The sequence below is a fragment of the Harpia harpyja genome, chromosome 10 (assembly GCF_026419915.1).
Source record: "Harpia harpyja isolate bHarHar1 chromosome 10, bHarHar1 primary haplotype, whole genome shotgun sequence".
NCBI lineage: Eukaryota > Metazoa > Chordata > Aves > Accipitriformes > Accipitridae > Harpia > Harpia harpyja.
In genome coordinates this window covers 34002637-34579352 of record NC_068949.1, presented here as the reverse complement: position 1 = coordinate 34579352, position 576716 = coordinate 34002637, and the positions used below count along the sequence as shown (strand labels likewise).

The 576716-nt window shown below is 40.9% G+C and overlaps 1 protein-coding gene across 4 annotated transcripts; it reads left to right on the top strand.

Annotated features, from left to right (window-relative positions):
* The first annotated feature begins 160315 nt into the window (after nucleotides 1–160315).
* On the top strand, nucleotides 160316–474752 carry SORCS1 (sortilin related VPS10 domain containing receptor 1). 4 transcript variants are annotated; one of them, XM_052799495.1, is made up of 28 exons: nucleotides 160317–161194; nucleotides 255674–255741; nucleotides 294991–295090; nucleotides 354729–354887; nucleotides 372607–372680; nucleotides 387549–387613; nucleotides 396978–397096; nucleotides 400006–400095; nucleotides 404873–405052; nucleotides 409512–409658; nucleotides 416374–416476; nucleotides 416950–417026; nucleotides 418254–418345; nucleotides 419363–419470; nucleotides 420493–420610; nucleotides 422397–422527; nucleotides 430730–430843; nucleotides 431862–432033; nucleotides 443403–443589; nucleotides 448696–448829; nucleotides 450786–450909; nucleotides 451895–452007; nucleotides 455124–455255; nucleotides 466289–466388; nucleotides 471147–471252; nucleotides 471427–471587; nucleotides 472933–473051; nucleotides 474364–474752. In XM_052799495.1, the coding sequence occupies exons 1-28, from the start codon at nucleotides 160550–160552 to the stop codon at nucleotides 474418–474420; spliced, it is 3795 nt and encodes a 1264-aa protein (XP_052655455.1). In that variant the 5' UTR covers nucleotides 160317–160549; the 3' UTR covers nucleotides 474421–474752. The 4 variants fall into 4 exon arrangements, with proteins under 4 accessions (XP_052655457.1, XP_052655459.1, XP_052655455.1 ...); XM_052799497.1 differs by lacking the exon at nucleotides 472933–473051 and having other exon boundaries at nucleotides 160316–161194; XM_052799498.1 differs by lacking the exon at nucleotides 471427–471587.
* Nucleotides 474753–576716: the final 101964 nt, after the last annotated feature.

Sequence of the window (576716 nt, the reverse complement as noted above, 5' to 3'; positions counted from 1 at the left end):
CTAATAAATGTGGACTTAGATACAACCAGAGTTGCTGTAAATCCCACCCAATGATGCTTGCTTTCAGGGGTTGCTTTGTTCACCATTTCACTTAATTTGCATAAGCCAGTTTATTTGCTTGCTGTAACATGCCTGAATCTTGGGTGGTGAACTTCTCTGGGATGCCTGCATCATTTGTTTCTGGAGTAAGGTTTTCCAAGAGCCCTGGGAATTTTGCCTTAACACGACTGCCTTTCAAGTTAGTGCTTAAACATTTATCCAGTTGCTGATGTCTTTCTTCATCGATAACAGTGATATATTTAGAAAATCCTGCATATCACAGCCTCTAAACAATATTATATCTAGACTTACTAATATTGAAACCAAAGGGAAGTTTGTGAAAAAAAATCTGGGCTGTGATGACTAATACAATAGACAGTGAGACTCTGTTGAGAGAATCTGAATTGCACACACAAAACAACTAATAATATTGTTAATGAATCCAGTAAAATATAAAGAATCCATTCCTTACAGAAAGCAAGACTATTGGAAATCAACAGTGCTGGTTTTATCTTTTTTTTAATTCTGCATCTGGAATAAAAAAAACCCTGTTAATTTTCACTGTTGAAGAAATATCCTCACTCCTTGTAGTCCCTGACATTTCCTCCTCCTTTTTGTCTTCGTATGTGTGCAAAAGAGTTGTTAATAGCACTTTAATTATGGAGAAAAAGTTGTTTCACACTTTTCATGCAGATGGCCTCCTAATGATCTCCTCCACACTTTTCTCCAAACTCTCTTCCATTGTGAAACTGTGTGAGATCAGCCACAAACAGGGCTGATGGCAGGGAGAACATTTATCCCATTCTACTACATCTTGTGGGGCTGGGCTTAACTATTTGAACAGTAGGCCTTTTCCCAGTGGCACTCAGATGGTATCCAAGGTGGGGTGATTTATACAGCTGGTGAAACTCCTCATGCCTCAGTCAATGTCTTAGAGTGAGAAAATCCATCATTCAGAAGATGCATGAAATATCAAGTCCTGAATTCCTGCAGACATTAAAGACTCCAAAATACCTACATACAAAAGTTAGTGCTGTAGATTAATTCTTGCTCTGACTATGAGCAAGATTCAGAATATGATATGCTGCTTTCTCAGATTCTTCCTCCAGGGCCAATTATGTACAACAACATTCTTCTTCCTGTCCTAAAATCTTACTGCATCTGCTCTGAACAATTAAAACAGCCATTATGTCCCTGCCCCTAGATATAGATGCATTTCATTAGTGGAGGGATAATGCTGCATATGGCCATTGTTTTGTAGGGTTTTTAATAACAAGATTGCTCAGTATTGATTATAAGGGTGGCAACATGAAGATTCATTATGCTGTGAGAGTGTTGGGGGAAAAACCCAAGTCCACTGTTCCTTTAGCTGGTAACCCAGTGAAGTGATGGATACCTCAGTACCACCACTATTGGAGTAAATCATAGTGACAATGTTTCAAAGATGTCAAAAGCAAAACTATCTGTCAGCATGGAACATTCATTTCTAACCTATGTGAAAAGGAAAAAATGGAAGAAATTAGAATCTTAATCTTTATTGAGGCTATGGAAATATATCAGTGAGGAATAAAACTGGCTGATTTCCTTGGAAACCATGAGAACCGAGATACATCTGCAGCCAAAAACAGGTATTGGAGGGTGGGAGAAATCTCCCCAAATTTGCTAAGGGGTAGTATTAGTTAATTACAGTTAGGTAGTGTCAGATTGCTCCAGAGAACTGTGTTATGCTTGCAGAGAACTTTTCTTAAGCAAGGCACCTTTACTTGAGAAAGATTAACTTGCTGGTGTAACACAGTTAAAGAACCTGACTGCACTGCATTATAAAGGCAGTTTTTACCTTACAGCAGGCTGGAGAAGTGAAGAGCAGTCTTGAATGGGCCCAGTTAGTAGAAAACAAGTCAAGTGCAGGGAGGAGATGGTTTTTTTTTTTTCTCTAACCTGTGACATGAGCTTTGTCTTGCAAGGATCTGGAGTGATATTAATAAAAGGTGCTGTTTCTGTGCTAGTTTCTGGCTGAGAAATCCTCCAAGAAAAACAGCTGGGAAAAAATATCTACAAATGAAGGATCCATAAAGTTCCTTCCTGGGACAATTCCGTAGCTGTCAGTGCAATTACACCAGAGGTGAATTTGTTTAGAGGAGTCCAGCAATGCGCTAATCCCAAAGTAAACCACTCCAAGAATTATGGGTTATTACTGCAGCTGGTGAAATTATGGACACAGAACAGCAACTGAGACACCCCTTCCATTATTTTTGATAAAAATGGCACACTAAGCTTCTTCCAGAACCCATATTGCTTTTTCTTTTTCAGAAAATAGGATAATGCCTATTATTCAGATTTCCTGTCTCATTCTGAGTGGTGCTTTGCTATTGAACCCTTTGGAATAATAACAGAAAATGGACAAAAATAGAAAATAGAGAAAGTGGAATCCCATAATAGCACTAACTAGCAATAACCTCTATAACCAGCTACCACAGGCACTCAAACCTTTTTAATTGCTAACAAGAAGAAATAGCTTTGCCCTTGTGAATCAATGAGATACTCATGCAGGGTATCTGCAGTAGGTTACTTCATGTACTCTGGAAGAGAAGGATGAGAGAAGAATGAAAATTGAAAGTAGATGGAAAATCTGTTGACCGGTTTTGAAATATAGCTGCCTGACCAACTTCTTTTATTTAGATGAAACAGCTTGTAAGCGGAATTCCCATCACCGAGACGTTATTGTTGCCAGTTAAAGAACTGCCTGCTGCAAATGCACCTTCTGCGCATTGCATTTCAAACCCTTTCAGTAAAGGCTGAAGCATTTTGCTCTCTCTTTAGAGAGATTTTCTGAAAGATTTCTGCCAAAGAAGCATCCAAGTAACCCACCAAGGAAAAAAAGCCCCAACCCCCAAATACCCCATGCATTCCGCTATTTAACTTTCAGCAGTATAGAAAAATATAGCCTGTCAGAAGACACAAAGGTCTGATGGAGAACAGCAATGGGGAATGCATTTTAAAAGGGTCCATTAAACGCAGCAGGCAACATTAATTTTTTACCTACAGAAGGTGTGAGCTGGAGGTATTTGGGAGTTGAAGAAAAAAAATGTGAATGGTTCAAAAGAAACTGAATTTATTTTAGCGGATATCTATACAATTCTAACTGGATGTCCTTACTGACTGTTGGGTACTTTAAAATCTTAACCTTAGAGTTAATCTTGAAAGAGGTAGACTTGATCAAATTGTGAATGAGTTACAGGCAATTTGATTGTCTAAAAAATGACTGGCATAAGTTTTAGTTGTAAACATATTAATGTATCCATTTAGTTAATTATATGACTTCAAATGATTTCTATATTGTTATATTGTATTATTATACTCACAGTAAATATTTAAATTTTCTGGATATCTTCAATGATGACAGAAGGATAAAGTGTTAATGAAGTTTTCAATGTTGTCAGGCCAAAATACTTTAAAAATGCTGGGTAGAGGAGGAAGTTTGGATCCAAGTCGGTGTCCAGACTGGCCAGGGTCCAGTCTAGGATTCTCCAGTTAATGGCTAGACTAGTGGAAATAGCCAGTGTTCTGTTAAACATTCTCTGCTATTTAATCTTTCCTAATCAACAGCTCCTGCAGATCATTAAGAAACATTTAAAACTGGATTTCCTAGAACAAAGAATCTCAAAGTTTCAAGACTTTTCAATCTACTGTAATTTTCCTATTTAAAAAATAAACTACATTAATTTCTACACACAGATTAGGAAAATAGGAACTTCTGCACCAGATACGACATCTTTACACTTAGGTCAAAAAAGAAAGAAATTTCCAAAACATAGCTTTTCTACATCATCGTACCTCTTTTTCTGAGTCAGCTCCTGAAGTAATATTACAGTAATTCCAGATCTGATGTACAGTCTAAAGAATGAAGATACTTGATGGCAATTACTTAACTTGTCACTGATCAATTAAGGTTCCCCAAAGCAATGGCACTGTGCCCTGATGAATCTAACATTAGGCAAGGACATGGGAGAAATTAGGGTTCTCTTTGTGTCCAAGTGGGTATCCTGCTGTCTATCAATTTCTCTCTCTTGTCTTGTTCATATAAATGCTAGTATTTGCATACAGAAACTTACACACATTTGAGAAAGGAAATACTTCTCCAGATCTGCTTGTATAATGTCTGTTACCCCAAACACTTCACCTTTGTTGGGATCTTCAGGTGATATTATTCCAATTTTAGGACTGTGTCAGAGTTCTGTATTCCTGAAGCTGCTGCTCTTGGAAATAAGGTGAAGATTTCTTTCCTAGCTTAATGGATTGAACTGTCTCTCAACCTTTTATATGATATATCATTGCTAGCACAGTCTCCAAGACACTAATAAAGAGAAGACTCAATAGTATTGGCATGATAAAGTGAAAACTATTAATAAAGAAAAGCAAGTCCATCATACTCATTAGATTTAAGTGTAAGGGAAAGAATATAGTGTGTGTGTGATGCAGCTGGGGAATTATATTACAAGGCCAATCAATTTCCTTGCAGAGTTTTTGTTGTTGCTGTTGTTAGTGAGTAATTAATATAAATAATGCTGACTGTATTTAAATATTGAGGATACTAGGGAAAATAGTGTAGAAGATGGCAAGCAGATGGATCATTTAATTTATTCCCCAATTACAGCTGACATGTTGGGTATAGAAATCTGTGAGTCATCTATTATTTTTTATGGTCCGTTTTACAGCTGTGTTTATTGTTATAATAAATAAATACATTATCTCATTAGGCTGGTATTGTAAAAAGCTTGTAAAATAACAAACATCCTCCTCTTTCAGCACTTCCCCCCATATCAGGGTATTACAGCCAAAGAGGAAGGATGTATTTATACCTATTAAGAACAAGGTAGATCTCACTTAGCTTGTAAAAGTACAGAGATATCCAGTGAAAATGACTCTCTCAAGTCAAGGTAAATAAATCTGATTCTTTTTAGTGGAGATAATGGGGAGAATCCTGCTGTATCTTTCCCCTGTTTGACAGAGGAGAAAACATACCGCTCTCCCTCACTCTCCAGGCAGTAAATATACATTGCAAATAAATGTCAGATTGGCAATAAAGTTCATTGTATTTAAGTTTCAGACTATCCCATAAAATGGCAATTTGATGGGGAAAAACAACTGACTGTTACAGTATTTAAAGTTCAGAAGCTCTCTTTCCGAGACTGGCAATGGGAAGGACTTGTCCCATTCAGTCAGATCCAGCTGGGGGGTGGGCGCGACCCACTGTCTGGGGCAGCTGGCTTTGGGGGTGGCACAACAGCAGGGACCTGCTTTCTCGCTCTTCTCTATGCCAGAGACTCGGAAAATTGTGATTGCTTTGGGGGAAGGGAGGGCAGTGGAAGCACAACAGTTGCGGTCACTATGCCCCAACCTCCCCATAGAAACAGCAAGTCTGACTCTCTAGGTGTCTCCAAGCCAAGTGTCAGGTATCTATCTCAACTCAAACCATTCCCAAATCTGCCATCCTGCGGCAGAAGAAATGGCTGGCTTTAAGCACTTCTTTCTCCAGGGGCCAGAATTCAGTTTTGTGCATCCTGGTGAGAGGCACTGCGCAGATCAGCGTTCGGAGGGGTCTGGGGCTCTCGTGTACCCTCTCCCTGTGTGTGGCATGAATCACAGCCTCCACGTTGGAAAGTCAGCAGTCCAGCTGTCAGAGCTCAAGAAAGCTACTCCTGTTGCTGGGCGGCTATCCGCTCCCACTTTTAAAATCGATGGACAAGCCGCACCCAGGCAGGCTGGCATCTTCTACAGATGAGGTCCCCAATGTTTAGCCAGGGAGGTGGCACAGGGAACCTGCCAGCTGCTGGCCAGAGCCCAGAATCAATAGTTCTCAGAGAGGTGCCAGTTGTCCCCGATCCAATGCAACAACAGATCTTGCTATGGCAACTTTATTAACTATTTCACTGACCTCAAGCTCTGAAAATGAGTAACATGTCAGCCCAAGAAATATTGGCATCTTAACTGGGCTGGGCTTGTTTTCTGGGTGGAGCAAGATTACAAGTAAAAATGATCTACAGACACAATTTCTCACTGTTTATGCCAATTTACTTGACACTTTGTATTCTCTATTGCCTTCCTTGAACAACTGAGAAAAAAATTAAATGCCTAGCTTTCATTATTTTAAAAGAAGATCACTTAGTCTCTGCTCTTTCCTCTAGAAGAAAGCATTCAGATATCCAGGCAATGATTATTTTCATTCTTTTGAGCCAGGTTGGATGTCTCTCTCTTAAGTAATTCAACTCTCCTTCTATTCTAGAACCGTAACTACACCATATGCAGCACATTCGCAAGAGTGGGGATCTTTTCTTCTGCATGAGAAGCAGTTGTTCCAGAACAAGAAGGTTTTGTTTCAGAAGCTCATGAAAGTTCAGTGTTACAAGTTTTGAAAGCAACCGTGCTCACTGGTTACACAGCAGAACAGTTAAGGCTTAGCTCTACCTTTTGTGACTACAGTGAAAATCCAGGCTTCATTTAGACAATTTTATGTGGGTTACCCAATCAACAGCTATATTATGAACTGATATGCTGGGAATGTTTGTCTGAGGACAGCAGTTTAGTCATCTGAAGAAAACCAATAACAGTACTGTTCTCCAAGAGGTTTTGTTTTTTCTTGGTTTGCTTAATGGGACTGGGGTAAGATGGCTCTGAGCAGTCCCAACAGGAACCAGAGCTGAAATGACCTGCCCAAGGCCACCAAAGAAGAAAAGACTTGGTTTTGAGACCCAGATCACTGCTCCTGCTCTGCTCAGACAGGATGCCAGTCTCCAGGAATAACGAAAAACAGTCAAGAAGTCAGAGAAAAGGTTTGTCAGTGGTTGTATTTCAGCCTGGAAACAAGCAGCCCCTTCATCCCTTCTCATTCCCTACAGACATGACTCTTCACGATGAAGCAGGCTGATATATGTGTTATTTGTGTTTTCACATTACATTTAAAGAGTCAGCAAGAGCTTGAACTTTGGCTGAGAGGTCACCAGCCTGGGGAAAAAAGAAGAAGAAGAAAAAAAAAGGTTAAGAAAGGCTGTTTTAAGCAGTATTAGTTCCTGGTTGCATAGCACACTCATCAGCTTAATCCCCTGAAGTGTCACAAGAACAGATATTTTCCAGCAAGTAGAGGAACAGCATGTACAAGCAATTTCACATTATGTTCGTTCCTGATGGATCCATGGTCTCAGCCTCTTAGGTCTGCTGCTGATATACATCAAGCTTCTCATCTGATGTATTATGTCTACCACTGAACTCCTGTCCAAAGGGGATTTCTTGTGGAAGAAGGACTACATCTTTAGGAGATATAAAGGAGCTGGGTTATAATTTAAAAAATACTTTTCTAGAGTTCAGTGAGAAGAATATTGGTGGAGAGAACGCAGGACAAATTTTCAGCCACTGATCTTTGACATCAACATGTTTGTAATGTGTATAAAACTTCATCACTCAAGGTGAGAGCCTTATCTAAAGAAGGGTACGAAGAATGTTGTCTCCACCAAAAATATGTTCTGCTAGTTATATCCACACCGTGCCTATTCAAAGGGAGGATGCAGGTATACTGAGTTATACCCACCTAGTGTTGATCTGGGTAAAGAAAACAGACCTGTGGCTCACAAAGTAAATAAAATCTGAATTTTTGTTACTGTATGAGCAAGTATCTCAATTTAATTATGTTACCCTACAGTCTGCTGGAGGGCTATTACCCTTTCTGTTATCCATGGCTTCCTTCTGCTTGGTCGTATTGCTACTCACATCTTAATATTTCTCCACATAGCTAGTTTCCCTTAGTTGTTTCTAGCTATAATTAGAGCACAGATTTAGAATGCACTTTTCCCTATTTACTTGTAAGATGTGTATAAGGACTTGGTGGTTCTTTTAATCGATATGTCTATCTACTTCTGCTTCCACAAGCTTTTAAAGAATTGCCAGCTCAGGATAATGCTGATGTCTCCAGTGGGCTCAGGACAATGCTGATGTCTCCAGTGATGTGCAAACAGGCGGAGGTGTAAATAGAGAGCTGTTGCAGCTGTGCAGCTGCTTCTCTGCTATGCAGCAAGAACGTGGAGTAAGCAGCCTGGCTTTAAGCAGATGCTAGCACAGTAAGGCAACTCTTAAGCCTATGCTAGAATTTTCAAGGCAGCAGGAACATGAATCCAGGCACCTTATTGTTGTCCATGCTGTACTGGGCATTGGGATGCCTGGACCAAGATGCTACATCTCTAATGAAAGAGGCCAGAAAATATTTGCGTTTGTTTTAAATGGTGTTAAATGCTGTGGTTCAGAGTAGCAAAAGAAAATCTGTCTTCCCTGTGCAGTCAAATGTTTTCAGCAAGTTTTGGAGAGGTATGAATGGAATATGCTTATAGAGATGAAGAGTTGTACTGTGGAATTGTGTATTGTGCATTATTCTATCTTCCTTGTGAGAGCATTTGTCCTTTCTACTTAAATATAATGCTTCATTAAATCAAGCCTCATATTTGTGGGTGGGAAAAATGAGCTTATGGAGCATGGGAAAGTGAAATGTTACCATACTATTAGCAAGGATTCAAGAGGCTGTTCTAATAGAGACTCCTCTAAATTTGATTCTGGTCCTCATTGGGTCTGCTCAGGCCCCAGAAGAAAGCTTGCAAGTAAGAAGGGTTTGAGTTCTTAGGGCTGGAAACCAAACTTTGCTAACAAGCCGTGAATGGTGGACTCTAACGGAGTCCACTATTTCTTGGACCTACTGTTTGCCAAGCATTGGGAAGGGGAAGTTTCCTGGGCACATAGCCCACCAAGGCCTGGAGGTTTTGCTAAGCTTTTGTATGCATGTCTAAGCTACAAGGAGAGAGATGAGGGAGCTGAGCTTGTTGCAGCCAGGCAACTTTATTTTATTATCAATGGCACTTCACTCCCACAACTCCATTTCATTCACGGAATGGCAGGTGGCTGGACCTTGTTTTGTCTCAAAATGCTGGGGAGCTAGCTAAGAACTGGGTTTCCATTCCATCAAGGTGACTGCAACAGAACTACATGGATAAAAAGAAAAAAAATAACGCATCGGTCCTTGCCTTACTCTTCTCTCCCCTGAGATGGATTAGATTCAGAAGGCCAGTCTTTCCAGTGCTGTGCCTTCATTTAGAAAGAGCAGACCTTTGTCCCTTCCATCCTGGGAGCTGCCACTTGGTATTTCATATCTGATACCTATCCTTACACAGGGCATCTCTGTGTTCAGCCAAATTGTTCTCCTGCTCCTCTCCCACAATCCAGAGGCAGAGGCCACATGGGGCAGAGAGGTGCTGAGCTCCGTTACTAGTATAAGCAGGGAGCAGATCTGCTCCGCTCAGCCACATTGTGCAATGTTTTGTTGTCAGGATCAGACCCTGTGAACCTTTCAGGATTAAAATTGAGATTCTCTGCTGCCACCAGGCTCTTCAGAGCATGCAATTTTCCTGAGCTGCAGTCACTCAGAGTGGGAATTGCAGTCAGAAGGTCAGAAAGCTGTTAAGAAAAGAAAGTCTATATTGCTGTTTTCCATTATTTGAAGTCTAAAACTGATACTAAACAGCTATAGGTTTGATGAGGCTTTCCTGTACCCCAGCAGCAATACAGATCATAGAATTAATCCAATGAATTTTTTTTTTTATTGATATATAAGAGAAGAAAGGAATCTTCCAGTGCTTTTTGACATTTTTGTTGTAGGGAACTATATATTTAAGAGGCTTACATTAAGAGTGAGTGTATGATGTTATTCATAGGCTTACGCTGCACCACACTGATCAGTCAAGACAGAAACACAGGATGCAACTCTCTTGTCTCAACAAACTTGTCCAATTAATTTCCCCTGGGGGTATTAATATACCAGCTGCACTATCTCTGTTTGAGATGCATTTACATCACAAAGGAATTATTTTATCTCAGTCTGTATAATTTCAAGTGTTGTTGGTGGCTCACAGAAGCTCACTGTCCAAGTTACTGTCCTGGACTGAAACTTCGCAGAGGAATGAGCTCCCGTCTCAACCATGTCAGTGTTATCTGCCTTAGTATTACTTTGTTTTTTTTCTTTTAGTTCATGCAGTCTTGATCTGTTTCAAACCTATGGTGACTGCTATGCTAATCTTTATCCTGCTGAGTTTACATTCACGAAGAGAAGTGACATCCCCTAATAGACACTATAATTTAGGAAAGGAAGAGGAGATAGGGCTTGCCTGCAAAGCCATCTTAACCCCTGCCCGTCATGAGGTTCTACCTGTTTCCAAAAGAGGTTTAAAAACCCCACCAGGAGGCAATACAGAAATGTGCAGAAAAATCATAAAAACATACAAGTGAATTTATCAGCAATTGTTGCCCTGCACCTGTGTCGTGGTTTAACCCCAGCCAGCAACTAAACACCACGCAGCCGCTCACTCACTCCCCCCCCACCCAGTGGGATGGGGGAGAAAATCGGGAAAAGAAGCAAAACCCGTGGGTTGAGATAAGAACGGTTTAATAGAACAGAAAAGAAGAAACTAATAATGATAATGATAACACTAATAAAATGACAACAGTAATAATGAAAGGATTGGAATGTACAAATGATGCGCAGTGCAATTGCTCACCACCCACCGACCGACACCCAGCCAGTCCCCGGAGCGGCGAATCCCTGCCCCCACTTCCCCGTTCCTATACTAGATGGGACGTCCCATGGTATGGAATACCCCGTTGGCCAGTTTGGGTCAGGTGCCCTGGCTGTGTCCTGTGCCAACTTCTTGTGCCCCTCCAGCTTTCTCACTGGCTGGGCATGAGAAGCTGAAAAATCCTTGACATTAGTCTAAACACTACTGAGCAACAACTGAAAACATCAGTGTTATCAACATTCTTCGCATACTGAACTCAAAACATAGCACTGTACCAGCTACTAGGAAGACAGTTAACTCTATCCCAGCTAAAACCAGGACAACCTGGAAGCCCCAGACATTCAAATCTTCCCTTGTTTTTTGCTATATACATTGTGTATCTCTTGTCTTTTTGAGATCCATGGTCTCAGGGGTATTTTGTGCAAGTGATTTGTGCTTTAAGTGAAGGAAGTGGTGCTTCTCTTCAGGAATTTTGAGCCTGGCTTCCTTTCAGTTTATTGCATCCCCTGTGTGCTGAGACAGGGAGGGAAGTGAGGAAAAAGGCGCTGGAGAGAAGATGCTCAGATATTGACAGATCTAGGGAAAGAGCGAGCAAGCAAGAGAGAGGCAGCTCAGATGGGAAGGAAATTTAGAGTTGAGAAACTGGTGGAGGGAAAAAAAAAGACAGCCTGGTCTGCGTTATCTGAATGAGTGTTCCTCTCTCCTTCTGACTTTTTATATGCTTTAGAAACCGAGTAAATGTGAGCATTTTTCCGATCCGAAATCAGTCTGGTTGCTCTCACTTTGGTGCTTTCAATCTTATTTCTTCCTAGACGTGAGGTTACCCAAAGTGGACTGTGGATTTCCAAAAAGGCATTTTCAACATTGTTTCTCATCATGTGTGAAACATCCATTGCATGTTTGATTTCCACAGAAATAAGAGTCACATGAGCAAGAGCTCACGTAATGCCTGCTCCTAATTAATTTCAGAGAGCCAGATACATCTGCATTCTTTCATGTCATCCTCTTTTCTGGCCTGCAGTCCTACTGAGGCAGCAACTATTTTCTTTGTCAGCACTCACCAGACCCTGACTCCAGGCAATTTTTGTAAATAGTTTTCAAATACTACTGCACTAATTTTATATGCTTCACAGCCTATTTGCAAGTAATTTAATCATGTACGTAATTTTTCTAACCAGGGATTATGATATTCTCTCCCTCTTTAAATGATGCCCAGAACTTGCTGCCATTTTGATATAGTTGAGATATGTTTGTTTCTACTAGTTTGTAATTTCTATGCTTCTGAGAGGAAGTCTTTTGTTTAAGAGCATCAGCAGAGGGAGACAGAATATGCAGGAGAAAATATTTTTCTCATAACATGGGGCAGCAAGCTCTAGGTCTTTGGAAAGTCAGATATTATTCTCTATTCAACAACTACCAATTGTGCTGAGATGCCCAAGTGCCAGCTGAGCTGATGTGGATGAGAACTAACAAACTCATTTCACACAGGCAGAGCATAAAAATAATCATTACACAATAGCCGGGTCAATAGGAACTGTTGACCAAGGTCTTTGGGGAGCGTGTCTTTGGGCAGAGAAACCAGAGCTGTGGTGGAAAGGGGGTTTGTTTGAACTTTGCCACCATAGCAGAAATGCAGTTCCTATTTCTGCTTGCAATTTCTCACCTATCTATCTGCTCTAAATAAACTCTATTGCTTTACATTACTTTTAGTGTTTTGATACAAGTAACACTAAACAGAATTACCATTTGGTTCATTGTTATAAGTGTTTTATGAATGTTACAATGTTATTTCTATTCATTAATGTGGGGTGAAATGTCAGCATTTTCCACCGGTATTCAGTCTTTCATGCTGAAAATAGCATAATATTTATTTGCCCTCCATGTAAAACACAAAACATGCCATTTTTTATTGTCTGCAGGAGAAAACATTGCAGAGGGATGGTGGTGCTTGTGGGTGGTTTTTTTTTCGTTTTGCTTTTTTTTAATGCTAAATAGTTTTCTGTTTGTAGGAGTCCATTTTCTGTGTGTAAACAGAAAGGGTTTTCTTTCTCTGAAACCTAAACATCACATAACTCAGCACTTTAAGATCAGAACTGCACAGCCCTCATTGTCAGAAACGTAATTAAAATGAGAGCTGCAGTACAATGGTCATGAGGACATCAGGGGATAACTGCCTAGCATTACAGCAAGCATTATGATTAACTTCAGACATTTGGCCCAATTTAATACTTACATACTGCAAGCTACTGAGTTTCTGGTGAAATTTTTGAGAGATGTTTTCTTCTCTTCTGCTTTGAAGCCTGTAGTGAGAAGCTGCTTTGTATTATTTGCATTTTCATCTAGACTGGAAGAGTGCCTGTTGGATAGCATAGAAACTGCAGTGATTAAAAAACCCAGTGACTGAACCAAAATCCAAGCTCTGACAGGCATAAGTCTCCCTTCAAAGACTGCCAATGACCCAGAACTAAAGTATTGTCTGAATAACTTGTGCTCAGAGCATTTGAGAACCTAATCTTAGCCTACATTTTGTAGAAAGACACCAAGCACTAAAGAAAGAAAAAGACTTCCGAATTTGAAGCTCACACAAATAAGCAACAAAGGGAGTTTCTACAAGTAAAATTTTCATTGTGAAATCACAGGAATGTCTCACAGTCTAGACAGCCCCTAATAGAAATCCCTCAGGCTTCCCAGCCAGCCTTTGTGGGTGCTCTGAAATACACCTTCACCCTTAGCTCAACCTACCCTAGAAAATAAGCTGATTCCACTTGTCTCTTACTTATAGGCTTTCCGGCTATATTAACTCCCTTCAGCTGGTCCCAGTGAGTAATACATTTCTTCTTCCTGGCTGGCTTCTGTAGTAAGAAAGAGTAGCTGCTTGGTCTCGTGAGCCTGGTAACTCCATTCTTACTAAGCTGCTGCATGCAAAGTATATCAGAAACAGCGTGTATGATTTGGAGCATTTTTTTGTGTGTATATGTTGTAATTGTTATTATTCAGCTTTTGGCACAGAAAGGTCGTGTGTGTTGCTAAAAGAGTTCCTTAACAGGTGTTTCTGCACAAGGAGCTCATTGCAGAATTGGGACTAAGTGATGCTGCTGGGGCTGTGTGAGGAGATGGGGACAGTATCGGGAGGGGACCTCTGGGTCGTGCTTGTAGTTGATTGCTGTGAGGAGAGAAGAGGTTCTGCAGACTTCTTGTATGTGAGTGTGGTAGCAGGAATGTGGATTTAAAGTGGGCTTAATCTAATCTGATGACACTCCTTCGTAGGCAAAGCAGACCTCATCCTGCTGCTGGGGAGAATTACTGGGTTTTTTGGAAATCCCTTGCTCTCACTGGTCTGATTTTCCCTGTGGTGCCCGCCCCAGCAGCCACCTTTGCTATGCTAATAGCAGCAGGGACCCGTGACACACATGATTAGAAGGAGCATTTTGTTGTGTGCAAGTCTGCCAACTGCTTTCTCAGCCTGAGCTCAAAATATTGCACGCCAAGCTGGGGTTGCTGCTAGCTGAATATGTAAAAGTTGAGCTTCAAGCCACTATAAGCTTTATAATTGCTTATTGCATTAACTCAGATGCTACCATGGAGCATGCTGTGTGTTACTCTGATTTTATTAAAATAAAAAGATGAAATGCCAAATTAAAGAAAAATGAAGGGGATTATCATGACTCCAGGTTAAACATAAACAGCAGGATTCAGAGAGCTCCCAGAGAACAGAACTCCTTTTTCAATAAAGTTTCACATTTATAAAACATTTAAAAAGAAAAGGGGAAAATATCTGTATGCCGTATCAGGAAAATTACCTTTAAATGGTATGTTTCTCAGGAGTTTCTGTGAGGCATTAGTAGCTCTCCAAGAAACAGAGGCCTTTTCTTTATGCTAATGGTAACTGCAATAAAGATGGAGGGAGGGAAAATGCAAAATGCTCTGCTGTAGAATCTAGGTTGGTTTGGAATAAGTATCTGTTCTTTATTGAAAGTTTTCTGCTGGCCAGTGGCAACTCTTTAAAGGAAATATTTTTCTTTGTTACTTGATGATAATCATTGCCAACTACAGGAGTGCTGTGAAAGGTGAAAGATTTGTTTTATTTCATTTTCCTCCCTTTTTTATTGCTTCCTTCCCCCTCCAGAAGCATAAATAATGATAATAATAAACACAGAAAAACCCTCAGGTAACTTACAAATGAAATGCAGGAGATGTATTTTTATAAATGAGAGTGCGAATGTCACACTGGTAAAATTAGAAAGAAATGTGTGAGTCCTGAGCTCCCCTGAGCTGGAGGGGAAGGCTTAGGAGATTTGATTTCTGAGCACTACCCAGAGAAAGAACTGCAATGGAAATCTCTGTTTTCATTAAAAACGCAAGCCAAAAAAATCTTTCTCAAAGCCTGATTACAAGGCCCTAACTTTGACCCCTATTTTAGTTTTAATGCTCTTAGAAAAAGAATAAATAAAATATGTTTCAACTTGAAACCTCTGGCATGGCCATGGTAGGGTGCAGTCTGCATGCAAACGTCTGGTGAAATTGTTTGGTGGGAGCCAGCACCACCCTCTGCAGCACCAGAATGAGAGAGCAAGAGAAATGGAGAGGAAAGGAATAAAATGATTCCTAAAGATGCATAGCAACCTGGGGATGTGATCAATGTTTAAGCCTGTGCCCAGTGAAGCTCTTTCACCAAAGACAGCCAAAATAGAAGAAGGCTGTGAACTTCTTCCCTGTTAAACTAATGCCATGCTGCATGCAAGTTCATTTGGCGTCTACAGGGTAGGATGAGATGTTAGCTTTTTGCCTCCTGAGTCTGTACTGACAACGTGTATCACAGGGGTGGCCTTTTTTTAATGTAAAGGAGGTTCACAGTGCTCACTGGGCTGGATTTTGCAGCCTGTTCTAATAACCTGTGTGTTCTCTGTGATGCACCAACTCTAAGCATAGGTAAATAGACAGCTGCCTTGTGTGGCAGACTGCTATGGGTAGCAAAAGAACCAGGCTTGTACACTGGAGAAGAGTATAAGATAACAGAGTATTGGTCATATGTGTTTGTGCTTGAGGGAAAAAATGGTGCATTTTGTTTGGTCCTATGCTCAAAGCCTAGAGGAGCATGATGACGAGTGTCCTTGGAAAAGTGGGATGTTGGGAGACTGAGGTATTCAAGTGAAAACTGTCTTCACTTGTGTTTTTAACCACTCCATTGCCCCAGAATGCACTTCAGTATCTTTGACTATAAGTTAATGAAGCATTTCTATGGGTTCTCCAAGATTTGTCAGAAGTTCATTGCCAGGAGTGGATACAGCTGCAAATTTAATCATCTGCCTCTGTACCCTAATGCAAATGTTGAAAGCCTGTGGAGCAGGTGAGCTCATCATTTTTCTGCAGAAAAGTTCACTTGCAGTCAGTGTGCTTATAAATCTTCACCTCCTGAACAGCTTTACAAGTGTTTCTGAAATATTCAAAACATTTTCTATCCAATATGCTTTTCTGCTGTATTATTTAGATACCAGATTCACTCTAGTGGACCTGTCTCAGGTGACTCTTTGCATTTTGCTTTCTATGCCTGGTGTAAAACATTCAAGGAGTTCATTAGAAGAAAATGCTGGATAATTTTCTTAAGCTAGATATTCCTGGGTCTGGTAATATTTTCTCTGGATATGAACTGAGCATTTGGAATATGGGACTGACTTGGATAGGTAAACAGGATTTTGAACACTTTTCTGAACCATCTGAATTTTTAAGGCTCATCTATTAACTGGAATAAGGTCCTTAAATCCCTTCTGAAAATAGACCAATCACTGGATTTGAGAAACACAGGAGCATACAACGGCATCACGCAGGACTACCACCTAATCCTAGTGAGCAGCTCAGCTCTCTCCTCCCCACTTCTGTAAGAAGAACTGTAAATGAACAATGTTTGTTTGAAAAGGGATGAGAAATGCAGAGAAAGAAAGGCTCTTTTCTGAAGCATGCTGTAAATGGGAAGGACACTTGTGTAAGTCTTTGGAAAGGAATGGGTCATGTTGAATAACCCAGAGTCAACAGCTCTGTTGCTTGCTTTGCAGTTCCCACACCTAGCTCTGAAGATGTAAATTCTTTGTGTCTGTCGTCAGCAGCTTTTGTTTGAACCCAGATGAAATATTGTAAAGTTTTCAAAACAAGTTTTGTATTTTATCTTGATAAAAGACATTCTCCCAGCCTCACAAGTTCAGAAATAGCCTCCCTTTTCCTGCTCAAAGCCATATGCTGCTGACAGCCCTACCTGATTATGTGATTCTCTTTCTAGATCCTCTTCTTTTTTGGAAATAAAAAGCAATTTCCTTGACTGAAGTGAAAAATAGGTTATTTTCCCCATTAACAAAGAGAATACTTTGTCTGTAAAGCTAAAATAAACGGAAACCAATGTCTGATCTACACTCAGCATGCGTTTCTACTCTAGACACAGTTATGATGGCTTTGCATTGAATTCTGACGAAGTTGACAGTGGAATAATTTAAACATTTGTAATTTTTCCACTGCTTTGCAATGTGTTAGCAGTAGTACCTCTTAGACTGAACTTCCTGGTGGTGATGTTTCCCTATAACCAAGCTGACTGCAGTATCTGTCCTGTCAGCAAAGAGAAGAGAAAATCCCAACATCTGGATATGAATCAAAGCCCTTATGTAGACAGTGCTGGCTGCATATACATTTATGGAGATGTTTACTTCCCCTCTGTCTTTCTACTGCCTACAGATGTGAGCTGTGCATGCGTGTTCAGAACGGCAGTAATTCTCTTCTGTCCCTTGTTGTCTCTATTGCCCTGCTCTTCTAGGGACTAGAGAGGAAATAAAACAATGAAAAAGCCTTCTGCCAGTATTTCTGAATTGGATGGAATCAGGAACTATCTGCAGTTCTTGCAGTAAAGCCTGACCCTCTTCATTTTCCAGATCACCAGAACCTTGGCCGTGTCAAATTTCCAGATTGCTATTAGATTTCATCCAAAAAAATCAGGAAAGTCCATCTAGTAGTGCATCCTGAGAGCTAAAGATTTGGTTTCTCTCTGCACTGGAGGAAAGCAGAAACGTTTTGTTTTTGTGAAATGGAAGCATTCCTCCAAGTGTTTTGTTTTGATCTGATGGGAAATGTCATTTGCTTTTATTATATTGCATTTGAAAAGAAGCAATTCATCTCATTGATGCAAAATATTTTGCCTGCCTCAGAATGAAATGCTTCAATAACTTTCTGCTGAAAGTTTCAACAAAAGGAACATGCTCCTGCCAGCCCCTCATGCCCCAATCCATTTTGTCCAGGGAAACTCTTCTGTCAGGACGATTCTGCTCAGCACGAACTTCCAGGTCAGATCTCTTCTTGATTGCTCACACAACTATACCCTCTTCAGGTCGGAGACAGTTTCCTCTTGGTGCTTAAAAAAGCCTCTGGATGCAGTGTAACTGCTGACCTGTAGCTCCAGGGCCGGAGGAAGAAATAACAGTTGAAGAATAAGAAATTATCTTGTCAATACTTCAGTTCATCTGGTATTTTGGACTAGGAGTAGTCTTGCTGGAAAATCAGTGAGCTTTGGATCAGGATCCATGTTTCTGGAGTTGCTCCTGGAGTTGCTCCCACCAGATTATCAGCTACCTTGACTGCAATGCCTTAATCATTGTGAACATATTCCTTTCCTCTAATGTTTTCTGCACATGGTTATAATATATGTTTTTTCGGTTATGTGCTAGAGACATAATGATGCATTCTTCAGATAAATATATTAATATCTGGGGTTTTGCCAGAACAGTTCAAACCAGTTCTATCTTCTCCTTGTACATGTTTTGGAGGTACTCTTAGATTACCATAGCTTGTGTATAGGATTCAAATGATGGCTATTTAAATGAAGAGTAAACATAAACATGCTCCAATCAGTGCTGTGTTCAGTGGGGCAGCATTAATCTCAGGGACTAAGACCTGGAAACTAAAATAATAGAAAGAGAAACTGAAATTGAAAACTATGAAAAATCCATGCAACTCTAAATTTAGGAAGGTCACCAGTAAGTGAAAGATACAATCCTAGTTTTGTAGTCAACAATGAGTGAAGTGAGAAAATATGGCGAACATCATAAATGGGTGATAAATGAGATTTTTTTAAAAAACAAACAAAACCCCAACATTCTCCCCCTGCTCAGTTTCATGTCAGGCAATATCCCAGGTAAAGAAAATTCCCATTCTTTACATCAATAACTTTTTTTCCACCTTGACAAGAACCTTTTAATAATGTTAAATGAGAAAAGTTGTCAACATTCTCCAAAAAAAAAAAAATTATTTCTGCAAAGAGTACGGAAATTGCTCTTGATGTCTTGTTCATTCTGAATTAAGTTCATGAATGAAAAAAAAAGAGAAGGAATTCGCTTAAGCATATCCATTACTGTCTATTTTGTTGAGATGATTTATGTCAGAAGTATGACGCTTTTCCTTCTTTAGGTCCTTCCAGAATATTTGTTTTACAAAACTGCTGCATAAAAGATCTACTTTCTAACCGTTGTGAGTGAGAAATAACTCCATTGTGAAAAGAGAGGGGAAAAGTGTCTAAACCTCTCCAGGTGGAAAATAATTCTAAATTGAATTTTACAAGTCACTGTGGTTTTATTAACACTGATAAAATAAAATAAAGTGAGGGAGAGAAGGAGAGAGAGAAAAGAAATTCAAAATCAATCTTATTTTAGTGGAGACTGCTCAGTGACTTGCATAAAACAAAATTAATCTTGTTTGGGAACAACAGGAAGTACATAATAGAAAATAAGGGTAAGATTGATCCTGAAGTTAGACAGCTTTGTTGCCAAGCTGCTTATACACAAAGGAGGGAAAAAAATATTCAGCTCATCTCCGATAAATTATTAATCTTTTTTTTTTTTTTTTTACAATATTGTTAATGTTTGTGGCATAAAAGAAAAAGATCAAAGCAAGTGTATGCTCAGCAGCGCAGACTTGGTACAAAAATCTTCTACCGTTGGAAGAAATACAATTTTTTTATTAGTATGCTATTTATGTTGCAAAAGTTAGATTTATTCCTGATTTCCAACCCAAGATTTCTGCACAAAATATGTCAAAATATGTCCTTGGCACAATCAAAGATCATCAATTTGTTTTCAGTTGATTGGAAAGAAGCTGGGGTCTAGCTCTTTATAATCAAGAGGAATTACAGCCTGCAACACAAAAATAATTGGCCTGACACCAAGTGAGCATATAACTCTCTGGAGTCAGACATGTACAACCTGTGGATCCCTTGTGCCTCTCAAATGAGGCTGGTGGTGTCAGTGTCTGCTCTGCGTTGTCCCAAGGGCCAGGCAAAGAATTGCTGTGGAAAGCCATAAATTTAATCCTTGCCAATCTCATTGGAGCAATGGTGCCCGTTGGGTATGAAATGGGTTTCTGTGAGCTGCGGTACCCCGTCCCTTTTGGATTTCAGCCACTCAGGTGGGTTCACTTATGCCTTTGGAAGGGACACACTTTTCCCCAGAGGAGGCATTAACCCACATCTCAACTTCTCCTGTGCTACTGGTAGGGATGCAATAACTTGCTGACTTCCTCAGCTTAGTTTGGCTGAGAAAGTCTCCCACATCAATATGCTGTTAGGAAGACAGACAAGCCCGTGCACACAGCACAAGTTGGCATAAGTATATAAAGCTAACCTCAACAGCAAACAGAGGAAAGATGTGATAACTTGCTTCTGCTTGTTTAACAGTGGAAATATAAAATTTAGGCAGTAGATGGACATGTATAACTATTAATGTTTGAAGAGCATGTTTTAGTTTAATTTAGAGATGAATGATCTTAAATACTTTTCACCTATCTGCTGCCTTCCTCTCCCTACCCCCCAAAAAAGCTTCTAGAAAAAGGTGATATTTTCTGATTTCCATCTGCATTCTTATCCTCGTTTCTGTCCTTTGCCCCCTTTTAGACACCTAAGAAAACTTATTCTCTTCTGTAAAAGAAAAGCTATATTATTATCCACTTTAATGCAAGCTCTAATAGTATTTTCCAAGTTTGAGGCAACTGAATCCTGTGTATATTGCAAAACTCAGTTTCTCCTTTGGCGTGGTGAGTTGTTCCATTAAGTTGTTTTGCTGCCTGGGAGCTCTGTTGACAGCTACTCTTCTTCTCAGGCACTGATTCTGATAAAGAGTTAATGTTTCTCCTTCTCTCCTGTTCAATATTTTCCCTGCTTGATGGACAGATTGGCTCTCAAGATTTGTAATGAACAGTGGCACCTTTCAGCTGTAGGTGACTACTATTGAACCTGGCTTGGATTGGGAATAACTCAAGAGAGACTACATGCAGTCTTTACTCTCTGATGGCTCTTGGGTGACATCTGGGATATGACTCCCATTCTTAATAGCCACATCTCAAAACCTGACCTTGCTGCTGATAGTAATCTCTATTGACATGTTCAGCCATGAGGCTGGGAATCAGATGTGGAGACCAAATTACCCTTTGCCTTGGGAGGAGGTGACTCCAAAGCCTGCATGAACTACATTAACACATGGAGTGAAACGGTGGAACTTCACATCCTGCCCTATGCTCCCCTGGTGGACAGTGAGCAGCTGTCACCAGTGTGGTGTGTTCAGCCATTTTCATCAGTATAAACTGCAAGGAGATTTTAAATTTTTCTTCCTTGCAGCTTACGTCATTCAGAAAGTGCAGTTATTCAGTATACTGGTTTTGGCTGAGATGATAGAGTCAATTTTCTTCATAGTAGCTTATATGGTGCTGTGTTTTGGAACTGTGACCAAAACAATATTGATAACATGGGGATGTTTTAACTATTGCAAAATATTTCTTACACAGGCATCAAGGCCTTTTCTGTTTCCCTCGCTTCCCTGCTAGCAAGTAGGCTGGGGGTGCACAAGAAGTTGGGAGGGGACGCAGCCGGGACAGCTGACCCCAACTGACCAAACAGATATGCCATACCATATGATGTCATGTTCAGCAATAAAAGCTGGGGGAAGAAGGAGGAAGGGGGGGACATTCAGAGTGATGGCGTTTGTCTTCCCAAATAGCCATTATGCGTGATGAAGCCCTGCTTTCCTCGAGGTGGCTGAACACCTGCCTGCCCATGGGAACTGGTGAATGAATTCCTTGTTTTGCTTTGCTTGTGTGTGCAGCTTTTGCTTTACCTATTAAGAGTTTGGAAGACAGTTTGTCTTTATCTCAACCCACAAGTTTTCTTACTTTTACCCTTCCAATCCTCCCCCCTATCCCACCAGGGGTTTTGGGGGAGCAAGTGGCCGTGGGGGCCTTAGCTTCCCATCAGGGTTAAACCCCAAGATTCAGGAACTTGCAGAGATGTTAGAGGAAACATTACCTTATACTTGGACTTTTAGGAGGGATACATTTGTGTGTACATGCCTGCTCAGTAATTTCTTAGTGTATGTAACTGTGATGGTGTAGATAGGTATGTTGTATTTGCATGTGTGTGTAGAAATGTGATTGTGCGTGTGTGAAGAGTCAAGAGTGTATCTGCTAAGGTGGGTGGATTTACTGCTGCTGTGGTCTAACCTTTTGGAGGGATGCTAAGTCAAAGGGACAACTTGAGGCAGTTTCTCAGCATACTTACTGGTGCAAAGGGGTGGTGTCCAACCCCATCAACACTTACTCTTGCCCGCCCCTTTTTCACAACCTGGCCTTTTGCATTTTCTCACCTCTGGCTTTGCTCTCCAATTTATAATAGAGTATCTTTCATCACCCAGGATTGGACCATGATGGTAAAGGCACAGCCTTATCCATGCTATATGGCACCCGTGCCTTTCCATATTCAGTGAAGCTGTCTTTGAACAGTGTCTGCTCCTTCTGTTTTTGTGATTCCATTTTCCCAGAAATGCAGAACTGGTGATGGTGTCTTTAACAGTCTGGGTGGATTGCCTTTGAACTATCATATACCTGAAATGACATAGAGACAAACAGGCTTGTAAGGCATGAAGCATAGCAAGTCTGCCTCTTCAGTTTTTTGGAATGCAAGAATGAAGGAAACTTGGATAGTTCCAGCAAAACAATGGGTTGGATTTATAGAAAAAGTCTATTATTATAGACCATCAGAGGTCCTTAGTCTCAGTTATATATATGTGCCATGCGCTTCATCCCTCTTCCAAACTGGAGTATACAATTTTTTGTGCCTTTGGAAGGTCTCAACCAATTCTGGCTCAAGGAGACATTAGTCTTTCAGATGTACGTGAATTCTGAGTGTTCTTTTGTTTAACTGTCATAAAGAAACCATGTAGCTGTTTGAAATGATGTGAGAAATCATTTTGCCTAAGTGACAATGGCATCACATTCTGTCTCTTTTATCTTGCAGTTCTCTGAAAGGTCGCAGTGTAGTGATTTACAAAAATCATCATTTTGTCCTTTTTCTGATTAATTTTTCTACTGTAGATTTTTTTCAGTCTTGAATTATGCAAATTCTATTATATTTTGATTCATTTTCCCCTCTTTTTGCACCAAGTCTGTTGTGGGGATTTAATAACAGCTGACTTGTAATTGCTGGGTTTTTAAACTGAAAGTGTGTAATTGTTGTATCAGCAAGTAATTCAATCATATTGTGTAAAACTCAACATATCAGATGCTGATCTGGCTTTACTCCAGATACCTTTTTCTTGTTCTTTTGAAAGTGGTTACATTATTATTTTTTTTTTACCCTGCTTGAATGATTTCCTTTTTATTCTTTCTTGATACAAGATGTATCTCTTCTGTCTATCTATGTCTTCCTCTAGACTCAGAAGTTATAAGGCTCTTCCTCTTCCCATAACCCAGACTATTTGGAAATCTTCTTTTTGCTTCTCCATTGGTTGTGTCAAACAAAGTTGAGTTCTTATTCTTGCCTACTAGATTGTACTGATATATATCAATAACATTTCAGAAGAAGACACTAAAAATTCTTTGAGGTAAAGCTCTTCACTAAGATTTCCAAGGCAGCGATGGTGGTTTGGTTTCTTTTATTGAAAAATCTGAAAAACCTTATAACAAATATCCTGCGTTTACCTTCTGAAAATCAGTCTCCTCTTACGCACTTTTTCTGGTTCAGTATGTAAAAACCTTGTCCTTACAGTCACCAGCTACTTAAAAATCCTCAGGCATGTTTTCTTAGCTCTCCTGTGATGCTCAAATTCTCCTTCCAGTCTACCAAAAGGTCTGCCATTCTTATTATTGCTACTAAATGCCACAGACTGACCATTAATAGAACTATGGATAATCTCCAGTACAGAATTATATATTTTGTGCAGTCTTTCAGCAACTGCAATGTTGCTTGTACACCCCTGTCATTTAAGAGAAGATACATTGGAGTAGAAGTGATACATGAGCAAAAGTTACTTATAAGACAAAATAGAAGCTTGCTCATTAGCAAAATGCCATGTGGTGAGGTTACGGTTCAATGAAAAAAACCCTTTTAAATCAATCTCTGCTGCTCTTTTGCCAATTCCTAATCTCAACACCGCTGCCGGATTGCAAGTTTATCATGTTGGAAGGACATAACTTCATGCCATAAACTATGTCTAAATATGCATTAAATAGTTACACATTCCCCAGTGCCTGAGCCAAATGAGAGTTATTATTGATTCTAGTTTACATTCTAAATAGATTTCAATCATCATTTGTTTCAAATGTAAGATTGGGGGAAAACCTATCACAATTACTAAGTGAAATGCAGTTGTGAAGCCTTGGTCTTCTGCAAAGATGGACAGAGCTGGCAGAACAGAGGGAGGGGGGTGTGGGAATAGGGGGAGCGTGGGTGAGCCTGGGTAATGACCCCTGTGCAGCTGTTGGGAGGAACCAAACCAGAAAGGAACCAAACTGATGGCGTGAGCCCTCACAGCTCGAGGTGATAAACCAAATGGTGGATGACGCAGGGAAGTAGGTGAGGTGCTGGGAGTGGGCAGAGTCGGATACAGGTGCCTGCTGAGCCTCAGCTCGTCCTCCTTGATGAATTGTTTAATCTCTCTGGGCAGGATTTGTCTCATCTAACTTTACTGATCAAAAGTAACTGCTTAGCTACCCATGGATTTTCTGTTATGCGTGTACTGAAAGGAAATGTATGCCAAAAGAAAGCAAAGGCAGGTAGGAGAAAGTTGTCCTGTCAGGTTACACTGCTGGAGATAAAAACAATAGCTGAGCTGGAGCTCTCTGGCATCAGTGGGGGGCTTTGCATTTATTTTCATAGATTTTGGGGGTAAGACTGCAGGTCTTCAGCTCTGGGTGCTCTGTTGTGCTTAGGAAACAGATATTTATCCACGGGACAAATCTGCCCAGGCAGAGCTTTCTTTAGCCACCTAAAATTAATTAAGGTCTATTTCTGGAATGGCTTTTCTATCCTCTCCATTGCCTTGGTAGCTCAAAGGGCAGAAAGCGGTACCTGGAGGATTCTGTTTCTCAGGAATAAGTGTTTGTGACAGTCAGCAAAGAATTTTCTCAGCCATCCTTTTGGGAAACGAGTCTGCTTTACTTCCTCTCTGGCCTAGCAGGAGAGATTAGATGGACCACTGTCCAAGAGCTTGCTAAATATGTGTCAAGCCAGACCTGAGAACTAGCCTATAGCATTTCTCTGGACAATGAGGTCCCTGGCGTGGCGACTGGTAGGGGAGCGAGCTGCCAAGCTCAAACGTATTTTGAAGTGTCATAATCGATGCTGTGATCTATCTGTTAAATCCTGAGCTATAAAAACCAGTATTGATGTCAAAAATTAATCATACATGAAAGCCAGTGACAAGGTATTCCTCTGTGGTACTGAGCATGTAGGTGTGTGTGCATATACACCTATGTGGATATTTTTATATACTTAATTATATATGTGTATGTGTTTGTGTCTGGAAAGTGACCTTTTACTCATGTAGACCAGATTTTGGCCCTGACCACTAGGAAAAATTTTCCAGGTAAAAGTTTGAATTACTAAGACTTTTTTCTAACAAATAATTTTTTGTATTTCTAAAGGTGGGTGAAACATTGTGCACAAAGTCTCATTTTATGGAAAAACTGTATTTGTCAAGGCTGAAAAATTGCTTGGAAACATTTTATCCGCAAGGGGTCTGCACGTTGTGGAAAGTGTGGGAGCAGTAAGAGAGTGCAACGATAAAACAGATGCAATTGTAATCTGAAGAGAAATGTTTTGACAAAGACCTTTGAAAGATTTTTACCTTCAGTGCAGAACTAGAAAAACTCTTAAACATTTAAAAAAAAAAAAGTTACTTTAAAATAGATTAGTTATCCTTCAAGTATATCAATGCTAAAGGCTTCTGGTGGATTATCAGGTAACGCATTGTATTTCCAAATGATCTGATCATCATGCTTGCTAGTCAGCAGTTCAAGATGGCTGCACGTTAAGTTTACATGACATGAGATGGTGCTAGGAAGAGTTGCAACATTTGCATCAAGTACCAGAAAGATCATTGCCAGGTTCAACAAGACCATATAATGTAGAAGCAGCTTGAGATTAACACAATTAACCTGATCCCAGTATTGGTCCTCACTTTCTCGGCTATCTCAGGTTTCAGTTCACTGAATGGTGTTTTGTGATCCTGACATACCCTGAAACCTGAAGCAAACACATTATGAATTGCTCTGTTGGGTTTTATTGTGAACTAATATAAAGCAGAGAGTATGCAGAGTGCTGCAGTACCCAGGCGGTCCTGTTGTTCTGAATTCATGAGAATCCAAGGAGATTGTCCCAGATTGAGACCTCTGGGGGTTAAGTGCCCATTACTGGTTTGCAGGGTCATTTGGAGTGAATGTGGACTGGATGTGAGGGTGGGACACCTGGGAGAGACCTGTGATAGGGTGGGGATGGACCATTAGAAAAGCAAAGAATACACAAGTGCTAAACTGGCAACCGTGCCTCCCAGAACAGATGTGGCCTTCTGTTTCTGTTGCCTGCAGCATTTCAGCAAAAGCTAAATTGGAAAAATTTACCTCTCGTGTTTATGACTTTCACCAATGTTTCCTAAATTTTAGTGTGGGAGGTAGAAAAACTAATTTTTCACCAACATTTTGTAATGATAGTTATTCCCTCCAGTACTTCTAAGGAAAGAAACAATTTTTCATCTCTGTGCTCTTCTCCACATTATCATACCAGGGATGAGTATTAAAAAAAACCACCTCTCTTATTCAGGAAAAACAAATAAGACCTTTGCTAGTTCAACATTAAAAAAAAAAAAAAAAAAAAAAAAGTGTTGCAGTGTGCTGGAATAACAAATGAGAAATTTATCAGAAGGGGAAGAGAGTTTGGCAAAAAATATTGTATTTATGACCTATGGTGGTGGATTTGTCTTACTAATAATCCAGCTGACATACTGATTAGACCTTTTGGAAAAGGAATAATATTGGTTGCCACTGACAAATGCTTTGAACTTATTTGGAAGAGAAATGGGGAAGGCACTGAGAGGCTTTCTAACTGCACATTAAAAGGATATGATCCCCTTCTATCTTGGCCTGCAATTCCTTCAAAACTCTGAAAAGCAGAGTGAAGCTGGTTCTCCACTCAGCTGGAGATCCTGTCTCACATCAGAGATGCTCACAAACTAATATCATGGAGGGCCCAAACTAGCGAGCTTCTAAATCTGATGCATAAAAAAGTCAACAGGCTGGACACCTTCACAAGATTCTTTGGGATGGCTGTTGGTTTCAAAGGATGCTTGCCATTGAACATGAGTGACTCATGAGCATTTAATAGAGTCAGATTTGATGTACCCCCCAATTAGACTCTTGTCTGGCTTTGGATCTCTTTCCTGATGTGCTTGGGAACAGGTCATTGTCTCTACTACATAATTCTTGGGAAATAGTAGCAAAAAACCAGGGGGAGGACAGGACGTTGATGCCTGCCTAAACTACTAAATGCACCTAAATAGCTTTCATTTTATCTATGTGAAATAGAATTTCTTGTACTTTGAAGGGCAATAGGTGCCTAACTGCCAAAGCCAACATCTCTGCACAGAAATATGCAGCCCTAGGAACTTTCAGGCTGAGTAGGAAGGTCAGCTCTTGGGCACCAAATTTCAGAAAAGTGGTCCAGAAAGCCTAGTCTCCTGATTCAGTGTGTGTGGTATTATGGTTTGGGTTTGCTGGAGGGTTGAAGGGAAATAGCTTTGTCCCTCATCCCCTTTTCTCATCAGCCTTTTCTCATCCCTTCTGAGACATTGCCACAACACAATACAGCCAGACATAGGTGAAGACTGCAAGAGCTGCCTGTGCCACTTCCCCCACCCTCATACGTTGAAAGTAATAATCTTGTCTCTGTTATGCCTCATTGTGGACAAAATATTCCACGATTATGGGCCTAATTCCAACCTGATACCAATCATAAAAGGGCAGCCAAGGTCAGGTCTTCATTTAGGCCAAGACCTGCAGCCTGCTGGGAGAAACAAAATGGCAGTGATCTTGATATTCATCTGCAGAGTGCAGCAAAAGGAAGGCTTACTGCCCCTGAGGGAGAGGCCGACGTGTGGGGTAAGATCTGCTGTTGGGGAGAGGACCATTCCCTGCATATTTTGTGTTCTCTTTTATCTCTATGGTGTCAACAGGTACATGCAAGTCCAACTCTGAGTGTCGTCTTTGCACTCTTCATGGAAGCTCTACTCCGCTCATGGCAGGTACAGCTCATCCATTGCACGGTAAATCGAATTTTCATCTGTTTCTGAGAAGCGTTGAGCCAGCTCTGGGTGGTGCATTAAGAGAGCTGGCCAAAATCCTATTGACATTACTGGGGATGCTTGATAACTTGTGCTGTGGTAAGTGCTTAAACCCTGATGCTCTATAGATCTAGGCTTAAACTGATACCATTGAGAGACATTAATAACATGGTTCTGTCTATTAAATCATTGATCGGTTCTGGGGCTGTCAAAGCCCACAGTATGGGAAAATCACTGCCTGACAAATAGAAAAAGCTAGAGAAAGTAGAAGTTGAGCAACTCAACAGCTTTTGAAATCATCAGATTGATGGCTCAGTAGATACCTGGTGAAGATATGGCTTTTTTTAAGGACAAGAAAAGACTTTGTCAAAAATCCATCGTTTGGGTGGAAATTCATGGAATGGCTGGATGGAAAATAAAACCCTAACACTAATAAAAGAAAGCCCTAGTTGGCAACATGATTATTATCTATACCACTGATTACAAGTGGGACTGTATTGCTTGAAGCCCATACTAACTATCTTTTCAGGTAACTAGATCTTGATCATTTGTCCCGAGTTCTGTCAGTGTGTTTGGGAAATGATTTGTCATGTTTTGCTTGGGTGAGGACACTGCATCTAGAGACAAGGACACAGGCATTGGTAAGAGGGTGCCTGGTTCGTGTGGCTAACAAGATCACTGTTACTCTAACCAGTGTCTTACACAGCTTCCACCAAATGTGACAAGGCAATGCTTCCTTGCAAGCAAATCAGCAGTCCTGCTAGACGGCACCTGTTCTGTCTGCCTTTAAATCTTTGCCTTCACAACTAGCCTGGCTTGTGAAGATACTGGCCTTAAGTTTAACTTCAGAATCAGCAGAAAACAGCCATTTTCCATTTGCAGAGAGGCACAATGAGTGATTGGAATAGGTATAAAAATCACTTTCTGCTTTATGATGTGTGGATTAATGAAAGTATTAAACCATTCTAAATGATAGATAAGGAAATTATTTCCACTGTAGCTTGAAAGAAATAAATGCACTCTGTCTTAAATTTAAGAGGTTTAAAACTTTGCAAGCTCATCAAAAGTGCATGGGCAACAAAGAGGGGCAAGTTTATAACCATTTATGGATCACCCTAATTTTTTAACATTCATCATTTTTCTGCTTCATTACTGTTAGTGTTTCCCATAAGCTTTGAGAAACCAACTAATTTCTCCAGAAAAGAAGAGTAAATACGGGTCAGGCTAATATGCTTTTATGGGTAGTTCTGGGACTTTCCCATTTTATTGCCATTTTGCACTATTAATTTTATATCATTGACATTGTTGTCTTCATTGCTCATGTCTCACAGGCTCAAAAAGGATTATTTACCGTGCTCAGAGGTTCAGGCTGGAACTGAAATGGGATGAAATTCAAATGTGGTTCAGTTGGACAGTACAAGTGCTATGATGTGACTGTTTCTGCCTTCAAACATGGAAGAGAGTGCAGCTGTGATTGTGTTTGACCGTGGCTTGTGTGTGAATGTGTTTGCACCAGAATATGTGCAACCAAGTATGTACCTGTAAATGAGTGTGTGGTCTCTTGTGTAGTTATATATATTGACATATAAATATTTTTGTCTTGTAAATGTATGATCCTGACTGTATCTATATACTTGTACTAGTGTTTGCATGGATGTACGGTATTATGCATTCTGACATAAAGATGTGTGAATTCAAATGAGAGAATGATGCTCTGTATGGAGTGACTGCAGAATTACTCATGCATACTTTGTGCAAAAAAGCTTTGCTTGAGCATGGTAATTGCCAATAGAAGCTCACATAATATTGAGTAGAACCATAAATGGTTTCATTGAGTAGAATCATAAATGATTTCATCTTGAACACCTTGAAAATGGAAGACATGGGTCTGTTTATTGGTACCTGGCGTTTGTCTTGCTGTCTTGAAAATTCAGTCATAAATAGGTAATAGGCTGTTCTTAACCTGATGTGCTGGATAATGACTGGTAGAATGTGCTCATTTATGGCATTTATGTAGAAAATAGCAGCCGGTTTAAAAAGAGGCTGATAGGTCACATGTGGGGGAAGAAATCATGGCCCCAGTGGACAAGCAGAAGAATAGAACTGCAGGGCTAGCGGTGAAGAGCAAGAAGCCAAGGTTTTTTCGGTGAAAGTGATGAATAACTACCTTTGATTTCCCAAGAAACAGTCTGTTCCCTTCCCAGCTCCTTCCTGCCTTGCACAAAACCCTTGTGTAGTCTTCTGATGCTCTAACAAATTAGTCTGTCTATCCTTTTCAGAACCAGAAGCCTCTTGACCTCATATAAATCCAGACTCAGAATTATAACTCTGTATTATTCAAAGTACTAGTTATGTAAAACTGCAGAATCATCTTCTGGACCGTGCATCCTTCTTATATTGTCTGCTCTTGTGAATTTTGATAATGCAAGAAACAAATCAAAGCAGAAAAAATAACTTTAGCTTTCAAGTCCTGTGTTCTTCATAACACAGACCACAGAATTTCACCTAGCAAATCTTGTGTCATGCCTGCATAATTAGCAATGGAATTATGCAGTGGTATCTTTAAGACATCTAGAATGATGGAAGGATTTTAAGTTGTGGCAAACCTGCCATATCTCTGGGTATCCTGGGTACAGAAGATCATCCTTAAAAGAAGAAGAAAGAATAAGGAAATAGACATTTATAAACTGCGATTTAGGAGAAAACTCTGCAGCTCAGTCTTCTCCCTCCTGTAATGTAATGATTTACTGCTGTTACAATGGTAGAAATTCACTACCTGGCAGCAGCATAGCATGACCGGGCTTTGACATTCAGGTCCATCAGAACCACATCAGCCACATGAAAATTAACATGCTTAAATGAGATGATTTTTCTAATCAATAGTTCAGTTATCATCTTAGCAGAATTGGTTAATGTTTCTTATTCTTGTGTTGCTATATCCATTTTACCTCTGCCTAGCACTGGGCAAAACCATTAGAATATTACATAATAGTTATGCCTGAAAAATTCTACAGTAATCATGACAGTAGTGTCGCAAATCATGACACTTATGCTCTCTTGCCCCTCATTAACAGTAACTTACCAGCTGATCTGACTTCTCCATGTGCTGGATCCTGTCCTTTAGCTGCTGCTTCTCATGGTGGAGGCTTCAGTTGATTATTTTAGATTATTTTTATCTAATGCTTTTCAGACTCTTACCAGTAATTAATTAATAGGTGTGCTCTGCTCAGCTTGTCTATCACAGGGTAAGCAGATTCTCAGTCTGGCCCTGCTCACCCAGTTACATCAGCCTTCATTATTTTAGTGATCAGAGAACTCTTGAAGAAACCACATGGAGTTCATTAAGCAGATTATAGCATTCAGTCTGTGGTGCCTATTGAATGTCATGGGGATAACTGAAGGTGGTGTTGACTTGATTAAATAATTACATGAGATACTACTTGAATGTTCTAAAAAAAAAAATATTTATTTTCTTTTTACTGCTTACTACTTCAGATTTTCAAATTAAGTATGGCTCTATCCTTCAAATCTGGTATATTTAGAACCTTTCCCAGGCAGAGTTGGTATTAATTTAGGTGATCCTCTACTTAGAAGAAACATGAACTAGAGTGGCAAATGAGTGTGGTGTGAATTTCTAGAGAGTAATCTGTATAGGTCATGGCATCTCTGAGTGGGGCACAGCAGTGGGAGAGCAGCAAAGCAGAGCTAGAAGCAACAGCTGTCATACTAACCTGTGTGGTACTAGTCATCAAGGAACCATGATGAAGCTGCAATTTCTTTTTGGTTAAGAGGCAATACCTTTGCAAAACCTCCTGCAAGAAAGAAAATGTCAGTGAGTTTATAGTAAAATTCCTGTTATGAAAAGATCTGAATAGAAAACCCTTTCTATTCCATGCCAAATTCAAAATTAGGAAAGGATCACTTTTTTTCAGTTAAAGCAAAATTTCAGTGGGTGTGGTAAAATGTTTAATATAAGTGTCACTTATAACCAAACAAAACAGTTCTAACAGAACTGAAATATTCCAGTTATCTGTTCAGCATTTAGAAATAAAATGAAAGGATATTTAGAAAAATGTCATTCTAAACAAGAGAAAAAAGTGGTGTTTGAAAAACCAAAACACGAAAATGACCGTTCAGAGCAATTCAGCATGTACTTAAGGTATTAACACATCATGCACTTAAAATGTGCTTCAGTTGTGCCAAACCTGACATTTTGACCAAAGATGGTTTCAGTGTGATAACTTCATGTCATCTCCAGGTTTCAGCAGAGCAAATATTTTTAGAAATGTAAGTTCAGTCAGCTTTGAGGCCTTTCACCTCAACTTAATTTGTAAGTAATGCTGTGAGAGCAGCAGCCACTGACATGAGGTACATTCTTTTGCTGTCAAGTTGAGCCCACGTAGGCAGAAGTTTGTTCCCTGCTCACATCACATCAGAGAGCCGTGAGGAACTTTTTAAGTGCTGCAACAGTCCCTAGTGTCTCTACTTATGCAGAAAGCAATTTTATGTCCCCTTATATGACATCACATGCCCAGAATCAGCCCAACCTGGCTCTATTTCATGAAGATGCTCTTTTCTGCACATTGGTCAGTAATTTTTTTCCCCTTGCGTTGCCATTTCTGACTGGTCATTTGTTATGGGTCTTGAGCAAAATTTCTTCTCTGCCCAGCATAGGGTGTGAGGTATATATCAGCAGTCTTGCTGGAGAGTGATGTAGAGTGAAAATGAACCTTTTATATAGGATGCTTTGAGCCCAGGCTAAAATTATTTATGAGGCTATGCTAGTTTCTTCCGAGTCCATTTGTTCTCTGACAGGGATGTTCATACTTTCCCAACTGTGGGTCACACTGACAGTTTTCCAGACACCTTCAGGCTATATGTAATATTAAAAAATGAGATCAGATAACATCCAGCTTGTTTTCTGAACCTGGGAGATGCCCCACAGGCGATGTTAGTTCTTGTTCTGTTTAGGAGCCCAGAGGATGGCATGGGAGGACATATAGGTTGTACAGACTCCACTCAGTACCTCAGTGGGCCTGCTCTTAAAAATCAATGTCTTCAATGGATTTTTGGATCCCGTGCCTTCCCACGGAGATCAAGGGAAACTAGTAGGAAGCTAATAACTTGTATCTTAAGGTTACCGTGTTCCAAGCATCCAAGAGTGGTGTTTTCTAAGAGTACAAGTTCCCCTAAGCCTTGTAGTTTGGATCGGGACTAACCCCTGAATGACACTGGATCAGATGTCTTAGATCAAGCCTCTAATCATTTCTTATGCTTATTATCCTCTACAGTGTGGAGCTGCTGTCTGTTACTCACATTCTTTCTCCTCTGCTGTCCGTTCAGTAGTAGAGCTCAGGTTTGACAAAGGGGAAATTCCCATTTGGGATTCACCAGTGACTGTCACAGATCAGTGGCATTTACCCAGGGAGATGTCAAGTGGTGTCATGGAGGTGGAAGAAGTGATTCTTAATTTATTGAGGTTAACTTGTGAAATTAGCCTAATTCACAGTTTATAGTCCTTGACCATTATGAATTGGCCTGTGCATAAAAATTCTTGCTGCCAGCGTAATTATACCTTTGCGCTAATGTGAAAGGATTTTTCTTTTCACCTTGCTCCAGCATGCCTTCTTCCCATGCCAGGTGAAATTCAGCCCTTTTTGGTGCATTCTTTATTAACCTGGCTTTGCTCAAATCCTCCAAGGACATTTAGCTCAGGTTTAATATAATCATGCTAGGACTTGATCTTACACGCTTAGGATAGACACCTTTGCAACTCTACACCACAGACATTGCTTAACTGCAAGCCTAGACAATTTCTCTGCAGCTAAAATGAAAATAGGAGGTCCAGGTGTTGACATGGGCTGTTGTTATGAGCAAGGAATTTCACTCCCTAACTAGATTCTTTGATGCTTTGACAGGTCACTTAGTCACAGATGGAGATGAATGTAATTACACCCAGGAAGTGATTGCTGAAATTCTCTTATTGATATGCATGCTGGAGTACTGCTAAGATGGGTTCCTTTTTTCTTTTCCTTTGGAAAAATTATTCCCCTGGGGATTTATATGCCTTGAGTCAACTTGTCAACCCTTATAAAAGGGATGCCATGGAATATCTAATGCGGAGGAGGCTTAGTTGAGTGCAGGAAGAAGTGGAGAATTTTTTGCTTTTGAAAATAAACTAGAAAATGTTTCCTCTCTCCTCCATTCATATCTTGAATGTCACCTTGGTGCTGAGTGGAGGCCACCCATGCTGTCCCATAGCTACAAGAAAGAGGCCAAGGTCCTGAGAAGAGATTAGGTGCTGATGGGATCCAGCAGTAAATGTGTGACACAGTTCTTCTTATACGCAGCTCCTCCTACGCTAGACCCACAGGCAGTGTGACTCAGTACAGGCACAGCAAGAGATCTGTGTGTGACTAAGTATAGCAGCTCATCTTTTTTGCTCTGGTGGACCTTGCTTTAGTATTGTGGCCAAAATAACTAAAGGTCATACAAGCCTTACTGGAATAGGGCACTGCTGCTTATTTTGTAAACACCACTGAAAGTGTAGGAAGAAGAATGTGTTAGAAGCATGAGACTGACAACCTATAGGTCCAGAGTGGGCGGGTGGCAGCTCAGAGGAGCCATAAGGAGGCTGGGAAAAGCACAGCTGAAATAGCAGACAGTAAGCTGGGCCTGGGGGAAACATGTAGGTGTGAAAATGAATTACTGCAGCTTTGCTCATTGGTATCTTTCAAGGAGTTGTCCCACAGTTGAATACAGCCTCCCGTCATTAATCCTAAAAGAGGTTCAGTAGAATAGCACCATCTGCCCATTCCCTATCCTCCAAAATCACTGCTGAGCTTAACACACATGATACTAGCAAGGAAGCAAATTCAAATAGTCCAGCTCATTTCTGGATTACTGTAATTGTATTCAGCATTACCAAAGACAATATACTGGAGTAAATGGTCCACCAACCAAGGGCAATGGAGTAAAAATCGTACTGATCCAAACTGGAGTAGCCTTCAACTGGGCTGATATGAAGATGGCTGGTACTTCTGCAGTGCTAAAAGAAATTAATAATATCTATTTTTTTATCAATGGGAAATGAATTCACAGAATTTGGTCTCGAGACTCATAATGATGTGATTGCAAGTAAAAATAGTAATTAAAAAGAAAATATCTTTCCTTGTTCTAACTCGGGGCTCTGTTAAAGTACTGTAAGATCAGATCCTGCAGGATGTTTGGTAGCTCTCATTAATGGTGCTAAGCACTTCTTACTAAATCAGAAGTCCAGTTGGGCTTTTCCAGCAGTTGAGGTTGTTCTGTGCTTCTCTGCTTGTAATTGCTTTTATAAAGAAGAATCAGCATATTGAAATGCACTCAAGCCTGCTTGTCAGCCTCTGAAGCAAAATGAAAAGGCAATAAATCCTGATTGAAAGTCTGACTTGGTGCTCAGACCTGAACTCTTTAAAGTTGATTAAAAGATTGATTGGCATGGCAGGGTGTGATGCTCACTTTGCAAGTGTGAGCACTGCAGGGTGACCTGGTAACACTCAAACCAAGCCCTGCTCTGGGATGCGAGATGGTCTGATGCTCTCAGCTGAGGCTATGTTTAATTCTTGGTGGGTTTAGAATTAAAATGAGGTGGCAGCTGGAGAGCTATTGTGGAGATGGTGACAGACCTGCAGCAAAGGGTAGGCTAGAGAGCACAGAACTCCCTCCCTCCCTCTCTTTCACAAATTATTCTGGTTTAAAAACAAACAAATGGGGGGGGGGGGGAAAGGAAAAAACCCCCCACCCCAAAACCAAAAAACAACCCCCCCCCCTTACGACAATAGCAGGCTATTTCATGGGACCAGTCCTCTGATTTGAATGCTTCTTTTTTGATTGTTTTGTTTCTAGCACCCTTTTTGAGAGATTAAAATTTTAAAGGTTTCCAAAATGTAGGGCTTTTGAAGATGTTGTGAAGTGGACCTCCCAAAATAGAGGTCCTCAGGTTTACCTGTTTGGAGGGAATTTCCTTCACTCTTACAGAAAAGCCTGTGGTTAAGGTTCTGACACATTGGGGGCCGTGTGGAACGGGGGAATTTGGCCTCTTAGATTCCCGTAGAGTTTTTCAGCTCTGAAACTTGTTTTCACAAAATCCAGTTTGACTGGAGTTGCTCTGGAAGCTATTTTGATGTTTATGAAGCAGCTGGGGACTGATACGAGACCTACTGAAGATAAGGGGAAACTTTCCCATCTACTATCCATGGACTTGGGACCAGCCCCTTTGAGAGGGACATATGACAACTTATTGGTGTGTAAATTCAAATTACAGGACTGTCAGGAATATAATTTTTTTAACCTCATGTGAAAGGTCCCAGCTCAACTTCTTGAGCTACGGGGGAGCTATCTTGGTCAACTTAAAGATGTATTGTGGATGCTGTGGTACAGCCTCATTCTCCTTCTGTCAGAGGTACTGGAGAAAATAATTCTTCCCCTCACACCTCTGACAAGTCTTTGGCTGCTTGTCACAGTTCATTTAAAAAAAACCCCACAAATAAAAAAAAAATACTTTGGGTGAGGATGAGACCATGACTAACAGCTCACACAAGCTGCTGTTCTGACAACTGAAGAGGAGCTTGGTCGCACAGTCTGAGAGAAGGGGACATGGAAGCGAAACGTGCAGTTGTTACCAAGAGCTCAGTTTCACAGAAATGGTTGGTTTTGGAGTTTTTCCTCAGCTTCTCTGCACTGAAGGGAGAAGTGACCTTTCCCTGCTCTCTGCTCTTGAAGGACCTCCACTGGCACCTTTGTCCTCATCTCAGTAGCTTCAATTCATTCTGTTTCCATTACCCATCTGGCTCCATCCTTTTCCCTCCTGGAAACCAGGGAGTAAAAGGGTGGCACTCACATGCACCATTTGTCCCAGCACTGAGACAAAGTCCAAGTAAGGAAGATGCCAGAGGTAAATCTGGGGCAAGCCAAGGCCATGCTACAAAATGTGCTGGCCTCTGGCAGTGCTGTCAATTAGTTGGGACTGAAACAACCTGATATAATGTCTCAGGTGAGTTGCACCACTTTTCTGTGCATCTCCACTTTGCGTTTACTGCTTGTGTGCTTGGCCTATACTGATTATGTGCTTTTCAGAGATTTTTATGTAAATATTCAGTGGTGAACACAACAGTTCTGTACGGTCCTCCCCTGACATATGAAGTTATTTGAAATAAGATATAGCAAATTTATTAATAGAAATGAAAGACAATATGTCAAAGACTGTTGTGATTCATAATGAAGGTGTGATTAATAGTAAAAGTGATAGTAATATCAATGACAGTAGTAGTGGAAAAAGATGAAAAAAGAGAAACCTCTCACCAGATTTGAATCCTCTCTGCTGTAACACATAAATGTTAGGAAGAGTCATACTGAGTGAGGCCAGTGACTGCTTAGACCTTTATTCTGCTTTTGGCAGTTGTTACTAACATATATATATACCTCCCAATATATATATAAGGAATGATATATATATTTTATATTTATATATACATATATAAGGAAGAGCTTAAGGGTAGAAAAAGCATGCAGTGCTTTTCTTGTACATGTTCCCAGACACAGTGACTTGTGGTTCAGGGATTTCCTGAGCCAGAGATGGCATCTTTGTGTTTAATAATGCTTTATAGATTTTTCTTCTCTAAATGTGAAGCTGTGTAACATTTTGGCATGTTCAGTAGCCTGTGGAAAGGAGTTCCAAAGTTTAAATCTGAGCTATGTGATGAAGTCCTGGCTGCTCTGAACCCATTGCCTGAAATTTCATGTGATGCCCTCTAATTCTGGCATTAGGAGAGGCAGAAACTAACTATTCCTTATTTTGCTCTGTGTGCTTTTGAAGGAATTTCTTTCACTCTGGCAATCCTAAAGCATCTATTTTTGAGCACTGTTTGAGGCTGACAAGAAATCACTAGGGGAATAATATTTAAAATAATATATATTTGCCATATCAACCAAGTAAGACTCCTTCCTCCAAATTTTCAATCTCAGAATCAGTGAATTATAACTAGATCGTGGTAAAAAAAGTAAAAATAAATAAATAGATAAATAGATCAATAGCAATAAATCCTCCTCCACCACCACCCTCCCCTTCTATGCAGCACATCTAGTTTTCAGCAGCTGTTATTATCTTCTCCTGCTCTCTGAAATGAAAGTGATACATTCTGCTGTAATTTTGTACAGTCACAGCTCTGGGCTTTTTTGTCTATTAGGCTATTGGTGACTTTGCTGAAAAAAAAAAAAGTCCAAGTGAACTAATTTTGTGTTTTTAAAAGACTCACTCTTATTAAACAATGAAGCCATTATGTAAATCAGCGCTGCAGTCTTGTCTTTGTGTTGAATGAGGTACGGGTCATTAGCTTTTGAAAAGGATATGGCTGACTTAAAAGGGATTCAGAAAACGCTGAGCAAAATATCAAGCACTGGAGAAGACTCCTCCGTGAAGAGGCATGAGAAGAATGTGATAGCTTAGAAAAGAGATGAATAAAAGAAGCCAAGATAAAAGATCAAATAATGAATCATTGTGGTGGGTTGACCCTGAATGGATGCCAGGTGCCCACCAAAACTGCTCTATCACTCCCCTTCTCAGCTGGATGCGGAGAGAAAATACAACGGAAGGCTCCTGTGTTGAGATAAGGACAGGGAGATCATTCAGCAATTACCATCACAGGCAAAACAGACTTGACTTGGGGAAATTAGTTTAATTTATTACCAATCAAATCAGAGAAGGGTAATGAGAAAATAAAACCAAATCTTAAAACACTTTTTCCTCACCCCTCCCTTCTTCCCAGCTCAACTTTACTCCCAGGGGAGGACTCCTCACTCTTCCCCTACTCCAGCGTGGGGTCCCTCCCACAGGAGACAGTTCTCCACGAACTCCAGCTGGGTCCTTCCCAACAGACTGCAGTTCTTCACAAACTGCTCCAACGTGGGTCCCCTGCGGGGTCACAAGTCCTGCCAGAAAACCTGCTCCAGCGTGGGCTCCTCTCTCCACGGGGCCACAGGTCCTGCCAGGAGCCTGCTCCAGTGCGGGTTTCCCACGGGGTCACAGCCTCCTTCGGGCATCCATCTGCTCCAGCATGGGGTCCTCCCTGGGCTGCAGGTGGAGATCTGCTCCACCATGGACCTCCCTGTGCTGCAGGGGGTTAGCCTGCCTCACCATGGTCTTCCCCACGGGCTGCAGGGGAATCTCTGCTCTGGCACCTGGAGCACCACCTCCCCTTCCTTCACTGACCTTGGGGTCTGCAGAGTTGGTTCTCTCACTTATTCTCACTCCTTTCTCCAGCTGCAACTGTGGTTGCCCAGGTTTTTCCCCACCTTCTTAAATCTGTTATCCCAGAGGTACTACCACCATCGCTGATGGGCTCAGCCTTGGCCAGTGGTGGGTCCATCTTGGAGCCGGCTGACATTGGCTCTATCAGACACAGGGGAAGCTTCTAGCAGATTCTTACAGAAGCCATCCCTGTAGCCCTCTGCTACCAAAGCTGGCCATGCAAACCCAATACAATCATCTAGAAAAGAAAGATAAGATTCTCTTATGGCATGGCCATTCAATTCAATTAGAAGGTGGGAAATTCAAAACTTATTGAAAGAAATACTTTTTTGCATGGTATGTAATTAGACTTTTGAACTCATTGCCACAGCAAATTGCTGAAGTCTAGGCAATATGAAGCCTCAAGAAATAGATTGGCCACTTAAATGAAAAATACAAATGATGGTGCTGAACGTTAAATAACATTAAGGAAGAGATATTACTCTTGGTGATTCATATCTTAAACCAATCTTTCATGCCATGTTCTTCTGCATGAGGCATTGGGATGAGATCTAGCTTGGATAAAGAGAGGAAATCATCACATATAGATTTGTTGTGGGCTCTTACACCTTCCTCTCTTTGGTTTGTTACTGTGCTCTGTTAGATACTGGACCAGATTGTTGGCTTTGCCTCAGTATGGCAATGTGCCTGCCTTTACTCAGGAAGGGAGAGATAGGAGAAAGAGGACAAGAGGAATCATTTGGCAAGATGGTAATATGACTGACAGCCATCGTGTGTGCTCTTCACCAGAACCTGAACAGGAGGCTGCTGCTGCCTTTTGCATACAGTTAGATGTTGAGGCACTGATCCCCACAGGCAGGGAGTAAAACTGGAAGGCCATCACTAGCCAAGCCTGTATGGCTGAGTCAAAGAGTGGCCAGAGATGCTATTAGAAAAGCTGGAAAGGGCTGGATGTCCTTATATATACTTGAGCATGTTTTTTGTTGTCCATGCCAATAGCTGCATGAGGTAGCTCTTCCTCCCTGTGATGCTACTGAGATTTTAAAGTCTTTCAAGAACAACTCGAGGAGCACTGAGGTACCTGTCCAACTGAAACAGTGGAGCTATACTGATGGTGTGCCACCCAGTTAGGGTCTTCTAGCTCTTTTTTCCTGAAGGAAGCTGAATTCACCCATGTGTGACCAGCAATGCAATGGCCACTTGCTTATCTGGCATGCAAAACCTCCTTCCCTCCTTCTATTCCCAGGAAGCCTTTTGAGCTGCTCCTGACTCCTGAATGCTTACGAATTCATGGCTATCACATGGGAGAGAGACAGAGGAGCTCTGATCTGACCATCCAGTCTACCATTTCAGACACATTTCTATTGTAATAATTTGGTTTCCAGTACACCAAAGCTCCCAAAGATGTTTAATAGTAAGCCTGTGAGAAATCTATGCAAATCAGGAAAATATTAAAGGATCAGCTTCATTTTTAGTGTATCTAAATGTAGTCCACTTCAGCGTTGACAAATTTGTATTAAGCAAGCACTGATACAGGTCTCCAACTTTAAGTACATGTTTATAATCCCCTGAAGTGGATTGAGATCAATAGGTTTGAGGAATGTGCTTAAAATGAAGAGTATACTTGAGTGCTTGTAGAGTCAAGGCCTTAGTAAAGAGCTCATCAAAGGTTTTCCTAGATGCAAAGTTGCACTGATATAAATTTGAAAGTGATTTGGAATTGATTGGATTAAACTCATCTAAAAGTTTGGTAAATGCATTTGATAAAAGGGTAGGTTTGAGGGTTGAGAGACAAGTTTTGCTAAAGCTAGTCAAAGTTAAAGGCACTGCCACTCTCCCAGGTCTCCTTGTCCCTATCCTGAAGATCCCTGCCCCCAGGACAGAGTGGCAAAACATACTTGTCCCCTCCCTCCACTGCTGTGTTTTACAGGCTCCTAGAGTAAACTGTCTAGTAAAGTTATTTTATTCTAAAATCTCAAATTAGGAACAGAAGCAGTTGAGAGATATGTCCAAGTTCCCCTTTGGTCTTCCTGAATTAGTGGCCAGTAACCTCTGGCGATGGGATAGGCAAACAACCAAGGAGTCAGAGCATCTTCATCTGCTCCTGCACTTTGTATCGGTATATGTTTGTGTGTATTACAGATGGTAAATAAATGAAAATGAATGACTCAGTCTGGAGTGTCTTCATGCAGAAGCGTTTAAGAAAGGTTTACATCATTTTAAGAGGATCAGCAGTCTACAATCACCCAAACCTCCCAAACTTCCACCAGCAAGACTGGGCTGGGGATGGGAAGTCACTAGTTTAATATGCCTTATCGAGTGACTGTTTGTTAGCCAAACTGCAAAAATTGTGTGCACGCTCTCAGCTTACAGCAATCACAGTGTAAATTGTGTTAAATTCATGGTTCACAGGAGAGCCATGTAATGGAAGCACACTCCCAAAGTTTAATAAAAAACTCATAAAGCCTTTAACCCCCTGCCTGCCTGTACACCGAGTGTAAGTGCCTTTAACATGCTTCTGAATAGGCACCACACTTACAATACATTGCTGATGTCAAAAGAGACTTCAGAAATTAGGATGTGGTTCTACACATCCACGCCTTGGAGATTTGTGGCTGCAATGGCTTTCTATTTTATGTAAAGTATTAGTATCTATCATTCACTGTATTTCAGTCCTTATTCCTATTCTCATGCTTTTTCTCCACCTTTGAAACTTTTATGTAAATGAAAATACATCCTTAAAAATGTCTCAGTGTTCATTCTCCTCCCCTCCCCTCCATAGCTCCTAGCAACACAGTCTAGTTCAAGTTGAGTTACTTTTATTAAGCCTTTGATTCTGGGGGAAAAGAAGAACTTTTTATTTTCATTATTGCCAGTATGGGATCATCACATGTTTGAGTTCAATCCATTGCCCAGGAAACTCTTACACAGATGGTCAATAGTTCATGCAAGGAGGCAGCAGACCGTGTAAACAAGCTTTTGGATTCAGGCATTATTATTACCAGAGTAGCTTAGTAATAAGGCCAAACCCTTTGAGAAATTGCACATTGCTATTGCTAGCATCCAAGCCTAGTCTAATTTAGGATTTTAAAAAAATCTAGAATAAAATTGATTGCTGGAAATTTTATTTCTGTTTAAGTTTATATATATATGTGTGTTTGTGTTTGCATGTATATACATACAATTGTAAAAGATAAACAGGACTAGTCTGATATGACTATATCTATCTCAGTCATTTTCTAAATCTTTTTTATGTCTCAGCCATTTTCCATAAGTTCTAAAGTATATGGGATTTTATTGGTCCTAAAAAGTATGCATGCTATAAAGTGCAAGCAATAGGAGATCAATATATAGTATGTAGACTCCAGGAGGAAAGACCAGCCACAAGTAATACTCCCTCAGTTAATCAGAAGGAAACTGCCCTCTCAGAAGAGGGATTATTTTGTTTTATTTTTATTTTTAGCTCTGCCCAGTTTTGATCCAGGTTTTGAGCACAGGTTTCACTACTGGATTTTTAATCTCTCTGGATGCTGTGCACTACACTTTAGGCCAGCAGTGACAGCTTCACAGCTCTGCAGTCTCATTTTTCTACAAAAAATTTCCTCTAAAGAGATTCCTTCAAAGTCCTGAAGAACAGCAGCACTGCTCTTACTCATACTGGCATCTGGCAGTCAATCTTACAAGAATTCATCATGATTTAAGTTACTCCCCTAGTTTTTCAGCTACATAGAGAAATGCAGCCACACTTCCTGCATGAGCCATTGCAATTCAGGGAGGGAAAGAGAACATTAAACTTGGTGGAAAGGGAAGCCAGAAAAATGCAATGGTGCTGGATACCAATTTCATTCACTGTAAGTGGATCATTGTAATGGCCTTTGACAAAGTAGGGAGTCAGGTGGGTCCTGGTAGGTGAGTGGAAATCACCTTCATGTACCTGCTCCTGCTCAGGCCTGTAAGAGAAAGTGGAGGGGTGAAGGGCTGCTCCTGCAGGCCAGACCTTGGACCAGACTCACTCTGGAGAGGCAGAAGGTGGGAAGAATAGTGCGACTCCAGTGCACATGCATTTCTGCTCCCCTTTCCGCTCCCCAGCTTGCGTTAACAAGGGAACAAAGTAAGCAATATTAATAGCACACTGCAGAGCAATGGGTTTTGCTGCTCTGCTGTCTCCTTAAAAATAAAATTCTCCACGTCATTGACAAACTTGAGATGCCCTGCTGCTTACCTCTCCCTTTTTTTAGGTTGCGATGTGGAGAAACAGGAAAATGCATGACTGCAAACACTCTTGGGCTCTCTAATGCTTCAGGAACCACATTAGAAACTGCTGAGTTCCCCTAAAATAATGTTTGCACATTGCCTGAGGAAAGACCACCCATGAGACTACACACATACATCTCTTCTTATCAAACCTGCATGTATGCACTGCCCATTGGAAGACCATTGGAGGCAAGCTGTGGGTATGTGAAGTTGCTCGCTGGCATGATCCCAGCAACCCAGAAGTTTTGTATATGCTGTGATATCAAACCTCATTTCAGGAGTTTATGGATATGAAGAACTTCCAAGAGATCCAGAAATTAACTGGATAATTTATAAAGCAAGAATCCACTATGGGAGATAAACCACAAACCCCTCAATTCTTGCTCTGGAAAGCCCTGATCCACAGGTCACTGGATCTGGAGGAGCATTTCTTGGGGAATAAAATTTCTGCTTGCCTTCTCACTTAAGCATCTGCCGTTGGCTGGAGCTGGGCACAGGACACCAAACTAAAAGGTGTTGTGTTTGATCCAGTATGATTTTCTTATGCATAAACTAACACTGAAGAAAACCAGGAGGGCTGGCTCTGTTCCTAGTGAACTGTAGTTAGCATTGAATAAACACTGATCAGCCCCAGCTGAGAGCAAGTGCTGGTATGGATTAAATGTCCTACAGCTATGGAACAAGTTGGCAGGTTTGTATTTCTTGTGCAAGCCACGGTCATCCTGTGTCCTAAAACACAGTTTGTGTCTGCTGTGGCATTTCAGCTATGTGCTACTTGTGCACGTCATGTTTCTGAAAGGTGATGCGCTATAGGGAAACGGGTGGGAAGGGGAGAAGTTGCAGCTTCACTCTTCCAGTGATGATCAAATCAATAGTTATCTCTGTGCATGAAATCACAGTTGTCTCATTGAAAGCTGAGTTACGGCTTGCATGTTCTGCTGCTGCCAGTCCTGCACTGGTTTTGGGGTAATACTCTCAAACTGTGTGCAGTGGGTCAGTCCTTTTGTCCAGGCAACACATAAGACTTCTTTTCCCATTTTCCCCCTGCAATGTTCCCTTCAACACATAAGGATTTGTATCTGAACATGCCAAGGGCACTGTTAAAAATCCATATGTGACAAGAAAAGAGAGAGTACTAACATTTAGAAAAGTGGAAGGATGAATCTTCACTGAAGATACAAAGTCGATAAAGAGACTTGCAGTCACCTAAGCATAGGTCAAGTTGACCTATGTGAGAATAGAGAGAAAAGAATGAAAGGAAAACAAGTTAGAGGAAAAGGCAGCACTAAAAATATGAGCTGCAGCCATTAGTTGCAGTACTATCAGTTCCTAAAGTGCCTGGGCAATACTTTGCTTTTCTTTGTCTCCGGTGCTAGGATATAAAAGAATTAGCCTGTGCACTAGACTTGCAGTAAACAGAATAGGTCTGTTTTCCTGAACAGGGAAACTGAGTCATGGATCAGAAAAATGTGCTATCATGAGACATGTGATAGAGCGTGTCTGGGGAAAGAAGAAACATCTTGTGAGCCTGTGCCTCTCATCGGTTGATTACCATTATAATGCCCTTTTTCTCTCTGACCACACCATTTTTGGGTGGAGATCACGACCCACTGTTTTATGTCATTACAGGAGCGCTGCATACAGACACGTAGGGTAAGAGGCACAGTTAAAAAAGAATCCAACTATTTATGTCCTTCATTACCCAGCAGCCTTTGTAACTCTTGGCTTTATGTATTCCAGGCTGGTGCACTTCTTATTGGGGACCATAAAAGAGAATTTGGATGAACTGCAAAATAGGTGCAAGAATATTATACTTCCTTAATTTTTGCATTTGTCATGTCCAGGATGCTAGTTGCACAAAGCATAGGGTGGGGGAAGGAATTTCTCACCATGTGATTTGGAGATGCTTGTGGGGATTTTTCTTGCTCTGCAGAGAGATGGCCAGGGATCAACAGTTAGGGTACGTAGGAATCTCATACTCAATTAATTTCCTGAAATTACACTCTGAAGTTGTGTTTAGAAAATGAATTAATATTGGTGAAAAGCACTGATATCCTTGGATAAAGGGCAACAGAGAAGAACACATTGTTATTATTAAACTGATGTAGAAATCCTCTCTTTGGCTTTGACTGAATTATTGCAGTGAGTTTCCTTGGTGATGTGACGTAGAATTTACTGGAGTGTTTGTGCTGTATAATTGAAAATGACACTACCTTTATTAAACAATCTATGGGACTCTTAACTCTTTTCTGTGCTGCAAACCAGCATTGCCAGTGATTCTTATCAAGGGTCCTGAGCCAGTAAAGTGGAAGCTGGTCAGACAACCACTACGAGACATCTAAGTTAAGGGAAGGCTGAGGGCAAAGAATACATGCCTTGCTCGAGGTAAGTGCAATAATAGATGGATAATGAATGTGGCTGAAGTCTCAATTAACTGCTCGTTAAATTGTTGCCCGTTGATAACAAAGGAAAGAGTGAAACTGCTTGTCATCTTGTCATTTTCTCCCTCAAACTAAGAACATAAGGTTCAAGATGAAAACACCTCTACATAAGTCATCAGTTTAGAGCCAGCTTTGTTGGCACTACCTGAAAGCTGTCACCGATGGCTGTTCAATTATCTGAGTAAAATGAGTTAATGGTTCTAGTCCAGTTTTTCTTAGACAGGTGTCTGCATCATAATGAATCTCATCTCAATCAACGCTAATTGCTGCTCCTGACAGCAGCCTCCCAAGAGAGTCTTTAGGGAGCAAGCAGGATGTGGAGGTCAGATCTGAAGGGGTCACACACCTAGGGATCAGTAACAGGGCTTGCCTTTCAAAAGCTGCCAGTCTGGCATTAAATACAATGAGTACTGGAGACTAATATTGTGGTTTGAATTTCTCTCATGCCTGAGACGTTAGAGCGCTCAGATTAAAGTTGTCTAGCTTGTTAAGTGTTACTGCAAATTATTAAGCCATCTATTCAACAGTGCTCTGTTCTGGTGCAGCAGGGTGGTAATGTGTTTCACAGCTGAACACCATCCTACGGCAACACTGATTTCATCACCTAGGGTGCAGTAGGACCCTTACATTTGGAGTGACTGCAATGCAGCAGTTTTGCTCTCTGATAGTGGGTTTTACTGGTGTTGCATCTATGGTAACCTGTGGGGTTTGAAGAAGGAGCTACAGGACTGAAATCTTAACTGTGTTCTCCAAGTATACTCTGATCTCAAAAAAGAAATTACATCTTTGTAAGAATATAATCACTCCCTTGTCAAATTAAACTGAGTAAATTTTCTTCTCTTAAATTGAGTTTGATTTTTGTAATGACTGCTTAGTCCTACAAATATTGGTATAACAGGAATATAGATACACTTTGATTGAATGTGGATCCTCTCCTGGATACCTCAACTTGATTACATATCCCAATGGATCCTAACTAGGAAGCACTAATTTCCTTAAATAAAAATGGTTCCTTCTTTGTCACACCATTAAGAAAAAGCCAGGAGCCTGATTAATAGCTGGGCTCCAGGCCTCTTTCACAAAGACAAGAGAAACTCTGGAAAGAAATCAACAGGTATATTAAATAATGATACCTGTGTGGCACTGATGATTTGTAGCTTCTCATTCTGGGATGGGAGAAAATAATATAAAATGGAAGAAAGCAAAATTATTATACAGTATAAATGTATATTTAATGAAGGAAATTTAAATTATTCCCCTATTCAAATAAGGCAATTATTTCATCACCAGTCAGACATTCTCTGATCTTGGGTATTGAAGTTCTTCAGTGTTTGACTAAACAAGAAACAAATTTGTTCTAGATGTTCTGGGACGTCTTAAAATGTAGCAGTTTTTTATTTTATGTTTCTCCTTAAACCTCTCTTTGCCACCCTGAATATTAATGGTTTAATACAATGCTTAACTTCACACTGGTACACACCACGCCAGACATAGCGATTGGTTGAACCCTACATCGGTAAAACCAACAGTATTGATTTGGCTGTCTTTCTGTGATGGGCTAGTCCCTCTCTCTTTGATCTTTGGCTTGTGAAATTACTGAGGTGTCAGATGCAGACTGGCACAATCCATATCAGAACAGATGAGGGCAGAGGGTGAGCCGAAACTTGATATTTTGCTAGTGATTTGCTTATTATATACATCTTCCCAGCCTTTCAGGAAATGCAAGCCTTGGAGGAGGGAAAAAAAAGCAGCTGGATGAGTTGAAGAAGTCAAGGAAAAAACCAAGGCATGTTAGATCAAGTTTGAAACTAGGTCAGAAGAAACAGAAGTTGATTTCTTTTTACTTTTCCTATATGTGTTACCATTACAGATCAGTTATTTCTAACCCACTGATGGTGACTCTGGGAATAAATGCTCAATCTTGGGACTTGCTGAGTACTTTGCCCCTGGTGTGAGATCCCCTGAACCTGGTGCAAAGACCTGCTCTGGATCAGGCTTTGCAGCAGGAGTTGAGGCTGCTTCCAGCCAGAAGTCCAGTTTCTTACTTTCTCCAAGAAAGCTATTTTTCTTTTATTTGCTGCCTTAAGTTCTACAAATCTTTCCTCAACAGAATATGATGCCTCTGCAAAATGAGACCCTTTATTGGTTTGTTACTCAATCCAAGGAAATTTTTTACTCCATATCACTGGAGGAGTCAGAATGGGACAAATCTGAATGAAATAACTCACCAGCTGGCCAGTTCCCTTTGTGTCATCCAACAGAGAGAATTAGTGTGAAAGGGCAGTAGGAAAAGCAACTGAATCAGCTTAAAATAACTGCTGGGTTTTTTCCTATTGAGCTCTCCCCTTGGATTGTTTGGTTTTTTTCCTTGTAATGAGTGCTTGTGAAGATTACAAATGTCAAGAACTGCAACATAACCTGTGCATCTACTCCACCTAATTACAAGCCACATACAGTTAGAGAGTGGAGCTACAGCTGCTAATCCCTTCTGACTTCCAGATGAATTGAAATGCTTGGTTGATACATACAGGGTCACAGGTTCATCTCATTCACAGGGAAAAGCGAGTGCTGTCTGCAAACAAACCACCAGCTGCACAGTTGAGCCAGGCCAGATTTATTATTCCTATTCTTCCAGGTCATCAAGTTATGGTGAATTGCTTCAGAGCCCAGTAGACTCCATCCGAAGCCTGCCTTCAGTTTCAGAGGTCCAGGGTCATCATGGGACTTACCCATGGTTGTACACAGGTGACAGCTAAATGTCTTCTAGGAGCTGGATGAAAAACAGACCAAGATTCACTGCAAATCTTTTGTTTTAATTTGGATTAACCCACAGTATTAATTATGTTAGCTCATGAAATTGGCTTTGTGACACCAATGTTGCATGAGACATTACATCAGTTAAATGTGGCTGGATTGCATTGACTTGCTCTTGCGCATCTACGTACTCTGTGCATAATCCTGAGATGTCTGTTAAAGTTTTCTTTCCTCCTGGAGATGCCTATTTATACATTCTGTCACTTACTACGTATGGATGTGTACAGTCTACTTGCAATTACTTGGAACGGCTGATTTCATATCCAAGCATACAGTGCATTTAAACTGTGGCAATGTTTAGGAAGCTCTATTCCTTTTTGACGCCTTATGCCCAGAGGAAAGAATGAAAAGAAACATATGTGCATTTTTGAGTAGGAAAAAAAAGGATTGCTCTCAGGAGACTTTCTCCTCAGATTCTGTGATGAGTAATGCTCCTGTCAATTATTGGGTTATTCAGAAACCACCTAAAAAAAAATGCTTAATTTTAGCTTCATTCGCCTTTTGGATTGATGTCATTTCTACTCCTGTGAAAATACGTATTCCCTGTGGAAATGAAAAGCTCTCGGCTGGATGACAAATCAATGCCAATTAAGGTCACAGTAATGATTAAGGACTTCCCACCCTGGCTTTTCATTGAGATTTTATTAATACTTTTGGAGAGACATATTCAAGCAGTTGTGAAGTTTCCCCATAATATTAGCTTTGGAACATTTTGTGTAAGTCACAAAGTGCTAAAGTAAGTAATTTTCTTCCTTATATCTATGGTTTCTTAGCATAGCACTAGGGACTATAATGACTTGATGAAGTGATATCTGTGATGTAACACCTGTTCTTGGGGAAGGTAGAGCGTACCATGCTTCTTGAGTAGGTTTTTTTTTAATTTGTGTTAATTATTTGATATTTGTATGACTTTTTCTTCAGTAAAATCCCTCTCCCAGGATGAGAAGTTGGTGTGAGATGTAAAACCTAAATTGATGGCAATGAAGATTTACATCTTGTAATTTAAACAAACAAAAATGTATGTCTCTAAAGCAGGTGAATTAGCTAGGAACCTTCTCTGCCCTATGAAAATCACAGGGCAATTCAATCCACCTGTTTTAGGTACCTTTGGAAGTCATTTGTCTCTCCTTTGTAGAGAGGAAACTTGGATGCCAGGCTAAGAAGTTGGATGCCTAATTTTTATATGGTTTTATACAGCTTAAATTGGTGTGTGACTCCTACCTTTGGTGTGTTTAAGAACCCCACGTGTCTTCTCTAAAGAGCTGTAAGGGCTAGGAGCTGGCTACCCTGGTTTAAAGAATTTTATGTCTTTTTGTCCTGAATTCCACTGCTCTGTCCAATACAGAGTTGGGTGGACTTTCCAGCAATTTACCACAGAAGCAACTGCATTGTAGCTGTTTAGGTCTGAAACTTTTAAATAATTCTAACAGACAGGTAGTCACAGGACAAGGGACTATTCCTTGGAACAGTATGGAGTGCTACGAGTCTGCAAAAATTCATGCGTGGATATTATTTGCTTCTTTATTTAGTTCTAAATTACTTCAACCTGCTTTGCTGAAAGGGCTCTACTCTTGCTGGTGTACCTGGATACAGCATGATGGTTTTCTTTTGGAGCAGGTGAAGCTGTAAAAGTCACAGCAGACAGCTCAGGTCCTAATTTCCTTTCACAGTCGATGAGGTTTATGCCCTTAAATCCCCACTGACTTAAAATGGTTTCTCTTTTGTTGCCAAGAAGCTCTACAGTCAAACACAAACATTGCATAAAAAGTGCTTCCTGTTTGTAGTAGCTGAAAAGCATCGTGTGGGCGGATATTATACGGATACCTCAAAAAAAAATCTGAAAACCAAGAAATGCTTCAGAGAGATACTCAAAGACTTTTTCCAACATCTCTTTACATCTCTGTCTCTCAAGCCCTTGACAAAACTCAGCAACAACACAAATGGAATAATGTTGGCGAGATTTAAAAAAAACAGAAATTGAAAAAATTGTTACCTACTAGAGGGAAGGCTAGAGAAGAGGGAAAATAGGAAAGAAAAAAACCAACAACCAACCAACCCACTAAGCTAATTTTGCCCTCTGATAGAGGGTCTGGTATTCGCATTATTCAGTGCAATCTAGAATGTAGACTAAGGACGTAATTCTATGTTGTAAACTTCTTTCAAATGAATAAGACTGCCAGCTTACATTCCTCTAACAATATTTTACGTGCCTAAGTTTATGGGTTGATCCTGTACATTTATTGGATTTCTTAGTCCAGGTGTCAGTCTGATTTCAAAAGGAGGAAAAGAACCCTAAGTGTCAAGGTTTGTAAAGGTAAGACATGTCAGCTGAACCCCTCTTGCCTGGTGTCCCCTGCACTTTCACATAATTTCCTAAGTCCATGTTTTCTTTCTGCTGATGCAGCTGGGGAATGGCTGGCCAAGAGATGTGAGAGCTGAGACTTGGATCTTCATGTCTAGGCTAAGGATTTCTGTGACCTGAGTGTGGAAAAGGTGTTTCCACAAGTTGAATGTTGAGGTACGTAAAACTGAGCAGGTGGTTTCAGCAATCACCTACGTAGCAGATCTCTGTGTCTGAGAACAGCCACCATTTCTGGCACTTATTGCAGAATACCCCAAGAGAGCTCTGCATTGCCAAAGAGAATAAATTGCTTTCTAGCTTGTAGAAGTGGTCCTTAAAGTTCAGCATAAGGAAGTAAATGGGGAAGCATCATAGGAGAGATTTTGCTGCTCCTGTCTATAATAAGGTTAAAAGGTAACTTGATCACATTCTCTATGTATGTCCAGTGGGGATATCTAGTATATAGTGCACAGGTGGAAGAGGGCTCATTAATTTTAGACAAAGTTGTAGCAAGAAACAGTAGCTGGAAATTGAAAGTAGATGAATTAAAAATAAAAGTAAGATCTTTTTTATTTCCGATTTATTTATTTTCTTAACGGCAGAGATAATTAACAACCTTGGCTGACTGCTCAGAGGAAAAGGAAGGTTTTCCATCACTTTCAATCTTTAAATTGCAATGAGATTTCTTTCTAAGAGGGGAGTTTTAACCACTCCAGAAGTTATTGAGCTGAGTAGAGGGACTCCTAGGTGAAGTGTTGCCATTAATATTATTGAGACTTTGAGGCTGCAGGATCACCACAGGTCTTTTTGGCTTTAAAAAAATCTATAAACAGCTGTGTATAATATAACCTTTCAAAGCCATTTTGTTGAATGGTTGAGCTTTTATGATATTTTACCTGCACATTTCTGCATACATGTACACCTCTTTCAGACTATTTGTGCAGTGCTCTTAAGCTCCGTTTTAACTGTACCATAAACTACATCCTCCTTAACACTGCTGCTGGAAATAAGTAAAATAGAGGGAAAAGCACAGATTGTTGTGGCTCTGGTTGTAATTCATTCTCAGGCCTCTCTCTGAGACTGTTTAAACTCTTTCCTAACAGATAACAATGTGTCTTAAATCCACATCTTTGTAGGAAGAAAGTATTCAAGTGTCTGGGGCTTTTCTTAGCCTGTCCTTATTATCCTTGTAATTCCTAGACTTTCCTTGTATGGTCCTCTCCCTGTAAATCTACAAGCAATTTCAATTACTTTTTCCCTTCTCTGTCAGCTCGTATCTCCAGCCTCCGTCCAGTGCAGATCTAAATGATCTCCTTCCACACTAATCAACTATCCTCACTCAATATCATCTGTAGGTGGAGGTTCTGCCCTGTTGCAGACGATGAGCTGAGCAAGGAGCTTACTAGGGCAGGAAAAAGGAGATGAGAGAAAACAAGGGATCTACTTGGCACCCGTATCAGGTATCAACACTCATTTTCATAATGAATTTGCCTGTGTTCATCATCACTGCAGCCTTTCATTAGGAGGATGACAGTTGAGATTTCCACATCTGCCATTTCCATGGTACCCTTAGCCGTCAGTTGCTCAAGGAAAGATCTCTTATTTTAATCACTGCTGTGAAGTGTTGGGTTGTGGGTGGGACTGGGGCTGTTTCTGGCAAGACAAGGAAGGAGAGAGAAATAAAGGAAAGCTTTCTGTGCCTACAGCTTGTCATCTTAGCATTAATATATATGCTCCTGAACTCTTCTTAACTTACTTCTTTATTGATTTATTTGTATATGTGGTACTTCATGATGAAGAAATACCATCCACCCTTCCACCTGAAATATGGTTGCCTCTGTGGTGGAGTATGACGGGTATTTAGCACCAACCAGACAACATGACATTTCAGGAGCAGAAGAAGGGAAAATCAACAGATTTGGCTGAAGTATAGGGGATACTAAGGAAGTAAACCCATTGCGACACCATTTGTGGAGCACCATCTAAACAGCATATAAACATGGTACCCTCATGTGGCCCAACAGGTTTTATATTTGTCTAGCTTGAGGAAGTACCAATCCAGGCTTTTTACACACTTCAAGATTTTTATATTCTCAATTTACAGGAAAGAATTTTTCTTTCAGAAAGGGTGGTGGGAGAGCTCACTACGCTGTATGGACAACCAGCTTGCCTGCCAGTGCTGTCCCTTGACAGCTGCTGGGGGACTGTGAGTAATCAATGTGAAGGAAGACAGAAGTGCAATTTTTTTCCTGGCTGGATGGGATTTACCTGATGAGTCTTCTATCATCTGTTTTGTAGCATAAAGAGTTAAGAGCTGAAAAAAGTGTTGGTTATGTGTAGATAGAAGCTTTTAGCAGTGACTTACATGCATGTGGCTTGACTCAAGATGAAGAAGCACTGAAGCTCTGCTTTGTACACTTCAATTTTTTCTGCCTTTGCAAGCATAAGTACCAGGGGAGGTCTCATGTAAATTGTACAATGAAACCAACAGAGCTCTCCTTGCTCACCCCCCACTTCCTAGCAAATAAACCTTCTTTTAGAAAAATTAGAATGCATTGTAGATAAAGGAAGGTGACCCTAGGTCTTGGATCTGTTTCCTTCATTAGCAGCAAATCGGCATGTAGTGATTGCTGCTTCTAGTATCAATGCTGGAGCATTTAACTAGTCAGAAGAGTTTACAGATGCCAGAAGAGAAAGCCAGTGATGCATATAATATATTGCTGGAATCATAAATAGCTGAGACAAGGGCTGGTTATTGCTTAGTTCAATATTGTTGTTTAATAGCAAGTCTAAATACACTCTGCTGGGTTAAATATTGTACTATTAACTCCAGAGATAATGATCTTCCTAGATTGAATGAGGGACAATCATATTATGGTGTGATGCATTTCTTTGAGCTCCCCATATGTGAGCAGGGTAATTGAGGGGACTAGCAATTCTGTAAGCCATCCTGAGGGTCAAATTGTCTCATTGTGCAGGCTCACCATTCCTAGAGAGGGCAGAAGGACTTACTCTATGAATACAAAAGCATTAGATAACCGTGCTTTTTGTATATTTGTAAAGCACTCATCAACCCAGTGTCCCAGCCAGTGGATATTATCAATCTCTAACTAATTATAAGATATCCATTCCACAGTATGTAGCAGTTTCAAAGGTAACAATTTATCCAGGCCTTTCCCTCATCCTTTCTTATAGGTAACTGAACGAAGAAATGAGTTGTCTTCATGTTGATCTTTTTCTCTCTCTCCTGTCTGAGCTAGAAGAAAAATGAAAAAGGACTCAGCAGAGAAAGGAGCCCTGTTTCTAAAAGCACAGTAATGTCCCTAGAAAATGTCCTACCCTCAAACCCAGCTGAATAGTTCAATGAGAGCATAGATCACATAGACAGTTGGAGTGGAAGTTTTTATGGTATTTTAGGAATACATTTTTAGCTAGCCAAACAAAAGAGGAATCTGGAGGATGAAAGAAATGCCCACAGTTTACCTTTGCTTGCAACACCCTATTCACTTTACTTACATTGTGCATTTGATACTACAGTGTCCCTCCTTTTCTGTTTCTCATGTTCTCAGTTCCTGTTTTGTTCAGTGCTGTATTTAAATGTTTCATTTAAAGGATTCAACATTACTGAGGAGAGGAACATACATATATTTATGTATGTAAATACATGCAAGTATACACACACCTGTATATATGTATATACACATATGAAGTTCTCAGTAACAAAGCCAAATTTTATATAGACTTTTCTGTTCCCTTCTGAGATTTAACCCTTTACCCTTATTACTCTTTTGCTTTAAATTCAAAACCTTTAGAGAGCAGCCTGGTATTGTCTAAATCCACAAAGGCTACCAAAAGTTGGCATCAGCAGTCAGGAGAGACTTGCGTCTCAGCTGTTATCTCTCCTCCAAATGACCATTTTAATTTGCATGTTGGACACTTAAGATCTGCAGAAACTCCACACAGACATATTGCAAGAGGACTGTGCTAGTAAGTTACGTGAACCATTTTAAAACATTTTATTTTAAACCCCAGAACTTTGTGAATCTCTCCACAACACAATTAAACATAATTTACCTCACCTTACCTTAGTTTGGCACTTTCCTGGATAACAGTGGTAAATCAGGAACTATCCAGCAAGGACTATAAACAGTTGTTTAAAGCTTAATTTATACTAATCTGTCTGCAGAATGACCTCTGCAAGTCTTGTTTATTGGGGGCACTCTGTGCTTGTACTTACTCTCAGGTTTTGTTTCTTTTCTCCCTTTGAAGGTCATCTTCAAGGCAGGTTATCTTTTAGGCCTCCTCCTTCATGGAGATCAGGATTTATTTTTATTGCTTTTAAAAACAGGTTAGATGCTTCTGATTTGCTTGCTAGTATCTTTTTAATTTCATCATGGCAGTCTTGCCACTGGATGCACTGTGATTTTGAGTCCTAATTTTATTGTCTAGGTAAAATGAAGGATAAATTTGAAATGTTTTCCACTTGAAGTGCAAGGATACTTTTGATTCACAAGCCTGTTGCTGCCTGTGAAAGTACCTATAAAGTAATGACTGATAAGCTGTGGTGGATACATCCAGGTGTAACTGTTGTGTATGTAAACCTTCACATGATCATCAGCTATTGAATAATTTATAATGCAATAGCAGAGACATATTAAAAGTATAGGATTGCTGGTATCTGAATGGGAAGATTCAGAGATCCCTGGTCCAAACTAAGTTGCTTCTTTGCTATCTTTGCAATGACTTATGATTTTTTATTGATCTCCCATTGTTCCTATAATATTTTTTCCATTTAGTTTTTAGATTTGTCTTGATTCCCAGATAGAAGAATGTCTATGAATTGGTTTGGGATTTTAGTTTATTCTATTGAAATCCCAATATAGAATAATAGAACATAAAATAATAATAGAAACAAAACACAAACAAAACCTTACACTATTGCCTGATTACAACATTTTTGAGGAAAAAATGAAACTAGTCAGATCATTGGAGATTATATTAACTTGCACTAATTCAAGACCTAGTCATCTTTGTGTCTTCTTTGCTTTTATTTTTTTTTTTCCTTAAACAATCTATCCTTTTCCCCCAAGAGCAGAAAGAGACCGAAATTCCACAAGGCAGTATATTCCATAGCAGAGACCAGGGAGATACACTCTAAACCACTTACATGCCTTATTTTTTGAAAGACTTATTCTTTATTGAATAACTATAATGTAGCATAATATACAAGATCATAACATGAAGAGGCATCAACCATCCTCATAACACATAAAATAGAAATTATGGGAGGTTATTGAAATTGCCATAGAGCAGATATACACCTTTTTATGAATGGCATAGCCATTTACACTGAAAGAAATGTCTACCTACTTGAACTGACATGATAAGGTAACACGCCAGACTCTTTTGTTAAAACTTTTACCAGAAATAAAGCAGCACACTGTTTTTGAAATGTCTTAATTGTGGGATTCATTAATTTTAATGCTCAAAGCAATCTTAGCCTGCCTGTCTCTATCTACAAAGTAAGAATTTATCTCTGTTTTTTGAGGGGGAAGGAGGAAGGAACAGAAAGAGCAGTGTAAGGGCATAAGATAAATGTTCCCAGTAACTGGGTTAAAATAAATGAGTACCAAAAAAGAGAAGGGGACAACTATGTATCAGATGTTCATCTGCCATCAAATGATGCAGTGTCACCGAGAGCAGGGTACCAACAGCAGCACAAATGACAGGTTTACCTTCAGACCAGCTGCAGTAAGTGGCTGCAACATATGATATAGAAAAACAATGAAACATTCTTAAGTCATTTTAATACAAGAATAAAGAAAGAGCAAATGGAGCCAGAGCCGCGTCTCTTTGTTGGTGGAGTAGTCAGTTGTCTAGTAAAGCCAAGACCTCCAGTAAGGGCAATTACAGATGTGTCATTTGATGTGAAGAAGATGTTCTATTGTATTGAAAACTGGGAGGAAAAAAGATATTCCAAGAAACTGTAGTTCCATTGGTCTGATCCCAGCTGTGTATAGAGGTTTAGAACAGGAGGATAGAGGAAAAGAACAAAAAAAGACCTGGATTTAAGAAGAAATCAGGGCAACACACAACCTAGGTTTGCTAAAAGTTGGTCATACTAAGCAAATATAATATTTCTTTTTTTGTAAAACAAACATTCCTCTATACAAGGAAAAATCATATCTTCTAGTTTTCCTTCTTCAGTAAAACATTTGATGACATGAAGATTTCTGAGTTAAAAAGAGGAAGATAGGGTTGAAAAATGAGGGAAGAACTGGATAAAAGAGAATATTAAACGGGGAAGGGTTGGACTAGAAGTAGGCTCCTAGCCAAGTTACCTAAGGTCTGTTCTTAGGCTCAATTTTGTGTAATATTTTCATTAGGGACTTTGGTGCTGCAGGAATTTGCTGATAGTACAAAATTTGGAGATAACAGTACAGTGGAGCATTGGGATATTGTCCAAATGAACTCAATGACCTTCAAGGGAAAGCAATAGAAATGGAATGAAATTCAGGCTAACAAAGGGCAAGTTCATACACTTTGGGACTAATCATAAGATCTTTCTCATTTAGGCTGGGAATTCTGCAGTGGAAAAAACAGAGGAGGAAAAGCAAATGGATTAGTTGAGCATAGGATGACTGTGAGCCCTCATCTTGCAGTACTTCAGAAAAGAAAAACAGGAGCCTTCAGCTTATCAAGATAAATAATATCCAATGGAGACAGAAAAATCTGAATTCTATGGCACAAGGCAGTGATACAAAGCAAATCATTGCAGAGTACAAAGTGATGGTGCGACTTTATCTGGAATACCATGCTGAGCCCTGGTTGCTCCTGGAGGAGAAAGCACAAGGGCTGGAACAGCCGTGGGTAAGGTCTACCAGGAGGATAAGTTAGGGAAAACTGACACAGGCTGGTTTGGCAGCCACAGCGGAGGCTGAGGAAGGCCTGTGTACATGGAAGGAGGTCAGGGAAACTTGTTCAGGTTGGACTTGCCCTGAGTGAAGGGCACATGGACCAGAGTTGTTGAAGTTAACGGCTTTTTCTATCCATCTGAGTGAGTATATGCTGCCTCGCACCTGCATAACAGATCCAATGGACAGCAGTAGTGGAAGACACAGACCCTACTGGGCCCGGTGAGGCTGGGGTGTGTTCTCTGCTTTCCTCTGATCCGAGTTGGGTAATTAATTCTCCCACCTGGACAAGTAGGGTACTGCGAGCACAGTGTGCACCAGGAGACAGTGTCTGTGCCAACTGCGGCACTGAGTGAGTGGTGTTAGGCTTGGATCTACTCCTATAATACGGCTTTCCCACTGCTGGGGTTTTTTTTCCAGTGGTTTATGCTATTAACATTCATTGTTGTGGGCCAATCATGGTTCTGCTCTAAACTTCTCCTGCCTCCAACATGATGAGTCTCAGGGTGCATGCTGGATCCAACATCATATTTCTGGTCAACTGCTAAACTATATCCGGACTCATGCACCATATATGAACTTTTATATACCTGTAGAAAGCATGATTTTGTGTTTAACTACACTTTTGAACATCATGAGTCAGTTCTGTCTTGTGTTATCTGGCACCTCTTAAGGTGTCACGCCACTGTGTCGAAGGTTTCAAACAGGGACAACAGAATTTCAGTCTAAGTCATCTCTACTGCTAAAAATTAATTAAACATTATCAAATTAGTCATAGCTTGATGACTATCAGACTCTTGGTATAATTAAGATATAAGAATTACACAAAAGTTTCCACCTACTGGGTAGGCAAAATCTACTGCCATTTGATCTTTTTCTGGATTAATCTTTTATGTTTAATAATAATAGGATAGAATGCAGTGAAGAGAAGTGTAAAGCATGGCACATACGAGAAGTTCAGTTGCACAAACACAAAACAGGGACTATCTAGCTCACCAACAGGACTTCTAGAAAATATATGATATGGGGTTATATAACAGGGCTCAGCAGTACAAGCTCTGGGAAAAAAAATCGTATTCTCTTCGTGAACAGCAGCTTGATGCAGAATAGGATAACTATGCATTTTCCTCTGGCTCTTTGAAGGCTTCAGATTATAGAAAAAACATTGTAAGACAGTTTAAGTTGAAATAGGCCTCTGGAGGTGATGTCCTGTATTAAGTTTTTGGTACCAGATATTAAGAATCGTGCAACGGGAGCAAGTTCTGGAGGAGAACTGCCCCACAGATGAAGTAAGAAAGAAAGGTTCAAAATTTGGGTTTGTTCTGTCTGGAAAAGAAGAGACTGAAGGGGAGGCATTATTCAAGATTTTGAAAATAAATGGATTGTTATAAAACTGATTTTTGTTATATTGATGTATATCTATTAATTGTTGTCCACAGACTGTTGGACAAGAAGTAGTTGAATGAAATATCAGAAGGGAGATTAGAGATGTATGTTAAGCTATGAATAAAGAATATATTATTAGGCAAACACATTTCCAGTGTAGTCTTGGTAAAACATGTCCTGCCTCAAAGTAAGGAAGAAGGACTTCTACCCAGAGAATTTTAGGATTCAGAGCAATTTACAAAAATGGAGGATATGACCAATAAAGTAGTGAGACTGACATGTCTACTGAAAATGTTATACAGCCCTAGGAAACTGGGATGATTTCACTGCTTTCAAATGCAATGGGATTCACAAAGCCTGGCAGGGACTCCAATCATGAAGGATTTTGTATTTTTTTTTCTCCTGGAAAACTGTGTGTGTCCTTTCTGTTGTTCATTAGGGAGGCAGCTTGGTGGTCTAATGCATGAAACAAACACACACACAGAGATGAAGTGTAAAAATCTATTTCCAAAGCTGAGGAGTATCTCACTGATTATCAAGTACTGTGTGTTAGCTAAATTAGGATGAACTACAGCTGCAAATAGTTCAGGAAGGATAATTGTCTGATGAAATCAACAGAAGTTCCCACCTTAGGCAACCCTGTTTCTAAGAACTTGGTCTTTCAGACTGCTGTAAATCCTTGGTGAAAGTCAAGGAAATGAAAACACCATGCGCAAGCAGTGTATGCCTTACTAGGTCACTGAATCAAGTCTTAGAGCTATTACAAAAGATTCCATAACTTAAAGAAAATGCCACTGTCATGATTGCTTGCTTTATTCTTGGAGGACTTGTCTTCCCTACAAATCTCTTACAAATTCATCACATCTAACTACATAGGGAAAAAGTCATAAACAAAGCATTTTTTCCACCAGAAGAAATTCCTTTTTAACTTGGGAAAGACAAGTTAACAGGTATGACAGCTAACTGGTTGAGGAAACTCTGACTATGGCATCTTCCTTATGGCAGAGGTTTTTTCTAATGGGCCTAGAAGATGCCTTACAATTAACTTGAGACAAATCACTAACTCCCACAGACTGCTTCCCACACATCCATCTGTTTTTCCAGGTGAAGGTGCAAAGGATTTTTTTTTCCTGATGTTTTCTTTTTCTTCTGTGTAGGTCTATATTTGATATCTACAGTGCTTAATTCACTTGGGAAATTTGTACAGTAAGTCAAATCACACCCCAAGCTTACAAATGGCTACTGTTGCTCTGGCAGAGCCAGATACGCAGTGCCTGCTCCTCTATTTATTGTAGCACTCTGTGACACACAAAGCCAGAGCGAGGGGGTTTGACCGCATACAGATTAGGTTTTCTTCCATTTTTCTGGAAATGTCTGAGGGGAAAGTGTGTGTCAGTGTTTGCACAAATGTTTAGAGATGGTTGATTCAGATTCATCCCAGCGCGTCAGGGCATATGGAGCAGGGTGGGAGGGTGACGGCAGTGCCTTGCAGAGTGACTCCCAAACAACACAACTAGCCTTCCAGACCAGCCGGCAAGTGCTGACGAACCCTGAAGGCGACCTAATGATTTTTGTACAGGAAAGGGGCTGGTGAATGATGGATTTGAAACTGGACCTCCCATCTGTTCCCGATTCATCTTCCACTGAAGCTAAAGAATGAGAAAAAGCAACCAGGCAAAAGCTTCCTCCAGCTGTCTGGGGATCATGTCACCAAGTCAGACAGCAGTAATTTAACTTTCCTCTCTCGTAAGACCAGTATATACTGGCAGAAATTTATTGTTTCTTCATTACTAAGGATTTACTGGATGCTTCGTTGTTCTTGGGGGGAAGGCAATATTTCCTGCTTTGTAAATGTGACCTTTCCTTTCTGGGTATTTTTTAGCCAGCTATATTTTGCTTGTATGAGATAAATGTGTGGAGCATTACAGAGAGGACAAAGTCCCAGTGGAGGATTAATAAGGATTGTCCTGCCTGGTTAGGAATACTTAGCTGTGTTATTATCTAAATCTTCATATAGAATACTTTCATAGGGCTGTGATATAGCACCAAATGGCTGTAGAAAATCACCAGATTGAATTGGGGGGAGGGAGAGTGTGGTGGGTTGACCCTGGCTGGATGCCAGGTGCCCACCAAATCTGCTCAATCACTTCCCTCCTCAGCTGGACAGGGGAGAGAAAATATAACAAAAGGCTCCTGGGTTCAGATAAGGACAGGGAGAGATCACTCACCAATTACTGTCACCGGCAAAACAGACTCGACTTGGGGAAGTTAGTTTAATATATTGCCAATCAAATCAGAGTAGGGTAATGAGAGAAAAAAACCCAAACCTTAAAACACCTTCCCCTTCTTCCCGGGCTCAACTCCACTCCTGATTTCTCTGCCTACCCCCCCTCCCCTCCAGCAGTGCAGGGGGATGGGAATGGGGGTTGTGGTCAGTTCATCACACGTTGTCTCTGCTGCTCCTTCCTCCTCAGGGGGAGGACTCCTCACTCATCCCCTGCTCCAGCACGAGGTCTCTCCCACGGGAGACAGTCCTCCATGAACTTCTCCAACGTGAGTCCTTGCCATGGGCTGCAGTTCTTCACGAACTGCTCCGGCATGGGGTCCCTTCCATGGGGTGCAGTCCTTCAGGTACAGACTGCTCCAGCGTGGGTCCCCCGCAGGGTCACAAGTCCTGCCAGGAGCCTGCTCCAGCATGGGCTTCCCACCGGGTCACAGCCTCTTTTGGGCATCCATCTGCTCCAGCATGGGGTCCTCCACTGGCTGCAGGTGGGTATCTGCTCCACTGTGGACCTCCATGGCTGCAGGGGGACAGCCTGCCTCACCATGGTCTTCCTCCCAGGCTGCAGGGGAATCTCTGCTCCAGCGCCTGGAGCACCTCCTCCCCCTCCTTTGCTGACCTTGGGGTCTGCAGAGTTGGTTCTCTTACCTGGTCTCACTCCTCTCTCCCGACTGCAGTTTCTGGTCCACAGCAACTTTTTCCCCTTCTTAAATACATTATTCCAGAGGCACTACCACCATCGTTGATGGGCTTGGTCTTGGCCAGTGGCAGGTCCGTCTTGGAGCTGGCTGGCATTGGCTCTGTCGGACATAAGGGAAGCTTCTATAGCATCTTCTCACAGAAGCCACCCCTGTAGCCTCCCCCCACCCCAAAACCTTGTCATGCAAACCCAATACAGAAGGTTGGAAAGCAATTAATTTTAGGAAAAAAATAGACCAGATCCTTAATGATTAAATTAGTGATGCTCACTTAGAGATAATGACACTTATATCCACAGAAGTTCTGGCCACAGCAACTGCAGCTGGGGACCTGGGGCTGCAGGAACACAGACCCCAGGATGACATGGAGTGTGTACCGAAGACCAGTTTGTTTTCAAGCGATGTGAGCACTTCTTGTTTTGCAAAAGGGCAAATCTGCTGTAGATTAGCTCTAATTAGCCTCCTGTCTCTGTGGTTGCAACTGAATGATGTGGGGGTTTTATGCTGTAAATCTCTTTCTAGTCTGTAAAAAGTCTGTAATTTATTTTCAAAGCAGCTGTGCTTTTCTGATAGAGAGAGAGACATCTGTTCTGGTTATTGTATCAGTCTAACACATTCATGATGGCTTTCCCACCATCTCACTTTGCTATGCTATCACCTCCTTTCCTCATGAGAGGAAGCAGGAGGGAAAGCATCTTTGATCTTTGGAACCCATTAAGGTTAGGGATGTTACATGCATGTTGGCTATCTGAATTAGCTGAAAATACAAACCATCATTTTATGAAACATTTTAGAATAACAGCTCTATTCCCTGGAAACAAACAGACTCCCTATGACATGCAAAGAAGCATACTAGGAAAAAATTTCCAAATGTTACTTACATAAAGTGAACAAGTTACTTATTGGAAAGTTGCTCTCACAGAGTACCTGCTAGTGGTTCCCAATCAATTTGGTTACATTGGGTGCACAGGGAGCTTCCTTAGGACTGGTACTACTCATTATTTTATTAATAATTTATTAATAAATTAAAATTAATAATTATTTTATTAGAATCTTCTGTGATGTAGGCAGTATAGCTTACTGATGGTACGAAACTCAGAGAGTCTGCAGATGCCACAGACACTGAGAAGAATTCAAAATGAACTTCATAAATGAGAGGAACTGTGTGCAAGAAAAAAGTCTGTGATTCAATAAGAGCAAATGCAAAGTATCACATAGAAGTTGAGGATTACCTGGCTCAGCAGGCTTTCTGCAGGAGTGGATCTAAGGCTTCTATGACGTTACAAAGCAGCAAGAACCAGGAATATCACACCGGTGTGGAAACCCCGGAAAGCTTTTACCTAAATGTAAAGGAAGGAGTGTTGTGCATTAAAAAAACCCTCAGCTGCAATGCTTCCTTTGCTTATGGGCTCCACACTTTGAGAAAAATGAGGGAAAACTGAAAACAGTCTTACAAGTGGCCACAGAAGTGATCCCAGCATCTAAAAAGAGCGAGACATATGGATCTTCACTGTAGTTTGTAAAGAATGGGTTAGAAAAAATGTCAGAATAGATGTAAACATGGTAATTTTCCAATACGATCAGGGAATAGACCAACTGATATCTCAAAGAAGTCATGTCCAGCCATACTGCTTCGAGGTCAATGATTTTCTAATTTTTTTTCTATTGTAAGCTGAACTTTCCTCACCTTAGAAAAGAATCAGGATTAATTTTTTGTACCTGACTTTAGAGTAAAAAAATATGTGGCTTTCTGTGAATGAAAATTAGCTAACAAACCTAAAAGCTATTTTATCTGAAAACTGGAAGAAATCCATACAGCATTTTAGAAAGTATCTATCTGTATCATTGATAAAATTACACAGGATGAGAGTGCCTAATACCCAAACTTCAGGAATTAAAATGTCAAACCACATCCAATTTGCATGTTATTTGTAGCACAATATTACCAAGAAAATGAAGAAAAATCATGGCAGTAAAGCACAAGGTACTGTACAAACCAGGTTTGAATGAACCCTGTTGGCCATAGAAAAAGGGAAGTCCAGTGTGATGGAGGATAAATGATGATCCTTAGAGCAGCAAGCTCAGCAGCGCACAAAATGGCGTGGAGTGGGCTGTCCCTCTGCTCTCCTTGCTGGAGGCGTCCATTTAGACTTTGCGTTTAGAGCAACGTCTGCAGGTGAAGCTGCTGTGGTGCAGACTATCAGTCACACCCCAAAGCTGCTTCAAATATTCAGCACAGTCTTAGCTTTTTGGGGCTTTCTAATGTCTTGCTACGCTCTTGGACAAAGATGATAAGAGAAATTAACTCCCAGCCTATTGCTTGAACCTCCATTTTTTATTAAATAACCTTTTTGCTGTCTATAGCTGCTCTTCCTGCCTTTATCTATTGAGGCTTGGTATGGTTGTGATGCTGAGAAAATTTTGTGCCAGCCAACACAGGAATCGCTTCACTCCTTTCATTACCGACACAGCAGCATCTATTTTTCAGACATGACGCCAAAAGAGAAATGTACTCCTCTACTTAGGTATCCTACAGCACCAAGATCAATTATACAAAATCCATGCTCTTGGGCTTTAAAGACTGTAGATAGTGGGGATTTTGGAAATTAGATTGAAGTAGTTAAGTGTTGCAAATTTTCCCTCTTGAGCGGCTGTGGCTTGATACGGCTGCTTAAAGGATTCTTTGGCAAATGGATTGCATTTCCTAGTGGGATTTGTGCTGTGAATAAATAAATTTCTATAATCAACTACTGATACTTCTGCAGTCTTCATAGCCTGCCTTTCAACTAAATGCACATGTGTATAAAAATTTCTGTCCATTTAAAATCAAGTAAGGCATCGAACCGGAATGAAAACCCCACACCTAGCAAAAAAATCCATCAATTTTTTACATTGCTTTGTAAATTTGTGAATTTTGTTAGTGCCTTGGCCTATTTAATGCTAAGTAGGCATCAATCAAATGCAGAGCTTACTTGCCAGTGGGAGTGCTCTGGAAATGAGAGGTAGCATCTTGGAACATCTTGCATTTAAAGAGTGATATCCCCTCAGCCTTCCAAAGATGCCTAATTTCCTCTTAAAGTGATTCTGTCACAAATGCAAACAGCTCTCTTGTTTCAAACAGAAGCAGAATTAGGGAATGCCAGCCTGGAGGAAAGGGAACTTGCGGGAAGAAACTCCCCAGATTAGACAATGAAAGATCTTTAGACATTATATTTACGTTTATGTTGATAGTCAAGCTTCCAGAATACTGATAGATTTGGCTACAGTTCTGGCATGTCTTTCAGGGGGTTTTTTTGGTTTTGTTTTCTCTGACCTTTGGAAGGTCTTGACACTTTATATGCACCCTAATAAAAAGGAACTGAAAATCTGGTGGCTTATTTGGTCCCAAAATGGAAAGAAAACTCTTCTGAAAATATTGTTTTCATAGTAGCAGCTGGTATCAGGCACAGGGCTGGGGAATGTCCATAGTTACAGTTTTGAGTCTTAATAGCTCCTGACATAAATAGGACTAACTGTGAGAAATAATTCCACAGTTTGCATGTTGTACACAGTTGATGATGCACAACATTGTGACTGCACCACTGTTCTTCCTTAAATAACCTCCTTACTGCTCTTTGCGTCTTAGCCTAGTGATGCCAGCACTTCTGTCAACTTGGGGAGTTCAGTGCTTGCCAATGTGAGAATTACCTGTGAGCTCATTAGTGCTAGCTTTTTGAACATCTTGCTCTTGAACTGTCAGCTGTTATAGGATCTGATCTATTTTCTTGACAAATTTGGAGTAAATAAATAAATACCCCACCCCTGGCAAATATGTGCTCATACTTGACATCTACCATTTTCCATAGAAATTTTTGTTCTTTCATTTGTTCACTTTTCTTGTTCTCTATCCTCTTCCCAATCCCTCCAAATATTAACTTAACTTAGAAATGGAGCTTTACAGAAACATTTTAGTAGAGCGTCTCCACTCTGGAGAAGTGAATGTTATTTTCTTCTCCTTTCAGAAAATGAAGTATCCATTTTCAGTTGTACCTCTGTCCTGTGGCCACATGCACCAGGTGGTGCTGAAACTTCCAAGCTTAAAATAAAATAAAATAAAATAAAATAAAATAAAATAAAGTAAGGGACACAGACTGGCCTGCCAGTGCAGAGCCCGAGAACACGGTTGGGATTCAGTCCTAGTCCTGGCAAATAGACTGTTGCCATTTCTGATGGGAACAGGATCAAGATGGAATATAAAGGGTTTTCATTCCATTGGAAAGGAATATAACTGTATGAAGATGGGAACTTAATTCTCCTCTGACTTATCTCCACTGATTTTGGGTTGGTAGGCTAGCTTTGTCTTGGTTTTGCCTCTCTTTTTGCAGCAAAGATCTCATTCTAAGCCCCTCCATGTAACCACAATACTTCTGTTTCCTCAAATGGTCTATTACATTAGTAGAAGATAACTACTCCTTTTTCATTAACTCACTTAATACTGCACTTGATTAAACACGAAGTGCCTGGAGCTTACACACACACACATGTGTATATATAATCAGCCCAAGAAACCTGATCTTCACACATTTTCTATTTGTTTGACTTTCATTGACTGAGGCTGAGGCATTTTAAAAGGCAGGGAATCGTCAGTTGTCACTACTCTGTCACAGTAATTTAGAAGCCAGGTAGCAGAGCTCAGGATCCCAATTGTGGCGATATCAAAACTGTGTTGCCGATTCCTAGGGTAAGCTTTTAATGGAGAAATGGTAGGAGAACAGCCTCCTCTGCACAGAAGTTGCAGATAAGACAGAAGAGTTTGAGCAAGCAAAGGAATATCTCAGTTCACTGTCTGAACCCCCTGACAAGGGGAGTTACTCCCTTCCCTTTGCATCCCTGCTATTAATACAACCCCTTAATATCTCTTCTCTGTCACTTTCCACAGAAAAAGCTCAAAGTTTTTGCGCACTTTTATTCTAGTCCTTGCTTACATCTTCATATGGGTGTCATCTTTAATGGAGCCAGCTCTCATAACACTATCATAAGCCTGTGCAATTTTGAGTTTGTCTTAAATCCTCAGCTGGAGTCTGAGGTTGTGGGACCAATTTTAGTTGTACAAAATGAGAGTTTCTAGCCCTACTCACACTTTAGACTTTGTGCAAAGACCACATCACTTTCCAGAGCTCAAACAACCTGGACATGATTGGGCTTCCCACAATTCCTTTGGAAGATGGCAATAAGGTAGCTTGGCAAAGGCAAATTCAAAAGCAGATGGCTGTTTTCATACAGAAGATGAACTGAGGGGACTAATTCCTATGCATTATGACAGAAGCTTCCTCTGTCCTTTATCTGCTTATGAGGATCTTTCATCAAGTCTGGGAAGCAGGTGAATGGTACTGCCTAATAAGTAGAAATGGTCTAAAAGCAGAGTTTCAAATACCTGAGACAATCTTTGACATGTTGTATAGCCTGATAACTCACCAGCCCACCTTTCCTTTGCATAACAAGAAGATCTGGGGTGGGTGTATCTTTGTCCAGATAATGCTGTCTGCAAATGAATTCCTGAACTACCCGTAGCAAGCAAGGTGTGATTAGGAGGTTGAGTTGTCATTGGCACATCCAGCTGGCATGCCTGTTTAAATCCAGTGTGCTTTGGCAGCAGCACCCCAGCTGCTGGTGCCAAAGAGGTGGTGAAAGAAGCCTTGAGACTCAGGCCAGTGGTGGAGGAGGAGCAGCAGGTGCCAGGAAAAAGAAAAAAAAGAAGAAACATGAGCATCAATGAATTTTTGATGGCAGTACTTTGTGTTCAGCAATAAATTTAGCAAGTACTGCCCAATTGGCATGGACAAGAAGAAAGTCACGAATAACTCCCTTGACAAATTAAACTCAATTTTCCCCAAGTGTCTTCACCCATTTACAGCCCCAGGAATTGCTCCCATGTGCAAGTAGCTTCCTTCTTTTTTTTAACAGGGCAGATTTGATCAGCATGTCTGCACTTGCAGGATAGTTATTAGAGTTGGCTTCCCCATCCCAGCGAACCTGTAATTTCACAAATAACACCCATTGCAGCTTCATCTTAGAAAAAAAGAGAGAAAGAAAAAGGAGCTGGAAGAGGGCAAGGGAGTAATTTCTATCAAACAAAGGTTTTGGGCCAAATTCTTAGCTACTGAAGAATAATGTAGCAGCCAAGGGACGGCACCATTCCCAGCTGTTTCTGTGTCTTTTTCCTTCACTGAAGCAATAGGTGCTATGATTTGTCCAACCTGTAGACAATAACTCCAAAGTGGTGCTCAACTGTCGGTCAGGAGCACTTGAATTTGTCAGAAGAGATGATTCTCCATCCTTGGCTTATTTTGTATTATCTAGCTATTTCTTCAGATGGGAGATTGATCTAGGTTGGATTTACTGAAGCACGTATTAATGCTAAGTTCTGTCTGGATGGTCATGAGGTGGAAAAAATGAATGTCTAGCAAATGAATTTCTCCCAGCTTCACCCAACTGGAAGGGGGAACTGCTCAAACAGACCTCGGAGTGGAAGATTTTTCCTTTCTTTTGTTCTTTTACCGTATCTACTCCCCATCACAACTCTATCAGGAGACCAACAGAATACAGCTGCCACAGACACAGGAGGAGCATCTCTGAACTTGATCTTGTGTGTACAAGCCAAAGTGGGGTATAGTGCTTTGGACACTCTCTGCATTGATAGTTTTGCTCTTCACATCTGTGTTTACAGTAGTTTCTGATGAAATTAACATTATACCCCTCAGGTAGTGACATTATACGCTCAGGTAGGAGGATTAGCTAATGCACAATTTTGGGATTTTTTCTTTCCTTCCCCCACCCCCTTTTTTTTCCTGCACTGCACCCCCAAACCTGCATGGCTTCTATTCTGAAGCTGCCTTGAGCCCAGACAATTCAGCTCATATGTGGAGCTGGCTTGTGGTCATGCAAACCTATCTTTACTTCCCCTGTGATCTTAAATACATTATACACTCCAATTCCTGGTTATAATTTGAGCTTGTGTGTTGTTGTCACACTGCCTAGATGACTAAGGATCATTAAAGTTGTATTATGTGTTTGCAGTCACCTTAACTGGCTAAGAAGGATCTCAAAACACATAGCTAGTTCCCAGCCATAATGTATCCTGGCCTGTTCTTCTGATATCTCTCTGAGCCTGATGGGCGTATCCTGACCTTCAAGGCAAATTCTTCTGAATCTCACTAAGTGTCTGTAAAATAAGGTGTTTCCATAGGAAGGTATAAAACTAGGACCAGAAGAGACTTTTAGGTCACTCAGTGCTGTCCCCTGGAATCACAGGCAGCCATGTCGTTTAATTTCTTTCATAAACTTATCAAGGTTTTTCATCCTGAAAGTAGTTTAACCTTTCCGGGAGACCCAAAAGGGATTTGAAAGGGCAAAGTATATCCAGAGCATTTGATGGTAGTGACCATACAGGCTTTAGAAAGCCACATTCTGTATGCTGTTTGGCTTTGCTCCTGTGTCTTGAATGCAGCTGGAAATCTTGCCATTGGAAACAATAAAATTAGGGCTTTAGGGGGAAAACCCCCAACTTTTAAAAAACTTTGTATCATTCCTCTCTTCTCCCAAACATACAATATCAATAGAGTTTTCTTCCAATGGATGCTTGCATCTTTTGACCTCCATGGAAGGACCTCTCCTCCCTTCTACCCATACTTATACTTGACAAAAAGCAACAATGACTCCCAGAAAAAAAAAGACAGGGGTAAAACAGCCTCTGCAACATGAAGGAGAAACTGAGTTTTTGATTGGAGCAATTTTTTGGGGTTGAGTAATAAACTGGAACATGGAGATGTTGACAAAACAACAAGTTAAATGGTATTTAGCAGTGTTGTCATCACAAATTCTCAGCACGAGCAAGCTGATGTAGTCTGCTATTTACAGGAAGTTCAGTGAACAAAATGCTGAAATTATTCCTGATGTGCATTTTTAGAAACATCACCAGGCTCTTGGTTGGCCTCTAGTCGAAGGCAGTGCCATGACCCACAATCTATTTCTTCATGATGTTTTCTTTTTCTTTTTAAGTTGCTCCATGTTTGTTTCATATCTTAGCATAGATGCTGATTCCTGATTTTATGCTGCTCCACCTTCTGGTCTAGTTTAACTTGAAAGAAGGAGAGTGGAACTTTTTACAAAGTGTAGGTTTGATTTTAAATATCTTGGAAGCTTGTTTTTTGCCTGTGATGCTGGAAGGGATGGGGAAGGGATGGGTATGTGGTATATGAGAGTTAAGGAATACATAGACATCATTTAACCATCAGCATCCATCTTGCAAGCAGTCGGTCTAGCCACAGTTTTGTATGCACATAAAATTTGTGCTGAAGTCAGGCATGAACGTTAAGAGAGATCCCACAGCTTGTTCTGTGAATACGAAAGGTTTAGATGGGTTAAAGGGATGCTTTTAGCTACTCCCTCTCCTCTCCGTGCCTACAGGAAGCAGCATATGGAAGAAGTCTGCTGTGTCAATGTTGAACTGTTAGTGGAGTTATGAATTTTTGGTACCTTTTGCCTTTTTAGTTCACAAGATGACTGTAGTGCCTAATTCTTCAATTTTTGTAGGGAATCAAATCCCAGGAGCCTTAAAGCCTGGGATGACAGGCAAAAGGGACTCTGTCCTTTAATTTGTTGCCCTTCAATTTCCAGAGAGAAGGGAAGATTCAGCTCTGGTTTACCTGAGGGGAGCCCTTGAACTAAACTGCATGAAAATTTCCCGCGTTGCTCAAAAATGCTCAGAAAGAAATATTAGAACAGCCCCAAAATGCAGGTGTTTATACAAATAATTAGTTGCATTCTGGTCACATACACTCCTTTGGAAGACCTCATGAGATACCCTCTAGCTGGGAAGCTTTACTATTCAGATCTCCCTTTGGCAATGTGTGGCCTTATCAGTGAGAAATGTAACTCTGAAGAAGTTGAGGTTATTCAAGACACTACTGTGGTTGAGAATATTTACAAACATGCTTTTGATATGGTTGCTTATAACATGAGGGGTTATAAATATGCCCCTTTCCTCCCTCTGTCCTCTTCTACCCACGCACTGGGGGCTGTTGCCAAGTCTCAGATGGTATAGCCCCATAAATGTATTTAAGGCTTTCTTTTGGGAGGTTTGGAGGGGGGTGGTGTCAGGGTTTTTTGTTGATACTGTTCTTTTTTTTTTTTCCAGGTGGAAAGACAACAAGCACTGGAACGTCTTCTGATAATTAGATCTTGGGAGCCAGTCCGTGTGTTTCTGTTTATATGCTACCCAAAAAACATCTATTTTAGCAACACTAACCACCAGCAAGGTCCAGAAGTCCTTTTCAGTAATTACGTACTTTCAGTCTTTAGAAAACACATTTAGTAGCCAGCTGACCCTAGAGGAATACCATTTTATAGAGGAGATCTTTGCTAGCAGTAATTGGCCAGCTGGAAATTTCCCTTGGGCAAGTTTAAAACACATCTTCTTTATCTACAATGGAAAAGAACTTTGTCCTGTTATCCTCCCAGACATAAAGACATACTTTAGCCTCACAGAGAACTTTGAAAACATTCCCATTAGAGAGAGTTCTGCCTGTGTATGGGAGGGCTCAATATGTTTAGTAATTATTACACAGAGTGCATTTGCAGAAAAATGGGAATTTTGTGGCTTGGCAGTTCATGTATTTCTCAGCCAGATCTGCCATTTGCTGTCACGTCTCTAGACTCTTTGCAGTATTTTAGTAAATAATTAAAATACTGGCTCTGACTCTCTACTCCATTACCAGCTTTTATAGTGGTGGAACTTCATTTAGCATCACAATTATATATATTCATCACCTCCTGAAGGAGGGGGTAAAGCACAGAGAGGTTCTGGCTGGCAAGTCAAACATTGCTAAAGAAAGTTCTGCATGGGAATAATAATTTTTAATTTTTGGACAAAATTATGGTGAAGAAGAAGAAAAAATAATTTCCTCATCAGCTACAAGTCACCTCAAGGATAAATGATAATATCAGAAGTGAAACCAAGTTACTCTAATTTTCAGCATCAGGTTTTAATGAAAAGAGTATTCTTTTCCTCTGGTATTTTCACAATTAGTTTCTAGGGGGATAATTGGAATCAAACATGATTGATTTTAGGTAGGAAAGCAAGCAGCAGGGGCAGATGAACTTCTGAGCCACAAAGCCTTTTTTTTTCTTTCTATTGTCATTAAGAATAATAATTAAAAGGAGGCATAGCTCAGCCTCCTTCAAGATACAGTATTTCAGCAAAAGTGTCCCTAAAATTAATGCTGTACAAGTTTTCCACCAAGTTCCAGTAGCTTAACTTCTGATTTCTCTTTTTTGTGCTGGCAACCAAATGCATGTTTCCTCCATTAAGAGTAAGACCATCCATAAGAAAGACTGTCCGCTGCCTGTGGCAGACAGGCGTCAGAAAACCTACTAGGACAGGGAGCACTCCTGCTGATCTGTTTCCTTCACATCACTCATCTGAATGCAGGTTGGGGTTTGCCCTGATGGAGGGGCAGGATGGAGATACAGGTCTGAATGCTGAGGACCTGCCCCAATTGATTTTCTCACACTGCCTGGCAGATGCAACAAAACCTTTCAATCATGACACCATTGGCCCTTCAAATGCCTGTGGGATGAGGGCTGCTCTAGCACTGCCTCAAGAATGAGTTTTTTGTCAGCCAACATCATGCCAGCATTTTCATCCAGACTAACATCCATAACAAACCTAAACCGTTTTATCTTATGAGTCACTCATGAACTCATCTTTCTGATGGCAAAGGCACACATTTTCCCTAAGCATCTGAGAAAGAAATGACCTGTCTTTGTGATATTTCCCAAAAAGTCCCTGCTGCTATTTTGCAATTGACCCTCTAAGTAACAAACTATTGTTTCTGTTCCTTGGTGGGATGACTGAACACAACACAACGCACTGCTGGTGAGACATTAATTTGAAAATGTAATTTGAAAGATGTCAGACAAACTTTTTGTTTGGGTTTTTTGGGTGACTTGAGGTGGCTGAAATCTTTTCTTGGGGAAATGTAACTGATTTGTTGTGACACAGCATCTTGCTCTGAATTTTTTTTTCTGATGCATTTTGCCTTGCCTCAATCTTGTCCTAACCTGTCATCACCTATGTGTTAATAACACGGTCAAGAAGTTTTTCGTGTGATATTAAATGTTTCAGCTATTTACCTCTTTTTTATTATTGCTTTTGAAATAAAACCTTTTGCTTTTAATTTTGCAGGAGAAAACCTTTATTCTGTTATTTTTCTCCACTTAATGAAAAATGTTGAAATATTTTTATCCTGCTCTGAGTCAGGACTGAACCAATTCAGGAATCTCACACACACATCGACACACACAAACACCCATGACAAGAGGGGAATTCAGTTGTTCTAATAGCACTCTTGCGCTGCTTCTTGCCCAGCGTACACCCTCTTTCAGTGGTATAATTTTCAAGAAAACATGTTGGAGAAGCTGTTCACTAGAAAGCAGTGTGTTGCAAGAAGAGTGGATCTGTAGAGGTAAGTGGTGCTGAAAAGATATGTAGATCTTTCAGGTATTTCAGGGAGTTATTTTGGATCAACTTTAATGGTGTCCCATGAGCTGAAAGCCTAGTAGCAGCTGGACTGGCTTGGTTTCACGCTAATGGAGTCTAATTCACATGCTCCAAGGCTATGTGGTGACGTAAATCAAAATTCTGTAAGTGGGGCTGATCAGGAGATTAACTCTGTTTTAACAAGTTACTGTAGATGCAGTCTTAGATACTGCCTTCTAGCGACAGACCACTGCCGTGGACACTTAGTCTTCTCTTATGTTTTACTGCCTTAAAATATTCTCTGTTGCAAACTGTGACCTTCCAGTTATACAGAGCTTGGCAATAAAGGGTGTCCTATCATGCTTTCATGATGATCTTGCATTTGTCACACAGAAGGAAAAAAAAAATCACTATTTATTGTTATTAATAGCAACTGTTGACTGTGCAATGGTAATTGCAATGTGAATTACAGTGAAAGAAGGGATATCCATTATTGTAATTGTTTAGAAAACTGTAGCGTGATGGAAGCTTTTGTTAAATAAGTCTGAAGGCAAGTTTAGAGAGTTTTATCTTGCTATTTTTAATCTAAATAAGTGTAATTTCAAGATCTGAGAGACCAAAAATCATACCATTAAATTCCAGAAACATAAATTGTTTTGTCAAGTTATTAGTGGAACTGACAATTTGACAGTTTTTTGTAAATGCTGACATGACATGTACATACTTAAGTGGTTTTACTCTGCAGGAAGTAGATTAATTCAGACTCTTTTTAGCCCCACAAACTGTCATCTTAGGGAGATGGTTTATTAAATTTACCTGAAGATGAAATTAAAATGTGATTGATGTCTTCTTATTTGATGTATGTATAATTTTGTAATACTAGTGAGAACTGTGTATTTTGAACATTATGTACAATGAGAATTCAGTTGCAATTAAATTAAATAGAGGATGAGGAAACAGTTGGTATGGTAGGTATTTCATGACTAGTTAGCTCTTGTAGTCTCAGAAATGGTAATTAACTTGGGAGGATCTGAGATATCTCTAGCTATTGAAATTGAACTGTCTTTAGGGAGAGTAAAAGAGAGCTTATCCTTGGAGAGCAGTTTCTGAAGACATTGACTTTCTGCCACTTCTTCAGTGAAGTGTCTTCACATTTACAGTACTGCCTTATGCTTTTATGACCCCAAATGTCTACTAGAAGAAAATTTTGATTGGAGCTTACCAGATCCTTCTAATTTTATGGAGATATTAGCAATAATAGCCTGATAATGTCCAGAAGCAAGGCCAAATATAGGGTAGTAAAGTTCAGCTCTGCTGAACTAAAACTGATTCTGCAGGTTCATCTCGGAATGAATCCTTATTTCAGTGCTTAAACACATGTCCCTTTCATTTCCTTGATGGCTGGGAAGAGATTTTACTCAGTTGTGTTGAAGACATTTACAAATAAAAGTCTTCTAGATAAATCTTGTAGGAAAAGGATTTGAATTTCAATATAAATGACAGAAATGAAGGAATTAATGATTTGCACAACTTCTTAAAATAGTTAATGCAAAAAATTCCTGTAATGAAATGTTCTGGCTGAAAATTAACATGCAGAAATCCAAGACAATTTAAAATGATAGTTCCCATAGCTACTGTAACTCATCTAGCAATCCAGTTAGGCAGTCCTTGATAAAAGTGCATCTGTCTGTGTTTAATTTGGAGTTTTGGAGATGGGTGTGTTAACTCCTCAGTGGGATAAAGGTAGATAGATAACTTGGGATATTAGCTGCCCACACACTCCTTAAATAAGCATGAGAGTGACTCACCTGAATTGTACTATAAAGGTAAAATTCCATCATCACCTGGGCACATTATTGCAGAAAAAAAAGGCTTCTCACTTCAAATGAAGGAATCTCATTGGCTGCAGGGGGGGTGGGGAGGGACCAGAGATGCAGTGGGGATTTGCATGCTGCAAGGGGGCTCATACTGTGAAGATCTTCTAGTCTGTCTTCTGCAAACCACAAACATCCTTTCTCTTGGGCAAGCTGATAACACAAGAATGAATAAACACCAGTTAACATTTCCCTGCCTGAGATAAGTGAAAGCCATCATTCAAAACCTAACTAACTGCAGCAGTACTGGAAAAAAAAAGAATTAACTGTTAGATGTGTGTGTTTTCTGCAAAAGCATCTTCTGAGCCTTTGGAGACAAAATAAATCTTAGTATCCTGATGGTAGTCTCTGAAAGTCTCTGAAATTTGGTGGTCTAGATAGTTCAGGGAAAATGGAATCTTGTATATTTGACAGTATAATTATTATGCTCTGTCAGATTTATACAGCTCTTTCATAAGAAACACTTAATACTTCATACGGATATTACTTTTCCCATCAAATATCACTTTAGAAAAACTTAATAATTTAGGAACTTTTATATTAAAAAATGGCTAATTCAACAGATGCATTTGATACCATCATCAGACATTGCATGAAGGGCACTGAAACTTTCCCCTTTTGCCTTGAAGTAAATCTTGTGTTTATGCCAAACTGTCCTAAGCTTGATGATCCTGGATGTCAAGCAGTAGTTTAAAGCTACCCTACAGAGGATAGATGGTTGCTTCCTTCAGTTTTGTTCTGTTCTGAGATTCAGGGCCAGTTTACTATCTTTACACTTCCTTTCCCCTGCCGTATCTCTGACCTCATTAGAAAAAAAAAATATTCTATTTATCCTTTTCTTCAGGTTTTGATTTTCAGGTTTTGATTTTCAGATTTATCCCAATTTCATTGGCACAAAAAATCACCTGTAGTGTGTGTCACACTGTCAATACATCTGTCGTGGTTTAACCCCAGCCAGCAACTAAGCACCACGCAGCCGCTCACTCACTTCCCCCCCCCACCACCCAGTGGGATGGGGGAGAAAATCGGGAAAAGAAGTAAAACCCATGGGTTGAGATAAGAACGGTTTAATAGAACAGAAAAGAAGAAACTAATAATGATAATGATAACACTAATAAAATGACAACAGTAATAATGAAAGGATTGGAATGTACAAATGATGCGCAGTGCAATTGCTCACCACCCGCCGACCGACACCCAGCCAGTCCCCGAGCGGCGATTCGCCGCCCCCACTCCCCCCAGTTCCTATACTAGATGGGACGTCACATGGTATGGAATACCCCGTTGGCCAGTTTGGGTCAGGTGCCCTGGCTGTGTCCCGTCCCAGCTTCTTGTGCCCCTCCAGCTTTCTCGCTGGCTGGGCAGGAGAAGCTGAAAAATCCTTGACTTTAGTCTAAACACTACTGAGCAACAACTGAAAACATCAGTGTTATCAACATTCTTCTCATACTGAACTCAAAACATAGCACTGTACCAGCTACTAGGAAGACAGTTAACTCTATCCCAGCTGAAACCAGGACAACATCTATTACTTGGAGAAGTAATAAAATCGACCTCTGATATAGTTCTTAAAAACTAGAAAGTGTGGGCTTCACTGTGAACATAACAAAGTTTCTTTAACTAGTTCGAAGAGTGAGTATTTTCCTGATTTAGAAATAATAAATAATTCAGGATACATCATGTAAAATGGAAGACTTGTGGAAAAAAAAGACTTAAAATCCTATAATTAATTAGATTTTTTTTTCATTCATAAACGTATGCTGGGGAGAAACCTGTATGGGACTCCTTCCTTAGAGACAAATATAAATTAAGATGCTTATGTTTTATTATGCATACATACACACACATGTATTTACTTAAGCCAAAATATATGTATGTGTAATATGTATGTTCATGAGCTGCTTTTTGCATAATTTACCAGTCACTCTGAAGAAAACAAAGTGCTGTGAAGCCTTGCTGTTGTGGGACCAAATTTGGAGGGAATAAATATCCAATGAGTAGTGTTTTAGGACATCACTTAGGCTCAGATCTCAGTCTGTGAAGTCAGAAGGAAATCTGGATAAGATTGACTAAATAAAAGATTGTTTCTGAAGTGTCTTCCATGGAAGCTTAAATATTTCATCCTTGACATTGCAAATGTTCTTACTCCATCAGGGACACCATTGCCAAGTTAGCCTTATTGATTCTCAAGGAAAAGAACTGTAACACAACTTCATTTTTCACTAATCTATGGAAGAGTACAACAGACCCACTGCAGCACATTAAGTGGAATTAAGGGATGCATGTAGCATCTTTCTACAGCAGTTCCTGAGACACCCATCAGTCTGTGTCTTCTGCTTTGCACAGGAGATGATAGATTAATGCAATACAGAAGCTGTGCTGTTGTCTAGCTCAAGCTGAAAGCACCAATAGCCAAATGGACAAATTTGATCAGCCTGCATCTGGGGGTTGTTAATTGTTGCTGCTTTTGAAAATCTAAGTGCTTTGTATGACAGGCTCATTTTTCTGCATGTTTGTCTCTTTGAATCTCAGGAGGAGGCAATGTAAATCACACATCACACAAAAGGTAAGTACAGATAGCAGTAGGAAGTAGGATGCTTTGGTAGACAAGACTTCCTTCAGGAGGCATTTGAAAGTGTTTCTCTCTATTTACCAGGTAGGGAACTTAGGCACTTACTTTCAGAGGATTACCTTGCTTGGTACTTGAAATTATGTATTACTTGAATTTTGCTGTGCTTTTTTAGCATTCATCAGGTGATACAATGATGGAGTACAATACCAAAAATTTGTAGGGGTATGAATCACCTCTCTGGACATAGCTTGCTTGATTTGGAAGTAAGGAATAACTTAGAATAAGGATCTTATCTGCCTGTGGAAGTGAGGTGACTTTCCCACTTCTGTCCTGTTCGCTGTTAGCACAGAAACCAGCATGGAAAGCTGAACTTTGGTAGCTGCTGATATGTAAGCACAGTTCTATATTCTTTGGGAAATCTGGTTCCAGATGATGTGAAACTCAAGGAAAGAGGCATGTTGTCAGCTCGTAGAGGCAGTATTTGTTATTACAGCTGTGTGCATACACGCTTGTTCTTACCCATATGAGATGAGTGGCAAGCCTGCCTTCGGACTGCCTCCCATCCACCCCACAGTGGCCACTGCTGGTTTATGCTCTTCCAGCGACATGCTGGATCGTTCTGCGTATTACACTGCATTTCTCATTGCATTGCTTCACTCCAATTAGAAAAAAGACAGCAGCTGTGTACAATCCGAAGCTTCTGGGCTAACACAACATGCAACTCCTTAGAGAAAATTGCTTGCCTGAGTTGAGTTGAGGGAGATGGCACTGACCTTGGTGTGTATCCCTTTAAAGATATGGGGTCATCAAACATATAGGTTTGCTTCAGATACCAGCAGTAAAAAAGAGACATTCTTTCAGAGCTATGAAACGCATTTACCAAGAGACTAAGCAGCATATCAACCCTTGAAATATGTGGTCTAGCGAGTTTCTTAAGGATATTTGGCCTGCACAGAAAACATTCAGTCATCCTAATCTTCAAGGATCGAGGAAAATGACTGTCAACATGTTGAGGAAAACTGCAGAGTGAATTGAGCCCATCCTTTTACCTTCTGCCTTGGTTGGACAGAAAACCGCTATTAAGAAGAGTCAGAGAGGCAAGTGCTGACGCCAATAAAGGGTCTTTGCCACTGAATCCTAACCTGGGATACATCTTTACTAGGTGGTGTTTTGCTTTGCCAGGCTGAGGGTTAAATCCAAATCACTAATAATGAAAATATTTCTATAAATATGCAATCATTATTGCTATGCTGACAACTTTTTTAATATCCTGTTACGATTAATTGAACTGCTTATCTAACACTTGCTACATATCTGGTCTAAACATTTAATTCCTTTACTCTGCATCTGTTTCTTGATCATGTGATGCATAGGTGAGGCAAAGGATTAAGAAAATGCAGTTATTCTGGAAATCAAAAGCTTTCACCTCTTCTTTCCCCCTCTCTAACAAACCACAGGCAGATATATAAAGGTTTTAAATGTGGATGAGGAGGACTGGGCACCTTTACACGTTACTCCATAGGTGCAGTGTCTAATACAGAGAAAGCATATGTTGTGCTAAAAAAAAAGAGATCTTCCCGAGCATAGCTGAATCATCGGTGTGTTTCAGTAAAGGAAAGCCAGTTTCTACAGCCAGTGGTACCCATACATGTCACAGAGACAACACGTCACTGGGGTGTCTCTGTTGTCCATCCTGACTGCCTGGGGTTGCACTTCTGGGGAGGAAGGAAGGATAGAAGAAGTAACAGGCACAGTCCAAGTGGAGACTTAGAATTACAGGATCGGCATTTCTGGAAATGAAGGCTATAATGTATCTTTTTGCAATGAAGAAAGTAACTTTTTGTTGGATGGCAAAGTAAATGCTTAGCTAGCATCCAGCTGCACCAGTTCAAATAGAAAAGAAATATTTACAACATCTAGGAGGGGAGGAATAAGTGATCTTTTGGAATATTGTAGTAAAATCCTTTTTTCCTACATATTCCTTGGTATAACACTTCTAGTTTATACTACAACTTTTTATATTTTCATATTTTTATGATGATTGTCTATATTATAAATCTACAAGGGTACTCATAAGGGTTTGGCTGTATTTGAACTGGACTCATACTAATACAGAAGGTGAGCTAACACTTTTTCTTGTCTGCTTCTGACATCTGAGCATATGAAATACACTGTTGTATTTATTTCAGCACATTGCGGTGTTATCTTGATATAACACAGACTGGTTGCGGTGACCTGCTTACACATTACCTTCAACCAATGGGGCAAACTCAGTGTCATTATAATTTTGTCAGGAAAAAAAATTGTAGTTGCACTTAGACTAATACCACAAAGTTACAGGGAAGTTCTTTTCTGCTGTATATTGGATCTGTAACCAAAAGCTTTCAGTGTTTTCTGAATGCAGAGTACCATGTTGCACAAATACTCTCAACTAAATACATGCGTTGGATAGTTTTCTCCTGAAATATGGTACTGGTTCCTGCCATATGATTCTTTGGTAAGGCTTCTGTGAGACTGTCCATTTAATGGGTTTGTGCACTTAAATATTGTTTCCTTTAGACTAAAGCAAATGTTATAACAAGCAATGCCAGACTGAGAGCGCACTCTGGTCTGGAACTGGTTTTCCCGCGATATTGCAAGTTATCAGTTTGCTGCATCTGTGAACATGAGTTGAGACACTAACAGTCAACATGGATGCTCTCTCAGCACAGTCCAACTGCAAAATGAGACAGTTCGAGTTCAGTTACAGTAAACCTGTTTTGTCTCAAAACTGGGGTGAGCTAGAAGTCAGCATCTCAATTACTATGTACTGGCTGGAGGTGAGAACTTAAGATGCAATAGGTTGGCTTGCAAAATTGTGAGTAGATTCTGTGGCTCCTTAAATACAGCTGACTGAGAGCTGATGCAATAACATAAAGGAAGGCAATGTAAGAAGTCTGATACTGGTCTAACCTATTTCTGGTCGAAGAGCCAGGGGGTGGTGTGAAATCGTCAAGCAAGTAGCTATGGATAGCTATTGATTTTCTCTTTTTGATTTTCCCTTTTCTTTTCCTCCTCTGGTTCAATAGCCTCTTTGAATCTGCTCAGGGACAGTGTGACTTCATGGAGAAAGGGAACATGCCAAACCAAAAGAAAACATGAAGTACCATGGAGATCAGTGCAGAACTCCCCAGGGTTTTATTAAGTAAATGACTTGCATGCCAGCAGCCAAAGGGTAAATTCTCAAGTCAGAGATGATGAAAGAAAAAAAAAAAAAAAAGAGAGAGAAAAAAAGAAAAAAAACCCACATAAGAATGGATAATTGAAATTTTGCAATAAGCATATGAAAAACTGGATTCTAGATTAACTCCAAAAGCTGCAAGTTTGGAAAGCAGCTTAATATAAATAACAGCAGAATAAAAAGATGCAGCAATGTGAAGGAAAAAAAAAGGTATCTTTCAGAAGAGAAGATGTTGAAAGCTGCATACTGAAAAGGGAAGACATGGGAGTTTAACTGAAGGTAAAAAATAAAGTAAAAAAATAAAAAGCCACCCTGTGTTCAGGTGCATTTCAGGATCCCATAAGTATTCTAAGTAGTCTTGTAAGAGAAATGTAGTATAAATCAAAGAAGATAGTGTTATTGCTGGAAGGCTTGGGGAACAAGGACCTTGCTCACAGCAGAGTGTTTGGGTTTGGTGACTAAAATTGAGAAAACATGTAATCGCTGTTGAAGGGAAAGCAGTGCTGAGCAATCACAGATTAGTCCTGATTTCCAAGATCCAACTACACTAAAAAGAGTAAGAAAAGTCAGACTTATTTCTCCCTGCTAAAGATAAGGAAGAGCTTCATGGGGACCTACATATTTCTGATAGAATCACCAAAGCAGCCTGAGAAAATGTGATCCAATTACATTATTTAAATAACCTGCAAGTGGGAACGTTTGGCTGGATGTGTGGAGGAAGGGAACTTCAAGTCAAAGCTTTGGATTTCAGAATTAAATTGGCAAAATCAGAAAATTAGTTTTTTATGGGGAGGGTCAGAGAAAGAGACCCATAGAGCTCAAGAGTAAAAATGAACAAGCCTTTCTCAATCTAATAAACACTTCCTTACTCTTCATAAACCTAAGACAACAGTGAACAGAAGGTAACCCACAGGAAGCACAAGCTGAGGGTACTTCCTTCACCTCTCCATTCACATCTGACCCACACAAATTCTGTTTCCTAAAGCCGAATGGCTGTTTCTCCCTACTGTAGGATTCTGGGAGTTGAGGTCAACTCCACAAGGGACAACGGCTTAGTATTTGTACTGCAATAGTTCATAAATGCTTGAATCCAGTATTGGTCTCCATGATGTCAGGTCATGCACAGAGCAAAAAAGGATTTTCCCCTCTCCTAAAGGTTTTATGAGCCACAAAATCAGCAGTTTATCCTCAAAAGGATTTTGTTCCTATATCCCAAATGATTCTGGTCAAGGACTTAGGCTGAACTTCTCATATGTTCGGAGCATCATCCAGTGTTTCTAAGATACCCTAACAACATAATAGAAATATTGTAAAATGGCTGCTAAATACAAAGACATCATGTCTGTCATGATGATTTAAATCTTTAAAAGCTGGGAACATATAAAACCACAATACTTATATTCTCTTCTTATACTCTGTTACAGAGCCCGGGTTGTCATTGCAAACACAATGCTGTGCAAGATGAACCTTTGCTCCGAACCAGTAAAGATGCTCTTGTGCTATGCATGTCGTATACGAAGAAAGTTCCTGATCATTTTGAACTCTCCACAGTGGTGAGTTCTGAGTTTTTCCACAGTCCTTATTGTGCCCTAAATCACCAGATGGTGCCAAGTATAATGACATTTTTATCATTTTCTGTTTGCATGGATAAAAAAACAGCTATGCTGCAAGAGGTCTTTTTGTATGCTGCTTTAACTTGAAATGTATGAGCTTTGTAAACACTTCAGTGGAAACAAATATGCAAAAGGAAATTTGGTACAGGCTTCTGTGTAGTTCTATGGAAATCTGAGATAATTTATCTCCTTTAAGCTGATGTGGACTGCATTTGTGCTGGTTTTGGTGCAAAGGGAAAAAGTATTCTGATAAGGAAGGACTGGTGAGGTGGATCCGATAATACATAGGAAGAGGCTAAATTTCATTAAGCTAATTTTAACTTAGGAGGCTGGTTAATGGATAAAAGCTCGTCCCTAATGGTATTCTGGTCTGTGATTTGCCCTTTTTCTTTATGAGTGACTGTGGAAGAGTAAGGAGCTATGTTCCTAGCCTACAATTGTCTTACAGCTATTTTCCACCCCCTCACATGACATCTTCTTTGGCATATACCCAATGCCCAGAAAGAGCCTGATATGGGTGGACCTTTCAGGACCATGTCAAATACCTGACCCCTTAAAAGCCAATATCTTTGATAACTTCTCTTGGGGAATGGCTAGGAAAGCATCAGAGAGGGAAATCACCACAAGTCCGCTGTGGGGTCTCATCCAGAACTGAAATCCAGCTAAAAAATTGAAAGGCCAAAGTTGAGATTTGAACTTCTGATCCATATCTACCACTTTTGCTGGTGCCAATCTCCATTTCAGCTCAGGTTTGTTTGAAACCAGTCCTCACACACTTCGAATGTGACCTGAATAGACACACTTATCACTTGATGAATTATGCATTTGGAATGTATTGTCGTGAGTTTTGCACTATTTGTTACTTCATGTGATAAGTTTCCCCTTCAGCAGTCTTTACTAGTAACTTTAAAGCAGTAGGGTCTAGTGAATATTTAATATCTATCTAAAGTGTCAATATCAGCTTTCAGTTAGGAGGGGCATCTGTTCCCAAAATTTTGGTTTGGCCACACAGAGAGCAATCCAAACATGAAACTTCTCAAAGCTTTGCAATGTGTTTCTTGGTGTATCCAAATTCCCCATCTACCTAAATGCTTCCTGAAAATCAGGGCATGCTTTATGGTGAAAACCATAAGAATAAATCAATGTTTTGTTTTGCACATAACTGTTCAGGTCTGTGTGCAAGTAACCTCATTGCTAAGCACTCCTGGTGATCATTTCCCAAGGATACAGCATCTCTTTTTTTCTTTTTTTTTTGTTGTTGTTGGGGTTTTTTGTGTGTGTGTGTGTGCGTGTGTGGACATCTATAGCTTGGTACGAGTGCAGAGGGAGTGGGGGATGGAAATGTAATCTGGAAGAAGCTGTAAGGGCATGAAGGGCCTGGTGAGAAGTGACTGGTATAATCTGTTGTTGTTGTTCCAAGCAGCCATAGCATGTGACTTGTGTTTCTTTTGAAAAAGTTCCTCTTATCCCATCTGTTGGCCATATGGTTGAAAAACATGGTTTTCAGCATGCCCACACCTACGTGCTGGCCAACAATCTGTCCTGGCCTAAACACTGCTGCTTACTGTGCCATAACAAATTGTTCTTCTTAGGAACAACCAAGGGAATCTCTGCCTGCAAGGTGGGCTTTAGGAAAAATCTGAGAAAAATGAACATATGCATCAATCTATTTTGGGCCGATGGGATTCTTTAGCTTGCCTTGCTGCTCTTTCAGGGGATAGAGAGGAATTGTGTTGGATTTTTGGCCAACTGGATCAATTGAGATAGTTTTCTGAAAAGTATCTCTGCAAAGACTTGGTATAAACTAGGCTGGCCACATTCAAGTTAGAAGAAACCAAAAATTGTTCATATCTTAGAATCCATCTCAGATTTTACATTGGATCCATATACATTGATTGAGTGCACTGGAGAGGTTGTTTTTAGGTGGGAATTTGCCTTGTGTTTATCCTTGGAGTCTTTTGATATGCATTTGAGTGCAGTCCTGGTGTCCTCAGAGGGGTTTCGTTCCTGGCTGAGTCAAAGTTGAAGCCCACACTTGAGCACTATCAGAAGCCCCCTGCATGCCAGGTGGATCCATGCTCTCCATCAGTTAGCTCTCTACATATGCACACTGCACACCTGGGAAAAGCAACTGGTAGAAACATCACTGCAATAAGCACAATGCAGATGTATGATACAGAATTGTACTAGATTTCAGCAAATTAAACTCTCGTCCTTCCTTCTTTCCATTTCACCAGGTAGAAGACATACCCACTGAGACCAGGGCTTTCTGGAAGGGGGTGTGGCAATTCACACAGTGCAGAGACAACCACCAAAATCCCTAACTGTGTGGCTAATGAATGAACCTGAAGGCCTGCTCCAAACATTATTGAAAAACTAGGGAGAAAGCATTTTAAAAACTTCTCACTGACTTGGTTGGGTTTTGCTCTTGACGTTTGGACTTTGACCTAATTCAGGTGGCACTTTTCTCCTAAATATCAAATAGTGCTTTTCAAAGCTGATATTCCTTACTTGTTCCTTTCAGTCCAGGGAAAGAGCATATTCCCATTTATAGGGGAAAAGTTTGCGCTCTCCTAGTAGTGACTTTTTATAATTGTCATCTATGAGTGTAATTTTCAGGTAAGTTGTTCTCACAATATGATAATGTCACAGTGGCCTTCAAAAACATTACAATTTTAAGTTTGGGACTCAATAAATCATTCCATTCTTTATATTCTGCAAGTTAGTGGGAAAATTATCTCTAATGTCCTATGCATTCAAAAGCAACAAGGACTGAGAACAGAATCTAAAATCTTAAATTTGATCATGCTTGGAACATGAACAACACAGCTTAAATACAAGGTTTGGGGCCCAGCAAAACCTTGACTGTAACACTGTTACCTTGCTTCAAAAGCTGTGGCAATCAGGAATGACTTCTAGGATGAAAAGTGGTTAATGAGGAAGAAGCTTCTTCAGCTGATGCCCATTTTGAGAGTCTGAGTCTACTAATTCTCTCCGACTTTCTTCAGCTGTTTCTAGCTGTGTTTTGGAGTGTGTTTTCTTGCTATGTCCATCAGGTATGCTGCTGCTTTTTCTAAGAGAAAGAAAAGCAAAGTATCAGTCTTAGACTTTGCAGTATGCTCCTTATGCCATAAAATTACATATGGAGGCAAGATCTGGACGGCCCTGGATAGTAAGTAGTCTGAATCATTTATTATTCTCTTAAGCATAGATGCAAACTGCAGGTGCCTGAATCCAGCAAAAGATGCACTCATGTATACTCTAAATACAACTCTAAGTGGCTATAAAATGTTAATGTTCCATACCAAGGAAGTATGGAATAATATATGAAATGGAATAAGACTTTGGTGACTCTACTTATCTCTGGGCTTCAAGTGAACGTTTTTACAGGGTTACATGAAATTTCTTGTATGGTCAGGAATATATCTATTGCCGTTGGAAGCAATTATTTTGCTGAGCCTATGTACATGAAGTTGTTTTCATCTCCTTTCAGGGAGTGCAAAAGGCTGTTTTACCAAAAGGAATGCTGCTTGTCTGCATTATTTCCAATAAATCCAGAGTCCCTGTTTGCTTCCAGTCATCCTCCAGCACTGTGGAGGTAGGTCGATGCTTTGGAGATGCCTGAACCTTCCTCTTAGACAGCAAGTTATCTTGAAAATCCCAGCTATCAAAGGTGGGTGAAAGAACAATATTCTCAGCTAGCAGAGCAAACTGTTGTAATATTCCTCTGCTAACGACTTTCTGGGAGCTGTAACTTGGGTGTGTTCCCTTGCCCTTTCATTATCTCCCCATAGCAGAGCAAATAGATCGTCCTTAAAGCTCACCTTAGAACCAAGCAAGAAAAGGAGGAAGATGGGCAACACCACACCCTGCCATTGTCTCTTGGTCTGGATTTTCATATCAGACATCACCAGGCTACTTTTTCTAAGAAAAAAGTTATCATTGTCAGAGTCCTAATGACAGTCTGTAGGCTGACACGACTGCATTGAGTGGTCAGAGCAAAATCTGGGTTATGGTTATTGGTTTACAAAAGAGAGGAAACCAAAATCGATTTCAGGAGGCACAGGAGCTCTGGCCAACAGACATTTTTTTTGTGCTCTGGTTACACTGCAGACTGGAGCGCTCTTCACAACAAGGGAAAACATTTTTTCTAGGTTGTTAACTAACATTATGAACATATTTCCTTTTGGTGGAACATGAGTTTTTATTGCTGTTCCTCCCTGATGCACAAACAAGACTGGGAAGGAAAAAAAAATTCCATCATAATAAAACAGATTTATTAAACTGGGGCTATTTGCTTACAGACTGATGCTGAAATTAGAAAAGGTCTTGTTCCCTCAGATAAACTGGTTCTGAGACATATCTTTTATTAAAACTTAACACCCACACAATCCCCTCTTGCAGTGGTGTAAGGAAAAAAGAAAAAAAAAAGAAAAACAAAAAACAAATGAAACTATTTAAAGTGAAAGTAACTGTGGCTTGCATGCTAGCTTATCATACTGAGAGGAGGACTTTTGTGTAGAAGAATCAATTAATTAATGATAGTCTTTGATTACCTGCCCTTAATGTTTCTTTGCAGTCCTGTGCCCTAGGGTGTTTTAATGTGGCTGAGATGTTTTGTGTGGATATACTGTGATACTTCCATTTAGCATATCTAGTCCCCAACTAAGAAAACACTAAAAGTCTGTGAGTGTCCTGCTGAAACACCTGGAAACAGGAGCCTCGGTGTTGTTGCCCACTGCAGGTTATGGCTGTTAAATAATAGGAAGACTATATGGCCTAGTGGTCTCCTAAATACTGGGACATCTCTTCAGTTCTTTTCCTAGTTCTGCCAATTCTGCATGATTCTGAGCAAACCTGCCTGTATTTTTTTTTTTTCCCCTCCCTTGCACCTCTTGTGTGCATGGTCTCTTCTGTCTCCCAAATTCTCTGGAGGTTAGAAATGAAGTTTTTGTAAAGCACTTTTCTTACTTTATTCAGCTCTTAACTTATTTCATGCCATATTTTTCCCTGGTGATTACTTACAAAATTAGGTATTTGTTCTTGATTTAGAATGTCTTTGCAAGATGGAAGCTTTGTCCTTATGTTGTGGCTGCTTCCTGGTGGCAGAGATACCCTATGGGTGTCTTTGGAGAAAGATTTGGGGTTTATGAGTCTGCTTTCATCCTTTGTAACTGAACAAGTGAGCATCTAGAATGGATTGCACAGATGACAGCTGATGTGGCCTTGGTCCAAAGGCGACCTGTGTCTATCTTATGCCTTTCTGCCCCTAAAAGTTCATCAAAGTTGGAGGTAACTTGTATATACTTTAGGGGCTTTCCAAATCTCTACCCAAGCCACCTAATGGAAACTTAACACAGGTTACTACATGCTCTTATCTTCCCCAAATCCGGATGCTTTCTGCTTGGGTTGCATGAGGTTAACTATTGGAGTTATCTCTTTAGTGAATGAGATACTGCAAGGCCCTACAGGATGGCAGATGTGTCACCCAGGGATGTTACAGTGTTAGAGGGGCATCTGCAGAGTGAGATGCTGAGGCTAAAAGCTGTCCTTCTGTTTGGGGAATGCCAGGGACACACTGTGTCTTTGTTTAGGAGATGCCAAAGACCACAGAATTTGCAAAGCTTTGTGGTGCAGGTCAGCAATGAAAGTCAGCTCATATTTGTCCTCTATGTGTTTGAAGAATACCCTGCAACAGTGCCACTGTATTACCATTTCAGAGATGAACAGAAATTCAGCCTGTAGTTTCCCTTTGCCCTCCCTTTCCTCAAGAGCTGCATCCTCATCCTCCAGTCTTAGCTGCATTTCATTTCTCCAGTTAGTTAAGTGCTTTGGGAAATGTAAGTCTGAGTCAATGAAGGTTAACAGGATCAGATCCTCAGATGGTGTCAAGCAGTATTGCTCCATCGTCATTGAAGAAATGGCACCAATTTAGGTATATCCTATTGTATTTCTCCTGAGGACTACCATCAGTAATGGGTTTGTGCTCATTAACTGGTGTCTTCCTGACTCTGCTTTTCTCTGTTCCTGTGGAGATACATCAGTTTAAAAGTTCAATCCTGTAAATTAACATGTGTAAGACAGCATTCACTGAATGGAAAATTATCTGGTTTGTTACAGGGATGAATATGTAAATCACTGTTGGGAAACAGTATGTTAAAACTTATTGTTACCAAATCCTCCACATTCTGAATTGGAAATGTTGTTAACTGAGGAACTATTTTTCCTTGGCATTTTGTAAGAGGATCCTAAAGACGTCAGGAGGAGGGAGGAAGTGGGCGTGATGAATATGATGACAATGGGTTGTTTTAGTTCTGGGACAATTTTGATAAACATGTCCAGTTCTTTGCCATTCCAGGAGGAATTCAGGCTTCATCTGAATAGGTTTTACTAATGGCCAGGACAGACAGTTCCTTGCTTGGATTGCTCAGGCTCTGGGTCATTGTGGTGGGAGGCAATGGTATTCAGTGTGGTACAGACTGAATGTGGGAGATGAAAGCTCAGCAAAGTAAAATGAAAGAAGGGCCAGACCGGTTTGCTGCTGTCACCTCACTCTGAGTAGCCAAGTGGCCTTCTTTTGGCTCCGCTACTATAGAAGCATATGGTTTCTCTTACAGCCTCTTACAAAGAATCCCCCACTGTGCTAAATGGCTGGGTCTCCCCAGGGCATGAGCCACTCTGGAAGAGGTGTCCTCTCTCACATGTCTCCTGTCTAGTCACTTGGTAGATCACATATACTAAACTGTGTTCGTGCTTTTGCTTCCTTCTTGCCATGGGGAAGCATCATTTTCTCTTAAGAGCTCCGTTAAAATTTAAGAGTCCTTGGCTAAGAGAAGTTAGTGGGATAACCACTAGTTCAACCAATGCTGCTATGTGATCAAAGTAGAATTTAAATAGAAGTTTGGGGTGGCAGAGGTAGGCCAAATTCAATGAACTCTGGGTAGAAGTCACATTTGCTTTTTGTGTCCTTATCCCACCTTCTTGCATTTCTGAGCACACCTTTTCTAGACCTGGAAAAAGAAAGAAGTCTGACCAGAAGATGGATGAGAGCTCTCTCTAGGAGTCAGTCTGAATTGTGCTGTGAGTCCTGCAGCCCTCTTGCATTTGTATATCATCTCTGTGTCTCTCTTATGCATAACAGGATAATTCTGGGTTTTGAATTAGGTGAACTATTTTTGTTTTGCCATTTTAAATATTTGATGATATAGTGTTGCTTATTCCATTTGTATCCTTTGCATTGCTGGGTTTCTGTGACATCTAGGTTTGTTTTTTAGTTTTCTGGGTTGATTTTTGGTTTATTTTGTGTTTTTGTAATGTGACTTTCTCTCTCTGCCTGTCATGATGTTTCAATTATTCATAATCACTACTATAACACAACATCTCATCTACCTAGATTCTTTTGACATTTCTCTTGATATGTGTGCCTAAATCTTTCTAGATGTTGACATAGCATAAGATCTGACAGCACCACCGACATTTCAGAGTAACAGAGCCTTCCTTGTTCCCATGATGTTTTCTAAATTCAGACCATTTTAGGAAACTATCTTTCACCTATCTTCATGATCAACTGCTGTGAACACCTAATGGCTATTCTGGCTCACCTTCAGATTAAAAGCTAAACATAATCACGATCATTTAGGTGAAATTGTTTACTTGTCTTGAAGCAAAACCTTGACAAACTTTGTCTGTCTTTTGAGATGGGGACTGAGTGTCTTGTAGTGTTCGTTACAGGTATATGGTTTCAAACTAAGAAAACAGGCAACAGGCTCCTTCATATATTCATCCTTCATAGATTCCCAGCAGAAGTGCCCTGAAGTTGGGGGAATTGTGCTCGGGTAAAAGCTCTGAGTGACAGCACAGGGGTGATGTGGGAATGTAACAGCAGACATGATAGCTGCTAAAGGTCTAACCCCAGCACTGCTCCTTTCACCTGGCTGGCCCTTTTTAAGGTCACTGACTGACTCCTTTTGGTTTATGTGGTAGACAGTACCTATATTACTTAGTTCTTTTCCCCTTACACATTGTGGCACTTTTTAAAAATAACGGAGTGGCTGGGTCAGGTAGAGGCACCTCGGGGGAAGGAAACATTGCTCCATCCCTCAGGAGCAGTAGACAGGGTGGTCGCAGACTTCAGAGCAGGGCGGGAAGAAGAGACACCCTCAAGCAGCTGCAGAGCCAGGAGTGCCACTCAGCAGCTGTGAGAAGTGGACATGGACACAGACCAATATCTGTGGTTCCAGAAGGAGAAACCTCCCAGGGAGCAGACAGGGTTGCTATGAGTTTATTGTGCCCCAGAGAGCCACTGAGCTGACAGCAGCCACACCAGCAATTGGCTTTGACCTGCCCTCCAGTGTGTGAAATTCCCCTGGCTGTAAAGCTTTCTAACAGTTCGTTCTCATCAAGGCACTTTCAGCTGCCTTTTCTTTACAAAATTAATTGTTGTAGTAACACCTGACTCTTTGGTTTAAAAGTGATTAGGGGAATTTGTGACGAAAAGAATGAGGTATGTTGGCTGGTTGATGGGATGCTCTGTGGCTCCACTTGGTACTGAGGGGGTTTTGGGTAGGGGTGGTGAAAGGGAAGGAGAGCTAAACATTTCACTGGAGGGCTGCGGAAGGCATCTGTGAGCTCCAGCTCTGCGTGGACAAACCGCGGGATCCTGCCACAGTCGTGGGGAATCACAGAAGTTATTCAGAAACTTTCTCTCATGGATGACTCCTGGCTGGTTTTCTTAAAAAGTGAATCATAAAGTCCTTCTTGAGATAGGTACCAGCCACCATAAATAATGTCAAGAGAGTGCAGGGAAATATTGAGACCACTAGGCAAAGAAAAAACAAACAGCCTGTCTAAATCATACGCAGTCCCGCCTGTCTTCAGATCCAGGTGATTTTTATTCAGTTAGAGATAGCAGAGGGGAAGTGGGGGGAGAGAGCACTAAGAAGGTTTCGGCATGAATTTGGATCATCTGTCTCTAGTTTCCAGCAGTGTGTTGTCACAGATGTTACTTTATCACTTCTATAAGACAAAACAAGGGCAGGTCTCCTTTCCTCCCCCCCTCCTCTTAATTTTCAGCAACAGTTGCTGTGCTTGAATCCTACTCCCATTTTTATGACAGTGAAACATCCTACCTCCTTCTGGCTAATTGGTGCTCTAGCAGCAGGAGATCATGTGTGGAGGCAGCAGAACTCCCTGCCTGTTCAGCATCTGTAGTCTGCTCACACATGTAATTTCAATATGAACTTTAAATGTTATAAAAGTGAATCTAGATAGTAATTGGTTGGAGTACGCACAGGGATATCAAAGCTTATGTGCTTCCATGGTTTCACTTAAAGTTGCCAGCCTCACAGAAACAATCATGAGGAACATGCTTAAAAGAAAGTCCCTTAAAAACACATGTTAAAATTTCAGGGCTGATAACTGTTGATACATTACTGAGACAAACACAATGTTCTCTGAGACACTGTTTCCCAAATGAAGTGTTGCATATTTCCAACTTAACAAATACATGTACATATTCATACTGTCCAGAAACTTTCTCTTTCAGTGTAGGCTCAAGAATTGCTTTTTATCATATTTCCTGTGTAATGTGCTCTTAGGATCCTGCAGATATTGAGGACCAACCAGGTAGGCCATCATAGCCAAGCAATCTCCCTCCTTTCTTCATGAAACTGCTTCTTCCTGGGCCCCAGGGTGGGTGTTGAATGCAAGCGAAACTGGGGAATCCAGGGTTTCAGTCTGAAATCATATTTCACCTCTGATCTGTTAACCCCCTCAGCTACATCCACAATGCACTGAAATCCCCCAGGAACATCCTCTCAACCCTCTGTCACCTTTTCTCCTGTTAATGGGGAAGTAGCCATGACAGGGGACAAAGTGGATTCGAAAGCTGTGCTTGTGGGAATGGTTTATAGACAAGAAGATGGATGTCATCTAATCACCCCACAATAAATTCCCGCCTGCTTCATGCTGTGTTGTTCTATTGCTGTCCTCTCTTGTTCATTGCCATTATCACCCAGGGCATCCCTTTCCCCTTTTCCTGTTCTCCCTGCTCCTGAAACCCCAATCTGCATTTAGTAAATAAAGGGCGAAATGAGTTCTCATCCACCTGACTGATGCTTCGGTTCTGAAATGAGAGAGCCTCTGTTGACGATGCAGTACCCAATTTAAAGCAATATCACCTGTCAGTTTGATAAAAGGCATGGACAAAATATCCCATCTCGGCCAAGGGGGGGAAAAATTGTCATCCAAAATAAATGCTAGCCTTAGAAAACAAAAGAAAATATATACGCAAACAAATGGCTGGGAATTGTTTTTATGGTTCTATTTGCTGGGGCTAGTCCTCAAAACATAAATTACTGCTTATTTGTGACTCAAACAGAATGGCCAGGAACCAAGCTTGCAGACCGGCAAAGATGCAAACTTGCTTATGGTGCGCTTTTATCATAGCCTTTGAAACGTGCGGTGTGAAAGGTGCATTTGCAGAACCTTGGGCTCAGCTGTCTCAGCCCTCTGATCTTTCTTCCTGCCAGAAAATGAGTCAATGTATTTATCTTTTGTCCTTGCCCTCCTGAGCTTTTGCTCATGTTTCAGCCTATAGAAACGCAAACAGTGTCCTGCTTGTTTGTTTTTTAAATAAGCGTCTTGCTTAATGCTTCTTTGTTTCACTGCATGTTGTGCTGCAGCAGAGCTGCTTTAAGAATCGATGTAGCTACGGAGTTGGTGCTGTTGGTGTATGAACACCCTTTTCACCTTCAGTTGCAGATTATGATACAAAAAGCTTTACTACTTGAAGACAGTTCACTACCCCATTTGAAATGGATCCGGTCTCCGCCATCCATCAATGATTGCTACCCCATACCTACAGTTTGGAGGGTTTTCCATTCAGATGGCCTGCAGCACTTCCCCTGAGCAGCAAAGCTGCAAGAGATGTGTCTGTGGATGGCAGAATGGGGGTAAATGTTGGTGAAGGTGATGTTGCATAGCAGGACACCCATCACAGAGGTGACTCTCCTGGTCTGGGCCCAACTGGCCTGTCCATTTAGCCAGAGTATGCGGCCAGGGCAAAAGAAGCACAAAACCCACAAAAAGGTTCTGGGAGTTGACAGCTACAGCAGGGTTCAGCCAGGTATCTGCTACTTGGCTTGGCCAGGCTGTTGCAACAGAAGACAAACTATCTATGAGATATATGAAGTATGTGGTGTTCTACAGTATATGAAATCATCATCCAGAAGGCTGTCATCTCCCTTGAGCTAGCTAAGATTGCAACAGCTATGCATAAGAAAATGTGTATTAATTGGAAAGCGACACAGTGAATTTCATCCTAACAGAGGACAAATAAATATGTTTCCACCTGAGAATGGTAAAGGATTGAATGGGCAACAGATCCAGCCTATGTGCCCTCTAAAGAGGGGATAATTCAACCCAGAGCAAGCCCAAATTTATTGGCAAGGCTACGTTTTGGACTCAGGTACTGAAATCATTCTTATTACTATTTTGTTAGCTATAAGACTGCAATGAGGGCAATCTAGAAGCTTTTACCAATATGAAATAGATTGGAAACTGGACAGAAAAACCCAGTTATATTTTAATGACAACATCTTTTGGAACATTGTGTAATCTGGAAATAGTCAAGTTCTGTACAAACGTTTAAGTATCGGGAAAATAAAATTACACTTTACTACCAAACCCTGTGGGAATTTTTCAAAGAATAGAAAGAATATGGACATGTACAATTAAGTATATTTGCCCTCAGAGAGCGGAAATAAGCATATATTTCTTCTTCCAGAAGGATGCTGTAAAGAAACAGTTCTCCTATGATTTTGAGGTGGACTTTGGAGCCATCAGTGAAGAATCTTTCCCCAAGGTATCTAGAAGAGGATTTGCATTTGGCCCAGGATATTTTAAGAACAGCAGCAATATTGGGCTTATAAGTTTATGGACACAATCAAAAGCTTATATTTTGCTGTCTTTTGGTAGTCGAAACCTAGTTTTCCATCATCTCTTTGCACCCTCTCAGGAGGGTGTAAAGATCATCGGTTTTATAATGGCAGTTTGATCTCTCAGGTAGCTCAGTGCAGGATTATCTAAAAGTTCAGACATTATGCTAGGTGTAAGACAGCCAAACTCTAGTTTGTGACTTCCAGTAATTCTTCTTAGTCTAGATTTGCCATCAGCTGTGCTGCACTAATTGCTGTTGCAGAACCTGCTCTAGCTTTAACTGAAATCAGCAGGGGTCTTCTGAATTTGAAGAGCTTTGAATTAGATCCCCACCGTAGATACAATTACACAATGTAGAAACGTTACACGAATTACACAAATGTAGAAACATTTTACTTTAGCTTCAGTGCCTAAGCCATTTTCACATTTGCCTCCAAATGGATCATGTGTTTTCTGTTTTAATTCCCCAAAAGTCAGGATTTGGCCAGCAAGCAGGGGCAAATTTTTGCTGTTACAGAAGTGTGGCAGCCTGAGGTTGTGGCAACCTGAGGAGCTAAAAAACTAATGCTGGAGAACACTGTTAAGACATCTGAGATACTGGGCAACATATCAAGGAGCAGTAAAGCCCATATTATAGTCAATAACACCTGTAAAGACAGGCTGAAAGTCATGCTGCTCATGGGAAAGCCTCACAAAGTGAGTTGCCTGGTGGGGGGGGGGGGACATGCAGAACTGTGAATTACAGGGAAGTGTTAAATATATTCATAGCGCTCTCACCCTCAGGGTTTAAGTTTTGCTCCAAAGTCAGTTTGAATCTGATTTCAGATGAAGGCTTTTACTCAATCTGTAATGCATTGTGATATCCAGCAGGTAGAACTCATTGAGGAAAATTGCTTCCCGCGATGATATACGATTCATTCAGTCACATCTCTGAGCTATTTAGGGGAAATTATCCATGGGATTGTATCATTAGTTTAAAAGCTGCCTCAATTGTTTTTCTGTCAGGATAATTTTAAGCCATGCAAGAGTATTAGTTGGAAAAACATATTTGAAAAGGAGTCTAACTCCTTCCATATTGCTCAAATTTGGTTTTCAGGTAATATTTTCCTCTTCATTTGTAACCACTCTATTGAGGGGTGGAAAGCAGAGTTCTGTCTCTGAGTTGGTCAGTGACTTTCTCTCTGAATACAGCTACCCTTTGTTAATCAGGTACTCAACTTCCACAGGCTTATACTTCAGCCACTGGCCTTGTCTGCCCTTGCTACATCAAAAGGAACACAGCTTTGAAAATTTCCAACCACAGTCCTAGCTAATGGCAAAATCCATGAAATAACAAAGTGCTAGCAAAAGAAAGACCCTGCTCACATTAATCAGTAATGTGAGCTGTTTCCAGGGGAGTTTGTTTAATCAGAAGTCTCTAGAGAGGGTCAGACAGGAAATTTAGACTAAATGGTGAAACTACTCAAAACTAGAGATACTGAACAACAGACACTATTGTTGGGGCATTGATGAGTTGAGAGTTGGTGGAAATACCAGGTTAGAAAGCAAATGAAACTTTCTCCTAGGGAAAAGTTCTGTACATCAAAGAGAAAAACTGAATTAATAATAATGGTAAATAGCAATGTGACCTAAAGACTGAAAGAAAGACAAAGCAGGCAGACATGAGGGCATGAGGGGAATTCCCGGGTGACCTTTGGCAAGTCGCTTTAGCTTCTAGCAATAAAACGAGGTAGCATGAATATGTTGCTCAACTGAGGTATGAAGGAAAAGACATAATGAGCTTAAAGGCATGAGTACTCTGACAGTAAGTGCTCTCTGTGTTGCATCTTGGAATGTAGTTTCCGTCTTTAGCTCCAGCCTGTTTACTGAGCCTTTCATGACTGTGGTTTCACCCTTGAAATTTGGATGCATGTTAAGGCAACACAGCCAAGCATTCTGCCCTGGCATGGATGACCTGAACTGGCAGCTGCTGTAAGAGCAGGCAGGCTGGGATGACAGAATTTGCATGCTTGGTTAATCACAGTGATCTTGAGGCACAGGGCGGGACCAGTAGCCTTAGCAATGCAAAAAAGTTTTGTAGTAACTGCTCTAAGGGCAGATATTGAAGAAGGATCCCTCTATTTCATTTATAGCAAAGCAGGATTTCACTTTTCTTGTGATAGGCCAGCTGTACTTGCTTGCTGTTTTATGAGCAACAGTTCTTGACAAGCCTGAGAGTCTTCAGGTAAAGAGAAATAATTCCAACATTTTTAGTCCCAAACCCATTCTTTCAGTTTGAATTGTAAGTTAGATTTTTCCATCTGAATCCATAAGAATGATCCAAAGCAGTGTGATGTGTATTAAGCAGAAAGGTTTAGCTACAGGTATCATAGACAACATTTATCACAAAGCAAGAAACAGAGCTTTTGAAGTTTGCTTGGCCTCACTTGCTTTCCACCAGGGGGAAGATAAGACACTGTCATGCACTACTGGCAATATGAATGCTTCTTGAATGAAGCCTGTGATAGAACAGCAGCACTCATGTATGGAGTTTGAAACACACACTAGGAGCAAGTAACTCTGACGCAAGGGGCATTTTCTTGTGCCCTTTTAATTTTTCAGCTAAACATACTCAGTAGTTAATAGAAATGCATTCTTCTCACCCTGAAAGAATTGTTCTCCATCAGACCACAAAAGACACACTGTATTTTAAAAATTTATGCAGGCAAAAGGGGAAGGGCTTGCACGATGGTGGTATATTTTCTAGGAGGAGTCTGGAAATGAACCATCAGTATCCTCCTTCTTTCTGTCCTCTAATGTGATCCCATTTAGGAGGATCAAAAGCATTGGTCTTATAGGAAATGTCTTTCTGAAATTGGTGCCATCAATCAGAGAAATACCCAATGACAAAACACTTGAAAGCATTAAATTTATATGACCCAGAGGACACATTTATAGAACTATACACAGTCAGATTTTCAGAGCTAACTACAAGGTGTGCCTCAAACCACTGTAAGGTGCTGTATTGGCTTTGTGTGGCAAGGTTTTGGTAGCGGAGGGGGTTACAGGGGTGGCTTCTGTAAGAAGCTGCTGGAAGCTTCCCCTGTGTTCGAGAGAGCCCATACCAGCCGGCTCTAAGACGGACCCGCCGCCAGCCAAGGCTGAGCCAATCAGCGATAGTGGTAACACCTCTGTGATAACATTTTTAAGAAGGGAAAAAAAGTTGGGACAGACAGAAATGGCAGCTGGAGAGAGGAGAACATGTAAGAGAACCAACCCTGCAGACACCAAGGTCAGTGAAGAAGGAGGAGGAGGAGATGCTCCAGGTGCCGGAGCAGAGATTCCCCTGCAGCCTGTGGGGAAGACCATGGTGAGGCAGGCTGTCCCCCTGCAGCCCATGGAGGTCCACAGTGGAGCAAATATCCACCTGCAGCCCGTGGAGGACCCCACGCCAGAGCAGGTGGGTTCTCAAAGGAGGCTGTGACCCCGTGGGAACCCCGCGCTGGAACAGGCTTCTGGCAGGACCTGCGGATCTGTGGAGAGGAGCCCACGGAGCAGGTTTTCTGGCAGGACTTGTGACCCTGTGGGGGACCCACGCTGGAGCAGTGTGCTCCTGAAGGACTGCACGCCGTGGAAAGGACCCATGCTGGAGCAGTTCGTGAAGAACTGCAGCCCGTGGGAAGGACCCACGTTGGAGAAGTTTGTGGAGGACTGTCTCCCATGGGAGGGACCCCACGCTGGAGCAGGGGAAGAGTGTGATGAGTCCTCCCCCTGCAGAGGATGAAGCGGCAGAAAATAACGTGTGATGAACTGACCGTAAACCCCATTCCCCGTCCCCCTGCGCTGCTGGGGGGGGTTGGTAGAGAATCCGGGAGTGAAGTTGTGCCCGGGAAGAAGGGAGGGGTGGAGGGAAGGTGTTCTGAGATTTGGTTTTATTTCTCATTACCCTACTCTGGTTGATTTGTAATAAATTGACTTAATTTTCCCCGAGCTGAGTCTGTTTTGCCTGTGACAGTAATTGGTGAGTGATCTCTCCTGTCCTTATCTCGACCCACAAGCTCTTTGTTATATTTTCTCTCCCCTGTCCAGCTGAGGAGGGGGAGTGATAGAACAGCTTTGGTGGGCACCTGGCGTCCAGCCAGGGTCAACCCACCACAGGTGCCAAACAAATATTTGGATGTAAATAGTACCAAGGAATTGTTGAAGTCTGGAGAGACTCAGACCAGAGACTGTGGAATCTATTTTATTAAAGGACTTCTCCAAACCTCTGGATTTGTTTGGCTTTGAGTTAAACCTGGTTTTTGCAAATTAAGATCTTCTCTGATTAGAAAGGATGGGATGTAAATGCTGCCTGTTCAAAGTTTGGATTTTATGCAGCTGGAAAGGAAGGCTATCCAGTGTATCTCCTTCCCTAGTCTTCCCTCTCTCCTCTTGCCAATTAGCATTACAGTAACCTTAGATGGGACTCAGTTCCCTAAACAAGTACATTGTGTCATTTTAGATGTCCTAGAACATCCTACCCACCTTCCAACTGCCAGAAGAACACATCTAACAGGTGAGAAAATTGTACCTGGTAGCCCTGTGCATGCTTAGCACATCGGCATTTGTACAACTGACACTTAACTTCTGTCTCAGTGCTGTTGGAATTAAATCCTGTCTCCCCCCCCCCCCCAAAAAAAACCCTAGAGATCCCAATAAAAGCACAACTCCCTGTCCCCATAGCTGGTGGTCTTAGTCAGTAAATAGCAAGCTGTTGCAAGGAATGAAGTCCTGTCCATGGACAGAGAGATATTACAAACATTAAATCAGAATGTTCCTTAAAGAGATGCTCTGAGTAAAAAATGTCAACACGTACAGAAATCTGTGTAACCTGGATGCTACCAATCATACCAGAGTTCGGTTCGGCTCATTCAGGCTTTTTGGCAGCCTTGGGAAATTTCAGCATAATAGGAAAGCCTACAGAGAAAGCACCAAAGCATAAAGCATATTTTAGTGGGGCACATTTCAAAAAGAAGAAGATGAAGTTTCTGCATAGCTAAGGGAAAAAAGAAAAGTCTTCACAACAACAAAATGTTGTCAGAGGACAAACAATCATGCATTATATTCCTGTTCTTTGCTGTGTTCCTTGCAAATCATACTTATCTGTCTGTGTATTGTGCTCCATCCTGGTCACTGATGCTGTAAAAAATTTCCGTAGAAAAAATCTATAGGAAGAACTGTCCACAAGAAAGCCATTTTTCAAGCTCCTTGCTGGGAGAGACTTTGGGGAAGGCTGACTATTCTGCATATGCTGCCTGTGAGCTCACTGAAGAATAAATACTGGGAGCCTGATTAATATATATTTTATGCACTCCTAATAACTTTCTGCTGTAGATTTTTACCTCTAAAACCCACAATATGTTATTTCTGTGTTAAACTAAAAAAGCTCTTTTTCTGTCTAAGCACCATTGAGTAGTGATGTGCCTAGTGATCTTGAATACAAGGACATTTGGCATTTAGTATTGATGGAGATCAAACCCCATCATCTGTCCATGGCTTGTAATTATCCCTTTTCAATGATTTTCCTGACTGCATGACTCTGTGAAAAATTATCCACCTGCAGCTCAAAAAGGTAATCTCCATTTCATCCTCCAGAGGTAAAATACTCCACAAGAGATCAGGACTCCACCTCAGTTAGGGTACCTTTGCATTAGCAAGAAGTGTGTGCTTTGCACATCTGCCTACTTTGCTGTATCTCAAAAGGCACAAATGTAAACAGTAATTATAGGTATTCAGAGATAAACAATATCTAGCATGAACGTTACTGTTTATGAGAAAAGATGGATCTCTGATTCAGAATTAAATGTAATGTGAGCCTGACTAATTGAAAGCTATGTGTTTCTAATAGTCATACCTTCCCACTTTGTGAAATCAACATAGGAGTCTTTCATTCTTATCGTAAAGCTAATTGGGTCATTGTAAATAATTACAGAGTTCATGCTATACTTTTTAAGTGACACTTATTCAATGTTCAGTCATGGCGGCAGTTTGGGATGAGAGGATGGCTTCTAAAAAACGGTGTAGTTCACATGAAAGACATTACCATAGGAAAAGTAACTCTGAGAAGTCCTCGACAGAGTGCAGATGACTTATGTATGTGGAAGATGCAAGATGTATAGCAACTGACTTGGCGGGACCCAAGGAAAAACGTGATAAGTGAACACCAAATACCCAGAGATGCTACAAGTGTTGAGTGATAGCAACATTTCAGCATAATCCTTCTCAGGAATGGTGTCATATCCTCTGATATATACTGAGCTGGTGTCTGGCTTTGCTCTATACCACAGAAAATATGCAGACAATAAGAGAAAATATTAGTGTGTGTGCATGCATGTGTGAGACAGAGTGAGCGAGAGAGGGAATACAAACCAGTGACCTTTAATGGATGGAGTCAGAAGCAATCAACTTCACATCATAAGATCAACTGAATGTCAGAAGCTTTTCAGAGTGGCAACACTGTTGGAAATTCCCCTTTAGCTCAAATTTTTGAGCTTCATAAGTAGGATGATTTCAGCATCACACCAATATCTCTTCAATATTGCTCTTCCTGTGAATCATGACATGAAACACAATGCAAAAGTTCCTAGACAATGATGGCTTGGTGGCTTTGTTCCAGGATGTCTGCATCTGGAGAATTTACAAATATCAACCTCATTTTAACAAAATGGAGATAGATTTTTTTTTTTTTCTTGGTATCACTACAATTCAGAGATCTCTCCCTCCCATCTTTGAGGGAACAAGTTGCCTATGGGCCACATTTAGTTTTATAGCTAGTTTTGAGTAAAAGTAAGGCATTTCATGTTTCTTATACGCAATAAAAGTCTGTAAACATACAAATGTTTGTCCAGTCCTTCTTGTTCCATTTCAGTTTCTTCCTCTCCTAGGATCTGATTCTCTTGTATTTCCAATGCTTCCAAGATACTTGTTCCACAATGCAGTTGTTTTTAGACTCTCAGTTATTTTTTCTTTTTAATGTTTTGTTTGGTTGTTTGTTTTTTTTTTTTTTACATAGAAGTTGTTGAGTAAACTGTTTGAAACTCTGGAGTAGGCAATACCAAAGCAGAACAAAATGGTATCACCAGCTCTTCTTGGTCTGGGTTTTGCAGGACTAAATATGCCTCTCTACCCCTTTCTCATCAGAACCACCTTCAATTCTGGAAAAACTGCTGCTGTGTGACCAACTGGGTACCACTGAAGTATTTTGCTAATGGACAAGTTTTCTATGAGGAAATGGGGATCTGACAAAGCTGCGATATTTCACAGACAAGTCTTGATTGCACAGAACTTTTCTGTGCTTCATTTCTGAGAGGCTCGGGAGCAGTGCTTCAGCTTCACAATGTACTAACATGCAATTCAGTTAGCACGGTCTAATCCAATCCATTGCAAGCACTTTTACAAAGGCATTGTGGTATTACCTAGAAGTTTGAAACTTCTGCTTTCTGGAAAACCTCAGAGCTTCAACCTTTTGGTCAACTTTGGGAATAACCCAAATGTTTGAAATTCTGAGCTTTAGTCAGTTGCAACGTGGCTGGATGAATAGTATGCTGAGGTTAAGCGAGATTATGGTGCCTTCTGAGTTTATTTATAATCCGTTGGTTACTAATTCAACACTGAATTTTAGAATCATAGAAATTGCTGCTTGGACTGAAGGGAGCTATGGTTAGGTTTATGACAAAAGTTTAAAAAAAAAGAAAGAAAAGAAAAAAGAATGGTTGAGATACGATGTACCACAGGTCAGACTGACATCTCCTATTGTGGTTGTCAGTTTGTTAGATCTTTGTGTTTGCAGTTGGAGGAACCTGAGAGCCATATCAATGTCTCATGAATATTTAAGGAATCCCAGCAGCACTCTTAGCTCTCTTGCTACTCTCTTGTGTTTTCCTCAATTGCTGCTTACAATTATTGCTAGCGATTGCTTCATGGGGGGAAGAGGAATCAGTGCAAAAAGAGGTCAGGGAGCTGAGAACAGAGCTAATGGGCAAATGATCTTGCTCTGTTGTATGTGATGGTATTGTGATCCTGCACCCCAGTTAGTTAATTCTTGGTTGGATTTTTGGCAGCGCTGCAGTTTCTCTGGGCTGGTTTTGGTGATGCTGGAAAGCTCCTTTCTTCCTTTGTTCAGGATATTTGTCTGCGACTGAAGCTGGATCTCAATGGACAGATTCAGAGAGAAACAAAGGGCTTTTCCCTGTGTTAGTGTGTGTTCAATGAGTATCTTCTGGGGGGGTGTAAAAACCCTAGGTGTGTGGAAGGCTTTTTCTCCTTGCTTGGGCTGGAGATTGAAGACAGTTAAACCTGTATGAGTTAAAGACATTCTATGAGTTTTCCAAGGACAAGGTCCTGAGCTCCCAATATACCTCATTTATCTGTATTTTTAGACCCAAGAATGCTTTTAATTTCAATGACTTCTATCCAAATTGGGGTGTGCCCTGAACATGCATTGTATCTCCATATATGATGTGCTTTACATGCTGGTTTCTGTGGGAAGGAAGTTCACGCATGGGGATCAGAAAGGAGCCAGAATTGTCTTCCATCATCTCCCCTGCCTGGAGCATCAGGGAGCTACAGTCTCAGTGTGTGCTCCAGCTTACTTTTTGACTTAGACATAGCTATGATTTTTCAAAATTAATCCTTGAAATTTTTGTCATAAACCTACTTTTGATAATCCTTCCATTCATTTTAAACTGAATTAAGTTATGATCACATGCACCACAGTTTTATCAAGCAATGGCTGCATCTATAATCTACAAAGACCTCAGTCTTCTTTATATCATATAGACCTCAAAGATTAGCACTATTTACATTATACAACCTGCTCTTCCTCCACATTAAGCTGGACTACTCCCTCCAGAAATTTGCTAAACGCTCTGTGCAATACCAAACAGCTTCTGGCCAGAACATGTTCCTTTTTAACACTCAGGTCATAAAGTGCCTATTAAAAGGACATTAAAGCCAAAGAAAATCTATCCAAAGCCTCAAATGGGCACTGGATAAGGCCCACACTAGAGAATATGCTATATAAGCATGCTCATAAATCATTAAAATTAAGATAGGATCTATCATTAATAAGTAAAGTTCAAGGACAGCCTTTATCTTGTTAAATTATCCAAATTTTGCTGTCTATTAGCATACCATTTAGAATGTAAGAATGGCTGTAGGGGTTTTTTTCACCCTTCTTGGTAATGACATATTATGCAGAATAAAAAGCCTTAGCAACTGTTCTAAGATGCCATAATAATGCTGGAATTATTCTTTGGGGGAGGTTGTTGTATTAAGCAGCAAATAATTAATGGTAAATTGCACTGGAAATTCTTGGAAAAAAGACAAATTACATATGCTCTTGTACTCACACCCAGCAAGTCCCATGTAATTAACAATATTAAGATAAATATGAGAGGAATTATTAATGATGAGATTAACTTCACATCATAGTGCAAACAGATGTATTTCAACTATGCATGTGGTAGGAATTCAGAGTTAGTTGTAATTGCTAAAAATATCTGACGTTATTGCTTCATGGAAATTCACCGCAGAACTATTGATTATTATGCAATCCCTGACATTTGTATTGTGACTTCTGCTCCCACAGATCTTGAGTCACAAGATCAGTTTTGCTGGGTGGATTGAGGGGTATTTTGTTGAAGCTGCCACTGCTTGAGAATATGAAACATTCATTCTAGATAATGTGGGTCAGACTCTCAGTAAGCATCAAGCTGCAGTGACCAGGTAATACATTATAAATTACTAACAGAGAAGGGGGCTGACCCACTAAGCACTACATTCAGCTCAGGTTCGTGAGTTAACTCACCATTAAAAAACAAGAATAAGTAGGGAATTGCCAGAAAAGAAAAGGCAGCACATAACAACAGAAGGCAACTATTTCAAATGGGAAGTGAAGAAGGGTAGTGTACCCAGATGAAATTTCAAAGGCAAGAGATGGAAGCAGCAGAACAATTTCCTCATTTGAGTTTGTCTTCAACAGCAGTAGTATTTGCTCTAGTGCATTTGTTCTGTGCCTCTGGGATCTTTTAGACGTAGGAGGAAATCTGCAGATTATTCTTGAATTCAGAAAACCCGTTTTCAATTTCTAGCTCTAGTTCAGTGTCTTTGTGCCTCAGTTTTCCCACCTATACCAACTAATAGCTTGATATCTATTCTCAGGCACTTCAACATATCTTGACAATATGGACTAAGGTACATGGTTTTATTCTTGTTTCCAGGCAGAATCATGTGTGCTAATATCAGCTGAAGGGCTATTGCCTCGAGGGAAGGTCCATGTCTCTCAAATCACTAAGACCATTTCTTCTGTGACCTTCCTGGCCCCTGATTTTCCTGCCTCCCTAAGGATCTTCTTGAATCCTGTTTAATTCTGGGATCTGACCAGTTATTACAGTAGACTTCACCTGTGTCCAGCTTGGAGCAGGTCCTTCACATAGTGGCTTTCAATTTGAAGATGAACAGGACATCACTTTGGTGCCAACTGAGAGCATTTTGCTTGGTAAAACCACCACCAGGAAGAAAGAATTGTGTCTACTTTAGCACAAAAGTATAGGGGGAGTGCTTAGAAATCCTGCCTCATTTGACCTCACTGGCACGTACAGAGGAGCAATCACCAGAGCTTCTAGGTTACTTAATCGAGGCTCTCAGAAATGCAGATTCATAACGCCTTCAGGTGCCTTTCACCTTTCCCGTAGGTCCTGGTTTGAATCAAGCTCAAATCAGTAGGGACAGAGGGATGCAAGTGACTTCTACCTGCTTTATTCAGCAGTGGCAAGAACTGGTGACCTCAGCTGAGGCTCTATTTCATTAGGCACCTACAGGTTTAATATCAGAGTAGTAATTAGCCATCTTGGTGGGCAGGCTTGGGCTGAATGTGCGTAGACTAGATGGAGTCCCTTCAGGTCATGCTGGAGGGATGCTGGTCCATGACTGACTGGACACTTCAGGTGTCAGAGTGTGCTCTGTACATGCTCTTATTTTCCATTGCTTGCTCTCTTCCATGTTCCCTCTCTGAGGGAAAGGGGAATTAAAGGATTTCATTTTCTCTGTCAATCAAGTAGACTGGTGTCTCTCGTGAGAACCGAACTGCACTCAAAGTCATTCAGTTTATTTTCTAGCCATAAGAATAATAGAAAATTGTTCTACTCTTGATTGTATATCCCTTTGATTTTTATTTTTCTTCTGGTAAATATAAAGACACCTTAGTGCCTCTTTCAGGGTAAAATAATTATCTTCTGAAGGTAGAGGTGCCAGACTGTGTGTTTCTCCAAGGATTTTTAAAGTTTTGCTATGGGGTCTGTATTTTCTGATATATCCGTGCAGTGCCTGGCACTAAAGGATGCTGCTCTTGGTTAGGGTCCACAAATTGGTCCTTGAAGGGAACATGAGGGTACTGTATCATAATTTAATGCAATTTTATATATTTTTCATGTGTGTACACTGAACTTCTGACAAACTACACCCCTTTATTAGGATTCAGAAAGTCTTTATGCAACCTAAGCCAAGGCAGACACAGAGGTAGGGAACTATTGGAGGAAAGAGTAAAGACCATGGGAGATAAGAGGAAGCAAAATTATTAGAGGAGAGAGGACCTTTGGGATACTTTTTCTGTTATTCTTCTCTTACAGTACTGAATTAAGTTGTTTAAACCTATAGCTTGAAGGTTATAGGGAGGAAAGCATGCTCCCTGAGATTGTTTAATGCAGTTTTTCACCTGTTTGATGTGGCAACAAGATGATTTTTCAGCTATCTCTGGTGGTTACCTCTCACATTTCTTTGCTGCTGTCACGACCCGGGCTGGACAGACCAGGGAGTCGCGTTGAGTTCGGAATTCCCTCGGGCTAAATTAAGGTGAAATGACACCAAACGTTCAGTTAAACATTTTACTCATGGCAGAAGCAACCTGAACTTGGGAGGCATAACAGTAGGTGGCATGGTTTCTCACAACAGGAATTGGCATGAAACTACCTCAGTAACCCGTGTAACCTGTGGTAACCATATACATCAATTCAGGGAAGAAGGAGATCCCTCCCGTTGGGTCAGGAGGTTTGGAGCAGACCCCCTTGCTTTCTAGACTCATCCTCAGAGAAGGGCCCAGGGGCAGCTGGATCCGCTCCTAGTCCCAGACTTGATCAAAGCTTTATGTCTTCAAGGGATGAGGTGTAGGCATTATGAAAAAAAGAGAGAGAAAGAGAGAGAAAAAGAAAAGAGAAAGATTTCACCGGTCTTGGGTCCAGCCAGTCTAAAGGTCCAGTTCCAGTAGGCATCCTCATGTGGGGCTTCAGTTTGTGTCCTTTTATCATCTTTGCCCCTGCTTCAGGGGGGCACTTATTAGGCTAATTAGGTGTCACGTGCAGTTTGTGCTTTCAGAACCTTCAGGAAATGGGTCGGTGGGCTTGGGAATCGTTTGGTGAGTAACTTCTCCTTCCCTACAGACATGACCATTTGATCTTTGGCCATGCATGGTGAGCTGCCCTGCTCAGCATATCAGAACAGGGAGCTGTGCACTGACCTCCTTCATTTCACCTGTGGTTCCTTGCTGTGCAGCGTTCCTTGTTATGTAGAGTTCGTTGCTAAGCAGAACTTGCCCCACCACAATGTTTGAGACATTAACTCTTTCAGTGTCTCACAGCTGCCCAAGATGGTGCTTTGTTTTTTGTTAGACTGTGGGATTTCTGTGGACATTTTTAGTTTCTAATGTGCCTGACAACACAAAAATGAAAGAGTTTGGGAACCCACACATAAATAACTGACCCCCAGTGTTCTTCTGAGAACCGAAAAGGTTTAGACTTAAAAGCCCTCAGGAAATGCAGCATTATTCATGTATGACCTCCACAGTATGCTGAACTCTTGAATGCTTACATCCCTCAAGCCTGGCTTGATGTTCTCATCAGTAATAATGACTGAGAAGACACCGAGAATAATGATTTTCTACTGTGTCCACAAAAGTGCTGCTTTAGCAACTGTAACTTCTGCTTTAAAAGAGAATGTCATCAATGCAAAGGGCAGCTCTATATTTTGCTGTGACTACAGCAGTACCATTACTGTCCAGAAAAATGACAGAGGAATGGATTTACTGTTTTAAGGGCTCCTCAATAAGTCATTGGTTTCAGTGGAGAAGCGTTTGCCTAATTTATTGAGGAAGCAATCAGTCACCAGAAAATACATCCCATACATTAAAGTAAGCCTTTGGGTCTCTGCCCAGCTCAACCAACTGACCCGTCAGGTCTCTGTAAGGGTAGCCCAGACTGCTAGTTCCTGACATTAGGTGGGGTGTTTTTGTTTAGTGGCTTCAGAAGCAGCATGGAAATACTAGCGTGGGGAAGACGCAAGGCTTGAGCGACATCTGAGAGCACCTTGCAGAGAGAAAGGGGTTTGATCAGTGTGTCTGCTGTGGACAGGACAAGGAGCTGTGGGCTTACATTGCAGAGAGAGGGAGAGATCCGGGTTAGGCTTTAGAAAAAACTATCTGACAGGAAGGGTCGCTACGGTTTTGAAACACACTAAGTATACCAAGTATAGTTTAGTCAGTCACTTGAAGTTTTAAGACCAGGCAGGATGTGGTATACCTGTAGGTAATTATGGTAGCTTGAGATGGATATCATTATGCCAAGCTTTTTACACACCTTAAAAGAAACATCCAGAGAGAAGGAGGATGTTGAGGTTTAGAAAGATGAAGCTGAAGCCTCATAGTCAGCCCATAGTGGAGCCATCCCAGCCTTTGTGGCCCCAGGCCACTTGCCCAGCTGAGGGGATGGAAGAGAGGGAGGTCCCTAACCACAACCCCATGCCCCTTGACTCTACCAGATGTCATCCTTCACTGTAGTGAATCCACAGTGAAGGCCACACAGGGCATCCTATGATCCCTTGGTAACCCCTTGTTACCAAGGTTTGTCCTAACCGGCTTTCACAACAGCTTTGTAGATCTCTCTCCTTGGTGTCAGCATTTCTTCATCCCTTCATCTGCCATAGGTAGCAGTTCCAGGAATCAGAAACTGTCTGCGTCCTTTCAAATATTTTCTGGAGGGCAGAATTTGGGTGTAGGTACTAGATATTGAATTTAATCACAGGGGATGAAGGAAAGTTAATGCACACTGACCTGATCCTGCTCTGTTGGTCTTGCCCAGCAATATGTCAGACCATCAGAGAAATGTACTCCTTGCCCCTGGTTTGAGGGGAGTAAACACAACAGCTATTAGCAAGTGACTGGTGCAGAGCTCTTGCCACCAATCCTGCAGCATGCTCAAGAACAAACATATTTTACTGCAAAGTGATCAGCTCTACAGTGGTCATTTTTTAGGTGACCTCTGCTGTTATGAGAGCTATTTACTTCTCATTCAAAAAAAGGCTAACTGCAGCAGAATAAATAATAGGTTAAATAGCTTTATAAACTATAGTAACAGCCTAATGAAAACATTTCCAAGGTTGAACACTACTGCTTCATAAGTGCCTTTTTGATTGAATGTCCTGAACTTGTACTCTAATGGACAATAGTAGAAGAGGAAAGAATGGAGTAATAGATATTCAGTATTGCAAACTTAACTTACTTCACTTCACTGATTTTGATATTTTTCTTAACAATAATCTCTGAAATATCATTATGACTAACATCAACTTTCATTAAAAAGAAAAGTTGATTTTGACCCCTCATAGTCGCAATGAAAAGGGAATGTGTGAGCTGTAAGCAAAAAGCTACAAGGCACTTTCTTTAAAAAAAAAACTTAAAAAAAACCAACCCAAAAAACTAAAACACCAAACTGCAAAACATATTTTTCTTTAACTTTCCTCCTTTTAAACTCATGTCATGATTTTGAGACACATGATTCCTTGTTGCTGAAATCATTAGATTAAAAATACCATGTATGTCAGCAGGCAAAAAGGTATCACTTCTAACCGTCAGGTCCGTTCTGCAGGGGTGTTGTCATACTATTGATTTCTTTTGAAGTCTGCATCTTTACTATTGACTTTCCTAGCAGTGGGGATATTTCCTGTATTTTCTGTATCAGTCCTGCTGAGATCTGGAGCTGAAGCACAAGCCCTTGCCCTTTTTATTTGTATTGCAAATGCTGTACAGCAGCTATATAGCTGGTTGAACAATTTCTGTAAAAACTGGAAAAAAAGACATTTTTTAACTAAAAAACTCCATTTCCAATTAAATGCTGCATTCATGTCAGAAAATGTGTCTGCTAAGTTGGGAAAATGTAATCTTTTGGTCAAAACATTTAAAGTTCAAAGTCTTAGTTAAACCAGGAAACTGTGTTGTCCTGAGTGCAGAGCCTCCAACCTGACTTTCTCTTCTCCAGGGTGCATATCCATCACTTGCTACATCTCTGGTAACTTCTCCTACTCTCATGAGCACCTGATAGATCATTTCCTTTCCAGAGTAGCACTAATGGTGCATCATAGAAAATGCATTATCCTCAAGATGCTTAATTTACAAAGGCATTTGAGGCATTTCAGCTACAAGTCCCATGAGTTACCATGAAAGAGCTTGATACCCTTTCCAGTACTTTCTGTAACGGTTCCACTGCATACACTAATCCTTCCAAGTAGGTGTCTTCAGTCCTGGGATTTTCTTTCTCATTCTATTGATCTAACAAAGTTATTTTTTAAGCTTCCTTGACATATTGTAAACCTTATCTACTCATTCAGGCTTTTGCTGGAGGCCAGGAGTTTGAGAAGATTGAATTTCATTTTGCAGGTGTGAGGGAATTTATTTGAGCTGGTTCTTAGTCAATTTTGTGTTTTGTTAATTGATGTTTTATCATTCTTGTACATGCATCCGGAGGGGATCTGCATTGGATCCATTTTTTGTGGTGTGAAAAATAAATAAAATAACATAAAGAGTCCCTGAGGGACCATTCATCCCTTTCACCAGTGGAGTCTTCTGTAAAAAATGGTGTGGATTCTTCAGAGGTCATTAATGGTTCCAGAGGTCTGGTGGAGATCCCAGGAGAGACCTCCGCTTGTCACATACATCAGCTGTTAGTTTGCCCCTGGACACATACCTTTCATATATCGATCTACTTGCAATATTTTACATTTTCTGGTGCCATCTCTGGGTGTGCAGAAGCAGAACTGTGAGGGAGAGTCTAAGAACATTTTTCTTGGAAATGGCAAGATGTCATTTCATGGCTTCTCATGATAGACCCTACTTTGTGGGACTTCTTTAGAGGAACTTGTGGTTGCTTTCTTTAAAAAAAATGAGTGAGTGGCAGGAGAGCACAGAGTTGGTTACAGAGCACATGCTTTGTAGTATTTGAAATTCCTCCTCCATGGTAGCAATAGCTTCACAAAGCTATGGGTTTGCCATAGCCAGACAGTTTAATTAGCAGGACTTTATTTTGATCTGAATCTACTAAACATAAAAGAGTCAGGTCTCTATAAATATGGTTTAAAAAAATTAACCAACTGGTGCTGATAGAAGCAAGTATCTGTTAGACATAGTCTCCAATCTCTGAAATGACATTCAGTTCATATTATGCATGTAACTGTTAAGATACCTCTCGAGTATTTTAAGGCCAAAGAGACCATTACAGTTGATGATTTATGCTGTCAGTAAGCATATGTATTTCCGTAAGCTCACCACATCCCTTTCAGAAACATTTTAGGCAATTGCCGCTTATTATGAGTTGTTTTTACTATTACTAAACCATTTATAATGTGGGGGTGAGTTGGAACCTTTTCCTTGAAAAGATCCTTTCAAGGACCTTTTCCTTGAAAGCTTTTTGTAAGGGATCATTCATAGTGTGTACATACAGTGTCATTTAGTAAAGGTTCAGTTTAAGCCAATATTAAACTCCACACCTCTTTTTAACTAGTCAGATGAGAAAGGAATTTCACACAGATTTTGCAGGTGACTGGGGTTTTTATTTCCACTGCATGTTTTCTCCATTTTCAACTCCTGTTTTTTCTGTTTTATTTGCTGGAACATATTTGTCTATTCAAATCCTAGACCGGCTATGGAAATCTCTTGCTGAATCACCAAAGAGCTGATTGGTGTGAAGATGATTTTGTTTGAATAAGCACCATGTGTAAAATAAAAGCTTTCAGTAGTAATTTCCCTTTTGTGATTCCAGTTCATATGGCCAGCACAGCTTCATATTGTGCACAATGTGAATATTTCTGAGAATTTTTACAAAAATACCCTTCATTTGAATATATCGAAGGCTCATTATTTTTTGATCTATTTCTCATTTTCCTCCAACTTGTTTCTGTCTTCTGATTTCACTCCTTAAGTTCCTTGCTTTCTTTCCCATGTTGATAGAGGCTCTTTATGAATTTCCATTTCTTTCACATTCCTTCCTTCCCCCCTGAGTTTCTTTTTCCTCTTTAGTTCTTTGATTGCTGCTGGGGGGTAAGGTTATAATTTAGTCAGGCTGTTCTGCTCTGCTGCCTAAAAAATCCTCTCTATTCCTGGACAGTAAATAATTCTGGAGCTTGCCTGCCTGTCTTTTAGATTACTCTTTTATAATTGTTATTATTCTAGAGTCTTGTCCTGCTGCTACGGTGTCCTCTCATCATTCAGTGGAAACACCTTCCTTCCTCTGACCTCCCTGCCTTCCCTGCTTCATGCCTTACACTTCTGGGCTGCATGTGACACAAAAGAGTGGGATGTCTATAGTCAGGGATTGCAAAGAGATAATCAACCCCAGGGCCATCTCTTCAACAGCTATATAGACAGGGATACCTTCTCTGCATTTCCTGTGTCGCTAGCTAGAATTTGAAATTCTGAATTCTCATTTAAAACCTCAGGCCCCTGCAGAATGATAGCTGTAGTAAATCAGATGTTGACTTGTTTTAATGAAATGGAAATGAGAGCCAGTAGTGGGCTAAAAACAACACAGGAGATGGAATTAGAATGAACAACAAAGGACTATCTGAGCAGGGGGTCTGGGCCACCTGAAAGATTATTGCAGTTATGGGTTGGTTGAGCATTTGGTCAGGTACCTTAATGGGCATTTTTATGGTGAATCACCACACAGTAAGTTTGTTTCAGGATGGCCATTAGAAAGGCTTTTATAAATGCTTTTGCGACTAAGGGCAACAGGTCAGTGCTCAGTTCCTGAGTCTGATGTAGATACCTCATAGGGTGCTCAGCAACTCATTTAAAACCTTTATGCCTTAATTCTGTAAAATGGTAATGGCAATAACATTTTTGCTGATCTTGTCCATTCAGATTGTGAAGCTTAGGAACTGTCTGTTTGAACAGCACCCCGACAATAGACCTCCTGGTGCAGAAACTGCACAAAACCTTGAATGCAGAATCCGAATGCCTCTTTTGGTTCGTGACTTCATAGTGTGATGAATCAAAACCTCTAGTTCTACACTAGAGGTTTTCATGCCCTCCAGCTTAGCTGGAACTCAGATTGGGATTTTAATCTTACAATTGAGACTCACCTGGAGTCCTCGTGTCACAAGTAACTTCACTGATATACACAAGACAATACGGGGGAGCAAGGACTTGAGAGCAAATGTGAAAAATTTAAGTCCAGGATACAATAACCATCAAGCAATTTTGTACACTTACAATTCAAAGATACATCTTCTATTCCCATTTTTTATAAAGAAACATAATTATCCACATGTACCTCTATACCTCTGCTTACCATCCTAAGGAGAGACACTGCTGATGCATTAATAAAAATTACCCTCAGCTCAGAAGCAATAAGGAAACTAAAACTGAAAGAAGAGATCATTGCACATCACAGAGAACATGTTAAAATTCATCAACCCAGAAGTTATACAACTTGCAGAAGGGACAGATATGAATTAGGAGGAGTCAGCGTCTGTCTCCCTGCTACGAGCAGGTTTGGGAGTCTCAGGAGCATTTCTAATATCAAGAGACTCGTGTTTGCAAAACTGTACATGGCACTAGGTGGCTGTCTGGTTACCACAACTGTAAGAGCTAACTTCAAAAGTGTGAAGCACAAATGCAGGCATAGCCTGGGGAAACTGACTGACTTGGGTAATGTAGGCAGTCTGGTCCTCTTTCACATGTCACTTTATCTGGCCTAGCTGCTTCTCCAGAATTACAGTTGCATTTCATTCAACAAAGTGCAGCAGAAGTATAAAGTGGGGTTTGTTTCAACCAAGCCTTCAGCAAAAAATCTGTATCCTCTCCAGCTTCAGGGAATAAAATACATTTTATAATTCCCAGTTTTTAGTGAGGGTAAGTACTACTTCTTATCTACCCACAGCTCCTCATTCTTTATGCAGCAAAAAAAGGTATCCATTCACTGTAGCTGTCCCAGCCTTATTAGGACATCAGCCTGACTTTGTCTACTGATATTTAGAAAATCAATCTTTTTCTTGCCAATATCTAGGACAGAATTTTAGTATTTCCCAAATAATCACCAAGCCTTTGTATCAGAAAATCTGAACTCATACAGAAATACATTCTCTTTCACACATTTATGTAACCACATTTATGTAACCCACTGACAGTGTGTGTAAGACCTGCTCTCTGGGATTACCAGTTCTTATAATACCGGGTTCAATGTCTGGCTTTTGCTATTGAGTGTTGTACTTCTAGTTCTTGAGTTCAAATTTTTTTTCATGCTATATAAGATGATGCCACCACAGATTTGTGCACACACATTTCTGTTTGCATACATGTAAATAGTTTTTTCTCTAGTATACAGTATACTTAAGAACAAAGAATTTACTATATTAAGGCATATGCCGCCCTTTTACATATGTACATAGACATATACAGCCCCAAACACATATAGTCCCCGATTGTTAATGTGTTTAAGAAAAAAACTTTTTGCCATTCACCACTACTTGATACCTCTTGATATTTTTTAGCGTTTTGAAAAATCCCAGATCCTCAAAGGCAAAAAATCTCAGGTGAAAAAGAGTAGAGATGGAGGTTTTTCTTTTAAGATAAAAAAAAGCAGAAGGGAATGGAACAATGTAGCATGAATATTTCTCATTTCTTTCTCTCTCATTTTCTTTGCAAGACTCATTCAAAACTGAACCATTGATGGGTAAGTTAACATGGCTAGAAATGGATATTTAAATGGATTAAATATCAATTTGAAGTTAACAACCTAAGAATTGGCCAAATCCACAGGGATTACTGAAACAAACACCAAAAGACACATTTCAGGACAGATAGTGCTAGGAATTAAAAAAGGAGTTTGCTACTGATTCAGGGCTGCCTTATGTGGCAGTCCCATTATTGCCTGAGTCTGAGTGGCTTGAGATTTTCCTCACACTGTTTTCCTTGTGTGTTGTATCTTCATGGTCCCCTTATTGCTCCTTTCTACTTTTTTCTCAAAAATGTTGCTGTTTTCCAGTGGGTGGACTAGAGTGGAGAATTGCTGGGAAACCTCCAAAGGCCTGATCAGCCCAACCGGCAAGCTCAATTGTGAAAAAATCTTAATCCAAGTCAATAGTTTTTAGGAATTTATCCTAGATGAGATATGAAAGACTTCCACATGATGGAGTATGAAGTTCCCAGACCTGAGTGAAGCAGAACTGCTTAGGCTTCAAAGTCAATGGACAAGCACTGGGGATTGGCCTTTTGGGGGGTTCATTTGCACAGTACTGTGAGTTTTAGGTGACTCGTAGATCTCACAGTAGTGGCACCAGAGAAGAAAGAATGATAAGTCTTCTTCCTAGGTTTCAAAGGACGGAAAACAGAAGGGAGATTTTGGAAAGAGATTGCTAGCTGGTTAGGAAGTTATGTAAAACTTGCACTGTGCTTTTTTTTGTAGCAGCCATCAATTTTGCAGCAACTCCTTCTATCTCAGTAAATGGGGAAACAATCTTCTGAAGGTCGTCATGCTGGCCGGGCTGATCAGGAACAGACTGAAGAAACAACATAGGAAGGAGGGAAAGGATCAAAGATGCATTGTTTTCGCACAAAATTAAGATATTAAGAAAATAATAAATTAAACACAAAAAGAATTAAAAAGACTACTGTGTAATTATCCATACTCCAGTACTGGGAACTTTGGTAACAAACAAATGTAATTTTTAATTTATGAACCCAAATTTGTTTTGATGGGTATTACTCTAGTCTAGTAAGAATGTTTACATGCTGAAATTATGAAAATCACTATTTATAATCAGTTTAAGAAGGCTCAAATTGGCAAAGTTGACTTTCTCAAGAATATCATCATCTGTGCCATTGACAGCTTTGAGAATGATCTTCTACATTTACAGATCATATTAAATACTCAAAGAATAAGATGGATATTTATTGCTGCTATCAACTACCAATCACCAAAGCACAAGAGAACAACGTAAACACTTCCTTAACGATCCCTCTGTAAGGCATATGGGGTGGAAATTGTTATGGGGAGACCGGCACGTTCAAAGTTTAACAGATAGTACTAAAATATCCTTTGTAGCACACAATAATTATATTGCATTCAACACTGAGGAATTCTGTATTATGCTTTATATTCACAGTCAAAGAGAAACTGATTTGGGAACCGTGAGTGAGGTGTACATGATCATGTCTTCAATGCAAACAGAATAAATTCAAAATCATTTATATTTATACCTTGTGCTTTAAAAAGGTCAGATTCTCGGTGACAGTAACAATTATGAGCTAAATATGCAGGGAGAAAGCATTTAAATGGAAAAATGTAAAAAATAATTGGGACTTGTTTATGAACATTTTACTAAATGCCAAAAAGTCGCAATCACATACTATGAGGAAAACACTACGTCGCCTAAAAAAGCCCCCAACTGCTTAGAATGAAAAGGAAAATAGCCAAATCTGAATGTGTGTGTGCATGTATATATATGTGTATATATTTATATGAGTGACAAATGGAAGCAAAAAGACACATAGAAATTTGTAGTCAACAGATGTAAAGAAAACACCAACATTTTAATATTTTTTAAAGTATGTAAAAAACATGAGAAATGTAACAATAGCATTGTTTCATTACTGGGACTTCTCAATAATACTGGAATAAAGTTTAGTAAGGTTTTCTGTTCCAGGTCTCAGAGTCAATGAATATTAACATCAGATGACGATTACAATGAAGAAATAATTTCAACTTGAACAAAAATCTAGGATAGTGTCAAACAGAACTTTTAACATCAGCAGATACAGATAGCTTGCAGCTAAGAAAAAGAAAAGCAGTGGTTAATGACCATTAATACTGATTGATTCTAGGAAGGCAGAGCATATCCCAGGGAACTTGAACAAAATCACCACAATACCAATATTTGAAAAAAAGAAAAGAGGATGATTTAGGTAATTACAAGTTTGTCAGCCCACCATCAGTTCTGGGCAAAATAAAGGCATGTCTGAGACATGACTCTAGTAATAAAAGAGTTAATGAGGGGAAATAACAAATACCAATCAACATGTTTTTATGAAAAAGGGTCTTGTTTAACTGAATTGATACTATTTTTCAAAATAAAATTTCATGTCTGTTTTATCAATGTAATATTGTTGATATAATAGACTTCTCAGACTTTTGGAATGATACATGATGTACTGATTTGTAAGCTAGAGTGATACAAAATCAATGGGGCACACAGTGAATGCATGAAACCTCGTTAAACAATGGATCTCAAAATCTAATTACAAAAAGAGAATTTTTGTCAAATGTCTGTATTTCCCACAAGAATCTGCTCAGACCTACACTATTCAACAAATATATCAACAACTTGGAGATAAAAATTAGAACGTAATTATGGATTAAGGCTATAAATAACACAGGCTTGGGGGAACATGGAAGGGAACAGATTGCTGAGTGATCTGGCAGTTTGAAGATATCAAGCAAATAGTATGTGTTGCAGCTGAGCCAAATCTAAGTTTATGTGTCTGAAAAATAAAAATATAGGATATGCACATAGCATGGAAGACTTCTGAAGGCAGTGGCAGAAAAGAAGTCGTGGGGGTCCTAGTCTTCATGCTCACTGAACATGGTTCAAAAAGCTAGTGTAATCCTTGAACGTTTAAATGTGAGAGAACTCAGTAGGAGTAGTGAGGTTAAATTAACTCTGCATTTGGCACTGGTGAGATTGCTGCTGGAATACTATTTGGTTCTGGTGTCTACACTTCAGATGGATATTGATGAATTGGAAGGGATTCAGAGAAGAGCCACATGAATGCTTACAGGCTTGGGAAACATGCCTTGTTGTGAAAGACTCAAGCGACTCTATTTAGTTATCAAAGAAGGCTTAGAGGGTGACCTGATTGCAGTCTAAATATATCTGCAGGGGGAAGGGAAAGGGCAGAAGGAATAAATTTGATAAGGCTCTGCAGTGTAGCAAACAAAGGTGAAACAATGACTGGTAGCTCAAACAAGACAAATTCCAACTAAAAATGAAGTGCAAATTTGAATAGTAAGCAAACTAACCACTGGAACAACTTGCTAAGGGCTGCAGTAGATTTCCTGTCATTGGAAGTTTTAAATGCAACATTGGATTTATCTTTCCTAAAAAAAAAAAACAACCACCCCCCCCAACAAAAAAAAAAAAAACAAAACGCAAGAAAAAAGCACTCTGGTTCATGGATTTGGAATCAAAACAAGTTGCATGAAGACTTATGCCTTGTGTTACACATGCCACTATAGGCAATCACTCGGGTCCTTTCTGCCCTTAAAAAAAAAAATCTATAAATCTTTTTCTCCATACTGACTTCAGGGGATGAAATTGAGCCAAGAGAAATAGAGCCAAAATATAAAGTAAAACCCTCTAGCAGTGACTTCCATTAATTTCTGAAATGGTCTCCCAAGAGAAGTGTGTGTGTGGGGGGACTTACTAGCTTATTTAAAAGGAATGTGGTAAATATAAAGGAAGAAATATCTCAACATTGAGACAACAACCAGGGTAATAAGCTCAGGCATCTTTTCTTACCCTGTTTTTCATACTGTTGAGCATTTAACTGAGCTACAGCTGGAAATGAAACATAGTGTCTTCAAAATCTGCTTTATTCCCCAAAGCTGTCAGTCCCAGATGTTTGTCCTGTTAGGAGAAAGGAAGCCCACCTTTCCAGGCTTTAGTGATGACCACTGTTCTCATCACTAATTTATAGCTTAAATTGAGAACTTAAAGATGGAGTTGGCCAAATACCTCCCTAGCAGAAACATGAGCAGCCATGGAAGAGACACGAGGACACTGAGAGTGTTTCTCTGCCGTATGTTGACTGGGGGTTTGTCTGCAACATCTCCCTCACGTTATCCTCCCAGTAATTCTTCACCTCCCACCCTGTCCCAACCTGTTCCTTTTAGCATCTTTTCCCATGTGCTGCCATCTCTTCCTTTCTGAGAACAGCCTATCTTTTAGGGGGATATTAAAGCAAAGTGTCTGGTTTAGCCTGGTAGAAAAATGTCTGAAGTGCATTGCTCTCAGTTTGTATCTCAATAGGTAAAAATTATGAAGAAAGGCTATTTCAGTTAAAAGTAAATATTCCGACAAAAAGAAATGGATATAATTTTTCTACAGCCAACTTTCGGCAGTGGTCTTGCAGAATCTAGAAAAGGAAAAAGCCTAAATAGCTTTAAGAGAGATCCTGATGTTTTTATCAAGCGATTACCTGCAGTATCAAAGAACTGGTGTGGCTGAGATTCTTCCAGGCTGTATGTTTCTGTAAAACATACTTCCATTTCTAACTTTACATTACATATTCCTCTGCTTCGGGAGGTCTCTAGTGGCTGTGTATTTCTTATACAGTATAAATCCATAAGTCTAATGCTGTCTGTTGTATTTAGAAACTCACTGCTTTCATATTCATGACATGCAAGCATCTGTCACTCAAACCCTCTCATAAATCCATATTCACTAATAGGACTCCTGCATGTTCCTATTTCTCAAGGAGCAGAATGGTGACCCTGGACATAGAAGTAAATGGCAGCAATGATGCAGTTGCAGCTTATAAAGTGGTAAAAATTCTGGTATACCAGAAAGCTGAAATTTCAAAATTAATAAAAACTCCCCAAACCCTGCATGTTAAAGCCTGTCTTTTGCAGTGAGAGGAAAACTAATTTCCCTAAAAAAAAGTGAAGAAGAAATAAACATATCTCTTTTTGCAAATCCAGTTTATGACTACGAAGCCTGAAAACATGTTCAGTTTTTATGATGTTCACAATATAAATTGCCAGAACTTTAGGTTTCTCTCTGCTTGTTTTTCTCTTGGAGGAGAAAAAAAAAGAACAAAATTATGTGTTAGACTAAAAGGCCATTTTTCTCCCCCAAAAGAATCAGTGTTGTTATAATCTATGTTCAAGCTGTGACAGTTGTCTGAATTTTAGGGATTCTGAGCATTGGTGGCTCCCTCCAAAAGCAATGGGACACCTGTGAGCAGGGACTTGGGATTTTACCCAGGACTGAGGTTTCCTGAATGAAAGTTATTAAGGAAGTGCTAAGCAATATTTCCTATAAGTCACAGATACTGGTATTCTTTAACCCTGGTCTCTTGAGCTTGCTGAGCTCTGCCGGCTTGTGCTCCAGGGGAAGTTACAGTGGTTTTAGTTCTGCAGCTAATTGACTGAGGCTACAGTATTAACTTGCTGTTGATGAGGTTTAATTGCAAGTGCAGGGCTTGCTGCATTAACACCATGTTCTGAGCATAAGCAGAGCGTTCACCACAGCTGACTGCATCATGGGCTAATGCCAGCTCTCCTTCTATCCCAAGCTAAAAAACCATGGTCTTTATGAACAACAAGAAAACCCAAACAGCACTGAGTAATACCTCAATGGGGAAAAAAAAGGAAAGGCTTTGTAGTCTGTGCGTGTGAATGATTTTTTTTCTCCATTTCCAAGCATATTTAGTCACTTTGGTGTGGCAGGTTGGTAGGTCACCTTGTTCACTAGACCCCGGTATTACGACTGGATTTGGCTCCAGCTGAGAATCAGTGTAACTCAATACCCATTAGACAGTGGTGACACTTAGGTGTGGTCTTGAATTTTTTTCCATCCCCTTTCTGGAGAAAAGTGAGGATATAGATACCAACAAGGCTGCAATAGTCAGCTTAGGAGCATGGCTGGTTTCAGGACCTTTGCCCAGGAGCTCTCTTCTGTGGGGACATACTGGTTTTGCTGCATGGTAACTCAGGAGCTTCTGCCCTGTGCAGTTAAAATGTATGTGATTTACATCACCTCAGTGAGGGTGAAGCTCCTCAGGGAGTAGGATGTTGCAATGTGGAGTGCAGCAATGCTAAAATATTTTAAAAGTCTGAGCTTTAGCCAATTACTTTTCAAGGACAGGGTATTCTCAACTCGCTCCCAGTGTCTCTGCAGCAAGCACATCTCTGACTCATCAAAATCTTCCCAAAGCCAAATTGATTTCTTTTTTCTTGCTTTTTTTCTTTCACTTTGGCCACCAAAATCAAACAAGCAAACACGATTTCTCCTCCCAGCAGGCAGCTTATGATGGCTGTGTGGCAGCACCATGTTTTGGAAGGTGACTTTCCTCTAAGGTGGCTTTTCTCCAAAAAGCCAAGGACCAGCTTTGCAGAGCTTCCCAGGGCACCCAGGACGGTTACAGCAGAGCCAAGAAGGATTCCCTTTGATCACTCACCTCAGGTCTCTTGTTGCTAAGCTTTTTGTGTAATGCATATCCATCCTGAGCCTTGCCCCTCATGTCCTGGCACCTCTGGTGACGTTTTGGGGATAGATCTAAATGTAGCCTTCTCAGCCTTAATCCTCATATTTTCTGGAATGATACAGTGAAAAGCTGACAGCTTCTGGTAAGCCATACTGTATTTTACCAACCTTCTTGACTGCAATGAAAAGGAAATTAAGGTATTGATCATATCAGAGTTCCCCAAAGCTGTGCACCCTTCTCTGTCCTTTTTCACAGGGTATTCCCACCAGTCTCCTCAGAAATAGAGATCCATCTCTGAAGATAAGTGGTGCTCGCAAAAATATAGAAAACTATGTCTTTTTGGTATTAAGTTTGACTCTTGGAAGTTATTCTGTGGTTCTGTCTGGGCCTTGAGCATGCTTAGAGGCAGGTTCCTACCACAAAGCTTAGAAGTAGAGCTGCAGTCTAAAGCTTGTACATCAGAAATATGTCTCTGTATGAGCCCAGTTCCAAGAATGTGAAACACTTTCAAAGCATGCATTACATTTACATTCATATTTAAAATACCCCAAAATGTTAGTTTACTAAATATTTTCCTTTACACTTAGTCTCTATGCACTATATATAGTACAAAAGACTGTCTGCTTAATCATGTACAATTCTAATTTTAGCTCAGGAAACCTTATGTTTCTATTTCCCTGATTATGCCAGCACTGATCACAAATCTGCTTCACGATATGCTTAAAATGGTACTGTGCTCCAGTTTCTGGACAGTAAGAAAATACTCACATTAATGCCTTAGAGACTAAAGCATGGGAAGGATCATGGAGGTAAGGATGAGAAGATAAGGAGACTAATGATGGGAAAAGTCACGGAGATAAAATTATGCTGGTAGTCCTAAAAAGCAGGTCCCTTCCCAACAAGAGTGAAGAGCGCTGGTACTGAGAGAAACCTGCCCTCCCTTCTTCCATCTATTTTCCAGGTGGCAGATTGATAGACATTTTCATCCTCCAGCTGTAAATCTGAAGTCATATACTAGTGCACACTCATACAAAAATCACTTAAAAAGAAAATAATAATCCTATTTGCTGGATAATTAACAGTGAGCAATATCATTCTGTGCTTTATATTTTCATTGAAATTCTTTATCTCATAGTAGTATGGACAGAAAATATATTTCAATTATACAGCTATGCATGTCTTTTATATTAGGTGGAAATGTTTTAATAGATGTTTCAGTTATCCATTTATTGATCTTAATGTATTTTTAATATGCAGGCACCGGTCTCTGCTAACTGAGATATATCTGCTTTTCCATAGTGAGTTCTATGAATTAAAAATAATTCTTTCTCTCTTCCAATAAGTAGTATATGGTGGGCTTCTGTCTTGTGGGCAAATACTGCTGTAGGCTGCCTTTTAGTTTATGAGATTAATCCATGCTCAGAAAGGGAGATCTGAATTTGAGTAGCAGAATTTGGCTATAGACTGCAGGAGAACATTCAGAGAGAAATGTTGACCTAGGATTTTTTGCTCTTTCATGCACTATTTGAGCCCTGGTTTTGGCAGAGAGAAGTCCAAAGCGGAAAACAGTCTTTTTAAATAAAAGGGTTTTTCCCTACTTCTGCCCCCAAAGGAGATTTCCCAGAGATTTTTAAAGATATGAAAAAAAAGAATTAATTAACCTTTGAGAATCTGGGCTGGACCTCCTTTATTGTGGTCTCTATGGGAGGCCACAATCCTCTATAGGATCTCTAAGGATCTATCTGAAGATCCTTACTTGGGAATGGTGACATTCTATGTTTGGGCTACTTTGAATAACACAACGCTTTTCCGTGTTTGTGATTACACTTACTTAATTTAGATAGCTGAATGTGGGAGGATTTGCTTCTCATCCATTCCAACTGTGCTTTCTCCACCTGTGGAGCCTCACTGATTCCTGATTTCAAATGCTTTGTATCCCAGTAATTCCACAGGGATGGCCTCTGGACCAAAATACAACTCCCATGAAGCACTGGACATCTACCTGCTACAAGCATTTCTAGTCACTTGCAAAAGGATTAAAAATCAGTGAGGAATTTTCTTTTAGCCTTCTGATGTAGATGGGGGTGACAAGCACTAAATTCTGCATTATTTTTCAGTATAGATATTCTGGTTGTTTGAGCACTGGGATAACAGGAAACCTTCATCCTGTGATGATCTGGCTTATTGCAGCAGTTACCTTTATATTTTTTGTCTTGTTCTCTTTCTTGGTCAGTGGGAATCATAATTCTTGTTTTGTGAAGTGTCTTCAAGATAACCGGCTCTGTGAGAGGGCTATGGATTGATTGTGGTTTTTTCCTATGCTAGGGTTCTCAAAGGAAAATCCTTTGTCCTGGTGAAACTGGGACCTGACTGTGTTGAAATATCTTTGAAAAGATCATCTTTGATAGTAGGGCTAAGGACATATTTCCAAGAGTCCCAACATGGGACACTAGCAATGAAAACAAAAATGTGATGAGATTTGATGCACAAAGGCAAAACACAATAAGAAAACCATCCAAAGAAGGTATTAATTTATTCGTACAGGAGCCAGGAATCACCAGGAACAGCAACAATAAAGAAAATAGCAAAACAAAGATGGCTGTGTGTCTTCCACTTTCACCTTGGCAGACAGTGAGCAATGAGTGGAGCCAAGGAGGAAATGAAGGAAATTGTAGGTGCAAATGACAAACTCAGTATCAGATAAAATATTGGAGATGTTAGAAGTGCTGAGCATGAAGCTGGAGGGTGGTAAAAGACATGAAAGGTCTTTTGAATGGCACAGCAACCAACACGGTAGTAACTGTGACAGATTTTTGAGTGTAGTGAATTTGCTTAAGTAGACGGAGATACTGTTTCTTGTTATTACTTTTTGCCCCCTTCTCTTCACTTTCCAGAATAATGAGGACAAAAAATTGGAGGGAAAACTTTTTATCATAGAGAAAAGAGATGTCCCTTGTTCAATACCTTTCACCTGCTCAGTTCCAGCCTGGAGGTTTCTGTCAAGTATTTTTGGTCTCTAGTCATGCATCTTTAAACAGGGAGTGATTCGTCAGGGTGCAGGGTGGCTGTGACCATCCTCTGCCCTGTATGAATCCACTGGATAACCACCATGTCACTGGGAACCATGAGTCCATCATTAGGGGGGTAGCATCATCCCCAGAGGGGCTCAAGGGAAATAAGAGTCGTTTTCAACCCAGAGCACTTCCACTCAGGAAGCTGAGAAAAACAGCATATTTTTCACTCCCACCAACTCAGTACTGTTAAGTTCATACACCTGTCATTTACCCTAGCAGTAGTATACTGCAACCAGTTTTCTTTCCTAAGCCTGTCATCTTCTAGTTCGTATCAGTTTCAGTTGTATGCTGATTATTATTATAGGGCAGAGTTTATTCTTCCCCTTGACGGTATTTTATGGAGCATTGACATGCTTTGCCACCTCAGTGCAGGACTGGCTTATGAGGCAGGGAGTTAATATCCTCATTTATACTTACACAAAGCTGAGGATACATATCTCTTCACAGAAATATGCTGGTAGGATGTAAAAAGGATAATTTTCCTACACAATATAAAAATGATCTTTCATTGTTCTATGAACTTGGGGTTCTGGATGCAGAATGTGAGAGCATGTTCTTGTAAATTGAAAAAAAGAAGCTCCAAAGAACTTGCTCTCATCTCGTACTAGGGAGAAATAAGAGCTAGTGCCCCTTATATAATTAGTTGACCCACAAGTGCAAGGCAAAACGTGGGAGCACCAATACATGCATCTATATAATCGGTTGTTTTATTAGTGAACTGTCATAGTTGGGGTCATAAAGATGCTTACCAAGGGGAAACAGCATGTTGCACTTCGTAATACACTAAATTAAGAACTGAGAAACATGCAATCCATTCCTAACTCTTCCAGTTTGTGCGAGTTTGGCAGATTTCTTTCCTTTCTTTTAACCCATGTCCCTCTATCTCAGCAAGTTTCTTTGTAATCTCCAGGTTCACCAAATACAACACAAAAAATATGCAATTCCATTGATGAGCTCTACATTACACTATGAGATATGTAATAATGCAATTGAAAGGATAATCATGCCTTTGTGTTAATCCTCTTGTAAGAAAAACCTGTAATCTCCCAGAACAGAATGTATAGGCTATTAACTTGTTCCTACACCAGTCTTTTGACAGCAGGCCACGGAGCATTAACAAATAGATACATTTCTCATGGTTTTGTGATTAGTTTTCCTAAACTTATTAGAAAAAATGTATCTGCATGAGCAGAGGTGAAAGTTTTAAAACTATAAAACTTTCAGATCTATAAAAATGACATATTTATAATTGAATATTTCTAGGGCACTTGCTCCTTTATTACATAGGTATTATAAAGATGACATGATATAATGTCTGTATATAGTGGTGGAAGCATTTGTGTATGTGTCTGTGTGTATGTTAAGCATACTAGTATGTTTCTAGAGGGTGGCAACACTGCGCCGTTAGCTTTCCAGCAATTAGCTAGAGAGGGGGCCCTTAAAATTGCAGCAGTGATTCACACAGAGAAGACAGCAAGAACAGAAACATTCCAGGATTCAGCTAATCATAAACAAATAAATACAAATTACAGACTGAGGAAAGAGGTGAAACATTCAGAAAGTGCTCAGGAGTACAGAGAGAGACACCAACCAGAGAGACGAGCCTCTTGCTGTATCATGCATTTACAGAGGGAGCTGGTGGATATCTTCTGCTGAAGCTCTGCCCAGATGGAGGGATGGGTGTGAATAAGGGAAACATCCTCACTGTGCCTCTGAGTGCCTTGTGGATTTAGGCATGCTAGCTGATGCTGGAGTGAGCCTCTGAAGGACACTTCGGATACAACAGAAGACTTTCTCTGTGAGGAGGTCTAAAAAAAAGATAGGAACTCACTGACTGTGGAGGAGAGTCTTAAAATAAGAAGCACTGGAGGCTGGGGTGGGAGGCAAGCAATGAGGTACTAGAAGTGTCTTGCGGTGACAGGCACCTTACTGCTTTCAGAAGGATCCCTTCAGGCAGGACTGACAAATCACCTGCTCTGCAGCCTGGGCAGTTTTATCTGGCATCCTGGAGTACTCACTAGGTCATGAAACAAAAGGCAGGAATCATGGTATATATGATTTTGGGAAATAGATGTATACAGACAGACTGAGACTGAAGGTGGCAAGATTTATTAACCAAGTTCTGCATCAGTACAAGTATTGGTTACTGGGAATGAAAGTGGTATTTAGAAATGCATTTATACTTTGGTACCACATATACTTGGCTTTCTTTGGTGGCACAAGTAGCTTCCATCCTCTGTCCCTTGGGGCCACTGCCAATCTGATCGTTTTTCAGTTGAAACAGTTTTCCATTTTGATTCTCCACCTGGCCTCACAAATTCTCATGCTGGCACCATGGATGGTGCACAGCAGGGGTAAGAGCAAGCAGACAGGCATGGAGAAGGAATATCAAAAGCTGCTTAAGCACTACTGACACCAACTTCTACCCACTGCTAGATGAGAGATTGAAATGGCCTCTTTTGGTACAGTCAGAACCTGCCAGATGGGTTCTCTATTTCTGTGCCACTTAAAAAGCTGTCTTTGCCCAGGATAGGAAGACATTTTTTATGAGCTCTTCAGAGTTAAAAGAAATAATTAGAAGTGAGGACGTTTACCTTCTGCAGACTTATGGACTTGCTTTGCATTTTGACAATACTAACAATGTCATCCTCTGTATTTTGAATATCAGATTTTCACTGTCACTTCATCTTAACATCATTGTCACTTCTGCCAGCACCTCCTTCCCTTTGGGAGAGTGCTAGAAACCAAACTGTCTACTGCTAGCACTTATTCCAGAAGACCAGGCTCTTTCTCCTGAATCGGAAATTAGTGTCTGTATTTTCCTTTCCAAGACAAATGTATGTCAAACCGGTGACCTAAGAAAGAAGTCCATCAAATTCTCACTTAAATCCATGCATCTGCAGCTAATGATGTTTGGAAGAATGTCACCTTGCTAGAACTGGTACTGTGTTGACTTTTTCCTTTCTATTGGGAATGGGCTGCATTCTAATTTAAGAACCTCTATAATTTCCTTAGCTGTCATCCCAAATGGTCTCTTTCAAATGCTACGATCAATGTGAACCTCCTATTTCCAATAAAGGAAGTTCTGGACTCAGGAGTGCTGACTAGAATGGATGAGCAAGAAAACACAAAGCACTGAAAAAACCAAAAAACAAAAGCAAAAAGCAAAGGAAAAGCCCGTGTCATTATACAGCTACAGTAATCTCTGGCACGTGTGGTCTCGTCTAATTACTAACTAACACAGAAGCTTGTTTATGGATGGACTGGAGATAGCAATTGCTTACTGTCAATGCCTTAGCAATTGTAAAACTAATTATACCCCTCCCTAAATGCAAATAATTAACAGCAAGAATCTTCTCACCATTTTATTCATCTGTTTATCATTTTGGAAACAACTGGTTTATCTGGGCATGGGCATATCTGAGCAGAAAAAACAGGCAACAATTACAGAAATCACAGATGTTCCAAACAGTCTGCACCAGGGGAATTTCTCCCTGGAAGTCTGCAGAGGTTTTGCCCCTATTTTTTACAACATCTGTTAGAACAGTTGGATTTCCCAGGCATAATGCCCATTGTAAGGTCTCTGAAAGTATTATGCTCCTGGGATAGGGTTCAGTTCCATATTAAGACACATTCATTTAGGAGTCTGGGTATCTAGATGTTCAGTGGGTGCCTCTGCAGTCAGTGGAGATGTAGTCTCCACAGGGAGTGGAGCCAAGAGAGCTGTTCAGTTGACTGAATATAGGTGTAAACTTTGGAGGGAGCTAAGCACCTTTCCATACTCAACAGATGTTATTGACTAGATCCCCCTCAACTCTAATGGAAATACAAGCTCTTGGCTCATGCGTCAACCCTGTTCTGTTGGAAGCAGAGGCATTTGAGATGTTAGGGTATTCAACACATCCACATGCAGCTGGTACAAATCCAGACCTGCACCATCCTGGTGCAGCAGCAGGCATCCAGGAAGGACAGCACAGCGCAGCTGAAATGACTCCACCTGGTGCCAAATTCCACCTCTAATCTGGAACTGCATATCCCATCTCGGATTTTACCATCATGGCCTTTGTGATGGTCCTTGGTTCAAAACACTTGAAATGGTATTCATTTAAATATCTATGCTGTAGATGTCTGCCTCTTAAGCTGGACATACTCTGCTTCCTCTGGAGTCCATGGACAGAAGGGGGACTTTGAGAATATGTTTTATACATCCTACTCTGAAGGAATATTTTAAAATGAAATAAATCATAATCTGGAAGTACCTGTTTCCCTCCAGATTTTATAAACAGAGTCAGTTTGAAACCCAAGATGATTTTCGTCACACCAGCTTAATGAAGCATTTATAACTGCACCCAGTGCCTAGGTTCCCGTTAAATCAGTGTCACTCTTCCAAGTGCAGTCAGTTGGGTGTGATCCATCAATTCATCCACAAATTAAGAGAGGTATCCACTCAGGATACAGCAAATCATTTCCCAAACTCCAGGGGTGATACTGAGCAGGTTTCATTGGTTATAAAGAGAGGAGAAGGTCTCTCACATTGTACAAACTGTGCTGAGTCTTATGGATTTTGTTGCACAACATCTTCTTGAGCAACTAACTTCCACTCATGTCACGGGAAGTTTTAATGCTCTTAAGGAGGTGTTAGGAGCCTAAATACTCTGTACTATGGAGAGCTGAAGGTTGCCTCTCCAGTCTCTGCCATTAATCACCAAATTGCAACGGCTTAGAGAATGAATCTCTTAACTTAAAGAAGACACTGGGGGTTACATCCAGAATGAGGAAAACCTTCAGGTCCTTGCCTATCCAGTAAAATACATATGGTTTTCCTTTCTTTTTGGTTTTGTTTTTTTTTTGTTTGTTTGTTTGTTTTTTTTAGGACCCAAATACTCTCTGGAATCAGAGGCTTCAGACAGGCATCAAATTGAAAAACAACAGTTCTTTAACCTTCTAGTCAAAGCACTTGGATCACAAGAGATTTCTGCTGTACATTGTCTTGTGGAGGAACAAACAAACAAATATTTGTTGAAACATTTGTTGTGGTTCATCAGGGCTGAGCATATTAAATGGTTATGTTTGCATTTCAAAGAGTAAGGCATGTCTGAGCGGGTCATTCCAAGCAACTCATACAGGGGCATAGGTAGGTGTTCTGGTTTCAGCTGGGATAGAGTTAACTGTCTTCCTAGTAGCTGGTACAGTGCTATGTTTTGAGTTGAGTATGAGAAGAATGTTGATAACACTGATGTTTTCAGTTGTTGCTCAGTAGTGTTTAGACTAATGTCAAGGATTTTTCAGCTTCTCATGCCCAGCCAGCGAGAAAGCTGGAGGGGCACAAGAAGTTGGCACAGGACACAGCCAGGGCACCTGACCCAAACTGGCCAACGGGGTATTCCATACCATGTGACGTCCCATCCAGTATAGGAACTGGGAAGTGGGGGCGGGGAATCGCCGCTCGGGGACTGGCTGGGTGTCGGTCGGCGGGTGGTGAGCAATTGCACCGCGCATCATTTGTACATTCCAATCCTTTCATTATTGCTGTTGTCATTTTATTAGTGTTATCATTATCATTATTAGTTTCTTCTTTTCTGTTCTATTAAACCGTTCTTATCTCAACCCACGGGTTTTGCTTCTTTTCCCGATTTTCTCCCCCATCCCACTGGGGGCAGTGAGTGAGCGGCTGCATGGTGCTTAGTTGCTGGCTGGGGTTAAACCACGACAGTAGGATATTGTTGAAGAGGGGGGGCTATCAGTGCCACTCATGAAGAAGGAAAGGGTCAGATGAGAAGGTGCTGCTGGATTTGCCCTGTAGTTTTTGGATTGCATGGAGGGTTTTCCAGCTTCGTCAGGCAGGCAGCCCACACCCGACTGGGTTCACCAAACACATAATGCTGCAGCGAGAAACTGCATAGGATGCCTCCAGGAGCGGCTCTAAGGTGCTTGCACCTGCAGGAGCTCTTGGAGAATCCTTTGAAGTCAGAGAGTTTAGAAAGAAGTGGTCTGTACCACCACTGCTTTTGCCTATGGGAAGCAAATGTCTAAACCAGCCCAGGTGTATGGCCATGGAGGAGCAGGAGATGCCTGATCACTCTCTGCCACGTAGAAGTTCTGGGAAGGGAGCAAGACTGGTTCGGAAAGTTGTCCGACGGGACACTGGGGACAGAGAGAGCACATGAAAATACATTGGGGGTCTTGGAAGGGGAATGGAAAAATACCTGATTTTTTTTAAGAGCTGACTACTTGCCCCATGAAAAGATTTGATGCTTTCAGCTGACATCCTCATCTTCTAAAAACATGTTCTGATTGGTGACATGTACTTGGACAACTTGCTCTAAAAAGCAGGACCTATCATGTGCAATAGTAAACTGTAATCATGATCCCTGCAAATTAACAGTGACTCAGAATTCATCAGGTGGCCTTCAGTGATAGGTACCAATTCCATCCAATCCTGTAGACAGTGTTGTGTCATTTTTTTCCTATGCTGCTAATTTAGATTAATGCTTTTTATTGTTGGTTGTCAGCTTTGACTGATTGAACAGTAAAGTTACATTTCATTTCCCCTCTTTCATTATGGCACTTGGTGAGGAAAAATACAAATGAATTCACATATTTAATGGGAGCATAGAAATATTTTTGGGGGCTCTGGTTTCAAGAACAAGCATAGAGAGCTGTGTAAAAGCACTGATTGGGTTAGTGATTGGGTTAGTGATTGTGTTAGTGTAAATTCTCTAATTGTTTGTTCTTTCTGTCTGTGGTAAGTAGTTCAGACAGAAGTTGTTTTTCATTGCCAGTTTATCACTTTCTAGGATTCTGTAAATATCTGCAGAAAGAATAGTCACATTGCTGCAAACAGATTTTTTCCACTACCTCAACTTCAGTTCTCTCTCTGGATTTCTTTCCCTCGTCTCTATAATCTTAATCTCACTCTCTCTGACCTACCCACAGAGAAGGAAAGAAAGCCTGAGAAAGAGGGCAGGTGTAAGAAGTCAGTGCATGTGCAAATTTAATTGGATACAAGGAAGAATGTCAGTCCTAGAAGCTGATCAATCCATCAGTGCTGGCAAATACCCTCATGGACTTTTATAAAGGATGAAAAATGGACAGCATGGGAATGTCCTCTCTAGGCTTTTTGTAGCTGAGCTGAGCTGAAATAGTTTCACTCTTCTCTCCTGCACCTCAAAATGTCATTTTGGTAGATGTTGTAATGCTGAAGGACACCAGTGGTGTTTGAGCTGGTCAGTCACAGACTCCTGGATGCTATGGGGAGTTGAGTTCAGGGGAAACGCCAGTTAAGCTGCTTGCAGTAATGAAGGAGCTTCAGACCCTGAAACCACCATCCATAGCGTTGGGCTGTAGATAAGTCAGAATAAATTAATTGGAGTGAGGTGTACTTTCTGCAGAAAGAGTGGGAAAGATATTCAGGTCTGCACGCTGTAGGGCTTGGGAAAACAGCAAAGCTAAGAGGAGTAGCAAGGAGATAGTAAGAGGAAATTTGGGGTGATAAAAACCATAAACTGACAGGCTTTCTGATTTCTAGCAGTGATTTTTGACCAAGGACACTACTTTAGTTTATTGCTACACTGCTCAGGAAAAACAGAGCCTGGGTACATGCTTTTTAAAATAGAAGAGTACACACTGAAGAGAGTACCAGTCTCATTTCACTGGTGATTTTATTTTTCTTTCAGTGCAAATGAACCTCCAGCACACCAGATAATGGATCACAGTCCAAGACACAAGGAAAATAGATCTTCTGGGTTAAGCAGATTCATTCATAATAAAGCCATTTTTTCAAGATGCCAAATGCCTTCAAAAGGAGCCCATCCCTTGATCTTCTTGAGGTACATGAGGCCAGGATTAATATCTATGCTGAACTAACCTGAGTGTTCCTAAATCCCATTTTTAAAAGTGTTTTCTAAAGAAAAATGTACTGTAGCTATCTCATATTAAAAAAAAACAAAACACCAAACATTGTGTCGGACGATAGTGCCTGACCAGATTTGGACAGTCCTGCAATGGAGACACTGTTAATCATTGCCTGCTCTGCACTCCTTCAGAGCCCTCATGCTAGCTGCCACTAGACATACCTGAAATGCTAAATTAGCAGATTTCTTCATTTCATGGTAACCTACTTTCTGTTAACTCTTTTCATTTTTTTCCTTTTTCCCTGAAATAAATTTAGTGCTGGTAAACATCGCTGTAACAGACAACATGAAAAAATGCAGATGTCTGTTGTGTCTAAGTACATGAGAGGCTCTGCTAATTATACAGGGCTGTGCAGTAATTGTATAAACAGTTGTAAGGGCAGGCTTAAGGTTATTGGGTGTTAAAGCAAAAAGTGAAGTGATAAGCCTGCGAGTGCTGTCCAATGGGACAGACAACGAGACATGGCATGATGTGGGATATGCTCCTTCCTCTTTTAGGGTCTGAAGAACTAAGTGTGATTTCAGAGAGTTAAAATTTCTTCTTTCCTTGTTCTAGAAGTGCAGAAAAATCTAATGTAGCCCTTAAAGGAAAAGCAGCATATTCCCATCTACTTCAACCAATGGATTAGGAGTCTGCAGGACAGGGAGAGATATGTCCAGGAGGTGTTCAAAGTCCCAACTATTTTCTCCAGTGCATTTTTTAAATCTCCTTAGAAGACAGTTTCTTGGTCGCTTTGGGATTTTTCTCTGTAATCAGGTCATTTTTGTCACTAGTCAATGAGTTTTGTTGTTACTGAAATGCAAGCCATCAAACCTGTCTGGTCTCTTTTCTACATAAAAAGTGAGCCTGTGGTTTTCAAAGTGCAAACCATCAGCCTTAAATCAGTACTTTGCTAAAAGTCCACTGGCAAGAGCATGCTGGAAAGTTTAGAGGTGAAAATGGCAGCTACCTATAAAGTTATTTTGTGAACTCAAGTTGATATAAGGCAAATAATTCAGGAAAGGATTAGGCACTTACATGAATATGAATAACATCAGCAATTGCACTGGCAAAGAGAAAATTTACAGGGGTTATCAATCCTTATGCTTCAGAGCATGGGGTCATTTCTGGGAAGAAATATTTTCCTGCCTATATAGCCCTTAATCCTCAGAGGCCTCAATATACGACACCAGCCTTTAAAGCATCTCTCAGTGACTTGGAACGAGAGGCACAACAAAACACAGGGTGAGGTGGGATGAGTTTCTTTAGGAGGTTAGAAGGGCAGAAGGGCTGGCGATTCCCACTGATCTCCACTAGTGCTGAAGCAGGGACTTAACAGTTCAGCTGTTTTCCTAGGAAACACTGAAATGTGAATTGCTGTTGCCAACTGAAGGGCCGTAACTCTTTTTTAAGTGTGGTGAGGGTCTCTGCCAGGTTTCCCTCAGAGTTAAATACAGGAAACCTTTTCACTTCCCACCTTTGGCCTGGTGAGCATTTTACTGAATCACCACTAAATCATGAAGCATTGGGAGGAAAGTCCTCCCTTGCTCCAGCTGTACACACTGCCACCTGAATTACGAGCTCCACATCCAGATACTGGCTCCTTCTGTCGTCCTCTTCCCCCTGCGAGGTTACACTCCCTGGGGAAACAAAGAGTCACTAACAGTTTGCACAACTGTGGTGTTAAATCAGTACAGCAAAATTTATGGAAAGACTAAGAGAAGCAAGTTTGTACTGTAATGACACTCTAAATAGTCATTTTCTATTGCCTTTCTCAGAGGCAGAGAAGAGGGATTTATCTTGGGTGTAGCTCTGCCAAACTACGTAGAGTTGCGCTGGGAGTTTGTCCCTTGTGATGTTGTCTCTACTTGACTGAGAGGGTCTTATCTTCAAATTGCTTGAAGTACTTGTTCCCCAGCCCAAATGATAAAATAGAGCTTTAGGCTCTGGATGTCCTCCAGGTTTTCCAGTAGGAGTATTTCATTGCCAAAAATACAATATGACCTCATGCTTGCCAACCCTCATTTGCCTTGATGTCTTGAATGCAATATCCTGGATTTCATCAGGAGTTTTCTGTCCGATATGGGAGACAGTGAAGCCAAGGGAATTGTTTTGAATTCAAACCCTCTTAAGCACAGCATCATATCATGGTGAAGCCACCAGCTGAAATGAAGACTGACAGTTTAATTTCTTGAAGTACTGGAAAAGACAAGACATCTGCCGTGATGGCTACTGGCTTCCACAAGCTGATGGTAATAGACTGTGAGGCCCTTTACAGCTAAAGAAATTAATCTTTTTTTTCCCCCCTAATATACCCGTCATTTTCTATATAAGAAAGTATGTTTTTTACAATCTACAGCATGGCTATTTTGCCTCCCTATCCCTTCTCTGTTTGTCTCTAGCCTCTGCTCTCCATGGATTTTACAGATTTGCCAGTCTAGTCTACCTTGTGATGAGGCAGAAGTGTGTTTGGCGAACAACAAAAACAAAGACTTGAAAAGGTTTGCTCAAAACCTTGTTTTGTTTTAAATAATCATGTCTTAGTTGAATATGAACAGGAGACTTCTAAATAATAATAAACCGGTAATAATCCTTCTCTACGCGACATGGCATTTCATAAATGGCTGTTTTCTTCCTTGACTCAGTGAAAACTTCTGGTAACTTGAATGTGTGACAGAAAATGACCTGAAAGGCAAAAAAAAAAAGGGGATGAAATTTGGGATCAGAAAAATTAACTGGGAATTTCATGAGCCGCAGAGCCAGAGCAGTCAGTCCATGTGTGCATTTGCAGTTGTCGCCTCTCCCACCAGAACAGCAGCAGCTCCCTTTACCCGCCCTGGTCCTCTGCGTGCCTGTGGCTTCCTTGGATCCCTGCCCGTGCTGACTTGCCAGCCCTCCTTCCCAGCCATGGTCTGCAGCAGCTGAGGGCTCCCTGCCCTCTTCTAGATGGAGCCAGTCCTTCACGTCTCACTTCCCTACCCAGGTAGTTCAGTGAAACTTGTGAAGTGTCAGTGTTCCTGGGACTTATCTCCCTCTTTCAAATGTGGTTGAAATTGGCAAGTGTGTTCAAAAGTAATTAAGGGAAGAATGACGGACAATTTGACAAGATACCTTATTTCCTTAGGAAATCAGGCTAAAAAAAAAAGGGGGGGATTGTCATGTAAAAATCATAAATTTTTCCAAAACAAAACCTTCCTTTGTTCCCTTGAGCATCAACGATTAGCAAAAGCTGGAGGAATTTTAAACTCCAATTTAAACTTCAGTGCTTGCGCTAGTGGTTTACTATTGAATTGTCAATTATCTTGCTCTTTTTAATTAACTCTGCTTTTGGGTGCTTGTACAATATTTATTTATTCTGTGTTTAAAGAAAAAAATGGAACGTAGAACTTAATGGAAATAAAACTGGCTTTCCATGGAGGGAAAAAACCCATAAACATAATTTCGCCCAATATCTGAGGTTTGTTTTTTTAAGGTTTTCCATTAGTGTGGTCTGGCAAATCATGGGAAAGTGATTGTTTTCTAATATATGCTATAGGCTTGTTCCTTCCTGATCAATGCATTATTTGTAGGTTTTTCTATCAGGCTCATTTGTATAGTGTTTTTACTCTTGTTTGGTGGAGAACTGAAGGTGCAAAAAGCAGTGTCTGAGACAGCCCATGGTGTGTGTGTATAATTCTTCAGATGGATGGAGCATCTGAAAACAAAGTCACAACGGTCCTCAGACAGAGGGGAGAAGAAAAGTCTTTGCTGCTTAAAGGTTTGACCACAGGACAGAAGACCTCAGTATCATAGTATATAAAATGCAACAAACATTGATGAATTCTCACACTCCCTGTCCATGTAAATGCAGAAGTACAGAGGTTGCAGATTGGTCGTGAGGTGCTAGAGAGACAGAATAAAGAAGCTTTCTTCTCCTTTGGCTTCAGCCACAGAGTTTGCAGGATCATCATTACCACAACACTTTCATAACACAGTGTGCATGGGTACTTGACTTACATGCTGGGAATTGGATTGGAGAGCTACAGATCTACAGATTGATCTGGGAAGCAGAGCATCTGTATATTGAGGCTATAACCTTTCATATTCTTTATGGACTGAGAGAAGAGGATTTTCATGTATGCTATTTACAGGGTTACATGCAGAATACTTAAGCAGAGACAGACTGAGACCAATACTGCATGAAATTGTACACAGGTAAAATTAGACTTTATGCTAGAACGTATCTGTCTGAGATTTTCTTCCCCCATCCCAAACCAGTCGAATGTTTGCCTGGACTACCAGAGAAGTGGGATCTCTCTCAGGAATTCCTCATGAGCTTTCTGTCACACTAAGATGAAATCTCCTAAAATCTAGTATTGAGATGAGATTTTGCAGAACCAGAGCCAACAAAACCAACGTTTTTGCTGCAGCACAGGACCTTTGAGATGTTTTATTTAGCAAATCTGTGAAACTAGATGCCCAAGGTTTACTTATTTTTTTCTCTCTCTGTATGAGTTGCAACAGTATTTTAAAATGTTCTGTTGTGAAAAACCAATGTTAGGAAAACATTCTGCTAACACTAAATTTCAAAACTTTTGACCACTTCTTCATTTTAGGACTGGTTTTTGGATATTGGTCTTTTTAAAGTTCCTAGGGATGAAAAAAATAGCAAACAGTATCTTGAACTATTTTAATAATGTATGACTGATGACTAGACACATAGATCTTTTTGTAGCTCTTTAATTGAATTTTTTTTTTTTAATTAGACCATGTCTTCGAACAATATCCCAAATCACAGTTTTAATCTTTACCAAGAGACAATTTCCTCTCCTTACACTGTGTTGGTGTCTTTCTGTCACCAGCAATAAATAAATAAATACCAGTAGCCTAACTTTTTATCATGTTGCAGTGGTACACTGAAATCAGAACATCCTAGAGCCATGAAGCTGAGTTAATCAATGGACATTTGCATAGGGCAGTCAGGTTCCAGCATTTTCTTCTGTGTCTCTTCCCTTCCATATGGAAATTTATGTGTAATCAAGCTGCCTCCAACATAATTTTGTAAGGAAACAGACAAGTCAAACCCATGCCTGTAGGGTTCTTGATAGAAATTATGATGTGCCTGCTGGGACTCCTGTTACAAAGAAGGAGGAAGGAGAAACTCTCTCTTTTTCTTTCATAATGAATCCTTATTGGATCATAAGCAAAATTGAATTCAAGATCTTCAACTACAGAATTAGAGGTATAATTATTAAGGTGCAAACAGCAGTGAATTCACACATATGTCTTATAGAGACTAAAGTTTGTGAAGGTGGAATGTCTTATATTCAAAAATACCCATTTTCACAGCTCCTAACTGCTGTTATCAGAAAAAAGAGTGATAACATTGCAAAATCAGAGAACCAGGGGAGTCATTAACATGCATATACTTTATATATCAACATGCATGGGGTGTGTGTGTATTTACATCTATAGATATCATATATGTGTGGGGTTTATATGTATGCATGTATACATATATGCACATGCAATGCTCAAAAAAGTAATGTAGATGTTCTGCTATGGAAATGTAGGAGTCTGGGTATGATTTCTATCTTCAGATGGACCAAAGAGATTTTCCTGTTCATTTTGATTTCTGTACGTCTATATAACTGGGCTCCTACTGGTTTGCATCAAAATGTGTGTCCTTATGAGCTGGTGAAAAATTGTGACCTCTGTGGAAATGCTGATGGCACACAAGTGATGTAAAGCACTGGAAATAAAATCTGGGCAGAGAGGACCTTCAAAAGGCAGGGTGGAATTGATTGGGGAAGAGGAAACACTTGCTATAGATTTGCATTTTGTTTCAGAGTTGAAACATTTTTGAAGGGTCAAACTGGGAGAAAGGATAAGATCACCAAAGCGAATTGTGAAAATATAATCATGATTGTGCTTTTCATTGCATCCATGGATGGTCCTTCAGCTTATACCTGAAATCTTCACCGACTCTGAACTGAGTGGTAAAACAAACAGTTAATTGCTCAAGTCTCCTTGTAGAGCTGTAAAAAGGGTGGCAGTGTTTCTGTCCTCAGGCAGTAGAATTGAAGAGTAGAAATGTCTTAAAGTAAGAATTGCTTGCAGTCAGTATAGTTCGATGTTGAGCTGCAGTAATTGCAACGGCTTTCTCAGGAACAGACGGGTCTTAAGTACTCATCCGTGCTGCCTTCCCAGGCTCTTTTGACCATTTTTTGGAGCTAAAGGCCTACATGACTGTGCTGGGTTCAAGTTGCTTTGGTAGCAATATGGAATTGGATCCAGCCACCCTGCTTCAAGGTGACCAAACTCATCTTTTAGATAGAAAGAACTTCTATTACAGTGATTTTCAACATTTTCCTTGAGAAAACTATTTCCTTGTCCGCACTTTCACTTAGAATTGCTGAACTTCCAGGTCTCCACATCTGCTTCCCATCAAGCTGGAATCAATATGAGATTGCTTCTGCTGGTTCTGGCCACTGTCAATGAACCAAAGACCTAGCAAACTTCTTTCTTCCTCTCAGTTATTTTTACTGTCTCCTTTTTCAGATAAATAGCAGTGAGGGAAGTGTTTGCGGTGGCAGGAGAAGGTCTGTTTTGAGAAGCAGTTGGCTAAGGGTTTAAATATTTGTCTGCTCCACGTCCCAGGATATTATCTGTGTACTTTCTCCCTGTCCTTACTCAGATTTGCAATGTTCTTGTAGCAGGTGAAGTGCTGCTTTGTGCACTGCAAGTCCCTGAAATGGCTAAATCAAAATGCTCTGGTGCATTGAATTTTGGCATTATTATTCAGTAAATCGTGTATCTTCCCCTCATCTGCTCCCTCTTGATGCGTCTTGTTATTAAACAGCCGTTGCCTCTGACACCAGATGAATGCAGCCCGGATACCCAGGCAGAGCGAAGCACACCCAGGAACAGAGGTTGCTCCTGAGGCAACCCTCATCGAGCACGTATCTCCAGGCACATTAACAACGCTGCATCCAGAGCTGTTTATCAAGTGCCAGAAGTGGCTCCTGAAGTGCTGTTGGATATGCTTCTAACTCCTTTAGACTGTAAAGCAGAGAAAGAGCCAAATCCCGGCAGCTGCAGGAGGTGGGCTGGGAGAGCAAAGGCAGTACAGGTTAGAGATTAAATCCAGTAGTTATATACCAATGCAAAATCCCCTTAGCTTTTCAGTGAATAATCCTCCAGTCTGCAATATTAATTCACCAGTTTGGAGATATTTCTCCAACCAGCAAGGTTCATTCAGTCTACTAATGTATTTCTCTAAAGCTTGAATCTGATTTTGGGCTGCGGCATTGCTAACTTCCTGTAATAAACCCATAGTATTTACAGAACTCATATTTCAGTTGGCTCAACCTGTGCCATGCCCAGAGAGGTCCCCTCACCTGGGCAGAAAAAATACTTCATTCTTTAATATTGTTCAGAAAGGAAGGACCTGCTCTGAACCTAACGGTTGATCAGCCAGTTTGGGCTCTTTTACTCAGTTTCTTTTGATGGTTAACTCAGCTCTGCAATGTCCTTTCACTTTGTAACCTAAAGCATGCTTAGCTTAAGAGCCGTGGCTGTGTTACCCTTTCAGAGCAAGCTATGATGCTTGTGAAAGTTTTTCAATCCTGCTCCAAATTCCTTTGGGACAGGTAACATTGGTTTATTAAGCACTTTTCTGATGACCACTTCGTTTTCACATCTGTGACTAGGAACACACCTTTATGGGCTTCATGTTGGAATTAATGGGGAAAGGCCTATACTCAGTGACTATATTCAGTGATTATATGGCAACACAGCTCTTTGGTATCTATTAACCCTCTGCCCATTTCTTTGACATTACCGCCCTGCTGGCTGCCTTCCCTTTTTGCATGGGCAGTCGTCAGCCACCAAGCTGAGGTTGGCTCACACTTGGAAAACCCTTCCCTCTGACAGAAAAAAATCTGAAAAAGGAGGAGGGGAGAAAGGTACAGACAAAAATGGACAAATACATTATTTGAACTCAAGATTTCAAAATCGTCTCCTTATTTTCCATCTTGGGATGTTGCCTACCTCTTATTGGAACACCTACTGGCATACCCCTGTGGAGGGCTGTGGGTTAAATGTCTATGTGGCCCGTTCCAGAGCTCAGACAAAAGTCTGTGCAGAAACTCCTGCTGAGTTTCTTAAGCTAAGAATCATGTCTCTGCTAAGATAGCTGTGTTACAGCAATTTGCCTGTTGGCACGCGGGGAAGGTGGAGCCCGTACAATTTGGCCTATCTTAAAAATAAAATTGCTGTCCTTCATAAAAAGCCTGTTTGTTGCTTTGCAATTGCTTCTGGCAAGCACTGACAAGTTGGTGGGATTAGTGGGACGGTTTTGGCAATGTAGTTTGCTTCTTCAGGTTCTCCCACCCCTCATCTGTCCATTTCAGCAAGTTTTGCTAAATTGGTGGCATTTAAAAAAATTATTAAAAAATGGGGGAAAATCCAGTATTCAGAGGCAGTGAAGCAGAAAGCTGAAATGCAATGGCTTTTACTTTTTTGTCGAATTTAAGATCTATTATCAAGGGTAAAAACCACAAACAATGTCTGCCCAAAAAAGAGGAAGAAAAAGGAAAAAGCTTTCCTCATCTTAAATGTACCTGTGTCAGTGTCTGACCTGCAAAACAAAAGGTTAAGCTGTGAATTGGGAATAACAGAACAGACCAGCGAAAGAGAAAATCTTTGGCAAAAACTTCACTAAGGTCTACACGTCACTGATTTGGAGACATAGGGGGATATTGGAGACACTGTTTTAAGATATATGGGCAGTTTCCTGGTGAGAGAGTGTCCCCAGGTACTGTAAAACTGAGTGATCTGGCTGTCTACTACCTCTCTTTGCCTCTCCAGTGTCTCCTGGAATAAATGCAGGCGGGTTTTGCTCAAAAGCTTCATGCTGTTGAATTGGTGTACAACCCTAAAAAGGATCGCCATGCCAGAGTCCTTGAGCTTTGTCAGACCTACCGTCCATCCTCACCCGCTGCAGCTGCAGCATGCTGTGTTTGACACAGGTACTGCTCTGGAGGGGTTAGATCTGATGGAGTGGCAGCTGAAGCAAGTGGTGGATCCCAAATCAAGTCCTGTAGCCAAAGCCTTTAGTGCATACTCTGAGTATGACCCCAATCCAAACATGGCTTCAGGTCTATATTCAGAAGAACCAGCTTGCTGATAAAACAGGTGAGGGAGATCATTCAGCCTGATGGCGCAGGTTTCACAGGCAGTACTCAGATGCCACCAGCCTGATTTCACCGCCTCGTTTCTCATTCCATCCTGATAACTGGCATACGTTCTGTTTATCTACAATAATAGACAGTTTCTTCATCCGTTGCCCTTTCAGTGTGTGACGGCTATAAACCACTGGTTACAAAGCCTGAACATTTCAGAAACTAGTGACATTTAAGGAAAAAGATTGCCAAGCCCTTGAAAGAAACACACCACTGAAATACACAAAGAAGCAAGCACAACTTCCTTGCTGTTAAAGCGATAAAGACATTAACGGCACACCATGTTCCAAAATCCCACTGCTGTTTGGAGATATGTCTTTTTTTCTCCTTTTTTTAAACTATTCTCTCCCTCTACAATGTATAAAGGCAGCTGCAGTTAAAGGGGTGGCAAGACAGAAAAGATATTGCTTCCCCTGAGTTTTATGAAGCTGATATCAATCTTTTATTTCATAAACTTCAGGCCTGTTATTACCCTAAAAGCGTGTTCCACGGCATTTAATGTGACACTGATGAGAATACAAATAAGGGGAAGTGAGGAAGATGGAGGACAGGGAGAGAAGAATCAAATGATATTAAATGCGAGGACCTAAACAGCGCTTCCATATCCATTGCCATTGAGGAGAGTTTAAAAGGGCCATGAAACCGCAGAGCATCTGAATTTTGTTTGGGGGCAGTAAATCAATTTAAGCTTCAGCAGTGAGGGAAAAAATACCATCTGAGGAAGGTGAGAAAAGAAATTTGGGTTATGGAGGCTTGAAGGCTTGCATGTGAGCTAATGAGGCATGCTTTAGCTGAGTGTTGTGTGGAAAGTCAGGGTATAAATGCCCTTGAAATTGGGATGATTTGGAGTGAAAAAAAAATGCTTCAGATTTTCTAAACTTTCACCTGGAAGTGTATGAAATGCCAGTTATTTTTATATCATGTTTACCCAGTGCTTGGCTAGATTCTAGTAGTCATGCACAACTTTAAGTAGAGAAATGCTCTTGCTCCTGAGTAGTGAGGAAATTTTGGATCACTTTTTTTGTTTCTTCTCTGACACATGAATAACCAATGATTGGCACATTCAAAAGACACCATAAGAGTAATTCTTCATACAGGGTGTAGCTAAGAAATTCCTTGCTGCAGGACATTGGGGATGTGTAGAGTTTGCACAGATTCAAGCAGAGACTGGACAAGTTCATGAAGGGAAATCCACTGAGAATTACTCCACATATATGAACCATGTTTGGTTTGGGAAGTCCCTGAGCTGCAAACTGCTGGAGATTGGAGAGTATTCTGAAGTATTACTTCATGACTGTCCAAGGCTTTTATTCCTTCCTTGGCATCTGCTTTTTGTTGCTGTCAGGCATGCAATCCCAGGTGATCCTGACTCACTACGTTCATTGTGAAGATTACCTGCTTCAAGACAGGAACCACCACAGTTTTAGGCAAGATTAGAGATTATTCTTTGGAGCATGAGGGATTCCCATCAGTTTACCCTGCCACATGGACACCCCAAGATGATTTTTGCATGTTGCTTGGAAGCAGTCCACCTTCCTCAGCCCACAGGAAACAGCCCCACAGGCAGAAGCCAGGATGGGAGAGCAGGGCTCGCCAGCATCATGGTCTTTCTTGAGACCGTTCTTTCATTGCAGTGGATATTTACAGCAAAGTGTTGTTCAGTGCTAGGCTGAGTCAAGGCCAAGCGTCGTTTTTGCAGTTACAGAGCTAGACTTTTAGATGACATTCATGAGGCCATGTCCCAGGGGAAAATCAGGGTGGCCCCACTGGAGTCAACCTTGACCTATCTCAGCTGAAGATAGACCTAGGCTGCTGTTGACATAGATGGGCTCGCCAGACTGCTGTAGTGATTATGCAGGATACATAGTCCAGCTGCAGTGCCACAGGGTAACAAGCTGAGCATTCAGCTAGCTCATGATGAAGTCAGTCCTTTCCCCAAGCTACATCCTCAAACTTTATTGCTGTGAGGAAGTTTACAGGATAGTAGAGAACAGAAGGAAGTAACAAGTATTGTCTCTGAACTGAACCTGGACGAGAAGTGGTGGAGTGCAAGCTAGACACAGACGTGAATGCAGTCAGAGCAATAATGACTTTCTGTTCATCCCATTTTTCCAGTGTGATGTACCATCAACTCTTGAGAGAGTAGCTGAGGAATCTGGGAACTCAGTTCAACAGTCTTTTGAGAAATCTATGTTAGCACTTTCAAGAAGTGTTGCTGTGAACAGGATGTAGCTGAAATGGTGATAAATTACCTGATACTGCTATAGGAAACAATGCTGCAGGCATCCTCTTGACACCCTTTCCAGAATCCCAAAATGCTCCACAAATGTATTAAATTTTTGAATGAATCGTACCGTATGTGGTCAGTATTATCAGTTCTCAGTTCATAATTTCAGCTCAGGTACCCTGTGCCAAATTTGCATACATGAGCATATGAGGGAAAATTATCTCATTTTCAGATTATTATTCCAAATGAGGATTCAGAATTTGCACATGAAGATTGTATGCAATTTGCCACAGACATGAAACTTTTCATATAACTTAATATACATTTTGATAAGAAAAAAACTATTACAACAACTCAATGTTTGTCAAAACAGCTATAATACCCTTTAGAAATGAGAAAATAGTGATAAAAATTGAAGCAGTAAGGATATCAATGTTTTGAGTTTTGATGAGATGTAAAATTGGCTGAAGTTACTTCAGATTTCTGCAAAAGATGACTGTCTTGAAATGTCAGTATTTCATGAGATTTTTCAATAGCTCTTCAAGTGACACAAAGTACTCTCATGTCAACCTTAGAAACTCCAATCTATGCAGCTGTTCCTGCATCAGGAATTTCCTTTGCAAAGATAATTCATAGCTGAGGACCAAAACAGTTGTTCAGGACTGTTAGAAAGAGAAGACAAGTTTCAGGAGAGATTGCAAGTCTGCAAAGCAATGACTTTCTCAGGTTTTTTTCCTGACTGAATGCTCAAGGGAGGAAGAGAGGATATCTGTTGTCATGTTTTGAAAATAACCAACATTAACAGTGTAATCTGAAGGCTTAATCCTGCAACTTTTGGGGGTGAGGTTTTGCCCCAGCTGTGTAATTTACACTGATTCAATGTTGGACAGCTTTCAACTCCTCTGTGTATAGGCTAACATCTCTTAACACTTGGATAACTTGGACTGTAACTTTTTATGGGAAGGGACTGTGGTCTTTGTTCAGTGCTCAGTTTGGGGCTCCTTAAGGATTTCAAGAAGCACAATAATAAATTGGAAAAAATGGTACTTCATGATGTTCAGGCACACTCTTTGTTCTGTGGGGAGCTATTCTGGAGAAATGAAATAGTCGGTGCACCCAGTGCCAAAGTCCTACATGGGTAGCAAATGAGTTCCTTCCAGATGTGTGATTATTTGTAGCTTTGGTAGATTACATACAGTAGAAAAATATTCCCATGTATCTATGCACCCACATTTAATTCTGTGCTTAGGATGTCAGATTTTTGAACAGCAAAACCCATCAATTCCCAAATAAAAAGAGCCACCCCAACGCTATCAAATCATTCCACAAAAGCCCCAGATGTTTGTTTTTTTCCCTGAAAAGCATTCCAACAGTGGAAAAACCATGAAGAACTCCATACTACTTTTTTTTTTTTTTTTTCCAAATTCAGAAAGAAACCATCCTGAAATCCTCTACAAAAGCATGTTTTCTGGCCATTTCAAATAAAGGCAGGAAGATCACCAGAAGTGTCCTGGTTGTGCAAAGAAAAGCTATAATGATGGTGTCACTAGGTCACTACCTGTCTTTCTATAATGGTCCCGTGGGACCTTTGTGCCATGACAACCCCCAACCTTTCTCATGACGTTTTTTTCCCAGCTGCTTGTGAATATTTTCAGGTATTCTATGAGCAGAGGGAGTTTGCGCTCTGCTTCTCTCTCCTTTAGTGGATGATGCTTGTTTGCTTGATGAACTTCCTTCTTTCCTCAACTAGTTTTCGTTCCCTTGCATAATACAGGGAGCAGACCTGTTTTCCTTAGAGGCAACGATGGCCTGTAAGCTAGTAGCAGGACAGGGAGAGACAGACCAGGTCATGATGTAATTACACTTGCACTCATGAGATCAGGGATTGATTTATGCCTTCAATGCTAATAAACCCCCCCACTTACTTGTGGGACGATTCTGCCAGCACCCAACAGGTGGCAGAGCAATTTTCACCCAACTGAAATTGTATGTTTAAAAAAGGTCCTTCAGGAAATAGAAACAATTTTATTTTATTACTTAAAACTTGATTCTGCTGAATACTAAAAGACCTATCTAATAGCAATACATTTTTAAAGTAATGAAATATTTACAGCTGGAGCCTTCAGCAGAGGAACAGTAGAGTATGTTTATTTTGCAGCTCAGTAAATTATATATATACCAAGAATCAAATGGATGCTTTCAGTTGATCATGCTAATCCAAACAAGCTTTCTTTATGCTTTTTAATCTGGAGAATTTGTTTTCCATTCCCATGCACATAATTATCAAAGCATCTATTAAACAATATAAATAAATCCAGGCCCTAAAATTTGTCTCCAGATTCTAAATACATAGTATGACTGCAGGGTGTATCATTTCTCAGCAAAAGCTGGTGGTTTTGTCACTCTCCCTGGGCCCTTGCTAGACCCTTAAAGGAAAACTGCAGTGATAGCTAAATAAATATTTGCTAAATAAGAACATATATATTGAAATTTATGCAAAACTGTTGAGAAATATCTGGCAAAATTTCCATCTCTGTACAGTAGTAAAGGGTTCTTGTAGCTTTCCTAAGCTTTGCCAAGTCCAGGATGGACAAGAGCAGGATTCAATTTTGACACTTGTTTCCATAACTTGTATACAGGGGAAAGTCCCAATGTGGACTTTCTACAGCCAGGTTCCCCTGAGCATTTGGGAGGAGAGGGACAAATTATATGGAAATACAGTGGATGCTGTTGGCCAGACAAGTGTTGCTGTTGTATGAGCTCAGCAGAGTTAACCCCAGCACAAGTTAATAATTTGAAAAGGGCAATTTGCAAGAGAGAAAAAATAAAAATTCAGAAAGCTTAGAAGACTTGAAAACTCAGATAAAGCCTCAGAAACCTGTTAAAAAAATAAGGATCTCAATTTATGTGAATGTATGTTTACCTGTGTGTGCACATATTTACTCAGAAATGTGGTAATTCCTCCACTTCCCATCAGCTTTCCTGTTATCAGTGTTCATTGCGCTGGGTACGTAATATGAGCTGCAGGATCTAACTCTTGCTGGGTCTCACTGGGGAGCTAGTGGTCAGCCAGCTGACCCCAACTGACCCAAGGGATATTCCAGACCATATGATGTCATGCTCAGCATATAAAGCTGGGGAAAGAAGAAGGAAGTGGGGGACGTTCGGAGTGATGGCGTTTGTCTTCCCAAGTAGCCAGTATGCACGATGGAGCCCTGCTTTCCTGGAGATGGCTGAACACTTGCCTGCCAATGGGAAGTGGTGAATGAATTCCTTGGGTTTTTTTGCTTGTGTGTGTGGCTTTTGCTTTGCCTATTAAACTGTCTTTATCTCAACCCATGAGTTTTCTCACTTTACCCTTCTGATTCTCTCCCCCATCCCACTGAGGGGAGTGAGTGAGCAGCTGTGTGGGGCTTAGTCGCCGGCTGGGGTTAAACCATGAAAGATGGTATCGTTTTCACTCATCATCTGCTATTGAATCTGGTGAACCTCAAGTATGCTAAGCCATAAGAAGGAAGAGGCATGGACTTTATGACAGACAGAATAAAAAAGAGAAGTGGAAAGAAAAGGGTGACACAGCCAGAGTCAGACTACAGATCACCAGTCCCACCAGAATCCCAGACCTGCTCTGGGATTTATAGAGAAGCATCCTTATCACCAATACTGTGTTCAGACGGTTTTCCTCTCACACTTTTCTCCAGCACTGGAGTAGGGGCAGCCTTTATTAGATGAACATGCCTTCTGCTTCAGCATGAACTGTTGGATCCCCACCGTGGTTATTTCATAGTCACCCCAGTGGAGTCCATGTCAAGTTATTCCCCATTAGCCAAATATATGGCCTGAATTGTTACTAGGGTCTTTTTTAAGAAGTTAAATGAGAAAAAATATCACTAGAAAAAGTGCAGAAAGCAAAAAGCTTGGTATTGCTTAGCTGGTTCTTTTCAGCTGGATTGTTCTCTAGTGCTGAATGTTAATTGGAAAATAACAGCATTCCTGCCTGCTTTTAGAAAATCAATACGCGTTTTTCTGTCCCCCTCACCCTATTCAGGTTAACTCATTACTGGGATATTTTTAGACAACTGAATAAATAAAACCAACCTTTTCCAGTCAAAAATTAATAACTATAACCAGCCAGAAAGACCTCCCCAGTGCAGTCCTTTCCCTGCCTTCGGTGTTGCTCACAGTTGTCCGTGTCAATCTGTGTTGGTTTTGTCTGAGACAGAGTTAATTTTCTTCACAGTAGCTACTATGGGGCTATGTTTTGGATTTGTGCTGAGAACGGTGTTGATAACGCTGAGATGTTTTAGTCATTGCGGTGCTTACCCAGAGCCAAGGCCTTTTCTGCTTCTCACCCTACCCCACCAGCAAGTAGGCTGGGGGGGGCACAAGAAGTTGGGAGGGGACACAGCTGGGACAGCTGACCCCAACTGACCAAAGGGATATTCCATACCATATGATGTCATGCTCAGCATATAAAGCTCAGGGAAGACGGAAGGGGGGGATGTTCGGAGTGGTGGTGTTTGTCTTCCCAAGTAACCATTACGCGTGATGGAGCCCTGGAGATGGCTGAACACCCGCCTGCCGATGGGAAGTGGTGAATGAATTCCTTGTTTTGTTTTGCTTGTGCACACGGCTTTTGCTTTACCTATTAAACTGTCTTTACCTCAATCCATGAGTTTTCTTACTTTTACTCTTCTGATTCTCTCCCCCATCCCACTAAGGGGGACTGAGCGAGCAACTGTGTGGGGCTTAGTTACTGGCTGGGTTTAAACTACGACACAATCACCTGCCCCAAATCACTTGTCACCCCTTCCACAAAGCTGGATATACATCCTATGTTCCTTTGAACTGGCACAGGCTGGAGGATCAATGGCTCCGTTTGGCAGGAGCTGAGCTGCTGGACATTTTGCAGCAGCAACATCTTGGCAGAGTTGCCTGAGTACATGGATGTTAATGCCAGTTCACCATTCCCTGTCAACCAAGTGAAAGACCAAGGCAGGAGAAGAGAGCACACAACTGGAAATGCAAAGAGGCGACGTCATATTTCACAGAAGATGCCTCACAACATAAACAAACAATAATTCTAGCAACACTGTTTTGCCTTTTTTTAATACATAGTCCTGCTCAAATCCCCCTGGATCTAATTAAAACTTTTTTGGCCACCCACCAATCAAGATAATTACGTTGTCTGGCAAAAACAACAGCAACAAAGACAAAATAAAATTGTGCAGAGAGATGCACCTATGTGGCAAAACAAAACAGGAAAACAGTCCAGGCCCCATGCATTGTTTATTTATTTTTGCCTCTTTTGGAAACTGCAAAAAGAACCAAACTGTACAAACGATGTTGCGTTTGCACCTCAAAGAGTCCTTCAGCAGATACTGAAGGCAGCAACAGTGTGTGTCAATGAAGATTTGAAATCATGATAAGGGAATCTTGCAGGAGACCAAGGCACCATATTAAATATTAAAATTAGCTGACTGCTGCGAGAGACTGAATCATAAGAGAAGCTCTTACTGCAGTGAAAGGGCAGGCGCTCAAGGTGTGTTATTTAGAGCTGTCACCACTAATAAACCAGGACTTGCTTAAGTTCCTCCCAAGCAAGGTCTCAGATCCTGGATTTATTCCTTGTTCTCTCAAGTTCCCTGGATGTCGCTGCTGTGATAGCTGGCTTATTCCATGACAGCAAGCATATGTAAGTTATGCTGCAAATGAACCTGATCCAAATTCCACTGAAATCAATGAAAAGATTCCCACTGATTGCAATCAGACATAAATGAACTGAAATGTACATGGAGACTTGGCCAGACTGGAAAATTGAAACTATTTTAAAACAGGATATTAAGGAGTCTTGATAAAAATGTTAAAGACTACTTTGGATTGAACGAAGACAAAAGTGAAGCACACTTAATATCTTTTGAACAAACATTGTTTCAAACGGAGGAAAAAAACAGTGATTCAGACTTGGACTAATACATGCGTTTGGAGGGCTCCAAATGTTGGCAAGCACAGTTTTGGCGTAAGAAAAGCACAAACCCTGAATTATTATTAATTGCATGAAAATACATCCAAATGGATTTTTTCCCCTATGCTTCCTTAATATGAGAATAGATATTAAACACACAGACCCATCCACATGCAAACACTGCTGAAAATAAATGGAATCTCAGGGAATGCTTGCAAGGAAATCAGCAGAAGCATCGCTTATGAGTTCATTCCACTGCTTGGGCTATTTATTGATCTTTGTGTGTGTATACATGTATTAAACAGTCAGACTTATTGTTTTTTCATGACCTTTATTTCATAAGTCTGATTCTTCTAGAAAAAAGTCTTTTGACTGAAGTAGCGGGGTTTTCTTTCTTTTCTTTTTTCTTTTTAAGGCATTGATTGAAAACTGACATAATTTCAATTCATTTTGAAATGATTTTATAGAGTCCCTTTATACATAATATCAAATTTAACCCTAAAATAAATTATCATTATCAGGGTCCTGTTTACCAGAAACAAATATCTGTATACAAGCTTTTTATAGCTTAATCTTCCAGGTGCTACACCCACAGATGTCTCAGATAAATTGCTAAGAGTTCTGGGCGAGAAATGAACCCAGTACCAAACTTATAGAAAGAAATTCTTTTATGTTGCAAGGTGTTCTGGCAAAGATCTCAAGTAATTAAAGCCATATGAATAACGGGTTTTTTTAATTCCCTGGCCAAACTGAATTTAAAAAAGAGACAAAAAAGATTCAGAAATTGAAGATTCATTTCAAGCTGAATGCAACAGCTTGTTCAGCTTGCAAAACAGTATTTGGTTTTCCTTTTATGTATATATATGTACATATATATTTTAAATATACATATTTCTAAGATCTTTCAAGTAGGCAAAATTATCTTCAGAACACCATTTTTAAGACAGAAAAAAAAACCCAACAAAAAAAGGAAAACCCTTTATTGTCATAGTGCCCAAATGAAATATTTAAATTTGACTGCTTTGGGTTTGTATTTTGTGCTGAAACACTTCATATTAGATTTTGAGTCAGTGGGAGCCTTGTCTTCATGCTGTTCTCTATAGTTAGGAGACTAGTCTTTTTTTCTTTTTTTTTTTTTTTTTTTTAAGAAAGAAACGAAAACAAAGGAAGAGAGTTGATAATCTCATATAAAGCCATGACACCAGGAGCTCAAAATTCACTACGTGATTCACAATGAAAAGATTGACAACACAGGAATACAGATTTCCTTTGCATTTTCTCCTGATTTTCCATGATCATTCCAAATCCGTCCTTCTGATACTTTGGTCAGGAGACTGGAGTTTCTCACCAAATGTGGGACTGACATTATCTCTCATGCCATACTTCTTCTGCCCCACCAAGCTACAAAATGGTAGATGGATGCCACAGATCTGAGAAGCTGTTGAAGAAGCTACCACGCTGGAGGGAGAAGAGGTCAGAGGAAGTTTTCCTCTCTTCATCTGCCTTCGTTTCTGGCCAGGTAGATCCTATGAAACCATCAACCTTCCAAACAGGTGGCCTAATGGGAAAGGTGTCTCTGACTATGCTTTGTAATGTTCAGATGTGGATGTCTGTTGGAAAGTATCACACTGCTTATCATCTAGCAGAAAAATTCGTGTGAGTATCCTCTAACTTGTTTTAGGCAGAAATGAGCTGGGTTAGTAAAAACCATTTTAACTGATGGCAAGATCTCTCTCCTGATTTTATACCATGGGAGTGTGTGTATGAAAAGCTCTGCTGGTTGATCTGTGAGTGATGCAGCTGTCTCCAGAAAAGGATTTCTGACCATGACTTAAGAAATGATGCATCAGGGAAGCAGGACAGAGTTGCCTCACAGAAATTTTTGCCTGGTCATTTTTTCAGTTCTGAAATAAAATACTGTCAATGAGCAAGCTCACATCTTCAATCAGCCTCAAGGGTTCTTGTTTTTTCATATTTTTTATTTTTCTTGTGGTAAAAAGGTAGGATAGAAGAATAACCTTTTTTCTCCAACTTCTCTTTCTTCTACTAGAAATTTTATCTTTAGCTGTACCTGGAACTTCTACTTTGTCAACACTTCTGGCTAAGAGAAATCAAGCAAGGTGCACAAGCAGGAAAACACCATCTGTAATGATGACAAACTATAAACAGCATTCACAGGCCGTTAAGTTTGTAATCTTTTTCTCTTCATCATTATTCTCTTACCTTCATTAAATTCTTCCACAACCAAGTGAGGAAGCCAAAGGTGACAGCGGTAGAGTGATAGACAAGAATTTTTATTGTCCTGTCGATACAGATAAACCCAGAGCTGATAGAATGTCAGGCGAACTTCCCCAGTGATGACTAAAGTTCAGTAATCTCTGAAAAAGGGAGAAAATACAAATGATTCTTAGGCTTTTAAGAAGATTTATGTTACTGAAGTATCCTGACTCTATGGAAGACGCTTTGAGTGATATTTATTGTTCACAGGAAACTATTATCTGCACATGATCAGTCTGCTTCAAATTGCAGATTTTCAAGGTTGCAAGGCAATCAGAGGCATCACACAGCCACGATTCTCTTGAGGAACTGGAAAGGCCTAGAAGATGAGGGAATGAAAATGACTCAATGGACACAGCTAAGCAACTTGCAACTGATTTTGAATAGCTGCAAAGACCCTCTGTTGGTCACAGAAAGGAAGGTTTTCATCTCCACCCAAGGAAAAGAAGAGAAAGCAACATGCCAAGAGCCAGCTATAGAATAGATACATGCCCAGGGGAAAAACAGAGAAAGTAAAGTAAAGCCCAAGTTTTTTAGTATGGCCAAATATAGGATGTTATAGCACAACTGTCCCTGACTGTTGTTTGCCAATGGATGCCACCACCGGTAGTAGCATTACATTAGACCTAGAACTCCTGTTTACCCCGCTCTCAAATAAATGCTGGGAGTCCTGTAGGACTCTGAAAAGGTTTAGCAATGATACTTGGTATCAACGCTTGAAGTAGGTGGGATGGGACCCAAGAGGATGAAATTGTCTAAGAGTCCCCACTGGTTTGTTAAACTAGTGCTGGAGATACAGGCACCTAATGAAAGGAGAACTGGATTGGTCTTTGGAGGAATCTGATTTCACTGTAGGATGGCATCCAAGCTCAGGCTGAACCTGGGAACCATTTGTCATTTGAACAAGTTACTAGCTTTATCTTGGGGAGAGATGGGATTTATTCCTGCCTTTAGCTGTAGACATATCTTCTTCTTGAGCTTTTTACCTCTCATAGATTCAAATATTCACAGAAATGTTGGTTGTGAGAGACCAATCTCCCACTGGAAGCCAGGCTGCCATCATTACTAGATCAGGTTGGCCATAGCTTTGTCTTCCTGAGGGAGATTCTACAATCTAAAGAACCTGTCCTGGTGTGGCACTATCTTCCTGGGTGAGCTCTTCCTGATTTTCAGCCTGAATGTTTTAAACACCAGTTATCTCTTGTCTTTGTTTTAGCACCTGCCACAACCAAGAAGTGTTTGGCTTCTTCATCTTTGTAACTCCCTCTCAGGTAAGTGTAGGCTGATATTTGATTGCCCCTTCGCCTCCTCTTCTCCAGGCTAAACAAGCCCAGCTCTCAACCGTCTCCTTGTAGGTTGTGTGCTCACCACCTTGGTAGCCCTCCACTTGGTAACCTTCCTCAGTTTTTCCATGTCCCTCTTGAAGTGGGGGCCCACACCAGAAAGAGTACTCCACGTTCAGCCTTCCCAGTGCTAAGAAGGAGATTATAATTTCTTCTGATCTCCTGATGATGCTTTGCCAAAGGCAGACGAATATGCAGTTTGCCTTATTTGCAAAGAGAGACCCCACTGCAATTCCCAGAGCTTTTCCAGTCAGTTGTCAACCTTTGAGACTAGTGGTCCAGCCAACTTTCAAACCTCTGAAAGTTGCTTTGATGTGCCCATACTTCCTCAGTTTACCATGAGACTGCTGTGGGAGCCAGAATTAAAATAGTCAGCTATTTAGTAACAGAAGACAATCAGGTTGGTCAAGCATTATTTGCTTTTGCTAAGCCATTTTCATTTTTCCTGGTTACATTCTTGCCTTTCCTGTGGTTGGAAATGTCCACAGTGTACATTTCAGTTATTGATGGCAAAAACCTTCTGGGTATTATGGGGTTGCTTTAAAACAGTCAGGATGAAATGTGACAATTGCTGGGTCATCCCTGTGGTTATCATTCATATTGGTGGTGGTGAATGACTTGACTATGAGATACACCTCAGGCTTCCTCCTTCCGCCAATGTTTACTACTTTAAAAGTTGTTATAATAAAGCTCATTCTAGCTCTGAGCTCCAGCTCAGTTTTTTCCTTAGCTGCAAGCTCAGAGCACTAGCTGAGTACGTGCAGTCCTGATGCAAGTACAGTCCTTGCAATTCTACTTTACACTCAACTAAACTACGAAACCCAGCAGAATCTAAGACCAGCTTTTCAGGGCAGCTTTCCAGGTTTCTTAGGCTGCAAAAGCTGATCAAGGGAGAATGCCAGCTGGGAATTTCAAGCAGAAGATTTTCTCATCAACTGTCTTCTGTGGCTTGGGGAGGTTTTGGCTCCTAAATCCCATGGTAATCCCTGACAGGGGAGCTGTGCTCCGGAGCGTGGGGTGGGAATCGGTTGATGTCTCCAGATCACAAGGGGAGAAGATCACTGGGCCAGTGAAATACAAAGCCAGCACAGAGGAGCAGATGTCACTGGAGAAGAAATGGCATAGGTAGGATTAAATCCCAGGATCTATAGGCATAGTGGCAAAGAGGGCTGGCTTCAACATCAGTGTGGACATGGTAGTTGTGCAGCCACATGAGTATTGCTTTAGCACGTGACTGGGAGTACAAGCTTATTTGGAGGGGTCACATGCTCCCTTCCTCCCATGGCAAATCCACCCTTGGTTTATCCCTGAAATTGTTGAGCCAAGCTCCCCAGGAAGTCTCTGCAGCCAGAAGAGTAGGAAGGAGGTCTGGACCCGAAGAGTAAAATGCAGAGCCTGTGCCATTGCTATGAGGTTTGCTGTCTGTGGTGGGATGGGGTGAAAACCCTTTGGATCCAGGAGCCTACATGAGAGATTTTCCAGAGGAGAAAGATCGAGACAACTCCTATTGTCCCCAGAGAGAGCTGCTGGCTGATAAGCATCACTAGATATTTCAGTATAAACAGTGTTTTAAGGAAAAACTGGCACCAGGTATGGGTGCTGAGTACCTTCCTGCGCTTAATGGCAATCACACTGATCGAATCTGCTCGCCACCCAGCTCTCCTTGCCAGATAAATTGCTATCTGAAATCTCCATTTGAGGATTTAGCAAAGCAAAATGGCTCTTTAAATTATAAAGTGGCAAAGTCTTGCACTTTTTTGAGATTACTTTAAACCTCAGTCTTTGCAACAGGCTGCAGCAAGAGGGAGTAAAAGAACAAAAAGCCCTTGCTGTTAATATTTATGGCAACTAAAGCAAAATCGTATCACATTTGCAGATGAATAGGACCCCCTGTTAAAAGCTGCAGCAGCTTAATTTGGGATGGCACTGGTTTGGGGCTTGATTGTCTGGAATAACAAAGGAGAGCTTTCATTTTAATTAATTTAGAGGAATTATTAGTGTTAAAAATAAATAGTTCAATCACCTTTCCAAAAATATTCTGAGTGAGCGAAATGAAATTCAGTGGAAAGAAGATACAGATTTTATTTCAGTTCCAGATTTTTTTTGAATAATTTTTGTGTGCCAGATGCATTGCTCCTATGTGAGGTCCTATGATTTACTTCTGGTAATACCTACGTAACGATTATCTAAATATTGCTACAAACCAAGCCACATAGGTAAATAATATCCATTTGTTCAGTGAAATGAGAGGCACTTGGAAATAGTTGTTTTGATGTATATAATTAGTTTCTATTCTCTTTGTGATATTTACAGTTGAGAGCCATCTTTTTTTTTTTTTTCTAAGGGAAACTGCAACAAGCCCTGTTGTATCCTGATTTGTAATTATTTTTTTTTCAAACAGAGATTCCTTTTGGAGGAATTATGTGTAATGTCGAACTACAGTATTCATCACTCACCGTGGCTTGATAGGAATCAATGGAGCAGTGTTCTTCTTGGGCTCCCTTCGTTACACAGTCTTTACAGAAAAAACTGATGACTTAAAATGAGTGTAGATTCACAAAATCCAGATTATACAAATATTTACTAGGGAAGGATTATACTGCTTAACCTAAAAGACATTTGAGTGCAAGGTAGATCAGGCTATGTTATGCCCCTGCTCTATATTACTCAGCTGGTTAAGCCCACCCAGTTCTGCTTCTTTCTCTCCATCCTCTTTCATTCCTCTTTCTCCCTTTCTGCTCCATCAAAGTGCATACAATGTTGGCATAGTCCTGAGGTGCTTCTATCATGCAGGGTACATCCTCTAGCATGTTTCAGAAGACAGGAATCCTGCGGAGCCAGGAATTATCTTGGGACCACATTTTCACAAGTAGTCTCTGATTGCGAGTGTGAAACACTCCGGAGCAAAGGGTTACTGCAGATGGCAGATTATTGCAATCATTGTCGTAAGGATTTATGTCCTTGACCAAGCCCGTATTTCCACCCGCCTCTGAACCTGCCCAGTCCCCAGTGAAGATTTGTGTACTCATGTGCGTTTCACTCTGTTCCTGCTTCTCTTCTCAAGGCTATATAAATCCTTAGGAAGAAGCTTGTGCCACTGCAACAGCTACCCAGGACTGGTATCTGCTCCCTTCACTAGATTCCAGCTTATGCTTCCTGACCCCAAAAAGCGAGAACCTCCTCAAACCCTCTCATGCCTGTGCAGATCTCTGCCTTTGCGGTAGTTCCTCCCTGGCAAAGAGGAACACCCCCTGCCACTGCTTATCCTGGTAAAGGCAGAGGCTGAAGAGGCCGGCTGAGACCTGCATTTTTCATTTGCTCTCACAGCATCATGTTTTATAGTGACAGCTGTCTCCTATGGGCTCCCAGGCTTTGCATCTCTCCCCTCCCTCAAGGTAATACTGGCCATGTGAAACAGAAGAGCAGTGTCCTGATCAGGTAGTGTAGCAGCTCTGATGAAAAATACATTCTCATCAGAGGTTGGAGCTGGACATGTGGTGTAGTCTGTGCTATTGAAACGTCAGATCAGGTGTAACCTCAGGTCAGGATACCCACGAGTGCAGCCTTTCCTTTCTCGTGAGCGATGACCATGGAGTTCAGTCACTACCCACCAGTGCTTCTTTTTGGCTGAGTGTATGAATTCAGCTTCTCTCCAATGACAGCATAGGGGCTTACTGTAGCTCCCAAATCCAAAAGCTATCCCTTACATCAAAAGACAGGGGATTATTCTTTTGTGCCAAAGACTCTGGCTTCTTATCTCTGATGGCTCAATCATCACATCATCTGCAGCAGAAAGATGGCTGGCAACAAGATTAGATTATGGCGATGTAAAATGTCTCTCAGATAAGTGCAGACCATGAGTATTCAAAAGCACACATAATCAGATTGTAAAATTGACTACCACAGCATGCCTCAGACACCAAGACTATAAATAAAAATTAGACAAATTTAGGGAAGACAGGTCCATCCGTAGCTATTAAACATAAGGGATCAGGTGCAGTTTCTGCTGCTGGAATCTCCTAAACTGATGATTCCTGGAAATAGGGATCAGGGAAAGGCTCATACTGTACATCTCTGTCTTATATCCACCCACAACAAGGGTTATGCTGGAAAAAGTGGCTGTCGTCCTCTGGTCAGATCCAGTATTTTCTCTCTGTGACTGACTCTTGTGTTCATTTGCTGACGAGCTCCGCAGGTGTAGTGTACTCACAGCGTATAAGGTGTGCTCTACCAGGCACATCCATATCACTCACTGGTCACTCATCACAATCCAGAGATAATCATCTGCCTAAATGAGACAGCTAGATTGTTTCTCTCATTAGCCTTAGCCACTCATTGGCATGCAAATTTCCGTTACAATCCCAGGAGAAATTTCCTCTGACCTTTTATTAGTTCTGTTCTTCCAAGTTCTTTTTCTGTCTCGCCCACTCATCTCTTTGAATTTCAACCCTTTAGATTAAAGCCTCTTTAAGAGACTTGTCCTAGGAAGGTGTCACTCTTTAGTGCATCCTTTGTGATAGATCAATCTGATCAATCTATTGTATAGAAGACAAATGATTGGGTTGATAATAAGGTAGCTCCATCTCCAATCCTTGCTGCTTTGCTGATCGCACTGTGACTCAGTTTCCCCCGTTTATAGAACAAGAGTAAAATTCAGCGGCCTTTGTGAAGAGCTTTGGGGTTAGTAAAGGAAAGGAGTTGTTTAAGTGCAAATTGTTAATTATTATTACCGACAGGCTGTAACTAATAGTAACCATTTAACTGGGAGATATGGAAACAGGTACGCAGTTAATTGGTTTACAGTAGATTTAGCTGAGGTCTGGTGGTTACATGGCAGACAATCCATCATTGTTGTAAGCAGCATGAAGTTAGGCCCAGCCTCAATTACTGTGAGTCTCCCTTCGCCTGTGGTCTTGTGCTAATAATATCCCAAGATGTGTCACCCGTGAGCATTTGAGTGAAATCTCTAGAAGAATGTGGAACAAATCTGTAAATCTCTTTCTGAAATGCCCTGCCAAAAAATACAATAAAGTCTTCCATGTCAGGAAGGAAACGTTAAAAACATTAATTAAAAAATAAACTCTCCTGGAAATCAAATGGGAAAGAGTGAGAGCAGGCAGATGGGGATGGAATAAAATTCCAGTGGAAGAGCCCTTAATTCCCTCCAGTCTTAAAGCACGTGGGCATTTGGAAGTGCCTGTTAAAGCTCGGGCCCCTGTCCCGCTGCATGGGCAGTCACCAATGGTGCTGCCTGCGGTAAGGGACCAGCGGCTCCCATGGCCAGCAGACACCAGCCTCTGCAGTCAGGGCTTGGTGATCTTCTCTGGCCACCACTAGTGAGTGCTCCCTGCGGAAGAGATCTAGTGAGAGAGGAGCACAGCTCCCAGGGGAGAAATTGCTGGTCCTGAAAACGGGAGAAACAGCTAGAGCAGAAAGGGGTTTTTTTCTGCTGATAAACCAGGGCTGAGGAAATCTCTCTCTCCCTCTCTCCTGCCACCAACTGCTGTCATTTCATTTCCAAAAGCTTGTCCCTGTCTCTATCAGCATTTATGTGAATACATCTCTGCCATGCCCGAGTGATTTATCTAAACATCGGCAGCTACTGTAAATGACGGTACAGTGAAGCAGAGCCAGAGGAGGGAACGGAGGGGTAGAAATGCGACTTTCCCTCTGTGAAAGCAAGCACAGTTGCCTATTCCCAGCAACTCCAGTGCATTTACATCAGTCCCAGGGGGGAAGGAAGGGGCATTTCAGACCCTGCTCAGACATTTAAGGCCACTTAATTAATCGAATTAAAATATTTCCTCTGGGAAGACTATACACACATGTATGTATGCTTATACGTATGTATTGCTCCTTCACTTTACACGGTTGCTTCCAGTCCACATGCGGTGGTTTTAGCATGTTGGGGAACAGGTTTTAGGGGTTTGAGCTGATGGGAAGCGCAGGGGAGGAAGGGATGGGATGATTTGAGTTTCAAAGTTGGGGTAAGTCCTTCCTGGAGTGCGTGTGTGTGTGGGGTGTGTGTGTGGGGGGGGGGGGGGAGTAACCAATCACTCACGAAGCACACGTGGGGCGTCCCGGCGGGGCGGCTGCGGGAGGAGTGTGATGCAGAAGCGGCGAAGTGAGAGCGAGCAGAGAGAGAGCGAGCGGGAGAGGAGCGAGCTGTGACTTCCACAGAGGCAGCCGGGAGAAATCACCAGCCAGGATTTGCTCCTCTCTCTCTCCCTCTCTCTCTGATTTCAATTCAGCTCCTCCCCCGTGTGGTTGTGGCTTTGCCTTCCATCAAAAGCCTGATCAGCAACGCCAGTCTTGGGGGGTGGGGGGGGAAGAAAAAAAGAGGAAAAAAAAGAGAGAAAACAGGAAAAAGTGCAAAAGAAGGAAAAGAAAACAAGGGGGGGAAAAGAGGGGGGAAGAAAGCGATCTCCCCTACCCCCCGGCTGCATCTAATACAACAGAGTCTGAAACTTTATGGAGTTCCCGCTGTGTTTACCCCGCGGTGGGTAAATCGGCAGCACCGTGCTCTCCTCGCTCCTGCTCGCTCTTTCCTGCTCTTTCTCCCTCGCACTCATCAGCAGTCAGCAGCGATGGAAAAAGTTGCTGGCTGGTACCCAGCCTGGCACGTTGCTCTCCTGTACTGGACATGGCTTTTCCTCTTCACTTTTGGCTTTACCGGTGCAGAAATAACTTGCAGATCCTGCCATTCCCAGGTGAAGCCGCAGCAGCAACATCCGCAGCAGGGATTATTAATGCACTGGAGGACCGACAGAGGAGAAAAGGAGCAGAGGAGGTTCCCCGGGGAGAAGGGAGGCGAGAGAGGGCGAGGGGCCGGGAAGGAGGCGGAGGATGCCGGGCTGCAAGCGCCCCTCGCCCCTGCTCCCGCGGGGACGAAATTCAGCGGCTGGGAGAGCCGGCGGCTGACGCGGGAGCCCCAGAAGGCGGCCGGGGAGAGTCGGCCCCCAGCGGCGGCGACGGCTCCAGCCGAGGACCGACCTCTCCGGGGCCACGGGCCCCCGCCGGCGGCCGCCCGGCCGGCCCGGGGCCGGCGGCGGCGGGGCCGCAGCCCGCGGGGCGCCGCGGGGCCGGGCGGCGCCGCGGGGCGGGAGCCGGGGGACGCCGGCGCCGCCCGCTTCGGGCTGGAGGAGCTGCGGCTGGGCAGCACCACCTTCGCCCTCGCCGGCGACTCGGCGCACAACCAAGCCATGGTGCACTGGTCGGGGCACAACAGCAGCGTGAGTACCGCCGCCGCGGGGGGCCGGCGGGGTGCGGGCGGCGGGCTCGCTTTCCTCCTCGTTTTCCTTTTTTTTTTTTTCCTTCTTCTTTTTTCCTTTTCGGGGGGGGGGTGGGGGTGGGGGTGGTGCTGGGTTTTTCTTCTTCCAGGGGGGATTTTGCGCCTCCGGGCGCCGGGGATTGGCTTCGCTTAGCAGTGTGCAGTGGGGCAGAAGTGCTTCAAAAGGGCCATTCTTCTGGAGCAAAAAAACTTTCCGCCGCCCGCCCGCTGAGCACAGCCCCCCTCCAACTCTCTTCTCCCACACCCTGGAGGCAGAGAGGGATAAACCACTGCCACCGCCCGCGGCAGGGAGGGGAAAGGTCGGGCTGCGGGGGATCCGTCCTTGCACCCTGCCTTTCCCCCACGGTAACCCCCGCCGGGAGCCTGGGGGGCTCAGCTGCAAGCAAGGCCTGGGAAAGCCCCTCTGGTGCTGCTCCTCCTCCTCCTCCTCCCAGCCCTGGGAGCCCAGTCAGCCCAAGGGCTCATCCCCAGGCCCTGCTGATGGGGAGATGCTGGAGGGCTTCAGGACTTCATCTCCGCGGTGCCTCTGTGCAGGGGATAAAGCTGCTTTTTGCCTCGTGTCGCCAAGGTGTTAAAATGGACAGTTCTTGTCTCTTCCCTGTAACCTGGACCTTTCTCATGAATAGCAGCAGAACGGCTCTGACATGAGCCAAGCAGAGCAAAACCAGCTGGAGAAGTATGTGACTGGTTTCCAGGCTGGAGCAACAGTCACGGCATTAAAGTTACCAAGTTAACTTGAGCCCTGTATCCCTCCAGCCTCTGCTGTGGAGGTAACCTGGAGCCAGAGGGCTGAGGCCTGGGGAAGGCAGAGTGAGTTGCCTGGCATGCTTTCTGTCTGCCCTTAACTCTGCTTGTGGACTAGCAGAAGTCAGGGGATCTGTCTGTCTGAATGCTCCAACTTCTGCCACTTTGCCTCTTAGAGACAGCAAGCAGAATGCTAATAAGAGAGAAAGGGATGCCGGCTCTTCATGGTCGTTGCCCCTACAACTTCCCAGGAGAAAGGGGGACTTAGGCTCTTCTCCTCTAAGGTGTCTGCAGCTGTAATGCCAGAAGGTTTCTGGCTGCTTGGCAGAAATCCTTGGCCTCCCTTTCAGCTTTTAGTACTAGGAGCCTGATAACATTTTGACATAATGGTCTAATCATTATGAATTCCTTTTGGTATAGATTGTATTGAGGTATATCACAGCCACCCGATTTAGAATTATAGCGGATGTCATAAGCACCTCACTGTGGGGTTCAGCCCTAGTTAATTGGGACATGGTTTTATGGTCTCATCAGGAGCTTTTTAATCAATTAATTGACAGAGGAATACTTGTCATCTCCGTTTTGAAGGACTTTCCCCTTTCTTTACAACTCAGCTAGCCTGTCTCTTACGTAGTTGTGCGAACAGAAGCTGCCTTGTAGGAACTCAGGTCTGTTCATACAAATTGAATTGATGCTGACACTGGTTTAAAGTGACCCATTTGATATAAAAAGTCATCCAGCAGGCATCAGTTTTCCTGCTCTATCACTGCGGTTATGTTTCATATGTACATTTATCAAGGCACATATATAGTTATGTATAATAAAACACATATATGTGTTTAGGTATACATATACATGTATGTATGTTTCTGTCCACTGTGGACAGTTAATGCTAGGGACTGATTTACTTTTTGAGTGTCTTGGTGTACAAATGTTTTCAGGGAGCTGTGGGGGAATATTTTGCTACTGTCCTTCCCAAAGAACTGTGGGTTGCATTGCGTATGGGAAGATTATGCTCCCACCTTGCTGTTGGCGGCTCTGGCAGTGCTGTGCTGTCTTGCGCTGTGATTGCATCTCCCTCGCAACACTAAATGAAGCTGGGCCCCAGCAGGACTTGGGTGCAGGCTTGTCCGGGCTCAGCTGAAGCAATGGCGTGTGTTCAGTAGGTAGCCCAAAGTGGCACTCACCCACCGTCTCTGCATGGAGGTTTTGGGCACTCATCTGTGAAGGAGCTGGGAGGGCGAGGGAGTTGGGGTGAAATGCTTGCTTTAGGGTACAACGTATGTAGTTCTGCCTGCATGGGGGTCACAGAGGATCCCATGGTGCTGCTTGCAAGGGATGCTGTGTAACCCCGGAGCCCTGGCTGCACTCCAGCAGCAGTAGCTGCCAGCTTCCTGCCTGCGTTTCCCTGCTGTGGCGGGGGGATGCAACACACCTCTTCACATTTTTATTCTTATGTGCTCTGTGAGTGCTGCCATCAAACAGCTTTTGCCTTTCACCCAGGCACAGGGGCACTACGAAGATGATCATTGTTTGCAGCATCTGTGTGAGTACAGGAAAAATCCAAAACAAAGCTCCAAATATTTGAGATTCCTTTAGATGGAAAAGCTGGAAAATTAAAGCACCGTCACCACCAAGTTTTTCTATTGCAATGTACCTGATTCTGTCAGCCTCAGTGTGGTTCCCTGTATCTTTATTTTGGTAGCGGTTTGGATATAATTGCAATGCTTCTGATGGAGGAGAAGGGACCCCTGAAAAGACTCCTAATTTCTGTAAGGGATTGTTCTCAGTGTTTGCAGCTTCTTTCAGGCTTGGCTGTGATTTCACGTTGAGTGTGGGCACCACCTAACTGATGGCATTCTGCTCTGAGGATGAACTCGGTGTATGCTCAGCCACAGGTACAATAAGAAGAATAAATAGTAGTCCAGGTCATCCAGGTATAACTCCACCAACATAAATTAGCTTACATCAGGGATTATTTTGACCCACCAATGACTTTAGGAACTCCCTGGGCAGCTTACCCTCCAGCACAATATCCGTATCCAGACATTTGGAGTGTGCCCAGCTCACATCTGTCGGGACGTGCTTCACATGGGCACTAATCACTCCTGTCCACCTTGGCTTTTTAACCGGTGCAGTCAGCAGGAGCTCCCCAGAGGAGAGCATAGGTGTAGGGAGCCTGGATTGTCAGATGACCGATAAGGTTGGAACTGGGAGTGTATCAGGTGTTGTATTAAAACACAGGTGGGCCTCAGTCTTTCTCTGACTCCGGTGAAGGTGAGCGAGGCCACACAAGGCTGTCTGTCATCTCCACAATCCTGAGCTCTTTCAAGTCTGCAAAACAGAGAAGAGCGGCTGCAGCTAAATTGGGTGCTGGAAATGGTCTTTGGCTTGTACTAAGTCCCAGACTGTCTGGGGATGATCCAGGAAGGTGTTAACTGGCCCATGCCAGCACCGTGCCTGGAACCATTTTGACAATATAATAAGAGTATAGACTATTGAGTCTGTGAATGGGTCCTGGTATTGCTTAATTTACCTTCATTGATACACCCTGAGAATCTTTCCACTGGCCTCTGTAGAAACTGGAGTAAATGGTCCTATGAGATAAAATCTTTCTCAAATCTCTGCTACAAGACACACAAGTGAGATGTCCTGCCTTTTTGCACCACTGAAGAGATTTCATCATCGGTGTGGAAGTTGGCAGGTTTCCCAGCTCGCAGAGATATCAGACATACTTCCTGATGTGGTGTATCCAAACACTGTAGATTTGGAGTGCCCATAGCTCTCTTAATGCTATGCTATAGACTAGGAGAAAACTGCTAGCAGAGATTTGTGTGTGGAGCTGCAATAGAGACTTGGTTTTAGTAGGGAGAAGCAAATCTCTAGGAGACGTCCATTATGAGCTTTTGGGATATGGATGGTTCTTGGAGCTTACAAGAAACTAAGACTGCTTCTGTCCTGGACTGGCTTGGAGTGACATTAGTGCCTTACTTGTTCATTTGAAAGTACCCTGGACAAAGAGCAAAAAAATTGGAGGAGGTCAGAAGGTAAGGGAGTCTGAGCAAGAGCCTTGATGCTATAGCTTGTGCTATAATGTGGTGCTGTGAAGGAGGGCAGCATGGGTTTCACATTCACTTAATAAGGCAGTTTACTGTTGCCTTGCACTGGACAGAGTGCTCTTCTGGGCTGGACGTTGGTGTAGATCTCAAAGTGTCAGGCAAAGAATTCGAGCACGTACCTTCCTGTACATCTGGGGATTGGCTTTTACATGGTCACGGTACCTTTAAACAGCTGGTTTAAACTGCTGTGATTTACATGGCTGGAAAGACAAAGCTGAGCTTCTTATAGGTCCTCCACAATAGAAGATCCTCAACAGACTGATGGAGATGGAGTCTGGACCAGATGCAAAACATCTATGGCCAGAAAGGTTTTATATTCCATCCACAGTAGAAAATCGATACAACTGATGGGTCCAGTGCAGGATGAAGCCTGCAAGGTCATCATTGCTGTTGTCAGGTGATTACCCTAGACAACAGGGGAAGAGTTAGGTCTCTTATGGGAGAGCTTTTAGGCAAGATGAAACTCTACATTAGGTATTACTTGCAAGATTTTACTTGATGTTATCGACAGGACAAACTGGGCACAGGTAAGGCAGAATAACAATGCACCTATATATTTCCAATGCATTGTATTTCCTCCTGGACAAAGTAATTGTGAATAACGTGTTGTTGGATTTTCAGTTGAAGCATTCAAACCTACTTTGTAAATTAGGAACCTCAAGAATGGCACAGGGCTGCAGCAGGTACTGCATCCTGCAGCCATAAACTGATCAAACTGCATCTTAAAAACAGTTGGGTTTCTTTTAACCCACCCTCCTATTGCCTTCTTCCTCTCTGGGTAGCTGTTACAAGCCTTATTCTGTTGGAAACAGAATTCTGGCTGTTGGAAACTTCTGTCTGATTTCTGTTCTAACATTGCCATTGGGCAATTTAGATTAATTTTTTTTTTTTTCCATTTGTGCATGTGCCTTTAATTAAAGTTATTTTCCCTCCCTGGCACTTACACCCCCTGGAATTATTTTACAGGCAGTGATCATATTCCTTTTCAGCCTCTGGTTTGCTAAATCAAGCAAGCACTGTTCTTTCTGTATCTGCTTGTAAGACAGGTTGTGGAAAGTGAACTGTGAATTTCTAGGAGTCAGGTTCCCGAGAGCTCAAATTTGAATCAGATTTTTGCTTTTGATGAACACAATTCCATGCAGATGATAACAAATGTATTCCCTTTTACAAGTGAGACAGTAAAGGCATGGCAAAAGTATCTCAAATTGCCAGTGCTCTTCTGTTCAGACCAGAACGGGGGATCATAGTCAAAATGTCACTTTTCACATGTTCTCACTCTGAGACTTCTTTGCTCAGATGCTGTGTTCATGCAACAGGCTGTAGTTGGTACCCTCTGTCCTTCCCTTGCTGGCAGAGCTGTGGCTCCAATGTAAAACTACCAGGGATGGATTAAGAATCTGCCAGCATCATCCCGTGAGTGATCGGCATTATGTTCTATGACACCGCGATAGCCCATTGCTCCCTTCCTCCCATGGCAATTGCATTATTATAGAGGAGAAATTTTAAGGAAATGAATATGGATGTGGAGCCCAGGGCCAGATGCGCAGTGAGACCCACGGTAAGGAATGACCCCACTGTCAGTTGCTTTGCATTTAGATTGGTTCCTAGGGTGCAGGAAACAGGTCCCCAAAAAGATTCATCTGAGAAGGATGCCTGCATTAAAATACTTAAGTGAGACGTAGTATGTATCGCTTACATATTACAACAATATATAATAGTATTAATAGTATAATGCACCAGATGCTGAGGCTGTTTCAGGCTAGTCTCTTGCTAGAGCTAATGAGAATGTATTTAGGAAGGGAATAAAAAGTGAGGAAACAAAAATGGGGATTCAAGCCAGAAAAAAATCAAGTCAAATTAAAGTATTGCTGAAAGTCCCCTGTTTCAAATTTTGGTCTTCTGAACTTGATTTACTACTGTGTAGATCATAAAATACTCCACTTCCATTCTAGATATGAAGCCTCCTTTAAAAACAAGACTTCAGTGAGAGAAAATACTCAAAAAATTCTGTAACTTTGAGTATGACTTTATTTCTTTAACGAGAAGGTTTTGAGGTTTTTTTGTTTTGGGTTTTTTTTGTGTGTGTTTGATTTGGCAAAAATGAATCAACAGCCGTAGTAGTTCTTTCTTCTGTGTTGCAGTCCATCTCTAGATATATTTCTTGACTGGATAAAATGTAGGCTTTTCATATACAGAATATGAAATAGGATACGTGGGAAATTGTTAATAAGAATAGCCATGCACTGAGAGAAAGCAGTGGGTGAAAGAGAATCTATGAGGACTAGAAGAAAGGCTTGTCATGTGAATCTGGTCTCTGTGAAAGGGTTTGGGAGATGATGAGGAGCTTCCACCCAGCCTGACAGGTGGGTATGCAAATCCCATCACGAGGGGAGATTAAGGAGAATAATGGAAGAGCTCAGACAGTTGCAACTGGCATTCATGCAATATCGAGAGGCTATAAACTGTATAAAGCAATAGGGTTATAGTTTTCAATCTTCTTAATACCGTACTTTATAATAGAAAAGGATTTTCTCCCTTTCCTCCTGACTTCAAATAAGACTTTTGTATTTCCCTGACCTGGCAATCATGATGAGGTCTGTCCAGAGGGAGAAGCAAGGAGGTCAGTAGTCCTCAATTCAGTCTGGAGAGGTTAGAGACCATTCTGACCCATTCAGTCATGATACGGTTTTACATGTGAAGGGGTGCAAGGTTAGCATTGGCCTTGGACAATCTTGTGTCCTCTGGGCCTTTCTTACTATGCCAGACTGAATACAATCCTCACGTTGTGCAGAGCTCCAGCAAGGTGAGTGAAACTGCCCCATCAAAGACATTTTCCTCTGGAAAATGCTGTTGTAGCTTGGCCAGAGCATTTCATAGGTTCACACTGATTTCCTTTTGATCCCAAGGCTCCTGAGAAACAGCCCCAAACAAGCCAAAATCGTGAAAGTTTAAAGTAACACTTTTTCATTGTTTTGTTTCAAGGCAGCATTTTTTTAATGGATTTCCAATTAATTTATTCTGTATTTAAAAATGATCCAGTGATCCAGAAACCTTGGTTCAGTGTCCCACACAGAGGCATCTAGTGACATTTGAGATGATATTGCCTCTACCTGCTGCTTCACAGGGCAAGGGCCTCCTGTGGATCCTGCATCCTACCCGATGCCCAGGCCTGGGAATGGTAGAGCATCTCAAACTATATTTGCCTATATCTGGGCAACTGATATTATCAAAAAAGCTGTGTTTACTGGATCCTGTTCATCCAGAACCAAAGCTACATTCAGGTTTTCATTTCATAAGAGGAGAAAAAAAAGTCAGACTGACACAAGGCACTTCTTTTCTCTCTTTTTTTTTTTTTAATATCTGGCCAGCAAACCAAAAAATCAATGACTCCCGCAGCTCTAATTGACATTTCTGTGTTAAATGAAAATGGGTCTTGATTCCAATTCAAATGGCAGCATTGGGTGATAGACTAATTATTTTGGAATTTTAAATGCATATAAAAGTTGATGCAGTAAAATGATTTTTGTGCCACTTGCGATTTTTTTGGCTATTTCTTAAATCAAACAACAGTTAACATGAGAGCCCTTAATCCCTAATTCTCAGTGCTGGTAACACAATAATACTTTTACTTGGTACTGCACTTTCTCTCCTTGGGGAACATAACAGGAAAGTACTTTGAGAACAAACAGGATATTTTAGGATATGTCCTAAAATGTAATTCCTTTCTTTTAGAGGGTCTCCAAGAACTTAATTGAACTTCACATCGTGTTCCTAAAGAGAGGAGTGATGTTCTCCTGTGGTAGCACACCAGGTCTCAAAGCTGCCTCTGAACTTCTCCCCCGTGTGCTGCCATGCCAGGGACATGATCAGGGCAGGCTGTGCTGAGGTGCTCCTGACATGAGGCGTGCGGGGAGGAGAAGGCTGAGGAAAGAGATGGAGATTTAGGCGGTGCGGGTGAAGAAGGTGAGAAGTTGGACCTATTTCTGCTGCTATGGAGGGATGTCAGTGCCAAGTGTCCCCACCGTGAGCAGCCCATGCTGGGGCAGGGCCTCCCGTGCTCTGCCCCTGTGCTGTGGTTAGGAGCAGAACTGCTTCTGCAGGGGCAGGAAGGTGAAGGGAGTCACAGGCCTTGTGATTTCTCTTCTCCTGGAGGGAAAACTCAGAGATAGCCCAGATGTGACAAAGCCCACGTCAAGCGAGTGGCTCAAGCGGGATGAAGGGATTGACCCAGCTGTGCTGTGGGCAGTGCGGCTGAGGAGCCTCAGGGCAGGACGGGGAGACCACCAAGTGTACGTAAGGCAGCAAATTACATGATAACAGCAAACACCACCCACCTTCACTGCCAGAGAGATTGCCCTCATTAAAAAAAAACAAACCCCCAAACTTTTTTTCCCCCCATAATATTACATTCCCTAATGCAGAAGCAGCAAGGTAGGGAAGATATTCTTGGACTGTCTGGGCTGGTAAAAATACTGGAGTGCATCTAGTACATAAAGATATGGCTTTATGGTGTTTAGAGAGGGTATCTGAAATTCATTCAAGACAGTTTTCAGACTGCCACCAGAAATACGTGCCCCATGCCCTGTGTATCGCTTCTTGCTGCCTCCTGGAACCTAAGAGGCCATTTGCAGAGTCTTCCATGCTTTGGACAAATATGTTAAATCAAAAGATGAAGGAGAAGAGATGGAAAGGGATGATTTGCAGTTGGCATTTCGAGGCAAACGTGTTCTGAAGGCATGGAAGGGCTGGGGTTTTTTTGGGTGGAGAGTGTTCAGCCACACATGGGAAGCTCTTGATCCCTTACAACACCGGGTCCCAACTCAGTGTCAGTGCTTGCATCCTATTTGTATTAGGTTTTATATCACCTTTGCTGGTGATTATTTAAGGACAGCAGTGCCATGAGCTCTTGCAGATCATTTTCATGCAGGTCGTCAGAAGGAAGTGAAAGGCTCTTTAGAAAATTTCAGGCTATTTAGATAACCCAACAGAGACATCCCATGTCTTTCCCCAAATGTTTCTCTTCCTCCCTCATTCTCACCTCCCCCACTACATTTAAGGTTGAGAAATAATTCAAGGGAAATATTTTATATAACAAATGTAGGCTTGTTTTTCTCTTCATAAATTGCCTCTGCTCAATATGTTATTTTCTCAGGTGCACACTTTTTTTTTTTTTTGGTGAAGTTCCTGATTCAGAAATCAGTGGGAAATCCCTCAGTAATGTGGGAATGGAACCCATTTAATCATTTGGAATAGACTTTGCATGGAGTATTTTTATTTTAAATCCAAGGTATATTTTCAGTAGATGAAAGAGGTCATATGCTCCCTTTGTGTGTGTGTGACTGGGTCAGTGTAAACCTTTAGAAACAGCTTAATATTCTCTGCCTTGGCCAAGAATGCTGCCAGTACCTTTCACTGAATATTCTTTGAAAACAGACCTAGGAGAAGTGAATTCCACTGAATATTCAAATGAATATTTGAGGACCGTATTTTCTGAAGAATCTACCTATGTGTAATTGTAAATATATATAGTATATAGGTCTGTGGTGAAACGTCACCAGGTAGAGGAGTTTTGAGAATAATTATTCCCTGAGATAGTATTCGCACCACGGGAAGGGACTGCACTACACCTCCTCCACTTCATTTGTATGCATGTTTCCACAGTCCCCTCAATACGTTAAGGGGGACAGAGCCTGGGCTAAAGAGAAGAGGAATATAGATCTGGGCTATATAGATCTGGACTTAGCCTGGATCCAGTGACCTAGCATCTCTGCAGAAGAGCTGCTGAAGTTTAGTAATAACTATTTAGGCTATTGTAACCCAAAGATGCTTTGATGCAGATCTGCATCTGTTTGTTTAAATGACAAACGACTGTTTAATTGTGTATCTTCTGGAAAACAAAATGAAGCAATACAAACCAAAACATTCTCCAGCTCATCTTTTGGATCAAAAGCCCTATGTTCAGTCTTGCCTTCTATTTTATTCTCAAATTTTATAAGTTGACATTTGGTCTTTCTTTTTTCTTCTGAAACTCCTCATGCACTCCCAAACAACTCATTTTAAAGTTGTTAAAGGAAAAAACATGGTTGATTCCAGCTGTCTCTAACTGCAGGCTGTGCCCATGGCTGTGAGCTGGGCAGGATGGCAGGGCTGTGCCATCCCACCTGTAATAGAGGGAGCTGGACTGTGGACATCTATGAGAGCTGGAGCAAGGAACTCAGCTCTGCGTTACTGTGCCATGGTCCAGGGTCCTGCCATCTTTTCTTCCTCCACCAAAACACTGGGTTCTGCAATCACTGAAATCCCTGTTATTTTCATCATGCTGCAGGCTGGGATCCCATCAGATAGACTCAGCAGCTCCCGTGCCTTCCTCTCCTGTGGGAACGTGAGTTGTTCTTCCTCCCTGCAAACCGTGGCGTGCTCCATCCTCCTCGTCCTCCTCCTCCTCACCAGCCACCCACGGCCCTGTCTGTTGATGCTGTTGCCTGGCGACCACCCTGTGATGGACAGCTTGGAGGGAAGCGATGATTAAACAACCTGAACTGGCTTCTGAAAGCAGCGATCGTTATTGTAATGTGACAAGCAGTGACAGCTGAGACAGCAACACATTCGGAGTGTGATTCCTAAAAAAACCAAAAAACAATAAACACACGAGGAAAGTGCTGCACACACCTGTGTGTGTAGGTGTGCGAGTGCTGATGCCTTCCCTTGATGCAGAAGGGCGAGGGAAGGCATGCGTGCGTTTATTAATGAAAGGTGAACATAACCCAAATAATTGTCATGATGAACAGGCCAGCGCATGAGCCAATGCAGCTTGCATTGATGCTGTCAAACATCTCAGCTACTCTGGCAGGCCAAGGCAGCAGTTAAATGGGATGCTGCAGGTGTTAGCAAGGGGTGGCTGCCTGGCCAGCAGCCCCTCGCTGACTGCCAGCAGGAATACCCTCTGCACAGAGAGGAATGAGCTTAAGCTTCGGCATGAATGTGGTGGTCCTGCTGGGTCCCTCCGCCACTTCTCCTTCTGCCTTCCAGATGGACAAGACCAGTATAGGCACAAGGATGCAGGGTGGACTCAGCGCTGATGGGGAATGCATGTGGCTGTACCACCACAGTGCCTAGTTTAGGGGATTGTGCATCACAACTTCCAGCATCAACTGGGAGGCTCCTGCCCCTTTAGCCTTCCTTCCAAAGCCAGGTGACACCAAATGTCCTTGCAGAACCAATTTGAAAACAAGACCAGATGCACATTAAAGACTGGGTAAACCAGAAGAAATGGATCACTACTAGTTGAGAAATCTTAAGAAAGCCCCACTCGTGAACTCAGAGAATGAAAGCTATCTCTTTTTTTTTTTTTTTTTTTTTGAGTGCTTGGAATGGGCCAGTTCTGCAACAACTGGGTTGGGGCTCTGGATTTAGTCATTAAAGTTTCCTTAAGACCCAGGTTCCTAGAGTCTCTTCCCTCTTACACTGTCAAAAACTTCCTGACAAACTTCTGTAGAAAGCATACTGTTTCCCTTTTTCCTCAGCTTCGACTTCCTTCCTTGTAATGCAGCTCAGAATTAGGCGAGGAGCTGGGATTGCAATAGGCTACTTCGATAGTTGAGGAGCTGTTGGACAGGATCACAGCTGAGGTCTGACAAAATTCAGCATCCCCACAGTACAGAGATGTGGGCCGGTTTTGCCACCACTTGTCTGAAGCCCAGAAACAGTAGGTTTACATCCGTTCCAATTTTTGTTCTTAAGTTTAACAGGCTCTAGGGGACTTAAGTGCTGTCACTCTCCAGGAGTCATTTCAATGTTAAAGCTTGTCTTTGTGATTTTCCCATGCACACAAGATATAGATGCACACAAGGTATAGATGCACACAACGTATAGATGCACACAAGGTATAGATTCACACAACGTATAGATACACACAAGATCCAATGGAGCAAAAAACTTCTTCATACTGATGGTTTGTCTGATTTGTGCATGGATTTGGAGGGAGGAAATGCATGTTCCTGGTGCTTCCCACTTGCTTCTCAATCTCCCCTTTTAGTTTTATCCCAAGTTGGAACTGATTTCTGCTGTTCTCTTGTCCTGTCTGGGTGCTGGTCCCTTTCATCCCTCCTCAGGGAAATAGCCCTGTCTTGACAGGTTCACTACGTTTGTATTTTCACCACAAAGAACAGTGGGTGTAAGGTATAGCTTCAATGCAGGTGAACATCACCTTTCTCTTAAAGGAGAGTGAACCAAAGATACTCTGATGTTTCTCTGAACTTTTAAAGTGATGTTAAGTGTAGCAAGTATTTCCAGGAAATGTTTGTTCTCTGGATTATCTACCTATGCTTTGATGGCTGCTCATGTCCTTTTAAAATTCCTGTCAATGTCTGTGCTTAGTACAGCAGCACTGATTTTCTTCAGTGCTGTTCAAGTTCTTAAGGCAGGCTTATCACCAAGGTATCTGAGTGATGGCTTTAAAGGCAAATAAGAAAACAAACCCCAATCTACTTTACAAAGATCCTTCCAAAAAGAGTTAAGAAATCACCGGTGCTCTTGTCAGACTGGAAGAGAAAGAAACGTGCACACACAAAGAAAAGAAAATTTCATTGCCTGCCTTGCTCTATCCTTTCCATCTTTCCATTGCGTCTGGCACCATCTCAGAATGAAATAGTTGAGGAGGAATGTTGAGTCTGTGTCTGCGCTCCTTTTCCACTCATGTAAATCAGGAGTCACTTAGATGAAGCCAAGAACCGCTTTGTGGCAAGCAGAAGGAGAATCCATCACTATTCCTTTCTAACGCTGAGGTATTGCAAGACCGGGCAGAAAGAGTAATTTCTGAGAAATCTTGTGTTTGACAAGGTGGATTTTGGTGAGAAACAAACCTTTATGAGCAAGTAGGGCAAAGAGATACCTTGAGAAATTTTCTGAGGAGCAGAAAATATAGTACAAAGGAATCAGGATCTCATTATGAAACGTTACTCAGGAAACTTGTACTTAATCCTCTATATAGACAGCATTTTGTTTAAATAAGGACATACCGTATTATTAAACAGATGGAGATCTTTGTTGGAGAGAGTTCAGAGAAAAGGAAAGATGTCTGTAATTTGGTGCTCCTGCTTAAATATATGGAATTGTGTGGTTGACGTCTGAATTTGGATGATATGATATGAATTAAACTTCAACCCATTAGTAAATTTGTCCTTCTAACAAGCTACTCAGATGATCCAGAAATATGTTATGCAGAAGCAGCTGATAGAAGATGAAAATACTTCTTCACAGAAATATATGGTATAACGAAGTATGGGAAATGAATGCAGTATTGCAATAAGGACAAAAGAAGATAGATGACACAGAGTTTTAAATATTCACCTTCTGTGTTGAGTTTACAAAGGACAGATGACGTCAGTAAATTGAAAGCGCCACTGAGACATAAATCATTAAACATGAGTATTAGAACCACTTGGGGAAAGAAAGTTGTCAGAAGAATTTTCCATTAGAAAATACAGTTTAGTCAAAACCAGAAAATTTCTTGGGGGTATGTAATTTTCAGTGACATTTGCTACACTAAAGTATCAACCAAAATTGTCTGCGTTCTGATAGTGTCAAAAACTGTAGTGAGAAACATTCCCAGTTGACTTTTGATTTGGCACCACGATTATGACAAGGTATTAAGGCCATATCATGGACGCATCTTTTATACTGACTATATAAGTATATGTGGAGTATATGGGACAGTACGTAATACTTCATCTCATTCCCAGGAGGTGTAAAAGTTCATTGCTCCTCCGTCCTCTTCCACCTTCCCTTCTGGGAATGGGCTCTATGAACAAGCCGTATTCTTTCTCCTTCCTGGAGAGCTTTTGTTTCCAGCTGTCTCCTCTTTGCTATGTCTCCTTAGTCACACAGTGGATGTCATTGAAGGATTTTGCTGAAGGTAACAAATTCTTTGGGCAGTGAGGCCACTGGAGGGAGGCAAGTCTCTCTATATATACCTAAGGGGGTAGTCTCAAAGGCAATACAATGTTTTCCTTTCTGAGCTAGTACTTGTGGGGGTTTTACCACTGACACCCCTGGAGTGGCAGGAACCACATCTCAAATGTCTTAAAATACATGTTTTCATTAATGTTTAATGTTCTGACATTATCCAAAGGAAATGCTTTGGTGCTATTGATTATCAGCTGAAAAATGTTTACTGGTACTCATTTTCATGGGAAATTTCATGGTCTCGCCTTTCCTTCTTGGGACAGAAACCAAACAGCCTGTCTGAATTCCTCACAGAATAGAAATTGTAGCTTCTGACACATTCAGATAGAGAATGTAGCTGGGAAGGTAGTTTTTAAATGAATCTCAGCAATTTTTGCTTTCTATAAAATGATCCTTATTGGCTGCTGTAAAATTAAGGTGAAGGTAACTTGAATATCAAATATTCCTTTTTGTTCCTGAAACAATCTCAGCTTTACTAAGGATGGCTCTGTGGAAAGTCAGAAGCGTGGCAGGTCAGCCGTTTCTTAACTAGGCAGAAACTCAAGGGGAGAATAGATTGCAAGAGGAACATTTGAAAACCCAAATAGCTGTTTTTCACTGCTCTGACCCTTCACTGCTGAGTAGATTGACAGCTGAGATCCTAAGATATGCGATTTCCACCCAGGCAGGAACCTCCTAAAAGTGTTAATCACTGACGTTGTTTTAGCCCAGAACAAAGAGATGTCTTTTCCCTGATAATTGCAAATCCTGTACAATGTTCCATTTACAGCACTGAAATGCTTTAAAGACAAATATTTGACTCCTGGCTCAAAGAACTGACAGTGGCAGTTAGCCATGATCGGGGAGGCAGATACAGCCACTCCACTGCAGAAACAGTTACAAGGAATGCTCTGGATTGCTTTATGCAGGAGTCAGATAACTTGATTGCAATGGTCTTGTCCTTAGGCAGGAGGTAGACTAGATAATTGGTTCTTCCTTAAATGTGTGAACAGGCAACAAGAAGCAGCAGAAACATGAGGTTTACAAATGCATCGACTATGTGATCACTCGATTCAGCCTAGTAAAGTTTTTTTGTGATTTAGATAATTCACTTCTAAAAGGAAAATAATAATAATAATAAAGAAGATACAGACAGGCACAAACACACAAGAGATGAGTATTGATTTTAGGGTGTGGTGAGAGGCAGCAGAAGGCAATTTGAAGGAAGTTGAAAGAATCCCTCAGGGTGTAAATTAGCTCTTGAAGGGCAGGGGACCCAGCTGGCTGTAATTCTCTGTCTTCCCCGGTGGAAGGAATAAGTGATTAAGGAGGAGGAAGAGGTAAGAGGGAGTAAGAGTAGAAAAGCAACAGTCTTTTGTAGGACTGCATGAAGTTGTAAGTAGTCTGTTGAAGAACAGCTTTTCTAGTAGAGAAGCTGACTTGTTGTTGGTAAGCTTTGGAAAAACCTGATGCTGAGTGACCTCAACAACTGAAGAAAAATACTGTGGTCTGAAGTGTTTTCTACTGGTGAAGAGATGCCGAGGAAGAGATGTGTCCTAAGCAGGTAGGAAGTCTCTCTGTTGTGGTGGGGGTGCTAACTGGAGAATAAGAGGAGACTTGGCAAAATAGGGAAGGGTAGGGCTAGAGAAATAGTGTGCTAAGACATTGCCTGGAAAGCCCAGGGAATGGAGCCGCAAACTGAAGTTGCTGATAGAGCAAAATAATGTGATAGTGTTGGAAAACTAGGTTTGTGGGACATGGCCTTGAGAAGTGAAAGAGCAGGCAATGGAAAAAAGAGGAAACAAGGCAGGACTTGTGGACTGGGGTAATGTAATCAAAAGAACTGGTGTTAAGGGTGGTTTTAGTGCCAGAATTGGCTAAAAAGAGACTTTAGAGGGGAAAGAACATTTCACAAGTTGAGATGCAGACAGCTGGATTGATTTCATTCAAAAAGAAGAGCATGAGCTTTTTGAGAAGGAGTGTGGATTTCCTATTGGGGATTTTGGACTTTGGTGATGTAGAAGCACTGGCTGGTAACAAGAGGCAGAAAGAGGATAAGAGCCAGGATAAAAACAATGAAGCCTAGTTATGCACAGGTGAGTCCTGTGTTACTGGTGAAACAGCTTGGAGGAGGACTTGGACTGACTTGGAAGGAGATAAATTGGCAGATATTAGCATTGCTAGCCAAAATTTAATACTCAGCAGGCAGAGACAGTTGCTGGAGGGTGGGACCTAGATGGAGGAATTCACCTAGTTTTCCATGCTGTGACTTTTCATGCATACACTGTGCTATTTGTTCTCAGCATCTCTGAATGAAAGTAATCTCTCTCAGCCACCACCTGTGGTGGTTTGACATGAGCCAGCCAGCAAGTTGTGTCTGATGCATCTGGTTTAATTGTATTTCAATGCTTGGAGTCAGAGCTATAATATGTGAACAAGACCCTCTTAAGGGACATAGGTAATTGCACAAATTGGTGTGAAGACATTTTGCCAGAGAAATATATTTTGTTTACCTTCTTGAATTTGTCAGGGAATGGCCTTGCTATTTGTAGAGGTACAAGTTCTTATAGCTGGAGAGCTGCTGTCTGGGCTCAGAAAGGAGTGAAATAATTGGGGACTACAAAAGCCTGTAGCCTAGCAGCTTATGTTTTTAGGATGATGTAAGCAAAACCAAAGGCCTTGATACCCTCTCGTATCTTTACGACAAAAGCCAATATGGACAATGGATTGCCCTGGTCTCAGTGGGGATTCTGGTGCTCCGTTTTTGCCTTTTGAGCATGCAGCCTTAGAAACAAGCTCTCCTGAGGCTGACGATGCAGTCACAGCAGAAAGTTTGCAGCCTAGCTTGGATTTGAGGCTTAGACCCGAGGTGCAGTAGGCTGTTGAGCTGGGGGGGGCAATGTTGTACATACTCTTGGCTTGTAGCAAGTTACCTGAAGTGCACCTGTATTTACCTTAGCTCATGCTGAGAGGCATTTAAACTGAATTTTCTTTCAAGATGTGGAGCCCCCATGTGGACAGTTATCACAGATTGGCTAATGTGTGGCAACTCCTTAAGTTCTACTAGTGTGAGATAGATACTTCATTTAAATCCTCAGATTTTTCCAGATGAAGCTTTTGTATGGCTGCCCACAGGAGCTTGCACTATGGCATTGCTGCTTTTTTTAAGCTGGTGTTGGCAGCCTGTGGCAAAGGGTTGATCTTAAATGGGCTGGTATGTTATAAAAGGCACAAAGCAGCAGCTTCTAGCACCTTATATCCTGCAGTATATCATGTCAAGGCAGCTGGGAGTCTCTGGTCTGACCAAGAATCATACCCCTCCCTTATCAGCTGCTGACTCCTTCTGGTTTCTTTCAAAGGTGGTTTCTCCCATTCCCACTGATTTCCCCCCCCCCCCCCCCCCTTCATTCCAACTTCTTTAACTTGTGAAAGTGAAGCACAGCTTGGCTTGCTTCTCTTGAAGATCTGCCAACACCCACATTAACCCAGAAGTACCTTCTTCCTAGCCAGTGTTTTGGCAGCAGACCTTCTGTCTTCATACTGCATAGTTCTGTCTGGAGAGTAGAAGGGACGGATCTTGCACTGCTGTTCATAGTTCTGCTTAGAAGATTTTCAAATGTGTGCCTTGAGGTTAAAAAGGGGGTTTGAGTTTTCTGCATGATTTCTGTTATATGAGATGTGAAAACAAATGCGTAGTTAGATGTACCGCTCTCTTTGGTGATCTTTACTAAGAATGTGTTTGGCTCGCTCTGGCTATTAGTGTAGTCTAGTCCCTGGCATGTTTGTGTGCGTTGAAAGGCAGTGGGGATGGCCACTTTAGTTGGTGAATGATAATGGACAAATGATAGCATCCCAACTGCCCCTTCTTCCACCTGTTACACCAGCACCACTCCTGTTGGTGTCACAAGACAAGTGGTATTGCCAACCCATTTGTAAGAAAATGACAAATCATGTCTTCTCAGAAGGTGATGTAGCTGTCAGTCTAGCAAGGTTAAGGCATAGCAGTTGTATGGGCCAAAGCATCATGCAGCAAATGGTGCAACTACTCCAGATACCTTTGTCACAGTAATCATCTGTCTGCTTACTGCTCATCTGCTGGGAGAGCTTATTGTATAGAACTGTGCTCTGCAGATATAATAGGGAGCATTAGCTGCTCTGCTGGCATAAGCTCTTGGACTAACCTGGAAGTAATTTTCAGAAATCAGTTGATTTGGGTCTTGTAATTTCTTTTCTGGGCTTTGAGTTTTTAGGCTTTCCATTACTTTTTGCCATTAGAAAGATGAGAATGAGCAGATGTAATATTTTTTTGTTTGGCTCTGATCATGTTGGAATAAAGGGACCATCTTGATGGAGGTCTGGGATGGTATCTTGTGCTGCATTTCCATTGAGGTGTCAGGCTTTCCTTGTCAGCCTCTTCAGATTAGGAACTGACTTCAAGACAGGACTTGGCACTTGTCCTGCTTTAATCCAATTCAGCATACCCCTAACTTTCTGAATAAATCAGAAGTGTTTGCTTTGGAATAGAAAAACGGTATTTTGAAGGTGTGTGGGAGAAGTGCTTATTCCCAGCTCAGTCCTATTATCAGAAATGAAATGCTCCAGCAATCCCATCTATTGTGGAAAGAGGGGACATCATGAGAACCATGCAGAAATCTTGACAAGACTCTTCCAGTTGATGGTATCCATTGCCACTGAATAGCGTTTCCCTTAATGTGTGCATAAGGAGAATGCAGGTCTGTCCATGTAGCTACAGCTAGCTGCAACCTGCCATTGACACCACTTCTGTTCCCTCACACAGAAGGTAAATTGTAGCCGGGATGAAATATTTTACTAATTAAAAAACATTAAATGATCTCCATCTACGTTCTCCCCAATGAACAATGCAATTAAATTATCATTAGAGCTTGTACAGAACCTTTGATAACAATGGAGCCATTTGTATTAAATTCAGCCTTAGTTTTCTTATTCCACCAAGTCCCATCATTGTGTTCACTGGACTTTGAAGTCATAGCAAGCTTCCCTTTCCTGCTATTCACCCGATTTATTTCAGCCCCAACACACAGCTCCTAAATTCTTGTTAAATTTGTTTCTGAACAAAAGAACTAAAATTGAAGTCTGTCTTAAATGAAAGATGTGAGGCAGTTATAGTTCCATTCATTTGCTTGTATCTATTTGCTGTATCTAGAGAGTATTGTTATGCATGTGGTACTGGAAAATAATAATACTAATAAAAAATAATAATTCTCCCAGGGTTTGCTGTCAATAGCAACAGTCTAAGGAGAACTTAAGCCTAGAGAGTGAGTAATGATATTTCAGTTCTGCTAAACTTTAATGCCTTCTGGATGCAAAAAGGCCAAAGATGACAGACAGGAACTAGAGGGATCTGCTCAGTCTCTGAAGCCAGCTCCTCGTGTGGTGTGAATGGGGTCATTCAGCTCCATCCTGGACCCTTTTGATGGGGATATGCCAGCTGCTCAATGATGTGTGACTTGGAGTGCTGCTGTAAAGGGGTACTTTGCTTCCTCATGGCCCTCCTGTCTGTCTTCTCTTTCCCCAGGAAACCCTCTTCTGACTGGGGGACATGGAACAGCTGAGGTTTTATCTCAAGTCTTGAGCAGGAGTTCAAAAGCTTAGAGAGAAGTTTGAGTGAAGTCAGTGTGCACAAAAGGGTTTATAAAGCTGCTGGAGGGTTGCCTGTGTCTTTGGGGACTGGGTGTGGATGATGCTGAGTGTACGGTAGGATGTTATGGCTGCCTTTACTCATTCCAGATATCACAGATTTGACTGGTTTGTGAGAACTGACCTTCCCCAAAGAAGAAATTAAAAGTCTTGCTGTTGGTACCCAATTTGAGTCAGATCAGAGTCAGCACTGGTGATGAACTTGGCCTTGTAGGAGTTGTGCTTGTCTAGGCTAGGTGGTTGGCCTCACTCTTGGGAAGATTTTTTTCCAACCTAGATGAGTAAAAACCTACTGAGGTAGGTTAAAAACCTAGATGAGAATCCCAGGTTCAGTGAAAAATCTGGGTATTTAAAGCCTACTGCCTCTCTGTTGGTCTCCTCTGAAAAGAGAGAACAGAAGAGCTGGGCAGGTGGGATTAGTTTCCTTTCCCTGATAAAAGCAGATTAATTTTAACACTGGCTAAAATTGCATCCATTTCTTCTTGGTAAATGAACCATAAGACACATTGTCAGAAGTGAGCCTTCCATAATGACTGTGGTTAATATTTTAGAGCCATTTTCTCTGTGGATCAGAGCTTAGACTCAAGCATGTGAGAATCGGCTATATATGCTGTACATTAGCTTGATTTCTATTCATTTGCGGCTGAAGAGTGTTATTCCCTTCCCCCATGCTAATTTCAGAATACCTCTGAGTTCTGTAGAGCAAGGGCTTTGCATCTGATTTCATACCCAGGTATATGTGTATTTACTTTGGGAGAGCTGTCTCATAGGCAGAAGGGAGGTAAGACAGTTCATGTGCTTGTAGGTCTAAGCTGAGGCTTGGGAAATCTCAGTTCAGTTATCTGCTCTGCTGCAGAGTTCCAATGTGTTTTCCAGGAAATCCCTGTGCCTTGTGGTGACTCAGTTTCCTGAGTTATAGCATGCATATTAATCCTCTCCCTGCTTCCCATGTGACCCATTAATCTAAATCTCTTCCAAGGCTGTGGTGCACTAAAACACCCTGTTAATAAGATGCAAAGGTAGAGGGGAAAGATCCTAGTGCTCATTGGCAAAGCACCTATTCTAGTAATATGTAATTCTTTCCAAAGGCTCATGTTGGATGTTGCTTCTACTCCCTTGATTTTTGTCCTCTGAGCATGACAGTCAGCTTGAACAGAGCTCAGCAAGAAGCATTAATTATAATTTATGGAAGTGTCCACCGAATTAGATAAGGACTATTTCTGCAGCAGTTAGTTCCATGAAGCTCATCTAAGCAATTGCTCCTGCTGTCCTGACTTGGTCCTGTCCCTTCCTGGTGCAAGGAAGGGATGAGGATTCTGTTTTGGGAGCAATAGGGAAAGTTGGACCTCAGCAGGGGATGGGGTGGCCAAGGCTGCTGTGGGAACATGCCTGTGGGTTGATGTGGCTAGTTAAGTTTCACAGCCTGAGCATTGCCTGTGGGAGTGGGAAGAGAATAGTGAGAGGAGGTTACTGTGCACAGCACTTCCCAGAATGTCTTTCTCTTCAGACTTGGATTTTGTGGAGCATTTAATGAAGAAGTAGCCTTACTTGCTGAAGGACAGCTGGTTGAGTTGTGCAAATGCAAATTCCTGTGGTATGAGGAATACTGCATGTACCAAGGTGTGTGCCCTGACTGTCTGGGTCTACTCATTGTTTGGTCCCCCCCTGCATTTGTTCCATACTGCACAGTACGGGGAACACTGGGACCAGCTACAAAGTGCTCAACACATTCCTATGGGGTAGGGAAGACCTGCTGTCTCTGTATCTCAAGACAGTACCCCTTCCTGAAGTGCCAGGCAAAGAATGGCTTTTGTCCCATGTTTTGCTCCTGTGCTGACCATTTTCTGCAAAGAGGTCTTTGGGCAAATCCCTCTGGTATTGTCCATGAGTGCCGCTTCATCTGGAGTGAACATGAATGACTGAATGCAGTTTCCATTTGCTATGTGCTCTGCAGGGATATTTTCTGCCTGATTCCTGCTCTCACTTTCCTGGAAGAAAACACTACATTTCAGACCATGGCATCTCTGCTGTTAAAACCCCATCTCTGTCTGACTGCCTGGGCTTCCCATTACTTTCTAGTCCTAATGCATAAACCAGTGCAGCCGAGTAAACTATATAGTGCTTAAAAATTACTTGACCCTGTCATTCGTTCTTAACGTCTGCTTCAGCACTGCTCGGGGTCTGGAACAACTGAATAGCCCTTGTGGCTGACACAGCTGTAGTTGAGAAAATACAGCAGGAATATTAAAGTTTTAAGACGGCCACTTGGGAATGTAAGTTGAGACAAATTATGCTGTGGGTGTAGGATAATGGCCTGAGCCTAGGATGAGAAGTCATAGGACAAATGCAACAGCTCTGGTGAACTAAAAAATATTAAAATAATTGGATACAGCCAAGGTAATAGTTTTCCTAAGAGCTCTTGAAGCCACTGAAATTAACATTGCAATTATTCTCAACAAAGTAGTTTTCCACTTACACATTCTGTTGTCCTGCTTTTTGCCCAAATTAGGGAAGTGAATTTCTTTCTTAATTATCCAGTTCTAAAGCCCTGATACAGATTTCTAACACTTTCAGGTATATTTAACCAGATCCTTGTTTATGAAGCTGGGGGTGGGGCGAAACAGGCAAATTTGGAAAATATTTTTAATTCCAACAGGGTCCTTAGTAAAAGCATACTGTTCTACTTACTGATTGATAACCAGTAATGCTAAGCAACTGTTGTTTCTATGACTTGGGTGTTCCCAGAGGAGTGACAGAAGCTGTTATTCCTGCTGTTTTCCCTTGATAAGCCAGTACATTTTTCCCCAAAAGCCTTTACCAGTTTAACACTTTTCATCCTTACTCACATAAGGAAAAGGGTGCTGCAAAGACTCAGGGAAGGCGTCAGGAACTTAACACTTAATGAAAAGAACTTAGAAAGCACCAGCAACACAGCTGGGGTGAGCCAGAATTCTCTTTTCACATCTTTATTATGGGAATCCCCAGGGCTCCTGCTGGGACTCTGCTCTTTACTTTCTCTGCCCCATTTCACAGCTCTCTCACTGCAGCATTGCCACAAAAGAAACCCACCTTTTTCACTTATGAATATCTGAGAAATTATCAGCACCATCTATTGGGGAAACAGAGGTATTGGTTTCTTCACTGATTTGAGTATGCAAAATCTTGTGGGTTTTCACCTGCTTTTTTGATTTCTAGCTATAGCTTAAAGTGAAAATTTGTCTAGACAACCTGCTTGTTTTTTAACTTATAGTAGCCTGGAGTCTGTGCTTAGGGGGTTGTGCCTCGTTTCAAAAGGTACCTTCAAGAAATGCAGTGAACCGTTTAAAAGGGGGCAAGCAGACAAGGATTCAAATGTCAAAATGGTACCTTGGCCATGGCAGGTTCTGTCACATCAATAGGACAAGGTCAACAGCTGAGAAACAATTTGCAGCCAAGGAGATAGGCATGTCTAGTGCCTTGAGTCAATCTAGACTAGCGTGTCTGAGAAATTTGGGTGAAGAATGGGATATTTGACCTTCTTGGTCTTTTTAGGACAAAGAAAACTCTAGCTTGAAGAAAAAGCAGAGGCGTTGTCATTGTTAGCAGAAGACTGACTTCAAGGCATGTCTCGGGGCTAGAGAGTAGTCATGATCCAAAGTAATTTCAGGGCAAGCATGGTTTGCTCAGTGTGCCTCCTGATCAGATTAGTGGCCTCCCTAGCATGTGTCAGGAAATTTGCACATGTAGAGCCTATTGAGACATCTAGTGTGAAATTATCTCCTAACTCTCGCTTACTCTGCTACATTATGGGCTTCTCCCTGTTTCTCTGGTACTCTCACCCATTGCATTTTTGTGCTGTTTGTGTAGCTGTACATCATGTGTGCTTTTGTCTTCCCTGTTTTCCTCCTTCAATATCAAGTAATTTTGTGCTGGGAGCACCATGCTGGCAGGCCAAGATTCAAATCCCACTATTGATAAGCAATGATACTGCAGGAACACAGCAAGGTCTGATACCTGCTGCTGTGGGAAACACATAGCCCCTGCACTGATGGACCAAGATCTATTTTACTGCTGGTTTTAAATGGCTTGCCCTATGATATTTGTTGGAGAACACTTAAATCTTTCTGATCTGTCCCTTGAAAAATCTTTCCTTAATGCCCAGCATAATTATATTTAGATCTTGTTTACCCATTTGCTGTTCTGCCAATACAATCTTTTAATTTTCAGTCTGTGGTATTTGCACTGCCTTCTTCTATTTAAAAACAAAAGTCCTATCCTTTTGTAGTCTCTATTTTGTTTGGTAAACAAGCAAAGGTCTTTTATGGCATGGCCACATGATTACAGCTGACTGTCTTAGCATTTTAAGAAGCTACGGTCTCACAGGTAACTCAATCAGTAAAAGTTTAGCTTTTTAAACATTGGAAAATTATTATTCCAGACTCTCTGGATGGCCATTGGAGAGACCTAAGTACTTTCTATCATAAATTCCTATTTCAGTAGCTTGCTCTATCAGTGATAGGTGATAAGATAGCTAGATTTCAGATAATTAACACCCTAAAATTCAATGACTGTTAGCTAGATGAATGCCATTCTGAGAGTATGGGAGGATTAAATATGAGAGGAGGGAGAATTGACCTGTATTACATTTGGGAATGTGGACTTGTTATAGGTACGAAAGGGTTATTAAGACCTCTGCGGGTAGTGCAAGCTGGACAGCTTCAGCTTTGATCCCATGGGCTAGAGGGAATTGCAGCGCTCGTGAAATGCAAACTGCAGAATTGCTTATGCAGTGACAACCTCCAGAGCTCCTTCACTCCAGTTTTAAGTGATCCTAGTGACAGGTTTCCCTGCATGCTTCCCTTGAGAGGCGTGTGCTCGGTCTAATTGATTGACCCATTAGCAAAGCAAATTTCTCTTGCTATTCAGCCAAAATTTTCCTTCTGCTTAATTTCAGCCCATCACTCCTAGTTATGCCCCCTGTGAGCCTTCCTGTGCTGCCTCTACCGCACTATAGCTTTATTGATCTTGGCTCTGTACAAGTAATTCTTAACTGGCTGAACTTACTACTGGCAGTACCAGGGCAGTGATGGCACTGAGGAGGGCTTGTTTCTTGGCTCTTTGATCCATGGGGCTGGAAGACAGGAGTGCAGTGAAAGACTTTGGAGTTGCTCAGTAAACTTTCTGAATGGCCATATGGAGTGGTGAAAAGTGATTTCTGAGTTGCCCTAAATCTTCAGATATTTGAGTTTGCACAGCTCTGGGGGGTGTGTGGGATGATGTGTGCAAATATCCAGGCTACTGGATGTCAGAGCAGGTGTTGGGAAATCAGAAGCTACCTCAGAAGCCTTGGCCTCTGGAAGTTTTCTCAAGGGTAATTTTTGGATTCCCATAAGTCAGCATGTGAATGTGTTTTGTGGGGGCAGGGGAAGGATAATGTCTGGCGAAAGTGCCTTTCTGCAAGTGTTTGGGTGAGGAAACCGTGTGGAAGAGAGACATCATGAGAACTGAACTTCATATGCTATGGTCCTTTCGTTTCAATGTCTAGTCTAGGTTACATATTCCAGAAGCACTGAGCATGCTCAAGTCCCCATGAATTGGGGGGGAATAATCGCCTCGGACTTGATCACACCCTGTTTAGATCTCCCTTGTACTGGGTAGCTCTCTATCTCACCATAAGCCTTGTGCTGGTGAGTTTATTCTGCTCCTGGGCATGTTGCTCAGCTGAGTGGCTGAGCAGGAAAAAGATCAATGATGCTGCTGGATTCCCAAGTTTCCATGCACATACCCTTTCTGTGCCTCAGTTTACTCCTGGATGCAACGAGATCTCTTTCCTAGAGGTACTACAGTGGAAAGGGAGAGAATAGTATTTCTTTTGGTGGGATTTAATTTGAAGACTATTTGTAAGACGATTTGGGCAGCCTGCTCATGCTATCGTGGAAGCTGCTTGTACGTAGTTCTCAGCTCATAGAAAAACAGATCAACAGGATAGAGGGGCGCTACTACTAAGAATTTTAAAACCAAAACCACTGATGAAATTGTTTCCCATGTATGTGAAAGTAGGGAAGGATGTGTTGGGGTAGTATATGCTAGGAAATACAGCCATCCTGTGGAAAACCAGCATATACTCGTCTATACTGTTACTTCTATCGAGTTTGTTGAAACACTAGTGCAAAACTGTAGTTATCAAGCCTTAGGCACTACACAGTATTTAAAAGCAGAGGTATGAAACTTCCTGGTTTAGGATACTAAGCCCCTATCAATGCAAGAAGAGCTAAGTGCAGAAAATTGCAGCAGCCTGCTGCCAAAATGCTAGTGGATTCTCTGAGCCACCCACCTACTGCTGTGTGTTCCCAGAGGCTGGCTGTGCAAGTATATTAATAAATGTGAGCTGTGCACCTTTCTGCTGTGACTGCAGAAGCAAAGCCAAGCCAATTATTTGCCCATCAGAGCAAAGTTACGGTGTGCCTCCTCCCCTCTTCTCTATCCATTCTTTTGTTTTTGTATTGTTTTGCTGAGAGTGTAAATGCAGAGATGATTAATTGCCTTGCTGACCTGATTCTGTCTCTACATGGGATCTGCTTATATCAAAATGCTCTGGCCCAAATGACTAAAGTGTGTCAAAGTGTGGTGATTAAAGAATTATAAAATACTTTCCAAACATCCTATTCTCAACTCATTGTGACTTTGGACAGAAGCCCAGACAAAAGGGGGAGAGAGAAGGGTGAAAAATAAAAATAATAAAAAAAATTCAGTGGGAGGGACTTCTGCAATATTTTGCTCCCATTTTATTGAGAAGAGAAGATTGATAACAAACATTAGTGAGACAAAATTACAGTGATTTGTATAGATTCCCAGGTGGACAAGTTTAACATTAATAAAATATTATAGCCGGCTCTGTCACAGAACTATTGTACTGATCATAAAATGAAAGGGCTTTATATATAGGCAGGGGAGTGTGTGTGTGCTTATAATATGGATGGAGACATCTCATTTTCCACTAATAGATTAAAATTCTGTGTTGGGTTGGAGTAGTGAAGTGTTTAACTTTCTGCTAATGCTGTGGATGATTACTCTGGGAGAGGATGCACCTGGCAAACTGTTTTATTTCAGATGCCAAAACAAACCCATTGGGCCTTGCTGAAATGACCCCTAAGCCACCAGTGCCTTAAACCCAGCAGCTCGGGTGCCCTGTTTGTTTCTGCTGAGGATGTCAGCAAGCTGTGCACCCCCATGGCTCTTGTAGGTGTGAGTGTGGCATGGCATGTCAGAGTTGACAGTTTAAGTGCTTTCTCCCTGCTGTTCTAGAGTCTGTGGTGGGAACTGAGCAAAACTGAAAAGCAACTAAATAGAAATAAACACTTCAGGATGAGAATCTTTTATGTGGTGTTTTTAAAATAAGTTTCTTTTGGGTTTCTGTAATGCCTGGTTTTGTTTTATTATAGATGATGCTGAGTGATTGTCTGGCTAGCACTGCCTTGTGCTGGCTGCTTACTAGCAGTCATCTGTCTCTGCTATGGTGGGAGAGGAGCTGATGTTCCCTCCTGATCCTGGGACACTTTTCTGGTGATTGTTCTAGTTTACAGCAAATAGCTACAGGTTTTGTGGCCCTAAAATGGTAGAGGAAAAGCAGAGATGAATTTCACCAAAATGCAACACCATCCCCTGCTGTCCTGATGCGCCTCTGACTTTGGCCAAACTGCCAGTCAGATGAAGCGAATCTACTTCCATGCTTAGCCCTCCTGTGTACTTCAATGCACTCCTTAATCTCCTCAATTTAGTATATTTAACTTGTCACCAAGGTAAAAGGGGAGGCAAATTTGTGGTAATGGTATTTAGCCAATAAATTCCTATTGACTTCATGTTTCATTCTGCAATGTGACAAACTAATGGGGCATACTGGACTTCTGCTTTCCTTTAAACTGATGAATTGCTGTTTTAATTATTTCTAGGGACTTAAAAAATGATGAAATTATTTTTTTTTCCTTCCAATATTAACTATTTCAAATGCTAATACTTTTTGGAACTGAAGATAACATTTACTGCAAAATCATGTTTGTTTTGACAGCATTGTATGTTTTAGTCATGTGAAATGAAGAAAATGGTTAAACACTTTATTTCCTTAATTTTATTTTGGCTAAACCTCCTGTTTCTAGTCTTACTTAAAAAACAGTATCATCCTAACCCTGTTGTTCTTTCTGGATTTTTGCCCCTGCCCTTTGCCAGTTTTTGTACTGTAAATATTTAAGAAACAGAAAATGCAAAGGAGTCCCTATTCCCCTTTGTTCTCTGTTCTCCACCTATACTTCAAATGCTGTTTTGAAATGAAATGTAAAGAAACATTATTTTTTCAAACAAGGTCAAAGGAATACTCAGTCTAGAAATCAAATAAATCAAAATTCAATGAAGAAATTTCAATAAACATTTTCAGAGAAGGATTATTTTTGTGATGTGTTTTTCTGTGAAAGAAAGCCATAGGTTTTCTGACCACCTCTCATTACTAATAACAAAGGGCACTATCAGAAGGAAAAGTGATATTGATGTTTGCTTGATTTCTACTTTTGTGTTTGTCCTTTGAGTCAGATGATTGATGCCTCCCAGGGCTGGAACTCTGGATGCTTTGGTTCAATTTCCTGTCCCATCGTAGTGTTCCTGTTTGGGATCAAACAAATTAATTTCTCAAGCTGGGATATATTTTAACCCAGACTTATCCTACAGCCAGTACACTGGAGTTTCTTACTGTGCTTTAGGTTTTTGAAACCTATGGAGAGCAGTGCAGCATCTGGCTCTGGCAGAATATATTTATCTTTCTCTCATAAACTAGTCTTTACTACTCGCTGGGTGTTCTGTTATGCTTTGAGTTCACTTTAATATATGGGTGTTTCTTGTCATGTGTTGTGGACCAGAGTAAGTCAACTGAGAAAGGACATTGAAGGACTATGTGTACACTTGCAGCTTTTCCTAAGCATGAGCTATGGGTTGCTGTGTTGGGGGCGTGCGGAGGGATGTTGAGTCCTGCCTGTGCCCAGGTTGGACAGAGTCTAAGAAACTATTGAAAAGAACCTCAGTGGCAGGGGAAAATCTACACAAGTGTTCAGATATGAAACAATAGCTTTTATTACATCCTTCAGGTTTTTTCTCTGCCAGATCATTTCTGTTCTAGCAGACGAAGTGATCATGTGTTTCAGATGCCTGTATGCTGAAGGAACTGATCTCTCTTGGATAGAAACCAAGAATCGAATTAAGGCACGTGGTTTCGTTCATACCTTGCTGACCCTGCTAGGCAACCTCTAGCAAGTTGCTCCACTGGTGTTTATTTCTACTGCCAGCTCTTTGAGGCAGCAGCTTTCCATGGGATGGTTATGTTTCTTTTGGAGTCTCTCGGTCAGTGGTCTGCATGCCTTGCTGATCAGTATGTAAAAATACAGAGCATGTAATACTTTGGGCTGGCTAAATCTTTTCCTCCTTCCCAAGAAAGGCATGGCTGCTTCATGTGGTCTCAGTCTGGTATACCAATCTCCAGGAGACAGAAGTTGGGTACCACTGCTTTAGATGCTGCTGCTAGGCATCTGTCATCCCCAATTTTAAGAGTGTTATCCATGTACTTTCCTTTAAAAAGAAGGGGGGCTGTGGTGGGGATGAGCTCTGTAAAGTCATTATTTCCCCCAAGAAGTAAAGATTAATGTTTCTGCATAGTCTCTGTTATTCAGGCAGCTTTAGAACAGCTGTGCTACAAGTAAAACAATGGGTTGTCACTTCTAAAATGCTGGTGCTGTAAAGACAAGGAAGGAAAGGAATGGCAGATGTTTATCTCCATGTTTATACCAAGTTTTAGTGCATCAATCACTCAGTGCTATCAAGACTTGTGGAGGAAAGATAATAAGATCTATTGTTGGTTGTTGGGATAACTCACCCGGTGCATAAATATATTAGTAAAACTCCGGGGAGTCTTGGTCTATCAAAATGAAATAGGCAGAAAGGAGCATGGGCCTCCCAGCTATGGAGCAGCTGAGCTCTTTGTGGGAGGTCAGTTCTCCATGATCAATGTGAATTGCACGAAGCTCCTGGTGGCTTATTCTGCCCCCCCCCCCCCCCGCATTGGGTGAAGGACTGAGAGGCAGAAATTAAGAAAGCAGAGACTTGCAGTGGAGGAGGAGTAAAAGGCAAGGCATAAAATGTGTTTTGCATGTTTTCTGTCCTCTGGTATTAAGTGATCAATGTGAATGTGGCAGTTGGGCTTGCAGCAGGCTGCTTGGGTGATGCTGAAAAGGGGAAGTGGGGTTGTGACAGGGAAAAGACTTAGCTGAAGAACTGAAGTAACCTATGAGGAGTTGAATAATAAGGAAAAAGTTTGACTTGTGATTATTTACTACTCTTTAATTATCAGTAGAAGCAGATGATTCAGAGCATCCTGGGGAAAGAACAGCTGGGTTCACTTCACTCCAGAGAGGAGGAGTGCTGTCTCCAGCTATGTTGGTTTTGTTTCCTTGGCACTGACTGGCCATTTCTGATGCTATTGGTGTCCTTTTGAAATGAAACACAAGCTATGATCATGACGTGTCTGTGTAGATACTAGTATACATGTGTTGATAGTCCAGATGATCAATTCTGCTTCAAAGTTACCTGTCATTTTTGGCTGACGTACTTGGAGTTTTGCATTTTGTATGATTCAGAGCTGAGTGATAAGTGCCCATGTAATCACAAAATTGGTCTGGAACCGAGCCCAGTTATTGCACAATATGCAGCAGTCTGGGATTCATAGAAAAACAAATCCCAAAGAATGACTGGAGCATCTGTGGACCAGGTGGAACAAAGACAAAGCAGGCTAATGCAGGGGCTGGTCCTTGTAACAAGCAGATACAAGTGTGGACTTCAGTGCTGCAGGCTCCCTCCTGCGCTGTAGTAAGCAAAACATGCAATAATGCCAGCTACACTAAAATGGAAAAAAACCCATATGTGAAACAGCTTCCCCTTCTGCCGTGTGGATACAAATGCATGTGTGCATGCCTACCTGTTCAGGCAAATAAAACTCTGGGTCCAAAGAATACCCAGGAGTCCATAAGTTAAGCCACCAGTCTACATATACAACCCAAGAGAGGCCCCTGAGGTTTCAGTTTTATACTTGCACATTTGAACTTGGACTGCCTGCTTTGTAGCAGAGTGCCCCAGAAAAGCCTAATTCTGAGTGGGAGGGACCTTGGGAAATCTCTAGTCTAATCTCCTGCTCAAAGCAGGGACAGTTTGAGGTCCAGCCAGGTGCAAAAGAGCAATTCCCAGCTGGATCTCGAAAACCTCCCCAGATGGAGATTGCGTGACTTCCCTGGTCAACCTGTCCCACTGCCTGACTGTCCTCACAGGGAGAAATGCTTTTTCCTTGTGTCCGGGCTGAACCGCTCATGTTTCGACTTAACGCCTGTTCTCTCATCCTCCCACCATGTCGCACTGCGACAAGCCTGCCTCCTCGCCTGGAGGGCCTAGCTCCCCGTTGGCTCTGGCGGTGACTCTCGAGCCCCCCAAAGCCCTCCGCTCCCCGGGCTGAGCAGGCCCTGCTCCGGCAGCCTTTCTGCAGAGGTGCTCCTGCCCCACCGTCCGGGCAGCTCTGCCCTCAGCTTGCTCTGCTTTTATTCAAGGCTTCCCTGCGCTGAGGGTGCCAAAACCGTACAGGGTGTCTAACAAGTGCCGAGCAGAGGGAATAACGGCTTCCCTCGATTCCTGGCTGGGCTCCTGTTCCTACACCCCGGGAGGCTGCCGGCCACCTTTGCTGCCAGGGTGCAGGGCTGGCTCGTGCTCGGCTCGCTGCCTGCCAGGCCCTGGGGCCTGCTTGGCCGGCTGCTCCCCAGCCAGGCAGACCCCAGCCTCTGCTGAGAATTTGGGCTCTTCTTACAAGAAGCAGATCGTAAAAACACAGCATAGTTCCTGGACTTGCCCATGTTACATGTGTCCAGAAGATGGGGTTGCCTTCAGGCATCCTGATGCAGAAAATTAGTTTCTTTCAGCACTTAGCAACTTGCCATTGTTTGAAGCACAAGCATGGTTTAATAAAATACAAAAGACTCCTCTTAACAGCCTCAGTGGAATGTTCTATGCTCAGAGACAATTTCAGTCCAGGGAGTTTTTTATTCACCCCTTTTCTCCTCTTGAACAGGATGTCTTTAAGAACACATTTGATAATCTGGGAGATGTGTCTGAGTCTTAAACAGCAGCTACTCAGTGTGATTGTGTATTTGCTTCAACATAATGAGAAATTCTCCTTTGCATCTGCTTGTTACTGATGTTGCTTGGAAGCAACACTGCATGTGCTTCCTTCCTTTTCTCAATGCTGTAAAATTCTATCTTTAAGTTAAAAAACAATCTTCCCCTTCTGAGTGACTGAGCTAGGTGAGGATTAGCTGCAGAGAAACCATCATCCCTCGTGCCTAATTGAACCGGTGCATTAGACTGAACAAATTTCACTTCAGTAGTGTTAAAGCTCCATGGGTGTTTTAACTAGGGTTTATCCAACTGGGGTTTTATTACTGTGTAATTAATTTTTATTAAAGCATTAATTAAAAAAATAACCATACAAGGCTAAGAATGGGCTCACTGTGGTTTTTGTTTTGTTTTGATTTTAAACACTGTCATGCAGCAGTTGCCCTGCTACAGGCAGGTTAGCAATGGGCTCTTCCCATCAGAAGAGCCCCACATACTGTCATGGGACCAGACAATGAAGCTGATGTGCTGTGCTTTGCCTTTGGGTGAATGGACACGTCTCTAGCTCCAGATCTGTGTGCAGGGTTGGAACCCAGCAATTAATTTCTCTGGTGGGCTGCAGAAGCTCTATGGCCTCACAGAGCACAAATACTTAAATAGCTCAGCAAGAGCCTGTTCTCTACTGTCAGTCATCCCGTAGTTTGCCTAGTCCAGCTATAGATGACTCTGTTTTTAGTGACAAATTTATGCAGTCTAACAGAATCAAAATGTATTTCTTCACTTATGTTTTCTGACCTGTTTCATCTTTATAATTTGTCACACTCCCATATTTACTCAATACACAGACCCTCTCCTTTGATTTCATCCCTTAGCTATTTGTATACCATGCTGTTTTCTCTGCTAAAACTATTATTTAACCATAATGATGTAACCAGCAGTACTATTTTAATGAACAATAGATTTCATAGCTGGAGGTGTCCTCCTATAATTCCGATTTCTCATGGGGACTGAAATTATTCCATGGAAGACATATCTGATGTCTTGTTTTAGTTAAGCACAATCCAGCTTTCCAGATGCTAAGGGAGGCAGATGGTGACTAACATTTAACATCTTTTATAGCACTGGGAGATGTAAAGTTAGGAATGGGAGGATCTGTTTTATTTTTTCATTCTCTTATATTTTCATTTTTGGTCTCAAAGGTGTTATCCACCTACCTCTAGCCAGCTGGGAAGCAATGCTGTGACTTCAGGTAAATCTAAGCTTTGAGTGCTTTGGAGCTCAAGAAAAATAATGGGGCTGGAAACGGAAAAACACAATTTGGCAATAAATAGACCTGACATGATGGAATTATTTAAAATGAAAATTAAGTCCTAATTATCAGGGACAGCTGATTGAAAGATGGACAAGCTTTTGTTACCACTTCCCTGGACATCTGCAGGAGGACCTCCATCTGCTTTGAGTTTTGGGACTGCATCCAAGGCCAGACTCGCTGCCCATATGCACAGCAAGTCAAAGGCTGGTGCTGGAGGTTGCTTTCCAGAGCCTGTGCACCAGGATGGCTGAAGCTAGGCTGCCAGGCACAGGCTTCACAGAGGTGGGTGAGCTGCTGAGTACCCAATGTTTACAACTGTTCTTGCACCCAAATTATAGCCAACTTCTAGCCTAGCCTAGACATGGCTGTGGTCCTTCGTGCAAAACCAGAGCACAGGTACAGCTGAGCAAACTTGCTGTGAGATGTGATAGTGTTCAGATTGAGCCAAAGTGGGAGGAGGTTCAGGACAAGTCAGGACTTGCCAGGTTCATCACAGTGTGCCAACGGGCCTCCTGTGCAGACTGGGGCTACCTGGGTTTTGTGCTGTGGAACTGCTGTAAAGACCTGCAAATAGGAATCGAATTGAGTGCCTTTATTAGTTAGAGAAAAAGACCAGAGAGGCAGGGCTTGTGGGTTCCCATGCCACTCCTGTGTGGTCACGGGTAGCTCAATTGACTGCTCAGTGCTTCAGTGCAAGCCATCTGTAACATAAGCATCATGATACTTACCTGCCTCTGAGGGCCATTTCCTTAATTGAATTGCTGAGATCTTCAGATAAGAGATACTTTAGACAAGTAGTTCTGTGTGCAATAGAAGTAATGGAGCTTGGTTTCCAATGGCTTTGTCTTGTGGTTCATTGCCAGCTCTGATTGAAACTTTCCCCCGGGCCAGGACTTCATGAGGGTTTTCTTTCTCTTTCTAATTCTCTCTCCAGGGTTCACAGGTGTTCAATAAGAGGTAAGCTTGGCCTTTGCTGTAGAAAGGGCACTCTCAGGGGATGTTTCTTGGATGTCTCTTTTCTGCCCAGCTGCCTGGCCTCTTCAGAGATATTTTTTTTTTTTTTCCCTGTGATACTGCAGCTGTAAAACTTGGTCCAAGTCAGCCAGTAGGTTCAAGTGGTGTAGCAGGAGGGGAGACTTGCAGACACATTCATCTGCAAACTCACAGGGCAGCTTGCAAAAGCCTTGCTTGCTTTGGAAAGTGTGTGGAAACCAGAGCATGATAGTGCAGAGTTACTGCTTAGAAATGATGGAGGAGCTGAGGCAGGCAGTAGGGTTTAAGTGTTGAACCTGGGCACTGTTAGAAAGAGGAGTTGTGATCAAGGCTCCTAAATCACTTGGACACTTGGCTTATCTGCTCCAGTGTGATGCTGTCCTAAGGATGCCTATATCCCTTTCTCCGTTTTAATCATTCCCTTTGCATCTGGACACATTCCTGTAAGGAAAGTGTGGTTTATGGATTTTCCTCAGTGCTTAAGGCCAAGGAGAGCCTGTCAAAACCAATTAGCTGATCCCCGGACTCCTATGTTGATAGTTCTGCTGCAGCTCCCCTTGCTGTAATTCCTTCCTGCTGACAGGCTGCTGGATTGGGAAGAGTTTTGTAGGATTTTTCAGCTGTTCCAGCTTTTGTGTATGCTGCCTTCTGGGACTCCCACAAACAGACTGGAGATAATGCAGATGCACCTTGGCACCCCATTTTAAATTAGGCTGACAAATGCATTGCAAGTCTAGGACAGCAGCTGGGGAATCGAATCGCTCACTGCAAAGAATGTTGTCTGAAGAGAGGGCTTGAGATGGGGATCAGGGAATGAGGACCGCCAACATCTGGTGGCCTCTATTTGAATGTGAATGTATGTGAATACATGTATCGCTACATCTGTACCCTTTAGGCAGTACTCCTGATGTGGATAAGCTTGTTATCAAGTCAGCTCAGGAGTTCACACTTTCTCCCTGTTACAGTCATAGTCTGGATGAAGCGCAGTGAGAAACTCTTCTGAGCTACATTTCTGTTTCCTTGGGTGCTGCTTAGCTGAAGCTGGGAATAAACTGACTGTAGGGTGTAAATGCAGAGTAACATCATTTATGGGTGGAGGAGGAATCCATGGGTGCAGGTATTACACTGCAGATGCAGAGTCTGGCTTTTGGGCTTGCAGCTGCAGAGAGAACGAGCAATGAATAGGCAGTTAATTGAAAGCTGAAGTAGCTATTTACTGACAGTATAGTCTTCCCTTTTCTCCTATGTGCAATCTGTGTGAGATCACTTGAAGTCAGCCTCTTTGACCCAACTTGTTTCCAATATTTGTTTGTTTTCCCTTTTCCAGCTGAATTTATATGCCATGCTTTTTATTCTTTCTTTCTTTTTTTGATGTCAGCTGCTTGTATTGTTGATCCTCGCTGTTAAACTGCTGCTATGCATCAGTGGTGGAAAACCGATTCTTTCACTGAGCCAGTTAAAGCCTGCTAGTCTTTGCTCAACAAGTAATTGCAACTTTAGAGAATACGGATGCAAGAAGGACTACTTGGATAAAGAAGGGTTTACAGGTCTGGGCAAAAGGAGTTTTACAACTCTTTTGGGATACCTAGACTAAAGGTTGAGTCAGGAAAAGAGGTAAGTATTTGTGAGATCTCATTGGTTGAATGGGGCCACTTAAGTCTGCTTAAAAGCTTTGCAGGGCTGAGGGGTTCATTCCTTGAAAGAATAATGTGGTTAATAATAATGCTCCTACTGGCTGAGTTGCTGACTGGTAGTTTGTCCTTGCTCAGCTTTTTCATATTTAAATACACTGTCTTATGAATATGTAGTGTCAATGCTTTCATTTAGAAAATCACATTGGTCAAAAGTGTAGAACAGGAAAGCATTTCACTGAGAAGATGAAGTTTTCTCATGTGGGAGGCTATAGAAAACAGCACAACAACACTTTAGTATTCTGATGATGTAGCTGCTGATGGCCTCTGACTCTAAAAGCTCCCTATAAGCTAAATGCAGAATGTGATTACTGAGCAGAAGCCCTGATAATTGGCTTGTGTGTGGATACAGTATTGACAATATCCTAAACACAGCCAATATAGGAACTGCTTGGGATCAGTTGCCAGTAAATCTGGCTGGCGTTTCTTTCATTAATATTAAAATAATTAGCAGTATGTGAAAAGTTTTTTCCAAAGGGTTAAAAAAAATCTGGGGGAGAACTGAAATGAAATATAGCTCTCTTGCTGCTTACTTAGAAGCTTCATGTCCCATTCCCAGTTTGTCTACAGATAAAAAGTGGGGCCAAGAAGAGCCTTCCAACCAAGTTGCCAGAGGTGGAGGCAGGCAGGGCTGTCCCCACAGAAATCCAGGAGTATACTTAAAAGAAAGGAGGTTGTATAGCTGAGAGGAAGAAATGGGGGCACTCTACTTCCATCAGCCTGCTTGGGTGCCACTTGTCAGCTTCACTAGGCAGGTATTGGTTTGATTTTTATTTTTTATTTCCCTGGTAGAAAATCCCTTTTAGATGCAGAAGGGAGAGAAGGAAGAGGATCTGAAAATGATCTATGGAAAACTCATTTTAAGAGTGTTTCCACCTGCAAATTATTCTGACACAAAATTCCAAACCAGTTAGTAATTTTCTTCAAATATTTGAAGAGCAGTCAATCACAAAAAGTGTCTTAGGAGAGGATTTTGCTTTAATGAGGCTCAAAGTACACAATGAGGAAGTTTAGAACAGCTCTAACTGCTTAATATCTGGACACCATGCTAACGAACGCTTCAGAAATGCCAGAAGCACAGCATAGACTTGCATTGGTATTTACATTGAAGAAGTCTCCAGCACTTAAAACAAGGACCCAATGTGGTACATGCTAGAGAAGGGGTAGTTTATACTTGGAAGGTACTCATGGTTGCAAGTAAAGCCATGAAGGATGTAAAGGGAAGCGAGCTGGGAGCTAATGTGGGCAGGGTGACCAAGGCGTGCTGGGAACATGACCCTGGCTGCTGAGCCTGAGGAATCCTGAGTGATGTTCCACGTAAGGGGAGAGGTGAGACAAAGTGTCAAGATGCTCACAAAAATGCTGGAAACCTGACAGGAAAACAAGACAGAGATGGGCTATTTAGAGTAGTTCTAAAAACGGATCCATGGATGTTTATGGCAGCAATTTCATTGCTTGGAAACACGGACTTTTAATATCTAAGCTTTGTGTAATATATGCAGTTGCGTCTCCAGGGAATTAAAGCAGCAAGAATTATTTGGATTGCCTGCATATATTTGTATTACTGTTCAGAAGCTGAATCTCCTTTTGTTTGTGTTTTGATTAATTTCCTGGATTGAAGCTGCACATGAAAAATGTTTCAAGCCATTTAAGGGGCAGGCTTTTATCTGGTAGAAGCATTTTGCAATTGGTTATTAAATCCCTTTGCTGTCTTACAGCGGAGCCTCCCTTTGGCTCTGGAGGATGGACAGCTGGATTGGAGAGTGCCAGGTTGCCCACCAAGTCTGGAAAGATGAATGGGGAAAAAGTTTTCCTTGTAAATGAACCCAGTAATTTGGCAGAAAAGTTTCCCTTCTGACTTGCTTGCAATGTCTCTGCCTTGGAAGCAGCAGAAACCTCTTTGTATTAATTTGAATTTGGTTATACTCAGAGCAGGAATAGCTGCATTTGGCGGTGTTAGTTACATCATAGAAATAACCAGAAGCCTCAGAACAGGTCTCCCCTAAGCTCAGAGCTGTACACCTACCTGGGAGCTTTTTCTCCAAACTCAGTAGCCTTTACATTGTCTGGTTGTGTTAACATAACTGCTGAACTAGGCTTAATGCAGGAATCCTGGTTCAGAAACGTACATCTGAGCCGGTGGTGCTGCGGAGATGTAGCCCCAGTCTGCACCTTGGGGTAATGCAGGTTATCAGCAGATAATTTGGTCGTTGTGTTTAACCTAATTGCTCTGTGCTGTGAGTGAGATTGCTTTGAGCCTTTGTCTCAGAAGAACTGCGCATTTTTACTTTGCAGGGAAGGAAGTTAGGTGAGGTCAGATCTCTGCTTGTGACAGTGCCTGACTAGGTCTTTCTAGACAAACTAGTAACTGGTAAATTGTCTTATCTTCCAGGTCACCTTAATCAGAGGGTGGTTACCTTACAAAACAGTGGAAAGCAGACATTGACTGGTATGTCTATCCTAAGAAATGCCTTGTGGAGCAGAGATTGTCCAGGCTGGCAATCTCAGTATGGTTCAGTACAGGGTCTGCCTGCAGGGATGAGTCCTGCACTCCATCTTGGAAAGGAATAGAGCATCCAGAGGCTGGTCTAGAGCTGCACTGCGGCTCCAAGGGCACTGCTTCGTACCTGTGTGTGCTGTTGTGCCAGGGGTCAGCAGGGAGAGGGGTGCTTGGACTGCCCTGACTGCCCCATGTTTCTCGGATGCTGCTTGTGAGCTTGGTCTTGTCCATGTTGCTCCTTTCAGCTGTGCCCTGAGTGGGACCCCTTTCAGCAGGTTTAACCATCCTGCAGGGAAGTCTGGGATGGGCTGAATAAATAATTAAAACCTCAGCCAGTTAAATTAGAAAACAAACCATTGATTATTCACCAATATTCTAATAGAGAAATGAAGGTCAGTTGTGAGGGAAGTCAAGACCCCTCGTGGTAAAGCTTCTGCTGCACTCTGGTAGAAGAAATGCCCCATCCCTCAAAAACAGTTGGGTCTTGGTTGTTTGTTTCTCCCCCCGGAGAATATACTTTCTTCTGAATTGTTCCAACTGGATGAAGGTTTATTGTAGTGCTCAGAGCACCTGCGTTCCAGTTCTACATGTCTGATGGCAGAAGACAAGCTGGTTTGTACCTCAATTTTCTGTCTATGGCAAAAGGCCACGACCCAGCCTTGAAGTATGTTGGGACTCCTGGTGAAGAGCCGTGTTTAGGAACAGAACAGGGTGCTTATTTACTGTGTGTGTATCTTCAAATGAACTTAGGATTTGTAAAAGTGCTTAGCTAGGTTAGTCTGGTCCTCTTCAGGGACTGAATTGTACCCTTGGGAGAGGACCACTGCTAAGGTCCTGCAGGGCCAGTATTGGCCCCCACGGCCTCGCACCTCAGGGGACGTCTTCATACAGGTACCAACCCCATGACAATATCAGCGGGGTTTGAGGCTCACTGGGAGCCCATGGAGTTATGTGCCATCCAGAAGCTGGTTTAAGCATTCAGTGGCCCATCAGATCATCACCCATGAAGATGGTCCCTGCAAGGTGGGTGGGAAGGAGAGCAGTTTAAGGAAGCGGTGTATTGCATTGCCAGGGCAGGAGCCAGGTTACTTGGCTTGGGACCTCACACTGCAGAGAGCTCTGCTGTTAGCTGGCCATGGAAGACATCGCCATATGGGTCCGCATAGGCAACACTGCATCATCTGTGCCTCTGCCTGGACAATCGTGCAAGTTTAACATGAGCGCTGACCATCCCTAACCTAGAGCTAGGATTTGGGGTTTGATTTGAAAATCTGCCATGTCCCCTTGAGTTCCAGCACTTCTAAATCAAAACCTTGCTCGTTCAAACTAAACCTTCAAATTGTTGATCCTAAGCTGCTACAAATCCCACCTCTGTTGAGGGGGAGTTGGCTCGTCTCTGGCAGATTTGGCCTTAGTTTTGGATTCCGTTCACGCGTGTGCAGCATTAACAGTTTGAATTAATGGAATAGCTGAGGAGCAGAGGTTACCATTTCAGCTGTCTTGCAAATCCTATATCCAAAGCATGTAATGTGGTGCTACAGCAGCATTTGTGCTTGTTTTTTTTACCTGGAAAGTACAATCTACTTGGCAAAATGTTACCAACAAAACAACTGCTCATAAAATTGGCCTATAAATATCACCTACCGAATGTGACGAGGGATCTGCAGATGCTGTTTCCGATACGTGTGCTTTTCCAGTCTAAGATGGGACTTCAGCTTGCTGCAAGTGAGCTGCTCTAGCCATTTAAAAGGAAGCCATGGTTGGCAATAAAACAGGAGCAGTCTGTGCAATGGGAGCACAATCTCCAGAGACTGGTGGCCTGGTTGTGCCTTGCTGTGGGCCTTTGGGTTGTAAATATCACTACTCCTGCCCACACAGAACCACCAAAATTAAATTTTGGAACTGAAGGGGTGTGCGGCCCAGGTGTGTGCAGGAGATGAAGGAATTGTTAAGGGGACATATGCAGGGGGGCAATCTGCAGAAGGAAGAGGGAAGGGGATGTTTGGACAGAGGGAACAAAAAGGTCTGGGAGAATGAGCAGAGTGGGTGAAATTTCAAAGAAAAAGGAGGGATCCAAACCCTGAGATTTCCATGGATTAATAAAGATTGTTTCCACTGTACCTCAAGGGATGGCTTTAAACTCCTCAGACAACTGGAGCAATTCCTTGAGATGACGAAAATCCACAGCCCAGGCAACCTGTCCCAGAGGACTTGCATTCAGATGAGGTCAAGAAAAGCAGTGCAGTGTGGGGAAAGCAATGTACCCAGGTTACCAGCAGAGTTGTGAGAAGTCCTTTACTCCCTGGCTCTCCCATTCTGCACCCAGTCCACCCTGCTTGCAAGGTGATTGTTTGAATTCACCACTATAGTACTGAATGCTCTTTCTGAACTCTGGGGAAAAAAAAATACTAAAATGTATTTTGCTATTTAAAAAGAAAACAACAATCTTGCTTCTGAGGGTGTTTGAGCATTCATTTTCTGAAGATGCAAGCAGTCTGTCTGTTTAAAATCCGAATGAATCCTCCAATTTCTTCTTTTTTTAAATGGAAACTAAATAGCACTGCAGTACAAATCCAGCAGCACTTCACAGTAAGAAAGGGCAGCTCAGCATGAGGTGCTGAATAATGCTAAAACAGCAAATAAGTGAGCTGACAACAGTAAGCCCAGAGAATGCATCACATGTTGGACTTCTCTTACTGGAGAAGGACTCATAATGTGGGGAAATGTGCAAAAAGGTATTTGTGCATATTTCAGGAGTTCTGCTCAGTAAATGGTTTTGAACCAGGTCTGCCTTCCTATTGGAGCAGTAGGGAACTTGGCACAGTGATGGGACCCTGACTTGATGTTTGACAAAGCCATTTGTAACTGGTTTGTTCTTTCAATGTATGTGAAAAGTGCTCTTTCCAAAGAAAAATGTAGTGCTTAATTAAAAAAAAGAGAGGGAAAACACCCCAAATATAACAAGAAACAAATGCCCTCAAAATTCACATTTTTGGCAAAAATGGTGCAATTTGTAAGAATGCCAAAATACCCCTTGAGTTTTGTAGTTCTTGTGCCTTAAGGTCCCCTTCTCCTGAGATCTGCAGTGCTCACCCCTAGGATGGGCTTGTGAGCTGGACTGAGTCCATGTTGCACTGTATGTGATTTTACCTCCTTCCATCCATTATCACACTTTCCACCATTACATGGCACTAACCTTGCTATGGCACTTAGCCATTATGCTTTATGATGAGACCAGCATTTTCAAAGGCAGTTACTTCTTTTGCCACAATGCTTATGCCAAGTATCACCAGCTGCTGTTTTTCTACAAAGATATCTGAAGTTTGAGTGAGGAACAAGTATGCTTTGAAATCAGTCCTCATTGAAGGGAGTATAAACTTTACTGTTGATGCTGATGGCAACATGGTTTTCCACTTGCTAGTCTGAAAGTATGGCATCAAAAGAAATCACCACTTTCTTGGAGAGCCTGCTACAAAGCTCACAGATTATTGGAATGATTCTTGTCTCGTAATGAGCTTTAGATCAGGCCTTCATTAGGTTAAGAGACTGGATGAAACATTCCTGACTCTGCTTCTCACTTGAAGCTCTTACTTGAAATACAGTAGAAAGTTTTTCACACTTCTATTTGTCAAGAAGATGGACCCAGCCCAGGCTACTTCCTTAAATTTATCATTGGTGGTATGTACTAAGTTCTTGGTGGAAGGTCTCAATTGCCTTTGATTATAGTAAGATGTTTTTCAGCTTTAAATATAGATGGAAGTTCTTCTGTAGTATTTACTCTTTGGGAGAATCATTTTAGATTGGATATATTTCATGAGAAGTGTTTCTAAGGGATTCAGTCTTGGCAGAGACAGGAGTGATGGGAGCAAAGTGTGACAAAATTTTATCACTTGATAATAAACAGGTCTGTCTAATTTTCAGAGTTAAACTTACTGTGTTCTTAGGTGCTGCTGAATTAAGTGTTGCTGAATGAAATATTCACACTAAGCACTTGGGTTTCAAGGACATAAGTCTTGGTGCACAGAAGGCCCCTATTTGGATTTGTTCTTTGTATTGTGGTTGTGGTCCAGGCCTTTTCTGGGCAAGGGCAGCTTTGCTGTCCTGGGCTCTGCAGATACCAGAGGTCTCCTCCTTCTCCCAGGAGTGTGCAGTGTTCAAAAGGAAAAAGTAATGATGCACCTTCACTGTGGAGTTTTATGGCAAGAAAATGAGTTTACGCAGAGTTCTGGGTAGCCATAGCTAGATTGCAACAAGTATCCAAGTTCATGTGAAATCAGGCTGATCATTTTTATCCTCCCCTGTAGTTGGGATAACACAAATGCAGTGCTGTCATTTTTCTGGGAGTGGAAGGTGAAACAGAAGTACAGAGGAAACTAGATGGACTAAACTCTGACAGGAAAGCTTGTAGCTAAACAGAGAACTGAGGCAAGTTCTCCAGAGCATGTAGTCTTTGACTTAATGCATGACTGGCTTCTCTTTCTATTGTTTCTCTGTCTTCCAGTCTCTTTTCTTTCTTCTGCAAATGTTTGTGTGTTGCACCTATTCTAGTAATCCAATGGGAGGTGGTTTTTTGCTGCTTTTTTGTACTCTGATCAGTTACAGCTGTGTTAAATAAGGCTGCTTCTGCTTGTATTCTAACTTTGCATAGAACAGTGTTCATCTTCATGTCGAAGAGCAATTGATGACTCCACACAGCTCCCTAAAAAGCATGAAGTAAATGTAATTATCCTCATTATGTTGATTACAAAGCTAAAGGTGTATCAAAACTTTCTAGTTGAGGTAATGAGGCCTTAATATAACTCTGTGCAGTTAGGTGCTGAAGTAAGAGTTAAACTTGTAAGAGAAGTTTCTTAACGTCAGTGGGAATTGGGAATTCTTCTCAAACTTGGCTTGCGTATGTTGACATTTCATTGATTCTACTCTTGCTTCAATGTTGATATTGCTGAATTGTCCAAGGCTGTGAGAAAAGCAAGTTGAGATCAAATCCAGAAGAGTCTGTTTCCTTGTGCTGTGCTGGGGTCTTGTTCTTTCTTGGCCTCAAAATTTTATTGGTCGTCAAGTACTGTTGTTGCTAGACCAAACTGTATATTTAAGCTGCTGTCTTCTGCTGATGTGCAACTGGTTTGGAGTTTTATATATTGGGGGGATGCTGTCTGAAGTATTAATCCTATAATAGGGAAACCTGTCAAGTGTAACTATCAGGTATAAAAATCCAGTAATGGCTCCCCAATGCAAAAGTGCTAGTGTTTTCTGTTTAGAAGTATTTCATTTAGTATTTAATATCAGTCTGTATTCAACTGGGACATGTAAGACTTAGCTAGCTGCAGGTTGGATGTGGAGTCTGTTGCAGACACTATGCCAATAGACATGCGAGGGAGCCCTTTGGAGCTGCTTGTCTTTCTACATGGAGTGTAATGGGAGTCTGCGCAATGAGTTCAGAGTGGACAACAAGCATTTAGAGAACTAAAATGATCTCTGAGTTCTGTCTTAAGTAACAAGTAGCATCTACTGTGGAAAATGAATAGTGACTTCTTCACTCCAAATGACCTAAGACGTCTTAGAGATTGTATCCACACAGATCTTCCCTGAACTGCTGACACAGTCCTTGGAGACAGACTGTTATCAGTGATTGTTAACCCTGAATTTTTGCACACTCTTTTGTTTGTTCCTGAATTTAAAGGGTAGGGGAGACTTCTTAAAATCTGAAGCTATGATTTCCCTTATGTAGATAGCAGTTTGATCTGGAAACTGAGGGTAATGTTTTCATACTTGCACAAAAAGCTCATGAACACTTAAAGGCCTGTGCAGTCTGCAGACCTATTCTTGCCACATCTGTCTTGACAGGCGAGATGTACTTCCTTTTGGACCAGCTGTTTCAAAGGTTTTTATTCATGTAGTGGATAGCTGGGGAAAATCAACTGCTTGAAAGACAAAGAGTTTGACTTCACTCTTTGATTGAGAAAGGGCCATTCAATCACTGTCATATCTAGATCCTTGGAGATCTTTCTGTAACAGAGTCCAACCTAAATCACCCACTTACATGGGGGGTTGGAAGAGAGAGGTCATCAAAAATCTACCACCTTAATGAGGTTTTCTGTTCCTACTCTCACTATTGAGGCTGACAGCAGTCCAGAAGCAGGCTATACATGTTCAGGCTGGGATGTGTCCTGGTTTTGGCTAGGATAGAGTTAATTTTCTTTCTAGTAGCTGGTATAGTGTTAAGCTTTGGATTTAGTATGAAAAGAATGTTGATAACACACTGATGTTTTCAGTTGTTGCTAAAAAGTGTTTATATGAAGTCAAGGATTTTTCAGCTTCTCATGCCCAGCCAGCAAGAAGGTTGGAGGGGCACAAGAAGTTGGGAGGGGGCACAGCCAGGACAGCTGACCCAGACTGGCCAAAGGGGTATTCCAGACCATGTGACGTCATGCCCAGTATATAAACTGGGGGGAGTTGACCTGGGGGGGATCACTGTTCGGGAACTAACTGGGTGTCAGTTGGTAAGTGGTGAGCAATTGCATTGTACATCACTTGTTTTGTATATTCCAATTCTTTTATTATTGTTATTTTATTATCATTATTATTTTCTTCCTTTCTGTTCTATTAAACTGTTTTTATCCTAACCCATGAGTTTTACTTTTTTTCCCCAATTCTCTCCCCCATTCCAGTGGCTGGGTGGAGAAGTGAGTGAGCAGCTGCATGGTGCTTAGTTGCTGGCTGCGATTAAACCATGACAGGATGGTACTTTTCTAGCATCCCATAACACTGCCATGTAAAGGTAAATATTAAAGATATTTGAAACAGAGTTGGCACTTCTCATGAATAAGCAGTTCTGCTCAGTTTTTAAAAGCAAATCCATGCTTGAGCTGACCTGTGATAGACTTGCTTGATATTGAATCAAAAAATCCTCTCTGCTGAAAAACTGGAGCTGTCATAAACCTTGTCACAAGTGTCAAAGACTTTTTTTTTTTTTTTAAAAGGCACAAACTTGCTGTGCTAACCCTGCTGTTTACTCTGTTAGTACATGTTACTAGTAAAAACGTGGCCCAGGTAAGGTAATCTTTAATGTAGCACTAATCATAGAGTTACAATATTCCATGTATTTAAAAAAAGATTATAATTGGTATCTGAAGCATGCAACTGTATACTTGTAAAAATTAACTCATCAATGCTGACATCTCTCTAAATATTTTTTTTTTAATTTAAAAAAACCCAGCCGTTGCTGCCTGAAATAAAAATACTGTATCTGCTAGTCAGGATTTACATGGTAAATTAAACTTGGCATTGGGCCAAAAAACATCACCCTGCCCTGGTAAATATTTCAAATTACTATCTAGTGATAGTAATCAGAAGGCATCTGTACTAGTGTAGCATAGTTTCATAGATGTATTGGAATGAGATACACAAGTAAAATATACCCTAATGCTGAGTTGTAATGACATCTGCAGGGAGTTTCTTACTTTAGCTATACTGACTTATCTCATCATAATTTTGTTTATATGTGTAGGGGAGACCTTGGAGTTGTGTTTATGTAGCCAAGGGTATGGAGGTATACCACACAACACACCTGTCCAATCAAAAGAACTCAGACTGATTATTTTATATAAATCACATGGTAATGACTGGCAGGTGAAGGAGGCATGGCCACTTGGTGAATGCATTGCAGACTATCTGAAAAAGCTGGTCTGCTCAAATTGTGGAAAAGGTGGATGGAGAACACCTCAGGGAAGGCACATGACAAGTGCTTTGCCTAGAAATACTTGATGTGCTGACCGAGTGCTCCAGTCTCCAGTGTTGCTCTGTCTGCTTAGTTCCAAAGCAGAGAGATAAGTACCATGGAAGAGCTTTCAGCAGTGGCAGGGGAACCATTTTAAGAAAAGCAGTATCTTTTTTTTTCCCTGCCTGTCAACCTCAATTCACTTTGAGTACTTGGAAGAGCAAATTAAATGCACTGTCGCTAAATTCTTTCTGCAGCAAGGGTCAAGAAGGGTTTTGGGACTTTGTATTCATGTTTGTTTTAATTGCCAAAATGTCTTCTGTACAAATCTATTTGTGAGAGGTGAGGAAAAGGTGAATGAGGTGGCGATGTCCATGTGAATAGAGGTTCACAATGTTGTAGCTCTTATTGTCACAACTAAAAGCTTAGTGAAAAACCCATGAGAACCAATGGGCCATTTCAACTCAAAGAATTTTCTGAACCTTCAGATTTTTTTCAGATATACTGGAAGACTAGTACTTTTTCCCTGCTCCTAGTAAAAGATAATTATGGCAAAACCAGACACCTTTACATTATGATCACAAAGGTATGTCTCTTTACCTGAATACTGAAAACTGTCAGTTTTCCATGATCATCTCTGACCAGGAATAGCACTACTAGGCCACCAATACTTAGCTCAGAGTAATTGCTTTTATTAAGAGATTCTCTTGAATGTGCAGAAAATGTCTTGGAAAAGGGGGCATTGTTCTGGGAAATTGTAGCTATCTTCTTTCAAGGTATGGTCATTCCTATTGAAATAACTCACTTAAGTTGCTAATGGGATTTATTTTCAAATATGTTTTAATAGACCTCTCTAAAGCCTCTGCTTCTAACTCAAATACTGCTCCAAAGCCTTATTTGCTGGTGTGACAGTAAGCTCACAGGCCAATAAGAAACAAAGGGTTTATCTGGCATGGATTATGTGAGGGGCATTTCATGGCATACGTTGTTGGGGGTGAGGAGGAAATACATACTGAATATGCTTCATATTTTCTTTGAGTTTTTTGGTCTCAGAGGCAGGTAGCAACATAAAAGAACTGCTGTATATTAAAATGCTTGTAGTGGTATTGCACTTCCTAGCAGTACTGAGGCACAGCTTTTGCTTTGTAGGCTGGATTAGGGTCTCTTTTCAGCAAATTGCATTATGCCAACAAAATGTTTACCAGGTGGAGAAATGCTGGGGGAGAATGTTTTTCCATTCTGGTTTAGAAATTTGTAGCTGCAATTTAATTTTTCAAAAGCAAAGACTGGAAGCACAGAAGGAAATATATTGAAGCTGTGTGACTTTTAGAGGTATGAGCACCTGCCCTATGCAAGCCTAGTCCTTTTCAGGTCTTAATGAAGCGGGTAGCACCGAAGATTTCTGAAGCTTGAGCTGGGTCAATGTGGCTCCTGTGATACTGAAGAGTTCAGGTGACCACTCTAGGGCTTGTTGTCTTGAAGAAAAAAACAAGGGGAAGCCAAAACAAACAGTCCTGCTCGTCTCAAATGAGGCAATAGTGCTAACTACAGTTTGCAAAGGGCTCTCTTGGTATAGAGGGTCTGAATTCATACCGGCTACCAGCAGTATCTTTTTGGTGACACTAATATAAATAAAGCAGTACCACTAGAGCTCTTGAGATTCCAAGGATTTGACCAGCAGAGTTGAGGGGGGAAATGGCTAATGTGTCTGACATACAAGGAATTGAATCAAAGTTCTTTACATTCAGAATTTCCAGCCTGAAACATACATAGGTTTTCATAACAATACACTGGATCTGATATTTTTATCAGAGGCAAGCTACAATGTATCACCCTCTTAGTGAGATCCTGTTAGCCAGATCTCAGTGTGTCTGTGTTTTTCTTTCCAATCATCTTCAACTTTCCCTGTTTTTTTTCCCAACTGACAGTTCTGTCCACCTATTCTGTAATTACTGTCTATCATTTTAAGTGATGGGCTAAGGGCCAATATCTAAGGTCAGGGCTGTGAACATGTGACTTCCCTTGAGAGTAGAACTGGTAGAGTAGGAAGAATATTGATTCACTGAGTAGATCAACCAAAAAGAAGGAAATTTTTCAAATGCTTTTGACCTAATAGGGTTCAACCATCTCTACTTGAGGCAAGTTAATGAAGGGGTAAATCATATCTTGTATGAATCATGCATCAAAATACAAACAGGAGACTTTGAAAAAGCAGCCCAGAGGCTAGCTGCAGACAGAGAGTGTGTCTCAGCCAGGGGTTAGACTAGATACATGGAAAATTTCTAGATTTATAGAAAATGCAGAAATGAGTGAATCTGACTCCTAATTCAGAGTGGAAACTGATTCAACTCTGTGGGTACTTTAGTGGATCTGCATCTTAAATAGGAGCATATAAGCAAAAGCAGAATTCACTGTTTTACCTAAAAATATATGATCCAATTCCCATAAAGCGAGAACTTATTCTTCCCTCAAATGCTGTCTTTTATTTTAGGAAAAAAAGTCATAGTTAATTTCCAGTTATTTCTTCTTCCATTACCCTGTGTGTAACTGTAAGCAACTGATGATATTACCCAATGTTGAAGTATTAAAAACTTCCTAAGCTACCCCAAGAACATTGCAGATGATGAAAAAAGCACCCTGTCCTTCCCCCTAAAAAATGAAACCAAAGATGGTTCAATCATGCCACTCATGAGTGGCCTTTAAGAAGGTCCTAAGCGAGTTCAAGTGCCTGTCTCCCATCTGGTGGAAATCCTAGTCTGGAGTCTGCTGGTGTTTGATTATCTGAAACCCTCAAATTCTGTATTTGTGTCCCTGGTCTGAATGAATGATGTGGAAATATCAAAGCAGCTTTTTGCATGATGAACAGTAATAGGGAGAGATGCAAAATAGTGATCCAAAAAGGCCTTAACTTTCTTGACAAATCTTAGCTACAAATAACAGAAACAGCCTGCTCTGCAGAAGGAGAAAAGTGCCACACAAGAAGTGTCCTAATCTTTTGGGTTATCCACTCTGATACTTTTATCCTTGAACATGAATAATTTATGCTCAGGAAGTTGGTTTCACTGTGACAGACAAGCATTTGTTGAGAAAGCTCAGTATTGGTCCTTTCAGAGCTATCAGAGTGCTTCCTGTTGCCATTTTAGAGAAGAAATAGGTGGAAAATGGAGAAAAGTTCAGGCTTTTTTCGTAACGGAGTCTAACAGAACTGCTTCTACTGTCTTTGATATTTTTTTTTAACTCTGTTAGGAAGCTCATGAAATGCTGCTGACTAGCAGAACACTATTGCTGTCCACACTTAACCATTTCAAGACAGATGAGCAAAAAAATGTTGGTCTGGAAGTGTTAGAAATAAACACTGATCTTGTTCTTTGCATACGCTGAATGGTTTTATAATTTCCAGTTTATCTCTTAGCACCTCTTTATCTCCTGTTGTCTGTCTGTCTCGCATTCGTAGAACACCAACTTTTTAATGAGCTAGTGTGGAGCACACAAAGGGGTCCAAGGCCAAACCTTAGTCTTCAGATTGGGTGGAAAAGGGAATAATTAAATGCTGAAAAGGTGATGTAGTCAGGTGCACTGGAAATGAGGGCAAAAGGATAATGAACAAAGCGAGGGCATTTTTGACAAACCTCTCTAGGAGAAGCTTCTGACAGTTAAAGCCACTTTCCAATGTGGCATGTCATGGCTGTGTTTTTATACACCACTGACTGAGGGGAATGTTCAAAAAATTTTGAGCAAGGCTGCATCCAATTTTCTTTGCTCAGGTTGGATGTTGCATGGAGAGAAAGTGAGTTCTTACCTTAAAAGGCAGTATATAAAATGCTGGTTTTCTACCTCAGACAGATGAGTTAGTGTTTCATGCTTTATTTCACTCATGCTCCTGGAGGTTGAGTGCGCAACATAAGTATTTTAACACTTTGAATGGCTCCTGTTATATGGTCAGGCAGTACAGGAGGAAGCTAAGCCATGATTAGGATGGGATTTTCAGTAGCTGTGTGTGTAAGGGAAAACAGAAGTGGACTGACACAAAAACTGTTGCAAATAACATTTCCCAAATGATATCAGATTTGGGTACCAGTCAATAGCTCAAGGCCAGGGCTGCTGTTCAGAGGGACCTAGGCAGGCTGGAGGAGTGAGCCAACAGCAATCTGATGAAACTGAGTGAGGGCAAATGTGAATTCCTGAGCCTGGGGTGAAATAAACCCCTGCAGCAATATGGTCTGGGAACAGACTGACTGGGGAGCAGGTCTGCAGAGAAGCACCTGGGGGTCTTGGTAGACAGTAAGCTGAATGTAGGCCAGCCGTGTGCTGTGGTAATGAGGATGGCTAACAGCATCCTGGGCTGTATTAACAGGAGCACAGTCAGCAGATCTGGGGAAGTGGGTACCCTCCTCTATTCAGAAATCAGATACTGAGGTCATCTGGTGTTTTCAGAAGGGAAGACCTAGAAGAAGAGCTCATAAGTGATATGTTTTTAAACATTCAGCCTTTACCAGTGTGAAGGACATTCCATTACCTTGAAGTACTTTGGTAGTGGAAATGGAGGTGAAGAATGGGTACAAGACTGGGTCCAGCTGGCAAAGGCCATGCTAGATCCTCAGTATGAAGAATAATCTGCTGGCTGGGCTGTGGAGCCACCAAGGGAAAGAGGAGCTGTTATAAGAGGGATCAGGCACTTGAATTAAGAGAATCAATCACTGGTTGGTAACTGGCCATGGTAGACACCTGGCAGCATGACTGTATACAGCTGTGACCCCCCTGCATCTGGATATGCAGAGTTGGGCCCCTACATTATCCATATTGGAGACAGTTACATGATTTTGTGTCAAAATGAGGAGTTTCAACAGAAATTGAATTCAAGTGCAAAGTCATTCCTAATTGACTGAAGTGTGCATAGGGAGTCAAAGGTGCCCTAGAGCAAAGCTGGCACCTTGCTGTATGTTCTGGCAGTTTTAGGACCACATGTGCTATCTGAGCCAGCTTGAGGATGTGGTGAGGCTGGGGATGTATCTGGCTTGGTGGAGGTGGGTTCAACTTTCACCTGTCCCCACCTCCTTGGTGATAAGCACTGGCCTGTCTGTGAGCATACATGACTGACACAGACAAGGTTTTGCCTGTGGTTCTGGACATCAGGTTTGTGACTGCTGTAATTGAACCTTCCCCTGCCTGCCCTTCGATGAAAATTATGAGGAGATTTTTGTTCTAAAATTAAATAGCTTTGTTTCATCAAGAGCATGTCACAAAGGGAAAAGAAGAGTTCCTTTTTCAGTCTCCCTTAAAGGATGCCAAACATGAGCTGAATTTCTTAGAGAATCTGCAGCATTGCCACTCTGTCGTCTTATCTTCACCACCAACATCTGATGTGCAAATGTGGAAAGCAGGGCTTGGGTTTGTAATGACTATTTACTGGCTGCTTTTTTTTTTTCTCTCCCTTGCTCTGTTGGGAAGGGAAAACATGTTGGGTTTCTTTTATTTGTGGGTTGGGTTTTTTTGGTGTGTTGTTTTTTTTTTTTTTTTCTTTTGCAGAGCTGCCCCACCAAGTAGAGTAGGTCAGATACCTCCTGGTCATACACCTCACAGAGGTGCCTGAGCAAATGTAAAAGGAGCTGTACATACTGAGTACGGGAAAGAAAATCAGCTCAAGCTTCTTCTTGGGACTGTCCATAATGGTTTGAAGGTTATCTGGACTCTCATGCTAACTCCTCACAATGTCTTTAGGCAGCAGGGATGATGCTTGGAAGAGAGGACAGAATCATATACTTACTTGATTAGGCTTTTCTCCATCTCTCTCTCCCTAGGTAAGTGAAGGAGAGAGGTTTAAGGAAGATCCCCAACTGCTGAAAAACTTGAAGAGTTTAGACCATCTGGATTAAGCCATGCTAGTGTTCACAACCAACCAAAGGACCAGTGTAGCTAGCACTTGCTAACTAGTCATTTCTAACTCACTGGCATGAAAAAGATCAGGTTATAGGTAAATCTATAGGGTAGGTTTTGTTATGACTAGAATTGGGTAAAATTAATTTCCTTAGATCCAAAGAAGGATGATGTGACAACCCAATTTGCATCATCATACACTGTCAGCATGAGTGTTAAAAATGAAACTAGCCAAAGCCCTTATGGCATAAGTCTTAAAATATTTAATCTATAACAACAGAGAGCAAATGCAGAAGGACTAGTAATAAGCAAGGAATTAAGTTTCTGAAAAGGATCTAGCAATTTGCTGGCATCAATATGTTACAGACACAGCGCTGGTAAGAACACAGCTGTCCAGCTCTCGAGGTATGCCTACTGCAGTGCCAAGCAGAGGTACCTGGAGGTAATGTGCCCTTTGTAGCATGATACTGAAATTACACTAATTATTCCTGCTTCTTGAAAGAGCTAATTAACTGAAGAGTCATGCAGAAGGGCTACCTACCTTCCAGGGTCTTGGGTACCTTCTTTTCACCTGAGGCCATTTGGACATATTGGCTAATTCAGGTGGAGTGGGTTCAGATACCTCAGTATCATTGTACATTGCCCTTAGCAATTGTCAGCTTTCAGGAAAAGAACAAACAACATGTAATTAGGTACATTTTTCTACAGACTCTGATTTCACTGGCTGTTGTTGTAAGGGCAGTCTCTTGGATCTTGCCTCTTTAAATTCAGGATGGACAGCTAGCTGCATATTTAGTGGGAGATGTTTTGTCTTTGTCAGTTACTTCCCAGCTGGAAAGAGTATCCAGCAAGCAGTTAACTTTGCTCATATTATGTATTATTGGGCATTTATTTTAAATTTATTTTTTGTGGTAATGACCTGTTTCTGCATATAGGTGTATGGTTTCCTGGGAAAAGCAAAAATCATATTGCCCATTTAGGTAGTTTAAATTAGAAACAAGTTTAACAGTATGGCTTAGTAAGCATTAGAACAAGTTATCTAAGGGATACGGTAGATTCGCTATCTCACGAAGCCTTCATCAAGATTGGTACTTCTCTACAAGAGATTTTCCAGCCCAAAGGAGCTGTTAGGTTTAATGTGAGTCTGAAGGATGTTCTTTGATCTGCATTACAGAAAAAGGCAGCTACCACCATTACAATAACATTAAAGGCTGTGGGTCTGATTAAATTGCAGTGGTTCAGTAGACAGTGGAATCTCTGTAGTCTTCTGTGTGTCCAGTGCTGGTACAACTGAGAGGTTGGCTAAGGTACTATGGCAGTTTCTGGAACAATCAGCTCTTATCTAAAAAATGAAATGATGTTAGACGACAGCTAAAAGTTTTACATGTGAGTTTGCAGTTTCTTTTCCTTTTGTGCCTCTCAAATGTAAACTGCTATGCTTTTCCTTCTCCATATTTGCTATGGTGCTCTGTTACTCCTGGGTAACTCTTCCCTGAGTCTACTTGCCTTGCTGTCTACGTCATTACCATGTCATGATGTTGCGTTTTGACTACACATGATTTGTGGAAGCAGAAAGGTGTGACCTTGGGAAGGACACTGATTTGGAAGTATTAACCAGAAGATAACAATATTATGTTGCACAAAATATTAAAAAAAAACCTGAAAAAACCTATTTCTTATGTATAGTTTAAGACAAGTATAGATACTTTCATGAATGGAAACACTGAAGAGCTCAGTGCTTTGGAAAAGATAGGACAATTTAAGACTTCTAAATTTCGCTGCTTAAAAAATACGGAATTGTAGAAAAGTAGAGCTGGAAGAGATCATGAGAGATCATGTAGCTCATCTCTGCCCTGTGGCAAGAACAACTCAACCTGAACTGTTTCTGACAGAAGTGCATCCAGCTGCTTCTTCAGGATGTCCAGGCTACTGAGAATAGATGCTCCACAGAAAGTCTCAATAACCTGTTCTCATGCTTCATTGCTATTGCTGGAAGGATGCTTCTCTTAATATCTAGCTTGCATTTGCTTTGTAGGTATTACAGATTAGGATTCCTGTCGTTCCCGCCACAAACCTGGAGAACAGTTTGTTCCCTCTTTGAAACAGCCCTGCTCAAACCTCTCCTAGACAGGATTAGAATAATGCATTAGGATGGTTTTAAACATTTTAAAAACTTTTAAATTTTTTTTTTGTGAAGTCTTAAATTCACAGCCTTAAAAAATGTAGTATGGGAGAGGAAAAAAAAAAACCCACCAAGAAATGAGCTGGCTCGTGTAGCTCAACAAAGCCAAAAGTAGAGACCAGCCCTCCTGACTCCAGATTTGATTCCTTGCCTGTACACAGGTCTGTCTTCCTTACCCAAAAAGTACTGAGGCACACATGAAGGAAACCTGTCATCTAAAGCAGCCTATTCTAGGGACAGTCTGTTGGTCAGTTTTGAATCCAGGTTCTTTGTGTTCTATGCAAGCCAGATTGCATGAGATTTGAGCAAGTGCTCTTTGCTGCGATAACTCTGATAGATGGGATATGGAAGGAGGCACGTAGCTGGTATCTGGTGAAGTACTGAAAAGAGATGCTGCTAAAAACCTAAAAGCTGTCTCTGAAATCCCATCATTTTTTATTGCATAATTAAGCACTATTGCTGACACATCCTCCCTTATGATTCCCTTTAAGTTGGAGCATCTGGCCGGGTGTTGCACAAGAGCCCAGTTTTCTTCTCCCTATACAATGGATTTTTGATTAATTAATCATTGCTTCTGTTTGAATAATACATTAAAGATGCACTTGAATGTTCTAGGAAAAAAGTAAAATAAAAAAAAATCCACACAAAAGGAAATACGGCTCTGGCTTGTGAAAGGACATGCTCTTCAAATGGCAAGACAGTTGTAAAGGTAAATGCCTTACTGGTCAGCCTGTATTTCTCTTCCTGTTTGTTTATTTTCTGTGCATTTGACTTGGTGACAGTCACTTGCATCAGCAAGCTGTTAAGTCACAAAAAGTAAGAACTTTAATACAATAATATTAAAGAACGGTACAGTTATGATGAATAAACTTTTTGAGTCAGTAATTTGCTCTTTAAAAAAAATAGAAGGGATTATGAAACTTCCATATTGTTGGCTGCTGTCCATGATTATTTGTGGCTTCACAATACCTGCTTCATGCTGATATGACCACAACAAGTTGGGTAGTTGTCCTTCTAAAAATCCTGCTATGGTTTCAAAAGCATGGGGTTTGTATTTGCTCAGCACCGAACCTGCTGCTTCACGGCAGCTGGCCCCGTGTTCATGTAGAGACCTTAATTCTACCCTGTGCATTACCCTGCACAATCTGGAAGCAATGAGACAAAGCTTCTGAAAGCACAGAGCAAAACTGCTTTGTATCCAAAGGCCAGGCTTTCCTGGCGTTGTGCTCTTTTTTCCCAATATCTAACTACCGTCAGGATTTTTGAAGGAGGACATCATCCAGCAGTTGTTGCTATCATACTGCATGCAGTCTTTAATGTTGTGGGTGCTTAGTTCTTAAATCTGGATGTTAACTCTTGGGCTGCAATTTTTTCAGAAATGCTCAAGGTTGGCCTAAGCTTGCCTCTAGATAATTTGAGCTTTCTGGAGTTGCTCAGTGTTTTCTGTAGGAAAGCCAGAGAAGCAGCATGTTGATGTTGGATCTGGCTTGTTCTGTGTATCTGGTAAATATGACTCTCTGTAGTTCCGTTGCACTGATGCTTTTTAAAGAAGTCTTAGCAGTGTTAAGGGCAGAAGAGAGAACATGGTGCTGAGTGCTGAAGTGAGAGCTAGTGCCTGGGTAATTCTGATCGCTGAAGAGTTGGGCTGGGGAAGAGCTCACTTACAAAAGCCTGGCTGTGCAAAGCCGAGGTGGTCTCTGTACCTAACCTTGAGAGACTAAGTGCTCTCTTCTCCCTAAAAGGAGGACTGTGGGGAAATTGGGACCCAATGCAAAACCAATGCCCCCGCTCCTGTGTGCCTCATGAGTGGCGACAGCAGCAAGGTACAGGATATCCCTGCAGGCCTGTTTTGGATCTGGCTTCCTAGGTGACTGAGCAGGAGAGCTTTCCAATCTTTAGCATAGACTGATTTCTGCTGTCAGATATGACACTTGACTAAAAACCCTTACTCTGAAAGCCAATGAAGTTGAGCCCACATGACGGCTGCGGTCTCACTAGCTGGAGAGGAGGCCCTGCTAGATTTTGCGCACAGAGGCTCTTGCAAGAGCTTTCCTCCCCCTGCCCTCTTTAATCCATTTTTAAGCCTAGCAATGCCTCATGTCTACCCAGCAGGCCCATGTGAAAAGGTCAGTTTTATTTCTTTGACCTTTTTCAGCTCAGTAAACATTGGCAGCTGGAGGTCCTTGCTATAGATGTGTCAGCTGCAATGAAATGGTGTTGCAGGTAATGATATGCATACAGAGTGTCTCTGACCTCTGATGTTGTTTGCCCATCAACACAGTATTCATCTCAAAATTTTACCCACTGCAAAAGCATTAAGACTGATTTGCTTTCAAGCATCTTGTGGGTGGGTTTTCTTTCCCTTTCCCCTCAGCATTGATTGGGTTTTTCCCCTTTTTGAGTTAAGATCTCAGATATCATAACCTTAAAATTATAGGTATAATGGTTGCCACCAGTGTGTAGCTCAGGGTTTTATCCCTGATATGTTAGTTCCAGTTTGTTAGGATGTAAGGAAATTTTTTTTCTGAACAATTAATGTTTTCCTTGCTTAATTTCTTTCTTAACTTTTTCTCTGAACTGGTAGACCATGCCTGGGACCTGCATGGACTGATGTTTTGGTGAGAGTGAAGGGGAAAGAGAAGAAGAACAAGGTATTCGCTGAGACTTGGATTGTGACCTTATAACCACCATCAGCCAGAAACAATTATTGAAATTAATGCCACTGCTGTGAAAGTACAGAGGCAGTGTGAGCACCATCAGTAGTGGAGTTTTGTCCTGCTTCAGTTTCAAAAATTAGGCTCTAGCATCTCTGGTCCCTCTTTGGACCTTTCTAAGACAGAAGTTAAAGCAGGACTGATGTGAAGCTTAATCTGTGGCCAGGTATTACCATCAGCTGCTGCTGAAAGTCCTGTAGTCCCATCAGCAGAAATGTGTATGAGAACTGATGAAAAGCAAGTTGTCATGTTCAAATCACAAATGCTTCTAGGTGGAGTGATAGCTACACAATTCCCATTAGACAAGTGATGTTTTTCTACTCATCCTGTGCAAAGCTGAACCTCATTTACTACCTTTGATTTCTGATGAACACGAATATCTTTACTGACTGAATTATATCCAGTGTTCAATCTGTAGAGTGTTTTTCATCTTCTGGAATGTAGTGAAGAATTTGTTTTGATGAATTTTGATAAAATTTTGACAAACTTTATAGCTAGATTAGTACCGTACGAAACATAGGAGGGTGTCTCTGGGTGAAAGCCTCTTCTCTGTATCAAATTAATGATCTGCTACTAAACTTTAAAAAAGCACAATAACCTTAAAAGTAATTTTTGCGTAATGATAGGAACACTCCTGGGTACTCTGTAAGTCCTTTTGTCCCTTGTTAATACCTCATTTTGATTGTTGCATTTTTAATATTTGGATTAAGACAGTGACATGCTCTGATCATTTCTGTTGAATGCGTGAACATCTGTTTTTTATTGTGGTTTAATGTTGTTTGCTGTTGGCTGGGGATGAAAGGAGAGATCAAATGGTTTGAGTTGGCTTTTTTTGTTTTTCAAAGTTGCCTTTGTTCATAATCTACAACCCAGGAACTGAGCAGCAATTCTAATTGTGACTGACAAGCAATGATGGGAAGGAAGAAAATGTGAGTGATGATACATTAGCTGTGCTAGCTCAGCACTGAGAGAAAAAAAATCTTATGATTGCTCCTTAAAATTGTCCATGCTTTACCTAATAGAGAGATGAGGTTGCAAAAAGAAGGTACTTCATTATGCACTGAGCAATCTGAGTATGCTGCATGCAGATTAGAGACCTGCTTCTTGCCCAGCAACTGAAAAGTATTTGGCATCTGCAGCCTGGTGACCTGAGGGTGAGGACATGGGTTCTTTGACCTGTGCCAGCTCGCAGTGGTAAAAAGCGAAACCCCTGTGCCTATGGATTATTGAATCCTGAACAGAAGCCAACATCCTTTTAACATGTCACAGTCTGCAGGCTTCTTCGCTTGCCCCTCCTCTCTTCTTTGAATACTTTGGGATTTCATATAGTAACTTGATGGTTATTACCTTGTGCCATTAAACAATAATGTCAAGGAAAGGCCGTTCCACCCTGGGTATTTAATGATGTATGTTTGAAGATGAATAGCTGGCAAGCATCAGTGTCTAGGGAGAACTTGGAAAGCTCAGGGTACAGAAGTGGGTGATTAAATCATCTGAAAGTATGTACAATTGATTGCTCTGTGAGTGAAGTACTTTTGCAAGCTTGACGAATACCGTTTCTTGCAATGTGCTGTATGCAGCTGGCTAAAGGTTTCTTTAAATACTTCCCACACCTCTCATGCTTGTTGGAGGGACTGTGCTGTCAGCTCTGGAGAATGGAGAGATCAGTCTCTGCTATACTTGCTTTGAACAAATACCCTTTTAAATGAAAACACCTCTTCTGTGTTTAAAGTTAGGCAAGAAAAATCTGCCCTACTGTAAAAGCTAGTGCCTGAGCTCCTGCTGGGCAGAGAGGAGATGATACAACTTCGAAAGGCTGAGCAGAAAATGTCTTAAATATTTTTGTAAGAATGGATGTTTTTTCCCCTCTAGGAGTGCCTCTCTTACCATTGTCCAGAGAAAGTGTGAGGGTGACCAATTTATATTCCTGAAGTTTAACTTAATTTCCAAGAGATTAAGCCTACCCTTAGTGAATAATAACCTTCCTGAACATAGAATAATTTCACTTAAAAACTGGACTGAAGGAGAGGAGATGGTAAGTATACTATCTCCCTAAGTCTTGAAGCTGGGGGTTGGTGCCAGAGTCCTGCACAATGCAGAGTCTGGTGTCTGTACTCTCAATCTGCCAATCTCTCCTCATCAAGGAGGTTGCTTCTGTGGTCTGTTTGCTAAAAGTCTCATTGGTTTCAATTTTTTTTTTTCCTTCTCACGCTTGAGGAGATTCTGACTTAACACTGTATAATGTGTGTCTCAGATTACTTAGGAAATTCTTAGCACTAAGATACTATTCAATCCAGGTGTTCACAAAAACCCCTCTTTCCACTGTGCATGTGTTGTTGCACCATCCACTGCTGAAATGACGTAGCGCAATGCTGCTGGTGCTGAGAGGCACGAGTACGCTATGTCCTGGTACAGCAGGCACGGAACCTGGGGGAAGAATGGGATAAATGTGCTGGTGGTGTTACACAGGGATGAATTTGGTCTGCTTAGGCCCTGTTAAAAACGAAGGGAGGAATCTGCAGAGGCAAGTAGCAATTACCTCAATGGGAATATGGCCAGGGCATTGGGATTAACATTAATGAAAAAATGCTGTGGGATGGATCTTTAATGATTCTTGGGGTTAGGACCTTGGCTTTACATCTGATCTGAAAGGTAACAATTCCTGAAGCACAGTACAAGACGGCTTTGGTTCAGTATTGAATGAAAAAATGCTCCCCTGTTATTTTGTATTCTGCTGGCTATCCATACACTGCAGAGTTGTAGAAGGGTGCACAAAATGAAGTATTGCTCCATCCATGCCTTCTCTGACATATTCTAGTCTCAGCTGGGAGCATGACATACATGGTGTCTTTGCTCTGTCCTGGGCTCACAGTTGCGCTGTGTTCTTAACGGCAATGTTCCCTGTGGGCCTGTTTCTAAATTCTGTAATGTGTCCAAACCTGGTCACACTCATGCTTGCAGATGTGCAATTCATTACCCTTGATCTGTCCATGCTCAGTGGCTGTAGAGACGACTTCTACCACCATAGCATCAGTGTAAAATCTAATTTGTTCCCACTGTCCACAGGTTACAGAGATGCACCAGTTACATTGCACTGTACTGGAATCGTGCTATTGCAAGTTTCCAGCCCTCTGTGGGGAAAAACAAACTTGTGAAGCAGCTTATTTTCACGCAGGGAAGTTCACGTTTAATATCCTTAAGAAGGTAATGTGTAGAAGAGCCTTAGCTGTAAGCATTGGACCACAAAACCTCCTCTATTGAAAGCTTCCTTGCACTTGATCAATTCATTTGTAACCTCTGTAAGCATGAATATAAATGTTGCTCACCTGATTAGCCTGTTTTATAGCATTTCAAAAGCCTTGATAAAACTGGTCAATGCCATAAATACCTAATGAGCACTGAGCCTTCTTCCTTGACAAATAAATAAAGCATAGAACAAACTCTAGGTAACGCTTTCAATCAATCAGCATAAATCCTCCTTTGGCTGCAAAAATGGAGCTGAGATTATAAAATGCAGTGCCTTTGGATGTGCTACACTGATTATATTTCTTTTTCTGCACAGTAATAAGAACAAACACAAGTCGCTTTCTTTCCTCTTCCAGTTTAAATGCAGTCAGCTTCTAGTCTTACATCCTCTTCTAGTTTGTAGTTCTTGCAGCATTGCTATTTTAATATTTTAAAGGAATCTGGCCTGCTGGTACTGAGTTTATTGGACTTTATCACTCTCATGAAGTACAATCAGTGATGGATAGGTTGAGATTCCAAAAAGGAAGTCTTTTATTTGTTTGTGGTCCTGTTGCCATTCTTCAACTCTCACACCCCCACAGCTGCTTACACAAATGATCTTGTTGGTACTAGCAGGTTTATTCTTGAAACACATATTTAGAGGAACAATGTCCTGAAGTATCATGACAGCAGAGGGTGCTGTCTTGATAATTGCTGTAGGAAAATATTTGAGAGAATGCTTGAGCTGGAGAATGAAGAGGATACCTTAATGTTCATCATCCCTCTGATCTCTTCTTAATATGGCTAGGAAAGACCACTACGGTGCAGGTAATCTGGAAGCAATAAAGGGTTCTCAGTATGATTCATGATAGGTGATCACTGTTACCTCCTATTCCTTGTATTGATCTTCCCATGTCATTGCACCATGCATTGATGCATTTTGTTCTTTGATAGCAGCTCTGGCTTATGGATGATTTATTGAAATCCTGTGTGTGTTACAATTAAACTACAATAAAAATGGCTGTGACCATTCCTGCTGGTGGTCTGAAAGATCTGCTGAGTTGATCCAGCTGTTAAGGACTCTGGCAGTGGGAATAAAAGTATTTGGTTTTGAGCAGAGTGATTTATAATCCAAGCTTGATTTGCTTGTGTTTCTTTAAATTCTTATTTTACAGTACCTGCAGCACACTGGCTCAGTCCTTGATATTCCTGTGATAACAGCAAAAATGTGGAAGATTTTAGGCACATCCCTTTCAGGTTAGAGCATAGATAGCCTCAGCCTGTTCCCTGCTGTACCTGTACAGTCATGGTGGCACAAGCAGCAGTAAAAAACTCTGCAGTTCCACGGAATGTGATTGAATGAGACCTTTGTGAAAGCAATTGTCATCTTTTGGATTTTTTGATGCCTAATAATGACTGTGAACCACTTGTTTTTTATAAGCACAGAATTTGGCCCTTCTCTCTCCAGATCCTGCAGAAAATTCACTTCTAACATCTGTCTTCCTTTGCTAAATTTAACTGAAATTAACAAATGTGTTCTCAAATGAATAGGTTCTGTTTCAGGCATAGGATCCTCTTAAAGATCGCAGATGATGTCTTTAGTTTTACTCAGCATTGTAATATATGGACTATGAATGTCAAATTCTTCAAATCTTCTTCGAACCTATGTGTAAAATCAGTAGTAAATTTGCAAGGCTCTTTCTGGCAGCTTTTAGGAGATTCCATGACTAATCCAACCTACTGCAATATGTCTAATTAAAAAAGGAAGTAGCAGACTTCCAGCTAAAGCTGGAAGAAAATACTGATCTTTTCCTGAATTTTTCCAGCAAGAATGATGTTGATCTGGCAACTTCCAAGGTTTCTCAAGTTCATTTAATTTTCACCAGATTGTTATAAATCCCCACACATCAGCAAAACAAAAAGCTCTATCTTTAAAAACAAACAAAAAAATAGTGTTTGAACATGAGGGGAAAAATTTGTTTCAGGTGGGCAAATTACTTTTTTCCACAAAGTTTCTGCCTCAGCAAAATACATGAAAAATTGAGGGGGAATGTCACTGGGTTTTGCATTGATTTAACAAGACTGGTTTTCACACACCCATATAAATTTATATAAATGTTTTTATATACATATATATGTATAACTGTCTAGAAAATCTGGTAATTTTGCAGGTCAAGAGTCAAGCATATCTGTTTATAAGAAAAGGATTAATGTGTAGGCTGGTGTGGGTTTTTGTTTATTCTTCTGATTGCACTGAAATTAGCAGTAGGAAAAATGTATAATTTTTTTTGCATGCTTTGCTCTTTTCCTGAGAAATCATCCTGGTTAATAGCCTGCCATTAGATGGGATGATACATAACTGCAAAAACATTATTTGGCTAACAAAGTAAAATGAAAATAAAACCCTGTCATGTAGGTTGTAGTCTAATCATGAAGTTTATTCTATTTACTGTACAACAGCTTCTCTCTCTTCTGGCAAAAGTGTACCTTTAGGCAACCTTTCCTGTAGCTGGGGCAATCTGCTTGTCTGGGTCTGTAATGCAGACTGTCATTGTTTATCCTGACCATTCTGATGCCACATTAAACAGGGTCTGAAATTCCCATCCCAATCCTTAAGACAGCAGTGCAAATAGAAAACTTAGTTTTTTAAACCATTTATTTTATGCATTGGTGTCTTTTTGCTTAGTTTTGTGCCAGTCTTTGACAGGCACTGGGGATATCTGAGCAACTGTTTCCCTGTTGCCTAACACATCTTTCTTGCTATTAATACTAGGACATCTATTATCTTTGTGATTAAAACCCATGACAAATTGCAAAGCAGTGCATTATATAAAAAGAGTAGCCTTTTTTCCTCCCTAATGGATGTAAAAGTAGTGCCCAAATTAATTATGTGGGTAATGGCTTTTGGGCCCAGTGACTTGGCCAACATCAGAAACATAAATCCTTCCCAACTTGGTTGTCTGTGTCAATGATGCATTTAAAATTTGCAAGAATTAATTTTCTGGATTCACATAAGCCACTTCTGTTGAAGGCCACCATCTGCTAGTGACTGGATGCTCAGGGCAGTTCTTCCTTGATGGGCAGACCTTTTAGTCAGGAAGGCAGTTGTATTCAAGATTTACCAAAGATTTCCTTAAAAGAACATTCTAGCTATTTGGGGAAATTTTGAGGACCCCGTTCCCAAAGCCAGTGTTAGTGTGTCAAGAGTTGAGTTCGGGCTCTAGCTATGATAGACAAAGGAAAATCAACCTAGAGACTTGTGACTGTTGTACCTGTTTGCTGGGGCCTGCCAGCAAATAACTTTGGAGGAATGGGGTTTTTTTTGGCCAGCCCTTGGAAGACATGACAGGGGGAGGAGAACAGGTCTCTGTCTCACTCCTGCATGATTCTGGCAGAGGTGAGCCCTGCAACATGTGCCTTATCCGAACTCTCTGGCATGTGTGTTCAGAGTAAACAGATGTGTACTTCTAGTAAACAAGCAGGTCACCAGAAGATGTTACGGTCAGCCCTCGCAAGCTAATACCCAGCAGCCCAGCATGGGCAACTATCCTGGCAACAACAAAGCAGGGTTCCTCCCACAGTAGAAGGAACTAAAATGTTAGTAAACACATGGGGATAATTTGTATCAAAGGGTTGGAGAATTGAACTTGTTGGGGTGGAATAAGTAGGGAAAAAGCTGTGTTAATGAAAACCTCCCTGATGGTGGTCCACAGACAGTCTGATGTCAGACAGTAGGTAGTAAGGGTACCACCACTATGACACCTACTAAAAGTGTTAATGTACTGTAGGATTTCCTGCTGCAGGATGAGCTGATAATTTAAGGACTTGCATACCCTTGATGTTCGCGCTAATAAATCAGGTTTGAGTCACTGTTCCAGTTTTTGATGCTGTCCTTGGAAAAGCCTGTCATACAGTTGCTTAGGAGGGAGCATAATGGTTTATGACTACAGCTCCTGAAGTCCTCTCATGGAATGAGTTCCCTGGAGATCCTAATCATACAAAGCTAATATTGCTTAGCTAGTGATAATGTCATGCTGCCAAGCTCAGTTACATGGATTGCTGTGGCAAATGCCTGACTGATTAATTCAATGTAAACAGAAATGGTGTCAAGGGTATATTGTAAATAAGAAATGGCTGTATGTGTGAAGGTATTAGTGGGGGACTGATGAGCCAAGATGGCATGACCACCACATTCCTCAGTCACATCTGATAGTATTGCTGAGGTAACAAGTGATCCACAGCTCAGCTATGAAATGGTGCAGTAATCTCTGAGAAGACTGGAACAGAAGGAATTTCTCTCTAGAGGCGTGGGTGTAAAGAAAAAAAAAAGACAAAGAGAAAAAGCAGTGATGCAGGAGTATGAAGTGAGGTTCCTGAGGCTGATGGAAAAACTTGGTGGCAGAGTGAGTGTCAGTACTGCAGGCTCTGCCTTCCCCTAGTGATTTCAGAGAGAGCTTAGGGCAGGTTTTTCCTGATACCACCCAGACCTATAAAAGAAAGTTTAGTGCCTTCTGCTTTAACTGATGAGGGAGCTGAAAGAGGCTGAAGGGAAGCACGGCCCTGAAGGGAGGAGGGGGAGAAGCATCCTCTGATCTGTTCTCCCAAGGCACTCTTGTCTCTGTAATTGGGGTGGTTCATAGTTTATGGAGGCAGAACCCAAAAGTGGCACTCCTCTGCTGGGCGTGCTCTGCTGCAGACCCCTCACTTAGCTTTGTTTATGGGGGTTAATTCTCCTACTGAATTAAGCCATCAGCAAAACTAGTTCCTGTAACCCCAGGGTACAGAGAGGAAGAATTAGATGCAGGTTTATATAGCTGATTTCATCAGCTAACAAACTGCTTCTATTCCTGTAGCAAGGAAGTTAGGCTTGTTTATAATTTACCCCCTCTAAAAAGAAAAAATCCAAATACATATGTAAATGAAGTGAATCACTTAAGCTCCTGTTAAGTTGCCAGTTCAAACCTACTTACGGTGGGCAGATCTCTCTTTATCATCAGAACCTGGTTGCTCACTTTTGGCTTAGTCCACAGACTTTCCTTTTTGCCTTTCAGGCTTATATGTAAGCAGTTAATCACATTACAGCCAATAAATGACTCCAAGTTGCAGTAGGTCATTAGATGATTTTTTTTTTTTTAGTAGGTCATTACTCTTTTTTTCTTTCTCCAGAGCATTCTGAGAAACTCTGATGTGAATATTCATGAGAATACTAAAAGTAGGCAAGTGAGAAGATGGACCCATTATTTATGTTTGAGGAAGAAACTGTAGCCTTGCTTTCATTGTATTGACTTCTAGTAATTTGCATAGTGGACTGAAATAATTACGTGGGTTATATGAAGAAAAGGGTGGTGTTCTGGCTAGAGTGCTGAGTTGGAGTTACGAGCACTCTATTCTGTGCTGTCCACCTTGTTTGACCTGGGCAAATCATTCTCCTTTAGTTTTTCCACTTGTGCTAAATGGGGATAGTAATTACCCACTTCAGAGGAGGGCATGTGGCTGAAATTAATTAATGTTTATAGTGTACTTGGTTTTCCCGATGAGGTTTGTAGCTCTGTTGCAGAGTACAGTTATTTCTGGGTTTTGGCCTGTGCGTGTGCATGTGGCATACAAAGGTTGGCTCCAGCAGAAAGGGTAGTAAGATGCAGTCTTAAGAATAAAATTCCTTGGCACTTACATAAATGCAATTAATTGTTAAAGATTTTAAAGCATTAATACAGCTAGTACTGGCTTTGCTACTGAAATGTAACTGCTCTGTGGAAAGCAATAAGGTAAATAAGGCAGAAGGCTTATGGTGTTTTTTAACGGGAGAGGTAAAAATATTGGCCCTCAAGGATAGCCCTTAGTGAAATGACATCTTTAGAACAATGAACATAGCTCACCTGAAACCTTGTGGATATGAGTGACTGAAAAATCTGGTTACCTGATCGACTTAAGTGCTAACTTGTTGGAAGAAACTGAAATCCTGATTGAACCTCAAATGCTTATTTTACAGTATGATAGCAAGTGGAAGATGTTATAAATCATATCAATAGACATGCTAAAAATCATATAAATAGATGTATAACAAATATTTAATGGATATCTTGGTGCAATTGCCAGAGGATTTTTTTCAGATGAATTTCTGTACCATGTGTAATCTCTGCCAAATTTTTTTCTATCAATTACATAAATCCAGTGAAACCTGATAAAATGCTACAGCCTTCAGAACGTTTTCTGGAAAGCAAATTTATGCAAATCTGCACAAGAGCGAGATCTTGGAGAAAAACATATTGTGGTGAATGATTTGCCTTACAATGTCGAACAAAAATTCATGGTGCGAGGGCCCTACTGACAACAAAACTGCATAGGTAATTGTGCATTGCAACCAGCAATACTCAGTTTTAGCAGCAGGTCAAGTTAAGCAGAGGCTTAAATCTTGTCAGTGCAAGTGAAATTGCCCTTGGAATTAAATGTATTTTTATGCAGTTTGTCAGATTGGGATGATATCAAAGAGATGTTTGATGTAAAGAATGTGTTTAAGTGCTTTGCTGAATCCGGGCCATAATGGCCAAGATCTTCACCTTTCATTGATATGATGGGTAGCATCTATCAGGTGAATTACTACTCTGCTTGAAACACTGAGCTTTTGAGCCAGCCTTAACTGTAACACAGATTTTCAGATGGGTACTCTAGCATTTTCCGTAGAGTCCCTTTGATGCCATCAGTGAATCCTGCTTAATTCATCTACCCAAGGAGGGCTCCAGAGAACTCCTTGTTTTCTTATCCTGGAGTGGGTTTTTATTTTCTAATAACTTCTCCCTGAATTTTGACTCTGATTAGCAATATGCATGCATTTTAATAAATGATCTTAAAGAGCTCCCTTCCGTCTTCCCCCAGCACTTAATTACAATGTGTAAATATGCACACAGCCCTATTACTGATGTTAATCCCAATGCTGATAAAGCTGGATAGGAGAGAATAGAAATGAATTGGAATAAGGATAAGCACAGGTCTTTCATTAGCCCAACTAAAAGTAATCGCAGATCTCTTGCTGGTAATATACATCTTCCAGATAGAGTACTAATTACTTCTGGCAGTGCTGTGCTACATCACAGAGATAACTTTATTGTAATCTTCCAGTGATCTAATGCTTTCACATACCAGTTGCTGCTTTTTCTCCTTTCTTTCCTTGGTAATGTGACCTTACGGATTTCGAACCTTCAAACTACATCTTGTAGTGTCAAGGCTGAGGAAATCCGACAAGCTTTTTTGTGTTCCCCCGCACACCAAGTTTTTTTTCCACTGTTTGCCATAAAGTTGTACAAAATTCAGGGAAATGAACTGGTATGTTACATGTGCCCAGGGTAATGTTTTATGCAGCATCCAGTGTGGTTGCAAATGTGTCACTGATAGATAAATCAACTACTCTTTTCTGCTTGAGGAACCTGAAGTGCTTCTGTGTATGGTTTGTGTTACCTATGTATTATGGCTAGTCTTTTCAAATAGTGGTACCTAAAATGAAGCTCTTAAGCCCAAAGTTAGGGCCAGATTCTCATCCCCTGAGTTCTTTTCAAGGGTTACCAAACTCGATAAATAAAACCTGTTATGTACTTCTCATCAGTAGAATCAAATTCTGCTTGAAATGATTGAGTTACTGGGACATGGCCCATGGGAACCTGTGGAAGCTGTCTGGTTTTTGTGGTGTGTTAGTGGTTTTGTTTTTTTATTTTTAAAGTAGTGAGAGTTCCACCTAGAGGAGCAGCTGCATGGGTAACTGATATTTTTGTTTAGTCATCTTAAAGGCAAACAACAGGCAGAAGGGCATTGTATGCGTTGACTGAGACAGGGACATTAAAAGGCTGCATTGTCCTTCCCTCAAAATACTTGATATCTAGTTAAATTCTTTTGTTTGAGATGGACCATCAGACTCAGCATGAAGTGTTCATCATCGTGTTAATTACCAGAACTGAAGGAGCTTTCAAGCCAAAGAAGTAACTTTTATTACAAAAAACCTACTCAATATATGCCATTTACATGGAATCCCTCCTATATTTTTGGTATTTTTTTGAATACAAAAAGAGCAAACAGTTCAACTGAAAACGGATCAATGAAATAATTTCTTGTCACTGCATGTTTGGTCCAAAAAACATTGTCAATGAAAAATTTGCCAGCTTGTACTTGACAGCCCAGTTCAGAGTCCTTTAGAATACATCTCTCAGGCAGTGCTAGCTTAGAAATACCAGAGGTAACCAGGCGAACAAATGTAGCTGTGTGGTATTGAGCTATAAGCCGTGTGGATGCACTCATCCCAGTACCATGTTGTGTGTTTGTCTCATCCGCCTCACCTCCAGCTGGTCACCTTCATATGACACTAGTTTCTGACTAAAGAGATATTGTGGGCTTTGAGAATCTGAATAGTCCTTTTGGCTTTGGAGGGTATTGTATTGTGTGATGTGCCAAATCCAGCCAGCACAGGGTTTTTCCACTTTCTCCCAGGGGAATACTTGTGATCATGTAATTTTCCTTCTCAAGATGCTGATTCCCACCTCTGTTGCTAAAGCAGTTGTTACGCTGTTACTGAGAAACTGTCATTTTGAGTAACATATTTTTGCCAGCAGATAAAAGCCCTCTCTGTGAGTGTGTGAATGATTTCTGTAAGTACTTGTGTGTGTGCAGATGAAGAAAGTTGCCAGAACAGGAGGCTGAAAAGTATGGACTGAGATGTAGTGTGTGAAAATCTCCCACTGACAAGGTCCAGAGATGAGTGGTCTGTTCTTCTTTACAGCTTAATAAAAGGTTTTGAAGTAAATGCTGGTTGTGATTTGGTGCCCTAGCTTGATGCTGTATTGGGGAAAAAACAGTTCGTTTATAACAGCTTGACCAGATTTTTTTCAATGTCCATGACCTGTTTAGCCTTTCTTCTTGTGTGACGTGGTCTCGTGCTTGCATTAGACTCTCACTATTTTATGGACCTGTCTTCCTTCTCTGACTGCAACAAAATACTTTCTTGTGTTTTCCTGAAAGCATAGCAGGGCTTGGTTTTATACTACTCCTTGGTCATAGCGTCACACTGAGTATTGGCTGCTTGCTTTAAATAAAATGGTGCCTGGTATTTTATTCTTGTTCCAAATCAAAACAAAAAATTTGGAGGAATTTGTGTCTAGTTTGTAAACAATTTACCTCAATTACAGTTTATCACACCATTTACAAAACTTGCACACTGGAATGCAATTCAATGAATTATTAAAGACATCAATCTTATCCTATGATAAACATGAACCCGTAAGTATCAAGAACTGAAAGAAAAATCATAAAAGCTGACTTGTATTTTAACTAATACCAATAATTTAATATCAGATTTTGTCCATGCAGTTAGTTTCTGTATAGTGATTGCAAAGACAGTCCAGAGGAAGTAGTTCTGAAATTGTATGAGATTTTAAACTAACTTATTTACATACCACCATATTAAAATTTCTAGAAATTGTCTGTTTCAATTTTTATGAAAAACTTCAGGACTTTTCATATAAAGCACTCACAAACTGTGGTGCTTCTCTTCTGGCTGGGGGATAATAACATCAGTAGGTAAGGTCTGAGCTTGCAAAGAAACAGATGTGCAGAAAATAAAAAGCTGGTTACTAAGAGACACCTGTTCAACAGAGCTATGTAACAACAGAAATGTAGTTTTCTGGTGTGAGACCTGGGCATGATTTGGCTGTAAGGCAGAGGGTTGGAACATCTGGCCTGAGATTTCCAGTTCACAGTGAAGCTTCTGAGCTGCTTACCATGGGCAAGTCAATTATGCCCAATAACTAAGGGCAGTTAGATAATGTGCTACTTTGCACTGTGGTGTCTAAAAGAAAACTAGGAGCAGGTGTCAGATGCATGTCTGTCTTGTAAGCGGTAGGTTGAGTAGGCAGCAATATGAAGTCCCTTCCTGCGTCTTTTCATGCAGGCAGCACCCCAAACCAGCACTATTTCCATGCACCTTTTACATGAAATAGCGAAAAGTTATAGGAGACTTTCTTTTGCTCAGTGCATGTAAGACTACAGATCATGAAGTAGAGCCCGAGCTAAGCACTACTAATGTGCATGTTAAAATATATTTGTCCATAAAGATGATACGGATGTCTCTTTCTCTGAGACTATGAAGTATAAAGCCCCTTCTGAGAAACATAGGCTTGCATTTTAACCACTACTGTGTTTCAAACTAAGGTTTCAGCAGAATCTCCCACATAAGACTGTTGTGGTTTAACCCCAGCCAGCAACTAAGCACCATGCAGCTGCTCACTCATTTCCCCCCCACACAGCGGAATGAGGGAGAGAATTGCCGGGGGCGGGGGGGGGGAGTAAAACTCATGGGTTGAGATAAGAACAGTTTAATAGGACAGAAAGGAAGAAAAGAATAATTATAATAGCAATAATTGAATGACAATAAAAACAGTAAAAGGATTGGGATATACAAAAGAAGTGATGCACAATGCAGTTGCTCACCACTTGCCAACTGATGCCCAGTTAGTTCCCAAGTGGCGACTCCCCCCAGTTTATATACTAGGCATGACGTCACGTGGTGTGGAATATCCCTTTGGCCACTTTGGGTCAGCTGTCCTGGCTGTGTTCCCTCCCGACTTCTTGTGCCCCTCCAGCCTTCTTGCCGGCTGGGTTGTGAGAAGCTGAAAAATGCTTGATTTAGTCTAAATACTACTTGATAACACACTGATGGTTTTAGTTGTTGCTAACATGATTCTTATAATAAATCCAAACCATAACACTATACCAGCTGCTAGAAAGACAATTAACTCTGCCCCAGCTGAAACCAGGACAGACACTCACAGTGCTTTGCTAGTTAATGAAAATAATTCATCTATCCATCTTAATGTGCAAATGATGAGGCTTAGGTAATGACAGCACCCTGTTTGGAGAGGATGACAAACTGGGGATCTGAAGTGCTAGCTTATGGTGCTGATTGTTGATTTTTGTATGGCTGATTTTTATTTTCATTGCTTAGATTTTAGACTATAAGGTTGCCTAAAAATGAGACAAGAGATGACTAGCATCCTTGTGTGCATTAATCCAATGGCCCTGTGAATGATGCTGCAGGTCTGAAGATAGTTTGCTTCACACAGTTGCTGTCTCAAAACTTGCTTTTGGAAGAAGGTGGGGCTCTGGCACTGCTACACAGATTCTGAGGTGACTTCAGTCTAAACCAGGGAGAAAAATTACTTTTGATATCTGATTTTAGGACTGTGGTAAGTCTTGTGTCTGCTTTATAGGCCAAGAGCTAATAAACGTCAGTGTTATAGCCAGTGAAAATATCATGGAATGAAACACAAAGGAACAGTCCACAAATGCAGTTTAATTTTCTGTATGATGTTGCTGCCCCCTGTTTTCCTTGAACACCAGCAGTTAGAAACTCTTCATCTCACCTTATCTTTTGCATGATGCCTGAAGACTTCAAAGTCACCTAGGAGATGTGATATGCTGAGTTCTTACTCGCTTTATATTTTTACATGGACATCTCTATCCTTTTGTTTCTAGATATCTAAAGCTATATCCCTTCAAAAAAGGGAGAAAGGAAAGACTGTTTGACTAGGTTTGACTTTTTTTTTTTTTAGTATTTTTTTTTCCTTTGGGAAACAAATTTCTGGGACCTCATTCCTTTGTTCCCTTAGAAAGACAACAGCTGCCAATGGCAGGTGACTCATAAGTGCAAATGACAGGCTTGCAGAAGCCAGATTTGGACAGAAAAAAAAATGACACTGTCTTATAGTTGGAATGAAAGGTGAACCTATTTTTTTCATGGAGCTTGCTTTATTTCTTTAGTACCCTGCATAAAATGAGATTACTTGTCCTGTTAGTAGAAAGCAAAGAATAACAACATCGTTTCTGATTTAACATATTAGGATGAGGTAGAAAAACTCAGTTCTCCAGTCACAAATGGTTTTAGTTGTCTAATTCACCTAGACACCAGTGAGAACTAGGAACTGAAATCCTACCAAGGGTCTGGGTCTCTGTTACTGTGGTGGCTGGAATAACTAATGATACCTTGGAATAGACAACTGTTTGAAATGTTAAGAATTAAACAGCTCACAGGAGAACTGATTGTGAACCCCTTGCTGCAGGGGATTTCGCTGTGTATTTTCATGTTTTGATGGTTTGGGGTTTTATCTGGAGGGGGAAGAGGGAAGGATGGAACAGTTCTAAAGAAAATGGATAAGTGGAGAAAACAGGTGTTTGGAGATTTTTAAAGCTGTTGAATAATTCAATTTGATTTTCTTTGGGAATAGTGAATGAGACTGTGCTTTAATGTAAAAATAGACAAGTTCAGCTGAGCTTGAACAGTACACTTGAAGGGAGTTTAGATTGCTTATTTCTATTCTAGCCAAATCATCAGCATTTAAAAGCAATTTAAGAACCTGCAGTCATAATAGTCTATTTACTTAAGAAGAAAAAAAGAAAAAAAGAAATTAAATATGGCATTTTGTTTACTAAGTAGAAAGTGTTTCATTTAATTGCAGAGCAGTTGCCCTCAATCTAGAGACTGCTGATAGGATACTTACATAACTGAGGCTATAAGTCTATGTAAAAAGTCCTTTGCATATATAGATATGTTTATATATTGTGCTGGTAAAGTACTCTCTAAACACATATGGCTGTGGTGACAAGGCAGGGATTTGCACTGCTGTGATGGAAGTAGCGCTGCTGTCCCTTGACCAAGTTTGACCAACACAGTCAATATAGCTGTTAAGTGCTTCCTTGGGGACCTCTGTCCGTGCAGGGTCACATTGCTGGTCAGTGTAGGCAGGTAAGCAGAAAGATAAACATATCTGAGACTCTGGATCAGAGCTCAAGCTAAACTGAGAAAAGTATTTTTCACTGCTATTTTTCCATCAAAATTCAGATTTATTTGTTTTGATTTGCACCTAAAAACCAGAACAAACACTCAGTTCTGAATTGTAACACTTGTTTTGTTTTTTTTTTTTTTTTTGAAAGCTCTTCTCCTGCCTGTTGTATGGGTTTGGGTTTTTTAGTTTTCCTTTGGGCACTGTCCATCCTCTTCCTACTCCATTTTCCTATATTTATCTTCTATTCTTTTCTAGCAAGTAATATAGGGAGGAGTTTTTGAAGGGCAAAGCATAATGAGTAAAACTTTTCTATTTGCTGTGAGTAGTGAGACTGTCACTTGATGAGATACAGATTTTTTTTTTTCATATCATCTTGACTTTCTGCCCTTCCCTTCAAGAAAAAAACAACCCCAAACAACCCCCAGAACTACTGAAATCTTTACTGTGAATTGTTGTACATATGGAAGGAGGAACTGTATTAATCAGCTTTGCTAGTCATCTGTAATTGAAGCAATAGTTTGCTCCTCTACTAATGCAAAGTGCTTGTCACCTTAAGGCTAGGTCCTATTGCTATCCTATACACTGCTTTTTTTTAAAGTACTTGAAGGCAGAACTTTGGTCCTCAGGAAGTGAAAAAGAACAAAGTGAAATTGTTTTCCAGTGAAACAGCAATATCTCTGAAATGAACATGCATCTCCAGAAAAGCCATGCTCTACTGCCCTTTCTGCCTACCAGTCTTTCAATATCAGCCACTAAAAGCTTTAGGGCCAGATTAAAAAAATAATAATAATTGAAAATGCAGATCACTGCATAAACAATGTGCTTGTTCAGTGCTATGTCTAATTTGTGCATGGAATTAGTGTAATTGCCAGTGCAAGCTGGGTAATTGGGTGTGGAAATTATGACCATGATTTCCTCATCTGCGGAAGCTGCAATGAAAATCAGTTGCGCTTTATTTACTTAAAGTGGCCTTTTCCACAATAGGTTATCCTTTGGTGCAGATGAACTCAGTGGGACTGATCACTCTCTGCTGTGGCAGCATGTGGTTTCAGAAGTCCAAGGACAGCAAGCACAGTGGGTCTGGAAAGACAACTGAATACTGGAGAGGCTTTCCCCTGCACAGTCAGTGCTGTTCAACCAGGAGCTGCTTTGTTCCCTCCTGATTTTTTTGCAGAATTCCTCCCAATTGAGAGAGAAGGGTGTTCTCTTGAGTAACTCCAGCTTGTGTAACTTTTCACCTGTGAGTGATGTTGGCATTTTAATGATTCCTATTGAAGAAGAACGAAGATGAACATCAGTGTGTTGCAGCTCTCTTTCCTGGCAGTTCTTACAAGAACGGACCCCGTGTGGAGGAGCGGGGCAGGGGTTTGCGGAGGCACTGGGGGTGATTACCGGGGGTTTCCTGGGTGCAGCAGCATCGGGGTGCTGTTTGTGCCATCCCGTGTTTCCAGTGCTGCTGCGGCCAGCCGGGCTGAGCTGTGCTTTGTGTGGCCGACGGCAAGGGTTGTGTTCAATTTGTGCCTTTCTCTCTGCCAGGCATAGAGTTCCTTGTCACAGTACTACTTTGACATGAGCAATCGCTTTGCTTTCTGCATACAGAGGGAGGAAGGAACAGGGAAAACTAGGAGGAAACAAACAACGAAAACCTCTTTGGCTCTGACTTCAGGGTGTCTGCTTTTTCGTAGTGAGATCGGTATCGGTGAACCAGAGTTATTGCCTCTTCATCTGTTTGTTCTCAAGCAAAATGTTCTGGTTCATTTCGTGCTAGTATTTTCTGCGCCTTTTCAAACTGTGCTAGAAATTTAACATGGAGCTAACACGAAATAACATGTTGTCTCTGTGAAGGAAATTAAAGCCAAAGGACCTGAGTTCTTTCTTTGGGAAGTAATGTGACATTTTCTTTTTCAGCCTGGTTTTGCTTTAATCTTCTTCTAAAATGCTTAACATTCTTTTTTCTATTGAAGAAGAAAATGGTTTAAAAAGAATAAGGATAAGACAGTTTTTATGGAAAGATTTTACTGGTTTAACGACATGTCAGTTAGTTACAGCTGAGTAGTCTTTAATCTTTAGATGCATTTGTGCAGTGATAATCCCTTTTAAAATGATAGGAAGCTCATTACTTCAGAGCTGAATTTTATTTTGGGTTGTCACAAGTAAATCTGTGGAGCTGATATCTTTTCACACTGGCTGTAACTTACCCCAGAAAAAGCAGAGGCCATTGTCTGGTAATGCTGTGTCTTGGTATTACATCTTCACTATTCAAAAAAAATCATAGCAACTCTTTTTAGTACAGCAGATATTGCAAGACCCATGATGATATTGAGGGAGCTTTCTCACAGTGAATGTACATACAGTGTTGCTTCCCCAGTCACCCTCCTCTATCAGTTACACATTTTCTGTGAGCATGGTGCAAATACCATCAGTGTTGTCCTTTGCAAATCAGGGAGTGGCTTTCGTTTAGTTTTTCTGACAAATTTAATTTTACTAGGTTAAGTATTAACAGAGTTTCTTTCTCCCCTTTCTTTCTCCCCTTTCTTTCTCCCCTTTCTTTCTCCCCTTTCTTTCTCCCCTTTCTTTCTCCCCTTTCTTTCTCCCCTTTCTTTCTCCCCTTTCTTTCTCCCCTTTCTTTCTCCCCTTTCTTTCTCCCCTTTCTTTCTCCCCTTTCTTTCTCCCCTTTCTTTCTCCCCTTTCTTTCTCCCCTTTCTTTCTCCCCTTTCTTTCTCCCCTTTCTTTCTCCCCTTTCTTTCTCCCCTTTCTTTCTCCCCTTTCTTTCTCCCCTTTCTTTCTCCCCTTTCTTTCTCCCCTTTCTTTCTCCCCTTTCTTTCTCCCCTTTCTTTCTCCCCTTTCTTTCTCCCCTTTCTTTCTCCCCTTTCTTTCTCCCCTTTCTTTCTCCCCTTTCTTTCTCCCCTTTCTTTCTCCCCTTTCTTTCTCCCCTTTCTTTCTCCCCTTTCTTTCTCCCCTTTCTTTCTCCCCTTTCTTTCTCCCCTTTCTTTCTCCCCTTTCTTTCTCCCCTTTCTTTCTCCCCTTTCTTTCTCCCCTTTCTTTCTCCCCTTTCTTTCTCCCCTTTCTTTCTCCCCTTTCTTTCTCCCCTTTCTTTCTCCCCTTTCTTTCTCCCCTTTCTTTCTCCCCTTTCTTTCTCCCCTTTCTTTCTCCCCTTTCTTTCTCCCCTTTCTTTCTCCCCTTTCTTTCTCCCCTTTCTTTCTCCCCTTTCTTTCTCCCCTTTCTTTCTCCCCTTTCTTTCTCCCCCTTTCTTTCTCCCCTTTCTTTCTCCCCTTTCTTTCTCCCCTTTCTTTCTCCCCTTTCTTTCTCCCCTTTCTTTCTCCCCTTTCTTTCTCCCCTTTCTTTCTCCCCTTTCTTTCTCCCCTTTCTTTCTCCCCTTTCTTTCTCCCCTTTCTTTCTCCCCTTTCTTTCTCCCCTTTCTTTCTTTCTCCCCTTTCTTTCTCCCCTTTCTTTCTCCCCTTTCTTTCTCCCCTTTCTTTCTCCCCTTTCTTTCTCCCCTTTCTTTCTCCCCTTTCTCTCTCCCCTTTCTCTCTCCCCTTTCTCTCTCCCCTTTCTTTCTCCCCTTTCTCTCTCCCCTTTCTTTCTCCCCTTTCTCTCTCCCCTTTCTCTCTCCCCTTTCTCTCTCCCCTTTCTCTCTCCCCTTTCTCTCTCCCCTTTCTCTCTCCCCTTTCTCTCTCCCCTTTCTCTCTCCCCTTTCTCTCTCCCCTTTCTCTCTCCCCTTTCTCTCTCCCCTTTCTCTCTCCCCTTTCTCTCTCCCCTTTCTCTCTCTCTCCCCTTTCTCTCTCTCTCCCCTTTCTCTCTCTCTCCCCTTTCTCTCTCTCTCCCCTTTCTCTCTCTCTCCCCTTTCTCTCTCTCTCCCCTTTCTCTCTCTCTCCCCTTTCTCTCTCTCTCCCCTTTCTCTCTCTCTCCCCTTTCTCTCTCTCTCCCCTTTCTTTCTCCCTCCCCTTTCTTTCTCCCTCCCCTTTCTTTCTCCCTCCCCTTTCTTTCTCCCTCCCCTTTCTTTCTCCCTCCCCTTTCTTTCTCCCTCCCCTTTCTTTCTCCCTCCCCTTTCTTTCTCCCTCCCCTTTCTTTCTCCCTCCCCTTTCTTTCTCCCTCCCCTTTCTTTCTCCCTCCCCTTTCTTTCTCCCTCCCCTTTCTTTCTCCCTCCCCTTTCTTTCTCCCTCCCCTTTCTTTCTCCCTCCCCTTTCTTTCTCCCTCCCCTTTCTTTCTCCCTCCCCTTTCTTTCTCCCTCCCCTTTCTTTCTCCCTCCCCTTTCTTTCTCCCTCCCCTTTCTTTCTCCCTCCCCTTTCTTTCTCCCTCCCCTTTCTTTCTCCCTCCCCTTTCTTTCTCCCTCCCCTTTCTTTCTCCCTCCCCTTTCTTTCTCCCTCCCCTTTCTTTCTCCCTCCCCTTTCTTTCTCCCTCCCCTTTCTTTCTCCCTCCCCTTTCTTTCTCCCTCCCCTTTCTTTCTCCCTCCCCTTTCTTTCTCCCTCCCCTTTCTTTCTCCCTCCCCTTTCTTTCTCCCTCCCCTTTCTTTCTCCCTCCCCTTTCTTTCTCCCTCCCCTTTCTTTCTCCCTCCCCTTTCTTTCTCCCTCCCCTTTCTTTCTCCCTCCCCTTTCTTTCTCCCTCCCCTTTCTTTCTCCCTCCCCTTTCTTTCTCCCTCCCCTTTCTTTCTCCCTCCCCTTTCTTTCTTTCTCCCTCCCCTTTCTTTCTTTCTCCCCTTTCTTTCTTTCTCCCCCTTTCTTTCTTTCTCCCCTTTCTTTCTTTCTCCCCTTTCTTTCTTTCTCTCTCCCCTTTCTTTCTTTCTCCCCTGGGGTAGCCTTCAAATGTATGCATTAAACTTTCTCTGCAGTGGGGAAAAGAAAAAAGGGAAAGCTCTTGGAGAGCTGAGCTTCCTGCAGCTTATAAACTTTTTTTGGGTCTCCTGGGCTTAGAGCAGTTTGTAGGGCAGAAGAGTTGCAGCCCTTGGGCATGTCATCTCTTTCATTTGGGCTTTCCCAGTTGTGTGTGTTTCTTAGTAAGGCAAATCTTTCAATGGAGGAAACTGGAGGCAATAATTCATGATGTTCTGCTTTCCACTGGCTAAAGATCTGGTCCCCAGAGTGCATTACCCTGGTTGTAGGAATTTCTCGGAATATCTTGCCTTCCCTGAATTATATCCCCAACTAGTGGAAATTATCAGTGCTCCACTGGAAACCTATAGAGTGATACCAGTTTGTCTCCTACCTCTTTAATCTCTTTGGGGAATATACACTGCTAGTGGTGCTTATGGTACGACACTGAGCTACTTGATTAACAGCAAGTCAAGGGTAAAGGCTAATAATCTACTTTCCCTACTGAGCTTTATGGAACAGGCAGCTGAGGATAAAGGTGGTAGGTGACATGATGAGAACATTCTTCTTCCATAAAGCCTATTTATTCAGTTGCTTGGGTAGCTCAAAGGCAGAAATACAGAAATACCATTCTCCCTGAGAACAGGTGTTGAGCAAGCAGAAGAGATCGTGGGGAAAAAATTGTATGTGATTCCATGGAGGCACACATATCAAATGTAAAACATAAAGGGAGTGGAATATAAAGCTTCATTCCATACCTGTGTCTTGTTAAATGGCTGATTGTAAGTGTAAGACAAATTAGTTTAGTAGGTGGGTCAATGAACTGCTGATAGGGCTGAAAGTTTCTGTTAGAAATAAAGAAATAATTCAGGAGGAGTCTCTGCTAAAATAAATGAATCCATGATATTTTTCTAGTGGTTTTGGGTGTAATGGCTTGCGGGTGAGAGAGGTATGGAAGCAATGCTCAGCTTTGGGGCAAAATTCAGATCTCTAAACCCCCTTGTTTGTCAAGGTCAAGGGCAGACTGGTTTGCTATAGGATGAAGTCTAAGGTTGAGCAGAAAGATCAGTGGACTAGAATTTGGGAATGTAGTGTAAGTAGGAGAGAGATGCTTCTTTGGCTGTAGGTTTGCATTCAGAAATAAAGTGTTCCTTTTGTAGCAAAGGAGTATCTGAGGGTGGAGAAATAATTTTCAAGCTGTTGAGTGCTCCTGAAATTAAATCTCTAAACCAATGCTCTAGTGCTCCCAGATTATATGTGACTTGCCAGAGCTTCAAGTGTTTGGATCCCTTGTCAGACTTTAAGGGATGAATCTTGCTCATAGAGCTTGGGAATCAATACTTCTGTACTTGTAGGAAGGAACTCATATGGTGTTAACATGCTGTGGAAGAACACCCAGAAATCCTGAAGCCCTGAAGTTTTCAGTCTAAAACACTTATATTACAGAGTCTGAACTTCTCAGAAGAGCTCAAAATATGTTTCCTCCAGCTTTCACTGTTGCATTGATACAGCTGATGAAACAATACACTTCTCTGCAGTGTGTTGAGAGGAACTGGCCATTTTTCTATGCTACACCCTTCAGGCAGGGTAGTCAATTTTGTTGATAAGCACTAATAGTAATTTTTATTACATTATAGGAATTTTGAAATTGACAGTTAATACACTGCTTTCCATTTTTAACAACCTTAATAAGGGATATGGCAAAACCAACAGAGACTGGGATGTGTGGGCTAGTTCCAGGATCAAGAAGATACCTCGTAAGGAAATCCTCTTTGCATCTGTGTGTTGGTCTGCTTTTGTTTAATGTAAGAGCTGGGGGTTTGGCCCAAAGCATAGCTAAAGGAGTTGAAGGAAGTGATGGAGGGACAGACAAAGGAGCTTACGTTTTTTTAGAGACCAAAGATACTCTCACTAGTGGGAATGACCAAACCAGTGTTGTTCATTATCATCATGTCTGTCCAAGAGGTCATCTGCTTCCATGGGATGATTATAATTATCATTGTTCCACCTGGAAGAAAGCGCTGGTCAGATGTCATAAAAAAAATGGTCAGTGATTTGGGTGCTGCAGTTTGGGTAATGGGCTTCCACCCAGTAGCCTTTTGTTCTTGGTTTTGCCCTCTGCTGAGAGAGGAAGTCAGGAACTGACTTGGCTTTTTCACTCCAAAAAGACTGCATGAAAACCCCAAACTTAAATAGTTTATGTATAGTAAAGTGAGACTATCTCCCCCTACATCTCACTTGACAGTGAATGAGGAAGAGAAATGAAGATGAAGGTCACCAGTCACTTGGGACTACTGTGCCTCTCCTATACTTTCTGCCAAAGCCTTCAGGATATAGGCAGAAGGCAGCTTAGGTTTGTTATCCTTCAGATAATAGGATCTTAGTCACACATCTTAGTGGGTTAATACGATTTTTGTGCATTGGTTTCTAATATGCTTTGACTTCCCCCTCATTTTGAGTTAGCTTCCTGATAAAATGTGTGCCAGCAAAGACAGATGTGAGGTGCAAGTTACCATCCTGCCCCTTAACTTTAAGAGATGAACCCTCTGCAGGAGATACATATGTGCCTTTATTTTATAACTAGGAGGCAGCTAAAATCTAGCAAGTTCTCTTCCTGACAGATAGGAAGGATCCTAGGTGAGAATGTCTTGTAATTACAAAGTCTTGATTGTTTTATCCTCCTTTTATCCCCCCTCATCCTTCCTTGTCTTGCTCAGAGTCCTGAAGGGGTGCTGTTCTTATCCCTCACTGCTTGGTGGAAAACCTCCACCTGTTCCACCAGATGTAATCTCTCCCCCTTTTCCTCTCCAGCATGGTTAAAAAAAAATATAGCAAGAGAAGTATGAGACTGGAGTTTGCAGGGGAGGGAAAGGTGTAGAGGGCAATGAGGGCCTTTCTAAAGGGTAAAAACCTTGGGCCTTTTTTTTTTTTTTTTTAAACTTGAGGGGACTATCATTTTGGCCACAGTGCTGCTGAAAGTATCTTAGGCCTAATACCTTCCCTAAAGATATTTAGTGTTAATATGTCCTGACTGATACAGTATTTATAAATAGTATGGCCCATTAAAAGATGGAACCATTCGTTTTTGTTGGACTCCTTCCCAAAGGCATGGGAATGTGAGCTGAATGTGCTTTGAACCCTGTGGAGTTAGTCAGTGGTGAGTCTGCAGCTGGTGCAGGTATCTCATGAGCTAGCTCATGTGCAGCTGACTTGATCTTTTGACTGGAGGCTCACTAGCAGGTTTTCTGTCCTGCATGGTTCTACTTTCCTCCAGTCCTGTTACTCTCTTCAGCTTTTTCTGTGTGTGTGTGTCTGTGCTCTAAACAAGATAAGGAGAATGAGAATAGTCTAACTTTTGTCTGGAGGAAGTTTTCCTAATCAGGTGGATATGTCTCCCCATCACAATACCAATTGCAGGCTTCTCAGATGATGGACTATGAATCTTATCTTGTGACCAGGGACACTTGCATTATTTTGACATAAAAGATGCAATTTTAGTCTTTCTATGGGGATATGTATGACCATGCAGCTCCATTTTAAGGTTTGTGTGATCTGCTGCTTGAGGAAGTTTGCATCAGTGCTGCAGGTCAGCAGATGTTCTCAGTTTCCCAAAGTGTTGTTTTGCCAGCACTAGTTTCATGGGGACCCTAGGTGGGAATGCAGCAAGAGGTCCCACTCAGTGGGTGCAGCTTTCCAGGGTGCAAACTTTATACATTTTTGTCATGTCAGTGCTTGTGCTTGTTACCAGGGTTGCCCTGACTGGCTGTGGGAGTTGATGACACCAGTGGGAGCTGGTTCATCTTTAGCTGGTGGCTGTAAATTGGTTGGGGGGCAGGGGAGAACAGAAAAAGAAACAACCTGTAATTCATGTTTTAATGACAGGTTGTTTTTTGTTTGTCATTTGGGTTTCTTTTCCCCTGAAAGAACTGGGGGAAGGATCTTACTTTTGAATATATCTTGCTTCCTTTAACAAGTTGTTTTTCACGAAGTCCTCCTCTTTGCTAAAATACAACAGTTTTCATTCTGACAGCATCAACCTGTTCTACAGAATATAGAGCCCCAGTGAGAACAGACCTTTAACAGGAATTTATATCCCAAGTCTGAAATGTGCACTTTATATCTGTTATGATCCCTGGGTGCCTGTTAAGGGATTACTTACATCTTACCATCCTAAGTTTCTTTCCATAAACAAATGAAACCTTTGAGTCCGAGGTTCAAGGAATATGTTCAGATAAAATGTGGTTTAACAGCTCTTTGGGGAGAAGGAGATAAGGTGGGAAAGTGAAGAATTGATGACCTATTAACTGTTTCAATTTCCCACCTTGAATTATTGACAACATGTGACATTACAACCTTACAAATTACTGCCTATAAACAGCTCCAAAAATATGACCTTTGCATTACAATTGGTCTCAAGATGCCTTCCAGCTTATTACAAGCAGCTGCTGCTGGCATATTTTGTTGCAGCTGGAGTGGGTGAAAGACTGCAAGGAACTGAAGAACTTTTCTTGTATTATCAGACAGATCTCAGATGACAAAATGTACTGGGTGATGGCTGAAATCTCTCTTTTTGAGACTGGGCTCACTCCTTTGGAGTTTTGAGGCACCTAATTTTCAGTAGTAAAGACATCCAATTAGTTAAGTTTAGTTCTCCTTACATTCTGCCCTGTCTCTTTCCTAGAGCAAGTGATGATTCTGTTCATAGATGCTAGAAAGTCCTACGTTACTCTTAATTCCTCCCATTTCCTTGATTGTGGTGACCAGTGAGCGCAAGCTGAATGGATGGTTTGTCTCATTTGTTCATGGCAAACCAAGTGCACTAAATTATGGCTTTGGCACTAAATTATGGCTTTGTTTTGTTGTTCATGTGATTAACACACAAACTAAAGTAGTGTGCTGAATTTGGCCCTGAGATTTCTGCTGATTTGGGAGAAGCTGAGAACACAAGGACTTGATTTTGCATCCTTTCTTCTTAGCACTATTGATGAGTAACAAGTGACCAAATTAGCATTGGCAGCCAGAGAGCTCATAAGGCACTTTCTGAATCTTAGGCCTGAGACAAATTAATTTCTACTTTAACTCCATCAACAAAGGGTTGCTGTAAGATGAGACTTACCACATTTGTCTACGGAGTGATGCCTTTTATTGTCATTTGTTAGTGTAAGATGTGTAGGGAGTGCTAGAAGAGTGGTTTTGGGGGAACTCATATTTGGAAGAATAGATATCCCCAACACAGTGTAACAAAAGACTGTGCTGAATAAAAATCTTCTTTGCACCAATCTTGTTTGTTTTCTTAGTTTCTGGGAAACATACCTTGTGTCCGTTAGCATAGTGGTGTTCATCATTGACTGAAGATCAGTCAAAAAAGTGTATGTTCCCATCTGTGTTGATGCAAAAAGACAGTAGCAGGATTACAGGAAGAGGAGTAGAAAGCTTGAATTTGACTCATGCCCTGTTAGAGCTAGACAGGGTGGAAGCTGTGATTTAAAGTTAAAGCAGGTCAGGACCTTATGAAGTCCATCTCTCCATGCATTAGAGGACAGGGAAGAATGATTTCAAGAGCGAAGACCCAGGAGTTCATCAGAGTAAGTATTCCCTCCCTGCCTTCTGTAACAAACTCTCTTAAACTCTGCATGCTTGATGTGTGTAATAAAACCAACCTACATCACAGAGCTGTTGTTAGGAGTGATCAATTAATGTTTGCAGGGCACTTTTGGGACCTAAAGATGAAAGGCACTTATGGTCATAAGTTTCACTACCCCTGCTGCCCCAGGTTGAAAGTTTTACTTTAAAGATTCAATTTCTTCTCTGGGGTGAAAGGGAGGCAGTCTATTATTCAAGGACATCATCCTTATCTCTGTTGTAGTTGCCTTGTGGCCATGCAACATCACTCAATAATTCTGTCAAGTAGTATCTTTTGCTTGTGACAGAGTGCTAAACAGTGATTTATTGCTTGAATACACATTGCTTTCATGAAAGTGATTTGTTTAAACAACAGTAAAGTGCTAAATAAATTATTCATTGCATGCTAATTTTTCACTTTTATATTCTCTAGTGAGCTCCAGAATAAGCAATCTGGGTATTGTATATACCACATGAATCCTTTTTTTTTTTTTTTTTTTGGTTGTGTGTATTTGCCTGTCCCTGCCCCCTCACCCCCCTGCCAGTCTTCCCCCAGGACATGGTTCCTGTCCCAAGGAAAGACCTCTACTTTCAGCTTTTTTCAACTTTGTTGTCTTTTGTGATGTTTTTCCTCTTCATTCTTTCTTCAGAGTTGGGTGAATTACATTCAAGTGGAGGTTTAGATTACTGGTTTGGGAAATATTGTGTGTGTTTGGAGTTTATGGGTATTTCTAAATCCTTCAGAAACTTCTGGGTCTTAACCAGAAAGGCATGACCATAAATATAGCTTGCAAAATAGGAGCCTAATGGCCGAGTGGCATGTTTTCACAAAGTCTCTTCTTGCACTCTTCCTCTTTTTCTGAGAGTGTTGTATGCTGCTCTCTTTTAGCTGCCAGTGGCTATGCTGGAGCACTAATTTGCACATAAGATCAGGTGTCTGAGAAACTCCTCAGAAGCAAGTTTTTACTTGTAGATATGCAGGCTTTCCAAATTCGCTTCAGAAATGGCTTGTCAGCACTTAAAATCTTTGTCCCTTGGCAAAGTCCAGAGCCTCCGGAATGTCTCCGAGTGATTCAATAGCAAGCCCAAGAGCAGGCCAGGCACAGAACAGCTTAGTGCTTTTCTCCAGTTGACCCTTTCACCCTTTCTGGGTGTCCACTCTAAATCACTGGCAGTAACTCATGTTTAAGCAAGAGCTGCTGATTGACAGCGAATGTAATAGGGAGTAAGAGAAGAAATTTCCTTCTAAGTAGTTTGGGGCTTTACCCTCCTCTGGTCTTAATTGTAAAATAATCCCCCAAAGGCCTATATGGGTATTCAGTGAAATGAATAAACAGAATACTGCATTTCCCTCTTGAAATATGCACAGAGCTCTCATGCTAATGGCTTTTAAGCATCAAGGCAATTATAGTGTGTAATTGATTTTCTCTATAACAACTTTCGTCTTCTGAAATGAAACCTTGTCTCTTTCTTAACTATTTGCCTTTGTATTAAAACATTTCAAGATGACAGGCGTTTTTTTCCGCTTGTTTTTGTCCACCTTCCTTTCTTTCCTGCCTACTTCTGCTGCTGGAAGAAAATCTATTACATTTACTTCAGAACCTAAATATCTCTTCTTTTTTCCTACAGTAATTTACTCCCTGGAATTTCCTTTTACTCCTTGTAATTTATCGGGTTTAGCTTTTTTTTTTTTTTAGTTCATTAAGCACATGAGCTGCTCAGAAATATATCCATGAAACAGATTCTCACTGAATGAAAGGGGAATTTGTGAAAATGGATTTCAGTGTTGGAAAAGGGGTTCAAAGCAGGGAATTAATTCCCCTTTAAGTTATTCAGCATGTCAGTGGCTAAGGTGTTTTTTCTGGAATGTGGTAGGCCTAGATTTGTGTCCCTTTCGGAGCCAGGAGCAGCAGTAACTCTGTGTCTTGACCTTTGGGCTTTATCTATTGCAGAAACAGAATTTCCTTCTCTCTGCTTTGGTGGTGGTAGTATTTTAAATTCTTTTTAGACCGTAACAAATTTCTGTTTCATGCTGATGACAAGCATGAAGACTGGGGCTATCTTTAAAAGATTTGAGGGAGAGAGATGCCTCATTTTGCCTCTCTTTATCATAATTTGTATTGCTGTCTCCTCTAAAAGTTGTCACCATGCCAGGGACCCCTGTAAGCTGAGTATAATAGAAACTGCCATACATCTTGCTCTACTGATTGAATTATACAAGACTAAGAAAGGAAATACTAGTATCCATGTTTGGCAAACATTGAATTGCTTGCCTACAGGTGGTTTTTACAGATGCCAAAAATATGAATAACTATAAACAGATTTAAACAAATTTATGAAGGATAGAGCTACCTGTGGTAGCTATAAGAACAAAAGAATTGTCATACTTGGCCATATCCCCTCTCCAACAGTGGCTAAGATTGCATGCCTGGGAAAACTTGCACAAATATTGTGCTAGATATATTTTTATTTATTTAATTGACCTCAGTGCACATCTCTTCCCTGAACTTTTCCTGTCTCCCCTTGAACCGATGTTAAGTTTTCAGTACCCACAAAATACCGTGGGAAGGAATTTCCCAGCTCATGTATATGTAGTATTTTGGACCTCCCAGTTTCACTTGCTGTCCTAGGTTTCGTGTACTGAAAAACAGTGAATAATCAATTCAGAACACTTACGACTTCACAGATGTCTTTCATATCTCCTTTTGTGGTCTCTTTCTTGGATTGAGAGTTGGAGTAATTTCTCACTAAAAAGGCCATTCCACATCTTAGATCATACTTGCTTGCTTTCTCTGATCCTTTTATTATTAGGCACAATAGTTGCAATAGTTTTTGAATTAGGAAGAGTGTAATCTGCTGATTGCTGAAAGTAAGGGGAAGAATCACCTTCTACACAGACAATTTTTAAAGCTTTCTCTCTAAACTTCTGCTATTGTCTTCTGTCACAGGTGGGATAGTGGGCAATATCAGACCTTTTTTTCTCTCCATTGAAGGATGCAGAAAAATGAAGGGATTTTTCCTTTATGGATTCATCATAACAAAGACTGTGGTGAAATGGGGAGTTTGTAGTCTAGCTGTGTAACTATGTGGCTGTCCTTCTGTATCATCACACTTTTCCTTTCCTCCTTTGCCTACTGATGTGTTTATATAAGGAAGCCTGTTGATCTGCAGTCCAGGTGGAAAGCAAATTACAAAGTCTTCATGTCTCCATAGTTCTTGGTACTCGCATAGTTGTTAGAGACCCTGATACTTGCTGACTGGTATAAAATTGCTAAATAATAATAATATGAAAAACAAGGTTTGTACAAGTAATTTGCCCCAAATAATGAGTTCTCTTGATTTTGTCTTTTTTATTAATGAGCAGCCTGTAAAATTCTCAGTCATGAATTATTCAGACTTATTTGTGGATTTATTTGAAAACATTTCCTCACATACCTGCCTCACCAAACAGCTCATTGAGAACATTCCTCTGTTCTGGTTGTGTTCCCCCTTTTTTTCCCAGTTCTAAAGTTCTGTGCTGTATTGGGAAAGTAGAGGTGAAGAAAGGAACAGATAGGTGTTGCCCAATTATTTCCAGTCTTTGATTGAATGGTGCATACTCTCAAACACTGCAGTCTAGCCTGAGAAACATGGTTTATTAACACATAATGCATAAGGAAGCTTCAAGTCCTTTAGCTTCCTGCTCAATTATAGCAGACCAACAAGCTTGTGAAAACTTAATTTAGTGCTGCTTTGTTATTGACTTATGTTCCTGCTAAGCAGGCGATGGACAGGATCTCTAGAGTTTAATACGGGATTCATTAAACTGTCTTGATTGTGGCTGGATGTTTGTTTCTCTCTTCCCAATTAAAAGACAGTGTGGCTGTTTCATCAGGAGAGTCTTGTAAAGGATAGTTACACCATTAACATTTTTTTACATAGCTATATGTATTACAGTACCTTATTAACAAAATAGTTACATTGGAGACTGCTTGTGTTCTGTGCCTGTGTGAGACAATCCCTATACCTAAACATTTGCAGCTCATAACAATAGAGTAACCAAATGGCACATGCTGTATTTTGAGTCTCAGAAGCTCTGGAAGTGTCCCATGTTCCTTGCAGCGGTGGAGAGCACCACAGGAGAGGGAAGGCTGTTGAGACTGCTCTTTTCTCAAATTGTGGCACATCCTGAAGATCGGGTTGTAGTGTAGAGTGTGTAGCTGGTAGGTGACTGAAACTAGAAGCTTCCGATCAGGTTATTAGTTCTAATACAGGACTAACGTTGGAGTTCATGAAGACCCGTCTCAGTTATCCTATGCTAGGTATTAATGTGCTCCTAAGGCTGTGGCTTGAGACAGAAAAATCTGTGGTGCTGGACAAGAAGTCAGGACAGAATAGCATCCTGAAGGCTTTCATTGGGTTGCAGGGGGGAAACCTTCCTTTTTTTTCTGGGACTTCAGTGGTCACAAAGAGATGTCTGACTGCGCTAACAGTCTACAGAAGAAACTGATTCTCAAACTGATTCAGAAGGCTGCTGTAAGTGGTTTGCAGTCAGGCATTAGAAATATTTTATCAAATATGCCACTTGCATCACTTTTTCAAATGATTTCAACAAAATGTTGAATAAGGAGCAGTCTGTACACAAGTAATACTGAGAGCTGATGGTGTGCAAGTCAGGAAAGTGGACTATTGACTAAATGTTTTTTTTAGTACTGTGGCTTATCCCAGGACAGCTGCATTCTTGACTGACACAGATGCAAGCATACATACAAAGCATGGAAGTCTGAAAACATTAAAGCAGAGGTGCTGTTTCTGTCTTCATAAGCAAAGGTCTGTTGTGATTTCAAAATCAGCACTTGAATCCTGTAGGGCCAATCTTTCTGGCACACTTTTAGGTCAGTCTAGAGGTAACGCTGTAAAAATCAAAGCCCAAGAAGTTATAGCGAACACCTTTAAAAATTTGATAGTGTTCTGTTTGGAAAACGTCTATCACCATGGAGCTACAAAAGTTGCTTGAATTTAGTACCCTGTTGTGCTGTGTAAAGTGGAAAGCATTTGCAGAGAGGACCTGGGGGTGGTGGTGAGAATACAGCTGATAAAATGTATCCAAGCTGAGAGTACTGTTGGTGTAAATGAGATTGAGTTGGATTATCACAGACCACACTGTGTAGCAGGTCTTTAATAATGGTGATCAAACCTTGAACACCATTGTTCCAGTCCACGTCCTTGTTTAGCTGAGCTTGAATAAGTGTGAACATGTTTTAACATAGTGCTCACGTAGTGTTCCCAGGAGTAAATTTGCAATTGTCAATGAGCAGTGTGGAGTGTTACAGATCCCTGACCTAGTGTGCTATTAGCTGGCTGAGGTACTGGTTTCTGTGTAGCTGTGGCGGAAGACAGCTCAGTGTGGGCTTGCTTGCTTTCTAGACACATCATTAGCAGTAGATGAGTTACACAGCCACAGAGTGTAGCCTGTCGCTTCCTTCCCAATGTGTTACGAACCCTGATCAGCAGCAGTGTGCAGACTTCTGTTTGCTACCTTCCTGGCCAGCTGGTTCAGCACTCTCTGATGAGACTAAATATTTTTTGCTGGGGAGAAAAGTCAGGTTAAAAGTAATCCTTGCATTAAATTTGGAACTAGCGCTGCAGTAAAGGACGAACTTTGGCTGATGCCCTGTTGGGAGCCTTGCTGGATAGATGCATTTGTAGAGCAGCTGAAAACAAGGTCAAGACAAAGATTTAAGCCAGTACTAAACCTGGGTCAGAAGTGCAAAGAAGGGTGCGGCGAGACAGCATAGACCAGTTGAATATGAGCCAAGGTAGGTCTGGCAAAAATTTAGCTGTGTTTACCCTAGAATTTCTCCCAAGATAGCAAAAAGCCTCCTAAGGCCTAAACTGGCAAATTCACAGAGCAGTATCTTCTGTCCAGCCACTGATTTCCATTTTGAAACCTATAGATGGGCCTTCGCATCCCAAGTCTTAAAAAGCAATCACAGGTCAGGAGTGATTAACAAAGTGCGTTTTCCTTGAAAATGCTGTTTTGGTTTGAAGAAAACCATAATGATGTCCAAGATGCGAATATCCTGTCCTTCCTAGAAGAGCCACTGGGAACTGGTTTCCTTTGGGAGATGGGTGAGACAGGTTTAAGTACCTCTTCTGTCAGTCTGTCTTGTCTTAGGTAAGTGTGGTAACCCACCAGGCCTTCTGTCCATTTCTTGCCTGCTGGGGCTTTTCCACTTTGTATAAGTAACTCAAATCATTTTTAGTGCTATACCTCATGGTTAGTGTACTCACTGGGGATGTGGTAAACCCAGGATCAAATACCTTTTGCTCTGAGCTATCAATGCAGAAGTGAAGTTTTGTCTCTCCTCCTCCCTACCTGCTATGGCAGAATAGCCCACTTCAGCTGCTGATCCTAATGAAGAACAGACTTTCTGAAGCCTTGCATTTCTATGCAATAGGAAGGGTTATCTGTATTCACAGGAGAGCTGGCATAAGACTGGATTTTCAGCTCCTTTTCATTGTATCTCTAGTTTGCTTGTTCTTTTCTTCTTGCTCTTGTTAGCTTGCATTGATTGGTAAGTGGTAAAGGGAGAAAAACACACAGTCCCAGAAAACAAAAACAAAGGAAGAAATAAAAAAAAGCGAGACAATATTTTTCATTTCATTACTGTGCTTCTTCACAGCCCTTATTCTGACATTTAGAAGAACATAATATGCATGTCTCTGTTCATTAGGTTCCTCAGTACTACATAGTGACAACCACAGAGAACAAACAAAAAAAAACATGAACTAACCTTTGCAGGCTAAATAACAAAGAAATGAGAACAGCAAAGGAGAAATATGTTTTCTGAAAAAGTAAATATAACTAAAATCATGGCCTTGCATAGGTTATTCAAATATCGTTACTAAAGGGAAAAGAGAATACTGAACTCTAGGGCAGAAATAACTAATTTTCTGCCCAATGACTTGTTTGTTTTGCACACATGTTTGAGCAGATCTATTGCTAGTATTTGAGCCACAGTAAATGGCACAAGGAGATTGCTGAAACTAGGGATAGGCTTAAAGATATTCAGGAGCTGATACAGGTCCACAGAAATGAGAAAGCTTCCTATAGGAAAGCCCTTATGTGTTTTGGAAATACGATATCTACACCAAGTGGAGATATCTAAGCTATTACCCAACAAACTAGTGCATATGTATGCTGTAGTGTGGTGTCAAATACAAAATATTAGCTTGGAAATGTTAAATGCTAAGAATTTATCCTAAATTCCAGCATGAAGCAATATTATTTAGGGTTCTAGATGTAGCTAGTCTGCAACTAACATGCATATTTGGACAGGTCCAGGGATGCCTCTGCAGAAGGACTGTTAGAGCTATATCAAAAAGAAGTATGATGGAATGCAGCTGGGTTCCCCCTGCCTTGCCTCCTCCCCCCACTACCCATCAATTCCAGGAGAACTACAGCAGTCTAAGTGAGATTGTGTGGGCTTTACTGAAATTTCTGGGGGAAGAGGAAAGAACAAGAGAGACATTTCAGCTCTCTGGAAGTGAAATATTTTGGTTTCTTATGTTGGCACTTTTAATTTTTTGTAAGTGCATATTGGTTTGGGATGTCAGTTACAATTTTTTTGCTCTCAAGTGAGGAGGTTAAAATTCTCAATGGAGTTTTCCTTCATGGGAGCTTTGAGATTTGTGATTTTTTTTTTTTTTTTCCCCTCAGCTGGAAAAAAAAAATTACAATCTGAATAACTTGTGAAAAATAAGTCTCTGTCTATGTAGCACTGGTAATTACACACTGCTAATCTTAGTATTCCACAAAATTAGCCTGATTCTAATTCTTGGGTTTTACAGATGGGGAAAGTGTTTCTTGATTCTTGTATGATCTTCCCCAAGATTACATCATCCAGTGGCAAAGAATGGGGGGAAAACCTCACTGTTTTTCCTATTTACTCTTCCCAGTTTCTATGCCTGCTATCTTCAGGTCTGCTTCTAAAACTACCAGATGTCAAAATATTCATTAGGGGAAATATTCATTAGTCATTTACATCTCTGGCTCCTCTGGCAAGCAGAGGAGGACAGGGCCAAGAGAAGACAAGGCTTGGAAAAAGATATAAGCAACTGTCCAGCTGCTTTGCAGATCCAAGGGAAGCTTGAAGCTGAGGGTACGTGCAACTCCCACGCTGTAATGAAGGTCTCCAAGCAGGTCTCCATGCAGGCTGGCGCTGAACCTCATGGAGTTCACTGCTACCTTACATTGGGAGAGTTGTTATTCAGAAAGGCTTTATGCGCACACCCCTTCCTCTTCCTCCCCCCCCCCCCCTTAATTTTTATTTATTTGTTAAGTAAGGGATTTATAGACCCATTCAGAGGGTGCTGTGAGGGATGGCAGTGACATGGTTCTGTATCTGGAGCAGACAGCTGCTCTGCTGTCACTGATAAGCATTCCTGGGAGGGTGGAGATTGAAGTTTAGCACTTACAAAGCCCTAATTGGCACAAGCCTTTGCGAAGCATATGTGCCTTCTGCAGCTCCGCCATCTGATGCCTTGGCAGGCGGCTGGCGCTTCTCACGGTGGCCGCCTCTTCAAAGAGGGACCCTCCAGGCTAGAGGGAAGCACCTCCTGGACAGCAGTGGGGTTGCGTGTGTTGGGGAGCAGAGGGGTCAGGGTGCCCTGGGGAGCAGAGAGGAGGGGTCATGGCGGTTGCGTGAACGTCCCCCATCGTGCCGGGGGATGTGTGTTGTCCTGTGGGCCCTGGGCCAAGGCAGGAGTCGCTGTGGGGCTATTTCAGGGGGGACATGACACTCGGAGGGTTGGGGTCATGGTGAATTGGTCCCCAGCTGCCACAGGGTGGGTGTTGCTGGGGGGGCATGGTGGGGTCTGGGGTTGGTGGTCAGGGCACCTGGAGGGGCCTGGGGGTGGCTTGCCGCTGCAGGGCTGTGGGGCAGGGCTGGCGGGGGAAAACGTGAGGGAGCCACTGAGGAAATCGGGATCCGGGGACGGACCGGGGGGTCGCGCGGGAGTTCGGGGCCGGGCTGGGCCTAGTGCTGAGGGCAGCCTTGGGGCAGGCCCCTGGTCTCTGCCCAGGGAGCCTCTGCCCTGCCCTCTGCCCTGCCCTCTGCCCTGCCCTCTGCCCTGCCCTCTGCCCTGCCCTCTGCCCTGCCCTCTGCCCTGCCCTCTGCCCTGCCCTCTGCCCTGCCCTCTGCCCTGCCCTCACCGGGCCCCGCCTGCGCCTCAGGGCGAGGGGCAGCGCAGGCCGGCGGCTCCCCCGCGGGGCGGCAGGGCAGGGCCTCGCAGCCAGGTCCTGTCCCGCACCCGCGAGCGGGGCGGGCTGGGGGCAGCCCTGGGCATCGGGCACCTCCCTGGGGACGCTCTTCCGCAGTCTTTATTTCTCTGTGGAGTCGTTTGTGCGGTGTTACTGAGATAGAAAGTCGGGGTGTCTTCCCCCCACCTTGTCTTCTGCCTGATGGAGTTTGCATTTTAATAGCCCGAGTTTGCAGCCACTTATGGATAGCAGGATGAGGCTCTCATTTTGGACACAAAGCAGTAAGTAGGCATAGCGGGAAGTGGGAGATTAAAATGGGACCAGATAATAAGGGAGGCTGCTTTTCTTCTGAAGGATGTTTAGCGATGGTCAGCCCTGGTAAACCACCATTTTTTCAGGTGCCTCTCCTGTCTCCCCCACCAGCTGCACATGACTTGTGTTTGTGCAGATAGGAAATGCTTTGGGTAGCCTCTCTCCATGCTGGGAGGGATTTAACAGAGTTGTGCTGTAGAAACAGATGTCTGTCAGATGTGTGTGCTCTGTCCCCTATACCTTTCTCTATTGTAGTAAGTAACTACATGCTCGCTTATGCCCTCAGCTCCCACGTAGCCATGCTTTTTCTGCTGTCTTGCATGCTGAGCATATTGGAAAGAGGTAGTTCCTGGTGTGGCTGGTTCAGTGCCATTGGTGTGTAAGAGGTAGGATGGCTTTTGGCTTTGGAAATGGCGGTGGTGAGGTTTGTTCCTCTCCCCTGGTGCAAGCAGCCATGTGGCTATTCCTCTGCCATGCTGGTGCCAGCTTGCACAGGGCTTACAAGGACTGAATTTCCTCCAGTCCTTTGCTTCTCTGCCAAATTGGTTGAAGTTGGTGATGTTATCAAGGGAGCAGGGGAATGTGTATCTGTGAGCCTCATTTCATAGGAACCCAGGCTGAAAATAGTAAGAGGTATATAGATCAGTGTTTTTGTCAGATAAGAAGTAGTGTGCCTCTTTAATTTACTGCGGTTTTAATGGGATAGAGAGGAGGATAAGATATACAGTGACCTGGCATGGTGAAATGCAAAATAAGTTAGTAGCAATAGTAATGGTCCGGTAGTTTATGTCCTAAATGTCAGTCTTGTTAAAGGAGCCCATCATCTTGAAAGTTAGAAATTATTTTAAGACATTAACAAAAGACCAGGCTGAAATGTTTTGCTGGAAATTCTTTTCGCTAAAATTGCTTTCCTCCCCCCGCTAAGATAATTTTATTCTAGAAGTGTCTGTTTTGGCAGGAGGGAAAAGCTGTTTATCAAAAGAGCTAATAAAACTCCTAAATCTGGAAACACTTCCATTCTGGCTAAATCTAAAACTTTTCACTGAAGTCATAGAAATGTTGGTTGTTAGAGACATTTGGAGGTCTGTAGTTCAATGTCTTACTCAAACCCAGGGTTATCACCAGCTATAGATCAGGTCAGCCATGACTTTGTCTAGCCAGGTCTTTAAAACCTCCAAGGATGGAGGCTTTCCAGAGGTTCTGGGTAGCCTGTCCCAGTGTTGAACTCTTTTCCTCATGGAGATTTTTTTTTTTCCCCGATGTCTAGCCTGAGTCTCCCAGGCCAAAACTGGTGATCATTTGCTTGTGTTATATCATCCTCTACAACCGAAAAGAGTTTGACTGGAGACAGGCTAGTGGGTTATCTGTGTACCACAGCTGTGAAAAAGATCAGCAGTTTCAGTGCTGGTGAAACAGAGCAGAAAGTAATCACTGTTTCTACTGTATACAGCAGATCTCATCTTGTTTCCTGAAACATTGTCTAGCATGTCAGGTCCTTCCCACTGCACTCTGCCTCCTGGGGTTAAGGGAAGAACCTGTTGGTGATATCACGCAGAGGAGCTGAGCAAGAAAAGGTCTGATTGGCTCAACATGCCTCTCTGCAAATACTTCCCATGTCAGTTTAGGCAAATGCTTTTAGCAATGCATTCAATTATGTTAAGCACCCATTAAAGGAATCCTAAGCCCTCCCTGGGGTCATTTCAGTTCTATGAGATTGTAATTGTTCGAGACTAACCATGATTTCTTCTTTTGCCTTCAGGTGATTCTAATTCTGACAAAGCTGTATGACTACAACTTGGGAAGCATCACAGAGAGCTCTCTTTGGAGGTATGGAGATAAATTGAGTTAATAATTACCACCTTACTTAAATAGGAAGAACCTGATATAATTCTTTTATTGAATTTAATTGGATTTTTAGAAATGTGCTGGAAGGTTTGTAGTTACTCCCCCCGCCTCTCTCTATCTCCCTCTCACTGCTTTCATACTCAAGGACAAAGAAACTGAAGTCTGATTGTCTTATTTCAGCTAGATAATGTACTTCATGGATGTGCTATCATTTGATTTCCCCTTTCCCATCTTATTCAGAATCAAATCAACCAATTGGTTTATTTTTAGGAGAACTCAACAGCTTTAAGTCCTTATTTATATGAAGGATCTAATGGCTGTCTGCTGCCCAAATGATGCTTATGAAAAGTCAGTGCTACTAAGACTGGGAGAATACCTGTGAATGAGTATTCAACGCCTGTTTATTCAGAACTGATAGTATTAGTACCAGATAAGTGATTTCTACTTGTGTGATGTTGACTACTGGACTGATTTGTAGGGAATGCCTTGATACTTTCATGATTTGAAAGCACATCATGCACTCTGTGAACCAAAGGAAAGAGCTGGGCCATGGTCTATTTCTTAAGGCTGTTATTTGGATTCAGTGAGAGCAGATGGTGCCTGTTTTTATCTCTATGAAAAATGGATCTAAGGGGTGTTTACTTCACGTGTCCCTAGTGGTACTTTCATGAGCTGTAACAGATGAAAGGGAGGTTTTCTTGTGGTTCCATCTGTGAAACTTTGGTGGGAAATCTAGGGGTTTTGTATGCAGGTTGTTGATGGAGGTGGACAGGCTACTGTCTTGATACAAGAAAACTTTGGGTGTTTGAAACTAAAACTTCTTGTAAGGATGAACTTGTTTTGATAAACTTCTTTAGGAAAGGTTTTTTGTTTCCAAGGAAGATTTTTGGGTCAGAAGTAGAACAAATAACCTTTCTGTTCAAGGAACTGAGCAGGGTTTTAAGAGAATGACAGAGGAGGGATTTGACATGGAGTGTATTCTGAACTCAGCTACCCACTGGCCTGAAGAAATAAAACAAAAAAACCCCTCAGACAAAAAACCCCGAAAACCTAAAGAAATACAAAACTTCTAGGATTTGTTCTGAACAGAAACACTCAAAAGTATTAGTATTTTGTGGGGTTGGATAAATGGTTTCTCATCCTGCTGTGGGAGGATAACCAGATTTGTCCATTTCATATGCATTGCTGCTATGGCTCGAGATCAAAAATGATCCTATTGTCTCTACTAGCTTTGTCTTTACTATGGTGTGCACGCTGTAGTAAAGGGTCTTTCAGGACTGTGGCTTTGGCAATGTTTTTCGGAAGGGAGTTTGGGCTAGATTGTTTAAATTCTCAATGGTTTTGAGAAAGAATATCCATAAATATGAAATATGTTATTTTTATTTCCTCTTACTAACCTCAGTTATTGAGGAAGGTATGGCATTTTCAGTATGTGGAGACGCCTCCTTCCCCATTGCTGACAGTGCTGAAGAACGACTTTACTCATGTGATGCAATGCAGGATTGCGTTGAGATAATGGTTTAGGACTGAAGATAGGACAGCCACATCAGAGTGGAAAACGCTTCCTGTTGAGGTGTATCAATATGGGCACAAAATCATGCTGATGACCTTATGCTATTGTCTGTTTCGGAAATGGTTTCTGTGGAGCATGCCACAATGACATAAAATTTACCCTGGTTAAAGGAGAAAGGACTGTGGGGATGTCACTGGAGGATGTACCAGAAGGTGGGGCCTTGGCAGTGTAGCAGTCCTAGAGCTAGTGAGTGCAGTGCACTTTTCTGGACTTCAGACAGTCCTAATATCAGAACGTGATTAACAACATAGTAATAGCCTGATTGTTTCCTCTAGCCCACTATCCTATTACCAAAAAACAGTCTAAGAAAGAATATATGAACAGGATTATCATATCTGACACTTCCTTCCAGTATTCTCCTAGCATTCATTCTTAGGGTTGAAGTTTAGGGTCCTTCCTCAACCTTCAGTTTAAGGTCTATCAGGTTCTGAATAATTTTTTTGGTTTTAGTATATATCAGGGATTAATATCCCATGAGCTAACTTTCTTAATATCTCTTGGAACGTGTTAAAATTTTTAGTACCTGTGACATCTTAGAGCAAAAAATTCCACAGGTTATTTAAGGAACCACTTGTCTTACTTTGAACCCACCAGCTTCAGGTTCACTTGGCACATGTCACTTGTCAGCACTTGATTACAGTTGCATGGCCAACTATCCAGAATCCCTGGGCAAATGCTTTGGACTGGGAGATGTTGAAGAAGAACCAGGATAGCTAAAATCAACCCACTTGTCTTTGCAGTGCTCCATTATTCTTGATCAGCTTTTCAGTGCTCATGACTGCTCGGAAAGTTGCCAGTGCACTTCATTGTCATTCCTTGATCCTGTTGCCTTACGTAAGCCCCAGGTGGTTACATTATGCTCTGTCCTGAGTCTGGCTCTGCTGTTAGATCCCTGCTCACCATGCAGGCATTCCTTCAGGTCACTAGTAAATATCCCTATGAAGATCCCAGGACAGCTTCTCTGTTCTTAGTGTGATGGAAAGCAATTACAAGATGGGCATATTTTATTATTTAATGCACCTGATAGAGAGCTTATTAGCTGTTGCTCCTCCTGGCTGCTTAAGTGACATGTTAATTTAAATCTCCCTGCTTGTTTGAAAAGGATAGAAAAAAAACAGAATTGAGAGAAGGGGAGAAACATATCTTGCACTTTAATTTATTTCATGCCTCTAGGTTTGATGCTGGGGAATGGAAGAAAGCATGATCTCATGTCAGGTTTGATTTCTGATGTCAAGAGTTCTGTTTCTGAAGGATAGAAGAGAAAGGTAGTTCTGCAGGTACCCACAAGTGAAGAGGAATCTTTGTCTTGAATACATGACAAAGAAATACCACTCTTTCCTCCTGTGCCGAGTGTATTCTCAAAAGGTTGATGAATGATGAGGGCCTGTTTAGAAGCATGTCACAGACACGAGTCATTTATGCTATAGCTGGTTATAAGCACATCTGTCATTTGAAGGTGTACTTGGGTGATTTAAGCAGTCTTGTGACTGATGGGACTGTAACCATCTATAACATAACTATGCCATCGCCTACAAGATATGAATCTGTCTTCTTTATAAACACACTACCACCTGCTAGGATGGCATTTCTTTGTAATTTTTCAGCTAGTTTAGCTACAGCTGGCTGCAGCACTAATGGATGGAGATCGCCCTTCTAAAACTGCTGATGAATTAAGAGACCACTGGCGACAGACATGAAGGGATGAAATACAGTAAGAAAAGAGAGATGGGAAGAATCTATACAATCTTCTAGAGTGCTAAGGCTCTGTACTCACTGAGCTTTGGATGGCAAGTGAGCTGCTGCTTCTGTACACAGTAAATGAGATTTTGCATCAGGCTGGGCCTGACTTTAATTACATTGTTATCCTCTCAGCAGACTTTTTCCACATCTTAGTTGAGGGCTTTTTATTTACTTTTTGGTATTCTTTTTATAGAAGAGGAAGAAAACAGAGGAGAAAAGATTATCTGTCACTGAGCAATTAACTGAGTGTATTGGATTTATTTCTCTTCTTCTCCTAGATATCTCTCAGATCACAAAGAGGATTAAGCTGCGAGAGTTAGGAGAAGATGTTTTTTACCACTGGAGTAAGATAAGCTTATGTTTCCAATAAATAAAAATGTCAGAATAGTGACTATGGTATCCATGAGCTACAGACAGCTGTGCAGGAGGACTAATCTTTTTTCTGTTTGTGTAAATATGATGCTCTGGAAAGATGTGCGTGGCAGGACACTTTCCCTCAGGGCCTTGAGAGGCTGACAAGCAATGAGTGCTGCCATTCACCTCTTTGCCTTCTTATAGCTCTGTAATTGGTCAGGAATAAGTAATTTCATGGAATTTGCTGTAAAAATAGCAGTAATTAAACTTTGCTTTTCAGCCAGAAAGTACGAAAATGTAGAGTTTGCTTGGTTTGAGAGCATTTACGTTCTAAATCATGATCTGTTGCTCTGTTAGTTCTGGAAGTTATTGATGATATTCTGACACTCCAACACTGTGCCTGAACTCTGAGCTCCCCAGTTCAGGAGTGCTTGACACTTCCAGCCTGTTCTTCACTGCACCTGGTTTCTGCACTAAGGAAGCTTTAGTGCATATGCCATAAAGGAATCTCAAGGACTCTGAAAAATACCTATGCCTCATATAGATGTAGCTTTAACTTCCCATATGTAAAGCAAGGAACATTAATAGTTGCTTCCCCCCTGGCCCTTGAGAGCTTAGAATGGATTTAGCTAACTGGCATCTGCAATATTTTGAAGATTGCCTAGTGATAAATATTACAGAAGTCACATCAAGATAAAAATTCTCAGAACTCCAAGGCTCTGTTTCTAGCTTTTTCATGGCATTTTTGTTTAACCTTGAAACAAAGAGTGTTTTAACCCCTTCATCAGTTTACTTATCCCCACCTTCCAACACCACCACTGCACATCATCCTGCAACTCTGTCCTTTCAAGAAGGGAAGTTGGGTATGTAAGCCAGAGAAGAATTGGAATAGTCAGAGCATCTCTGCCTCTCAGTATAGAAATAAGCTTCATTTATTCCATGGGACAACTTGATGAAATAAAGAACTCACTGTCCTTACGGTGTTCTTATCCTCTTCTTCTCTCAACCACTGCTGGAGACAAGATATTGGGCTAACGTAGACCAAGGTACTTGGTACTAAGGTCTGAGTACCATTGTGTTATGTCTATATGTTGGGTAGTCCCATAATCACCATTATGCATGGGAGTGTTTGGTGAAAACACTCATTGTTGGAGATGGGTTTGCATTAGTATGTTAGATAATGAGAAGGAGCAATGGAACAACAGGAATGTGTTCTTTTCTCTTGCAGCTGCTCTAAGGATAGAAGCCTCAGGGAGTGAGGTAGATGTAGACTGAGGGTCATACCTGACTAAAACCTTGTAATATTAGCCAGATGATCTCTGTTAGACATCTTTCTTTCCCTTGAATCCTGTTGTTTGAAAAGTCTTGGCTGTGAGTTGAACCCAGCTATGTGGTTATAAATGCTATAGATTCTTTGAAGCCTCACATATTTATGTTTCTGCATTCAATTTTCTGGTTCCTTGCTATGTAAGAATGCCCTCTCTACAAATCAGAGCTATAGCCACCCATGTCATCTTCAGTATTGTTGATGTCTTTGTGGAGATTTTCTTCTCTAGACTAGAGAGTTCTTGTAACAGGAGACTTGAAAGATTGTCAGTATTTGCTTACTTCCTTTGAGGGCAATTTCCAGGATATGTCTGTTATTGTATTCATCATTCTCCTGCACATTTTATGCTGGTTCCTTCTGTTTTGCAGATGGGCTGTTCTCAACTCGCATTTATTTTCTACCTGCTGAGCCACATTAATAAGGTCATAACTTGTGGCTTAGTGACACAGTGTGCTCTGCAACAGCAGATTAGGGTCTTTTAGCTGAAGTAGGTAGGAGAAGCAAATCCATATGAGAGGAACTGACAAAGTGAGGGGAAGGAAAGTCTCATTAAGCACATTTTAACCAGCAGCTTTGTGGGAAAGGAGAACTTGAAAAGGACTATTTGAAATGCTTTTATCTATAAATATGGTGCTTCAGTTGCTCAGTGTGAGTAAGTCACTTTTCTTAACTGAATATCAGAGCTTGATAAATGCTGCTACTTTATCTCCCATGGGCATTTAGTGAAATCTTAACAATGACATTGCCTTGTGTCTTTTATTTTAATTTCTTTCATTTTTGCTCCTGCAAACATATGAACCACTGGCTGTTTTGTGTGTAGATGCTGGAGGGCATCTGAGGGGGAGGGAAGACTGAGTTTGCACACTCAGCTATTCATGTAGGAAGCAGTATCTCTTTACAGTGTCATCGCAGCGGGAGATCTGCTTGCACTGGAAGCGGGCTTAGAACATGGATTTCATGCACTGAGTGTGGAGCTGAGTGCAGCCTTTTTCCTGTGTGATGGGACACTATTCAGCCATCAAGACCCCTAGGGACCTAGCAGTTTTCTATAGCTATCAATTTTTTATAAGTGCTCATTTTATCTTGGTGACTAACAGTAATAAAAACTTCTAGTACAGTCAACTCTTCTAGTTGGTTGCCAAAGTTTCCTGAGATGTTTTGCCTGCTATCAAAAAGAGCTCTGATAAAGCTGGAGGGGGGGGGGGAAACAGCCAACCAATCAAACTGAAAAACAACCCACCCAAAACCCCAGAAAAGACCTACCTAGGAAACAACCCACAGCAGATGCTTAAATAGATCCTAGTTTAGCAGGAAACTTAAATCTTACTGAAGTTTACCACATTCTTGCCTTCCCTGAAGAGTGAGGGTCAGTACAACCCTTGCGTTTTGTGGCCTAATGTGTGTTTGATTAAACAATCTCAAGTAAGTTCTGCCTTGACATAGCTTGAAGAATCATACCCTGATATTTTGAAGGATCAGATTTGGTTGAGGATTTAGTGACGTGCTCCTCATTGCCTGGTCTGTGTGGATAAAATATTCAACACTAATGACAATGCAAATTTATTAAGTATATTAAAAATGTGTTCTCTGTTGTAGCCAGTCATGAAATGTAGGAGTGTTATCAAGTAAATCAAAAAGAACCCCAATCCATTTTCTGCCTGAAAAAACATGTAAATCAAGATAATTAATATTAATGCTGACATATATTATCAATATACTGTAAATAACAAATGCGCAATGGTCATGCCACTTCATAGTCATACAGTGTTTAAATGCAGTTTGTCATTCTTGTTTTGCAAATTAGAAGATGAACTTGCACATCTGTTTCCTAGACTGTACCTGTTTGTGCAAATGATATTGGTAAAACATAGCAGAACTATCTCTGGTTCCGGTCCACAGGGTTCATCTGTCTGTTGTGGCTGTGTAATAACTGCAGACAAGCTAGACTGGAGCTGATATGTAAGAGGAAGGACAAACAACACAGTAGTTACCAGTTTGTAAACAGAAAGCAAAACACCCTTCATGTTCTGATTTTTCCATCCCTTTTGTATCTATGCAGTCACTCTTCCTTTTGCAAAGCTGGGTAAAATTGTACTTATTTTTTCAGAGGGATATATCCTCTACTAATCACAAAAAAGAAAGAATGTATTTGGGGCTGGGACTGGGTAAACAAAAAACCTACTCCAGCTGAGTGAGTTATACTAGCTTGAGATCTGAACTCTAAGGTTTTCAGATCCAGGTCCCAAATATTTCTGCATCTGCACCTTAGGAATAATCCAGGCAAATATTCAAAGTTTACTGTTTCTACAGAAAGAGCCAGACGTGTCAATAGGTTTCTCTTGTAGGACTTTGTGAAACACCTGGAAACTATGTGCTGTAAAAATACGTATTTAAATATGTATCAGTGGTATGTTTGTTGTGCAACATAAACTGACTACCGTTTACACCAAAACATAGTGGCTTGCTTGGAATTGTCCTTTTTTTTTTTCTGATTTCTCTAACCTACCAAATAATAATTGGACAAAACAGAAAAGGAGAAATAAAGCCCACAATTAATCAACTCGTGTCTTCGATAGTGATAGCAAAGCTAGCTTTTGAGTGTGATCCTGCCAGTGGCTCCTGTGTCTCAGAGCACAATGTAGTTCTCAGCAGCAGCAGCGGGCTTTTCTTTCTTGTGTCAGAAGCTTAGTGGTGATGGTGGGGAAAGTAGGCATCAATGCATGAGCTGTTCATTAGGAAGGCCCAGGGCCACTGGGTGAGGGTCCAGTGTTGTTAGTGAATACTGTGCTTGGCAGGGAGCTGGAGCAATTAGAGCAAGGAAGGTTCATTTTGCCTTTTGTCATTAGGATGTACTGTTGAGGGCCTATGGGTACTGAGCACTGAGGAGGTTTGTGCTTGTATGACAGGAACAACTTCAGGGAGACTTGATCCCTGGTGAGCAAGGAATTAGTTTGCAGCTTGACTTCCCCTTATGAAGGCCTGGAGGAGGCATGTGGGGATTCAGGAACTTTTCTATCCTAGCTGGCAGCCTCCCACTGCTATTGAGCCGAGTCATTTCACTGGCAAGATGTTCATAATTGACAGGACACATTCTTCACCCACCACTTAATACATCAGTTGTAATGTACTCTAAACCAATACAGTGCTTTACCAACTGGAGGTAAAAAGCTTTCCTTTTCTCTTTCACTCATTATTTCCTACTTCCCCTGCAATGAGTTTCTTCTGTAAGGAAGTTGCATGAATTTCCCTAGCATGCATTTTAGTGTGTGCTGTGTGGTTGGGTTTGAAGGTAAAACCTCTTTTCAGTGATCTTGCAATCTAGATAGTGTATCTATAAGAGATGCTGAGTTGAAAAGTAATAGAAATTCAGATATGCTACATGTATTGTGTTTTAAATGACTTCATAAGGAGAGAGAGAGATATCCTGTCTTCTTCCAAGGCAAAATTCATGCAGAAAGTGTCGTTTGTTCTACTAATGTGCTTTTACTGCTGTATTTCAAGACTCTATGTACATATCTGTGTATGTGTTCCCATTCATTTCCTTCTGGTTTTTCTTCAAGCCTGAGCTGCTGGAGTCAGGTGACTGCTCACAATCTTAGCTTTTCTGTGGTGGGAGAAAGCCCCACTTCCTGGTTTTCACATAGTGAAGACAAAGTTGAATGGCCCCAACTGCTGTACAGATGGGAAAGCCCAAATGTAGATTTTTCACACTTGGTTCCTGAGAGCTTTTTTCTTCATTGCTTAAAGTATCTTGGCTGGAAAGACAAATCAGGATGGGATGGAAGGGGAATCAGAATGGAGTGGATTCCTCTGTGAACTGGACCTGTAGATGCTGCTTTGTCATACCGAAGGCTGAGGTTTGGATCACAGCCCTGATGAGGCCAAGCAGAGCCTTGAGTCTGGCTTTCCAGCAAACCAGCTGAATGTTGGTTGTTGGCTTACATGCTTATACTGTCCAGCAATTAAAAAAACCCCCCAAACGAAAAAAACCCCAAAAACAAAACTAAAAAACCCCCAAGCTTCTGTTCTGCTGGTGAACAAAAGCAAATTTTGTTTACTTTTGATAAAACTGGAGGTTTTTGCTCTTTCATGGTGGTAATGGTACAAAGTTGCTCTCTCCCCTAAGGCAGAACAGGAGGAGAGGGGACACCCTCTCAGAGTTAACCTGGAGCCAGGTATTTCCCATATATAAAGGAGAAGCACAGAGGGGTGGAAAGGACACAGACACTGAAAAGCAGTCTGAGGAGATGGCAGGTTCCTTGTCACTGATTAAAAGCTGCCAGTCTTCCTCAGCAGGCTGTGACTGCTGGTCTTGAGTCTCCTAGAGACTTTTGTTAAGCTGCAAGCTTTAAAATCTGCACAGCACTCAGCTGCCAGTCTGATCTCTGGGGAAAAAGGGACTGCAGTCAAAATCGGGCCAGCATTGTCCTTATACATTTGAATACAAACCCTTTTTTAAACAAACTAAAAGAGAAGCAGGACGCTAGAAGAACTGTGTGCTAAATAACCTTTCCGTAAGACAGGAGGATAAAAGGAAGCCTTAGTCAGGTCTAAGCTCCCATTGTGCTTTACCAACAAATCACTGTGTTTTTACTGATAGTTCTGGTGTGTTTACATTGTCTCGGGCTGTCTCAGCCCAGAAGGATCAATCTAGGAGGCTGAAAACCACACCTTTTTGGTCTCCTCTACTTCTGTCCTTGCTTGTAGGAAGGAAATAGGAAACTGTATTGGGTTTGTGTGGCTTGGCTTTGGTAGCGGGGGGGGGGGGGGGGGCAGAGCAGGGCAGTACAGGGGTGGCTTCTGTGAGAAGCTGCTAGAAGCTTCCCCTATGTCTGATGGAGCCAATGCCAGTTGGTTCCAAGACTGACCTACTGTTGGCCAAGACCAAGACCATCAGTGACAGTGGTAGTGCCTTTGGGATAACGTATTTAAGAAGGGGAAAAAGTTGCTGGGCCACAGAAACTGCAGCTGGAGTGAGGAGTGAGAATATGTGAAAGAAACAACCCTGCAGACACAAAGGTCAGTGAAGGAGGAGGTGCTCCAGGTGCCAGAGCAGAGGTTCTCCTGCAGCCTGTGAGGAAGACCATGGTGAGGCAGGCTGTCCTCCTGCAGCCCATGGAGGTCCATGGTGGCGCAGATACCCACCTGCAGCCCGTGGAGTACCCCATGCTGGAGCAGGGGGATACCCAAAGGAGGCTGTGACCCTGTGGGAAGCCTATGCTGGAGCAGGCTCCTGGTGGGACCTGTGGCCCCGTGGAGAGAGGAGCCCACGCTGGAGCAGGTTTGCTGGCAGGACTTGTGACCCCACAGGGGATCCACGCTGGAGCAGTCTGTGCCTGAAGGACTGCACCCGGTGGAAGGGACCCATGCTGGAGCAGTTTGTGAAGAACTGCAGCCCGTGGGAAGGACCCATGTTGGAGTTTGTGGAGAACTGTCTCCCGGGGGGGGACGACCCCACGCTGGAGCCAGGGAACAGTGTGAGGAGTTGTCCCCCTGAGGAGGAAGGAGCGGCAGAGACAACGTGTGATGAACTGACCCCAACCCCCATTCCCCATCCCCCTGTGCCACTGCGGGGGGTAGGTAGGGAACTCGGGAGTGAAGCTGTGCCTGGGAAGAAAGGAGGGGTGGGGGCAAGGTCTTTTAAGATTTGGTTTTATTTCTCATTACTCTACTCTGGTTTGATTGGCAATAAATTTACTTTCCCCAAGTTGAGTCTGTTTTGCCTGTGATGGTGATTGGTTGAGTGATTTCTCCTTGTCCTTATCTTGACCCACAAGTCTTCTGTTATATTTTCTCTCCCCTGTCCAGCTGAGGAGGGGGAGTGGTAGAGCAGCTGCATGGTTCTTAGTTGCTGGCTGGGGTTAAACCATGGTGACAACATATCTTCTGTTTAGAGCTGTGGAATGAGAACCACAGCTGTGAGTCCTAGCCTTCCTACATACAGATTTAGGGAAGCTTCTTCACCATTGTATGTGTGGGTAATGGGGTTATGTTACCTGTCCATCTACAGTAAATGAGCTGAGAGTTTTGGATGAAACTGGTTAATAAAAACCAGTCCTGAAAGAGTTAGAGCAGAAATACAGCTGCATAAGCCTACAGGCTCCATCCATGGCTGAAGCCTAACAGAGATTTGGCCTATGCTTTACCAAGTCAAACTTCTGGTATATTCTCATCCAATACCTAACAGGACCTTGAGAAACTCCTCGCTATCTTTGCAGGCAGGGTGGTTTGTCATCTTCGGGTCAATTTACGACATCTTTAGTTTGGATTTTGCCCAAACAAAGTCTAATTGCAGAAGGGTAAGAAATGAGGTTCAGAACAATTCCTTTTAAATAGTCAGTTCTCTTTTCAAGGAAGGGAAATTGACACAAGATGTTTTATGACCATGGGTGGTGTGGCATTGCTGGCAAGAACGAGTAGATGGGAGAAGCACTAGAGGCAGCAGCAAAATGAAGTCTTTATGAACCTCACTTGTAATAGTTGTTTCTTTATGAAGATATGAAGCAACCTTTTTTCCTAATTTTGTTTGTAACTTCTCAATTCCTCTGTTCCTGTGTTTTCTGGGACGTGAGGGAGGCAGAACTACAGCCTTTTTTCTTCCTTACCCCATGATAGCACTACCTAAATGGAAGCAATACCCTTCCATACTATGGAGTAGGTAAGAACGTGAAGTTTTTGCATAGTTCTTCCTCAAAATGAGTTTTCCTTGCTAGAATCTTCAAGAGGTGGCTGCTTTTTTTCCCTAGCCTGCCTCCAGCAGTGCCCAATAAATGACAGCTATTATCAATGTTAAACTCTCAATAAGAAACCTACTACCTTTGGGATAATTTTTCTTTCTTGCCCCGCTAGAGAAATCAGCTTTTGCCCTGAAACATGAGTTTTGATGACTTGCTATATTAACATTAATACCTAGTTAAAAATGTAAGTTATATATATTATAGGCTATTAAATTATTGGCCCTTTCCAGTAAGCACATCTGTGGCTTGCAAGACTCTGACCTCCTTTTGCTGAGCAGTGTGCCCTGACTACAGGCATTGTGGAAATATAATTTCTCTTCACTTCCCTGCCAATGCTCGAGTGGTGATGTGCTCTCTTGTTATGAGGCAGCAAAAAATTTAGAGGCTAGTCACGATGAAGGTAGTAAGAAAGAAACTTAAAGACCTCAGTAAATTTTCCTTCTAAGTGTTCCCTTTTCAAAGGTAAATGGTCTTATTCTTTGTAATCTCTTTGTATGTTAACAGCTTTCACAATGCTAACTCTTTTGTAAGAAAAGCACATTACAATCCCAGTCTGCTTTATCTCTGGTAAAGGAGCCAAAGGAGGAAGAAGCCAATACATTTTTTTTTTTTTTTTTCTTTAAAGTCCACCAGCTACTCAGCACACATATACTGTAAATTCAAGACGTGGATGTTACTCAAAGAAGCAAGTGTGATGTCACAAGTGTTTTAATAGCCTTTGATTTATTTCCCTAAGTGCTTTATTAAGATGATGCACAACAGCGTTTGGAAGCCAAATGCAGTCTTAGGAGAGACTTGGAGGAGTTATTTTCAATCTCCTGACTTTTCTTCCTCAACACAGTAATTTGTTTGATTGAGACAGAAGGGCCCTGGATTCAGAACAGGGATTCTACTTCTTATTTAGTGTTTCTTTGTGAGTTAATCAGCCCAGTTTGTGATCTGAGTGAGTAGGAGTATGAATGAACTTACTGTGATATGAGAGAGCTGCATGGTTCAGAGAACAGGATACTGGCTGGGGTTGGATTTGTGTTCTGTCGCTCTATGGGTTTGTGGCTATTAGTGAAATATTTGGTTAGGCATAATCAAGAGTCAGCAAATTCATGTGTATCAAAAGTCAGCTGCAAGGAATCCTCTCCTGGCTAGATATTTCTAATGACATTGTGCAAGGTTAGTTCTAGATGCAGTGATATAGGGTATTTTTGCCATTAGTCTGGTAATAAATCTGGTATAATTTCCAAGTTTTAAGACAGGCAGGGTAGTGAATCAAAAAGAGACCTGAGGTAATCATAGTGAGCAAATGGATTACTTCGTAAGCTGAGCTCACTTGAAGAAAAGTATTTTAGTCCAACAAAGTGTAATAGTAGGACAAGGGCTGAAGGTTGTACTTACAGTACTGTATAATAATCTACTTACAGCATGGAGAATAGCTGTGATTGGACAGTTGCTTAAAGACTGGAATAGGCAAAGAACTGGACATCATGTCCCGTTGTGAAGGGGACAAAATAGACTGCTTTAATCAATGGCTATGTAAGCTAGGAGCCAGGAGTTGAATTTATAAAGAAATTAAAACTACAAAATGTTTATTTTAAGATACTGATTGAGCATGAAAAGCTTTTTGTGACAACGTACAATTTTCAACAAAACTCAGCACCCAGGATGGGATATCTGGGCAGAATTAAAAGAGAAATGGAAAGTGCAACAGTGCATCACACTGTTTAGGATGTTTCTATGCTCCAGAAACAATCTAAATATGCCTACAAAGGATGCCATCTGTGGCCCCAGAAAGTCACAGAATCCCAACTGTTGGAGGCTGGGAGAGTATTTAGAGGAAATACAAATTCATGCTTCCCAAGGTCTTACACAGGTATCTGTTGTTAACCATCATCAGTCGGGGTACTGAGCTAAATGAACTTCTGCTCTGAGATGCCCACCCTGATGTTGTGGTAGAACAGAACTCTGTGTAGGTAAATGTACTCACTGGAAGTGTTGCTATTGTGATGTAGTTGCATCTCGTAGCTAATTTTGTTAATTTCCATTTTGTGGAGATAATTATTTTACATTAATTTATTCTAAATTATCCAACTTGAGTACAAGGCTAACTTAGCAAAATGTTGATTTGAATTAAAGAATAGACATAAAATTAAACAGATTTGAAACATCCCCCTAAGGTCATGCATATAGCAAATGCTTAAAATTGCAAGTGAACCAAGTTTGGTGTCTATTATAAGAATAGTGAGTTGGGAGGTAAATTGAAGGATAGAAAATATGAATGGTGGAATAAGGTGGGCAAAAGATTGCTTAGGCCAGGTAAAAGATGACAAGTACTGAAGAGAGGTGGGGGAGGAAATCTAGTTTTTGAAGCAAAGAATAGACATGGTTAAGATTAAAGGGGTTGCATGAGGAGTCGGCTCTTTTGCTTGTAGAAACTGGTATTAATTCACTGACCTGAGTCAAACTGCACCACTTTCCACTAGCTGTTGATTTGGTCTAGAAATGACTTCTGGCCACTGATACAAAAGCAGCATCACCCTTCCTGCTAGGCTTTTCTTCTTACTATTGATATTATTTTGATAGCTGCTATTACTGCTTAGTTTTTTAGCATTATTAAAATGCAAAGTAAACAGAAAAGGTGGTTGAAAACATAGTAAGTGTAGCTATAAAGTCTATTCAATCTATGTCCTATTAGAAAATAATGGTCAGTATTGTAATAAGTATAAATTCATTGTCCACCCCCTCTATTAACATAATTAAAAAGGCATTGGGTTTGGCAGTTGGGTTCTCTTAAATTCAGTTGCTCTTTATTGTTTCAGAAGAAACCTGCTGAGTCAATTGGTTTAGAAAGAAGATGGAATAAACCTCTCAGAGTAAACAAGGCTTGTTAATTTGCAGAATTTCTGTTGAAATTGCTTGGAAAAAAAACTTGTATAGAGATATAATAGCCTATGGTATGAGATAAAATGAAATATCTAGAATTATTCATGAAATGGATTCCAGTGACAGAGGAGCTGCGTGTTGCAACTTTCTTCCAAACCAAACCGAAAATCCAAGTGTGTTTCTTCTAGCTGAGGGAAGGTCTGAGGCTATTTACTCCTGTTATAACAGCTAGCACTCTAGCCTTCTTTATTATAAGTAATCCCATCAAGTCAGTAAGAATTGATCACTGAATAAGGGAGGTCCATTTCAGTTGTACAAATGGCTATTTTGGATCAAACCAAAGATCCGTTTGACCCAGTACCTTGTCTTCAATGTGAACCTGCAGCAGATAAAGAAAAAAGGGTATAAGAACAAGGCCAAGTATGTGTGGTACTTTCTTGATGTAGCCTTCCAGCTAATACTGACTTCTGGCGCCAGGACTTCATAAAACATCAGAAATGTTTAACAGAGGTATTAGCTCTTGGTGGGTGTGTTTATGTGGGAGTTATTTTTCCTTCTGAGAAGGTATCCATCATTTGATCTAATACAAACTTTTTGCATCCAGAATGGTGGACAGCTGAAAGGCACCAGGTTGTTGGCCTGTGTCAACTGCAGTGAGAGCTTGTGGTGGGTTGACCCTGGCTGGATGCCAGGTGCCCACCAAAGCCATTCTATCACTCCCCCTCCTCAGCTGGACAGGGAAGAGAAAATATAACAAAGAGCTTGTGGGTCGAGATAAGGACAGGAGAGATCACTCACCAATTACTGTCACGGGCAAAACAGACTCAGCTCGGGGAAAATTAACTCAATTTATTACAAATCAACCAGAGTAGGGTAATGAGGAATAAAACCAAATCTCAGAACACCTTCCCTCCACCCCTCCCTTCTTCCCAGGCACAACTTCACTCTCGGATTCTCTACCAATCCCCCCAGCGGCACAGGGGGATGGGGAATGGGGTTTACAGTCAGTTCATCAGATGTTATTTTCTGCTGCTTCATCCTCCACGGGGGGAGGACTCATCACACTCTTCCCCTGCTCCAGTGTGGGGTCCATCCCACGGGAGACAGTCCTCCACAAACTTTTCCAATGTGGGTCCTTCCCATGGGCTGCAGTTCTTCACGAAGTGCTCCAGCATGGGTCCTTTCCACAGCGTGCAGTCCTTCAGGAGCACACTGCTCCAGCGTGGGTCCCCCACAGGGTCACAAGTCCTGCCAGAAAACCTGCTCTGTGGGCTCCTCTCTCCACAGATCCACAGGTCCTGCCAGGATCCTGCTCCAGCACGGGGTTCCCACGGGGTCACAGCCTCCTTTGGGAACCCACCTGCTCTGGTGTGGGGTCCTCCACGGGCTGCAGGTGGATATTTGCTCCACTGTGGACCTCCATGGGCTGCAGAGGGACAGCCTGCCTCACCATGGTCTTCCCCATGGGCTGCAGGGGAATCTCTGCTCTGGCACCTGGAGCATCTCCTCCTCCTCCTTCTTCACTGACCTTGGTGTCTGCAGGGTTGGTTCTCTTACATGTTCTCACTCCTCTCTCCAGCTGCCATTTCTGTCTGTCCCAACTTTTTTTCCCTTCTTAAAAATGTTATCACAGAGGCATTACCACTATCGCTGATTGGCTCGGCCTTGCCTGGTGGTGGATCCGTCTTAGAGCCGGCTGGTATGGGCTCTGTCGAAAACAGGGGAAGCTTCCAGCAGCTTCTTACAGAAGCCACCCCTGTAACCTCCCCCCCCCCCCCCCCCCCGTCGCTACCAAAACCTTGCCACACAAAGCCAATACATGCTTGAGAAGTGAGAAGTTTTCTTTTTCCGAGCTGTTAGCCATCCAGTTTCTTTTCCCTATACCACTATGTATATGAAGTCCTGCTGTGAGATGAAAGCAAATTCACCCAGCTGTATTTTATCTTATAAAATGAACTTGCCACTCACTGTGTTGGATGGAGTACCCTATGGAAGTGAAAAAGTAGTAAATGACACAAAACTGCACTTGTGTGTAGCCTTTAGGGCAAGGAGCTCCATATGGCAGGTGGAGAACAGAATGACTTTGAGTTTTACTGATTGCTCTTTAAGCATTGCCTTATCCTTTTAATGAATGGACAAAGTAAAAGGGATAACTTTGGAAAGCTCCATTAACTCATAAGGAAAAATTCTGGTTCTTTGGCAAACTTGTGCTGTATAGATTTGTACCATGCTGCTTACTAGAAAATGGAAGTATGGAAGAATGAAGTAGTGGTGGTCCTGGATAATCTTCAGCTCTGTATTGCTTCCAGGCTGGCCATATTGTTCCTACTGCCTCAGAAATATTTTTTTCTTCTTCAGAGGTGGCAATGACCTTGACTCTGAAGACCCAGCTGCTTGGGACACATGATTCAACACATCAGTGACTCCTATTCAATTAGTGTGCCTGAACTTACAATGGGGACCTTATTGGCTTGTTAATTTAATTTTCTGAATGATCTTCGTGCCCTGCTGCCTTCTGGTTGAATCTGATGTAAAGAATTGAATCTACCTCCTCCTTCCCTGTTTGATACATCTGACTTCCCATGAGAAAGAACCCCTCCAAAAGTACCTGTAGGAATCTTGGTCAGAAAGGAAAAAGCAGAGGGAATTAAAAATTCTAGCAAGCTTGTGTTCTCTCTGTTCTGAGAATGAAAGCTGAAAGGTAGCTCAGCATCTGTAAGGCCTAGAGATGTTCACCATCTGATAGGATGAGTCAGCCTCTACTGGCTGCAAAATATCTTTTTCACTGATGGAGAGGAAAGTTGGGGAAAAGGAGAATCATGTAGTTGTTGCCAGCATTAGTCTCAGTGGCTCCAGGTAAGGTCATGCATGGGATGATACCAACACTCACCGTGTCTACCTGCCCTTATACAGGAACTCCTCCTCTCTCCTTAAAGATTGAGTATTGATGCCTATGTTAGTAACTTTAAGGATCTAATCTCGATGGAGGGCTTTCTGTTACTTTGGAAAACACAAAAAGGCCATAGCTCAGTCTGGGACATAGGGAAAGTGCATGAGAGATGTGGTGCAAATCTGGCTCCGTAATTCCATTCATTTTGGCACCTGTTTTATTTCACATAGGAACTGATGTCTTCCAGCTGCAGTTAATGAGCTCAAATCCAGCCAGGAAGGGGGAGGATGCTGAGTGAATCAGCAACATCTCAGATGCCTTAGAGCCTTAATTTACATGTGTATTTGGCTTACACATGACAGTCATCATGTACATTCCTTGACAATATCCCATTGGGCATTGTCATCCTGTCCTCCCACATAGGTTTGTCCCTTCCTTTCCTTTCTAAAATGCTATTTCCCCGGCCTCCCTGCTTCTGTTACTTCCTTTATTAGTTTCAAGAAATTTTAAGTCTTGCTCTGAAAGCTCCGTAATACATTTATATTTTCTTATGGAGCACCACATAAGAGCCCAGAACTTTTCTGAATGTTGATGTCATAAACATTTGTCTTCTCAATCACTAAATCTCTAACAGGCTTTTATGTAATTATATATGATAATTACACAGACTTTCCTGTAAACTGTCATTAAGTCTGTGGAAAGGCTTGTACAGATTTCAGTAAGCTTTGGATCAGGTTAATTACTAGTTTTTCTTATCCAAAGAGACAGAATGTTGTTTTCTGTTCTGTTTTGTCTTTTCTGCGCCATCCGTAAGTACTCAAAGTTCTTATAAATTCAATTAGTATTTGTAAAATGGTATGCTCCTTTCCATTTTTTTGGGAACCTACCAGTAATGTACCTCCTATGAAAGCAGCCCTTGCACTAGGACTGTTGCAGCTGTGTATCTAGTGAATCAGGTGGATACAGCAGACAGGTGAGCCCAATGCAGTGGGGAAGCAAGTGTTGCTGGCACATCAGGCAATGACTCACAGCTTGCTGCCCTACTTCTAGGAGGAGATCACACCATCTGCTGTTGGCATCTGATTCGTAGGAAAGATTTGAAGTGTGTGAATAGGGGCTAAAGTTAATAACAGAGATTAGTGAACCCAGAGGGCTCTGTGGAGAATCAAATTCAGTTGCCTCAGTAGTATGAATAGACTTATTGTTCAAGGGATTGGAGATGCTAAGGCAGAGGTAAATTCTAAGGAAGAATTTTACTGAGGCTAAAGGACTCTTTTTTTTTTTTTTAAATATCTGATTGGCAGCTGCTGTGCTGTGTCAGATTAAATGGGTGGAAGTGGGTAAAGTTGATCAATGGCCAGCTAAGGCTGTTGTCTTTGCTGATGTGTTATTAGGATCACCTTGCCCTTTCTGGGAGAAAAAAAGGAAAAAAGTTCATCAGGCATCCCACAGTAACTGTTAGATTCTTCTGACTAAGCCTAGCTCCTGCTGCTCTGCAGCAGGGTGCCATGGCCTCTGTCTTGTTCTTTGGTTCTGTGTAGTGGGTGCAGGTGGTTGCCCTGATTTTTAACTCATCAGCTGTGCCTAGTATGTGGCTGTAACATTGCTGCACAGCTGTGGCAGAGATCTGTGGGAGACGAATCTCATCTGCTCAGATCATGAGCTGGTAGTAGTCCTGCTAAAAGGCCTGAGCTTGCTGCTGCTAATTCACTGAGCTCATGAACAGCTTGTTTGGAAACTCAGCTATATCTTAAATATAGCTCTGTAATGTCTTAAAAGCAAAAAAAAAAAAAAGAGGATAAACTGCCAAGAGGCCTAGATTCTTTGTAGGATCAGGGCTGGCAGCATAACTCTTCTACTGACACAGTCCTGCAAAAATGAGGTAGTTACACTCGAGGAGCTGAACTTGCCAGCCTCTGAATCAGACAGGACTTATCAGCACTATTAGCTGAGTTAATGGCCAGTGGTACAGTAAGGAAGATGCACTGTTAGTGTTGCCTTTCTGCCAGAGTCACAGAGTAGACAAGTAATAATGTCTTCGTTCAGCATAAAAAGACTGTTCCATTACTTGAAATAATAGACTAAGAGTGGGTTTGTCTGGAGATAGAGAACAGATATCTAGTCCCAGTCCCCAGGCAGGGTTGTATGTGATTTACTTACTGTTTGTGTTCCAGCACTGTCATTTGCTGCACTCTAGGCTGACTTTCTGGGATTAATAATTTATTATGCTTAGTTAACCAGTGCTTCCCCTAAAATAGACTCTGTACTACTGAGGTGCCCACCAGTGCTGCAGATCAGTTTGTCGATTGCCACAAGAATCACTTCTGCCTGTCTTCATCCTAACTTTCTAAAGCAAACTTTACTCTTAACTGCTGCTTCATTTCCTGCATCTTTTTTGCTCTGTCAGCCAAAGACTTCTATTCCAGCAGGTCCCAAAGGTGTGGTTTCTTAATTCCCTGGTTCATTTTGCAATAATTCCCTAGCTGGTACCAATCACTGGGATGAATGTAGGTATGCTGATTAGCTGCTATGACAACTATGTCTAATTAGTTGAGCTGGTATCTCCCTTCCTGAATACCCAAAGGAGATGTTTTTATTTGAAGGTTTTATTTAGATGAGATAGGAGTTAATCATTATGCACAAGTCCAGGGGTTGAAAAGAGTTCAGCCTCTGATCTAGCACAATAGCTGTAATTCACAGGGGCAAAAGAGGCCTTGTGTTTCAGGGGTGACAATGCAATCACTAGAGTTTTCCATTTGTGTCTCTCTTTTTCCCTACAGAATAAGAATCCTTTTCCTGCTCACCTTGCCACAGCCCTCAGAAGATACATTTGAGCTCCTTCAGACTCAAATGCAGAGATATAACACTAGGCATTTTGCCCTGGCTGTCCATTTCTTTTGGGTAGGTGAGCAACATCACATTTGGGAATGGTGACATAAATTAAACATCTCCTTCCCTGTGAAAAGAAACTCGGTAAAGCCGAACTGGGACCTAATACACAGGAATTTCCCAAAGGACTATAAATACCTGGAATGTAAAAGTGGGAATGTAAGAGTCTCATGGTCCCAAGACTAGCCATATTTCCACTTCCTGGCCAATAAGAGCTCTTAGCGTTGATGGCTACATCTGTCTGGCAGAATTCAGTTATCTGCTTGAGTCTTGGCCTAAATACAGTTTGCACTCTTCTACGCTTATCAACGAGACTGAAGAAATTTGGTAACATATGCTCTTTTCTTTTGGTGTCTGTAAACCACTGGTGAATACAAAGGTAATCTTCCTCAAACTGAAGTTTTTTTGTTTAAACAGTAAGAGGAAATGTTTAGAAAGTGTATTGTATTGTAAGTATCAAAGTGATGAAAGCATGTCTGGCATATGCAATAGTAAAGTAGTTCAGGGCAATTTTTTGTAGCAAGGTTTTTTTGTATCTGGTGTTGCAACAAGAAATTTTTCAATGTGCAGTTTCTCTCACCCTTAGGTTCCCTGTTCTACTGTCCCACATCAGTGACCAAGCCATAAAGCCAGTCTTGGGACACTAGTCCCTTTGGTGGCTGTCATTTACAGGGTTTGGGAATGTTTGTCCCACTTAGATGCCTTCCTGAGGGATTTTCAGGGTGGTTTGAACTAGTTTGGATTGTAACACAGTTCCTCTCCTGCAGGCACAAGTGCTCTTTCACCCTTGGGTCAAAGCCCTTCCTGTACCTGACTCTGTCAATGTCCCTTAAAGATCCTTAAGCGCCATTTAAGAGGTAGCTTTTCCTGAGCCATATTCTCCTTGCTTCTTTCCTCTGTTCTCTTTACCAGCAGCTTCCCTCTTAAATACCACTAGTCTGTTCTTACAGCAAACACCCCACAAACCAAGCCAGAACAAACTATTACAGAACAGCCGCCCATCTATCACATCTCCTATATACCATTTTGAAATGTCCTTTATAAAAATTGTTAGCAGCTCAGGAATCCAGTAAAACCTGTAGTTTTTTAACCATTAATAACTTTAGTATTTTTCCCATTAAATCTTAACATGAAATAAAATTTAAAAAAAAATCACAGGAGTTTTATTTCATTCTCTCCAACAGTTCTGTTCTACTCTCATAAATAAAACATTCCTACAAAAATACACTTATTTTAATATATTCTCACACTGCTACCCAGACTGAGTTTCTTGACTCTCAGCAACCTCACGCAATTTTGATAACTTCATGGGACCACTGCTGCGCTGTGTGTGGATGAGTCAGCTTTCCATTTTCAAGGCAGCTTTGCTTTTTTCTCACAGCCACACTTTTCCCATATAAAACCGAGCTCATTTTCTGAGGTTTGTCATGGCTCTCCCTCAGAGCCACAGTTGGCTCCATTGCTGCAAGAAAACCTGTCATCTTCAACTTCTGTTTCCAATCACCTGACCTAAATGGTGCTATAGGTACAAGGGCTTTCCTTGCAGAACCTCTTCTTTGCAGATTTTGTTTGCTGGTCCTCTGTGGTGAAGCTAGAAGGGCCAGTCCAGTCTTAGCTGCACCCTATACCTGATTTATATTATTTGTATCTTGCTGATAGTTGAGATTATCTAGGCTATTCCCTTTCCTTCCCTTTTATGGACCAGGAAATCCTTTTTGTTACACTGGAAATGTGCAGAGTTTCATTTTTATTTTAATGAACTGCTGCTGGGAGAGTCCTTCCCTTTTTGAACCCAATCACTTTGTCAGCTTGATTAGTCAAATTGTTGGTGAATCTATTACTCTCCTCCATAATCATGTCTGTAGCTGCATTATTAAACATCTTTCTGTCCTACACACAACCAGAGTTCAAAGGGCTGAAGGAGAGCATCACCCCACAATAATTAGTACAGTGGTTCAGAAAGCTCCCTTGAGATGGAGGAGGCTCCTAAATTGAAGTTTTGTATCGTTCAAGAATAACTGTATCTCAGTGTTTGCCTTGCTGTAAAAGAAGATTTGATTCAAACTAATTTCAGTGTATTGGTGGTTGCTGTAATAACCTCCCCAACTGTTGTTTTAAAGCTTAAGCAGCTACAAATGCATCAGTACTTTAGCTGTTTATCTTACTATACGCTGTCCTCTCCTTTCACCAAAGCCTGGACCTTTCACATCTCGGGTGGATATCTTCCCAGAACCAACTAATCTGCTCCTTCTGCTGTTCTGCCAGGAAATTCCATTCAGGAGCTTTTTTGAAAAGTTTTGGCTTTGGCAGGTTGGCATTTTCTGAAGTGAAAACATGTGTCTGAAACATTTCTAACTGACCCTGCAGATGACTGAATTGAGTTTGTTTTATTCCTGAACTTTCAATGTGTGTGGGGGTGTGTGTTTGTGTTTGTTCCTCCCCGCCTGCCCCCGCCCCCCCCCCAACCACCCCTTCTAGGCAGAAGCACAAGCCTGTGAAATAATGAAGATTGTTCAGGCAGTGATAGTACAGATGTCAAATATACTCTGAGGCCTCTCTAGGACTCCTGGAGAGCTTGGGAGTTGACAGGGGAAATTTACACCATGATGAACCCACTTAGCTGGCTGGAAAAATAGAATTTCTGTTTTATGAGGAATTTTACATTTCTGAAACTGTAGTAAAATATGATAGCGAAAAAGTATGATAGCGAAAAAGACGGTGAAACTTGTCACTAAACAGATTATATCATTCAGCCAGCCAGCTGGCTAGGAAGGTTGCATATGTCCCTGGAGGATGTTTTGATTCTATCCAGAAACTGTCACCTCATGTAAAACATCCTTAGGGAAAACTTTATTTTCAATGAAAAAAATCTACTAGGATACATTACATTCTTGTATGGGTGGGACAGTAACAGGAGGTCTTAATCTTGGTGACTGTTAATAGTGAAAGGCTCATCAGCAGTGTGGAGATGGTACAAGATCTCGTGTCACTGTGTTCTCTAGAAGTGCTGGTTCAAAGATTCAAATGCTACAGCTTATTTCTTGCTTTTTATTTGTGATGATGCCAGCTGTCACCAGCTGCAGGGTACAGAGAGTGTATGGTAGAGGGGTTGCTTTTCTCCCCTTTTTGTGTTGAGCTTGCTTTGGGCTCCTGCAGAGTATTTTTCTGTCTCCCAACAGGCTAAGTCTTGATGCCTCCGAGGAAGTGTGAACACAGGGACTTTTAGCACAAGATTCTGCTGAATGCATGGGAGCAGACATCTGAGTCTGCTGAGCAACTTCAAAGCTCAGATGTGTGATTCACATCAGTTAAGTGGCTGTGCACCAATTTTGCATGACAGTAGGTTCATCCTGAAGCCCTTCCAAGTAGTGAAACTCAAGAACAGAGGTCTTGATTCAACAACCATACAATAGTAACAGGAATACTGTTTTGTGTCCAGTTTTGGTCAGTTTTATTTTAAAAAGGGTATGTAGCAGTAGGGAAGGTTCAGAGATGAGCAGTAAGGATGGGGCAAGGTATGGAGTGATTTGTGTGGAAGGAATGATTGAGCTGACCAGGAATCTTTGTTCTGGAAAGTGACAACTAATAGGGACATGTCAGAGACTTGTAAAATCATGACACTCTCAAAGAAGGAAGGTAGGGATTGCTTGTTCCCTCTCTTTTCTGTTACAGGAATTAGACGTCATAAAATAAATATATCGGAAAGCAAATCCAAGGCAGAGGAGGTATCTTAATTGCCTATGCTACTGTCAATTTGGACTCTCAGTGGTAATGTAAGACTGGAACTGGGAAACTTACCTGACTTGATCCTATATTATATGTTGCAGTGGTATAAAGCTGGGAACCTGTGACTTAGAGGACCACCTCAGACAAAGACTATGTCAAACTTGAGACATTGTGCTGTTGAGACCGGCTCCAGCAAGGATAGAAAATTTTCCTGTCTCCACATAGCAGCTTAACCAGAACTCTGGAGAAGTGTCCTGGTGAAAAACAAACAAACAAAAAAAATGGATACTGGTTTTCCATCCCACCCAGAGCAGGGAAGGCAGTACCTGCTACATGTGGTCCACTCAGGACTTGTGGTAATGTTACTATGACGCCTTTTAATAAACAAAATATTTTGTGGAAGAGCTGTCTGGGTGACTGCTGCAGGGCACTTGTCTTCCTAGGCTGGAGGCGGGACCAACTCCAGCTACAGGGGAATTGCACTACTGCTGAGGGTGCCACTGAGACAGTATTATGGATGTCACCTCTCTGCTTACCATGCCACTGTCCTAGGAAGCTGAACTGCCTCTGACAGGCACAGAAGCAATAATAAATCCTCATGGGACACATGCACAATAATCCCTCTCTGTAGCACACAAGGTTGTTCCTACTGCATTCCTATTGCTGCAGCAATTAGAAATGAGAAGTCTGACTTGTCAAGGACTTGCCTAAACTCTCCCAGCTCTGCCATACCTACTTTCTGTGGTGTGGTCTGGCTCCAGTCCAGCCCCAGTCCTTGAACAGTGGGGCAGGAATATTTCAGTTTTGCCCATGTGTCTGAGCAGCCTTTGGGCTGGCTGTGTAGGAGGGAATCAGTGAACCTTCTCCCTTGGGCACCTGACACTTTTTGATTGACTTGCCTCTGTTGAAGCTGGCTTGAAAAGTGTTTGCACTTGTTTCAAGTGGAGCGAATTCTAATTTGTCTGGAATGGGCCCTCCTGTTAAATGTTAAACTGACCTTTTCAAGAGAAATTTACTTGATAGTTCTAAGTGAAGCCCTGCTTCAAGCTAAACCTGTCACTGCAACATGATTAAATTCACTTAAATGTACATCAGTTGCACATATTATTAATGGAAATTGAAATCATCCTAAATGGTAACCATAAATTTTAAAACAGGGGGAAGAGGACGGAGATAGAAAAAACCACACATGATGTGAAGGTTAAGGTGCCTTATTCACCCAAAGATTAGATGGGCTGAACAGAGATCTTTATTCTGAAGCAGTGAAAAATCACTGACTACTTTTTTGTGTATTTACAGTGCTCCAATTCTAATCCACTGAAGAAGGGGGATTCAGTGCATTTTTGGTAGGGGTTTTTATCTGTGGAGACCTGGAAGAATTGGTCACAGTTGTCTGGTCTTATTTTACCTGCTACTGGACCTTTTAAGCAGGAAATTATTAGATTTCTGGCAGCCTGTTTGATATATGGTGGAGGGTTGTATGTGTAGATAGTGCTGAAAGTGGGGTTTTGGGCATACCTGTGATACAGGAATGCCTGCTCTCCAGTTGAACTGCACATTTAAAATCTTGTACCTGTTCTTGCCTCTTCCCCTTCCTCACCATCCAGCATGACAGTTCCAGCGTTGGGCGATTGTGGTGACTGTCACTTAAAGTGTCTATTCTAATTGGGCCCTAACAAATTAAAACTAAATTGAAGACCTTCTACTTAGCGGCATTTATCAGTGGCTTTCCATCAAGCAGAAGGACAGGACTTGGCAAGCATCTCCCAGACAAAAGTCCAGGGACTTACGAAGGTTCTTTCTGGGGGTTTTATCTTTATGTAGCTATGTGACCTTTGTCATTCAAAGTGCAAATTTGAACCTTTTGTGATTAACAACCTTTGTTCTACTAGACTTGGCTTCCGTGCAGGTGAAACTAGCATGGCTTTTTCCAGCTGTTTTGGGATATAGAGTACTTCTATGTGGCACTAAATAATACTCCATAAATACAGCCAGATAAGCCCTTCTTTGGGTTAGGAGCTAAGTAGGCTGCATTGCCCATAGCCTGAAAGTAAACACTAAGATCTTGTCTGCCCAACATATGACAGGTTATTTTCTTTTCCACTCCATATGATAGGAATATGAGTGGGCACATATAATATATACCACTACCTGCCTGCTGTCCAGTAGGGGACACATGTTGCAGCCTAATTGAGTCCATTGCACTAGTAGTTGTATGATTGTGTTAGCATAGAGCAGTAGTATGCCTGAAATGATGGGCTCTGTTGGAGGTAGATTGTGGCATTACACCCAAGTTTGGGGGTTTACATGGCTCTTGTGGTCACATGTGAGATTTGGGGGTCAGCAAAGCTGAAATTTGCCGACTTTCTGAGCATGTTGGAGGACGCACCTTTTTTTGAGGGAATTAGTGGTGGCTGGGGATAACAGGTCTGTTACAAGAAGGTAGAAGGACTTCTCAGGTACTTGGCTGAGTTCCTGTTGGTAGCATTATTTTAATGACTGGATTGTATAATTAATGTCTTTATGCACTTACAGCTTTGGAAAGACCTTTCTTATAATTTTAATTCCAAATAAATTAAAAACAGATGTCTTGGGGGGTGGGAGATCTTCTGGTCAAATTCCTTTTTTTTTTTTTTTTTTTTTTTTAAAGGTACTTGAACATAAGTTGTAAGTAATGGACGAATATGGCCCATCAGTAGGGATTTTAGTATCAACTAATCTTTCAAGATGTTTTAATCTGCAGTCTTTATTTTCTCACAAACAGAAAATATAATTAATACAAGATGTTTTTGCAATGCAGGGCAAAATAGTAACTTGATGCTTGTGCAAGATGTTTCTGATACGGAATTTACAGCCTAGCTTTAACTTTCTTTTATTGTGTACCAGTAACATAAAAGCAAGATCCCATTTTATCTGTAGCTGGCACTGACTTAAAGACGACTTTCAGAATCAAAGAACCAGAAAAGCTGAGCTCATTTCTAGACTATCAGCCTGCAATTCCTCTACGCACAAATGCCAGTGTATCAGTTTGCTAATAGACTATTTGAACACCTCACCTTGACCACATCTTGCTCTATTCTTAATACATAGCACATGCTCCTGACGATTTTTTCTGCAGAGTGATTTGGAACATGCATTCTCCTTGGGCCTAGGAAATGGTATTAATCTTCTGCTGTGTACTTTCATTTCATTTCCTGTAAAAATCCATCTTGTGCTACTGGTGTTACCTAAGGTTAGATGTCAAAAGAACAAATTACTGTCACTTGCTCGATACCCCAAGAGTAGCTATAAATAGCAAGCTTTATAACCCCACTGATCCTTGAGATACATAGTGATAAATACGCTTCTACCAACCAAGAGGAAAAAATAAAGCTGCGTGGCTCTGGGTGATGTATATTATTTGAAACTGACACAAATGGTACAGCTGCATCATTCAAATGGTTTTAAAAAGAAAAAAGTAACACTCATTGTATTTGCTTGCTTTAAAGCATTAATTAGTGATTCTTGGGTACAGTAATCCAAGTGATCTGCTAGCACAGCTTTGAAATCCAGCAACAACAAATTGTTTCTTAGGTGATGTGGTAGAGTAACAGTCTAGTGAACAGCTTAGCCCATTTGCTACTAGGACTCAGAGAACTAATTGAAACCTTTTCAGAGGAAAAAATTTCTGCTGGGAAATGCACCATTAGTCAGATAAATCTTTTGCAATATTTTAAAAATGAAATCTTGAGAGAAAATGTTGGAATGATTCGAAACCAAAAGTGTTTCGTTTTGATTTTCTCCTTGTTTCATTTGAGTTTTTTTCTTGTGGGGTGACAGCCAAACTATTATAAAATATTCAATTGAATGGATAATGATAACGCTGGTATTAGTGGGATGAAACACTCTGAATTTTTTTTTTTTTTTTTTTTTACTTAATCTCTTTTTCCCCTGTATTCTTATTCTATCCAGATTTTGGGAATCATGGTAGCTTAAAACAGGGCAAAAAAAATCTGTTAGTATTGCTTAAGGGATGGGAAGTCTATCTTCCAATTAACTTTAATATAAATTAATGCATGAGGAACATTTTTAGCTGGTTTTAAAATGCTACTGGCCCTTGGGAGTTACTCCATTATAACAACTAAGGGGCTTGGACAACGATTTTGAAAATAACGTCTTTGGCTGTCTGGATCTTTTAAGCTTTCTAGCTGTTGATTTGCACTGGCAGTTTAGAATGAACATTGCATATTGTGTTGCAAATGCTTGGATGGTGTTAGCTAGAAAGCCTGTACTGCAGGGTATGTACTAAAAGCCAGAGAAGACCTGCAACATTTTAATGACGCAATAAAACTCCTTCTTACTCTTAATTGGAGATGGGCTAAAGCAGTTTTCTGGACATATAATGTGACTATGGATGCTAACATAGGTCTGCTGAGCTAGTGTATCAAACCTTGTAACTGAGCTCAGCCTGCTGTGAGGGTTGTTTTTTCTCCTGGCAACACCCACCTTTTCAACAAAGCTGCAATGACCTCAGTGTTATGATGGGGTGGGGGGTGTAGGACAAGTATGGTTGTCTCATCTCACTGATTAATGGAAAAGCTTCCTGTGCTCTGCCCTCAAGCTACAAAATCCATTAACCACCCCTTGGGGTGCCTGAAATTTATTCTGGCCATTACTATCAATTAGAAAGTTAATAGTGTGATGATTACTGGGCTACAGTCCTAGCTATTTGTGTGATTTACACCAGACTGGGGTGGAAATGGGGAGATGCAACACTTAAAGAACTACTTTAGAAGAAAGAATTTGGCATTAAGGGTGCGGTGATGTAGGTATGCCCTGTGTAAACAAACGGCAAGAAGAATCATTAGTCATTCTCAATTCTTACAATTTAAAAGGCATCTTTTAATTTAAATGTATGAAAGAACAACTTTAATATTTATCGCAGCTAAGTGAGATTTTTGTTGATGACCATAAACCTTGAGTCAGGTTGGGCTTATGGGAATGGCTTCATTCTGAGTTGTGGTGTTACCTGGTAGCGAATACTCTTATGAAGGAAGAGTGGAAATTTGCATCCTAGCCTGCTTGCTTGTTTTGACAAACAAGTCAGGTGGACAAGAAGATCTTCCAGACTGGCAGTCCACTGATCCCCAAAAATTTCCTTGAGGAACAAGCCTGATGCTGGTAAACTTTCATTCCTTCCTTCGGGGTCTGCTCCTTCATTGAAAATAATGCTGTGATGGCAAATGGAAAAAATATTGAAAAACAGTACTATGGATTTAGGGAAGGAGAAAATTCTTGGAGCGTATGTAGTCAGATGCACAAGTGTAAATAACGTATCAGCTTTTGGTATATATTAATTAGCTCCCCAAAATTAGTGGTTCTACTGAAGTTACTGATCCTTCCCGCATGCATCCAGGCACCGTGGCACAAAAGGCTCATAAAAAGAACAGGAGAGATTGCCCTAGTGTTTCAGCCAAAGCACCACTAGTGCCATCCTCTTGAGTCTTTCACTGAGAGGGTCATGGGGAGGTCTTGCTTTGATGGCTCTCCCTTTGTTTCTCATTGCAGGCTTTCACCTAGCATTGGATTAGAATAGTTAAAGTGGTTATGATTACTAGCCTCCCTACACTCTTCTTGACTTTTGCTGCTTCTGTCAGTGAGGGACTGGAGATGAGTCTTTCAGGCCACAGGAAGATAAGAAGCTGGAAGGGAGATCTGAGGGGGAGAGCTCTGGAGAGTCATCCTCTCTGCTGCTCAAGCAAGGGAGGTGAAAGACCCAGTTCCTTCTAATGCTACCTTACCTTGCCCTCAGGGCAGTCAGTCTTGCTGGGGGTCTGTTAGTCAGGCAAAATAGGTGGTAAGTCCACAGTTATTTTGCCATGAATGCAGTCCTCTGCCCTAGATATCCTGTCTCCTTTCCTAGAGCTAATCCTGCAAGTGGTCATTTATCACAGCAGTGTTTAAGAGGAGTTCCAGAATGTAGCTTTGGCCCCCAAAATGTGGTTGTCCATGGCAAAACCCCCTGGATTTACAGTCCATTCCTGCAAAACAGTGCCTAGAAAACACTTTCAGGGCAGACTCCCATCAAATCTCAGCACATTATTTTTTGCACAAAAAGCTGGGAATTGTACTCTCGAAAGAAAAATCTTCACGTCTTGCATTCTGACAGCAAAGCTCCTTCTGATTTCCTGGAAGCAGCTGCTTCCAAGCCAGGGCGAGTTGATTGTTGATGCTGTCCCCCATTCTATGTTTATGGTGGTGCATCTACATAGTAAATACTTCTGGATTTACATGACGGTGTGATCAGGATCTGACCTCTGATCAGCAAGCACAGAGCGGGAATCCAAATATGGATTTTATGAGCTGCCAGAATCTTCTGTTCTTAGCCTGCTGGCAGGAGAAACCATTGTACTGTGCAGTAAAAGGGGGATTATTGGTCAAACAAGACAGGACAGATATCTAAAATTAGAGAAGCAGTGAAGGGGAGGGGGGAAGTCCATCACTCCCATCTAATCCAAATTTGATTTTTTTTCTGCTAAAGTATTCAATCTTGCTCTTTTCTTTCGGTATCCAACCTTTATGCAGTAATTTCTCTGAAGCCTGAAGGTAAAAAAGCCCATCTCCACAGTACGGTGGAATGTTACTTCTGCTGTCAAAGGCAGTGGCATCAGAAAGTGGTATAAAAAAAGCCCTTTAATGCCAGCTTGCAAGCAGAAGATGCCTCTGGATAGTTAAACATGAAAGTTTGATCTGAGTTATGCTGTCCCATGGCTAGTTCACTAAGGTGGGAGGATCTGAAGAGATATTATGCAATGGGATACATGTGTTACCAGAGCTGAAGCAGTTAGATATGTCCACATCGGTGTTTTTGCTTTACTTCATTTTACTTTTATTTCTTTGCTTTATTTTCGATGATCTACGCCACAGACTTTCTGTTCCCTAGGTTTTCATTTCCAGTGAATTTACTAGGTGTCTCCAAGAAGAAGCTGGGTGAGCAACATGGACTAGTTTGTTCTAAGGGTTGTTCACTATAGACAATACAGGTGTGACTGATCTCTGCAAAGAATATTACGCTTTAGCAGAATAGATGTGAACTAGTCTTTAGCAGTTCACAGAGGTACAAGGTTTGTATCATAGCAAGGACGGTGTAGATCAATCCAAGTGGATTATTCTGATTTCAGAACAAGAGTGCCTAAGCCCATTCAGCACAATTCTTCCAAGCTTTCAGGTGTTTAAAAAAAAAAGCACTTACAGGACTTACAAGGCCTTGTGCTCTGCTTGGGCAATTGGAGAGACTTCTAAGTTTCTATCAACTTTCAGTCTTGCTAGCCTGGTCAGCATTCATGTGCTACCCAGATTATTAGAAGAATTCTTCTTTTCCTTGTCTTTGCATTCAACAGTCATAAGTCTTGCTGCTGCCTAATGCTATGCATGGTGGTATTAGTAGGTTTGCTCTTCTGTCTTGTTCAACTGGGAACACTTGTGTGTTCATCATAATTGACTGTTTCCCTTCACCTCTCCTAACCTCACCATGATTACATGGCTTCCTCTTATCCTATACAACCTGTCTTCTGTTGGAAGATTCCCACCATCATCATCCCATGACTTCTGAAGCAATTGACCAAATTCTAGTTAACCTTGACAGAGGGATTCAAAGCCTCAGACTTATTAAACTACTACTTGTTTTCCTAAAGCTTTCAAAATTGCAAAGATTTTTCCTTCTCTTTGGTCTTTTGAAAGGTATGGAAGATGCGTTGTATGGTGAAAGGTGTGGCTTGCTGCAGCTGAAATGATTGGGTGGTACTGAAACCCATGTGTGTGCTCAATGCGGCCCCAGGTGATAATAGTGTGGATGGCTATGAAATGGTGACCTATACCTACAGCTTGCATCAGCAGTTGGAGGTTTAGCTATGTGGCTGCAGATTCTGGCAGGCCCTTTACTAAATGTATGCAAAGGGATGGATGGTCCTTACGTTGGATATGATAGAGACAGAGGGACAGGTATTCTCTAGTTAGGTTGCTAACCTGAGTTACTAACTCTCAACTGAAATAGCAGTGAAGGCAATTTAGCCAAATTTATTTTTCTTCAACCATTATTTTAAGGGGAAATAGCTCATCTGGGTTACCTACAGGTAACATTTCCTGGCCCTCCCACCCCGCTATTTTCTTTCTTTCTGGTTTGGGTAAGATTTTGAATAACTATCCAATGCAATATGTAAACTGGATTGGATGATAAAATATGAGCTGCTTCTCCTGCTTGTCACATTTTTAAATTATTTATAGCAATAATCAGCTGAACTAGATTAAGCCAAAAATTGCAAGAAATTTGAGTGTATATATTTCTGCTCATTTAGATAACTCCAAATAAAAGTTGATTAAAAAGGAGAAGAAAATTGAATTAATTTAACTGATTATGCAGAGAAATGTCAATTTCATAGTTTCCTATTGTTTCTTTGTAACTTTTTTACCCCCTCTTGTTCTCCAAGTCTTTTGGATGGCTTCTGTAGGTAGGAAACTTTATTTTGTGATAAGGAAATTCTTTCCATAAGGGAAACAATACACATTTCAGTAAACTCATACAAAAATTCATAACTTCATTTCTAGTAAAATCTACAGTCACAATTCAAGTAGGAAGCAAGACATTTCCAAAATGGAGGCTCAAATTTGTTTTAAAATGCACATTTAAACTATATTTAATTTTGTATTTCTTCCTTTTGACATTGATATTAAGGCTCTTTCCAATCCTTATTTACACACACAAAACCCCAGAAAACTTACACTGTCAGGATGGAGTGGGAAGTTGGTAGAGCCTGAGGGGACTTGCATTTGGCTCTGTCACAGACTTCCTTCAAATGTAGGATTAGTTATCTAGCTTTTCCCTCTGTTTCCCCCACCTATAAAGTGGAAATGGTAATACTTGCCAGCCTGCTGAGGGTCTCATGAGAAAAAAGTAATCAGAAATGTGTTCACTTAGGGAGGTGAGACATGTGGGTCCCTTGAGTTTTGAAATATCTTCTTTTTCTTTACCCTGGGGATGTCTTTAAAAGTTAATTTCAACCTGCCAGGGTAAATTTGAAGTGTTTTAATGCTGTGACATGTGCAGTGCCATTACAGACATTTAAAGAAATGCTAACCAACTTTTTGGCTTGTCACTGCTGTCAGACCACTTAACACTGCCCTCTTGAACCAAACTCTTATGAAGGCAAGAAAAGCCTCCCTGAACTAGCTTCGCTTTAGCTTAATCCCTGCTTAAAGCAAATGAACTATAGCTAAAAATTAGCCAAGATTCATTAATAAAGTGAGGAAAAAGACACCAGGGAAGGTGTAAAGACATAGTATGGCTGGTCCTAAGCTGCAGAAAGGCCTTTAGCAGAGGCAGTGTGTCAGGGACGCAAATCAGTTCAGTGTTGAAAGGCCTGGGCTGCTCAGTGGGCTACAGGAGTTTTAAATAGAAATCCGGTGTCCTGCCTTAAAAAGTCCATGGGAAAAATTCCCCAGATTTTCTAATGTGATAACCTATGTGCTGGGCCGGGGGGGACTGACAGCTGTTCAGAGTGTAACCTCAGGAGAGAAACTTGTACAAACGAGGGCAAGGTCTGCCTCTTTCCTGCATGGAAACTCTGTCCAAGGACACAGGATTCACTGTGTTTACATCTTGCAATTGCTTTTCAATGTGGAGATGTAGAACTCCCCTCAAAATGAGCCAGTGTCTTATGAGCTAGGCAAACAGTTCCCATTAGAAATGGGCAAGGCCTTGGGGAATTATTTATTTGAGTTAGCCTGTGGTGAGAAGCATCCAGGTGAAGCAGGGTAATTTGTAAAGCAAGAGTAACTTTCTATGAAAATAAAGAATACGGTAAAAAACCCAGTTCCTCTGCGAGAGAGCAGCTGAGATCAGACATTATTACTTTCTGGAAAAAATACCAGGGTCACACATGAAGGAATTAAATCAAAACAGGCATCAGACCAAAAGTGACATCTATCAGTGGCTTGTGAAAGGCTTAATAGGAAGAACATATGAACTTAAATGGTTAGTTGTTGAAGAAAATGTTGACATTACTAGCTTTTGTGAAACATGGTGGTATGGCAAAAATCAATGGGAAACTTTAGTACTTGGCTATAAAACCATAAAGGAAAGAGTTTCAATTTAAGTGATGAGGGAATAGCACCTCAGCCTAGAAAGATCCCCAGAAAGAAAGAATGCAAAAGTCAACAAATCTGCAGCAGAGTTTACAAAAAGGCTTAAAACATTGCACACAGGAATACAAATATGCTCCAGAATTACCAGTTCCAGTATTTTTCATATTCAGATGTGAATTATTATTTTTAATGTCTTAATTCTTTTATTCAAAAACTTGTTCAGTGAAAGCCTTTTATAAGTGTGGCCTGTGACTCTACGGTCTGCCTTCTGCAATCTGAAAGCCTTCTATCCAAAAATCTGCTCATATTGAGAATAATATGATAGCAACTGGCAAATTTTGTGCTCAACTGGCCAGTCCCTTTGGAGGCAAACCAGGTGGCAAATGTAGTTATGCAGGAGGTTGGAACAGATGATCTAATAGTGATTGCTGTTTCTTACTTAAAATACCTGACTTCTGCCAGGGGTGAATTCATGTGCAGAACGAGAAACAGGCTAGAGCCCATCTCTTCCCACTGCTCCTGGTCATGACAGGCTGGCCTGCTCCGTAAACCACATTACAGATGCTTCTGGTCCTGCCTCCCAGGGCTGGCTGCCACTCGGACAGCAGTTAGAGTAGCAAATTAAACTGTGGAGGAAGGAGGGTGAGGACATGATACAGACAATCTTCTCATGGTGGAGGTGGGGGAAGCAGTCAAGTTAATATGTGAAAACCAGGCATAACTGGTAGAAAAAGAAAAAAAAAAGTAATGGGGCCAATTAAAGTGACTGCTTCTCAATGATGTGTGTTATAACAAGGAACTTCATCTGTTAACATGTGCCTTTTATGGGAAGAAAGCTGCACTCTAATAGGCAGGAGACTGATGTTACACAGCTTGAAGTCTGCATGTAATGTTTTTCTTTTTTCTTGTCGAGAAAGATCTTACTGCAAAAGAAACCTTCCCAAACAATCAACTGGTTGATTCTTCAAGTCTTCAGCAGCTTATGTAAAATAAGTACAGACAACCTTAAATTTGTAACAAAGGGGAGAGTAAACAGCAACTTGCTAGGGAATTTAATCTATATATTCAAACTGACAGTCCTCTGAATTTCAGTCTGCGCTTCTTGAGAAAGTAGAAAATTTCCATAGGGTTCATGTTACTGGTTGATTCAGAATATCTATTATAATTGTGAAATATTGGTAGGAATGGATTGAGATATATTCATGATAGTAGGTGGGCTAATGGAATTCACTGACTTTATTTAAAATGTGCAGGAGTTTATTATAATACTGTAATAGAAATGTCATTTACCCTGACGTGAGGAGAGGGAAAAGCCCTGTCAATGAATAATGAAGTTATTTAAATGTCAACTTTCCTGTAAATACTTTGCAAAATATAAATTATTCTACATGTTTCTGGTTTTGTTTTAATTTATTACTCGGGGAAATCAGAGCTTCAGTCCCACAGTTCTGGTATTTTTTTATACTGTCAAATGAACTGGTAATAGTTAAAATGTTTATCTTGGGTGTTTGCAGAAATCATTCTGCCTTACTGAAAAAATAGGGAGTCTGATTCTAAACAGATACTGGTAAAATTTGGGATGGATTTAATGGAAGCAATTACAACTAAAATGGTGGGACAGGTGTGAAGTTCAGAACTGAGTCTAAATACTCTGTTTCTGAATAGTATTCTTTTACTAAGTATCATCTGCATTTCAGTAACATCCACAATGTCCTAACACATATCTGGTTTTTTTCTATATTTAGACAGACTTGCACATATATCAAATCTTTCTGCAGACCTTACTATTTCAAACTCATCTGGACTTATTTTGACTTGGCCTGTAACTGTACCAAGCCAAATCAAGCCAAAATGAAACAATTTACACAGAGATTTAAATTAATTTGATGAAATGTGTATAAACACCCCCCCCCCCAACAATTTGAGAAACCATTGCAACATGCATGTCTATACAAGAGCTATTAAAATAGGGCTTACTGTTCACTCATTTACGTATAGTTATTTCAGTAGCTGTGGCTTTTTAGCAGATGGTTCAGAAGGTATAGAAGTTTCATTTTTGTGTTTTCAGCTCTAGAGGTTCTGGGTTTAGTGCTTTCAGGTGATTTATCCAGGCATTTTTTTTCTCTGCTCATGTTACACAGATGCACTGAGTTCTCTCTGCAGAGCTTCAGAGAAGCAGCCTACCACATAAAGCGTGGGAGATGTTTGTTGATAATATCCGTTCCCCTTCAGATAACTGGGATTGAATTTGTTGATCCTACGCTGTTTTTACTGCCTACACCCTGCTGAGGTGCATCTGTCTTTTGCAACACTTCCAGGTTAGGCTGGCTTGCTGGATCACCAAATGGCTGATACGTTTTTCATGGGTTAGGAGTCTCGTGCTGCTTTATACACCCATTTAATAAGACAAACGAAGAGCTCATTATCCAGGCTGCTAATCAATGCCTGCTTGTATACATATATATAAAATAGGAATAAGATAAATGCAGGTTGGTGATACCCCTGGGTTAGGTCCCAACAAAGGCTTCATGTGTACACAGTGTTTCATTCAATACAATTCCCTTGTTCTATTGCTCTGTGTGTGTGTATCTATCACCATTTATTTGTGTTAAAGCACTTCTAGGTACCTATCTGCTGTTGTATATTATTTACCTCGCTGTTAAAATTAAGGGTAATTGTAAAGTGGTGTAAGATAAACTGTAACTGGGCAGGTAGACTGACTAGCTATTGCTAGTTCAGAACATGATAATGAGTAAGATCTAATAGTAGTTCCTTTGATTGCTTGTGTATTTGTTCATCTGCAAAAAATGATGTTTTTCTAAGCTTTCCAGTCTTTCAGTTGCTTTTATAGACGTTGATAGAAGCACACGCTTCTATCTGTATATAACGTTACCTGTAAATAAAGCTATGAATGCAAAATAATTGCCTAGAGATTTGAAGAAAGAAATGGCTGGCAATTCTAAGATTACCATTTGCAATAGGCCTTCAGCACCTGTTTGCCTGTGCTGTGGCAGGGTACTGGCTGCTTTTCTTTCACAATTTCAAAGCAAGTTTTATGTGTCAGATTTTCTTCACTCCTATCCCCTTTTGAAGGGTCGCATTTTGAAATCACTGTCACAGATATAAAGAAGACCTGTGTTACTTCCTTAATACATTTTTTTTTCCTACCTCAGCAGGTCAGATTTAGTCCTTACATTCTTTACATGTCTTTATCAGCCCAAATGTCATGAAGGATAGGTTTTGGTTTTTAGGCAGACTGCAACAGAAATATTAATTCTGGGAAGGCCAGGTGGCGAGCTGAACAAAGTAACCAAAGTGAACCAGCAGTCCCTGGCAGGTCTATGTTCAGCATCCTGCTGTGGCTCCCTTCACCGGAATGCTGGAACATCTTTGAAATATTCAGGAACAGAAATAACCATAACAGTATTATTCTTCTCAGTCTGCTGAGGAAATAGCTCAGTTAGTTTATATGTGCTCCTGAGAGAGATGACCTTTGTAAAGGGAAAGATCAATCAGTAGATGAGAATTTGACGTTAATGTTCTAACCAACAAAGGTCATATATGTGCACAGGGGTGCATATGTTTATTGGGGGGAAAGGAAAGAAAGGAAAAAGCTATGGTCGTAAACCATAGGTCAATTGTTATAGGATCAGGGCAGGTACATGCAAATGCTTTGATGAAGTTCCTGAATAAAAAGACTTAACTTTAATGCAAATCCACATTTTAGTGCAATGTATCTTAATGGGTAAAACCCCAAGCTGCTACCTTCTTGTTTTATTCATGTACTGATTGCAAAATCTGAAATCTCAGAAGCTGTGGTATGAGTGTAGGTGTGGAACCTCATCCAGAAATTGAACACCCTCCACACACTGCGGCAGGTGGGGGGGGAAGAAAAAAAAAAATTGTAGACATTAAGTGTCTTAAATACCTTTGTGAATTTAGCTATTGTTTCCCAGATAGGAGAGAACCTGGAAATAACGGGTGCCTAGGGCTTACTTTAGAATGACTGGTTTTGGAGTGATTAGCAGAAGGGAAAATTCATGTTACTGCTTGCAAGTGAAGTTCTATATGGACCCATTTGTACATTTTAAAGACAAGATGCAGATTTACTATCTGCAAGAATATGTTGTACTTTTAAATGTCTCTGTTACCCAGATACATGTCACTTATGTGTAATTTGTGGATACCAACTATACCGGTTTTGTGTGATTATTTAAATCCCCTGGATATTAGAACGTAATTCAGGCAAGCATGAGCTGCGTAATGGACAAAACCTCTGTTAATAATTGATCTTGGTTCCAGTCACATGTTAAGTGTAGATGTTATAGGAACTCTGCACAGTTCTGTTTGTTCACTTGTTTTGTTCTTCCCCAAGTCAGTGTATCTATGGGCAACCCTCATATCAGAAATATAATATTTTCTCTGCTGAATGGTGGCTCTTAAAGCAAGAATAAAGCATGTGTCCATGCTCTCTGCTAGTACATGTGAAAAAACCCATATAAATTATAGGTGTAATGCTCATGTACTTAGGTTTTCAAAAGGACATCGATGTTTTTTGCAGAAAACTGAACTCCAGTTTCACTGAACAATCAGCTGGAGCAGCTACTTTGGAATATGCTGAGAAAACACTCTTAAAATTAGTCTAAGCTTGGAGTATACAATGAATTGATAACTTTAGTCTCTTGCTGTCTGCTATTTGGCATTTCTGACAATCATCTTCTATACACAAAATTTAGCATTTCTTATTGTACGTGTTTGTTTTAAAATGCTTTGGGAAGATGCTGGTTTAATTTTTCCTAATCTAATTTAAATGCAAATTATAAGTACTCACATGATGCTGTGTGTATATAATTAAGTATCATTATATACTACATGAATCATTCAAAAAGCTCTAGAGAGCCATTCTGCTATGTAAAGCATGACTTCTATTGAAAAGCCGCCAAGTGACTTGTGGTTTTGTGATTAAGTGTTTGTGCTTACGAAATCTCTCTTTGAATTGTAGGTCAACAGATTATGGGACAACATATGAGAAACTGAATGATAAAGTTGGTCTGAAGACTATTTTGAGCTACTTGTATGTTTGTCCAACAAACAAACGTAAGGTAGGTGATAATGTGGTTGGCTCATTTTGACTTTATGATGCAATTTCTGTCCTGGTGATCTCTCCCAGTTTCCTCAGTATCTGTTACTATTTAAATGACCGGAAACTCTCTCTCTCCTTCTGTCTCCCTCCCCTTGAAAAAATATGTAGCTTTACCAAAACATAAGCCAGTTTATACCACCTATACTATCTACCAGTGTACTTTAGGGAATATACTTTAGCAAAAGATGGCCATTAAATGGATAGGCCTAATAGGTATTGTGCCTTTAATCGTTTGCTTACCTTCTGGATAGTGATGATTTTGTTGTCTGAAAGTGAGATAGACTCATTAAAATGGCAGAAATACATCTACAGTGGCCAGATTGTATGTAACATTATTTGTCTTTTAAGCAGTCCCAATAGTGAACTGAACAGGATTTGACAAATTCCTGCAGAGAAAATGCCTTCTGAAGCCCCAAAGGTTTTAATCATGCAAGCACCCTACTGACTAACAATTTATAAGAATTTGTAACACTGACATATTCATAAAAGGAATCTGATGCCTTCTTTGAGGTATGTTTTTGACAGAATTTTTGTAATTTGGAGGTATGCAATAGGAACTGATGAAGCACAGTTCATAATGATGATGAAGACTTGGATTCTCACATATGCTAACATACGGATATGCTAGTAGACAATATTGTGTTTAAACACTTTCCTTCATATGCTGTTTAAAAAAGGGTTTAATTCTCATATTTGGTGATAGGCAATCATTACTACTGGTGTTTTGGTGTGAAAACTAAAAAGTAGTTTAAATCATCCTGAAATTACTAGCAGTTTCATTTCAGATTTCCTCATATGTTGGTCCAGAAAAAAAATGAATTAAAATAAAATCAAAACATGATTAAATAAATGGCAGTGGTGACACCATTGTTCTCTTGACTTATTAGCTGTGAGGTTACAGTGCACATGCAGTGGGTGGAAGGCCCAACTCCAGCTCTTTACCAGAGGGAATATGAACCTGGCCAGAGTAGTTTTCTCTCCTTGCTTTCTGTCCTAGTGGACAGTTCGAGTTATTACAGGCAAAACTGAACTGCATCAGCAGAAAATGCTACTGAAAACTCGCCTCTAAAGGAGGCTGTGTATATTTGGGCAGCTGAGGTCACTATGATGCTGTTTTCATTACACCGAAACGTTTATATATTCTTTAAGACAAACTGTGAAAGGATGAGGGAGCTGTCCTAACTAGAGAGGATAATGTTTAGCTTTGTTCTCTTTTAATTCATGTTTAACTCTTCGTTCAAAAGAAACAGGCACTTCTGGGCACGAGTCATGAATTTAGGTTTTGCTGGAAGACTCTCAGAAAAAAAGAAATTGACTACCACTTACCTTTGTAATGCCACCTGATTGATTCTTCATACCTACCTACATTGCTATGATTATCAAGACTAGAAAAAGGTGTAGGGGTGGAGAGATAAATGATCATGATCAAAACTGCCCTGGTTTCAGCTGGGATAGAGTTAATTGTCTTCCTACTAGCTGGTATAGTGCTATGGTTTTGAGCTAGGTGTGAGAAGAATCTTGATAACACTGATGTTTTCAGTTCAGGCGCCAAAAAGGACTGTAGTGGGTTGCCCACCAAAGCCGCTCTATCACTCCCCCTTCTCAGCTGGACAGGGGGGAGAAAATATAACAAAAGGCTCGTGGGTCAAGGTAAGGACAGTTTAATAAAGTTGAAAGCAAAGGTCGCGTGCGAAAGCAAAGAAAAACAAATGATATTATTCTCTACTTCCCATCAGCAGGCGATGTCTAGCCACTTCCTGGGAAGCAGGGCTTCAGTACGTGTAGTGGTTGCTCCGGAAGATGAAAAAATGCCCCCCCTCTGTCTCCCTTTACTTAGCTTTTATATCTGAGCTGACGTCATATGGTATGGAATATCTGTTTGGTTAGTTTAGGTCAGCTGTCCTGGTTATGTCCCCTCCTGAGATCTTGCCCTGCCCCAGCCTGCCATTGAGGGGGGGGCAAAAATGTTGGAGAGACAGCCTTGATGCTGTGCCAGCACTGCTCAGCAGTAGCCAAAACACTGGTATGTTATCAACACCTTTCTAGCCACTGATGCAGAGCACAGTGCTATGAGGGCTGCTATGGGGAGTATTAACTCCATCTCAGCTAGACCCAATACAGTAATGTTTAGACCAAGTCAAGGATTTTTCAGCTTCTCATGCCCAGCCAGCGAGAAAGCTGGAGGGGCACAAGAAGTTGGGAGGGGACACAGCCAGGGCAGCTGACCCAAACTGGCCAACAGGGTATTCCATACCATGTGATGTCACATCTAGTATAGAAACTGGGGGGAGTGGGGGTGGGGGGATCGCCACTCGGGGACTAACTGGGCATCAATCGGCGGGTGGTGAGCAATTGCACTGTGCATCATTTATATATTCCAATCCTTTTATTATTACTGTTGTTATTTTATTAGTGTTATCATTATCATAATTAGTTTCTTCTTTTCTGTTCTATTAAAACATTCTTCTCGCAGCCCATGAGTTTTACTTCTTTTCCCAATTTTCACTGGGTGGGGGGGAGTGAGTGAGCGGCTGCGTGGTGCTTAGTTGTTGGCTGGGGTTAAACCACAACAAAAACAAATGAGAAAAAATATGGGTTCAAGTCTCCTGATGAAAGTTGGATTAAATGGTCCCAAATTAGCGGAGAGATGTCATCTCATTGCAGCTGACCCCTGATGAAGATATGAAGCTTTTCACTAGAAGCTAAAGAATGAAATTATCAGATCACACTTGAGGTTTGTAAAGATAGATCTACTGGCACAAAGACTGTGTTGTGGAGGGTGTACATATATAATCATACCTGCTGTTTGTTGCAGAGTAATAATACTGTTCTCTAGAACTAAGAAGGGTTTTAGCTGGGCAAAATCCCTTAGCTATTGTGGTGCAGAGAAACCTAAGAAGAAATTAAGGGCTTTGCAAGCATGTTAAGCCAACTTAAGTGCAGGCAGGCTCTGAAAATCCTTCACCACCTCTGGCTGCAGATTCCCACTCCTTTCCTCGCATTGCCACTCTTGATTGTGTAGCCATCTGGTGAGCTGGATCGAGGACTAATCTGCCTGAAAACTAATCCCCTTCCAGCTCAAAAACCAAATCGATGAAAGGAAAAAGCTTTCAGGTGGAAGGGTGGAACCGCCTGTTCTGGCAGTAGAATGTACTGAAGTTGGCCTATAATCAATATGGGACAGTGCCAGAGGAAAGCTGTGACACCTGGGATGAAAGGACCTATGTAAGGGTCTAAGATTGAATTTTCCAAAACTTACTTCAGCAGGAGCAGAATTAGGCTTGCAGGGAGAACTTTTGGAGGCCCTGCTTATGCTGTCTATTTCTGTAGAACATCAGCCCATACCTCCAATAAACATTTAACTTTGGGCATCTAGCTAGTCCTCTGCGATTAAGAGGGCATGGGGGAGAGAGTGTAGAGCTATGTTGTATTTCCACACTAAAAATACTTTCGCAGTGAAAGCAAAAATACTAAAACTCAGGGTCTTTATCATACCTGCTGTGGAGTGAAAAGCAGAAGGAAACATATTTACAAATTTTGCCACCAAGAACATTTTCAGCAAAAACCTATGGAACCTGAGACCTGATCCCCCTGCTCCCCGCAATTCTGATAACACTGTGAGAAACTCTGGTTACTTCGAAAGTTGCATCTTGTTTCGCTAACGTGGGCTGGATGGGTAGCTGCAGACTTTTTTTTTTTTTTTTTTTTTTTTTAAATGGACTCAACTACTCTAATATCCATGAATTTTATAACACTCATACAGTTCATGTGAAGGCTTTATACACTGCTTCAGTTAATACTGGGCAAATGCTAACAGCGTGTTTTCCCTAAATATTTGTTATATGTGGTAAGTGATTTTTCTGACTGCACCTGCAGCCTTCAATGTTCTTTGTTCTGCAAGGCATTCCTTAGCAGAGAGAAAAGGCCTCTTCAGTAGTGGAAAAGAAATGGTCCATTTTTTATCTTGAAGCTACTGGACGAGAGACTTTGCTACAAGAGTGATTCATTAGTGGGGCCAGCATGTAGTTAACTTACTGAAGCTGCCTTCTTTCAAAAAAAAATCCTTTTAGCACATGCTTAACTTTTAGGAATAGTCCTGTTGAAACAGAAGGTAAATGTTGAACTTTGCTGACTCAAGACTGATTGCTTCTAATGAAAAAAACAAGTGCATCCTGTATGTAGTCTTGTCTGTTCCTTGCAAAGCAGAGCAGTTGGAACAATGAAGTGTAGAATGCACGTAACTGGATTTATTCAAATAATTAATAAATTTGTTCATGAATTTCTGATGATTTTCACATTCTGGAAAAGAACAAACAGCAACATGTGTTAAATAAATTGTTTGTTATAACTTATTTGCTCTTCTCCATCTAGAAAAAAAAATATATCTATAAATACATAGGATTTGCAGAGCTTCCCACAGTCTGTGAATGCCAATTTCTTTCTAAAAGCTTCCGACTTCCAATTCTTGTCTTTTTATTGAACAAAATTAAATCCTTTAACCAGACATTTCAGGCAATGTTGTATTACAAAAGGGTGCTTTGAAAATAAAAATGAGAACAAAGTCAACCGTTATTTACAATTTAAACTGATGACCTATTGCAGTTGCTTGGTATTTTTCTGAATTACAGTATTTTCTTAAGGAAATTACAGAAAATGGTGAGTAACATAGCGATGTATAACCGCTGGCAGTAAGAGAGGTGGAAACCCTGTTTTTCAGTATTCTCTCCTTTCACTGAATTACTCTACTACCTGGTGGTATGACTGATGACACAGATCAGGGGAAAAAAAAATTGTAACACATGGATCTTGCCAAAGAGAAAAAGCCTGTTTGACTATTTGTCAACAAGTCTCTGGAAGAGAGAATCCCCAATGTGCAGTAAATCCCTAGGCTTAGGTATGTCAACATTGGTTTATTTGTTAGGTTCATAGAGCCTTTTGTGAGGGGAAATAAAATGATTTAAATGCTTCTACATGAAGAAATAGTGTTTGGGAATAATGCACTGGTGGGTTAAAAATTAAACTAAAATAGAAATCCAAGCTGCTATCTTGAAAATCCATTTTCACAAAAGTTTGTCATTCACTTTCCCAGAAACTCACATGCACTGTTTTATGGTCTTTCTTTATAAAAGCCTTTCAGATAGGTTGTTTTTAAGCATTGCATGGAAAATCGTAGACCCATGCAAATAAAAAGTGAATGAGTGGTGGTGGGGACTCTACAATTGGTTTAACTAGAGGTTTTTCTTTGACTCAAGAAGTGCTGCTGGCTAATTTAGACACTGTATCCTTGTACAAAGCACACTGTGTTCTTTGCAAAGAGCCAGTTTGTGCAGTCCATTCCTTCTTTCTACTTTCAAACCCCTTGTATCTGTGTGTATCCAGTTAATTAGTAAAATGCTGGGTGATAGTATCTGCCAGCAACATTTATGCTATTAATAGGACTAGCGCATCAGATATTTCCTTTGGGTTTGAATTTTTGTGTTAGGTTTTTTTTTGTTTATTTTCTTTCTCCCTTTTTTTCTGCAAGCCTGCCTTGAATTTTCCCTTTATTCCTCCAACTGTTCAGATTTTAATTGCTGTGAGGTACAGTGTCCTCTTTTCTTTCTCTCTAAAGATGAATGGATTACAGATGCCTTCCTCTTCTTTTATATTTAGTGGTCGCGATTAGCACCTTTATCACAGCATGTTAAGCACTGTCCTGGTGTGTGTGTAGCTCCAAGATAGCAGATATTTATTGTAAATATAATTGCATGGATTTCAATGCTGTCTAGATCCTTAACTACTTCAAATTCACTTCTATTAATGAGTTTTAAATGAAAGGAATGGCGGCCCAGCCTTCTGTTCTTTCTGGTATTGGGTAGTGGTGGTGGAAAACATAGTTGGCAAATGTTTCTATCAGTCAAGACAGAAGAAGATTCACCCTTATTAGCTGAAATGGGAACGATTGAGTACTACTTTGTATCCTGTGGTATTAGAGGACTTAATTTGCTTCAGGGAGGTTCTGGTTTTGGAATGTAAACTGCCCAGTTGTATAAAGGGTAAGATCCAGAACTGCGTACTTTACACTGGCCTTTGCACCTGCTCTCCTCAGAGTTGGGGAAAATGTCTGTAGAGATGGACAGTTCCACCTGACATTGCTGTTTCTCTAGAAGCTGCTACCCTCAGCTGCTAAAATCAGACTGGGAACACTTCTAAAAATCTTCTCTCTGACCTGTCTCACCATGGAAGCTTTCAGACGTGTCTGACGTGATGACAGGTCTTGATTTTTTTTAGTCAAGGAAAACTAGTTATTTCCAGTGGTGTCCTCCTTGTAGGCCTCTACAAATCTTAGTGTGAAGACTATCAGTTTATATGGGAGAGGTTAGAGCTCAGCAGAGCTCTAAGCACACCTCACTGTAGACTGAGCCAGATCCTGTGGCTGTCAAGGGATGGCATCCTTAGCAAATTAGGCACAGTGGGAGACCCAGGGTCTACGGTCGATCAGTCATGCCAATAGCCTAAAGTGCTATTGCAGTCCACTCTTGCAGAGATAAAATAAATTATTCTGTTGCTCTCTTCATTTGGAAGGAAAGGTCCTTGCTAGCTGCAGGCTGTGAGTGCAGCCCTCAAAGAGACAGTCATAAGATACCAAAAAGGCATTGTCTCACAGATGCGAATGGTGGTGTGGTGTTGTTTTTTGTTTTGTTTTGGTTTTTAAATGATGTAGCTAGTGCCCAGGAGATTTCAAGGAGATGTCTAATGAAAGCCTTTTCTTACCTTTTGAAAGGCAGGAACCACCTTGTACTGAAGTGTTTTGCAGATTGAAACATGAATTTCATCAAATGAAAATGTCTGTTTGGATTAAACCCCCATATAGCATAGGAAGGTATATGAAGAAGCCCCCAGATTTGTTTTAAATGTCTTCTATGCTATGACCCCAGATAATGATTCTTCATAGCCCTATCTTTTACTTCAGAGAGAATATTTGGGAGGGAGGGAGTCAAGAGAATGTGGGGTGGGATTCACCCACTGGTTTTGCTGATCTGATAGGCAGTTTGGGGTAGATAGCACTACACATGCCTTTTCTCTAATGGTCTTCCAGTGCAAGAACATAGGGGTTCTTTCTCACTTGTATCTTTTCTCTAAATACACTGGTCTAAATTTGCTTCATTCAGCAGTTTTGGCTTAAGATTTCACCTCCTGATCAGAAAAGACTTGAAATCCTGAACCTACAAGGATCAGAATTATTATCTTGGACTGCAGGGTGCTTCAATGGACTTCTGATAACACTATACACGTGTAAACAGTTCACTACCCACAGGAGGAGGGATGTCTCACTGCTCAAATTAAGAAATTTTTCATTTTCTGCAGTTCAGCAATAATGATGTAGTAACTCTACTGCTATTACAAGCCACTATCGGTGGTGACTGGAAAGTCTTTTATCCTTATGATAATACATATATTACAATTTTCACTTCTGCTTGTAATATCTTTATATTCAAGACCCATGCTTCTACCTGTGTACCAGATAATCAAGAATAGACTTGATTTCCATTTCAGAAGAGTCTCTTTTCTGCCCCCCACTCCATATAAAAGCAAGGATAAAACCAAATTTTTTTTTTATTAGTTTAGAAAAATAGATTGTTCCTCATATCTTTTGGATATGATCTAACAGAGCTGTAGTTTGGTAGAGTTTTGCTGGAGTCAATGAAGACCTGTAAAATGTCAGCAACTGAAGAGCTGGCGCTGTATTGTTCATCTGTAATACTGAGTTAATGGGAAACCGATAATTAACAAGCATTTGGTCTGTGTTAACAAAGTGAAGGCAGAGTCTCATCTTTGAAAGTGAGTATTTCGACTTTTGAAGTGTCTGGCAGCATTCACTACCAAACTTCCTGATTCATGGCTATAGTATATGACAGCTCTCACAGTAGCCATTACACACAAAGCCCTTGCCATTTTTCTACATCCATATCTCTTCTTGGATATGAAGTGAAATCAAAGCCCATTTATTCTGCTGCTGCTCTTGTAAGCCTATCAAAAATAGTGGCAGTTTTGACATTTTCCCACTCAAAGTAGTACTACAGTATGCCATTGTATCTCACAGAAGTCTCCAAGGGCACACTGAGTGTTGAAACTAATGATGGGGAAGTGTGAGCCATGGAATTCAGCTTTAGAGCCAAGATTCACCCAGGCTGAGGAGGGTTTCAAAGGTGTTCTTTCTATTCTGACTCTGACCCCTGTTTTCTACAAACTGGACAGTTAAAATTTATGCAAGATAATATCTTGTTAAATATCCTTCAATTCATTTACCGCTTTTTAATTCCTCAGTGATTTACCAAATATTCTGGAAGAGATGATATCCCTTTTGGCAAAGGATGATATATGCTAGCAGCTTAGAGAGCAGAGGAGTGATATGTTGTTAGTTGCAGCCTAAATACAGACGGCTGGGATTGATGGTAGCGCAAGAATGTTTCTAACTACAGAGCAGACCTGTCTTATTGTCAAACTTGTAGCTCCATCCATTTCTGTAAGACAGGCTTTTTAAACCAGGAAAAAAGCCAGTTGCCATAATATTGATTCCCCCCCCCCCCCCCCCCATGAAAAACTAGCCCCAAGCAGTTGAAAATCAGCTTGTTCAGTGTCCCATGAAGTTGGACTAAAAATATGTACAGCAGGGTTGTTTTCATTTACTTTCCGGATTTTGAGCCATTAAAGATACATACCTACATCTCACTTTCATATCATTTCACTGCTCTGTTGTGGTAGGAACATACTTCTTTGGTTATGAAATGTGGAAATTGTTTTGTTACTATATGACTTCAGAAGTTGGCCTTAAAGGGAAAAATAGCACGATACTATGGCATAACCATATGATGGCTGGTTTGTTGGGGCCTGGAACTGATAATGTAAAAAATAACAAATGTATGAATATTGCCTATAGAAGCTCTGAACTCAACCCTCCCTTACCAGGCCTGCAACAAAGTCATACGTAGTATCTCTTAATTAGCAGATAGTGTAATCTGTAGGGCATGTTTTCCAGCAGATTGGAATTGCTTGCTCCTTCTGTAGTCTAGATACGTTATTATGAAGAAATGAATGACTAAATGACAGGATACTTGAATGTTATACCTTCTGTCTAGCTGTACTTGGAGTACAAGGAGAAGAAAGCGAAGAAAATAAATAAGAAGAATATTCTTGATTATGAAACTTCTGACATATAAATGCTGGTAAATGCAAAGAGAGGTGAGTGGTGGCAAAGATTAATGGATGTAATTAGAAAGTTGTCTACTACTAAGAAAATGTTGAATTTGGCTTCTATGCAGATAGCATGAGAATTAGAGACCAAAAAGTGATGACTTGATATATCGAGAGTAACAGGTCATTGTAGAAGCATCCAAACTTCTCAGAGAAAATGGGAATAATTCAGTGTCTGGTATGGAAAAGACATTGCAAAAAACATAAATGAGCTTTTTCCTTTTAGTGCTACTAAGTGAAAGGTTTAGGTTTCTTGTTGCAGGGACAGAGAGAGATTTCCCAGAGCCAGAAGAGGGGAAAAAAAAATCGAGTCAAAGATAAAACAGAATTCAAGGGTCAAAACTTACTGAAAATAAGGTGCTATAATCCATATTTTTGTCTCTTGAGTCTTTTGATTCCCATCTCTCCACCTTTTTCTCATTAGCAGCAAAAAAAGGAATTAAAACATTTCAGAGGGGCATATAGTTTGAAAAGCAAGGAAAATACAATGCCTACTACAACTTGGAGAATAATGGCATAGAGAGGCTGGGGGTAGGAACACACAGAAGTATTCTTCTGTTTGCCATGACTTGGCTTTCACATGGGTACAGGTCTCCCACAAATTTGGACAAACCCAGTTTTCCTGTGGAGGAGTCTCTTTTACCATGTTCAGAAGTACTGATTGTAGTCAATGGTTCTTTAAAGGTAGGATAAAGGTAGGATTTTTTTAGGGATAAGTGACAGCAAAGGAGGAAAGCTGTTGAGGAAGTGTAGCAGTGATAATGGCAATAATTGGAGGCAGTGTAGAGAGATTGACATTAACTGGGTAGACCCAATTATGTTCATAAAGAAGTATCAGAGGAGTTCTTGCTGTGTATTCTGATACAATGGATCAAGCTGTAGACCACTGTTTCCCAAGCATTTTTTCATTGATAGGGGAGGGTAGTCAGACCATGGTGAACGTTCAGGGCACACTCGTACCTTCACAGTGTTTTTGTGTATGTTTGCTAAGAAGGACATCTGAGGATTTGAGAGAAATACTTGGTAGTAAATTTTGAGTATGGCCAACTGTTCCAATAATTTTGGGAATGAATACATTGTTTTGTTGCTTTTTCTTAAGCTGTAAGTGCAGTTAAAAAACTGGAGGTGGTGGAGTAGTTTCAAAAGATAAGAAACATGTAAATTAACACATCACTTGACAAGAAAGAATCAAATTTACAAAATGTTCTTTTGCATGTAGATTATGAATAATAGATTTTGCTATTTAGAGAAAGAAAAATTTTGTTGATTGAAAGCACTTATTCCTATTCAAACTATTTTTTTTTTTTTTCTGCTGAGGTCATCCAAGGCTTTTCTGTCTTGAAGAGATTCATGTTAAATTGACAATATTTTGGGGGTGAAAAGCTAAAATTATTTTGTTTTGAAATATTTCCACTTTTAAATTCTTAAGAGTCTTACCAAGATAAATCCTACTGAAAATAATGGTACTTAATAATGATACTTAAATTACATTCTTAATCACTTTACTGATACTTTTGTTTTTAAAAGTCTGCCCTTAACAGTTTCAATACAGTAAAATGCTGAATTCTCTGTATTTAGGTCTCTGTATGCCTCTGCGTACACAAAAAACCTGTTCGCAGTCTCCAGTCTCATATACCTAATTCCTTCATCAGAGGAAATAAGGAGAATTAGAAGGGAATTCAGTGGGCAACAAATGGCAATTGAAAAAGGAGAGGAGAATGATACTAGAAGTTTAAGTAATTTACAATAGCTGAGCAATTTAGATGGAGCAAGAATTTTCAGACATTAGTCCCTTGGGAGGACAATCTTCAGGAATATGTGCAAAGAAACATGAGAATACACTGTGATCTGGTCCTTGCATCCCAAATTCCCTATGTGCAGGCATTTCTCAGGGTTTTGTCTCTCCTGCTGAATGATGAGATGCTTAAATGCTGGTATCAATGTTTTTTTTCCACACAGACCAAAAATACAGATAGAAATCAATGGGATATATTCTGCATGAAACTGCACAGTTAACAACAGAACCTGTCTCATTTTTTGATAACTAATCTTGCTCCAAAATTAGGATGTGTATCTTCAGCAGACAAGATTAAAAAAAAAATCACCTTTCCCTGTTTTAGTTCCTTCGTACAGGAAATCTCATGAAGATTGAGTGTTATTTTGGTGTGTTGGTTTTTTTCAGCCAGAATATGTTTTAGAGGATTTAGCCTTGAGCACGTGGTGTGGATGTTGGGCTCTCTCTATTTGCTCATAGGTTCAACACTTTGTGAACTCTACTCTCAAGCATGTTGTCTACTCTGGATGTAGCTTTCTCATGAAGACAATCCACTGGAAGGAGTTCCTTAATAATAGGCATGGCAATGCGCTTACAGCTGTTCCTGGATATTATGCAGGACTAAGAACTTAATGCTATATTATTGTGACTCATCCTTCTGCATCAAGCCCAAGTTTCTTCTGTCCTGTTTATAAGTTAAGAACTTTGGAGATAGATTTTTTTTTTTTTCCTCCATGTCTGAACAGCACCTGTTCCTTTGGGTTCTGGTGCACAACTTGTCTCCGATTTATTACTATTACTAATGGTAAATAATGAATGCGATAGTGTAGCAAACCTGAAGGACAGCAGTCTATGCTTAGCTTTTGGCACTTACGGAAGAAATGCAAACACATCCATATGCCCTCTCTATTGTAATGTTGTTCAGCTCCCAGAAAGTAAAGAACAGTTGCAGATGAACCAAAGGCAGCCAGACAGTATCAGCTCGGGAAGAAAGTGTAACAGTTTGTCTACACCTTGAGACCCTCGGTCATTTATGGGTTTTGTGTTAATAAGTACTTGAGAAGAAATATTGTCAGTCCTAGTTCATGAATGAGATCAAATGTATGTTTTACTAAGGTCAGAAAATAATCAGCTGCAAAGACAGGAACTGAACACAGGATTTTGGTTGAAATCCTAGCCACAAAATCATCTTTTCTCCTAATTAATGTAATTCTGGAAGATATGACCTCCTTTTATACCATTCCTTTCTGGCAGGGAATCCCAAACTACATCCGTCCCATCCATGCAAGTTTGTACCCTTCATTTGTATTGCTAGAAAAAAAAAAATCTTTTCAACACAAAAAAACCTGCAGAAAAGAAAGAAGGAAACATTATCCAAAGCCTGTTTGGGAGAAGAGTAGTACTAGGCCGTTGCAGAGGGATAGAGGAAGCTTAAGTCAGTCATCCAATGTAGCACTGGGCGAAGTTCACAAATCGTCTGCTGCCCCAGACCCCTGTGTGTCTAACACCAGTGTGACTGCAATATTCCTTTTTTATCTTGAAAATAAATACATTTCTCCCACACCTTTTGAAACATGTGGCATTTCGAACCTTGGAGCTGAGAGCTATCTTCCAAGTCATGTCCTTTGTTAAAGTGTTTCACCATTCTCTTTTTTGTAATACCTCTACCAGCAAAACTCTTCCATATGTTCCAGGATGCCAAACCTTTCCCTTTGCTACTGTTTCAAGTGCGTTACTGACATTTACAAGCTCTCACAGGACCATTCAGTCAATTACCACCAAAGACTCCCATTGTTCCAAGGAGACTGACCTTTCCCCTTGGGCACCAATTAAAATCTATTACTTTTATTTCCATAGTGCTTGCTGTAATTGGAGCTTCGGCTCTTTGCCAGGTAGAACTTGTTGTATTTTCATCTCCTTTTCTTTATTACTGAAACTTTGCTAAAGATAGCAAAAGTGAAAATTCCCAAACATACGTATATACTTTGGGGAAAACAACATGATTTTAACAAAGCTTTTAAATCAATCTCTCTTTCACTTATCGGGACTATAAGAAAAATCCGAGTGAAAGAATAGGTATGTTTCATGTGATGGCATGGCTTGCTTGCTTCCTCTTTTTGTTTTCTTCCTTCAACTAATGTGCTGCAGTTATTCTACAGCACAGATTTGCCAGCAACTGAAGAACAAACATGCTGTGGGCCTTGCTAGTACTTAACTACTGTGCTCTGAAAGTTGGGGGGAGAAAGGTGGAAAGCTCTGTACCTGTCAAGTGTCTTGAGCCTCAAGGCCTGTCCTTTCTTGTAATACAAACCACTAGAAACTTAAGACTGTAAATACTGTATTACTAGTAGCAAAACTGCATATTGTGGTTAAATTTCTTGCTGTAAAATTACACTTTCATGCTCATTAAGTCTTTTCACCAACTTATGTTTCCTCTTTTAGTTGGAATTTGTAAGGGTAGAAGCAACTGCTGATTGAGTATGGAGGTTTTTTTCCTCTATTGAAGATGTCTGTCTGGAGAGCCAGACATTTGTCAAACTATATTTTTTGTGAAAAATCAGGATTTTGAAATGTTCAGGTGTCTGCTTTTTGTCATCTCTTCTTGTTTGGGATCTTTGAGGTTGTATGAAAACTTTGTATGTTCAACCTATTGCCAAACCCTCAACCCTTCTTAAGGATAAAGTTATATGTTATCTTGATATTTATCACAGAAGGCAATTCAGTTTTAAGACCAGCATAGTATACAGGCTTATGGTATAGATGGTTGGGTATAAAACAGACATCAGTAAGTTGTCCAGAGGCTTCTAAATTGTTATGATGATGAAGAAATCTGAAAAATCTAGTGTCTATCAGTTTGCACAAGTCTAATTACAAGAGAATTTGACTTGCTTAGAAAACGGCCATGTTGTGTATAAGCCAGTATAATACCTGCCAGTATCTCCTTCTCTGATACCTATAGAGCAAATTCTGGTTCCTTTTGCTTCCTGTTTTTGGTATAAGGCAGTCTGTTTTGGTTGCGTAGTCACTTGTTTTGCTCAAGCCTTTTAATATTCTACTAAGTTAGTGGACCATACTTCAACATTTTTGTGCAGAAGGATTTCCATGCCTTCATGTCCAAGTCAAATAATCATCAAGACCTTCATTTACCAGCTGGCACCAAATAAATTTACACTTGGTGACTGTCCTGGTTTCAGCTGGGATAGAGTTAACTGTCTTCCTAGTAGCTGGTACAGTGCTATGTTTTGAGTTCAGTATGCGAAGAATGTTGATAACACTGATGTTTTCAGTTGTTGCTCAGTAGTGTTTAGACTAATGTCAAGGATTTTTCAGCTTCTCATGCCCAGCCAGTGAGAAAGCTGGAGGGGCACAAGAAGTTGGCCCAGGACACAGCCAGGGCACCTGACCCAAACTGGCCAACGGGGTATTCCATACCATGTGACGTCCCATCCAGTATAGGAACGGGGAAGTGGGGGGGCAGGGATTCGCCACTCGGGCACTGGCTGGGTGTGGGTCGGCGGGTGGTGAGCAATTGCACTGCGCATCATTTGTACATTCCAATCCTTTCATTATTGCTGTTGTCATTTTACTAGTGTTATCATTATCATTATTAGTTTCTTCTTTTCTGTTCTATTAAACCGTTCTTATCTCAACCCACGGGTTTTGCTTCTTTTCCCGATTTTCTCCCCCATCCCACTGGGTGGGGGGGAGTGAGTGAGCGGCTGCGTGGTGTTTAGTTGCTGGCTGGGGTTAAACCACGACAGTGACTTAGATAAGTCACAGGTGGTTCTAGGAATGTGTGTGGGTAGGACCAAGAATTAATTTTTACTTCACCTACAAAACTCTGTGTGGTACTGTCATGGTTTAACCCCAGCCAGCAACTAAGCACCACCCAGCCGCTCACTCACTCCCCCCACCCCAGTGGGATGGGGGAGAGAATTGGAAAAAAAAAAAAAGTAAAACTCGTGGGTTGAGATAAGAACAGTTTAATAGAACAGAAAGGAAGAAACTAATAACGACAATGATAAAAATGACATAATAATAAAAGGATTGGAATATACAAGTGATGCACAATGCAATTGCTCACCACCTGCCGGCTGATGCCCAGTTAGTTTCCAGCAGCGATTTCCCCCAGCCCCACTCCCCCCAGTTTATACACTGGGCATGACATCACGTGGTATGGAATATCCCCTTGGCCAGTTTGAGTCAGCTGTCCTGGCTGTGTCCCCTCCCGACTTCTTGTGCCCCTCCAGCCTTCTTGCTGGCTGGGCTTGAGAAGCTGAAAAATGCTTGACTTAGTATAAACACTGCTTAGTAACAACTGACAACATCAGTGTGTTACCAACATTCTTCTCATACTGAACCCAAAACATAACACACTACCAGCTACTAGAAAGACAATTAACTCTATCCCAGCCAAAACCAGGACAGGTACCTTGAATAACTAGAATTATGAACAATGCTTTTCTGGGGCCCATATTCTTCCTTTAGTGGAATTTGATGAAACATTAAATTTCCTTCCTCATGGTGGATTGAAACTGTCCTTTTCTTCCCCCCACTAGATGTGATTTAAATGAACCAAACCTGTGAACAGCCACTAAGTAGCTTCACTCTTAAGAAGAAACAAGAGATAAACCAACCTTCTCTGGTCCAAGGAGGATGCCAGGTGTTAGGAAAGAGTTGCTTGTGCATTTTGGGTTCACATATACCTTTTATCTTAAGGTTTCCATCTCTCTGCAGATTCTGAGAACCACTTTTTCACCATCTTCCCTAGAGCAAGGCTGCCAATAATTGGAAATACTGACAGTCCTTTACAGCATTCTGGACATCTAACGCTCTTTCTATTTGCTTGTTTGTTTTTGCTAGTTCCAGAAGGTTTTTAGATGTGAATCTGACTCAAGATTGATTTTTACATCTAATAAACCTGGAAAAATAAAACTTTCTGAACTGAGGGCTTTTATTAACTGCAGGAACAGATTTGTCAAGCCTTGCTAGATACTATTTCATATATTATGGGGAAATAAAATATACCGAAAAGTAAAAATAAAAAGTATTTTATAGAAGGGTTTGAAATTTCCCTTGGGATAAACTAAAACCCCTGCCTATTTCCTTTTTTTTCTTTCCTGGCCATTGGAAGAGGTACGTAAAAGATTATGACTTGGGAGCCAACCCCCCCAGGGGTGAATGCAAACTTTCTATCATTTGAAGCCAGCAGGAGGCAACTAGGTTTGCCTGATAAAGAGGCAGTTTATCATCTGTGCCATTATGTGCTTTAATGTTACAAATCCAAAGCAACATCAGTTAATTATTAAGTCTTTTTATATGGGGGATAAAACCAACCTTGATTCATTATAGCCAACATAAAAAGAAATTGAAGTATTGAGGCTTTCCTGTATTCAGGCTTTCCTGAGAAGGATAAGAGGTAGAACTCACCTCAGCCTTTTCACTTGCTAGAAGTTTCTTTCATAGCTGAAGAGAACCATTGAAGATGATGGTAGAGTTAAAAAAAAAAAAGGTCCAAGAACCTCTTTTTAATGAACAATAATAGAACAAAATATGTCATAAGCTTTATGGGGTTGAGTAACACCTGAGCTAAGGTTATTGGTGTCTAAAGAATGTTTGAATTTGGACTGAAGCTTGTAATCACATTTTTGTTACCGAAGCAGTGTCTTCACCCTCTGTAAGCCTTTCTAGCTGGGTTAGTCTGAGTTTGGGTTTTTGCTTAACTTCTACATCATTTTCTCTGATACCAAGCTACTGCTCTGACAGCTAGGAAAAGCCAGTGTGTAACAGGAAACAACTGCCTTACTCTGAGAAATCTCCCACCCTGTCTTCACACTGCAAACTGTGACACGTGGTGTCATTGCCTGCGTTAGGAGGGAGGTAGCAGGTACTAGAGGTTTGGACTAGGTACCTGTGTTCATGCTAAACTAAGACATATTTCCATTAAAGCACTTTCAAATGTCTTAGGAGTGTACGTACCGTTTTCCTGATTTTGCAGGCAGCCTGAAAAGTAACTCTGAAACATGTGAATTGCATTATATATCCCAATGAGCTATTAATTCCAGTTCTAGGTAATCAAAAAGTCCCTCTTCAGTTTTAACCTTACTATGAGTGCAAGTATACGCTATTAACTCACTGACATTACATATCTAAGCTGATGGGTAACCCTGATCCTTTTGCTATCTGTTATACAGGTCTTGTATGGCAATAAACATTTTCCCTTCACAACAAAATAAAGTTGGAAGGGTCATCCTTACATGCAGAATTTGGACAGAAAATTAAAATCATCTGACATAAATTTGGCATGCAGGTAAAGCCTGTAGCTATGATCACTAGTTACACTGGATAGGTGTACCTTCCTTCCCACAGTATCTCTGCAGCTCACATCCTCTAAATAAACAGAAAAAGAAGGTTTATAAAAGCATTTCTTTCTCTCCTAGTGGTTGATAATGATCAAGCAGTGTATGTTAACTGGCTAGCAGCGTGTACCATGCTTGTCACAGCAGAGACCCACAAACCCAGAGGCAGCAAAGTAAAAAAAAAGGTGCATGTATTATTTTTTAGCTGTGTCAACCTGCCTGTTTACTTGACCCTGTAATTAGCATCACGCCTTTAGCTGTTCAGATCAAGGCTGTGGTTACAGATGTAATAAGCAAGGGCTATGAATAAAAGAAAAGAAAACGCTGCAAAGCACTAGCAGAGTCATGAGTAAAGAGGTGAGTAAAAAATGTCTAAGGTGGCTAGGTCATTTCTGGGAGCGTTCCAGATTCCAAAACTTGTCCACTGCTCAGTCTGTTTCTGTGATATTAGAGCCCCTAAAATCATGCTACATACACCTGTTCTTATGTAAGTATGGCTGCTGCCTCAGTGTATTTCAAGAATGAGCCTAAGCCTACTCTAAGGGTGAGATTTGCAAACATGCCGAGTGTGTGCTAGAAGGAAACTTAGGGAGAAAACAAACCACTTCTTTGTCTGGGCCTCAGCATTCCCTTGCTTTCAGTGAGGATATTCTAAGCTAATAGCATGTGATTGATCATCACTGAATGGTTGATGTTGATCAGAAAAGTCAACCATGAAGTAGCTCTTTGAGGATGTTGATGGTGTTTGCAACCAGGCAGGATCTGCAGGCAGTATGAGTTTGGCTGTTTTTTCCCCTGTTTGGACAACAGATATAGTGTCACAAGTTTGCATATTCAGCAATGTAGCCTCATGGAGCTAAGTCAGGAGGCCTCAAGGTTTAGATTCTTTCTTTATCTAGCTCCCTGAAGACACTGTAGGTATAGCCAAAGCTATATGTAGTTATAACTTGCTAGGGCATCTCCATCACAAAACCACCCATTGATGATGAGGATCCCAACATGAGCAAACCTTAGGCCTGGAGTATGTCTCTCTTGTAGCTGACTCCTACAAGTGATAGGCTGGCACAGCCTAAGGTAGCTTTCAGCTGATTCAGCTACCACCAAAAGGGGCATAGGCTTCAGTGTAGGTGTCGTGGTTTAACCCCAGCCAGCAACTAAGCACCACGCAGCTGCTCACTCACTCCTCCCTCACCCAGTGGGATGGGGGAGAAAATCAGGAAAAGAAGTAAAACTCATGGGTTGAGATAAGAATGGTTTAATTGAACAGAAAAGAAGAAACTAATAATGATAATAACACTAATAAAATGACAGGAGTAATAATAAAAGGATTGGAATATATAAATGATGCACAGTGCAATTGCTCACCACCCGCCGATTGATGCCCAGTTAGTCCCCGAGTGGCGATCCCCCCACCCCCACTCCCCCCAGTTTCTATACTAGATGTGATGTCACATGGTATGGAATACCCTGTTGGCCAGTTTGGGTCAGCTGCCCTGGCTGTGTCCCGTCCCAACTTCTTGTGCCCCTCCAGCTTTCTCGCTGGCTGGGCATGAGAAGCTGAAAAATCCTTGACTTGGTCTAAACATTACTTAGCAACAACTGAAAACATCAGTGTTATCAAGATTCTTCTCATACCTAGCTGAAAACCATAGCACTATACCAGCTACTAGGAAGACAATTAACTCTATCCTAGCTGAAACCAGGACAACAGGTTACAACAGCCTGTCAGGAACTTGAAGTGCTTTCCTTATGTGGCTAAAACTTGTGTCCCTGCATCTCAACTGATGTCAGTATTCAAGTTAACTGAATTATATTCATATCTGTAGGAGTCTTACCTCCCCAAAGCAGCAGGGAGGTGACTTTAAAAAATATAAGAATGTTTAATAATCTAGAATTTAAGTAATCTGAGTTTATTTCTTTACCTGTTTCCCTACTTGCCACATAACTTTGAAAAAGCTGTATTGATGCTTTGCACTTGGAAGTGCTAGCTCTTGACCTCTGCAAAACAGAAATGTATTTCACTGAGAAATTCCCAGAGTTTCTTTGGGTGAGGTGGTGTGTAAGTGCAAACAATTTTTATTAATAGTCAATTCATGTGCATAATAAAAAAAATAGGTTCCCACTATAAAGAAGGTTATATTATTCAATATATCTAAATTACAGCCACAGTAAAGCTGCATGTATAGGTTCTGTTTGGAATTATATGAATAGGTGCTACATTATACTATATACTCTTGTACATTATTACTTTGTGAGAGATATACAGTCTGTACCACTCGGGATGGGAAAAACATGTCTTTCAGTAAAAGGACATTTCCTAGACTAGATGCACCAATATTTTATGAAAACATGAATAAGTGAAGCAGATTCATCAAAAGGATAATGAGAAAACAACGTTATTTTTGCTGGGGTGGAGGATAGTTTAAAAATAAAAATAAAACCCCTGAACAGCATCTCTCTAGGTTATCTGCTTTCAAATTCTAAGCAGCGGAAGAGCTGTTCTCTCCTTAAAATGCAAAACCTTCAGAAAAAATGTCTCATCCTTTTGAAAAACCCATCCCTAAATGTCATAAAATATTACTTGGTAATCCATCAAATCATTCACACTGAAGGCTGCTGTGATCCAGCTTGAGTTTAATCTAAAGTGAAATTAGCCCACACGTTTCTTCCTTCTGGGTCAGACTTTCATCCCATGCAGGTTCTTTCCCAGAGGTTCTCCAGGGACAGGGTGGTCATGATCAGAGCCAGCATTAATGGTGATGAATATGTAATGGGAGAAGTGATTTTTCAGAGGCACAGAGGGTCAGGCAGGTACCCAGCTCTCAGTGAGTGCCTTCAGTGAATACTCTTTATATGCAAGTCTCCTTTTTAATGTGTTTCAATCCAGATAAAATGTTTTACCTCACTGATTTGTGGAGAGCAGCAAAGACAAGTTTTTCTGCTCTTTGAACACATGGAAGAGCCCCTTTCCCCCTTCAGTCTGTGAATATTTGTAATTATCTTAGTCACTAGCAGGTGGATGTGGTTTTTTGGCTATCTTTGGTGCTTTGGCAACCCAAATGAGCAATGAATCTCTCTGAGCCAGATTGACGGTTTTATGCATGACTGCTCAGGATCATGTCTTGCTTCCTTCTGTGGACTGTACTTCTTGTACATCAGCCTGATCATTGGTAGTGTCTGGGGCCAGGAAAATCTGTGGACCTGATGTTTAAACAGGTCACCACCACACTGCAGGGGAGTGAAAGGGTGAGAAGCTTCCAGTAGTTGTCACCCAGTAAGTGAGAATACAGTGGGTACAGAGGTTGTAGGTTAGGTTCACCCTGGGTGAAGCTGCCTCTGTTTCTCTCAGACTACTGGAGGATCCAACACAGAGAAGGGATATCCAGATGCACTCCTTTCAGTCTCGTAAGGGTGGGCAGGTAGGGAGCCTGCAGGCAGGCAATCCTTGGGGTTTTAACAGTGCAGTGATCACAGAGCAAGCTCAGCCTCCATCTCTTAACTTCTTTTTTCACTTGCTGATAGCCACCTGTGAATAGTTTGTCAGGAAAAGGTGCCACAGTTGGTAAGGAGAGGTTCATTGACTACCAAGCGTAGTCTGTGCTGTGACAGGCACATGCATAGTAGGGATTCAGACCCTTTCCCAAATTATTTCATGTGAAACATTGAACAATGACTGGAGAATGACTATTCTTATCATTCTGGGCCTTGGAGGTGTTCTTAAGTGCTATCCAGTGTTATTAGCTCCAAAGGCCTTTTATTCATGTTCTTCAAAATACTCTTCATCTCTTTTCAGCTGTGCTTCTTGGAAAGTGCCTATCCTACCACCTTGGTCCAAAACCTAATTTTCAGTACCAGAGGTCTATGAAAGCATCACAGATCATAATGAGCCTAGTTTAAATTGACTAGCTGAAGTGTTGAAGATATAGCATTAGCTAGACTAATAACCTCTATAAGATACTCCTTTTCTTCATGATTCTCCCCTTTTCTATAACTCCCTGCATCCGTTTAGCGTAAAAGCAAATAGAGCTTTAAACCTCATATTTTCCAGACACAGATAATCACTGCCCTCCAGATCTCACTTACCCAGTTGTGTGTCTGTTCTGTTGTCCTTCTCAGTGGTCTTGGATATTTTCCTTTGAAAGCAAGGGAGGAATCTTGGCATCATTCAGGGAACAGAGAGAAGAAAAAAAAAAAAGCCCAGGGTTTTTTATGCATCTGACTTTTTTTTGCTTTTAATGGCCAATTGCTCCTCTCGTCAAAGACCTGCCAAGGGAAAAAAAAAAAACCCACATAAGTAAAGAACTGAGCTATAGCTCATCACTGCTACATAGTTTGACTGTCATTTTTGAAAATCCCCCCAAGTAACAAAAGCATTTAAAAGGGTGTTGGTATCAAGCAGCCTGCACTGGTGGCATACAGCAAATTGTGCTGCTGTTTAGACAAGCAAGCTGGGGTGAGAGTGCTCTGTGGGGTTAGAACATGCATTTGTGAGGGTGGATGTGTTTGACGGGCTGTGTTGTGGATTTGTTTCCATATATGTTTACATATGGACCGAGAAGAGTCTAAACCTACTAATAAGGTTTTAGATTAAAAAGAGTCATTCAAAGTATCTGTAGCTTGGATTTTTGTGAAAGACTTTTCACTGTCAATTCTTTTTTGATCAGTGGTGTGTCCCCCAAACAAACACACACAAACACATGCAAGCAGATCTGAAAACACCTGGTATCCAGCCTCAGCTGGTATAAGCTAACAATGCAAAGTGTTTTATGGACTAATTATCTAAATCTGTATGTTCAAGGATTACTTCATCTGCTCCTGAAATTAGATTTGTATAGGTATTTTTAGAGGACTTTTTTTTTTTAGCAGAGAGAAGGCATGGAAGATGAAAAATATTGCTTTTCTGAGAGTGGCACAGTCTTTGGGAAAGACAACTTAAATGCAGAATAGAAATAGTAATTAAAAGTAGAGAAAATGAAGGAATCTGGAGGATCTGGTAGGAAAGATAATCCTAAGGGAAGAGATAATGTCAAATCAAGGTGTCTGAAGGGCATGCATTATGGATTTTATACAGTGTAAATGTGTTCAATGATAACAGACTGGCTTTTCTAAAGCTAGGAAAAAAAGTGAAGGATTTCAGAAATTTCCTTCTGATGAAGATAAGAGTTTTCTTTTTTAATAATGAACATTTCTAAGAAGCAGTGAAATAAAAATAAACAAAAAGGTCTCAATTTCCTTTCTTCATTGTACCTGAAATACATCTTCTAGAGCAGAATGTACTTGGGTCTATTTAACAGCATGTGGTGAAACTACAAAAATGTTTGTGAGGAAAGGAAGAAAGAAATCATCTCTTTCTGAAGCTGCAGGGGAAATTTGGGCAGAGATAATGTAATTAGCCAAGCTAAAAAATGCCTGAGAGAACAGAAATTACCAGCATTGTTCCTGCACAGTGTTTTGACAACTTTAATGAATGCAAGTGGTCAGCACAGTAGTTTTAAGTATAGTCTGGAGGTCTGCAGTAAAAAAAAACAAACCCACCAACCAACTAAACCCAATAACTATAAACAAAATTAGAGGTACTTTTTGGGGAGAGAACTTTGCTTATTTATTTTAATATTTGTTATAAATATGTAATCTACAGCTAGGATATCTGCGGAGGGTAAGCATATCTTCCGGTCATTCTATCCCAGCTGAAACCAGGACAAAAGGGAAATTTGCTTATACTTCGGTGTTCAGTTAGTAAAAGTATTCATTGAGTCTTAAAGGCTACATTTAGAGAGGACTTTGCATATGTGAGAGAAACTACTTTAATATGCCTACCAGTGTTGTTCCAGATTCAGGAACATAAAGAAGGAAAGGGAGGCTTCATCTCTGCTACCCCACCACTTTGAGGTGATCTTGCTTTTTGCAGTATTAAGAATATGCCTGTTTAAAAATTGTTCTATGGCCCTAAAATGTCCCTATGCTATATAATGATGTCATGTAATAGAGTTAAAATAGCTACAATAAAAGGTAGGATAGGAAAGCAGGAAAATCAAAAAGGAATAAGAAAACCAAAAGTCCTTTATGCAATAAGATCTGATTATTAGACTATAGCCTTGTTAAGCTGAGTAATAATCAGAATAATTAACGTGTTTTGCTCTGATATTAACTGTGATTATAGCTGGAGTAATTTGAAAAATATATATTTGATTATCATGTTAAACAAGATCCTTTTACCCTTCTTAAATTACAGTTACTAATTTAGTACAATATTAAGGTCTTTGGTGAAAATAAGAACACGGTCCATTATAAATTAAAAATAAGGATGTACAGAGAAGAGTACTAAGTGAATTGGAATGAAAACTTGGAAAAAAGAATCCAAGCCTGTCCTGGGAATGGTTTACAAGCTTTTAAATGCAAATATATCAAAGCTTTTCATAAGCCATGGATCTCATTTTTAATCGCTATTCCACTGTTTGAAAATCAGCCACATAGGCTCTCACTTGGTTAACATTCATTTTACTAGCCTCAGATCTTGATACAAAATCTACTGAAGTCAATAAAAAGACTCACTTTGAATGCAAAATTAAATTATTCTTATTAGCATGTCAGGAGAGCTTCCTCTTGCAGTATCCTGCCATTGCAGCATGGAAAACGAGAGCACAGCAAAATTTTTGGCAAGAAGGTGAGATTTTCTTTATGAGCCTGCAGATGAGCTGGGCTCACAGGCAATGTACTGGACTTCATCAGATCTGCTAATGTGTCGTTTCAGTAGGTGTTAGAACCTGTAAACCTTTGAGGTGTTTTACTTACCCCAGTAAGTGTAATTTTTTACATTTCATGCCGATTTGTACTCAAGCCCAGTATATATAAGCCCACATATTTAACATGTAGTTAATGTATTAGTTTCATATACTATTCAGATACCATTGTGGTTTCCCTACTAGAGATTGGTGCATGATCTACTGTATTAAAAAGATAAATAAAAAGAAATATATACAAAATCCTCCTGGTAGTTTTCTAGTCAACAATGTACACATATCAGGCAACTAGTACTGCAGTCAACAACAATTAATATCCTTTATATCATTCCTAGGTTGTTCTTGTACACCTGACATCCACCATAAAACTTAGTCAAGGGTAACCGTTTGCAAAAAGGATTTATGATGTCTTGCAGAATAATCTCTATGCTGATGCTCAAAAGAAAACACTGGTAACTCTCATCTGAAAGGAGAGCTTTAAAAATGCTGGCCAGCCAAGCAACTGGACCCAAGTATTCAATATGTTATCCTGTTTACTTGTGTGCCTTTTCACACATTTAGGTACCTTTTTACTGGCTTGTGTGTGTGTATTGAAGTATCTAATTTTTCTATGTGTATTTAGAATTTCTTTTACATCTGAAAGAAATCTGTTGCAATTACTCTGTCTGTATTAAGTTCAAAGTTGCTATTGTCTTCTACATCCAATGTTATGTATGAGATAAGAGAACTGCTGTGGTCTCTTCTGCCCTTAACATCCATGTCTGAATAGTCAAGATCAGACAACTGACAGGAAGACTAAAAAGGTCTAAAAACATTAAATAATTTGTCTGCATCTGTAAGACCACTGGTGAAATGGGAATCTGAATCCTGGTGTAAATCCTAGCCTTTTTCCTTATGAAATTGACAATGCTTTTTTCCTCAGAAGCTTTCCGATTCAGTTAAAATGCTGCTGAGAACACGTACATTTGCCAAATCAATGGAAGGTCAGCAGCATATAGGAGGTTGATGGAGGCCAAGCAAAGGAGAGCATCACACTTGTGATTAGATTGAATCACATGACTGCCATTCCTTGCACTTAATTTTCCTTTAATTAAAAATCATAAATTATATTTTATCAAACTCAGCTGAAGGGGGTATTTGTGGATGACGTATATTAATAGTTAATGGCATGACTTGCAACAATGGTAACATAATTTCTTTACGTAAGTAATTTACCCAGTGCATTCTATAGGGATATGTAAGTAAAGTGTGACACTGATGGGATACACACACACACACACGAATATATCCAATGATAGTGATGGAATACATGCACACATACGTACATGCATGCAATCATACATATACAGATATATATGTACCAAAGGAGAAAGGATACATTAGGCATTTGGCTCCCTAATGACCAGCTATCCCAGCCCTCTGAGCGGTATATCAAATTTTCATCCCACTGACATTACAGAGTAGAGGAGAAGGAAGCTCTGGGATGGTTTTGCAGTTGTGAGTTTGGTAATGGCTCCAAGTCATTGCAAGATGGAGCTAACAGGCTCTACAACAGCATGGATGTGGTTTTAGAAAAGTCTCTTCTTGCTCATTTCCTCCTAGTCAGGGTTTAGACTACCCGCTGGACCGTGAAGCAGTATAACACCATTTCTGACTTCATGCCATTGAATTTATTGCAGTTGAATTGCTTGTCACTGTTTAGGTATCACAGGTCTACTGGGTGATATTCTAACCTGCAGATTAAGAGACCTAAATGTATTATCCTGCTTGCTACTGTTTTATTTTACCTTAGACTTCATTTGTGTCTTTTGTGAAGTCACTGAAGTCAGGATCTATGAAGGTCTATAGATACCTAGCTCCCCTGGCTTTACAAGAGTTAAATAGGAGCTGGATTCCTTCTTTCTGTTACAGTCTGGTCCAAAGTCTGATGCTAGCCTAAATTTCTGACAAGGGGGACACACAGATGGAAAGTGCTCTGAAGGTCTCCTCATTTCTTATCTCTTGTCAATGTTTGGGAACTGTAGCTTTTCTCATCAGAGCTGTGTAGCTAAGTATTAACAGCTATAGTAGTTACTCAGATACTGCTGTAATGAGTAGATATATTCATAGGTGTATATATATAGCTATATTCTTTGCTATTAATTTAGTAGTGGTTTACCTGTATTCACCCACACTTAGGTGTGCACTGAACCCTGCTCCCCTCTGGCTTCCACTTTGTTGCTGTGGAGTAAGCCACATGCCTGATGTTCTGAACCAGCAAAACTCAGTGTCTGCCTTGCTGATTTCCGAGTAAGTCACTGCAAGTGCCAGTGCATGGGGACACTGAGTCCTTTTCTGTGCATAAGGATTTATTTGCTTTTGAAGTGTTAATACTAGAGAGGAGGAGGAGGAGGTCTTCCTCAGCCGCCTTAAGGAAGTTGTTTACTATTTTAATATGTTGCTGTGGATTAAGAGGACTGCTGAAGGGCAGAATGGCAACCTCCTCTTTGATCCGGATGACTGGCTCTGTAGGTGATGATCATTAGAAAGGAGAAACAGCTCCATCCATCCTATGCCTGCAGCTGTAGGGAGCCATAAAGCTGGTTTATATCAGGCCAGGTTTTCTATACAGGTTGTGTTCAAAGCCTGACCAATTCTTTTTGCATTCCTACTGTAACATGCTGCCTTTCCCAGCTGTCTACAGGGCTAATGCTCTTATTCAGGCTTTCAGCATCTCGTATCTCAATTATTACAATGTCCTTTCCCCTGGCCCTGACAAATGTGGCATGGCCATCTCCGATTCATTCAGAATGCAGCTGCAGAAATCAGACACCTAGCTCTCTGCTTCAGCCATATGATGCATCTTTTTGAAACACTCTCCAGCTTATTACACTAAAAATAGGGCTGCCAGCCTTTGTGTTCTAGATCTCACTACCTTTGCCATACCTCACTGCATATTAGGAGTTTAACTGCTGCCTCCGATTAACCTGTGATGCTAGTCTCCACTTCTGCTTGCAGCCTTTTCAAGTGTCTTTACATGGTTTCTCAGTGTGGCCATCATGCACAGGAGGAGATGCTTTCTAGGGAATATCCACTACCCTGTGCCAATACTTTCCTTAAACAAAAGAGGGGTTTTCCTCTTTCTTTTTTTTCCTTTTTCTTCTGTCACTGACACAAAACCTTGATCATAGTTGGGTTTGAGCTCACTTTAGTTTGTACCTTTGCAGGACTGTACTTTGTAGTTCTCTGTGGCAAAGACCACTGTTTTTTTGATATTTGCATGTTAATTAGCGCAACAGACTCCTTGACTATGATTGGGTTGCTGACGTGCTGAATTAACACAAGTAATAATTAATGAAGTAGTTGGAAAGATCTATATGAAGTAATGAACCAGACAGGGAGCAGACAGTCAACTGCCTGCTGGAACAAAAATGAGAGGAAAAAAAAGATGGTAAAAGTGAAGGAACTAGAGGAAGGAAGAAAAAAAAGGATGGAGTCAGGGTGGGGGAGGGATTGAGAGGATTAACAAGAGGGGATTTACAGCATCACAGGTAGGGGGTTCTTGCAAATCAAGTTATTTTTTTTGTCTGATGGGCGCACAATGCATTAAATCATTTGCATAACATTCCCAGGCCCTCCAGCTTAATCCTTACAGTTCTAAAAGATTCTTTGATTGAGGGGGATTAAATTCTCTAAAGAATTTAGGGCCAGGTCTACAAGGAGAGTTAGCACCAACTCTTTTCTTCTTTTGACTGTGGTGGGTGTTACACACCTAATTAGGACTTAAATATTTAGCCTTCTGTGGAGTTAGGACTTTGTTCTTTTTACTGTACTTATGGAAGGTTGATATTTTGTTTGTCTGAAATAAGAGATGGAGGAAACATAATTTAAGGTCCAAAAACTTGTTTGATTTCCTCCTGGCTGTCAGTTCTGGGGAGAAGTAAAGATTTTATGATTAATTTTTATTAATTTGCTGAAATTTGCAAAAGAAAGTAATGTTTTGGGACACATTTTTTAAACATTTCATTTTGAAGGGGTTAAAGTAAAACATTTAGGCTTTCCTGATGTTTTTTCCCCTGAAAATGTTTCAGGTGAACCTAGTTTCTGAGGTTGCTAGGATATGTGACTTTACAGTGGTCCTCCTCAAACTTCAGGTTTTTGAAACACACAAAATATTTGCCACAAAAAAGTCTATTTCTGTGTGTTAGAAACCAGAACCTTGTATCAGCAGAATTATGAGACATAGGCTTTTCCTTGGATGTCTTGAACAAACCGTGAACTGCATGTGGCTTTTTGAGAATCTGTCACTTCACCTGCTTTCTTCACGGTTTTGTCTTAGATATGTGGCATCATCCCTGCTTTGTGAGCAATTTTTACAGAAAGGAAAATAGGGAATTAACTATTCAGGGGACTCAGTGAGTCAGGGGACCGGTCTGAATGCAATCACTCGTCACCATCATATTTGATGATTTTTTTCTTTACCAGCTGCTGGTCTTGTCCTTGCATGTATACCCATGTTTATCTATAGGAGCAGATATGGCTTTGCTCTAAAGAGAGGACCGTATGTGATTTATTGTGTTGTATGACACAGGATTGTTCTTGTCTCAGGAGGATTGTGCACTCTCAGCTTCTAATCTCTCGTATATCCATATTGGTTTCATCTACATCCAACTATTTTTATAAGGAAAAGGCAAGAAAAGCAAACACAAACAAAACTTGCAACTCCCTCAGATGTTCTTAAAAGCAACTCCAATGAAAACTCTATGAAACATTATTTGCTAAGTCAAACCAGCTCTAAATTCTGTCAGACAGCTGATTATTACAGGGTCTTTCAAATCCTGTCTGTGCAATCTTTGCTCTACTCTGGATTCTCTGCTAATCCTACACCTGCTTTTCCTAATTCCACCCTATTTAGGCATATAGGCAATACATTCTGTTGACTGGTTCGTTAATATGTCTGGACGTGGGCTACCAAACCTGTACAGGGTGTTTAGAATTTGAGGATAGAGATGAAATCTGATGAACTTGTAATGGAGGGAAAAAAATTAAAATTGACTTCTAAAATGCAGCTTGGTTCTTTTAAGTTCTGTGTACTGCTGGTCTTGCTCATTTGCAGGTAGTGTTGGAGGAATTTCTCAGAGGAATTAAATTTAATGTCTTGGAATATTGCTTATAACTATTAACTGTTTCTTCAGTAGCTGAATGCTCAGGGGGAATGTCTTAGTGCTGCAAATAGTGCCTGCTTTTGGAGGGGTTCTTTTCATTAACATTGAAAGGTCATGTATTTTTCCTCTTTAAAAAAAGGGAAAAAAGAAAGAAAAAGGAGAAAAATACCCTGAAGCTATTTATACTGACTTGGAAATGTACTTAAGGCCTAGCAAGTTAGAACATCTTACATGTTAAAATGTTGACCAATTTGTAAAACAAACATTTTCTTCTTAAAATGTTGTGTTTGCACACAAATGTTTATGTGTGTATTTGCACACACACGTTCTACTAAATATGGGAATACCTATTATACAAAATACATTAAAATTATTTTAACTTCTTGTTCTATTAGCTTTTTGCTTTTTATGAAACAAGATTATTAAAAAGTGAGATCAGTGTGGCTTCCCTCAATGATGTTTTCAGTAACCAAAACTCATAAAGCATATTCTAGAGACATGGGGGGCCAGATCATCAGCTACATGACTTAGAGTACGTGATCACAGATACTATGAAATTAACTTTCACAATGACTGTAGCCTGAACCTCTCCCTTACATGCTGACTTTAAACTTCTTTACACAGATTTTATACCTGGGTGACAATATGGAATTATAGTCTCAGGCATACAAGTATATAAAAATAATTTAGCAGGTTGATAGGTGAAATGCTAATGAATTGATTGGCATCAGTGTCCATGCATGTCCTCTTAATTTCGCGATGCAAAGTGGCAGAACTTAGTTCATGTCAAAGCAAAAAATGCTTATACTAATTATCCTGCATGTACCAGGGATAAAAGTATGTGCATAGACAGGTAAATGCCTCAGGTAACATGCAGTAAGTTCTTAAGCTGAGATGAATTGACTGCAAGTCTGAAGATTTACTCCTGACTTATCCTAGTCTAACCAAGATCAAAATTGGGTGATGATTCTTTAAAAAACCATGAAAATTGTGACTAGGTTTTATGAAGTATTGATTTTTAGTGTAACTAGTTATCCTTGAGAATGGACCACTAAAATAAGCCTGAGTATAAAATTTTCCCCTTCAGGGTAGCAGAACTTAAGGATCTCATATGACACGATTTGTAGGGGACTGGGTGGGAACTGAAGCTGGACGAGAAATAGCAAGCAAGAGGCCTGAATGTAATATTAAGGGTATCTAGCAGAATATCTAAAAAATTCTCACTTCTGTAATCCTGGCTCTTGCATAGAATCGTTGGTCTCTTTGTTGTCATCTCTCATTGTAGAAATAATTTAAGCTCTCTGGGACAAGGACCTCACATTTTATTTGTAACTATGGTGCCTCTGAGACTGTATAAATACTGCTCGGATTGGAAGGCAGAGAATTCCGTGTTTCCAAAGGTATAAAACTTTTACTTCTAGGCTGGATGCCCTTTGAGGTATCGAATCCTGTATCTGTCACTACCCCTTTGATTAGCTCTGCTTTTTTGTCACTGCTCTAGAGCTTGATGTCTGGGGCCTTCCGATATTGAAGACTCTCATCTTTGGTGTATAGAGTAAGAGTTAGAGCAGAAAGGAAACAAGGTTAGATTGAAAAGCCCCTAATTCTGATCTGAAGAAGAGCTAATTCTTCTGGGTCTGAAAAAGAATTTGGGAAGATTAAGCAGTATTGATGCAACCTGACATGATGATTTGCTTCCACATAAAACCTTATTCTGATACGAATCAAGCTAGCCATTAACCTTTCAAGTAAGGGACAAAACAGTCTTACAAAGCATGTTCAGCTTGCCTTGTATAGGCCCGTTATTAAGGTTGCAAAGCTGTGAGGTTATCTTTTTTGACTCCCTCTTGTAATCAAGACCACAGACTCATCAGGAGAACAGTTCAACAATCAAACGAAAGGTGAAGTTCCACTGCAGCCAAGCCGGTCTGTCAGGGTTACTGCAGGTCCTCTGTGTCCCCCTTCACACCCTACTCAATAGTTGTGTTTCCTATTTGTTCTAGCATTAAGGTTATGTGCCTCTGCAATGGCTGGTTCAAGTTGATAAACCAGCAGGTAGATTGAGTTGAATGAGTGCCAATGATAACACAAGAGGGGGGGGAAGAAAATCTGCAGCTAGAGACAGAGGAGACAGGAGGATCCTAAGACCTGTGACTTGTGTCAGACTCTATTGCTGTGGCATTAGATTTTCTGAGGCAGTATCTAAAAAAACCTGTTTCTCTGCTGGTCCAGAGGGTCCAGAGCTGCTTATATGAGATATCGGATGTGAAGTAATGTGACTACTCTTCTCTCCATCATCTCCCATCAGAGAAACAGGTGAAGAAGCCAAAATAAATTCAGGATTCAAGTTTCTTTATTCTTCTTCCATACCTGTTTTGTCTTGTTAGTTGATGTCACTGCTGTGAGGGGGCTTGAGAAGAAAAATGTCAATATGGACAGGACATATTGAGCTGGAGTCTCCTGAATTAGCCTTCTGCCAACTCCCTGAAAGACTCTGGAGAGAAGAGCATGTCTAGCAACTACATTCCCAGAGGTCAGCGTAGTTTTCCTGTGCCTCTTAGGCAACACACAGCTAAATGTGGAAGCTGGCACTGTTCTCGTGCTTGGATTTTGCTCTGGCTTTTCTCAGAGCCTTAGTATAAGAAGGTTGAAATCACTGAGTTTTCTGGAATTCTGCCATTTTACTATGTAAATTGTCTAGTGACTTTATTATGCAGGAGAACATGGACAAGGCAGATCTGAGTATAATAAAAGGGGGAAAGGTGTGCCAAATCGGCACCCAAATCGAAGAATTCAGTCGTCTGACATCTGTTTTTCTTGTCAGCTAAAAAAATTATGTAATTGTCTCAGATACATGCCTACAAAAAACTACAAATGTGTCAGTAGGCTTACAAAGCTGGAAGGCTATAAGGTTTACATTTTTCTGTGCAAGTGTTCTGGAACTAGGGGGAAAATCTACATGCTCACAACTGCTGACCAAACACTTATAACTTAATTGTTTAAGAGAGTGTATATAGTATATAATCAGATAGCAAACTTCCTAGAGAGTTGGTTAGCACACAGAGTAGACTTTCTTTTTAAAGGTTTTTAAAATTCATTTTAATGGGTGAGAAGAGCTGGCTGACATTTTAGAACTAACCAAGTGCTCTGATAAAAAAGCTATCTCATCCATGGCCCATGCAAATCTTGAACATTCACTGGAGTTTAAATCTCTGGTGAATTTTCTGCTATAGCTATATAGCAGCCTAATATTCCTGTCAGAACAGATTTGCAAATGACCCATAAACCTAAGGGGAACCTAAAGCTGAAAGGATGCTCTGGGCAATATTATTCTCTTTAGTGACTTTTTGTTTGAATCTGAGTCACTGATAAAGTTTTCTGGATGCAACTTCTATTCAAGCTTAATAAAGAAATTAGGGTATGTGAAGGAGTAAACGTTGTCTTATTAAGGAAAGCATTATTTTTTGTTATATAGTAGTGAGACTTTGTTGGCTTCCATGACATTTGGTCTAGGCTGTGGAGAGAGTATTTTTCAGAATCTCTCTGAAGAAGAGGGATGTCTAGAGGACCAAGAATAGGACATACTATCCATTACATCTTGGCTATGCAGAGTAAGCCAGCCAGCTCTAGAGTGACAAATGTCATTATTGATAAAATTTTACATGAGTTGGTCAGTGGTCTTAGAAAATGTAGAATCATAGGATCATTTAGGTTGGAAAAGACCTTTAAGTTCATTGAGTCCAACTGTTAACCTAGCACTGCCAGGTCCACCACTACCATGTCCCTAAGTGCCACATGTACACATCTTTTAAATACCTGCAGGGATGGTAACTCAACCACTTCCCTGGGCAGGCCGTTCTAATCCTTGACAACCCTTTCAGTGAAGAATTTTTCCTGATATCCAATCTAAACCTCCCCTGCTGCAACTTGAGGCCGTTCCCTCTTGTCCTATCACTTGTCACTTGGGAGAAGAGACCGACACCCACCTCACTACAATCTTCTTTCAGGTAGGTCTAGAGAGCGATAAGGTCTCCCCTCAGCCTCCTTTTTTCCAAGCTAAACAACCCCAGTTACCTCAGCTGCTCCTCACAGGACTTGTTCTCTACACCCTTCACCAGCTTTGTTACCCTTCTTTGGACACACTCCAGCACCTCAATGTCTTTGTTGTAGTGAGGGCCCCAAAACTGAACACAATATTCAAGGTACGGCCTCACCAATGCTAAGTACAGGGGGACGATCACTTCCCTAGTCCTGCTGGCTACACTATTTCTGATACAAGCCAGGATGCTACTGGCCTTCTTGGCCATCTGGGCACGCTGCTGGCTTATATTCAGCCGGCTGTCAACCAACACCTCCAGGTCCTTTTCTGCCGAGCAGCTTTCCAGCCACTCTATTCCAAGCCCATAGCGCTGCATGGGGTTGTTGTGACCCAAGTGCAGGACCTGACACTTGGCCTTGTTGAACCTCATACAATTGGCCTTGGCCCATTGATGCAGCCTGTCCAGGTCCCTCTGTGGAGCCTTCCTACCCTCAAGCAGATCAACACTCCCGCCCAACTTGGTGTCACCCGCAAACTTACTGAGGGTGGGCTCGATCCCCTCATCCAGATCATTGATAAAGATATTGAACAGAACTAGCCCCAATACTGAGCCTTGGGGAACACCACTTGTGACCGGCTGCCAACTGGATTTAACTCCATTCACCACAACTTTTTGGGCCTGGCCATCCGGCCAGTTTTTTACCCAGCAAAGCATATGCCCATCCAAGTCATGAGCAGCCAGTTTCTCCAGCAGAATGCTGTGGGAAACGGTGTCAAAGGCTTTACTAAAGTCTAGGTAGACAACATCCACAGCCTTTCCCTCATCCATTAAGCAGGTCACGTTGTTATAGAAGGAGATCAGGTTAGTCAAGCAGGACCTGCCTTTCATAAACCCACGCTGACTGGGCCTGGTCACCTGGTTGTCCTGTATGTGCTGTATGATGGCATTCAAGATGATCTGCTCCATAACCTTCCCCGGCACCAAGGTCAGACTTACAGGCCTGTAGTTTCCCGGATCCTCTATCCGGCCTTTCTTGTAGATGGGTGTCACATTTGCTAACTTCCAGTCAACTGGGACCTCCCTGGTTAGCCAGGACTGCTGATAGATGATTGAAAGTGGTTTAGTGAGCACTTCTGCCAGCTCCCTCAGTACTCTTGGGTGGATCTCATCCTGCCCCATAGACTTGTGATGTAGCAGGTTGCTAACCATTTCCACTTGGATTATGTGGGCTTCATTCTGCTCCCCGTCCCAGTCTTCCAGCTCAGGGGGCTGGGTACTGGGAGAACAACTGGTCTTACTATTAAAGACTGAGGCAAAGGTACCTCAGCCTTTACCTCATCCTTTGTCACTTTGTTTCCCCCCGCATCCAATAAAGGATGGAGATTCTCCTTAGCCCTCCTTCTGTTGCTAATGTATATATAGAAACACTTTTTATTGTCTTTTATGGCAGTCGCCAGATTAATGTCTAGTTGGGCTTTGGCCCTTCTAATTTTCTCCCTGCATAACCTCACACCATCTTTGTAGTCCTCCTGAGTTGCCCACCCCTTCTTCCAAAGGTCATAAACTCTCCTTTTTTTCCTGAGTTCCAGCCAAAGCTCTCTGTTCAGCCAGGCTGGTGGTCTTCCCCACCAGCTCATCTTTTGGCAGATGGGGACAGCCTGCTCCTGTGCCTTTAAGATTTCCTTCTTGAAGAACGTCCAGCCTTTCTGGACTCCTTTGCCCTTCAGGACTGCCTCCCAAGGGACTCTGTCAACCAGTCTCCTAAACAGGCCAAAGTCTGCCCTCTGGAAGTCCAAGCTAACAGTTCTGCTGACCCCCCTCCTTCTCCAAGAATCAAAAACTCTATCATTTTGTGATCACTATGCCCAAGACAGCCTCCAACCACCACATCACCTACAAGTCCTCTGTTCACAACAGGTCCAGCAGGGCCCCTTCCCTAGTTGGCTCACTCACCAGCTGTGTCAGGAAATTTTCTTCCACACACTCCAGGAACGTCCTAGACTGTTTCCTCTCTGCTGTACTGTATTTCCAGCAGACATCTGGTAAGTTGAAGTCCCTCACAAGATCAAGGGCTAGTGATTATGAGACTTCTCCCAACTGCTTATAGAATATTTCATCTGCCTCTTCATCCTGGTTGGGTGGTCTATAACAGACTCCCACCATGATATCTGCCTTGTTGGCCTTCCCCCTGATTCTTACCCATAAACACTCAACCCTATCATCACCATCATTAAGCTCTAGACAATCAAAACACTCCCTAATATGCTGGGCTACCCCACTGCCTCTCCTTCCTTGCTTATCCCTTCTGAAGAATTTATAGCTATCCATTGCAGCACACCAGTTGTGCAAGTCGTCCCACCGTGTTTCTGTGATAACAACTATGTCATAGTTTTCCTGCTGCACGACGGCTTCCAGCCTCTCATGTTTGTTGCCCATGCTGCACGCGTTGGTGTAGATGCACTTCAGTTGGGCTACTGATCCTGCCACCTTTCTGGGAGGAGAAGCCCTAATTCCTACATGACCATTCTCAGGCACGTCCATGGTTTCTAACACATCAATAACCCTTGCATCTTTGTTGCTGCATGGATCTCTATCCCCTACCTCCACTGAGATGGCAGACTGAAGGACCTTGCTAGCACACTGTCCCTCAAACATTAGCGTGCTGCCCTTAGGCTTATTTGTAGCAAGTCTGGTTTTATCCCTTTCCCCCTTCAAATCTGGTTTAAAGCTCTTTCAATGAGCCCTGCTAACTCCTGTGCAAAGATCCTCTTCCCCTTTTGAGACAGGTGTATCCCATCTGTTGCCAGCAGGCCTGGTGTCATACAAACCAACGCATGATCAAAGAACCCAAAATTCTGCTGGTGACACCAGGCTCGGAGCCAGGTATTGATCTGCTGGCTCTTCCTGTTTCTTCCCTCATCATTCCCCACAACTGGAAGGATAGAGTAGAACACTGCTTGTGCTCCTGATCCCTTAACCAGTCCCAAGGCCCTGAAGTGTCTCTTGATTGCCCTTGGGCTTCTTGTTGCAACTTCATCGCTGCCTACCTGAAAAATCAGTAATGGATAATAATCTGAGGGCTGTACCAGGGTAGGAAGTTTTCTCTTCACATCTTTAACCCAGGCCCCAGGGAAGCAGCAGACTTCCCTAAGAAGTGGGTCCGGTCTGCGTGTGGGGCCTTCTGTTGCCTTCAGAAGGGAGTCTCTTATGACAATGACCTGTCTTTTTTTCTTTATGGAAGCAGTTTTGATGAAGGGTGTAGGCCAACTTAACCTTGGCAACACCTCCATGCTAGATGAACCATTGTCCTCATTATCGTTCGGTTCCACTTGCAGAGCCTCATACCTATTACACAAGGGCACCTGGGAAGTTGGGGTAGTCACAGAGGAGATGCGCCTGCTGCCCCGGGCTGGAGCTTGTCACCATTGTCCCCTATCCCTTAAGTCACTGAGTTCAGCCAGGCAGAGAGAGGACAGGGAATCCTCCATATCATGCGTCCTGTCTGCCTGTTGGGCCTGTCTCAGGGAAGGTAGGGTGCGATTCAAGTAGTCTACCTCTCTCTTGGACTCCCTGATACTGCCCAACCTTCTCACCTCCTCCCGGAGCTCTGTCACTGAGCGGAGGAGTTCCGCTACCTGGGCACACCTCCCACAGGTGTGCTCACTGCTGCTGTCCAGTACTGGCATAAGAGTAGGGCACAACCCACAGCCTGACACCTGGGTGGCAGCATGTTCCTGCTGGAGCTCTGCCTGAACAGCTGCATCAGTCATGGTGGGTGCAGAGCTTAGAGAGGCCATGGCTTTCTGCTGGGTGGATACCATTGCTCCCTGGTCAAGCCAGCAGGGCTTCAGCACCCTTCCTGCGCTAACTGCCGTGCCATGCCCTGGTGACTCGTGTTCCCCAAGGGCTTCTTTTATATGTGTGGGGGCTTGGCCGCCCTTGCTCCTGGCCCTGCCTAGGTCCTGTCGGTGCCTGTTGAGCAAGCTGTGGGCTCCTGGTGGCTCTCTCAGCTCTCCCAGAGGCTCCACTGTATGTTCCCCCAGTTCAGGAAACCCCCTGTGCACTGTGCTAGAGCGGTCCGCTGCAGATCGTGCTGGCATCAGAGCTGCTCACCTCAACATCCTCAGGTTACGCTGGCTAAAAACTACATGTGTGATTGAAATTAATAGTCTCTCTGCATTTATACTTAAGGCACTTGAACAGAGGCGAGGGGATACCCATTTTCTGTTTTATGTGTTCTGTGAATTAATAAATAACTTAAGGCCTCCAGGAGCTTGCATCCTCTGGAGAGATTTCTCTTGACTCCGGGGAGCTTTGGATCAAACATCAGAGAAGGTGCAGGATTCTTTGGCAGTTTTTCGTAAAGCTGTTCAGAAAGACTTTGTGCAAGTCAGTTTGAGAGAGCTGTATGACAATGACAGTGTGTGAAAAGAAACAGCAAACATCCCTGTTATTCAGGAACTTTGGAACTTGACAAAAAGTACATCAAACACATTAAATATTGTTTAAAAACATAGCTATGGAGCTGGTGACCTGAAGGAACCATTTCACTTTCAACTTCTAGTAATGTGTAATCTCTGGCTCAGATTTTTTTCTCAGACTGGGACATTCAGCAGATGAATTTTAACTTTCTTTTCAAAAGGAGAGAATCACTGTATTCAAAGTTATTCAGAGATTGGGATTGAAATGTCACAAAGTTCTTGTTTGTCAACAACTCTTTTCTTTGTTGACAACATGTCTATAGGTTGATTGTCCCCCAGAGAAGATACTTGGCCCATAAATATGTGATAGGAAGAAAGATAGTCTTCTATTAAAGATACTGCACTCAAGCATTTGAGGTTTGGCACAGGCTTTCATAAGTGTTTTAATGAATGTGCTGTTTAATTGCTTTGTGCCTTATCTTTCCACAATTAAAAGTGAAGGTGAGAACACTTGCTGTGCTTATGATATTCAAAGGACAGCTGAATGAACGCATGTGAGGTAATCAGATTCTCTGGAGATCATTTGTCCCATAGAAGTCAATGGTAGATAGATGCAATTATCTTTATGAGATTGATGTAAATTTTATGCCAATTATTTCTAAAGTAAAAATAATTTAAACTTTGCAAATTAGTTATAGAAATGTTAATAATTTCTCTGCTTTTGAATGTTAACAATTGGGCACACGATTATCTATTAGAACTTGGGGAAATGGGGAGGGGAATGCCCTGGCAAAGTCTGCTATTTGTCATGTTCCTAGCTCTAATTCAGTGAATTCTGGTTTTTATAGTGACATTTCAACTGATGAGGATGGCAAATACCTTGTTGGAGACTCAAGAAGATTAAGCAATTATGTGAAAAAGAATGTCTTCACCATATTCAATAATTATTACAAAATCACACCACTTGTAATCCTGAGCAGTATTTGATGACCCACTATAGTCAGGAAGAACATCTTTTAGTTTATTGACGTGACAATATAAATCTATCATATCTTTGTTCTCAGGGACCTGGATGTTCAGCGTATGCTAGTGGCTCTTTTAGGCAGTTCTTTTATCGCTTAGAACATAATGTAGCCTCAAGACAAGTTTTCTCCTGCTAGTAGACTAAGGGAAGCAGAAGATTCAGCATGAACTCTGTCTCTCTGTGTGCTTTGGTTTTATTCACAGCCAAAGTATTCCTTTAGCAGGGTTAGTGGATCACCTAGAGAAGGATACTTTTTATTAAATGCTCCATTTATCTGTAACGACTGGGCTTAATAACATATTTATGAGCAGGGGCTGTGGTTAGTGTTGGTTGCCAAGACCGCTAACACTCTTGACTTTTTTGCCTTTGTGTTTTTTTCTGACTGCCAGTCCTCGATTGTTTTCTACTTCTGGTTATGTCTCCATAACAAATTACCGTCAAGCACGTTGGGCTGTCGATTTCTAGCATGTTAACTACTGCATAGTAACTGTCCATATGCTCACTCTTACAGTGTGATAAATTTGATGGTGCTTACTCCTTAGTGAAAGTGAGGAGAAATGTGTACAGAGGGGCAACTAATGTACAATAAATAAAGGACAGTTATCTTGCCTTGTGGGAACTGACTTACATAGCCATAGTTTTTACTTCTTTTCTAGCCTTCTTAGTACATACAATTTTTTCATTCACCCACACGCGTGGAGTGGAATTAAACTGGTGTGTTTCATTGGTGTGATCCCTATGTTTTGAGGACCTTAAAATGTGCAATGCATGAACAAAATATAATTGACACTTTTATGACTCTAGCTGACTATGACAGCAAATGATCCAGCATAGTAGGGACTTCACAATGTTGTTTGGCTTCACCTCTGTTCTCCCTGTTTTTCACACCCACCACATTTGTTGTGAAAAAGGCTTTTCACTGCATGTAATTTTGGTACCTTTGTCTTAACTGAGTCTAAGCCTGTTCTGAAATTTTACTTGAAAATGCAGTTCTCCTTTCTGGCCTCTGACTTACCTAAACCCTTTCTGTAGTAAAGTTATTAGATCCTATTCCCACTTTTTCCCGTGCTTGTGTGATCTCTCTGCGGTGTGTCTGGAACATGTTCTTTCCATCACTGGCTTATCACATCTTGTTTTCTTTATTTATGGAGTGTACTGCCATCTGAAATGGTAAGTTTGGGGCATTTTTTTAACTTAAGTACAAAAGATCTTACAGAGAAATCAGTTGCACTGTATTATGCTATTGCCCCCTATGGCAATGGGGATAGTATTCCCAGTGGCCAGAACGGCCTGTCATTTGTTTTTTGCCTGTGGATTGAACATGACCAGAGAAAGCTTAAGAAAAGGCTACCTTACATGTTGAGTGCAAATGTAGAACTATTGCTAGGAGCATCCAATCAAGTAACCTCATCTGCATCACCGAGCAACTGACAGATCTGGATATTAATACATGTCTGTATGTGGAGGAGATCTTCTAGGAAGTAGTGCAAGAAAATGCTGGTAATGTACAATCCTGTTTGAGGCTGCCTGAGTAGTAAGAAATGATAGCTTTGCTCTCACATAGTGTCTATTAGGCATTATAGAAATAACAAATTATTAGTAGGCAGCTCGAGTTCTACAGCATAGTAGCTGTAAGCATCTAAGCATTGTTATCCTCAGAATCTTTAATGTAGGGGTTGGACAGGGCAGAGACAACTGAAGAAATACATTTTGGATATTAAGCAGCAAGCGGAATAACAAGAAATGGGCAACACGGGAACTTGCCGCGGCTGATGATATAATCATTCCTAACTTATTTTCCCTATCACCAAAAGCAGCCTCATTACAGTCTGAATTGTGTCATTAGAAATACTATTGATCAGGTTCTCATTAGCAGTCATTGGCACTCAACAGCCGTTGTTGCATGAGTTATCTGTGCTGCTGAAACTGATACTGATCGTTGGCCTCTGATAACAAAAATGCATCTCCCTCTTTGAAGCTAGCTAGTTGATTGAGTTAAATTTGTTCTATACTCTCCAAAGTTAGGAGTGAGCTATCACATGGTTTAACATCCCCAGCTGTTTGAAACCATTAAAGCATTACAGGCTAAGTCCAAGTTTCTTTTGTCATCTTATGAGTAATAGCACTGCTTGAAGTCATTAGTACCTCAGCCTTTCAAACATTAATTGGAGTTTGGTGAACAGACACCCAAATACCTGATGGGAAGTATGGTACAGAAGGACAATTCATGCTCTCAGAGAACTTTGCTAAGAGTAGAAACAGAGGGTGATTTTTGAGTTTGATTCCAAAATGACATCAAATCACTAAAGCAAAAATACCATAAATTCTAGTGTCCTCTTCAAACAGTCAATTTTAAAACTGCTGCTAAGTATGATTCCTTTCTTTCTTTGCTATTGCAGAATTACTTCTGTACGGTTTTGGCAATGAGTCTAATAATGAGTAGGATTCTGATTTAGCAAGATCAGCTGCCAGCTAGGAAGGGCACTTTAAAGTACCAACCATCTTTCATTTCTTTTAAAAAAACCTGAAACGAGAGTAGGTTTTTATGCCCCTCCTTGTATGCTGTATTTTAAGTAGAAAGATAAGTTCTGTTATAGCGATATTCATACATAAACCCAGCAATGCTTTGCCCTGGTTTGGTGTTAGTAAGTGTTATAGAAGGGCGATTAAGTATAATGTCTATTGTGCAAGAAAGCCTTCTTGCAAGTTCCACAGCTGTGTGACTGCTAAAAGCTTCAGTCACACTATTAAAAAGCAAAGGAGAAGTATAGCTTGAACTTTCCATCAGGATGTCTCAGGATGTCTCTGGAGATACAGGCAGCTGACATTCAGTCTTAAAGAAGGCTCTATTTGGAGATGACAACATTAAAACATGTAACTTGCTGCAGTACTTCTGCAATATCAGTCCTTTTAAAAAAAAGGAGCCTACTTTTGTTCTCATTGATGAAACTATGCACTGGGTGATGAAGATAGAAAGGTATAGCCTCAGTTGGCTCAACCTCTAATAATGCCATTAACTTCTAATCATGCTCTATTAGCCTCAGTAAGCTTTTGCACCTGCTGAGGTTCTCTTTTAAAAATTGTTTTTCTGTCTGTATTGGACTAAGTGATCATGCATGCCATGATGGTATATGAAGACAAACCAAGAATGCTGATCCTTTGCTTTAGACATTGTAAATGTAGATTAGATTATGAGTTGAAGGTGGAGTAGTAACAAAATCCCAGCAGATTGATGTATCATACTCCTTTTGTCACTTTTATTTAAAAGCTTAGAGGAAATTACTTGTTTTAGAAGAGGGCAAATTGCATGGAAAGAAAAGGGAAAGACAAGAGGGTCAAAGAGGAGAAGCATCAGCAACTCTGGAATGGAGTAGTAGTAGAAGAGCACCTTACTTTCTACACTGTCATCCATCTTGGATGTCATATTGTATGGGCAAGGAGGGAAATGAGGCATGGGGCATCATTTCCTCGTGAATATTTTATCCCTCATGATCTTTCAACATCTCGATATTACCCAGAACAGCTTTCAGGTACATGTGTCTGAATAGGCTCAGGAAGTCATCTCTGTGAAAAACAGCTATACCGCGCCTTTGTCAGCTGAACAACGGTGTCCTTACTTAATGTGAGCTTAATACTCACATTAAAGTTGTTTAGATATCACAGGTGGTCTGTGACACTGTAGTTCCATTTGAGACCCAGCATTATGGTAACCAGAGGGTAACAGCAGAATTGAAAAATTTAACACAGTGGCTACCTAGGTGCATATGTGAAAGACCGTGTAAGAGTGTTACAGAGTGACTCTACATAGTAATTCAACAATTATACCAAAACTGGTAATGAAAAAAAGTGTTTTGTGTTATTGCTTGACAGACTGCACTGAATTCTGTTAACAAAAACCAATACAGAAAGTAAAGAGAATTATTTATTGTTGGAGGTGGAATTCTTTTCAGGCACAATCGGTATGGATAATTTGAGTTCATCAACTGCAGCAACAAAAATAAAAAGCCAAGCTAACAATTTGCAAGCAGATGCTAATTCCCCAATTGTTCATGCAACATGGAACATAATTTGAAGTGATTATGAAATTAATGCTTTAATACAAAAAATGCTTTAGAGAGAAGCAAATCAGATAAATGTGCATAAAAAGAACTAGCTGTAGACATAATTTGTGAAGATGTGCTTTATTCTTAGAGGGAAAAATTAAAACTAAACTAAGGAGAAATTTTAAAGAATTACCATGTAAGAAACCAAAATTAAACAAAGCATGGAGCTTCAGCAAAGCCAACGCATAGAGACTGCTTTGGAATTAAAAGGTACAGAAAGTGTCATGCCATATATTTGGGAAAGGAGCACTTGCTTATGTGAGTAAGGAAGAATTTCTAGCTGCATGAGCACATATCCTGGATAAAGATGACTCAAAACCTGGAAGCAGGTAAATGGTGGAACAGAACTGTGTGCCATGAATCTGAAGACACTTTATACTGAATGGTGAGAATTGGAAAACTAACAGACAAGGTTGGGAGACTCTGTGCTGTCTTTCATGTTTTGTCCTCTAAGTGCTTGCTTGTCTCCTTTACTGTAGTTGGCAGAGAAAGAACCTACCCTCCACTGTCCTCATTCACAGCCCAGAGTCTAAGCTTACCTTTCCCACATTGCACCAACTTTATTTGTAGAATCTTTGATTATTCTGTAACAGTCTTTTGAAATTAACTTCAATGGAGGACGGGCTCAACATGCTGCTTGAAATGTTTGGTCTGGTTTAATGAACCTATTTGTTAAAATTACAGGGGATTTCATTGCTTACTCTCACCACTGCCAGAGAACTCACCAAAAAGTAGTTTCTTCCTGGTTTTCCTCCCCACCTTGTTTTGATGACCATCATAGGGTAGGAAAATTATCCTGATTCACACCCTCAAGCAAGAGACTTCATTCATGCTGAATTCCTGTCCCTGCACTCATTTTTTTCCATCTCCATGCCTGAAAGTCAAGAAGTAGCAGAACCAGATTGTACGATGCCAAAGTTTATATTGATCCAGCAAATGTATGCTCAGCTATTATCATCATCAGTTGCACAGATGTGTGTTGAAAGATAGGTAATTACTTGAAAGCAATTCTATTTAAATCTAGTCAGAAAATATCACTAAGAACAATGAGATTGTATAGCCATCTCCTAGGAGAAAAAAGGTCTAACTCTCAGTGCAGGAATTGTGGCGCCAATTCTCATGATTTTGTCAGGAGTCTTATGATATGTGCCTTTTCTAAAGTTGTCAGCTGGTAGGATCAAGTTTAAATGGGAAAGAATTTAAATTTTATTAAAATAAAGTTTCTACGTATCAGAGTTCCACAGAAAATCTTTAAGAAGTAATGTAAACATTACCTAATGAAACCTCCTTTCCTCACCCCAAGAACAGCCAAAAGGTCAAAAAAAAATCCTAAATTAAATGAGATTTTTATTAATGAATCTTTGGAGCCATGATTCTTGTTTTTCAGGTAGTTAAGTCTGAAAATACCATCTGAGTCTTTATGAAATATATGAGCGAAATGAATGAAAAAAGTTCTTCTACTAGCTGAAAAATAGCATTTATTTTTGCAGACAATTTAGTAAACTTACTGCTTTTTTACCGTATATAAGTTTTCATTTTCTTTCACATAGGTTCCCTATAATTTCAGGGAAAAAGAAGTGTCTGAAATGTGAATTACTTTTTTTCAAACTATTGATAACTATTGTGAAAAACTGTACTTTTACTTTTTGCCCCCCTTTTATCACCCCGAACATATATCTTTGGGAACAACTGAATGCTCCAAGTTCTATCTTGTTATACTTTCTATTAAGGTTATACTTTCTTACTTTCAGAACATGAAAGCAGCAGACACTAAAGGATCTGATACTTGCCTTAGACAGGTATAATGTCACCAGCTGCAATGAAGTCAGTCCCGAGAATTTTGCCAGTTAGGGCAAAACAGATGAAGGAAAAATAGTAGTTTCTTACCAACTCTACCTGGTTAAACCGCTACTATTCAAAGTTATTACTGGGTTCCAGCAGTTCATAAGCACTCTTGTTGCTGGAGGCACCAGCCCCCACCTGAGAACTGATGGACTGGTTTAAGTGCTTTGGATACAATGAGCCATGTTTATTGAACAGTTTCAGCTGGTGGATTTTAGGTGAAATAAGATGAGAGCATTTGTAAGGAGTGGAGGGATAAGAACCTTGTGCAGAGAGACAGAGATGAGCAGGTACGGATAATAATGTCCTTGGGAGCAGCAGGGCACCTCTGCCCACAGTCTGAGGTGCATGTAGCTTTGTGATGTTCCCTCCCCGTTGTTTCTTCATTTTGGGTATGCTATGAAACACAGGCAAGAGTAAGAGCCTCTGAAATATTAAACAGCACGGTGCCACACAGGTGCCAGGGCTGGCCAGAGGCAAGTGGCATGGCTGGAAACAGTTGGCTATGAAACAAAGTGTTTAGTGAATTAACCGTCTGTCCAAGCTTGGCATAACTGATATAGCAGAGACCATCAGCAGACCATCAACATTGCTATTTAAAATTGTTAACTCCGTTAAGATATTTTTAAAATTCATGGCTGCAACTCATCACCGTTCCCATCTCTTCTCTCACTTTTCTGAAATATCCCTGACACAAGGAAGTAGATTCCATACTGTAATGGTTGCATGTGGTAGAGGCAGGGTGAAGGCCAGGGAGAACTGAAACAGATCTTTGAGAAACCTGATCTATTGAAAGATGTCCCTGCCCATGATATGGGGATTGGACTAGATGATCTTTAAAGGTCCCTTCCCAAACCATTCTATGATTCTATGATCTCTAGTTATCATTGCACGCACTGACATAACACTGGGGGTGCAAGAGGTCTTTTTGTGCCAAAAATCTTGAGGTGAGACCATGATCTCGTTGCCTCTTGTGGCAGCATTAGAGTGTAATGTTCCTCCATTCTGCCCCTCCCAATTGTTCTCATTTGCGGCAGGCTAAGAGAGAGCAGGAGATAATTTGTTCTTCTTCTGTTTTAAGGGCTGAAAAACGTACAATTTCCGTACCAGTCAGCCCATTTATCCTCATTCCAGTGGCCAGCGTGGTATTACTCTTCCTCCCATTGCACCTCCTTTTCCACGCATCTTCCTTCCTACCATAATAGTTGTGTGTAGGTAAGTCTGAGTCTTTCTTGTAGTGGCATAATCATCCTTAATACAGCATTCTTTATAGAGCATGTACAGAGCATGCATATATGTCTTGGAATAGAGACTGACTGAAGACAATGAACCACCCCAGAATGTCTCTCTCAAGAAGAAAACCTTACTATACGGGGGTATGAAAGAGGTGTAACTAGGGGAAATGGAAAACTAGGCATCACATGGAAAAAGGGACATAAAAGATGCATATCATGAGAAGCTTCATTTATAATGAGCTTTATTTACTTTGGAGTAGTCTCACTTGTAGGCTTGATAAAAGGTTCATGCAAAGATTTGAGTGTTCGTGAGGCCTAATAAAAAACAGACCAGAAACTCTTGAAATGATAAATCTTTCCGGCCAGGTAAATTCCTGATTCCCTGTAGCCAGGGGTTGAAACCTATTGAGCAGCTGTCTGGCCATCAACTCATCCATCTTCACAATGTACTAGAGATTTTTCCTGCCCCAAGCTATCCCTGTTTATACCCCGATAATGGGGTACACCCCACTGTCTACATGCAGTGAACATGTGTCTATAAACTTTACAACTCAGGGTGTGTCAGTCACTCATGCTGTTAGGCTGTTTTCAATGCCTTTCAGGATTAAGTTCAAAGCACTTGAAGTTCGAGTACATTTTAGGGGGATATCACAAGAAATAGGAAAGAAGACCATGTAGCTTGCAAGTTTATCAGTAACTCACCCTTCAGGGAAAAATTACTCCCTTAGTGTCCCTCTTTTCTCTGTCCCTTTTGTAGCTCTGCTTAAGTTACTATACTTTTAGGCGAAGATTCTCCTCTTGCTTTGATTAGGATTAACGACCATTAGAGCCCAATATCTGGGGCTGGAAGATGCTATTGTTTGTAATATGCTTACAGTGCAAGAGGCTGCTTTCTTTCTGTGCTATTGATTGATTAGTGGAGTTTGTCCAAGTAATTTTCCCTCTTGATATATGCACTTTCCTTCTCTACCACAAAGTTGGTGTGAAGATTAACTAATTAATCTCATGAGATTCCTTAATGAAAGGAATGCCTTACTGAGCAACAGAACAAAGTACAGGCAATATGTATGAACACAACTCATTCCAGATCTCTACAAAGCTGAGGTTTCTTTTCTCCTCTGAGCAAGTAAGACTGTAAGACTCTCTCAGCTTAATTTTTTTTTCCCCTGTTCAGTACAATGCAGAACATCTGTTGCAAAAGAGCAGATGATTAATAATTGAAACTAGATTGCACTGTCCAAAATAAAGTGCCTCTAGTACTGTAGCTTTCCTGAGGTTTTTGTCTGTCTTTATTTCTTCTCAGAATGTTATAATCAAATACAGTCATTGTTATGAGTTAGATTTTATTCCAGAATGGAAGTTTCTACTGTGTTTTACTTAAGTCTTAAGGAATAGATTTTTCAAGCTGTTTTCGGTGATAAAACTTTTTATGTCAAATGTATGTAAAAGAAGATAAAGCAGTGTGTAATAATAATGAAACAGGAATAGGAAAATTTGATTCCATGTCAGGCTACTAAATTTGATCCAAACAGACTGTGAAATGAAGAGATAAGAATCTAGAAGTTGATTTGGGGGAGATCTAAAAAATGGAGAAGCTTAATCTTTTCATGTTACTTCCCCCAGAACTGATTGCTCTAGAGCTAATGTTTATGCATGTGATTAGGAGCTGAGCCTGATGAATTCTATTTTCAGCACTGCTACAGGATCATGACAGGTGAAACTAACCTTGGTACCTTGGGCTCATACAGCACTTCTAGCTTCCAAAGCTCTTGCTAAGTTAAGATGGACCTGTAAGTTAAAAGGAATGTAAAATTGAAGGTGTTCTTGTTTGTTCTAAAATTGACATTATAACCCTAGATATTTAAAATTAAGGTTAACACTGAATGAAAGCTAAACAGTTTCAGATTGGATAGGCCCAAAGAGTTTGTGGAACCTCCATCCTTGAAGGTATTTAAATATTGACAGGACAAGGTCCTGAGAATCTATCTGTACCTTTGAAGCTGGCTCACTATGAAGCAGGAGTCTGGAGTAAAAGACCTCCAGAGGTCTTTACCTACCTAAATTAAATAATTAAAATTATAAATCACTTTATAATTCCAGATAAAGCAAAAGTAGCTCTGAAACATCCTACAGTAATCTATTAAGTTAAATTAATGAAAAGTTTTCTTTATTGTTTTTAGGATTACATTTCTATTTTTGCATAAGGATGACGCAAATAAGAGGTTGTTTCCTTTTTTAGAGTTCTCATTAAGACACTAGGCGTATTAACTCAAGTAAGGACGAAATGTAGAATCTTTATTTTCATTTAATTCTTGAGTAATAGAAATGGAAGCTGCACTTTTAAAAGCTAAGATTTAAAAAGTGATGCTAATCTTCAGGGACTCCTTTTTCCCCCATCTCGTCTTTTTTCCTCCTTTAGTTAAAAGTTATTACCTCAAAGCAAAGGCATGTATCTTAAGAATTCACCCTAGCTGCTGCATACTCTTGGGAAGGTGAAGGTCGATGTTTCTCTCTGTTCACAGTCCAGCCCACAAGCAGTGACTCAGCAGCACACAAAAAACCTGAAGATGTGGCAACTTCTTCACTTTTAATGGAAAAAGAAGTAGTTGAATCTTTTCAGATCTGGTCTCAGGTGAGGCACTTTGAGAATGGTGCTTCTGCCAAAGCTCAGCTACAGAGAGAAAAGGCTGTAGGTAGCAACCTGTCCACTTGATGAATGTCCCCACGCTGATGAGCTGGGAGTAATGAACCAGGCTGTGCGTGGGTGCACTGCCCTCTTTTGGATTTTGATAGAAACAGGATCGGTCCCATCCCACTTGGTGCTTCAGATGTTTTCTGAACTAAAGTTCAGAGTAAGGAGCGGTTGTTATTGTATGCTGTTCTCTCTTAGGAAAAATCTTCTCCCCCACACCTCTGGACTGTTTTTATATCTCCATTCATATCAAGTAAGATTAACGGAGGGAACAACTGAATCACATCTGCACAGATGTCTCAGCCTCATGTTTGCTTTTCATGAGTCTATATCGCATTGACCAAACCCTATACCTAGGACTTTGGTGGTATGAAAATTCAGGTAATGTGGAGAAACGACATTAAACTGGGATTAGTCACAGTAGAGAAAGTTGAGCAACAATAACAGTGATTGTTCGTTAATACAGTTAATACATTAATACTGATTTGGGTTTGCTATGTTCACAATAGAGAAGGTCACTAGTACTTACTGGCATTCAGACAACAGCCACGTATTCATGAAAATCTCTTGTTGTGTGCCGTGCTTGAAAAAGAAGCATTGAAATCCAGCTGACTATTAAGATTATGATTATCACTAAATATCATAAGAGTAGTTGCAATTCTGGAAGTGTTCCTAAACACAAAAAAAGAAGTTTTTGTTTAACTGGAATATTTAAATATTGAGAGAATTAAAGCTTTTTCTTTTTCATTTATTACAAAATATTAATTATTTCAGTCAATATGGGAAGGGGGAACAGTGAGCTGCAATGACCTTTTACTCACCTGGAACAATCAGAAATAATTTTTTTAAAGCTCAGAGTTATTAGTCAAAAACTTTTTACAAATTACTAAACCAAGTCCATTAAAAAACATCTGGATAGGACTCCAAATACTGTGCTCAACCAAAAATGGGCTAGAGACAAAAAGCAGAGGATTAGACAATTTATAATATAAATGTTTAAGGCCATATTTTTCTTAAATCCCATAACAGAAGGAAGACATCATGTTCAGCCAAGGTAGCCAATCAATGGTCTTACTCAGTGCATAGGGTAACAGGACTGCTCTAGTTTCTAGAAATGTAATTTTAAAGCGTGTGTTTGCTAAGACAGCTGGTGGTGTTTTCTATTTGATGCATAGAGGAATATTCTTTAAAAACAGATGAAATGTCTTTTCTTGTTTATTTGTTTATTTTTCTGGTTAGCATATGTGTGTGGTGGGGTTCAGTGGCTTTTCAATGCTCTTTGCTTAGCCACTTATTAACATATGCTGTAAAAATGAGTAAAATCTCTCATACATTTAGTATTCTAAAACCTTTAAACAGGACACTTTGTGCAGAGGAGCTACTGACATCTCATGTATTTTGTGGTAACTTCCGCATGTAGACGCATGCTGTTTTCTGGCTATGTGTAAAACAGAGAGGCAGACGTATTCCTAAGGTAATAATTTCTTCCAAAATTTCTTCTCTTCCTTTTGAGATTGTTTTGGACTTTCACTAAATAATGATATCCTGGATAACTGAAGAGGCAATCAGCAGGTTTTTGGAAGTGGCTGTTTATGTCCCTGTCTGAAGCTTGGATAAGGAGGAGTTATGCAATGTTTCTTTTATTTTTGTAAGTTGTTGTTGATGCATACATTCACTTTTTCCGTATGGTAAAACAACCACATATGATTCCCACAGATAATAAAAAAATAGAACTTTTGTTGGCTGCTTTCTTTTGCGGTCACTTTTGGCCTAAAATGAACTTCTTCACTAATACAGAACAGGTAAATGGATTCTTTTTTCCAGCCGCTAGCCAGCTTTTTATGTCAAACCACATTCATCAAGATGCCAAATGCAATTCTCAACAATTCTTCTATTAGGAACACTGTACAATCCCAGCTTTCAAAAATATTGGCAGGTGATAATTTTTCTCTCTTAAAAGATAGTCCTTTGCCATCCAGTATTCTGCTGACAAGAGATTGTCTTATAACTCAATGAGCTCTAAATCTTTCATGTGTGCAAACAAGATGAATTCACCATCTGAACGTTTCACCACATCATTTCTCTTACCTTTAAACAGCCAAGACTTGAGGAAGATGGTAGTATCCAACCAGTTATGGACCTCCGGTGTGTTCTTGGGGGAAATGATGCTATAGTTTCCACTGTCCAGATCTGGATTGAGTCTGAATCTGAATTACACTGTCTAGTAATCATGAGTATAGTTTTACTTGGGGGAGACTTGGAGAATGTTACCCTCCATATCAGCAAAGTGCAGACTGATTTAATGAGTTTGGGTTATACGTCTTTGTATGAATAAGAACCTTTTTATTCTTAAGTCACTGATTTATAGTTGCAAAATAACTTGTCCACAGACTTTTTCCATGTGTTAAAGCGGTCATTTCCACTTATTTCTGAGACTATTCCAAACCAGGTCATCATTCAAAGGCAATATTTTTTTTTTTTCCTTCAGCGTTGAAAGTGTAATTCTGTCACTGAAGTCTTTTCTTTCCCTACAAAATTACTGCACTTTCTGAGTTAACAAGAACTTCTGGCAATAAAACACTTCACAGTGCCTTGATTGAATTATTGGTGTATTATTTTAATGGTGTCTTAATGAAATTGCTCAGCAACTAACCTTGTCTTTTAGTTGGCGTTAGAGACAGCTTCAAAACTGTCAGCTCTAGCTCATTTTATGTTTTCATTTAGGTGCTAATACTGTTAGCCAATTTATTAAAGCAGAGACTTGGGCCAAATTTTGGTGGCATTACTCATGAGCGCACTTCTACAGCACTTGATGTTAGCCAATGAGTAAAATTTGTTAAATTTCACAAAGGCTTCAGTCTCCTTTTTCTCTGTTAATATCCAAATAAATGCTTGAGTTATTTCTTTTTGGTAATTTTGTCCCTAATTTATTTGCTTTTGCAACCACTTACTGCTTCCAGCACCTCAGTCCTGTAAAAGGAGTTGGTCTAATTTGCTTTACAGTAGTGTTACATTTATTTCAGAATGTCATGGCCAATGCAGTTCCTTTCTTTGTCTTGTTTCATTTTATTTCTTATTCTAGGTCTTGAAAAAGCTTAAGCAATGAGCTAGTTGGATTAGTTAAAAGCAGGTCATGTTGCTTTGAAATGCATGTGTGAATTGCTGAACCTGGAGCATCAGGTTCTCTCTTTACACAATCTTTGTGCCTTGTAAATGGCAATCCAAATTTGGAAGTGATATGTAAAGTGGCAGAAATTACATTTCATTATGCTGAGACTCCATAGCACTGATGCTCTTGCAATCAGTTACCATGTAAAAAAACCAAATCCCACAACCCTCTAAAAATTATGCAACTGGCATGCAGAGAAGCTGGTAAAAAATGCAACTGTTTAGACAATTTAAGTAGGGAATGCCTACTACTTGTTAAGAGTAGGACATTTCTGTTCTTCCTTGTTCATTTCCTCTTTTTCTGTACTTCACTCTTATGTTTTCCAGTGAGAATTGTTACTTGTTCCATGTGGGTCACCAGTGTTGGGTTTGTGCATGAAGTATATAATTGCTGAGGAAGGTGAAGGTTCTTTCAGTAGATTTCACCTGATTTGCATTTCATCCCTATTTCTGGTCAGGTGGTATGACTCAGATCTGTTGATACATCAGAAGTGAATGAAAGAACATGTGAATCTATGAAACATATTTGTATTTTTTTCATACTGTTCTATTTTCACTGATACTATGCTCTTTCCAACAAAATGTTAGAGAAAAGTTGATCCAAGTGGAGATATGAGGGACTAAAATAAAAGATTGAAAGCAGTTCTGGACTTGTTTTGACTAAGCCACTGAATCTAGCATTCAGGGCGGTTGTATAAGGATCACAATTCCATCTATAGAACCAAAATCAGAATCCTTTTGCAAAGTGTTCCTGGGTTTCTTTGTGAGGACAGCAAAAATCCACACAACTGTCAAGGGCAATCTGCCATGAGCAGAGTTAGCACCAAAAAAAGGGTAAAAAAAGTGTGGACTATTTAAGAACTATAAATTATGTTTTGTGTTCATTTGTCACTTCTAGGAAAAGCAAATCAAGTTTCTCCCTTCTCAGGAGGTGGATGATTAATGGATGCCTTGCATTTGGTTGCAAAAACCTGTGTTGACTTTACTGACTTTTTTTACAGAGAAAAAACCCAATCCATCTGAAGCATCAGGAAGTGCAGTGTGTGCTTGCTGTGCCCGGTGTGAGTAAGCAGATTCTGATCATTGCTGAGCCCTGATCTGAACAGAGAGCAATTAGTTTTGCTGGGGAGAAGTCGAGTCTTGGCTTATCCTCACTTTTCATTTTTGTTTAACATAAGACAACAATAAACCAGACCAGAGGCACTCTAAGGTTGGTAGCCCTTTACGAAGGGCTTTTGCCTCTTTTTAGTCCTCTGTTAATAGCTTTATTTTGTAGTAGTGGAATCAGAGGTAGTTTAAAAACTGTCAAGATAAAAATGATGGGCCCAATTCTTCACATAAGAAGTTGCTAGATCAACACGCCTGAGCTCATAATGTTGCTATCGTTTATCATTTTCATTCACTCTCATGATGTGAGAACCACCACGTTAATCAGACTGAATCTTAACCAATCCCACTCTCTGTTGAGAGGAAAGCATCAAATCAGGGCAAGTATGTAATGATATTTTCCTATACATTTTCCCAGAATTCAGCAATCTGTGGTTCAGATACTTGAGCCAACAGTGATATTTTTGAATGATGGATTTTTTTTTTTTCTCCAGGAATGTTATCTGTTAATTTTTCCTATTCATATAAACTTTTTGACATCTACAACAAACTGTAGCAAGGAGTTTCATGGTTTAACCAGGCAAAAAATCATAGAATCATAGAGTGGTTTGGGTTGGAAAGGACCTTTAAAGGTCATCTAGTCCAACCGCCCCTGCAATGAGGAGGGACATCTTCAACTAGATCAGGTTGCTCAGAGCTCCGTCCAACCTGACCTTGAATGTTCCCAGGGATGGGGCATCTACCACCTCTCTGGGCAACCTGTTCTAGTGTTTCACCACCCTCATTGCAAAAAATTTCTTCCTTATGTCTAGTCTAAATCAACCCTCTTTTAGTTTAAAACTCCTTCTCCTATCGCAACAGGCCCTGCTAAACGTTTGTCCCGATCTTTCTTATAAGCCCCCTTTAAGTACTGAAAGGCCACAATAAGGTGTCCCCGGAGCCTTCTCTTCTCCAGGCTGAACAACCCCAACTCTCTCAGCCTGTCTTCATAGGAGAGGTGTTCCATCCCTCTGATTATTTTTGTGGCCCTCCTCTGGACCCACTCCAACAGGTCGATGTCTTTGCTGTGCTGCGGACTCCAGAGCTGGATGCAGTACTGCAGGTGGGGTCTCACCAGAGTGGAGCAGAGGGGCAGAATCACCTCCCTCGACCTGCTGGTCATGCTTCTTTTGATGCAGCCCAAGATACAGTTGGCTTTCTGGGCTGCAAGTGCATATTGCTGGCTCATGTCCAGCTTTTCACCTACCAGTACCCCCAAGTCCTTCTCGGCAGGACTGTTCTCAATCCCTTCATCCCCCAACCTGTACTGATAGCAGGGATTGCCCTGACCCAGGTGCAGGACCTTGGACTTGGCCTTGTTGAACCTCATGAGTTCACATAGGCCCAATTCTCAAGCTTGTTCAGGTCCCTCTGGATGGCATCTCATCCCTCGGGCATGTCAACTGCACGTATCAGCTTGGTGTCATCTGCAAACTTGCTGAGGGTGCACTTGGTTGCACTATGTCATTGATGAAGATATTAAACAGTACTGGTCCCAATACAGAGCCCTGAGGGACACCACTTGTCATCAATCTCCATCTGAACATTGAGCTGTTGACCACTACCCTCTGGATGTGGCCATCCAACCAATTCCTTATCCACCAAACAGTCCACCCAACAAATCTATATCTCTACAATTTAATGAAAAAGATGTTGTGGGGACTGTGTCAGAGGTCTTACAGAAGTCCAGATAGAAAACATCTGTAGCTCTTCCCTTGTTATGGCCTCACCTGTGTTTTGTATCTCACTCTTGATAATTTCATTTGATGCTCATGAGTTTTGTATTATGACAGAGTGAATAATTGTTCTCTAAACATTTCCAGTCCATTCATAGTTTTGTAGACTTTGGTCAAATTGCCTCTCATTTACCTCTTTTGGAAGTTGAATAGTTCTTTTATTTGCTGCTTGTATGAAAAATGTTTCATAGTTTTCTTTGACTACCCTTATAGCTATTCTGTGTTTCCTACTATAGCCTTTTTTTTTTTTTTTTTTTTTAAGGTGGAGGATGAGAATGGCACCCAGTGTTAAAGTTGTGGGACCACTTTACAGTGGCCTAATAGCATTATTTGTTATGCTGTTTAATACTTTCCTAATAATTCCTACTGCTGTAATTGAAGTTTTTTGATAGGATCTGAGAACTGAGCTTCTATTTTCACAGACCTCTTCACAGAAACCCCCAGACTCCTTTCCTGAAAGGAATTGTCTGCTCAGAGCCTATTGTTCTGTCTGTTATGCTCGGATTGCATAACAGGTTGCTATGGGATTGGAACAGGTTGCCCAGAGAAGTTGTGGATGCTCCCTCCCTGAAAGTGTTGGATGGGGCTTTGAGCAACCTGGTCTAGTGGAAGATGTCCCTGCACATGCCAGGGAGTTGGAACTAGATGATCTTTAACGTCCGTTCCAACCCAAACCATTCTGTGATTCTATGATCCTATTGCTTTTCTCCATTTGTATTTTTTTTTCACACATCATCACTGAATTTCACCTGTCATTTTACTGCTCAGGTAAGGTTAGGTACTCAGTATTGCAAAATCCTTTTACAGATCTTCATAGCTGGCTTTTGTTTTCATCATTCTGAATACCTTACTGCCATCAGCAAACTTTGTCATCTGTCTTTCCTTCCTACTTTCCAAATCATTAATGAATAAATCGAACAGCACAAACCAGTAGGGAAATTCCAGATGAAGACTTTTCTCCGTTGTGGAAACTGAAAGATTTTTTCCCTAACGTGTGATGCTGATCTTCTAACCATAAGTTAATCTATGGAAAGGCCTTTTATCCCATGACAATTTCAGATCTTTTGGCAAGGGAACCCCTCAAAAATCCTATTAGACTTCATCAGCTAGGTTGTCTTTCCCTACAGGCTCTAAGAACCTGGACAATTTTAAGGTGTGATTTTCATGTGCAAAAGTCATGTTGAGTCCTCAGTGATGTCCAGAATATACTTGTCCAGAAACCGGTGTTAGCTGGGAAAGCAGTAATATGTTGTATTAGGCACTGTAGAAACAGAGCATGAAGATCGCTCCTTTAAGGAGCTTGCATTTAAGGAAATCCAGAATGCTTTCTACAGTGAAGTTAGAAATTATAAAAATAGTTTCTTTCTAATCTCTTATCTTAGATATTTATAGATATCAAAGTTTATGACTTCTAAACTTAGATTCACTTTGTTATTGTTGCTGGTTTTATTTTCTATGATTTTCCTGATCTACACATCTGTGTCTGCTTTTATTTTCTATATAAGCAACTGCATCAAGTCAATGGGTAACAGAGTACTTCAAAGCAGAAATTGGCTTCATTTATTTCAAAGAAAATTCTAAAATGTATTTACTCTGTATTTCATATGCTGCAACAACAAAAACATTAAAATTAATTGTACTTTCCCTCCTTTCTCATTTATGCTCCAGGCAACTTAGGCAATAAAACTAAGCTCATGTGGCTGCAACTATGTTATCATGTAGTACAGCTCAGTGGAAGTGGGTTTGTAGAATGAAATGGTTGATGTTGAGATGACATCTATCTGCAATATGGGCATTTTGGAGACAGAGGGTCTGACTTTAGAGGAGTGCTAACCTGATACTCTGAGCTAAATATCCAGTTGTGGTTGGAGTACATTAGATGCACTCCTGAAATATATATCTCCTGATTTAGTTTCCTTGAAAGGGAATTAATTTCCTGTGCCCCGAGATTATTGTGGTATGAGCCAGAACATAGTATGTAAGGACTTGCTATAGAGGCTTCCCCCCAGAATTTGGGGGATTCATTTCAGAAGCACACTTCTGATCTGATCTGAAAGGTTTATGTAGATACACACAGCATTTCCCTCTTGTTTTGACAGATTTTTCATACAGGTATCAATTTCTGCTTCTTATCCAATAAATGCTATCTTTTGGGCTTGTTGCTGATTATTTACGTGCAGATATGTTGTAACTAAATATACTTTTCTTATCTTGTAAGAAATGTGGTGCTCTGACTGTAGCGAGAGTAGTGACTGCTTAGTCAACCCTAGCTTGTTTTGTTTTATGGCATCTGAGCAAAGCGATTGGCAATGCAGGGTACAACAGTGGAGCAGACAATGCTGTCCCAGCGCTGAAAGTTGGTCTCATAGTTAACAATCTGACTAGTGGCTAGAGAGTCATCTGTCAACTCCCTCTCTGTATGCCCTTGCGTAAATCAGCAGCAGTTCTGCACAGGTCCACCACATCTAAGACACTATTGCTATTGGCATATGTAGCAAAACTGATGTGTCCTGAAACACTTCATACGTGCAGAATGGCTGGTTATCACAATGCAACAGCTAAGGTTTCTGGAGACCGTAGATACCTGAAAACACAGTAGTAATAGCCCAGGGTGATAGTTAGCAGATTAAGGCCAAAGTCAGCAGTGCTGGCAAGTCTGTTTAGGTACTTAACTTTTATTGATTGAATGAGGAATTAGGTGCTTCAGTGCCTCAACAGTTTGTCCCTCAACTCCCTTTCTAAGACATGGAGATAAGAGCACTTTTACACTTCAGAGGAGTGGCCTGACAGAAAATGTGTTAAGGCAGTGATGTGCTTGGATGTGACAGTGATGAGATCAGATGGGTTCCTTGTGCAGGTAGAAGGAAATATGTGAGACTAGATTGAATCTTGATTAACAACTTGCCTTAGAGGCACAATCCAAAGTCAATGACAAGACTCTTATTAACTTCAGGGAGCTCGGATCAAGCCCATTGATTTGTGCTTATTTCTGCTCTAGTTGCTGTAGTCCAAATTAATGCTGTGCTGTGATATTTTCAAATACCAACATAAACAAAATCCACTCAGGAAGGAAGTCATAAAAATAGGAAAATCATAATGCTTGAATCATCGTACTGAATTGATAAATGTTAACCATAGGAACATTGTCCCAGAAGTTAGTCTGGTAAGAAAAAAGAACCGACTGATAAACATCACAATTAATTTTTGGCATCAGAAGCTGGATAGGCTGCTTAGTGACAGCTCATGGTCTATATATTCATGTTTTGATTATTAATGCTTTCTGTGTAGCTTTTGTCATGCAATCTTCAGTTTAGAAGTCACATCAATGATATGCTCGATGTATTTGAAAATGTTAAATGAAAATGAGAATTTTTAAATCTAATAATGCATGTTTTCATCACAAGATTTCAAAAGTAAATCAGAGATACAAAAGGAGACTGTACTTTACACTACAATGGAAAGATCACCCTATTTTACATTAGAGATACAGTGTGGTAATGTAACTGGTCTACGATCATTCAGGATATTAAAGTTCAGAGATTTTGAAGAACCCCAGACTTCCAAGTCACAGGCCAAATTGTTATGCTACCAAGCGGTTTTCTAGAGAAAGATAAAAACCTCTGGCAGTTACCCAGTAATGAAGGACATTTCCTGTGTAGATTATGTGTGTATTTACACTTTCACGTACAAACAATTCTTTAGCATCTGGTGTCTGTCAAGACTTATGGTGCCCTATAATTCATAGGTAGTGAGTTAAGTTATATCTAACTCTGCCTACCTAAATGAAAGAAAGAGAAGGAAATGGAGTGTGTGATTTCTGCAGTGCCCAAACACACGTAGGAATTTGCTTTGAGAAATGCCAGGTGTGGATCCTTTCATTTCAGGCTTGTCTAAGAACAGATCGGTGTTTGCCATTTGCAAAGCAACAGCAGCACTAGTACATAAAAAAAAAAAAAAATTAAAATGCTAATGATTCAAGGCTTTAATACCTTCCCAGGCAAATATTCTTCAGAACTTTTCATGTTTGTCATTCATGGTGCCTCATTCCTATTCCTTAGGGGTATTTGTTGCTTGCTGAAATACTGGAATGATCCCTTTCTACTGCTCAAACCTATATATTCTCTCATGCAGAGACATGAGAGGAGTATCTCATTATTCTCTCTGATTCACCAGCAATGCAGACTAATTAATACCACAGTTAATGGGGAGAAGTAACTACTACTACTGCAAGCCGTATATCTTCTGTCATTCCTCAACTAACATTCTTGGACAAAGCTAGAAAGCAACGTTACTATGCAGAGATTATTTTTTATATACTACCAAATCTATAATTCACAGCACCATAGAAACTGGAGATGGAAAGAACCCAGCACGTTATCAAATGTGTTCTCCTGCCAAAGCAAGATTGCTTGTTGCAGACAGCCAGGTTATAACATTTCAGGCAATGAAACTGTCATCTTCTCTGAAAATTCTGCCAGAGTCTAACAATCCTCACCATTAGAAATCATTCTGTGTGTGTCTCCTCTCTCTCTGTCTCTGTTTTTTTCTTAACACCTAACTTCTTGTCTGCCACTCCAATAGATCATTCATGAAGACCCTAGCAGCCCACTGTGGCTGTCTGGTAACTTAATAAGTTTGCACTCTGGCGTTACAAATTTCAGGTTTGATTTTTCAGATAACGTAAGCATAGCTTCATTTAGGTCTATTTTAACTACCGGTAAAGTAATTCTTCCTATTTGATCATATGTTATGTGTTTATATACATAGCTGAAATATACTGTTTCCTTACTGAAAGGTTGGCTATGCTTAGTTTTGACATTACATTGAAACCTTTTGAAATAGGCATATTTAATAAGCTTATCTGAAGTTCCTAGCTGCTTACTTATTTTTTCATCTGACTTCTCTTCACCACTGTATTTTCATCTTTCCTTCTGTATAGATAATGCTGCTGACTGATCCGGAAGTTGAAAGCAGCTTATTAATCAGTTCTGATGAAGGGGCCACCTATCAAAAATACCGTCTGAACTTCTACATCCACAGTCTGCTCTTCCACCCCAAGCAGGAAGATTGGATCTTAGCATACAGCCAAGATCAGAAGGTGAGAATCGTTGGCAGCATTTTGCTTTGTTTGCTTAGAAAGAACCTAGGGTTTCTCCATCTCTCTACGTAACTGCTGCAGAGCATTCAGGACAGTCTTTGGGGTGATACCAGGAAAGTCTTTGGAAATACCAAACTGGTATTTCCAAGCAAGAAACATTGAGTAAGTCTCAATGTAAAGGGCAAAATAAAGGACATGGGCACCTACTGTGTTCTTGGGGCCTAGCCCTCTATGACTGACCTGGCAGTCTGCATTTATTCATCAGTCCTTTTGGCAATATCATGTGACAGTTAATGGGCAGAGAAGACAGCTAGGATCCTTCACGATAGGAATAAACCTTTAATGAAGCTTTCTGTCCTCTTATTTAACAATTCTTTTGCTCCAGCCTAGCACCAGCTCCCAGAACAGTATAAGACACTCCTTGTTCCTATCTGGTTGGCATATTTTCAAGTAGCCTTTGATTTTCTAAGAGAAAAGTAGTGGTGAGTCAATTTCCTTTGAAGTCCAGTTCCTTCAGTACAGGTAATCCATCAGTCGAATAAATATGCTGTGAGATTTGCCTTGATTTTTTGCTGGCCTACTTGAGATAGCAGAACGAGACTTGATTGTAAGAGGCCTCATTGTTAGAACTTTTTGAAAATCAGGCACATCAATACTCACAAGTCAGTTGTCTTCCAGTGAAGGACTTCACAGTGCTCAATCTGTTTAGTTTACCAAAAAGCAGATTGAAGGGAAACTATATCGTTGTCCATAAATACCTCCATCGGCGAAGACAAAACATGTGAGTAAGCATTTTGATCTAGCAAAAAAACTTCTAACAAGAATTGATGGCTAGGAGTGAATGGCAGATAAACTCAACTGTGAAGTAACTAGCCATTGGAACAAACTGCTCTGAGAAATAGCGGATTTCACATCCTGACATTTTGATGGTTTTGAATAAAACTTGAAAAATACCAAAACACAATTTGCTGAGCTCCCAACAGAGGTAAAAGGGTGAAATATCTTGGCATCTAGTATATAAGCCTTTATACAAAGTAATTTACTGGTCTCTTTTTGTTTTACGTATGATGAATCTATGAGAATCTGAATCTAATCAATAATCAAAGTATTGGCTGAATTGTTCAGGTTATACATTAATGTAAATATCAACATAAAAGTTTGAATTCTATGATGTTTTCTATTTGTGTACTTGAATTCATTTTACAAACATTAACTGATTTTCCTTTAACCTAAATTAGGCTTGTTGTTACTTTTACTATAAGCCTGAGAAAATAAAGGCATAAGGAAACTAAGTAGGTAAGGTCAAAAAATAATCTTATGGGAATTTTTGGAATAGAAGTTCAGTCCTGTGCTTTAAATTCAAAACCGGTATCCTTCCAGGACTGTAGCTTAATATCCTTTCCAACTATGAGAAATGCATCTTGCCTGCCTAATTCTTCCTGTAGAGTCAATTACATGCAATATTTTTCACTCACCTGTCTGGCAGCATTTTGTAGAGTGTACTGTGGTTATAATCTGTTCAGAGGAAGGTGCAGATTAAATTATTTGTGGGTGTTCAGTATGTAATTAGACAAGGTCAAAATGTTTCCCTTTCCCTTGTGGCTGTTGAATTCTCTGGACTGAGATGAAACTGAACAGAATCTGGTCTCTGCTGTCTTTTAGGACCCATTGGAATGAAAGTTACTGTGTGTTAGTAACAGGAAATTTATTACATGAGGATCAATGAAACTTTCAGTGGTAAATTTGTCAAATGAAAGTAGGAAATAGTAGAAAATGAATTTCAGCTCTTGTGGTATTCAGCCTGCTCAGGAAATAATTCTGAATTAGAGTCTATACAGCTAATGCTCATCTAATTTATGGTAGAACGCTACCAGCAAGTATATTGTCTCTATTCCATAGGAAACTCCCACTCTTATTCTACAGAATCCTAAAAAACAATCCGGATATAAGAACAAAGGGCCCTTTTGTGCCTTAACCTGAATTTATGGGGTTGGTGTCGGAGTTGTGTGTATGGGGTGTTTTGGGTGAGAGGCTGCAGGCTGTACGGTAAAATTTCTTTGTGTTATGACATTGATTAGCAAATTGGATAACTGTTGGTAATTCAATACTGTAGTTGCAAGAGAAAAATCATGTAGCACAAGGTCTGTAGATCTGTACCAATTAACTCTAAAATAGAATTTTGAAGTACTCTGTATGGGTATGAGTTGCAGGCCTGGTTTCTACTTTAAAGTCTAATGGATATATTTTCTGACATCAGCAAGCCTAGGCCAAGAACCGTAGAGGGTAACCAACAGGCAAAGAGTATTAACCAGCTTGGACTAAATTAAACATAACTCTAAGGGTCGAGGTCAGCCTGTGGCTAAGTGTAAATGATTCCCATTGGTTTTGTGCTTGTATATCCAAAGGCAGAATTTTCTCAGAGTAATTAAGAGGCCCTGCAGGTATTTAGATAATTGCAATGGGAACTGTGGGTAGTTTGAAATAAACGACACTGCCGTTTGCTATTTCGCGATCTCGTGCTAAGGCCGTATTTAAGGAAAGAGAACCCATTACTCCTTGGATACCAGGCACTGTGTACACACTAAGAGTCACCTGAGGAAGCAAGGGAAACATATCTGCATGGTAAGAAATTTACATTTTGATATCACTGATGCCACTGACTGAAGAGGCTGTGAAGGTTTTGTTGATTGGGGTTGTAAGGAGTTAGTTGGATTTTGACCAGTTAGGATTGTCACAGTCATTTAATTTTGCTGTTGATGTTCAGGAGGGAGGTGAGAATCAACTAGAAAACACATTTACATCCTTCTAGCAAGCAACATCATTGTTGCCATCCATTTGCATCTTGTCGTTGCAGCAGGTGGGACCAGGAGAATCAGGTGGTAAATAGAGCAAGAACTGGAGAGACAGGAATCACATTGGGTCTGGACTGGTTTGGTTTTCAGAAGTTGTCCATCCAATTCAGGACTGATGAGGGCAAAGCCAATAGTTAGCGCATGCCTCTTGTTGCTCAGCTGTAATGAACAGGAAATGGGTCACACAGCATCATCCCTCAATCTCTTCACAGCCCACTGAGTCTATCACTGTGATAAGTACTACAGATCTTTTTTTGTTTGGTTGAATAGTGATTTACTCAATGGTAGGGAAATCAGTGTTAACTGAAGTCATTTTATGTCCCAGTTTCTTGGGTGTTGTGTGTGGGTGAATGTGGTTAATTACTGGGGTTCAGCTGATGAGCAATAACTCATTAAGCTTCAGTGACTCGGTTGCTTTCGTTCACATATCTCACCCCTGTGTCTCTGCCTTGGGCAGCAGACTTAAATTACCACTGCTGACAGACAAGTCCCTTATTCAGTCATGACTTTTTCCTGCCAGTCTTGAGAAAAAAGGAGCAGCAAACCATCTGCCGCCTGCACTAATTGCTTCATGATTGCATTCATTGTTCTGGCTGAGAGTACAGTTGTTACATGGCTGATTCTTACCATGTAATTGCGGAACCACTGCATGCTTCTCCATTTTCTGTGTAAGAGGAGTTACAATTCAGGAGGAAACTTCAGACACAGTAAAGCACGGCTTATGAGGCAAAAGCTTGTCGGAGGTCTTGTATGTGTGAGCTTTTGTGGGTTTAATCAGCTTGCTTGTAGGATGAGAGGCTGTATTTTATGGCAGTATTGCTTATGTATTACTATGTAATCTTCAAAAGTGGTTTGCTGTGTAATCAGAGGGGGGGATGTAAGAGCCTCTGCTTCATGTAGAGACATCTGCTATTCAGATGGATCAGACACACAGAGGAATGGTTAGTAATCAGCCATGAATAACAGAGATATTTGGAGACATGAAATACAGGTGATATTGGGAAACACAAGTCAGACAGGCGAAATGCAGGGTCGTAATTGCCCAGGTCAGGAATAAATGCGCAAAGGCACTCAAGCACTGGAAGGCAGCAACAGAGACTGAAAAAGCAGGTTTAAAATGGAGTTACTGTTGTTGCTTCTCCTCTTTCATTTTAAATGAACTCTTGAAAAGCAAGGCACCCCAGACTAAAGGAGCTCTGTCAACATAGCACTAGTAAATGAAGAGGTTTACATTTCCTTTTTTTTTCTTACTGTTTTCATTTTGGCCTTTCCCAAATATCTGATTCCATCTGTCTACCTTTATTTACTGTGTGTGTGATGCTGGAGATCAATGAGTTAGGATCATTTACATACTTGGCTGAATAGCTACAGTGCTGAAGTTTAACAAATCAGTATTCTGTTGCTTGTGGGACAACATCTGTCATCAAACCGTGTCATCTTCTTCAGTTTCCTACAGTAAAGGAGGTCCACTCCTCATGCATTCAAGTGGAAGAGAAAACAGAGGAACCACTTAGAACAGAGATAAGGATGCATATGGTCACAGGATGTCTGTGTGAGAGAACAGGCCAACTCTTAAATAGATAGGCAGCCCTATCTATCCATGTGTTTGGTCTAATGCCTGTGTCTGACAGTAGAGTATCTGCCGTAGATGTAGCCAGTATTCGCCCTTGAAGATGCAATGTACTATTTTGGATGCATTTCATAATTCTAAAGCCTTTCATTTCCCTGCATTAGGATCTAACTTTGAGGGTGACCCTGCTTGGAAAAGGGTCAGACCAGGGACCTCCAGAGGTTCCTTTCAACCTAAATTATTCTGTTTTTATTTACAGCCTCTCAATTTCAGTAGTAACAGTCACTGCCTACATAAACCAGATTTATTTTATCAGAAATTGCGTCATAGTTTTTTTATAAAATTGCTATTAACATCAGGCGACATCATTTTGGGGTGTTTTTAATTCCACACTGCTGACAACATTTAGAGGGCTATTCACTTGGACTAGTGTTAGCTGAGGGAGGCTAATCCCATCTAAAATTAATGGAGAGGTAAAAAGCTTCACTAGAGTGGTAAGCATTAGCCACTTTGAATCATCCTCTGGAAGAGCCTATCTCTTTTGACAGACTACAGACACAACCAGGGAGCTAGTTTGCATAAAGCTAACATTAGCCTATGTGAATAACCCACTTTCCCTACAGCATTACTCCTGCAGCAGTCTATGTGTGTTAATATTTGGGGCACCACTAATCAACCAAGCCAGTTTTCCAGCAGACTTGATTCTCTTTGACGCAGATTGTTGAAGATGAAAAGTAATAAGGAATTTGCACATTAAAAGTTGTTTGTCCCAGCCTTTGCAACATTGTGCTTTCTGCACGATCACAGATGTCCTTTCTGGGTTACCAGCACTTGTGCCAGGGATGAAAAGGGCCTTCCACACAAAGGCCTTGTGAATACTAGTCCCTATTTTTAAGACTTTCCATGTGGTTATGTTTCTAAGCAAGTGATCAGTTATGCACAGAAACAGCCACGTTTGTAGCTAGGGCTGTGCATGCCATTTGTGTGAGGAGCTTAAGCACAGACACCTGTCAGGCATGCTGATAACACATCTTGCACACAACTCTTTGCAAATGTGCCTTTTTTTTCTAGGCAAACTGATAAGCATTTGGTGGTAACTAGCATACTGAAAATGAACAAGGAAGGGACATCAAAACTATTAATCTGGCTGTTACTTTATTAGGAGTTTTCCTCCTTTCTTCTCATGCAGTCAGTTCCTCAGCATTGTCTCAGTCAGAAGAATAATGGTGTCAGATTGTATCTTTTTTTTTTAATTGGCTATAAGCCAGTGTACAAACTATGTCGTAAAATATGCTTTCCTAGAGTACGCATCAGTCTTTTACAGACCTCACCTAAGCATAGTGTGCTGTGGTAACAATTTAAAATAAAGAATGGAATTAAAAGTAGGAGGAATCTCTAACATTCTTTCCTCCTCTAATAAATAATAAAAAAGAAAAATAAAAAATCAACTGGCAGAGCCCAGTGGCAGCCTGGCAGTCCAGAGAGGAAGATACATTTCTGGGCCAGGAGTGCGATCAGTGAAACAGAAGGAAAGACTCTTGAGCAGTAATCACTGTGCTCTTTACTACTGACTCACTCATCTTTAGGCAAATCAATATGTCCTTGCTTATCCATCTGTGTAAACATCAGCCCTCTGTACCCCTAGGGAACTTGTGGTTTTGCTGCTTTGGGATCCTTGGATGCATACTTACAGCTATGGGTAGATCTGTTGTTTCTCTGCAAGGTTTTCTGTGCTCTACGTAACTCCAATTTTCCTACTTCCATGAAAAAATTACTTTTTTCCTTTCCATCAGAGTTGGACAGTTCACTGGATTAGGAATAAAGAAATATACTCCATATCACCAGGTCTGCCACTGATCTCTGTAGTGTTGAGCAACTCCCTTCCCTTTTTTGTAGATGACTCACCTCTCCCTTCTCTACCTCTGTCATTTGTTTTGACTGTACTCTCCAATGTGTCTCCCGTTTCTTATTATACAAAGTGCCTGTCAACACTAAATTCACTTGAAGCCATAGGTTTTAATACAATGCAAATGATAAACAATAATTTATTTTTTAATTTAGAGCTAAGCGTGTGTGCATGAAAATTCTGACACTTTGCCCTAAGTTCTGCTGTAATAAGCCTTTTCTGTTCTGTTCTCATTCTAATACAACACACTTTTTAAACAAAAATGCATTTATTTAATGCAGTTATTTAAACAGTTATGAACCTACCTAGTAAATTTACAGCACAACACAAAGCAAGTGCAGGATATCCTGTTACCTGTTTCAGAGACAGTATTTTTTAACAAAGAAGGGAATTAACCTTGAGGACAACATACTAAGTGGAGTGGTAAATTCATCATCCCTTAGACTTGAGATTGGTTGTCTTTCCAAATGATACAATCTAGTTCAGCCATCAGTTGTTGGCCTGAATAATTCTCTCTGCTGCTTGAGATAGTGGTAAAGATTCTGCAGCGTCTGTTAGGAGGATAACAGACTGATGATATTAGTGGTTCCTTCTGGCTTTAAAATATATATGCCAGGCAGATTCCTTTAAATATCTGCTGGTAAAGATGTGTTTCCTGACACTTTTTTAGCATACGAATTGAATGCACTGGAGACATCATGCTAATACAGTTGCTTGCAAACTGCCACAAAATCAGAACAGCAGCTGATGTCGCTCATATCTGAGAATGTGTGAGGAGTTATTGAGGAATAGGTACGAAGCAAGCTGAGGGTCATCTCCAGGATGCTTTGATCTGATGAACACGCACAAAAGACATTGCTTTGTTGTGATCATACTGAACAAGTCTACATGACAGTAGTGTGCGGTTCACCAGCAAAAGCAGCCGCAGAGCTGCAGATCTCACTGGTGTTTGAATGGGCTGTGAAGCAGGTATCTGAAAGCTTTATCACTCTGATGTGTTTCCATCAGAATTCAATAAACACCAATTATTGGGTAACCTTATTGATGGCTTCTGCGTGGCATGATTAATGCATTGCTGCAACTTAAAATGTTCAAAGTCTATGCAATGTCCTATGAACTTCATTGCTTCAAGGATATCCAAGCATCTTAACACCGGAATTTGCAATTAGATCAGAGATCAGGGAAGTAAATGAGTATCAGCCCTGTAGCCCATTTTTGTATCCTGGATCATGAGTCTTATGCTCCACTCTAGGAAGGAAGTACCACGCGCAATTTCAGATTCTTTGTTTATACAAAACATACTGTTCTGTTATATTCAGTGTTGGAAGAGAATAGCCTGGTCCATGGCTCTTCTAAACAAAGAATAGTGTGATTCATGGAATAACAGCATACCTCCCAGCCTTTGACTGCTCTGAAGAAGAAATGCCCTGTGCAGTAATTTATTTAAACTTAATGTACTTTGATACCTAAATAAGCTGCACTGGATGCATCTTGGGAACATGTGTGCATTCAAGTCCCTGCTCATTCTTTTTCACTGTTTGAGATGTCTGTAGCACCACCGTGGAAACTTCTTTCCTACTGTGATAACTTTTCATCCAGGTAGCATCTAGCAGGTAGATCCAAGGGCATAAGGGCCTGAAAGATCATAAAGGACTACTCTGTATACCTATACAAACGTGTTCAATCTTAAGTCCTTACCTGATGCACTAACCCCATCCTTTTCTGCAGACTGCATAGAAAGCAAAAGAAATGCAAGAGAGACTTAAATTGAAGTAGTACATCACTGAATTGAAGCAATCCATGTGATGTCTATCCTATTGCTCTTTGCTTTCCTGAAGGTTTTAGATTAGTTCTAAATATGGTCTTTCACAGTTGAATAACATTTGAATAATGCCCCTATGAACAATGAGAATAATGACTGAAACTTTGTAGAAGACTAGAATTTCTTCAAATACACCTGTGGTGGTAGTAAAGTACAATTTATCAGCAATAAAATTATTCAGTATAAATGAATGAGAATAAGAAGAAGGACTTGCCTGCATTTATTTCAAATTACACTGTTGCATCTTCAGAAAGAGTTGTCTTTATCCAGTTTGACTCTGTTATGTTTGTAGTTGAAGCTAAACTGTGTTTTTGGAATGTTGTATTCTTTGGTGAAATTGAGATAAATTTAAAAAAATGATTCTGAAGATGAGGAAAATGGGATCTCTAAAAATCTTTACATGGTTCATCAGTAGAAAATCTGTGGTTTAGGTGCACTGGTGTTTTTTGGGTTTGTGTGGTGGGGTTTTGATAGCAGGGGAGGGGCTGCAGGGGTGGCTCCTGTGAGAAGCTGCTAGAAGCTTCCCCAGCTCCAAGTCGGACCCACATCTGGCCAAGGCCAAGCTCATCAGCGACGGTGGTAGTGCCTCTGGGATAATGTATTTAAAAAGGGGAACCTGCAGTGGTGGGGGGAGATTGGAGTGTCAGAGAAACCCCTGTGCAGACGCCAAGGTCAGTGAAGAAGGACGGGGAGGAGGGGATGCCCCTGCAGCCTGTGGTGAGGCGTCAGGCTGTCCCCCCCAGCCCATGGAGGGGAGCGGGGGAGCAGATGCCCACCTGCAGCCCAGGGAGGAGCCCATGCTGGAGCAGTGGGATGCCCCCCAAGATGGCCATGACTCTGTAGGAAAGCATGCGCTGGAGCAGTCTGTGATTGAAGATTGGTCCGTGGAAGGGACCTGTGCCGGAGAAGTTTGTGCAGGACTGTCTCCCGTGGGAGGGACCCCACGCTGGAGCAGGGGAAGAGTGAGGAGTCCTTCCCCTGAGGAGGAAGGAGCAGCAGAGACAACGTGTGATGAACTGACCCCAACCCCCATTCCCCATCCCCCTACACTCCTCTTACACCACGACATGGTGTTTTGGGGATTTTTGTGTGTGAATAGATTAAATTTGAAGGGGTGAGGGTGAAACACCACGAACAGGGTTAGTTGTAATCATCTCATAGAAACACCAGGAAGTGTAAGAGGCCAGAAGTCAGCATATGTGAAGAAACTGTCAGGGGGATCGACTCTGGAACCTTCTCAGGGAATTAGTGGTGAATTTGAATCAAACCCAGTGTTTTCAAAGATGATCTGAGCTAGTTTTCCAGTTGTGTATGTTTTTTTAGGTCAGTACTGTAGTGTAGGTTGAATTGCTTTGGTCTGATCTGTGTCCAGGAAGAATGAGTGGAGCTTTCATGGAAAATAGAGGTGAGAGAAAGAGAGCTTTTTCTTTTGTGAATATAAGAATACCAAAGTTGGTAAATCCAATCAACAAATAAACTTAGACTCCATGCTGTATTCCACTATAACTTGTTTAGCGGAAATTTCTTAAGTAAAAGAAAAATAATGGGAACTACTAACTTGCTCAAAGTATTTCCTTCATGTCACTTCCAGCATGCAATTTAAATCACCTTTCCTTTAGCCAGATTCTGAATTTCCATGTGCATAAAGTTTTTTGCATGAGATGAAATCAGTGCATAAAACTGAATATCCTCATCAGCATAGGAAGCACATGGAACTACCACATGATCCAAGATCAGTGTGTGAGGAAGCATCAGAACCAAATATTTAATCAGAATACCCAATTAGTTTAAACACTGAATGATGAAACATCATGGGCACTCTGAGTCAGTCATATCTGCAGCAATTTGTACAGGCATTAAAATGAAACTGAAGCTATGAGGGACTCCATGTGTGACAGAAAGCTTTGGCTGGGAAAATGAAACTCTTGAGAACAGAAGGGGTGATGGTAGGTCTTGAATAGCATAATGACCCTTCAAATGGCATTGTATCAGAATTGGTGGGTCATTCAGATTCTTGGTAGTTCATATGTGTAACTATATTGGGGTTTTGTGGCAAGGTTTTGGTAGCGGGGGAGGTTCAGGGGTGGCTTCTGTGAGAAGCTGCTAGAAGCTTCCCCTGTGTCTGACAGAGCCAACGTCAGCCGGCTCCAAGATGGACCTGCTGCTGGCCAAGGCCGAGCCCATCAGGGATGGTGCTAGCACCTCTGTAATAACATATTTAAGAAGGGGGGGGAAAAACCTGGGCAACTGCAGCTGGAGAGAGGAGTGAGAATATGTGAGAGAAACAGCCCCGCAGACCCCCAGGTCAGTGCAGAAGGAGGGGGAGGAGGTGCTCCAGGCGCTGGAGCAGAGGTTCCCCTGCAGCCTGTGAGAAAGACCATGGTGAGGCAGGCTGTCCCCCTGCAGCCCGGGGAGGACCCCACGCTGGAGCAGGGGGATGCCCGAGGGATGCTGTGACCCTGTGGGAAGCCCGCGCTGGAGCAGGCTCCTGTCAGGACCTGTGGCCTCGTGGAGAGAGGAGCCCACGCTGGAGCAGGTTTGCTGGCAGGACTTGTGACCCTGCAGGGGACCCACGCTGAAGCAGTCTGTGCCTGAAGGGCAGCACTCCATGGAAGGGATGCATGCTGGAGCAGTTTGTGAAGAACTGCAGCCTGTAGAAAGGACTCACGTTGGAGAAGTTCGTGGAGGACTGTCTCCTGTGGGAGGGACCCCACGCTGGAGCAGGGGATGAGTGAGGAGTCGTCCCCCTGAGGAGGAAGGAGCGGCAGAGATGTGTGACGAACTGACCCCAACCCCTATTCCCTGTCCCCCTGTGCCGCTGGGGGGGAAGGAGGTAGAGAAAATCAGGAGTGGAGTTGAGCCCGGGAAGAAGGGAGGGGTGGGGGGAAGGTGTTTTAAGATTTAGTTTTATTTCTCATTTACCCTACTCTAATTTGATTGGTAATAAATTAAATTAATTCCCCCAGTCAAATCTGTTTTGCCTGTGATGGGAATTGCTGAATGATCTCTCTGTCCTTAACTCGACCCACGAGCCTTTCATTGTATTTTCTCTCCCCTGTCCAGCTGAGGAGGGGAGTGATAGAGCAGCTTTGGTGGGCACCTGGTGTCCAGCCAGAGTCAACCCACCACAGTAACTTTGCTTTCAAAGTCAGATGTTAAATGAGGAAATGTTTGTCCGTCTTCTTGGATGATATATAGATTACTGCGAGTGTAAGTTTTTGTTGTGGTGAGTTTGATGAATATGCAGGTAGCACAGTTACCCTCTGGCTCTGGGGAGTACAGAGCTTGTTGGAACTGGGGAGGTATGAGGATTGCTCTCTTTAAGACAAGTTTGTGTTTACTAGCAACATCTGGTTGACGCCATGCTTTCTTACCCATCAGGTTCAACAGCCAAATAAACAATTCAGCTGCCTCATAAGAGCCAGATTTTTGGTTAGGAAAATCTCAGGGAAAATCCAGTGTTTGTAAGGGAAACAAGTGGTGCACAGTACAATTTTATTAAAGTGCGCGTCCAGGTACAATACTTTATGAAACTGTTAACAGCTCTTTTTTTTTGTCCTAAAGATGTGAGTTTATGTCAGAAGATCTCAACTTCATAACTCAGTCAAACCCAAATAGACAAGCAGAGTCCTGTAGGACATAATCTCATACCATGGGTGATTACATCAGAATGAATCAAATTTGTCTGATGTGTAGACAACATTAGGCCCTCAAAGCTCATATCTTAATTACTTGTTTTCGAGTTTTTAAAATGCATATAGACTAATAAAAAAAAAGACAAAGCCAAATAAGACTGCCAGTAAATTAGAGAGAGGTGAATCCTCAGTTACTGTCATTTGGTTTAGCTCCATAAAAGTGAGTGGAGGTCTGAAATTTTATAGCACTTGTGACTCCCACACAATCCCTTTAGGAGAGGTGTTTTAAGGATGGGTCTGTATATTACACATTCAAGTTTCTCTATAGTTTTTTTAGTGGAGATATGCAACCTTTGTCTCTAAAACAGTGAGAAGATTGTGTTCTTTACAGTAAGTATTTGTTTATTAGAGATATTGTTCACTAAGATATGTCCATTGGAAGAACTATTGAAGGACTTGGTTACCTTCTGAATCCCTTTTTGATAGTCCAGTTATATAAGCTATGTATAAGACATGTTTTATATATATAACATACAAGTTAATACCAACTTCATTGATATTAATGCTGGTGTTCAAATGTGATAGTATTTCAGTTCAGAGACTTATAAAACATAAGACATTGATGAACAATGAGAAGAATGGAATCAATGGTATCTAAATATTTTCTGAGTCCTGTGAATTATTGAAAGCTGTTTCTGAAGCCAGTGTAATATGGAAATCTTATGGCAGAACTGTTGTTTTTCTTATCCAACATTTCCAATAGTAGCCACCTTGTTCCAGAGGAAAGTACAGAACTCTTGGATTGCTGTGCTGCTTTGTGGATGAAAACAAAAGTATTAGAAAAAATATGGCATAATCATCTAATTTCCACCATTCTGAATAGTGGAACCTTTTACTGAAATATCTGTTATGGGGAACACTTGGCCTTACACTTATCTACACTTAAAATTTCCTTGTATTTATAAAAGCTACTGAGAGCCCCAGCAATCTTTATGTTGTGTAAACACATGCTGCAACAGGTGATATCTACTCTAAAAAGGTTAGAAATCTGAGTGAAGGGAAGATGTGTAGGAGGTACAATACATGGGCGAACCAGGGAAGAATAAAATAGATGTAGTCAAACGACGGAAGGGGCCAGAGCTCTTTTACAGCTACCTATAGCACATGGGTAGATTATAAAACAATACAAGCGTTCATTCTATGCAAGACAGGGCAGAAGGGCAAAGAAAGATGCGTGGCAGAATGTATCCAGAACCATCCAAAAAATAGAGGGGTTTATGAAGCTAAGCTCTTGAGAGCTTTTTGCTTTGGAGAGATTTTCCAGAGCTGAAGTAGAGAGAAGTGTAGAGTTCTTTTTCCTCTTCGCTAGTGCACACTTTCCCTTCCAGAAGTGATGTTGCAGTCTAGATCAGTTGAGTCAAATAAAAATCCAGTTATTCTTAGTGGAACATTTTAGAAAAATATCATTTTTTCTCCCTACATTTTCTGGAATTTTGGTTTTTTTTATAGTGCAAGCTGTTGAACTAAAGTAAATAGACCAATCAGGTTTGACTAATTTCTGTTAAATATTTGGCATTGGCATCTGAGAGATAAATTGACAGTAGCTTATTGTTATTATGGTTTTGGTTTTGCTGCAATTATAAAAGCAGGTCTAGAAATGGATTTTGAATGTGAAGGGGGAAGAATACCTCCTGTAATGGTAAAGTTCTTTCACTAAGAATTTATACGTACAGCTTCTTCCCCTTCATCAAATGCTTGGTTTTTTAACTACAAACATTTCTAAAATATTTTATTTTTCTTCTGCACTTTCACTGGATTATAGGAAAGTTATCCTTTGTTTACAAACAATATTTTTTGTTTTTAAAAATATCTATATATTAAAGAATGTTTTGAATGTCTTAAATTGGAAATGTTATCAAAGAATATAGCCCAAAATGCAAAAAAATTACACAAGTCTAAAATTAGTGCTGGAAAGATCAGGAAGTTAGAAGGGAAAGAGAAGGTTATGTGGCAACTGTATCCTGCTGTTACCCAGATTTCCCAGAGCATTTTAAGGTGAAGCTTACGCTATTGCTATGAAATACATGGGCAGCTCTTAGGCTTCTCACAGAGGCTGGGAAACAAATAACAGAGTGAGTAGTGTACAGATATTGTTTGGTGTAGATAAGGAAAGAAGTTTAGTTTTCAGATGTCAGCTTTCCCTACTCCAGAAGACAGTAGTGTCATGTTGCAAGAAGGCTGTTTCTATAGCTGGGGGATTGTCTTGCAGTTCAGGGGGTTTATGTGAATCCCTGCTCAGCCTCAGAAGGTATTTGTAACCTTGTAAGCCTTTCCTTTTCTGCTGCATTTCTGTTTTCCCATATAAAAGAGGTAGGTGGTAGGTTTCTACTTCACAGAATGTTAGGATTTAAAAAAGAAAAACAAAGCAAAACCAGACTGTTAATTATTCTTAAGTATTCGGGTATTACACAGAAAAATAAATATACAAGAGAAGTGGAAGCAAGAAGAGAATTATTCCCTGATGAACAAGAGTCAAATCTGAGAGATCAATACAAGGTTTGTACTTCATAACAGTTTCATCTCAGTATAAACAGAAGTGTCAGATCACTACTTGGCCCTCAGATGAAAACAAACATTGAAATTGTAATAGATTCCTTTTCTATTTGTGGTAGAAAAAGAAGTGTAGCAAAGAACATTACCTAATTTCAGTCTAATGATGAAAATTGTCATCAAGACAGCAGTGCTTGCCAAAGAAAATAAAATGTCATCTCTGAAAGAACTGCATGCATCAGTCTATTACAAGACGTCCCAGGAGAGAGAGGGCTTTTATAACAACAACAAAATATGATGCTGAGTTTAAAAAATATCCATACGAGCACTATAATTGCTAAATGGGGAAAAATAATCCCAGTAGTATCACAACTGATATTTGACAAAAAGCCTCCAAATGTTTCTTTTTTTTCTGGTCCAACTAAATAAACTCAGTCTAAAATGAATGATAATTAGAATAAAATACTGAAAAAGTCCTTACTGCAAAGGATTTTTTTTTTTTCTTTTTCTGGGGGCTGACACATAACGTGGGGAATTCCCTCTTTGCTAAAGATATATTAATGCTGCTTGTGCTGCTGTGAGTCAGTAAAGGCTGAGATTGGTGCTGAGATAATGGCAAAGGAGGAAAAACCTTCTAAAGCTTGGTTATTAAAGTGTCTCATCAAAGACAATGAGAGCTTTGGGCATGAGTTCCCAGACAGCTGATATTTCCCTTTGAGAGCTGTTGCCTTTTCTCACGCACTGTCTCCAGGTCACTGGGCACCGGCTTCTAAATTGAAAGGCCAACCCTGACAGTAGAATTGCTATCCCCATTTCCTCCCTTTGAAACAAACTTGTAAAGTCTTGCATTTCTCCACGTATTACCTGAATCACGTCTCACTCAGAGCACACACCTTACAAGAGTAAGCAGGGCTCCCTGGGTGCTGTGCAGCATCACAGCTTCTGTTCTGCTGGGGGAGTTGTCGGATGCACCAGGTGAAGAGCCCCTCTGAAGAGTTGTGGTGAAAGAGCCAGAGCAAAGCTGTGGCACTGGGGCCGTTCAACCACCTGGCACTGCAGTGGGACTGCAGGCATGGCAGGGGGGATGCTACACAAGCACAGAGAAAGCTTTTGCAGGCTGTACTTAATTCATTCTGGATACTGTTACTATCACCGTTAAATTCAGAGAGGGGATAACCTGCTGAAAGCTGTGCTCAGGGAAACCGGAGAGGGATTAGGGTGAGAAATACAAAAGGGGAAAACCAAGATTCACTGCGGTGATTTCCGCCATCTGAACATCAGTGTCCCTGGAAAGGTTACATGTGGTATATCCCTGGTCTGGAAACACAGAGGTGTTTGCAGAGTTGTTTGGATTGCTCCCTGTTCTTAATTAAAGGATGATCTGAACTTTATTAAAACTTCAATTACTGTATGTCAAAGACATATTACTTGGCACAAAAGAAACTACTTTGCCATGAAAGGGAAAACATTGGCATCTGAGAGATAAATTGACAGTAGCTTATTGTTATTATGGTTTTGGTTTTGCTGCAATTACAAAAGCAGGTCTAGAAATGGATTTTGAATGTGAAGGGGGAAAAATACCTCCTGTAATGGTAAAGTTCTTGATCAGGTGACCTCAAAGCACTTTACAAAAGTCATTGTTAAATGTTCCTAAAGATCATCTTTAATTTTCAAAAATGAAAGTTTTCCTTAGTTATAGTTAGGGTCTTCTAAAGTTTCAAATAAAAATGTTACTAGAATCTTCTACTTAAGGAAGAATAACGGACTCACCAATGAAGTTTTAAAAGGGGATGCATTTCTATCCACAAAGCTAAAGTGTTTTTCCTTTTCTTACCCTTGTTATCTTCCATCCCGTCTACCTTCTTCCCTCTCTGTTCTTTGACAGTGTTCAGAGAAAAAGAGGTGAATTTTTAGCTTTCATATTTTAAAGGAGATTTCAACATATGCCAGTCTACTGTTTACTAAAAAGCTGTTGTAATTAATTTCTCCATGTCCTTTGAAGGTTTTACAGTAAGGAAGCTGAGGGATATAGGAGTTTGCATTGGGAATGTAAATAAGAAGTAGATCTCAAGGTTTCTTACATCCCAGTCCCATAATTCTTAAAATACATTCAAACCATCTTTCTGATCAACACAAAGCTTTAAAATCATCTTCTTTCCTTCTCAGTCATTCTCACAGGCATCCATCTTTCTCTTTCCTGCCAATCCACTGCCACTACTCATTCAAAAAAAAATTTGTCAAAGTTTACACATAAAGATTCAGATTGTTTGCATTTTGTGCAAGATCCCTAAAGTGGTGTCGTGAAAAGGCAGCTCACAGTTCAAAAAAGGGGTCCAATATCTTCCTTGCCGGAAAAGGGGACAGACCAAGTCTATCAAGCAAGGGAAAGAGGGGAAATAGGATGAATCTGCAAAAAAAAAAATATAGGGCTGACTGCCTCTTAGTACTTCCATATGAGAAATTTGAAGTTAAATAAAGCATAAGAAAGACAGAACCCAAGTGATCCTTCCCTCTACTATCCTTCCGAGAATTACCTGATGGCAGCATTTACGGAGAACAGCTGTTTGTAAGTGCTTTGTAACAGTAACATTTGTATATCATTCTACAGAAGTGCATCAAAGTATTTATAATACTTGTAATATGCCTTTTTGCTGACCTTTCTTAGTCTGGTTTGGTATTTATCATGGAAAGATTTTCTGAAATGATTGATGTATTTGGATATTGTTTGTGTAACCAGACTAGGAGAAGGTGTCACATCATTTGCAGAAGGACAGGAGCAAAGGGAGAATTGCAAGTTTCCATGGTACAAGTAACTTGTGCTATTTAAACTCATTCAGTCCTGCAAGAGAAGTCTGGACATGTTTGAGCACTTTTTTGGTGCCAGATTGAACAAGCTCTCTAGGGATGGCTGCTGGTAACTGGAAAAAGAATGACCTTCTAACATAGTATCAAGGAAGGCAACTGTGTATATCTGTTGTCAGAGCTAGGCTAGGTTATCAAACTGCTGTGTGATGCTGTACATTTGGTATCCACCACAAGTTCAAAAAAGGAAAAGGCAGCATTCCCACACTGCATGATTTTATTACCTGAGAGTGCCACGAAGAGCTAGATGATGAGTTTGCAGTCATGGCAGGTTGTTGGGTGTACCCATACAGTGATGTCTCAGGTAATACCGCTTGTGTCCCATGTCACACAGCACAGTATTGCCTCTGCCTATAAAAGTCACTGCAGGCACTTTTCAGCTGCCTCAGGTGTGTGCCTTTGAGACTGGAAGAAGTGTAAGTCCAAGCCACTATCTCAGAAGTGATAGAGGCTTCTTCAGATTAATTTCTCTATTATCTTTGTGTTTTACTGTGATTCATGACTGTTTGTTTTTGTCCCCAGTTATTCAGTTCAGTGGAGTTTGGCAGAAGATGGCTGCTTCTTCATGAGGGAGTTGCACCAAACAGGTTCTACTGGTAAGAGCAAAAACCTCTTCCTCATTTCCTAGACACAACTTCCCAATATGTACAGAGATGTTGAAATGGGGGCTTGAAGGCAACATGGCTGAATGCAATCTGCACTGCTCATTTGTTGAAATTAATTTAGAACTGGTATGAAAGGGGCATTATTCCTCCTGTTACTGTGTTTATACAGCACTTGGAAATGGAGTCTTTGATCTAAGGATGATGTACAACTGAAATATACTGAATAATATTCTGAAGAAAGCATTGATTTGGGAGGGGAGAGTTCTGCAATTTCCTGTGAACATTTCGAGTTCGAACACAACTCTGTTCAGCATAAGCTTGTTTGCTTTTGCACCAAATACAAAGAGATCAATCTGGTCCTACTACCAGTGAGGGCCAAAGACTGAAGTCTTGGAGTCTTTGAGGATACTAGCATTTCTGCCACAGGTAACAGTGGACATCCTCCAGTGGCTGGTGTTATGCTTTTAACTGCTGTTAAACTTGCTTTGGTCCTTGAAAGCGAGCAAGTTAATGACCATTCAACTAGGCACACACAGTTCTTCATTATGAGCTTAAATCACTCTGCAATACTGCTTCTAAACAGCAGTGCAAGATTTCCAGTCAGATTTCAGGCTGTATGAATCAGTCACGTGTAAGTTCCTCTTGCTGAATCTTTGAATGTCAGTCAGTTACAGTGTTGGCAAAACGTTTGCGTGTTTGATGCCAAAGTTACCTTAAAGAAGTATCATAGCTCTTTGTCACTGATGCAAGCTTAACTCTTTGCTGCATTAACTTATGCTATACACTTTGTATCTAAATTCACTTAGAGCCATAGCCTACATGGTTATGATTAAATCTGAGCATCTCACAATTTTTAATATATGGTGTGTCTGTAATGGATGATTTGACTTCAGATTCAAACACTTGTAGTAGCCACCACCACTGAAAAATAACCCCGGATGTAGGTCCAAACTTTATTCTGCAGTTCTTCACTACTAGCACATTTCTTTACTTTGAGTCTCATCTCCTTCAGTTTTAGTCATCACAGATTTACCCAGTGATTCTGGTGTACTGATTCTCTTCTCATGTTCTGATTGCAGGCAAATCTCTTTGCATTTGCTTTCCATACCAATGATTTGCGTACGCAGTGTAAAGCTCTGTAACCATGCTTGCAGTAAAATACTTATCTGAAACACCTCCATGCTGTCACGCAATAGCAATTAGTGTAACTTCGACTTATGTGGAAAAGAAAGCTGAGGAACGAAGGAGACGCTGGACTGTTTTCCTGCAAATGTGGTTGTCATAGTCTAAATCAAAGATAAGTTTAATTTTTTTATATTTTGGCTTACTCCTCTTTTTGCTTACACTGGTGTAAATCTGCGAGACTTCTCATCAGCTCTTTATGGAAGCAGTAGTCCACCTGTGAGCAGAAGTTGGCCCATGTCCTGTGAATCTGGCCTTTAAAAGAGAAGCTTTTGATAAAATAGTCATCTTGAAATCAGGATGAGCTGAACCAGGTGATTAAAATGAGACCTCCATGGTAGCTTCTAAACTATAAGTTTGTGCCAAAACCACAGGGTTTGAACATATCAAGATTCAGGAGTGGTTCAGTCAAATATTTTCTTTTAATTTATGGAAGAAGTAAGAGCTCTAGGTCAAATTTACTTCCAAAGTTGAATTTATATTTGGTCTGCAAAGGATATACCAGAGATTTTGTTTGCTGCTCCTGCTTTTTAATCCTTTCTCAGAACCTGTGTTAGCTGAAGCGTTTGCAAACTAAATTCCATTTTTAACTTAAACTTGGTTTTGTGCGAGTGTCTGTATAGATAGGTGCATATATATTTATGTCACTCCTATTTCTTTCCTCCAGGACTCCTAACAGTGTTTCAAAATGTCAGATGCAAACACACAGCCCCACATATCTCTTGTTTTTTTTCTGGGCTAATAAAAGCAGAAAGTCCTAGAAATCTGGGAACCCAGTGTTTGAGACATCCGACAAAATTGTACTCACTGAAGAGGTTAGAAAACTGGAAAGAATGTCCCTGTTCCTGGATCCCTGTGTCCTGTACTGCACTCCAAACCTCTTGAAGTTTCCCATCATTACTTACAGTAGTGGTTTATTGTGAATTGAGTTGATGGATGCCTGCAATTAGAATAATGATGAAAATGTTCATTTTCCCTTTCCATGGAGCTCACACTTTGAAGGCCTCTTAGAACCTAACAAATAAGAGAACTCAGGCATGGAGCTTCAAAGGCAGAGAGAAAGATGAAAAGATGTTCCAACCACCCATCTAATTCCCTACAGCCATAAACAAAACATGAAACTGCAAGCCTGTATTTTCACCTTGAACAAAATGTCCCTTGCATAACACACCTCAGTGTAAGCTAGACTGTACTTCTGCTATCAAAAGTAAAAATAATACAACTTGTGGAGACAGTGTTGCATCTCATTCTGGCTTATTTATTATGATCGTCACCACCTTGGAAAAAAATACTGTTAGCTGCAATTATATGGACACTGTCTGTCCTCAAAACCATCCATAGTAGAAAACAGAGCTGTGCATGTGTAATTGAGAACATGTACACCACAGAGAGCAACACTGGGCTTTTCTATGCATTTCCATTTCTGTGCAGCCAAGTACCTGAGGACAAAATAGGCACTGTAGTGCTGAATCAGGTCGGCCCTTTGCTCTCAGAGTGTGGCCACTGCTGACTCCCCATGCAAGAAAAGCAAAAGAGAACTGGGACATAAGAGGGTGCAGATGTACAGTTGAAATCCAAACTTCTACAGCAACACCTCTATAGCCAGTGCTGATGTGCAAGTTGGGTAGAGCCTTGCTCAGTGCCCTGTGGTTGTTTTTTTTTAATTAATTATTATACATTTTGGCTTAGAAATATGCAGAGTCTAATCAACCTGAAAAGTCAGATGACTGACTTCCAGTTATTCTTAAGAACAGAAAGGAATAGTGAAGGAAAATGTCCTGAAGTCACAACTTTTCAAGGAAAGAAGACTGTTGGGATACTCTCTCCTGTTCCTGGTGCTTTCTCTAAATGAAATGGTTTTGAAGAGATCAACCAGGACACAGCTGTATTGTGCAGAGAATGAGGGCTATATTCCGATATCTAAGGAAAGCTGAGGAGTTGCTTTAATACAGACTGCTTCTAGGACTATCTAAACTGGGACTTTTCAGGAAGATGCTGGGACAGATCAGGAAGACACAGAGCAAAGCTTTTGGCATCAGGCCTTCTTGAGGCTGTGTTTGCTTAACGCTGCTTCTTTTGGCAGGGAAGGAACATCTGGAAGACTTTAAAGACACTTAAACAGATTCAAATGGTTGATGAAAGCAAAGGTGCATTTTCCTGATTGCTCACAGATATTTTAATTGCCATTTTACTCCGTTATGTGGTCTTGTAAATAGTTTGTGGGTCACTCTAAGTCTTATGAATAAACACCACTGAGCTTGCTAGTTTTAGTCTGGAGAAGGCTCTGCCTGTAAATGATGTCAGAGAAACTGTAGTGTCTTTTACAGCTGCATTTCTTATATCTGTTTCCAAGAGAATTTTCTTTTTTATTCACTTATTTTTGGCTGCTCTGTGAAACACCCCCTCCTACTACCATCCCAGAGAAATTTAATCCCCTGAAGAACAACATCAAAGCAATCTACTGATGCCTACTGCATAACTCTGAGAAAACACTGTGTAGAGACAACTCAGCTCCTTGTAGCTCGTATGTATTTTGTGTTCTTGTATCCTCTGTTTCATTAAGAGGAGTCATTAACATGAAAATAGAATCTTTGTTCAGAGCTCCTCTGTTCCCCCTTTTCATTCTTCCACCTACAGCTCTAAGTGATGCCCTGACATCCACACTTGTGATGAAAGAGATTGTTATGTCACTCTGTGGAGGAAGATATCAGATGGGGGATGGCTGGGGTTAAACCACGACAGCAGATAAACTTAATCCTTTAGAAGGAGGGGTGACTGGAATTTTCTTATCTTAAAAAAAAAAAAGCAAGGAGGAAAAAGGGATCTGTAATTCTCTACCTCATTAAAAGGTTGTGAGGACACATTTGTGCTGGGCAGGCTTTAGCGATGGGCTACTGTAAAACTGACACCTCTAATAATTGCTATAATTCAGGTATCTTATCACATATCTGCATAATCTAGGTATGTGAAAGTGGTAAACTGAGGAAAGCATAATCCACTCAGAGAGTCAACTGTATGTTATGTGTCTAACGGAAACATAAAAGAATCCACACTGCATACAACCCCAAGGCACTGCAGTTCTACATTGTATCAACAGTTTTCATGGTTTTTATTATTTCTCTGGCAGGTTCTTGAGATTTTGCTGTTAAATGTACTGTGACAGAAGAATGCATGAAAGTTATCAAGGTGCTTAGCAATTCTGGAACTGTGCTCTATGAAAATACCCTGATTACTAGGAAGGAGTATTCTAAGCAGTATTAGTTCAGCAGGGTAATACAGAAACAGCAAGTTAATATACATGGATTATTGCTGATAGCACAGTGTTTACTGATGTAGTTGGCATTAGGGGAATAGAATGCAGTAGATGTTAGTTAAAAGAGTTGGATAAATGCTTTATTTAAATACTTCTGAGTTTATTTTTCTGATACTTGGTGATTTTCAGCATACATTGCTATGGTGGAATTTTGCTGGCAAAGGCGCTGGTTTATAGCGAATACAAATGTGAACACAATCGGTCAGTCAGTCATATTGGGAATTACTTTACTTTTTTTCTTGCTTTTTTAAAGTGGTCCAGTCATCTAGTCAAAGTTCAACAGTGATACCTTGTGACTTGCAAATCCAAATATTTGTGACCAGTAGTTGCAAAAACAGTAGTCAAAGTGCATATAGTTCAGTATGGCCAAAATACATATGCATAAATTGCTCATTAAAGGCTAGATTTTTATTCTGGTCCTCAGATCAAGTCATGCCTTCAACCAGAAATTATTTTCTAAAAGTCAGTAAGTCAAGGTATCACAATTAGAGCTGGCCATGAAAAAATAGAAATAAGAGGTTAAAAAGCTCATTAAAATGTCTGCAAAATGTAATATTTTTTAATCAAAATGAGACACTTTTTGAAAAGATTCTCAGCTAATTCTAATAATAATGCAACCTTGAAAAACTTAAGTTCGGGGGGGGGGGAGTAATAAAGCCAAATAACAGCAGTGTCTTAAAAACTAGCATAAAATGAACAATAGAAAAGCCCAGCTAGTAAATTATATTATCAAGTTATAATCATTAACTGTATCAGTGCTATTGAATTTTATTTTTTTTTTTTTTTTTTTTTACTTCTTTGGGTATTGCACCCAGGCAAGCAAGTAGGAGAAATACAGAATACATACTTCGAGAAGATCAGAGCGCTTTAATGATGAGAGGGCTGGAACACATCTCCTATGAAGAAAGGCTGGGAGAGCTGGGGTTGTTCAGCCTCAAGAAGAGAAGGCTCCAGGGGGACCATATTCTGGCTGTTCAGTACTTAAAGGGGGCCTACAATAAAAATGGAGAGACTTTACTGGTACAGGGACTGTAGTCATAGCACAAGAGGTAACAGTTTTAAACTTAAAGAGGGTGGATTTGTATTAGATATAAGGAAGAAATTCTGTACTATGAGGGTGGTGAGACATTTGCCCAGATAAGCTGTGAATGCCCCATCCCTGGAAGCGTTCAAGATCAGGATGGATGGGGCTTTGAACAACCAGATGTAGTGAAAGATGTCGCTGCCCATGACAGGGGGTCGGACTAGATTGTCTTTAAAAGTCCATTTCAACCCAAACCATTCTATGATTCTGAGGTAACTGTCTTGATTAGACAAAAAATATAGCTCAGGGCTTTCATGCACTTCATAGGTGTAGCAGGCTGATTGGAAGTAAAAACATATCATAGCATATCTCATTTCCGCTAGGGTCATGTGTCCATGATGTTAATGATTCCCTGAAGAAATTACAGGAGTTATGTCAGTTTGGTAAGAGGTGTTGCTATGTCTCCACTCTGTCTTGTTTTTTCTGAGTACGAGGAGGAGAAGAAAATGGATGCAAACATTGTAAAAAAGCAGCCAACCAACCTTTCCCCTCAAACAATACAAAGATATGCACACACACTGAAAGGGAGAAAAAGATAAATTGGTAAGCAGCTGGGAGGACAGATGAGTAGATAGGGCTATATTTGTGTTTCTTTTATGAGCAATGGCAAAGAAAGTTAATCTTCAGAGTAGAATTATAGAGTATATATCTTTTCTTTTCCAGAGGAGGCTAGAGACTGTATTTTAAAAGCTCTGACTGTGTTCATCAGAGCAGCTGAAAGAGCTGAAAATCAAGGGAAAGAAGTGTCAAAGCCCTCTTAAAAACTTCATTATATTCAAGCAGTTGGAGCAAGCTGGGAGAACTGTCCCAGTGTTCTTGTCAGATCTTGGCTCGGTGAGATTTGCACGCCCACCCAGGTGGGCTGAGGCAATTTAAATGGCATGGTATCTGGGCTGTTTACAAATGATGCTGTGTATTGCTGAACAAGACCTTTTAATCACTGCAGGGCAACTGCTGGAGGCTGACAGGGAAGATGCCAATCAAAGGGCATTGTAACAGCCTGTCCAGAAAATCAACCGCTAGATCTAACACACAAGCCATACCCAATGAGTTGAAGTGTACTAGAAATTTAATTTAAAATATATGTATTTCATAGCTTAAATATGGTGGAGAGGGGCACATTGCAGAGGAACCCATGACAGTTTTCAGGAGGCCTGAATTAAGCAACTGACTGATTGAATCCTTTTTTTTTTTTCAGACTTGAACACCACACGTTTGCTTCCAGTTTGACTTTGGGAGAAAGTCAGACTGAAGGTCTGAGCCTCTATAACACAGGCTGCTATTACCTTGCTAATATTTTTAGGCAGCTTCATGGCTGCCAGCCTAAAGATACAGGTGAGCTACAGGCAAGCAATGCTGCCAGGGACCCGAGTGACAAGCAAGTCTGAAACTGTGCCTTTCCTTGGCCCTTACCATGCTGCTGCTGCTAACTTTACTGATGGCGAGTGACACACATTAGAGCACTTTGTCACCATTCAGTGCCCCTGACATTTACCATTTTCTCACCAGAAAGGTCAGTGTTACATCCTGCCCAGCCAGGGTGCAAGGAAGTATACTCTCAGTTGGCAGTGTTCACTAAAGATCTCACTGGCTTTTCTATGGATTTAGTGAAAACCTCTGCTTACAGTTCTCAGACAGCTGGACCCTGATGTAGCTCTATGTTTTTGGAACAAATGAAGGCTGAAATCTCTCAGGTGTATCTTGGGAATTAGGATTTTATTCCTGTCTGGCTTCCAGAGATACAAACTTGCCAGCCCCATGTGGGTCAACAAGGACAGAAAAAAGACATGCAGCATCGTCTTTCTGTTGCTGTGAAAAGCTCATTTAGACTCTTTGGATTTATAATAAGTTTTAGTTCTTAAGAAACTGATATCCAAAATACATATCTTTCTTCCCTAGATGAGGCTGAGAAAAATGCCCAAAGTCACACAGCAGAGGTTGATAGCCCTCTCTGGTCCTCTGAGTCTATAATAACCAGATCCTCTGGTCCCAGTAGTCTCCTGAGAGAACTTGTTACTCATAAACAAATCAAGATTTGTCAGAGCAAAATCTAACTCCTCAGTCCCAAATCCTTAGTTTGGCAGAGTTCCCCTATGTGAGAGAAAAAGTGTTCTCAACACTGTTTGATTGTCATGGGGACTCTAAAGATGGGAGTTAAATAGTAACTTGAATGTTCTCCTAAAAGTCATAACTGAATAGCATCTTGACCATTTACCTGATTCTGACCTCTTCCTCCCCTTAGAATCTTGTCCTCTAGTTGTGAATAGGGAGAAGAAGTATATTCACCTGAATAAGCCTTTTGGGACTGAGAGGCCCCAGTCTGATTGATGCGTAGGTTGGTGTATTTTGGTTTTCCCAATTCAGCTGATTTATCTTAAAAAATTACCCAGAGATACTTTATAAATGAGTACAGACTCCCACAAGCTTCAGCTTGTCTCCCATTATCCACTTCCCCCCATTAAAGATCTGCAGAAGTAGGCAGGCATCCATATACCAGGTTCAAAATCTTGATTTGGGTGTTATTCAGTAGCAGAAGCCTGCAGTGCTACGCAGGACCCTGGAACATGTCAGTCTTCAACGGGCATTGGACTAAGAAACTGATTTCCCCGTATGCACCTATAAAGGGCAGCCCTTGAGAAGGTGAGGCAGTTGCATAGTAGTTAGCTGTGGATTTGTCTAGATCTATGTCAGGAAGGTTTCACTGCCATTTTCTGTTGTATGTTTAATGAGCAGCATACTGTGTTACCAGAGTTGACTTTTCACTCTTGCTGTAAATTACTTCCTGGCGTCCTCCAGCGCATACTGACTGGGCCACAGCACTATAAGAAGCCAGAAACACGCGTCTTAACACAGTGGGAAACTGTGATCCTATTAGATGGTACCAGCAGAGAAGCAGTAAATCAGGTAGGTTTGGTCCATTATATCAGGGAGCTGAGTTTGGAGGCTATAACTAGAGGGTACCTTCCTCATTTTCTCCCTTCAAGCCAGTACAATGTCTTAAGTTTCCTGCAATATATGAAAAAGAGATGTAGAACAGGAGGACTATCTTAAAATCAGGATCTAGTCCTGGTAATTGAATTTTATCCACTTAGTTTAGATCCTCATTTTAAGACATTCCTCCCGTGCAGCATTACCGGCAATAGATACCTACGTCCCTGAGAATTCACATCCATCTATTTCAGAGTTTTAGCCAAGTTTCCTCTGTGGAGCTTCCCACAGAGCTGTGGTGTTACTGCAGCGGGGGAGAAGGCTTGGTTTGCTACTGTCCTCGAAGCTGTGGGGTATGTGGACATCATGGGGTGGAAGGCTGTGGATAATCCTGCCTAGGGTTGTAAAAAATGGTGGTGAGAGTAGAAGTGACTCCCCATGGCCTGGAAATCACACTACTACCCCCATTTACCTACTCATCTATTTTAGTGTTAGCAGCAACAGCCACCTGTTTTTCTGGGTCAGTGTTGTGAGGTGCTTTACTCACTGCACTGCTATTTTCCATCAGTTCTAGAGAAAAGGTGACAAACCGAGTAAAGCATACCATAGGATGGATTTGGCCCAGTGGCTGCCAGTTGAATTGCACAAAATTATATAATTTCATCTAATTCGACAATGTGGGAAAGAACAATGCAGAGATGTAGCAGGGAAAATCTGATTAGATTATTGTCAGGGGAGATTTATTGGCCAGATACAAAGAAATGAAGTGCTGATTTATGCCTGTATGGAATCTGGCCCTTTGCTTCTAAAACGTGTCAGGAGAATATGGTTAAGAGATGTTAAAGCTAGAAACAATCTTTAAAGTATGTTCCAGGAATAGTAAAATCTGTAAAATTTCACTTAATAGGGACTGAACTAAAGAAACCACGAGAATTTCCTCCCACACTAAGCTCCCTGGGGCAGATTCACTGACCTCTGCAAGCAAAAAAAGGAACAGAGAGTAGCTGCAAAGTCCTCATGGAGTCAGTATAGTAGTAAAAGAAAAAGGAGCCTGGAGGACTCTCAGGCTCTATTTTTGTCTATGCCACATAACAACTATGTGATCTTTGTCAAATCAATGAGGTTCCTGTGCTCTTGACTAATCATTGGAGTTTATCTATAAAGCTGAGAACAAAAATTTTCCTCAACCCCTATTTCTAACTTGGTCTGCTGGTCCTGTACTTTTCCATAGGTCTTGAACAAATCAGTAGCATGCAGGGAAGGTTCTTAAAGGTTGATTGTCAAGTACTTTTGTATCTTGGACAAAAAGCTCCCTGTTCAGTGCTACATGTTACTATTTTTATGAATGGCGATTAGGATTTAGAGTGTTACAGAGGCATCAGTGGAACCAAAAAAATGATGCTACTGAGGACTCCATGAACGTCACCCACTGTTGTTTTCCTTCTGTCCTTTAAAACAAAACCAAAACCCTGCCATTCACTAAGTTGGAATAAGCTGTCAGGTTTTTAACGTGAAGTGGCAGGATGTGTCCCAGAGGCAGTGGGGGAGCTGGTTTTGCATTGGCAAGATTTACGATAAGGGATTTGCATGAGTGCTGAGGCTAAAGGAAGATAAATCCCCAAAGGCAAATTCTACCAATAATTGAATTACAAAGCCATTATCATGTGCTGAACAGAGCAACTTTATAGCTCTATTGTGACAGGATAAAGCTTTTTAGAATATTTATGTTCATAGGACAACTTTGGCATAAGGATCTCTGAGAGTATGTTCTCTCTTCCACCTGTCTGTTGCAGCTAATTAGTCTTTCTATGTAATGCAGTATATGTGGAGATGGAGGTGTGCTCAAATTGGGACTGGGAAGAAGGAATGCTGAAGGTCAGGAGAAATCTCAAAATAAATAGCACATTAAGCACAAAGTCATCTGCAGAATGCAACTAGAGTCTATTGTCCAGAAAGAGAATCAGGACAGGTTGTGGAAAGGGGAAGAGAGGGCATAGAGGCAAATGAGCATTTTTAGTGATGAGGGATCTAACTAGATTTTCCAAGCGATGTGTCACTTTTCTGTTTGGTATTGCATTGCAGCCACTTCTAACCTACTCTGAGTCAGTGTCGATAAGCTCAAAATGGCCAGAACTGTGTGGATTCTCATTCCACCCACCTTAGTAGAGTCATGCTGTTATCTGTCATCTATCTGCCATCCTTCACTGCATGAAGAAATCAGACCTGTTTCCCCCAAAAGAAGGTGAGGGATGGTCGTAGGAGTCCCGATTCTGCACTTGTTAATTTCCTCAGAGATGTGGGAAAGCTGCATAACATCTCTGTCCCCATATAAAGAATGAACAACATTCGCACTAGTTCTGTCTGTGAAAAGGGCATGGTAGCATTCTGTTCTTCCAGCCTTTCATTCTGGGCTATTTGCATTGAAAATTCTGTAACATAATGTTGTCTTTTATTGCTTAGGTTAAAAGACCTTTGATCTTGGCTGCTGTGAGCATGTATGATACAAGGAATACATATGAAAAGTTTGCCATCAAGTTTCTTGTGCATGTAGTCCCAGATATGGTGTGACTGTGTCTGAAGTCAAGCATCCAAACCCAAAGGCACCCAAAGCTACTTTCCAGAATGCATAAACCCTTGAGATGGAGCCCTTATTGTCTGGTTCTTTGTTTATGAAAAATGGTAGTTTTAAATTAAGTATACCAAGTGGAAGCTTTTGCTGTCTTCACAATGATGCCTTTTTGCAGTTCTGAGTGGTCTGACTGCCTTGCAAGCCTCATCAGTTCCCAGCATCCATAAACAATTGCTTTTGTCCCTAGAAGTGAAAAAAGATAGAAGAGGTGGAAACCTCAGGATAACAGGGTCTCTATTGAATTTCCTTGGCTCAGAAGAGCTGACAGGCCAAGGAAGCCAAGGTTTTTGAAATGTTTCAGAGGGAGAGAGATGGCAAGGGGTTGGTCACTACAGAAATATGCCAACTAGCATTTGCTGTGCAATGGGCAGTGCCAGGCTGCTTTTGTTTAGTTCAGCCTAGTTCTAAAACAGAGGATGATTTGGGGTCTTTTCCCTGTGCTGCTTCTCACGGTGGATGTAGAATCTGCATTCAGAGCAATTACTGCGCTGCAGCCAGTGATATCGATTTGTGAAGCTCTCAAGTGCAAATGACTACTTAGCAGGCTTGATGTGATTAAAATTTTAGGAAGCAACTTTGTAATAGGACTGTGGGGGTCCTACATTTTTCATAATGTGAGCATCTTCTACATAAAGGCAGTGGGATCACTGCCTTGCACTCCCCTTGGCTTTTTAAAATCCTTTATTTGTTGCCCTAGTTTATTTTTGGAGAAAATTCTGAGAGAAATCAGTTGTTCCTCCATACCCCGGTTCTTTGCAGGGTGCTTGGTTTATAAGCTATCAAATGCACAGCACTTTTCCTTGATTAGCTTCTGAAGTGTACATTGACCAGGTTGCATTGACCATGTGCATAAAAGATAATGAAGTAGAGCGGGCAGTTGTATCAAGTTAGAAACACTGAGTTTGAGGCTTTGGTGTTATCTATGGCGAATCCAGCATGCGTGTGGCAAATCCTTCTTCCATGTGTGAAGCTTGTATTTATTGAGGGCTCTAGTTTTGGCATAAGAACCTTCAAATCTCCAGTCAGGACTGGAATTTATTTGTAATTAGTTGGGTTTATTCATTTTGTTTCATACAGATGCCATGGGCTTTAAAAATTAAAAAAAATTCTAGTCAGTAAGCTCTCAGCAGAATCCAGATGGGAGTGATATGTTTCTAGATGTCAGCTGTGTACAGCTAATATTGATTTGAGCGGATACATATTTGTATTTTGCCTGTCCTTTGCAACTGATTGTTCATGTTATGATTTAATATTATGGGCCTGACTGTGACCTTGTGCTGTCACAAGTGAATTAAGCCTATTATATATCAAAGTAATGGAATGTGTATTTTCTAAGGTAGGAAGAAAGATCTAGCAGATAGGAAGACCTGGATATGGTTCTTGTCTCTACCTCAGATGTCCTGTTTGACTTTAGGAACTCCCTTAGATTCCCTGCGCCTTAGTTTTTTTCTTCGTTTGTCATCACATTTCTAATTTGCAGGGGTTAGGAGATACCAAAAGAAAGGAAGCCCTTGAGCAGATGAATAATGTTTATCACCAGTCATGTTTCAGCCATCCTTGTTCCGTACATCCTTGGGACAATTGATGGCTTAATTCTACTTTGAGTTGAAGCTTCTGCAGTCCCACTACTGGCTTTTGTAGTGTAAGACTAAGTAATATGCAGGTCACTACAGCTGTAGCCTTCTAACTTTCAGGGCTTGGTGGGTCCAGATATTTATATGCTTCTTGTAAGACATTTAAGAGTTTGAGGTAAATTATGGCTCATACCACAAGTGAAAACAACAGCGACAATCACGTCCCATCCATCAGCGAGATATCTCATTCTGAATTAGCTATCTTTGTCTGAGAAGATGCAATAGAGGTGTTTCTTGGGGTCAGAATAGCCCTGTGAGGAGCAAACTCACAAAGCACCTGGCTGTAGACTCACAGGCTTTAACTAGGGCAACAAGTTCTTTGCTGGATGAATGCCATTGTTGTGTGCCTCTGAAGAGACAAAGTGTTCAAATCCATGGAATATAATCCTTGTTTCTTTGGAGAGTTCACATCCCCATGGGGCTGTGTGAGGTCAGGAGGAGGAATGCATTGACAAAGCTGTACTGTGTCTTCTGCAATTACTCAGTTCCAGGTGTGCTTAAAGCCCGCTTGAATAAACAAGAATAAAAAGGAGATATGCCAAATTACAAGCTTAGTCCTTCTGCAGTTTTTTAGAGCTGTTTGTCACTGGCATCTATCTATCTCAAACTGAATTGTAACTATCAGGCCCAGTATTTTGGCCCTAAATCTGCTGATGATAGCAGGTAAAGGAAAAATGCCCTAGGAAGGTACTCCCTTCCCACCCACTTGGTGTCCGTTATCAGGAAGAAGAGACTTTAAATGGAAGTTGAATGTTTAGGAGAAAAAGACCTTGCCATAAATGTTATTAAAAATTGAGGAGAGGTGAAAGCAATGCTGGCTCAGAGTCTTTTCTGAAACTTCCAGTCCACAGCAAAGGAGAACAAAAAATTCAAACCTTTTCTAGCTAGAGAATTGTTACAGATTTTGTCAAGCAAAGCTAAGGTTTAATCAGAACACAAATAGTCTTGTTATTGTTAACATTTTTATAATGGTTATTAGTTAATGCGCATGATGATTAAAGGCTGGGGCTGCCTCTGATTGCAGTCAGTGGGAACTGAATTAAGGTCTAAATCACTGTTTGAACCTCACTTTTGATTTCCTGAAAAATAATGAGGCTTTGAACAGAACAGCATCTAATTTGTCTATCGCTGGAAATGAATGTTTCTCTTCCCTCATGCATCTATTAACGTGGAGGTCGGGCATCTAACAAGAAACTGGTTGTTTAACCTTTAGCCTTAATCTAGGATTATGAATTGGATGATGGGACCAAGACCAGAAACAAGGTGTTGATTGTCAGAGATGCTGCCGAGGCTGCTGTACAACGGGATTGGCACATACTTGCAGTCAGTACTGCCATAATTCAGACTGTCCATCAAACTACTGTCCGTTTGAACTGTCCAAGGGAGTTGTCGAGGCCAGCAGTGCCAGTCCAGGGGAACCTCAACAATGGAAGCAAAGCTTGAATCCATAAACCCCTGATATGCAGCGCTCAATGTCTTTATGTTCTTGCTTGTTAATTCAGAGTGAACAAACAGTCATTTTCTGAGTCAATCTGATATTTCTTTTATTAATGGAACACTGTTTTTATTAGATTAGAAGTGATAAAATGTCTCAGGATGAAATGGGTTTTTAAAATTTCTTAATTAATGAGGTAATATTGATCATTAAGAGTGTCAATTAAGCAATGTGCATAAAATGTCCAATATAAAGGAACAGCTATAATTAGTATGCTGGCAAACACTATTATCACATCAATTAAAGTCTTCTGTATCCCACCCAGAACTGCAATGCATCCTTCTGACCAAACCAGGAGACACATCAAAATGTCAGGCACCAACGAGAACAGAAACAAGTCTCCAGGTGGGAAGAAGTGAAGGAGTCAGAAATAAAGAATTCATAAGTACAATGGCATCGATTTGATAAAATGGTAGAATTTCTTTCCAAGTTTCTTTTCAAGTTTATTTTAGGGAAAGCTCAAAAATGCTTTCAAAATTACCAGCTCTTGTATGAGTTTAGGTCCAGCTAAACAGGATCTCCTGTGGAATTAAAATCTCAGACATTCATGGTATCTGTTGTTTTTAACGCCTTTGTATCATCTGTCTTTTACAGGTCTATGATGGGATCTGGTAGAGAGCCTGATCTCGTCCACCTGGAGGCAAAGACAGTGGATGGTCGTAAGTACATCAGCTTCCAAATATTGTGGTATTCTGGACTGCCCTCATATTCTTGTAATCACAGAATATCATGATGGAAATCTGACTTCTTTTTGGTATGAGGGGTTTGACTGTTCCAAGGCAGGTCTGTTAGAAGAGAAGTCTTCCCAGCAAGGCAAAAAGTTGGGATTAACAGGCTGTGAAAGGAGCCGAGAACATGGTAAGGAAGAATAGGTGATAAGCAGTAATTGGAGTTAGTATATACAGCATTTTTCTTTCTTCCTATGTGATTTTTGTTCATGGGAACAAGGCGTTGGAGGGAAGTTCCTGGGTCACAGAGCCTAGCTGCTGTTGTTTCATGCAGTACATAATATCACCTTGTTTGTAGCTTTACAGTTTTAACAGACCAGGGATACTCTGCCTTAGGTATTACTTTTGAAAATACCTCATTTCTCTTGTATTAGAAACCTTTTAATGACCAGCCTAAGTGTATACTCCACTGTTATTGCTTGTCCTGTCATTGTCCTTCGCTTTCATCAGCTCGTCTCCCTCCCTGCTTTGCCACTTGAGTTGCTTTTCTCCATTCCAGGAGCCTTCTTTACCTGCAACTCCAAAATATTCTCCTAATTGTCCGTAAATTCTCTCAGGCACCCTAAGCCACCCGCTGGCCTTTTCTCCTCCCACCCATGCTTCCTCAAGGTTTATCTTTGAGCTCCACTACCTTTGCAGATCTTCCTCCATGGATTTCTTTTCCACAACACTGGATTGCCTCAGGCAGGCATCACACCGAACACCTGGTTGCCATAGATCTCGTCATTGTAATTTCATATTTTCTTCTGTAAATAGCAGCTTTGCTGCAACATAACAAGCAGATTTTTACCAATCAATTAATTCCTTTAAAAATGGATAAAATTCTCCCCTGAATTGTACCCCCAAATGCGGTGGTGTTACTTAAAATGTGTATTTTGTCATCAGAAATTTAAAAACTGTCTGAAAAGGTAACTGTAAGGTAATCAGTTTTTTAACTCGCTGAAATTCAGCATGAAAGAGAATTTTTTGGAAGATGAATTTTGAAAAGAAGCAGTTGCGATAGAAACCATAAAGTTTTAAAGGTCTTTCCATTTCAAGATATGCAAGATTAGTAAAAGTGAAAGAATGTATTTCTTATCATTTGTGATCTCTGATTATTATTTTTCCTCTCAATTCCACTTACATGAACATGGCAGCAGGGCTGGGAACATGAGGCATTTTATTTCTTGGGACATGGTAAATGAGAATGAAATATTCTAACAGGACAGTGTCTATTTCAGCACAAAATATTACTGTTATAAGGCATTAAGAATTTGAGGTCGTTGAGATGAAACACTACGATTGATGTTTAAGGAGCTATATTCTGGTGATGCTTTTGAGGGATGTTCAGCTCACAGTGGGCAGAGAAAGTGCCATGCTCCAAATGCCTTGAATGGTCTTGTTTGAGTTCTTAGGCTGTAACAAGAACATTTTGCACAGTTATAGCACATTTCTGCAAAAGACTTCTTGAGTGCTTAACAAATTAGTAAGCTTTATTACAGCTTTTAAGGTGGAAACCAAAAAACAGGTAGATGAAACTGGCCTTACTGAGGAATGAGGCATATTAGTAAAGAATTGTGGAATAACAAATTATTGCTTATCAGCTGAGCTCTAGTAACTGTTTCTGCGCATTTGTATTGGCTTAGTTGTGAGGCAGCACAACTTAAATTTTTCTGTTTAGGTGGTGACAGAACTACTAATGTAAATATAGCAGTGGTGTCAAACCTTCAACCAGTGGTGACCCCTCTTGCAAACTGGTCATTCAGATGGAACTTCTGCTCGTGACTCAGGACATACCCAGCTCAGCTCATTGGCAATATAAGAAAATGTGTTGGATTTTCAGTAAGTGCATGCTCTGTTTTGCCCGTTGTTCCAGGCAGTGTTGGTCTCTGGCAGAGGACTATCGTGGGTAGCTGGAAGCAGAAACCTTGGAACATATCACAGCATTTTTTGCCAGAAGACATTTGGTAGCACTGCAGGTCACAGGATTTTGAGACTGAGACAGGCTAAGAGTGTGCACATGGTCCATTACTATAGTTACCATGACCAACTTGGTATATTCAGGTCTCTTGGCTACTAGAGATGCCTTCTAAGTAGTAAATCAGTCTCCTTTTCCTGGATGAAGTAACCATGACTCTCCAATGGATGAACAAACCTTTCTCCTCTGGAATGAAGCAGGTGTGTCACTGCCAGTGGGGTGATGGGGTGAAGTGTGTTGAAGTGAGAAAGACACCTTTTTTTCAAGCTGAGGGTAATTTGCAAATAATTTTTCTTGGGGTTTTTTTGTGTTTTTTTAAAATGTTCTTGCATTTACTTATTTATACTTTGTTTGGAATATCTCTTTTGAGAGTTAACCAAGTGTAAAAATTCAATAAAGGGATTAAATTTGAGAAAGTATACTTGCCAAAACAATAAAATAAAAGATCCTGAAGTGGAAATACAAGGGGTAAGCAAAAACCTGCTGAACTCAGTACAAATAAGAAAACCCGCTTCACTCTGGTGCTGGTATCTTTTCCAGCAGAAGCTGAGTAGTACATCTGCAGCTTTAGGTGAGAAGAAGTAGAAATGTCAGCAGAGTGTGGTGTTAGCCCATCTCCCTGGCAGGGATGTTTGAGAACATCTATCAGCAACAACCTTAGTACTGGGATTTCCCTGCTAGAACACCAATAATTCTCTATCTCTGCTCCCTGATTATGGTCTGACTGTGCATTTTATTTATTGTGTTTATATACATAATGTAAAAGGTTTACAAGGACCAAAATAGGAGTCTCTTAGCAGGCATAAATCAGTATAACTTCAGTGGCATGGTGATTTACACCTGCTGAGGATCTGGCTAGCAATGCTGTACCTGAGCACACATTCTCCCTACCTTTTTTTTTTCCTTGGGATCCAGAAAAATCTGGACTTTTTCTGAACACGCTGTGTCTCATCAAACTAGAGTGCAGGTAATGATGAACAAAGTGAGTACAGACTGTGCAATGTAGTTGTACTGATGGAGGCAGATTTGCAGGGCTAATCATTGCCATTTATATTTTTAATCCTGTTGTGTAAATTTTGGAGAGTACCAGGCAAATTTTCATCTTGTCAAATGTGATGGTTTTGTTTATTTTTTAAAGCCTTCAGGCCCAATCCAAGTCAAGCTGGGACTGAGAGCACAGTGGTAAAACTGATTTTTCTGGTTGGAAGAAGTTCATATGAACCTTATCTCACATTTCCATTTGTATGCTTGAGTGTCCCTGGTGTTCCACTTTGATTTTGGAAGAGGATCAAAGGCAAGCCGGCAAAGTCAGCAGGAATTGTGAATTTTTTTTGCCTGGTTTCAGGTCAACACCCCAGTAAGACAATTAATCCCCTACAGTTCTTAACCACACGACAAGCTTCTCTTTGTTACATTCACCACCATAGTCAGCAGGCAGAGTGACTAGTGGAGTTAAACCTAGGTTTGCTCAAATGCAGCCTGAAGTGCTTTCAGAAGGTGTATAAACTTAATGACATGTGGGTTTTAGGTTTGTAAAGAATACACAAGGCCTGAAAGTTCCTTAATTAATGGGCTTATCTGATTTGAGCTAGGGAGGGTTATACCAGTAAGGCCTGATCCAAGCTAATTGACATGGGAGGTAATTTTTATTCAGGTGATGCCTAGTGAGGAATCCAAACTGTTGGTGAGAATTAGAAAGATGGATTCCTACAAGGCATTTGGAGACTAACTGGGTACCCACTGGCCCTCCAGAGAATGGCAAAGCTGACTCAGAGAATGTCTAAGTGACAGTTTCTATAGATAGAAGTCAAGAAAACCAACTGTTACATTTATGAGATACGCATTCGCTTATGTACATAGATGCCAATTGATTTTGAGTAGAGTTTTTAATTTATGGGGGTTTTTTTGTGTGTGTGTATGAAAGAAGCTAAGGGGTTTTCTAATGTGCTGGCAAAAATTTAGAGAGCTTCTGATATTTAAAAAGTACTTTTGTTTTTCTTCTGCTGTCCTGATTTACAGAGCAACTTTTCTTATTGAAAGGTAATTTAGGTGCTGCTGTGATTGCAGGTAAGACCAAAGCCTCACCTGGGGTCAGCAGGCATGCTCTGCCTGCTGATCAAGAGGGACTGAGCATCTGGCCAACAGTGTTTGAATCAGAAAGTTGTGCTAGGACTTTGATTTCTGTTTTCACAGACCATTGCTAGGAAGAAAAAAATAATCACTGCTGTTGAAAAAATGAGTAGGCAACCTAGCCTGACAGTCTTTTGCTAACATAGCTAGAGTGGTGAATTAATTCCCATAGTGCTCTAAACCTGTGAAGTGGTTTTTTTCCTGATCGTTTTTAGTATTTTTTCCTGATCATGATTAGTACTTGTCCTGGAGAATGACATCTGTTAATTTCTCTAATTATATCCTTATGCCAGAAATGGCAGAGGATATACTTCCCCATGTAAAGAAAGATTCCTGACTCTGACATGCAATGAAGAAAGATTAGCAGCAGGATAAAAACAGATTTGTGAGTAGTTAGTAAATGGGATGGCTTCATTTCACTGATCTTCATTACTGGTTAATTGCTTTGCAGTTGCTGAGTCCTGGAGAGTTGTGAATATAGTCCTGTATCATAAACATTTCACAAATCAACATTCAGACCAGATGGAAATAGATAAAAAACAGTCATTTTGTGTGTTTCTCAAAAAAAGAGTAGACAGATTAAAGTATGGGAGAACATTTAATTAAATTATGGAACTCATTGCCATGGGAGGTTGTGGATGCTGAAGGTGTACCTGGACTACCAAGATACCGGGACAAATTCTTATAATCTTTCCTAGGCTTCTGTTATTAGTCACTGTTGGAGAGGGGTTACAGGCCTGGGTCTTTCCATGAGATATGTTTCTACCATGTTCTTATGGTTCATTAGTTACAGGATGCCAGTCATCCTTCAAAAGCAGAAGCTATCCCTAATGTCTAAGCTGCTCAGTAATGAGCTGGGATACTTCATAGTAAATCTGGAAGACAAACAACTCATAGATTATGTGGATGCTCTTTGCATAAACTCCTGATTTTTCCTTAGTGGATTTATTTGTAGAAAGAAGGACACATTCCTCAATGAGTTAAAGACAAGAAGAATAAAAATTATACATTTGCAATGAGTACAGTGAATATTTTCTCTGACTCTCCTTCTGATCAAATAAGGTTTTTGAAAGATATACATGCAAACTTAGACTAGAAAGCAGTGGGTATTAGATTTTGATATGTCATCCAAAAAACCACTTGGCAACAAAGTATCCTGAAAAAAGTCCTACTCTGCTTAAGGAAGGGATTTGAAACTGTCCTGTGTACTTTTGCAGAGGCTCGCCAACCTCCAGTAGCCACCAATGACCTTCCATCTCCACCAGCTGAGCCAAGAAATGTCTCTGGGACAGTCTGGATGCATTTCCCTTGAGAACATATTAGCATGGAGCTCAAGCTGAACAGAAGAGACTAAAATATTTCATGGCACAGGGTCCCCCTGGCTCTTAACTTTTGCTGTGTGTTAGCATTTGCAATTCTCTTTTGCCACTGAAAACAGATTTTGTCAGAGGTTTCCCTTACAAGATGTCTCCTCCAGTCTTGTGTTCTGTGACTTTTCTTGCTTCCTCTTCAGAAATAGCTGCCATCCCCCGAGAAGAATCCTACTCTAGGTGTCTAAACCTGTCAAAGTCAAAGTGTCTGGGGGTGTAAGAGCTGCATGTTGCTATGTTCTTCTCTCCAGGCACAGCATGACTTTGTTGTTGTATATTAAAAACAGCAGCTGTTGTTGGAGGTGAGGGTTCTGGAAATGAAAAGCATAATGTCCTAATTACCTATGGCAGGGAAAACATCTGTGCGGGAAAACTAATGAAATTAATTCCAGGGCTTAGCAACTGAATACATTAATTGACATTAATTAATGCTAAATTACAAAGCTCTGCCAATGGAATCACATAAAATGTCCATGAGAATCAAATGCTGAAACAAAATCCTTGACTCAACGTGAGCACAGCAAAACTTCCCTTAGAAAAAACAGGGATCCAGGCACTGCAAGAAGCCTGTTTTTCCTTCTTTCTGTCTCCCATAGCAGAGGGAGCTTTTCTTGGTGTGCACATCTCAGGGTTTGGCTGTTTGGGAGATTAGCTTAAGCAATTTCAGTGCCCTGCCCTTTAGTAGTTATTACTGGCATTTTAGAATTGAAGCCATGGAGAATTGCACTGTAAAAGTTCACAGGAATTGCCTTAGTAAATCTTCATCAATGATACAATCACTGTTGCACAGACTCCTGCGATCACAGCAGAAATAGACGTAGTCCCCATTCCTCCATTAAAACAGGATAGAAAAAACTTCAGTGACCTCTAATGGATGTCAACCTGACCTGCTCTTTAAAATCTCTTGTGGAGGAGATTCCTTAATCTTCTTTTCTGGCTGGCCCCAGCAGCACCCGTCCTGTTACCTCCCGGTGCTCTCAGCATAGGTAACCCATTTGCATGGGCAGTAAGACAGCCCTGCAGTCTCCTCTTAGTGTCTCCCAGACAGCCGGTGTGCCTGTGGAAGTAAAAGGAAACAAGATGGGAAACAGGTCTGATCCTACATAGCTCTATGCTGGGTGATTCGATCCCATGTATGAAGAGCCACCTAGTCTTGCCAACAGCTCAGGGGGCGGTGGGGCCAGCCATTTCAACTGATGCTGCTTTGATTGAGCTTGGGATTGCCAGGCTTTTCACTCAGGAACCTCACTGAGACAGAATGAGACCCCACCTGGAGTAATGTGTCCAGCTCCAGAGCCCTCAGGACATGAAAAACATGGACCTGTTGGAGTGGGTCCAGAGGAGGCCTGCAAAAATGATCAGAGGGATGGAACACCTCTCCTATGAAGACAGGCTGAGAGAGTTGGGGTTGTTCAGCCTGGAGAAGAGAAGGCTCCGGGGACACCTTATTGTGGCCTTTCAGTACTTAAAGGGGGCTTATAAGAAAGATCGGGACAAACGTTTAGCAGGGCCTGTTGCGATAGGAGAAGGGGTAATGGTTTTAAACTAAAAGAGGGTAGATTTAGACTAGACATAAGGAAGAAATTTTTTGCAATGAGGGTGGTGAAACACTAGAACAGGTTGCCCAGAGAGGTGGTAGATGCCCCATCCCTGGGAACATTCAAGGTCAGGTTGGACGGAGCTCTGAGCAACCTGATCTAGTTGAAGATGTCCCTCCTCATTGCAGGGGCGGTTGGACTAGATGACCTTTAAAGGTCCTTTCCAACCCAAACCACTCTATGATTCTATGAATGTGGGGGCTGCCGTTCATGATACAATGGATTGAATTAAACAGGAGTGGGAATTGGTTGTGTTGCAGGTGAAAAGATGCATGCTCATTCTCCATCTTATGAGAAGGAGGGGACATGCTGCACCACACAGTACTATTGGGTGGTGGAAGAGGCTCTGGCCCCCTTGTCCCCCACCTTCCTGGGAGCAGAGGGACAGAGGGCTGAACAGCTCTGAAAGGGAACTTTCCTGAACTCACTGGAATGAGCAGGCTGGGAGTTACGTTGTTCCCTGCCCTCTCGTGGCTAATGTGGAAAAAATCATGTCCCTCTGAAGGGAAATGCATTTCGATCATGCTGTCTGGGCTGTATTAATTAATGTTTTGCAGTGAGCTGTGAAAGCATAAAATGTTATAAACTGCAGTGACTAATAATACTTAGCACTTTATATATTCCAAGAACTCTGCAAATGCCGGGGTAAAATCATCCCTCATCAAACTTTCCTGAAGGTTCGTTACCCTGCATGTCTGTTTCAAGCAGAAGTCAACAGCCCTTAGAAGCAAGGAAAGAAATGTCAAATGATAGATTTTAATTAAAACCAAGATTAAATATGAGATGGTAAAAATCCAGCCATTTCTGTTTCAGTGTAAAATGCTACTTCTCTGATCAGAAGGTGGTAATTATATCAAATAAGGGCCTGCGCTTCTCCAACAAGGAAGAAGATTAGAAGTAGTTCTAACATTAAATGCCATGTAGTGTTTCTGTCATATAAGTGCTAATGCTAAAATGCCAAAATCCTTCTTCCTATAAATCAGCTTCGTCACTAAACAAAGTGCAACTTCTTAATTGATCTGAAAGAGCCCAAATTGAATACTGAGAATCTGGTTGTGTATTGTAGGATAAACTACCACCATGAAGAAATTCAAATTGTTTTTCTTCAGGTGATGGATTATGAGGTAAGCACCCTGCAGTGCTCAGAATAGGAGATGAGGACATCCCATACAGTGACAGTGGATGAGATGGCTTTAGGGCTGCATTTAGGCCACTTACTTTGAACCATATGACTGATTGAAACTGCTAAGGCCTCTAGTTTCAAGAGAGGGTGGAATGATTGCCCAGGTCTGCCAGAGTGCATCTACCCACACTGTCAACAGAGAAGTAGGTAAAACCCCTGAGCAGGAGGTGGTCTGAATTACTTTCCAAGGTGATCTGAATTACTCTGCAGAGTGCAAGGGCTGTCGGAAATACAGAGGTGTGCTGTAGAAGGGCTTCTCAGTGGTGACACTATGGGGCAGACGTCCTCTGGTGTCCTCATACTTGTGTATGCTCTGGACCTTGGCCATGTTCTAAATAAACTCAGCATGTGACCATGGAGAAGCTGTCATGCTCTACAGCAAATCCCACACCGTGGGGGTGACAGGGAAACTGTAGGGGCTCAGCACAGAGAGTATCTGCCCTGCAGCATAGACACAACTCTTCAGACCCATAGTTACTTTGAGAGTCACAGGACTTAGGCTGTTTGTTGCCTCTCTAAAGGGTCCTTCACAGCTCTGTTCCCTCGCTCAGTTCCTTGCTTTAAGCTTAAGCCTGAGTATCATCCGAGTAAACTCAGCAGGACAGGTAACAGTGCTGAATGATATGCCCTTGACTAGGTTTCTGTCAGACCTGAGCCACAAACATTACATTGTGCCACCTTCAAATGTTGCCTCTGGTCTACTTCCAGCATGGAACCACAAGAGTGGCATGCAGTAATCAGATCAGCTATGCTGAGCTCTCTCTTGGTATAAAGGAGCAATGTATAGCTCTGATGTATGATATAGGGTGGAATGAAAGGATTAATGGGAGGCTGAGGCAGGTGAAGAAGGAAGAAACTTAAAGGAAGAAAGTAATCAAGAGTGGATTTATGAGGCGTGTAAAGGAAAGAAGTGTTGTGTTGCGTTGAATGGATGGTGTCGCTTTATGTCACGTGAGGCTGGGAAGCAGAAATGCTGCCTCAGCAGATAGGTTTGTGACAGTAAGAAGAATCTGTGCTCAGGATCTCAAGTGTCTTGGTTTTGTTCTTTTCCTTTCAGATGCCCAATACATCACCTGCAAGATGCAGAATTGCAGTGAAGCTACTCGCAGCAAACCCTTTCCGGGCTATATTGACCATAACTCCCTGATCGTCCAGGATGATTATGTCTTCGTTCAGGTACAGGACACCCTCTTCTCTTATTAATTCTATTATTTTGTATTATATTATTCTGTATTACATTATTTTCTCTTCCGTTCCTTTGCATGTATGTGCATGTGTATTAGCTCCCAACTAATCAGACAATACTGGATCCAAATAATAAAGACACTGAGTGTATTGTTGCAGTTCCTTAAAATGCTAATAGTGTTCCTTTTACCTCTAGTATCTTGTCACTGCAGGGTCATAGAGTTCCTGCCTGGAGCATCCACCATATGTACTGGAGTGCTCTGTGCCACTCCCTGCAATCTCATCAGCACTCTAGGATTACTGCTGTAACCCCCCAGCTTGAAGTGATGTGTCAGTCATCTGCTATTACAAGGGAGTAGACCAAAGTGTTTTTGAGCATGAGAGGGAAATAGAAAAGGAGGGAGGGAGTCAGGGGAAGAACCAAAGAAGGAGTAATCAGGCTTTACTGTTATGCCTCAGTTGTGATTATAGTGAAAAGGCTGAAGATGAGATGTACTCAGCCAAGCTGTGTTCCAGATGAGAGCTGGTGAATAGATCTGAACTACCGTGGGTTTCATTAGGCTGCCACCAGTGTCCATTTAATAACAGCTGAAGAGGACGAAAATAACAACAGAATTGCAGGGAACATGGAGGTGAACTGGAAATCATTAGGACTAAACTGGTCTTCCATTTATGTTCTGCCATGCTTGGGGATGGAGGGAAGAGAGAGGACTGATATTTTAAACTGGGTGAGTTGACTGCTAATTACCTTCAGTTAATGAACTCAGTCATAAACACCAGTCTAAATCACCCACAAATAAATCTGGGATGCACATTCCAGAATGGCTTTTGTGCCTAGTGTGTCTGAGGCATAAATGAAATGTTTATGTGGTAAGGAAAGCAGGGGCATGCATCACTGTTCAGCCATGCTCTCTCTTTCAGAATGACTGTGTGTTTGTCGCTTGAGTGACACAGGAGCTGGGGTATTTCTCTACATACATGAATTGATTTGTTACTTCGTCACTGATGCCGTGGTGTTGTGCTCTTCAAGATTGTTAGTCTTCTCTGTTCTGACCTGATGTTATTACACGCTGGAGAGAAGCCAACCCCTTTGTGTCATCTGAAGTCACTGCTGGGGAGATTGTCTACCTTTCTGAACAGCCCTTGTATTTTGATGCATTTCTCCTTCTGTCTATAAACTGTTGTATAGTGTTCCCAGTGCTGTCAAATTTTGGCTTTGTTCTACCTCCATGCTAGCTGCATGGTGTAAGGAGGAGCATGTGAGGAGAGGCAGCCTCTTACGATGTTCCCCTTAATGCCCAATGGGACTTTGTACAACTTCATATATTCATGTTCGTAGTGCAGTTTGAGAAGGTATCATGTAATATTTGGATTTGGAAAGCTCCCATTTTAATCCTTAAACTTCTTAGGATTCTTAAACAGAAATAAATATAACAGGTCAAAGAGATAGTACTTGCCTATCATTAATAATTAACACTTACAGGTATGAAATAATAATATTGTAATCCCTGGAAACAACCTCTGCTTTGTTCGAAGTAGTCGAATTCACTGTTGGCTGGTAATTTAAAATGAGATTCTTCAAGTGGTTATGTATGTATCTGGATCTATCTGGTTGGCAAGGAAGAGCTAAGTAACACGCTGTGGCTGATGCTGGACCCTGCCTTATCCCAGGCACTGTTCTGCAGACGAAGAATAGCCCTATACCAGACAGTAAAGGCTTGGAAGAATAGATGAACACTGAGCATTCTACCCTAGCCTCCCCTATCTTCCTTGATCTCCGTCTAGCTCTTCTGCAACTAAGGCATTTGGAATGAGAATTAGTAGGCTCAAAAGCAGGAGGATAAGGGAATGTGGGTTTATTTCTCCCACTACATTGTGTTTTATTTACAAGCTCACACTCTCTCATAAACAATGCTTCTGGCCTCTCTTCCCCTAACTTTTGCCCAATTCCCTTAAAAAAAAAATTGTTGAAGAGCTTTAGAATAAGAAATAGTTCTTATTTTACTTAATCTGGTATGAACCTAGCCTCTGTGTATCTTGCATTTTAAACTACTACAGTGCATTTTAAAACACTACTAAAGAAAAGTCTTGATAAGCCCGGATATCAGGCAATGAAAGCAAAGTTCTGCATGGAGAATCCCTTGGAATATGTGTTCTTCAGTATCTTTCATCCAAGGTTTTCAAAGTACTTTACAAACATTGATTATACTTCAGCAGCACTGGAAGCCAGATAACATTGACAGCTTTTTTTCTTTCTGTTTTTCCCCCCTGTTAATAAGTGGTAGGAAATGAAACCTCACATTGCTCTAACGCAGCATTTTCAAGGTCTTGCCATCGGTATTTAGGCACTTAAATAAATGGCCAGATCCACAGAAATACCAAATTGACTAAGCTTCTCCTGCCTTCAGGAGCTGTGAATGCTTAGCTGATCTTGTAACAGATACATATGATGGCTCGTACAGGGCCATGCAGGAACCAAAGGTAGAGGCAGAAATAGAAATCAAGCGTCATGTCTGCCAACCTGCTGATCTAACCAATGGCCTACACAGCAGCTTTGCAGATAGTGAAGAACAGACTGTTTTATGGGAAGGCAGAGGAAAGCTGTGGTATCAGCAGGTGACATAATGGCCCAAGTGAAGCCAGGACTCCGCTTTCCCCAGACTTTCACCTGAAATTCTGGCCTTTATCTCTCTTTGCACAAAATGGGATTCCTCTTGCTTTCTTTTCCAGCTACTTTCAGTTGGATCAATGTTTATTCATCAACTGTAAGAGTGCTGCAGTTTTAAGCCATTGCTGCTAATACTGTGGTATTTCCCTTGACAGTTTTGCTTGATATTTTCGCTGATAATAAAAAAAAAATTTAAAAAATCCTGATGATAACTTTCCTGCTTCTCTCATAGTTGACATCAGGAGGAAGACCACATTATTACGTTTCTTACAGGAGGAATGCATTTGCACAGATGAAGCTGCCAAAGTACTCCTTGCCCAAGGTAGGTTGTTGTTGCTGGAATGCCCGTATGAACCTACAGATATTTTGATTGTACAGAAATTCTTGAATCCAACAAAAGTAACTGCAAGATGACATGCAATGAGTGGAAACGTCATTCTTTAACAGACTATTTGCAAGCAAGAAAGGACTGAAAACAAAGTCAGCACTTTGGCTAGTCAAGGACATCAGCATGAAATGTAGACAAATACCACAGTCCTTGTCAATTACCATTTCTTTATGGTTAGTTAATTAAGTTTTGGAGAGGACTCTATTTTTTTTTTTTCTTTTTTTTGGTCTTAAAATGCCCTTCTCCTGTCCCTATCCTGTGTGGGTTGCTTTTTGTGCTGTGCCTCATTAGCAGATTTTAATGGGAACCAACCAAAGAGATGTCTTTGTGTGTCTGCTCCATATCTTCCCTAATTAAGAACAATGGTGAATTAGCATTGGAGCTTGAAAGGCTACTGCTGCCTTCTGGAGCTGATTTTTTTTTTTAAAAGACCTATATAGAATGTTGGCTCCATTTTGAAGAAATCACCATTTTGCAGCTGGGCTCGTAATAGCTTCTTAACAAAGACAGAGGAATTTTTTTTTTTTCTCTTTTTTGTGGCCTTTTCATTCTTGATATAGTCTGGCTTAAATGAAATTTAAGCTCAAAGGTAGCAAATGATCTTGTGGATTCTGTGTAAGGCCTAACATCTGGAGACAAATGCATTCCCAGAAATTAAGCAAGGATTGTCAAAAGGAAAAAAAGAAAGTGCAAGGTCAACCTGTTCCTAGAAGTTGAAAGTGCACCAGATTTTGTAGGTGGAAATATTAAAAGGGACAATTTGGCTACTATCACAACTGGCTGCTGTGGTCTACCCCAAAATCTTCAGTCATGTTTAAAGATAGGTTGGTTTGAAACTTCCTGTCCAAGCAGGAGGGAATTACTCTGTCAATTCAGATGAATTTAAACGGGCATTATTTAAAGTAGCCCGTAGCAGAGGAGTTGTATTTTATAGCATGGTTATTGTAACACCCAAATCAAAATTGTCATTTACAACTGATTCTGACCATCTGTAGAGAAACTGCTTGCTTTGAACAGGTTGTCTCCTTTAGCCCACGCTTACTTTTCCAGCTGTCCACCTTCTCAAAGAGATCTCTGGAGAGCCAGGGAAAATGCACTACAATTAAATTGCAATGTGTTCTCAGAGAAGAGGAATTGGAGCAATACATTCATGTTATTTGACCTAAAGAAAAAGGCAGATATTTAAGGAGATAAGATGCTTTGTCACAATCTTGGAGTATCTTCAAAGACCGAAGAGCTACATTTGTCTTGGAAGGAGCTACAGTGGAGCTGTGGCTGTCTAGGAGGCTGCTAGCAAAGCAGGATAGCTGTTTTTATTAAAAATGCACAAAGCCTTATACTGTTCAAAGAATTGAAACAAACAAATTCTTTCATGCCTAAATTCTGTTTTATCTCCTTCAGCTAAGAAAGAGGGGCCAAATATGGTAAACAGTACTACACGACTTCTGAAATTGAAGACGGAAATACCGAGCTTTTTGTTGCTGCATATCACTCTTCCTAAACTGGAGGGGTGTGAAGGCAGGCAGCTTTGGCAGGTGATACTGCTGCTCAGGCAGAAATGGCCTGCAGCAAATCAAAACTAAAGTATTATTCTTGTTGGCATTGATAGCCTGGTAGCCAGTTTGATTAAAAGCCTAAATGAACTTGAAACTCTCTCCCATACAAGAAGATGCCTGCATATGTGCATACAGGTTGTGTTAACCCTGTAAATAGTCTTTACTGAGACCTGTTAATTTCTGCAGTGATGTTGACCAGTGGGTTGGTACTGCCTATTCTGTACCACAGCACCACAATGTGGGCTCTGTCACAGACTCCGTAATGTCATTCATGATGATCACCTCAAATGTACACACAGGGTACATTCACTCCATTTTAGACCAATGCACTGGGCAGAAATCTGTGATACTGAAGCAAGCCAAGCAATTTCTCTTTTAAAAAGACCTGTCCTTAACTGGTGCTGGGCTGAATACTGATGGGATGGGTGCATGTGGTACCTCTGTTTTAAATTCATCACCTTCTTTCAACCTCAGGATACACGTCCTGATGGAAGAAGCAATAACCACAAAAAATTCTTAAATACAGACCTTAAAAAGAGCTGACAGTCCCAGTAATTGACAGGATAAAACAGGCATTACACATCCCTGCTATTTATCTTGCCAGGAAGAAAAGTTCCCTGACCAAGTGCAAAAAGGGCAATTGAAGCATGTTTAGTAATTCAGAAAGCCTTGGCCTTTAGTCATTTGAGTAGATGCCTGATCAAACCCATGCACAGCATCATGCTCTTACTTTTGTCTTTGGAAGGGCAAGAGGGACAGATAGTAGAACTGCATATTAATGTACTTCCAGTATGCGCTGGATTAGAGAAAGGAAAGCTCAGGCTCTCAGTAGGCAGATGCATGGGGAGCCACTGAAGATGACGACGACTGTTTGAGAAAGATGCCTGGCTTCACTTTCCTGTCCTCTTCCCTTTCTGTAGGAAGGTGAAACAAACATCTGTTGTGGTAGTGGAAGATGCAGTGAAGCTCTTGCTCCATATCAAGATGAAGGCTGTCTTTTTGTATTATTGCTTCCCCCCAAAAAGCAACCCTGACTCTGAAAAAAATAAAATAGAAGTGAATATGATATGCTGATTAATTTTAATTTTCCCAATGAGGAAACTAAAATTTCCTGATGTTGGTCAAAGACCCGTTTGATACCCATATACTTACTGATCCCTTTCTATCAAGGCTTTGCATTGTTACTGCGTCTATTGGACAAGGCCATATTCAAAGGAAAAGTTAATTGATCCCCAAAGGCAAACAGTTGGAACGCTATCATTTTTTACTTTCTGCAGTATGTATATTATGCCAATTCTGTCTCAATCTCCACTTCTCCAGGCTTAAATTCCTTCAGCCTTACTGGGGTCTTCTTTAGACTTGCATCTAACAGCATGATCTGATCAAAACTCAGGATGCATCTAGTGAATAAATTATTTGCTTCTTAAGCATTCATGAAATTGCCTTTAGTTTTCCCTGGTATAGTCTTACTTATTATAGAGAGGTCTACCCATGTGTATATGCACATATGCAAAAGTTTAAACTTGAGATTCGAGCTGTGCTAGCCAACGTTGCCTGAAGCACATTGGAAACACCTACTCATATAGATCTACCAGCAGATTGACTAGGGTGACAGTCTGAAATAAGGAGCCTCTGACAAACAGCTGCAGCATTAACTTCTACTAGCACAGCTGGAGCTAAGAGAGGATATCTATACACAACCACAATTAGTAGAAGGCAGTGGGACTTATATTGCCTTTCCTGTTGCCTCAGGATTTAAGCCAATGTGTTCCTCCACAAAACCAGCCCATCTTCTGGGATACATTTTTCTCCAGCGCAAAGCAGCAAGTAAATCAAGTGAATATTTATCCACTCCATACTCAGATCTGGATCTGGATGAACAAACAACTGTTCTGAATCTTAACTTCATGATGAATCCACTTTCAAATTTATAGATTGGATTTCTTCATTACATTATTTTTCATCTTTACATTACAAGGCTCCATCTGGAAGTGTTAATTCCCCCTACAAAACCATGAGAAAGTGAATTGTTAAAGGCTATTATTAACAGAAGGAAGAAGTAGCATCAGCTTCCAAAGAGTATATTTTCTGATAAAGTTCCCAGTTTTGCATATAGAAAGCCCTGGCTGAGATTCATGGAAGCAGAATAACTTTGGGATATCTGCCCAAAACAGACAGAACAGCTGAATCTTCTGGGAATCACCTGGTGCTAAGAAATCTGCATTTCTTTTCCTACCTCCACAGATTTTTATGGCACCAAAGAACTCGGGATGCCTGTGCTGGGCAGATAGAGCCTGGGAATTTCATTATAACAATCGCTCTCGGTGGCTTTTTTCCACTGGGTAATAATTTCTCCAGGCATTGAAAGAGGGAATCATGTTTAATAGTTTCTGTTTTTTCTTTAATTATGAAATCTTTTCATTCCTTCCTGCCTGCTGTAACACACAGAACAAACAGACTAAAACAAAACCTCACTCATAACATTAGTGATCTAACTACAATTCTGCTCTTTACATCTAGTGAGGATTAGGGTTGTCTTTCTGTTACATTTCTTGGGGGAGCATTCAGCACAGTGGTCCAGGCCCTTGGCTTCTAGTCAACACTGTCATTAGAAATAATAAATAACAGCAGTACTGGCTGCAGATGTTAACCCATCAGATTCTCCTTGTATCAGTTCAGAAACTTGGTTTCTGAATGCTAGGCAAGAAGCAGGTGTTTCAGATGCTGCGTTTTTCTTCTTTAAAAAAAAACCCCACATTTTTAATATCTGTGATTCCACAATCACAAGTAGAATCACTCAGATGAGAAAAAAAACGCAAACCAAATAAACACCACCCCCACCACCCCCAACAAAGTACTCATTAAAATGACAGTGTTGGTGCAAGGGGGGGAAAGTGCTGCTGTATAACACTGTACTGCCAATGTAAATGTTCAATTAACACCTCTTGAGTTAATTACCGCTTTGAAAATTGGCAGAAGATAGCTAGGGTAAAATATTCCTGGATGGGATTATCGGTTTACAGGAGTGTTGTCTACAGTTTCTGATTAAACTCCAGCCTAAATATATCCCTTGCTCCACCACAATTGCTTTGGTGCCCTTGGAAATGATGGAGCAGAGGTCCCTCTAGTAACCTTCCTCTCTTTTCTTTCCCCAGGACATGCATGTTATCAGCACCGATGAGAATCAGGTGTTTGCAGCTGTACAAGAGTGGAACCAGAACGACACATACAATCTGTATATCTCTGACACCCGAGGGGTGTACTTCACCCTGGCCTTGGAAAACGTCAAGAGTAGTCAAGGGCTGGAGGGGAATGTGATGATTGACCTCTATGAGGTATGTCATGACTCCAAACATCTCATTGCTATCTCAGGAGCTCACGTGATGCCAGTACCATTTCCTTCTTGCACCTCAGTCTCATAATATGCATGTGAACAGCAGAGCCAAAAAGTGGCTAAACACATGGGTTTACCCTCCTTTTACTTAAGGGCCTCAGTGCAGTCCGCTGAGTTTCAAGGCCAGGTTTTACACAGGTGTTGAATTTAGGCCCAGCCTAATACTATGAACAGGTTCACTGCTGTACTTTCCTGTAGGTTCTCAGGTGAGCTCATAGCTCTTTCATGCACAGGAAGATAGGCATCGGAAGATGCAGTGGAATAGTTCATTCAATCCCTAAGAGGAACTCTTTAAGTTTCTCAGCCAAAATCCTCCTGACCCACATTGGTCCAGCCTATGGCTCTAAAAGCTCCCAACACTCTGAATAGCATCATTCTCTAATTTTTGTTGTATTTCTGACAGCCTAATGTCTTGTTTTAGAAGTAAGGAGAGACAACAGTTTTCAGCTATCTTTGTGACCTTTCTCAGCTTGGACTATTCTGGGACCTGAAGTGATTTTGGATATGCCATCTTGGGCTATCTCATGAGCATGGGCACTCTCCTACCTCATTTCAATGTCCCTTTTACCCCTGCGCCTTTTTCTGACAAGTACGTTCTGCCTAAGGTACCTGTAAAAAGGCCAATTTACATTGTCTTTTATGACAACTGATCCTAAGAATAGGACTTTTAATGTGCCCTTGTACTTCTCTTGCTCTGCTGCCTGTTTTACTCTTGGAGACAGCACTCAGCTAAGTAGAAATTCAGTCCTCAGCTGCTGTTTTGAGGGTCAGCTTCTCTTTTCAGGTCTCCTTCATGGGATTTTCTTACCATTTAGAATAAAGACGATGAACTAGATCTGAGTTCCTTTGAAAATGAAGATGCTTCCCATATTTCCCCATCACCATCTGAATATTAGCTCTGCTATGTAGTTTGCCTTCAGCTGCCCTTTACTTGGAAACCACCTTGAATTGCCCAAACAGAGAGCCCAAGCGTTGTACATAAATGCAGATGAACTGTAGGAGGATGGGCACTGGCATTTCAGTCATTTGGAGATTTTTACCATTAATCTCTCTGCAGCACTGGCAGCCCATGGAAAAACTATTGCCTCTTATTACTGTCAGCTTGAGAAGCAGTTTCACTGCATTATGTAAAGGTGTCCTACATCCCAGGGCGGAAGAAAAGCCTTTGTTTTGTTTTATTAGGCTGACACCACACAGTAACCTGGATTGAAATTGATGGAATCAGACTTGTAGCGTCATATCTGCTGATTATCTAGATAGAAAGAATATTGGCTGACACTGAACCTGGCACAAACCTTCCTTTCAATTTGATGTTCTAGCTGGAAGGGAACAGAAAGCCATCCAGCGTGATTCTCCCAGTAGGGTTGTTGCAAATGATGAATGCTTTAGGGGTAAATGGAAATGAAGACGAGAGAAGAAAAAAATGCATAGATAAATTAAAAGGAAGTGGAGAGATTGCAAAATGAGTCCTTCTGTGGTGACAGCGGAATATTTAGAAAAGCAAGATTATTTGAGGAGATGCCAGAGAAAGACCTGTTTAATGTGCACGTGTCTGTATGTATGTTTGTCAGGTGTTAGAATTAAGTTCTTCTGGTTGCATTGTAGTGAATGTGTTTGTGTGCGTAGATTCCTAAACTGTTTTTACATCAAGGATAAATCTGCTCAGTGCTGCTCAACGGGGAATTGCATTGGACATGAAGAGAAAATAGAAGTTCTTTCATGGTGCCTCGTCATGTTCTCCCTTCTCTTCTCCTGTAAGTCATCAGGAACCTTTCACTCAGAGATTGTTATTTCAGTGTGTGGACTCTTCTGCTGCTGGACCTTGTAGAGGATGAGGAGACCACTCCTAGAGGGACACTATTCCCCCTCTGCATGTTGGACAGAGCAGGGTATGAGAATAGCTCTCATCTCCACCACCTTCCAGTGCCACTTCATCAGTAGCATACTGGACTCAGCGTTCAGTGGGTTTGCAGTCACAAAACGACTGTCCTAGAGACCATCTTCTAGAGCAAGGGAAGAGCAAGAATCACTGGCCATTGGGTCTGAGTGCCCTTTCTAGTTTCTGCACCTCTCCAGTCATGTGGTATGGATCTGCTTGGCTCCGTAGTTGGACTGGTCCGCAGCAAGACAATCCTGCCTGTGGGAATCCATGCCTGAAGTGATAACAGACTGTAAGGAGATGTGTCTATAGCTATGGTATATATGCCTGTCACTCTGGGACTTATTTTTTTTTAGCAGTATGCGTCTTGGATGGGAAGTATGTTTGACGTATGAAGTTGGTGATGGGGAATGAAGAATGTGTTTTGAGTTGTGTGAGTGTTTTGTATGAATCTTTCTAAAACTGTAGATAGCGTTTGTAACTGCACACAATGCATTCAGGGCAGTGAGGATTGTCTACAATGCCTGTGTGGGAGCTGATGGAATGCTTTTCTCTCTGACCACTGGTGGTCATACACTTACTTGCATATGTCTTTCTCACTTATGACTGCATGAACAGCAGGGATGAACAGATCATTGTGTGTGTCATGATTGTGTATATGCAATAGGTGTATCTCTTCCTACTGGCAGCACACAAACATGTTTAGCGTGTGTGGTCTTTTTTTTAAGATAAAGCTGTCTGAGACTGACAGTATAACTTACACTTTGCTTTCTCAGGAAAGGATTCTGAGTCCCAGACCATGACTAGAATCATAAAAAGAAAAATTCACAGGATTTCAGAACACATTTATCACCTGATATATAAAATGTTCTTTAATCATTTATGGCCAGCATTTCACAGGGACTATATAATACAACTATTTCAGGACAACAAAGAAAAGTACAAATGGAGCTATAGGCTCTGGCCTCTGGTAGTAAAGGCAGAACTATGTTATTTTTCCAGCCCTCCCTATTCATGCAGTGTCACTGGGAAACAGAGTACCCTTGTCTTTTCAGGGTGCCTTTCTACTACAACAAAGAAATCCTGAATATTTAGTTGGGTGGGACCAAACAATCCAGCTAAGAAATTGAAAAGATTATATTTTTATGCTTATATCAACAATAAATTAGTTAACTACTTAATTTGAAGACTATTGCCCATTATAGCAAGTCATGTTTAAGTCTTTACATAACTTCAAATGAAATTCAGTGCCATTGCTCAAGCAGGGAAGTGCTATTTGGAATGACTAAGTACACCAATGTACTGTACCAGTGCACTGTACACTAGTAGTCCCACAGCATGTGACTAAAAGTGCAGTAAGGTCCTACTCACTGGGAGCTGTAGCATCCAAATCCAGCCACATAATTAAATCAGTTGAGCTGGAACAAACTCTGAATCTGCTGTGTAACCATTTGCCACATGATGCCATTTAAGTAATTTTTACGAATAAAAAGTTTTGATGAATGATTCTGTGTACTAGTTCTACATCATAAGAAGAGATGGGGTGGCTGACTGAACAGACTTGCTGTAAACCAAAAAGTTTCTCACTTTCCCCCTCCTTCTCCCGATTTCACTTCACTTTTTATTGCAGCACTCACATTGCAGAATGACAGCCTAACAAATTCATTCGCAAGCTGCAGCAGCTATTGGGCTATTGATTTTCAGTGTGCTGAGAAGATGGGAACATACTGCAGTGTGAGTTGTGGTTTGAGGTTGACTTGTTTTTCTCCCCACTAAGACACTTTTGGGCTTGGTTCCAATGTGAGTCTGTTAGCATCACATCTTTACAAAATCCTCCTGCAGGTCTATGGAGGAAAGCTGTTGGGTAAAACACCAGGAAAAATAAAAGAATGAGAATCTCATTGCTAGCTCTATAACTAGCATTCTGGGTGGCCTTGTTTGAGTCACCAGTGCTTTGGTTTCCTCAAAACACGAAACTGTAATAAAAATACCTCTATGGCCCAAGTTATCCTGTTGAAACACTGATGATTATGAAACATATTGGGATCCTTAGATGAAATGTCTTAAGCAGGCTGTATGAGAATACAAGCACTGAACTGCAAGTTTATGTGTGTGTTGTGATTTTCTTTGCAAGGCCATAATTTCTGCTGTTTCCTGCTACTGGAGTGCAAGAGGCAAATAATTGCCCTGTGCATATTTTGTCTTTCAAGGGGAAGGATGCCTACACAGTTGAGAGGTTGTCACTTTACGGATAATGCCATTGATATCTTACCATGTTCCCGTGCTTATTCTGAAACATAAGCTTGCTTTTCCATTTGTCACCTTTCTACCTGTGATGGTCTTATCTTGTCCCCAGCACCTCAATTTCCCTTCCTTTCATGCTTCTTGGCAATTCTTGCCCTGACATCTACCACACTGACACAGTCACCAGATCCCTGTTGGGTTTGACAGGGCAAGAGAGACACATGCACAGAACCTGTATTGGCTTGATCTATTTTTCAGCCATGTCAATTTTTCCTAGGTAGCAGGGATAAAGGGAATGTTCTTGGCTAATAAGAAGATTGACAACCGAGTGAAAACTTTCATCACCTACAATAAAGGGAGAGACTGGAGTTTGTTGCAGGCTCCGGACACTGATCTGAGAGGAAACCCCGTTCACTGTCTCCTAGTAAGTACCTGGGGGGGAATTTGGGGGGTGGTAACATCCCAGAACAATCTTTTTCTACCAGGTAACACAAGAAGGAGAACGTAGCTCCTCTCTCCATGCGGTGTATCTCTTGGAGGGAATACTGCATATTAAAAGTGCAGTACATCAGGCTTGGGCTGCCAGGTGGTATTGCAAGAGCTGGCATTGTAATTTAGCTTAATTTAATTTAATTTCTGGAACAAAAGGAAGCATCGTAGATCAGCTTCTTTCTGCACAAATAATGGTCTCCCCTTAAACAGCAGGTGAAGCTGGACGCCGTTTCTGCGCAGTTGATTCTCTGGACACTAGATGGGAGGAGTGAGCTATTGTAGCTCAGAAACTTTCAGGGACCTAATAACTTGAGACAGGCTCAAAGGGAAGGAGAGCTCTGATTTCTTTCAGGCTGCTCTGTTGGCAGTATTAATATTTATCATTTTCTCTTTGAGCTTAGAAGTGAGAATCGACACGTTCATCCAAATATATGTGTAGCTATGTGTTGGGTGTATATTGTATCTATCTCTGTACTTAGTGATATAGTTCAACATATAGATAAGTCTTTAATCATCATTATATGCAAACAGTTTCCAAGGGTGAAAGTGAAATACAAGCAGTGTGAATAGAATTGGAGATCTCTGTCAAATTAGAAAGCTTAGACTGATCTCAACATATTTTTCAACCAATATAATCCATACACGGTAGTGGGATAATACTCAGAACCCCAGCCTTTGGGATTCTCAATAGCTTTTATATTATGCAAATTCTAACATAGTTACAGGCAGAATCAGGGGCATTATTTAGACTGCTCTTCCTCCTGATGTCTGGTACCTGCATGTTGTTTCCCATGAGAAAAAAAAATGTTGTTTCCCATTTTGAGGCTGTAAGTTTTTTAGAATCTTAATCAGTATTATATTTTGTGCGTTGTGGTAAGTATCTGAATGCTGCACTAATCTCTTAACTGAACGCCGTGTGTTATTGCAAGAGCAAAGAATAAATAACTTGATATTGAATTCAAATAATTGATTTTTTGATTAAGCCAATATGCAAGCCTTTCATTTTCTGTCCAGTTTGGAAAAAAAAAAAAATTAGGGAGGACTGGGGTCCAAACAGAAGAGTTATTTCAGAGCGTGACTAAATTTGTTTGGGTTTGTTTTCTTCTTCCAAGTTTTTAAAAATTGTAACTAAGGGCATTTTTAAATTAAATCTTTCTATGTGATGAAAACCAAAAAGATGGTATTCAGAAAACTTTGCAGACATAAAACAGTTGAATTTTTTGGAAGGAGCTATGTGTAGAAGCCTTTGTGTTTCAAATAGATTGTAATCTAGTTTTAACTCAAGTGAACATATTTGGTAAAAACCCCACACCTTGACTTTTTCAAATTATGTCTAATTTTATCAGAAACCCAAGATTTTTATTATATGATAAAATAGTGTAATAGTTTAGGGGGCTGGCAAGGCAGAAGAAATAAAAACCATGCGGACAAGTAAAATAAAGTAAACTTTATTATTTTTCCATAACTTTTGAGTTCTGAGAAAAGGTCTGTCTTGGTATTGTTGTGCACTGATCAAGAGAGATCTGACTTGCTGTTGTGGTTATAAATGAGCCAGAGGTACTGCTCTGTGGGGTCCTTATGGAACAGTCGTTTGCAGGAACTGTGTATTTTATATACAAGGGTATGCTGCTACTGTAGTTATCCACGATATAGTGGAAGTGGTCATATGACTGTGTATAAACCAGGACTGGATGGTTCTTATGGAGAGAGGGGATTATGGCTCCCTTAAGCCTTCCCATCCATACTGTATCTACTACTATACTCATGGGCACCTGAGAACACAATTCATTTCATTTAAAATTAGACCAGATATGCCTGGACAAGCTGGAATTCCCTTGAGGGTGGTAAACTTGAACAAGTCAGGCAAGGGGTCATAAGCAGGGGCAGAAGTGTGGGCACTTGTAGGGACACGGCGATAACTGACCCAGAGAAGTTCTTGCTTCTCTGTGGTTTGCATTTACATCCTTGTAGCTCCACTGTGCACAAACCACTATTTAAATACTGGTTCATTTTTATTTTGCTCTCTATGCAACCATGTACTTGCTCTGAGAATTGCTTCCACCTGTGCAAGCTCGATGTAGGCTTGTCATCCTGTTCGCACTGAAAGGCAACCTCTTCTTAAATGCACTGTGAATTGGGCTGGGGTGGGCATCTCAGATCTGTGGGCATCCGTAGAAATTGGTCCATGATTTCAGGGTGGTAAGGGACAAATGCTCAATGAACTTAAACTGTGTAGCTCAGTCTTTGCCCTTCTAGAAGGAGAACGGAAAGGAACTTAGTCAGCCCTTCCCTGTGATAAGACCAGAGGAATGTTTAGCCATGTTTATTTTTCCTCTTCCCTTTTACATCAGGTAAAACAGGCAAGAGGTTTATTTCATTGTCTGAGCTGTCTGAGTACTCCTTCATGCTTAGGTTGTCACAAGCTACAGGAATGGCAGCAGAGCACAGATCATCAGCCGAGCATACAGGGTCTCAGGTGGTAAACTTGCAAATTTGCAAGAAAGCAAATAGATGAAATCTGAACTAAACTGACTTGTTAAGTCTTCTACAGGAACAGGCAGTCTGCCTGCAAGAGAAAGGGAGGATAGCGGTACAGAAAATGCACCAAACCAACAAAGTAAAATAACAATCCTGCAAGAGAGGGACAAGCTATTTAAAAATCTGATTTGAGCTTCACACTTAATGGTGGGGGAAGATGAAGGCAGAATATGGAATGCAAGAATTCAAGAAATGATAGAAAAGAGACCACAGAAGTTGGGAGTGGTAGGCAAATTTTCAAAGCAAAAGCACTGGAAATGTACACGTCTGGAAATACGTCAGGGATTCATAAGGGCATTCTGCTGAGGGAAAACGTGGAGAAAATGAATTGTCCCCTGCTCTGAGGCAATTCTGTTCCTTGCCAATGTGACATAGCTGTAGTATTTAAACTGTTCACAAACTTCACTCGCCTCTTTAGCCACACTCTGTGTACCCCTGCATCACCAGAAGTTTTACCTCCTTAGGTCAGTTGCTCCTTTTCCGTCTACATATTACTGTTCCTGGCATGATCCTGCTTTTCCTTGGCATAGCTAAATGAATTCTTAATAGTCCATTGTACATCTAGCTTAGCTCCCATCCTTACTCCATGGCAGATACTAATGCTTTCACTCTGCTGGTTTTCAGCATAATTGTCTCTAGCAATAGCTTGGGGCACAGCAATGACGTATGTTCCAGCTTGTTGGCAGAATGGGATCTACCCTTTCCCAGAGTGACAGGATGGTCCCTGGCCTGCACGTGCAATGCTGTGTCCTCTGCGCATCTGGTCTTTCAACCTAAGCTAAGGGAGAGTTAATGCAGAAATGGGTACATAGCAGCTAAGTTGGCAGCTAAGAAGGTTAAGAGGGAATCTGCTTGAAACACGAGGCGAGCCAGACGGAACCATCTCTCTACTGACAGTACGCTTGACGTGTTTTTTTCTCAAAGCAACTCAAAGAATTTCTTTGCATTTTTTGTGAGATGGCACTGAATAATGAACATGGAGGAAAGCAATGAAATTCCATCTAATCCCAAGGTTTTATTTTTCTTGTTTATACCACTTGTTTTCTAAGCTGAATACACTTAATCTTCATAAAATAGCTGCCAAGGTATTATATCCCAAAGATGCTGGTTTTGTTTGATACTTATCTTGTGCTGTGAAGTGGTTAACTGAGGAGTAATTCTATCTTGCAAGTTATGGGCATCTGTCTAGGAGAGTTAATCAATTAGCTTTCAAGGGTGGTCTGGTGGTTAAAACACAGGGCTGAATCTCAGGAGAATCTTGATTCAATTTTTAAGCCTATCTCCCATTTCCTTGGGCAAGTTATTTATTTTCTCTATGCCTCCCTTCCCCAGACATCTGTTTATTCCCTCCCACATTTTGTTTGTCTTGTCTATGTGGATTATAGGGATTTCAGGACAAAGACCCTTTTCTCGTAAGGGGGGACATTCATGCCATCTGCTACAGAATAATTTAAGCATCTAAGTGAGGTGTTTTGAGTACCTCTCCTGGAAGTGTTTATCTCTCTTCATTGCTCCTTGCTATTGCAGGTGAACAAATACGGTGATTACCCCTAGGTTTGTGAATGGTGTCTAGCATCATCCTTGTGTTACAATACTTTGCCCCACTCCTGATCGGGGCAGCCACTAAGAGCTGTTTTGTATGTGTCATGCCATTGGAGGCAGTTCAGGTGGGCTTTGCAGAACAGCCAAGAAGTGGGTTTGTGGGTATTTATGAGAAATTTTACGAAGGACTGATGAGCCTCCTGAGAGGGAAGCATGAAAGTGCTGCCTTGAAAATATTAGGAAGCAAGTAATGAACTCCAGCATGATTGTAAGAACTATGGCAGTGAACAGAGCAATGGACTATGTCACTCATGCTTTATCTTCTACCTAGGTTGTAAACGCTCCATGGCAATGGTTGTCTTTCCCTTGGTGTCTGTGCAGCAGCTAGCACAGCTGGGTACTAGGCAATGACAGGGAAACCCAAATTTGGTGATTCTGATGGCGATAATGATTTCAGTATCCTGTTGGTAACAACAAGAAGGATAGAGGCAATTGACGGAAATTCTAAAAAAACAAAGCTGAGATGTCTGCATACGAGTTAAGCTGTGGGAGATAGAGGAGGAACACAAACCAGTCTGGAAAAATACTTGTCGATGAACTATATAAGGATACAGATGGAGAAAGTGTACATCAGGGATGGAGAAGAGAATGCTGCCATGGTAAGGATGTGAGATGGCCGGGGCAGTAACTTTAGGTGTTTGGCTAGAGTGGAGAGGTTGGTTTTTACACTATACGCAGTTGTCACTAGAGACATTACTGCACTCCAACCAATATGAAGTCACTTAAGTACCATTTAGACAGGTGACCTGGCTTTTAATATTTCAGATATTTATTCCATTTCTGTGTACTCTATCTGTGAAATGAGACAAATTTGAAAGAAAACCTCTGGTAGCACAAAGATTTGAGTCTAACGAGGTCTAATCTGTGTCAGAGTGGGGAATTGGCTGAGTTGCTGCCATTAGCTACCGTCTTCAAAATGCTGAAGTGGGTTTGGATTATGTTAGTTTAAAAAAATATGTTCTGTATTTAGTCTTTTCACAACATGTAAAAATGTAAAAGGAAAGAATTCATGCTCTTGCAGTGCTTTTCCACTTCCTGCATGCATGTCAACTCGATTTGGTTTCCACTCCCTCCTTGTGCCCCCAGGCTCCTCCAGCGGCTGCCCTCGCAAGCCTGTCAGTTAGAGTTAGGCTGCTCAGTACATTCCCCTTGGCAGGTTGTGTTCCCTTCTGCACAGCCCGTGTCCCCTTTTCCTGTCTCACATAAGTGAGAGCTCCCATCCCTCCTCACCACCCTTATTTGCCTTTGCCAAAACCCCCTGCCATTCTCCACAGGGGGATTTTCGTTTCAGAGTCATAGACACCTACTTTGAGATGGGATGGATAAGTGATCTTCCTCCAGTGACCTGTGGGGCTAGGTCTTCTGCAGAGGAAGCCTACAAAACTTTTGGGGCTGCAGACCTAGCCTTTAGGCAGCTGATATTAGACAGAAAGACCTGCCACCTTAGAGCCTGAAGGTCCTTCTGTATAGCTTCTCTTGCTCATCTTACAGAGCCATGCAAGCTGAAGCATGGGCTTTGCTGTATTTGTGTTCCTGTGTGATGTCCCCCTTGATTGGGTCAGTTTGCTTCAGGTTTTCCTGCCAGTCTTTTTCCACCTCCCTTCCCTTAGCATGTTTCATGAAGGGCTTTTCATGAGGTTTGGAATAAAAAATACTGAAAATAAAGCCCAAGAGAAGGCAAAAATTATCAGAAATTTTCAGAAATTATCACACTACAGTTTTGGAGGGAATTGTAATGGCAACTTTGGAAATCTGCCTCTCTGTCTTACCTTCTTGCTCAGCTGATTTGTTCTGTACCACTCCTGTCTTATCTGAGTACCTGACATACAAAATCAATAACAAACAGGTGAGGTTTCTGTGGATGTGTTTGTATTGAAACCTCAGAGGTCACATCCAGATGGGGCAATGAAGCATTGTTTTAAACAACTTTTAAACTAACACTTTCCAGTCCTGGTATTTCTTCTTAGTGCAGTGCAGAACAGAGTCATGTGTCAAAAATACTCAGAGTCAAGAAGTAGTATGGCACTGTCTGAATTAAGTTGTTTCTCATGGCTAATTAGTGGTGACTCAGCACCACTTTGATAGGGTAATATTGCTTCTTGTTGCAGAGGTAGCTTGGGCACTGCTGCTCTGAGAGTCACTTCATCATCTCTGCAGCCTTTCTTGCTTCTTAAGAGAGCTAGGAGGCAGGGGAGCTAGGTAGTCCCTACCATTACCTGCCCTTGCAAGCCTGGTTGCCTCCTTTGTGGGTACAGCCCTAAAGATCTTGTCCTTGTGAGAGGGTTTCAGCCTAGTGTATCAGTTTCCCGGCGAGAATGGGTTGTGTCAGAAAATGATCCCTCTCTCGCAACAGAACCAGGACAGTGGCCCTGTGTTTTTAAGGGTGGCTGAATGCAGCGATTAGGAAGTAATACAGAAAGACACTGTATATTTCTAACCCTGTAGAAATACGAGCATGCATTTCATGTTGTGTCTGCTTTTCACTTTTATTTCCCCTTTCTCCATAGCCCTATTGCTCCCTTCATCTTCACCTGAAGGTCTCAGAGAATCCCTATACCTCAGGAAACATCGCCAGCCGAGACACTGCCCCCAGTATTATTGTAGCTTCAGGTATGAAACATTTAAAGATTGCCTGTGTATGCTTTGCAAACACTGACAAAATCTTGAGTTTTTGATGGGTGTGGAGGGTGTTGAGTGGCTTGTGGGGTGTCACACCACCAGTATTAGGAAGGAAGGCAGGCTTTCAATCAGAAGTCCTTATGGACCTTTAACTTGTCATATATTTTTTAAGGAAACTGGCCTTCAAGACCAAGGAGATCACTTCTAGTCCTCTACTCCCGTGAACATAAGATTCAAATCAGGGCATTTCCTTTGCATATGGAAGTGTGTAGAGCTGTATGGATTGGATCTTTTATATATATTTTCTTCAAACTGAAAGTCTTTCCTTTCCCTTCCCCCTCTTTCTCTTCCCAAAACTAGAAGTTCTATAATTGCAAAAGGTAAATAAATACATTTACTCCCCTGATTTGCTAATTCTACTGTTTCTTAGAGTGTTGCATCACTAATCAATGCTCATCTTACAGGTAATATAGGCGCTGAACTATCAGACAATGACATCAGCATGTTTGTTTCTTCTGATGCTGGGAACACTTGGAGAAAGGTAAATGACAGGATCACAGGTTTCAATACTATTCATAGGAAATTGTCATAAAAGTAGATTCAAACTGTCACTTGGTTTTTGTTTCTTTTGGTTCAGAGTAGCTTTTTGCAAATATTTACAAAAGGGTGAATTTCTCTTCCCTTCTGAGAGGTAGAGAGATGCTCAAAGAAAAAGACTGAATATGTAGTTAGACTTCATATAACCGAAAATTATTTTTATAATTCTACTCAAAGTTTTTCAGTTAACCCCGTAGCAAGGAGAACAGATTAAAATATGAATACTAAGAAGAGAGAATGTGTTCCCTTTTACTTTTGTACATCTCTTGTACCAATCAAACCATTTTTCTCTTCATCCACGATTATACTTTCCCAAGAAAGAGCAGTTGCACTGGCCTACTTTCCCTCACTCCGTTTGGGACTCATTTCACCTAAGTTCAGTTGTCCAAAGTTCAGTGTTCATATAATTGAATTATTTTGCCTTGCTCTTAACCTAATGGAGAAAAAGACAGAATTCAGTTCATCTTGTTCCAAAGCTACCTATCTCTCCATTAATTGTGGAAAAAGACTGGATGATGAAGTTAAATCAAGTTCCTAATATTTAGTGGAATCCCATCTGTTTACAAAGCATTGCTACCCTTTAATGTGTTTATCCTCAGAATGGGAAGTTCTATTATTCCTCTTTTCTGGATGGGATATCAAGTCGTGGAGAGAAAGAGTAACTTTCCCAGACTGACAAATGCTGCTATATAAACTAGAGAGCAGATGTTTGCAGAGACCCAATACAAAAAAGACACAGGAAAAGAAAATCTTTTTTGATATTCCAAGAATCTAATTATTTTACAGTGTTTGACCAGCCCTCATTTTTCCGTCTACATCACTTATGTGAGATAGGGCCAGATACATGCAAACACGTGAAGTTCTTCTTTAAGCAAAAATCTGTCATCAAAAGGAGGGAACTTGTTAATCCTTGTAAAAATTCATGTTTCTAACTTTCTGTCAAGCAGAGGCAGAATGCATTTTCCAAGGACCTGGAAAAACTAAAAAACCCCCAAACCTGCCAAACAAGAAAAAAAAACCAACCAGGAACTGTCTTGATGCAGAATGTCTTCCTCTACTCTGTAACTTCCTTAAAACATACCTATCCTCTGTCATGATCATACTTAAAGAACTATGATGTTTTCTTGATACTAAGGAAAATAGATTTAAATATATGCTTTTGTTATTCCAGATCTTTGAGGAAGAGCACAGTGTTCTGTACCTGGATCAAGGTGGAGTACTGGTTGCCATGAAACACACGTCTCTGCCTATCAGACATCTCTGGTAATGACTCTGTCTGTGCTAAATGTCTGCTGTCCCTCTTTTCAGATGCCAGGAAGTAGGCAGTTAGGCTGCATCCAGAGTCTTCTGTAGCTACAATCTAGAAAATATCAGTTAAGACACTGGCAAACATTCACTCAGATAAAGCTAAAAAATCCCGGCAATGCCAGTTTACGTAGTTTCAGCTTGGCCAGATCTGAGATATCATCAATGTAATTCCACAGCTTTCCTGGTTTACCACAACTTGGCTTCTTGAGTTTGGTTATTTATGTAATACATATCTGGATTATGACTTTATTTCTTAATAAGTTACCAAAGTACTCTTTATTTTCAAAATTATTGATGAACTTGTCTTCTATGTGTCAGGCAGCACTTATGAATGAGAATTTTGTTGAATAGATTCAGGGTTATATAGCCAATAAGACAAAGGTGTCCCTGCTAGTTAGCACTCTTGAGTTTGTGTGGTAGGTAGAATATAGTTTTGTGCTGTTTTGCATGATTTACTTCCACTACAGTCAGTGTCATATCAATATCTGAAACACACAGATGCAAGTCTTAAGAAGTGATGAGTGGTTCCAAGCTTTCACTTAGACCCACCACAGGGAAGACTGCTGGTCAGAAGAGGCAAAGCTCTTGTGCTCTAGAAATCTAACCTCCTTAAAATGTCTTATGTTGGGAACCCAAAAATAAGATGCTCAAAATCACTTGTTTATTTTTAAAAAATCCTAGCCCTAGGCTACATTTTGCCCTTAAAACATCAATCTCTAACATAACTTTATTAGTTTCTACCACTCAAGTACTGGCCATGGGTTAGTGGTATTATGCCAAACAAGCTTGACCAATGCTCTGATTTATGATGCTTCCGCCAAAAATAGTTATTTAAAGGACTAAACATGCAATATCCAATAACAGGAGCTGCTTCCCACTTCTCCATAGCAATTGTAGTGGACTAGAGAGTCTCCTCAAGTATAGTAGGAGGAGAGTAAGGAAAGAAGACACTAATTCTGCTTTCTCCACTAGGTTAAGTTTTGATGAAGGGAGGTCTTGGAGCAAGTACAGTTTCACATCCCTCCCACTGTTTGTAGATGGAGTTTTAGGGGAACCTGGAGAGGAAACTCTCATCATGACGTAAGTGAGCATGCCATCATGCTACTGTTGATGGAAACTGCACCATAAATATCTTGTGAGGGTTGTTCGTTACATAATAGCATTTCTGGTTCCGGACCAAACCAAGTACTATCTGAAGGCAGGAGTATGCAGTCTTCTGTTGCTAAATCATCAGTGTTTATTTGTGACATGATTGAGGGAATGACAACATGGTTCCTTGCAAGCTGCAAAAACATTATCACTTAGCTTATAAGCATGAAAACTGACTCCTCAAACTGAATGTGGTTTAAAGCAGAGTGACTCTTGACAGATGAATATTTGAAAGAAAAATGGTGGGGTATTTTTATAACTGTGTTTTTGCTGCTACTTTCTTTTTTTTAAATTGAAACACAGAAAAATGAAGACATTCTTTTGTAAAAATGAATGACAAAATGTTGCCTGGAGGCTGACTCATGAAAAATTATGATTAGTTTCAATGTGGTATGCCCAGTTCTGCATAGTGCATAAATCTGAATTCACCCTGCCAGAAACTGTGACATTTTACATGAGATCAGATTTGCAAAAACAGGAGGAAAATTCAGTTTCGGTCTGTAAAAAACAGACTGACTTGTAATAAACAGAGCATATGGCTTGGAAACTAACCTGAGTTAATAGAGATGTATGAAGAATGTTCCCTTCAGGTTCTGATTTTAATTTGTGTGGAAGGGATTCCTAAAGCTTATAATTGAGATATCAAACTCCTATAGGTATAACTGTCTCCAGCCCCACGTCAAGTCTTCTCTGTATAGTCATTTTGGGGATTGACATAAGCGGGAGGATCTTGATCCACAGAATAAAAGCTACATGCAGTTTTTAAGAGGGTTGTAGATACTTAGCAGCCTAAGTTTCACTTTCAGTATGTCAGTCAAGTGAAAATCAGTAGGACCGGCACTCCTAAAACAATTAATCTCTGTTGGAAATTCGTAGGTGACTGTACCTCTGTAACTACCAGACTCCATCTGGTGCTACCTTTTACTGTATACTCTTTCTGCTGTATTCTATAGAGTGTTTGGACATTTCAGCCACCGCTCAGAGTGGCAGCTGGTGAAAGTAGACTACAAGTCCATTTTTGATCGGAGGTGTGCGGAAGAGGACTACAGGCCTTGGCAACTCCATAGCCAGGTGAGAAGCAAGGAGGCTGGGATCTGACCTGAAGTAGCTAATGATCCTACAGTTAAAGATCAGCATGATCCAATGTCTTTTCCTGTTAGTTTGGTGTATCAGATTGTCCCTTACTGGATGGGTCTGTTTTGTAACATAGGTGTTAGCCTCAGATTGCGCACTGTGAACCCCAGAGGATGAACAGCCGCCTTTTGGGTTTCATCCTCCATGAAGGCAATTAGCTCAGACTTATCCAGAATTGAAGAATGCAACAACAGCAGAAGCACTGTCACTGAGAGAGGCCTGAACTCCTTCACTCTTACATCTCCCATCCAATTTCCCCGTCATTACCTCCTTTCTCTTCCTTCATCTTTCTGTGTCCTCAGAGCTAGTGTCTTAAGACCCTTCTAGTTACTTTCACACTTGTTTCTCCAAACTCCTGCCCTCTTAGCCTTATTTCTTACTCACTTGGTTTCATCCTTGTTCTATCTCTCTCAGCAATGGTACTTCTGCTGTGGATGTTGGGTGCTTTATTCCCCAGTTTGCTGCGCTCCCATGCCCTGTCCCTTGCATCCTGGATGCAGCTGCTGCATCACTCCCAGAACCATTGCTTAAGTGCCCAGCAAGGTAACATGCTCCGCACAGTGCCTGCGCCTGCTTGGGGCACCTTCCCAGCTCTGCCAAGTTTGACACAACAGCCTGTGTTATATCAGGTTAGAATAAAATATGGCCCAAATTCTGTGGTTATATAAACACCACAGGCTCCACTGAAGTCTAAAGCGAAGCACCCATTTATATCATCAAAGGTTGTCTTTCTGTATATATCTTGCTGGGCAAGAATTTAATAATGAATATGAAATGAAAGTAGCTTGACTCAGACTAGCTGCTCACACAAGGCAGAACTCTACACTAAAAATACCAGTTATGACTTAGATCTTTAGATGTTGAAAATCAGTACAGCTTCCTTGAAATTCAAGAAGGCACAGCATTTTACACCAGTTGCCATTTGGGCCCTTCTGTTTCATGGGCAAATCAAAGCTATGAAAAGTTTCTCTTTCCTACAGCGATTTTAACAGCATAAAAGGTAACAAGTGAGACCCCACTGTATTTTGTTCTTTACTTTCTTGTGCTTGCATAAGCAAAAATGCCAAGGATTTTGCAGTATATCTTTGAGGATGTTGGCTTTGGAGCTTGCAGAACTATTTTTAGTTCTTCCAGCAAATTTGATTTGCTTTCCATTGAGATTACAAGGCTGAACCTTGTTCCCTAGACAGAAATATTTAGCAGGGTGCTGAAGATAGGAGTGAAAAAACAAAGACGTTTTAGCATCCACATAACAAGCCAAACCCTGTAAAACCAGAACTCGTAGTCCATGGAAAGTATTTACATATACACAGATTACTAGTTTCTACTTAACAAAATATTGCCAAAGAGATCAGACCAAAGAAATAGACCTGCTCTGTGTCTCAGATTGCAGAGGGATCAGACTGTGTTTTCAGTTGCTGTGAAACCTAATCTATAAATGAGAAATGGGCCTGGATCAATTGCTTATTGGCTTTGGAACAAATTCAGAGCTGAATCGGATACATAAGTAACCTCAGATCATTTCTTAGGGTGTATTGGAAAAGCTGGTTTAGTTTCAGTTAAAGCTTCAGTAGCTTTAATTAGCTCCAGTGTACTGACAGGGCATTTGACTTCTCATCCTCTTCCCTTGAGTCACAGCTCCCATTGCACAGGCTTGGAAAAACTGGGTGATACAAATAGCCTGGTGGGTGTCAGAGAAAGATATTTTTGGTTTTGTTTCCAGGGAGAAGCTTGCATCATGGGAGCAAAAAGGATCTACAGGAAGCGCAAGTCAGAGAAGAAATGCATGCAAGGAAAATACGCTGGGGCTATGACCTCGGAGCCATGCGTGTGCACAGAGGCAGACTTTGATTGGTGAGCAATGGGCACAAGAACTGTATGCTCTCTACCACACCAATGCAGAGCTCACTAGAGAGGCTATAGGCTTGCAGAGAGTATAAATTAATAAACATAGAAGTAGTCAAATAGGTTGCTCCCTGATAGCGCAGGTATGTCAAAAGAAGGAGAGGTGGAATAGATATCTGTAGTCTGCTAAGTCTCCCACAAAACTGATGCTGAACAGACCATTTTCCAGGTCACATCTGAGCTTTGTGCAGCATTAAGATGAAAGGTCCATTTAGTACATCTAACCTCAGCAATGACCAGGGGTGGCTGTGAAAGTAGTATGTAAGGCATATGTAATGTGTGTAAAAAATAAAGTAAGTTCTTCATACATACACACACACACACACACAGATGTATATATGTGTAAAAGTAAATATAGGCATATGCAAAGTAGGCCTTCAGCTTCTGGAAATCAAGTATCAAGGGAATTCCTGGGTCATTTGTTATATCTTGGACCATCATGTTTGATAGTATCCAACAGGCATTGCCTTCATTTTCTCCTCTGCTGTATGCTATGGGAAATAGTGTCCATTGATGAGTTATGAATGGCATGATAAAATGTTCAGCTTCTAGTTTCATTTCAAGATTCCTGCTGAGTCACAGCAATTTGCACAAAAAAGTCAGGGAACCACATTATTGAAATCTCTCTATCACCTGTTTTCTCCAAGTCTGAGACAGTCCTGAGTATCTCAGAAGAGAGAAATGGTGGCTCTTTGGCAGTGCCAGTAAAAACCCCCTTTGTGCCTCACCCAGCTAGATCTATGCCATGTTATGAATTAAACCCAAAGTCTGTAGCATGCACCCTGAAGAGGTTCATCTCATAAATATTTTGTTTCTTGCTATGCAAGTTCACTCCAGGACCATGGAAATTTACAATGTTTCCCTTCTCACCCTCACATAACTGTAGTTATATCGATTTTTCTATATAAAATCACAGAATCACAGGAGGCTTTTCCATGTGTCAAAAAAAGTAAAACCTCTTGCACCAAACAATAACAATTATGAGCATACTTGGCCACTGATTCTCTGAATATGGTTTCCTGATGATTTCCCAATTTTCCAGTGACTCTTTGTTAGGGAGAAGATACCTCAGTTCTGTGTGTAGTTCATCATTTAGGTGCCCCAAGGTCCTGGATTTCAACCATTTAACGTATCTCTAGTAATGTAAAAAAGATAGCAGCCAACCAGAAAAAAACATGAATAGGAAGGAAATTCCCTGAGGATTTTGACCCTCTTGTAGAGCATGCAGTTACAAAGCTGTGCCAAGCTCATGCCCAGGCTCAAGAAAATAACTGATGGGATTGACTCGCGGTCAGTCCATTAGTTGTTAAATCCCTTACACTCATAAGGGACACACACTCGTGAAACACTTCTGATAAAAATACGCTTTCCTTCCAGAACTTCTCTCTCTCTGAGAATGTATGTTTTTATTTCATTAAAATTGACTGTGTGGTTTGCTACTACAAAACTTTGTTGCTAGGTACAGAACAAAAGTACCACAGTGACATTTGCTGGGGAAACATGCTTTTATGTCTTTTGTGTTCACTTCGAGGAAACTTTCTCCAAAAGGTCTGCTGAGTTGTGAGAGAATCTCTAAAAGAAAGCTTGGATGGTTGGGGATGTACAACAGATGCTCACAGTTTACATGTACCAACAAGACCCCCTCAAATCTGTTGGAAGAGGCAGAATTAGGACTTGGCGAAAGTCATCTTGTTAAAAGTAGCCTGAGAAAAATACCCTTAAAAATACTGCAGGTCTCTGTGCTGAGCTGACTGATAGAAAGCCCTCCTGACCTAGGAGGGCCTTCCTCCTTCTGATGGAATCAGTTTTGGGTTAGAGAAGACTGTCGTGATCCCCTCCAGTTCTCTCTGCACCCTGCAGAAGTTGGTCCAAAGAGACATTTGGAGGAAAATTGGTGAGTGAATTCTTCCTGTGGAAGGATGTCCTCTGTGAGGTCCTTCCTGCAAAAGGAAGAAGCACTTTCATCATCCTCATTCATGACATTTCAGCAGTGCTTTTGAATTCTCTGTTTCTCTTTTTTGCTGGGCAGGGCTCTTAATTGAAGGAGATTAAAGGGGACATGTATTCCCAAGGCAGGGAGAAGCCCCTTAGCTGACTGCACTTGATTTTGCAATTGTGAAATAAACTGGGCAGCTTTTTATATTAACATCTACGGTTACAGGACCCAGTCTTGTATACAGAATTAAAAAAGACAACAATCCCTGCCCCAATCAAAGCAGGACTTTCTTTGCTGTTCAAACGCTGAATTTTTTATGGGGAAAATTTTATTATCTAAGCTTGTCAGAGCTTGGAGTAAAAAAATGTATCTGTGTGGTCAGGTAAAGTGAAAAAAAAAAAAGTATTATTGCTGTTAATCCTGCAAGTGCTTCTTTATCAGTTCAGGGGAAAAAAATGCCAGTTATAAAAGACATAAAGATTTTATAATGTTTTTTCTCCTGGTCATAGAACTCCAGGTTCCTTTCCAATCTGTATTCAGCCCATGGTAGTTCTTTCTCAGAGAAAAGGGCACATTTGTTTATTGTTTTACACAGCAACAAAACTGAGTGACATTAGAAATGACTGTAGTTTCTCTAGCCGCGGGAACCTGAACTCTTCTGACAGTAGACATCTTTTATCATGGGCTAGAACCAAAACTAGTGGGGACAGAGGGCTGAAGCAGCAAGCATTTGTTCTCCGTGCAGGGGCTGAGGCTCACAGCCAGAGGGCAATAGTGCTTCAGGAATAGGGGGGAGTGGAAATGTGCAGAAGCCCTAGGCAAATCTGTCCTAGCAACGGCCTAGAAACGAGAATGTCCTTCTTCATTTAATTGATTTGGGTAAATGGATGACACCGTTATACTTGTGTGTTATTAAAGCATTAATTTACCTGGTTTCCTTACATTGTGTTCCTTCCTGCCGTTTGAGCATTATTACGGCAATATCTCTTCAGTAGAAACACCTCCTAGACACAGATGGAAATCTTTGGTGGTGTTCATCCTTCAGCTACCTGTCTCCCAGGTCCTTTAATAGAAACTTTGAGTTAAGTGTCTCACTGTCAGTCCTCCCTCTGAACCCACTGTCATTAATACTGAGGGCTTCTTCTATCAGTATTCCCATACCTCACACCTTCATGGGAAGTATGAGCCTGTTGATACTGGTGCTAGTGACTTTGGGTAGCCAGAGAGGCACAAAGGAGCCTTAGTGCAATTGAGACTCAGGTCTATTTATTTCGCTGATGATATCAGCAAGGGTCTGCCTAGCTCTTTTTTTATTGTCTGGCACTTAAATTACAGACCTGCCTGATAGCTGTAGTACTTATGCTAAAACATCAGAGTCCTGCGTTATGAGAAACTGTCCTGACAAACTGCAGGGAGGCAGAAGGCAGATTCTGAATGTGATTAGACTCTGTTGGCTTCTTGTGTTACCACTCATTGGTTCAGGCAATCATGCAGGTGCCAGTTCTGAAATACACATACATTTGCACCCTTGGGTTAACTAACTTTGCTTTGTCATTGAGGTAGGCTTGGTTGGCTAACAATTAGTAATTTTGAATGAATTTTTAGTTCATTTTGAATGCTTGTGGAAAATGCAGACTCACTATGCAAAGTCCACGGTGCATCTCTGCGTCTTTAGGGGCCTAGATATCTACCAGGCATGGATTTACTGGAAAGATTCTGGGGATTTTAGGTTCCCTATTAACATAAGCTGGTATAGCTTGACTCCAAATACTGTGATGCAATTATAATCATATGCCTTCATAGAGCCATAATTCAAACTGCAGCCGAATCCATCCTTCTCTGAGATAAATCCCATGTCAGATCCTGTAGAACTGGGAAGCAAGCGCAGCTCCCCTTTAACACAAATCTACCCTTGCATCATAGTTCAATATTAGACAATGGTATTAAGTGAATAAAAAGGTGGTGAGACTTTTCCACAGCTGTGGCCACAGTTGTTTTTTTTCCACAAGGGCTTTTGGAAACTGCAGAACAAAGGTGACTATAATCACAGATACCTCAATTCTACCCTATTTAATGTCTGAAAAGTTTGCAAAGCACAGCATACAAAACCACAAGTAGCATTTTCAGTTGCTGGCATAGTTGACCTTAAGGTGAAGCTGTTAGTGTTAAGGAAGTCCTGTGGTTACATGTTAAGTCATCTCTTCATTTTTAGAAGGTATAAGCGTGGCTATCACTCATCTGACTTTACTGGTTTTTTTCTATATCTTAAAACAATGGGATTTTAATAATTTCACATGCATTTACAGTTCTTCCCTGACAGTATGTTTGTCAGGTCTGTATTCAAACTACAAACTTCCTTAAGGGATTTCTTTTCTTTTGATTATCACCTGTGCTGCAAATAATCTTAGATTTACCATGAGCTTTGAGCAGGGATACAGAACTTCTGGAATGAATTCATATCTGTCTCTAATACAGAGAAGGACTTGAAATCCTATTGACTAAGACAAATAGGATTCTGGTTTAAACCAGTAAAAGTGGCCAGGGTAAAACCATCATCAGTTAGAGCCACAAGATAGGCTGCTGATAAAACAATCCCTGCTGGTAAATGCTCCACTCTTTTTTGATAGGTATATTATCTATTTCACCTGAGTTCTTTTCAGGCAGGCACAAAATATCATCAATATATGCAAATTCCAGTTCCCAGTTACCAGGCAATGACTCGGCTAGCTGATTGCAGTCTAAAGCTGATGCCTTCCCTCTGTCCAGATTTTGCTATACTGGCTCACGCTATGGCAATCCTATTGATGCTAATGCTTGTTGATTGCTACAAAGCCTGTTGTGCCAAATTGTAGGCAGCAATTTGTTGTCAGCATCAGTGTTCTGCATGCACCAGCCTGTAGCCAAGGAATTCATTAGATTCCAAGACTGTGGAGGTGAACGAGTGGCTGGTGCATCTGTAGAGAGATGCGGAACAGCAATTCATGTCATTTACTGGGATGATATTTCTGTAGGGCCTTAATGAGCCAGGCAATTTGCAAGCCTGAAAACAACACTGTGAAACTTCTGTGCTTAGAACTATTTCTGCTGTGGAAAATACTATGGTTTCATTCTCCTGACTTTGAGAAATATGGTCCAAGTATAGTCAAACCTAGTTAAGTCAAGCTTGGCTTGTCCAGATGTGCAGGTACTAATAGGAACCAAAATTATGGCATGAGTCTAGACACGTGTATAGTAGGAAATCTCAGACTGATACTACTGCATCAAATTGGACTGTGGGTACTAATCCCCTCTGAGGCAGATTTCACTATTATTTTGCTTTGTTTTCACCTAACTGATTACAGGACATTGCGTGTGTACAGTGTTACAGCTTTTTAATTAGTGACACACGATAACTTAGGAATACAGTGCTGCAGAGTGTTGACAAATGAATTACAAAAATATAGGAGTCCCACTTGTATGTAAATATTTGTTTTCTCTAAGCAAATCAGAATAATGTTATTCTTCATTATAAAGTGTATTCTGCAGCTATAGTGTTCTTATTCCAACAAGGATGATTAGAGAAGCACATGGCAGGGTGAGAATAGGCTGGCTGTTGCTTCCAAAGCAATTAAGCAACATTCAGTCACTAGCATCTGAGTAAATAGATTGATGAAAATTCAATCAAAAAACTGAGGAAAAGACCATTTAGGTCATCTACTTCATTGCTGTTTCCTAGAGTATGTTCTCAATTACTTGTAGATATCCCAAGTACCACAGCTGCCAAAATGTTCCTTTGGAACAGTCATGCAGTCTAATAGATGTTTAGGAGTTTTCCCAAGTGATATGCAGCTTTAATTTTCTTTTGCTTAATGTCATCTTTTTAATTTCTCCTTTTTTAGATTACCTCAAAACATTTTATTTTCTTGATTCAGAAGGAAAAGTTGCAGGCAGGAGTAAAAAGTGGTGATAAAGTTCTTCTCAATGTCCTGCTTTTGATAACAAGTTTAAGAAATATAAAAATAAATTGAAAAATATGCTCTCCTTTTTTTTCTTTGTCTCATATTTTACATCAGTACCAGACTTCTTAAAATTGTTTAATAGTGATTCATTAAATTTTTGTTTTAAGCCATCATGCTTTGGTCCAGAAAGAATAAAACATTTGAAAAAAGTCTTCATTATGTTAAACATTCTTGTTGTTGTTAATATTATTCTACAAATATCATTGATTGCACTGCTGCCTATTAGAACGTGCTGAATCCAGTAGCCTGATAGAGGTGAGGCTGCTGCAGCTCCGTGTCCCCTGAGCATTTTTTCCTGGTAGACACACATGTGCATTGTACGCACAGTACATATATGCATATGTACACGTCTGGTGACACAGATTAGCACAAACAGAAAACACAGCACTAGCACAAACACCAGTTGCCTCATCCTGTTCCCCTCTCTGGTTAATCAAGATGAAATCCCATTTGTGGAAAATATGTGCACTACAAACATACAATATTGATCCCACCAGTACCTGGTCTTAGAAACCCAGGTCTGTCCAGTATCTGGCCCCTGGATGCCTTGTCTCCCCAGTTGCCTCATGCACACACATGCTCACGTGTAATAGGTCTCACGAGCAGGTCCAGACCTATATGGCTTTACACCAGTAGTCATTCCCCCAGACCTCTTGGTGTTTCCAATAACCAATTCATGGACCCAATGTCCAGCCCAGACTTATGACCACCTCAGCACCTAGCTCCCAAGTCTTTTATCTTACTCACTGGCTTGTCTGGCTCGGTGCTTACCTGCACAGTATGCACACACCCTGGTCAGTGCAGTTCCTGGCGGTGCGGGCACATGAACCCCTGTGACTCATGGTCTGAGTCCAGTTGCTGAGACTTAGACCACCACACGCACACACACGCAGAACAGATAGCCCCTCACCCAGGAAAATAGAAATGGAGGTGCCAGATGCTCTTTCTTGGCATGTCATAATGAGCCCTGTACCCCTGTGTGCAGTAACCCCTCGCAGTGATCTGCAAAGTGATCTGGGGAGTGCCTCTCCTGTTGATGACCTGGTAGGTCTCACCCTGGCCGTGGGCTGATGGCTGTTCTGCGACAGCCCTGCGAGGAGCTGGGGCAGGGGCTCCACTGGCTCCAATCAGGTTATTGGGGTTCCTCCGCCTCCTGTTTTTTCTCTCTGCTTCTTTACGTATACAGAGATAAGTCTTTAAGCACATAATCTCATGCTGCCCTAATCCTCTTTTCTTAGAGTATCAGGCTACCTGATTCCAAGACACTAAAGATAATAAGCAAAAAAAGTGCTTTGCAAAGAAGTGCCGTTTTAAGATCACGGATCATGTTGGAATGGAGGTGGTGGACTCGTATAGCAGTTCTCAGAAATGACATCCCATTAGCATCTCCATTGTGGGCTAGGGAGAAAACTTAGTAAAAGGAATAGTAAGGATTTTCCAACCAAACAGTCCTCATAATGGCTGGAGAGTAAAACCACATGTGAATGGAATACTGATCAAAGAGGTTTTTTGTTTGTTTATTTGTTCCACAATAACAATTTTTATAAAGTCTTTGTTTACCTGGAATCAAAACCAGTTTGAACTGTTGTTTAGTGGAACCAAAGCAAATTTAGTCATAACTAAACCCAAATTGGGACAAAAGATTACAGTTTGACTCATTGTTTCTAACACATGATTTTTCGTAGCATTTCCTCTTGCAAACAAAAATAGAATTGAAGATCTCGGCGTTCTTTTCCATTACCAAATATGCTGTTAATGCCTTCAGCTGAGAGCTCTCTCAGGGCTTTAAATTTTCTTCTACAGCTCATATGATATAGTTTCCAAATACAATTAACTGTTTAGCACTTCAGTTTTCTAAGATACGATTGAGGCAGCAGTGATTGAACTTAGCTTAGATCTCTAGCTTTTATTATATTTGAGTCTAGAGTTGAACCTGAGAAGCGCTGTTAGACTGTGGACAGAGAACACTTAATGCAATAGCTCATAAACTACCTGGTCTGGTTCTGCTTGTTTATACTGGGATATATGCAAGGTAACTCTACCTGCCAAAAAAAAGCTGAAGTGGGATGAAGAATCTGTTTATCAATAAAAAATCAGAAATCCTAGTAAACAGCTTGAGGAAAATCAAAACTTGTATCAATAGTAGAGAGCATAAGCTAATACCTGTATTTGTTCTTTTGGTTTTTTATGTGACGGTTTCTTTTAATGCTAAAACAGTGATTATGGATATGAACGTCACAGCAACGGGCAGTGTTTGCCAGCATTTTGGTATAACCCATCTTCCTTATCGAAAGACTGTAGCCTTGGACAAAGTTATCTCAACAGCACTGGGTAAGTGGCACACCAGACTTTATTTAGCTAGAGCACCCATATGGACTTTAACCCAATGACAACTACAGATTGCATTACTATAGGTGTCTCAAAGCTGGCTGAAGCCTTTGGGACCTCTTATTCGCTGACTTTGTTAGGGTGCACAGTCTGGCACTCCAGATCTCCACCATGTATGGTCTAGACCTTTCTCTGAAAAATGATGCCTTAAAGAAACTTGGGGGGGAAACTATAAGGCAAAGGCCAAATCATTAAAGTCTCTGAAAAGACTCCTCTTAAAATAAAGTAGGATCAGGTGAGGCAGAAATGGTGGGAAAAAAATTAAAGGAAAGAGGTGAAACTAATGTATATGTGAACTGAAGTAATAGATGGGTAGCTAGCCCGAATGCCGATTATTCTTTGGCTCTCTTGGAAGTCAATGAAGGACATAGTTTAAGTTAAGATACTGACCTCAAACTTTATTTCTGATGCAAGCGATTAAAACAAACAAAGGAACCCAAGCTGTGTTTTGGCATTTTGTACACTCAAAGGTAGACAGAATTTGCTTTTTTCTTCAACTCTCTTATTTTTGTAGCTCTCAAGGGTTGCATCTTTAGAGAGTTGCCTCACAACTGATGAGAAGTGGAGAGCATGTGAGAAAAGCTGTTAAACTATGCCTAACAGTATAATAATTGAATACAATTCCATACTGTATGTGTACATCATTTATTTATAACTTTATAGTTATTTAACATGTAACATAGATCATCATATAATTTTATGTTTTAGGCAATTTATTAATATATGGTATATAGGTGTGCTATGCAGGAAAACATTACATGCCATTAACAACAGTATTAACTACTTATGCACTAGGCACATGAAGAATGCTTGGCTGAGACAAATGCTAAAATATATTTGGGAATCTGTTTCCTTCCAATCTACTTAGTCTAAAGAAATCTCAAAAATGCCTCCTTGTTCCCAGTTAACGCTGTTATGCTCCCTGTCAGCATCTCCCGCAGATATCTCTTTTCCTTTTCAGATACCGGAAAGTTGTTTCTAATAACTGCACGGATGGTGTGAGAGAACGGTACACAGCAAAACCACAGCAGTGTCCTGGCAAAGCCCCCCAGGGCCTTCGTATAATCACATCTGATGGCAAACTGACAGCCGAGCAAGGACACAATGTCACTTTCCTGGTGCAGCTGGAAGAGGTAGGCTCTATTTTTATGTTGCATCCCAGGCCCCATGGGTGTATTTGAGTCTGATTCATGCCAGACAAAGATTGCAAAGTGGTGAAGGAGTGAACCAAGAGGGTGTGGGATAGTCAGTCAGCTCCATGATGTAGCTGGGTAGAGTTTGCTCTAAAATGTAATGGATGATGTGTGGAGACGATGAGACTGTAAGAGTATTGTGGTGCATAGAGTAATAGCTGGGAGAAGTTGATAAAAACTGGGAACTGGTTTGGTTTGCATATTTCACAGTGGAACTGGAGAGTGCAGGTTTGAATCCTGATCCCCACCCTTAACTGTGCTTTTGACGTCTTGCTGTGTTTGAAACTGAATTTCCATTTCTACTTGCCACTGACTTTCAACCAAACATGGCTAAAAGTACATGTGCAGATCTGTCCCCATCGCACAAGTTAGTACATATTGTTTAGGCATTTGTGGATGAAATCTCAAGATGTGATCAGCAGCATTAAGTCTGAAATTGATTGCAAACGTGAAGCTGATTCAGACTCTGATCAGAGCCTGTGGTTTTGTTACATCTGTAACTTAACTTGGTATTTCATTGTTCTGCTCCTCTATTTCTGAATCCTTAGGAAAAAATGTTTAAAATCTTTTTACCTGTTTTTTTTCCTCAGCACTTCTTTATCTATGTTTAATTGTAGGGTCCCAAATAATAACATTCACAAAGTAACTATTTTATCTTTTTCCCTAATCCAGTTTGATTTATTTAAACTTCTACCCTTTTTCCTGTGTAGCTGGCCAATAAATCCTAAAACAACTACGCTTTTACACTAGGGGACAATGTACATCTCTTTACAGCTTAGAGCATTCATGGAAATTACCTCTGGCTCTCTCCATAGTAAATGTCATCTGTAGTGAGGAAAGAGAAATGAGGATGACCTCTGGAGCTGAGTTTTGTAGGGGTGTGTTGGGGTTTTTGCCTCTCTATTATTGATGCTTTCCCCAGCAAACAGGTGTCCTGATTTGTAAAGGCAATAACATGTAATAAATCATGTCTAACCTGAAGCAGTTGTTTGACCTGAATGTTCATTTTCTCCAAAATGTGGTCACTTTATTTCAGTAGTGACAGTCATACAACATTGCTACTGTAGATGCTGTCATAACAGTATAAACATATAATTTCATCTGGATAAATTATTGATTTCTGTGTTTAAAGATGAAGAATAAAAAGTCCAAAACAAGATTCAAAGTCTTCAGGCTTTTATAAAAACAAAAAAAAAAATCAAAAATTGTTCATTGCATTGCCTTTCTATTCTCAGCAAAATTTTGAAACAGATTGAGAGAAGGAGGTGGGTAATCTGAGAAGTCAGTCACAAAACTATCAAAGAGTTATGCCAATAGTCAGAGGGAGAGACAATCACCCACAGTGTTGGAAACTCAAGACAAATGTCCTGCTCTTCCTTCTATGAGTGTTTCAACTCTCATATCCTGTAACAATACCCTGACCACTCAGTCCTACAGGGATCTGCTATGAATTGTTCTTTTCTGTTGATTCTGATCTTTTTTCATAGCCCTGCTTCAGTATTCACCGGAGTGTGGAAGCAACACCTTCTCCATTAGGAGATGGTGTCTTTCTCATGCTGTGTATCAAGTACGTAAAGTATGTTTTGATGAGCGAGTCAGCTTCTGAGGAGATCTAAAGTGGGCCCTTCTTTCAGTATACCTGATAAGGAAGAGGTTAGGAGTTGGTCTGAGGGCTGAAACAGTATTGATCAACCTCCAGCCTTTCTGATTACTCTCCCTGCTAGATGAATCTTGACCTCCCACTCCTGGATTTGTCAATATAAAGAGCTTACAGAGCAACCAACAAAACTTTTGGGTGAATTTGACCTAATCTGACAATGACTTTGGGCTGATGTTGCAGCAAAAGAAATACACAACAAAGAAAAAAATTTGCCCAGCTATACGCAAGGAGTATAAACTGTGGTTATAGCAGCATAATTGTATATACACTAAAGCATTTACCAAATTAACTCTTTCACTAACAAAAATCACACCACTCACTAGAGAAGTTAAACAACCCAGCAAAAGAACAACCACCCTTTTATAAAATAGATATTCATTTCACAGAATCACAGGATAATTGAGGTTGGAAGGGATCTCTGGAGATAGTTTAGTCCGACCCCACTTCTCAAAGGGAAACCTTGCAAACAAGGCAGAGGTATCAGAAAACAAGAACTTGCCATTTTCTGTGTAGTTCTGCCTTGCACAGGTATACAGCATAGTACAAACCAGGATGTTCAGCATCCACAGAATCTGTGCCACTCCATTTTTGCTGAAGAGAAGGCATCAGGCAAGTTAAAAAAGGCTGGATATGTCTGTATATGCATGCATGGTTTTTCCCAATGACATATGAAGAAAATGTGTCCTATTTAACCTTTGCCCCCTGGAGTGGTGGTCAATATTTTCAAGTGCTACACCCTGGTGAGGACTCTACCTTTAGCCTGTGTCACAGTTTATATCTTTTAGGATGTAAAAAAACTAGCAGCCTTTGCTTATGTTGTAGTCCCTTTGCATCTTAACATCATCTCTTGTATCCCTCTGAGACAGTTTGTTTGAAGCCTTCAGATCTGCAGAGCTGTTCCATACATTACAGTCTTCCAGCAATCTTTTTTCATGCCTATATTCCACTTGACCTGCAGGAAAAAAAAAAAGATAAGAAGCTGGTGAGCCAAAGTACAAGAGTTCGTTTAAGATTTATACTTCTATTATCTTTCTAGGGCTTTCTGCTCCATCTAAGGAGCCACCTGGGTCTGAAAAGAAGAACAAACTGCAGAGGCAGGCTGACTGGAGGACCTGAAAAGTCACTGCGTCTCTGTAGTGGAGGGGATTATTAAGAGGGTAGCGAGAGGCAAATGGCAGCAGTAAAAAACTGATGTTTTCACTCAGGTGTGGGATTCAGGGGCAGGAACCACAGCACAGGGGTTTCTTGTACTGCCTGCTTGTGCCTGTGGTGATGCTCATGGCTGGGACTCTGTCATTCTGACAATAACACAATGTCAGTAAAAGATGTCTGAAGAGAAACAAGGACAAGGCATTCAGAAGTGTTCTGCTATTGAAGACGACACAAAAGGAAAATTATCACTGAAGTCTGTGCAAGTGGAGAGAGGGCAGGCACCAAAACCAGCAGTGTGTGGAGCATTGCTGATTTCTGAGAGCTGGGATTCTGGCCCAGTTTCTCTAACCCTGACTCACATAAAATTTTCCTGTAAAGCATTTATATCTGGCAGCATATAAATATCATTAAAAGCAAAACCAACCAACAGCTCACACTTAAATGATCTGAATGTAAGAATGCTTTCCAAAGCAGTCTAACTTTCCTGTCACCTTTTAGGATATCTGTATGGCTTCTTAAAAACTGTTTGCAAAGTCACCTTGCACTTAATATCTTTGGTCCCGTTATTGGAAAGGTTTGTCCAGGTTAGTTCTCCTATTAAGCTGGGTATAATCATCATGAAATTCTTATTGGGTTAAAACAGCCAGGAAGCATCAATATTTCCTTTTATAATTAGCATATGTCCTATTGTGTGAAGCATTATGGAAATGTTTAATAAGCAGAGCACCATACTTAAGCTGGTAATTTTACTCTTAAATTTCCATTGAGCTAAGCAGAATAGCAACAGCATCTTTGTCACTAAGTGGCAGCACAGGAGAAAACTAGTTATGCTTAAAAGCAAATTTTCTCATTGCCTCAAAATGCTGCCAGTTTAAAGGTTAATCCTTTGCCCTGGCCTGGGCTGTATGCACAGACCCAAGGCTTGTACCTCTCACACTGCAGCATTCAACAACAGAGTTGTTTCTCAGCCTAAACAACGTGAATCCTTACTTTATTTTTGCACAGCAACAGAAGAAACTGAAAAACAAAAATTACAAAGCCATTTTTCCTACTGAAGTTCTTCAACCCAATGTCCTTGACATATTTTGCTGCTCTGTTGTAGAAAATAGAGGAATTTTATTAAGTGGGTGTTGTTTCTGTGTGCCTTGCTCATCACATGGTCGTGTAGTTCTCTTGCCTGTCACAAACCCAATTGTTACTTATGTGTTTGAGTTATTTGTATCAACATCAGACACTTGTGCCTGCTGTACTGCTTCAGCAGAGACACTGAAAGCTGCAGCCTCCAGAACGTTATTCAACACAATGGCTTTCAAACTTGTTTCATCTGATTGATCATACATCTTTGCCGAGGAAATGGACGGTAAAGACGTTCAGGGCAGAAACATTGAGGGCTTTGGCTGTTTCATTACAGATAATTCACAGAGAAACTGTCTCCTCTAATTTATTTTTTTTCTTGATAAAATGACAGCCAAAAGTCTTTGACATTCCAGGTCTCCCTCAGTTCTCACTTGACAAAGTCACTCCACTGGGAGTAGATTTGGGCTTGCTTTTGACTACTTGCTGCTGCTATATGATATTTGGATTAGACTAATGTGTAGGGAAGGCTCATTTGTTTCTACAGTTCAGGCCATGGGCTAGAATTCAGGCAATCTGAACTCATTCCTGAACTGCACTCAGCTCCTTCTGCATGACCTTGAGTAAGAAACTTAACCTTTCTGCTTTGTTATTCCCTCATATGAAAATAGAGCTTTGCTTTCTCCCTCATGCCCTCCATGCCTTTCCTTTATGTGCTGAATGCTCATAAGGCTGGAGAACTCTCTCTTACCATGTGAATATACAAATGGAGCTCTATGAATTTCCTAAAGACCACTCTGGTTTTCTGTAATGACAATGTTAATAAATGGCTGTACAAGGTACATTGTCTCTCAGGTGCATGTAATGAGCTTGGAGACCCTGCTGGGGGGACAATACCATTAGCATTTCCTACCTCAGCACTGTCATTTGGTGCAATTCAGAATTCAACTCAGCTGAAGCCTCTGGAGATGAACTTAGCATTAGGATTGTTTTGATTGTTGATGTGCTCAAATTAAAGATGCAAAGCTAGTAGTACTTAAAAGCACAGTCTGTATTTTTTCTTGGTATCCTACTGTGTTCCCTCTTTTGATATCACAAGTTAGTAATGATTAAAGAAATATGAAATCTTCATCCTAACTTTCAATGGACATGCCGAATCATGGCTCTTTATCTTACTAACACCACCACATTCCTGTTAATAACATACAGATGAAAGATCAGTACATCCCCTCCCCCATGCCACTGTCATTTGAATTATAATTGCATTTTCGGTGTTACTAGTGATGCCAAGGTGGTGGGGAGAAATCAGAGCCTTTCATGCATTTTTAAATTCACTGCTGAAATTCCATGAAAATGTATGAAAGTTGACCTCGCCTTCATGATGGCACACAGCACTACAGTCTTCTAATGCACTTCCAGTCACACAAGTTGAATTATTCTGCATAATCCTGAGAGGCTGTACTTATTGATGCCTGTGGAGCACAGATCTAGTCCTGTAAAAAAAGCTCATATCTGAGTTGAGCTGGCACAACCAGCAGTCAGAACGAATGATTTGATTAGTACAATTAACTGTTTTGGTGTAGAAAAAGAAGTACATGTGAAAAGTATCAGGCTATTTGCTCTAATAAAAGACACATTTCTATTCAGTTTCTGATTTAAAAAAGTTAAGAGCATCTCTCTGAAAGCAGGAATTTACACAGGAAAGCATGTTTTTCAGTACTTCATCAAGTTGGACTTGAATATCACTTTAAAATTAAGCATATGATTTTAAACAGACCTACACTAAAGGTATCTCATGCGTAGATATTCAGTTGCAATGGAAATATCTTTGATGGATGTTTTCTGATGGTGACAGGAAAATACCAAAGAGGGAAAAGGGTTAATCTAAAGAAAGCACAAAACATTAATCCATGAAGACAATCCAACAACAGCAGTGTTGTCTCTTGCAAAAGATAATTAAGTCCATTATCAACATCTGTAAGGAAGACACATAAGTCAGTGCGTAATTGAAGACTTAAAAATTAAATCTGAAACATGGGAACCAAAATGAAAAACCTTGAACTGTGTTTCATTGTTTTAATAGTTCTATTTAGATACAAATACTGGAAGCCAATAAGGAAAATTCATTATTACAACCTTCTGGGCAAGATTCAGACAGAGCGTTTGAGAGAGAATCCTGCTAGGTGGGTCTCACATCTCACATACACCAAAATACTGAGAGCTGCATAAAAGTAATCAAAATGTAAAAATACTGTTGCAGACTGTATGGGTTGTTTCTTGATATACCCTGAGGCAGGAAGCTTCACAGAGTTTTTTGGAAGCATCCAGGTCTCGTGTACTCTCTAGACTTCTATTCTTTTGGCAAGATACAAGAAAAACGTGCATTTGGCTTGGGGGGCAGGGAGGCGAAGGAGGGAGGGGAGTCTTTTGTGTATGCTTGGAGCCCCCCTAGACATTTAATGAGAAAATCCATTAGAAAACAGTAACTTTCTGATTTACATTTTAGTAACAAATGTTATATAGATAAAGGGCTTAATATGGGGCCTTGGGAAACTTGTTTTTAATTCCCAGGGCTTCTTTTCAGACTAAAAGGAGTACTCGTGCTTAAAGTTCAGCATATGCTTAAGTCTTTGGCTGGACTAAAGCCTTTATCAAGATCACAGTGTACTTCAGGTTATATCCAAGCTTGTGCATGTTGCATATATGTAGTACAAGGTAAAAAACATCTATCAAAAGTACTTTCATTTTTTCAGCTATTGTAATTGGTTGCTGACTAGCTTAGCATGATTAAAATACAAGAACCGAATGCAGAGATATCACCACAAGTAGCCAACTTGGCAAATTTCTCCCATGATGCCTAAGAGCACTGGTGTTAAAGACCTCTTACAATGAAGGCCAGAGAGCCTGCCCAAAGATAGCTCGGTGCTGATTGCATCCAAGTGCTTCACTGTGGCTGCAGAAGTAATACAGGGAGTTTTCTGTCTGCCTTAATCGAGCTAAAAGCTTCAGAAGAATGCTATCACGTAGTATTGGGCTTGTCAAAATGACAAGGAGAAGCTGGAAAAAGCAACAGGAGAGGTTTTTGCAAGGTGTGTGTATATGCATCAAATTGTTGCAAAACAAAACTTCTCTTGGTAAAACAGCCACTTGCAAGTGGCTCTGGAGAGCTGCCTGAGACAGACAGACAGGGTTGATGTAGATCAGGTGTGGGCTGTTTGGGAAATATTTTGATTTTGTCTCACCTGCTTTCTCTTCCTGTCTTATTCTGCCTGTGCTCTTAGCTGGCACAGATAAAACATTAGAACAAGCCAAAACACAATCTCTTTGTTTTTCTGGCTTTTTTTCTCCCACTTCCTAAGTTAGGATTTTAAATGTCAGCTTTTCAAAATGTGGCATTTTCAGAGAAGTGTTGTAGCCTGGATCTTACTGAATGGAAGATGTATTTCCAGTTCAAAGGGTTTTAAAACAAAACAGGAAAGGCCAAGACAAATGAAAAAGACTGGGGGATAGCAGCTGAAGCTCTTCTCTAATTAGATTTTCAGGTGTCTCTGTCAGCATCTTTTCTCCCTTGGGAGTTTGGAAGAACAACTGAAATCTAATCTTGCATGCCTTAGAAATGGCTCCTGTCCCTGGCAACACCTGTAGACACCATGGGTTTCATGGCTATAGACAAAATGAAGATGAGAAAAAACATTCACTAGAGCACAAATTTTGACACTTGCAGAAACAGAGCTGTTCTAAAATGCTGTCACCCTTTTCATCTTCCCCTGCTACCTCAAATATGCAGAGGAATATGCCTCAACCTGAAACAGACTTCGACTGCATGAACTCAGATATACTCAGAGATGATAAAGCCAGCAGGGTCACTGTGGTGGTGCAGTTTTAACCATGTGAACAGCTTTTGTCCCAGCAGTATGGCTTTACTGGTCAAAGACGTCATCTCTTTCTTAGTAAGAAAAGATGACTAAAACCCTAGTGATGGTGGACCTAGAGGAACTGGGAGAGCATCTAATGGTACTACAGAGATCTCTGTCTTTGGTCTGAGTCCAGCATTGTGCTTGAGAGAATATATTCTCCCTCTGAAAGGGGTTCAGACCTGAGGAGCTCGTGTATGTTCACTTCTGTCTGTGGAGGCATATCCTATTTGATGCCTTCTGTCGGCTCCGTCAAACAGTCAGGAGTGCCAGAACCACTGCATCATGTTTGAAACTGCACATCTTCTCTCAAATAACTCAGCTCAATGGAGGATGTAACTCTGTACTTAAGACCATCTCCTGTGTTCCTGATGGCTCTCCATGAGGACTGGCATGATCCTCCTAGTTTGATCCTCTGTGTAACACAGGTAGGAGCCCTTGCCTCAGTGATCTGTGTCTCAAAGAATGTAAGCAGGTGCTTAAACATCTAGTAAAGCATCCAGTGGAGAATTTGCTAAGTGCTTTGCTGAATGGAGGCCTTAGTAGTTTGCATTGCTCAAGCACCTTTCTTAGATTTGACAATATGTCATTGAAAACTCCAGATGTTACCAAGTGTCCTGGTTTTAGCTGGGATAGAGTTAATTTTCTTTCTAGTAGCTGGTATAGTGTTATGTTTCGATTTAGTATGAGAAGAATGTTGGTAACACACTGATGTTTTCAGTTGTTGCTAACTAATGTTTATACTAAGTCAAGGATTTTTCAGCTTCTGATGCCCAGCCAGCAAGAAGGCTGGAGGGGCACAAGAAGTCGGGAGGGGGCACAGCCAGGACAGTTGACCCAAACTGGCCAAAGGGATATTCCATACCATGTGATGTCATGCCCAGTATATAACCTGGGGGGGAGTTGGCCTGGGGGTGGATCTCTGCTTGGGAACTAACTGGGCATTGGTTGGTGAGTAATTGCATTGTGCATTACTTGTATATTCCAATTCTTTTATTATATTATTATTATTATTATCATCATTATTATTTTCTTCCTTTCTGTCCTATTAAACTGTCTTTATCTCAACCCATGACTTTCACTTTTTTTTTTTCCAATTCTCTCCCCCATCCCACTGGGTGGGGGGAAAGTGAGTGAGCAGCTGCATGGTGCTTAGTTGCTGGCTGGGGTTAAACCACAACACCAAGTTAACTACTAAGAGAAACTTAGTTAAGAACTACCCAAGGGCAACCTGGAGCTGAGTTAACATGCAAGATCCCCATGTTTCTTTCTAAAAGGATGTTCAGGTTGGCCTTCTCAGTAATGTCTCAGCACCTCAGGATTCCTTTGCCTTTGCTGGTACTCTCAAGAGGAGAACAGGGAGTTGCTGTCTTTACCTTCAAGACACCAGGAGGCAAATGGCATGAGATTTCTGTGGGAATCCCCAGACATGTACCTCTGTCAAGGGATGTCTTTCTCCTGCCACACCTTCAGTCTGGGATCCTCCAGAACAGAGCAACACAGTTATTTTTGTCTCATCCACTTGGAAGCAACGGCACTTCCAGCAGGGTGCCAGGGCAGTGTAATGACTACAACTTCAGACGATACAAAGAGAACATCTGGGAAAATTTGTCTCTCTTGCCATCCCCAGGTATAGCTCTGCCCCTCCTGCTTTCCATTCAGGCAAGCCTCCACTATTTCTGCTCTCACAACAAGTTATAAAAAGACTGAGAGAACATGAGGAATATAAAGCTTATGTTACAGTTCCCTCCCATAGTCACACACACACGCACACACATTTCCCTTTCTGGTGTGGAAACCTGCCTGATGCCAGCCATTTACATGGGTACCTTTCATTCCAGTTGGGCATCCAGAGGACTGTTTCTCTCTCAAGGGAAAAGAAAAACAAAACAAAACCAAAAAAGGAAAAGGAAACCAAACCAAAGTAAATTAAATGTCCTTTCAGCCAATTTTATGAACTGCTCTGAGCTATTAATTTACCAGCATTCTTCCAGACAGTGGCAGCTGCTTCAGCGTGCCAGGCTGTGGAGTGAGCTGCTCCATAGCAACAGCCAACAAGCGTGAACATACCCAGAATAAGCATCATGCAGAGCCACTGAGGGGGACTTTCAAAAGGAGTGAGAATGCTTAAAGTTAAAACAAGGTACTGCACCTTACCTGAAAGGGAGAGGATCTATAGCAGACACAGTTGTTATACAGGTCAGAGCAGGCTGTGTAACTATTTGGCTGTCAGAAACTGCCCTTACCAAGGATGTATCACTGCCTTGTGATATGAGAAAATCTTACAGGTGTTTCTAGTGAGTGCGACATAGGTTATATGGATGTTTTTTAATGCAAGCATGACTCACTTTTCTGTGTTTTAAACAGGCTTGCAACCAGAAAAATAAACAAATTACTTTTTGTTTGTAAAGCAGAATAAGGAAGTGACATCACTTCCCTCTTTTGGGTTTTATGAGCTTTTTTGAGCTGGGTGGCTCTGACGTAGAGTTTGACGAAGCTGCATGCACCAGGCTGGGATTCAGTTTCAGGAGTGGAAGATTGAAACCTGCTTCAGGATTGTTTCACATTAGTGGATCCCTGTTCTGGCATGGAGAATACAGATCCCTGATATCCTTGGCTTTTGGTTTGTGATGGGGTTTGTTTGTTTGTTTGTTTGTTTCTTTCCCAACTGTGATTTTCATTTATTTATTGTAATTTATTGTAACAATTCTGAAATGTGCTAGATTAGCAGCCCAGGAGACTTGCATCACAAGGTGGCAGCCTGAGTTATACCACAAACCTACTCTGCTGGGATTATCTCTAGGCAGGAGGAGAAGAGTTTAATCAGCTCTGTTAATTCATTAGCCCTTCTCTTCTGAGGCAGGCACAAAGGGTCCCACTTAGTGTCAGTAGTATTGGTAGCTGTTCTGAAATAAATACAAATCCAGCTCATTTTAAATCAGACCACTGAGCAAGTCATAAGCTGCTGTAAGCTGTCGTTATCGTGTGAGGCTGAAGCGGTTCTTTTGACCCCCCACCACTTTGATATAGTTGACCCTTCCCTGACAACTTCTCAGTTTTATCTTTCTGCTTTTTATGGTTTTAAATACAAAAGCTCACAATGTGGGTTGTCCCAAAGACTCCTGAGGCAACCTCAGTAGCTACCCATGTCATGGGTGCTTGCTGAGATGAGCACCATTCCCCACTACAACCCTGCTCTTCACCATAAGGAAATGCAGGGGAAGGAGCCAGCATATTTTCCAGAAGCTCCCCTTGTCCTCCTGATGATTGGGAAAGCAGGGCTACAGCACACACCATGGAGGACACCTCCTTCACAGTGCAGCTTAGCCTCAAGAGGGGGTCACTTTCTCTCTACTGACTACTGAGCAAATTGATGAAATGACCACCTTTCCTCTGGTAACATCAGACCTTGTGACTATCCTCTGGTTAGTCTAGGTCACCCCACTGATCCAGTCTCTCAAAAGAAAAGCAGAGTCTGTTCTGACCCTTTCTCTTTTCTATCACCACAGGGAGACCTCCAAAGATCCCTCATTCAGGTGGATTTTGGAGACGGTATCGCTGTGTCGTATGCCAATCTCAGCTCGACAGAAGATGGTATCAAGCACATCTACCAGAACGTGGGCATATTCCGAGTGACCGTGCTGGTGGAAAACAGCCTGGGTTCTGACAACGCTGTCCTCTACCTGCATGTAACATGTATGTATGTTAGCTCTCTACAACTCCCTGAAAGGGGGTTGTAGTGAGGTGGGTGTTGGTCTCTTCTGTCAGGTGTCTGGAGATAGGACAAGAGGAAATGGCCTCAAGTTGAGGCAAGGGAGATTTAGGTTAGATGTTAGGAAAAATTTTTTTACTGAGAGGGTTGTCAAACATTGGAATGGGCTGCCCAGGGAAGTGGTTGATTCACCATCCCTGGAGGTATTCAAAAAGCGAGTGGACAGGGTACTCCAGGGCATGGTTTAGAGGGCATGGTTAATGGTTGGACTCGATGATCTTGAAGGTCTTTTCCAACCGAAATGATTCTATGATTCTATGATTCATTGTTAGCTTCTGTCGTTCTTTAAAAAATTAAAACTTGTCCTTAGAGATGACATTTGGGGCTTTGCAGCTGGGAGCAGAGTGATGGGGTATGATGAGTGTTTGTCTGTCCTCCAGCAGAGGACTCCAGAACGAGAGGAGCCACAGGCAATAGTGACATTTGCTTTTTAAACCATGTTCCACCTCTAATTTTGGGTAGTCTACTTTAGGACACCTCAAAGGAGTGTCCAGCCCTTTCTGACATGCACCTTCATTAGCATGTTTACACTTCCAGAAAAACAAAGACATCCAGAACCTTTAATCACTTTTAAAAGCCTTGACTTTTATTTCGTACGTGTGTATTGCCCTCTAATGAAATACAACCACCTCTGGGATGGAAACCAGTGCATTTCAGTCTTTCTGTTGTCATAGGAACCAAAATCTTGGTGTTAAAGAGTATTACAAGAAAAAATATTATCTTCACATTGCTCTACTGCTGTTCTTTTTAACCTTTTTATACTTCAGCTGTCTGATTTACAACTGAAATGTATCTCAAGTCCTCGCACAAAACCAGCAATGTGTTCTTTCATATTTATTCTAGCACGTGGTTATGAACCCAAAGGGTCAACTTATTGAAATTTTGTAACATCCCAATCAATTTTGTTTGGGGCCATTGTTTTCTTTATACAGTGGGGGTTTTTTTTGTCGATTATTTATGTTTTCAACTGTGTGCCTCTGTGCCAGATTTACTGAAAAAAAAAAGGAAATTCCAAAACTTAAAGTTATGGCTACAGAAATACCACTTACCCTCTACCAAATTAACTCCACATATTGCCTAGATAATTTAGCATATTCCATATACTTTAACTGTAGTTTTGGAGTTACTTCATACAGCGTGAAAGCAGCTGCCTCTTCAGGGGAAGAGGGCAGCTCTTTAACGGTACACCATCATATCAACAGATGGGAGCGGTGGGAGGTATAGCTGTGGGAGATAGGAGGTTTATGAGGGAGCACTAGAGAAGCAGGAGCAAACATCTCCCTGATTGCCTCCCTTCAAAAAGACCTTCGGTTCGCGATCATAGTGTACCATTTATGATTCCCTAACCTGATAGACTCTGGTCTGTGGCAAACTTTTATGTCACATAATTCTTCAGCATACCAAGTGTTTAAAAAACTCATAATACCTTGCAAAAATAACTGTATTCATAAATTAGCTTATTGTGAAGCTCGGGTATTGATTTGGGGGCTTAGCCTGTATCACTTCTGTGCTGAGGCACTGGTGAATCAAGGTAAATTCCCAGCTTTTGGACAGCTACAGATTTTTTTTCTTTTTTTTTTTTTAGTTATTTAAGTATCATCCTAAGTAGGGTAGAGGAAAGGGCCTCTGCTCAGAATAGGCATGTATACACTTTTGTGTAATTTCTTCAGTTCTGGAGCCATATTCTAGTTTGCCTCCCTGCGTGTGCTTGGGTAATTATCATGGGAGCTGCTGCAGGCTCTGAATGCAGAAATCCCCCTCCCACTGCTGCTGGTTATGAAAGACAGCTCAACAGGAGACTGTGGTCTTTTTTTTTTTTTTTTTACTCTTTGTAAAGGTCATTGGAAACAAACGGAGAAGTGTTTTGGTGGTTGATATTTCGCAGGAGGTTCTGACAGCCTTGTGTGAGCGGGGTTTGTAATCATTCGCTTTTTGACAAGAGATGATTCCATGGGGACCATTGCAAACCCTCAGCCTATCTGCAAAGTAATGAGGCCACATGAAGCAACAACTGCTTCCTCATGCAACAACCACAAAATGGAAGGAGAAGAGAGCTGTCCAGCCTTCACTCTCACTCATAGTGGCTTTCTGGTTTATAGCTTTTTTAATCCATTTTTTTGAGACGTCGAAGGCTTAAGAACCACTTTGATTGTTTAAGCAGGACAAGAAATAAGCAATATTCAGATATGTTCTTCTGACTTAGCAGCTGATAGTGTATGTTTCTGTGTTTTGCGCAGGTAATGCCAGCATAGGACTTAAATACTGCGTGATCATTGCAGCCAGGCCCAGGTTATGCGTGCCTGAGCCCCTGGAGAAGTGACAGCTCTAAGGGATATGTCTCACCTCTCACTCCATGCCAAGAATTAGGGACTTCAGAACAGGTTGCAGACCAAGCATGGTGCCACTCAGACCAGCAATAGATTTGCTGAGGGCAGAGATGTACAGTAAATCCAGTCCCCTCCAGAGCCTAACACCCAGATCCACAAAAGCTTCTAAATCCTATTTAAATGCTTGCATTGCCACTCAGCTCTCTGCTGAGTATTCTACTTGGGGTGTACGAGCTTGGCCTTTGGGGAGTTTTCTAAAAATATCTGTCCTTACAATAGACACACACACACACTGTATTGCTAAGATCCACAGAAAAGCAGCGTGCAGCCTGAACATCCAGAGAGTTTTAGGAAGGGCTACTAACTGGGTGACCCCTTGTTACAGGGTTAATACATGAGTGTGTGCAGCCAGGTCTGGCCCTTCCAACACCCTTCCCTACCAGTGGCCAGCAGCCTTGCTGAGGGGAAGACTGCAGGCACTGAACCACAGTGCTTGTGATCTCAAAGATAAGCGTAAAGCCTCCAACCCTTGCCCTCCTCATCCTGCTGCAGCCATGGGGCCAGTGCAGCAGTACCTTTGCTGCAGCTGGTCCAAGGATCCAGAAATGCAGGTTATTGTGAGTCAGGAGCATTTTGGGGTGGATGGACAGTAAATTGTAGATAAACTTCTCCAGCCAACAAGCTGTTTCTGAACTGTCCTGACAGGTCAAAATTTTCCCCTGGAAAGTTAGTTATGCATTTGCCTGAATGCTTCAGAAGAACATCACCTACCCAAGTGAACCTTTTGAGAAGCTTCTCCCTTTCTGTTGTCTGGGACTTGTACACAGCTTTTTCCTGGGGCAGGTGAAGGTCTGTAGTCTCCATGGCCCTGCATGAAGCTCAGAAATTAATTCCCTTGAATTCTCTTCAAACTTACCTGGGAGACAGCAGTCTCCCACCAAGCTAAGGGCCTATCCAGAGTGAGCTATCCCCATCTGCTGGCCAGATAATAGTTCAGCATTTCAGCCACTTTGACCCATCAGCTATGTGCACAGAAATACTTAGGCAGAATTGGCTTGCCTGAGCCATTCTTTTATGTTCTTTCCTAGCCAGCATATGGTGGAGGCCCAAGGAGGTGCTGGGCACTCTCTGCAGTGCAGGATCATTTGAGATGTATTCAGAGCAGCTATGCAGTTATATTAGAGTGTATTAGACTTTATATGGGCTCCATTGTCACTGCTGTCACCGCATCCGGTGTCAGGAAATGTATTCCTTTAGAGGGCTGTGCTGACATTGGGCATTTGGCAAACATCCCAAAGTATACCAGAGCTGCAAAATATTTAGCCTGGGAAGCTGCTGTTTTTCGGGTCTCAGGGTCTTGCTGAAAGCAGGCACAGCCTGGTCACGGAAATGTGTCTGAGAAGGGGAATGCCATTAAAATCATAAGGGCAAAATTCTGGATTCTCATGAATTTTCAAGAAGAGTGTTGACTGCTGATTATAAAAGGAAAAATGAGTCATGATCTGGTCTATAGCAGGCTTTGGTCAGTCTGATCACGGGTAACTCCTACTTGGACTGCTTCAGGTTAAGCAGCAGCTGTGCTTACAGCCCAGAGAGAGCTGCATTTCAGTAATAAGTCAGGAACACTGGTCCTTGGTTATTGTGGCATTGTTTATATAGTCTGATTTGGGAGAATTTTTTCATCTCTCCCTCTGCCTATGTGTGCTGTATAGGGGTACAGAGTGCTTGCTCCAAAATGTGTGGTATTCCTTTAGGTTGAAAAGCAAGGTCTAAGTGGTGATATGTGGATGGGATGTCCTGAAAAATCCTCTCCTGAAATACATAAAATCCTCTAGCAATGTATCTTAACTCCATATAGGCAATGTAGTCAATCCTCCCAGGCTGTGGTCTCTGCTTCTCATTACTTGGGAGCTTACAGATGTATGTAGGACATGTAGATGTGGCTTTAATTTGTTTAAGAAACCCATGTCCCCATGTCACCTGGAGTTTCTTTTTCTTTCTCTGTCAGTCTCGGGACAATTGCTTTGTTCTCTAAGTGAACAGTCAGAACACATTTTAAAAAATAATCTACAGGACAAGATGTAACAACAAAGGCCCATCTGTCTCCAGAAGATGGGAAATGTGTAACCCTGGGCATAACATCACTTGTCAAATGAATTATGTTCTGTTTATACTAAAGAAATATGAGTTTATTGAGGAAAAGGAGGAAGTATAAGGTAACATTAAAATGAAGGCATTCAGTGAATAGCTGCCTTCAGGTAGAGTTTCAGCTGATATAAATAAATATACCATTGCTGAAGTTCACCAAATTGTAGCAGTTTGCATAAGGAGAGATGCTTCATGTCCACTGAAGCAATTTGTCCTGCGCATTCTTATGTCTTCCTGGTGAAGGCCGTATTCAAATAACAGGGCTCTGCCCCTGTTGTTTAAGTTGTATATAAAGTCCCTGATTATATGACGTTCATGCAGTAGAGAGTCCAAGTTATTCAGCTCCAGATACAGAGGTAGCTCCTGTTCTGTGAGGAACAGATTTAAGCTTGTGTCTCTAGAAGTGGCACCAAGCCAAAACATTAACTGTCATGCCCCACAGTGGTTTGGAGGACTTCTCTCCCCTAAGCCAAAGGATATCCCCTCAGTTCTGTTCTTCCCCAGGCTGACATTTCAGATGGAGGGAGGACTCACCTGCTGCTTCTGTCTCTGCAGGCCCCTTGGAACATGTTCACTTATCTCTACCCTTCGTCACCACAAAGAACAAGGAAGTCAATGCCACTGCAGTACTGTGGCCAAGCCAAGTGGGAACACTTACTTACGTCTGGTGGTTTGGGAACAACACGGAGGTTTGTATTCCCTATGGACTGAGATCAAAATAATCCTGGAGGAGCTCTCTTACTGAGGAAGGAGGGAGAGAGGGTTCTGGGAATGCTTCCAAATAGTCATGCACACAAGAAAATTATAAACCAGAGACTGAGAGACTAATGGTTCTTTGACGTACCAATGTTGAAATCTAAGAACTGCCTTGTGTTTGTTGCTGTGACTTAGCTATAGGGTTTTTTGCTGTTTCATGCAAATTGTCCAATAGCTTTCTCCCTGCATTTACATACAAGGTGAATGTAGTGAACCAAAATCCGGAAGAGCTTCTAGTGTGTTTTTCCCCACCCTCCCTTCTTCATTAATAACAACAAAAAGACTCTGGGGTTTGGGGTATTTTTAGGAAACTAACTTCTCAAATGGAAGCTGTTTTCATATCTGGAACGGACTTTACATAACCGTAGAGTTTAAACCTCACCTTTCTGGTGACTAACAGGAGAAGGGACTGCCATCAGTTCTGTGCCCCCCCTTAAATATGCTGAGCCCAATCCTGAGCCCCCACACTCTATGCTAAACCACATGTGCAAGAAGACCCTATTATCATGTGCTACCAGTGGATAAGATGGTTCCCAACACATCTCCCTGCCTCTGGGCTCTGCTCAGATATGAGGACAGCATGCACTACATTCTGCTGCCTCTATGCTTGCAGTGTTGGTAAATCTGCACAGGCATTATAACTGTTATTTTACATATCTTTGTGGCTGAAGTACCCAGAGACCCTAATTAGTTTCTGAGGGGAGAGATTCTCATGGATTTTGAAGAGCCAAGAGGGATCTTCAACTACACGTGATTATCTTCTGTATAATGCAGGTTGGAGGGTTTCATCAGTACCTTCTGCTTTATTTAACTCCTTGTGATTAAGGCAGAACCTGACTTTTTGTTATTGTTGTTTTGCATTAATAATTTCCCTCAGATGATGGAGAATTCACTGCTTCTCTTTCTTACCCTCTCCCTCAACTATTTCCCCACAGCTAATTATCCTGAGCATTGAACACATGCACTATGTTTGTAGTCTGAAGTTATCTAGCTTTGGTTTCAAGCTGTTGGATCTTGTTATGCCTTTGTGTGTAGATTAAAGAACTCTCTGTACTATCAGAAATTATCTCCCCCTAGAGGTACTTACAGGCTATGATTGTCACCTTTTACCCTTCCCTCTGATCTGCTAAGCTGATAAGTGATCAGAATTGGTCTAACTCTGTTCTCATTGAAGTGAGAATTTTACTACAGACTACAATGGCAACAGAGTTTGACTTAATAGTGGGTGCTTTGAAGATCTCACCCAGAGTTCATCAATAAGCGAAAACAGAAGTTAGGGCACAGACCACTGAAAGGGGGCACAACTCATTGATAAACTGGCTGCATAACAAAGCAAGCTGAGGGAATCTGTGTCCTTTCTAAACACCATCACTTTCCAAAACCAGCATCTCCATGGCTAAGGTTAACAAGGGAGAACAACTGAGAAATCTTAATTTGCCTCCTGGTTCTGTCACAACCTCCTTGAGTCACCTTAAACAAATCTCTTACAGCTAGGTCTGTGAAAGGAGTGTGGCACCTGAGAAGTGAGTTTTGCAGGCCCTTGTGTTAGGATCTGTGCCTCTCTGGGGAGTGCAGCAAAAATGGACACTTTAACGTGGGATCCAGAACAGCCAGTATGCTAAGTGGGAAGGAAATACTGGATCTTAAAATTTAGCTCCTTTGGAAGTTATAGGTACCTTACTTAGAGCTTCAGAAGGACATCCCCATCTGGATCCCTGGGTCCTCTCCAGAAAATTGGCTTCCATGCCACAGGACCCCTTCTAAGTCTTAAGTTTCCAAGCTGGAACTGACACCCCAAACCATCCCAGTAGGTTAGAGAGCCAAACTCATTTTTGCTTTTCCTTTCCAGCCAAATTAACTTCATTTTTCCTTTTCTGATATATTTGCAGCCACTGATCACATTGGAAGGGAGCATCACATTCACATTTTCTGTGGAAGGGATGAACACCATCACCGTTCAGGTCTCAGCAGGAAATACCATTCTTCAGGACACAAAGACTATTGCTGTGTATGGTGAGCTCTTCCCCCTTCATTTCACATATGATTCTCCATAGTTAAGACCTAGAAAGCCAGGTTAGCTGGCAGTAACATGAGGTCTTTATTCCAGAATGCTTTTAGTGAGATTATAAGCTCAGTTCCCATGTTATCAGTTCAGCATAACATCTCTGAAGGCCACTGACTGACATTAGTCTGGACTGAGATGATTACAGAACATTGATCTCCTTCCCAGAGCCCTCTGCATCTGCTCTATCACTATTTGGTCATCCTACATGATTGTCAAAATGTTAGGTCATTTTGCGAGCTGGTTTTCCCCCTTCTTGGCCAGTAGAGGCCTCTTAACTCATGCAGAAGCTGCTTAGCTTGAAAGATAAGTCAATGCTGTGTGCTGCAGTTCTGTACAGAAATCTGTACTGATCTGATATTGTACTCAGGCCTCAGAAGCAGTTAGGGCACACAAATATCATATAGTGTAGGTGGAGGCTAAGAACGAACCACTGGGAATCCCAGTTTTAGATGTTTATACTAAGCACATGGTCATAGTGATCAATGTGCAACAGAGATGCATTTTTCAAGGCCAGTCCTCTCCCCACCTTTACCCCTGTCCCCTTCCAGTTAAGATTTCAAGTGTTTGGGGCACATCTATGAGAATACAATCCCAGCTTCTTTCAGAGGGCTTGCCTGCTTCAGAAGTCAAGATGAAGGCAGCATTTCATTTACATTCCCCACACAGCTCCCTTTCCAGTGCTGTTCATCCACTGAAGCAAGGACTGATCACCTTTTTCAGTTCTGTGACACTCGAGCAGTGAATCTCTCAGATTCTCCAGATCTCCCAGTGAATCTCTCAGACACACTGCTGGATTCTCTGACAGTCTGTGCATCACCTGCAGATTTATTAAGCAAAACATGAGCTGCAGCAGGTTTCACTAGGTTCTGCCCACTCATTTGGCACTAAGGCATTTCACAGTCTTTACTCACCACCATGTCATTGTATCTGCAGAGCAATTTCAGTCCCTGCGGTTATCATTCTCTCCGAACCTGGATGACTACAATCCAGATATCCCAGAGTGGAGAAGGGACATCAGCAGAGTAGTCAAGAGAGCCCTGGTGGAGGTAAGCAATGTACATAACCTGCGTTACAATGGTTCTAATTTCTGCTTTGTGCCTACATTAGGTCTGGATCAGCTATTCTCTCAAGGTGTCTCTCTGTTTCTACCAACTATAAAAGGAGACTAGACTAGTGTTTGAGGCCAGATTCCTAAATTTTAGACAAGTGAAATTACCCTATCCTATGACAATCTGGTGCTTAGAGTCAGCCTTCAGTTTATTCTTTTTAATTACAGTGGATTATGTGGAATATTTCTGAATAAAGGCCATATAGAAAACAAATTACTTACATCTGCCTATAGCTGTACAAATGTCTTTATTACTGCATAGCAATTCTTACTTTCACTGTTATTCTTATACAGCAGTGTAACGTAGTGCTATTCTAATGGAATTACAAATATGCTGTAGGAAACTTAGGACACCAAAAAGAAAAGAATTTTTACTAGAGAAAAAGAGCACCACAGTAAGTGCTTTGTCTTTCACATAGTGTGAGGATCACAGGTCAGGATTGGATGCTATTTTTCCCATCAACACTATGGAGAAGCTCTGAAGTTCCTTCTTTAACTGTGGAACAGAATGTCATAAAAATATTCTTGTGTGGCTGAAGATTTGGATTTCAAACTGAGAGGCTAAGAAAAGTTAGAAGAGACAGCTGGGATTTCACAGCTCAAGGGAAAATAGTGAAAGGAACTGTTTGAAACAGGGTTTCTGCTTTTTTTTTTAAGTAAAGATACTCAGATTTTGAAAGGATTCAAGGTTTGTAAATGTTATTAGCAAGCTTATATGTTCATTCGTGGCATCATGTGTGCAAAAAGACTTGAAAGACACTGTGCTCTAATTAGGTGCACACAAACTTGTCTGGATCGTTTCTGAGATTTTTTTCTTCAATTTCCTCAAAAGACAGGAGGAGAGGAGGAAAGGAAAAAAAAAGTACATTTTTCTGGAGCTTGTTCTTCTGACTTACTGTATCAAGTATTCAAGGATCCATTTATCTTCAGGATGAATTTTCAGAATATAAACAACTCAATAAAACAAAATCAAGCCATAAAAAGAAAGATTATAAAACTGCAGTACCAAGGCTACATTCCAAAAGCAGAGCAGTGAAAACACAAAGAGTCTTTTTGTTGTTTGAGTAAAAAAAAAATAAAAATTGATAGCTAATTATCCCTCTTTATATAGCTAAATAATTCACCTTAAACAAGCCTTTGTGAGAAATTCCTGTAAAAATTAAAGATAAAACCAATAGATTTCTACAGCAATTAAGTAAACTGTGTAAAAATGAGTTGAATAACTAAATAATTCAATAGGAAATTATAGCTGTGCTATAGAATTTTTATGAACTTTTATTAAAGTATTACATTCTTATTACAGAGTACCATAGACTTGGATAAAAATTCTGCATAAGAAATTATAGTTCTCTACTAAAATCTGATCTTCTCTCTAAGTAAGGATAATTTCATATTATCACAAAGTATCCTATTTTGTATTATGAACATAATTATTTGCTCACATCATTGATTTTCTGAGTCCTGTCTCCCACTTTTGATGAAGAAGACAAGAATGAACTGAGTCGATCAGCCAAAAGCTTCCAGACAAAAAAAATCATTCCCAGCCTCTGAAAATGAAGACTTTCCATTAACTGGTAATACTGTGTCTTTTTCTTGACATCTTAGAACAACCTGTTAAGCAAGCAACAAGTAATGCAAGTACCACAGAATACGTGGAAAGAATATATGAGACCTTTATATTGTTATAGGTTTTTCTCTAAATCGACTTTAAAAAAACCCAACAGCAACAAAACCATGTGCTTTTCCTTGGTGTGCAGTGGAGGGGAAGGGTTCCCTTTTCATAGCTCCACAGGGCATTCCCTGGACTGTCAGCAGTCACGCATGGGATAGCCACAGAATTAGCTCAGGTAACGGTGATTTGTAATCAGTTTCACTGACTCCTTGTCCTCCATCCGTCATTTCCTTCAATGAGCAGCTGCTCAAAGTCTTTGCTCCTGAACTACTAGGGAGAAGAATTCATGAGTTTTAGGTCCAGTTAATGTCTGAGAGGGTTGCAAGTCCTGACTGCAGGGGAATCTCTGTGCTGCATCCAGCTGCAGTGGTCTGTCCTTATATCTGAGGGCATTTTTGTTTTTCCTTTAAAAGTGACCTACTAAATTCAGCACTTTGAAACTTAAGGTTTAAATCAAAACCTTGAGATTTAAATGCATTTGCTGGATAATCCACAAGACAAAGAGGCAATGGGAGAAGATTCAGCAAACTATGGTTCTCCTTCTTTTGGCTCACAAAGCTTCCTGAAGGTCAAACTAGCTCCTTTTCTGGAGAATAACTCTGCAATCTGATTGTGTAATGTCATGGTAACAGCAGCTGAAACCCATGACCAGAGATGACCCTGGTAGTGATGTCTGTGGGGTACTTTTTTCTGAATTTTGGCTAACTTTGTTGAAGGGAGATTTGAGTTTTAACTGGTTGCTTAAGATTTTCAGCCAACAAGACAAAAAAATAAAAATTTGCAGACTAATACAATCTTTAACACCTAAAGGGGAAAAAAAAAAAGGTCCTCATTAACTTGTGGAATTGACCCAGGATGTGAACTATAAGAATTTGTTTGGCTTTTGGGATTCAAACTTGATTCATCATCTTCTCTCTCCCTGAGTTTCCACAAGGCTTTTAAGATATTTTGGCTAATCACACCTCTAGAGTGCAATTCTGCCCACATACCTTGCCCTTTAACATGCAGCTTCTTACCATTGACTAAATGAAGAACCTCAGGGATTAACTTGGGATAGTCAGATAACTTTAAAATAGCTAAATTTAGATAAAGCAAATCATACCTTATGCAACTATTATTTAGGAGCTCCTTTTAGCATGTCTGATTATCACTGTTGCCTTAGGACCCTGCATATTTTACTGGAGAACATGGTAAAATAGCTTAGATGAGGAAATTATTAATCCCTGACTTTTTACCTGCAGTGGATTTTAACAAGATTCTCCCTGTTGTACCAGATACACCTTACATCGTTTGTAGAGGTACTGTGATGCCTTAGCCAAGAAGCTCTCAGCATTCAGTGCCATCCCCACTGTTTATCTGTGCATTATTTGTCTATGTATCAGGCAACAGGTATTTCAAGCAAGCATATTCTGGTCGCAGTGCTCCCCGGTCTGCCCACATCTGCTGAACTCTTCATTTTACCATATCAAGATGCCACAGGAGAAAATAAAAGAACAGCAGCAGACCTAGAGCAGGTATTGTGTCCATTACTTGGAAAAGTGTATGTTTATGCATTTGTGTGTATATATATGGGATTTCTAAGACAGGTTAGAACAAATAATTGTGGTACAAATGCACCTGATTCACTGGGGTCTAAACGATGACTGTGGTACATGCTACATACTCTTTGGGTTTTTTTGGTGTTGGTTTTTTTTTTTTCTTTTTTTCTCCCAAACACTGGAAACAGGCTTTGGAGCTGTATTTAGGAGTGGAGACTCCCATTTGGGTTCCCTCAGTAATGTAAGATTGTCATAAATCCCTTAGAAGTTCTGTTCTATTTCATGGAAGTAGGAGGAAAGCAGGAAGGATTTAGGGGATGATTCCTGCCAACATGAACTGGAGTAGCCTCATAAGGCAAAGTATATGAGGCTGTCAAGAGTCTAGAAAGCATTGGAGAACAGAGCTGAGTGGTAGACCTGGGCAGATCAGAACTTTCTCACTTTAAGGCACAGGGGTGGGGTTGGATTATCTGCCTGCCCTCTTCATGATGCTGGCAGTGGGGTTCAGCCACTATGGATTGTTTTCTCTATGCAAGGCTGAAGCAGGTTATGACAACTGGAGGACTATATCTCCCTGCAGACCCAAAAGGTCCTGCCCACCAGGTGGGCCTAGCATACTGTGACTAAAAGATAAAACACTGTGCTGGGCAAAAATCCTGAAATATCTCTCAGCTTATTACCTCAGATTCCAGGAGCAAAGATAACTAGCCCTGAGTGAAGCACTGCTGTACCTCTGCCTCTCCATATAGTATGTCTGTGGCTCAAGCAGACATACCTCGTGTTGGTATGGGCTATATGACCATTGGGGTAGAGGGTGTCATCAGCTCACAAATATCAGCCTCAGTGCTATGGTGAAATCCTCAGCATTACGGGATGCCTGCTACTCACTAGATGGCACAAGGGTTTTAGCATTTCTCTTTGGATTTGTCCCTCAATTTGTGAATGAGTGAAGTCTTCCCATCAGCACATATATCAACAGTATCTTTCCCTTCTTGTATTCTTGTTTTCTAATAGCCTTTTCATTTGCCTGACCTGTTAGTGGCTGTTGCAATTGCCTCTTGCAGTGGTCTAAAGCCTTGTTAACTTAGGTGTGGGCCTCAAACCACCAGGTCACCCATATTCTTAAGCTTTCCCTTGCTCAGCATCCTTAGCCATCATCTTTTTTTGACATATTATTTTCCTCGGCAATTTTCTCCACCCATGTAATAAACAAAAAAGATGGAGATTTACTGCTCTGCAAAACCTTTCCTCTCTTTTCTCCTTCATCCCCCTTCTCCTTTCCTCCATCACAAATTGGCAAAGAAGCCAGTCCATAAACTTTCAAATTTACATCTGACCCAGCTCCCTTCTGGCACTCAGCAGCTTATTGTATTTTGCCAGTTACTCCCTCTCTTTGTCCCTTTCTTCCCCCCCCCCCCCCGTTAAAATGGAGTCTCTGTGGCTGTGGAGAAAGGAAGCCCTGACAGAGCGCTCATGACCCTTTTTATGGACAAGAAGAAATGTCATTTTCAGTGGGACTCCAGCAACTTCTCTGGCATCCTGCAGGGTCCAAATGGTAACCTTTGAAGAGAGAGAAAGTATTTGCCATTTGCAGCCAGCTGTTTCCTGTGGAGAAGTATCTCCCCTGCTCTCATCAGGATGATCAGAATATTTTTCTTACTAGCCTGCAGGTACTGCATTCCCCTTCCTAGTTACTCCAGTAGAAAATGGCATTGTTTTCAGTGGGAACTGCCCAAGGAGGGCCCCAAAAGGTGTCTCTGCCCTCAGCTCTGAAGCATATTCTGATACTCTTCCTGTTTTGTCATCCATTTGGCCTGTGATCCTTCACTATCCCTTTCCCAAAGTGTTTCAGAGGCCATTCAACAGCTTCTCCCTGTACCTGAAGTCACTGGGATGAGTACTGGGAGCAGATGGTTTTGCTGATGACAGCTTAAGTTGCTTCTTAGGTACTTTGTATAGTCTTCTTTTCTGGTGGGAACAGAAATCTATTTTGTGTTCATGAGCAAGCAACAAGCTATTCAAAAGCATGTGTGTGAATTTGTGTGTTTGCAGGTGCACACCCAAGGGAGTTATAGTTCTGGATGATTTTTCTAATTTGGAGGAGAAACTTCAGAGTGTACAGGAACAAAATGGAAATAGTTTTCACAAACACTGCAATGGAATAAGGTTTCTTAAGGAAGCACTTAATTATATAGGTTCCTTTTTTCATGGTGTCATATCACACATGGAAGCTACTCTCCAAACCTGAGACTCGTGGTAAGCCTGTCCAGAGACACAGTGAAAATAGTTTCTGTCCCTGGAAAACTTGCAGTCAGAACAGATCAGGTGGAAAGGAGTTACAGAAATTAATGTTTTTATTCTGCAAAAGCCCTTGTTTCAGTACCCAAGGGAGGGATATCCTAACTCATTCTCAAAATCAAAAGTTGATGAAACTGAGTGAAATACCACAGAAGGGCACAAAACCCACCACGCACACTGTAGGCACAGATTTACCAGGAGAATGAAGTGTGCTATAGCCCCTTCTCTTCCCCTCCTATTAGAGGCTCCTAAAGTCGGCATGTATACTTGCAGTCATACGACATGGGCGTGGTGATACAGCCCTGAATCTACCATATTCACATGCCAGGTACCAGAACAGAGGCAAGGGACACTCTGTGGTCCTGATGTTCTGCTCCTCTGACCTGGGTTTGAAAGGGAGAAGCCATGTAAATCGTGCGGGTGGTGCATGCTAACTTTTGTTAGCTAGGACAAGCAAGGCTAAGGACAGCTGATGGAGTGGGAGGCAGGGAAAAGTCATAGAAACAGTAGCTGAAGAGGGAATTCAAACTACATCTCCCCACATGAAACTCCTGAAGTTGCTGCAGGCCATGTTTATCACAGAGCACTGTGAGGTTTTGGGGCAACTTGCTTAACTGAGCTGTATTTCATCACCTGAGCTAGACCATTATTCTGCCATGGGTAACAATGAAGGGTAAATGTGGTTTCATGGACTTTCACATTTACCCGTAAATCTGATGCATATCTAATGACCATGGGGGTCTTACTTTCTTGCTGTTTCCCATTGAGGCAGATTAAGCTGGTCTGTTTTTATCTGGTACATACTCATTTGGCTTTTTAAGCACACCTTTGAGTCTCTCTGTCCAGCCGCTCTGTGGTCCCTAAGTACATAATTCTCATTGACTTCAGAGGCAGCTAAATGTCCATGGTCCCTTGAAAATCTAGGTCTTAGTTTCCCATTTGTCAAAGTCTGTAATACTACTCTGTGCCACTCATATTTTATGAGTCTAAACACAGTAAGCCATGGATTGTTTGGTACAGTAATAGTGGGACTGTGGAAGTTGTCCTAGGCGCTGCGTCATACTTGATAAATATACCTTTCCATGCAGTTTTCCATTAGGGTGGCACATTTGTGTCTCATGCTCTTGTTGAGACTGTGGTTAGATGGTAGATGTCGTTTTCTCCTTGAGCTGATGTACCACTGTCATTCAAGTGCCCCAAATAATTTTTTTTGTGTACACACAGTACCAATCATTGTCATATCTGTTTGCAGATTACATTTAGAAATGTGAACTCTGCATTCCTGATATTTCCCATTGGAGACTAAAGTACCTTTTAAAAAGTTTAACTGCTCGACAGCTGAAAAAAAAACACTACGTATGAGGTTGGGGAAGTTTTCTCAATGTGCAGCATGGGACAATTCCACCTAATACATAAATACAGAATTTCTGAGGACCTCAGACTGCTTGATCCACTCTGCTTTCTGTCGTCATTGTAAACTTATTTTTCACAGCTTCATAAAAATCAAAAGCCTTTTCATCGTGCAGAATCCCAAAACATTTTGCATATTCAAAAAATCTTGTATTTATGACCAGAATATTGTGCTTTGGTTTTTTTGGTTTTTTTTTTTTTAAATGGGTCACTTGGTTCCCCTGTTTATTTTCACAGTAACTGAGGACAGACTACCAACCTGCTTAAAAATGTAGAAATAATTAGAAATAATTACAAAAAGTTGTAAAACACTGCTGTTTAATTTGCATGTTGTCACTGCAACACCACTAAAATATACCAGATCTTGCAAAAACAGCCACCCAGAATTGCCATTGGCCACTTGGGTTGGCATGCAGTTGTTACACCATCTTTATGGACGGGCTCGGTGAATGTGATGATTACAGAATTCAGCTCTGCCGCTTCAAAAGCACCAAATTCTTTCTCTTCAATGAAGGGCAACCCTCTAATTAGTAGCATTTCAAGTAATTTTTGAGTAATTTTTAGCACTAATCCAATTCAGAATGAATGTGTGGCAGGAGGATATTCTACTTAAAATTCAGTAGAGGGCAGTGGTACAAATACACAGATATGATTACTCAATTTATTTTAGTGTAGAGTTTGACTCTATAGAAAGATTCTGAAGGGTTATCTTTTTATTTATGCATTTCACAAATTATCTTCTCTCCACGTTGTTTGCTAGTGGAGGCTTTTTGTCAAACATAGCAAATGTGTCTCCTGTTAGTCAAATGAGATGTAAGCAGAAGATACATGAGAATTTAAAGTAAGGTTTTCATATCAAGTAAAGTTTTCAGTGTTTTCATGGGTTTCCCTTTAGTTTTCCATTTGCATGCTTTTACCTGGCCTATTCAAAAGAGCCATAAAAGCAGAATGCAAAATAGGTATAGGAGCAACTAGTTAACGACATTTGAGGCCATTTGAAAAGAGCTATCAGCAATGTAGCAAGCATGATGGAGTCTTTGGCAAATGGCAACACTAGCTGGCTGGTAGCCAACTGTGATCAACATGTCGCAACTGTGGCCAGTATGTGTATCCAGCCAAAGAGATGGGAAATGACATGAATGACTGAATATCAAATGGACAGTGATGAACTGAGGAGATGAAATACCTCTGGCGAATTTAACACTATGGAGAGTGGCATTCAGGAAGCCTGTATGTGTATATGTCTTAGGATTCTTTCCTTAAAGCAGATTTAGTTTTAGTTCTGCTTCTTTGTAGCTGATGGAGTTTCTATCTGTTTTAATATTTTTTTTCACCCACGCTCCTAAGCTTTAGTGTTTCAGCATATTTACTTTCACTACTTTTCTTTCCTCTGATGTATTTCACCTGTGCCTGTCAACAAAATATTTTAGCAACAAGACCATGACAGTGAACACCTTCAAATCTTACAGAAAATGGTGCCAGTCAGTCCTGGATATTAAGTTCCAGAAAAGGGGGTAAATCATCTTAGTGTTTACTAGGAGAGATTTTTTTAACATCTGTACCTTTGTATGCAGACCAAGTCTTCCACTGGGTGCTTAGCGAAGCTTGGGTCAGTATTTGAGAAGTAAAAGCAGGTGGGGAGAGAATGGAATAATATGAACCAGAAAACCTTGTACCAAGGGCTTTTTTCCTTTCCAGCTTTTCTTGATCAGCTGCTTGTGTGCTGTAGAAGAGGCTGTGTACATACCTTGTCTTAATGTCTTTGAGTTAACTCCTGCCATGTGACTATCGGCCCTCTCGCCTTCTCATCTTTTGCTCAGTGTACAGAGCAGCCCTTGATTCTCAGGACTCCTTCTGGTCACCTTTGTTCATCTAAAGCGCATCATGGCTTTTATGTCCAGGTTCTCTCTGGGTTCATATCTGCTGGTCAGTTCTTGTCCCACAGTAACTACAGGAAAGTCCTCCACCTTGTGCTCTCACAGTATCTCTGGATACTAATGGCAGCTTGAATTTAGCATCTTTCATTAAAAGACCTCAAGAAAATCCTGCTGGACCCTGTAAGTCAGTGATTATGCTCTTTTCAGTGCTAAGGCAAGCAAGCTTTAGATGCCTCATGTGAAGTAACCAAGGTTGTGCATGGCGAGTGGCACAGTTTAAAGTAATCTACATTTGCCTTGACTCCTGATTCGCGTTCGTAATGCTGGTTCAAGTTGCTTCCTACCAATCAATGTGCATAATTCTTTCCTTAGTTGTTTATTGATTTACTCAATGAATTGAATAGAGGTGTAGCACTCATTAGTTGAGATCCTTACAAAGTATCTATAAAATTATCTAGATTCTTAGCTAGTACATACTGGCATAGTTGAATCACATTCAATTAGCCTAAACCAATTTACACCAGAGGTTTCAAAATTCAATAAAGGTATGGGAAAATGCCCTTCTGAGTGATAATTCTGTTTCTTGGTGCACATGGTTCTTTCACAGTCCTAACTGACAAAATGCTAAGAGAAGCCAAATTAATTTTTGTTTTGTTCCATTTTTAAATTGGAATATCTTTTTTTCCTTCACAAATTGTCTGTTATTATTATTCATTATGTGTCCTTTGATGAAAAATGATACATGAAGAATGGTTTCTATTACTGAATTATTTTTGCACATCATGCTTAATTCTGCAAATGAAGCAGATAAAGTCAATGAGGCTCAGTTAAGGACCAAAACTAATTCTGAAAGCTAATTATTTTCACAAGGGAGACTCTTGAAGACTATAAATTAGGAGGTTGCTATTCTAAGAAGTTTTGTCTTCAGCTGAGTTTATTGCATCTCCAGGAGTGAGAGAGGAACAGGCATAGGCCTGAGGCCAACCTGTTCCCCAGCTGAAGGTCTATCTGTTCAATTGGAGTTGCATGGCTCTTTTTCAAACAGGCCAATGTACTTTGATTTTTCCTTAACTGCTTTTAAACAAAAATGCATCCATGGTACCACTTTGAATGCAGAAATAAAGGGATGCACAAGACCCAAAATGTTTCCCATTGAAACCTTTTCATTACCTCGGTGACTAAGATCAGCCTTTGTGTGGAGATTTACTTCAAAGACGCTTTAGTAATGTTGTAAACAAATTATATGAGTCAGAACCACTCCTAGGTTAAAGTCTGATAACCTGTGATCGACTGAGCTAGGAGTAGACTTGATAGAATAAGAAAGGCAGAAGAGCCACTTCTCCAATCTCAAAGTGAGTGTCCTGAGTGATCTGCAGTTCACAGATCCTCGTGGGACCATGTGAGGACCAGAAACATTGTCAGGTCCAACTTTGGAGAGCAGTGTCCAATCCCAATGTGAATTTAGCCCTTTAGCTGTGTGTAACCTGCTTGTTGACCTCAAATACTGACATTTGTAAACCATTGTGTGTGGTTTCTATTTCAGATTATTTCTAGAAGTACAGAAATGCATTTTTATCCCCCTTTCTATACTGTCTATATGTCTATTTCGAAGAGAATCTGACTTTCCACATAAAGACAAGTGAAAACATTGTACCAAGGAAGAAAACATTTTAAAAACATATTGTCATGGTTTAACCCCAGCCAGCAACTAAACACCACGCAGCCGCTCACTTCCCCCCCCCCCGCCCCAGTGGGATGGGGGAGAAAATCGGGAAAAGAAGCAAAACCCATGGGTTGAGATAAGAACGGTTTAATAGAACAGAAAAGAAGAAACTAATAATGATAATGATAACACTAATAAAATGACAACAGCAGTAATGAAAGGATTAGAATGTACAAATGATGCGCAGTGCAATTGCTCACCACCCGCCGACCGACACCCAGCCAGTCCCCCGAGCGGCGATTCCCCACCCCCACTCCCCAGTTCCTATACTAGATGGGACGTCCCATGGTATGGAATACCCCGTTGGCCAGTTTGGGTCAGGTGCCCTGGCTGTGTCCTGGGCCAACTTCTTGTGCCCCTCCAGCTTTCTCGCTGGCTGGGCATGAGAAGCTGAAAAATCCTTGACTTTAGTCTAAACACTACTTAGCAACAACTGAAAACATCAGTGTGTTATCAACATTCTTCGCATACTGAACTCAAAACATAGCACTGTACCAGCTACTAGGAAGACAATTAACTCTATCCCAACTGAAACCAGGACACATATCTGAATACATCTGTGCTTCCCTCAGAAGTGTGTGTCAGGAATCTCCAGAGCTCCCTGAGGAAGGCAAATGTCTGATTCTCACAAGAACTTCTGGCACTTTTGAAGGTCTCAGGCTGTCATTCATTTTTTGACTTGTTCAGATTCCATAAAGACCCAGGCAAAAAAAGCTGCACCCAGAAAGCCACTGGGAGAGCATATAATTAATTGAGCCAAGGAAATATGCTGTATACTATGAGCAGCATGAGCAGTTGCTACCTGTTTTGACACTTTGCATATAGTCCTGGAACAGTGACGGCTATTTCAAGCTTCTGCTGAGATACTGGTAGTTTCAAGCAGAAATACTGGTAGTTTCAAGCAGAAATAATTTTATTCTGAGTTCCATTTGTACAGGTTGTAGTACAATGAGGTCTTCATTCATGATCAGGTAGCAATGTAATACAGTAATAATAAACTTCAGTTGTGACTGTTTCTCTCTGCCTTTCTTCCTTTTTCTTACTACTTCACTCTTACTGCCTCTCCTCTTCCTATTATTCCTTTTCATCGGCTTGCCAGACAAGAATATTGGTTGAGCTTTCTCTCACACGCTCAGCTTGCCTCCTAGGAGGCTGCCACGACAGCTCTCAGCTTTAATGTCCCTGCTGGTGCTGTTGTTTTTCCCTCTTCACTCTGCACTGCAAGAGTCCTCAGGCAGGCCAGGTCAGATCTCAGTGTTCCTTCATGTCACTGGTGCCCAACAAAGTCTCTGATCCCTTCTCAGGCTGACTTTCTCAAGGTTCTTCTATTCTTCCATTTCTTGCCCAAATCCTTGATGAAACCATTCTCCAATACTAGACAGCACCACTTGCTAGCTGCATTCTCAGCATAATATCACATTAAGCCTCTTTTGGTGTAGAAGGCATCATGTATGGTTTTTACCTCTACTGTCTCCCTGACCATTTTGTGCAGCTGTCACAATGTGTTGAAAAGGAATGACACAATGTGGTTGGCTCTTTTCTTCCATTTACTGTCTTGTGGTTGCTTTTTTTCATAGGCTCAGCTGCCCCAGCAGCATCAGAATCTCAGAGCGCAAAGAAAGGTAATTCCCGCAGGGGAATGGAGGAGACTTGTTAGGTCATGTTTGGGACTGGAAATGGCCAGGATGATATTTTTCCTGTTATTCCCATTAATGTACCTGGTTTACAGCATATCGATCTGCATCTGTTGCTCCAGTTTTAGAGATGAAGCACTCTTTATAGTCGTCAATCTTGGTTATTAATATGCTCAGATTCTTAAAGAGGGATATAATTTGCTTCCCAGGCTTTCTTCATGTACTGCACATCTTTGTGTCACCATCCCTGGTGCTCTGAGCTCAGCAGATGGCTCTTTGTAAGCAGGTGGTATTTTTCCTTGCTATTGAAAGAAATATATTTACTGCTCATTCTGGCACCCGTGAAAAAATTGTAAACTTTAAAGAGATATATTAAAAAATATAAATAAAATGCCTGTAAGAGTTATTGCCAAATTGATATTGGATCAAAGGCACCTATTCAAGTGATCAGCAGCCAGAAATGAAGTGTATAAGCCAAGAGTATTGAAAGAACCATTAAGAATGTTAAAAAAAATAAAAGAGGCAGATAAATCTCATACCGTGATGAATGATAGCTGAGGAACATCTAATCATATCTGGGTAGCATTTACTGAAATAACTCAACCAGACAAAAATGAAGAACATGAAAAAGATGGTGTAAAAATTATTGGAATGTTCTTTTTTCTGACAATTTTTCATTTATCTTCAAGAAGGAATAAGTATTTATTTAAAACAAATTAAATTAAATGGTGAGCACTAGAATATGGTTCCTCCTGATCTTGGTATGGCCATAAAAACACAACGTTCTCGGCAACTGCATATTAAGGGTTATGGGGTGGGGGTGTTTTTTTGCAGTTTTCCAACCACCTCTCCCTGATAAACCAGCATGCAGAACAGCGGCTATGTTCAATTGGAAAATTGCTCACTGTTGTAAGAAAATGTGAAATACATGAAACATCTAGCAAATGAACATGCAAAAGGCACACAACAAACTATCAACACCATGTCTATAGGCTTCCATTCCTTGATTAATCTATTTGGATTTTTTGCTTTTAATGGCAACTTGCCTGAAACTTCTTGGATATAATTAACAGTGATATGGAGAAAGTGGCTCTGTGCATCTTGTGACAAACTGACTTAAAAAAAGGGATGTTTACCAACAGATTGGACCAAAGCTTGGCTTCTTCACTGTAGAAATAGAGATTTCATGGGGTCTTATCTAAACAAATGCTCATCTTTTCTGTTGTGTCCTTTAAGGAGGAATAGCTTGCTTCATTTCTGCTAGAGCTCTGTTGTTGTCATCAGAGTTGTGCCAAGATAATCTAGTGATCTAAAAGCTCTGTGGAATGTCTCCCATGAAAGAGAGCATATAAGAGTATGGTCTCTCTCTGTGTAACCCAGAAGAATAGATGGAACATGCAATTTGTTTAAGCCACACTCTGTAGTCAGTAAACACTTTCAGATTTGAGCTGGTTCTGGTACATACTTAAGGATTAGGGAGTAGCTGGCTTGAAACTCAGAGCTGGATGAAATGAAATTTGGTTTTAGGACTTGAAATTGAAGTGCAAACTGGGATAAGGACTTAAACTATTCATTTTGATTCAAGTGTATCACGTTATAAACATGCTCTAAGATCATGGAGCTGGCCACTCAGCTAGCAAAAAGTTATTTGTTATGAGCAAATGAGTGTTAGCAATTGAAATGCTTCTCTTTGCTTGAATAGTAAATGGAGTTCACTGATGTACTGTTGCTGGCTGGTCCTGCAGACACTTGCACATGTGAGTGTAACGTTCCTTTGGGGCTCAATTCCCCTTTGCTGCTGGGCTGCTCCTGCAGAGGTGTGACAGGGCAACTTGTTGCTATCAGTCATTGCTAACTGTACACAAACCACTCTGGACATAGTACTGGCAGATGTGTTCAGCTTTCACAAACTCCCTCTTTGTAAGGTGATAGGAAATTGTGCTCGGAAAGTCTGGTGCCTTTGCAAAATCTTTGCTTTGTGTGCATCTCCATTTCCTACCCACCTATTGGCAATCTAAACCAATGATCAAGAAACAAATGTGTTTCTTATTTTCTCCTTTTTTCCAGATTTCAGAAACACTGATCCAGAAACTGAACCAAAACCTGGTCCATTTTGAGTTGAAGCCAGGGGTTCGAATCCTTGTCCATGCTGCCCATTTAACAGCAGGTCAGTATCCAGTTTCTGTGTACACCCTCCCTGTTGCTCTGTAGCACAGCAAGTAATATATTCCTTGATGGTAGTAGTGTGCTAACAGCTGTATTTTAAACATTTATTATTTTTATGTCACAATAACAACTCAGTGTATGGGGCAGACGTTAAAATGCCTGCTCCACCTCCCCTTTCTTTATCATGCTAAAAAGATATAGTGGCTTTTACATTTACAGCTAATCCTTTTGTTTACTTTTGTGCAAGAATTTGCTGGTTTTGTTGGAAATGCAGTATAAGTAGCAGCAGAAATGTGTACTTCTTGGCTTTCTCTGAAATATTCAACAGCTGAGCAGCATCGTGGCATATTCGGCCTGGATCACATGGTGCAAAGATTACCAGCTAGCCTTGGATATATTCAGATATTCTAGAGTGAATGAACATTCAAAGCAACTAAGCACAGTTCAAAAGTTGTTCAGCAGTCTGAAAGATTAGAATCAATTTACATATGCACAAACATAAGATTAGGCAGTTTGGACTTTAACTAATCCTCTCTCAAAGTGAGCCATCTCCAAAGTCCTGATATTTAATTACATGCGTCTCTGTCTATTCTGTATGCTAAACCCACATTTCACAGCACAGGCCCTATTTAACTGTTGCAAGAGGTGGGACAAACAAATCTGTGCTCAGGTTTCTCAGGAATTCCTTTTCTCCAGGAGTTGCTGATAATTCTGGTCAGTTGGTATCAGCTTCTTTTGCTAACTAACAAACTAAAAGCCTCAGTTCACTTGTACCAGCAAGCTGCTCTCCAAAAAGCTTTTTATGGTATTAACAGGCCTGCCCAAGCTGGTGTCAGTCCATGTGCTGCCTTGTCCATAAAGGGAAGGAAAAAGAGACTGTTAAGAAAGGGTGTAATGTGACTGCATTTAAATCCCCCCAGGAGAAAGCCTTGGTGTTTGCAATATTTCATTTTTCCTAAGCAGAATTGGCTATAATATCTGCCCTGGGAATATTTGCTGCATGTTTCTGCTTTCCACTAGCTGTGGAACAGATGATCAGCTGCTTACTTTTACATGTTAGAACCAAAACCGTAAAAAAGCAGAGATGCAGCGCAGCTGAGTAATCTCTAAAGAAAAAAAACCACAACAGCTTGAGAAGTCAGTTTGTTTGATTTTTTTTTCTCCTGTAGATTGTAAAAAGAAATGTAATAGACATATGACACAGAAGAATTGCGTGACTTTACGTTTAAGTTTTAAATTCATATACATTTTACATAATAGTTGTTACCAGAGAAACAATCCTTGGCCTGAATTTTCAACAGTGATTGGTGAAACTATATGTACTTTCAGAAGATGAATGCTTAGTGCCCATCTCTTAAAAGAAACACATCTGAAAGCATCTTAATCTGAGCTTCAAACATGAGTTACCTGCAATTGCTCATCATTTTGGTATTTGTTTCTGGGCATTTACTCTGCCAATGCACATGGCTGTTTTCCATTTTGGTCAGTGTTCATTAAAGTCAAGATCAAATCCCAAATGAACATTTAGACATGACTACTTTGGCCCTGAATATACTGTAGGCCTTTTCTAAAAAATTATAGTTAGAAAGAATCACATTAGATATTCCTGGGAAAGGCTCATCTTTACCTCCTGCTGCTGAAGGGACATTCCTGATTTCATGTAGTGGAAACAGATGACACTGAAAATCACATATCCGTCCCTGCCTTTAATACAAGATTAATCTGGATCCCAGTTTTGTGCTGTATGTAGGAGCCTCCTGCAGCTTCTTGGAGAGGAATTCTGGGCATCTCTGCATGAGGGAGTGCACAGGGTCCCCAGCTGCTCCATCCATGCTCAGAACTGGCTAAAAGCTGGGTAGCTCCAGTCCCGAAGCCAGATAGTCAGTGTAGGTACTGTAGCACTTTTCTGGGCTACTAAACCGTGTCTGCTGCCCTGAATGAATGAAAAGGCAGAGTCTATCAGTGTGGCATACTGCCATGCTGGATAACAGTCTGGCCTCTGAGCATGTGCTGGCCTGTTTCTTGCTAGCTCAGGCTCGAGCAGAGGGTGCTTGGCTCAGACATGCTGTGTAAATACATGATCTTCACGCTCGCCGAAAATGCACGTTTTTATTTGTATTTACACAAACACCAGGAATGAGTACTTCTTGTCCATAATAGATGCAAATACTCATTTGTCCTGCAAGGTAGGCTTTTTTGTACTTCTCTGCAAAGCTGCTGGTGAGATGTGAGTGATTGCTGTAACTGGCTCCACAATGTCCTATAAGAACACTACAGGATTTTGTCTCTTGCAGAAATATGATTCACTAAGAATGCAAAATGAGCCTGGACTGCCAAACTAGATATTAAAAAGCCCAGAGAGCAGCCACTGTGAGGTCTTCAAGGGAATATGACTCCTTATCAAGCTGCAGAGGTCATGACTCGGTTCCCTGTCTAAATAAAAGGCCCAATTTCATAACATCAAAACCTGGGATTAGTTTAGAATTTTACAAAATGCCAAAAGAGAGATTTACTTCTCTGCTGAAAACTATTGTTTTGGCTGTCAAGGAAGAAGAAGAATTGTCCTTTTGAAATCCAAGCTTTTATAAAAAAATAAATAAAATAAAGCAGGGAAACCTGGAACACAAGCCAGCACTGGCAGCACTCCCTAGAAAACACAATCCAAGGGGATGCGTATGGCCCAGAGGTGCTGCTTTGGTCTATGGTATCCCTTCTTTCCCAACTTTTTCACTGTGACTCTGTGTTGGACTCCGGGCAGCTATGGGCTGTAGTTGACTGAACCACAAAGCTCAGCATGTGTTTTTGTAAGTGCACACATATGTATACATATGCTTACATTTATGCTCCCATGCCTCAGTGCACATGTATGTTCCTCCCTGTGTGTGTGCCTGGTCATGCACAGCAGTAATTTCTGCAGCAGAGGAGCTGCAGGGAAAAAAAGTGCAGGTATCTAAACTAGCTTGGTGTGGTTATTCAAGCAGAACCTGTAGAAATGAGCCTCTGTGTGTGTGTGTTGTAAGTGAGCACGTGCATTCCTTGGAGCACAGAAGAATGACAGGCATTGGCCTCAGCACATTTCACGCCTCCGTCTTTTTTGTTCAGGCCACACTGGAGGAAGGATTAATTTATGGCGATTATGGACAACAGATTGCAATCCATTCATCATGTTCATTCCTTCTTCTCATGAAAAAAAACCCCAGACCAATGTCCCCAACCCAACAGACAACAACCTCAACTCTAAAGCAGAGTGAAATATGCCAATATTCCTCACAAAGCAGTTAAATAGCTGTTTATTACCAGACTCTCAGCACAGCATCATAACAAGAACATTGAGTGATGCTGAGCCTGAATTGGTCAGAGAGCCACTTTGTCATCCCACAGAACTGCAGAAACCCACGAAATACAGAGGCAAAGGGGGCAGAGTGGAGATGCGTGAGGAATTCATAACAATGGATCATTTCACCCCAGTGCCTCTCCTTCCTGAGGATAGCCTGCTTGATATGGGAAGGAGAGGATTTATCACTTCTCTGTGTAAATGTTGGCTTTATCAGGCTGAGTGTGACAGCTTAAAACATGTGTGCGTGTGATGTGTGTGCCTGAATAAGTATTTGCTTGTGTGTGCATGTTTTCTTGTGTCTTCTGGCTCTGGTTTAGGATGGGTCTGTTCAGTACGTGTGAAGAGGGGCAAGAGAAAGAGGATGTGTATGGCAGCAGTTCAAGTTAACTTCCATTGCTTTGCAGAGGAAGGTACTACCTACTACTACCTCGTTCCATGTGTAACGCCAGATAGACTGTCAATGAGGATGTTTCGGCTGTGTGCATTAGCTCTGTGTAACGGCACAGCTGCAGCTGCATGTCTGTCTATAGTATGTTTTGCTAGTGTCTGCATGAACAGCTGAGACTGCTGGACCTATGTGTATCCCTTTTTGAATGCTAGATGTCTTTCTGTTTGTGTGTGTGTATGAGTGATGGAAACTGTCTGTAATACAATTTACTTTGTATTTCTGGGAAAGCCATGCTTCTGGCTGTTTGTGTGGCCGCCTTTTGCAAGGGGCTATGAAAAGGTGGTGAGCAAAACACTGTGAAGAAGCACAGAGGGACTTTTTGTTTGATATGGGATTTTAGTTTTGTTTTTTTCTTGAACCTGTGCACTCTCTGGCGTGGAAGAGTTGTGGGAGAGAGAACAGGGCACCAGAGGAAAGAGGGTAGAACATGTTCAGAACAGTAGGAAGGGGATAAAGGAAGAAACTGAAAATGTCAGAGGTGTGAGAAGAGCTTGCCATGGTAAGGCATGGATGCTGAGGCAGTGTCTGTGAAGGGGACGGGACTTCTGGTTGGGGAGGAAGGGAACAATGGTGAGCATTGTTCCTTCAGTAAAAGTGAAGACCCAGTTGCTCATTATTCACTGTGCATTGGGAGCTACCCAAAGTAGCTCTAAGCAAAATAGAAAGTCAACACGACAAGTTAGCCCATGGGTAGCTCCAGGATCATCCAGAAAATCCTAGTTTTGGTACCCAAGTGACTTCATTTGCAACTACCTTAGGTAACTGCAATATGAGAGAGTATGTTTCAGGCAGTCCTCTAATAGGCCAGAGACAAGAGGTCTCTAAGGAGAAAGCTACGGGGCTTCACATCGAGGGGTAGGTTGAGAAACACAAGTGGTTTCTTCCCAGCTGAATTAGAAAGAGACAGAAGCCCTGGAGACATGTGGATGGATGAGGCCTGGGGGCAGCTCTAACCTTCTCTCCCTCTCTTGCAGCTCCCCTGGTGGACCTCACTCCCAGTCACAGTGGTTCAGCTATGCTGATGCTCCTCTCTGTCGTTTTTGTGGGACTAGCCGTGTTTGTAATCTACAAGTTCAAAAGGTATGACCCTCCCTGAGCCATTTCCTTCTCCCCATTGCCGCCTTTCACTGAGGTGTTTGGGTCTGGTTTTGCCGTTTTTTTTTTTTTGCAGTGATTTCTTTCTTGGTTTGTAAAAGCTGATGCTACATCATCTGCCAGAGTACCCCACAATGATGGTTTCTGTTAATGTTTTAGGAAGATTCCTGGCCTTAATATATATGCACAGATGCAGAATGAAAAAGATCAAGAGATGGTCAGTCCAGTCAGTCAGAGGGAAAGCATACCTAATGTCCCTCAAAGTGAGCTGATGAGCCCTGAGCAACTAGTAGATGAGAAGGTGGAAGTCCAACCCATAGGTAAATAACTTGCAGCATCCCGCAGCTGGTCAGACTCTGACTTATAATTGGCTAACCCTTTTCTCAGCCTCCCCCCTTCCCATATTCCTGCACACTCCTCCTCCCACCCTCTTCTGCTGCAGCATTAGTTTTGCTACAGGAAACCTTGCTAACTCTCCCCTCTCTCTCACTGCCATGTGATGAAAGGGAGGGGAACAACTTTAGGCTTTTTCTTTCTCCTAGTTGCTCTATGTAGATCCCCTCCCCTTCTCAAAAATCCTGCCAGCACTTAACTTGCGCTATAAGGCAATTTAATTTATTTTGCTGGGGCTGATGTAGTTGCGGGGTTAAACCCCACACCTGAGGCATATCCAGGAGAACTTCGGCCACCCTCACCTGGAACATGGAGGTGAGCAGGTGATTCGGTAAGTCAGATCTAAAAGCTAAATATTCAATGATGTTTTGACTGCTGTGGCCTTCGTGCTGTGCCAGACGTTGTTGCCAGCAGCAATTCTAGCCTGGCTGATTCCCAGGGCAATCGAGCAAAACCTGGGATCTCAGCATTGCACAGCTGAGTTTGCCCTCAGGCTGATTTCTCCCACAGGCCTCTGTGGTTGCAAATTTGCAAAGCAGGCTTTCGTAGGACCTAAAGCGAGTAGACTTGAAGAGGGCATACTGGGATCAGTCACACATTTGCTCATGCTTATATGTTTTCTTATACCCTGACTATAGTAAAAGTGTTGGGATGGAGCAGGGAGGTTTCAGCCTGGGGACATGTTCTGCTAAAGCTAGCATTGCTCGGGCATTGCTCAACTTCATTTGTGAGGTGACAATTCTGCAGGCCCAGACCAGAGGTACTGTACAGGACCCCTGTAAATAAGGACATGGGCCTATTTTAGAGGAATTAAAGTTTATAGCTGTTCTGATTCAGACAGGAGTGAGGCATAGTCGTAACTGAGATCCCTTATTTGCGCAATTTCGTCAGCTTAACCAAACTTTAGACCCTGCCTGAGGATGTCTCTAAATTGTACGGGAGTGTTTGCTAATGCAGGCTTCGTGTCATAGCTACTGCAGAGTGGGAGCAAGGGGAAGGGCAATTAAAGGATGGAATGTGATGTGCTAAGATTGTGGCCTGTGAAACAACCTGGGAGGAAAAAGAAGAAAGTCTCTTGATGAAACTGAGGTCTAAGCTGGAAGCCCTGCTGCAATCAATACTGATCTCTCCTCACCTGTTCACCAAGGAGAGATCTGGTAGCTATTGAAAGCTTTTAAGCAGCTGTTCATCAGCAGACCTGGACATCCCTGCTTAGCAGAACACAGGATGGCGTGAGGGGACCAACCTTCCCATGTGGTGTTCCCCATACAGAGCAACCCCAGGCCACAGTCCAGAACCCAAGGAAAGGAAATGCAACCAAGGTAGTCTGGACAGAGGACTTCCAAAAGGCTTGTGGATCACCAAGAGGTTTCAAGCCAAGACCCGGAGCGGTGGGTCCTAAACTTTAACAATTCTTTTTTTCATTTGTTTTTCTTTCTTTTTCCCTCAGAAGCCTCCAAGTCAAAATTGATATAAGATGCTAAGGGAGAAACACCCAATTTCAGGACAGGAACTCTCTCTCTCGAGTTAGATGGGCTTTGAGCTCCCCCTTTCTAAAAGAATGTAATGACCATGGTTCATGCTGTTCCAGGGTTAGGGAAACACATGTTTTCACAGGTCACTCAGACTGAAGTGGCAGGAGTCAGTCACCTGCTAGCTGTATTCAAGGTATCTTCAAAACTGCTCTTGCTGGTGATGGAAACTAATCCCTTGAAGACTCTAGGATAAGAGCAGTCGAAAGCCAATTTTGGTGTAGGTTTTCATTTGGTGCAACTATGGCATTTCTGGCTTTCTACAATAGCCAGCATTTCCTGTGTTTCTCAGCTGTGCTACCGGACACAGTATTGAACCAGAAATTGGCCTTTTGTAACTCCTTGGTTTGCACCTGTAACTGCACTAGCGAGCACAAAAGGTAAATGTGTGGCATACATAGACTCAATTCTCTATCAAAAGGAATCAGTCCAACAAACTTCCTAAGAGTGTTTTTCCATCCTGTCAGTAAGATGAATGAGGAAACTGCATCAGAGCTCATTGACAAAATGAAAAGGTCTGGACCTAGGTGTGAACAGAATAGAAAGTGCAAAGGCTTTTCACTCTCCTATACAACCACCTCATCTGTTTCTGGAAATCAGCAATTTCTTTTTTAATGAGTTTTCTTTCTTTTGGGAAAACAAAGCAAGACTGTAATTGGGTGTTTCTCTTTTGTATGCTTGTTCAGAACCTAGGTTTTTTCAACCCCTTTGACTAACATTCAGGGATCCTTCCTTGGAGGAATCTGAATGAATGTCCCTGGATCATTTAATTTTCCCTCCACTCTGGCAGTGAAAAAACATATTTTCTGGATGTGAGTGGTTTAGGCTCTTCTTTTGCAAATGCAAAGCTTAAGTTATTTATGAAATCTCCAAAACCTTATCATTGCAAATGAGTTACACATTTCCTCTGAGGACCTCAGCCCCTCCTTCCCTCGACCCCTCTGCTCTGGCCTCTCCCTCTTCTGTTCAACACGGGTGAATCATCTTCATTAGCAAAAGAACAGGACATCACCTTCAGTGTTTTGAATGACAAGAAAACATTTCGGGGAAGAACCTGTCAGTCTGGAACAGTCGAATCCCAAAGGCCAGCAAGGTGATACCTTCAAACATCTTCCTTGGCTAAATGCATTTGTTATTTACTGACTTTTATTTTGTTCTTTCTTTGCCACAGGAAGTATTTCCACAGCTGCTGAGCCCCAGAGCACAAAAGAAATCCCTACCTATGTAAATGGTTGAATTGAGGACACCGATATATATCTATATCTAAAAAAAGAGGAGAGCTCACTGCATTTGGACTTTTTAATTCTTCAGATGACAAAGGGTTTTTAGCTTTAAGCCTGTGCATGTGGACATTATACTGAGACCATAGTGGAACTGCATTGTACAGGTGTTCAGTTTTAGTGGGGGGTGGGGGGGAGAGGAACTTGGTACCACTATTGACTCCTGCGGCCCTTCCCCTCACCCCTCCACTCTCTTTTTTCTGATCTGTCTCTAATTTGTAGAAAATTCATAATGATATAGGCCAAGAATATGCATGGGGGTCTCTTCTTTAGGGAGAGGGGTGGGCTGGGATGTGGGGGGAGAAGGGCTGGGGGGGGTGGGAGGGTCATTTAGGGTTCTTGGCTTTAGATTTAACTGCTCTTTTAGCACTTTGGGATGCGGGAGGGCTAGCCGCCCCAGCAGACTTTCATAGGACACACAGAAAATCACACTGGAGTTTAAAGGCACTGAAAATATTCTTGGTCAGTCTGGTTTATGTCTTTGTTTGGACTCTGCCCTTCGTTCCTCTAGCTGCAGCTGCTGCCTGTGCCTCACGGCTGTGAGGAGGCCGAGTGCGCGTGTAGGTGATCCCAACAAGGCCAGGCTCTTTCTTAAACAGCTTTTTTAGCCAACTCACACCAAGGCATCCCACTGATAGCACCGTTGAAAGATAACTTTTTGCCTCCTAACGTTGAATGGAACAGAATTAGAATGCATTACAGGCAGGGAGGCCTGTCCACACTGCAGTTGCAGGAGGTTATTGCCAGCATGAACCTACACTGTACTTTGTATCAGCCTTACACCTTCAATTTTGGCTAAGAGAAAGCCCTAGTAACACCCTCAGCTGCATTTAGTGCTGATGTTTGGATTTTTCTGGGGAAGTCCCAGGAGATCTCTGCCTTTTGGGAGTCACCCCAAGGCCTGTCAATTTTTTGAAAGACACCTTGTTCATAGAATGGGGAGCAGGGAAAGGTCTATGAACAGTTTCCTATGGCCTTCTTGGCAGCCCCGCTTGGTTGCAGATCTGCAGACTCCTGCCACTCTGGGCTGAGGAGGGAGAATAAAAAAGGATTTGGCCTGAGATTGTTGCCATGCATTTTGAGCCCCAGCACCACAGGACCACTATTGTACAAGGTTTGATGTCTTGCCAATAACATAAGCTTGTATCTTACACTGCAACTAGAAATGAGGCTGCAGGACGTGTTCTCGTAGACTATGCAAGGGAAGAGAAGGAAAGCAGGCTTAACATACCTCGAACAAGTCCTCCCAAGACACTGGATATCTGGCTGAAGCCTAACCCGTGGTCGTTACAGCTGTTGATTTCCAACCCAACTCAGGTAAACCTAGCACCAGGATTTTGGTTTGAAGTGCAAAGAGAGAAAGACAGTAACCAATGTACACTTAATTAACTATATTAGATGAAGGCAAATAGCGGCCAGTTCATAATCAGTGTAGCCCGCTTAGGAGGCACCCTGATTCCTGACATGAGTGAGTTTTGTTCGGTAGACATTGTGCATGGCAACCTGAGTCAAAAACAGGAGAAAGCAGCGTTGTTGGCGTTGCCCAGAGTCCCGGGGTGGGGGTTTGGTGGTGGTGGTGGGTTTGAACTTCTCTGTCACAAATTGGGCACGAGCCCAAATCAACCTACTTGCTGGCAAAGAGAAAAAGTGATACCAAGTGTAAGAACATTAGACCCATAGTAGTTAAAAGATCATCACAGTACAGAGTCCTCTGCCTCTTTTATGTAGTTTGTCTGAAGACAGGTAGAAACAGCAGTTTGTATGGCTTTGCTATTGTCTTTGCAACTACAGCTTTAAGAAAGATGGGAAAGTTTTGGCAGCAACTGTATAATACTCCCCACTGAAGTCCAACATTAGCCAACTTATTTTTATAGTAAGCCAATCAAAAAGTTTTCTTATAGTGTTGGAACTATTTCTAATTTTAAAATTACTTTTTTTGATGTACTTTTTCATCTTCTTTTTCCCTTTCGTTAAATACAATGTAGTGTAATGTATAATTGCTATTGTTTATTGCTTTTACAGTCATATTTATTAAACAGATTATGTCTCTAAAGGAAGGCCCTTGTTTTTGTTGCTCATTTTAGCTCTCCGCCCCTGACTGGGATCACTAGCAACATTAAAACAGTAGCAAGTTGATGACTTCAAAAAAAAGGGGGTGTTCAGTAGAAGTGGGAGAGGGTAGTGGTAGTGCGCTTCTGAAAATATTGTTCTAGAAGCAAGATGCCAATATGAAGGTAACTTTCTCAGTCCTCAGTCAAAGTGCTTTATAAAGTGAAGCTTGGTACTGTTATCTCCATTTTATGGATGGGGAAGCTGAGGGATGTAGAGGTGCAGTGCTGTTTTTCTGGTTTCCAAACAGGCAATGGTAGAGCTCTAAGCAGCTCCCTGGAACTCCAGCTCCGTTCCCTGCCCATGGTTATCCTTCCCCATACACAGTCTCTGTTAAAGGTTCCTTTAAAATATGTTTTTTGACTACCCTTTTACCAACACTGATGAAGGAAAGTTTAAATTATTTGCATTACTGATTAATCAGGTTTTTCATGTGAAGAAAATGAAGCATCGGAGGTTTCTGTGAACTTGCCAGATGACAGTGGATGCATGTTGCTGAGAAAAAGAAAGAAAACTGTTTCTCTGCTTTTCAGGTTGACATGCAACCACCAGATCGTTCTGCCTTTTATAACTGGCTCCTGGTTCAGTTCTCTAGCCTTTTCTGTACGCCGGCATAAGAATTTATGTAAGTCCATAAATAGTCAAAGATCTGGGGTTCAGGCATTGTCAACAACCAAGGCTGTGGTATCACATGTCAAGTCCAGGAATGACGAGTTTGCTTGTTGGAGGAGTGTGCAGTTTTCACATCCTGGGCAAATCCCAGTATAATTATAATTACCAGCCTAAAATGTTAAAGCGGACAGTGCAGTCTTTCTTCACGTTTCATTCAGGCTGGATGAACGGCTGGCGCAGCCATGGCCATAGTGCAGGTGACTCAGAGACGTGTGTGTAGACATAATCTGCTTTTATAATTTAAATGCCCACCTGAATTAGCAGGCATCTGTTCTGGCCATAAACAGTAAGTCTGGTTTTGGCAAGCATCTCTAAAGCATTTTCAGATAATTCTTGTCAGCTTGTTGTGTGTCCTGAGGCAGATACTGATTGCTATTTGTAGTTGTTATTTTCTGGTTTGTATAACACCACAGCGATTCACTGCTAATGGCTGAACACTGAGACAATAAACAAAGAATATACCAAATATTTATAAAATCCAATATGAATTTTCTCTGAGGACATTATCATACCCTAAGAGAATAAAAAAAGTTCATTATCCTTTGTCAGAAAGAGTGGGGAGTTAAAATATGGTTAAAAACTCAAAGTGTTTTCTTAATTTGTTGTTGATTCTCTACCATCATCTTAACTGCCATAAAACAGGCATACGGATGGAACAGACATATTGGCTTCAGAGACATTTATACTCCTCCACCTAGCAGGACATTGGGGCTAAGATGCTGGATTGCCTTTCCTCGAAATCAGTAGATATTAGTGTTTAAATACTTTTGAGGATGCGGGCCTCAAACAATTGCTTGCTGTTAATATGTGGCTATGTTTAATTGCTTAAACTTTTGCTGGAAAGCAAGACTCTTGAAGCACTTGCTGAAATGCTTATGCAAATGAAGCAGGAATTTCCAGTGACCCTAAATGAACCCTGTCTTGCTCCTGTCAACTTCTGCTGAGAATTTCTGACAATTGCATTTAGTCTGGTACCTGGAGGTGATAACAAGAGATTAGTACTTTATCTGCGTGCTGTCATCTCTCATTGAATGCATGGAAAGTTTCATTGCCACATTATATCTCTAGGTACATTCGGTGTTTTAGACATTACCCCTGATTGCAGAGCCACCATGTTCATGATGTTAAAACAGAAAACTTTATTTTCCTTCAGTTAATGAGATGCTGTCCTTGCATTTCTCCATGAAACAGAATAATAAAGCATGGAATAAATAACACTTGAGCTAGAACAGATCCTTTTAGTTTAGAGTGTTGGTATGATCCTGGCCATAATACCCAGAAGAAAAGACTGAAGTCAAATTGTTTTCTAATTGATAAGATCAAAGTGCTATCATGTACCAAGTCATCAGCCTAAGAGATATGTTTCATCTGCAGTTTTAACTTTAGCTTTTTCTTTTCCCTTATATCCTACTGGGGAATATGGCTATCTATTACTGTTCACTGTGCTGAAAGCACGACATAGATTAAATCTGTGTTACTTGTTTCTCAATGTGAGAATTTCAAGGTGTCTTCCTTGTTGTTTGCATTGTGGTACAGCCACCCCAGTGCTAGGTGCTGTATGCACATCGGCAGTAGAGGTGACATTGTAACTGGATAAAATGAACAAAATAAGGGAACAAGTTTTCTCACTGCCTCTACATTGCAGGTCAAGCCTCATGTTGTCATCTTGGGTCATTTTGACAAGTGGACCTTAACCAAACCTTCTCTACATGAAAAAACCTCAGCACTGTGTATGAGAGCTTTGAATGAGATGGACAGTCTAACATCCAAACAGCCCAACTCAATATAAGATTAATGACTTGAGTCCTAGGAGGTACAGAGACACATGGGAGACCAGCCAGCTGTGCAGGGCAGTAGCACCACGATGTTGTCTGTGCAAAGGCTTGCTTTCTGCTGGGATAAGTTAGAGAGATTTGAAGTTTGTGCTAATTTATCTTGTTTTCTCTAGGAATTTATGAGCTTTTGTTAGCATAGAGAGTAGCACGACTAAAATACATCCAGTCAAATATCTAACCTTGACTCTAAGTGCTTAGAGAGTAGGGTCATGCTTGGGTTTGTATAATGACCTCCCACCAAGCTGTAATAGCCCAGCCATGTGTAAGCAGAATAGGAGCAAGACAACTGTTGGATTTCCTCAACTTCTTTGAGGCTATAGCACATTCAGCCATTGTGGACACAAGTATCACTAACAGTAACCAGGATATTGCTTTTGCTGTGCTTCATATTCAAACTAATTGTGTAGAAGGATCCCAGCCAGAATCATTAGTCTGACATGTGAAGTGCTGTATCCACCAAACTACAGAGAAAATAAGCTACAGTCCTGAAGTTGTGTAGTTTTTGTAATCTTTTATGGAGAAGCCCTGAGAGACAAAGGTGCAAGAGAAGGAATGTAGGAAAGCTGTTGAGAAGAGAGTCACGATTGCCTCCCTTCGGTACAACATAGATGCAAGAAAAAACCTTCCCTTTTTGTAACAAAACCCTCCTCCAGCCTTCCCTTGACAAAGTTGGATATGGTGGTGTTTCAGGGACTGCAGCTACCCTGGCAAATAATTGCTCCACAGCCCAAAAGTGTGGGCCACTTGTCCCATGGACCACGTCGTTCCTTATCGTGTCCCCCAGAGGCAGCTGGAGGGTAGAGCTCTGAAATGCTAATTGGACTGACAGCTGCCTCCACTCTGACTGCTTGCTGCAAAAAGATGAATAATGCATGCAGCACATTTAAATGTAGTGTTACAAAGTGCTTTAAGGGAGAAACCCTTCGATTATTAACCCTGCCTACATGGGAGGAACATCCTTATTCTGTCACTGCAGAGAAAGCCTGAACTGAGGGACTGAACCCTTATCTCCACGCCAGAAGGGTCTGGTATGCAGCATGTCTTCACCTCTCTGCATGTGCGGTGCACTCCAGACTGAGGGTCCCTCCTGGGGCTAAGGCAGTCTCAGTGCAGAGTCCTGCTTTTGGCATTTTGGCTGAAGCTGGAAACCTTCCTTAACTTCTATAACGTGTACGGATATTACATGGACTGCCCATTTTAAGTGATTCCTGCCTGATGTCACCTCAGGTGAGTGGATGAGACAGCACTGGAGAGAAGTGGATGCTGTACATCAGATGGAATATTTACACCAGATGTTTCACAACAAATAACTCTTTTTCCCACTTTGTGCACCTGCCTAGTCCCACCCAGGGAGTGTGAGATTCAAACCACTGTAATCCTCCTTCATGCTCCCCTGAAGCTGCAACATGTCTATAACAGAGACCTGAGGTTTCTTCCCTTCCTTCTGTGGCCTTATGTGCGAGGTGAAGCTGTTTGGTCTGAGCTCCAGTCCCCTAACCAGCTGCACCTATGTGTGTCTCTGGAAAGTGCTTGCTCAATCCAGAAGAAACACTAATAAATGTACAACCCAAATCCTTCTTCAGACCCTGCTGCAGAGCCACAGGACTGGAGAGACTGACTGACCTCTGAGACACTGATTTCTTGAACAAAATCTTGGAGTGGGCCATTCATGGAGTAGGTTTTCCCCTGCTGCCACATTGGCTGAGTCCAGAGGCTTTTTTTCCTCACTTGAAGTCCTAAAATACAGTAGTCGGGTTGTTAATCTCACTTGCCATCACATTTAGCTAAGCCTGAACCAGGGTCAGAGCCAGTGTGCGCATCTGAGCTTGGATGTGGCTGCAGAGGAAAACTCCATAGTGAGGCTGCCGACACAGCCCCATCAGAAAGGCTGACCTGCCCATCCACATTGACTCATTTTTCATTACTGGATTTTTTTTTCCCCGTGTCTTCATGCCATGTTGACCTGCAAACTTAACAGCATTGCCTGCTGCTGTGGGCCCTCCTCTCATTTTACAAGGGTACCCAAAGACTTAGCCCACAGCCTTCAGCTGGCCTTGGTGTTTATCTGTAAAACAGAAGCACTTATTTCCTTTACAGTGGTTTTTAAGGTTCCTCAGCCCTTTGATACAGTTATGAGAAGAGCTCATTTCTTCTAAGGCACAATAAGGGTTATTGGAGTTAACTTCAGGGGAAAATAAACACTAGTTTATTTTCAGCAACACTTTGTTGCTGAAACTCCTCAGGTGCTCATTGTACATTATAGTATAGGAGGATTACATTTAGCAGCTTTTAACAAAAATGAAATTATGATCCATCCCTAGCAATCTATTTTGCTTTCCTGTTGATCTAAACATTTTTATTAATTAAAAGCAATGATTCTTTTCCCTGTAATTATTGCACCATTTTTTTCTAATTTCAAAGACTATTTTGGTTTCAGGGAGCGGAAATTTACCTCCAATACTTATTTTTGCTTGAACTTTTCCTTCATCTATATAATACTTCTCCTAATTATCCTTTTTAATTGAGATGATAATGCAGAAGGCAGCCAACATTATTTTGTTGACTTGTTTGAACTAGATTCTAAAAATAGATTATTGTATTGGCTCCCTTTTGAAATTCTGATTTCTACATTGTGCATAGCAAAATACTAACATGCATTTTTCTGAAACTTGCAGAAAAAAAAAGCCTCAACTCTTGAGAAACAAATAGGTAACAAGGAGAGATGATGAGTATTTCTAGCTCTGGAGTTGGATCCCATTTTCAGATCTTACAACCCTAGTATTCATGAAAAGTCATGCACAGATTAAATGATAGAGAAGCTAGGACTTGAGCACCTGGGGAAATAATAAAAAGCTCTCTTTTTTCTCCTTTTCCCTTTTTTATTACGTGATGTCTGAAAGAGCATTAACATAATGTCTACAGAGAATCTCCACCAGCTATCTACAGACACCTGGTGGTTGGATTAACTGGACACTATGTGGCCTTTGATTTTGGCATCTTTGAATATTTGAGTGCTTTTCCAATGGACTGTAAAGTATACAGTTAAAAGGAGACTTTTAGAAACATACAGAGGACCCCTTGTGTGAATTCTAGTCATATTTTTCAAAGAACTAAAAAGGCTTTCTTTTTCTTGAAGAACAGATGAATTTAAAAGATTCGTTATAAGCCCAACTTTGAGACACCATCAGAGTTATCAAGGCCCATTGTCATACAGAATTTGGCAGCAGATCTGAAAGATGAAAGTATTTACCTTGTGAGCATTTCCACTCACATGAACTTATTACCTTCTTTACAACCTGATCCTGAGTGCTTGAACCTGGGATGGAAAAACTGTAGGAATAAACTCACTACTCAGGTACTGCATGATGTTGGCATACAGGCATCTGCAGAAAGAAAGGAGGGAAGGGGCCTCCAGGGAAGGAGAACATCCTGGGAGCTACCTTTCCCTCCTGTAATCCACAGGAATCCCTTTCTTCATCATCTTGCCAGGTCTTGCTCTCACGCAATGGCCTGAGATGGCAGGGAACCTGATGTAGTGGTTCATGTGGTCCCTTCCCATCCTATACCCCTATGCTATCTTCTCCAGCCTCCTTTGTCACGGGTATTGTAGCTGGACAATTCTCAGCTGGGAGAGGGACAAAAGGGAGGGAATGGAGAGACGTGGTGAGGGTAGAGAGTTTCGTATCAGAGTTGTATTTCTGTGTGAACCTTTTCAGCATTCCTCCAGCCTCAGCGTAGGCAGCAGCGTCGATGGGTAGCTTTGGGAAGGACCGATGCCATTTTAGGTAACCATTGCATTGAAGCAAACCCTCAGCTCAGGTAAGGTGGTGAAGGCAGTGAATCGTACAGAGAACAGCACCAGGTCCAGCTGAGGAAGTTCAGCTGAAATGTTTCTCAGGAAAGCTCCTTCAGCCTGGAAGACTCAGAGGTGCGCTCCCTGTTAGAAGCGCTGCTTGGAGTTCAACACCGCATGTTCACCTACCAGAAACCCTATCAGCTAATAAATTGTGTCACTAATTTCTCACACTGCTACAAATTTTCCTCCACAAAGCTGTTCCCAAAGGCTCCTGCCCAGAAGACTCCTCCCCTGTCTTTCCAAGCTGACCTTCATTTATTGCCACCCTTTGCTGATTAATTGCTAAGACAGCAACACTGAAGAGTGTTATGCAAAACCCTCTCAGCATACATTGGAGATACCTCATTGCTGTGTTTTTAAGATCAGATATCTTCTTTTTTCAAAAATGAAGTGACATTGGAGAAAACTAAACAAAGCCCCAAACAGTGTCACAGTCTTTTCTTAAAAGTATTACTATTTTATTAAGAAAACAGAAACTGTATCTTTTTTTTATTTGTAGTAAAACAGTTCCCATTTTTGTTTTTTCTAAGACAGCATCTTAAACCCTTTTAGAAGACACTTACAACAAAAAGGAAAAATAAAAGCCCAGTTCCTTTATTAGAAGATTTTACTGATAAAGATTGCCAGACTGCCTCCCCTTCTGAATCTTGTTCAATCCTAAAACACCATTAAAAGTTTGAAGATCTTGAGGTAAGTAATACCATCACTATAAATAATATGTATAAATGCAGCCAGAAGGTTCCTCCAGGAAAAAAACTCTTTGAACACTGAGGGTGATTCTGAGCAATTTTTTTGTTTCTTTGATTAGAGTTCTCAGTTGTTGCAAATGTGGTCATGATTATCATATTAACCAGCAGACACAGTAATTACCAAAAGACAAACCTGCAGGTTACTACTGGACTGAAGTTAGTAAAGAATCCCATTCTGAATTAAATTCACTAGAATATTTCCTTAGCCTGAAGACTCATAAGTAGATCTTGTTTTTACAATCCCTTTCAGCCAAATAACCACTTAACTAATTTCAAATTAAATATCTTAGGATATTTCTCAGGGAATTACATTTGAATATTATTATAATTTCATCTAGGGAAATGGCTTCTCAGCTCTGAAAAGAAAAAAAAGTAAATAAAACATTCTTTTCAATGGGATTTTAATTTATTTTTCTAAAAGTGAATTCAGCACTTGGCCACCCTGAAAACCAGCATCCTTCATTTACCCACAGACTGTAAGCGCTAAACCCTGTTCACATCCTTATGTCAATGTACCCAGCTCATAATTAGCAACACCTATATCATAGAATCATAGAATCATAGAATCATTTTGGTTGGAAAAGACCTTCAAGATCATCAAGTCCAACCATTAACCCTGCCCCCTAAACCATGCCCTGGAGTACCCTGTCCACTCGCTTTTTGAATACCTCCAGGGATGGTGAATCAACCACTTCCCTGGGCAGCCCATTCCAATGTTTGACAACCCTCTCAGTAAAAAAATTTTTCCTAATATCTAACCTAAATCTCCCTTGCCTCAACTTGAATATCTTTACTTTTCACAAATGCTCTGTTACTGCTGGGAGACCAAACTGGTGTTATCTCTTTCAATGAACAGTGTATTTTTCAAAGATGTTTTGGGAGAAAAAAAACCACACTGTACACTCATTTGAGGGAAATTCTGCCAGGTGTTTTCTTTTTTTTTTTTTTTTTTTTTTTCCCCTCCGGTTTTTAGTCTAGTTTTGAATATGTTGGTTTCACCAGGATGGAACATCTCTATTTCTCCTCACTGAGCTTTTTTATTCACCAGAGCAGAACAACAGTGAAAAATGCATCTATTTCTATTGCTGAGGTTTTCATAGCAGCCAGCAGTGTTTGGTACAGAGGGCCCAGCAGAGCTCACGAGAGTCTGACTGGACCGTTCCCGGCTACTCTGAAGTGCAGCAAAGACAGTTTAGCTCTCAGTCTGAGACCTTTTCCAAAATAATGAACCATAGGAGGAATCTTCTGGAACTCAGTGCTGCAGGTGCTAGGGTTGGAAAGCCCCTCCGGACGAGCCCATGCAGCCCTGCGGATGCAGTACTCTGCTGTGGGATGCGCTGGGGTCAGGTCTGCATCAATGTGCTGACACAGGCAGGGCGAGGAGCCAAAGTTCCCTCTCCCAGGTAGGTTCCCACAGTTTTGTTTTTCCCTTGTATGGATGCTCTGTTTTCCCCAATTATTCCATCTCCTATTGTGGTTATACCACAAGACATCATCCAGAAAGGATGGTCCAGGATTGTTTCAAGAAAGGCCTTTTTGTAAAGATGCTCCTGTGGCAAGTGGACTTTGTAGGCAATCTAGGCTCATTCTGATTCAGACTTATCCACCAGGGCAGTCAAGGCATGAGGTAGGAGCTCTTGAAGTTATCCCCTTTCTCAGCCTGCTCCTGCTTCCAGCCAGCAAAGAGAGAGTGAAGATGGACTGTCTTGAGCACTAAAAAACCACAAACCAGAAAATTTCAGTCCAGTTCCTGCTTTGAGCTTAGTGATGTCTAGCTGACCTGGGAGACTTCCTTTAGAAAGACATCTGTTCTTAATTAAAGCACTCGTGTCTTTTTGGTATAAGATTCACTTTCAGAAGAAAGTGAATTATGTGAGAAAATAAAAAGTATTCTACAGGGTTCTGTGGAGCTTTCTCATGTCAGAAACCTCATTCAGTAACTTGATAATGAACAAGAGCATGGCGCTCCCCTTTTCTCTACCACTGCAGCTATGCAGGAAAGATGAGTCCCCGGAGGAGGTCTGGAAGCCACCAGGACTTGTCTGAGTTTGAACACAAATGGTAATGACATAACATTTTTTTCCATTTAGTCTAATGATGGGGGAGTGGGGGTTGGGGAGTGGAAACCAGTGGAAGAGCAATTTGGAAGCTAAACTTTAGGTATTCACATCCAGAAGGAATCTATCAGTGTGAATTCACCTGCCTCTAGGGTTGGGCTTTTTTAAAATGTCCTGGATTTGTAAAAAAAAAAAAATAAAAATTAAGATATAGGCTGGAAAAAATGGGGTTTTCCTTATGAAGGCCATTTGCCTGCTTTTTAAGCAATGTCATGTAATCTTTTGTGAGCAGGGCATTGGGAAGGAAAAGTCTACAATAATCACTACAAATTCTGCATCCTCAGGCAGACTGCCTACTGATAGGTCGTTCCACAAATTAGCCATAGAAATCCTTCCTTCTGGGAGGTGACAGTGCACTAAGCAGTATGAGAAAAGCACTGCATAAGTAACAGGATCTGAGCACTGATGGTCCTACTTGTACCTCTACAGTGGCTTTTCAACCCTTTTTCATGCCTATATGTCATGCTTACTCTGGCAAGTATCTGCTCATCAGAACAGCATAGTTCAGCTCCCAGCACAAAGCACTTTATTTACCTATCTCTGAACTGCTCTGAGGGCGAAACACTGCCTTATAGCACTTTTCATGGTATATATTGTGCTCTTCTAGATCAGAATTGCTATGCTTTTTTTTTTTTTAAATTCTTTAATCAAGTCATCTGGAAGAAATTTCAGCAAGCCAAAGAGAGAGAGAAGAGAGAAAACAGAATGGCTCCATTATGAAATGAGGACAGACCTCACCCTGCCAAATTTTCAGCACACCAGGCCTTTGCCCTTGCTTTGGAGGAAGCTGAGAGGGTTGTGGAGATATGTGCAGGCAAACAAGAAGTCTCTGGGGTGATATTGCTTTAATCACTTCAGCAAGTAAGAAAATCAGGCTGTGGTAAGTTGTCATGAATAAAAACCAGTGAAGCAAAACCTGCTGTTCCTTTCTAGAAGTCCTTTTACACTTAATGCCGGGGGTTTTAGCTGAGTTTGTATATAATTATACTATTTAGTCATGAAACAAGAAGAAAGATAAAAGAGTCATAGAATCATAGAATCATAGAATCATTTCGGTTGGAAAAGACCTTCAAGATCATCAAGTCCAACCATTAACCATGCCCCCTAAACCATGCCCTGGAGTACCCTGTCCACTCGCTTTTTGAATACCTCCAGGGATGGTGACTCAACCGCTTCCCTGGGCAGCCCATTCCAATGTTTGACAACCCTCTCAGTAAAAAAATTTTTCCTAATATCTAACCTAAATCTCCCTTGCCTCAACTTGAGGCCATTTCCTCTTGTCCTATCTCCAGCCACCCGACAGAAGAGACCAACACCCTCCTCACTACAACCCCCTTTCAGGTAGTTGTAGAGAGCGATAAGGTCTCCCCTCAGCCTCCTCTTTTCCAGACTGAACAACCCCAGATCCCTCAGCCGCTCCTCATAAGACTTGTGCTCAAGGCCCCTCACCAACTTGGTTGCCCTTCTCTGGACACGCTCCAGCAGCTCAATGTCTTTCCTGTAGTGAGGGGCCCAAAACTGAACACAGGACTCGAGGTGCGGCCTCACCAGTGCCGAGTACAGGGGAACAACCACCTCCCTGCTCCTGCTGGCCACACCACACTGTTCCTGATACAGGCCAGGATGCGATTGGCCTTCTTGGCCACCTGGGCACACTGCTGGCTCATATTCAGCCGGCTGTCAACCAGCACGCCCAGAACGCCCAGAATTATTGGGCCCAGAACTGCAGAGTCACATACATCCCATAGGAAAGAGATCTTCAGCCGTGACTGGGTGTATCTGTGGTGGGTTGACCCTGGCTGGACACCAGGTGCCCACCAAAGCTGCTCTATCACTCCACTTCTCAGCTGGATGGGGGAGAGGAAATCTAATGAAAGACTTGTGGGTCGAGGTAAGGACAGGGAGAGATCACTCAACCAATTACCAGGCAAAACAGACTCGACTTGGGGAATATTAATTTAATTTATTACCAATCAAATCAGAGCAGGATAATGAGAAATAAAACCAAATCTTAAAACACCTTGCCCCCACCCCTCCCTTCTTCCGAGGCTCAACTCCACTCGTGATTTCTCTACCTCCTCCTCTCCAGCAGTGCAGGGGGATGGGGAATGGGCGTTGGGGTCAGTTCATCACACGTTGTCTCTGCTGCTCCTTCCTCCTCAGGGGGAGGACTCCTCACTCGTCCCCTGCTCCACTGTGGGGTCCCTCCCACGGGAGACAGTTCTCCACGAACTTCTGCAGTGTGAGTCCTTCCCATGGACTTCAGTTCTTCACGAACTGCTCCAGCATGGGTCCCTTCCACCAGGTGCAGTCCTTCGGGCACAGACTGCTCCAACGTGGGTCCCCCGCAGGGTCACAAGTCCTGCCAGAAAACCTGCTCCAGCGTGGGCTCCTCTCTCTATGGATCCACAGGTCCTGCCAGGACCCTGTTCCAGCATGGGTTTCCCACAGGGTCACAGCCTCCTTCGGGCATCCCCCTGCTCCAGCTTGGGGTCCTCCATGGGCTGCAGGTGGGTATCTGCTCCACCGTGGACCTCCATGGGCTGCAGGGGGACAGCCTGCCTCACCATGGTCTTCCTCACAGGCTGCAGGGGAATCTCTGCTCTGGCACCTGGAGCATCTCCTCCCCCTCCTTCTGCACTGACCTGGGGGTCTGCAGGGTTGTTTCCCTCTCACTCCTCTCTCTGGCTGCAATTGGCGTTATGCAGTAACTTTTTCCCCTTTTAAAATATGTTGGCCCAGAGGCGCTACCTCTATCGCTGATGGGCTCAGCCTTGGCCAGCAGTGGGTCCGTCTTGGAGCCGGCTGGCATTGGCTCTGTCGGACACAGGGGAAGCTTCTAGCAGCTTCTCACAGAAGCCACCCCTGTAGCCCCCCCCACTACCAAAGCCTGGCCATGCAAACCCAATATAGTATCTTACCAGCTGAGGGAAGACCAAGCAATTTCTGGTCTTCCAGATAAAGGAACTTTTTTGTAAGGCCTCAGTTCAACAAGGTCTTTTCAGTAGGACATGAGTGTCTGCTTGTCACATTCATGTGGTTCCTAATTGCTTCTGCTCCAACAGACAGACCGTGGATAAGCCTCCTCACTCAGGAAAGTGAGAGGATCTGCTAATTATAGCCTGGGTGTTAATGTAACCTTTGGCCTAACTCAGAAGTGCTTTAATTAGGTTGCTTTCAGACCTTCTGCATTTGTATTTTCAGTACAAATTGCTGATCCTTCTCTGTTGCTGTCTGAAGTGATAGGCTGTGGTGCAGCCACAGGGCCTGGTGAGGTATGGCTACAGCAGTGTGCTAATTAGCAAGTGTGACATGAACAGGAATGGGACCGAGGGCTGGGAAAAAACAAGGAACAGGCAAAAACCCTGCTTCTGTGGCTGTCATTGGGAGATTGCCAGGATTTTGTTCTCATTCATCATCCATATCTTCATTTAGAGGGCATCTAATGACTGCTCAGACAGGATATTTTAGCTGTCCACACATTGCAATTGACCTAGAAAAGGTCAATTGATGTCCTACTGAAATCAGCAGGAACTGATTAAACATGCAGCAATTGTGGTGAATGGTATTGGGTGCAAAAAACCAATGTCATTCCACTGACAACTTCAATAGAAATCTGTTGATTTTCACCAGAAATCATCCAAATGCTCTTGAAGTGCACTGGAGTTATGCCATTACCTTCAACAAGCTTCTAATCAGAGCACACATCTGGATAAGGCATAAAATTAGTGTGTTATTCTTTAAACATGGAAAAAAATTATATTGGAAATTCATTTTGTTTTACTTAGGCAGATGTGATTCCTCACTACCACTGCCCTTCCCTTCATTTGTCCTCATGCCTTTCATTATCAGAATGCCAATGCAATAAAGTTAACTCTCTTTGTTGTAGTACAAAAATTACAACTGAATCCTTGGAAGCTTAACAAAGGTAGAAATTAAAATAAAACAAAAACTAAATCCCAGAAAAGTAAGACAAAGGACTCAGCTTAAGCACACAAAAAATATTGATAGAAGACCTTTAAACATTACCTTAATAGTTGCAACTAATAATTTCAGCAGCAGCAGCAAAACCAAAATATTAAATCGTGCTTTGCTGTGTGTTTGCAAGGCTGGATGTGAGGTGAAAGGCAAAATAATGCTATGAAATGCCCTAATATTCTTGGTTTAGATGAATACACCCAGAATACTTGGAGTGATGAATATAACCAAGAGATGGCAGCAGTTCACGCACTATTCATTTACTTTATTTAGTTTGCAACATTATTTTCTTCCTATAAGGTACAAGGAAATTAAGTTGTGTTTAGGTTATGATGCAAATTGTTTCCATTATTATTAAAGGAAAAGGAGGGGCAGAGACAAAGGAGAGAGGGAGGAACAGTCAGATGAAGGGATTTGGAAATTTGGTTTAGGCATGCATCCAAGGACTCTCTTTGGAAAGAAATGATAACCGTTTGCTGTATAAAAGAGCTAAAAACCAACTCCATCTGGAAATCTCTTATGGGTATACATACTGTACAGCTACACTACTAACTGGTGAAACACATTTCCTGTGATCTATGGTTCTAGGACCATAAATCCACATCCTATTTTCACAGGCAAGGATAACTGCTACCATCTGGAGAACCTTACATTTGCTTTGAAGGCAGGATGCTCTAAATGATGTTCTAGTGAGTAGCTTCAACCTTGCTTCTCTGAGGAGGGAAACTGCTTCAAGTATGGAAGTGGTGTGCTAATGAGAGAACTACAAGGCTCATGTTTAGTTACAAATGTGCATTTAAAAAGAAACCCTCCTATACACTGAATCACCAATTTTGTCTTACTCATGCATAGTCAAAGGCATCTCTTTCTTCAGGGGCTAGACACTTTCCAGTGGCTTCCATCTTTTTTACCGATGGAAATGTGACACCTGTAAAATATAGCAACTCTTTTGGATAGGCAATAGAATTTAAAAAGACAAGCTGAAACAACCTCATTTGTGAGGGTAGATTATTTCAAAGAGAATGTAGAGTGCATGAGACATTGTTACAATAGTCAAAGGAAAATACTGCAATTATTAGTCATATCTTATAAAGGACTGAACAGAGGGACTAAGACACATTCCAACCCGCTGATTATTTCAAGGAGGAAAATTTTGCATTAAGAAACTGAGTTAAAACATCTTGAGGGATTCAGAAAATGTTAGGTGACTTGGGAAAAGGTGATTGCATGAATAGAAAACTTAGATCATAGCTCAGTAGTTCAAACAAATACAGATAATCATAGACTTGCTTATCTGACAGATAGATAGCTAGATAAATATACAAAAAACCCTAAGTTATCACTGCTAGACTAAATGCCTTTGTATTGTGATCAACCATCACTGTCTTTCACAGCATCAGCAAATTATACTTTGCTCCCTTCACTGCATCAAAGGCAAAGGAATAGTCATGACAAAATCCAGAATGCAGCTATTCTATCTGAAGTGGCTTGAGGTGTGGTTTAACCCCAGTCTGCAGTCCAGATGGGAGATTGCTAAGTATTGTCCAAGCACCTCGGAGCTTACAGACTGCTGCCCTGGACAACCTGAAAAAAAAAGAGTTCTTTGTATATGCATACGTTTAAGCACTGCATATATACAGGAGCACATTCATTTGGCCTGTAGATGTTGCCAGCATGGCCTGGACTGAAGCAGAGTGGCTTAGTGCTGCCTAAATGCTGCCAAAGTCCTGGAGAAAGATGCCGATCCAGGAAGAACTGAGAAAGTCTTGCAAATGCTGGTCCAAACAAAAACCCAACTTCTCTGAGTACAGTCTACTCTTTGCCTTGATGATTAGTGCATGCATGAAGGATGTGGAGGATCTGCTTTCTAGTTTCCTTCCTTTATGATTTTGTTAGATAGGGATGAAAATATCTGAATTCCTGATGTCCTAGCTGTGCGCATTATGCACTGCCCTTCATAGTCAGGTTTCCTCTTATTTGCCCCCACCACGAATTCTACATTTCAGGATGCAGAGTGGTCCTGTTTCAAAAAGAAGAGGGTAGCGCATACCCCATTTCCAGAGTACTCCAGGTCATAATTCAGGATCAAGATTTTGAATCTTCCTAGGCCAGAGCCCAAATTCCCCGTCTTCAGAGTAATCACTTTAAAATCAGATGTAATTCAAAAGAAAGGATACAACAATAGTAGATTTCTTTCTAGAAGTCCTGAGTAGTGCCTTGTGATTATTATTGGCTAACTCTAAGTGGCTGTTCTTTCAGCATAGAGAACATTCCTGACTATTTTCAGAAATGACTGTTTCTTCCACTCACACCATTCACTGTCAAGGTAAGCTGATGCAAACAGTATGGATTTTTGCCCTAAAGATGGCAAGATGATACAGTTAAATAGTTTCAAGGGCTTCATCCACATACTTTTATAAAATGACATAGCATGACATGAAACACTCATCTCTTCACTTGCAACTAACTGAAGTAGTAAAGTATGGTGATTCTAATTATAGTATATTTATATAGAGTACATTTCTCAAACAAATTCCAATGCCTTTTAAACTTTTACAAATCTGAACATGTCAAAATTTATATCATGAATTAATGTGCATTAAAAAATGGTGCCAAATTAGCACTTCAAAATTAATTTAATGAGAAAGGCTCTGCCAGATCTTTTGAGAAACTTTTGTGCCATCGTGAATTTGCTTCATAAGCAATGTGGTATCCATGGATGCTCGTTTACAGGCAATAGCTATTGTCAAGCTACAGTTATTTTCAAAATTATCATGGGGCATAAATTCTTAACTTATGATAGAGATCCTATTCATTTTTTTTTTTTCCAGTCTTCCACTGCTTTGATTTTATGCTAATGCAATGCTATTGATTCTGTTTGTTAGGGTCAAAAGGATGTAAAACTGTAGTAACTTCTTGTTGGAGGGAGATTGAAAAGGAATTGATTGAACAGGTCAGTCAACTACTGGAATAAGACTCCTAAATGTAGAAGTGGCAACTTTGCTTGCTGTAGTCCAAAGTCTTTCAGGGGATCCAGTCCTGAAGCCATCAGCTCATCAAGCCAAGGATGGCTTCTTACTGTGTCAGTAGCACCAAGGAGCATGGCAGGCCGCTGATCCTATCTATAGTTTTACTGATATCTCTAGAGCCATGAAAGATCTAGAAAAGACTTAGGACACTAGGACTGACACACTTTCTGTCTACATTGCTGGCTTCAGCTCAGGAAGAGCCTGGCAATAACATTTTCATGCTTGTACAAAGTCCTTACAAAGCTCTTAGTACATATGCAGGAAGTGTCCCATGGACCTTTATTGCAACAATGAGCCTTCTAGGGACGGCTTCTAAGGTTTCTGCGATATCTGTTGGAGGACTGAGCATTATCACCTTAAAGTCTTCTCAGTCCATCTAGGCAGTGAAAGGATGCTGAGAAATCCTGGACATGAGCAAAGCATTCCTGTGAAGACCTCGGATGAAATTTATGTGAAAAGTGCAAAGCATGATGGTAACAGTAGGGTAAAAATGCAGATAACATGGAAAAAAAAAAAAGTAGGCAGGAAGAGATGCAATTTTTGAGTAGGTCTTTTCATATAGTCAAGTCTGTGTTAGTGTCAGCAATGTAGGAAGTCAGTGGGTGTCTGATTATCATCTCCTGAAGACAGAAAAATTGCCATTGTAACTTTTTTTAAAATCAGATGAATTTTTAAATTATAATTGAATGTATATATAGCAACATTGTTTGCTTTTCTTTTTTTCATTTCTCTCCACCTGGCTTTCCCATACAAAAGCTTCGCCTTCGCATACCATTGGCAGCTTGGAATATGAACAATGTGTTTTGTCTTCAGCTTAAGTTCAGCATGTGCTTCTGAACTACTTGGGGGGGGGGTGGAGGGAATCCCTTTGTAATAGCTTCTAAATAAATTCAGTATCAATTTAAACTATTAGAGGAAGTTAAATCAAAATAATTAGGATATTAAAATACTTTGTGCATTTCCAATCACTGGTTTATTGCAAATCTGGATCTTTTCCAAGGAACAATAATAGAATGAATACATTAGAATGTTTCCTTCCCCTTAATATGAAACCATTTGCTCATGAAAAGATGATTGATAACTTACATTAAACACAAAACCAGATTGATTTGCAGACATGGTTGAGGAGGGGCTGGAAGGAAAGGAGAATAAATGCCACATTAACAAAACATTTACACAGACGCACATTCACACACGCTAAGTGTATTGACCAAATAAAAAAGAAAACAACATAAAAGCTTTCATAGCACCTCTTCTCATTAGAAAAATATAGTAACCGTGTGCAATGTAATTGCTAAATACACCTAGGCATGGAGAAAGAGAGATATTTGGAGATTCTGATTGCAAGTGCTCTGAACCAGTTCAGAAAAAAGCTAGAGCAGGGTACAGAGGGAGATAAATGTAAGCTGATCTCAGTGTCAGCTAAGTTTTTGGCTCTGTCTTGTTTCTGATCCTTCTACGATCCTTCTTCACAAAGTGAAGAATTATGTCTTCCAAACCGTGTAGCCTCCTGGGTCTAGGGAGCATGAATAAGCTTGCACTGTGCAAGTCCTTGGTCTGCGGGAGTTGCCATGCTCGTCTTTCTGCCACTGCCACAGAAAGTGTCTGTCTCTCATAGTTGCCACATGTAGTCTTAGGGCAGACTCAAGTTTCCAGCCTTACAGATCTTTGTTTCGAGCCCTGGTGTAGTGTCCAGGGTGGCAAGTGTTATGCACAGATACATGTACATCCATGGGCAGGCTTCTGCCAGCTGGAGAAAGCAGGGCTGTAATCAAAGCCCAGTCTTGGGCAAAATAAAGGAGAGTGAGCATTATCACTTGCAGAGATCTCTGTGTATTTCTGTGACTCCTCAACATCTTTCTCGGTTGTAGTTTTTTTGTTCTGCTTAAGTCTGGGACAGGATTGTAATTTACCATATCCTATCATCTTTCCTGTTCTTTCTTTTCCTCCCCCCCTGAAGAAGATAAGAATTACTGTATTGGATCAGATTAATGCCTGTCTATCTCAGATGGTATCCATTTACAGATTCTTAGGGAAGAATATAAGAAACAACATAAATATCCAGTCATCTGTGGCACATTCCTCCACCTTTTTGAAGAGAAAGCAAACAAAGAGTTTACTTCTTTTCTGTCACTTGAATGTATTTAGAGTCACTTCTTGGGCCATCAGGCATTCACAAAGTTGCAGAGTCACCCAATGTGTCTGATGTATGTGCTACATAGGAGTCTAGTTCCTGCTGCAAAGGTCCTTGCACCCTAGCCTCCTAAGGAAACCAATCTGTATGTAACTAATGTATCCCAGCAGAGACAGAAGGGGAATGAAGAGTGCTAGACATAGCTACAGCCTACAAAAATACAGAAGAGAAGGATTCTGCTGTAGTGAATTTGAAACAAGGATAAGCATTCTTGAATCAAGTGAACATGATGCTGCCAACAAAAGATTCTGGTGAAGAATGTGTATTATGGTATAAACAAGAGAATTCTGAGTAGAGATCAAGATGCTGTATTTCCTTGGCATTTGATAATGCTGCAATCGCTGCAGGAATATTATGTCCAGGTCTGGTTTCTGCAGTTCAGGAAGGACATTGCCAATTGTTTTGAAAAGAGGAATGAGTGAAGTACTGAAAAACATGCCTAAAAGAGAAATATTTAAAGAATTCAATCTATTAGTTTATAAAAGAGATGGAGTAACTTCATCCCATTGCATATAGATTTCAGTGGGGAGGACAAGTTTACTATTGAAACTCAAGCCGATAAAGCTACAGTAAACCCAGGGATTAGAATCCAAAGTTGAACAAACAATCTGTGTGATAAGATACACATTTTTTAATAGGGAAGATATTAATAATTAGAATAATGCAACAAGAACTTTCACAGTATCACTGGGCAATTTTAGATTACCACCAAATACTTATAGATTTTGCTTGATTTTGTTTTCTTTCCTAAAAATATTCTTTAAAAAAAAGCTTAAACAGGATGTAGTTCAAGCATGTTGGAATATTCACATTATACAAGTAATCCCTTAGAGGTTCACTTCAGGTCCCTTCTGGATTTTATAATGTAGAAGCTGATGACGCCTGAAATACATAAGGATGTTCAGCTGCACCTAGCAGAGCACAACTCTATCTCTGCAAACATATTTCAGTGCCAAGGCAAAGCAAAACCATACCTGATGCAATGGGCCATTGATATTTGAAAGTAAATCCCTTGGTTTTTAATTTGTATGTCCTAAGATCCCTGTTTAAAAATGTGTTTCCTTTCTCATAAGTCACTGCATAACTCCCTGCTAATCCCCCTCATTTACATTGAATATTAGCTTTGTGGAGAATGGTACTAATTAATCCTGCATAACTATAATTTAGTGGCTGGGCCGCACAACAGCATGAGAATTAGCATGGTACTGGGCGCCAGGTTATCAGATTCATTTTCTGGGTAAGTCCTATTATGTTCTGCAGGATGGGCACAGCACACAACAAATTTAATTACACAGGCTTTCAATCAGCTTTCTTGTAAGCCAGAAAACTATCTTCTAGCCTTTTCACTTTACAGACAGCAATGCTTTCTCTGAAGCCACTCTTGCATTGTACTTGACCAGCTAATTGCTCTACCTGGACACTAATTATTATTAGTAGCTAATGACTAATGACCTTTTCTGCAAGGTCATATCCCAAGATGACACCGGAGTCTATAAACATTCTCCTAAATTGGTAATGACCGGTAGTAAAGATTATGATTAACAACAAACAGCTCACTTTCTGAATAAAATATAAATGAACATATCACAATAAAAACAGTATTACACTGATTAAAAGCATAAATAAATAAGTAATTAAATAAATATAGTCCCAATTTAATGATGAAGTGTGATGTTGTCATACAACATTCTCTCCAAAGAGGCATCACCCCATAGATGTTGTCCATTAAAAGACCTGGGTTATATTGCTGCGTCTGGCAGTGTCTTGCCTCAATGAATCACTCAGGCTCTCTCTGCCTGATCCCCCTACAGGTCTTTTTTACTTTTTTCAATGTTGATAGTAAAGTAGTTTTGTTCAGTATCCTGACACCAACACCCCCACAGGGACCCGTCCCATGAAGGTGACTCTCAGATTGTTTCTGTGCTGTCTGTAGATACAGAGAGCATTTTGAGGGGGTACCTCAGATCTACAGTAGAATGAAGCACCCTGTGGAAGTTCTTCTCCAGTATACAGAGTAAGTACACTCCTAGTTTTGGTGATTTGGTTAAGTACTTCCAATTCATTAAAAGATCCTGGCTTATGCATGCTTATTTCTCTTCTCCACCACCTAAGAAAAAAGGGATGGCAGAGTAAGGGAGACTTTTAGACTTTCTTACTGCTAAAATGTTTGGATTGTAGAGGTACATGACTATATTTCACTAAGAAAGGAGAAAGCAAGCCCAACCAAGGGAAAACATTCAGAAGTGAGAAAAGCAGCATGGGACTACAAAGAGGTTGCTGGAGATTCTCCTTGTTTCATTATTTATATTTCCCCACAGTGGCAAAAAACCACATTCCTATATTCCATATAAAATATAATGCACTTAATTGATCTAAGTAATTTCAAGGCTGCTGAATAGCAGAAGCCTCCAGAGTGGAATATTCTGACTTAATGATCACATAAAATTACTCGAAGTGTTTTTAATGTCATTGTAATTTCTGAGTTTATTTAATAGTTGAGGGGGAGAGAGGATAACATTAACAGTCATCTGCGTGGCTTGCATGACTGTATATAACAGATGAGACATGCGTATGCCACAAGAGCCATCATTTTAAAATGGCTGCAGTAAAAATGCAGTTATACTGAGCATTTGCTTTAGGCCATGACACAGTTTAATGAGGATGATATTGCATCAGGATTCAGGACACCACAGATTTGTTTCCAAGTGTTTGACCTTTTAAGGAGTCAGATTACTTCTTGATTCCACTGATTCCTTCCTCTTTCTTTCTCAGCCTCATACATTCAGTTCATAAAAACTTCAGCCAAGAGCTGTCCAGCTCAGATGTCCACCACAGTACAGTTGTAATACACATTACACCTGCAGAGTATATGCTAGATCTCTGTATTTATTTTTTTATTTAGTATGTTGTAAACAGCTGCCTTTCATCCCTAATCATCAAAACCCTGGTTATTTTCAGATTTTTTGCTCTCACTGGCCTAAGCCCAGAGTCACTCACAGATGAGGGTCAACACATTCACAGGCCAAAAGTGCAAAGCCACTATGGGCCTATTTTGAAGCACAAGTGTGTATTATGTATGCAGTCTGCACAGACGTTTTTTTCAGTGCAGGCGGCCTCACTGATTTCAGAACAGTGATAGGTGAAGTAACAGCATGTGTTGCTCTGTTGGGTACCTTTGTTCTCCCCAGCCCGGTGTTTGCCTCCAGTTGAAGTCTTTTCCCAAATTTCTACCACTGCTGTTCAGAATTATTTTGCAATATTAAAGCAAGAATTAAGATTTTAAAGCTAATTCCATATTCTTCTCTACTTTTTCTACCCCTCTGCTCTGTTTGAAGTTATTTTAATCTCCTCTCAACCTTGCCATTTTTTTTCCTATTGGACTTGTCTAATTTGCCTCATTTCTAAGTCATGATGACATCCTCAAGACACCAATTCATAACTTCCTCATGTTGAAATTGTTCATTAAAATCTAATTTTTACCATCTAATTCTGGCTTTTTAGCTAATGAAATCAGAGTAATTATAAATACCCATCTTGCAACATTGCATATTGACATTTGAATATAAAGACTCGGAATGGAAGAAAAGCACCACTGGAGAACTTATTTTCTTTCCTCTAGCTGCAAAGGAAATCAGCTAAATCATAAAAGTATAGATTAAAATACTCTCATCTAAGTTCATTTCAATATTAACTTTATATTGCCATTAAGGTTTGCCTGAACATGAACCATAAGGGACCATATCTAATTTCAACATTCTCACGAGAGATGTTTGGTTTGCTCAGATCCATTATTTAACAAAGAGAACTGAAATGCTCAGAAAGAAAGGTACAGCTCATGCTGTATTTGATCCACAGTTCAACAAGAGCTTTATCATCTTCCAAAAATATTAGAATATATTGATGGAAGGAAAGAATGACTCAGGAAAACTTTTAGTACTTTTTTCTAGTCTTATTTTAGTTGATGACTCTAGGCTAGATTCATGGCTGAATTTTATGGGATCACATTGTATTAAGACTGCCTGTGATACCAAATAGCTACCCCAGAATCTTATAAGGTTATAAGAAGAATTTCTTCATATTTTTAAATTTTTGGCAACCGTCTCTAGAAGTTATAGACACTGATGGATATTAATATATTGATGCAGCAGTCTGAAAAATGTATGGATAGGGGAAAGACAATCAGCCTTGTAATAGGTTAACATATTACCACCACAGGATGGGGATCTGATCCTGTGTGTAGTTCTGCAGTTACAGATCCTTTTGAAATAGTGTGGTTTGGAGACCTGGATGTCAGTTCTGCAGATACACCACTTTAAAAAAGACTTCAGAAAACCATAGGTAAGGTATTGTAAGGATGATCAAGTAGGTACGTTGTTATCAGAAAAAAATGATTTGTTGAAACCAAAATGATTTACCTAGTGGGATCCATTTTTATAAACTTCCTGTAGATCCCTGCCCAGTTTCTTGCCAAACTGCTTTGTGAAATGTGGAGATGCTCATTTATTGTTTGCGCTCCAGTGAGGCAGCCAAACTTCAGATTGCCTTGCAAATGGGCCCTGCTGAGCTTCCAGGTCCTGTGCCACAGAGCCAAGAGTCTGGATGAGCTGAAAGCCCCAGCCCGAGGCAAAGTTCCTGTCCTGACTGTAATCTGCCATCTGAGAAGCAAGGAGGTTTCGACTCCTCTGCAACAGGGAACTGACTTAAAGATGGTGATAAGTGGAGAAGTTTAACTGCTTTTTGGGGATCTAAGAGCTTAGACTCCTAGATTTGTCTTTTTTCTAATTTTTCGACATTATACAAAGAAATACCTTGATGTTCTGTATACTTTTTTTTTTAAAATGAAGCAGTAAATGTAGTCACTGAGGAGAGAACTGCTGGGAAGAGCAGACACTAGACAGAAAGTTTTCACTGAGTGTCTCAGCCACAACAGAAATGTTCTCTCACTCCGTATTTTACACAACAGCTCAGAAGAGAAGTTTGTCTACTGAAGGCAGATTAAGTCATCATTGCCAGTCTCCACAATGTACAATTACGTTGATTCATGCAATCTGCCTCTGTGATGAGATATCTCACAGTAAAGACATAATAACCACTAAAATAACTATTTAATTATTATGGCTAGATGATTCTAAGTTTATTTTAATCAAAAGCTTCAGTATCAGCTGGTTAGATATCTGTTGGCAAAAATACTCTTCTTGGCAATGGACCAATGGATTAACAGAGCAGACACAAGGGAGACTTGTTTCAGGCCCAACATCAGTTAAAGGAAAGTATTCTTCATGGGCATTATGTCACTGCAGAGAGAGTGGAGAATGGTGTGATTCAGTGGCAGAGACGAAAGATTCCTGCATGTAAGTGCATGTTCACGCAAGCATTCCCTGGGGATGAGTATAGTTTGATCCTCCAGAAATTTGCCGCTGCAGTTTTTTATGCTGCGGTCGTGAGCATGCGTCTGCAGCTTTTGAGTATTAGGTCCTGATGAGATAACTGGTGAGCCACTGACATTGATTGGCATCCAAGAATGCAATGACTCCAGGGTTATCATTCATTAGCTCTTGTCAATACAACTTAAGGATTTAATCTTGTGGCAGTCAAAAAAGAAAGAACCTAACAACTCATACCACACAAATGTTTGTTCTATTTCAAAACAGGGAATGTTGAACCTCTATTGCAGCCTGCTGGCTCTGATTTTACTTGGAATAATGCAGAAGGGTTATTCTGGAAGTCAGCTTTCTTTTGGAAGTAAAAAGGATCTGGCAATTACTGCACTTGAGTATTAACATGAACAGAAAAAGGATCAAACAAAGCAATCTTACAACAGCTATCATTTATTTCTATTGCCAGTTTAGTGGCATTAATGCACTGCATACATACATTGCAGAGGGGTCAGTGGTAGGCGGCACATGACTTTTTCAGAAGATGTAAACAACAGAATAAATATTTTGAAATCATTGATCTTGGAGAATGGCAGTTACAATATCATGGGCATAAAGCTAATAAAGAGAGGATATGGAAAATAACCTGGAGCTTGGAACACCTTTGTTGTCAACCCAGTGCTCAGTGAAGGGGCTTTTGTACCAGCGAGGCCCAAATATAAGGATTACCAGGGCAGTTAAGTCAAATCAGGACCACACTGCAACCTAGAGCTAAACAAAGAGCTGGTATAATTGTCTGTTGTCTTCCTTTAGGCACCAAGATGCACAACCAAAACGAGCAGATGTCAGTATGTTGGCTTATCTGTGCCACTGCAAAACCCCAAAGAAGGGTTAATATTCTTGACAGGATCAAAAAGGCAGCAGAACTAAGGGTGATTGATTCTTTAGGGCACTCAGACCTATTTTCTTGTTTTCCTTTGTATGATTATCTGAGCCACTGTCTTTTCATATCATTGGTGGAGGGCCCAGATATCTATGCCAGTAGCCCGAGTGCTATTGACAGCAAGTTCCATAATTCATCAAGGAACCATGACGGGGTTTATGTAATTCATCCTTCTCTTCCATGACCTGTGATGCAACTATCTATATAATACTATAAATAAACTGTCCCCGCTCACCAGCCTTTTCCCCAACCTTAGATACCAGATACATATGAGAAAAAGACCATGAAACAAAAGAATATAATTGCACTTTTTTAGAAGACCTTGGTTTGGTTTAATCCCACCTAGGTGTAGGCACTTAAGCAGAAAGACTGATTAGGGAGTCTGGTCATCTTCAGCACCTTATGTCTTCAGTGAACAAACACACATTGATCTGAAAAGATATTTTGATCTCAGGTGCAGTTCCTCTTGTCAAGGCTTTTTTCTCTTTTTCTTGCAGTGGAAGTGCATGACATCTGGGCACCTGACTTACCTAGAAACCTCAGTTCTTATCTAAAAGCAGGTGGGAACTGATAGTTTGTATTTTTTGCTTAATTCCCATTCTCTAACGTATTATCCCTATTTCTCTCCCTGTGAATATTGAAATTCTTCTCCTTAACTTTTTCCCATCTCCCATTTTCTCTGTATACAGTATTTGTTCCCTTTGATTCTCCCTTTCTTACTCATTACACCCTCAGCTGTTCAGCTCCTTCTTCTCTCTGATTGTGTATTATGTATTTAATTGGACATTGAATCAACAGTCAATTTTCCCCAAACTGGTCTTGAAGAAACTATAAACTGGTCTGAAACTTGGCTACTAATATCAGATTTGGTTAATACTGCCAACGGAAAAGAAGAAGAAATTTTGAAAATATATATATAAAAAAATATTACAAATTGTAGCTTTGAAGTGCCATTTTTGTTAAAGAATGAAAAAAAGGGTTTTTAAAGCTAAAAAATATTTTCCCTTGAAAAGAGATTTTTCAATTATTACATGACAATGAAACAAAACAAATCAAAAAAGAGAAAAATTTCAAGACTTTTAATTTCAAGTTAAACAAAATACCTCAGTGAAATTGACAACTAGTATTGTATTGGTTTTTAGATTTTGTGTTTGTGGTTTTAAAAGTTTGTTACCATTGAGCCGTGAACAATTTTTAAAATCTTTTTTAGTCTACCACAGAAATGAAAGATCTGTTATTCACCAAATTCCATCTCGTGTTCCTCCTTTCCCTTCTATTTTTGAATCGTCAATTTTCTCTTTGTCTGGCTGCCATCGATACTGTATTGTCTCTACATGGTCTAGTCCAACCTCTCACACAATAGCACTTGCTGGTCTATAAACACTTACAAATTAATTCTATATTCAATGGAATGAAGCAGTACTGTTGAAAGAGATTGAGGGCTAGCAATAGAGAAATCATAGATGAATTTGCAATGTGATACAGCAGCTAAAGGAAGGGCAATGCAATCTTAGGCTACGGTCAGAGAGACATTACATTATGGAGAAAAAAAAAGCCAATAATTTTCCTCTGTACAGCTTGGCTGTGACTGCACCTGGAATATTGTATTCAGTCCAGGCACCAGAGAGATATCGACAAATGAGCATTCAGAGAGAAGTGCTGTAGCAGTTGATTTACTGGGGAAAGTTTAAATGAGCTAAATAAAGCAGCTGTGCTCCTCTGGGCAGCACAGGACAGAGAGCAGCATAGCTGGGAGCAAAGCACGCGCTGCCATGGGGACCTGGGTGTGAAGCTGTCTTCTAAGGAAGGTCAGAGCATCGCCGGTCTGCATCTACATCCTACCTTTTCCTTCATCTATTCCCTCAGGATAAACCCTTCTGAAACTAAATTTTCTGACAACCAAGCCACAAAAGCAAATTCCTCCTTGTCTGCAGGCAGAATGTTTACCCTCAGAACAACAAAGATCCAGACCATCTGCCAGAGGTTAGTAATCTCTGCCCAGCTGCACAGGCTGGACCTTTGGGGACAGTTCAGTCCACTCCTTTGCCTGTCACAGCTGGGAGAGGCAAACACCACAAATGGGTTACGTGAAAGGGCTATCTTATTTCCATTTCCCACTTTCACATCAGAATTTGGCACAAGATAATCAAAGAATGACCTACAACAAACAAGATTAATAATGGAATTAAATCAACTGTGCAAGACCCAGCCAAGATCAGGCTCCAGATATTCTTTGGTCATGCAAATATGTACTGTGGAAAGCCCTGAAATATCAAGAATTTAAGCAAACATCCTGTGACAGCATTTGATATCTTTGTATCGGATTACACAGAACATTTGCTTTTCATGATGCTTTGAGAACATCTGCTATACATTGTACTTCTGCAAGCAACCTGCCCTCAAATAGACACATCACACTTCATCAGAAAAACAGCAGGCTGCTGCCCTAGCCCCAGGAGTTTCTCTACTGGTTTCTGTGACACATCTTAGGAAGAGCAACTTTTTTTTGAAGGTGGCTGTAAGGAGTTGTGAGTTGAGAGGAAGTACAGGAACTGAAATTTCCAAGTTGATGGTGAAGCTAGAGAAGTGTGGTGCAGTGGAAGGCAGGTTCTGGAGGCCAAAGGCTACAACCTCATTACGACATCTCCAGGGAGAGCCCATCCGAGAGGTCTGAGCATAGTCTTGTGATCTGCAGGCCCACAGAAGAAACTAGCATTGAGGATTTGATCAGACCTAACTGACTTGAAAGCAGCCGGCACTCAGCTGATGTCCTCGAAAGAGGTGTGTGGTGACAGCAAGGGATACTGACTTAAGCGCAGCAGAAAGGAAATAAAATTGTTGTCATTTTATAGGGAGGAGATGTATGCAGGACATTTTATTAAGAGAAACAGGAAAAATGAAAGTCTAATATATACACCCAGGAGTTATTTGAAGCTAAGAATTAGTTGTGCAGTAAGAAGTAGAACTTGCTAACTGGCTCAACTATCATTTAGGAATCTACAGTGAAATGTCTAATTTATTATACAAATTAGACCAAGGCAGAATAAGGCATTCTGTTTAATCATAAAGACTTGGGGTGTGGAAGTCTTCTATTTTTGAGCAAGACTGAATATTCTATAAAGCCAAATCTCCTCACTTAAATGAAGGTATTAAGCTGGAGTGAAGAAAGTGAAAGAGATCACGCTGTTTCATCAGGATTACTTTCAAGTAGTTAGTCACTAAGTCATAGGGGTTTTCATGAGAAAAATGGCTCAAGCTTCTCTTGCAGATAACTTAACTGCTATATGGTGCAAGAATTGGCTAGATAAATGACTTATATAAACCAAGAAAGGTCAGGATTTCTTGTCAATATTTCTGTCTGGGGGATAAGTATGTTTCCTTTTTCTCTGCTCCCAGAATGGATTATCTGTATATGCTCTTAGTGACATTAGCAGTAAGTTGAATAAATGCTTGATTTGCCAATCGGTTCACAAGTGGAGATAATTCTTATCTCGAGGGAGGAGAAGTGTCTGCTAGAAGGAAAAACTTCATTTCAAGTGTTAATCACAAGCAGCATGTGTGATACTATTCCCCTCAAGGAACCTTCTGTGCTAATTATGGTCAGTGGCCAAATTTCTGAGGATTATGTTAGAACTGTAGTCCTCTAGTCAGCAAGATGCCTAAATCTCTCTACATCCTAACCCTTTCTTGTTTTACCTGGCCTGTGATTGCTTTCTCAACTCAGTTATGCTGTGGGAAGGATGCAAAGAAATGTGATTCCTTGAACTTCTCAGGTCATCCTGACCTCCACTGCTTCACTAGAAATAGATGGAGTGAGAGAAATACCAGCCCCCTGAGTTTTCTTCCTATTCCAAGCGGTTTGAGAGGAAAAGTTATAGAGCAGACGAAACCAGGAAGATGAACACTGCTTTGCTACTGGTAAGGCAGCCTGTGAAGCTGGCTCCAGACTTTTTTTTTTCTTTTTTTGCCAGTGAAGTTCAGTGTGTGAAGTACTGCACAAGACCTGGTCATGCTTTGTCTTCTAAAGGCCTGGTCCAAAATTCTATGAAGTCAAGGCAAACTGTCCATTGAGTTCATAGGCTTGGGATTAGGCTTTAAAAATTCTGGCTTAAAGCCATTATTTCAAGATCCAGACTCTCATCCAAAAGTTCCTGAATTTTAGAGATGCCTCTTTGAAGAGTACCTTGGGGAAGTGTCATTATTTTTAATCATTTTTGGGGATTCACAGGGTAAGCTGTTGTTGATTACATGATTTATACATGCTCTCTATAGACTTGGAGGGGCTGCATGCATTATTTTACAGTGTTTATTGCTTATTATGGAAACTACATGATAATAGTGGTTTCAATTATAAGCCTATTAGGCAGGTAATTGACAACACAAGTATACTATAAAGTTACACTCTGCTTGCTTTAATACAAGAGCTGTGCTGTGTTTTTTAGGCAGGCAGTGCTGGTAATCAGTGCATAAATTATTTCTTAATTAACTGCTTCTGTCAGAATCCCAGTTTCACTCAACAAGCGAGTTGGCCAAGAGTTCATTTATCTCTTCCCTTTCCCCCTCAGCTGTATCATCTCCCGTGATGAGAAACTGTTCTTCTCAACAGGAGTCTTGCCCAGACCATGGCAGCAAATACATACTGTCAGTTGTACTGTCAGCGATTACATCTCTTTCAAGTTCACAGCTGCAGAAAGTCACTGAAAACAGGGTGACAATGCTTGAAAGTGGATTCCGATTCTTACCCTTGAGAGATGCTTCTAAGGGAGTCATGGGTATTCAGTTCAGCCTAATAACAACTTCTCAGGACAGTTGCAAATGATACCTGAGATCTCAAATGCCTTACAAGTTTTAACTCATATTCCTAATGCATCAGAAAAGTCAGTAGTGCTTTATGGAATTATAGTGAGGAGAGATCAAATCCTGTGTGAAAGGATACACACCAAAAAAAAAAAAAGAAAAAAAAAGTGAGGAAAATACTGGGAACAGAATCCAGGTGTTCTGGATGCTTGTTCTCTTTGAAATAAGACAGGTGATAGTTAAAAAACATATTGGTCTGGGTGATTTTGCAGGTAATTAGCAAAGGTCTGAAGTATGCCCCAAAAAAACCTGTGGTTAAAGGTTGACCAGTAAGGAGCGACACATTCCTCCTTTTTCCCAACTGAGGTGCCGAGATGTCTGAATGTGGATTCTGCTTATGACAATCAAAAAGATGTACAAGTTTTACAAGTGCTTTCCTCTGTATGGAAGACTGAACACAAAAGAAAAGCAAGCACTGTCCTCTTTGAAAACTTTTAACCAGGCACCTGCATACAGCCTATTCAGAAACTGCTCTATCTATGTTATCTCTGAAACTTTCATTATACTCAGCTATGTTGGAGACAATAAATAAGATTCTCATCTTGCTTATTTATTCTTAAAACTTTAGGCTTTCCTAGAGAGCTACATGAGATAGAAGCTGAATTTGTGTTTCTCAAAGAAATTCTTACAGGTGCTTTCCATCAAATCTCATCTTAGTCTACTCATGACCAACTCAGGGTGACCTTATGAGCTCTTGTTTAGAGTTGAATTTCTGATCTCCCATGGTGAGATAGCATAGATACATTTTGCATTCAAATATCTGAACTGTCTGCTGTGCAGTTGGAAATGCTGTCATACCAGTTCAGAGAATTAGCAAATCATCATTTTTGCCTGGCTGCCACTGATCTTGTTGCTTTCATCATCATAGATCACTGCAAATCTCCAACATGTAGCATGTTCTGTGTCATTTCACTCCATTTTACTCACTTAGGTGTGCCCTCCAGCTTTTCTGGAAAGGGGAGATGCATGAAAAGTCTCCTCTCACAGTCACAATTTCTCTTTAATCTCTGAGCGTAAGCTGATTTATAATTAGCGGTTTGATCCATTCTATTCAGAGAGGTTCCAGTAAGACAAATAAGGAAATGAAATCTGTTTCATCTTTGCCTTCAAAATGTTGCTTCTCTTGTAGCATCTCAAAGGGAGAAGGAAAAGGAAAGAAATACTACTTTGATATTGCCAGGGTCCAGAGAATAGGAGAATTAGTGTTTGTTCGATAACAGGCACAGTAAAGACGACAAAAGCCCCTGTAGTCCTTATTCACCTATTAAAAAAAAATGGCATCACTGATGGCAAACATGTTTCCTGGCTATATGCAAGTGAATTGCATTGCCTATTTTCCTACCCTCCAACACCACTCTTTTTGACCTGGAGAAGAGATAGGACCTTCTCACCCAGCATCTGCTGCTCTGTAAGGGACTCCCAAAGGGTGGAAGGGTAAAAGGAGAGAATACGCTAGTTAACAGCTAATTAAGAGATCTGCTTTTAGTGACCAGAAAACAGGTCTAACTCACAGGAGGTAATTCTGATGGTCAGATTATTTTCTGCATTAACCACATTTTAAAGTTGTCTGTTTTCACTATTCAACGTTTCTAGGTGCAGTCATCATTACTAATAAAGCAAAATAATGTGGCGCTATAAAATGCAAGTTTACCTGCAATCCCAGCTATGCTGCTGATCCTAAGCCCACCAATCCTGTTATGGCATTTGATTGACAACCAGAAATCAGCTGAATGTTGGATTTCCTAAAGTTCACTAGAGTGCCAAGAACCTGGTTTCAACTTTTTCATGAAAAAAAACCAGTTCCAGTTATGAAGCCCTCCTCAAGATTTCAGTCTTTCAGGGGATATGTATGCAACAGTCTGTCTGTAAGCATTTCTGACTGAAAAAGTCCTTGAATGAGGAATTCATTTTCTCAGGTATTTTAAACATTCCCAGCACACTGGAGATCTTACTGTAAATAATTTTATTATTTATTATTTGTTCTTATTCTTAGTATATGCAGGTGATGGAGGGACAGCATATGCCTGCTCTCCCTGAGTTGTTTATTTAAGCTTAAATTTCAGGCCCCAAGCTTCAGGTTTATAATTCAGTTTAATATTTAATTCTCAGATGCTGAAATAATGGTTTTTTACTTCAGTTCACAAGATTAGGCCCACAGTCCATTTTCAGATATTTCTGCCTGGAAGAAAAAATTTGGCACCAGTGAATGGGGGGATACGATACTCAGTACTAGGCTGATAAATATATATAGCAAAATAGGAGGTTCAGGAAGAAAGGCTTAGGAAATGAAGCCTGGTCATTTCATGCCATCAACTTAGAATGGCAATGTTACTGTTTATATGAGAGCTGAAATTAAGATTTCAATTGCTTCTAAATTAGGAAACGCACATGCACATGCACGCGCACATACACAGAAATTAATAAAACCCAGAAACAGGGAGGACAACAACAATGGGATGCAGAGGGGTTTTGATTATTTCAGCATGTGGTCTAAAACGCGGCAGATTCAGCAAGATGCAGATTTGCATAATGTAATGAGACTGGAATCAAAGTATCAGGAAGACAGACCGAGTGCTAATTAACTAGACTCTGCAGTAAAAACACCAGGATGGCAGGACAGTACAATGCTGAAAAACATTCCAGGGACAAATGGATAGCTGTGTTAATTGCATTAGAAAAAAAACCTCTTGGCTAGAATACTCTGGAGCCATTGCTGCAAACTTTAGCAGACCATTCAAAAAGATTAATGTCAGCTTGAAGTTGTTTGGAGCTACAGGTTCCTGACAATTGCTGGACTGGCAAATATCCTGATCAGTCCTTCTCTGAATGGAGCCAGCCCAAATCTATAGCTTAGTGCTGCAGCACTGAGCTGGACAGCAAGAAGTACGTCCTCTGTTCTCTCTGGAAATGTCTGCTCTTTGTAGCTTGCCTTATTTTTAATCTGTGTATGCAAGCCACTGAAGATACTCTGTAAAGGACCCCATACTCTCTTTGGTGTTCTGGCAGCATGCCATGGCTGGAAAGGAAGAATTTGGCCCTCTTCCCTTATTCTGAGGATTGAGATTTGAGACTAGGATTATTGTATTTTGTGTCTAGCATCACTGATGACCCAGAAAATCCTAACAGTTTCGTACTCCTTTTTCCTGCCTACAGGATTCTATAACCAGAGCTAAAGTGATAAAAAGCTTTTTTAATAAAAAAATCATTAATATTTAACAGCTGGAATAAAACTTAAAAATGTATGTGTGTCTATTTTACATAAAGGTCTGCAATCCCCTATCAATAATTTAGGCACATGAGTTTCTTTAGACGCCTCCAGCAGTTATATTAATCTGGTTCTTTCTTTCTTTATAAGGACTGAGTGGGTAGTTGTGGGTGTGTGGGTAGCTGAACAAGGGGGGAGTAAATTCTGGAGGACCTCTATGCCCCCCATGTACCACGCTCATGGAAAGGAAGAGGAGCAGAAGAACACGTTTCCCAAGTCTGAGGCCAGCTGCAGCAGCTCCTCTTGAACTCAAGCAGCGGTAGTTTATGCTTTTAGCTCTGACACACTCCTCTACAGCCTGCCAGCTAAAGCGTAACCATCACAGCGGTGTAGTCTTCTTTTCTCAAGGGGAAACCTAGTCCTCCCCTCAACAGCCTGTTCAGAGGGAACAAAGCTCACTTAGAAGCTGCAAGATGAGGCCATTTTCTGGGAAGAGCTCCAGGAAAACTTTAAGACACTTTTTGCTTTCATTAGATAAGTGGTTCTTCAATGAGTGCATTAGGTGAGCAGAAGAGGCTTCTGAATCCTGCTTAGCAGCTAGAAATAATGATGAGTTCATTAACTGTGTTACACTGTTGTTGCAGCTACTGCCACCTGACCGCAGAACTATTCAAGCAGTGAAAAAAGGTTATTTACAAATGAAATTCTGAAATCTAAAGATGGAAAATCATAGGTAATAGATGCGATGAAAACATTTTGACCATCTTACTGAATAAAAGGGAAAAATTAGTCCCAAATAATTTATGCGGGAGGTGATAGGCCTATGAACTGAGCAGGCTAGCCAGAATCTTTTGCTAGCTGTTGTGAATGACCACACTCGACAGACGTAACTCCATGTAAGGATATTCCTTTTTCATAATTTTCCATGGAATACCTTGCCTTGTGACAGGCTTTTATACATGGAGTTTACACACCCTTTAAATATCATTTAGAGGAGAACTAGAACAGGTGTTTCTCAATCAGATAAGAGAAGAAATTAATCCCAGTCTGAAAGTTTTAACTAAGTCAAAAGGGAAAGTGAAAAGGATTGTTCTGTTTGATCATTAAAAAAACCCCAAAACTCAACAATGAAAACGCTCAGACACTTAACGTTTCAGAAGTTTCTGAGATGTGAAAACTGAAATAGTCTTTTCTGTCCCTTAGCTGTGGTGAGGCAACCAGGACCATGGGAAATAAAAAAATATTAAGCGATCGACTCCCTCCTGGAATACTGTTTGTTAGAGACCCAGGTTCATCTGTAGGCAGACAAATAGGGACACTGAGATGAAAAAGCCATAAAAGGAAACCATGTTGAGATGGGAAGAGGTAGGGTAAGGGGACCTATTTTTCCTTCCTCTTCTTTCCCTTCCTTTGAAGCTTATTAATATTAATATACCTTGATACATCCCACCAGAATTAAAGCTGCTTGCTTTGTATAATGTGATCCACTGCATCCCTAGTCACTGCCCCTAGGGAAATAGGGAAGGTCAGAAGTTTCTGTAGACCTGATAAAAATCAAAGCTGAGAAACCCATCAGCTCCATTTGCATTTGGTATCAGTGACAGGTTGAATCTGGCGTTTCTTCTTCCTATTCTAATTTCACATCTGTATTTGCAATCAGAAGATATATAGCCTTCCCTGTTCCCCTTCTTCCTTAGTACTGCCACATTCCAGGTACATCTTCCTTCTGGAAGCTGACAATGGCTTTTTCAGAGGTGAAAGCTGGTGTGTAGGGAGTTTCTACTCATAAACAGTATCCACTTCCTTTGAGATGGGTTCACCTAGTTAGCCAGAATGAACTGTCCCCCTGAACTATATCAGCAGGCATGGGGGAAAAATAAATGTCTTCTGAGTACACAGATGAATACATGTAATGCTCTTAAATTATTTTGAAAGTTTCCTCTGGGTTTGGCTTTCTACTTCAACTTACCAGGCCCTTCACTAGCTAGTAGATATCCTTCAGGTAGTGAAGTATTGCCCATAGCCATACATTATCTGCAGTATTTATCATATATACTTGAATTCCTCCCTGCAAATCTCAGGACTAATGCAATATTCAATCATGCAGGCAACACATACAGAAAATAGGAAACAGCATGGGGCTGCCTTCTTAGGAAAAATCTCGATATATCAGTGCATAGTTATTAACTTCACTTGTTAAAGAATATATCATGATCACAGCCACACTGTAGGGCTTGCAGCATCCATTGATCTCCCAAGGAAACTCAGCAAATAATTGATTTTAACTATCAGATGCCAGACCCGCCCCCCCAACTATATATTTGGATTTAATCCCCAATTATTATTATTTTAATGTTATGCAGTGAGAGAAAAAGGACCTGAAAATTGTCAGTTAAGTGACAGCTATAACCACCTCTAGAGAAATAGTTTTCTGTTCTCTGCTTTGTGGGGATGTATCTTTAACCCATTTCTTACCCCCACCTTGAATTACATTCCTGGCAATTTTCAATGTAAGATATAATCTAAAAATTTTTGAAAATTTATTTATTTGCTTGAAAATGTCTGGCTAAACTGTTTTGATTTTTCAGGTTTTATTATTTTTTTTCTTTTATTATCTGAAAGATTTCGCTCGTTATCACTCGGTGTCACCAATTCAACCAGCCTAAACCTGCAGTTTAAAAGGGAATATCTTCTGGAAAAAACAATAAGAAAAATTTCCACCTCAATGCAACATATTCTCTCCCAGTCAAGGAAACTACACAGTGTCAGTTGGTTTGGTCCCATATTTGTACAAAACATATTAGTAACCTTCCTCTCCCACTGTCCAAGTAAATTCTACATTCACGTGGAAACATATTGTTAGATTATACAGTATATTAGATCAACACCCTAAAAAAGTACAAATCCTAGCAGGGAACTAGCCCTTTCTGCTAGAAGAAGATCATTCCAGTTTGCTCCCAAGCATTTCTCACCTAGCAAGAAATTCTAGCAAAATGTCAGTAAAGTTTGGTATTTTGAGATGTAGCTGACAGGAGAATTCTGGCCTGTCGGGTTGTGGCGGGTTTTAAAATATTTTCTGTATTGCAATTCATTGTTAAAAAAAAAAAAAAAAAAAAAAGTAAAAAATAAAAAGTGCCGTCAATCAAAGTTTTAATATGATAAGAATAATTATGCTCCTGATCCATCAAACTTGTGACATATACTCTATAAATGCTGCAGGGAATAAGATGCAATATTGTGATGGTCAAACCTGTATCTGTTGAAGGGAAGAGTGCCACTAAAATAAAGGGAAGCGTTGTAAAGAAATGGAGTTTTTATGAGGTAAGGTATGGCAGGTAAGCATGATGAAATGCTAATTTATATCCTTCACAGTACAGTCCTTGCTGCTACAGCAGGAACTAATCTTCTTCTGTCAGTGGAGAAGAGCAAATGTTGGAGATAGACGGCACCAGGTACCACATCGGTGATGAACATACCTCTTTTGGAAGTGGTCTGATCAGCCCAGTGCCTCTCCCTCAGGAAGTCCTTAGGTTCTCTCTCCCACAGGACTTATCCTGACGTGGTGCAACGGTCTCCACAGAGCTGACATTTCTTCCTAGTTCCCTGCAAGATCAGACCCACAGTGAGAGAGAAAAAGTGCGAAAACATAGAGAAGCAGAATCCTGTTTCGAAGCTGTTGGAAAATGAACACAGGGAGCTTTGAGAAGTCCTAGGACAGCCTGAGGCAGGGCAGGCAAGCTGGGCAGGACAGGGACAGATTCCCTGCAAGGTGAAGGGGACTGCGGAGTCCCTTCCTCCAGCTCTCCTTCATCAGCATCGTGGTTGCACCCGGCCCTGCTGGAGCTGGGTGATGGTTTTATTTTTAATTTTTAGGCAGCTGGTTTATTCACTAACCCTACCGTGATTTTGTGTTGAGGACCAGCCCATATACTTTGTGTATTTTCACACCCAGACATTCAGATTTGGTAAAGCTAGACCATCTCGTACCAGTGCTTTCTAAATGAAGCATTCAGACTCTTTCTTTCAAAATGGCATGTTTAATTTCAGAATATGTCTCTTCTGAGAAAGGAGACTTTTCCTTCATAGCAGTAGTTTTTCAGTCTGGCAATGAACCAACTCCCCTCATTATTCACCCAACTCCAGCCTTTTGCAAACACACTGGAATCACACAGAATAGGATCTAGGACATATTCTTTCTACCCACACAGATATGGTTTCTTTCTGGGCATTTTCAATCTCTATTATTTCTTCTTCGGTCTAGTGAGAACTTTTCTACTTTTATACCCTTCACGCTTGAGCAAAGTGAGAGGGCAGTTGTTTCCAGTGTGTGGTTAACAAGAGGAAAAAAATGGGAGCTTGGCTGCATTATGGAACAACAGGATTCTGTCTTTCCTCACTTCCTTCTTTTTATTAATTTTGTTGGTGCCTTAAAATCCATGAGGTACAAAACCTGGGCAGTTTGGAACAAGATAAAAGTGACAAGATTAAAAATAGAGCCTTAAATGCTGTTCAGCAGTTTGGGAGCGTGCTTCATTATAACCTGTGGAGGAATTCAAATAGAAAAGCACAGCTGCTTTGGATTCCTGTCCAGAGAAACCACACAAGCACAGCTTGCATAAAAATAAATGCTTTGCATATTAAGGAAATGGTCTGTTATCTGCCATAGAAACATTGTAATCTTATTCTTCCTTTAAAATCACCTATTATAAAGCCTCAGAGTTGTCCATTCACATTCTTGTTGGAATAATTTTCATGCCTTTGACCAATGAATGACTGTAATTACTAGCCAGGACACAGATATAAGCACATCAGCCACATGGGTTATTGCTTCTGGTCATCCACTAACTAATCCCAGAGGGCCAATAACACATCGGTTTCTCCTCCCATGAGCCCAGAGCAACCCCTGACTCCTCCTATTCCTAATGCTGTAAAATGATAGATTGCTATTATAAAAAAAAGAAAAAGACAACCTCCACCAGTATTGTGCATCACATGAGATCTCAAAGGCACAACCAATGCTTTAGGCCTGCAGGATGAAGACATTTGTTAGGAGCAAATATCCAGATGTAGATGCAAAATGCAGTATTTTCCACACTAAAAATACAAGGTAAAACCTCCAATGGCCTCTGCTAATCTGCCTAAGGAATTAATTTCTTCCTGACTGTAGCTCTGGAGCTTGTTTTCATCATGCCAGTGTGAGCAGATCACATCAGTCTGGCCAGGAAAAAGCTACTTCTTTCCATAAGTGGTCGTGAGAGCATCTTCCCTCCTGCGTTCATGTCAGAGAAAGGACAGTCCAGCCAATGCAGAAATGGAATATTGAGCAAGCATTCTGGCATGAGCAGGTGTACAGTCCTGTATTATCTGTAAAAGTGTGTAAGAGGTGTAAAAAGTGTGTTAGAGAACATATAAATGACCCCAAGTGGATCCTAGACTGAGGAAAGAGAAACCATCAACATGAGCAGCATATTCCACCCTGCAAAGGTCTCCAGGTGCTGACGAATCTCCACAACATCCCACCAGCACCAATGCCAGAATGAAACCACTGATCTTGGCACCCTGAGGAGCAGGGGAAGGGGAAGCATAACACCAGGAAAAGGGTAGAAACTGGAAAGTGTGTGTATAATAATTCTGACTATATTGTTATTCTTTCTTTTTTGGTAATAGTTAGATCTAGACTACTAATGATAAGACTGTTAAGCTTCTATTATATTAACAATAAACTCTGGGCTTTATATATATATAAGGTGTGCTTTCTCTTTGTCCATAAAATAAGATTTTTGAGTGTAACACTTCTTGTAATGCAGATCCTTTGTACTTTGAAGTCCTCTTTGCAAGTAGAAGAAAAGGTCTCAAAATTGCCAAGCATGGACATTCGTATGGTATTTTCAGCCCAAGCATAAGAAACATCTAAAAATCCCTTGAAAAAGACTATTCCCTTAGTAACAATTAATCTAAGTGTTTCTCTACCAATTTCACTATCTACTATATCACAAGAAAACTTTATTGGATGTGCACTAAGAATATCTTGTGTCAATCTGGTGTGTTTAAAATTTATCATACTACATGATGCTTAACAGTATATGTTGTATTTTTAAGGAGGTTGTATGAAGCATAACATTTTCAAAGTGAAATGAGACGTTTAATAAGATGCTGTTAAGTGTTACCACTTTTGGTCAAAAACTGAATATTGGGGAAAATATTACAATTCTTCAGCAATTCAGATCTTTACATCACAATGACACTTTCTTGACATGTATTGTTCTAGGCCAAGTGTAAGGTTTGATGCAAGAATTATCAGGTGACGTTATTCTGGTTGTGCAACTTAGGAGATCAACAAGAACAGACTTAAAATCTGTGCTTCTACAGATCACATACTGAACTAGCAACATCTACGGAGGGTGAACAATTCTTGTGTTTCGGTGAAAGAAAATTGCTTGAAACTTGAGAATCACTTGACAGGCTTAAAAAACTGGGCAGTATGTCAATGCAAACAAACGCTAATGAATACGAAACCCAGTAGTGACATATTACAAATTCTGCCTCCACGACATTGAACCCTAGAGGACCCTAGCTGTTCCTTGCTGCAAACACCACGTTCCTCAGCACAAACCTTAGCATCTCTATTTCAATCATCTCCTGTCTCAGCCAAAAAGGCAAACATCACAATTGCAGAGTACAAGGAATTACTTCTACACATTGCTGAGTTTTAATTTCACTGCAAAGAAAAGCGAAACAAAATAATGATTTAGCACCACATGGATACAGAATACTAGATGTGCTCCTAAAATTCTGGGATCCGGATGTATGCTGTATTAATTTATGTAGATGAAAGCATGAAAATTAGCAAGGTGCCCCTGCAGACTGTGGGATGTGACACAAGCTCTCTTCATAAAACCTTCCCAAGATTTTCTTTCCTGGGCCTTTTTCCTCCTTCCCAGGCATATTCTATGGGTGCTACTCTTATTCCCCCACATCTCCCCACTTGGGAAAGTGCTCTTGGAGACTTTTAGGAGGGGAGAACATGTGTGGATGCAGCTGGGAAGGGATGGCATCACAGGCTGAAGCAAAACTGAACTGCCCACACTTAATATTTTCAGGGCTGCTCTGTCCTCAGACCAGTGGCTTGCAGCCACTGGCTGATATCCTCTGCTCCACTCTCAGTGGCTCTGAAGCCAGTACTGTTGGACATGATATACCCTCCAGCTGAATAACTACTTCTGATATCTCCATTTTGGTGTTGATGGAGCCAAAAGGACAAAGCAGAGAACAAGTGGGGCACTTGAAGAACACCTCATCTTGGGGAGACAGAAGGTACAACTTTCAGAAATTCATGTAATATCTCCTTCTTTGTCAGGAGTGGAGAGTTACAGAGAGTGGCAGGAGAAAGAAGTTAGACAGCACCTTGAATCTAAATTTGATTGTTCTCTAGACATAAATTAAGTTGTAAACTCACCCAGCCAGATAAATTACTTGAGGGAAATGTTGGCATTTCCACACTGGAAAAGAAAACTGACATCCCCTTGCATGCATGTCGTGTTTCAGTTAAGCAGCTCCCCGTTAATTGTCAAAGCTGTGAGGAAGTAGGTATCCAGCTTGCCAGTAAAAAATGACAAATGTGTTTGCTTCACACTGGGATGTGATTTCAGCTGGGGTTTGCATTCAAAATTTCAAATACTATTTCCACCCTCATTGAATCCCAGAGCCACCAGAAACATGCATTTCTTCAGCTGCATATGTAAAACTTAAGTAGTGGTACAATGAAAGGCAAACCCTTAAGCACTGCATACTGGTGGCCTGTTGATGATTCCTTGAGCTCTTTCCTCTCAGAAACCAGCACCTGCCTCAGACACAAATAAATCATCTGCATGGACAGTGATCACCCTTTGTGGGAAGGAAAAAGTCTTCAGACTTTGTCTTTGTCTTGGTCACAGTTATAGACTCAAAAACTCCGCTGGTTTTAAAGTACTGTTGGAGAAACAGGAACTTCTCCTACCTATGTTGATTGGTTGTATTTTATCCACCTAAACCCTTGCTTTTCAGACTGAGAAATTCTCACACAAATCCCAGGAGTTTTCAAGTGCTGGAGCATCCCATCCTGGAGGATACTAACATAATCAACTAGCAAAGTTCCAAACAAACACAGGTCCCCAAAGAGGGGGAGAGACAGGGACAGAGACTCAAGACACATTGCAGAAAACTGCAGATAACTAATAACTTCAAAATAGGGGAAATGAGATTATATTTAAAAGCTCCCTGAACAGCAAATATATTTCAGAGGAAGATACAGTTCCAAGATCATTTATGATCAGCCCCTTCCACAAACAAATATCATATCAGCACATATAAACACAAAGTCCACCATTTATGAAGGCATTCTCCTTCATTCAACACAGCAGGAACGCTTCTCAGCAGGAATACTTTGAGCAGTTTTCAGCTATGAATGAAAAAAAACGTTTATCATCTGACAAGGACCCATATAAAAACCACAAGGCACAACCCTAAAACATGGTTCTAAAGGAAAAAGCAGGTTTGAGAATTCTGAGGAGGAAATAGAGTAGTAGTCTCTACAAGGCTGTTAGGAAAAAAAGGAAAAGTATATTCTCCATGTTGAAGGTTACCATGGGTGAACTGAGTGAGATTCAGGTTACCTCTAGCGAGGAACTTTCTAACAGAAAGGAAGATGAAGGATTGGGATGGACATCCTGGGAAGGTGACAACTGTGAAAGTCTTTTAGGGCAGACTGGACAACTCTTCATTAGGATTAACACTAGTACAGATGGATGAATTAAATGACCACTTGAAATTTTTCCCAACCACATGACTTTATGAAATAAAATGTATTTATTTGTGGGAACTGAGCATTTCACTTTGGCATGTGCCTGACTAGTAATGGATATAAGATGAATTAAAGGCTGATCTTGTGACAAAGGGAATAGAGATATGTTTAATTCCTAGCTTCCTAGAGAAATAGCCATTCACCTTTCAAACTTGGGTAGTTTAGGCAGACACAAGATGTATGATACGATGCTCTGGAACAGGTAAATGGCAGAGGAGCTTTAAAACACATTTATTTCTAAAAGTCATCTGTTCAGCTCTTCTGTAAAGAACAGACTGTTTGCAGATCAATCTTTAAGTAGTCATTGATGTGAGCAACATTTTCTTACCTTCACAACACTGCCACTGAGAGTACCTCAACAGAAGATGTTTATTCTTCTCTGTATCTACCTCCGTCTCAAGACCTCTTAGTAACACACATCTCTTCATCACATTGAGTGTAGTACTGACGCCTCAGAAATGGTGCATCTCTAGCAACGGGGCACGACAGAACATGGCTGATGTAGCTGGGCTGAAACTGCTCCAAGGGAGGTTTTAGCTTTGGGGATCACAGGGAAACTGAGCCTCCCCTGTGCGCACAGTACCCTTTCTTACCTCTCTGTTTAAATGATAATGTTAACTGAGACAATCAAAATTTGTAATTATGACTGTTTACTCAAAAGAACTTTTGCCATTTCCTAAAGTCTTCCAAACAATCACACTTCAGAAACAGGACCTAGCACCCTCAGTATTTTCACTACTTTGTCCAGAGAGTTAAGCAGATCATTATGGTAGCAGGGCCTCTGAAGACCTCATGGACATATACAACATGCCAGGCATATGTGATGTGCAGATGCTACAACTAGAAATAACCCACACCATACAACAGCCTAACATTGCTCAGAGATACAGACTTCGTCCTAAAGTAGTACAGGGGCACTTGCATGATGCTGTCTCCAAAATACTCTGTTCTGTTTCTGCAGAAGGCTAATTAGTCCTGCTTACCTAACCTGACTCTATGATCTCCTGTGTCACTGTTACCCTAGATCGTGTCTCATTGCCTGGAGCATACATGGCCTAATTCAGGTAAGACAATGTTATCTCAAAGGAGAAAGGGCTAATGCAAAGCCTTTTAATGTCTATTCACTTCAATGAACCTTGTGTCCTAATAACAGTAACAGAAATCCAGCTGAGGGGAGATCTGAAAAAGAAATGGAGTGATTCAAACAGAAAAGGATGCATTTTTTATAAGAGTTATTTGGAATGTATGTAAATATTACTCCAAGCCTTTAGGAGAAAGATTTGTGAAGTGTGTGTGAAAGCAGAATATCTCTGAAAACATCTCCAGGAGATTGGTGGAGGAGGGGATTCATTAGATGGGATTTCATTGTAGGAAAATAATTAAAAACTTGAAAACAGTTCAACACCAAGTCTGGCAACATACCTGTAACTTTTTGCCACTCAGCCATAAGCTGGGCACAGAGCATCTTAATTTACTGGAGAGATTTTTCAAAGCAGGAATTACTGCTACATGATTTGGGGGAGCAAGATTGAACAGTGTGACAGACACTTACCATTGTGCAAGTCTGACAGTGCAGTCTTATCTCAGCTTAAATGCAGTCTTTATGGGCTATTTAAGAATACCATAGCATTTTAAAATATACTGTACCTACCCAGTAAAATGTGTGAAAAAAACACAATTGTTTGTTTAAACACTTTTGTATTATTAAAGCCTATGAACTACCATAACCACCCTGCATTGCAGACAAAGTCTGAGGGAAGCAATTGATCAAGAGCACTAAAAATATGTTGATGCCTGTAGTTACCAATTTATCATATCTACCCCCTGCACTTTTTTGTAGTGAAATGAATGATGAACCTATTCCAAATCATCAATTCCCATAAAATGCATACCTCCAAGTAAGAACATGCTAAAGGATTTATAAAGATCACAGTGGGCCTGGATACATTGTCTTGTTTGACATTGCTTATACAAGAAACCTTAAATACACAAATTGATTCATTTGTGTATTTCATCAAAGCTTGATTTAATTTGTCAAGGGGACAATGCCAATTTGCATCCATCAGCAGATAAAGTCAGGTTAGAGTCAAGCTACTGGCTCAAACCCTGTTTTCATATTGCCTCTATTGTACTCCCTATTCTATTTGGTGAGTTTTAAAGGCACAGGTATGAGACTTTTCTCTTCCTTTTTAAATGTTTTCTGAAATACTTAAGTGAAAAAGACCATAATGCCACTTACTCTGTGTCTGTGCAGGACTTGCACAACTGGTAAAGTTGCAGGTTGGTTAGTTTTTCAACCTCACTACTGTATTAGTGATCTTTTCACAGCCCTGGAGAAGTCTGCCTAATCTCTCTGCAAGATGAATTAAGGTAGAATTGGAGGATTTTTTACAGCAGATGTGAGACCTAGTACCTGTGCCATCTCCCAGTCATGCATATAGCCTGAGATATGCAGCCCATGACACAAACAAGAGTTGTGCATCTAAATTCCATAGTAAGCTTTAAAAGTTCGTGTCATTTTTATTCCTGTCCCTTCTTTCGGCTGATATTTCTCTCCTCCAGTTGACCTCCAAATCCCTCTGTTCTTTAGGGCAGTAACTCTTCCTACCAGCAGCCATGAAATCCTTCCTAATTCTGCCCGTACTCCCCTGAATTGAGCCTGAGCCTTTGTCAGCTCGGGATCAGTTCAGGAAATCCTTGCTAGGGGAATGGACCCAGTCCTTAATCATCTCCCTAACTATCAGATATCGGTGATATTTCAACAGGCATCTCTCAGATGAAAGCCTCATGCAGCTCATGAGGCTTCTTCTCTGAGCTGGCTTCTACTCACTGCACAGAGACAGGTCAGCAGTCATCTTACTTGTATGCCTGCAAAATAAGATGTCCAAACTCAAATATAAGTCTCCAAGTCAGCCTAGTTTTCAGCACCTGTGTTTTCCACTGATTTTAATGAAATTTCATAAGAGCTATGCTCTTATGAATTTCATTCCACTTGCCATGAAGTGTCTCCGTAAGTGAGAAGTTGCATAATTCTGAGCCTAATTTCAGACTGATTTAAAAACACAGTTCTGCTCTTTTTGCAGCTTTATTGGCAAAACACCTTTCTGAGCTGTGTTTTCTTGCTTTTTCATATATAATTAATTATAAGGGAGGCTTGTTATTTAGAGGATAAGATACTCTAATGTAAAGATGTCACATGTGTTAGATAAGGGGACAGTGAAATCTGAAGCATTACCTTTAAGTGAGCTGAATGCCAATATTCAGTGGCTCTGATGTAATGAAACAGTACATTGCTCAATCTAGTCAGGAACATAGGAACAGAGAAACACTATTTAGAAGAGGCTGGATTGTTATTACAGAGCCTGATTCAACAAAGCACTTGAGCGTGAGCTTCAGATTAAGCACACATTTAATTCTTCCTTCTACTGCACAACATGTTACAGTGAGCATATGCATACTTGCCTTGCATAATATGTTAATTATATTCAGAGAAGAAACTTGCAGGGCCCACTTCAGAGACCATCTCATAATCTTTAATGTATCTACCTTCACAATCCTTCTGTGACAGAAAAACCTGCTATTATCTTCATTTTTAAAAATCCAAACAGGGAGTTGAGGAACAGGAGAAAAAAGACTAAGCTCATGAAATTATTTAGCCCTTCAGTACCCAACTGATTTTGATAATGTGAAGACACCCAATATGCTTGAACAATTTTGTGAGTGTCATTAGGAGCAAAGTACACTGAATTATTTTAGCAAATATGGACCAAAGGTCCTAATCCTGAAAGGTGCTTTGTAATGCCTTGAGAACCCAGTGATCCCAATAGTAAATGCATGGCAGAGCAACTGAGCTTTCCTCTTCAAACAAAGCTGAAGTGAAACTTAAATTCACATTTCCTGATGCAGAGCAGGACACCTTAACCATGCATCTAATATATCCATGTTTACCAAGCTTATGGTAAACAAAATACTTAACATCTGAACTTTCAGTTTTGACTGTCACCAAGGTGTCCTTCACAGACTGTCAGGTGCTTAGATGTCAGTCTGAATTCAGTCCAGAAAAATACACCAGGTAAAATTATACACAGATTAAGTCACGACATCATTGCCAAAGTATTTCAAACTCCACTTAAATTGATATAATAAGATGCAGTTGGCTTGTGTCATTAAAAGAAAAAAAGAGATTAAAAAAAATCTAGAAACTTTGGGGAGAAAAATGTGTACCATTTGTTTTAAAACGCAGTATTACAACTGATGATCCAACATTTTTTTCTTTAGAGCTGAAGAAATTTAAGAAGATAAAAATAAGTCAGGGAAAGTTTCAAAAGTACTCTGATACCACAGTGGAAATGGATAGGAGAAAAAAATGGAGGGAAAATGTTGAGTTGATTAATATGATAAACTCCTAAATTAGATGAGTTCTGCTAATGAATTAATTCCAAAATGCCACTTGCCTAAATCTTGGTAAAAATCCCTCATATGAATCACTCTTCCAGAGTAGTTGAAATCAATCAAAGTTTCAGAGATGAGAGTATAGTCCTTTGGCTGAAAATTCTTAGGAATTTGCTTTAAATGTCCAGCATCACAACATGGTGCCCTTTCCAATTTTTTTCTTAATTCCAAGAAACCTGCCAGAGGGCAGGAAAACGCATCTGACTTCCATTAGCCTTTTCAGTAGGACTGTCATAAATTTCTTCCCTATCCTCAGGATACATCAACAGGAAGACAGACCACTGTATGCACAAAGTAAAACTAATCTGTTACACAGAAGAAAGGTAATTTTGTTCCAGTTCATTTGTCTGTGTGCATAATTTATTATGTTACAGACCAATGAGTTTGGCATGGAAGAATAAGAAAAGGGTTGACTAAAAATAATATAAACTGTGTTCTAAAAGCAGCTAAAAGTTTTAATTTCCTAATGAGCTCATTTAATCCAGGTAGATGACTGTGTTCTTTGAGAAACCAATTGAAAAACAAATTGCATTTGAAAAGCCTGCTTGCACAAATCCACACAGAAGAGGATTATATTCCAAGGAAAATACATGAAGCATATTGGAATAGAAACTAAGATGACAAGAGCACAATCAAGCAAAATAATATTGGGAGTAAATACAAAAAATTTTGTGATGTAACACCAATTATAGAGCCCTGAAGAATGACCTGAATAGCTGTCTCCAGGGTTACTGTTTCATTTCATGAAGTTTATTTTAGGGCTGGGAAATATTTAGTTGCAGATGCTGCCTTCTAGTACTGTTAAGAATTAACACAGGAGCAAAAGGTTTAAAACACATTACAAGAATTGTATGGCTAAGCAAGCAGAGACACTTGATGCAGTCCTTCTAGTTACTATTATGACAATACTTACATATCCTGTCAATCTAAGTGTTGTGATTAGATTAGTTCTGCTCAAGAAAAACATAGGTAAAGTTGTATTGGAAAATGTGGTTTTGTGGGAATAGAATTTCTATCTGCGCAGAAATACCCCATGCCCTGTTCAGCTGAGATTTCACTGGGGAAGAGGGTCTGGGGAGGGTTTGGTAATATGTAATGGAAATTTATAACAAAGCGTCTTTGATTTTTCATTTCAAATTGAATTCTAGGCATATATTCTGCAGATTTTAAATGTAACATTGAATGCTGAAACGCCTTGTGTTTTTTCTTTGCGTTTTTAAATCCATCCAGGCATAATGTAATTTCCCCCCTTTCTCCCCAGGCTTTTCTGGTTTTAGTCTTGATCAGAAGAAAAGTAAATGTCATTACCTCAAAACCCTTCCTCTTTACACATTTGTAACAGTGCTGCTCAGTCCTTCCCTGTGGAAAGTTAGGAAGATTAAACAGAGGAAGGATGTGGGTGAGGCCAGGTGACATGTACACACTGTGGGTCAACAACAGAAACAGGACCAGGACTCGAAAACCTGAATCAAGGTCCAGTGTTACAATACTGCACCAGAGCTGACATGAACAGGGAAATAACTCACTCTCACTAGGGGATAGCTGAAAGATTTAAAATGCCTGTCATATTTGGGAAGAGTGTTACTGTGATACTTAGTGCCTAAGGTCCTCTTAGGTCCTCTCCTGTGCTTCAACTACAACGTGTTCAGAAAAGGGACACTCTCTTTCAAACTTTCTCTTAGAGCAATTCTCACACTGAGCTCCATCAAATGTTTCCAAGCAAGTCAGTTGTATTGGGTCGAGACTCATTTTGTTTTCAAAAACACACAGGGACACACTCTTAATCTAAATACATGATGAAAACAATGCCTTACTGCATCTAAACAAAAGCAAGCATCTATCTTTTATGGAAATATATTGATATACATGACAAAAAGTAGAGCAATACCTATTTTTTAATGTCAACCTAAGTGTCAATCTTGGCTATTTAAAGCACCTAACCCCCCATAAAAAATATTATGTGTATTCCCAGTTTAAAAAAATAAAAAGAGAATCCGAAAATTCAGTATTCAGCAACAGCCTCACACTATTTACTGCAGTTGCTTAATGGTCTTCCACTGAAAAGAAAAAACAAAAAAAACCCAACAAAACCCCCTTCAAACTAAAAATAAGCCCAAATTTATTAGAATAGCTCAAAAAAGTAAATTCCTGCCAGCTAAGAGATGGTCAGTGGGGTGGAACAGAACATCATTTCAAGGACAGGCTCTTAATCTGTTTCTTAACATATCAAAACTGCTGCCAGTTCTCCTGGACACCTTAGCACCAAGAAACACTAGTACGACTATGCTCCTATCTGAATCCCTGCCAAAAAGACCATCAGCTTCAGCAAGACAGAATGCAGCTGGGAATAGGTAATAGAGTGAAAGGCTCTTTGCAGGCAGACGTAAGCTCTCCCTGTGTTCACTCTGAACTTGGATGCCAAATAGTTGCTGTATGCTTAAGCTAATAAGCCTTCCCAAAAGGCAGGATGTCTTACTTCAGGCTCACCTGTGTGCCATTTCCCTAAAGCTGATTTGCACTGCTTTTTCAGGTATTTAGAGCATAGACAAAGAACCTAGCATCTGTCTGGAAAAAAACAGGTAGAGGATCCTAAGAAGCAATCGTAACCTCAGTCGCTTGAGTGGGAGCCACTGGAATGGCAAAAGAAACCTGTCCTTTTGCTCTTCCATGGATCAGTAAATGACTAGGGTTTTGCATTCACTACAGTTTAAACAAAGAGAAAGAATCTCACTGGAAATTAAACCAGTCTCAGACTAAATCCTAACTGATATCAGCAGGAGAAGCTAAACACAGGCAAGGCAACAGTTCTGTTTATTTAAAGGCTGTAGGGATGCAAAAGGAAATCCATTTGTCCCAGGGTAGATCAAGAACTTTCAAAGAATATTTGCACTTTTCCTTTGTGTGTAGGGTTTGGCATGGCTTTGTGTAATTACTGCAGCGTGTAGAAGAAAGAAACTTTCAAAGAACTCTTTGTCGCCAACATTTTTGAACCAGCTCAAAGCACTAAAGCTGGTATTTATTATACAGATATGCATTAGCTACATTTCCCAAAGCTTAGTGGGCTGGGCAGCAGAGACAGTTGCTTTCTATTTCTACGCCTAGCGTGGACAGTAGTGATGGTTTTGTAGTGTAGAGCTACCCAGCCTCGTGCTGGAGCTGCAAGTTCCACATGCAACACAGCAACTCAGCTGTCACACTGTGGATCTCGGGGTAAGGCAGGAGGTCCAGCTTCTCAGGGATGTTGCTGGGACCTGTGCAACTGCAAGTAGTTTGTTAGTGTTTTGTGACCAAAATCATTTCAAATAACTGTGGCTGTGCTGATGCTACCTGTCTATAGTGCTGGCACTAAACCCAGTGTTGTTCACTCTAATAAATTATGAAGGCGTGATGGGTTTATTATCATCTTCTTGCTCTCCATACCGTTCATGAAAAAAAGGTAGAGTAGGGTTCTTAGCGCAAGAGAGTTTTGAGAGAAGTCTGTGTCTTGGGAAGTGCAATCACAAATGAAGATTTGAATGCAAGACCAAGGACTGAGATATCTGTTAAACCTTCACTGACTGCAAACTTATGTTCTCAGCAGGAAGGTGAGCGCATCCATGGCCAGATGGAGCATCCACTGCCATCTAAAATGTAACATTGTCTCCCTCAAACCACATGTATGCAGCTTAACCCAGACCTGATTACTACCTTCTCTGTTTCAGACTTTACTTTCTTCCCAGAGGTTTCCTGATGCCTGTGACATCCCATCCAAACTGCCTGCCTGATGCCAAAGGACACCATGCTGCAAAGGGAGTGCCATGGCAGAGGATCGCTGTCACTTTGATTTACTCACGGGCGCTTTCTGGAGCCAGATGTCAGCAGGGTGTGAGGCTCCTCTCCTCATTGCTGCCCGAGGTAAGGATTTGGGGGGAGCAGGGGGGGCAGACACAGCACAGTGTATTTGCCAGTTGTGGCTGTGCTTGCCAGTGACTGGAATTACCCTCCTGCTGATAGCAAGGGAAGGGGGAAGTCACCCCCTGAGAAGAGAAAAATTCACCCCTTCTCAGTGACTGGAGACATATTGTACCCACGTAGGGGAAGGAAATTTCACAGATTCTCTGATTGCTTTCATCCCTTGGGCAGCAACATGCAGAAGTGGAAATCAGAAGGAATTAATATGAGAAGATAAAAACTAGAAGGGAATTTGAGGAAGGAAAAAGAAAGTAAGGGACCCTCTCAATCAATACATAGGTGTTTTTCTATCAAACAGTGCTGAACTTCTACAATAATCCTCCAGGTGCCCTGAAGAACTTTTATGTGGCATGGCAATAGACCATTAATCATGAGTTAACAAATACCAGTTACATCAGGGTGTTGACAAAGGCAATTTGATAACAGAAACAGCACCTATAAATTACAGGCAGAGGGTAGAGCAGCCGTTCCTCTCTGGCTGGGTCACGAGCAATTCCCCTTTCCCTATTCAGAGAATAAGCACTTTTCAGTTGCCAAGTGGTCCAATTTGGTGGTCTTTCCTGTCAGAAAAGAATCAATCTTTAATGGCTAGATAAAATCAACAGATTGACTTGGTCACCATAGTTACAAAGACACAAATACCACTGAATGTCTCAAGTTTTGGATGTCCAAGATGAGACTGGTCATTGAATAATAGATCATGAGGCAAATCCTTCTGAAAAGGAGCCTCCAACTCATATTTCCAGAGTTGGGAACAGAAAAAATCTAGAAAATTCTTTGACTCAGAAGTTTTGTACAAATATGAGTTGCTTGTCTATACGTCTTAATTCTGTTTTTCATAAAGTCATGCTGTACTCACAAGATCCTGTTAAAATATTCAGTGCCTTCCACTCCAGAGATGGCTGCATTTCACAGGTGAGTGAAACGATCACCGCATGCAATATCTGTAGAGCACTTGCTGAACTTCTGTAAGCTTTATTATTACTGATTCAATCTGTGTAAGAGGAAAAAGGGCATCCAAATGGCACTTAAGATGGAATAAGGAGCCCTTCATAAAGCTATTAAGAAATTAATAATTACAGGAAGACAGATGTAATTACATCCAGAAGATCAATGCAGCTTTTAATGAAGAAGAATTTCAAGACCCTAAATACAAATTGAGATAAGAAAATTCTGAGGCTTTCCCACATACCCCCTGCTAGATAAATGTAGCCAGGGAACAAAAGAATTCTGATGTTACACCAAACAAAGCGATTCTGGGATCCTACTGAAAACATTGAAGAAGCTGGTTTGACCTGCAAAACCGTGTCTTCTTTGATATGTGATTATGCTTGATGTTTACAAACAGTCCTAGTAAGAAAACCTTTAGTGTGCTCACTGCAAATGGGTCAAATGATATGAAAAGTTGCGTCCCGTTCAAAACAGTTTCTATTTTTCAGCAGAGGTGAGAAATCTTAAAGGCTCCCCAAGACTTAAGGAGTTGTAAAAAAAATCCTTCCCTCCCACCCTGCAGAAATCTCTGTGTAATGGCATGATAGAGAAGGCAAGTCATCATCATCCCTTGCCTGTGGTTGAAGCTAGGAGACAACAAAGGACACTTGCATGTTGAGTGTCTGTTTCAGGGTTGTAGCTCGGTCAAGGAAGAGGAGGGATAATGTCATCGCTCCTTTGCTCTCCTTCATTCAAATCTCCTGGGTTTAGCATGGGCAAGCAATACGTGATTGAAAGAGCAATTCCATTGGGCAGGAACTTTTCTTTACCTCCTGTCTGCTGTGGAGAAAGTATACAAAAATGAACAATAATAGCTGACTCTTGTATATACTGAGGAATTATACGGGAACATAAGCACAGAGGAAACGAAACTGAATTAGCAAGTTCACACATCATTTAAAATAAGCCTACAAAACCCAACCACTCCACTTACGTCCAGTGATGAAACGGATGCCCTTCACATAGGCAAATACACACTACAGCAAATTGAGTGTTTTGTCAAAATACCAAAGAAGGAAAAAAAAGTCCCCAACCAAACCAAACCCAGAGAATCATAAAAACAGAGCAATGGGGAACAAGCTATTGCTGAAATCCTAGGGCCTTAAGAAGCAGCTGAAAATGGTGATACATGGAAGGAATGTAAGCATCAGGTACAGAAAAAGGCAAACACAAAAAGAAAATGATTTTGCCAATGAACTCTGGAAAGGAAATTCTTTCTTGACCTTTTCTCTTTCTGCCCCTTCAGCACTCCAGTACATCTTTGCATTGTCCTTTACTTACGACTGTCTCCAAATCCCATATGTTTGCACCTTATCAGGAGAAATAACAAATAATGCTATACTTGCAACATATCTCTAGTAGGTACAAAACTTAATTAAAAGCAACGTTTTGTCTGATCAATGGGGGAGTTGGAGGAAAAAAAATCAAACTGGTCTTAGCACAAAACAGACATTGAAGAATAGCTGCAGCTAAACCATTGCACAACACACTGTGGAGAACAATTCTTCACTCACGAAGAAGGGTGGGAGCTAGCTCTGCTCCAGATTTGCAGCTATTACAGCTCTCTGCAAGCTTTGCAGGAAGCATGTCAATTTGTACCAGCCAAAGATCTAGCTTACAGTGGAGCACATTTGAAGGAATTTCCTGGTCAATATCTGACTGAAGTTTGTTTCCAGCACTTATGAAAGAAGTTCACTTGTTGTGATGGCAAAATTAAAACACTCCTCCAAAGAGAAATAAAATCCTCAATTATCAAATTACTGGCTTCAGCAGTACTTTCTGAGGGAGTAGGGAAAAGGACAACCTCTCAAGAGATTTTTGAGGATTAGTGGGTATTTAATAGGAAAGGCACTGTAGACAGCAATTTGTGTCAGTAATTTGAAGACCTGGGTGGTTTGATTCAACAGGATGGAAGAGCTGAGAATCTGACACTTAAAAATATTTACCAACAACAGAATAGAATCATAGAATCATTTAGGTTGGAAAAGACCCTTAAGATCATCAAGTGCAACCATAAATCTAACACTGCCAAGTCCGCCACCAAACCATGTCCCTAAGTGCCACATCTACACATCTTTTGAATTATGAAACAGCAAGCCTCAACTCCCTTTCATAATGTCAATACACATCATCTTTTTTGATCTGCTCTGAATCACTGTTATAATACTAGTTCTGGGCGTACATTTGCCAAACAGTAAACATGACAGAAAATACCTTGACTTGGTTGTAATATACTGTGTATCTGGCTATGGGGTTTGGCTTGGAAAAACTCCCCCTCCTTAAAGTGGAAATACCCTCGAAAACAGAAAACTTTCACTTGAAAATAAGAGGAGGATTGCTTAGCACCACATCACATGCAGCCACAGGGTGTGTAGAAAGAGGTGTGGAATGCCTAGCTGGGAAAAAGGATGTCTGGGACCTTGCCTGGTCCCACAGAAGGTCTTACACAGTATAGGTCTAGCCCTCAATAGCTAAGATATGCGAGATGATTATTGATAAGAATTAGAAATGTAAAGTTGCAAAGACATAAGAGATGTAGAAGACATAGCAATTTAAGGACAAGGTTTTCAACCCACCCATATTGGTTTCCCCTTAGTGGTGAGTTCTTCCCATTTTATTCTGGGAGAAGCCTTTGCCTGGCCATGGGTTTTCAAATAGGACTCAGAAGTAGGTTGTCTACCATAAATAAAAAGTTACCAGATTTGATAGCCTCCTGCCTATAGTGTTCCCAGAAGTGGATGGGGAGGGATTAAACCCAGGAATAGAGCTTACAATGTGACTGTACTATTCACTGTTACCAGGTCAGAGAACTCCAATGGATTATTAATATACCCTATAATTTCCTATGCTTTCCTTATGAGCATAGAATAAAAAAAAGATATTTCAGATTGAACAGAACATTTTGTATGATACAGAAGAAATGCTTTTGTCTTTGTTTCAGTAATAACACCCCCCCAATTAAATGTTATCAGAGCCGATTTTTCCTTTGATTTGTTGGTGTGGGTATTGGACAAAAAATCAATTATTCATTTCAGCACACAAATAAGTGTCCTTGGCACTTTTTGTAGGATAATGAATGTGCTTAGCAGGATATGAACTTCAATGACAAGATATCTGTGGGAGTTTGGGGGTTTTGTTGGGTTTTTTTGGTTTTGTTTTTGTTTTAAAAACTTGTACGATGTATGAGACTTAAAAGAAATGTGGGCATCTCAGCCTGCTGCTACACTTTGCTATCAGAAACTTGCCTGACATGTTTCTGTGAAGCAGATGGAAAAATCCCCATCTGAATTGCTTTGATATCCATTGTTCTGTTCCTCTTTCAGGCCCTCCTCCTCAAAAAAAGGACTGGTACTGTTTAGGCAGCACTCATGCAAAACTCAGAAGGTTGTTCACTAACAGTGAAACATACTGCATTTGAGCAGCCTTACCCATATGAACTTCTGAGATAGGGATAGGAAAGAGCTGACCATGCATCTCCAGTGGTCTGTCCTCTGAGTTACTCAGCAAAAAAAGGAAAGGAAACAGGCAAATCCAACTCAACTTTGGAACTCCTACATGTTGATTTAAGTCTGCAGGGATAGTTTGTGTTGTCACGGAAGCCAAAGAAGCTTATCTGTCCTATGTGTGTCCAGTACCATTAAATCTACAATCCTCTTTGTCTTCATTAGTTCTCAAACTATTTTACCACAAAGGGATAGCAAAAATGAGGCAACTTCATTTAAATTCACACCACTACCTAGCCACACAGAATTGCAATGAACATTGACTATGTTTTGGGGACCCAATCTCCAACAAAATCCATTACAATCACTAAAGATAAGGTCCTGCAGAGCATCCAGATTTTCTGTGTGGGGGGTCTGGCAGCCTTCCTACTGTGTCAGACTTCACAGGAACTCTATATGAATCTCTATGCTCTTGGCCAGGACAGCCCAGTGACAGACTTTGGGAGCCTACCATCTTCCTCATTAGAGGTTGGCATTGGCTGGTTTGTCTACATTAATACAACTGAAGCTGCAAGTCCATCTGTGTGGGGTTACTCATAACCTGGTCAAAGTTGGAATGTATTTCAGGCAACTCAACTTTACTCTTATCTGTAGACTTAATAAAGCATTGGCCTGTATTGGCTGAAACCATTCTGAGAACCATTTGAGCCTGTTAGAGACAGTATCCTAAGAGCTCAGTTTCTCCTCTAATTTATGCAACTGAAACAGGATTTAAACACATGGATCATGACTGGTGGTGGACTGAATGGGCAATTGTGCTCTTCACTTTTACTATTATAAAGATGACTCTTCACTACTCATAACACCTTCAGATACTGGAGGAGGTGTTACTTCAGGTACTACTGACAAGTATTACTAGCTATGCACATACCTAAAAAAGTTATATAGATTAAGCAGCTAGCTGGAGTTTCTTTGCCTATGAAGATTTTTTTTTTCTTTCATTCATATCAGAAATGAGTATCATCATCTCTTTGCTTTTTCCCTCCACCAAACCATTCAGGACCTCTTAAGATTTCTCTTACCTCATTTCCAAAGCAGTAACATATTAATCCATGCAACATAGCTTAAACATGCCCATCATATGGTTGATAAAACAATTTTGATTCCTCATCACCCAAACATCATTTCCCCTCTCCACGTCCTTTCTCACTCTTGCTTTAATGCCCCTCTCATTTCCCACTGTACATCTGAAGGAGCACTTTGACAACAACAGAATTCATTAGTCAAGCCAGCTCTTGTGGCTTCATAACTCATTCCCCTCGTTACTACTGAGTCATGGAGCAGAAGGTGGGTGTCTTGATCTTGAAGGTAGGACAATGATACAACATATTTCCATCAGGTGCTGGAAGAAAGGTTACAACCTACTTCATACAAATTCAATTAGGAATCACAAGGAGGGGAAGCAAGTTTGTATTAAATCCTATAGATACCAGAATGCTTTCAATCTATTTCTGTTTCATTTCTTTCCTCTGAAAGATTTTTAACTAATCACAACGTTAGATTAGTTCTGTTAAAACAGTAGGTGATCAATTTCGCTTCAATGCCTGGGGAAAGAAATTTAAAGATTCCCAGATGTTTCATGGAAAACACAAAAAAAGATTCAATTGAGAAGCAATTCTGACACTAACAAAATTATCTGCCCAAGCATTTCTATTACACTACTATCTGGACATTTTTATATCATGAGGCATTTCCTATTTGTTCAGTAGGAAATGTGGATAGAGTCAAATAGACAAGGTTTCACCTGTTTGTGGCTCTAAAGGCAGGGCTGTACCAAATAAATGTTAATGTTTGGTATAATCTATTTGGCTTTTATCTAAAAGTTCTAAATATCTGGGGAAAATACCTTACCACAAAATTAATTTAACATCTCTGGTTTTAATGCCAGTGAATTGCAGGAGGGCATATGAGGTCTTCTTCTGTTGGAGATTATCAGCTGCCTCCATAGAGAAAGGCCAGATGTTGGTCTAATGCTATGGTAAAGTAGAAAGTGAAATTTTTGTTCCTTGAAATGTTCTGAACCATCACCATTTTATCTCCTCTAATATTTGGAACAAATAGAAATAAACTTTTTCTTTCCTTATTTATGTGTATGCTTATATGTGGGGGTATAAAAATTAAAGTATCTGTACAAAGCCAAAAAAAGCATATGTAGAAAAGATACATTTGGAAACGACAAAACAGTTTTACCAAAAAAGTTAAACATTCTGATATTCCCAAATCTAGACCTATCATTTAAATTTGCAACAAATTGACCTTTTAAGGCAGTTTGACATTTAACTACCTTCCTTTTTAGCAAAACTTTATCAGCTTGGAGTGGTAGCCTGATTTTCTGATGCTACCATTTTTCCTGATGTGTCAGGAACCATCTGGAAGAAAATCCATGTTTCGATGCTTGATGGTGATCATTTCTTGTGCACGGATTTATGTCACGTATTTATGCTAACATTACCAGATCTATCAGTTACTTTCCATAAAGTTCAGATTCCAGAAGTTCATAGGGGTCATTACTGAATAATTGAACCCATAGCCTCCTTGTGTCAGTCAACAATGTTTTTTGCTCTAGCTTCATTTTCACTGTGGCCATAAAGAGAGTTAATGAGAAAATAAAGTTGAAGCTGCATCCTCGGTGCAGATGGCACATATTTGATGGGTCAGATCCTCTTGTATGAGGTACTTATAGCTTTACTCATTTCATCTACTGCCTGCGTCATGTCATTAATCTAAAGTGCAAGATCTTCACTTTAGGAGTTATTTGAACTGCTTGGAAAAGGATGGTCTCATGGTAAAGGCACTGAAAAAAGGAGATATTTATTTGCCACCTTCCATTTCACAGATTCTTGATGGAACAGCAATGATTCAAACGCCCTTGTTGGTGGCTGTCTCTAGAAGTTGTGTTGTAGATTGTAGACTGAGAAGAGGCTTCTCAGCCAGCAGATTTGATGAAAAGAGTGGTCAGGCTGCCTCCTGAGGATCACTTCATAAACCTGAGGTCAAGACCTGGAAAGCACATTAGATGCATGGTTTAAGAAAACAGGGAAAGAAATTCCATGCAATAACTTGACCCAAAGTTTTTTGCAAAGTAGCTGACACACAGCTGAATTTAGACTTGCAACTTCTAGCAATTGGCACTGAAACAATGCGAGAGAGAAGTGCTGACTGCTGCCCACTCTGCTTTTCTACCAGACTTCATCACCCTCTTAGCTGAGGCAGCAGAACAAATGGTGCGTCCACCTCTGAGCCACTGCAATTCCAAGCTTGATGTATTCACTTCAGGGTCCACCTGGAGAGGTGCCCAAATCTGTGGAGGTTACATCCATCCCTCCAATGGACAGAACAGGGTTCACAGGACCAGCTCAAGTTTTCTCAGCAGTGGAAGCAAAAGCAAATGTTACCCCTCTGGGCTAAAAACTAATGCCAGTCCCCTCCTGTCCTGGGTAGCAAAGAGGAAGGAGGAGGAGGGAGTGCTGAGATGGAGGCCCGGAGTTAGACTCAGAGAGCTGTGTTGCCTGTTTTTGCGGGTCTCCTGAGAGTGGGATAAGCAAGGTGGTGAGAAGCCACATTTGGCATAACCAGGGGTCTGCACACCCCAGTCCCGCTCAGCAGAGAGCAGGGATTTCTGGAGCTGTGCCTCAGCAGTGGAGCCAGCACCTTCTCCACAGCCCATCCTGATGCCTGAGGAGCCTCTGCCTGCTGTGCTGCAACCCGGTCCTGCGTGCTGTGTTTTTAGGGGATGTCGCACCGGAGCTAGCTTTAAAGTAGCTACCAAATACTGCAAGAGTGATAACTGAGGCAGCAAGAGCCCAGCAGAGACCAACTAGCAAAATCTTCATCTTTCTCCTCAGTTCCTCTAAGCTGTGTGGAGCTGCAACTGGCCTGGGCACAGGAGCACTCCCCCACTGAGGCTGCAGAGCAGGCAGAGGAAGAGAAGGAATTTAGCCCCTTTGGTTACAAGATGTAAATGAATATAATCCTTCTGCTTGTCCAAGATAGAGACATATATGTTCCTAGGCAACCAATGCTTTTGGGGGAAATTTGAAACTCTTTTGTTTCTCTCTATTAAGGCATAGACTGAGACTTGACCATTTCAGTTTCCTACAGAAAATTTATTACTATTTTCTATATAGTGCTGTCTAGTGCTTGGTACAACTGGTCCTAAGTTCAGTGAGGAGTTTTATGCACCACCACTAATACAAACTATGTCTTCGCAATACTAATGATGAATTCACAGAGAAAGCAGAGATTTCCAGCTAAGTCATAATAAATTCAGTAAACCTAAACCTGGATAACCTACCGTGCATTCATTTATAATGCGTGCCTGCCACTAAAAGCAAATATAAACCCTTGTTTACTAAAAACACCCCCCCCCCCCCCAAAAGAAAAAAGAAACCAAGCTGTTCTTCCAAGGAGATTGCTCCTCCTTTCTCCTTCCTCCGCCCACCACTGTTAGCTTAACAACAGAGAGAATACATAAGAATTCAAACTAGGTCTTCCTTGGAGGGATGCAAAGGACAATCCAATGAATAATGCTGTGGGAGTGATTTGTAGTTTCCCCCAAAGCGTGAGCTGATTTGTTATGAATAGAACTCAGCCTGCTGCTCTGTTGAAAGCCAAATCTATGTGACTGATTTTCTTTTAATGCATTTATGGTAAAGAATGATCCTGCATTTGATTGTGTGACTGATCACCCTGACACATACAGCTGATATTCTACCTGTGCAATCATAATTCTACACGTACCGACAAAAGAAAAGCAAAAAAAAGAGCTATGTCTTAGCTGACTGCCTTACTTTCTCATTTCACTAGTGCAAAGGCCATCTGATTTAAATTCTTTAAAGACACATCAGTTGAAAAGAAGCATTTTGGGTAATCATTTTAATATTGTATTTACAATGTGGTTTAAAAGGATAGGATATGTGGATTTTGACTAGAGAGACCACTTATTTGAAAGGTAAGACTTGGTAAAAATGTCTGGGATTAAATAATTGATTTTTTGACGTTCTTGTTAATTAATGAAGTTTAAAAAGCTTGTAATTTTCCTTGAGTAACCAGATATAAACAAGATTGAGTTTTATGTTTCAGGGTAGAAACTTACTGTCCCTGTAGGACTGGGGGAATTAAATCCTGATATAAGAAGTCATCTCTATTCGGAGTGCTTAAATACAGTCTTATATCTCAGGATCTGAATGGAAATTATTTGGCACAATACAGTGAAAATAAACCTTCTATTGTCCCTACCTCTGCTGGCCTGCTTCTGTAGATGACTGTTTTATAACTGAAACAGCCTTTCTATACAGTGACTTCTGTGTCCAGGGACAAGACTCAGAAGAAGGTGGTTCAAGGCACAGATAGAGTTTTCCTGCATGGGTCTGGCCCACAAAGGAGGAACGTTAGTGAGCTCCATTCTGCAGGGGACATCAAAGTTATTTCATAATGGTGTGTCCTATGCAGAACGGAAGAAAACCCACTGGAAATAGCTTGTGCTTTTAGACAGCTGGGTGAAAGGACATCAGATAACTAGGGGCTGATCCATGGCTGGAAGAGGGAGGAGGTCTTTCAACATTTACAAGAAGGGTTGGAGGGAAGATCCAGGGAACTACAGGCCTGTCAGCTTGACCCTGGTACCGGGGAAGATTATGGAACAGTTCGTCTTGAGTGCACTCACATGGAATGTGCAGGACAAGCAGGGGATGAGGCCCAGTCAGCATGGGTTCAGGAAAGACAGGTCCTGCTTGACCAACCTGATCTCCTTCTATGACCAGGTGACTCACCTAGTGGATGAGGGAAAGGCTGTGGATGTTGTCTACCTGCATTTCAGTAAGGCTTTTGACACTGTCTCTCATGGCATACTCCTTGAGAAGCTGGCATCTCATGGCTTAGACAAGCATACTCTTCACTGGGTAAAAGAAGCTGGCTGGCTGGATGAGCCCAGAGGGTTGTGGTGAATGGAATTAAATCCAGTTGGCAGCGGGTCACAAGTGGTGTTCCCCAGGACTCAGTATTGGGGCTGGTTCTGTTTAATATCTTTATCAATGATCTGGTCAAGGGGATTGAGTACACCTTCAGTAAGTTTGCAGATGACACCAAGTTGGGAGGCAGGGTTGATCTGCTCGAGGGTAGGAAGGCTCCACAGAGGGATCTGGACAGGCTGGATTGATGGGCCGAGGCCAACTGTATGACTTTCAGCAAGGCCAAGGTCCTGCACTTGGGTCACAACAACCCCATGCAGCGCTACAGGCTTGGGGAAGAGTGGCTGGAAAGCTGCCTGGCAGAAAAAAAGACCTGGGGGTGCTGGTTGACAGCCGGCTGAATATGAGCCAGCAGTGTGCCCAGGTGGCCAAGAAGGCCAATGGCATCCTGGCGTGCATCAGAAACAGTGTGGCCAGCAGGAACAGGGAGGTGATTGTTCCCCTGTACTCAGCACTGGTGAGGCCGCACCTCGAGTCCTGTGTTCAGTTTTGGGCCCCTCACTACAGGAAAGACACGGAGGTGCTGGAGCGTGTCCAGAGAAGGGTAATGAAGCTGGTGAAGGGTCTAAAGCACGAGTCCTATGAGGAGTGACTGGGGGAGCTGGGGTTGTTTAGTCTGGAGAAATGGAGGCTGAGGGGAGACCTTATCGCTCTCTACAACTACCTGAAGGGGGGTTGTAGTGAGGTGGGTGCTGGTCTCTTCTGTCAGATGGCTGGAGATAGGACGAGAAGAAATGGCCTCAAGTTGCGGCAAGGGAGGTTTAGGTTGGATATTAGGAAAAATTTCTTTACTGAAAGGGTTGTCAGGCATTGGAACAGGCTGCCTAAGGAAGTGGTTGAGTCACCATCCCTGGAGGTATTCAAAAAGCATCTAGACAAGGCACTTCAGGACATGGTTTAGTGGGCATGGTTGATGGTTGGACTCGATGATCCTGAAGGCCTTTTGCAACCTAAATGATTCCTTGATTCTACGAAACAGATGAAAATGGCAATGGATAGGGAATACAGCATAATATCTTTCCCTCCTATTTTTTATTAATTAAACAGAGATTATATCTTGCTTTTTTTCTGAGAAATATAATTCACCCAGTTCTCTGCCATCACTCTCCCAAATCAGAGATAAAACTGGGAAAAATGTAACCACTAAAGCTGGCCAGAAGTCACCAGTGACCAAATCTTAGCAATGTTGGGTCAACATTGGGTTCAGATAGTCATGCTCAGAGAAAAGTCAGTCAGCCACCATTTTATCTCAGGTAGCACTTTGTACATCTGTTTTGGTCCTGTTTGCTGCATCACTACTACCTGAATGAACTACCCAGCACATTCAAAAGCTACTCCTCCCCACTCACGCTCATTTGTATGGACTACTCCAGTATCAGTTATTTGAGAGAGAGAGCCAGTCTCATCTGACAGTGTTAGTTTAACTATGTTGTTTTTGACTTTTAAGGAAGGATGACAACATTGCTGTTATGAGCATAACATGAGCATCACACACAAACAGCCAGTGATGGCTTAACTGTGCTTTTACAACAAATCTAGAAGGAGTAGCAGCATGAAGTTATACTGATCTGTGAACAAAGACCTGAATTGTAATTTTCCAGGGATACATTTATACTGGCAGAAAGGTGTGAGCAAAGCATTTAAATTACATCTTAGTTAGCTAATAATGAATTCCACTGCTACAACTACTGCTAAAAACATTGCTGGGATTTGATTTTATGCAGCACATCACATTGCCTCTGGCTATGAACTCAGATTGTTCACCCACACCAAAGTCTGCTACCACATTCATAATTCAGGCAAATATCTCCTATTAATTTCAAAGGCATTTAGACATCCAAACAATTTTTGAGGTTCTGACCCATAGATAATTTTGTAGGAGATGAGGCTAGAATTGGATGTGACTGTTTCTCACATCAGGCAACCATTTGTCTGTCAAGCAGTGAAATGGTTAATTGGTGATAAGTGGGTCAGGTGTAACAAGAAAGATGCAATCAACACTTGCTAATTTTTTTAAAGGGGAAAAAATCCTTTGGCATTAATCCCCATGATTCATAAGAAATAGAGGCAGGCTGGCAAAGTTTAAATGATTGAAAATGATGCCTGTGGCCTTCTGCAAAATCTGATTACAGCTCCAATGATCAATGGGTTGTCATTAGCAGAAGGAAAAAAAAGTTCAGAAATTGAGCCAAGTAAATCAAGAAAGACCTTTTGAGTTTACAATGAACACTTCAACATGATTCAAAAAGTGTTTTAACCAAGATTTCATTTTCTGTAAATATATGTTGCCTTCAGAATATGAACTATTCATTTCCACGAGTCCCTATTGAGCCAGGCTTTCATTTGGCATGAAAAGATGCCCAACTTTCCCTGCCAGCTTTTCAAGGCTTCCTTTGATTTACTTCAATGACATTGGGGGACTTTAGTTTCTGCATCTGAGGTCTGGCAGAAACTCTCCTCTTTTCAGCTATAGGTGGGTCAGATGCATGAAATTTTGAAGCTCTCATTGTGCATTTGCTGAATTATTTTTCTTTTTTTTAATACCTGAAACCATTTTCTTTTTCTAAACAAGGAAACTAGTTTCAGGTTCATGAAAATATGCTATGACTGGCAAACTCACTCCACTACAAAATAAAAAGCAAAGTGAAAAATAACTCAAAATCTGAAAATAAAATTGTTCCAACATTATAAGCAGTGGAGTAACGTGTGACTTGTTCACTGACTCAGTTGAGAGAGAAAGCTGTTTTCATGTTAGAACAATATTTAAAAATTTTTTAAAATCAGAAAATTAAAAAGTATGTTTTTTTATTTTATACCAAGTAAAATATTTCCTTTTGGTTTTGAGCTTTCAAGTATGTAACTTTTTTTTTTTTTTTAAGAATGGAACATGTCTCAAAAAAAAAAAAAGAAAGTATTTTGATTCAAAATGTACTCATTTTTTTGACAAGAAAAATACTATTTTTGTTTACCAAGAGAAGAGGGACATCCTGCCAGACACGCTACCCAAGAGAGAAATGGTTTCAGGCAAAATTACAGCTCATCTATGAATGTTGGTCCTAGCCTCAAATCAAGACCAGAGCTGTACCATTTTGTAATTTTCCTGTAACATCAATATCTCATGCCTTTTCTCTCAAGAGCTCTGAACTGACATCTCAGCTCTGACATAGACTACCTATGCAAACTGGGACCAGTCCTGGTCTTGTTTTTAATTCAGAAGAAATTATCTGTAATTTGCAAACAATATTTTCAGAGTTATACTGAAGGCCACCTCCTTGGAATTTTTCACCTGAGATCAGAAAACTTTCTATAACATCTGCTTTTTGCTGATGACCAGAACTCCTTTAAGGTGTCACAGAGAAGATCAGAACAGCTGTCAAGTGAATTTTTAGCATACTTGAGTCTACTGCCAAAGCCTAGACAATGTTGTTGCCATTTTTACCCCAGAATATGCTGGCCATACATGAAAAATCTTGAAAGCACATGTATCACCAAGGCAGCATTTGAGACTTTTTAAAGTAAACCAAACCATGTAAACAAAACAGAAGAGCAATAGACAACGTCTTCGTTTACTAGGCCTCCTAGAGAGCTCTATGACATAAATAAATGAGTTATGGGTAAGTAAGTAAATTTCAGTTTGGTTTTACTCATACAGTGTAATGTAGCTTTCTGTTAATTAAGAAATAGAGCATAACCTGACACTATTTGGGGAATAGGATTATAAGGATGTGATTTTTATGTTAGACTGCTGTGTAAATAGACTCATTCCCAGATTGTTAGAGCAGTGAGCATTTTGATAAGATACCTGGAAAGCCTGACTATAACAACTGTATAACGTTCATAATTATGTTAGTGTTGAAAAGATGGCAACATAAATGAATACATGATAGATCAAAAGGAGTGGCACTATACAGAAGTGCACATAAGCATAAAGGTTTAAGACTGATGCAGAAAGTAGATGAATAAAATTGAGCATTTAAGTAGCGTTCTTTGGAACTCCATGTGTAAATCCTTGTGGTATTCTTGTCCAGAAAAAACAACATGGGTTTATGGGCAGAAAAAGAACAGCCCATTTCAGAGAGTCAAAGGGCTGTGATGAGCTCCCTTCTCTTTGCATGTTTACAGCACATTGTAAATCCCTCTCTCTTTCCCAAAGCGTATGATCCCAAGCTGATGCTTTTAAATAGCTCCTCCTCATGAAGATCCAGTCCTGAAAAAGCACAAACCCCAAATTCCACGTGAGACCCCTTCCCTCTCTTCCTCCCTGTCTGTACTTCATTGGTGGACCATCCTTTGCTGCATGCCTGGTGGGGGTCCAAAATGGTGTCTTGTAGGCTCAGAAGCAATTTGTTCCGCCACTCTTGCAGAAGGGCCTCTGGGAAAGGGAACTATCCTCACCATGAGATGCAAGTTGGATCCTCCTGCAAGAAAGCCACCAGAGGAAGCAATGCCTTCAAAGCTGGCCTTTAAATAAACCTATTTAGGATTGCTGGAGCAGCTTGGTGTCAGCTCACTGGAAGATAAGTACTGCTTGTTGAGTGCTATTTTTAATTAAGCAAAGATAGCACTCCAGCAATCATGGGACTGATGATGCAGCAACTTGCCAGCTTCATTATAAGTGAAAACATATTCCTAGGTCTGTCCTGGATTGCTCTTCAAGCACCTGTGTAACAGCATCATTCCCCCTCATTTCCAAGGAGGCTGAGATTCAGTTTGGTTTGGAACCACAGAAGCATTTAAGCAAGAAGTTGTAGCAGAGTCAGGACCATTATTAGCTAAATGTGCAGGACTCTGAAGTTTTCTGGCTTGTCACCATAGTCTTTGTGACAATTTACAGGGCATAATAGAGTGCCCCAAAGTGACTCACTGAGGCTTGCCTGCTCCTGCTATGCTGGACTAGTACAGCGCACAGAGCTTGTACGTAGAAAGTAACTAGTAGTTGCCTATGAGATTCCTTAGTCAAGATGACACCATTGCCAGGTTATTATTTCCCTGCCTCCGAAGCATTTGACTGGAAAACCCCACAGTCTTGAAATGCTGGATCAGTACAGTTCCTTTCAGGTTTATCCCCACTGGCTCACAAGGACAGCCCCAGAAAGGCACTCTGGACCAGCCTCACAGGAAACAGTCAGCCAGCCTAAAAATCCAGCCTCCAGAGCACATGCTTAGAGCAGCAGCTGGGTCCCACGTACCCAAACCCCACAAAGTGAGTTAACATCTTAGGAATTTCTCTCCACAGGGGCTATATTAGCTGGGCAGCCATGGGAATAGAGATGAGGCATGTCACCCTCATGGATAGTCTGGACATGTCTTCTTCAGCACCATATATATGTTGGCTGCAATTGTTCAATTAAGTTCAGAGAAAAGATCACCTCATGGCACACCTAGCCTAGTTCCTGCAGTTACAGGTAACATCTGTGGACCAACTTCATCTTTAATTTAAAGATGTGCTTTCCCGCATTATGGGATGTATACTCTGGTCCAATGTTTAGAAAAAAAAAAATCTCTCATTATGGATAGTTTAGATTTGCTTGTTCTTAGGCCAACATCCTCTTTCCAAAATGTTTCTCTTCCCTATAAAACCTACCCAGTGTAGGACATCATCGTCCCTTGAAGTAGCCATTTTTCTTTGATTAAAAAAATGCTCTTTTTTCAGTCTCTTAGTAAGACTGGATCAAAGTGTTCTTTATTGCTTACATGATTGTTTGATTTTAGCTCTTTGGACCAGGTATGGGATCCTAACTGTACTTACCGTGCAATGACACCCCACCACCACCTCCCTGGCACATACTAACATCACAAAGCAGAGTGTGCAACAGGCAGTGGAGCTGGCATTTCACAGGAGTAAGAACTGAGTACTGTTCCTGGTGCTGCTACTAATCTCCAACATAAGCTTTGCAGACCCCTGCATTTCTCCTTTTATTTCAGTTAAACAGGTGTAGCAGCTACACTTGCCTCCTTCATGGACTATTTTGAAAGATGCTGAAAAAATTGTACTACAGCCAAGTATGGTATTTTTCCACACTATCTTTGCTTAAACTTGCCTTCTGCATACTACATGTAAGTAAGTACAACTGCAATTTGTATTTAATGCAAATGTTTTCTCCTTTCCTGGCATAAGGGATTCCATCAATTGAAGAAAAATTCAGGACATTTGGGATTAGGGCTATAACCTCCACACTTGAAATAACCCATCCCCCCACCTGTTTTAATTTAAAACCTGCTTAAAACCCATTTTCAAGTTTCCAGAGCAGTTATAAGGTGCTTTAACACACATGAAGCAAATGAAATTATTTTGTAATGAAAGTTTTGTCATACATCATTAGGATCTTCCTCCTACCTATAGGGCCATTTAGGAAGCTGAATAAATCTATCCAGCTTTATAGCTGTAAGAGATGGTACATTAAGTTTGCTGGTCCCAGAGTGCCTGAAGAAATCCAAACACCAGTATTCTTCAAGTCCAGCAGATTTTATTTTCTAACTTTCAAATGTTGATGGGCAGAGATTTTCAATGGCAAATCCTCAGTTGGCAACCATGAACAGAGGTCTACAAGCTTTAAAGAGACATATTTATCACAAAGCACACCAAAAGATGCAAGCACTGAATTTATAGTGAACTCAGGTCTATCGCTTCCTCACATCCACATTGTCTGTCTTTCCAAGGCACAGAAGCCTGGTATTCTGGACCCTTATTTAGTCACAGTCTCCTACAGTACTGGAGCTCACTATAAACTGCAGGCAGCTGTAGTCAGCTCTCGGATCTCACAGCCTGCAATATTGGACCCCCCATCACCCTGACCAACAGGGCAACTCTCCCAACATTTATTGCCGCCTCAGTTGTGAGAGCACAACTACTTCTGGGGCTGCAGCACCAGCTGGGCCACAGAACTGCTCAGTATTAAGAAGTTGGTGATGGTATCCATGGAAGCACATATAAAAAGAAATACTAGAGCTTTTGGGCACTTAGATTTTAAATGAAAAATAATGGAAAATAGACACATTTAATAAAAATATGCATGATCAAAATCCCTTTCTTTTTTCTGAAGACACACCTATTGGATTTACTTTCTATCATCCCCAGTTGTATCCATCTTTGAATCAGGCCTAAATTATTTTAATTCCTGTTACGCTAGCATCATTTTCCATTACCCCAGTAGAAAGGATGTAATCAAACTAATCCATTTATCGGGTTTGATGCTGGTTCTGTGACATTTTGCTTTTTCGCTCTGCTAGAAAACTGACAGTTGCTTGGTTTCATTTGTGTTTCTACTGTAGCTAGTTGAATAATACATTTTTCAAAGCCATCTGACTCCCTGTGTAGGAGGGGAAAAAAATAAGGGAGGTTTCAAATAGAGTAAGTTTTGTTTCCTTTTTGCAGCTGATTTGTTGCAGTTAAGCAAAAAACCCAAACAAGTGACCCACTTTTTGCAGTCAATTCAATCTGATGGGTTGCCTTCTCTGGTATCTGGGATCTGTGTAGGGGCCAAACATATAAGTTTAAAAGTACAGTGGGACATGGATGAAAGACCACCACTTTTATGGAGATCAGCAACAGAAACATTATTAACTGCCTTTTCATTTATGACTTCCATCTAGAATTGGTTGCACCTTTTGCTCACGCTTACATTTATTGTCTGTTGACCAGCACGAATGCAGGCTGAGAAAAACATCATGACAGAACCCAAACCATTGTATTTCCCTTCTTTCAGAAAGTCTTTGGCTGACATCTAAGCTAGGTGTTATGATTAGCTTCCTACATGGTTCCCATTTTGTTACAAACACAACTGCACTCCCAAACCAGGGTATGAGGCACAGCAGACTGTGCAGCTCACAAAATCAGGAAAGGAAGACCACAGAAACCTTTGCAGAGTTCACTCACAGGATGATTTAGGTGCACAGTTCCATATGTCTGGCTTTCCATATAGTGAGTATGATGTTCATTGATGGGAATTCAAAAATGCCTTCTTAGCCTTCATCCATCTAGTTAAGATATCTCCTCATGTCTTAAAAGCCAAGCCTTCTGAAACTGCCTTGCATTATTCCTCTTTTTTCTTTTCCCCCAGGGCAAAATTAATCAGTTCCTATGTGCTGGAAGAATTACCTTAATGTTTATATGAACACTAAGATTAAATCTGTTCTGAAAAGAGGAACTGAGTGTAATGTATCCCATCAGCTGTCCATCTGCTTCTCATGCTATTAGCTCTGTCCTGCTTGAAGAACAGGCTCAAAATGTCCATACAGTGCAGTGGAAGAGCTGACCGCTGCTAAGAGGGCTGAGCTGCGGTATAGTCAGCTCTCCCTGGGCTTGATGTTATCATTTTTCCAGATACGATGCCAAGATACTGAGCATCCTCCAGATCTAGCCCTCAGGGATCTCAGTCCACCTAGCACCTCCTGAGAAGGTGAAGGGATTTAGGGCTTGTCTTTGACAGTAGCTGTTTGTGTCAGTGGCTGACCTGTTGCTCTACTTACACTCTCATTCTGAGAAATGCTGCACTCTTTAGGCAATTTAAAAATGCTAAATACATTTTCTCAAAAGAGTTTCTAACTAATGGGCATCTTAGGGATGATCAAAACAAAAAAAATCTTTCCTGCTTTTTGGAGACTGGATTGGTGAAAAAGGTTATTTAATTATCTGTAGGCAGAATGGTCTTCTGCTTATTCTTCTGTTCTGGTCTTTAGCAGAGGAGGACTTGGGCCTGTCTAATAAACATTGGAACCAAAAAAAAGAAAAAAAATCTCATTTCAAATGTATTGACCTGTACACAGTGGGAGTTTCAGAGACTGAGAATGCCTATTGGTTGTTCCTTTTCCAACCTAACCAATTTTTTGGTGTCCTAAACTACTCCATACCTGGTTTTGTGTGTGTTCTGTAGGGCTTACTCCAATATCTTTGTCAAGCCACTAACATCCAAAAGATATTCATTTAAATGAAGTTTTTAGCTTTCTTTTGCTCCCTACAGTTAAGGGAGATTGGAGAAGCCACTCATCAGCCCCACATAGACTGCACCACTATGGGTTAGTGCATGATAACCTTCTAACACCCCACAAGTAACCCTGTAACCACAGTAATCTGTCATCCCAGTGGTAACAAAAGAATGCAGTACACACCCAGTTTAAAGTCTCCCTTTGCTCTCAACAGTTCCTTGTAAATTGTCTTAGACTTAATATTAAGCTCAGGTTTTAGCTGTCTTTTTACTTCCACTCTGGAGGCAAAACCAGATTCAAACACCTTTGATGATAAACAGCTAAAAAGATATGGTCATTAAACTCTGAGGGTCCTCTGTTCCAAAGCCTTCTTGGATGAAGGTCTGGATACTGCCGCAGGAAGAGATTTCCTTTTCCAAAGTCAGCTTCACATGACAAGATGGGGAGGCTGATCAAGGAGTCACTTGACAAAAGAGGGGGTAGAAGCTTCCCCCCTTACCCCCCCTTTTTCCAAGGGAAATATCCTTCATTTGTCACTATGTCATGTCCCTTCACTGCATTTCATGTTTGTTTTCCATTAGCAAACACTATGTAAGTAAGCCTCCCCAAAGATCACATGGTACAGAAATAATTAGAGTGCTGTCACATGAGAGACCAATAAAAAAAGCCAAATTTGCCTTTAAAATATGGAACTAGTACTGTTCTCCCATTTCCTGCCTGTTAACTATGTATTAAATTGGCCAGCAGCTACTTCAGAAATGGCTACTAGATATTTATTGGATGTTACACAGTGTTGCTCAATTTTATGTGCTCTAGTAGGGGGGAAGCACACGCTCAAGCTGCACTTAATGTGCAAAGGGGGCAGAGTGAAAGGCCCAGGGCTGCAGTTATCTAATGAAGTGTTGTATGTTCTGGTGCAATAGAGAAGTGCAAATGTTCTCTCTGACCAGCCTTGCAAATTTTTCTGGACCATCCTAGCAGCTTGACTCCTGGTTTAAAAATGTCCTTCAATTTTAAAGTATCAGATACCTGCCCCACCCCGCAACAAACCTCCAGAAAACCTTACAAATTAAAGCAGCCTGCATAACTACCAAGCCACATAGATGAAAATCCAGGGAAAGCATAAGTTTTGAAAGTATAGTGGCACATAAAGTACAAGCTTTTTTTATTATCTGAACCTCACCAACACCGCTGCTAAACAGTTTGTAAGATTCAGTGCCAACAGACAGCATCTGCCCCAAAGTCAAACCAACATAAATAAATGAAGAAAGGAATACAGGACAAGTATAAAGAAACATTTTATCATAATAAATACCTGAATTTCTAGAAGGCCTGAAGAAATGCTTGTGCACCAAAATGTTTGTATGTTATTTCAACTATACCAGGTAGTCTAACAGCAGAATTCCTTCTACTGACAGACTTTGTTTGCCTATACCATCACATGATCATGGCTACAGTAACACTATTATTTAAGCTCCTAGAATATTTACATTTACTTAAATTTTATGCTAAGTTAAGCGAATCTTGAGAGGGAAAAGACTCTTGAGAGGGAAAAGACCATCTTATCACAACACATAGTCTCTGTGCCAGGTATTAGTACAGGATTCTTACTAACTTGGAAAGCTGGTCAAAGCAAGGACAAAGAACAGGTCAAAACCCATTTTAAAATAACATTGAAAATTTACATAGGTATTTCTGAGTCTTTGTATTTTAGTAGTTGAATGCAAGGCATCTATCACGACCCTGCTCTCCAGAGAGGAAATGTGCTTCCCTTTGAAATCTTGTCACCTACTGCATTAAAAAACCCCCAGCATTTTAAATATTAAACCATAAAAGACTCCAGTTCACAGATTTGTAACAACTACACAAGGCAAGAGGCTTCTTTTCAGGACAAACTTAAAGAGATAGAAGCAAGTGAAGGTGAGAACATACCTTTCTTGTCACACCCAAACGTCACGTCTGGGTAAAGCAATTGAAGTTCTCACCTGAAAATAAAACAAAACCAAACACAAACACCACTCCCCCAACCACCAGAATATAGCATAGTAGCCAGGAGAGGAATAAAATACAGAGTGAAGTCTCAGTCCCATAAGGGCTAGGGGTGCAACAGGAACTCAATCACAGAGCATCAGAGCAAGTCAGGGAAGACAGTGCTCTTTTTCCCAGGCTTTATAAATCCCTCTTACAACAGGTGCTTGTAGCCAAGCTAATAAACGGAGAGAGAGGAAAAGGAGAGAGGCAGAAGGAGCAGGTGGAGAGGGATAAATGTTGCTATCATTGCCCAAATGTTTTATTACAGCTCTGGCAATAAACATTAGATGTAAATCAAGATTCACTGTGATGTACTAAAACAGGCTGCTTATGAAAATCTAGGAACTAAATCTTTTATATTTTTGTTGTTTAAAGCCCAAGAAGAAAGGATTAGGAAAGAGCCTGAGGAAGGTTAACAAGGCAGTTTTGCAAATGTTTATAAGGAACTCCTCCCGAGCAAGATGAAAGGATGACTGTATCTGTTTGATTATCAAACAAATTACAGCCTCCAGCTGCAGCACATTATGCTTTTAGCCAGGCTGGTCCACAGTAATAGATGAGAAACCTTCCAAAATGAGGACTACACAATAGCTTATTGCTTACTTGGTGGCCTAAAATGTCCCTCTTCTCTAAAACACTTGCTCCATTTTACTTTGCCTGTAAGTGTCTGTCCTTACCAAGCCCCTTGCTAGTGGCTGAGGCTCCCTCTTATACATCAGTCTGGAATGAAAGTTCATTGCTTTAATAAAAGGTTGTTTCTCCTAAGACTTTCACTTCTCATATAACACACACCTATGGAACTGGTTAATGTAGATGCAAAACAGTTATGTCTGGTCAGTTTGTAGCCCACTTCTTACAATGTTGCTGTATCATGGTCAGCATTCAAAGTGAAGAGTTGATGTGGCAAATCTATGAAAACAGATAATAATTAAGGTTTATTTTCTATGGTACCAGAGAAATGACTCGGAAAAGCAGGCCACAGCGTTACGGGGAATTCTGAGCCTTAAAAAAAGGCTATTGGCTAGCAGTTATATCAGCAACACAATGTTGGAAATTAGTCAACATTTACTCAACTCCCCCCACTATGTTTGAACCTAAAAGTGAAGCCTGCTTCCTCTGAGCTACCTAAAGGCTTCCAGATGACATGAAATGGTTCTGTTACTGGGCAAGGGTCCCTGGGGTTGGGAGGAGGAAAGGGTATAAAGACAAACCAGCTGGTCCCATGTCTACTCTTTTAAGAAGTTAGCAATGTTACTTTATGGTATCAGTCAACACAGAGAAGGTAAGAGTCTCAGCCTTCACCCTGATCCCTGGTATCCTCTGGTTGTCCTCTCTGCAGGGCTGCAGAGAATGACATGCTGCCGAAGCCCAGACATAACTTTGCCAAGTAATCGCAGGAAGCCTAGAGCCACTGGCAGGTGCATGAAAGACAAATGAGCCTAATAAACTACTAAGAGAATTAGTGCTAGACTATTAAGCCCAGGTCCCTGGTGGTATGTAGGTATTTAAAAATCAGAGGGAATTAGGAGTCTAAATGTATATGCAGCTTTGGTCCTGCAGATTAAATTGTTGTACTAGAAGTTTCAGAGCCATCAGATGGGCTCTGGAGTCGCCTTGGAAAATCAAATGAGAAAATAAAAACTAGAGCTCCTTAGAGCTTTTCTTGCTGCAGAAACTTCCCTTTGCTTTGGCAATATAGTTTTCACAACAATTGGCTTTCATCTCTGAGATTCCAGCCATCCCCTATACTCTCCACAGAAATTCCAGGCTGCATCTTTTTCTGGCAAAACTGTATCAGTTTTTCTGGCCTGATACTTTACTTTCTAGCCAGATTTTGGCTATTCAGAGGAACAGTAAGAAAAAATATTACTATCATCTCATGAAGAATTTAGAATTTTGGCTATGCAGCTCAACAAATGTTCCAGAAAATGCATGTGGATGTTTGTGTGGAATTACCAGAGGAATGGTTGGGGAAAAGATTACGTAAATAACAAAAAATAATAATAAAAACTAAGTTACGTGACCCAGGTCAAGCCTATTTCCTTATTTATTTCCCTGTATTATTCTAGTGTTTATTCCAGGAGAGAGAAAAATAAAGGGAGAGGGGGAGGAAAAGAATAAACAGAGGTAGTTTATAGAATGTTGTAAGAATAATGCTGTTCCCATTATCACAGAGCACATCTGTCAACTCTATCCATTTCTTCTAGATGAGGTGGAGAGACCTCTGACATTTCAAATGCATCACCCTAATCAAATCCCTATCCTCCTGAAATGCTTTCTGAGACTGCATTATAGCTCTATAGAAAGCCATGAATGAATAATACCTTGGAGAACAATAAGTAAAGTAGCAGGAACAGAGCTGAAATAACTGGGTTCACCAGCATTAAAAAGTGAGGGAACCATTAATCCCCCAAGATAAAGTATTTTCAGCTCTACAGCACTGAGATCTGCGGGGCTGTAGGGAGAAGCCACTCAATGTGTTCCCGCTTACCACCGCAGAGCAGTGAAATTATCAGTGCTTCTCACTCTGCTGCACTGCCTGGATGGAGAGTCAAACATCAAGTTTCATGAAGGGCTGAGGGGCCTTTAAAGGCAGTTGTCAGTCTCACTTTTTTGGCCAGAGGATTTATCCGACTTTCTTCTCTCACAGCCCTCAGTAGCCACTTTTCAACCTCTCTCTGAGTCACAAAGTTTCCCTTGTCCTTAGAGTCAGCATTGCAGGAAAAAAAAAGTATTAGGCAATGTAAGTCATGGTCCAGTACTTACAACCATTTAAGAGTTACATTTGTTGGCTCAATTACAAGCACTGTAATTGGCTTGTTGTGTGGTTTTGTATTTCTCTTCAGACACAATTCACCTCATTTTAGCTCAGCCACCAAAACAGGGAGTAGCTAGTCTGAACCAGAGACCTGGGCTTCTACAATCAATGAGGAGAGCACATGCAGAAATCAATTATTTCTGTCTCAGAACTCACTTAAGACTGAGTCATTTGACATATATTCCCTTCCTTTTCCCCCTCCATCAGCTACAGGGAAAGTGCAGAGGATAAGTTTAGGTGAGGATTCGTTTCATCTAACCATAGGTATTTAGGAGTTAAACACCTATACTCCCTAAATAGTCAGTGAGGGTACTAGGAATCCCTACAGGGTCATTTGTTCCTTCTGTCTTAAACAAGGACCTTAGGGTGGGAGTCCTTTTTTCGGTCTGTTGGCTGTTGAGGGAGTCTGAGGATGGGTTTCATAACACTTCTTTTTGGGTGTTCACCACAAAGGAACAGCATAAAAATATTTAAACTTCTGTTACAGTTAATATCATTTATATAGAATAGTGCCAAGTAACTAAAGAAATATGGTAGCAAAGGAGAGAAAAGGAGGAATATAAAGTCAAAAGGAAGCAGAAAGTAGTCTAGAATCACGAAAGACCACTAACAAACAGGACTCTCAGAGGTTATTTAGCCCATCACCACGCTCAAGTCTTGATCAACAAGAAGCAGTCATGTAGCAATGAGGAGTTTGCTTTGACTGGGTACAAGCATTGCAATGCTATTACCCCAGCTGCTTAGATTCTCAGCACATATTTTTTCTTCTGCATCTGGGAACAAAGTACTCCAGATTTCAAATACAAGCAAAAGGGATAAGAGGGAGGATCCCAGCAAATGACTTCATGATCTGTGGACACATTGCTTACATCTGTAGTACTATCAGGAGACTAAGGATTTAGGATAAATGCACTGAAATGTTCTGGTCAAGGCACTTAGATGATGTTATTGCTTCTGCAAAAGAGAAACAAGTGAAAACAGCTTTCTGCGAAGAATTTAAAGCAAGAAGCATAGTATATGACAGCAGGCCCAAGTTCACGTCATTAGTAGGATCCCAGCAGGAGTTACACTGATTTATGCCACTTCTTAGGATTCTGGTTCAAAATACCTTCCTAACAAAGTACTGTCAGAGTAAAACTAGTAATGGGACCTTCTCCAAGAGGAACTCACAGTTAATTTACAACCTTACAACTGCTGAGAAAGGCTTAGGTAAAAGTCTAAATGATGATCTTGAGCAATAGAGCTTGCTGGAAAATTTGAGACAAAATAAATTTTGATGGAAAAGGTTCTATAAGTCAGTATTTTCCTACAGAAAAGGGGTTTTTTTTCTTTTTTTAAACTTAATGTACTAAAAAAAAAGAATGTATTTTCAAACTTCTCAGAGGGTAATATTTTGATTAGCTGAACTGTACTAACACATTTAGTACAGTTTCCAATGAGGAAAAGGGAGTCTAGGATATCTCAAAGCCCCACAAGAGTCATAGTGGACCTGTTTCGAATTAAATTCTTTCCAAGAGGGAGGTTTCACTGCCTGGCCTATATCTACAATGATATAATGCAACTTCTCCTCTGACAGTGTTGCAGTGTGGGAGTCACATGATTACAACTCCATGTTAAGAGCAGTTTAAATTGCTTGATATACCACTGCAGTTATTGCTATTTTCAAGACAAATTTCATGACAGCAGGTGGAGTTAGATGGACACAATTTCAATATCAGAGGCCCTGTATTCATGAAAAGAAAGTGGCACTCCTTGCACTCACCTTCATGCAGATACTTCTACAACATGGATTACATAGGAAAAGATGAGGCTGGTTTGCCTTCCATTAGGAGATCCAACAACACATCCTCCTCTCATACCGTTAGGGTGAGTACCTAAATCTTACAAAATGACCTAAAGAACTGTAGAAAGTGCTGCTTTCCCTTTCTCTTCTTCTGAACATTTGATCAAGACAGCTGAAAAGAACAAACTCGGGATATTTATCAGGAGGTATGGACACTGACTAATGCCAAAGACAGCCAAATAAATAATCCCAGCCAATGGCACTGAGCCAGCCATGAAAGAGGAGTCTTCCTGGTGTCTGAGCAGAGGGTAGGGTGAAGACAGTTCCATGTTAATTTCCTTTTATGAGCAGTGGCAGCAAGAGGTCACTTGGGGTGTTTTAAATGGGCATTATGGGAATATTTGTAGTTACTGGTCTTAACTGCTATGGTTTAGGAAATTCCATTTATTTGGTGGTATAATGAAGTAAAGACACTCATGTCTCAACTGTGTGAGCAGTGCTTGGCCCTAAACACTACTTTAATCACAGCTTTAATCTCTGGAAGGACAGAGGTGCAAGGAAAAAGTGGTTACAATGCAAGACACTCCTTGCCTCAGGCAAATGCAGCATAGTAAAAGCAGTTTGTCACAGGACTTCTGTCATCATCATGTATGAACATGTTCTCCCTCAGCACTGTACATGCACAAATGGGAAATCCTCTACCCTAGGGCTGGATCTAGTCCCATGCAAAACTCATAACACTGCCAATTTTAAACAGATTCTCATCCTGGTTCCCACTAGTTTTCATAATAATATCATTCTGGAAGTCTTTTGACTACTCTATTTATAAAGAAAAGAAATAATTTAATCACGTTACCTCAGCATTTGACAGATGAGGGAAAACACCATTTGATCTCAGCCCAGCACATATCTGATAGCAGAATCTCTTATCTGGAATAGCAGCAAAATGGGAAGGTTAAAAAAAATAATAAAAGAAGAAAGCTTGAGGAAAAGATAAGGAATTTGGAACTTCTCCAGTGTGTCCCTGAGTCCCCTGAGATACAGACATCAGCTGGATTCATCTGCCTTTTCTGAGAGATGATATTGATTTTTCTCTGTGAGCTTCCTAATTCTGAAATAGGCTATGGAAGACCTGGTGGGATCACGATTAAATAACATCATGTAATCATAACAAAACTAACAAAGTGTCCACCTTACTCTTTAGGTCCAGGGTAAAATGAACCACCAACCCACTGAGGAAAATATATCCACAAATGTTAAGGTCTTGGATGTACAACATCTTCTCATCTGTCTGCCACCAGTGCAAGGAATCTCCATGGTCTGGGCTTCCTAGATGGCCTAAAAATCATCCAGCAAGTGGGACAGCAGCCTGAGTAAATGCAAACCATCATATTCCTGTTTATCCAAAAGAGTTCACCCCTGAGATCAAATGTACAGAGCGTGGTCCTGTGGTTACAGTGACTCAGAGGCAGTCTAGGTTCACTTCAAATCTTGTGCACTCCCTGGGTGGTACAGGCAGACCATTGCTTCTCCTTCAGATATCTGTTAGACAGGCATGGTAGTCCTTTTTTTTGTCCTGTCTGTTTAGAGATCTATAAGACAAAGACTTCTAGGCATATGCAGCACTCCCAGGTTTGAGACTTATTTTTAATGGGTGCTCTAGATACTTATGGAACAGGTCAGAACAAGGAGAGTACCTCCACCCTTTGCTGCAGAAATGTTTCCTGAATTTCCCTGCAATTTCTCAGCTGATGTTGCTGCTCTTTATCACTACCAAGATGCTTCTAGTAAAGCCATTTTGGCAGAATTTGGACAGTGTTATGTGTCAGATTGTATAGAATATGACAAAATAGGCCCATTTGACTGTTGTCCTGCTAAGCCTTTGCACCAGAAGGATGTTCTACAGGCAACATGCCACCTGTGGGGCAATTTAAACTGGCTCACTGTTATATTATTTTAGTTATGACCTAACACGAGGCTGGAAGCTCAGGATAAGGGAATGTCTTATCTCTCTACTCGCAGCCACTTAGCCTCTAGATCCACCTCCACATCCTCATGGAAGAAAGAAGTTGCTTGCTGGAATGAAAGACAGAGGCCTGAATGGTTACTGGAAAATTTTATTTCGTAATTTGGAGGATCCTAGTAAGGTAACTAACTAGATTGTGTTTACAAACTTCTCTCATGAGTTGGCTCATTTTGAGTAAATAAAGCTGCTAGGAAGATGGGGAGATGGATCAGTCTTGTCTAGTCTTTTTCATTTCATTCTGCTAGATGTACCTAAGAACGATTTTTGTTTTCATTAAGCATTTTAAATTAAAAAAAAAAGTAATCTGGGGAAGGAATTTTTAAGGGGAAGAGATTTTTTGCAGAAAACTGACAATTTTTGCAGTCATTTTCTGCAAGTCATGAGAAAAATCAACTTCACATTAAAACCAACATTGGAGGAAGTATTTGAAAACTCCACATTAGAGAAGATTTTCTTATATTCATTCTTTGTTGTGACTTCCCTCATATCTTTCCATATGCTATATACCCAATCTTAGAGAGTTTTCTATGTACATTTCTTGCAGACTGAATTCCTCATTACAGCTAGGGAGGCAGGGAAGGGCTAATACTCTTTATTTTAGGAAGCTGCTCAAATACTAATAAAAAGTAAGCTTATAGACCTACAACTGTCTCCATGGGAAAAGGAAATCTGGTTCTCTTACCCCTTGCCATCTAATCCGTTCTCAGCCATTCTATGTTCATTATGGTAAATGTACTTTTTCAAGACTAGAGTGGTGAAAGGAGCCTCATCGAACTCTCAATGTGACTCCCCGGCTGTGACATTTCTTTTGCTAATTCTCTGGAAGAACAACCCTGCAGCTCCTGACAATAATTAAACAAAGCCCTGCACAAATTCCTGCTGTGAAAACAGGAACAGACTCTACTCTTCACACTGCTAAGAAGAGTATTACAAGCTCTTGTCTTTATTTTTTAGATGCATTTTTTTAAAGCTTGCCAGTAAGCTGTGATGTGAATGTTGTCTCCCATGAATTTTCACTATGCACTGAGCAAAATGGTGTCTGTCCTAATTACAACATATTACTTTGCACACAGAGAAGTAATAGTTTTAGGAGTGGCCCAGTCCCTCACCTTTCTCTTTCTCCTAGCAAAAATTGCTCTTGGCTTTTCTCCTTTCTTTGGACCTTGAGTGAGGCAGAGGAAAGCAGTTCCTGTGGACTTTAGTCTGTGGGTGCTGTGCTCTGCAAAAGCACTTGGTCTTTGGCTTCCAGGGATCCTGCTCCAGTGGTCCAGGCCAGGGAAAGATTAAGTTAGAGAGAGCTGAAGATAAAGGGAATTCCCGAGCTGTGAACACCCACCCCTTAGCTCCACTCTCTGCCAAACTCAGACTCCCCCACCCTCAGTCCTGTGAGAAAGCATAAGATGAACTCCATCCCCTGGAAGATCCATTTTCTTCCAGATCCGGCTGTTGAATGTTACCTTATACACAGCCTGCTGGCAATCCTGCCGCGTAATATCCTCATTTGAAAACTCTTCACAGGGATGAATAGCTTTGCTTTCATTTCTTCTTATAGTCAGTGCCACCAAAAGGGGAAGAAAATGCTGTCAGAATGTAAATTTTTTTCATGTCTCTAATGTTTTTGACTCAGAGAGAAAAAAGCAAACCAAAAATCCACCAATAGCAAAGCAAAAATCATTAAACCTTAGAAGTCAGAAAAAGAACAAGAGACATCATGGAGAGAAATGTCCCAGCAGCGCAGCTGAGCTGGAAGACTTCAGCGCTCTTGGGTTACCTACCTCTGTCGCAGTATGTCAGATTTCCTCACAATCAAAATTCAGGTTTCTGAGGTGGACCTGGTTTGCTGCTATCAGAAAGAGCCTGCAAGCTAAGTACTGTGTGACCTGATGAGGTGTAATGAGAGAGGAATATTGCCTTTGCCATCCCTTTCTGACCTATCTGAAAGGAGAGTTCAGCATTGCCATCATCTCTTATGGTGCTATTTTCACTACAGGAGCCTGGAGTTCACGTGACATTTTATGCTGCACTGCTGCTGTCATCTGTTGGGCAAGAGGAAAACAAAAGGGTTTCCACAGAAATTTAAAGATTTTCAATGAAGCAGCGAAGTGATTATTTGTAACAGGATAAGTCAGACCACTCAGTAATAACTAACCCAAGACCTCTAGTTCAGATTCAGACTAAAGCTGAACCTCTTTTAGACATTGTGGAAAGTCAGTTTAGTTCACTGTGGAAAATCAAATTATTTAACTTGATTAGTGCTTGCTGATTTCTGTACTGGACAGTTGAACTGGGACCATGGTCTTTTCTCATGATACTCCTGGCCAGGCTGAAATCCACGGGATAGGAAGAAAATCAGATTTCTCAAGACCTAAAGGCCAATTTGAAAATGAAGAGATAATGGGTGGCTTCCAGGAACTTTTACAGAAGTACCGGAGTGAGTTTTGTAATGTAGAGAAGAAAATGGAACAAATATCTCCTTCCAACCCCAATTTAAAGACCCTTACTTGCATACAATTGCCAGCCATCCTCCTAGTCCTCTAATATGTACCATGAGTTTGCTGCCTAGGGACTATTGCACTGTTGCTGAGACGTGCAACAGCTGGCAACATGTATTCACCTGGGAGGCATGTCATATCCTTGAAGATCAGCAAGGATGTCTCTCATGCTCTCTAATTCTCACCAGTCTTCATGATATGCTGCAATTGTGGCCTATTTTTGGTTTTCTCCTACACACAGCAGTAAACCTGCTTTTCCCACTACTCTGGTTGGATCTTTCCATAGGTAGTAAATAGTGCACGGTTTATAGGACAGATTCAGAAATTATGTCTAAGGTCAACTCTAGGTTGCTGTTTGTACATTAGAAGACACCACATTTCACCCAGTTACTCTGTGTATTTCATTAATTTTAACTCTGCCTTCACGAGCAGCTTTGCTCTTGTCATCTTCTGCTGATAATTGGTTTATAAAACCTGAAAAGGACAGACTGTGTGAATGCTTTTAATGTGATGGTGTTTAAAGTCATGCAGGATAGCATAAATAACCTTCAGACATGGCTAATCTAAATTGTTTCACTTGCCTTATAAGAGCTGAGGAAGATTGACACAGGCAACCCAAGAAACCTAGTGGGCAGTTCTCTCAAAGAAGGCAGTACCTCATTCTTGAAGAGAAGGTATAATTTGTGTTTGCTAACAAATCAAGGAATCAAATGCAAATGCTAAATTTTTATTGCACCTGTCTTAGCCCATTTGAGCTTTTGTTTGAATGTGCCTTTATTATTTTGTAGTTACCCATAGATTTTTTTCCAGTCTAGTACAATACACAAGAATTATTCAGATACTGAGATGCAGGAAGGAAGTGTGAGACAGAAGGTGTACCTCAAGTTAAAACACCATTGCAGAAGTTATTCAATTAGACTTCCCCATCTAATACAAGAGTGGATATCTGCAGGACTAAGGGTGGTAGTGAGGGAAGGGCAGATACACATAAGTGTTTTGAAGAAGAAGAATCAAACTGAAGAAAGTATCTGCCCTCCAATAGATTTTTTAAATTTATAAGATATTTACAGAAATAGGGAAAATATAGAAGTGCTTTTTGAAGGCAAGAAACTACTCTTATGGTTAAAGTTAAGTGCATAGAGCCAAGCTTATGACCGCATCACAAGAGCGAGTCCTGTTTGAACACAGTGGTTGAAAGGCTCTGAAGCCTGTTGCTGATGATAACTAGTGGTGGAAAACAGATTTGAACTGCATGTATGCCTATAGGGAAGGCGGAAATAGTTCCCAAGAGTTAAACCCACAAACATGACTCCAGACACTGGGTAAAATAACCCTACACTGTAGTGGCACTTCTTTAATGGAATTGCATGAAACCACCTGTTGTTGGTAATGTTTATTTTACAATTTTATATATATATATATATATATATATATGTATGGGTATAAGCATTTTATTGCATGAAAAAATGTACTTTTGCCTCATGTAACTGGCATTTCATCAAGCAGTGCCAGAGAGCTGCACTGAGAATACTGAATAAATAATATACATGGTATTTCTTATTAATTGCCCAGACACCAACAATAGAAGCATGAACTCAGAGAATCAGGAGCCACATGGCAGGAGAATATGGTGACTAGATCCATAAACTTCAATTAAAGTCTCTGTCAGAAAATAGTAAAAATTATAATGACATCATTCAGTGAATTAGTTTCTCATGGGCATTAACAATTCCTGATGACAGCTTCTGGGAGAAGGAAGGAAATGATGGAATCAAGAGGAGATAGGGAGCACACAATAAATTCAAAATGCCACCCAGTCATGCTGTATGGATAAGACTTTCATTAATGCCACCGAGCCCCCCATGCTGATCACAGCAGAGAAGGTGGCTCCAGCTTCCTGTGGCTATTGGCAGTTTGTCCTGTGTGTGAAAACAGGATTACATATCATGCCCCCCTTTACACTTCGCACTGCCCCCTCACATACACTGGACCATGCCATTGCTTCCCATGCCCAAAACCTGGTTCTGATTTGCATTCCTTGCTTTGACAGCATACAGTAAATCCTATGATGCTTTGCTCTTACTTTGTATGGCCTGTACTGGTCATGCCAGTTATTTGCGCTCCAATACAGAAGGATTCAGTGTCATATGGTGCAAAACACTGCAGGAAAGGTGTGTCACCAGGATACAAGTGCCCTAGCATCAGTAAGGTGGAGAGAAAGCATCTCTGAAGGGAACATATGGGACTAATCCCATTTGGCCCCCGGTCTTATAAAAGGTTTTGGCATATCACAAGACCACAGAAAAACCAGTAGGACAGAGAGGAATTACTCCAAGGATCCTCAGCTCCTGAGCTATTTCTCTAAGTAGTGTTCCTTAGTTTCCCTCCTTAAAGAGGGTATAAACTAATGTAAGGCTTCATTCAGGACCTGAACAAAAATGAGATTGCAGGAATGCAGGCACTTCTACTTCTAGGCTGAAGCTGTGATTTCATTTTCTACCTTTGCTCCTAGAACTTTTTATTACAAATTTAAGGAAAGATTATACTGTAATAAAGAGGTTATTCAGTGGAATTAATGGCTGGGAAATTTAGGATAGGTTAACAGGAGACACTTGCTGTGCCGTGTGTCATTGGCTCCTGTAATAATTCACTGTTGTCTCACAGGAGGTCAGCTAGTCAAACACAGTAGCTCAAATCTGGGAAGGGACTAATAATATATGACCCCTACCATAGCTTACAGTTATGCAGGCTTTAAGCATGAGCAATCAATTTTCATACTTTGGAGAAAAAAGCTACCATTGTAAAGAGAAGGCATTTAAAACTGCCTCCTCCATGCTACTGATGCTGAGGGTTGAACGGAGTCACCCTCCGATTTGGTAAGCAGTACCACAGCCATGACACAGTCCTTCATGAAGTTACCAAAGGTTTTCTTTTGATTTTCCTCAAGCAGAAAGTCCTCTCACACATGCGCATGTTTCTTTCAGGCTCTTGAAGTGCAAGGGTGGTGCTGAACAGGAGGACAGAGAGAGAGAAGAAAAGGGCAACCTTTATTGTTCTGCTACCTTAGGCAAAGGGATCTGTAAATGGCAAGAAATCAGACTTGATAAGCAGCTATTGATGGTCCAGTTTCCATAATTTCCATGGAAACCTGACCAATTGCCAGACTGTACATGCCAGTATACATGAAAATGTTGTGTATGGGAAAAGGATATTGGAGCAATCTGTTTTTCTAAGCTCCTCAGGGGCTTGCTAACCCCTTTACTAGCCACTAATACCTTCATCCTAATTACACTCCCATCCAGCCAACTAACTCTAATGAAAATGAAAGGTGGACAGAGGTAAAGACTGCACAAAAATCACAGTGTGTAGAAGTACGTACGAGCCCAGCTAGTTATTTGTACGGAGTGCTACATACATTAAATGTATCTGAGGCTCAGCCAGCACTGTATGCCATACAAATACCTTTATGTGAACTGATGTACCTCCTTCTGCTCAAGTGACAGAGCACTAGAAGAAAGGTCAGATTTATGACTTTCTAAGCTGGAAGGCTGCTTGTTGATGGTTTAACAGCCATTTTTAGAATTACAAACCTTTGTGTACAAGTTTTGGACATTGAAGCCTGTAGAGAAAGGACAAATCTAACCTACACAGGGAATTATTATTATTTTTTAATAGAAATGAATTTGCAAGGAGGTTCCACATTTTGGCTCACTTGTGGGACCCCCCCAAAAAAAAGAAAAAGCAATAAGATAAGGAACAACAGTTATTGGAACAGAACAGTTCAAACCTGGCAAGGAAAATCAGCCAGTTTGCAAGGCTGGCAGCTAGTCAGCCAATGAATGGGCTCTCATGGCAATGAATCCCAAGCAGTGACTGAATTCAGCACAGGATTTCTTTCTCACTTTTGAATCCTAGTTTATAGACCTCAGGACAAGGTTTTTAAAATTAGGCTGTAATTCCTCCATTATAAAATGACATCTTAATGGTTCTGATCTTTTGGAAGACTTTTAGCAGATTAGGAGGTGATGGGATAGGCGAAAAGATTTATTGCATGCTCAAAGCCATGTGGTAATCCAAAGGGATTTATAGACAGTACTCTTCACTACTTGTGCTGAACAAGGATGTGAATTATTCGATTCTGATAACATGAGAATCCTCTTACAATACAGTATGAGCTTGACAAAATGTGAATATTTCTAAAAAAACCAGTCAGAACTAGATTTTTCTCCTTTTCCCGTTAGTTACCTTTAAAGGAGTAGAAACTTGGTTTTGTGTAATTTTTAAGTCTCTAGGTAGTTTTTGTTCAGACCTTCCCTCTGAGTTGTATGTCTATGGATACAGCTAATTGGGAATTTCCATTAGGAACATTTTTCTAGCTGTTGGAGTGTGCAAAGCCACTGAAGTTAAAACTTTGTGCAAGGATATTCATTTCAGTTTGGACAGGAAGGTTTCTAGGATTTGGGAGAGAATTTCAGGGAGAGGTCAGGGTAGGAGAAACCCGAACTCGTGGCCTTGTTCAGCCTAGTTCAGACAAGACACTGGGCTTAAGGGTGTCCTTAGACATGCTGTTCTGCTGCATCTGAGCTACATTAATTTGTAGCTCTCCAGTTGCTTTCCACTGCTAATCCATTGCAAGAAGCAAAAAAACCTCTCCAAGACTTGCCAGTGGACCAAATGTGTAGCCAATAGTTATTCCATTTTTATCAGAATTACCTAGGCTATGAACAAATTATAGTTTAAAGAGTTTGTACACAATACAATGTATACAATAATAACTACTTATTTGTTTGAATCTGAAATATTCCTTAATGCATCTCTGATTAGATTCCCTTATGAGCCTCATTAACATATAGCTCTGGATTAATTATAGAAATGTTTTCATAACAACTTTAGGAGGTAGTGAAAAATTATTATCTTCATACACCAGAGGAGATTAAGGAATTATATGATCAATCCAAGGTTATAGATGATATTTGTGGGAGATCCAGTAACAGAAGAGACAAACCCTAATGCTTCATCCTTGCTTCACTCTCCAGGCTTTGGAGATTTGCTTTCAAGAGTTTTAAAAGAATTGACAGAAGAATTGATATTCTTAGCTGGAACAGTAGGGAAATCCTAGAGCAGAAATACGAGCTTGAGGAGAAGTTCAGTTGGGAAAGAAACAGTTGTTAGTTCAATAATAATTTCATAGGAGAAAAACAAAACCCAGTTAAATAGGATTGATATGCTTTTTTTTTCTTTTTATTAAATAAAATCACAAGTTTAGTTCCAAAGGGGTCTGCTCTTTAGAATGATCTGAACTGCAAGACAAGCTAGACTCCCTTAAAAGTTTGTGTGGTTTTGGTATATCTGAGTGCTAGATCACATAGTAAGTACCCAAGAATTTGGGCCACATACAGAGATGATATTTCTCATACCTGAGAGAGTTCTAAGATATCCTGGAAGAGGCAGAGCAAAAGCTGGACATCGGCAGTGGAAGCCAGACAAATTCACTCTCATAGCAGGCCTTGATTTTTTGTAAACAGTCATGTTAACTAATCATTTGCACAATTTACCATGGAACAAAGCAGCTACACCATCAGTTGAAAATTTTAAATCAAGTCTGAGTGGTTTTTCAATGACATGTATTTACTAAGCTGGCAGCACCATGCTTCAGCGGCATGGGAGAGGGGAGAAATTACCTGATGAAATTTGTTACTCTGCATCATGAAGGAAAATCACACAGGAGATTCCTTCTGCCTATCAGACCCAATGTCTTTAATGGTATGCAGTGACAGGATTTCACTGTTGTTAAAATCTTCTTTAACCCATTATGTGTTTCTGCAGAGAGGAAGGAAAGGACCCCAAAGAACTAAATATGGAAAGTCTGATATAATCATGCAGGTTAATGTTTTGCTACCCGCAGACAGAAGAGTGCTCGTGCATGCTTCTTTCTGCTTTTGCTCAGAGCTAAATCTTTGCAAAGATTTATGTTTCCATCACAACTGACAGCTGCTGCATCTTTTGTGATTTTACATACTTCTATACCAAAGGACTCCATTTGATTTCTTTATTTTATTTTATTTTGCCCCTCTGTGTTTTTCCTATTGGAATCCAATTTGTGATGTTACTTAAAAACCAGTGCCACTTCAACTGGGGAAGATTCCTGCCCTTCTAAAATATATGTATTTATTTCCTTTAGATGTGGAATTACTGTTCTCACACAACAGTTGCCACAGAGCATAAAATTACTTCAATGCTAAGTTAGCAATTGGAATTACACCCTTGTCATAATGCTTTTAATTAGTCATTACTCACTGGAGTGGAATCTTTTTTAATAGTTCTTCACTTGATGAGACTGATTTTCAATGGAAGAAAAAGCAGCTGTCCCCAGCCATGCTAGATTTGAGATTATGACAAGCCACAAGGTTGTATCCAGGAGGTACAGTATGCTTTATCTCACTCTGCTTGGCAATAGCTCAGTGCTACAGTCAGCACTGTGTGGATTGCCCTGTAATATGTCTACAGAGTACCTAATAATCTTCAGTGAGTTATAACAAGAGGCTCCTTATCATGCTAGTTTTAAGATCAAATTTAGGAAATTCAACAGGGTTAATAAATAAGAGGGAGACATTCACCTCCATGTAATAATAGTGTCAAGTCTATTTAGAGCTCCATCTTATGGGCTGAATTGAATTGTTATGAAAGAGTGAAGTGTAACACATTGTCACTCTTGAGTGAGGAACTGAGCTCTGCATAGCAATTGAGCAAGCTGCTAGTTGTTACTTGACTCTCTCAGGCCAAATGCATGCCAGGCAGCAAACTTGGGAATGGTAGGTGCTCCCCTGTGGTTTCAGTCCTTGTATTTGGGCTCATGTCAATGAGCTTTACAGACCCCAAGCGGGATTGATGGCAGCAGGGCAATTACATCAGTCTCTGGACTCAAGGGATCCCTGTGTTGCAGTTGCCATACTAAGCAATCCTTCCCAGCCGCAGCTCTGCCTAGCCTCTCTCCCACCTTGCAAGACACATTGCAATGTCCACAGATTCCCTGTTTAGTGTCAGAAATCAAGTTTGGCTATTTGTTCCAGGCTTCATTTCTACTCCCTGCTTCCCTTGCTCCCGGATCCCCCTTCCTGCTGAGGCAAACCCACTTCACTGATTACTCCACTACCTTGGACATTTTCCCGATCTGGGCCAGCCCAGGATGTTTAGGTAGACATGTTGGGGTTGTTGGCATTAAGCCACCACCAGCTATGTTCCCTCTCATCCAAGGACGTAACAGTAGCCCCTGGCACCACTTTACCACTGTGAGAGGAATTTACTGATTTTTCTCGTTTTCTGCTTCTGCAGAGATGCAGAAGTAACCTCCTTAGGCTGATTCAAGTCCAACCCCACTTTATAAAGGGGAATAGTACACTGGAAGTGGAAGTAAATTTGAAGAGTTTGTTTGTGTCACATTGACTGTCCACAGTCAAATAAACAAGACTGGACTGTAAAAGCAAAATGTGCTTCCATCATTTTATTTCTTCTCTCGCATGTGTTCACGCAACACGGGGCTACTTGTTGGCTTCCTGAAATATGATGTTTGTACCTGGTGGTGGGTAAGAAACATCCCCAACCCTATAAAATAAGAGTGGTCCTTGTCTCACTCCTACTCCAAGCACTTTACAAAAGCAATGCATTAGGCAATGGTAGTTCAACAACTGTCTAGTTAAACAAAATGACCATCAGTCTCCCTGCAATTTGAGCTCATGCAGTTTCCAGCCCATTCTGCTGAGGAAGGAATCCTGTTTAAGACAATCATATTTCTTTCAGCGTTATTTTGAGTTACAGTACTGCTCTTCACTTCCGTATTTCCTGAAGAGTAATGTGTACATTCTGCAAGCCAGTGGATAGCAGTTGATAATACTGTCTTGTTGCATTAGGAATTTTTCACCAAAATCTGTTTTTAACTTCAGTACCCCAAACCTGGTAAGGGTTAAGGGATTAGGAAGACTATATGACTGAGCGTCTGCTTCTGCTGTTGCTACCTAAGTTTTGATCAGCTGGCCAACTTCAACTTAATTTGATGAGACATAGGACTCTTACACTCAGCACTCCTACAGGGTGCGGGGTCAAGAACATTCTCAAGGGACAGTTATGTGGGCCCTGAACATCCATACAAATCTGTTTAGTACAGGTAGTTTTTTCATATCAAGCAGGGAAACCAAGGGTATTCAAATAGTCTAAAGGGAGATACAGCTGCTGGCTTGGGGAGGATGTGGGGTTGCAGAAAATGTAGTAGGAAATCCAATGTAATACAATCAAATACAAAGCTCAGAAGAACAGACCTTGTTAGGTCTATTGCTTATAGGAACAGCTAGTTCATTACAAATGTTGGCTTCTGCAAAATTGTTGTTTCATTTTGGACAATGTTATTAGTTACGACTATTTTCAATTTTCCCCTTGGGCAGGAAAGCAAATGGAAACAAAACATTTTTTAATTTGGGTTAAATTTGCCTAAGCTAATGGAAAGTGTATTTCACATAAATGATCCTCACATTCTCCTCCATGGAGCTAATTTTATGGCCATGCTACCTGTCTCATGAATAGTCACTGCTCCTGAGATGTCCCCACTTATTGCACTGTTATAGCTAAGACAATTTATTTTTGGACCTACTCCAAACAAAAATTAAACATTTCTAAATGGAATTATGTAAAAAAATTTTGTTCCAGGAAAGAGGTTCCGTGCTTTGTCATTTCTTCCCAATTAGGATAAAAACATGAATCAAAATATTAGAATTTTATATGGAAGGAGATATCCAGTTTCTGAATTAGTCTGGCTGTGATTGTATAGTTACTTAAAAATCACATCTTTATATCTGCCTATTTATAATTTCATAACCTACATCATCCTCTTCAAACAAATCTCTTTATAACAATTAATGAATGATGCCATCTTACAAGTGAGGAAATATCATGAAATGTGTTTCTGATGCAAATTCATTGAAATCTTTGGAAGTTCTCTTTGACTTCAGTGGCCTTTGGATGGGGTCCCTGGTGTGTTTATCTAGCTTGAAAATGTTCCCAAGGTTGTGCTGCCTTGAGTGAGAAATAAAGTAATTCAATTCCAGATATTATGTAGCTTAGCAGAAGGGGAAAAAAAAAATGAGGTCATGCTGTGGTTATGAATTTTTTGTTCTTTTTTTGCTGCTTTTTCTCAGTGTGGAAGCAGGTAAAGCTTTCATCTCTTCTGGGCTAGCAGTTATGTGGATTAGATAATAGGAAGAATTTCATTTAATAAGCTCAATGAATTTTGCCTCATTAGAAATTCATGCAAATTGTCAAGTTCTAAATCCTCCCAACATTGCCCTGTTTTTCTGAGAAGTGCATAGAGAGGTTTTATCCATAGACTGTTGGGTTCAGCTAATTACATTAAGAGCTAATACGATTTCCTTGTTTATGCTGTTTGTACAGGAAGATGATTGTCTAATCCTTTAAGCAGTACATTTAATTTTGGTTTCTATTTCAAGTCTTTAAATTGTGTTAACTACTTCTAATTCTCAAGGTAAATGTAGTTTAAATCTTAAATGTTTACTTCTGAGTAGCTTCCAGGATGAAGCTGCTCTGGTTTCATTTCAGACAAGGAACATCATTTCATGCCCATTGGTTCTAAACTGGAGGGCAATGGTGGAAGCAGGGGAGAGGGAACAAGAAAACTACTTTTCTAAAGCAAGTTCAGGACTTCATCTGCAAAATTGTCACACAGTGGCTGGCTAAATTGTTCATTGCTACACTGCAGTCATTATCAGTAATTATCTGTCTGTCTGTCACATATGTCTAATCTGGCCATCCATCTCTATCTGAGTATTTTAAATTTGCATTTGGAAGTACATAATGAAATTATACTTGGCCTAGCAAATCTGTGTACATTAATTAAATTTCCTCTCTTTGGAAGTTATGTTTCTGTTGTATCTTTGAAGTAATATTGGAGGGAAAAAAGAGACTAAAAAGTCTTGAGAAGCAGATAAACAAATGTCACTGCCTAAAATTGCATGCAGATAGCATTGTCAGGCTAGACTTCCTTCTGTTTTTCTAGTTTTCATTAAACAATAAAAATGAAATAAAATTAGGGATGCTGACAATTGTCAGTATTGAAGCCCTGAAGCTTTGGTGGGAGTTAAACATCCCTTTTTGTTCTCAACCTCTTGTAGTTCACCATTGACCCTTATTCAGATTCTATGCATATATTATAAAGATTTGTGTTGCAATACAGTAAATGTGGTGTCTCAAGGTATCATGACCCAAGAGGCAGTAATACTCCATTCTCTATGACATTTCCCATAGGTCTTCTCTAGAAGAACTTTCAGCCCATGATCCATTATTTCTAGGCAACTCATGAAAGGTGACATTAAAAACAAGTTGTAATTTCTCCAGAAATCTACCTAATCCAGAAATCTGAATCTCCCCTGGAAAATTTGTAGGAAGAGTCTAAAAAAAACATCCTGAAATCCATTAGTTTCTGCTATTGCCTAGTATATAGCATGAGTCTCAAGTGCAGATATACATACCACACACTATATAACATACTATCTCCAGATATTGATAATGGAGACATCTATACCTGAGCTAGCTGAGGATGTACTTTTAGGACATGCTGTAAGGAGAGAGACATCTAAACAGAGAGATTAGAATTCAGGTATCGATCATGTCTTAGATAATGTCCTGGTTTCAGCTGGGATAGAGTTAATTGTCTTCCTAGTAACTGGTATAGTGCTATGTTTTGGGTTCAGCATGAGAAGAATGTTGATAACACACTGATATTTTCAGTTGTTGCTAAGGAATGTTTGGACTAAGTCAAGGATTTTTCAGCTTCTCATGCCCAGCCAGCAAGAAGGCTGGCAGGGCACAAGAAGTTGGGAGGGGACACAGCCAGGACAGCTGACCCAAACTGGCCAAAGGGGTATTCCAGACCATGCGACATCACATCTAGTGTGTAAACTGGGGGGAGTGGGGCTAGGGGGAGTCACTGCTTGGGAACTAAGTGGGTGTCGGTCGGCAGGTGGTGAGCAATTGCATTGTGCCTCTTTTGTATATTCCCATCCTTTTATTATTACTATTGTTATTTTATTAGTGTTATTATTATAATAATTATTTTTTTTCCTTTCCGTTCTATTAAACTGTTCTTATCCCAACCCACTAGCTTTACTTTTTTTTGCCGATTCTCTCCCCCATCCCACTGGGGGGGGAAGTGAGTGAGCGGCTGCATGGTGCTTAGTTGCTGTCTGAGGTTAAACCACGACAGATGAATTTGGTTAAATCACTTCCTTTATTTCCATTTCTACAGAAGAGAACTGGTGATGCCTCTTCTCTTTCCTTTATCTTGCATGCCTATTTAGGTGATAGTCTTCATTTCAAAGACATATTCTAGTTTGGACGTTAATCCTTTAACTTAGTTAAACCTAGAATCATACAATATCTTGAGTTAGAAGGGACCCCTAAGGATCATTGAGTCCATGATCCATCGAGTCCACCTATATACTCTTTCTTCATTATGGCTACAGGAAGCACCCAGAAGGTCATACCCTTGGTGGCTTAAATCAAGCTTTTCAGTCCTCTACAAATCATTGAATTCTCATGGGATAAGAAAGGGAATTCTCCTGTATTAATCAAGAGAAGATTCAAGTGAATAAATATGATGCTAATTTTTGAAGGAGAGTGCAGAAGTTACCTTGGGATTCCCATCAGAATCTGTGCTGGGACTTCCACTATTTAACAATTTCATAAGTGATCTGGAAAAGTGAGTGAATAATGTTGGGGCAAAGTTTGCTGACAATGAAAAATTTGGACAGACAAAACTAAGGTAGCTAAAACTGGAGCAGAACAGGAGGAACTATAGAGTATATCATGATAGTGAGCGAGACGATAAAACAGACAGTGAAAATAATGCACCTGGGAACACTAATTCTAGCTATATATATTTAGCGATGGGCTCAGCAGGAAGCTTCTGACAAATTATCTTGGCTGTGGCAAATCTGAGTGCCTTAAGCCTGCCCCCAGCTAATCATATCCACCTCCTCATTTCTGTCAGTCTAAAAACCTATGTTTTCTTGTTTAATGGTAGAGTTTTTGTGACTTTTTTAACTTGCAAGTATTTCATAGACCTGGGTCAGAGCACAGAAAGAAGAATAATTAAGGCAGCAAAACCAACAAGAGGTAACTTCTAGTACAGGTGAATGAAAATGCATGGAAAGGGGTCGTGAAGGGAGTAACAAAATAGATCTGCTGAAATGAAAATTTTTCATAGCTCAGCAAAAAAATTACGGAGTATGTGTGAACATTTCCCTGAAAATATCAGATTGGTGATGAAAACAATGGAGTAATTATTAAGAAAACCATGGAGAACTAAACAGAAAACCCTATTAAGCGACTTCATACATCTATGGTGCACCATCATCCTGACTCCTGAGAGGAGCTCTTCTCATTCTATGCCAAAAAAGGGGCTCACTCAAAGGGGCACAAAACAGAATGACAACTTGATCAGGAAAGTTAGAATGACAACCATGCAAGGAGACAATAAAGGGCATGGAAATTTTCGGCTTCTGAGACAGATAACAGGGTCCATGGGTACACAGTCAATTCTCAAGAATCACATATTATGTAAAGACAGTGAAAAAGAGATGATGAGTTGCTGTTTTCCACAGTCTAAGAGCAGAGGACACACAGAACTATTATTGGGTGTCAGAGCCTATAAAACTCGGAACAGAAGAACATTTCCCAACAACACACAACTAAATCATGGACCTTGTTGACACAGCATTTTGTAGATGGTCAAAGTATTGATGGATTAAAGTAGAAGTTAAATAAGATATAGCCGCACTGGTACCTGTTAAATTCTTTTATTGGGATATAACCTCTAGTTGAGTGTTGTCAGAAACTAGAGGGGTATATCGCAAATATTTTCAAAAGCATCCAGCATCATCTGCTGTTAGCAACCAAGGAAGAGACTGGCTGGGACTTTGCCTGACCTAATGCAGCTATTCTTATGTTGTGTTCTTTTTCTTATACCACTACTGGAATTATCTTAGTCCTTACTGCACTATATTCACAGAAAGTTGAGCCCTATATCAGGGTCACAGTGGTAAGATGGGTCATTATTTATCCATATCATGTCATGTAAACTAAAGACACTGCATTTTAATTATTGACATGTGTTTTATAGAATTGTCACTGTCACCATCATCAGAACATGCCATGGATGTTTTTTGTCTGTTGAAAGAAAGAATGATATCTATATTTTATGTTTTAGCCAGTGAGGAGTTTTCATATTATCACTTTTTCAGAGGGGGAAACAGATATAGGAAAACAAAATATCTCATTAACTCAATTTCTCATCAGTAAAAACAGATGAAACACTTGTGAGCTAGTATTAAGAAATGCTATTCAGAGCTCGTTTAGACTGTTGCACCTTAGCTAATGATTTCCTGGCTGAGATAATGAATCACACCTTGATATTCTTACATCTTTTTCTTACACAAACACAAAGCTGCAAGAAACTGGGATGATGCCAACCCACTCATCTCACTTGTAAGTCATTTTTCACCTGCCATTGAAAAAAAAGTAGCTATAGCAGACTTTTTTCTCTGCCAGTCCTCTGAGGCAACTCAGCCTTACAGGTGCAAAAACTACTGGATGTGATCCTCTTCTCCACCCAGTCCAAGAATGAATGAAAACAATATTAGTTTGATGGTTTTTAACCTGATCATTTCCATTACAGCGATGGACAGCAGAAAACAGAGTAAACAGAAATGTGCTCATCTTCACAGAGGATCAGGCTGCCAGAGCTCAGGCCCTGAGTTGTCCTGCTAGACTACAGAGGAGACAAAGGAGGCCTTTGGCTCGTTCTTGCTAGTGATAGCCCACTAGCAAGGGAGAGCTGACTTTCAAGCTCCTGCCTCTGCTAATCATATTATAAAATCAGCATTTTGGTGAGCCACAATTTGTTGCAAAAGATAACAGACAACTTACGTCTTTGTAATCTCTTCAGGACACAACGTAACATAGCTGAAATTCACTAGCCAATATTAAAAAGGCAGAATAACTGATGCAGTAATTCAAGAGGTTACCTGGGTGTATTATAGGTGTAATTTGTCTTATCAAGGACACTGCACATTTACCTTTATTTCCAAACTCTTTTGGACATGTGGTTAAAAAATATCTTGGACTGGTCTTGAAACTCAGACTAAACAGTTCAGCTGGACTTTATCAACACTCTTTTTTCTTTTTTTTTTTAAATGGGCAAAAAATTTCTCTCATTTACACTCAAGGATTGTCTTGTAACCTCTTGATACAGAATTTTCACTTTGGTATTTAAATTACAAAAAATTGCATTGCATTTGTATGTAAATCATAATTTTGTAGCTGAAAAATATGGTGCCTAGTTTGCAAATTCAGCTCAGTAACTGTTTGAATTCAGGTTGTACTTTAAGTTGACTGCTTTTTCCTTACTGCCTACATCACTAGCATGAATATTGATGCAGAAAGGGAATTCCTTAGAACTACTTGAGCAATTGTTGTGATTTTTCATCATTAAAATTATATCCAAAGATAGTTTTCATTATCAACAATTTCTGAAGACATTTCCTTTCACATAAAGATTGGTTTCGGGATGAAGGGAAAAAGAGGAATTGTTGTGAGCGTTTTGATTGAAACTAGAAAATTCCTAGCTAAAAAGTTGATTTACTGGAAAAGCAATAATTTGTTTTGTTAAAAAGGCATTTTTCTTCAAAATCACTATATTTTTATTGATCTGCTTCAGTGGTTATATACCATATTTCAATCCAGGGAAATGGACTCTATAACACATCATTACTTCAGGCGTATGATATCTCTTCTGAACACAGGAAACAGACTGATAAGGTTAGCTCCTCACATTCCAATGATTAACAAAGTTTTTGGCAACCCTTCCTCAATATCTGAAGGGCAAAATAAATAAATAAAAGAAAAATTAAAAGGCAGGCAGAATTTGTGTCTGGATTGAAGATTGCTGATGAAAAAAGACTTGTGCTTCATTTGAACACATTTTCCTTGCAGACTTGTCCCTCAGTGACAGTTCTGTCTTAGTGTAAAGATAGCAGGTTATAATTTTCAAGTGAAATTAGACTGGATATGTACTCTAAATTTTAGTATTTTGCACATGTGCCTAGATAAAATATATTATATGTGTCATCTTGAAAAAGCTGTAGAACTGTAATAGTCAAGAAGTTATCTATCTACCTGAATTGCTAATAAAAATTAAAATTCATCTGGTCATAGAAAATCATTGGTATCTCAACAGGTTGCACCAACAATATAAGCCATTTTACCTTTATTTGCAGGAACATTCCTGTGATTTCAGAAAGACTCATTGCCACAGCTAGTAAGTACTACTACACACGTGTTCTGATTATGTCCTCATGCTCAGGATAAAATGTTGCCCAGAACCAGATACAGTGATGCTCTTAAGGCTAAAAGGAGTTCTCTAATCTGTGTAATAACAGTCCCCGTGTCGGAATCAAGTCCGAGGGATTGACTGTGATTTAGCCGCCCACAGACAGCAACTTTTTGCAACACCAGGAGGAATTTCTCTGCCAGGAAGATTTTCTCTTCTGCAGAAGTCAGCTGAAAAGGGTAAATTTATCCTTGTCAGACTTGATGCCTATCTGAAAGCCCAATTATTTGCAAATGTCTGTATTTGCTGGTGGATAGTGCTCAGGCAGAGAGGGCCATGGGGATGAGCACTCCACAGCTGTAACAAGCATCTCACCTCTGGCCTTGATCCTCAGGAGCCAGAAAACCTGCGTGGTCCCATCCACTAAGGACATAGGAATGAACTTTTATTCTGGGAAGTGGCAAGGTCTGAAGTTTTCTCTCACAGAAGTGAATGACCTGCTAAAATCAACGTTAACCTTAAAAGAAATTTTACTTGCCCTGTCAGGGCTCTGGTCTGCATAACCTGTTCACTCCCAGGAAGACCCATGACAGAACTCAGCAGATTAGTGCTTCTCTGACTACAGAGATCATGACAGTGCCACGACCCTACTTAAGGGAAGAGCAACTGTATAAAAGCAGGATCAGCCAGCACAAATTCTGGCTCAGACCTGGGCTGGGCATGCAGGATAGATGTGCCTTTTCCATAAAACTCTTCAGACACCCTCTGGCCTCAATCCCAGGGCTGAATGACTGCCTTGTTCATCCTCATAAAACTGTGGATGAACACAGTCCCAGACAAAGCTAAGATTCAGGTAATTGGGAGATCCAAATTCTCCAGACGCTTCACAATTGCAATCAAAGCTACCTGTTGAACAGTGCTAGAGACTCAAGTCCTCTTTCCACCCACTGAGCATACCATCTGCAGACACCATTGCTACTAGCCTCTACTTGACACAGCATATTCAAGAACCAGTTTTACTGAAACCATTTCAAAACGGTCATTTGTGTTTCAGAAGAGGGTTTAAAGCTGCACAGACTTTCAAGGGACCTTGTAGAAAATACTGGATTAAAAATACTGTTGGTAATTCACAGTAGGCAATAGTCTGCATCCCAGAAGTCTAAATAAAGATGGGAACACACATGTACATGCATATACACACATATATATATACATACACATAAATGTATACATAGGAGCATGCACAGGTGTACACACATTACTTCTGCTTGATACTAGAGAAACCAGCTAGCTGAGGGACCACAAGGTTTAACCTAATCTAAATCAGCAGAGACAGGCAAGGAACCATGCTTTTCTCCTGGGTCCTGAGTCGATGAACCATAAAATGATTCAGAGAGGTCACTCCCCCAGGTATGTTCTGTCCCCAGGGAGCTGACGCTAGATGGGCTGCAATTCCAAGTGAGGCCTTGCCATACACTTATCCAGCCTGCCCCCCTACCCCTTTAGGCATCGCCATCCCACAGAGTAGCTGAACAGCCTTCCCTGACTGTCAGTTTTGTGCCCTGGATCACAGAGATCCAGGCATTTCTTTTTCTAGTCACCACAGCTGATATTACATTAAATCAGCATCAGCTATAGAGTTTCATATTCTGGCACATCCTGGTGTGCCAATAGTTACAATCTGAGACCACGGCCTCAGCATGTCTTTCAGTAAGACTAAATCATTCCTGACAAATAGATGCCTGAAGTAGCTGATGAAAAATGGATGGGCTTGCCTGACATAAACAGGGTTTTGGAGAAGGAACTTATTGACTGGCTTGCAGAATTTCTTTCTTGGTTGAGGATTCTGGGGTTCAGTGCATTAACGCTGAGTGCTTCACTCATCACCTTACTAGTTTTCTTATTCAACTTTATTCAGTTTCCCCTATCTCTCCTTCCTTCTCTTTCCTCCTACCCCCAGTTTCGGGTATCAGATTGTCTGAGAGTCAAAATTCATTTTTTTCTTCCATCTCTCAAGTCTTCTGGAGGCTGAGACCTGCTTAGCCAGAATATTTTCAAAACACACTGGTGCCAACAAGTGTCGACCAAATGTATTCCTCCCTGGCTATGCTGCAAGTAACTTCCCCCCTCCCCCCATTTTGTGTGATTTTCATGAAAGTCATCAACAGGAGCTATTTGAGAAGGTCGTTTTCCACATGGAACAAGGAAAATATTAGGTGATAGGAGAGAAGCAATGTAACGTTTCATGAATGCAAACTTCCCCTTCCATCTGAAAATGACCCCCCCCAAATAGACATACTAGAATCTCCACCATTTCCCTCCCCTTGTGAAGGCATCATGATGTTTGTTGATTTGCTCTGAATGCCAGTCAAATAAAACATGTGTTCTGCAGAGCTAAAATGAAAAAAAAAAATCATCCTCCCCTAGAAAAAACACCAGCAAAGCCTGACATGAAGTGAGCATAAATTCTTTGTTCTGTAATTGCTCTGACTTTAGTTTCCACAGGATATGTCATTATCACATACTGCCCATTGATGAATATGGTGGGAGCTGAATCCTTGGGGAAAATGTCCCTTTTAGGAAGGGTAGTGCCCAGTTTTGTTATTTCCACACCTGCAGAGAACAGTTACAAGTCTCTCTGTAGTGCGTTTTTTATGATATAGATGACAAGAAAGAACACTGATTTTGAGTAGTGCTTGCAGGCAGTCAATACTAGTGATGAAGCCTTTGAAAATCAGGTTCACTGCTTGTGCCACTGAGCTACAGTCCATGGGGAAATTAATGGCCTTTCTACACTCTTAAATCTGAGTAAAACAGGGCTCCATTTCTGCCCACTGCAAATGAAAAAAAGAGAAAAATAAAACCCAGTCCACAAAAACATGATTTCTGTAGAAAAGGAGACTCATAAGAGGAAGAACAGTCCTGTGGTTTGAGCAGTAGCCTGAGTTTGTGAGACAAGCACAAGCTTTCCAAACTGATCCTATGGCTGGGACTGTCAGATGTATTTAGATACTTTATACCACTGTTTTAAGGACACCAAAGTATCTAGTGCCTCTGGACATGATTCTTCAGGTATGTTTACGTTGTCAAATTAGAGTACTTTTGATTTAGCCCCAAGTCCTGTTCCCCCAATGCTTGCCATGCACAGGGGTTGGATCATCTCTTTCAAAGACAGTACCCAAAGCACCATGTGGTTCTCAGTCTACTTGCTGCTCAGAAGATTTACAGCAGGGAGGCAGTAACACCAAAAAGACTCTCCTACAGCAGATGCATGTGGAAGCCTCCCCAAGGCTTGCAGACATGCTTTGTCCCAACCAGAGCCATCCTTCAAGGAGTCCTCCTGCAAGAGGGCCTTCAAAAGAATTTGTCTTGCTAAAGCACCCATATACAAATGTCACAAAGGTGAAGCTTGAGGTGAACATACATCAAGGGGACACCACCAGCAGACAGGCTGTACCTTTGTGAGGGAAAGCTTCCTACCAAATATGCTTTAAATCCAGGTCTTGGAAGATTATGTTCCCCAGCCTGCAGTATTTTACAGGGTCTATGGGCTGGAAAAGGAAAGGCAGCAGATGTGTTTTGGTCAGGCATGAAAAATGAAGTGCTTTAAGGGTGTAAAAGAAGGAACAGCTGCTGGTGTCCATGGGAAGGGTATGGTGGTCCTGATTTCATTGAGGTGGATTCCATTGTGGCAGGAAATGTCAGCATGGTTGTGCAGAGTGGCAAAGAAAGGCAGAAAGATGCCATAGACTGGCAAAATGGGATAGGTCTTACACCACAGTAGCCCTGTGACTTTGCAAGTGTACAACCAGAGCCTCATAAACAATGCCTTGGATGTGTTCCTTCTGTCTGTCCCAAAGCAGTCATGTGGAAATGTATGCATTTTAAGGGTGCCAAGATACACTCACAGTTACACAAGTTGTTTCCTTATTTGAAAGGAGCGTGTAATTCTCGAGAGGGGTGCATTTTTTCAAGAGCTCTTTCCAAGTGGTAAGGGAGAAGAGGCTGTTACTGCATGATAAGGAAGTTTCTGAATGATAATTTAAAGATAATCTTTTCAGATTTGGAGCAACCTCATTATGCACACTTCTAAGTGACTTAACTACAAGTTTTAATTATTCCTATCTCTATCTTGCAGTTTCCTCAAGAAGCCTT

Bases quoted from the DNA above. Each gene is read 5' to 3' on its own strand.
- SORCS1 (XM_052799495.1), top strand. From the start codon at position 160,550: ATGGAAAAAGTTGCTGGCTGGTACCCAGCCTGGCACGTTGCTCTCCTG. The intron at 354,888-372,606 runs GTGAGAATCGTT...TTTTGTCCCCAG, and splicing joins CATACAGCCAAGATCAGAAG to TTATTCAGTTCAGTGGAGTT. The intron at 452,008-455,123 runs GTAAGCAATGTA...TCTATGTATCAG, and splicing joins TCAAGAGAGCCCTGGTGGAG to GCAACAGGTATTTCAAGCAA.